The sequence below is a fragment of the Elgaria multicarinata genome, chromosome 12, assembly GCF_023053635.1.
Source record: "Elgaria multicarinata webbii isolate HBS135686 ecotype San Diego chromosome 12, rElgMul1.1.pri, whole genome shotgun sequence".
NCBI classification, from domain to species: domain Eukaryota; kingdom Metazoa; phylum Chordata; class Lepidosauria; order Squamata; family Anguidae; genus Elgaria; species Elgaria multicarinata.
The window spans coordinates 13,036,140-13,581,421 of NC_086182.1; the positions used below are offsets into that span (position 1 = coordinate 13,036,140).

At 43.1% G+C, this 545,282-nt stretch overlaps 2 protein-coding genes and 1 non-coding gene across 4 annotated transcripts; 1 reads left to right on the top strand and 2 right to left on the bottom strand.

The window, feature by feature from the left end:
- Window positions 1-118,527: 118,527 nt before the first annotated feature.
- On the bottom strand, window positions 118,528-404,670 carry EBF2 (EBF transcription factor 2). Its single transcript, XM_063139242.1, has 16 exons — window positions 404,374-404,670; window positions 398,393-398,549; window positions 396,282-396,345; window positions 394,647-394,702; window positions 393,702-393,775; window positions 385,231-385,299; window positions 209,045-209,126; window positions 178,757-178,874; window positions 170,294-170,424; window positions 168,135-168,261; window positions 151,150-151,238; window positions 150,182-150,247; window positions 147,490-147,667; window positions 143,243-143,428; window positions 133,908-134,075; window positions 118,528-118,611 (listed from the first exon to the last, which is right to left on the bottom strand). The coding sequence occupies exons 1-16, from the start codon at window positions 404,502-404,504 to the stop codon at window positions 118,580-118,582; spliced, it is 1,728 nt and encodes a 575-aa protein (XP_062995312.1). The 5' UTR covers window positions 404,505-404,670; the 3' UTR covers window positions 118,528-118,579.
- On the bottom strand, window positions 181,821-181,927 carry LOC134407705 (U6 spliceosomal RNA). The gene has a single exon (XR_010026057.1). It is a non-coding gene; the product is annotated as a U6 spliceosomal RNA (small nuclear RNA).
- Window positions 404,671-449,052: 44,382 nt separating the features above from the next.
- On the top strand, window positions 449,053-539,439 carry PPP2R2A (protein phosphatase 2 regulatory subunit Balpha). 2 transcript variants are annotated; one of them, XM_063139243.1, is made up of 10 exons: window positions 449,053-449,266; window positions 451,858-451,935; window positions 515,648-515,745; window positions 524,935-525,100; window positions 526,670-526,782; window positions 528,343-528,520; window positions 530,110-530,274; window positions 531,228-531,397; window positions 534,873-534,964; window positions 538,402-539,439. In XM_063139243.1, exons 1-10 carry the CDS (start codon window positions 449,260-449,262, stop codon window positions 538,679-538,681), a joined length of 1,347 nt encoding a protein of 448 aa, XP_062995313.1. In that variant the 5' UTR covers window positions 449,053-449,259; the 3' UTR covers window positions 538,682-539,439. The 2 variants fall into 2 exon arrangements, with proteins under 2 accessions (XP_062995313.1, XP_062995314.1); XM_063139244.1 differs by having other exon boundaries at window positions 515,651-515,745.
- The last annotated feature ends 5,843 nt before the right edge of the window (window positions 539,440-545,282 follow it).

The window sequence follows — 545,282 nt, forward strand, 5'->3', positions numbered from 1 at the left end:
GCTTCGGCTATTGGGCGGTATAAAAATGTAATAAATAAATAAATAAATAAATAAATACTCTTTAGTGTTAAAGTACTCAACAGTTGCTGGTATCCAAAGGATTTCTTCCATCCATGCAGCAGGATATCCTAGGAAGGAGAAGCTGAAACTAGGGACTTATGAAGAAAGGGGAATGGAAGGAGAAGACATATATATTAAAATAAAACCCTCATGAACACAATGACTTATCCCTATACTAACAAATCTAATGCAATGAGATCACAAAGATATAAGCATGAATGGAGCTGGGAGAATCTTCTTCCAGGGGTCTTCTTCTGCTGATCCAGCAAAGAAGAGGAGGAAGCAGCCTGGCACCCAAAGCATCACATGGCCAGACGTGAACATGAAATCATGCTAACCTAGCATCAGTGGAGATTGGTTGCTCTGATTTCAGTGGAACCATGAATCCATTCTGGGTTCCAGGCAGAACCAGGCAGAATTCTAAAAGAGCTATCCAATGTCCTGAACCTATTTTGGGATTAGGATTTAGCACCTTGGATAGCTCCTGTAGAGTTCTGGCTAGTTCTAGCTGAAACCTGGAATGGGTTCATGGCCCCACCAAAATTGGAGCTAGCATGCATAATCAAGCCCTAGGTAGGTGGAAGATCATCTGCTAGAACTTCTTTCTGGTATTGCAACTAACCAATTATATAATTCAGTGATGAAAATCCCTACCAGTTTAAGACCAGACATAAGGCTATGTTGTCTGAAGCTCCAGAAATCCAGGAAATTGGAAGCCAAGGCTGATGCCTTAATAGACGAGCCCCATGATCAGCAAAGATGTTGTGCAATGCCACAAAGCGTGCTTGCTTATAACTTACCCTCCATGCACCCACATTTCTCCCTTGGTCTTCCAGGCCCAAATCCTGATGGAAGGGTGGGATCAGCAAAGATGCCCCATATTGTCCTGATCCTGTCTTGCTTTATGAAGCACCTGAGCCTTACTATACTGTTAGAGGAACTCTCCTGTGAGTTGGCACATGCCTGGTTGTTGCTTACATTAGTAGCTGGCAGGATGGGTTAAACCAGCTTCTCCCAACCTCACACCCTCCATAGGTATTGAACTGCAACACAGTAAGACTCAGATGCTTCACAAAGCAAGATGGATCATCAATGAGGGCCATCATTGCTGGGAGATATCCCAGCATAGGATGGTCCCAGGACCCCCTGGGACCATCACAACAGAGACAATTTGAGTAGCAGCTGGAACACCTGGGTGATGTGAGCAGCTGCAGGCTTCCATATTTCTGCTTGCCTTGAGACACTTCCCTTCGTTGACTTCAGTGTATTGTTCTGTTGCTGTTTGGGGTTGATTGCATTTATCATCATGGTAGATTATTGGCTTAGTTAGTGAGCTGTGATATTTTGTGAGTTAAATATTGATATTATGTTATTGCAATGTGCTATATTTGTTTAGTGTATTTGTCGTTACGAATTTGGTATGTGATCGAACAACTTTATTGGTTGTTCAGATATCTGTTGTGTCCGTACTGATTGCACTTTTGATGTTTTTGTATTGATCATTTTGCCCTTATTGTCAGCCACACAGGGCTCCCTGCCTGAAGAAAAAGTGGGGTACAAATGTGAAATAAAAACCAAATCAAGACCTGGGGTGGTGGTGGTGGCTGATTGACATATTTTATCTCTGACTCTCTGCTAACTGGTTATGTTTAATTCTATTTTTTAAAATTATTGTATTCATTTTAATGGTTGTCTTATTGCTGTTCTACCAAGCGACCTTAATGGCTCTTGAGGTGGATTAAAAAGGGCATTGATGCCCCCTCCCCCGTGAAGCCATGGCGACACTTGTAGTCCTTCAAGTGTTCTTTGGATTCCAGAGAATTCATTCCCCTTGTTTCTGTTGATCAGGTGGTGAGTGCTGTTGCCTACATAGCCAAAATGGACCACTAGAGGGAGGTATCTCCACATGTGGGGCAACCCCAGGTTTGCAGAAGTACATTAAAATATTTATGAAAAAACCCTAAGGCTCCCCCTCCCCTCCCCCCAAATCCCAGGGGGACGGAATATACTGAGCTGTCACAGAATACTGACTGGGTGGTTGGGGAATGGCTATGTGCTTTTGGAACCTGGAACAGCAGCATTCTGCACTGTAACATCTTGTCGCAGTAGTATCTTACGTATTACCATACAGGCATGTCTTGAAATGGTAGGGCCTATTTGCACATTAAGTTTCTTAGGAGTTGGACCCAGAGTCAAGCTGGGTCAACTGCAGTAGTGGAAGTGGAGTTCCCCACCCCCATCCACCCCTCTGAAAATGTTACCAAGACTCAAGACACCCTGCTGAAGGGAGTGAGCTGGGGTATGGGGGTCAAAGGGGGATCTCCAAAAATTGGGCAGAGGGACCTTCAATAAACATAGTCCTTCCTCTCAAGGAAGGTCCCTTCCTCTTGAAGAAGGCAGTTCCTGGACCCAATCCAAGGTGTACACCTAAGATGTGTGTGTGTGTGTGTGTGTGTGTGTGTGTGTGTGTAACCAAGTAATTGTTAGACCCCAAATAAATATAACAATTAATTGGTTAGTAGCACAATCCTATTGATTGCACCTAAGATTATCAGAAGCCACCAAACTAGAAGCTTTGAAGTGTTGGAGGAGTAGCTGAGGTAATCTTCACACCCCTGTCCTCCCACCCAGCATTTTTCACTAAATGTGCTTTTCTTTTCTCCTGGGGTGCTTTAAAAGAGGAGGGAAGGAGGCTGGAAGAAGCTGAGGGTAATATGTAGCCTGTCCTCTCTGGTCTCTGCACCTCCCTGCCCATTGAAATGCCTTCTTTTCCCCACCCCTGAGGTCTGTTTTCAGATCTTGGAAACAACCCCACACAGTTCTTTTTGTGCTGGTTGTGAGGGGATGGAGCAGGGCATTTGAACATCTGATTCCCCCTTCCAAGCTTAGAGCTCTGTTAGAGCTCTGTCTCCCAGTATCATATGCCCCACTCAGACAATGCCTAGGGATCAGAGAATTGCTCCCTAGAAGAATCACTGAAACAGTGGTCCTGACTAATCAGGCAGTGGGTTTCTAGACTTTTTAAAAGAAAATATTTCTTCATTCTTTCATTCTTTAGCACAATTTCTATCCTGCTCTTCTTTCCAGAAGGCATCCAGTAATACAAGTGCTTATAAAAATGGCCCAGGGCAATATTAGAAGAGCTATTCCTTTCTGTGTGAGAGAATGTCTCTTTTAAGATGATGCCTCCTACATATGGACATCATTTAAAGATGGAGGCATCTGTCAATTTCAGCTTCTCTCAGTTCCTCAATTTCCCCATTGCAAAATTGTTTCATCCTGAACTTTGAGATTTTTAAAAAAATTTTGTTTCAGGTTCTCATGAAATTCAAACATACATATGTGTGCATTTCTTGTAATATGCGCATCTATGTATGCAATTTTGCCTTATATACACATTTTTGCATCAACTTTCCTAAAAGAATAATAATGCATTTTTGAACATTATTTTCTCTAATATATGCATTTCTGTGCAGTTTCCCCTAAGATATACATTTTAATGCATTTTTGAGGATTGGAAAACTACATAGCAAAATTTGAAGAAGCATGAATTCAGCTATGTTTCAGTTCTTAATGAATATCTCCCCCATCCTTACAAACAAAGCAAGTATGCATTTTTTTGTTTTAGTCACATGCAAATTTATGCAAATTGATTAAGTAACACACAAGGTTGGGTTACAGTGCCTTTCTTTCTTTCTTTCTTTCTTTCTTTCTTTCTTTCTTTCTTTCTTTCACAAACAATCCCTATACAGCCAAATATGTACACATGAATAAAGGAAACAGGTGCATGGACATATATGTATCAGACATCACAGTAATAGTACTGGCTGCAGCTTCCTCTTCAGTGTAGATTTGGAAGCAAACATACGTTCATGTGTGTTTGTATCTCTATCTATTTATATCTCCTATCCATATGCTGTAGTTATGTAAATAACCTATTACAATAACATCACAGATCCAATTATTTTAAAATAATTAAGAACATATGAACATAAGAAAAACCATGCTGGATCAGACCAAGGGTCCATCTAGTCCAGCATTCTGTTCCCTTAGTAGCCAACCAGCTGTCGACCAGGAATCAACAAAGAGGACATGAGTGCAACAGCATCCTCCCACCCATGTTCCCCAGCAACTGGTGTATATAGGCTAACTGCCTCTTATAGATCCTGCTCAGATGTCACACTAAGCCATGGTGGGTAAGCATTTTGAGATAAACATCATGGCTTAGCATGTCACATGAACCATGATTTAGTGTGTCATGTGAACCATTCCTAACCATGGTGGCTACATAACCATGGTTATGTGGCCTAACCATGGTTTAGTATGTTGTCTGAACAGGCCCATTCTGGAAATTAACTTCAGGAAGTGGGAGAGTCAAATCGTGGCTGCAGCATGGGGTAAAGGATTAATCTCACACATTTAACATATCATATAGTTCAGGGTTAGAAGCTCACTGTGTATGAAGGCGCTACAGCAACTAGGGATGTACAGATGTTGTTCCATTTATTCCACCTGTGTTTCACAGATTGTCAGGTATGTTTCGTTCCATCATCTGCTCCTTAAGGAAATCAGATTTTTTTCAATTTCCTAAAGTTGCATTCTCATTGAAAAGTGAGCAATTACACAAATCTACACTTCTGAAGATGCACATTTGTGGAAATGTACAATCCCCCAATATGAACCAATCCTACCAAAATGTGCATTTTCACACTTTAGCCAATGGGGGAAAGATAGATAGATAGATAGATAGATAGATAGATAGATAGATAGATAGATAGATATAGATATACACACCCACACCCACACCCACACCCACACACCCACACACCATATTTTTGTACATCTAAATTTGTGTGCAATTCCGCAAATTAAAAACAAAACAAACAAACAAAAAACCTGCTCTGCAAGTCCACAGAAACCACAAGACTTGGAAAAATCTGGTCTGCTGCAGAATCAGATTCATAGAATTCCAAACTCATTTGAATCCACAGTGGGTTTCTCTGACATCCCTAATGCAATGTACATTTTTTTCTTTTCTTTTTCAACATTGCCCTTGCACGTTTTGTTTCTTTATTGCCATCATACCATTTCCCTCCAAACTATCCAAAAAAGACAAAATGAGAGAATGATGTTAAACCAGTTTTATTGTTGCAACTGAGAAACCCAGAAAACAACAAACATTTGTGGTCCCTTAAATACTAACAAATGTATTCCGCCATAAGCTTTATTTTATTTTATTTTTTAATCATTTTTATTTTTTGCTGCAACAGACTAACAAGGCTATTGCTCTGGAAATTGTTATAATAAACCCAAGTTATCCATGAGTGCAGAGGTCCTCATCTATAGAGGCTCCATACAAACGGGCTGTTCTTTCTTCTTGTGTCTTTTTCCTTTCTTTTCTTCTCTCCCCTACCTCTCTTCGTCTGGAAGCCAGAACATGTTTTGGCATCGCTGGTCTCTTAGAAACCAATAAGAGATTCAAATATTTTCCATGTTTTTTGGAGTAGTTCAAAAATTGGCCAGCCCCTTCAGCAGGAATTCCTGGATTTTAGTTATGAGAAACAGCTTCGGTCACTCAGGAAATGTTTAAACACATACACACTCACACATCTCCTAACTTTATCTTTAATTCATTTCTCTCCCGTTCAGTTCTACTCCATCTTTCTTCAGCCAGATGGTTTCAATCATCTCAAGGAGAATGCTATTTATTATGTGTGTGTCTGGGTCGGTGTCAAAAGCTTCAACTCCTAACCATTCTCTATTGCACACAGGCACATCAGAAGCCCAGGTGGGCTTTGACTCACTCCAGAAAGTAGGTAAGCAAGGATCTATTTATTACTTACTTGTGGATCGCCAAACAAGAGATCACCAATTAAGGCCGGAAACTGACTGCATTTGGCAACTTTCACCAACTGCAAGATTAGGAAATATCAGTACTAAGTGTGGGGGGTGGGGGATCCAAGTGAAATAGCCAAGGTTAGTCTACATTTTGATTTTTAAAAATGTCTGGAATAAGTTACTGTGCAGTGGCTGTTATATTGTGCTGACCCTTTTCTACACTCTTCTGCCTCCCCACGTCTTCTCTATTTAAAATGTGGGTAAAAGGAAAATCTGGTTTCAGTTGTACAAAATACAGGTGCCTTGACGTCATTTCGTCGACTGGCTAGTTGAGTTTTATTTGCAAAAAAGAAAAGAAAAAGAGCAATTAATCATAGCATAGCTGGGGAAACAAACAATCAAACATCATTTCATATGGGTGACTTGATTCTCTCTCTTTTTTTTGGTGGGGGGACCCCAATGGTGGATGGATTCAGACTTAACCATACCTAGAGTTAAACGCATTGAAATCAGTGGAATTTAAGTTAGCCATTGATTTCAGTGGGTCTGCACTAAGTATGATGAAAACTGGATCTCTCTCCCCCTCCCAACAAAAAGATTCTGTTTGGCTGTGGTGATGCCTTCAGAGGCCTATGGAAATTGGGGGTGGGGTTTGGTAATACAATGGGAGAAATAGTAAGTTCTCCCTACCTACACCCATGGACCAATCCAGATGTCACCCCTCCTTCCCATGGCTGCTCTTTCTAAAGGAAAACAACACATGCAGCACACACAGGAGAGACTATCATGTGAATAATGTATCTGTTCAAGGCCCTGAATGTATCAATCAGGGTCAAGAAGAGCAAGGCAGAGCAGGGGTGTCATTTCAAGCTTCATTACATTGAGGGGCAAAGAGAGGGTCAAGAGGTACAGAAAGGCTGAAAGCCCAACATTTCAAAGTTAAATGAAATTTAAATTTAAATTTATTTTGCCATTATTTTCTTGTAATCATCATCATCATCATCATTCAGGGATTAGGCAACTTCTCTGGGCCCATAGGCACATTTGGAATTTTTAGAAACTTTCCTGGGCACTACCACAAAATGGCTGACATGGGAGTCGTGGCTAGTCACAAAGGACAGGAAACCCACCCAAAAGACTGAGTACAATGTAGGGATGTGCAAGGCCGGATCTACACTACTGCTTTAAAGTGCTTTATAACTGTTTTGAAAACTGTATATGGAGTGTGTCCTGGACCCCAACAGTTGTCAAAACTGTTATAAAGTGCTTTAAAGCAGTAGTGTAGATCCTGCCTAAATCAGTAAAACCAGAGCTAGCCAAAGTTCTTCAAATTTTCCCCCAAAGCTTATACCGATTTAAATCCACTTCAGAATCCGAGCCTTGTTTTTTTCTTTTTGCCCCAAAATCCACACATATTTTATGCACATTTCCCCAAACATATGTAACAGTTTTGTACGTCCTTGAAATGTATGCACTGTTCTCCCATTGTTGAAAAAATACGCATTTTTCAAATGTTGTCAAACACATTTTTTTTAATGCATGAATCACACTGGAAACTTGGAAATATTGGAAATGTACAGATTGTGAGCAAAACCAACATTCTCATGCATCCCTGGTATCTATAAGCATGGTGCCAACCCTGTGGAATTCCCAGCTTAGGAGGTCTTGCCACCCAGTTCCATATCTGAACACTTTCAGACACCAAGTGAACACCTGGCTGGGGACTCTTTAGGTAGCTTTGTTTGCTTTTTATGTTTGGGTCGCTCTCCCCGTTTGATGGTCTAGCAATGTACCCAGCAATGAACCCAACTGAGTTCATAATTTCCTCAGAAAGTAACAAATCCATTCATGTCATTTCAGAGAAGTGTTCTCCGTTCATTCAAGATCTCATTTTGTGGATATGAATTTTTGCACATGCAAAACTTCATCTTGGGAGCTGTAGTCTGAAATTGGGTAATGCATCATGATGTCATGCATCAGTACAACAGGTACCATTTCCTGATGGCTTGTTTCCACATGGCCTTTCTACATCATGTATATTCACCATCGTTGCATGGTATATGGAGGAGAGATACAGGGATCAATATATGGAGGTGTATGCCACCTATGTGGCTGTTTCTTCAAACATGATTGGTTTTTGGTAGGGCTGTGCACTCCATACCCGAACTGCTTCGGAACCCGATCTGGACCTTCTGGATTGGGCCCAAACCACTTTGGGTCGATCCAAACCTCCCCCGATCAACTCCGGAACTGGATCCGGAGTGAGATCCGGAGGTCCGGATCAATATTTGGCCCCCATTTTGCCCCCTTCCCCACTTACTTACCTTTGCAGCAGGTGGCGGAAGCAGGTAAGTGGGGAAGGGGGGACAAAATGGCGGCTGAATAGGTTCCTCTCCCCCCTTACCTGGCTCCGCTGCCGTCGCCACATGGACTGCAGCACTGCCGCTGCTGCCAGATAAGCCCCCCTCCCCCCCTTACCTGGCTTTGGCGCCAGCGCCACACAAACTGTGGTGCTGGTGCCAGTTAAGCCCCCCCTCCCCCCTTCCCCACTTACTGGCTCTGCCACCATCACTGCACGGACCACAGCGGCGGCAGATAGGGGGAGCCACGTAAGCTCCCCTTCCCACTTCCCTTGCTCTGAAGTTTTGGAACGGTCCAAACCACTTTGGACCATTCCAAACCGCTTTGGGGTGATTCAGACCTCCCCCAATCCACTCCGGAACCAGTATTCGGAGGTCTGGATTGGCCCGCTCTGCTTTGGATGTGGGGATCCGTAACGGAGCAGAGCACACCCCTAGTTTTTGGAAAGTGTTTACATGTCAACCTTTCTCTAAATGGATAAAATGATATCATCACATTTCCTCTTGTAATGTACGGTTAATCAAACAAACTCAGCACAAGCACAGGAATTTTGTAGCGTAGATTTCACACTGCTCATGCGCTAAAGCTCACAATCTATTCTGAGATTAAGGATACAATCCGAGCTCTCTACAAAGGTGAACATTATGAATACACGCATTATGACCCCAAAGCATACAAAGTATAAGATTTGGTGGCATCGCTACCTTTAAACTTCTCCTGTTTCAATTTTGGATGATATCTATGATGGTGTTTTGCTGTTTAATGCTGCTGCTTTCTTTACTGTTTCATTATTTGTGGTTCCATTTTTTATTGTGATAATGCAATTTCCCCCCTAACTTTGTGTTGTAAGCCGCTCGGGTTTCTTATGAAGATGAGTGAAGCATGCATTTTCTTTTACGATAAACAATCCACAAACAATACATGCACAGGTCGAAACCAGTAATTATTACTTAAGTTTTGTTCACACATGCCTGTATTATTAATCACACATGGTCTGAAACATATCCCAGGAGCAGTGGCATGGCTCCATCTTCTGAACTGGGGCTGATGCCAAATTTCTGCTTGTTTTCTGCTCGGAGGTTCGAGGTCTGTCATATTTCATGTTTTTCCTCCTCTTCTCATCCTAAACATGCTGTCGAGTGCTGTTTCTCTCTGCTTTGTGTTATTCCTTTACTCGATATTTCCCTGGAATACCCTGGAGAGACTTTTGATCACTCCAGTTTTCTAGGAAGGCTGTTGTTGTTTTATTAATAATTTTAATCTGGTGTGTGTGTGTGTGTGTGTGTGTGTGTGCGTGTGTTTGTGGGTGGGGAGACCAGGTTGTGTGGTCCAGAAAAAACAACTTTAAAGATGGTAAAAGCACACAAGACCTTATTGTTCAAAAACCTTTGCCACTTTTTTCCTTGCAACCTTATTTCACACTATAGTGTCTCCCCTTCGTATAGTACCACCAATTTATCATTAATCCATTTTTTATGTGCAAAGGAAACAGACAGAAAACATCTGCATATTGAGTAATATTAGCTAGAGTTTGTGTCTCAAGTGAGACTAACTGACAACCCTCATTTATTACGATGGTGTCGGCTTAATTGGTTTGACGTACGATTTGGACTTCAGGGCGGGTGGGGGGAGAGCAGTAGCTCTGGGATCTTCATGGGAGGGGGAACTATAGGAAGACGAGGGAGCAAGGAAAAGGGGAAGACTCAAATATGTAGAATATTGATGTTAAAGGAACGCACAGAACCTGTTTTAATACAGTTGCTTGAATGAGGTATTAGCTATTAAGCCATATGGTTTATGTTACAGTCCTCATCTTTTTGTTTCCTCCTTACGCTGTCAAGCTTTAATGTGATTGTTTTGATTCTTAATGCCTTAATGCATCTCTCCACTCCCTGCATTAGGCTAATAACTTGAGTCCTCTTAAGGGCAGCGTTGCCATTCATTACTCTTCACGATTAGCTTGACCAGACATATTGAAACATATGATACGCTTAAAAAAAAAACCCTTCACCCAATCTACCCAGTCCAGTGTTAAGAGGCCAAAATACTGAAATTAGAGCTGGAGCTGCAGAAATCTATGGTATTAGAAAATCACGCCCATGTTTCAGAACTTCATGCAGTCTTAGGATGCTACATTGGGCCGTTGGGTCCGTAAGGCGCAGCAATGACTTCCCTTTCTAATTGGTGGGAGAAAACTTCTCAACAGTTTCTCAGAAGTCATGTGCTCACCATTAGAAGTGGCACGAGCATGGCTTCACCCACCCCTAAGATCTCCCCCACCATATTTCCTAAGGCCTTTTGTCATAGGTGTGCGCAGCACATTTCATTAGGGTGGGCACCCCAGGATTTCTTTTTTAAAAACAAAAGGCAAACATTGATCAAATACTCAATCATAAAGGACATTATTTTTATTCATTGTTTATTAAACACTTGCCTAAGCATTGCAGTTGGGGAAGAGGAGCCATTGCATTTGGGGTGGGTGGGTTTGAGCAGATGCTCCTCAAGCCCCAGCACTGGTGGGGCGTTGTGCTTTTTATATTGTATTTCGTGTTTGTGCTTTTAACCTGTTGGTTGTCTTATTATGGTTTTAATTTTTGTGAACCGCCCAGAGAGCTTCGGCTATTGGGCGGTATAGAAATGTAATAAATAAATAAATTGTGGTGACACTGACCAGAGGAGGGGCTTACAAGGCAATATTAGCCTTTGGGGGCCCTCCTCCTGGCCTCTTTGAAGTACAGCTCTTGGCAGGGAGGCTCCCAGCAGAATGTTTCTGTTTCACTCCTTCTGCTGGTGCTCTCTTGGAGGCAGCAATTCTTTGGCAGAGCAGCCAGAAGACAGCTGAGGACCATTCCCACTGTGTCCAGATCCCCTTCTGGATCCCTACACAAAGCCCCCCTCAATTCAATGCTTATTGCTTGAGACATTAAGGTGTGCTTGGGCACCCCCTGCACCCCCCTTGCACACGCCTATGCCTTTTGTTGTTCTTGCTACCGCTGCAAGTAACAGGAACAGCAACTGTGTCGGGACCTTGGCCACCATTTTGCATCCTCCACAATGCCCTGGCTCCAGTATCATTCTTGAGCATTGTGTATATGTGTGTGTGGGGGGGGGGGGCAGCAGCCACATACACACACACAAAAGGCAGAGAACATTTGGAGAAGATTTTGCAGTGTGGCCTTCTTCTTGTAGGGAGGGTATGAGGATGTCTTCTGAGAAATTTCAGCTCAGCCCTAGTAGACAGTACTGGGCAAGGTAAACCTATAAGCTGACTGCAGAAAGAATCTTCACAATGACCACCGTCATCTTGCGCTTAACAAATAATGCTGCTGATGTTTGTTCTTTAGGGCCCCAGGCAGAGGCCTTTTGGTTTTGCCATATCTGCAGGTTCGTTTTAGCCTGATCAGTTTGGCAAATGTGGCAAAAAATTGTCCAAAAATTCTGCACAGACATTTGGATTTGTGTATGCACCTTTCCTAGTGAAAAAAGGAAGACGGAGAGAAAGGTAAGGGGGTGGGAGAAAATTAAAAGGGGTTGCCCACTCTTGGCCTGGGCCCTGCCCACCACTGGATTCAGTCATGTGGCCCTCTACAGATTACCCCAAGGGAATGCGGCCCTTGACAGGGGAGGGGCAATTGTGCACCCGGACAGAAATGCTAATATTTTGTGATGCCAGTTTTGCTATCTCCCATTTCCAGAGTTGCTGCCAATGCCTATTTTAGATTGGATTCAGATTTAAACTGGATCTACTACTGGTTTCAGAATGGATCCAGATTTACACTGGATCAACTGCATTGATAGAAGTGGATTTCCTGCCCCCTCCTTTCCAAAGCTACCTTCCCAGCTCCCCCGCAAAAAAGAAATACTACCCAGTGAGTCAGGTAGTCAACTGTGGTCTGTAATCAAGTGAGGAATCTGATTGGGCCTTTCTCATGGAACTTCCCTTCCTGTCATTGAAGACAGATCCTGGATCCACTACACACCCCATGTCTTTCTTCTGATGGTATCCAAATGCAGACAATATTTGCCATTGATCAGAAGGGGCAAGTTATACACTGCTTTGACAAGCTGGAGTATACAGTCCATTGGATTGCAAACATGTTTCTCTGCCAGGAAACATTCACGAGATGACAGTATGTCAGCTGCCACACTTGTAAGTCTGGTCATTCTTTGCACCAAACAAACTGAAAGCACTTCCCGCTGAAATTCCCCGTCAGGGGAAAACACACACATATACAACACCCTCCCCAATCTGGTTGGAAGTAACATCTGCAAATTTGCATACATCTGGTTGATTTGCATAACTGATCTTGATGGCATTATTGATTATGCTATTTGGAATATTTTGACAAGGAAAGAGGCGGGGGTGTTGTGGACTATAAGGAAAATAGGAAAACACTTCTCTGAGTACGAGGTCGGGGAAAGACCGAGCGCTTCCAAGGCTCAGACCAAAACATCATTCCTAAACAGTGAAAAGTCCAGCGCAGTGCTCACAACGGTAAACATGAGGGGTAGTTGAGATTTTCAGTTCAGTTCTGATAAAAATGTACCCAAACTTGTAGAGTTAGAATTATTATTATTATTATTATTATTATTATTATTATTATTATTATTTTATATAGCACCATCAGTGTACATGGTGCTGTACAGAGAATCACTGAATCATAGAGTTGGAAGGGATCATTTAGGCCTTTGAGTCCAGCACCTGCTCAGTGAATATTCTTCATTTTCAGGACAAGAAGAACTTGAAATTGGAAAAAATGTAGAGGAAACTGAAACTGATCAATTCATCCGTCCAGGCCTAGGCTTTTGAGTGCTTTGCTCTTAAAAGTCTGAGTTTGAATCCTTTTTATTAGGGTTTCTGCTTCTTCTTTTCTGACAGGCTGCTCATTTTTTGGGCAGGCAGGTACTTCCTGATCCCCCTCCCTTGTTGGGAATACCTGTACTGATTGAATTTGGCTGCTGCAGATTTCAGTTCATTTTTGATAGCGATTTAGTAAAATCTGTACATGTCTTCATATCTGGGAGAGAAAGAACATAATATTTATTTATTAATTAAAAAATCTGAATACAGGAGAAAGGGAAACTGGGCTATTCACCAATTCCCAGTACACACACATGCACATACACTTCATTAAATAAGCAAGTAAGCAGTAATAACTACTGGCCTTCATTCTGCATCCTTCACAAACCTCGCATTGTTCACAGGCATATGTGTGCGTGTGGTGGTGGTGGTGCGTGGAATGGAATGATAGAGAATATTTAGAGGAAATTCTACCAAGCACCCTTCTTTTCCATGGGGGATGTGGTGAGAAAAAGAAACACTTCAGAAATGTTCTCGGAAAAATGTCTCCTTAGAAATCATATGATTCACTGAAATGAAAAATCTCAAAAGAGATAGCAATTGTCTTCCACCATAGGAGACAGGCTTTCTAACTTTATTGTTAGCACTTTGGGTATTTGGAGTTCCCTCATTAATTAATTAATTAATTCATTCATTCATTCTCTCTCTCTCTTTCTTTCTCTGGGCGGATCCGCACGTCGGCCCCAGAGCGCATTTATGCGACCCCAGGGCACCCCGAAAACGATAGTCTGTACTTGCCCGTAAAAAGAAACGAGGCCGAGCTATCGCCGCCGCCCAGCTTCCTGCTCTCTGGCCGGCTCGGAGAGCTCTTTTTGAAGAAGAGAGCTGCTTCTTCCACTCTCCACCCAGCTCTCCGTCCCGGCCGGGGAGCAGGAAGCTGGGTGGTGTCGGCATCGGCGGTGTCGTCGTCGTCGTCTCTTCCTTGTTTCTTTTTACAGGCAAGTACAGACTATCGTTTTTGGGGTGCCCTGGGGTCGCATATATTGCAACACTGCATTTAATCACGCAGGCACAGGAAGCTCAAATCCAGAGGCAAATTGGCACAAGTAACATGCAAAAAATAGCTTTATAATTAGGAAATAGATCACTCAGAATTCAAAACATTTAAGCTGGAATCCTATACCAAATGATGGACAAAACTCTTGCTATTATGTGTGACCTCTGGCATCCCCTGTATCTCCCATTCCTTCTTATATCTTCTCATATGAGATTGGGTGGTTTCTAACGGTGTCATTCCACAAACTCAAACAGTGCTAGAGGCGCATCACCAAATCTTTCCATTGCGGAAACGGTTGTGCATTACCTTTGTGCAAACTGGTTGTGCAACCGGCTGCACACAACAGGTTGCACAAGCGTAATGTGTAAGCAGTGACACGGTGGGTTGTGCAAGCATAATATGCAAGAACAGGTTGGACAATTGTTCTCACACAAGCGTAACCTGAGTTGGATTCTCCTCTTGTGCAGAGTTTGGAGTTGAGGTTTCACTTGTGCAGTTTGCCATTTGCAATAACAGAATGGTGGAGTTGGAGACTAACCATAGTGTATATCCTTAGGTGTCATGTGAATGGATGGATGGTGTGTGGGGGAATGTGAAAAAAGAGTAAGGCTACAGCTAGACCTAAGGTTTATCCTGGGATCATCCAGGGTTCGCCCCTGCCTGAGCACTGGATCCCCTGTGTGGCACCTAGATGAACAGTTTTGACCCCTGGATGATCCATGGATAAACCTTAGGTCTAGCTATGGCCTAAGAGGGTGGGAAGGAGATGGAAATAATTTAAGATCATCACCACTCTATACTTTTCCTTTGGGGGGGGGGGGAGAGAGAGAGAGAGAGAGAGAGAGTGCACATCTACACCAAGAAGGATATTCCACTATGAAAGTGGTATTTCAGCGGTATATAAAAGGCAGGAGCCACACTATTGCTTTATAGTGGTGTTGAAGTGCATTTACAACTGTTGGGGCCCATTGACACATACCATATATCGCTTTCATACTGGTATATCCTGCTTGGTGTGGCTCCTGCCTTTTATATACCGCTTCCATACCGCTTTCGCAGTGGAATATCCTGCTTGGTGTAAATGAGCTCAGAGAGAGACAGAGAGAGAGAGAGAGAGAGAGGTGTTGCTGACCTTGGTTCTAGTAAACAAACAAAGAAACACCTGTAGTAGATCCTGTGAGCCTGAGTGCTATCCATCCCTGTTCTGAAGTATAAGAAGATGCAAAAATAGAAAAGAAAAAAAGAGAGGTGTAAGAACAGACTACAACAATCAACCTGACTTGAATTTGTTGCGTTATGTGTGCGCTATGGAATGTTTTCCTTGCTGTTTGAATGCCTGCCTGCAAGTGTCATGGAAGACCATGTTCTACCATAGCCTGCCCTTTTCAATGGCCAGCACAATGAAATGCCACACATTTGCCTATCCGCCCAGGATGAAAAGTGGGATATGAATGCAAGATTATTGTTATCCTCTGGTCACTTCAATTTATACAGTCAGAACAACAACAACAAAACAACTGGCATCCTCATGGCAGGAAGCTGAAAGGTGTGACAAGTCGTTCGCAACATTAAAATGACCAACAGCCACTGGGGAGTAGGGTGTGTGTCTGGTGTGTCACCAAAACAGACGAGACAAAATTGCATTTGGAAAAAAAAAGTGTCAATATCTAATGTGAGAAAATGATGCTGCAATATAATTTGTCCAGGAGCATTGCTATGAAGGCTGGGCCTTAAGATGTATCGGAATGCTCCTATGGGAAGAGGCTGGAATGATTCTCAAACTGCAGTCTTGAGCGCCCTTACAAAGAAGTAAATCAATGGGATTTATGAAATGTAAGGCTGTGGTCCTAAGCATGCTTGCCTTTGAGTACACATGAATCAATGGGATTGATTTCCATATAAGATTGGGCAAGAAAGGTTTAAGAAAGACCTTAAACAAGTGAGAAGCACATTTACTGATTTTATCCTTTGGGGTGAAAGCTTAACATTCATTTTCTTTTACTCCAGTCCATTTGATCAGAAATGTTCGGTCCTTCAAAATAGTGTTTTGCACTCAGCAAGATAAGCTTTGCAAGAGCTCATCTGTTAAAACCAAAACATTGCTGCTTGCGGCTGCTCAGTGTCCCTGCAGGTGGATATAAAGTTTGCAGAGCTCCTCTTCGGAAAAAAAAAAAGTAGAAAAAAGTTATCAATTACAAATGGAATGCAATTAAAAACCTATCATTTAGCCAGAAAAATATGGCAATCTGAAGTGTCATAAGGTTCAAATTATGTTTGATTTAGTTTCATTGCTTTTCTTTTGAATATGAGTTGAGGTAGAGAATGCTTGGTCACAGAAAGATAAACTTAAAGGTGCAGTTACATGGAACTATGGCCTCATCCAAACCTTGAGGGAGGATCTTGAGCTTTCAGGCTTCCGGGATTCTCCCCCAGCGTCCAAACAGCAGCGCAACATCCCAGGAATAAGGAAGGAGTGCATTTCTTTTTCGTGGAATGGAGACAGTAGTGTAATTGCGCTCCACCGCAAACTATGGCCTTTGCTTGACCTACCTTAAAGTCCAGGATTGAAGAGGAGAGATCCTGCGATGCAGCTATCACAGGATCTCGCCCTAGGCTAGATGTGAGGTGCGACGAGGTAAGGAAAAGACCCATCATGCTTGCCATTCCCCCCCCCACCCCAAGGGCCAGCAGTGCAGGAGCACTGCTGCAACAAATGGTAAGTGTTGTTTTAAAAATATAAAAAACACAGTATCCATTTTAGACAACAATAGTTCTGGGGTCCATTAAAAAACAAACAAATTTAGCAAATGTTGTTAACTGCTGTTTAATGCCTGGGAGAAGAGAAAGGTCTTGACCTGGCGCTGAAAAGATAACAATGTTGGCACCAGGTGTGCCTCATTGGGGAGATCATTCCACATTCGGGGGGCCACCACTGAAAAGGCCCTCTCCCTTGTTGCCATCCTCCGAGTTTCCCTCGGAGTAGGCAGGGCCAGTGCCAGACTACTTTGCGCCCTAGGCAAGGTGAGCTACCTGCCCCCCCAATTTTTTTTTGCCAACTTCGATTTTTAAGAACAAATGTTTTGTAGAAAAAAATAAACAGCACAAAACTTGAAACTGCTAAATTTATTTTAAATTGCAAGAATAAGTAATAATCTTTTTTTATTATTATCTTTTGCAAATACAAAAGAAAATATTTTGTCACACAAATCATTTTGACCTAAAGGGCTCCACCATTGGCAACACAACATGAAAACCTTTTACCTTTAAGTAATATATACTCTTTAAGGTTACTGTTAAGGTTAATAGTATTGTTAGTGTTGAAAACAATGAACTGGTTATGAACTAACAACGAACTATTATATTTTCCTTTTATTATGTTTTTTCTTAAAACAGCTAATTTTGATAAAACTGTGACTCTTAAAGGTCAGTTCTGCGCCCCTCTGAGGTCTGTGTCCTAGGCGGCTGCCTAGTTGGCCTAATGGTAGCACTGGCCCTGGGAGTAGGCACTCGGAGGAGGACCTTCGATGTTGAGCGCAGTGTACAGGTAGGTTCGTGTCAGGAGAGGCGTTCCGTCAGGTATTGTGGTCCCAAACCGTGTAAGGCTTTATCGGTTAAAACCAGCGCCTTGAATTGGTTAAGCGGCATGGTTTAGCATGTTGTCTGAATGGGGCCATAGACAAATTAAGCAAATGATACAAATTGAGTTAATTTGCATATACTTAATTTCTGAAGGTTTTTGGCATAATATATGCAGCTTTTTTGTAATCATGGGGGAAGGGGCAATGCTCTCTGGGCAGCAGTGGAGAAGCATCATGCCGGATGCAACCTATGGTCCCTTTGAATGCAGCCCATGGCCTCCCATCCTCTATCTTTTGTGACTGAATGACAATTTGGTTTTCAACCTCCCATTCAAGTGACTGGGAGTTCCCCCGCCCCTTGCCAATTGTTACATGGGGGTGATTTTTGGCAGGGATGGAAAGAGAGAAAGAGAAGGGGGAGAAAGACATGAGCAGTGATGTAGTGGAGCCAGGGTCCGCCGGGACACAGTGCTGGCATGTCTTTACTAGCAGGGATGCTGATGTCATCTGCCACCCCCATGTGTTTCCTCTGAGCTGATCTGCAAAACTCACAGTAGCTCAGGGCAAAGAAATTTTCCTATCAACAATATATGTATTTCCCTGTTGTAATGCAGAGTATTTGGGGAATAAGGTATTATGACCCATTAGCTTTGTAACAGATCTGCTCCTGGTGGAGGTGAAAACGGCTGGAACTGGCTTTACTGATATGGATCAATGCAGCTGCCTGAGGTTTTGGACTCTTCCAGGGCTGTGTGGCTATGGGAATAGTGGTGATTGATTGGTTGGTTGCATTTTTTATACCACCCAATTGCCGAAGAACTCTGGGTGGTTGACAAAAATCAAAGCCTTAAAAACCATCCAAAATATAAAGCAAACAATATAAAAGCATAATATAAAATACAATATAAAAGCACAACCAGGATAAAATCGAGCAGCGATGCAGAAATCAATACAGATTTAAAATACAAATTTAAAACAGCCAAGTTAAAATTAAGTTGCTAGACTGTTAAAATGCTGAGAAAAAAAAATGTATTCACCTGGCATCTAAAAGAGTATAGGCAAACCTCTTTAGAGATCTCATTCCACAGCTGGGGTGCCACAGCAGAGAAGACCCTGCTCTTGGTAGCCACCTGCCTCACTTCCTTTGGCAGGGGCTCATAGAGAAGGACCCCTGAGGATGACCAGGTACATATGGGAGGAGGTATTCCTTTAGAGAGCCTGGCCGCAAGCTGTTTAGGGCTTTGGATGTTAATGCCAGCACTTTGAATCAGGTCTGGACCTGGACTGGCAGCCAATGAAGCTGGAAAAGGACTGGCGTGGTCTCATTGGCCAGGCCCTCTTAGTAGATGTGATGAGTGCTTGCACTTCAAAATTTGCTACTTCACTGCTAAGGCGATAAGGGGACAAACAGCAGGGGGAGGAGAGAGATATAAGGGGATATTGACACTTTGAAGCATGATATTCCCATCTGACCCTTAATGGAGGAAGGGGCAGATGTTGGGAGAGGCATTTCCTTTAGCACCATGAAGCCTTGCTGTGCAGATGATACAATAGGGTTCCTCTTCACACTGCTTAAATCCTGGCCATCGAAACCTGCATGCTTGCTTGCACCACCTCCTCCGGTAAGCCTCCTGCAGCCTCTACCAGAGCCTTCTCCATCCCCCTCCAAGTTTTCTTCCATTTACATCAAGTAATGCTTGAACGCTTTCCCTATAGCGATTCAACACGAGGACAATCCCCTTTGGAGCCCAATGCACAAAACCTATTAATAAGAAAATGGAAAGAGTCGGCATGTATTCCTCGTTGTTTAATTCCTCAGTCACTGGAGGACGGAGACGTTTCCCTTCAGGGTTCCCTGTACAGATGTGGCGTCAAGGAGGGGAGATTACTTAATGCTGGTTGTGGCATTTAGCGTCTGAATGGGAAGCGAAAATCCAGGCCCTGTGCGGAGCGACAGAACAAGGGCAGTAAACGAACATCGGGGCCTTGATGTGATAAGATACAAGCTTGCCGATGACTCCAGATCAGGGATGGGGGACTTGTTCATCACCCAAGGCCACAATGGAAGCTTAGCAGGAGCCAGGAGGCTGGCACCTCATTTGCATCTCCCTGCTAATGTAATTGGGAAAGTGTGACAATTATCATGCTGGGAAATGTGACAACTCTCCTCTCGCCAGCTGAGTCTTCCAGCTCAGGTAACCGAGAACTTTCCGACTGTTAGCTTCAACATATCAGAAATTGTAGGCGGTGCCTCTAGGGAATCGGGACTACGGGGGTCACGCCCCGGGGGAACCTTTTCAGATTTTGCTGAAGGGGGGGGGGGAGAGAGTTCTCATGGTAGGGTAGGGGGAAATTCAGCAATCTCCAAAGGCCCACTCTAGGACAACTATTCAAGGTTAAATGGCAAAAGCAGTGCATTCTTAAAAAATTAAGAGCCCTCGCATGTGCAATTTCATATCCGTTACAGGAATGCACATGTTATGCATGCTGTACTTTGTTATGAACTTTGTTATATATGCTCTGGTGAACTCTCTGCATTGTGGAATATGCATTGCGGGGAGGAATTGCTTGGTGAGGGGAATGTGGAATACGAGGGAGGGTCTCCTAGAGGCCCAAATGTTGCGGAAGAAATCATTGAGATTTGCCTGTGAAATCCTTTGTGTTGGGCTACAGAAGTGAAAGCCGTTGTGCCGGGCTTAGGAATATATGAGAATTTAATGTTTGCACGCAAAACATGTGATCATGCCCCATTGGGAGCCCCGAACTAGGGATGTCAGAAGAATTTGTTTGGGAGCTGGAGGGCTGGAACCCAACAAACTTTCCTTAGTTCACCACCCCCTCCCAGACTCCAGTCCATTTTCTGTGAACTGGTCTGATTCAATCGGCATCGAGTTGGGAGAGTTTGCGGATTTTGTGTCATTGCTTCCTATTTGCATAAACAGAGATTTGCACAGATTGCAGCTGAAATTTGAATAATTTGTACAAATTTTAACCGCAACTTGCACTGATTATGCAAATTGTGACCTCAATTTCCATAGATCTCTATTTGCACAAATAACAAATATATGCAAAATGTCCCAGGGTAAAACCTGCCACTGAGCCAACATGTGTGAGCCAAGTCAGGCATGCCGGTGAACTCCTTTAAGCCAAAAAATGAATTTCCCAGTGATTGACATCCCTACCCTGAACAGGAGCACAAATGTGCCCATTTTCATCCAGTTCCGAATTCCCACTTCAATTTGCACAAATTTCCCAATTTGTGCAAATTATTATTATTATTATTATTATTATTATTATTATTATTATTATTATTATTATTTATATAGCACCATCAATGTACATGGTGCTGTAATTTCCTCTGTAGTCTGAATCAGGGCTGCTTTAGCCTAAGGAGGAAATCTGCGTATATTTGGGAAGATCGGCACAAATCTCCTGTTCAGTAGCTGATCTATTTGGACCAGTTTCCCATTTGCGCAGAGGAAAAAGCGATCACGAACAGGAATTGGGCATGACAACAGGCAGTGAGACAATGTGCAGAGAATCCTCGCTATCTCGAACATTGCTCATTCGCACATCCTTAGTTGGGACTACAGTTCCCAGCATGCCCCAACCAGCCATGCTGGCTGGAGCATGCTGGGAGCTCTCTTCTGACACCAGAAACCCAAAGCCAGAACTATCCAAAGTGCTGAAGCCATTTGGGGAAGGGGCCTCTGCACCTTGGATAGCTCCTTTAGAATTCTGGCTGGTTATGACCGAAACCCAAAATGGAATCACAGCCCCACTGATTTCTACTTGAAGAACATTGTACTGAAATTGGGATTTACTTGCTAGCATTAGCACTGCTAAGACCGTTCCTTAGCTCATCAATTTAACAATCTATTAGCATTTAAGAAAGCAATTAAGACTGATCTCTTTCGTGTGGTGCAGAGTGGTGAGCGGCAGTTACTGCAGCCGAAACTCTCCCCACGGCCTGAGTTCGATCCCAGTGGAAGCTGGTTCTCAGGCAGCCGGCTCAGGTCGACTCAGCCTTCCATCCTTCCGAGGTCGGTAAAATGGGTACCCAGCTAGCTGGGGGAAAGGTAACTGTGACTGGGAAAGGCAATGGCAAACACCCCGCTACAAAGTCTGCCAAGAAAACGTTCGCGAATGCAGGCATCCTTCTAGGAGTCAGCAATGACTCAAGTGCTTTGCACGAGAGGTTCCTTTTTCTTTCCTTTTCTTCCAGCAGGCCTATCCAGTGGAATTTTAGGATGTTTTTAGAATGCTTTTAGAATGTTTTAACAATGTATATTATGTTTTAATTCAGTTTTATGTATTTTATATTTGATGCTGTTCCTCGCCTCAATCAGAATGGAGAGGTGGGCAAGAAATATAATAATAATAATAATAATAATAATAATAATAATAATAATAATAAGCTCTGATGGGAGATAAGAGTGTTCATTGGTGTTTTTGTGACCCTGAGTGTCAGCATGTGCATTTCAGCTTAAAACTGAACTAGACCTTGCGAGAGACATTTAGAATGGGGGGAAAAAATCCCTCAACAGCTGGGAAATCACCAAATGATCAGTGGTTTGGGGAAACATGGTACAGCTAGGAAGAAAGGTGTGGCCATCTGGGGACCACCGCAAGGCCACATTTCACACCCGGTCCTGAGTTTCCGCACTTCTGTCATAAGGTGGAACTGCTAAGACAGGCCCCACATCCTCTTTGTTCAGGGTTTCAGGTGGAATGAAGTTGGCAGGTACAAAGGCCAACCAATATTTAGTCCATAGACCTTTTCAGTGGAGGCTATCCGAAGTCCAAAGTCCAGAATGGATGCACAACCCCACCAAAATCAGAGCCACCTAGGAGCCTCCATTGGACCTTTCCACATATTAGTACATAATAATAATTAAACAATAAAACAAAAATAAAGTAAGACATGAGGGATAAATAAAACTGAATATACAATGCAAGAAATCTTAAAGAACATATATACATTTATATAACATCAAATCAGCAACCAATTTTACATTATAAACAGTGCCCATACCATTTATTGCTCGATCACCATTAAAGGCAGCCATTCAATTAATTACAGTCTCATCTTCATAGTGACAGCAAAAATATTTGGCCAGTTTTTCTGTCAACAATATGAAACATAAATCCATGCCCATAGAGAGGGCTGGGGGGGGGCTGCCCCTTAAATTTTAGCTGCACCCCTATTTTTAAAAAATCACAAATAATTAAATAATTAAAATCATTTTACAATTAAAATCATTGTGATTAAAATCATTTTACAATTTTTACAATTTTGCCCTCCCTCAAACATTTAGGCTGACTACAGACATGTGTAAAACTAGTGCTGTGCTGAATTCTCCTCCACCCCACACACATATTTTTTACTATTCTCATTCAATTTGATAAAAAAAGAAATTGCTTTATTTTAATAATAATAATAATAATATTTCTTGCCCACCTCTCTATTTTGATCGAGGCGGGAACAACAATAAATGATAAAATACATAATACTCTATTAAAACATAATACACATTGTTAAAAACATCCTTAAAAACATCCTAAAAACATTTTAAAAGCATCTTAAAATTCCACTAGATAGGCCTGACGGAATAATATATATATATATATATATATATATATATATATATATAAAACAATTTTTTATTATTATTGTTTCATAACCATATATGACATAAAAGCATTGCATAAAGAGATTACATATAAGGGAAATATACACACAAGGAAAGAAAAAGGGGGGAAAGAAAAAAGAAAAGAAGAAAAAATTAAATTGCTTTCTAAAGGAAATTCAAAGGAGAAGAAAATTGCAGGGAAATTCTCATGGGTTGGGTTTCTTATGCTTATTTTACCTAAGAGGGTGTGTGTGCAAGTGTGTGTCATGGTACAAGCATCTCTCTGGCAGCTTGTAGCCTCACCGGCTTCCCTCATTTCAATTAAGGCCCAGGGGAAGACATCATGAGGTAATTCCTCCCATAGGGTGTTTTCAGATCAGGAAGTGCAGGCAGCCTGGGAGGCTGCAGAGCAACGGGGAGATGTGTAATAGAAAGAAAATGCACACAATATCCTCAGCCACATTATTATTATTATTATTATTATTATTATTATTATTATTATTATTAATTTATTTATATAGCACCATCAATGTACATGGTGCTGTACAGATTACACAGTAAATAGCAAGACCCTGCCGCATAGGCTTACAATCTAATAAAGTTGTAGTAAACAATAAGGAGGGAAAGAGAATGCAAACAGGCACAGGGAAGTGTAAACAGGCACTGGGTAGGGTGATTAGGTAAACTCAAATGGATCACAAAAATGTATTATAAAATACCCTGTGAATGAGGCAGAACAACGGAAGCCTCTTTCATGGGGGAAGAAAAATTCCAGGAAGTTGGAGGACAGACTTAGGCACAGCACTAGCTCCACCTCTTCCCCTCATACCAGCATTGTGGTAGATGCAAAATGGCAGAGGGAGGTTGGGCAAACCTGCCAACAGTTGATGCTTTTGCTATTTGTAGTGGCGGCAGGGAAGAAGCTGTGTTTCAACCCCTGCCAATGGTGAGCTCTACCTGTGAGTAACTAAGAATTTCGCTTCCCTCAAGAAATGTGATGAATTTTCTTTGCCCACAAATAAGACGGAGACCATTTTGTACACAGTTCCACATAACACCTCTCTCCTTCCAAGCAGCGAAGTAAGCAGCGGAGTTATAAAATGTGACTGAATATCAATATAAAAGCTACATTCCATGCTCTGAGATGTATTCAAGACCAATTTCCTTTTTTTTTTTAAAAAAAAAAAAGGACTGTATTTTAAAAGCATGAGCAGATATAGTGTGGCAGAAGCTTTCATGGACTACTGTTCATGCTTACAAAATCTGATAAAGGGGAAAAAAACTATTTCCAACTTTCAGAACATTGTTGTTCTGAAAAATCTGAAGAACGTGTCTTCTGTGAAGGTGTCTTCCATAGCAAAGGTGCCACAAGACTCTTTGTTGTGTTTCCTGTAACAGACTAGTGTGGTTACTCTGCCCCTGGAATTAAAACAGTGAGCTATGGCTAATATTTTATATATTAAGTATACCTCATAATAATGAGAATAGAACAATCATATGGGGTTTGAAACACGTGTGTGTGTGTGAGTGAGCAAGAGAGACCTAGAAGAATAATCACATATCTGAAAAAAAGGGAAAACGTAGACCCCCCCACACAAATGGCATTTGCCCTGCATTTCTTTCTTTCTTTCTTTCTTTCTTTCTTTCTTTCTTTCTTTCTAATTGTTTATACAATTCCTGTAAAAATGCTTCTGATCCTATTTTAGTCTGATTTTATAAGTTGCCACACACAGGTAGAAACAGCAGTCCAAAATGAACATTGCTTTCAATGGGTGTCTTAGCTATGTCTTGTTTTCATTTTTACTCTAGATAAAATGGAAGGGCCTAAATCCAGATCTTAAAGCCCCTATATCTTCCAATCTGAACTACCTACTATAGAGTAAAAATGGAGGGGGAGGGAGGAAAGGGACATAGCTGCTACTCACACATTGAAAGTAACATTGTTTTTGGCCCCAAGGGTGGGAATTCTCCCATAAAGTGTCACATGCATTGTATAAATGGCCCCCAGGCCAGATCGATGACCTTCAATGGCTTCTTTGTCATTCCACTCCCCGTTGGTTGTGTTGCTCACCCAAGCTCAATTGTTCACATTTGTGTTTTTCTTATGCACCATGGCGAACACTTCAGGGCCAGGCGAACGTCGGCCGGCCACATGGCGTCTATTGTTTCTCTGAGTCCTTTGGCAAAGCAGTCCTATCCAACAAAGCAGAGGCGGGGGGGGGGGGAAGCTCCAATGAGTTAATTAAGGGCGAATTGTCTATGATTTCCCGTTACCTTGCATGCCTTCTCCTCTCTCCCACATCAGTCTATGCGCTGCAGCTGCCTCTTGCCCCTTGTGCCAAAATGATTAATGGGGGGACCACAATGAGGTCAATTAGCTGGGGTCGGTTGGAAACTGAAAGGTGGAGTGTGTTGCTTTATTGAACACTGCGTTTTCACTCGAAACTATGACCTGGGCTATGGTGATTTATTACCGGGACGGCGGTCTGATCACTCTACCTTCAGCCCCTTACCTTGGCTTCAGCAATCAGGCTTTTGCTGTCAATTAAAGTTTTGGCACGGGGGGTGGGGAGGGAAACCTGAACTGTACGGCCAGCCTCAAGCTGACGTGTGGGGAGTGGCTGCACGATTATATTTTTTTGTTTCTGCAAAGGGGTTCCCCCATCTTTTTGCTCCGATTGTTTTTAAATTGCATCGCATCTCGTGGAAACTGGCCTGTTGCCTATATCTCGTAATATTGTGTTGAAAGATTGGTGGGAGGGGGACCTCATTGCAATTGATATGAGGAAGGGTAAGGTTAAAGGAAGGACCTAGGGCCTGGTGTCTATTTAATAATGAAAAGGGGGAAATGAATGACTATAAATTTTAAGGCTTATGGCACTCCAATATTGTAGCCTTTTTCATGGCTTCCAATTCCATGGAGAGAGCCTTATGCGTTGGTCAGGTGTAGGCTGCCTTCAAAGCCTCTAACGGGACCGTGATTTCCTTCTGAGGGACCATATCTCAGACAATGGTAAAACACATGTTTCATCTCCCAACCCCTGGCACCTCTACATTATAAGGATTGGGTAGCAGATGATGGAAATGATTCCTATCACTGAGATGGAATGGTATCTGATGGAGTGGACCAGAAGTGCTGAACCTCAGGCCCGTGGGCCAAATCCGGCCTGTCTGCATGCCAGATCTGGCCCACCTGGAGTTCAAATCTGCCTCCCTGAGGTTCCTCATATGGCCATGTCTCTTCCACTGGCCCCAACCACCTTTGTACTTGGTACTTTTTGGTACTTTTCTGGCTTGTGCACCATCCTTTCCCATTCTAAAAGGAACGCCTCTTCCAAGCACTGCTCCGGCACAAGACGGGAGAGAGCACACGTGCTGTCACAATCCCTCAGTGTCCTTCCCTTTCCCATTACTGTGTGCTCCTACATTTTCCTTCCCACCTCCACATTGCCCACACCCCTTTACCGCATCACACACCCTTTTCATGCCATGCTCCTTCCCCGTCTTGCCTCACACCATTTACCACAGCATGCCCCCCAAGCCCCCTTTCCCTTACCTTTACTGCTGAGCCACCCAGCTTCAGGAAGTAGCTGGTGTGGTTCTTCAGTGAGCCCACCCTGCCAAAATGCCTCTGAGTCCATCTCCTTGGACAGCTGTCCCATGCCTTGCTCTGAGGTAGAATCCCCTCAGAGCCAGACGTTTTGGCTGGGTGGGCTCTCTGAATTGCTTCACCTGCTGCTGCTTCAGCTGCCAGATGGTGGCAGCTCTGGAGAGCATCACCAGCCTCTCTTTTACTGATTTATTCACTGATAAATAAAAATAGTTGTTTTAAAAGGATATTGTTGTTTTTATGTTCTTGATGGTTTTAAATTTTGTATACTTGTTTTTAATGTTCACTGTTTTTAACTTCTGTAAACTGCCCAGAGAGCTTCAGCTATGGGGCAGTATATAAATGTAATAAAATAAATAAATAAATAAATAAATAAATAAATAAATAATGTGATGGTGGCTGGCACAGCTCTCCGGAACACCTGGAGAGGTCTGACATGGGTGGAGGGAAGCAATGCAATTCATACACATTCGTTCTATACCATCATCATCATCATCATCATCATCATCATCATCCCAGCTTATAATGCTCAAGGCAGCATTACAAAATTTAAAACATATACTTTTAAAACCTATGAAGAAAAATATACAAAAGTTTTTTAAAATATATAAAATATGTTCCATTATTAAAACATTTAAAATACATGACAATTTAAAATACATGAGAGCCAGTGTGGTGTAGTGGCTAGAGTGTTCAACTGGGAGTCAGGAGATCCAGGTTCTAGTCCCCACTCGGCCATGGAAACTGACTGGGTGACTTTGGACCAGTCACAGACTCTCAGCCCAACCTACCTCACAGGGTTGTTGTTGTGAGGATGAAACAGAGAGGAGGAGGATTATGTATGTCGTCTTGGAATGTCGCCTTTTTTTCCTTGGAAGAAAAAAAAAGGGATATAAATGCAATCAATCAATTTTAAAAGTCCTTCGCATAGACAGAGGTCCAGATTATTCGCAAAAGGCCTGTTGGACCAAAAATGTTTTTGCCTGCCTCCGAAAGCACATCAAGGAGGGAGCCAGACTAACTTCCCTGGGAAGAGAGTTCCAGAGCACTGGGACAGCCACTGAGAAGGCCGTCTCCTGTGTTCCCATCAGGCATGTCTGTGATGATGGTGGGACTGAAAGAAGGGCTTCCCCTGAAGATCTCAAAGCATGGGCAGGCTCGTAAGGGAGAACACAACCTTTCAGATAAACTGGACCCGAACCGTATAGGGCTTTATAGGTCATAACCAGCACTTTGAATTGTGCCCGGAAACAGACTGGAAGCCAGTGGAGCTGTTGTAACAGGGGAGTTTTATGCTCCGGTCAACAATCTCACTGCAGCTCTTTAAACTAGCTGGAGTTTCTGAACACTCTTTAAAGGCAGCCCCACGTACAGTGTGTTACAGTAATCCAATTGGGATGTTCTCTTCAGGCATCTGCTGAGAATCCATGGGGGAGGGGGAGGGCCAAGCATGCCACCCCCACCCCACAGTTTCATCACCCCCGGCAGTTGCAGCCTTTGTGTGTTGAACAGAAAGGTCTGACGGTGGTGTTTGGCTTTGCACGCTTAGAATTTCCCATGGGATTGAGAGCCCTGATTGTGCTGTGTTGCGTGTAAGACTCTTAGCTTCATCACACCAGGGTTATACTGGGCAATCAGTATGAATTGCGTGCAAAGGACTCTGAGGTTTTCCAGTTTATAATCTGCTTTGACTGTGAAGTGCTCCCAGGCATCCTGCTTTAATTCTGCTATAAAGCCAAAAGGATCACCCTATTTTGCTACCTGTTTAGGAACGAATCATTTGTTGTTTTCCAAGCGGCCACTGGGGGCGCAGGAGGAGGATTTGATATGTTTAAAGTACAAATTAACCAAATGCTTACATCTGCGAAAGTTTTAAAGATAAAGACATTAAAATTGGAACAGTAATAGATATTAAGGAGAGCTTTAAGCATACCAAATTTGAATCAGATTGGGTCATCTGTTAATTTTTTAATGATTTTTTTACATTCCCCCCCTTTAAACCCTTTTCCTTGTATGCAAAGGATCTTAGGAGTGCTGCTGCCCGGGGTGTGATTTAGCTAACAACAACAGCAACAGCTTAGCGCTGTAGGGGATAATTCAAGGAAACAGGTACATGGGATTAAGCTTACTAAGCACATTCAGCCTGATGTGCCATGATTCCCCTTTCAGAAACGGTGCTGTCCATTCCTGAAGACCTACATCAGGGAGTGGCAGCCTTTTCTTGTTGCATAAGGGCCACGTTCCCTCATTGGGAACCTTCTGGGGGTGCTGCATCCCAGTGGGGGGTGCGTGGATGGAGCCAAAAGTGGGTGGTTTCAGAGCCACCCCATTCTTTTTCCTTCTAGTTAGATAGCAGAGGCAAGTGATTGACATCTCAATAAGGTGGTCCCTGAAAAAGTTTTATCAAAGTTGTGGATCTTAAGGAAGTGTTGAGGGAAATGGCTTGATGAACTGAAAAAGGTAAGCTGGGCCAGGTACTGAGAGCAGCGTGTGCAAGTTTATTGCCCAAAGACAACACATCTTGAACTAAAAGACATGCTTCACCAAAGGATAGAGGGGATATTTTGTTCAAAGAAAGCATTATTTGAGAGCATGAATTGCACAAAAGCTCTCTCTCTCTCATTATAGGAGCATTACTTTCATTAATTAACATTTCTAAAGATCACTGAAAGAATCTTCATTACCTCCAACACACCTGTTCTGGCGAATTCTGCTCGCCACACGAGGCTCCTATATACAGAGAAAGGTGCATGGAAAAAGCACTGTTTATCCAGGGCTTTTTTAAAAAAATTGCAAGCGGATGCAGAAATGGGTCAAAACCAACGTAAAGTTGGAGAGGTGCTTCATTCCTGGTGAGCAGAGAGGACGGCCCGGATTGGGCTTGGAATAATTACTGCTTGCAGGTAAATTAGCAAGCACAGGTAGAGGCAATAGCACGTGTTGGCTGAGCTCCTGCTACATACCTGAACCCCTGCTTCAAAACCGTCATGCAGATGAGCTTTAACCATAAACCTGCACAGCCACTAAACTACACCTTGATGTGATTGTGGTGTTACACCCCACAAGTCAATTCCAAATGTATGTCTGCAGTTTGTAAGTCTGTGGTTTGTAGAATGTTGGCCTGAGTGGGCGGAGTTAGAATGTCTTGGGAGTGGGGAGGAGTGATATATAAGGGAATGACTGAGAGGATGGAGAAAACTTTTCAGGGGGACTTGTTAGGTACTCTTAGAGTCTTTAGTGCTCTCTGTGTTTAGGGTACTTAAGTTCTGGGAAATTTGAGGGTCAGTGTAGTGAGTGGTGTCTTTAGAGTGTGGTGTGCACATAGTGGATGTATATTAATCAATACTGAGAATAAAGAAAGTTCAAGAGTGATTGTGTGAGAAAAAGGAAAGCGCGTATGTGAATGAGTGACAGGATTGTATGAAAGGTTTCAAAAAGGTTTTTAATTGTTTTATTGGAAACAAAGCTTGTGAACTTTTAAAAATAAATTTTGATTGTTTTGTTTTTAAACTACCACAAAAATCCCACGTGTCTGTTTGGCATTTATCATCTTACGTTGACACATTTAACACCCACTCTGACAATCATTCACCTAAGCAGATATAACTCACAGCGCATTATTATATATATTAAAATCCTTCTCCATTTTAACCCCTTTCTCCACATAGTTTGGAGGAAGGTGGGTTTTATCCCTTGCCTCAGGCGTATCAAGCGGTGGTGCTTGGCTTGAGCAGGGAGCAGCCACGGCCGGGTCTGGTGTTCAGAGCCTGTGTAGTGGCATATTAAGTGGTGGCAGTGGTGGGATCCGAAGTAGACTCTGTTCATTTATAGTGACAGAAGTCAAAAAGGATTTTATTTGTGAACAGGACAGAGGGTGGTTACTGTAAAGCACCTCTGAGGTCCTTAGCTGTGAAAGTTACGTATTACCTAAGTCAGAGGTTGTGCTGATACAATTCTCTGACAGGATATTTTTGTCTGTGGTGAGATACATAATATAAATATCAAGTTTACCACTCCTGACCTCAATTGAAAACTCCCAGTACCATTTTATTTATTAAGGTTAAGTCTCTGTCTGATAACAATGGATATCTTAGCGTTGAAGAAAGATGCTCTGTCAGACATATGTAAATGTTTAAATTTGCCAACTGAAGGAAAGTCAGTTGATGAAATGGGCTCTTATAGAATATTACAGAGTTCATGCTGCAGTTGAAACTGAGGTAAATCCTCTGAGGCAAGTGCCTGTAGAAATGTCTCCTCAATACTTGGAGCTGGAAAGAGAGAAATTAAAACAACAAAGAGAACAATGAGAAGCTGACAGACAACTTGAATTAGAAAAGATTAAACAACAGGAAAAATTTGAATTAGAAAGAATAAAACAAAGAGATAGAGAATTAAAACAGCAGGAGGCTGATAGAGAGTTGAAGAGACCTGAGTTGGAACAACAAGAAAGGCTGAGGGAAAAAGATCGTGAGGCAGAAATAAGATTAAGAGAAAAAGATCGAGAGCTAGAGCTAGAACGAATTGTTTTGGAAAAGAGAAAATTTGAGTGGGAAGATCAGAGGAGAATTGAGGAAGGGGCTAGATTATCTCCTAAAGACTTAACCCCTTATGTTGAGGGGCAAGATCCCCAAATTTTCTTCAATACCTTTGAAAAGGCAGCCATGATGTGGGAAGTAAAGCTACAAGATTATATGAAGTTTATCCCTAACTTGATCAAGGGAGACCTGGCTGAAATTTATAACAGTTTTCCTGTGGGGGAAGCTTTAGATTTTGCCTCATTTAAAACAGCAGTTTATAAAAGATTTCGCTATGGGCCTGAGTATTTCCGGAAGAAATTTAGAAGCCTTAATGCTGTGTCATCCAAATCTTTTGTGGAGTTGGGACACAAATTAGCGGATCATTTTGAGAAATGGATCACCTGTGCTGAGGTGAAAACCAAGCAAGATTTAGTTGATCTGATGATTAAAGATCAATTAATTTTTCAAATCCCTCAAGATATAAGATTGCTGGTGAGAGATAGAGACCCAAAAACATATCAAGATGCAGCTTCCCTGGCTGATCAATTTTCCTTAAACCGGGGCTATCATATGACCAGCAAGTCTACTAAATAAAATAATATTAAACCAGGGTATAAACCTAATGGGGGTAAAAAGGAAGCTGAGGTAAATAAAAATCAGATGCCAACAGAAAAGGCGGGAAACACCACCAAACCTATGTTTGGAAAAACAGACCTCACATGTCATCATTGTGGGTTGGTGGGGCATATTAGACCACAATGTCCCAGGCTGAGAGAAGAGAAAGATAAAAGTACCTCACTAAGGAGAGTGGATATAAATAAAGATGCTGAACATCCCCAAAGTTCCCAGTGTTACACATTAGTGTGGGGAGAAATGAAAGAATCAGATCAATCTTTGTGGGAAGATGTTTTAATAAATGGAAGAAAGCATAAAGCTATTCTAGATACTGGAGCTCGTTTATCTCTGATTAGAGCAGACCTTGTGAGGAGTGAGGAGATTATTCCTCACAGAAAAATTAACATCAAACCTGTGACCGGGCCCATAATTGAAATTCCTGTAGCCGAGATGGAAGTTACATGGAGGGGAGTCACAGGGAAATGTATTTTAGGTGTTAATTCCTGTCAGGAAGAACCTCTAATCCTAGGTACTGATATCATGGGGTTAGAAGGTAGAAAAGTGTTTATTATTACATGCTCACAAGCAGCAGTGGAGGGCTTGTCAGAGAATTGTAGCGAATCTGGAGATGCTGAGGGCATGCCTCTGCAGTTGCCTAGCAACCTGAAGGAACTGCTGTGCCAGGAAACATCGTTGCAAAAACTGATACCACATTTGCTTTACACACAGTAAATGATCCCAGCTTGGGAGTTTTAAGATCCAAAGCTGAAACACAAGAAACTTCTTTTAGTGACACTCAGAAAGAACAGGTTTTCTGGGATCGGGGACTCCTATACCGAAAGTGGTTGCCCAAGAAGAAACAAGGAAGTTGGGGGGCTGAAAAGCAGCTTGTGGTACCAAAACCATATAGGGACCAGCTGCTGAAATTAGCTCACGACTCCTTTTTGGCAGGCCACATGGGGACAGGAAAAACCCGGAAAAGATTGATGGCTAATTATTACTGGCCAAATATTTCTAGGGAAGTCACAGAGTTTTACAAGTCCTGTGAGAGTTACCAGAGGGTGGGGAAAAGTAGGGACAAGGCCAAAGCTCCCCTAAATCCCCTACCACTTATCAACCAACCCTTTTTAAAGATAGGACTGAACCTGGTAGGACCCTTCCCTAGACCTACACAGACAAGAAAAATGTTTCAAGTGATCATAATAGACTTTGCTACAAGGTCCCCGAATGCTGAAGTCCTTCAAAATGTTGATACCTTGTCAGTAGCAGAAGCCCTATTAAAAATCTTTTGTTGCTGGGTTTTTATCCCTAACATTTTGAATGATCAAGGCTCAGTTTATCTCTGGGATGTAACGAGATGTTTGTGGAGGTGTTGCGGTGTCAAGCATATAACACTTACTGCTTTCCACCCCCAAACAAATAGGCTAGTTGAAAAGTATAATGACACCATTGAGCCAATGATTGAGACCTATGTGGCAGACTGTTTCTTTAATTGGGACAATGAATTATCCTACTTTCTTTTCGATTATAATGAAATTCCCCAAGACTCCACTGGATTCTCACCGTTTGAACTGATGATGGGGAAGAATATATGTAGTCCCCTAAGTATTATGAAAGAAAGCTGGGAGGGAGAATTGGAAGAAGAGAAAGAATCTGGAGTGGATTGTGTTCTGAGCCTTCAGAATGACAGGAGGGAGATTATAGAACTGGCACCCACAAATTTGGCTGGGGCCCAGACCGAGCAGAAAACTTGGTGTAGTGAAAAGGCTAGAGACCAGAACTTTGGAATGGGAGTTGAAGTCGTGGTCTTCTTTCCCAAGAAGAATGGTCAGTTCGATGCTGTTTGGGAGGGACCTTGCCTTATTCAAGCTAGGACTGGAACCCATCCCCCTATTAAGTCATCTACTTATAGGGTGGATAGAAGAGTACCAGAGGCAGTAAAAGAAAAGTTTGTTCTGACCTCAGATGCTTCGGAGGTCAGAATTAGAGCAAGGCTGATACAGACAGTGGACAATGTGAAACATCTCGTGGCCTATTCCAGCGGAGAATTGACACACAGAGAGAGGGACTGTTCTGCTGTCCAAGAGAAGTGTCTGGCCATCGTTTGGGCTGTAGACAGGGTCGAGCCGTGCATGTGGAGATGGTGGTTCATCTGGCAAGCAGGTCATCGGGCGCTGTTGTGGCTGCAACCCATGGAAAGCCACAACCAACTTTTGCAGCAGTGGTCGTGGCGGATCCGGAGCTTCAACATAGAGATCCAGCATGTGGCAGGTCGAGAGAATATCATCGCAGATGGACTGTCTCGCCAGGAATCATCCAGTTCACCAGTAAAGTGAGACTTTGTTGTGGACATTGTGACGCTCCAGGACTTTAAAATTGGAGCCAAAAAGTGGACTAATAAAAATGCAGTTCAATTAAGTTGTTTGATTTTCCAAAAGGTTTGTATGTATATATATTGTTATTGCTATTAATTGTATATATAAATGTTTAACCATTTTATTTCTCCAAACCCTATGTACAGGTACAGGTATTAAACCAGCCCCATACTCAGGTTTTTTAAAAAGGGGGGAGGAATATGTGGCGTTACACCCCACAAGTCAATTCCAAATGTATGTCTGCAGTTTGTAAGTCTGTGGTTTGTAGAATGTTGGCCTGAGTGGGCGGAGTTAGAATGTCTTGGGAGGGGGGAGGAGTGATATATAAGGGAATGACAGGGGATTGAGAGTTCTTTTCAGGAAAGCTTTTCAGGGAGACTTGTTAGGTACTCTTAGAGTCTTTAGTGCTCTCTGTGTTTAGGGTACTTAAGTTCTGGGAAATTTGAGGGTCAGTGTAGTGAGTGGTGTCTTTCGAGTGTGGTGTGCACGTAGTGGATGTATATTAATCAATACTGAGAATAAAGAAAGTTCAAGAGTGATTGTGTGAGAAAAAGGAAAGCACGTATGTGAATGAGTGACAGGATTGTATGAAAGGTTTCAAAAAGGTTTTTAAATGTTGTTATTGGAAACAAAGCTTGTGAACTTTTAAAAATAAATGTTGATTGTTTTATTTTTAAACTACCACAAAAATCCCACGTGTCTGTTTGGCATTTATCATCTTAAGTTTACACATATAACACCCACTCTGACAATCATTCACCTAAGCAGATATAACTCACAGCGCATTATTATATATATTAAAATCCTTCTCCATTTTAACCCCTTACTCCACATAGTTTTAAAATAATAGAATTATTTTAAAATTGTATGGAGGTGGTACCTAACTCCGGTTAGATTGAATAAGATAAACAATCAGCAATCAGAAAATTGTTGGAGAGGTTGTGGGGTTAAAGGAACATATTTGCATATGTGGTGGGAATGTAACTATGTTCAGAAATTGTGGAAGATGGTGTTTTTGGAGATTGAAGAAATTGTGGAAATGAAGATAGAACGAACACCAAAAGTTGCATTGCTGTCACTATTTGAAGAAGACTTTAAATGTAAAAAGGAAATTAAGGAACTGATAACGAATTTGTTGATCGCAGCAAGATTGATTGTAGCTAGGAACTGGAAGATTCAAGGGGAATATTCTATTGAAGAATGGTATAGAGAAGTTTGGGATATAGCAATTAATGATAAATTAACAAGTAATATTAAATGGAGAAGAGGTATAGCTAAATCAAATGATTTTGAAGGAATTTGGAAACAGTTCCTAATATTTGTGTTTTCTAAAGGAAGTGGGAAACCACCAGCAGAAGAAAGTATGAGATTCTGGAATCAGGAATGAGATCCCGAGGTGGGAGGTGCACTTGTATGTTAATTTTGATTATGTTATTAAGATAAGATATTATGTATTCAATATTCAACATTATGTAGTATGTTGTTGTTGTTGTTGTTTTTTATGTGAAATGTAATGGTATGTTTAAGTAATGTAGAAATATATATATATATATATATATATATATATATATATATAAAAACTCCACATAGTTTGGAGGAAGGTGGGTTATATCCCTTGGCTCAGGCGTATCAAGCGGTGGTGCTTGGCTTGAGCAGGGAGTAGCCTCGGCCGGGTCTGGTGTTCAGAGCCTGTGTCCTGGCAGTTACATTTTTAGGTGATTTGGAGCTGCCAGTAAGTCTTGAGCCTTGCAACAAAGAACACTGTTGTAATGTCTCTTGTGAAAAATGCTCTCGTTCCTTAAAAGTCCATGCATGGCTTGTCCCATAGCTCACTGGTGGAGTACCTTCTTTGACTGCAGGAGATACCATACTCAATCTCCACTTCATCTCCCTGGCAATAGGACTGGGGAAAACCTCCGCTTGTCATCCTGAGAGTCAAAGTAGATACTGTCTTGCTAGATGGCCCTATGGCCCTGTGCTCTTTTCCTTCCTAAAGCCTCAGTGGCCTTTCCTTCATTAGCATTGCACACACATTTAATTAATACAGGTTTAGTAGGTTCATGATATGTATTCACCCTATATATTCTGTAATACTGGAGGTAGAGAAAATGGATTATTTCATCCCATGTACCCTGAATCTTGAATTCCCAAAAAGTGTACAACCACTATTTCACACATTGTAGGCGTGATCATTGTACACTAATCCAGCCTTCCCCATTCTGGTGCCCTCCAGTTGTTTCATACTACAATCTCCATTGTCCCCAGCCATTGCCCATGCTGTCTGGGGTGGATGGGAATTGTAGTACAAAATATCTGGAGGGCATTGCGTTGATGTGTTATACAGCACTTAGTGAATTAAATATTTATTTAAAATATTCATACTCTGCCGTGTTTGCAAAATGAGAATGGTATCTCATAAATAATTGGATTACACAAACACACACACACACACACACTTTACTAAAAATACAGTTCATATCAATAAATCAGAGCCTGTTGTCATTAGATTCTTAATGAGGACCAAAAGCTTTCCTCAACAAAAATATCTCATTTTGCCTCTAAAAGAAAGCTTGGATGACTTTCCTCAGGAAGGGAACACAGGGATCTGAAGTCACCACTGGGAAGACCCTGTTACTTAACCCTGATGATGTGTGAGGAGTTGTCACTAGTGTTGGACATTCCTCTGAGCTTGAGTCAGAATTGGTTTCGGCCTACTGAATCATTTTCCAAATTAAAACGTATATGTGAAATAAATAAATGAAAAACAACCACCCTTAGTCACCACTCACCCCTGCCAGATCAACTCTGAAATGTAGAGTCCATTATGCTTCTAATGACCTCTTGGGGGTTGTGTTGGGTGCACCCCTTCACCCACAGAACCTCCAAGAGTTTCCCAACCTCCCTGTGCCTGTATCAGGTGGTCTAGCATAAATGGCACGTGGGGAGGGGGAGGTCTTAGTAGGACTCCTTGAGAGGTCTCTACTCCTCAGATATTCAAAAATTAGTGTCCCAGGCAGCAGCAACTCTGGGCTATGTAATCTTCTCAGGGTCCCCAAGTCCTCAGAATTGACATCATATATCTTGGAAATGTCATATCCTGGGGCTCCTTGCACTGTAGATTTCAGTCCTTAGGCAATTACTTCTCATGAGCATTATCTATATCTCCAGTCAACTGATTGGTTCTGGATACTGAGTGGCTATTGTTATAAACAATTAAATGATAAGTATCCTTCCTGAAAGCACAGATGCCTTGCTATTTGGGGATGGGGGGTATCTATTTGTCTTGGGTTGCTAACGTTGCTGTAAATATTACTAATATTAAACATTTCCACTAATAAATGGTTTTAAAACCTCTCTCTTGCAATTTAATATATATCCAAGCATGGCTCTTAAAACCTCAACCAGAAGCTTTCCCTCCTACTGAACTCTTTATCCCTATCTGTCTGTCTGGGTCTCTCTCTCACACACACAAAAAAACACACCTGAAAATGGTGCCTCTACTACTAATTTTAAACTATTTTTCTGTTCTTTTGTTTACCCCAGCAGATATGGGAACTAGGGATGGAAATACCTATTAGTTCAGCCAAATCACCCCCTTGTGTGCACCGCAGTGGCAGGATTATTCCCGCTAGACTCTTTTCCAGGGCTTCTGTCCGGCTCAGCTCCCTCCCTCCCTCTTATTTTAAAGAGCTGAAATGGTGGGTTTTCGGCTACTTCCCTGGGGAAGCAACTCCTCCTTACTCTAATAGCTCTCTCCATTTGAGTGGCACACGGGTTTATTCTTACCACACAGTAAAGGCTCTCCACAGCTAGATGTTTATTTCAATGCAGAATCTGTCAAAAAATCTGTGCAGCTCATTATGAGAACAATGAGCTTGTCACTGGAAACCAAGCAAGGCTTGATCCTTGGGTATCTGTGATCCTCACCGCTGCGTAATCCCCAACGTTTCACAGATGAAGATGGGGATGTGCTCATAACACCTCTATTCTCATTAGGATACTGTCTGTTCGCGTCTCTCCCATCTCTGCCCTAATGTATTGCTGAAGGCAGCTCTCATTTATTTATTTTATTTCTTGGCATTCATATCCCACCTTTCCATCCAATATCCCGGGCACTTAACAAACCATGATAAAATGATAGGCCATAACAAAAAGTGGAAATATCAAGAAAACAACCAGGAAACAATCTGAAAAGTCAACAATAACAACAACAACAACAACAATAAAACTTTTTGAATAGTATCCAGTGTTTTGTCCTACATAGAGTAGAGCCATTGAAGCGAACAATATTTACATTTGTCACAAGTAACTTAAGTCCCATTCATTTCAATGAGGCTGAAGTTCATTCATTTCCCATTCATTTTAGTTCTACTCTACATAGAACTAACGTTGGATACTGACCATTATTATTAAGAGCATTAGGAATGGTAAGAATGGTACGCTACAAAGGCTCAAACAAAAAACATCTTTGCTGCTCATAAAGGGGCAGGATGTAGACTTCCCTTCTAGAGACTGCTCCAGAACTTGGGGGCCATAACTGAAAAGACTCTGTTGCAGATACTTACCCATTAGATCTCTGAGAGTAGGGGTTCCAGTGGATGGCCTCAGAAGATGAACTAAGAATTAAATCCCAAACACTCTGAGAATCATGAGATGAGCGTTTTATAGCCAAGTCATTACTGGCCACTTACGGATTTTTGTGGGTCCTTTTGATGATGATGGGCATCTCCTGCTCCTTCTGCTCTTTCTTCCGTGATGAAACGAGACTTGGAAAATCATTATTATTATTATTATTATTATTATTATTATTATTATTATTATTGTTGTTGTTGTTGTTGTTGTTGTTGTTGAAGCAAAACTTGCCACTGTTTCCTGCTGTGTGCAGAAAAAGCAGCCCAATAAAAATGCCTACTGAATAGGCTACATGGTTGCTGCTTGCTTCTCCTTTCTTCCCTGTGTGAAGAAAGAGGAAGCTGCTCATCCCTATTGTGGGACAGAAAAGCAACGGTAGGGAAACACGATTTCCCCCAGTCTGATGACGTGCACTTACAAGGAACTTATCCCCATTAAACGCAGAAGGGCTTCTCAATAAACATGCCCAGGATTGTTAAATTCATTTCTGTCCAGTTTCATATTGAAGAAGGTGATTCCTGTTGGTGGGAGAACTCAGGAAATTCCTCTGAACTTAACTTCAAAGCTCAGATCAGTTTGTTCCAGTTCTCAGTTATGACGACTTTTTCAGTTTATTTCAATGGGAAACATGCACATCTTTCAAAAGTTGTGCATTTTTAAAAGACACATTTTGTAAATGAAGGTTCAGGCATTTATGAACATTTTTGGAGAACACGCGCTCCCGTTCACATTCACATTCGGGCTTGTGAATGGGGCATTTTTGAGTGAATTGCGAACTGAATTTCTCAGGCAACCCTAACAGAAGAACACTGATTTAAAAGCCAAGATGGTATTTGGTTCATTTGATCAAAGATATATCTGGGGGGCAAAAACATAACTCTCCTATGGTTAATATTAATATTAATTTGCATTATTATTATTATTATTATTATTATTATTATTATTATTATTATTATTACTATTTACATTTATATACCACCCCACAGCTGAAGCTCTCTGGGTGATTTACAAAAGTTTAAAACAGTGAACATTAAAAAGAAATCTACAAAATTTAAAAGCATAAAAAGCATAAAATATAAACAAAAACAGACAATACCCATTTAAAACAACTATTCTGGGGTCAGTTAAGAAACTCAGTTATTGTGTTTTTATCTGATTGTATTTTAATCTGCTGTCCATTTTGGGGGGCTTTGGGCTGAAAGGCAGCATAAAATAAGTTGTTATTGTTGTTGATGATGATTATAATCATAACAATCATGATATATTATCAGTTCAAAGTATACTTTGGCAGCTACCATTTGTGAAATGCCAGACTGTGCACTGCAAGATGTGATAAGAGTCAATCCCCTAAAAGCCCCAAGAAGTCAGTGAGACCTGCTCCTGAATAAATAGGCATAGGATCACACATCTCTCAATATGATCTTCTGCACCACTCAAAGGTGCAGATGTAGGGCTCATCTACACCAAGCAGAATATTCCACTATGAAAGAGTTATTTATTTATTTGTTACATTTATATACTGCCCCATAGCTGAAGCTCTCTGGGCAGTTTACAAAAGTTAAAAACAGTAGACATTAAAAGTATACAAAATTTAAAAACATAAAAACAACAGTATAAAAACAACAGTATCCATTTAAAAACAACAGTTCTGGGGGTCCGTTAAAAAACAAACTTAGTGTTGTTAAATGCTGTTAAATGCCTGGGAGAAGAGAAAGATCTTGACCTGGCACCGAAAAGATAACAATGTTGGCACCAGGCGCGCCTCATCAGGGAGATCATTCCATAATTGGAAGGCCACCACAGGCCCTCTCCCTTGTTGCCATCCTCCGAGCTTCCCTCAGAGTAGGCACTCGGAGGAGGACCTTAGATGTTGAGCGCAGTGTACGGGTAGGTTCATGTCGGGAGAGGCTATAAGAGGCAGGAGCCACACTACTGCTTTATAGTGGTATTGAAGTGCACTGACAACTGTTGGTGCCCCTTGTCACATACCATAAACCACTTTCATACTGTTTTCATAGTGCTATGTCCTACTCGGTGTAGATGTGTCATGGGCCCCAATAGTTGTCAGTGCACTTCAGTACCACTATAAAGCAGTAGTGTAGACCCTGCAGTGGTCATACTTAGAGAAGACCAACTGAAATTAAATTTTGGCAAAATTCAGTAGCATTGATTTCAATAGGTCTGGTCTAAGTCATACTACAAATCCCAAGAAGCAAAACTTTGGAAGCCCTGATAGGTTACAGAGCACATCACAGAGACATAGCAGTGGGCAGAATGACAAACACACAAAAAGAATCCTTCTGTCTCCCTGCTTTCTCCTTACAGCTGCTCCTGAGCTGAAGGTAAGTAAAAGAGGAGGGCGTGTTTTTTCAGGGACCACCATCCAAGCCATTTAGCACCCTGCGGCAAAGTACAAAATGGCCCCCTCACCATTCCACGTACAAAAGTCGCCAGACTGGGAGTTGTATCTTCTTTCTACACTGGCAATGGAACACCATTCTCCACCACACCTGCGGGCATCAAGCTATCTTCTTCTTCTTCTTCTTCTTCTTCTTCTTCTTCTTCTTATTATTATTATTATTATTATTATTATTATTATTATTTCTTATCTGCCTCTTCATTTGGATCGAGGCAGAGAACAACATTAGTACAACAATACAATATAAATCAAATACAAAAAAAATAATTAAAAGAGCATATAAAAGCAATACAAAATAACTATCAACACATCTTTAAAAATTCTTAGTTTTCAAATTCATCTGGGTAGGCCTGCTGGAAAAGGCTAGTCTTTAAAGTGGTCTTAAATTCAGAGAAAGAGTTAAGTTTATTTATTTATTTATTTTTGCATTTGTATCCCTCCTTTTTCCTCCAAGGAACCCAAGGATTGGGTACATAATCCTCTCCATTTTGTCCTCACAACAACAACCCTGTGAGGTGGGTTGGGATGAGAGTCTGTGACTGGCCCAAAGTCACCCAGTGAGTTTCCATGGCCAAGTGGGGACTAGAACCCAGATCTCCCCACTCCCAGTCCAACACTTTAGCCACTATACCACACAGAAGAATCTCCTCCGGCAGGCTATTCCACAGTGTGGGGGTGACAGAAGAGAAGGTCCTCTGGGTAACAGTCTAGTTTTGGCTGACTGAAGTAATTTCTCCCCAGAGGACCTGAGTGTGTGGGGTGGATTGTGTGGGGTGCACAGCAGCTGTGCGGCACTCCCCTCTCTCTTTCAACACATTGCCACTGTTCGCCAGAGACTGGTTCTTGATGTATCCTCCTCGCTCTGGTGAATGGTAGGCCCAGCCCTCTGTGGGATGAATGGGGTGGGATCCTTCTCCAACCTGAAGTTGGTGGAAGGTTTGTGGGTTCATGAGGGGAGGAGCTATGGAAACCCCGCCTCTTGGGAAAACTCCCACGTCATCCCTAGCTGCAAGGCTGCCACAATGTTATGCATTAAAGCTTAGAAAGCCATGATATGCAATGCTGAAGTTTTGTAAAGAGGAAGTGTTCCTGCAGCTGAAATAAAGAAGAAAGAAAGAAAGAAAGAAAGAGAGAGAGAGAGAGAGAGAGAGAGAGAGAGAGAGAGAGAGAGAAAGAAAGAAAGAAAGAAAGAAAGAAAGAAAGAAAGAAAGAAAGAAAGAAATCCATAGGAGAACGATTCTTCCCGGTTCTCGAAATTCTTCATGCTGTGGACAAATACAGTTATTCAACTGCTATCTTATTTTTTATTTATTTTTTTGGAGTTGGGGGGAGTTGGGATTGTCTGCCTTTCCATCTGGCAAGGATGGAGATGGAGGAGGAGGGAGGGGGGAATCTGCTTCTTATTAGCATGTGGAAGCCTCTTGGTTTTTCCACTCATTATAATTCTGCACCGAAAGTGATAACATTATCACATCTTTTATGTGGGTGACTTTCGTGCAAGTGTAAACATATTCACGCTGCAAATATGTTTTGTGATATATGGATATCACTCGGCAGGAAAGCAAGCTGTGATGGGAGACAGCTCTCCAGAGCAGCCAGGAAATATATATATATATATATATATATATATATATATATATATACACACACACACACACACACACACACACACACACACACACTTTCTCGGTGTGGATGCTTTACTTACATTGCAATTAGCACCCCAGCACCCCATGCCTATTGCCCCAATTTATTTCTGTGGGAAACTGGAAAAAAGCAAAGTATTTTTTATTATTTTCAGCAGAGATGTGATCATTCCTCAGGAAACCATTTTTTTAATTTATTTATTTTAAGTATGAACTATTAAGAATTATAATAAAGTAATCACAATAAAAGCTCCTTGGGACTGGCGAACGGCAGGGAAGCAGACAAGGGACCCAGGATCACTGGGAGGCTGTAGCCCCTGTTTCCCATGGAATGAATCAAGCCAAGGGGGTGATCAACTTTGACCTGTCCATTGGCTAGAGAAGGAGCCATTGCAGGGAGTTGGCTTCTCCCTCCCTGCCAGAAAGAACAGTCTGCTCCAAGCAACAGCCGCCCTGGAACTGCAAGAGTCAAGGAAAAGAACGCCATGCCCCATCCATCGGCCTAAGGAACAAGAGCCACCAAATGTTATCGAAGGAAGAACACGAGCAAGGGCAGATCAGCCTGGCCCAATTGCGCTTCAGTGCCTGCATCTTGCCCACCACTTTGTTCCGGCCTTGAAGAACTAGTCTCCCTCCACGTCTTTTCCCCTTTGCTCCCCTTCCCTTGAGTGTCTCTTGTCATTTTAAGTCGAAAGCCTGACGTCAGGTCCTGTCTCTCTGTTTGATTGATCTGAGCTGCTTTGGGAGAGAATAATTGTCTGAAGAGTGGGGTAAAATGCAGCAAATAAATAATTACACACTTTAAAAATGCACCACCACCACCTTTATTTTTATTTTTTGCAGGCTAAGCTGAGAGCCTGCTTTAGGGTGTGTGTGTTTTTTGGGGGGGGAGCTCCTTTAGGAGCTCCTGACATTCCCTTTCAGTTTTAACCACCTTAAGTAATTTGGTGTCATTGGCAAACTTGGCCACTTCACTGCTCACTCCTAATTCCAGAACTTTTATTAAGAAGTTGAAACGCATTGGTCCCAATACAGCTCTGTGGGATAATGCAAATGATAGAAAACCACCAAATGGTCAGCAGTCCGAGAAAAGGGGGTGAGGTCAGGGAAGGGTCTTTAGCAATATAGGGGACCCCAGAGGGTTGAATTGGGACCCCCAAGCAGGCTGGATTTGATGGCTTCCGCATCTCTGGCACAGGGCTGGGGAAGAACTGCTAGGGCTGCAGTTTAAAAGCATCTTCCTGGCCCTGGAATATTCTCAGCCAACTGACCCAATGTCCTATAAAATACTTCCTGTGTGCACTGTGACCTTGCCTGAGCCATGTGGTCTTCTTGACTCTGATGTGTTTCTGTGCATTCCTCAACTCTGGGCTCACCCCTTACTGCTGCCTCAGCTCCTTTCACCTGTGTCATAAAAATGAGTGCCCAGTCCCACTTTTAGGTGTGGACAGGGCAGACACATGAATACCTACAGATACATTGCACCTAGTTTGGCCTTTCTCTCAGCTTACATTACCACAGGAGTTTTTTCTGAGGGTAAAATGGAATTCTCCTTCTCAGGCTGCCCTGGCCTCTGAGAATGAAGGGCAGGAAAGGGTGCTGGGAGAGAAACCTGATTTCATTCATTTTGACCAGCATTGAAAATGGTTAATGTCAACACAACTGCTTGGTTGGAAATATATAATATTATATATCTCCCACAGAAAAGGATTTTAATGCCATATTAAATGTGTTAGGCATACACAATAACTTTGATAGGTCCCTGTTGGCTTTATCCCTCTTAAAATTCTCCAGCACAACCTCAAAGGGCTATGCAAACACCTTTAATTTTTATAGCCGCCAGAAAATGCCATGTAGGATCGCATATGTTAAGGGAGGCATTGCATTTTGTTGTATTCATTACCCTGGGAACAAGTCCTCAGCTGGTGGAAAATAACAGGACCTAAGGGGGCAGGAATGGAAGAAAATGGGGCTGTGTTTCTATTGGTCCCCCAACGTCAGGGCTTTCTTTCCCTGAAATTAAAATGTTGTGTTTTTTTTAATGGAAAGGAAACACATGTGTAAATAAGATCCCACTATGATTTCTGGAAGCTCATTTCTGAGCCCAAGAAATTCTGCTGCTGAATACTGGCAAAGATAGGACAAATGGAAAATTCAGCAGCATGTAGTTAAATATCAGCCACACAAAAAGAATGAACTAAGATGCACCCTTCATTCAGCAATTAGGTCTCTTCCATTCTCGTGACTGCAGGGCCGGCTCTATGGTTAGCCAGAGTGATGCAGTCACTTCAGGCAGCAGATGCTGGGAGGTGGCAATAAGGAGTTGAAGGAGAGAGCTGTGGGTCACACAGTTGTCTCTGCACCCCATAAGCTAGCTTCTTGCCTTAAAGTGTGATGGAGGATGCTGCCCCATTGTCAATGGTGAAGAAAGATGCAACTGCCAGTCCACTCAGCTTTTGTACGTGGAATAAGAACATAAGAACATAAGAAGAGCCCTGCTGGATCAGACCAAGGGTCCATTTAGTCCAGCACTCTGTTCACACAGCGGCCAACCAGCCATCGGCCAGAGATGAACAAGCAGGACATGGTGCAACAGCACCCTCCCATCCATATTCCCCAGCAACTGGTGCACAAAGGCTTACTGCCTCGAATACTGGAGATAGCACACAACCATCAGAGCTAGTAGCCATTGATAGCTTTTGCCTCCAGGAATGGAAGTGGGTGCCATCTTGTCCTTTGCCTCAAGCAGCTAAATGTCTCGGGCCAATCCTGAGTGACTGTGTCTGTGTGTGTGTGTGTGAGAGAGACTGTGTACATGTGTCTATGAGCATGGCTAGACAACGGGATATCCCAGAGATCACCCCTGTGCATCAACAAGACGCACAGGGGATCCTGGAAGCAAGGACGGATGATCCTTCTGTTTCCCCAGGATATTGGCATAGCCTTTAATCACAGTTTTTCCCATGGATCCCGAGACCATGGGACATATTGCCAGCTGTCCCTGTTTTGCAAGGACCCAGGACTCGGGCACCCCATCAGGGGTGGGTGGAGGGAGTGGGAGGTTTCTTTTAGAAAACAACAACAACTTACTTTTGCAATGGAGCGCTCCTGCACTCATTTTTGATGAAAACAAAGAAAACCACAAAATGGTGGGCGCGACCTCCTCTTCCTCCCAGGATGTCATGCATGTGTGTAGTCCGAGGGGAGGATCGCGTGATCACCATATCATGAGATCCTCCCCCCTCCCACTACACCCGTAGGTGTAGACATGCCCTATGTTTCTGTGTGAAAAGTTTTTTAAAAAAACCCGTAAGAATATAAGAATAACAATGAAATTTGAAACAAAATCTTGCAATATATCCCTGTCCTTTAAAAGAACTGTTAATCTCACAGCTGCTCGGAGCTTCCTCTGCTGTGGGGTTTGATTGGTTCAGTTAATTTTTATTTTTCATACAAAGTTGAATGGATTGATTGACATTTTTATGATGTTATAATGCTATGATTATTTGTAATGGTAACTGTTTCTAGTATTGTTTTTGAACTGCTATATTTATTGCAGTTTTTCAATACATTTGTAAGCTTCCTTGTGCATGATTTTGTGGGAAAGCAGCATGCAAATAAGTGGCATGCAAATAAGCAGATGAGAAGACCAGGTGACTTTAGTTTGCTATTATGGCTAGATACCACTTTATGTTCCACTCTGGCAATGAGAGCCAAAATGTATCATTTATAGAGGTAAGATGGAAAACTGGTTCTCCTCATGAATATATTTATGAAGGTTTGAGGCCTACCGAGACAAGGTAATAAAGTCAGACCTTAGAGGCCTGGAGTTTTTTCTGTTCGGAGGGGGTATCCCTGAGAGGAGTAATTTCATTTCTCTGGTTAAGATTCATTCCCTGGTTAAGTTTCATTTCTCCAGTTAAGCTGAAACAGTACTTTCTATTTTGGATAAAGAGGGGATAAAAGGTGAGAGCCAGCCAGAGAAGAGCAGAACCAGAGAAAGACCAGACCAAAAGGAAGAAGCAGAAAGATGCAGCCTGGAGAAGTCTAGGTGCAGCTTAGGGTAAAACAACAACAACAACCTTTTGTGTTTGCAACTTTTATTTTCTTTTAATGCCTTTTGTGTTACTCAGCTCAATTTACTAAATACCTTTAGTTGTAAGTTGCTTATTTTACTTTACTACTGAACTAGTTAAAGTGTCTGGAGCGTCACTCTCCCCATGTCTACAGCCTAAAACCCAAGTTACTGAGAAGGGGAAGGTAAAGAGAAGGACAGGGGAGGCAAGAGATCCTTAAGAAGTCATTCAGGGGGTTCAGGTCGTAGAAGGGACCCTGACAACAGTATTGGGACTCTTTTCCCTCTTTTCCTCTCTCTTTCCTGTTAAGGACCAAGCTTGATGTGTGATATGGGGGAGGGAGTCATGTGTTGTAATGCTCTTGTCTTCTCCTTTCATGCATAAATTGGGGTTGTGCAGCGTTCCATCTCTCACCTCTGCTAAGATGGCCCTTTTGGGTAGGGAAATTTGTTTCAGTTTGTTTTTGTCCAGGAGTTATCCAGTTTTCACCTCCTAGGAAAGCAAACCCAAATGCAATCCACAGTTGAAGTCTGTACATCTCTGAAGCTGTGATGTGTTTCATGGAAACACAGTGACAATCATCATCATCATCATCATTCAAAATGTGCACATTTGAAAGATGTGCATGAGAAAATTCATAAGTTTGGAAAATGTGCACAAACATGCTTTAAACTTGAACCAATGGGAGGAAAATGCATACATTTCAAAGATGCTTACAACTGATGCACACCTGTGGAAAACAGTGCACAAAAACACACAGACATTTTTCTACAAAAATAAAGCAAGACCTTGTGATCTGACAGAGACACAAGTCAAAAAGAACTTTGGGGTGGTATTCAGAGGACCTTGACAAGTTCGAGTTCTGCTTATTCACGCATCCCTATGCTGCTGCTTCTGTTGTTTTTCCCATGTCCATGCTGGCTCTCCTGCCAAAAGTTGTGCTGAAAGAACAAAACAAGTCATTAGTGAGACAGCTAAAATGAAGCAATTAACACATCATAATTAATGTTCCCCTCAGGAGAAGAAACACCCTAGGAAAGGTGAAAAACATGCCAGCTCAATGGCCGATTGGGGCTAATGTCAAAAATGCCTTCTTATAAATAGCAACCAGCCAAGGCTCAAGATAGTATTATTATTATTATTATTATTATTATTATTATTATTATTATTATTATTATTATTATATTTTGTGTGTGTGTGTGTTTGGTTTGGGCAAAGTGGATGGTTGCTCATCCATTTGTAGCTTCTGCTGCCTGCTCCATGTGTCCTGACCAATGATCAGCAAAACAGAACATGGACTTTGATTATCTGTCCCAAGAACTTTGGCTATTGGATAGTATAGAAAAACAGTCAATAAATAAATGGCCCTTTCCTGCCTCTTGCTGCAAGTCTTGCAACATCCTGGGCAGTGCTAGATCCAGGTGTTTGAAGGCCCTTGGGCAAGACACCCTCAATGGGCCACCTCCATCATGGAGTCTACCTTCTCACCGCCATTGTCAGCAGCTGTTCTTGCTCCTCACCTTCTTCCTCTTCCTCATCATTGCTATCACTTGCTTCTTTGACAGACAGAGAGACGGTGAGCAAGTAGGCAGAGGTGTCTACTGCTCCTACTTCTCACCATTGCTATTGTTTGAGCCAAAGCAAGAGGCAGGTGAGGAAGCCGGATGCAATGATGAAGAAGATGAACCATTCCAGGAGGCTCTTTTCAGTAGGCCTTTGCTGGGGTGTACGCCTGTGGTGGGTGCCCAACACTTGAAGCCAGCCCTGATACTGGGGCCAGTGGAGCGTGAGAGAGGCTGGAGCTCCCTCCATGCAAATCCTCCATGTTGTAAAAGAATGGCACGGCGTAAGCATGGCACCATCATTTTCAGCATTTCTCCAACCCCAAATAGCAACCTATGTGTTGTGATAGGGGCGGGAAAACACAATGACATCACAGTGTGATGAACATGATAACATCAAATTGCACATTTCTTTTACTGGACTTTGTCTCTTTATTCCACACACAGGGGAACATATGAAATAGTGTTATACCAGGACAGGGTGTTAATCCATCTAGCCTAGGGATGCCTGAGAGATTTGATGTTTTGTTCTTTTCTTTTCTTTTTTTGATATTGCCAAAGTATTTTTATAACGTATTTGGTGAATTCCATTTCAGAGAAGTTATCAGGGGCTGCATTTCAGTAGTGGGTAGGGCCAAAGATAGAAGGGGCATGGCAAAACAGAGGGGCCTAAATACAAAACTGTTAGCATATTTTAAGCTAGAAGCTCTTACTGCTGGAAGCTCAACCTTAAGAGAAACATTTCAACCTTTTAGGATGGAGGAAAACTTCAGAAAAGCTGGGAGACCATCAAATAAAGGGAATGGGGCCCTTTGGGGAACCCCAAGGGGCTGGGCCACTTGCCCAAGAGGACAGGACTGGGACCCCAGGCATGAGGTCTTACACTCCAGGACCTAGACCAACACAACTAGAGGGTAGCAGGGTAGGGAAGGGAAGTGTGTTGTAGTGGTTGGAATGGTGGACTGGGATTCAGGACACCTGAGTTCTCATCCCCAGTTGGCCATGAAGCTCATTGGGTGACTTTGGGCCAGTTACTGGCTCTCAGCCTAACCTACCCCAAAGGGTTTTGTGAGGAAAAAATGTAGAGGAGGAGGATAATATGAAATGCTTTGGGTTCCTTGGAGGAAAAAATGGGATATAAATTGATTGATGGAGATCGTTACCTTGTCGTGGTGCTGGAGCTTGAGCACCTCAAGGATGCCATGAGCTAAACTGTGAAGGGACACCCAAGATGGGAAGGTCATGGTAGAGAGATCAGACTAAATACGATCCCTGGGGAAGGTAATGGCAACCCACCCCAGTACTCTTGCCATGAAAACTAAATGGATCAGTACAACCAGAGATATGTCGGTATACCATCGGAAGATAGGACCCCCAGGTCGGAAGATGGTCAAAATGCTACTGGGGAGGAACAGAGGATAAGTTCAACTAGCCCCAGACGTGATGACGCAGCTAGCTCAAAGCCGAAAGGACGGCTAGTGGCCGACGGTGCTGGTGGTGAACGACGAATCCGATGTTCTAAAGGTCAACACACCATAGGAACCTGGAATGTAAGATCTATGAGCCAGGGCAAATTGGACGTGGTTATTGGCGAGATGTCAAGATTAAATATAGATATATTGGGTGTCAGCGAACTGAAATGGACCGGAATGGGCCACTACACATCAGATCAGCACCAGATCTACTACTGTGGACAAGAGGATCACAGAAGAAACGGAGTAGCCTTCATAATTAATAATAAAGTGGCTAAAGCAGTGCTTGGATATTATTATTATTATTATTATTATTATTTATTTATATAGCACCATCAATGTACATGGTGCTGTACAGAGTAAAACAGTAAATAGCAAGACCCTGCCGCATAGGCTTACAATCTAAAAACGATAGAATGATCTCAATTCGAATTCAAGGTAAGCCATTTAACATCACAGTGATCCAAATATATGTCCCAACCACAGATGCTGAAGAAGCAGAAGTAGATCAGTTCTATGAGGATCTGCAGCACCAAAAAGAGATGTTATTTTCGTTACAGGAGACTGGAACGCTAAGGTGGGCAGTCAAATGACATCTGGAATTACAGGTAAGCATGGTCTAGGAGAACAAAATGAAGCAGGACATAGGCTGATAGAATTCTGCCAGGACAACTCACTGTGCATAACAAACACTCTCTTCCAACAACCAAAAAGACCGCTTTATACATGGACTTCACCAGATGGCCGACACCGAAATCAGATTGACTACATCCTTTGCAGCCAAAGGTGACGGACATCTATACAGACAGTAAAAACAAGACCTGGAGCTGACTGTAGTTCAGATCACAAACTTCTTATTGCACAATTTAGAATCAAACTAAAGAGAATAGGGAAGACCCACAGATCAGTTAGATATGAGCTCACTAATATTCCTAATGAATATGCAGTGGAAGTGAAGAACAGATTTAAGGGACTAGATTTAGTAGATAGGATCCCGGAAGAACTATGGACAGAAGTTCGCAACATTGTCCAAGAGGTGGCAACAAAAAACATCCCAAAGAAAAAGAAAACCAAGAAGGCAAGATGGCTGTCTGCTGAGACACTGGAAGTAGCCCAAGAAAGAAGGAAAGCAAAAGGCAACAGTGATAGGGGAAGATATGCCCAATTAAATGCAAAATTCCAGAGGTTAGCCAGAAGAGATAAGGAATTATTTTTAAACAAGCAATGTGTGGAAGTGGAAGAAGACAATAGAATAGGAAGGACAAGAGACCTCTTCCAGAAAATTAGAAACATCGGAGGTAAATTCCAGGCAAAAATGGGTATGATCAAAAACAAAGATGGCAAGGACCTAACAGAAACAGAAGAGATCAAGAAAAGGTGGCAAGAATATACGGAAGATCTGTATAGGAAGGATAATAATATCGGGGATAGCTCAGACGGTGTGGTCAGTGAGTTAGAGCCAGACATCCTGAAGAGTGAGGTCGAATGGGCCTTAAGAAGCATTGCTAATAACAAGGCAGCAGGAGACGACGGTATCCCAGCTGAACTGTTTAAAATATTGCAAGATGATGCTGTCAAGGTGATGCATGCCATATGCCAGCAAATTTGGAAAACACAAGAATGGCCATCAGACTGGAAAAAATCAACTTATATCCCCATACCAAAAAAGGGAAACACTAAAGAATGTTCCAACTATCGTACAGTGGCACTTATTTCACATGCCAGCAAGGTAATGCTCAAGATCCTGCAAGGTAGACTCCAGCAATTCATGGAGTGAGAATTGCCAGATGTACAAGCTGGGTTTAGAAAAGGCAGAGGAACTAGAGACCAAATTGCCAATATCCGCTGGATAATGGAGAAAGCCAGGGAGTTCCAGAAAAACATCTATTTCTGTTTTATCGACTATTCTAAAGCCTTTGACTGTGTGGATCATAACAAACTGTGGCAAGTTCTTGGTGGTATGGGGATACCAAGTCATCTTGTCTGCCTCCTGAGGAATCTGTATAACGAACAAGTAGCAACGGTAAGAACAGACCACGGAACAACGGACTGGTTTAAGATTGGGAAAGGAGTACAGCAGGGTTGTATACTCTCACCTTATCTATTTAACTTCTATGCAGAACACATCATGCGACGTGCTGGGCTTGACGAATCCAAGGCTGGAGTTAAAATTGCAGGAAGAAACATTAACAACCTCAGATATGCAGATGACACCACTTTGATGGCTGAAAGTGAGGAGGAGCTGAGGAGCCTTATGACAAAGATGAAAGAAGAAAGTGCAAAAGCCGGGTTGAAGTTAAACCACAAAAAAACCAAGATTATGGCAACTAGCTTGATTGATAACTGGCAAATAGAGGGAGAAAACGTGGAGGCAGTGACAGACTTTGTATTTCTGGGCGCAAAGATTACTGCAGACGCTGACTGCAGCCAGGAAATCAGAAGATGTTTACTTCTTGGGAGGAGAGCAATGACAAATCTTGATAAAATAGTTAAGAGCAGAGACACCACACTGACAACAAAGGTCCGCATAGTTAAAGCAATGGTATTCCCCTTAGTAACCTATGGCTGCGAGAGCTGGACCATAAGGAAGGCTGAGCGAAGGAAGATAGATGCTTTTGAACTGTGGTGTTGGAGGAAAATTCTGAGAGTGCCGTGGACTGCAAGAAGATCAAACCAGTCCATACTCCAGGAAATAAAGCCAGACTGCTCACTTGAGGGAATGGTATTAAAGGCAAAACGGAAGTACTTTGGCCACATAATGAGAAGACAGGATACCCTGGAGAAGAGGCTGATGCTAGGGAAAGTGGAAGGCAAAAGGAAGAGGGGCCGACCAAGGGCAAGATGGATGGATGATATTCTGGAGGTGACAGACTTGACCTTGGGGAAGCTGGGGGTGGTGACAGCCGACAGAAAGCTCTGGCGTGGGCTGGTCCATGAAGTCACGAAGAGTCGGAAACGACTGAACGAATAAACAACAACAAAATTTATATCTCACCTTTCCCCCCCCCCTCAAAGGAACTCAAGGCGGCATACACAATCCTCCTCCTCTCCTTTTCTATCCTCACAGCAACAACCCTGTGAGGTAGGTTGGGCTGAGAGTCTGTGAGTGGCCCAAAGTCACCCAGTGGGCTTCTATGGCTGAGTGGGGACTAGAACCCAGATCTCCCGACTCCCAGTCCATCACACTCTAGCCACTACACAACACTGTAGCAGCAGTAATTATCCTCATCCTTATACTTATGTGTGTGTGAACACAGCTTCATTCTCTACCCCTTTGGTTGTTCTTCTTTCATTGTCACTCTTTCACCACCCCACTTTCTTTTCTCTTCTCTCTACTCATGATTCCTCTCTTTCTCCATTTCCTCTTTCTTTGGGGGCTTTGCGTTCTACCACTCTAAGTGCCACATTATAGTATTTGATATCTGTTGCCGCCTCCTCCTCCTCCTCCTCCTCCTCCTTCTTCCTCTTCTCCTCCTCCTCCTCCTCTTCTTCCATATACTTTCATACAGTATATGAAATCCCTGCTCACTAATCTTTCTTTGCAAGAGGAAAAGGATTTTATATCTATTTTGATTTATCTTTATTTTATTTTATTTTTCCAAAGGAAGGAGGTACCAAGGGAGTGTGTATGTGTGTGTGTGTGTGTGTGTGTGTGTGTATGTGCATGTGCATGTGGGGAGGGGGGAATGGACAGTATTTGACATTATGGTTATAATTCAAAATTGCACAACCCACAGCCCACAAAAACAGAGCATGTAATTACACACTTACTAGAGGTAACAGCAGTGCTGATAATTATTCTTTACACAGGAGGATCTCTCTGATATCCCAGAATCAGGAAGTGGGAGCTACAATATCTTTAATACCCTCCTTGGAGACCTGCGCAAGCAGACGAGAAGTATGAGAAAGGTCCGCGGCAATAACTTCATTGCGCCCGAATGTCAGGGGCTTTCGTGCAGCAGAAATCAATAGTTTCAAGTACATTTTTTTTTAAAGGTACAATATTTTTTACGACCCTAACCAGGCAAAGTACAGCAGAGCCAGAGGTATGTGAAATGCTCTGAAATTCACCCATTCCACCACTCCCTTCTCCCACGCTGATCCCCTCCCCAGCCTTGTCAATTTCGAAGCGAGTTTTGATGAAAGATGCATCTGATGGCCGGGATGTGTTAACTATATCCGAGCTGTGCAATTTCTCGGCATTTATTTGGAGAGATAAAATAAATTGTTAGAGCATTTGGATTAACAGAAGGTTTTAAAACAACAACAACAACATGGCAGGAATGGAAAACAAGCAGAGCACGAAAGGGTCGGAACAGACTGGCTGGATGTGGAAGTCAATTAGAGCACAATCCCATGCATGTTTTAGACCGACTAAAGTCCTACAGCGCCCAGCAGTTTTAGGACTATTGTGTTGTAGGAAAACACGTGTGGAATCACACCCTTTGGTACTTGTATGCTCTGGTCTAGGGGTGTATGGATTGTGTAAAATCTATTTCGTCTATGTTTCATGGATTGTCAAACACCTTTCCTTCCATCATCCACAATCGAGGGAATTGGATTCTTTTCACTTCCAAATTTGTGCAAATTATCCCACAATATCAAAATTGCCCCAAATGTGCATTGTTACACTTTAGCTCATGGGGAAAAAAAAGCAATTTTGGCCTGCCTTTTTTTTGGGGGGGGGCATATTTGTATGCTACAATTTCCCCCAAAAATTCCTGAAAGTTTGAAAAACAGTCACATGTCTGTGGAATTCGTTGGAAAGAAGGAAAGCCGGTCTGTTGCGGAATTCATGGGTTGGCTTCATGGTTTGGATTCATAAAAATCCATGGGATGTACTCATAAAAATCTGAACTCATTTAGTACTCTTGTGGTTTCTCCAACATCACTACTCTAGACTGACTGCAGGGAGGGAGGCTTTTTAGATGGTAATGTGTATGACTTTACATAATTCAAAATGGAGTAAGCCAACCCTGCTGCATTTGGGGGCCCTTCTGCTCATTCTGATGAGATAATCCCTGGACCTCTGCCCAAAAGTCCTGCCCTGGTGGTATTGCTGCTTAGAGTGTACAAAAACAAAAAGTCATAGGCAGACACACATATCCATTTATCAATCTCTCTCCCTTTCCCCCGTCTCATAGGCCCCGTTCAGAAGACACCTTAAACCATGGCTTTAAACATGATGGTTAAGCCAGAAATCCAAGCTGCATTCAGAAGACATGTTAAACCACAGCTTTAACCATGGTGAATAAAGCAAAAGGCCCTTTTCACCATAGTTAAAGCCGTGGTTTAAGTTGTCTTCTGAACTGGGCCACCCTCTCTCATCTATCTATCTATCTATCTATCTATCTATCTATCTATCTATCTATCATCTATCTATCCATCTATCCTATTTCTTCAATTCTAAGACACACTCCCCCCCCCATATAAACATCTCTAAAAATGAGGTGCATCTTAGAATCGCAGGTGTGTCTTAGGTGTTTTTTTTTTCTGTTGATGGTACTGAAATTAGTGTGCATCTTACAATCGATGGTGTCTTACAAATGAAGAAATACGGTATCTATCTATCTATCCATCTATCTAGCCTTTTCATCTACCTGGAAGGGGTTGGAGGCCTTCTGGTGCAGTGGTGGATGCTGTCCCATCAGCAGTGTCAAAGACAGGTTTATCTCCCAGGCTTTGACAAGATGGGAGGGGTCGCCCTTTGTCCTTCACTTCAGGCAGCCAAATGCTTTAGGCCGGCCCTACCAATAGGCCTGGGTTATAATACACAGGGGACAGGGGGGAAATTGGAGCTATGGCAGTATTTAAACAGTGGCATTCTTCAGAGAAAAGAAGAGAAATTCTAACTGACCAGTGCAGCCATACTTTTTGTGCAATATTCCTGTAGGGTTGAAGCGTTCTATATTAGAAAAGAAATTGGCTCCCTTCTATAAAAGTAATTGCTGATATCCTGGTGTCATTATATGGGTGGTATCGGTGTGCATTAAGGAGCGGATGATTTCTTTTTAATTAACTTTGTCTCCCTTGCTGCTCTCCCCTCCTTCCCCCACAATCACATGCATGCTATTCATTTGGCTTCTCTTATCACTTCAGAAATATGCCTCTGATTTCTATCTAGAGTGCTGACATTCAAGCAGGTAGCAAAGTGCCGCAGGCAGTGAGTTATTATGCCTCCTTCATTCCCACAGTGCTTTTTGGGCTGAGAAGAATGGAAGTCCCTGGTCAGCAACTAGCTTTCCTGGAGGGCCAATTTGAAAAGTGGTGGAGGGCTGGTGGGTCAGCGATTCACGCCCTGGCCCCAGCCTCCTCAAATGGCCTGCCAGCAAGATCCATGAGTACAAATGACACTTTTCTCTGCACCTCTTCTGCCCCAAGTGAGAGAGTGGTGGTGGGGAATCTCTTGACAGGCCCAATTTGGCCCCAGGGTCTCTGGTTATCCATTTCTATTGGCGATACAGAAAGGCAGAAGTTCACAAATGATCTCAAATTCTACACCCAGGGGCAGGGGGAATGCAGAAGTCAAGCAAAGTTTGCATTAATACATTTAATTACTCAATATTTTGTTTCAGGTATGTTTGACCAGTTCTGCAAAACTGGAATTTCCACCTGCTTAAGAGCATGGTCTGTCAACAAGTTGACTTGGTGATCAGGAGGTAAAAGAGATAGGGTTATTGGATGGGAGAAACAGATACCAGGATTAGAGGTTATGTATAAAGAAGCCCGAGATGTTGTACTGGTCCTATTAATCTTATTCCTTGCTGACCCTAGGTTGAAGATAGATGTAACATATTAAATGAGGTAGTGGTGGTTTGAATACTCATTCACTACCCTGAAGGATCACTCACTCCACCCATCTCCCATGCAAATATGGTCTGTTGGCATTGCCAAATCAGTAATCCTTGGATCTGTCGAAGTTCTCTGAATTCCAATTTGAAGCTCGTGCTGACTCATGACTATTTCAGATTATGAGTGTCAGTGCTTTCTTCTTCTTTAAACATGAAAACATCTCATACTTTCTCCCCCAAAAGTATGCACATCAAATGTGCACATTTTTGAAATGTATGCATTTTTCTCCCATGGACTAAAACATGTTTTTGGTTACCTACCAACAACAACAACAACAACACCAAATGAATCACATCATAAGCTCAGAAATGTACAGATTTTGCATTTGAGCCCACAGTCAGTTCCAGAAAGTGCAAACTGGTAAATTCTGGTCAAAAATGTACTAAAACTAAATTCTCTTGCATCCCTAGTTGACAACAGGTAACACTCAAAACGGTGCTGGCTGAAGAACTTTCTACATCTACCAACTTCACTCCTCAGTTTCTGATAAGCATGGGGATTCCCCTTCTCCATTAGCACAGCTGCCTGGACTTTTGGACTCTCCTTGGGGGCGTGGCTATTTATATATTTATTTATTGCATTTGTATACCACCCCAGAGCCGAAGCTCTCTGGGCAGTTCACATAAGATAAAAACACTTAAAAACAATATACAAAAATTTAAAACCACAAAAACATGCAAAATGCACATATATTTAAAACCACTATAATAACTTTACAAATGATGAGCTAAAAACCAGAGCCAGGCTCATTACATATTCTTAAATGCCTGGGAGAAGAGAAAAGTCTTGACCTGAAAAGATGCCAATGTCGGCGCCAGGCAGGCCTCATCAGGAAGATTGTTCCACGGTTGGGGCCCACCACAGAGAAGGACCTCTCTCTTGTTGCCACCCTCCGAGCTTCCCTCGGAGTATGCACCCAGAGGAGGACCTTAGATGTTGAACGTAGTGTTCGGGTCAGTTCATGTCGGGAAAGGCGTTCTGTCAGGTTTTGTGGTCCCAAGCCGTGTAAGGCTTTATAGGCTAAAACCAGCACCTTAAATTGGGCTTGGAAACATATAGGCAGCCAATGGAAGCTGGCCAGAGTGGGTCTGATATGTTCGAACCTTCTGTTCCTGGTTATCAAGCTGGCTGTTGTATTTTGCACAAGCTGCAGCTTCCGAACCATCTTCAAAGGCAGCTTCACGTAGAGTGCTATGAGGCATCCATGATGAGTGCCTGCACTACAACCACTCCTCCTGACTGCTTCCATCAGGACCGATAAAAGGAAGTATTTCTTCACACAGCACATTCTTCAGAACATATGAATATAAGAAGAGCTAAAATGTATAAGGGAGCTTTGGGCAAATGTTGGAAATGTGAGGAAGAAGGAACTTTTTTATAATCTCTGGTGGACTTGTAAAAAAGCTAAAGCTTTCTGGACACAAATACATTCTTTAACTCAAAAAATATTAAAGACTAATATTTTATTTATTTATTTATTACATTTTTATACCGCCCAATAGCCGAAGCTCTCTGGGCGCTTCACAGCTCTCTGGGTGGTTTCATACAGATGAAACCAGAAGCCTTTCTACTGGGACAACCAACTGAAAGAGAAAGGGGGAACTTTGTTTTTATACATGACAACGGCAGCAAGACTGCTATATGCACAGAAGTGGAAAAATGAAGCAATGCCAACAACGAAAGAATGCCTGTTGAAGATATTGGAGTTGGTAGAGATGGCAAAACTTACAGCGATAATTAGAGATAAATCAACAGCCAAATTCATATCTGAATGGAAACCTCTGATAGAATTTTTGCAAGAAACAGAGAAAATGATGTATTTGTCTGTGGATTCAGTGTATGAGATATAGTTAACTTAGTAGAAAGAAAAGAATTTGATTAATATGTTAAATGTATCAAACAAGGAGAGAATATAATTCACACTTGTGATATGTAAAGAGCCAAAAATATAAGTTAACCTTTGTGTGTGTGTGTGTGTTTCTTCTTCTCCTTTTCCTTGGATGTAATGTTACGTAATGCTTTTATGTTATGTATGTTTGCGAAACAATAAAGAATTGATAATCCGAAGAATATAAGAAGAGCCATGCTGTATCAGACCAAGGGTCCATCTAATCCAGTATTCTATTCAATGATTTTGTTGACCAGCTGTCAGCCAAGAATCCACAACCAGGACATAGGTGCAACAGCACCCTCCCACCCATGTTCCCCAGCAACTGGTGAAGATAGGCTTACTGCCTCTGATACTGCTAGCCTTCTCTTCCAAGAATTTATCCAACCCCCTTTTGAAGCCATCCAAATTGGTGACCATCACTACATCTACATCTATAGCTTAACTATGTGCTATGTGAAGAAATCCTACCTTTATTCTGTCCTCCCCGCATCCATGTTCCCCAGCAACTAGTGTACATAGGCTTACTGCGTCTGCTACTGGAGGTAGCACATAGATATCAGGACTACCAGCTACTGACAGCCTTATCAATTCATTTAATGATAGTTTTGATAGTAGCTACTTATACTGTGGACTTCATTGCCTCAACAGGTCATAGTGTCTGACAACTTGGATGGTTTTAAAGGGGATGAGGCACAGTCATGGAGGAAAAGGCTCTCAGTAGCCAAGCGGGCAGGAGAGAGATTGTGCACTTGATATTTTAACAATTGTTAAATAATCAGAGGATTATTTAAGCTCGGAGGATGGCAACAAGGGAGAGGGCCTTTTCAGTGGTGGCTCCCCAATTATGGAATGATCTCCCCGATGAAGCTCGCCTGGCGCCAACATTGTTATCTTTTCAGCATCAGGTCAAGACCTTTCTCTTCTCCCAGGCATTTAACAGCATTTCACAACATATGCTAAGTTTGTTTGTTTGTTAATGGACTCCAGAACTGTTGTTGTTTAAATGGATACTGATGTTTTATACTGTTGTTTTTATATTTTTTGATGGTTTTAAATTTTGTATACTTTTTAATGTTCACTGTTTTTAACTTTTGTTAACCACCCAGAAAGCTTCAATGATGGGGCGGTATATATATTTAATAATTAATAAATAAATAAAATACATTTTGAAATCATTGTTTTTTAAAAAGAAATGTGTTATTGTGCTTTTTCCTCCAGCCACCCATCGTAGTTCTTTTCTTTAAAATTGTAGGCAAAAATGCATTTTAGAGAAAAGTCATAAATCGATTTAGAAACCTACACTGATAAAATGACACTGATTGGAAAAGGTAAGAGTGAAGGTGAGGAGAGAGGCGTGGTACCTGGAAAAAAGATGGAAGAGTAGCACACAGAGAAGATTGAACTGCTATTTTGGTTTTGGTTTAAATCAAGATTTTATGAGCTCCAAAAAGAAATACAAGAAATATTTGGAAAATACATTAGAAAATTGGGGAAATACATAGTTTTATTATGACATCTTGTAGATGCTCTGGAAAAGGTGAGTGCCTGAAGACCAGCAATTCCAGAATAAAAACCACGTTAGTCTGTAGCAGCAAAAAGAACCAAGAAGGTTGGTCCAAAATTTAGTCCTTCTTAGAATAGACCCATTGGTTTCAATGGGTCTACTCTAATTAGGACTAAGGGTACAATACTATGTATGTTTCAAAAGAAGGAAAAAACCTCCTAAAACTTAAAAACTCTTTGTGCAATCCTAGACATGTCTATTCCAAAGTTAGTCCCAGTGTGTTCAAAAGGGTTTATTCCCAGGTAGGTAGTGGAGGATGGCAGCTGGACATATTTATTTTGACATATGTTTTATGGGCCAGAGTCTGCACAAATAAATAAATTAATAAATAGCTTATGCCACAATGAATATGTCAGTCTTTAAGGTGCCACAAGACTCTTCATTGGAAGCACTGGCATTATCCATAGTCTCCTTGCATCAATCATTGATTTTTCCCCCCAAACTCCAGCTTAATTTTAAGCTTGTCCTTCAGCTCTAGTTGAAATTAATATGCCACCCAGGGGCAGAGTGGTGAAGATAGCGGCTGAACTTACCCTAACTTTTCCAGCCAGAGTGAGGGCAGCCCAGCTCTTCCGCTAGTCTGTCCTCACTTGGAGCCACTCCGGGGGAATTTCTGCATGGAAGACAACCTCCTATTGGTCACTGGAAACCATGGGAGAGAGGGGGCAGGCATGGGTGAGCCTAATTTCCGCTAGAAAGCTCACACTGCCTCCCCTCATTAGGACAAGTTGCTCCACCGCGCACCAATGAGAGTGCACCATTTGGTGATGGAGTGGCACCAACCCGGCACCATGGAGACATCCCCTTCAAAGAACCACAGTAGGCAGGGGTGAGGCCAACATACCATCTAGAAAACCAGGACATCATCTAGTAGATTGTGGATAGAACCTGCCAGAAGTTTACTGGCAAATGTTGACTGACTTCTCAGGTCTGTATAGGAGTTCCAAGTACCACTATTTTCGAAGAAGTCATGAAAGAAGGGAAGTTATTCATAGATGTAAAAGATACCATTTGGATTTTTGGAACACATAGTTTACACAAGATACTATGTTGCTCATATCGGTTTATGAATGCAAGCACGGTCCTGAAGATGTAAAAGTATCTCATACTGAATAAAGGTATCTCTGCCTTATGACAGCCAAAAGACGTCTACTATCACATTGGAAGGACAAATCCACACCTCCCATAACGCAATGGATTGAGGACCTAAAAACATTATCAACTTTTGAACAGGAGTTATATAGATGCAGCTTGCAAGTGGATAAATACACGGATATCTGGTCTGCTTTTCTTGAAACCTTTGTATAACTCTCCCCCCCCCTTTTTTTTCCTTTTCTTTTTAATGAACAGTACAAATGATGGAAATTGACAATAATCCTGTATACATTATGGGTTTTTTTCCCTGTTTTCACAATGTATTTTCTGTTCTATTTTGTTAATATTCATAATAAAGAAAAGGGGGAACATCCATAGATGTAAAAGATACCGTTTGGATTTTTGGAACACACATTTTAAACAAGATACTATGTTTCTCACATCAGTTTATGAATGCAAGCACGCTCCTGAAATACTTTAGATGTAGAAGTATCTCACATTGAATGAATGCATTTGAGAATAAAATTATAATGGAGGTAGCGCTGGAGTACATAGCTGAAGAACATTGGAGCAGTAAAATACTGGCTGACCAGTAATAGCGATTCCAGCTGCCAGAGTACCCTCTCAAGGAAAGCAAAGAGATTGCAACCTTGCAACCACAAGCCACACAGTTCTTCTGGTGTCTCTCGGCTTTGCAGTTCAGATGTCATAACGATGATTATTGCTCTGCAGTCAACCTTTGGGTGCCAAGCCATAAAACCTGGAAAAGTTTGTTTCAGTTTGGCCCAGGGCAACACTTGGGCATCCAACATCCATATGCAAATTAAATCAATATTATTTGAAATGCTTCAAATCCGTCTCTGTCTTATAGGTTCGCACCACTGGTGGATGGTTTCTGGGGGAGTCATGGGGTGTGTGTGTGTGTTTTGGAGGGGGGACAGGTTATTATAAAATATTGACTTTGTTACATGTTGGGACCCGGGTTATATTTCTTTCCCTTTCCCTTCCTTTTGTGCAAATCTGTTTTCGCCACAGGAGCGCACACCGTCTCTCCTGGCTACAATTCTACTTACTAATTCATCGATTCATCTTTAATGAGGCCCCCTGCTAATGTTTAAATAGCATTCCGAACAAAGGGGGGGGAAAAGCAATGCTACTGAAACAGCTGCTGCTCTCCATTCCTGACATCCCTGCTTTTTGGTAATATCGAATCAAATCTATTTCTTTTTCTTCCCCTAAAGTTACTAATTTATAATTTAGGTGCAGCTTGATAATTAATTGTTTGCAGGGGGTGGAGGGGGATAATGAAGGTGCTGGTGGGGAATAAAAGTTTATCTTGGGCTGATAGACAGGAAGCCAACATGGTACCGTAGCTCAGTGGTAAAGCATCCACTTTGCATGCAGAAGGTCCCAGGTTCGATCTCTGGCTTCTCCAGGTAGGGCTGGGAACACTCCTGGCTTGAACCCTGGAGAGTTGCTACCAGTCAGTGTTGACAATACTGAGCCAGATGGACCAAGGGTATAAGTTGTCCCTATGTACCACTGAGTGGTTTACTATATCATAAGTAACATGGAGGAAACAGGATGTACATTAAGGAGGGCTCTTTGGGGAAGGTGGAAGACATCTCTTCTGTCTAGGAGATTGTTCATAAAGGACAGCAAGACTAGGGATATTCAGAGAATCCATCTGGGATGTGGAGCTCTGCAAACTTTCATCAGCTCACCCCCCCCACCCCAGATTTCAGCTCATTTTCCCATGAGCCAGCCAGACTCTATCTGCACTGAGTGGGGCTATTTCATAGAATCCTTTTTGCTGGTGGAGGAGGTGTTATTTGGAGAGGGAATTTGCATAATTTGTGCAAATTTCAGCCATAAATTCCATAATTTGCACAAATTGTAGTTGAAATTTGCACAAATCATGCAAATTCCAGCTGTAATTTGAGTAAATTGCTATTTATGCAAATTTCAAAAAGAAAGACAACGCAAAGTTCCCAGATTTCCAGAATATACCTATTATTATTATTATTATTATTATTATTATTATTATTATTAATTTATATAGCACCATCAATGTACTGTGGCTCTGTTCACAAAGGGGTGGCACAAAAGTGCTGGATTTCCTGGCAGCAGGCATTCCTGTCCTGAATCTCTCACCAATCCTCTTCATAGAATCATACAATCTTAGAATCATAGACTAGTAGAGTTGGAAGTGGCCTATAAGGCCATCAAGTCCAACCCCCTGCTCAATGCAGGAATCTACCTTAAAGCATCCCTGACAGATGCTTGTCCAGTTGCCTCTTGAAGGCCTCTAGTGTGGGAGAACCCATGACCTCCCTAGGTCATTGGTTCCATTTTCGTACTGCTCTTACTGTCAGGAAGTTTTTTCTGATTCCAGACGAGATCTGGCTTCCTGTAACTTGAGCCCATTATTCCGTGTCCTGCACTCTGGGATGATCGAGAAGAGATCCTGGCCTTCCTCTGTGTGGCAACCTTTCAAGTATTTGAAGAGTGCTATCATGTCTCCCCTCAAACTTCTCTTCTCCAGGCTAAACACGCCCAGTTCTTAGGATGACCCTGAGTTTTAGTATTATGGAAAATGCCTCCCTATCCACATTCTCCCCACCATGCAGAATGTTGCATGTCTCTATCTTGTCCCCTTTTAGTGTCTTTTTCCCCCAAGCTAAACAACCGTGGCCACAGCTAGATCTAAGGTTTATCCTGGGATCATCCAGGGTTTGCCCCTGCCTGAGCAGTGTGTCACCTAGATGAACAGGCTTGACCCCTGGACGATCCAGGGATAAACCTTAGGTCTAGCTATGGCCCATAACTCAGCATCAGGTGCCACCAGGGCTCTGGAAACTTTGAATTTATTTGCCATCACTATACATCATGAGCTATTGGCACTGCTTTTTCAGGTCATCTTCCAGGAAATGGAGTATTCTCAGGCCCCCTGGACAGGGAAGGCTATAAAAGTCTTCCCGCTTGGGCTGGGACTTTCCCTGGGCTTCCCTGTGGCTTTCACTCAACTCCAGACTCACCCCTTAGAGTTGTCCATGTCTCAGCCTTGACAGGGTCCAGTTCTCCCCACTTGTGTCCCAACAAATGCACCCCAGTCTCCTTTTAGGTGTGAACAGGGCAGACAAAGATCATTACCCTCTCACATCGTCACCTTTCTCTCAGCTTAAATTACCTCAGAGGTTTGCTAGCAGAACAAAAGGTAACGCTCCTACACATGATGCCCTGAGCTCTTTGGATGAAAGGCAGAAAGGTGTGTTGGGAGGAAACCTATTTGTGTTCTTTTTCCCAGCATTGAAAATGTTGAACATCAACATCACATTTTGGTTAGAATATATCTAGATCGATTGATAGATCAATCGATTGACCGATCTTCTGAAGAATATGATCTTCTAATGCCATATTAAATGCATTAGGCATATACAGTAGAATTCCTAGACCTTTGTTTGCTACTACAAGGTGTATTGATGGCCACCAATTTGGATGACTTTAAAAGGGGGTTAGATAAATTCCTGGAAGAGAAGGCTATCAAGGGCTTCTGATCCACAGTATCAGAAGCAGTAAGCCTATATACAACAGTTGCTGGGGAACATGGGTGGGAGGGTGCTGTTGCACCTGTGTCCTCCTTGGAGGTTCCTGGTCAACAGCTGGTTGGCCACTATGTGCTGGGCAAGATGGACCTTTGGTCTGATCCAGTATGGCTCTTCTTACGTTCTTATCTCTCATAAAATTCTGTAGCATAATCTCTACCCACATAGGCTGACTATTGAACTCTTCTGGTCTGGGAGGGCTGGCACCATACCTGGGCAACCTGACCTTTCTGGTTCGTGCTCTTTTCCTCAGTTCTGACTGCTGGCTCAGTCCCTCGGCTTTGGCTCAACTCCTGGCACCTGCTTCCTGGCTTTGGGCTCACCTCTGACAGCTAACTATGACTGAGCCCTGACATTTTGTTGTGAATCCACATGACACAGCCAGAATGGACATGCCAGCCATTGAAAGACTGCAATCCTGCGTACACATAAGCCCCTGTGAGCACAGTATGGCTTATTTTCCAGTGAATATGCAAAAGATTATGCTACACATCTCACAAATGGTGCAGGTGTAAACACAGCCTATTAAAAATAAAAATAAAATAAAAACACCAAAACATCAGCAACAGCAATACCAGAAGAAGAGGAAAAACAACCCAACAACTCTTGGCTATATTTTCAGGGGAAGATTTCGTGATGCTGTTTCCATGGAAGCGCCGGCATATCCCAAGTGGATTTCAGAGCCGGCCAAGCACTCTGCGAAAGTTGAAGTGCTTTTTTCCTCTTTCTACATATATTGCAGGATGGTTATGTTCAAGAAAGAATAAATGGAAGCCAGTCTCTGGGCGGTTCACAAAATGACAACAACAAAAAAGCATCGCAGTAAATCTTTAACATACCAAATAAATAAATAAAATAAAACTATTTAAAAGAGCTAAAAACAGATAACAATACAACACTGGGACCTAAGAAAAGAACTGGCATTAAAAGCTGCATCATTTCCCATCAAATGCCTGGTTGTAGAGGAAAAGATTCAACTTTGACTGAACCCTTTCCACACTCAAAACTAGAGCCAGGCCTACACATTTAGCTCCCTGGTGCAAAGAACAAGGTGGCTCCCCTCCCATTCTATCTACAAAAGCTAACTGGATCTTTTTTTCCTGACACCTGTGAACTTTCACTACACCTGCAGGTAGCAGAGGCTTGCTTTGGGCAGGCTGCATGGCATGCAGAGTTCTCTCTTCCAACCTCTTGCTGCCGCCTCCTAGCATCTGCTGCCTGAGACAACAGTCTCACCTTGCTTAATCCTAAGGCAAGCCTTCACTGAAGTAGCTTTTTCCTACTATTCATTAATTTACTCATTCATTGTATTTCTATGCTGCCCCATACACTGAGCTGTCTGGGTGGTACACGGCAACTAAAAACCATTAAAAATACATTATACCAAATGCAAAACCATCTACATAAAAGCATGTAAACAGATAGGACATGCACAGACAACACCTGATAGATAGCACCTTCTCTCAGGACATGTCTACACCAGCCATTTATCCCGGGATCATCCCTGCGCATCCTAGGAGAGACTGAAAGAACTGGGCATGTTTAGCCTGGAGAAGAGAAGGCTGAGGGGAGACATGATAGCACTCTTCAAATACTTAAAAGGTTGTCACACCGAGGAGGGCCAGGATCTCTCCTCGATCCTCCCAGAGTGCAGGACACGGAATAAAGGGATCAAATTACAGGAAGCCAGATTCCGGCTAGACATCAGGAAAAACTTTCTGACTGTTAGAGCAGTACAACGATGGAATCAGTTACCTAGGGAGGTTGTGGACTCTCCCACACTAGAGGAATTCAAGAGGCAGCTGGACAAGCATCTGTCAGGGATGCTTTAGGGTGGATTCCTGCATTGAGCAGGGGGTTGGACTTGATGGCCTTATAGGCCCCTTCCAACTCTACTATTCTATGATTCTATGAAATGACACATGGGGGATCCTGTGAGCAGGCAGGGACGATCCCTCCATTTTCCTGGGATGATCCTTAGGTGTAGAAAGTGCCTTAGAGGACATGCTCCAAGTACTTCCTCATGGACCTATGGTCCACCAGGAGAAGGGCCTTTAGTGTGGTGGCCCTTTCTCTTTGGAATTCCCTGTCCCTGGAGGTCAAGCAGGCACCAACTCTGTGCTGCTTCCACCACCTTCTGAAAACAGCTCTTTTCCAAGAAGCATTGCTCAGCTAACCAGCCACTGTTTTCATTGGTGTTCTGTTTCAATTTATTTTCAATTGAACAATTTCACTATGTTGTTTTAATCTTTTAATCTTTTTACTTTTTTATTCTTATGTTCACTGCTCTGGAATCTATTTTAGATATGGAGTAGTATAACAATAATATACAGTATATATAGTTTAAACAATCAACCAAAGACAATCATGGACCTAATTAAAAGCTCATTATGTCAAATATGCCAGAGAGAAGAAGGCAGTTTTAACATGGTGCAGAAAAGGCAGGCCACATTGGGAAATCATTCCATAATTGAGGGGTCACCACTGAGAAGGCCCTCTCCATTGTTGCCAGCCTCCAAGCCATGGGCGTTATAAGACACGATTCCCAGGATCTTTCCCACCATAATGAGGAAAGCAACACGTATTTTGCCTTTGAAAGAATGGCTGGTGAGGAGAAGATGAGACAACCCCTTCCCACCAGCTCCCCATTCAATATTTCCAGCCTCCTGAAATGGGCTTGCTTTTTTCTTCAATAGAAATGGGAGAATGAATCATGCAACTATCATAACATATCATTTCTCCCTTACCAGCATGTTCTGACTTCCTGAATGGGTAAGTACTGTATATACTTTTAATGAAATGAAACACTTGAATTCAGATACCAAATATGACTCTTGGATATTTCGGAGATCATCTTCCCAATATCAGTCTGCCCTCTCACTGAGGTCATCACACAGTGGTTCCACATGGACTTGTGGTCTCTTTGGAATCCATTCAGAGTAGAGCCATTATTATTATTATTATCATCATTTTTATTCAATACCTCCCCATAGCTGAAGCTCTCTGGGCAGTTTACGTAAGATTAAAAACAATTAAAAACAATACACAATATTTAAAACCACAAAAAACATGCTACATCACAGAAACATATATCCAAAAACAACTATAACCAACTATAAAAACAGATCCAAGATAGATGAAGCTCATCAGATATTGTTAAATGCCTGGGAAAAGAGAAATGTTTTAACCTGGTGCCAAAAAGATAGCAATGTTGGCTCCAGGTGGGCCTCGTTGGGGAGATCATCCCATAATACTGCATACTGTATAATGGCTCCCTCTCTGTGGAACCCACTAGCTGCCCTGATTTCCCCCTGAAACCTGAGTTAGATTTTAGCCAACAGCAGATCTTTGTATATTGTTCTTGGTGTTGCTGTAAGCCACGTTGTGCATAGTTTGTTTCTGTGAACCGCCCAGAGAGCTTCGGCTATTGGGTGGCATAGAAATGCAATAAATAAATAAATAAATCATTTTGCTACAGAGAAGCAGCACACACATAAAAGAACAACAATGAGGATGTACCCCAGGGATGTCCGGTTTTTGAGAAACCCATCCCACGTGTGTTTCATGGCTTGTGCAGTGTCATTCACTCTGGTGTCTGTTCACAGGCAGCTTTGATTCCCCGCCCCATTATGCAGAAAAATACATCAATAATTCTGTAAGAAAGTTACATAATTAATGTGAGTACTTAACGTTTAGCGTATTGTCCTCCATTCCACTCAACTTTTCCCTGCATATATTTTCCAGCATGGCATATGCCTCAAGAGGAACTTGAGTATTTTCCTGCAAATGAATTTGCATTAATTTTGGAAAAGTAAACAAAATAAAGAAAGAAATCCAGAAATGCACAGACTCCACATGGCCTGGGAGGCTGGTCCACAGCGGACTCCACAGGTCAGCTTCTTAGAAATATGAACTCAATTTTAGTCTGTATTTATTTATTTATTTATTGTACTTTCATCCCACACCTCAGTCAAAAAGGCTCCCAGAATGGCTTACAATTTATCAGTACAGAAGACAGTCCCTGCCCTCAGGCTCACATTCTAAAAAAAGACACCACACATGAGGAAAAGGGGATGGGAGGGAAGAGGGGGGAAGGCTGGTGGGAAGGCCCTGCTCCCACTCATCTCCCAATGGAGGGGCAGACCAACAGCTCCTTCTTCTTCCCCACAGGGTCAAGATGACTGTTAGCCCCGGGGGGGGGTTCCAATTGGAGCAGGCCCTGATGGTGTCTCTGCCTGCTCTTGTCTTCCTCACTTCTTCTTCCCCACAGGGTCAAGATGACTGTTAGCCCTGGATTAATTTCTCCAGCATCCCAAGATAACCCCCTTCATCAAATCAGATCCTAGGGTGGTGTACCACAATATGAAAGTAGCATTATTTAAACACCACAGACTAACATCAAACAATAAAAGGCCACAAATAATTCAAACAATTTACCCATTTCAAATGCCTGGGTAAATTAATGGCTTAACCTGGCACCCAAAAGAATGTAAAAGAGGTGCCAGCTGTACCTCTTTAGGGAGGGCATTTGAAAGCTGGGACACCACAACTGAGAAGGCCCTGTGCTCCTATGAATGGTTGAGACCTACAGAGGGAAGGTAATAAAGTCAGGCCTTAGAGGACTGGGGTTTCTGTTGTGAGTGGGTATTCCTGAGAGGAGTAGTTTCATTTTTCATTTTAATATTCATTTCCTTGGTTAAGTTCCATTTCCTTGGTTAAGTTTCATTTCTTCAAGACTGAAACAGTACTTTCTGCTTTGGAGAAAGAATGTATAAGAGAGAGAGAGAGGAGAGAACCAGAAAAGACCATAACATGAGAAAGAAGCAGCCTGAAGAAATCTAGGTGCAGTTAGGGTAATTTGAGTTTTTGCAACTTTTATTTCCTTTTAATGCTTTTTGTACCACTCAGCACCATTGACTTTAATTACCTTTAAATGCAATTAGCTCATTTTAGTATATTATTAAACTGTTGTGTTGAACCTAAAGTGTCTGGTGTGCCAATCAGCCCACCCCAGGTCTACAGCCTAAATCCCACATCACTGAGAAGGAGAAGGGAAAAGAAGGAAAGTGGGACTCTTAAGGAGGCAAGTAATCCTTAAAGAAGTCCAGGATATAGGAGGAACCCTGACAGCTCCAAGAACACCCTTGTGATAAGGAAAGGCTTCTGGAGTAGGATCTCAGCAGAAGAACATAAGACATGAGGAAAGGGCTCCTTTCAGGTATTAGAGTAGCATAAGAAGAGGCCCTGCAATTTCTGTGGATCTCTTTTCTCCTGCTTGTTATGTGGCCGGAAGGATCACAGAGTCACTGTTCTGCAGCAGTGAGCTAGGAGTGGGTGTATGTTTGTGTATGTCAGGATGGTGGGGGGCGCTCCCTGCACTTTATAATAAAAATGGTTACACTCACGGCTTTAATATCTCTTTACTTCAAAGCAAGGAGTTGATTTGATCTTTCATCATCTCAGCTGTTGTTTACCAGCTTCCTACAGATGCTGTTTGAACTAACAAACCTCACATTTCCTGGTCTGAGGGAGGGAGGAATTCCCTCGACACCTGCGGCAGCTCGGCTCTCTTGGAAGCTTAGCAGGTCGTGATTGAATGATGGCTCTAACAAGGAAGGGATCACCATTTAAACGCCCAGTATCACCTTTCAATCGAGGAATAACTGGCCAAATTAGCTTGGCTTAGCTTCCCAGCCCGGCTGCATGTTTACTGCTCGGAGGGAAGAACTACCAACGAGCGCACAGCCCGATTGAGGTTTGATTTATGCCAGAAACAAAGCCACCACATTTCTGATACGACAGCTTCCCTTTGGCTCTGGTCTAGCTGTTTGCTTCTGAGCTGGTCCTTTTAAATCTGCAGAGCAGGAGAAGAAGAAAGAGCGATATTAGCTTGCGACTCTTCTGTCCTGTTTAGGTTGTCTGGTCCTTGATGAAGCATTAAAAAGCAGCCTGGTATGCTTCAGATGTGTTAGACTACAATAGGGTGACCACATGAAAAGGAAGACAGCGCTCCTGTATCTTTAACAGTTGCATAGAAAAGGGAATTTCAGCAGCTGTCATTTGTATATATGGAGAACCTGGTGAAATTTCTCCTTCATCAAAACAGTTAAAGCTGCAAGAGCTATACTAGAGTGGCCAGATTTAAAAGAGGGCAGGGCACCTGCAGCTTTAATTGTCATGATGAAGTCAGAATTTTACCAGGTTCCCCATATATACAAATGACACCTGCTGAAATTTCCTTTTCAATACCATTAAAGATACAGGAGCCCTGTCCTCCTTTTCATATGGTCACTCCAGACTACAACCCTTATGGATGATGGGAGGTGTAGCCCAACATTTTATTTATTTATTACATTTATATCCCACCTTTTTTCCTCCAAGGAACTGAAGGCAGCATATATAATCCCCCTCTTCTCCATGTTATCCTCACAACACCAACCCTGTGAGGTAGGTTGGGCTGAGAGTATGTGACTGGCCCAAAGTCACCTAGTGGGTTTTCATGGCTGAGTGGTGACTAGAACCCGGATCTCCTGACTCCCAGTCCAACACCTTAGCCACTACACTACACTGGCTAAGGAGTACACCGGGTTGGGAAAAGTTGCTGTGATGTTCATGCCCAGGTTCCACTCTTTTCCAGTTTCTACCTCAGAAACTGACAAACAAACCATTCATGGCTGTCACTTGGATCAGTTGTCTCTACTGACTTCCAAGCTTCAGTCCTTCTTCTTTCTCTGGGTTTCCAGTGCCCCTCAATATGTCTTATTGGTTCCCTCAACCAACTACAGGAAAAGTAACAGGGAAATAGATTCAATAACAGTAGTATAATAAGTCAGTCAATGTGTGGGAGTTCATTAAAAAAAAACAAGAAAGATTTATTTAAAATCTGAAGAGATGTGTATTATTAATATTAATCAATGCTTAGTCCTAAATTAATCAGTGCTCAGTCCTAAATTCCCTATTCTACTCTACCCCTTCTCAAATCCTATATGTGAACTCGGCTAGCTAAATGTTGCTTCTTCAATCCCTTAGACCCACCCCCTTCGAACTGTCAGATCTCCCTTTAGATAACCGTAGAATCCTCCCACCCAGAAGCCCCTCCTCCTTTCACTCACTGTCTCGCATGCCATTACGCATATCTTATCTGGGTCACACTTAACAATGTAAACATATGCATTGCAATAAGAGGCATGTGCTACAGCTGCTTTACAGGAAATGTGCTAAGCCTGAAAAACTCATCTTTCCTTTGTGTGTGGGAAGTAGGGTTGCACACCAACTCTAAGATTTGGTTTGGACACTGGTTGATCAATTTAGGAAACAGCCCAATTTGATGCAGACTGATCTGGAGTCCAACTGATTCAACTTGGGTCCGTAGCTGAAGCTCAATTCCAAAGTCCAAATCCCTCATGTTGTCTATTATTATTGGAAACCAACTCATGGCTATATTCCCCTCCCCACCGTTTGTCAGAATTGGATGAAATTTTCAGGCCCGGCAGTCCCTTTTGAGGGCATTTCCCTTAATATATGCCCCCCTTTTCTATGTTAGTTCCCCTCTATTTTGGATCGGACAGTGTATTGCAAATGTAGAGTCCTGCGTTTTGTTTCACATGGTGGAGTTTCCTCCCATGTACCTGTTTCCCTCGAATTATCCCTATAGCGTAAAGCTGTTGTTGTTGTCACCCCAGGTAGCGCGCTCCTAAGATCCTTTGCATTCCAGGAAAAAGGTTTAAGGGAGAAATGTAAAAAAAAATCATTAAACATCAATGGATGACCCAATCCGATTCAAATTTGAAATGCTTAAAGCCCTCCTTAATATCTATTACTGTGCCAATTTTGATGTCTTTATCTTTAAAACTTACACAGATGTAAGCATTTGTTTAATTTGTACTTTAAACATATCAAATCATCCTCCTGCGCCCCCAGTGGCCACTCGGAGAACAGCAAAAGATTCACTCCTAAAGGGGTAGTAAAATACGTCGGTTCTTTTCGCTAAGAAGTACAATTAAAGCAGGATGCATGGGAGTGCTTCACAGTCAAAGCAGATTATAAGCTGGAAAACTTCTGAGTCCTTTGCACGCAATTCACAGTGATTGCACAGTATAACGCTGCCATGATGAAGTTAAAAATGTAAGTTTAGAAAGTGCAGATTTATATAAAAATATAAATCAAATGAATTGGGGGGGGCATCCCTCCTGGTAGGGTTGACTTCAAGGGTAGGTACAGCTGGGCACCTGCTGAGGGCCCACACCCCAGGAGGGGCCCAGTGACAAGACTCTTCTGGAGTTGCTTTTCCTCTTCACCATTGCAACCTGCTTGTTCATCAGCCTTTTGCTCTGCCCATGACAGTGGTAGTGGTCAGAAGGATGGGCAATAGTAGCCACAACCTACTTGCTCTCTTGCTCTCTGTCTGTCAAGTGAGCAAATGATAGCAGTGATAAGAAAGAAGAGGAGGAGCAAGACCACCTGATGACAATGGTGGTGAGAAGGTAGAGTCACTGAGGGAAGGGGACCATAAAGGATGCCTTACCCAACATCCCTCAAACACCTGCAGCCAGCACTGCACCCTGCCAGAGGCTTTCTAAGGTTTCAGACAAAGGTTTTTCTCAGCCCACGTCCTGGTGATTCTCACATTAGGACCTTCTAAAGGAGTCTTCCACAACCTGGTGTCCTTCAGATGTGTTGGATGGGGACTCCTACCATTCAGAGCCTGCATGGGCAAGGGTCACGCAGGCTGGGAAAGACATGAGTTGCTGTTCAACAGGGCACCAGATTGGGGGAGGCTGAACTAAAGAAAAACCAATCCACTGAGGCTTAAAATGGTTTTGACAAGAACCCAGGCCAGTGCTGGAATTATAGGAGAGACCGCCTACTAAATGGCAGCTCCTTTAGCTACCATTTTAGAAGGGTATATGGGAAACCGTGATTTGGCAACACTAGGAGTGGGGGAGATTCCAAACATGGGCCATGTGGCTTTCATGAAGGGCTGCTCTATCACTCCCCATCATGAGAGCACTGACCAGGAGCCAGAACAAGGAAGGCTACTTATGCATCACCAAACACAAATCCAAACCCGACACCAGTCTTTCTAAAATGTGTACACACTGATGTATACGTATAGATGCACATCGAGAAAGAATCGCTGAAATTTAAGTTGAAGTACAATCCATCTTGCCATAGTGGGAAAGACTTTGGCTAGATCTAGACTACTGCTTTTTAGTGGTATTGAAGTGCACTGATAACTGTTGGGCAAAACACACAAGACCTGTGAGGAATGATACATACTCCAGAAAAAGCAGTACAAATCATAACTGTATTAGCCAAACCTCCAATGTGTAGCGAGAGGGACATTAAGCACCTTTCATTTATTAAGTCTCAAGGTTGCATCATGCAGAGTTGACTGAAGAAGTATTGAAACGTTTATCACAATCCAGAGTTGTCATTTTATTCTGCATACTGGCTTGTTCTCCTACAACAAATATGTTGCTTTTAAGTCTATGTTAATACATTTGTATAATGTTCAATTTATTAATACACATCAGCAATGTTCATATTATATATAACATACAATTGATTGTTTGGCTAATACAGTTATGATTTGTGCAGCTTTTTCTGGAGTATGTATCATTCCTCCCAGGTCTTATGTGTTTTGCTCATATATAGGAAGGGCTCCTCTCTTGTCTTGTTCTGATAACTGTTGGGGCATATGACACATTCTATATACCACTTTCATAGTGTTATATTCCACATTCATAATGATTTGACAAAAGGTGTAGATTTGGGGTTTGTCCAGGTGACCTGAAGGTGGGTTGAGTCTGCTGTTCAGGTAGGGATGTAAGAGTATTTTGTTTTTGCTGGCAAAACACAGTGTCAGGTATAAGTACAAGGTAGATTTATTAGGAAATAGTTTGAGAATGTCAAATGTCTCTGCAAGCTTATCTCTGTAAGAAGTTCCCACTGGATCTAGCTGGATCTAGCCACTGGATGTGGCCTTGAAGCTGCTGGTTCTCTGGGAACATAAGAGTGTTTTTATAAACTGGGGCCACTCTTGGAAGCTGTCACTCAGATTGTAGCATCATTGAAGTGGGTTGTACCATCCTGCCCTGTTGGCACATGGGCATGAGTTACAGGTCAGAGGACCTGTCTGTCAAGTGGCTTTGAATAGGCCTTAAATGCTGGTGCAAAGCTGAAAAATTAGGACTAGCTGTAAAGTAGGACTATCTCTAGTGAGAATGGGCAGAGAATTCAGATGAAGAAAACTCTCTCCCAACCAATCATGGGTTAAAAGAGGGGAGGGGGTGAGAAAAAAGAACAAAGAAAATAATTGGTCTTCCATAGGAGGACAGACAAGTATCGGTATCAGTGTCCCACAAATGCTTTAACACTGCTCTAAATCTGATTTTCTGAAATATATACGCCTTGCTCAGCTATTTCAGCTGGCATCCAAAGTTGTAGGCAAGAAAAAAGAAATGGCAACAGATTGAATATTTATGGACAATGTGGGAAGATGATACTGTTATAATATCAGGCTAAACCAAAGACTATACAGCAAGGCGTTTTTTGAGGGGGGAGGGTTGTTTTTCTTTTTAAAACCTTTTACCAGAGAATCTAACTTCCAACCACATAACAATAAAGAAGGAGGCTTCAAACAATGCTGCAAAGTGGTTCTGACTGAGATGGGGACACAGAGGCAGAAGACGACAGAAGAACACACTTCCTCTTACCACCATCTTCTATTACAGGACCATCTGTCTCAGAGTCCCAAGGTAGATGCAACCTGTCAAAGGATGGCTTTCTCGTGGCCATAAAAGTAGTCAAGGACTCTTCCTAGGCAGCCTCTCAAGTCCAGCAAACCCTGGGTGTTTACACATAAAAAAGAATGCTCCAAACGACAAGTTGCTGTACTTCATCCAGCAGTTTCTTCCCTCTTGGATTATTGGAAGAATTTCGGCAAAGAGAACCACATCCATTCTGGCAGATCCATGAGCGTCTGAGGATATTCTCTTCAATGCCTTCTGCAGGGCCAGAAGTCAAAAATATACTTACTAACAATAATCTATTCAGATAAGTTGATTAGTATAGAGGGTTGTTGTTGTTGTTGTTGTTGTTGTTAATTCTCACTCCATTTAAATTGATTTTGTGACTGGAGAGATTTATCTCTTTAATGAGAAGAAGCAATGGAGACCAGAGTAACCAGAGGAAACATCAGGGCCTCCTCCAGTTGGACTACTACCACCCCAGGAGATGAGAGGGGAATTAAGGGCATTCCACCAGCCCTGCTGAAAGTCTACTTATTATTTTCCCTCTTCCCTCCTCACCCCTCTCTCCTTGTGTGTCATGTCTTTTTAGATGGTAAGTCTGTGGGTTGGGACTGTCTTGTTTTGCTGGTTGATTGTAAACTACTCAGGGAGACTTTTTTGGGGTTGGGGGGCTGAGAAACTGGAGAAAAATACTATAAATAAATATTGTTCAATTTTCAGTAGTGGAGAAAGAATCAGATTTCAACTGAGAAATTTGTTAGATCTAGATGGAGGCGTTCAACCAGTTCTGGAATGGGGTGGGTGGGTTTGCTCCCTCTGAAATACAGAGTTCACAGCTTGCGTGGGGGGCACCTGGACTTGGTGTTATCTGTGGTAATGGCTAGGAGTGCCTTTTATTAGCTTAAGCTGATTGCCACCCTAGCCAGAAACAGCAGAACTTGTCTCACTTATTCATGCCCTGGTTACTTCCAGACTACATATATTACTGTTATGCACTCTGTGACCCTGTTCAGATGACATGCTAAGCTACAGTGGTTAAGCATTTTGAGCTAAACATTATGGCTTAGTGCGTCATGAGAACCATAACTTAGTGTGTCATGTGAACCATTCCTAACCATGGTGGCTACATAACCATGGTTTAAACACACTCACTAACCTTTTATTGCAAAAGGGTTACTGGTCTAACCATGGCTTAGTGTGTCATCTGAACATGGTCATTGTGGGACATTCTTGGGGCAATTAAGCACTCTACAAAACAGGTTCTTTGGGTAAAAAACCCCAAAATCCATCAGGCTGTTAATTCTCTTATAAAAATGATGTTTAATACTTAAACCATGTGTGCGCAGCTCAACAGACTCCCGTCTTTTGACAGAGTGGCTTTTTGGTTGGTCAAAGGTCACATGCCAAAGATGTAGACTAAATATAGCCGGCCCCGAAATTATTCTAGCATCTTGATGAAACAAGACCCTCTATAGTTTCTCCTCTAAACACTCCTGAGCAAGATGGCTTCCTATCCCTCCGCCCTTTTCTTTCTTTTTTAAATAATGTTTTATTACTAAATACTGAAAACAGAATGGATTCCAAAACAGTAAGGATTTGTTTTGTTGGGTTGTTTTCTCTTTCTTTCTTTCTTTCTTTTTAAATGCAGTCTAAGAGGTAAATGGCTGCAAGGGCCAGAGAGAGAGAGAGAGAAGAGAGAGAGAGAGAGAACCTTTAGCGCAGAAATAACATGGAAGTTGACCTGGAGAATGTTTATTTTCCTTGCTGGGCTGACAGCTTTGAAAATCAGCAAGTTTCTCTTTCGGGTCAATTAAACTTTTGTTCAGTGAAATTGCTCTGGAGCCAAGATTCCGGGAACATGCGGTATTGATTGTGAACCTCGCACATGCAGTGTAGGATCTTTTCAGCCAAACACAGGTAAGTGATATCAGATTGGCAATTTTCCCACACAGGCACTCCAAGAGTGTGAAGAGTTGTTGGGTGATGGAGATTTACTGTTGAAACTCCAGTTGTGTGGCCAAGAGAGATATCATTGCGTGGGTGAGTTGGACGGCATCCCAGGGGTGACCGGAGACCAGAGCTCTTGGCAGCATCGGGTATCCTGGACAGCTACGAAGTCTCCAGTTCCCTATCTGGGCTCAGGGGCTAAAATCTGTCTTGCCCCTCCTTTATTTATTTATTTGTTTATTTACTTATTTTTCTGACCCAGAACTATGAGCAGGGCTGCCCTTTCTATTCTCCACAATGCCCCTGGCCTAGTATTTAGCAACTCCTTTAATTTTCCACAGTGCCCCTGACCTCATGTCACTCTGGAGTAAGGACTGAGAGAATTGTCCATTTAGTTTCTCATTCCCCCACCCCCCATCTCTGGTTTGTTCTGTCCCTTTTCTACATCAGGAAGAAGAAGAAGGAGGAGGAGGAGGAGGAGGAGGAGGAGGAGGAGGAGGAGGAGGAGGAGGAGGAGGAGGAGACCACCACGACAATTTGAATACATTTTCTTGTGCATCTCTCTCAGCATATGCAATTGTGGTCTTAATTTTTTGAACATTATTTTCACAATTATATGCATTTATACGCACCACTTTTTCCAATGTGCACAGCTTTATATGCATTTGTTGACTGAGGAACTGCATTGCAAAATTTGCAGTAATGCAAATTTGGAAGGATGACTGTGCTTCAGTTCACGTGATTTCTAACTGAGCTGAATTCTCCCCAAGAGGGAGAAAACCAAGAGTCCCATTTTAGGTTGGTAAGCCTGATGATGAAGAGTAAAAGGTTCATAGCAAAAATATGCCTTCAGATATTGTTGCACATCCTACTTGGCTTGCAGTCATGCTGCATCATGGAGTGTTTAGCCTTAAGGCAGAATCACTGCAGACACAATGGTTTCTGGCCAAGTGCACTTCAATGAAGTGATCGCAATGCAAGGCAGATCCCCATAGGTGGGGCATTCCACAGGATAGATTCTGCCATGGAGAAGGACACCAATTAATTTTCACTTTGGTAAAACATGGTTTGAGCATGGAACAAGGTCACATCCCTGATGGACGATGGGGAGGAATATAAGAAACATGCAGTCCGCATGTCATCTGCCCTTATGGTAATTGAAAGAGCCCTTCTCTTATTTTGGCTTCTCTTCCCTATGCAAAGTCTTTCAGAGCCTGTTTCCATGGTTTGTTAATGGTAGGAGCCATGTCAGGTGAGATGACCAAGAGCGCATTGAGAGACATGTTCCAAGTGGGCTGTTTGTTTTCCAGTTTAATAGAAATGTCTGAATTCATGAAACTTAGGACTCCCTATCTGGGGCTGCCGGCCCAGATAGGCATTCCTCTTAATCAGATCCGAATGTCACTCACGGCTCTTAGGATAGTTAACTTGAAGATATCCTTGTTTTTTAAGGAACCTGTAATGCGCTCTCTCTCTCTCTCTCTCTCTCTCTCTCTCTCTCTCTCTCTCTCTCTCTCTCACACACACACACACACACACACACACACACACACACACAAATGTTTTGTTTGGTTTCTTAGATTGGTTACTTTGGTTCCTTAACATCCAGCTTTGATCTCTCCTGGCTCTGGGTTTTGTATTCTTGTTTTTGTCATTTAAGAGGCCATTTCGCTGATACAGGGCATTTTGTATAACCAAAGGCATGTGGTGGGCTTGATGTAATAATATTTCTCAGTCAACTGAGACAAGCTGATTTTAAAGGGCCTAAAAGACCAAGTGGCCCACTGGGTCTCATATTAAGGGGAATAACTGAAACACATCTTAGATATGCTTGTGCAATAAGAATACAGTCAGCTTGTGGAGGGTGTGAAAGGGAATTCAGGTCTTGAGGCACTTTGGAGGGGTGTAGAAAATCAACATATTTGAAAGAAGTGTGATGGAGTGGCTGAAGGGAAGGGGTTTGCCATGTACCCCAATTGCTATGGCAGGTCAAGCTGAAAAGTGCCAACTGCACACAAATCACATATCAAAAGCCAGTGTGAAGTGGTTAGAGTGTTGGACTGGAACATGGGAGATCTGCTTTCTGGTCCCTACCTGGCTGTGAAGCTCACTGGGTGATTTTGGGCCACTCACATACTCTCTGCCAAGCCTACCTCACAGGGCTGTTGTGAGCTTAAAAGGAAGAGGAAGAAGAGGAGCATATAAGCTGCCTTGGGTTCCTTGCAAGGAGGGAAAATGTGGGATATAAATACGATACATTTTACTGATTTATTCCTGTGTGCACTGCTCCAGAATCTATCTGAGATATGGAGCAGAATATAAATACTGTAAATAAAAAATTAAATTTTAAAAAATAAATAAATAAAATCAGCTCCTTCCATCTCTTGTTGATTGGCCATGTGTCCTTTTTTATAGAGGACAATCCTCTATTTGAACAGCTGCCCTCTATTTAAAGGGCTGTCCCGTCCAATTCCAGTGTACAGATATCCCCAACTACCACCCAGGAACTGTAACCCATCTACAGTTAGCACCTGGGCAGCAAACTGAACAGGTAGGCAGGCGCTCCGGTAATCTACTCACAGTCTTCCACATCATGATGAGATGGACTGCATTTCTATTAAAAATATATTAAAAAACATTAAAAAAAACAATTGCATTGATACAGATAAAGTAGCATATGCACACATTATGCCAATTGCTCTCTTTTATCGTCTTTTTGACAAGGCCTTTTCTCTTTTTCAGCAATTCATAAGTGATCACACTTTAATCACTTGTCGTCTCCTTTGTCTTTCTCTTCTCTCTCTTAAAACACACACACAGGGGGAGTCTACATATGTCGTTTATTGCAGGATTGTATTGCAGTCATAACTAATGGGCCACATGACGTTCATCTGCTACCGTAGTGATCCTGGCTCCACTTCTCAGTTATAACAGAATATCCCTGCCTGCTCTTGTCACGTTTTTTTCTGGCTCTCTCTCGACCATTTCAAAGAACATTTGCAGTGTGCCCCCCCCCCTTTGCGAGGTCGTTGCTGTTCACCATGAGTTCTGGGCTCAGCAAACAGACAATCAACTGTGAGAAGTGTGTGCATGGGTATTGGTGTGTTTCATTGCCAAGGGTCTTCTTCTTGTTGTTTTTAATACAAACATATCTCTGTGCAGGAGCGCATATTCGATGGAGTTCTTATCCTCCCATGTGTTACCGCACATCCTTCATGAGTCATTAAAAAACTCTCTGTCCTGTAGCCATGCCCACTTCGACAGATGCACATGCAGGCGTGCTGTAATGGGGCACACTTACTCCCACAACGACACTCCTGTAATTGTGGTAAAGATCAGTTGTGCATGCCCCATGAGTGGCGATCGCGGAAGTGGGAATATTTGGAAGCATCCCTCTTCTGTAGTGAAAGGGCTGCAGGCATAGTTTAGCCCCCAACACACACACACACACACACACACCAAAGAAGCCCAGGATCTTAAAGGATATGATGCCACAGGTGGAACCCAATTTCGGTCAATGTTTGACTCAGGGCTCATCTACACCAAGCAAGATATTCCATTATGAAAGCGGTATATAAAAGGCAGGAGCCACATGACTGCTTTATAGCGGTATTGAAGTGCACTGACAACTGTTGGGACCCATGACACATACCATATACCGCTTTCATACTACTTCCATAGTGCAATATCCTGCTTGGTGTAGATGTGTCATGGGCCCCAACAGTTGTCAGTGTACTTCAATACCGCTATAAAGCAGTAGTGTAGATCCAGCAGTGCACTTCAATACTGCTATAAAGCAGTAGTGTGGCTCCTGCCTTTTATATACCACTTTCATACCAGAATATCCTACTTGGTGTAGATGAGCCCTCAGTTTGTACATGGTGAATAGGTATGACAAGGTCATTGCTGTGAAAGGGCTTACAACAGACACAGGGAAGCCACACAGCATGGCAGAGGAGAGGGATAGATACATGGGTAAATATGGATTGGTTTTTGGGGGGATGGACTGATAGTTCCTCTTGCACAAATGGTTGGTTCCACTTGCACAAGACAACCAGAAGAAAAGCAGCAGCAGTGCAGGCAACTGCCCAAAATTATTTATCCATTGATCCATTGATCCATTGATCCATCCATCCATCCATCCATCCACAGCTCTTATGCTCTGACCTTCCTTCGAAGCAGGAACACTGAGCAGCTTATGGATATCACTAATACAAATAAAACTACAATGCAATCCAACTATTACAATCAAATAGTTAAAGCATGACAATTATAGAGGTTCATTAGATGAACATTTTATCGCACGCCTGCTCATGGCCACTTATGGATGTCCGCACATCCTTCAGATGACGACATCCAACCCCCTTGTGCCTCCTGCTCCTTCCAGTCATTTTTCCGTCGCAAAATAGAGCCCTTTTAATGAAATTTAAAACAAACAAAAAATCCAGAATGTGTGCAGGAAGAGCGGCATGATACAAACAGCCCCTGAGTGGGCCACGTGGCCTTTGTTTACTTTCTCTTTCCCCTCCAGGCAGAAAGAGGGAGTAATGAGGGACAAAAGCGGGGGTGGAGAAGTGACAGTAAGGAAACACGATCCCCCCCCCATGTGATGACACTCATAATCGATCAGAGAGGCAGAGAAACAGAGAGGTCAGACAACAAACATCTGCATAAACAAAAGGATTTAACTTAGGTTGAAAAATATTCAGCAGTGAGGGGGCTAATTGCACTTCTCCTGGGAGGAGGTTCCACAAACCGGGGACCTTCACTGAGAATGCCCTATTCTCACCCTCATTTATGGGGTTATGGTGGATGAAATCAAGCCAAGCCTCTCTTGCAGATCTAAGGGCCAGAGCTCTGTGCTGTCTTCACCCTGTGATTCGTATCTTTCTAGAGAAATACTCAGATCCTGGACAGATGAGAAAAGTGACCCGCGGGGCATGAAGTTGCCGAACGAGCCCAGTTGGGTTGGGCTTTTCCAGCGAAAGGGGAAATCAGATTGGAGAAACAAACCCTGCAGCCGGCGGCATCTTGTTTATATCACCTCGGAGAGTTGATAACATGCTTATCACTCTGCCCCAAACTCAGCAGTCTAGACATTTCATCTAATTGGCTCCGCCTGGTAAGTAGCAGTCCCGGTGACATTCCAGGCTTTGACCTCTGCCCTGCCAGCACCAAAACAAGGGCCGTCAGGAATCCCGTAATGTTATGTATTAAAGATTTCTTTTCTTTAAAAAGAGGCCATAGGGTCAAGCTACTGCCAGAGTTTCAGTAATGATCTTTATTCTAGCTCACACTCTGAGGTTTCGCTGCTTTATTCCACCATCCCTGCTAGCATCACCACCCTCAACAAAGAGTTCGCTCTTAAGGGAAGCATCACTCTTCGGCTTCCATTACCAAAATTATGCCCTTCAACAATGAAAATCACATCAAGCCTGGAAAAGTCTTAATTCTTGGAAATCTGAAAGATGTCTTTGTGTGTGCGGGTGCACGTGTGTGTGTGTGTGCGCGCGTGCGTGTGCGCATGCATGCATGCAATTTGTGCTGCATTTACAATTATATCTCAACCCAAACTCACAGTGGGCTTTTTCAGAAGACACTTTAAACCTTGCTGGTTAAGGCTTTTGGTTAAGCAGCAGAATTTAAAGTGTCTTGTGCGATGTGTTTTGCTAAACCCTGCTCACTCACTAACCACAGTTAGACCGTTTGCAGCAGGGTGAGTGTCTCTAACCATGGCTTAAAATGTTGTGTGAGACAGCACGGCTTGTGGTTAGTACTAACCCCAGCGAATGACAGTTTTATGTATTTTATGCTTGTTGTTCCCTGTCTCGATCCAATCGGAGAGGCGGGTAAGAAAATTATTATTATTATTATTATTATTATTATTATTATTATTATTATTATTATTATTTTATCATCTAAACACAAAGCCTGAAGTATTGTCTGAAGAGGCCCAGTCTGTTCATGCTTGCTGACCCATTCACTTCACTGGAGGAGCCAAACTCACAGAGATTTGCTGATTAATTTTAATAGATAGATAGATAGATAGATAACTGCTGGATGAAAATGATTATTTAGACCCTTTTCAGTCTAGGTTCAGGCTGGGGTTTGGGTCCGAATCAGCCTTGAATGACATTTATCAAGAGAGGGACAGAGACAGTGTAACCTTGCTCATCTTAGGGATGTCAAAGGAATCCATCTGGGGGGGTACAGCTCAGAAGGTTTTGACCACCTTGGATCCCCAGACTCTGCCTCACTCAACTGCAACCTGGCCTGACTCATCATGCAGAAAGTTGGTCCAGCTCGTGGTATTTCAGGAGTTTTTATTTGTGCAAATTGCAATTTGTGTAACATTTTTGGGTGTAAATATTTACAGAAATTGCAATTTGTGCAAAATCACAGCCATAAATAGTGTGATTTTCAGATTCGGGGTTCAGGACTGAAGTAGTACACTGGTCTTCCCTTCAGTGCAAAGATTTATTTTCTGTATTTCTTTTTAAAATATCTATTCAAGGATAAGGTAAAAAGTTGCCACAATTTTATTAGCATTAGGGAATGACAGAGTACATTTTATGAAGCAGGATATGATTGGGTTTATTACAGATGTCTGAATGTATTTAATATCCCCCGATGGTCTGTTTTCAATTCATTCTTTATCTTGGTCTTTTGTAATGGCTAATGGCTAAAACAATAAATCCCAAATTGAATTGTACTTTGATGCTTTGTTTCCTCTCAAACCCTTATCCCCTTCAGCATACATAACCAGGAACGCTGAAATATTCAAATGACGTATTAGCTATTTTAAGTATTAATTAACTAATTAATTAAATATTACACACTTTGGCAAGCACATTCAAATAAGAAGAGTTTGCTTGTGTATTTTCCCTCACATACATCCCCTCCCATTCCTAGTCAGCTTTTATTTTTCTGTTCATTGTTTATGTGTGAAGCATTGAAACCAAGAATGGAATCACGAGAGGGCAGACTTGAAGGTTACAGAATCTTTGACTCTGGCCCTGTTCAGATGACATGCTAAGCTACAGTGGTTAAGCAATTTGAGCTAAACATTATGATTTAGTGTGTTGTGTGAACCATTCCGAACCATGGTGACTACATGCCACAGTTTAAACACACCCACTAACCATTCATTGCAACAACAAAAAATGGTTAGCGGCCTAACCATGTCTTAGCGTGTTATCTGAACAGGCCCTCTGTGTCCCCACCCATCCTGCCAAACAGACGCATATCATTGAAAACAACCGTCATGTGTAAAATAGTGGCTCAGAAAAAAAGGGTGAGTATTCTGGATGAATTGAAGAAGAACACTTGAGTTTTTGTTGGGACTACAACATTTAAGACTGTTCTGAAGAGTTCAGAAAGCTTAATAGGAAGGGAGAACTACATGGGAAAATACCTGAATATGCCAACTACTCTTTTCTAAACAATTTGCCAACAGGGTCAACTGAAACTATTTTTTTCTTTATACGACTATCAAATGTTAATATTTAATAAAGAATAGACATAAAAATAAAAATGGCTGCATTCTTCAAACCTAGCATCATGCTATCAGCTAACAAACTTTTTTTTTAATGTTTACTGTTTTAAACTTTTGTAAACTGCCCAGAGAGCTTCGGCTATGGGGCGGTACATAAATGGAATAAATAAATAAATAAATAAACAAACAAACAAACAAACATAGACATAGGGCAAGACTACCAGCCATGTCAAATATGTAGCACACAACTAATCCTCATGCATTTCCTTACCTCAGCATAAGCCCATGGACCCCTGATCTGGAATGGGGCCACTGGCCATGGATAGGGGAGGTTTAAACTTTCTCACCCAACCCCCTGTCTGTCGAAATCCACCGCCATGCACTCTCCCTCAGGGAAAAATGGGAGAGACTATTGGTGCCAGTGGAGATTTTTCCTCTCTCTTTTTAGTCCCTGAGCTGGGGTGGGGGCCGAGGGGGGAATTGAAGGGTGAGGACGGCTGGGTTGAAAGGCTGAAACCTCCCTACTTGCACATGGTGGTGTGCTTTCAATGAGGCAAGAAAAAATCATGAGATCAGTTGCACACTGCATATTTAATGTTGTGTGTAGCTTAGTCCTTAGAATTAAGCAACAAAGCGCCTCAGAGAGCTGAACTAAACCTTCCCTTAAGGATGCATAGTGGAGCTCTGCATGCCACTTTTATTCCTCTTCCTGCAAGCACATACGACCCTGAATCAGAGCAGGACTGAAAGAGGAAGCTTTAAGCTTCTCCCTGTCCCATCCCCCCACAAAAATTCCACACAACCTATGGGGGTGGGTAGGTTTAAAAACTGGGTCCATTGCAATCAACCTCCCTCTCCCAAGCTTTCTTCGTTTCGGAAACCTGCTTCATGGGGTAAAGTTATTGCCATTGTTAAATGTCTAGGAATCAGAAATCCTTGGTGAGCAACTGCAAATCCTACAGAGATCTGGAGTCGATCTGCCTATTGTTGCTGTATACGTCTTCTCAGAAGTCACTCTAACTGGGTTCAGTAGAACTGACTTCTAGGGAAGTAATCACAGCAGAGGATGTTGAACCTCAGGTCTGGGATTCAACTCCAGTCCACCTGGGGTCCCAATCCTAGGGATGTCAGAAGAATCCGGAGTGGAGGTTGATGACCTTTTCACCTGTCCCTTATCAGCCACCATTTATGCAAGTTTAGGTTTACACAAGCCGCCATTTTGCAAATAAATAAATAAATAAAATGGCAGCTTGCTGAGGGGGATGGGTGGCTGCTGTGCACTGGTGGACAACACAGCACTCGGCAACAGGGTCTGGAAAATGGTGGCGGCTCAGCAAGAGGGATCTGTGGGGCTGTGGGGGGGGGAGTCCACTGGACTCCACCCTCCACTCGGATCCCCATGACATCTCTACTTTAGCCCTGCTCACCACTGGAAAACAGTCCCCCACAAGAGTTTCTCCCAAAAATTCAGCGCTTGGGCTGAAAGAGCGCCCGCGGTATAGGGTTGCAGCATTTACAAAGTGCTTACCTACACCAAGCTGGATATTCCACTATGAAAGTGGTATGGAAGTGGTATATAAAAGGCAGGAGCCACACGACTGCTTTATAGTGGTATTGAAGTGCACTGACAACTGTTGGGGCCCATTGACACAGACCATATACCGCTTTCTTAGCGGTATATCCTGCTTGGTGTAGTTGAGACCAAAGTTTGTTTTCTTTTTAAAGAATAGAAATGTGTTATTTGAAGAACTGGAATGGATACAAGGCAGATAGACTGAAGCGATAGAACTTTACCTGGTGTAAGCTAGCATATATTTACGGCCACGTGAATGGAGTGGTGCGAGTTTCCACCTGGTGAAAAATCTTGTACCTCTATTTTCATACATACTAAAGGTGTTAAGAGGGAAAATAACCAACAGTGATTGACAAAGGGGGTGGGGTGGGGTTGAGGCTCAGAGGCATCCCACGAGAGTCTCGGCAACAGAAAAGTAGTAGAAGAAAAATACTTAAATTTGGGTGGGTGGCGGCTGGTGGGTGGGGAGGGAGGAAAGACTAAATCACAATGTGTCAACTGAAATTTTCAGATGTTTTATAATGACAGGTCATATTCCCAAGGATTCTAAAAGTGGAAAATATAACACCCATTATTCAAAAGGGGCAAAAGATGTAGCAAGCAATTATTGTTTGACGCTAGTTGTGGGAAAACTATTAGAGAGCATTTTATGGGATCTGGGGGAAGTGAACAGCTTGAAAAGTGTAATTTGATTAGAGAGAGGCAACCTGTGGTTTTTTGTTTTGTTTTGTTTTTAAAGAGACATTTTAACATAATGGCAAAGGGTTAGAAAAGTAGGAGTGCTTTGGGAGGGGATGGATCTGTGCTCATTTGCCCATGGAAGACATGTGCAGGTGGATATTTTTTGCACTTGGGGGAACGTTTGATAAAAGTAGAAGGAAACCGACTTTTGTTTTTTAATTTGTTTTAAGGAGAGATTTTAACATAATGGTGAATTCTTAGAAAAGTGTGACCACTCTGAGAGGTGATGGATCTGTTCTGGTTTGTACTTGAAGGACATTTATCAAGAAGACCATTCTGGGATATGATTACATGGGACTGATCTTTGAAGTTATATGGCTCAGGGTGAAACTGCATGCAAGGGTGACAGGCTTGCATCTTCAACCATGGTACACTGCCAACACTTTAGGCTTTACTACACCAGGCTGTATCTCCTTTCAGTTTCATCACAGAATTGAGATCTGAGCACTACATGAAGAGTATTTCTCATCCTGCTTTTTCACTATATAACCTTTAGGTGGCACTGTGGAATATAGGAATAGCACAGATATACAAATGGGAAAAAATCTTTTGCTTTCACAACTAATACCACATTTTCCCAGCTCTTAAACAACAACACAATGCCCAAGCACACAATAAATGACTCATGTAAAAAGCTCTTAGGGTAAAACACACACACACACACACACACACACACACACACACTATGTTACTTATGTAGCGTGTAACTATTTATTTATTTATTTATTTTATTACATTTATATTCTGCCCCACAGCCGAAGCTCTCTGGGAGGTTTACAACTAACCCCTCTTTGCTTCTACGCTAGTGTAAGCACCTACATTCCTGATTTGGATTGGAACCACAGTACATTGGGTCTGGGTCAGGATTAAACCTCATCCACATGAGCTGCTTCCCAAATTCACACACACACACACACACACACACACACACAGAGTCAGGGAAGGTTTGCATAAATAAAAATGTCTTCAGCAGGTGCTGTAAACAGAACAACATTGGTGCCCGACTGAAATAGGCACACTGGGAGTCCCACAGGTAGGGAGTTCCAAGTGGACTCCAAACTGACTACAGGTCTCTCTAGCAGCCTTCATCTACCTCAGCTTCCCACATTTTAATTAAGGCCCAGGAGAAGACATCATGAGGCGACTCCTCCCATAGGGCTTTTTCAGTTCAGGAAACACAGGCAGCTTGGGAGGCTGCAGAACAAAGGAGTGGTGTATCATAGAAAGAAAGCACACACACACACACACACACACACACACACACACACACACACACAGAGAGAGAGAGAAACGTTGACCACCTTGCAGTGCTTAGGTAAGCTCAAAAACATTGCAAGAATAAATGATAAATTACCATGTGAATGAAGCAGAAAAATGGAAGCCTCTTTCATGGGGGAAGAAAACTTCCAGAAAATTGGAAGACAGATTCAGAGTGTCATCAAACGAGCATTTTATAGCATGCTAGCTGCTGGCCATTCACAGTTTTTCACTGCTCCTTTTGATGATGCCGTCTGCCTCCCATGCATCTCCTGCTCCTTCTGGCCTTTTCTCCATCATAAAATAAAGACTGAGAAAATCCAATATTTTGGGCTATAGCGAAACTCAACCCCATATCCTGCTACGTGCAGGAGAAACAGTGCAATAAAAATGGCCACTGAATGGGCCACGTGGCCATTGCTTGCTTCCTCTTTCTTCCCTGTGTGAGGAAGCTGATCATCCCTGTTGTGGCACAGCAGCAGGAGGCAAAGTGAAGGTAGGGAAATGTGATCCCCCCCCTCCATCTGATGATGCTCTTAGGCACAGCATTAGCTCCACCACTTCGCTGGAGCATGACAGAAAACTGCCACCCCACACCTCCATTGTAATGGATGCAAAATGGGGGGGGGGCATCCTACCAACATACTTGATGCTGTTGCCAGTGGCAGCACATAATTTTTTAAAAAAGCCCTTTTGGAAAAAGAAAGAAGCTGTGCTACTATCCTTGCCAAGGGTGAACCTTACCTGCGAGAAACCTTTGAGAATTTCTCCTTCCCATGAAGACATTTTGGTGAAATTGTGGGCACGGAAACCCTCCAGTTTCTTCCCATAGGGAGGAGAATTTTGAAAGGCTCTTTGTGCACAGCTCTAGTAAATAACAGAAAAGAAGTAATGGCAATGCAGACAAATGCAAAATTATATGTCTTGGGGCGATGCACCAAAATGAGAGAGGGCATGTTAAATGATGATCCCTGCAGCATGCTGATCAGGAAAGGGATTTGGGGCTTATTGCTGAAAAATCCTTCAAGCCATCATCGTGGTGTATTGCTGCTGTTAAAGAAACAAAATGCAACCCAGCTAGAAGGATCTGCCAGTTTTGCTTTCACTCACATTCCTTTTTTTTTTTAAATCAACTTCTTTCCATCCTGTTTATTAAGAAATATGCACATTTTGGTAAGGTCTTATCAAATACCCTCCCCCCAAACCCTCCCCCATTTGCATCGGCCAAATTCCATCAGTCCAGCTCTTCCCAGCATGGCAAGGACCATGTCGCACCTATAGCTTTTGGAGATGAATGTGGCACCATTGCTGTTGGCTGTTTGGTGAGTGGGATCACCAAACCTTCAACCAATAAAAAGGCTATTTTGCCTTTATCAGGACCGGTGTTAGAAATTGCCTATCCAGGAAGTGCAATTATTTTTTGCAATGTTATCAGTTACTGTAAATTGTTTTTGAACTTGTTAGATTTCTAGGAATAGCTGATGAAGACCTCATAGTGTCGACATGGCGATACACTGAGGTTCCGTAGACATACCTGTCATAGTTGTGAAACAGAGCAGACATTACTACGTTGTATGTTCATAGTTTTTGTTAAACAGGACAATGTAACTGATGATCATCATGATGTCAACTTGGGGAGATTTAGGGTGGCCAAGTGTCCTAATTTGCAGAGGGCAAACCTTGATTTGAATGGCTCTCAAAGGACAGTCCTCTGTTTGTAAGCATCCTCTATTTGAAGGGCTGTCCAGCGTATGTCCAAATTAAAGATAAAGAACTATCAGAAAGATGAGCTGATGGCCTTGAAGCAAGCACATGAACACCAATCTCAGCAGGCACACAGCTTACCTGGGCCAGATCTACACTTTGTGTAAAATCATTACAAATGTAGAAAAAAAACCAAGGATATATCAGTATGGAAGCAGTATATGGAATGTGGATTGTGCCTTAATAGTGCACTTCAATACCCCTATAAAGCAGTGGTGTAGATCTATCCCCGGTCACAGTTTTTCCTACTATGTGAAATGTACTGTATTTCTATTTAAGTGTTAGAAATTTCTTCAAAATTTATATCTCTACAGCTAAAGAAGCATGTAACTCCTCTGCTGAGGGAACTGCTCTGGCTGCCTATTTGCTACCAGGCCAGGTTTAAGGTTCTTGTACTTGTGTACAAAGCCCTAAACAACTTGGGACCAGGATACCTGGGAGAGCACCTTCTCCCTTACCAACCTGCACGGTCTCTGAGGTCATCCGAGGGTCTGCTCCTGGTGGTTCCACCTAGATCCATCCTCCGATTGGAGTCCACCAGGGGAAGAGCCTTCAGTGTGGTGGCTCCCCTCCTGTGGAATTCCCTGCCTCTGGAGGTCAGGCAGGCGCCGACCTTGTACTCCTTTCGGCGCCTCCTGAAAATATCTGTATTCCAAGAAGCCTTTCCTTAATATGCAGCCTTGAATCTCTGGTTTTGCTTCTTTTAAACTTTGTTTTAACTGTTTTATTCTGTTTTCATTTTTCATTTTATCTTGTACACTGCACCAAATTTTTTCAATGGGGAGCGGTATATAAATATTCTAAATAAATAAATAATATGCAGATTTTATGCGGAACAGAATGCAGAGATGGAAGTGCTCCATCTTCAGAGCCTAGCCCATACATTCAGCTCTCAGGATATGAACCTCTACTCAGGAATTTAATTAATTAATTAATTAATAATAGAAGAAGAAGTACACCACCTTTCAGGCTTCATGACTAGTTTATCAGCAATCATTACATTCTCCAAGTTAAACAGACAGGGTACAGAAAGAACTGGAGTTCTACAAGTCGCCAGAAACTCACAACCTAATGAGATTTCAAAAGATTTGTGCATGTATTTGATGGGAATATTGCTAAAGCCCTCCTATTGTAGAGAATGTAGTCCAATCCCTTGAAAATGCCATAAGGAATTAACTAGAAAACTGTAAAACCTCTGTTCTCCCATGTATACATTCTATAGCACTCCTATTTCAGTTAAGGTGAAGTGGACGGGGGAAGTAACTAAAGCAACCTGTAAATCTGAATAATGATATATATATAAATACATAACTAAGCATGTTTCTTTTCCCAGATGGAAAGAATTCTCATCCTCTCCTGAGCAGAAAACTGCTCTGTCTGCGTCAGTTTTGGGTGTCCATTCCACCCCAGCCCTTTTTAACATGGCTCAAAGGGGATCATGGGTGGGGAGTCACCTCCACCGGTTAATGAATGGCTTTTTGGAATGATGAACTTTAGGGCCTCTGGGATGTGTGGGAGGGTCATAAAACTGGGGGCAATGGGGTGGGAATGAGGGTTGCCTAGAAAAGTGGAATCTAAGGACCTGACGGCTGTTCAGTTACACTGACTTCTCTTTCTGACCTTAAGTGGGCCCGATGGGACACTGCAGCCCACCTTAGCAGGACTTAATGCTTAGTCATAAATCTAGGGAGAAAGAGAGGAGAAGGAGGAGGGAGATGTGTCTTGTAAATGCCGAAGTGTCAGCAAAAGCTCTTTAACTCCAGCTTCATAACTTGAGAAATATTTTATCACCCTTGTGTGCCAAACCTCTGAAAATCGATAGAGCTTGAGAGTCAGCCTTATTGATCTGAGAGCCGGAGTTGTATTGAAATATTCATGGCTGCAAGTGTGTGCGGGTGAGAGCGTGCGCGCGAGAAAGGCGAGGCGGTGGGTTACGGGGGTCTGCGATGCATTTTCGTTCAAAATAGATTTACGTTGATTACATGGTTTTAACAAGCCTAAGCTTAAGAAGATGGCGGATTGACTCGCTCTGCAGCCAGACACAGAGAAATGCATTTGTGTGTGTCTGTGTTTGTGTGTGTTTGTTTTGCTTTTCTGAAATGGCAAAAGCATTAAGGAGCTAGGGGTTTGTGGGACGGGGGGGGGGGGGAGGAAAAGTCCAGGAGATCTGATAAAATTAGCACCACGCTCTCCTGGGGCTCTGTGCGGTTGCTTTGTTTGCAAAGCCAATTTGGACACCCGCCTCTTTGATCTTCACTTTCAGTATTTGAGCCGGCACGTTAGTATCACTCATTTCACATGAGATTTGGGATTCAAGTTTCTCCAACAATCTAAAAAGCAGTACATTAGAAGGGGAATTGTCTGCTGGCCGACTTAGAATCTCAATACCCTTGATACTAATTTGATGTGATGCATTTCACCAGATGTGTCTACCTGAACAATGTTGGATGCCCAGGAGAATCGTCTCGCTGCTGTACAGTATTAAACTTGGCTCCTTCTTCCCCCCTCCCTCCTTCTTCCAAAAGGGATTGAATGAAAAGGATCTATAATACCTTTCTGCATAGAGATGTGAGAACTTAACAAGCATCTGAGAAAAAAAGAAAGAAAAAGAAACTGGGCACAGAGTCAAACAACGACAACAACAACAATGCAATAGAAAGGAAGACACTTTCTTTAGCAGTGACACAAAGCTAAATAATATATTTTAACTTGTGCATTGTGGGTGGGTGCTCTTCCAGGTGCACTAATTGTGCCCAAATAAAATTGCACAAGCCTTTGATTGGACGATGGCACCTTACTCTGGGCCAGGTGTAGACCGGGCTCGGTGAAGAAGGGAGCGAAAGCAGTGAAAGGAAAGTAGTTCTCATCATTAGGCAACACAAAGATGAACAATCGTTGACAGGAATAGTACCGGGGTCCCTGTGGACATGATTATTGCTACCTTAACTTCTATGTTTGGTGCTCAGCTACATTGTAGGGGCTGGTGCTTTTGAAATAGATATCTGAAGCACTCTCAGCCCACACCCTTGGAAACTAGTGGGCGAAGTCCAAACACTGATTTTTAAGGTATAAATAAAGGCTCCTTGTGTTAGCAGTTTATAACGTTCTCCAGATTAACAGATGGAGGAAACTCAGGGACTAGAAAATACCATCAAACCTGACTCATTGTGTTGCTCTGTATGAGGGACCTGCTAGTCTGTGGTAGACTAGACACATTGTCCATGTCTCTTCATTTCCATTTTGAATGCCAGATTCTCTAAGCAGCTGGCTCCTAAAGGATGCTTCTGTGATGACCTCTTAGGCCAGTTTGCACAATCATTGCAGCCCGCCATATAGCTTATTTAAACCACAGTGGGACCCAGCATGCGCCAGTCGCCATTTTGAATGTTCAAGCTCTGGTGTGTTATTGGTTGGGTGGTTGGGTGGGTTCCATGGGGGTTGCCATGGTTTGTCATGGCATCTGAACCCAGATGACAGGGGTCATTTGAACAACCCTCAAATAACCCTACAAGAGACCATGGGTTAAATAAGCCATGGTGGGCTGTGGTGATTGTGTGAACCTGGCCAGTATCAATTGACCTTAATGCCCAGAAATATTCTTTGCCTTGCACATAGTCCCTCTCAGACAAACCCTCTCAAACCATAGGAGTGGGCCTTCAACATGGTTGCACCCTATGGTATTCAGGACGCATCAAGTGTGACATGTTTTATGCATCTGTTAAACACTAATCTCTCTATCCCAGCTTACTTGAATAATTTTGCTGTCCAGTTAGGGTTTTTTTTTATTGTGCCTGTAGTTTTGTTTTAAAATATTCTAAACACTTTAACTGATGAGCTTTTGTATTTATTATGATGTATTTTAATTCTTTGATTTTGAGATATCTAGATCTAGATATGAATTATATGGTAAGTGGTATAATCCTTATAGGACATTTTTCTGTCTAAACATGCATGGCATTGCTCCCTAAATAAATATACCCAGCAGGCCCCTCTGGAACTATGATCATCAATCCCTTTGAGCTTCAAACATTGTCAGACTTCTGTAAAATGCTTAGACCAGTCTTCCCCAAACTGACACTCTCCTGACGTTTGCACTTCAACTCCTATCATCCTCAGCCAATATGGTCTGGAATGCTGGGAACTGTCATCCAAAACTGTCATCTGGAAGGCAGCAGATTGGAGAAGGCTGGGCTCAACTTACGTGAATCAACCAGCATAGGATGATCATGAATTCCGGATGTCACTCTGAACTTGGATTTGTGCTCTAGTTGCATTTGCACCTAACAATATCAGGTTTCCTTAATGGAAACCCATATTTAAGTTGGGCCTTTACTCCTGGAAATGTGGAGTCTCTTTTGGAATCATGAGGTGTTGCCTTGTTTAGGAAACCAATGAGACTAAAATTAAGGAGTGAAAGGAAGGAGGGAAATGGCGTCGAGCACACAAGTAGTTGTCGTGGGTGGGGAGGTGGGGGAGAAAAATGTCATGATAACAATATCAAAACTAGAGCTGTGCACAAATGGCCTCACAAAATTCTAGTCTGTTTGTGCACAGAGAAACTGGGGTGACTGTTTCACTGAATTTCTTCGAAGGAGGATCAATCCTTCAACTAAGAAGATGCAAGGGAGACTGGAGCAGGCAGGGACCATCGGAGCCTGCTTCAATTGGAAACGCCCCCCCCCCCCAAGGGCTAACATCTTCATCCTGTGGGGAAGAAGAAGGAGCTGTTGGTTTGCCCCTTCATTGGGGAGATGATAGGACGGAGCAAGGCCTTCCCACCAGCCTAAACAGTCTCCTTAATTTCTTTTTATTTTCTCCCTCTTCCCTGCCCATCCACTTTTCCTTGTGTGTCATGTCTTTTTTTTAGAATGTAAGCCTGAGGGTAGGGACTGTCTTCTTTATTGATAAATTGTAAGCCGCTCCGAGAGCCTTTTGGCTGAGGTGTGGGATAAAAATATTCTAAAATAAATAAATAATAAATAAACCATTTCTTGGGGTTTGAACTCACCATTAGTGGTGCCGTTAGCTCAGCTTTTCCCTCCCATGACAATTTACTTTATTTTGAAATAAAGTTAATAAAGTAAAGACAACCCAAAAGTAAAGTAAAGTAAACCCAAAGGAAGGTTTATAATTCTTATAATATTCCATACGTATATAACCAATATGCTTATGGAACATCTACAGTAAAACGGCATAAGTAGGAGCTCAATACCTAATGAAAGAATAAAAATACAATTTATATAACAAAATGAGCATGTGCAAGTTGGTGTTATTTTGTGTGCCTGAGTGTATTAGTTAGAAGGAAAAAAATAGGCAATTGTACTTGGTTGAATTTGATTGAAAGTTTGAAGAGCTTCAACATATATTTTAAAATGAACGAATACAAGCAATTTGAAGGGCTAGCTTCACTTATATGAACCTTTCTTTGTACTCTGATAATTAACAGGTGCTTCTCATTAGCGATTATGGCCAATATCCAATAGTGTGTCAGCTAATGCTCTTGGCATTACTCTAGAATAATTCACACTAGCTCAACATAATTTATGCTTGTGGTTGCACCTTGTAAGATACTGCCCTCAGTGATCATGAAAGACAAGACCTTCTCTGCAGTGGCATCCTGATTGTGGAAATGCCCTCCTCAGACAGAATTGCCTGTCATCCATGCAATATTCTTCAGGTACCAGGTGAAAGCTGTCATATTCTCCCAAGATTTGGGTGACATATGGTTATGGATTTTACCTGTTATTCATGTTATTTACCTGTTATTAACTTATCAATATTTTAACCTGTTATTAATGCTTATTGATCTATCACATAGGGATGTATGGATTTTGTTAAATCTGTTCCATCTATATTTGGCATATTTTCAGCATCTTTCATTCCATTGTCCACTCATTGAAGAAACTGGATTTTTATTTTTATTTTGTATGAGAATCCAGTTCACTTGCAAATGTGCATTTGCACAAATCCTCCAAATAAGTAAAAACAACAACAACACCATTCTATAAGTCCATGTGACTTGAAAAAAGCTGGCCAGATCTGGATGTCAGATTCTCAAGAATCCAAACTGATTTGGATCCATTGCAAATCTCTCAGACATCCCTACCATAAATGAAGAACACATGAGCTAACAGGTCCGGGACTGCAATGGAGACTTAATGTCCAAGTTTGCTTACATCATGACAACTTTGTTTTGCTTTATCTGTTCTTTGCTTTCCAAGAGTTCTGTGAGACCAGAATAGTGATAGAGATTCAGAAATGTTGCATCTTTTGTTGTTTGTGCTGTGGCTCATATTCCCAGCGGCCATGTGTATTTTTCATTCCCTGCTCTGTCTCTGGAGGGCTTTTGCAACTTGAATCCACTCAGCAAGGCCTAACTCTTTGTAATCTTATTTATTAAAAGATTTACACCATGCCTTTTCTGAAAATCAAAGGCGGCTAGCAACATGCAATCAAGAACTCTAACATCATTAATTGTGAAAAACATCTTGAACTTAATTAAAAGGGGGAAAATACACTTGTGCCTATAAACCAGGGCTGGGGAACCTCAACTCTGTGGGCCTAATCCAACCTTTGAAGGTTCTCCATCTGGCCCACAGAGCTTCCTTGTATTCCTCCAGGGGGCAGGCCTTGGCCTCCATGCTCCTTCCCATGGAGAGACCCCCCTGGAGGAATCCCGATGGTAATCTCCAATCTCAGATTGGAGATAACAGCAGGGATATGGGCGGAAGGGTGCTCAGCTGGTGCTTGGAACAGTAACTGCTCTTCCTAGTGCCAGCATGTGCTACCCCTGTAGAGAAGATGCAGATTGCACAAAACAAGGGATTCAGCTGTCTGTCGTGGCCCAGGCCTCCAGTGGGTTCTATAATTTACAGTCAGAATCTGATCAGAAGTAGTCTAGAAGGGTTTGGAACCTACGTCAGTAGTGTACGCTGTACAGCACCATGTACATTGATGGTGCTATATAAAATAATAATAATAATAATAATAATAATAATAATAATAATAATAATAATAATAATGAAAAGCCCTAGAGAGCTTAACAGTTGACTATGCCTAGTTATTCATGTAATAGCAAGGGGAAGGGGAAGGGGGATTCGGCTAGTTTTGGCCTAATCAGCTTGTGGAACATCAGAAAAAAGGTGATCTTATCTCTTTCAGGTTTCTGAGAGGGGAGAGTGAGTCACTCCAATCCAGCTGCAAGTTTTCGACCTTGAAAGTCCTGCCAATAGTTAAGACACCCTCTCTTCTGAGAATCTAGCAGACGGGGTGGAAGGTTTCAAGCAGTGTCACACAGGTTGTTATATTTACTGCTGTGTGGTTAATACCTTGTGAGCTGTATTGCGGAAAAGTGACATACAAATCAATGGTATGTTCGATATTTTGGGCATCATATTGTGAAAAAGTGGGATAGAAATAAATGGATGATGATGCTAGCACTAAGGATGGACAAATGCATCAATTTCAGTGTCACTCAGGGCTCATCTACACCAAGCAGGATATTCCACTATGAAAGCGGCATGAAAGCGGTATATAAAAGGCAAAAGCCACACTACTGCTTTATAGTGGGATTGAAGTGCACTGCAGGATCTATACTAGTGCTTTATAGTGGTACAGAAGTGCACTGACAACTGTTTGGGCCCATGACACATCTGCACCAAGCAGGATATAACACCATGCCATTGGTCTGTGGTTTGTGTCAATGGGTCCCAACAGTTGTCAGTGCACTTCAATACCACTATAAAGCAGTAGTGTGGCTCCTGCCTTTTATATACTGCTTTCATACTGCTTTCATAGTGGAATATCCTGTTTGGTGTAGATGAGCCCTCAGTTTCTCATCCCCCCCCCCAACCTTAAGTTTGGTTCATCCAATTTCCCCATCGGCGTGTGACTTCTTTAAAAAAAAAACAGCACAAAAGAATTTATGCATTTTTGTGCACATTTGGACTAATGTATGCATTTTTGTGCACACTTTCTCCCAATTTTCACTTTTTGTACATATGTTCATACATATTTTTGGTTTGTTTTTATCATAGAACTGCATTTGAAAAAACTGGAAAAATACAAAGATTGAAGTATAGTTGTTTTGGTTCACATATTGATTTGGAAGGTGTGAATTGGGTAAGTTCTCATTAAAATGGGAATCAAATGAATTTCTCCCTCATCTGTAGAAATCACCACTTGCAAATTAACAGTAATGAATTCCCAATCCAAACCCTGCCCAGTTTGTGGGTAACGTTTCAACTGAATTAATTACAAATCTTTTTCTATAATAAAGTTATTGTTAATTTGCATTTTTTAAATCATGCATGTTGTAAATCACAATCTATGAATAATCTCCTCCACAGTCAAATTATATACAGAGGAAATCTCAGAAATGTGAATCACTAAAAATAGTTAGCATTAAATGCAAACAAATAAGCACAGTTCACCCCATCACTTCTTTTACTGTAATGTTGAATATTATTAGTCAAACTGCCATATAGTAATCAAACAGCTAGCATATGGCATAAAAAGTACCATGCCATACAAATGCTATAGCTGTGTGTAAATAACAACTGTAGTTGGTACAGCAGTGGCATTTCTGCAACTGTATTATCATCGGGCAAACATGTGTTCGAATTGGGGTGGTGTTGCTGTTATTGTAAAATCAGCAAGGATGCCAACCTAGCAGCCATAACTGCTTTTTCATATCTGATGATTCCTAAAGGAACAGAGAGTGAACCGGAATTATGCTGACTGCAGCTACTAGAAAGTTTACTGCTGCCTGCCAGCCAAAACTGTGTGCAGAGAAGTGGTGTAGCCACAGAGAAGACATGGGAAATGAGAAGCCTGGCTATGTGCCCTTAAGGCTTGCAGGGGTGGTTGGTAGAATGTGATGGCAGTCAGAACAAAGCAAAAGGACAACAGGACCTTAGCATCAAGTGGGACCTGCTGGCTGGAATGCTCTGCTACTATGACAATAGGAGGATGTTGTCTCAGCAGTGAGCGAGAGCCAACTGAAGCCTTCTGTAGGCTGACAAGATCTGTAGTGTGGTCAGCTCCAGCCCTCCTGGAGAAGCTGACTAGACTGTAAGAGCCCATGGTTGGTTTTGTAGCCTGAGATTTCTGCAAGGCTGGAGAGATGTAGGCTCTGCTGGGGACTCTCAAGCAGAAAATGATGGCAAGATTGAGTCCTCTAGCCAGGAGGATCTTGAATAAGGCACTGACTGTTCTACTCCCAAGGAAGCAGCCTGTGCTAGCAAATGGTGAGCTTCTCAGGGGCCCGCCCCATAAGCTGGCTGAGCGCTGCCTGGCCGCCCCTCTTCCAGCTGAGCTGGCCTGGAAAAACCCTTCTACTCCCTCCACCACTGAATGGGGGCTTAAAGGCCCTGTTAATAGAGCCTTTAAGACCCCCCATCAGAAGGAGGGGAGGACTACCGCAGTCTCCCTTGGCTGGGGAAATTGCGTATTTTTGTCCTCTGTGCTAATGGCAGCTGCCATTACCATGGTGTGTGTGGGGGGAATGGATGCACAAAGGTCAGGGCAGATGTGAGTTCCACCCAGACCTGTGCCCCCTTTGTCAGTATATGACCATGGGGCAAAAATCCACCAGGCGCATTCACCGGGGCCAAGGAAGGCTGGATGTGGGGTGTCCCATGAGCTCGCAGGTCCTGGCAGATTTTTGCTCCATACCTCTCATGTGCCTCAGCCTCATCAGAATCCTCTGCTGAACTTTAGAAGGGCTGGGGGTCATGACACAGGGATATGCAACCTTTTGAGGGGTCAGGGGCTCCATTTGGTATTGGGTGAACTGTCTCAGTCTGCCTCCCAAAAGGGCCTCTGACCAGAGACAAAAGGAGGTATATACAGAGCCATTGTCCAGTTCTTCTGGAAAACACAGGATTCATCTTATTATTATTATTTATTTATATAGCACCATCAATGTACATGGTGCTGTACAGAGTAAAACAGTAAATAGCAAGACCCTGCCACATAGGCTTACATTCTAATAAAATCATAATAAAACAATAAGGAGGGGAAGAGAATGCACCAAACAGGCACAGGGTAGGGTAAAACTAGCAGTATAAAGTCAGAACAAAATCAAGTTTTAAAAGCTTTAGGAAAAAGAAAGGTTTTTAGCTGAGCTTTAAAAGCTGTGATTGAACTTGTAGTTCTCAAATGTTCTGGAAGAGCGTTCCAGGCGTAAGGGGCAGCGGAAGAAAATGGACGAAGCCGAGCAAGGGAAGTAGAGACCCTTGGGCAGGCAAGAAACATGGCATCAGAGGAGCGAAGAGCACGAGTGGGGCAATAGTGTGAGATGAGAGAGGAGAGATAGGAAGGAGCTAGACAGTGAAAAGCTTTGTAGGTCAACAGGAGAAGTTTATATTGGATTCTGAAGTGAATTGGAAGCCAATGAAGACATTTCAGAAGTGGAGTAACATGGTCAGAGTTGCAAGCCAAGAAGATGATCTTACCTGCAGAGTGGTGAACAGAAACCAACGGATTGATGTGAGAAGAAGGAAGGCCAGTGAGAAGAAGGTTGCAGTAGTCCAACCGAGAAATAACCAATGCATGAACAAGAGTCTTGGCAGAAGAGACAGACAAAAATGATCGAATCCTGACAATATTATACAGGAAAAAACGACAGGATTTAGCTACTGTCTCAATATGAGGAATAAAGGAGAGCGAGGAATCAAATATAAAGCCAAGACTACGAGCTTCCTTGACTGGAGTAAGCGTAACATTATTGACAGTAAGAGAGAATGGGAGATGAGGAGAAGGTTTAGGAGGAAAACCAAGCTGAGATATCTGAAAGACATGCCCTCTTAGGGTTTTTTTTGGGTACCATTGTGACAAATAGATGTACCTATGCAAGATCATTCAACGTTGTCACCTTCTTTATTTTTCCCTCTTTATTCCCTGTCCTTAGAGTGCTTCATGGCTAGAGGGCTATCATCCCATGTAGTTACAGCGAATGCGTGGTAAGCATTTATTTCTTTATTTCAGCACGCTTTTTAAAATTTTATTGTGAATATCGACAAACAAAACAGAAAATACATCATGAAAATGGTGTGGGGGAACCATATATTGTGTTTATAGAATTATAATCACTTCCATTATATAAACTGAAAAAAGGGAAAGAGTTATACAAAGGTTTCAAGAAAAGCAGACCAAATATCCGTATATTTATCCTCTTGCAAGTTGCGACTATATAACACTTGTTCAAAAGTTGATAATGTTATTAGGTCCTCGATCCATTGCATTATAGGAGGTGTAAATTTGTCTTTCCAATGTGATAATATAAGTCTTTTGGCTGTCATAAGGGCTCTGAAGATCCATCTGTGTTGACCATGCGTTAACCTCCAGGAAACCGGTAGGTAATTTAAAAGGACATGCACGTTCTTCTATGATTCTATGATTCCATATTATAGATTGTTTCAGTACAAAGTTCATTCTTATTATAACCTCCTCCCAAAAGGGGGCAACTATTGGGCATTGCCAAACATTAAGCATTATTTCAACATGCTTAAATTGCCCTCCACCTTTGCATCACACAAATATGATTAAAATAAAACACAATGCAATTAAAATGAAATTTAAAAAAAAACACCACTAAAAGCACACCAACATGATAAAAACAGAGAAGGCAGTAAATAAAGTGGAACAGACAAAATCAACATAAACAAAAAGCTTTTTCCTAGCATCATAGAATAGTAGAGTTTGAAGGGGCCTATAAGGCCATCGAGTCCAACTCCCTGCTCAGTGCAGGAATTGAATGTTGGAACCAGCAATTCGAAAGCAATTGCATGTTTGAGAATGTGTGAACTTTTTCTCTTTTCTTTTTTTTTAAATGCACTCCCATTCATGTTCAGGGCTGCAAATAGGTCAACTTCAGACAATTTGCAGGCTGAAATAAAATTCTCATACATCACTAATGAAAACATGCAGTCCTTTAGAAACTTTGGTCCCAATCAAACATGGCTTTCTGGGTCAAAATCAACATCTTAAGTTGTACCCATAAATCAGAATGGCCAATAGGCAGAAGGGACTCCATCATTTCTCTCCAGGAAGTCTGTAAAGGGAATGGCTAAACTCCTGAAAAGCTCCTGAACTACCTGAGTAAAGCCTTGAGGTTAGCAGTTAGAGAGAAGTAAAGGCTCCTTTTTATTAAAAGAGCTCACATCAAATAGCTGAATAGCTCTACTTTAACAACCATTTGTACTTATAATACTGTAGAGGTTTGTAAGGTCTTTTGAGGATCACGTTGGTCACAGAAATCCAACTTCTATATGATTTTGCAGGATCTTACGCCAAGTGGCCCTATCTTGACAGATCATAGAAACATTAGTAACTTGACAGAAATATACCAGCAGGGTACCCCTGACACTGCAATTGCTGCACTCATTTCTTTGTCTTTAAAATGCCATATAATTGCTAATGTAATTAGTGATGTATACAGAGGGGGCCCGTGCAATTACCAAGTCCTAAGATCAAGTAATTAATGTTCTGTCAACAAAACAGCAACTGTTTCATTAGCGACTGCCTGAATCTGAGCAGCAAGTATAATCAAAGACAAACCCAACAGCCCAGGACATTAGCCAGTCTGTTAATTGTTGCCCCTGAATATGCACAGCAAATTTAAACCAAGGAGAATGATGGCCATTCAGGTTAATGTTGGTAGTACAGAACATGAGGTTTGCTCACAGGATGAAGTAATTGGAGCTAGATTCCCCCCCCCCCCCCCTAATACTTAGCCCTCAATTCTTATTTTCTTGAGTCCCCGGATGAGACTTTCCTCTATCCAACATCATGCCCACAAAGCATCCACACCATTGCCAGCCTGCAACCTGCTAACACAGTTAGAATGTTTGTGAAGATTCCATAGCATTACATCAGCTCAGTTAAAAAAGGGTGAATTGAAACATAGTTGCAAACTCCTTTGGCATCCATTTGACTTAGTCAAGGAGCTGCGAAATTTAGGTAGCTTCCTTGAGCTGCAGCCTGATGGAGACAGGCTTTATCTTTTGCTGCTTACTCTCATAGAAATGAAATGAAATCTACATGTAATTTGTAATCCTTCCTTCCAGATTATGTATAAACATATATTAGGATTTGTAGGCCATATTATTTATTTATTTATTTATTTATTTATTTATTTATTTTATTACATTTATATACCGCCCCCCAGCTGAAGCTCTCTGGGCGGTTTACAACAATTAAAAATAGTAGACATTAAAAGTATACAAAAAATTTAAAAAACATAAAAACAGTATAAAAACAACAACAGAGAGAAACAAAAATAGCTAGCCAGTCCCCAAAGGGTTGTACAGGATGTTTAATGAGCTTAGCTACCTATTTGTGTACTTTTATTCTGATCATCTTATTTATTTAGTTATTTATTATTTATTTATTTCATTTCTATACCGCTCAATAGCCAAAGCTCTCTGGGCAGTTCACAAAAATTAAAACCATGAAGAGCATAATAAAACAACGAACAATTTAAAAACACAAATACAAAATACAATATAAAAAGCACAACCAGGGTAAAACCACACAGCAAAAATTAATATAAGTTAAAATATGAGATTAAAACAGCAGAGTTTAAATTTAAGTTAAATTAGGTGTTAAAATACTGAGAAAATAAAAAGGTCTTCAGCTGGTGACGAAAGGAAAACTATGTAGGCACCAAGCGAACCTCTCTGGGGAGCTCATTCCACAGCCGGGGTGCCACAGCAGAGAAAGCCCTCCTCCTAGTAGCCACCTGCCTCACTTCCTTCGGCAGGGGCTCACGGAGAAGGACCCCTGTGGATGATCTTAAGGTCCAGGCAAGCACATATGGGAGGAGGCGTTCCTTCAAATAACCTGGCCCCAAACCATTTAGGGCTTTGAATGTTAATACCAGCACTTTGAATCAGGCCCGGACCTGGACTGGCAGCCAATGAAGTTGTGGAAGGACTGGTGTTATATGATCTCGTCGGCCAGTCCATGTTAGTAAATGGGCTGCCCTGTTTTGTACCAGTTGAAGTTTCCAGACCATTTTCAAAGGCAGCCCCACGTATAACGCATTGCAGTAATCCAAACGAGAGGTTATCAGAGCATGGATAACTGTAGCTAGGCTATCTCTGTCCAGATAAGGGCGTAGTTGGTATATCAGCCTGAGCTGATAAAAGGTGCTCTTTGCCAATGAGTTCACCTGTGTCTCAAGTGACAGTTCTGGATCCAAGAGCACCCCCAAACTACGGACCCGATCCTTTAGGGGGAGTGCAACCCCGTCCAGGACACTATCACAGCTGATGTCACTCCCTTTGTTAACCACCAGATGACGTAATCTATTTTCTGTTGCAGGCAGGGCCGGATAAGACCATGATGGGCCCCAAGGCTAGCCATCTGTAGCGGGACCCCTACTCAGACCTGAATACTATACTCACATGCCACATTTGTGCACACACAGAGATGAGACATCAATGTAGACTAGTATACAAAAAGTGTGACCAAATACAAAACAGGGCAGGGCTTCTGCAGCTTTAACTATTCTGAAGAAGAGGGAATTTCACCAGGTGCTACACACATACAAATGACACCTGCTGAAAGTCCCTTTTCAATACAACTGTTAAAGATACAGGAGTCCAGTCCTCCATTTCATATGGTCACCCTAGCTGGGCACAGCACACACACACACACACACACACACACCCTGATTAGGCTCAGAATCTGATTTGGGACTTCCCAATCAGTCCCAGTTCAACTTGGGGCACCTCGGTCCCAGGCCGCCTTGCTTCGGATTCAGTTCTGAATCCAAAGCAGGTGTAGCTCCTGCAGTTTCCCAGTGTGAGGTCAACTGGGAGTCCATTGGACTCTCCCCCTCCCACTCACCACCCCCTGCTCCCTGCCCCCACACTCACCTGCCTGCCGAACCTAAAATAGCCTACTATTTCTGGCTGCAGTAGTTTACAGTCTATGGCAATCCAGAGAGCAGGCTGGGAGCCTTCCTGGCATGCATGGAGACCTCAGGTAAGTCCCGTGGGTGGGCAAGGGGGAGAGGGGGCAATGGCTGGCAGATTCCAATGTTCCTATGAGAGCATCTCCAAAATAAAATTCAGCCCTTGGGCTAAAAGTGGTTCAATAAACCTGATATATAGGAATAAGCCCTCCATGTGTTAGGAATGTAGCCCATTGTACATCCTTTTCTTACAGTGAAAAGTAGTTCAGGATCAGTCCCTTCCCCCGCCTTCCCTGCCCAACCATTTTTAAAATGCTTAGTCCAGTTAAATAATAAACAATACCCCAAGGAGCATGAAACTGAGATGTGGAGGCAAGAGAGACCACAGAGGATATCTGATGAGATCTGAAACGCAAATAAACACAAAAGAGCTCCAAAAAAAGTATCTGATTTTCTCTCTCTCCCCCCTCCCTTCTCTCTGTGTGTCATTTATATCAGAAGGCTATTAAAAAGCAGTTTAAAAACTGTGCTTAATAGACTATTTAACTTCAGAGAGATGCGATCTTTGATGTCGGCTGCTTAAAGATTCATTTGCTTTGCCATGGAGGCATACAAATAAATAAAAGAGTTGATTCCCCCACCACCCTTCTTCCTTCCTGTTGCTTATGAGCTAAACTGTTTCTAAAAGCTCTGAAGTCTTCCAAGAGAGAGATAAGCCCTATCTGGAGTTCAAAGCTCAATGAACTTCAGGAAAAAGGAGACGTCTGTTTTGCAGCCTTCAGCCACACAATACAGAGCCCAGATTCAAGCATGGTGGCCAATACAACATTTCCATTATCCAGCCTATCGACACAGCCATGGTGATTCAATGACTGGTCGTGATTTAAGGTTGCAAAGTATAGGGCCGTGGTGGCCAATTTCTTTTGGGAAAGTTTACTGCACAAGGCAAGCCCAAAGTTTGAGAGAGAGAGAGAGAGAGAGATTCTACTATTGGAGTGTTGAACCTCTTTCAGCCAGGATGGCCAAATTCCTTTGACCCTGTTCAGATGACACGCTAAGCATCTTGAGCTAAACATTATGGCTTAGTGTGTTGTCTGAATGAGCGCAATGTGGAGAACCAATGCAATATAGATAGATTGATCGATGTGTGTGTGTCTGCAACACCATGATGTGCTAATGACTGGGTTGACACATCAAAAGCAACATTCCCTCTTTTAAACTGCTCCCAACACTTTTAGGAATCACTCACATCTTTCTTGTAACCTAATAGATTATCCTGTTAAGGATGATCAGTAAATCCGACTATTAAATTCATGTTTATAATTGCTAGGGATGCATGTGAAATCCATTTTCATTTGCACATCCTGTTTGCGATCCCAAATGTGAATAAGAGCAGGAACACGTCTTTTGAGAAATGTTTGCAAATTCCTGAATTTCCAAGCATGCTTGGAAAATGCATTAAAAAAGAAAATAGGAAGAAATGCTCATTTTTCAAAAATTGCACATTCAAATGAACCAAAACACACACAACAAAAACAAAAAACTCCCACATAGGCCAAAAAACAAACATGGGTGGGAGCTGAAATAAGCTTTGAAATGATTTTTTTTTTGAGTATTTAGATTATATGATTAAGGATGATCAGTATTTAGTTAAAGTTTAAGTTAAAATTTATAAAAGCTAGGGATGTATGAACATGCCATTTTTGTTCACCGGTCCTGTTTGCCATCCTGAATGCAAAGGTGAGCAAGAGCCCTTCTTTTGAGAAAAGAGAAGTGCATATTTTAAAGCACACTTTGAAATGCTCATTTATTCCCCCCCCCCCAACAAACAAAGGTACACATTTTCATACTTTAATCAAAGTGCACTCTTTTCCCATTTGAATTGCACGCGTTTCCTTTTTGAACGAGCCAAAGAGAAAAGGTTGGAAACAAACACGGGAGCCAACTGAAATGAGGTTGAAAGTGATTTTCACAGAATTTAGGGGCTCATCAACACCTAAAGGCCTAGCAGGAGGGAGGGGGAGGATCATGGATTTACCTGCTTCTGCAAACCTCCCGCAGCTTCTATATGCCTGTGCAACATCCTAGTTGTGTGGCCCCAATCCGGCAAAAAAGCAAGTAACCCCCTGCCAAACTCCATGCCCAGCCCCACCACCACCATCCCAGGGATGGTGAAATTGCTGCCCACCCTCAAAGGGCACAGAGCCCCCCTGAACAGCTCCATGCCCGTTTTGAAAGCTGTGTTTACTCGCGAGGAGGTGGGATGGGCACCCACTCCCCCGTGGAGCTTGGGATCTTCCTGAGACCATGGATAAAATCAGGCTGAGTTCTCGGTTATCCCAGGGAAAGTCCCTGCCCCTCCTTGGATGCTTCCGGGATCCCCTGTGTGGCATATGGGGGCACAAGGGCACTCCTGAGCTGATCCCAGGATAAATGGCTGATGTAGACATGCCCTAGGCCAGCTTGAAAATCACTGGCTCTCCCACATCAGTATCAAACCATTTTAGTGATAATCATACATCAAATAAAAGACATGTATGAATGTTGTGAAATTGGCAGAGATTCAAATGCCTAAAATCAGGTTGAACCTGTATCCCTCCAGATCTTGCTGGAGCACAGTTCTCATCAACACGCCCACTGGCCATGCTAGCTGGGACTGATGGGACTTGGAGTCCAAAAGCAGCTGGAAGACCATTCTTGCCTTAAATAAATAAATGATACTGTGGTCAAAAACTGTGGAGTGTAATTGTAACACCACCGATTCCCTTACATAGTTATTAGAAACCATTTGGAGGAAGTAAAAGTGCAGCTAAAACAATATTTTAAAACCCTACATTTTACTCCTTATTCAAAAAGGGGGAAATTGTTCATTAGTGATGTGTGTGTATTTCTTCATCCAATTTCTTCTTTAGCTCAACTTCTCCCTAAATTTCTAACTTTTCCACTGGGGAAATAAAATGAAATAAAATGGAATGGAATGGAACGGAATAATAAAAGTCTTAGAAAAACAATAGGGTGAATTTTCCCCAGCCTTTCTTCTTCCCACCCAGCTCTTCCCACCCCTACACATAAGGTAATAGACATAGATAGAGGCAGTAAGCCTATGCACAAAGTTGCTGGGGAACATGGATGGGAGGGTGCTGTTGCACCATGTCCTGCTTTTGGTTTCTTGATTGACTGCAGTTGGTCACTAGTGAACAGAGTGCTGGACTAGATAGACCCTTGGTCTGATGCAGCACAGCTCTTCTTATGTTCTTAGACATTAACATATACTCTAATTCAGCAGGAAGGACAGCCTTTCAGATTTCCTTCCCCTCCCCCATAAGCACCAAAATAAGACAAAATAAGACGGTGTACAGTTCACAATCAACTTCCTCCAGTCATTTAACTAATGCTTTGGCCGATCAAGCCAATTCACAATGCGATCCTTTGCATTTCTATTCAGAAGTAAGCCCCATTGAGTTCAATGGATCTTATTTCCTGGTGAGAGTATAAAGGATTGCAGCTCAAAGCTGGTAACCCTGATTAAGCCTGTGAAGCTATCTATGCCGCTTGGCCAGAGAAGGGACTTTGTCAGTCCTGGTTCCTGAGATCTATTGACCAGAGATGCTGAGCACTGACACAGGACCTTCTGCATATACAGCATATTTTCACATATATTCTACCACTGCCTCACCACACTGTTGGCTGAAATTTATTTATTTATTTATTACATTTTTATACCGCCCAATAGCCGTCTGGGCGGTTCACAAAAATTAAAACCATCATAAAACAACTAACAAGTTAAAAACACAAATACCAAATACAATGTAAAAAGCACAACCAGGAATAAAACCACGCAGCAAAATTGATATAAGGTTAAAATACAGAGTTAAAACAGTATAATTCAAATTTAAGTTAAAATTAAATGTTAAAATACTGAGTGAATAAAAAGGTCTTCAGCTGGCGACGAAAGGAGTACAGTGTAGGCGCCAGGCGGACCTCTCTGGGGAGCTCATTCCACAACCGGGGTGCCACAGCGGAGAAATAACAAATGACATTCACATGGATCCCACTGCTCTGCTACACCTTCTTCTTTTCTGAAGTGAGCTCCCCAGAATCTGGGCAAGAAGAGATTTGAAGACCTCCCCCTACCCCAATCGGGATGATTTCCCAATCCGCCACTTGTGTCTCACTTTCCTATTCAGTTCTCCTTGGCACAGTATTTAGGTTTCCCCTCCATTCCAGGGCCCAAATGGAAGTTGTCCATTTCCCCTGCCACGCTTCATGCTGGCAAGGTGTTGTGTCCCTCCATGTCACAGCCCGTCTGTCTGCCCCCTTCTCCAACAGCCCCCCAGCTGTTGGTTTAATCTAGTCTTGTGAGCAGAGTTAATGAGACACTTCCACATCCTGAGCATGGCACGATTAGAGCCCCTCAGATCATCTCCTTTGCAGCAGCTGTAGGTTGTCACTGAGTTAAATATTTTAACTGTTCTGTCAATTCCCTAGCTGCTCCCCGTAAGTGGCTGAAAGAGAGGCTACTGTTTCACCACTGATTAATGTGGAATGTGAGTCTGACCAAAACAAGCCCTTAGTCTCTCTCTCTCTCTCTCTCTCTCTCTCTCTCTCTCTCTCTCTCTCTCTCTCTCTCTCTCTCTGTGTGTGTGTGTGTGTGTGTGTGTGAGAGAGAGAGAGACAGAGACAGAGACAGAGACAGAGACAGAGACAGAGACAGAGACAGAGAGGGGGGAGATAGGAGAGGGTGAAGGAGAAAAAGAGATATGGAGAGAGGGAACGAGAGAATGAGAGATGGAGGTAAAGGAGTGAGGGAGACGGAGGAAGATGGAGGTGAGGGAAAGAGAGGAAGGAGAGGAAAGGAAAAAAAAGAAGAGAGAGAGGCCCCATTCAGAAGACACCTCAAACCATAGCTTTAACGATGGTGGTTAAGCCAGAAAGCCGGGCCCCGTTCAGAAGACACCTTAAACCATCGCTTCAACCATGGTGAATAAATCAAACAGCCTTATTCACCATGTTTAAAGCCATGATTGTGTCTTCTGAATGTGGCCTGGCTTTCTGGCATAACCACCATCGTTAAAGCTATGGTTTGAGGTGTCTTCTTAATGGACTCATTGAGAGGGAAGGAGGGAGAAAGGTGGAGCTGTGGGAGACAGAGGGAGGGTCTGCAGCTCAGTGTGATGTCCCAGGGAGTGTGAGGAAAGAATCCCACCTGAAACCCTCAGGAGCCGCTGCCAGTCAGTGTTGACAAAACTGGGCTAGATGGACCAATGGTCTGACTCAGTAGAAGGCAGCTTCCTATCTTCCTATGTTTCTATGAGGGAAAGAGGGAGAGGAAGAAAGTGGAGAGAGGGAGGGGGAGGAGAGAGAAAGAGAGATGTAGGGATGGTTTGTGCAAGCATTTTAGGGCCAAGCTAGACATGAGGTTAACTGTCTGTATTAATTATCAACCTGGCTGGGGAGGGTAACACAGATAGTACAAAGGCTGCAGCACCTGGTTGTGTTGACCATACCTGTGTTAGCCACAATGTAAGATTAACCTCCCCTTTTTTCTTGCTGGATTGCTGCTGATGCCTCTTATTTTTTTCCCTTCACATTTTGAGCCAGCAGCTCTGTACTGTGAGCATAGGGAATACTCGAAGCAGGAATTATTTCTACTAGCCAGGTAAAGAAAAGTAATTATCTCCATGCATCTCAGGATTTTTTTTTGACCTAAATGTTTTATTAGCAAATTCCCTGGGAGCCAGAACCTAAGACTTGAGGAAGGTTTATAAAGGTCAGTCAGATATGACAGCAAAGGAGCATATTGCCCCCCCCCAACACACACACACACACACACACACTCCTATTGCATAAAAGGAGGAAAGAAAGGGGAGGGGGAAGCCTGAGGTGGAGGGTGGTTGTGTATCAGCACCACACGGTGAACAAAAAACTAACAAAACAAAATGGCATTTAAGGTGTTGAACAATAATAAAATCAAGATTAAAACCAAGAATTAGAATGTGACATACACACACAACATAAGTCAAAAGCACAACTGAAACATAACAAAAAGGACCCATTAAGTTATGCCTTCAATAGCAGATCAGCTTATAAATCAAAGGTCTGCCTGTTTAGGCATGTATTTTCCTGCTGGCAGAAGGATGGCAGAGAAGGAGCCAAACAAGCCTCCCTTGGCAAGGAGTTGCAGGGACTGGGAGCAGCCACTGAGAAGGCCCTGTCTTGGGTCCCTACCACACATGCCTCTGATAGTGGTGGGACCAAGAGAAGGGAAGATGAATGAGTCAGATAGCCTGGCCACAAGTCAAATAGGGCTTTGTAGGTCATATGATCAGTACTTCAAATTATGCCTGAAAACAGACTGGAAGCCAGTGAAGCTATTGTAACACTGAAATCATGTGATCCTTATAGTTGGCTCTGAGCAACAGACCAGCCTCAGCATTCTGGGCCAGCTGAAGTTCCGAACTCCTTTCAAAGGTCTCTTATCTTAGAACCTGTTACAGTAATCTAAATGGGGCAGGGGGAACTAATGCATAAGAACATGAGAAGAGCTGTGCTGGATCATCTCATCCAGCATTCTGTTCACACAGTGGCCAACCAGTTGCTCACGGGAAACCCATTTGGAGGACTTGGCTGCAACAACGCCTCCCTGCCCATGCTTTCCAGTAAATGGCATACTGTGTCTGATACTGGAGGTAGCATATAGCCATCAGGACTACTAGGCTTCTCTTCCATGAATTTATCCAAGCCCTTTTCAAAACCATCCACATTGGTGGCCATCACGACATCTTGTGGAAGTGACTTCAACGGTTCAACTATTCATGAAGAAGGACTTCCTTTTATCAGTCCTCAGTCACCACGTGTCCCCATGGCCAGGTCAGAGCTCCAGCAGCAGATGCTCTTGGAACACTACTTCAGCTGCAAAAATGCACTCTGACCTCTACTGAAACCTGGCCACCCATCCAGGGTAGGTATGGTTGGACCCCTGCTGAGGGCCCACACCCCAGCAGGGGCCCACTGACAAGAGCCTCCTGGAGTTGCTCCTCCTCTTCCTCCTTGCAAGCTGCTTGCTCACCTGCCTTCCGCTCTGGCCCAGACAACGGTGGTGGGGAGAAGGAGGAGCAGGAAATGCCGCTGCTTACTTCTTCACTACCTCTCTACCTGTCAAGCAAGCAAGTGGCAGCAATGATGAGAAAGAGGAGCAATAGTAGTTGGTGACGATGGTGGTGAGAAGGTAGACTCACTGGAGGAGGTGGTCCATGGAGAGCGCCTTGCCCAATGGCCCTCAAAAGCATGGACCCAGCAGAGCACTCATCCCTTTCCCTTCCCTCCAATACCCCATTCCCATCCCCCTTATATTTCCCAGCCCTGTAATAGGCCTTCAGGTCTTTACTAACCCAGAGCAATCATAAAACCCAACAATAGGTGCTAATCCACACAAGTACTCATTCATACAAGTAAAAGGGAGAAGGAGAGGCTGGGGCAGCCCAAGGCATTTTCCTACCCGAGCCAAAGACCAAGATGGCAGCCCCTTCCATGTACAAAAGCTGGCAGATGAATCTGTCTTCAAAACTGACAATGGGGCAGCATCCTCATAGAATCATAGAATAGTAGAGTTGGAAGGGGCCTATAAGGCCATCAAGTCCAACTCCCTGCTCAATCTTCCACTGCATCTGAAGGCAGTACGCTAACTAAGAGGGTACAGAGTAGGCCTCCTAGCGCACAGCTCTTCCCACCCTCACTTTGCTGCCACCTCTGGGTATCTGCTGCCTGATGTGACTACCTCATTCTGTCTAATGGTAGGGCCGTCCCTGAAATGGCAGGGGTGTTAGTTCACCCTGGGGCTTGTGGGGACAGGATGAGAGTAAAGCCCCAATCAAATACAATTGCCATAGATACTATATGCCTTTAATAAAAATATTGTTGAGGTTCAAACAGCTCCAGAAAAAGAGTCCAAATGTTCTTCCGTCAAAAGCAATGTTTTCCGAATGGTACATATGCTGTGCTCTGCATAAAGCCTGGGGATAAAAAATATGGACCGCTAACACATCTGTGCAACTCCAAAAAGAAGATCAGGGGTTAGCTCCAGAGTTAGTCATGCTTTGAGTAGGCTCATCAGAATCAATGAGACTTATGATAGTCATCATTCACTTGTCCCATTGATGTCAATGGTTCTGCTCTTCGCATGACTCAGTCTAGATGCAATGCCAGGTATTGCAGGCACACAAAATCTCAAGATAAATTTAGATGGAGATAAGCATCACGTGAGTCTTCCGCACCTATGAAGGTGTAGAGTTGAGCTCTTTGCAGAGCTGAAATTTCTCAGATTTTTTTTTGGGGGGGGGGGACATTGGGGAGGAAGGACATTTCTGATAATTTCTTTCCCCGTCCCATCAAAAAGAGCCTTTTTGCTGAATTGTCCCTGAATGTTCTCAGATATTTGTGTGTTTGTGGGGTGGACACTCCCCGCCCCATACCCTGGAAGAGATAGCTAAATGTTTGTGAGAATAATTTGTAGAGCTGTGCTGAGACCCCACCTGTCCTTCTGAAGCATCTTAGTTTCCCAGCCAAACTAAGAAAGAAACAGTCCTATCAAGGGAATTTTGAGAATTTAGGAAAAAATGGTCACTGTGCAGGGCTTTATTGCTTACTTTACTGTAAGGAGATGGCTGAAGAGTTGGAAGAGTTCTATGCACTCTTTGGCTTACTGTTATTATTTATTTATTTATTTATTTACTTACTTACTTACTTACTGCCCCATAGCCAAAGCTCTCTGGGCGGATAACAAAGATTAAAAACAGTGAACATTTAAAAATTAATATACAAAATTTTAAACCATAAAAAGCATAAAAACAGAGTACATACCAACTATCCAGGGGTCAGTTAAAAAACTCAACACATACTGTTAAATGCCTGGGAGAAGAGAAAAGCTGAAAAGATAACAATGTTGATGCTAGGCGAGCCTCATTGGTGAGATCGTTCCATAGTTGGGGGGCCACCACAGAAAAGGCGCTCTCCCTTGTTGCCATTCTCCAAGCTTCCCTCGGAGTAGGCACTTGGAGGAGGACCTTAGTGTACAGGTAGGTTCATGTTGGGAGAGGCGTTCTGTCAGGTATTGTGGTCCCAAGATATGTAAGTCTTTATATGTTAAAACCAGCACCTTGAATCGGCTCTGAAATGTACAGGTAGCCAATGCAAGCAGGCCAGAGTCAGTCTAATATGTTTGAATCTTCTGGTTCCTGATATCAATCTGGGTGCTGCATTTTGCACCAGCTGCAGCTTCTGAACCATCTTCAAAGGCAGCCCCACGTAGCGTGCATTGCAGTAATCTAACTTGGAGGTTACCAGAGCATAGATAACTGAAGCCAGTTTATCCCTGTCTGGATAGGAGCATAGCTGGGCCACCAGCCAAAGTTGGTAGAAGGCACTCCATGCCACCAAGATCACCTGAGCCTCAAGTGACAGAGATGGTTCTAGGAGATCCCCCAAGCTACGAACCTGCTCCTTCAGGGGGAGTGCAACCCCATCCAGCACAGGTTGAACATCCTTATTTGGTCAGAAGAAACACCCACTCGCAGCAACTCAGTTTTGTCTGGATTGAGTTTCAGTTTATTAGCCCTTATCCAGTCCATAGATGCGGCCAGGCACCAGCACATCCACAGCCTCACCTGACAAAGATGAGAAGGAGAAGTAGAGCTGTGTGTCATCAGCGTACTTATGACAACACACTCCAAAACTCTGGATGACCACACCCAATGGTTTCATGTAGATGTTGAACAACATGGGGGACAACATTCCCCCTGTGAATGGGGGAAAGGGGGAATATGAAACAGCCTCAGAGTTAACATCTCAACAGGCTCCTTCGTCAAATCAAAATCAGTGGGCCTGTTCAGGCAACACGCTAAGCCATGGTTAGGCCACTAACACTTTTACAGCAAATTGTTAGTGAGTGTGTTTAAACCATGGTTATATAGCCACCATGATTAGGAATGGTTCACATGACACACTAGGGTCTACACCATGCCTTATCCTGGGGATCATCCCTGTGCATCCACATGATGCACAGGGGATCCCGGGGGTAGGGAGGGATGATCCCTCCATTTCCCCAGGATATTGGCAGGCCCTTTTAGCCTGATTCTTCCCGCAGTCTAGGGATCATCCCGGGACCCCTTTCGAAGCTTCATCCCACCTCCTCACAAGTAAACCAGAGGAGGTGGGAACCAGGCATGGGGCACGGAGCTCTTCAGGTGCTCTGTGCCCATCAGGGTGGGTGGGGGTGGGTGTTTTTTCTTCTTACCTTTGGCAGAGGAGCACACATGCACTCCTCTCCTCATTTTTTTTTAAAAATGGCAACCACGATGTCCTTCTGGGATGTTGAGCAGCCGTCTGGACACCCAGGGGGGATCGCAGAAGCTGGAAATTCCACGGTCCTCCCCCTACACCCTTGTGGTGTAGACATGCCCTAAGTCAAAGTTTCCATGACACTTCAAGCCATGATATTTAGTTCAAAATGCTTAACCGCCATGGCTTAGCGTATCATCTGAACAGAGTCAATGTGGACCAGAGGATCACTGTGGGCCACTGTTTTGTGATATTTAGGTGGCCCATACAAATGATGCCATTGTGGTTCAGACTGTTGGGTATACTCAACACAATGAGAAGTGATGTGCCATGTTTGCTGATCCTTGAGAGCAATTTTGTTGGCTTGACATAACCGAGAGAGAGCTGCAGGTACCACCATAATTGAACAGAGAGAGAGAGAGAGAGAAGATACTATGTGAACTAGCCCAAAGGAAGAAAACAAGGATTAATTCAGCATTTCATCATGATCATCATCATTATTATTTTGTCATGAACTTCCACAAACAATCATCATGGGAAAACACTAATGTTTTTATTCCCCTGAAAAAACACAGTTACCCTCATTGGGTGCACAGAAGTCTGGGTTTCACCTTAAAATACAGGTACATATATAAATAGTATATTGTAAAAAGCCAATAAGTGATCAATAGTTTTTATAGGCATATTATCGACATACGGGACTCTGATAGGGATGGTTACAATGACAGCAGCAGAAGGGGGCTTAGAAAGTCTTAGGGAAGCTACCGACTTGTTAAAACAGCTCTTACCAGTGAGCAACATGCCGTTCGGGACCTATGGATTGGCAGATTCATGAGATTCCTCCTGAATTTCCACAGAGTGTTGCCCTGAATCACAGATCCGTGTAAGTTGAGAAGCACAAGTCTGCTTTCCCATTCATTTCAGCGGAGGGACTATCGTGCTGTTATTTATCTGCACAGAACCTGTCCCTCTATCCAAATGAATGGAGAAGGTTGACTTCTTTTTAAAAAAGAAAGGAAGAAAAAGAAGAGAGAGCTTTGTATCCAATCTATTGAATTCAATGGTCAACCCCATGGAAATGGGTGGTCTGCCAGGGAGCCAAATGCATATTCTCACTCAAATCCTGGATGCTTTGCTATATCGTTGTTCCTGCATTATATTAAGGAAGTGCAGGTTTCTTACAATGTATATGTTACGCTGAATATCTGAAATCTGATAGCTGCTGAGATTCCAAGGTGAACATAAACTATCCTGGACCATTTTTTAGAAATGTCCCAAACTTAGGACCCATTGGTATATGTTCACGGTCATCCAAGCCAAGATTTGAGTATTCATAAATTTCACCAGGGGTTGTTAACATTCCTACACAAGCGTCAGCCTTCTTTATAACATATACACAATGTTGCTTTTGCTACACGAAAGGCAACCAACTGGAGAAACCTTTCCTGTTCCCTCTTGCTCAAATTGCAACCTGAAAAGTAATGACAGTTCCACACGAAAACCTGATAAAAAGCCCATACATGCCACATAGTTACTGACAGGATGTATGAAACTAGACAGTTTACGTCAGTACCTGAAACCTTAATTGAATCAAAAGATGAAAAGTGTATAATATTCATACATTAACTACTGTCCTATATTTATATATATATATGTATATATACCATTATGTGTATAAAAGGTTGTGGATGAATCCTTCGTGAAGAATTTAAGACATTCTTGTACATGGTTCAATAAAGAGCAGGAGAGAAGTGAAGACAGATCGTAGCATAAAGACCTTGTTTGCTGCATTTTTGCATTCTTTTCGCTGTTGTTCGTTGTACAACTGGAGACAGAAAAAAAAGCCCCCCCAAGTCTTCAATTTCTACCTCTACATACAATAACTTACAAGTTTATTTATTTAAATAATTGTAAAACATCTTACATTTTCATTTTAAAAGAGATTAAACTATAAGCAAATACACACATACATCCACGTTCCACCATTCGTATCAGTTTTATAAGAAAGTCTTCCATGCTGGTACCCTGTTTTGTGATTTTTTTTTCTGCATAAACTAAATTGGTATCTGAAATGCTCCATACAAAATAGAAACTTCAACGTTTTTTTTCCTACAAAGTAAAACAAAGAGTATCGAAAATATCAAGCTTGAACGGTTGGCCAATTTGTTCCTCCTTTTAATATTTTACAAATGTTATGAAGGGTTTTTTTGTCCATAAGAAAAGCCTTGTTCTCCGGGTTCAACCCCACAAACAGTGTACATCTGGATCTTGGACAATTCCTTCTTTTTAATGTTCTTGGGGTTGATGTAAGTGTGAATGAAACCTGGAACAAATGAGGACAACCTCTAAGAATGTCCAGTCCATAAAAAAATGTTCCTTTTCTTTCTGCACATGGATTCCCCCAACAATAGAGCTTGTAGTGCTATTTTTTTTCTCCATTTTAGTGCTCCGTAACAATAAGTAGTTTTGTGCTGTAAAAAAGAAAAGAAAAAGGGGACGGGGAGGGAGCTTCAGCAATTTCTCCTCTTCTTTTACATTGGAGGTACAACAAGACCAGTCATAGCTGTAAATGAAAATGAACAAGATTAAAATTCAGTGCCTTGTAAATAGAAATACATATAAATTTGGGAAATAGCAATTTTTTAAAAAGTTTTTTTTATTTAATACTTATACATCAATACAATAAAGAAAAAAATAATACGTAAAAGAATACATAATACATAAATGTTGAATAACCTTAATAACATATATTTTAGCTTAATCTGTTAACATAATCATACTTAACATAAAAGTGCATATAATGATAACAGTGCCTCTATAGGTGTCTCTCCAATCTTCATTCCTAAAATTTCTTTTATCTCATTAAACACCATTCTCCACAATTTTTGTACAAATTCACATTGGGAAATAGCAATTAGTGAAAAATTGACAGAGAAATTACAATTACAAAGAGGAATAAAACAAAAAGATAACTTTAAGAGAGATATGCAAAAATATGTAGAACATGTGAAGAAAGAAATGAACAGAACAACTCTGGCAGAGGCCTATAGGATGCTCTGGGACTCCTGAAAAGAAGTAATGTTAGAAAATAACTATAAAAATAATAAAGGAAGAGATAAACAGAAGTGATGTAACATCGCAGAAAAAGAAATGGGACAATTTATGAGAAATGTGCCAGGCGGGTGAGAGGGAACAGGATAAAAGGGATAAAAGATGAAACCTGAAATGAAAAGTAATTATGCTTATAACTTTGGGTGGTAAAAAAAGGTTACTGTATAATGAACATGTATTTATTTATGAACATTTGTTTATATGTATATATACTGGAAAAATAAATAAAATTATTATCCGCCCCCTCCCCAAAAAATAAAAAAGGAATATCACAGGATGCCACTGAGAAGGCTCTCTCTCTCTCTCTCTGATTGCCCCGAAGAAGAAAATATATATTTCTGCAATGCCATTGGGCTTTAATAAACTCACTTTTGAGCGGGAAAATATATAAATAGAGCAGACGAAGCTGTACCTAGGGATGTGCGAATCAGAACTACTCAAGCTTGCTGAACTTTTCCAGTGTCCATCTCGAAACTTGTTCTCACTCAAGTCCATACCAGATTATGAGCTTTGTTTGTTTTGGGGGTTTTGCATGAAGTTCCATGTATCTTTCTGTGTTAATTTTTCAAAATGCATGCATCAACTGGAACATTTTTGAAATGTATGCATTCTTCTCCCCTTGATCAAAGTGTATTTGTGCACCTTTTTCAACAGTATGCATTCTTTTTCATGCACATTTTTCAAATGTACACGTGCTGCCACTTGCATTGGTTTAGGTCTGTAAATCACATCTTTCACCACAGATTGAGTCAATTCGGAACATGAATCCGGATCAAAAGCAAACTTCTCATACATCCCAAGAAGGATCTGGCATCAGTCATTCATGTCCTAGTAACTTTCAGGTTAGATTGCTGTACTGACTCTCTTTTTAAGACTGTCATTGAAGACAGTTCAGAAACTTCAGCTCATCTAGGGCTGCTAATCTGAACATATGACTCTAATTTTATAATAACATATAACTTCAATAACAATAAAATTTTGTTTTCTCAGTATTTTAACACTTAATTTAACTGAAATTTAAACTTTGCTGTTTTAATTCTATATTTTAACCTATACCAATTTTTGCTGTGTGGTTTTATCCTGGTTGTGCTTTTTATATTGCATTTTGTATTTGTGTTTTTAGATTGTTGGTTGTTTTTATGCTCTTCATGGTTTTAATTTTTGTGAACCACCCAGAGAGCTTCGGCTATTGGGCGGTATAAAAATGTAATAAATAAATAAATAAATAAATACCATTATCAATAATAATAATAATAATAATAATAATAATAATAATATTTTTATAATAACATATAACATCACAGGCTAAAAACATAAATTAAGGTGCTTGTTTTGGGGTTTTTTAGGAAATCAATGGTGGACTGCTAAAGCCACAATCCAGTGGAGGCTGGTGGCTCCAATTTTAGAGGGACTGGGAATCCATTCTGGGTTTCAATCAGAACCATCCAGAACTCTAAAATATAGGGGTGTGCACGGACCCCCCGCTCCGCCCCGTGGGCCGATCCAAAAATTTCGGATCAGCCCACTCTGCTCCGCGCCGCTCCGCCCATACTCCGCTCCTCTTCGCCGCGGAGCTCCGGCTGCCGAATCGGAGCTCCGCAGTGGAGGGGAGTGGCACCAGGTAAGGCCGGGAGAGGAGGGCGGGAGGTTTACCAGGCCCTGCCGCCATCGCCGCCCATGCGGCGACGGCAGCAGAGCCCGGTAAGGGACCAAGGGGGAGGGGGGCCTTACCTGCCTCCGTCTGCAGTCCGTCTGTGTCTTCAATTGAGCCCGCGGTTCAACCAGGAAGTCTGGGCCGCTGGTTGAACCGCGGGCTCAATTGAAGACGCCGAAAGACCGCGGACGGAGGCAGGTAAGGGAGAGGAGGGCGGGGGGGGTGTTGCCGGGCCCTGCCGCTGTCGCCGCATGGGCGACAGTGGCAGGGCCCGGTAAACCCCACTTACCTTTCCGGCAGAGCTCCGGATCAAGGCGAAGGATCCGCCTTCACCTCGATCCTCTTCGCCACGCTCTGCCGGCCCCCCAATCCTCTTCGCCTCCGCCTTAAGGGCAGGCGAAGCCCCCCACTCCGCTTCTAATTCGCCGGTCCGATTAGAAGCGGAGCACATCCCTACTAAAATAACTATTCAAGCTGCTGAACCCTAGCCCCAAATGGATTCAGCACCTTGGATAGTTCCTTTAGAGTTGTAGATGGTTCTTGACTGAAACCCAGAATGGATTTACAGAACCCAGAATGGATCCACCGAAATTGGAATCACCAGTCTCTACTGCTGCAGTCGTTACACACTGATTTCTTCCTTCTTCCTCTTCTTTTAGGTCAAACAGAACTGACTTTTTCCTGGTAAGATGATTTCTGCTTTCACCATACATAGTCTAAGATGGAGACATCAATCTAGGAATATTAATGGATTTCTTTTCTTCTTCTTTCTAAAAGCCCAATGGCCTGTCTGTTGGCATAGAAGGAGGCGACTTAATTGCACTTTATAGCCTACCTTTTGTTCTCACTGGCTGGTGGATGCTCCTTTCCTAGCTCCCCCTTTGGGGTTGTGCTGTCAAAAGCCTATTTCCCAGTCTACACTACTTTTTATTGAATGTTTGTGAGCTTTGGATTAAGGTCTTACACTGCTCGCAAAGCTGTAATTATTTTTGCCTGTATTACTATATATTGAATCGATGTAACTTTTCAATAAAGGTGGTTCAATGCAGGACAAGACATTCCATGATGAGTGGGGAATAGAGGAACTGCAGTGATTATCCCGCAGGGATTCTCTTCCTTTGCTCTCACTCTTTTATTTTATTGGAGAGAAATGGAAGAAAGAATTAGAGATGTGCTGCATTGCATTAACTTCAAAAGACAGCCATTATCAGATGAAGCGCTTGATTAAACTTGTCACAAAGTCATCCAGATGCTAGGATGACACACACACACCTTAGGCATGTATTGTTAACAATACTAATAAACACCTTGCAAGTTAAGGGACTTTTCATTTCTTTTCTAGTTGCAAATGGGGGGGGGTATAAGAGTAAGGCTGATCTTACCATGCAGCAACATGGAACAGTCTACTTTGGATGGGAGATAGGAACATATGAAATTGCCGTGGCCTACTCTATGACAAATTGGGGCTGAGCCCAGGTTCAATGGGGGAGTCTGGTAAAATGTTATGACGTGGGTCTCCTGACATCTGCTCCCCCCCACACACATCAGTGCCCTTCTATCAGGCTTACTGGCAGTGCAGTCAGGCAGTAGCAGTGCCCAGATCTGCAGTGGGTGTCTGAGACATGCCCACGATTTTAGATTTATCAAGATTCCATAATGTCACGGAGCTCTGAGCCATTGTAAAAAGTACAAAATGGCTGCTGTTTTACAGTGGTCTGCCATGCGAGTGCTCTTGACAATGCTGGGAACTGACACTGGGCCTAGGAGGAACAAAATGGTTCTAGGGCGACCATATTTGGGAAACCAAAAAAGAGGACATCCCGTGAGGGGAAGCAGAGAAGTGGCTTTCCAGGACATCTGGGAAGTGCATCATGCTCCCACCACCTTAAAAGCCCCAATTGGGGCAGAGGACGGGAAAGCATGTCATTCCTGCCCCCTCCCTGCTCCAATCGGGGCCTTTTCTATAATGTCTGGTAATTACATGCTTTCCCCTTTAAGGCTGCAATTGGAGCGGGGGGGGGGGATTACATGCCTCCAGAAAGCATGTCATTTTCCCCCCCTGCCATTTTATACTGTTTTATACTATGAATGGTTTTAATTTTTGTGAACCGCCCAGAGAGCTCCGGCTATTGGGCGGTATAGAAATGTAATAAATAAATAAATAAATAAATAAATAAAGATGGTCTTAAAGGGGAAAGCGTGTCATTCCAGCACATTAGAGAAAATTACATAAAATCCCCCGACACCCAGGATGGAACAAAAACCAGGACAAATCCAGGGAAATCCGGACAGTTGGTCTATACAAAGCAAATGCTAAATATGCAGATATTGTGTAACTGCCTTTAACCACGGTCAGATTATTATATATTCTGATAACTTGTTGGGTTAGATCCAGGATCTCTACTTGCGGACGTTCCGTGGCCTGATTTTGGGGGATCCCCCCATAGCACAGCTCATCCCATTCAGCAGGGGGTTGGAGGGGCTCCCTTAGGAATGAGGGGGTGTTGAAGTCCACTTCCACCACTACAGTTGATACAGCTTACATCTGGATCCAATCTCTGGATGGGAGTTTTGTTTCTTGCTTATAATTGCTTTAGAAAACCTGTCTTGCAAGGGTGATCCGCACTTGGTGAATGCTAATATCCATGTGTGAACAGTGGTATTCACAGCTCAATTCTGTGATGTGCTTCCCTCTTCCCCCTTCCCTCCCCTTTCTCACATATACCAATGGATGCTCAACAGTCACATTTAGGTCACTGACAGCACTCACTGACATATCTCTGCATTTTAGGGCATTCACAAAATATGACGAGGACTGTCAACTTCACTCAACATTTTGAACATTCACTGTGACCCGTATATGGCAAGCCACTGCTGCAAGCAATCACATCTCACAAGATCTGAACTCAGTAATGATAAAAGGCGAGATTTGGGCTCAGAACCTCTAAAAAAATCAGGCACACATATTTAAGGAGAAAAATGTTGTGGCATGTAACTACTCCTCGCCTCCATTAGCTTCTTCTGAGATGGCCTCGGAGGGATACTCTGGTAACTTGTTGAAAAAGCAGCCTCAGTTTGGTAACGAGATACACAACCGCTCTGGACATGTGCCGCTCAATGCCTAGAGGCTCTCAAATTTCTCTCATTACAAACACCATCACGTCTTGAATGTTTGCTTCCTCTTTGCAAAGGCCTTGCCTTTTGATTGAGATCACTGTAAGCTGCAGCCTCCAACACATTTATGCACAACCACCAAGACATAGATGCCTCCACTATGCATCCCCTTGAAAGTAGTCTGAAGCTGAGAGTGTCATCCTTTGCAGACTATTTTAAAAAGCAACAATAGCTCAGCTCTAAACTCATTATGCACAATGCAGAGAAAGTGAGTTGCAATTAGTTTTTGTTTTACTTATTTACTAGCAGACCACCTGCGCACTAGTACTTTATTGCTCAGTAGCTGCCCAGCCTCTTCTCTGCTCCCTCCCAGCTGCTTCCCCACTCCCCTACTCACTCTTAAACACTGCCTGCCCTGCTCACCTGCCAACCCGCAGGACTTACCTAAAGCCTCTGTGTGTGCTGGCAAGCCGCAAGGCCTACAGGGAGCCCATTGGACTCCCCATTCCCATCCACTCCCCCCGCTCCCTTTCAGACACTCCCCCTGCTTCCCCCACTTGTTTGGCAATGATTTGTTTCAATGCCAGCTCTATTAGCTATTGCTTAGCAACACAAAGTTCTTCTCACAGCTCAGAACCTCCAGCATACAAAGTTCTTCTTATAGCTCAGAAGCTCCAGTGTACAAATGCATTGCCATGCATCGCCTCAGAGAATGAATATGTGTGTGTGTGTGTGTGTGTGTATATATATATATATATATATATATATATATATATATATATGAGATTACAATATTTATATACCACTCCCTATCAAAAGATTTCATAGTGGTGAAGACCAAATAGGATAAAAGAATTTTTAAAAAGCCCACCATATTTTTTTAAAAAATATAATTTTAAAAAGAACAAAGTTCTGATAAACCCCCAGTACTGGTAAAACTGTGGCCGGTCATTCACGGAAAGCTTAGTTCTATAACTGAAACTTAGTTCTGTTGCTGAAAATAAATTTCTGGGCTATGTGCTCAGAGGCACCCTACTCTTTAATTCTTAGTCTTTCCAAGCCATTATCTTGCACTTGGCTCTGTTTGGAAGACCTCAGGGTTCCAATAAAAAATGAAGTAGATCCCACAAGCCTGAAGTGTGTGTGTGTGTGTGTGTGTGTGTGTGAGAGAGAGAGAGAGAGAGAGAGAGAGAGAGAGAGAGAGACTTAATCAACAGAAGCTGAAACTGAGTAGCATCTGACATGGGATTTCTTCAGAATATACCTTGAGACTCTGCCAATTTCACAAGGCATCAAGTCCAAGTCAGGGAAAAGCCTCTTGTCAGTTTCAACCCCCAGGACTCAGTACAGAGGCGAAACTGACAAGGGGCTTCTCCAGCTTGAGCCTGGAGGTTTTTCATCAGTTTTCACCTCCTGCTGGTATTGTAAAAGGTAGGAGCACTCAGGCTCAAAATAATTTTATTTAGAGGTGTGGAGCCTGCACTATCCAGATGTGATTTCCCTGCTTGTACAGCTGCCAAGTGCCTGCTGATCAGGGCAGCATCCCTTCTATCTTTCTGACTTTCATGCAGTGGGAGCAGCAGGGTAGTACATTCAGCTACCTCCCATGCACCATCACTGCAAGCAAGGTAGGAAGTGATAGTTACATTATAAGGAGAAGAAAGTCCTGGCCCTCTGTCATTGAATGACTGGATGCAGAAAACACTGGCAAAATTGACTGAATTTGTTCATTTATCAAAAGGAAGATTGTTTTTAAAAGAACTTAGAGGCTTTTTAAAAGTGAGATTATTTATCAGTATGGGACGAGCATGAATTCTTTAAAGTACTTTTCACTGATGTATTAGAGTCTTGTGTGTTGTAAAACCCATATTAGTGCAATACCTTTATTTGGCCAACTGAAAGATCGCTAAATGAACAAATAAAGTGGAAACTTTCTTCATCAGGCCAGATGTTCAAAAAGCAGGTTCCCAGGGGTGGGGGTGAGGATTGGGGAGGGGGGGAACTCCTCCTGACTTGATGGTGAAGTCACGGTATGTATATGTCCAGAGTCCCAAGATGAAGTGGGACCGCCCAGAGAGCTTCGGCTATTGGGTGGTATAAAAATGTAATAAATAAATAAATAAATAAATAAGTGGGTGGGGGTGGGGGCTGCAGACATTCAAATTAAGCTCTGCAGGTCACATGATAGCCATAAGATTGGACATAGAACTTCCTTTTGCATTGCTGGGCAACATAAAAGGGAAAATGCCCACCCCCACCCCCGGTTGCATACAAAAATGCATATATTTTGGGGGGAAATACATACAGTTTTTCATGCAGACTGAAAAAAAATACAACCAGATATGGAAATTGGACAGAAAGATGTGCTATATGTATGATCATACCAAAGCCTTGCTAATTCATTCTCTCTCTCTCTCTCTCTCTCTCTTGGGGGGAGGCCTTTGTATACCTGGAGACTTTTTGTAAGCTGTATGAATTCTCAGCAAGATATCTATGTAAGTTCTCAGTATGGGATGAACCCATTACAATGGGGTTTTAACATTATTTTAAACTGATGTGTATTTTACTTGAGTTTCTATGTGTCCTGTTTCTTTGTAATGGCTTTTGCTACACAAATAAATGTGTATTGTTGGTATGAATCTTAACTTTTTAAAAATTATTCACACTGTTATAGTAGTCTCGCATGTTGTGCGGGTTTTTTATTTGTCTCTGTGCATGACTTACACTTTGACTCAAGAGGTGAGATGCTTTCTAATATTATTTATATATTATTTGCTCCAGTTGGTGTTGGCACAAGAATATTGGGTTGTATGCAAAAATTAACAATGGATTGGATTTCAACTTGATCATGACTACCTTGCCCCATTGATTTTAATGGCTCCTCTCTAAGTATGACTTCAGTGTGAAACTAAGTTGTGGTCTACAGATGCATTAGAACAGTATTTGCCAAGCTGATGCCCTCCAGAGGGTTTGGACCATGTCTTGAAAAGCCTAATGTCTTCAGAATATCATCAACTTAATTCAGATTTTTTATTTAAAAAAAATCCAAGCTCTAGAGCAGAGGTTGGCAAACTGCAACCCACCCTCAGGTGTTCTGGACTGTAGCTCAGTTCAGTCCCAGCCCAAAGATTGAGCGTAGCCATACACATACTCTGAATTTCAGGAAAGCTGATTTTAATAAACTCAGAACTATAATAAGTAAGGTCCCGTGGCAAGGGAGCCTAATGAGAAAAGGAGTGCAGGATGGGTGGGAGTATTTAGAAAAGGAAATTTTAAAGGCACAGTTACAAACAATTCCAACAAGGAGAAAAGACAGAAGACAACAGTGGAAACCAATGTGGCTCCACAAAAAGCTTAGAGATGACCTGAAAACAAAAAGGGATACATATAGGAAGTGGAAGGAAGGCCAGGCTACAAAAGAAGAGTACAGACAAGTGGCGCAGAAGTGCCAAAATGGCGTCAGGAAGGCTAAAGCTGTGAATGAGCTGAGATTAGCGAGGGATGCTAAAAGCAATAAAAAGGCTTTCTTCAGATACGTAAGTAGTAAAAGACAGAGGAAAGAAATGGTGGTTCAACTGCTTAATGAGGATGGCAAATTGATAACAGACGACAAAGAAAAGGCTGAAGTGCTCAATTCCTACTTTGCCTCGGTCTTCTCCCAAAAGCGGGTCTATGACCCCCCCTGGAAAAAGTGAAGCAGAAGTTGAGGGGGCAGGATTGCAGTTTGAGATTGATAAACAAATGGTCAAAGAACACCTAATTTCCTTGAATGAGCTTAAATCTCCAGGGCCCGATGAACTGCATCCTAGAGTAATGAAGGAGCTAGCAGAAGAACTCTCAGAACCTTTGTCTAATATCTTTGCAAAATCATGGAAGACGGGTGAGGTGCCGGACGACTGGAGGAGGGCTAACGTTGTCCCTATCTTCAAAAAGGGCAAAAAGGAGGAACCTGGGAACTACAGACCAGTCAGTCTGACATCCATCCCTGGGAAAATTCTGGAGCAGATTATAAAGAAGTCAATCTGTAAACACCTTGAAATCAATGCAGTGATTACTAGAAGCCCACATGGATTTGTCAGGAACAAATCCTGTCAGACTAATTTGATCTCATTTTTTGATAGGATAACCTCCCTTGTGGACTGTGGGAATGCTGTGGACATCATATATCTTGACTTCAGCAAAGCTTTTGACAAAGTACCACATGACATTCTGATTAACAAACTAGCTAAAAGTGGGCTAGATGGAACAACTATTAGGTGGATTCACAGTTGGCTACAGAATCGGACTCAAAGAGTACTTATCAATGGAACCTTCTCAAACTGGGGAGAGGCAACGAGTGGGTTGCCGCAGGGCTCAGTCCTGGGCCCAGTGCTCTTCAACATTTTTATTAATGATTTGGACGAGGAGGTGCAGGGAACGCTGATCAAATTTGCAGATGACACCAAATTGGGTGGGATAGCTAATACCCTGGAAGACAGAAACAAACTTCAAAGTGATCTTGATAGGCTAGAGTGCTGGGCTGAAAACAACAGAATGAAATTTAATAGGGATAAATGCCAAGTTCTACATTTAGGGAATAGAAACCAAATGCACAGTTACAAGATGGGGGACACTTGGCTCAGCAATACTACAAACGAGAAAGATCTTGGAATTGTTGTAGATCACAAGCTGAATATGAGCCAACAGTGCGATATGGCTGCAAGAAAGGCAAATGCTATTTTGGTCTGCATTAATAGAAGTATAGCTTCCAAATCACGTGAGGTACTGGTTCCTCTCTATTCGGCCCTGGTTAGGCTTCATCTAGAGTATTGCATCCAGTTCTGGGCTCCACAATTCAAGAAGGACGCAGACAAGCTGGAGCATGTTCAGAAGAGGGCAATCAGGATGATCAGAGGTCTAGAAACAAAGCCCTATGAAGAGAGACTGAAAGAACTGGGCATGTTTAGCCTGGAGAAGAGAAGATTGAGGGGAGACATGATAGCACTCTTCAAATACCTAAAAGGTTGTCACACAGAAGAGGGCCAGGATCTCTTCTCGATCCTCCCAGAGTGCAGGACACGGAATAACAGGCTCAAGTTAAAGGAAGCCAGATTCCGGCTGGACATCAGGAAAAACGTCCTGACTGTTAGAGCAGTGCGACGGTGGAATCAGTTACCTAGGGAGGTTGTGGGCTCTCCCACACTAGAGGCCTTCAAGAGGCAGCTGGACAACCATCTGTCAGAGATGCTTTAGGGTGGATTCTTGAATTGAGCAGGGGGTTGGACTAGATGGCCTTGTAGGCCCCTTCCAACTCTGCTATTCTATGATTCTATGATTCTATGATCACAAATGCTAGGTGTTGCAGTCCAAAACATCTAGAAGGGAACAGGTTGGAGGAAGGCTGTGTTAGAATGTGACAACCCTTCTGCTAGAGGATTCAAGTCTTCACCTAGACTCTGTCTGAATTTTCCATTGTGTGATTTTTCTTCTCTTCATTCTTTTTGAGATCTCATTCTTTGCTCAGTTCTTCAACCCATACCTTGGACCTAGCCCACAACTCTTCCCTTACTGCATTTCCATTTCTACCCCCATTTTACTCCCACTCTATGAGATGATGATGATGATGATGATGATGATGATGATAATGCAGAATTAGGTGGTTGACTGGTGGTAGAATTATTATTATTATTATTATTATTATTTATTTATTTATTTATTTATTTATTTATTTATATAGCACCATCAATGTACATGGTGCTGTACAGAGTAAAACAGTAAATAGCAAGACTCTGCCGCATAGGCTTCTGGACTATACCACTTTGGACAGCAAGTTAGAAGGGCCATATGAATACTTCCAATCTAAAAATGTAAAGATCCCTGCAGGTAGTACAAAAGACTCTGGCTTAATCTACACCAAGAAGGTTATTGCACTATGAAAGCAGTATGAAAGTGGTATATAAAAGGTAGGAGCCACACTACTGCTTTATAGTGGTATTGAAGTGCATATACCACTTTCATGGTGCTTTATCCTGCTTGGTATAGCTCCTGCCTTTTATATACCACTTTCATAGTGCAATATCCTGCTTGGTGTAGATTAGGCCTCCATCATTTGACAATGTAACCGCTCACTTACAGACAGAAGTGGTACAGATCAGAATGGTAGCACTTCAATCTAACCCAGGACACTAGACCTGGTCTACACATGTAGCAGAATGAGGTGGTAGAGTCCTGGTTTCACAGAGGCTGTATCACTTCAGACTACACCTAAAAAAAAAAAAAAACTCCTTGCATGAAGAATGCAAGCACAGCAAAGGGGAAAAAAGTCCTAGGTCAATCCTATGTTCTGTTTTTTTATTTACAAGGGGACATTCAAAAAAGTGATTCTACCCCATCTGAAAGCTAAAGTAGTGCAGTCCATTCTATGACATAAGAATGTTGTTCATGCCTCATTCTGCTGTATGTGTAGATGCTGCTTTGTAGAATGGCTCTCAGAGTATTCAAGTGGGACCCGCCACGAAAGACTACAGTGTGGAACGGTCCAGTTCCTGATTCTTGCCAGCCATGCCCTCCTCCAAATTACTCCATTCCATTCCTCCCCATCCCCCACAGTCAATATTCTCTGCCACTGTGCATGCTCAAGTCTACATTAATCTGCTTATGTCCCCCTAGAGATTTTTCGCTAAAGAGTTTTTGCACTCCTGAGCCTTTCGTCTGTGGGTGGTACTGTTTTGGCTGCAGAAGCATCGGCATTCATGTCCCGGACATGGAAGTAGAGGCAGCCATTTCCCCCATTCCGATGTGCCAAAGGCAAAGGTAGGCAGCCGTTTCTCCATGCTGCTCCAGCAGTTTCCAATTTGCTGCCTTACATCTGCGATGAGATGATTAGACACCGGGGTACTCATCACTTCGCGTTGCGTCACGTCACATTACATCTTGTCCGCACTGTTTTTAAGCAGCCTTGACGTCCAACACAAAATAAACGCCGGGCTTTTTCTGATCAGGACACCTGCTATCAATTTGGGGGAGCAGACAAGGTGGGGGTGTTGTCAGGCCCGCTGCTTTCTCCCTGCCTACGACGTCTGGCTACAGCACAGGAATGTATAGCAGATGGCACACAGGGAGTGGGAACCAGGAACACATGGCACAAGGCGGGTTATCTGAGGGTATCCGCGTGTCTTTCCCAACACCATTCTGGAAGCCAAGAATCATGTGGGTTTCCTCCCTTGTGTAACCTTAATGAGAACCATAGAGCAACCTGGGATCGTAACCAGTTGCTGGAAAACATTGCAAGCTTTCAAACAGCATGCTCTTTATCAGGGATAGGCAATAAGAGCTCACAAGTAAAATGCAGACTATAAGAACATCTAAAGCCTCAGAGGATTACCACACTGGCCAGTTAGATGCCTCTGAGAATCCTGCAGGGAGGGCTTGAAGGTAACAGCCCAGTCCCACTGCTTGTTTCCATTGGGTTTTGATGAGGTTTTACCCAGTTCACATCTTCCGGACCACAACACAGAGTTGTATGCAATTTGTGGTCAAAGTCCATATCTTTCTGAGCTGGCAATGCAATTTGTAGACCGAGAAACATTCACATTTGATAGCATGGCTACATGGGAGGAAAGTGCATAAAAATGCATATTTTTGCATACATTTTTTTAATCAAAGGGAGAAGAATGTGTACATTTCCAAGCTGTGCACAACTGGTGCATCCATCTGGAAAAACTCGCCTGAAAATGCACATAGGTTTTCAAGTGAAAACACACACACACACACAAATACCTCGCAATCTGATATGGACTTGAGTCGGAACAAGCTTCAGGATGGAATTTGGAGAACTTCAGCGAGCTGAGTCACACATCCCTATGGTTGTGTTCTAGATTTAGCTCCAGATTAATACAAACTAAATTAGAAAGACTCAGGGAACTGGAAAAAGAGAGATAGAGGATAGTATTTCTGGAAGTTAATTTTAAATATTGTGTGGGTGTGTTTTGTCTCTATCTATCTATGCTAAAATGTCACGTGTCTAGAAAATAATTACTGTTTAAACAAACCCCTGATGGGCTCGGAAGAGATTTCTCATACACTTTGGACCCCTGTCTGGGGTCTTTTATTTATATTTTATTCCCTTCAGTATTATTAGTACTGAAGCTCATTGCCTTGCTTAAGTCCCGGAATAATTCCTCTTCATAGAGTCTCTCCACTGTGGCCAGGCAGGAAGGCACCCAAACCATTCCATCTCCCTATAACAAAATCACATACTTTGCTCTGTGGTGGGCTGAAAGATAATCAATCCCATCCATTCTATGTCAGTGGGTGCTGGACTTCGACTTCAAAGGGATAATAGCTTAGGTGACTACCAGTGTCACGTTTGATTTAGCTACTTCTACAGTCGGATCTGACTCATTGAGATTTGCAAGAGTTCTTAGTTTTTTGTGGAGGTTCCAACGCAACACTAACAGTGTGATCCTATGCATGTCTACTCAGAAGTATCCCCCATTGAGTTCAATGGGGCTTACACCTGGGTAAGTGGGCACAGGGTTGCAGCTTCATTCGGATGAACTCAATTTGATTGGTGCAACTTCCCAGTTTGATTTTGTGCAGATTTCCACTGCAGACTGAATGAGTCCTGGTTTGGTCCATGGAGGAAAGTTTCACGTTCAATCGCTGCTCAGTTTTTGTGATGTTCCAGTTCATGCAGCGATCGCAAATGCGGACAGGAATCGAGGACAAGACAAGCGGTGAGATGATGTTCAGAGAATCCGAGCATTGCTTGTGTTCCCCCACCCAAATCTGCAACATGAAAATGGGGTGCAAAATTGTGGGGATGGCATGTTTGCTCTCTGTAGCTTCAGCTTTCCCCAACTGGGCACCCTCTATGTGTGTCATACTACAGCTTCCGTCATCCCCAGCCAGCATGGAGTTGTAGTACAATACATCTAGAGGATGCCAGAAGGAGAGGAGGGTAAAAGAGTTAAATATGGGTAGGCTCATCTGTTTGACGTTTATTAATTCATAGAATCGTAGAAGAGTAGAGTTGGAAGGGGTCTATAAGGCCATCGAGTCCAACTCCCTGCTCAATGCAGGTTAATTATTTATTTATTTACTATTTATTTATGAATAATTAATTATCCTTCACCTTCAGCATAAATTACTTCATTGGATTAATGGCCATGTCTTGTTCATGCTTATAAGCTTTCCCAGTGCCTTTACTCTTATTGGGCAGAACACTGGGGAAGCCAGAGCCCAAATGAGGCGAAAGTTAAAACTGCGAAGATGCATGAGGATGTTTATCCCTGGATACATGGGCTCCTCTGAAAACCTTTGTGCAGAGGTCTAAAAAGGGGTCTCCAAGTGCATTCTGTTGAACACACTTAGATGTCTACGTGTGAATGGGAACCCTGCCTGATCAGGCTTCCTGATTGCACATTCAGGTGAATATGCTTATAAACCCTTTTTAAACTATTGTGCTGGATGCATGGAGGTCTTTTGAGAAACCCGAATGTTTGGGGATGTTGGGGACAGAGTTTGCATGCATATCCCCACCACACACAGAGTTTAATTCTCATACGTGGAGGCGAACACCTGCATAGGGCAATTAAAAGGTCTATACCTTCCTGAGCAATTGGGCAATATTCTGGAATTCAGAATATTGGTTTTCCACATATCTTCACAAATAAAAGGGCTAGCGACTTTAGATCTGAAGAATCAGAGAAGGGCTCTGGAATATTCCTGAAAGGAGACATGCATCTACACAGCACCCTCCATAGATATGGCCATTCTCTTCCATTTTAAGGTTCCTGCAACATTTGCGCAGGCAGTCTTCACAAATCAGCTTGACGGGTGTTGTGAGTCTGCAAGGACCTTGCAAGGGTTTCAAAGACACATGTTCCCATTTACAGCTTCGGCATCCATCGATGAAACAAAGCGTGCTGCAGGGTACATGCTGGAGGGGGTCCAGGTTCTTGGGGTGGGGAAAGAAAACAAAACAGACTTTTTCTTACCTCTAAACCCATTTCCATTGCCAGTGGAGCAAGCTGGGGAAGGAGACCCTTGGGGTCGGATGACAGGAGCAAAGGCACTCTTTTGTTTGACAGCAGGGAAGACAGAGGAGGAGAATGGAAGGATGGAGGAAGTGCTAGAGGAGCCGACTGTTGGACTTGAAGACATCACTGTGGAGGGGGGAAACAGAAGTTTGGTTAGGACCAACAGGAGCTCAGGGATGAGGTTGATCAGAAAGTCTACCTGCTTCTTCCCCTTCCTTGTCCCCACTTGGGGGCACAAGCTGCTGCTGCACCGTCAAATTTGTGGCATGGCAGCAGGGGAACCCCCCACTGTTTTCCATTTAAAACAAGGCATGTTTTCCATTTAAAACAAAGCAGTCCATACCCTTAGGGAGAGTGAGGCAGGTGCTTCAGGTGGCACATGCTGGGAGGCAGCGGGAAAGTATTGGAAGAGAGAGGTGAGGGCTGCATGGCTTTCCCTGTGTCCCCTAGGTTAGCCAGCTGCCTTCAGAACCAGTGGAGGAAGGTGTTCCATTCCCAGTATCGAAGTAAGATTCATCTGCTAGATAAGTTGTTTTTTTTCTACATGGAATGGCGGTGAGCACCATCTTGCTCTTTGTTTCAGGCAACCAAACATCTTGGGCCAGCCCTGTTTATGGAACATGCATCTTCTTTTAAAGCAAAATGCTTCCAGGAGTGCAATTTGGCTTTAAAATAGGGTGCATGCTCCCTGCGTGCCTTGTTTTCGAGGGAAATCAGCATCCCTGTCCCTAACACTGCTGAATTTGAGTGGGGGGAATTCAGTGGTCCAGCAGTGGGGGCAGTGGGGCCAGAGGGGGGTAGTCACATGAGGCTTTGGGTACAGTAGTCACAAGAGGCTATGGGTCATTGGTTGCAACACTTGTTTTAAAATGTGTGTGAATGTTTTAAGAACATAAGAAGAGCCATGCTGTTTCAGACCAAGGGTTCATCTCGTCCAGCATTCTGCTCACATAGTGGCCAACCAGCTGCCCACAGGAAACTCACAAGCAGGACATGAGTCCAACAGCACCCTATGTTCCCCAGCAACTGGTGTACGTACTCTTACTGTCTGTGATAGTGGAGGTAAGAACATAAGAACATCAGAAGAGCCCTGCTGGATCAGACCAAGGGTCCATCTAGCCCAGCACTCTGTTTACACAGTGGCCAACCAGCTGTCGACCAGGGACCCAGAAGCAGGACACAGTGCAACAGCACCCTCCCACCCATGTTCCCCAGCAACTAGTGTATATAGGTTTACTGCCTCAAAGAAAGTCTCAGAATCTGTAAGAAATGACCCAGATTAAAAACACTCAGGCCTGGGATTCCATTTTGGGCTAAAATACTCGTGTTGTTTTGCACAAAGTCATGACATGCCCACACAATCACAGCTGGATTTTACTCTGCACATATTCTTCTCAGAGACTGAACGTTTCCTTTCTTTTCTTTTCTTTTAAGGGTCTGTCAGCATCTCATTGTAAACCCTTATTGTCTGGGGTTTATAACTCAGCTGTAAAAATTTCTCTCTTTTTCCCTGGAGCTGAAACTTGGCACACATAACTCAGTCAGGAAGTGGAGTTTGTAAGTTTTTTTTTTTAAAAAAAAAAATCCACCAAACATCTGTTTGGCCATTTTTAAACTCTCTGTGCAAAAGCAATAGACGTTTCAAATTTCTTTCTTGGAGGGTGATTCTTTCAAACAGGCAACTTATTATTATTATTATTATTATTATTATTATTATTATTATTATTATTTTAAAAACACACACACCTCAAGATGTTCTCATTCTGAAATGTGGGCTGGAGAGATTTTATGAAAACAATTCAACATTGTCAGTGGTTAATAAATGACAGTGTTAAATGACCGGACATCAACTTGGAAGAGTTCACGTCTAAACATGGTTCTGCCACAGATAATCCCAAGTGCCCTTGGACACTCTACCTTGAGTTGGGCAAACAGGCCAGTCCTCAAAGTCAACAAGTGTGACTTGCAACAAAAAGTTGCAGCATAGCCTCATCTTCTAAATGGACAGCTGCAGTTCAGGGTTCCACCCCCTCTTTTTGAAAAGAAAAGAAAAGCTTGGAATGTCGGTGGTCAGAGGAGAAGTTGAAAACTTTGCCATGGCCAAGGGTGTGTTTTCAATATCATGGTGCAGGACAGAAAGAGAACCTATCCGTGCACTGCAATTTTTTAAAGATAAAGTGACAACACCAAAAAAATGGTTGTTTCTGCATTTAAATATTAAGAAATTACAAATAATCCTTCAAGCAGACAATGAGCTCATCTACACCAAGCAGGATATTCCCCTATGAAAGTGGTATATAAAAGGCAGGAGCCACACTACTGCTTTATAGTGGTACTGAAGTGCACTGACAACTGTTGGGGGCCTTGACATATCTACACCAAGCAGGATATAACACTATGAAAGTGGAATGGAGGCGGTATATGGTATGTGTCAATGGGCCCCAACAGTTGTCAGTGTACTTCAATACCGCTATAAAGCAGTAGTGTGGCTCCTGCTTTTTATATACCGCTTTCATAGTGGAATATCCTGCCTGTTGTAGATGAACCCATTATCTTAGATGGATGCAATGGAAAATTGATTACTTTAATGTGAGAAAGTTTGAATTCACAGTCATTGTATTTAAGCACAGATCCAAGTCAATTGACTTTAACAGTTATAAACACCTTTTATAGTAGAGGAACTAGTTTATTTCATCAATTAATGTAGGGTGACCATATGAAAAGGAGGACAGGGCTCCTGTATGTTTAACAGTTGTACTGAAAAGGAAATCTCAGTTGATGTCATTTGTATATATGGAGAACCTGGTGAAATTTCCTCTTCATCACCACAGTTAAAGCTGCAGGTGCCCTGCCCTTTTTTTAAATCGAGTCACTCTAGTACAGCTCCTGCAGCTTTAATTGTGACAAAGAGGGAATTTCACCAGGTTTTCTACATATACAAATGACACCTGCTGAACTTCCCTTTTCTATGCAACTGTTAAAAATACAGGAGCCCTGTCCTCCTTTCCATATGGTCACCCTAAACTGATGTGACTCAGTTTCCTCCATTGAAAGAGCAAACTGGGCAAGCTGGAATCAAAGACCAAAGGCTGTTCTTTGTTCATGCTGACTGGAAAGATGCATTTGTAGAAAAATGTGTTATATTGCAACAATGTCCTGTTATACAGATTAATTTATAGCTTTTCGGATAATTTCATCAGATGTAGGGAGTTCGGAGTACAAGGGAAGATGTGGCAGATTTGTTGATTTTTTTGGTTGGGCCCGTAAATGTATGGTTGCATGTGGTTGTGTGTTTTGCAGATGTGTTCTAAAATGTAGTGAATGTGTGTGTGTTTTAATTTTAAAATGGTTTTGAAATTGGCTCACAAAAGGTGCCTCCACCTGATGTTCAGGTATCCCCTGTCCCCACCGCTACACCACTGCTCACCCCATTCAGCAAGGCCCCCTGCCCCTCTGTGTAGCATTTGTAGGGGGCTGGAAGAACTGTTGTGGGAAGGACGAGATGGGGAAGTGTGCTTCCACCAGGCCAGTTGCATCTGGATCCTTCCTCCACCTCCACCACCACCATCACCATCATCACCTATTTTATAATAGTGAGAATAACAACAACAATAATACCTATTTAATAATAATAATAATAATAATAGCAATAATCATACTAACCTATTTTAAAGGTTATCATTGTAATCACCTTACAATTGTAATCCGCCTTAAAGCATCTCTGACAGATGGCTGTCTAGCTGCCTCTTGAATGCCCCTAGTGTAGTGGACTCTCCCACACTAGAGCCCTTCAAGAGGTTGCTGGACAGACCTCTGTTAGGGATGCTTTAAGGTAGATTCCTGCATTGAGCAGGGGGTTGGACTTGATGGCCTTATAGGACCCTTCCAACTCTACTATTCTACGATGCTATGATTCTATGATCATTAATAATGATTGTGTCAACCTCACAGGGTTGTTACGAGGATAAAAGGGAGAGGAGGAGGACTTTGGGTTCCATGCCAGAGGAAAAAAGAAGTGGGATATAAATAATGCAATAATAAAGTCAATAAATAAAACAAATAATGCATGTTAAAGTGCTTCACAACCAAGTGCTGTGCATGTCTACTGAAAAGTAAGCCCTGGTACGTTCATTAGGGTTTACTTAGGTGCCTAGGACTGAAGCTATCACACATTAGGGCTGCAGTCCTATACACACTTTCCTGGAGGGGAAGTCTGTCTATAGCTATTGGTCCTGATGCCTTATTCAACCTCCAGTATATGAGGCAGTAAGCCTATGTACCCCAGTTGCTGGGGAACATGGGTGGGAGGATACTGTTGTGCTTATGTCCTGCTTGTGGGTTTCCCATGGGCAGCCATTCGGCCACTGTATGAACAGGATGGTGGACTAGATGGACCCTTCGTCTGATCCAGCAGGGCTCTTCTTATGTTCAATCACTAAATATCTCCAGTTAAAAAGAGAATTGTGAGAGATTCAGGACACATAAAAGGAAATGCTTCTTCACCCAACACATAGTTAAACTACAGAATTTGCTACTACAAGATATAGTGATGGCCACAAATTTGAATGGCTTTAAAAGGGATTAGGCAAATTCATGGAGGAGAAGTCTATCAATGACTACTAGTCCTGATCACTATATGCTACCTTCAGTATCAGAGGCAGTAAGCCTGTATACAGTATACCAGTTGCTGGGGAAGATGGTGGGGGAGGGTGCTGTTGCACTTATGTCCTGCTTATGGGTTTTCCATGGGCAGTGAGTTGGCCACTGTATGAACTAGGGTGACCATATGGAAAGGAGGACAGGGCTCCTGTATCTTTAACAGCTGTATAGGAAAGGGAATTTCAGCAGGTGTCATTCATTTTGTGCCTGATCAAGAGGGCAGGGCTCCTGCAGCTTTAACTGTTGTGATGAAGATGGAATTTCACCAGGTGCTGCATGCATACGAATGACACCTGCTGAAATTTCCTTTTCAATGCACCTGTTAAAGATACAGGAGCCCTGTCCTCCTTTTCATATGGTCACTCTAGTGTAAACGAAGGGAAATTCTAGTCTCTATAAAAGGAAACCATGGTGGATGTGTAATATTTCAGACATGGGGGTAACAGTGCAGGAGGGGGAAGAGAGGCTACAAATGTACGAGCAAAGATGCTTGTATTATTATTAATTATTGCTATTTATTACTTTCATATCCTGCCTTTCTTCCTGCAAGGAACCCAAGGCGGCATGCATAATCCTCCTCCTCTGTTTTATCCTCACAACAACAACCCTGTGAGGTAGGCTGGGCTGGGACTTTGTCCTCCTTGTCCTCCTTTCCATATGGTCACCCTATGTGGACAGAATGGTGGACTAAATAGACCCTTGGTCTGATCCAGCATGGCTCTTCTTAGATTCTAATGAGTAAGACCCACTGAATTCAGTGATATTTATTTCTGCATAGGCACGCATAGGTTTGTGATGTAAAGCAACATACTACTACCACCACCACCACTGTTTTGATATAAACACTGGAGCTAGGAGGTGCTATGCTTTGGAGAGGGGGAATGACTGGTACTTATACTGCCCTCCCAAGAAGAAGCCATAATGTTGAATCTTAATTCTGCAAAAAGCATACCTATAGGGGTCCCCTTCATCCCCTGCTCAGGAAATACTTCTTCCATGTGTAATGCTCATGGGCATGAAAATCAGAATCTTTCCCCTCGCTTCTTCCTCAGCTCTGTTCCAAAGGAAGCCTGAGGCAAGGGTTCGTCTTACCATTGAGCTCATCGTGCTCTCCAGGGAGACAAATCCCTGTGCTCTTCAAGGAAACCAAAAGGAATCTGACAGCCCCTATTGGGTGCTGCCTGATGATTCAGGGACTCTGTGAAAATCCTAGCAGAAACTTTAAAAGGGGCAAAATACCTTTTCCATAGAAATAATTTCCAGAAAAAGAGAGAGACAAACAGACAGGCACACAGAGAGAGACAGAGAGACAGAGACAGACAGACAGGGCAGCAATTTGGAATTTCTTCTTTTTAATTATATCATGGGAAAGAAGACACACATTTATTTATGCTGAAGATTTACATTTCTGTTCTGGCCAGTTTTGGCAGACAGATGCTTTTGTGGCTTGGCACAGTTTTCAAATTGCCCCAGAGGAAATATCATATCATATCTGTACCAGATCCCTGGATCAGGGCCTGGTCACTAGTCCTCCTTCCTTTTCCTTCTTAATTAATTCTAACTTCCATCTCCTCTGCTGAAGAACTTCAAAATAACTCTTAGACTGTAACCCTGTACAACCTTACCTGAGAATAAGTGCCACCGAACTCAGTGGGACAATGCCCATCCTTCTAAGTAGACATATATAGCTGTGTGTGGTTAGGAACTCCAACACCAGCATTAAAATTGTTTCGGTGCCACTTAAAAGCCCTTTATGCCCACTCTGGCATCTTAATTACTTGATTTTTGCCTCTCATATTGCTTTCCTCTTCCGTTTTTATGATGGTGATGATGATGGCTTAGTATTTTAATTATACTGCCTATTATTTTAATCAGATTTGTACACTGCCCTGGCAGCCTCAAGGATGAAGGGAGGTTTAACATAAAACTGTTTTGATGAATGAATTAATAAATGAATGAATCAATAAACTACATGGTACATTTAGGGATGCTTAAAGATTATATTCAACTGAAACTTTGAAGTGGCCTGACCCAACCCACACTTCCTGGACTAACATGAGGACTGCAACATCGTTATCCTTTGAACGTCATACTTATCCAATTTTTTTCAATTCAGTCCTCAGCTAATAATAACAGCAACAACCCTAACAATGTATAAATATGCATATTTAGGATAAAATGCATTTAGAAATGCATATTTTGAGAAAGAAAAAAAATGTTTTGTGAGGGGCAAGTAACTCCTTTACAGACACTTGCTAGAGGTCTTAATTGTGAATTGACTAAGTTCTAGTCAATGTCCAAATTTCTGGTCAGGCTTTTTGTGTTTGTAAAAGACTTTCTGACTGATACGGTAACCAACCATTCTTTAGGATTTTCCTGAGTGTATCCATGCATCAGGTCAGATACAGTCAAGCCCCCTATAGGTGTGCTTTTACAGTATTAAGATTCAACATTATGGCTTCTCCAATTACCGCTGGAACAGCATTCGTGTGCGTTTCGTAAAACTGTTACGGAGGATATTGACCATTAAGTCGCTCTTTATAAGGATCTACATGGAAATTGTTTTACTGATTTTAGGCTCAGGAAGAATTTTGTTACACTTAGGGTGCAAATCGTAGGTATGTTTAGACAGAAAAAAAGTCCTTCAACTCCTAGCATTGCCCAGCCAGAATGTAGATGAAGGCAGCAGTCACCATGGGCCCATCGGCCACAAATGGTCCACCTCAAGTCCCAATCCAGCCCCAGGGGGTTCCCGAGATTCCCTGGCCCAACCCCCAACCCCTAGCCCCAACTGCTGATCATTTAGTTTGCTGTCTTTGGTGTGTGTGTGTGTGTGTGTGTGTGTGTGTGTGTTTCTCTCCTATTCTAGAAAGTTGAAACGCTTCTCCTAAGGCTTAGTTACTTGCAGTAAGAGCATTAAGCTAAAATAGGCTGGTAGTTTTTGTATTATGCTCCCACCACTTTGGCCATTGGTCCCACCCCCTTGCTTTTGGCCCCACCCATCATTGCAATATGGCTCCCGAGAGCTTTCCCAGAATAGGATTTGGCCCTTGGGCTGAAAGAGTTTCGACACCCCTGCTCTAGCACCTGCTACCACAGCAGCAGAAAATGCTTTGCAGAGGAAAAGAGCATATCACAGAGGCAGAACGTTGGGCACTCTTCAGCTTGTGTGTGTGTGTGTGAAAGAGAGTGAGACACGCACACGCAACTCCCACTTGTGAAATTTTGCCACTTACTACAGGCGAATTCTCTTTCAATTTTGTACTCATCTGGATCGGGACCATGGTGTGAGGGATATGGGGCTTTAACCCATCATCCTTGATCACAATCTAGATCACACACGCACGCACGCACAAGCTGCTGTTTGCATTGGAGAAGGAAGCTCCCATTGACAACAATGAAAGGGTTCCTTTACATTAACACTTAGAAAAGGGGGGTGGGGCTGAGGCTGAATCATAGAATCAGAGTTCATAGAATCATAGACTAGTAGAGTTGGAAGGTGCCTATGAGGCCATCAAGTCCAACTTCCTGCTCAGTGCAGGAATCCACCTTAAAGCATCCCTGACAGATGGTTGTCCAGCTGCCCCTTAAAGTCCTCTAATGTGGGAGAGCCTTCCTAGGTTATTGGTTCCATTGCTGTACTGCTCTAAGAGTCAGGAAGTTTTTCCTGATGTCCAGCCGGAATCTGGCTTCCTGTAACTTGAGCCCATCAGTCCGTGCCCTGCGCTCTGGGATGATCGAGAAGAGATCCTGGCCCTCCTCTGTATTTGGAGAGTGCTATCATGTCTCCCCTCAGTCTTCTCTTTTCAAGGCTAAGAGACCTGTCGCTTGTCTAAGACCACTTAGTGAGTTTATGGTTGACGAAAGAGATTAATCCAGTCCGTGTTTGGTGGGAGGGGCTGCTGGCCCCTCTTATAGGTCCCCTCCATTGTCGATGAACTCTGCTATTACAGCTTACATGGTGGGGGCATCAACAGTGGCAGGTAGCCAAAACCACTCGGATGTTATCCCATGGGTATTGCAGAAATTAAAATGGCAGCATCTAGCTCCCGATGTCCAGCACTCAGAGCAGGCAACAGGAGTGGGCCCAGTTGGTCCCCTGGCAACTGCCCAAGGATACTGAGCCTTGATATGGAGACTGTGGCCAGATCTACACCAAGCAGGATATAACCTTTCGAAAGCAGTTTGAAAACTGTATATGGAATGTGTCAATTCCAGAAATTAAAATGGCAGCATCCAGCTCCCGATGTCCAGCACTGAGGGCAGGCAACAGGAGTGGGCCCAGCTGGTCCCCTGGCAACTGCCCAAGGATACCGAGCCTTGATATGGAGACTGACAACAGTTGTCAGTACTGTGATAAACTGTTTTAAAGCAGTAGTGTAGATCCTGCCTGTGTCAGTGCTTAGCCGCTCTGCCACCCTTGCAGCAGAAAAGTGCAAGTTGAAGGCAGAAGCTGCCGTGTGCCGCACAGGCTCAACCCGCAGCAGGCCCGCGCTGAATTTCGGCAGAGTCAAGAAACCTTCTGGCACACCTCCCCCAGAAGGGGATGGAGCATTTTCCGGCCGATTGCCTCTCGGCATAAATCAAACCCAAGGTCAGCTCAGAGGAAAGGGAGGGAAAGGAAGCGTACTCACAGCCATACGGAGATCCTGTGGGAGAACCGTTAATGAAACCAGGTGAGCCGGGAACGCCCAGGTTAGACATGGGGACGTTGCTGTAGCCGTTCATGCTGTTACTGGAGGTGCTGTAATTAGACTGCTGAGGGGTCGAGCTGGAGGAGTAACCTCGCGGGGAGATGCTGCTTGTGTTGCGGATGTAACCTACAGGAATGAAACGTTTGCTGAGTGCCCGTCGATGAGGACAGCGGGATGATCTCTCCCAGTCAGCCAGTGTTCAGTTACCTGGGCTGGGGATGGACGGATCTGTCCATTTCCCTTTTTCTAAAGTTCACTTTTTTTCCCAAGCAAAAATTTGCTCCATCCCTTTTCTGCACCAGTAATTTTTTTTTTTTAAAAAAATAAATCATTAAAAAAAATCACACACATACACAGGAAAATTCCTGTATTTTTTCAGAAGCTATTTCCCCCCTACCTAATGCCTATTTGAATGTGGTTTCCCCTCACATAGCACATTTTAGGATGCGGTTTTGATTGGAAAACTGCATCACCAAATCCAGACCCAAAAGATGGTCGTGTTCCAGATTGCATAGTGCTTTAGAAAGTGTAGATTAGGACACAAGGATGGCCTTAGGTTAAATGGAGCCCTGGGTGAGGAGTGCCTGTGGTGCCCCCTCCCATGGCCACCTTTGCAGGGATACCCAGAAGGTTTATGGGGTTTGTCATGTTGGCACCTCCTCAGCTCTGCTTGTTGCTCTCTCAGCTCCGCTTCCCCCCCTCATTTCTTCTCCCCCCTCAGCTCTGTGTCTACCTCCTCAGTTCCACTTCCCTTTTAAGTTCTGCTTCTCCCCTCAGCTCTACTTCCCTCCTCAGTTCTTCTCCCCTCTCAGCTTTGCTTTCCCCCTCAGCTCTGCGGCCCCCTCCACAGTTCCACTTCCCCCTTCAGTTCTGCTTCCCCCTCAGTTCTCCTCCCTGCTCAGTTTTGCTTGCCCCCTCAGTTCTGCTTTCTCCCTCAGCTCAGCTTTCTCCCTCAGCTCAGCTTCTACCCTCTCAGCTCTGCTTGCCTCCTTCAGTTTTGCTTTCCTTGCCCTCAGCTCTGACCGCGTCCCTCCTCAGCTCAGCTTGGTGCCCCCCCCCCCCCATATGCCTTTAATCTTGTGTAAATGGTTACACAACTTGGGAAATACACAATTTCCGGAGCTGCCATTGTTGTGCACAGTGGAAGCTGTGGGCGAGTGCAGGTGGTTGCCTGGCTGCAAAGAAGCTTGTGTGGCTGTGAGTGGGGGTGGGCAGTAGCTTGGTGGTCATCCAACAGAAACAGAAATGGGTGAGTCCATCCATCCCTACTTGTGGCCACCAGAAAAAAGCACACACGGCCACCCCATGAACCTCTGGGGCAGCAGTACTGAAAACAGGCTCTCCCCTTTTGATCTTAATACATAGGCTGGTCTGTAGGGGAGGAGGTTCTCTCTCTGACAGTTGGCAACTCAGTTAATTTAGGGCTTTAGATGTCAACATCAGCACCTTAAATTGGCCTTGGGTGATGGGCCTTTGGTTTGATCCAACAGGACTCCCCATCTGTTAATGAGAACTCAAATGCTTGCTCAGTTCTCCACATGCTTCCTCTTGATGACCATAAAGAGATCATCACTACAGTTGCTCTGAAATGTTCAGAAACTCTGCTCCTGTGTCCTTCATCCCCTCTGGTGTCACTCTCCAGGGAGAGTGAATCTCCAGGGGTGGAGCTGCTAAAGTAAGGGCTTGTCCTTTCAGGGCTCAGCTCCAAGGAGTGTGCTAATGCTGGCACTAAATCTGGGAATTGATCTGATGCTGGCTGAAGAGCTGCCAGCAAAACACAGGATCACTGCATAAGATCTCTTTCGGGTTCTTCTCATCCCTTAAGCATGTTCCTCTGGCTGACGTAAACACACCCTTGTTTGACAACATGTGTACATTTTGCTGATCACATCTGATTGTTTGAAAGAATGTGGAAGGGTGTTTTTTGAGATCTGGAACAAATTAGCACACTTGTGTTTTTAATGTTTATAACATTAACATGGGATTTGCTGCAAATTGTGGTCAAGGCTGTACCTTCTCAGTGATTTCAACAGCGATTGAGAGGGAAACTCTCCATTGCATAAAGGCCCTTCCAAATAAAATATAATAAAAATTGGAAAGTGTAGAAGGGAGAAACACATACTTATGGAGTCAATGATCTCTGTAACTTTATTTTTTGTTAATTTTTGTGAACCGCCCAGAAAGCTTTGGCTATGGGGCGGTATAAACATAAAATGAATGGCTTCGGCCAGAAACAAGCAACGTTTTAAAGGAAATCTGTTTAAAGTCATTTCTGAGAGGCATCATTTCCCATGATAGAAATATATATATATATATATATATATATATATATATATATATATATTGATTCTCCTCTGTGGCCTCTGGCCATGCAGGTTTGGCAAGTTTGGGGTAGAATATAAATCCTTGCAAAACCTGTTCAGGACTGGTGTGTGTGTTTGTGTGTGTGTGTGTGTGTGTGTGTGTGTGTGTGTGTATTTTTTGGGTTTAATTGCTGCTTTTTGTTTTTATGATTGAATGTTAAACCACAACTTGTATTAGTCAGCAGGATGGGGTGGGCAGCTCTTAGGAGTTTTGCAATTTAAAGAAGAAGAAGAAGAAGAAGAAGAAGAAGAAGAAGAAGAAGAAGAAGAAGAAGAAGAAGAAGAAGAAGAAGAAGAAGAAGAAGAAGAAGTAGGCCACTACTTGGCTGCACTATATGGTTAGCACTGCTATCAGGTGATTCTATATATCGTACAGCTGGAAAAAGTGCAGAAAATGGCAAATACAATTATCAAGGAGCTGGAGCAACTCCCCTGTGAGGGAAGGATACAACAGCTAGGATTGTTTAGCTGGAAAAAGGAGGCCAAGGGGAGACATGATAGAGGTCTAGAAACTTATGAATGGTGTGGAGAATGTGGATAGGGAGGGATATTTCTCCCTCTCCCATAATACTAGAACCCAGAGTCATCCCATGAAGCTGATTGTTAGGAAATTCAAGACAGATAAAAGGAAGTCCTTCTTCACACAGCATATAGTTAAACTATGGAATTCACTACCACAAGATGTGGTGATGGCCACCAATTTGGATGGCTTTAAAAGGGGGTTGGATAAATCCCTGGAGGAGAAGGCTATCAATGGCTACTAGCTCTGATGGTTGTGTGTGACCTCCAGTATCAGAGGCAGCAAGCCTATATACACCAGTTGCTGGGGAACATGGGTGGAGAAGGCTGTTGCACCATACCCTGCTTGTGAGTTTTGCATGGGCAGCTGGTTGGCCACTGTGTGAACAGAGTGCTGGACTAGATGGACCCTTGGTCTGATCCAGCAGGGCTCTTCTTATGTTCCTATGATGGCAAACATATCTGTGTGACACCCTGGAGAGCAGCTGCTAGTTAAAGTAGACAATACTGGGCAATAATGTATTTATTACTGCTCTGGTTGAAAAAATTGCCTTGGCTGCAAGTAAGTTGAGAGCTAGGCATCAAGACCATTTACAAGTATAATGGGGAGCTGGAGATTTTGCCCTTTTTAAACGTGTTCTTCTAGTACCCCACTGTGGAGCTCTTGATTTATGTAAATGTGGTTTTGTATTTTTATATTCTTGTATTTTTGTTTATCTCTTTTATTTTATTTTAAATTATCTATTTTTATTCCATTTACGTACAGCTCATCTTTTTACTTGTATTTTATTTTTCTCACTATGTTAAATTGTGATGGCTTATCACTTTTAGCAATAAAGGTTTCATTCCTTACTGGGCTAGATGGACAAAGAGCCTGGCCTCATATAAAGCAACTTTCTAAGCTACTTAACAAGCACAATCCATTCCAGTCATGGGAAAGCCAAGTAAGGAATCTGGCTACATCTTCTTCTTTTTTTGCATTCCCATGGACAGAACCACCCACTGGAGAAAAGAGGGATAAGCGAGAACTTTGTATAGTTTGACTTTTAATGCAAACATATCTAATTTCACACTCAGTTATCCTTTGAAATTTGCACCTCTCCAAATATTGCAAAGGGGTTTGTCATTTAAAAACAACAACACACGCCTACCAAAATGTACACAAAAAATGCCTTCATTGGGGGAATTAACAGACACCAGAATTATCTCTCCTTGGATGATCAGACCAAAGGAGACGTTCCCCCGACTTTTCATGTATAATGCTAAATTGCTGCACATTATCTATGTCTAACATTGGTCATTTACCTTGATTATTTCCTTGTGTTGACTCTGAGATGCTGACTCCTAATTGGCTACCATAGGAGTTGATGCCCATCATACTACTGTGAGCCGGAGAGCTAGACAAAGTAGGGATTTGACCCGGATTCCTTGGGACGCTGTAGAGAGCTTCTGCGATATCAGCAGCTCGCTTCAGAATAATGTCCTATGTGCAACAAGCAAGAGACCAGGATGAATATGATTCCCAGGCAGATTGATAAAACATTGACAAGAAAAAGAAAGAAGTCTTGCGTGGATGTTCAGTGAGTGCCTGTGCCTGTGCTTGTGTGTGGCAGGGGGAAAACAGGATTGGCTGTGTTGTCCCAGACACCACGCTTTCATCTAGGGGCCAAAACAAACTCTACTTTAAAAGAGGAATCCTATGCATACTTAGACCAAAAAACAAGATCTAAAACTCCCAGCACTCCCCAATGGGGAATGCTGGGAGTTGTAGGACTTCTTTTCTATCTAAACATGCATAGGAATCCATCCTATGCTACATCTTTCTTTTTTTCTTCTTTTTTTTTACTCTTGAGTAGGTGTGGGATTCCTGATCTGGATTGGGAATCTAGCATAGGAGTGTGTGTGTGTGTGGGGGGGGAGTGCTTTAAAGTTCCAGGCTACAGCTATTCTAGAGTGAAGATGAAAAGAAGACATAGCTGCTAGACACAAAATTAAAGTAAAGTCTGTTTTGGCCATAAGACAGGAATGGGCAAACACTGGCCAGAGGGATACATGTAGCCCTTGGCTTAATTTCAAAATGCACCCACCCCACAAGTAATCAGTTTAGATCTTTGGCAAGAGCAATCTGAGCAGGTAGGATGAAAGAGGAGGGAAGGAGAGAGAGAATGAGAAATACAGAGAGGGGGCATGTTACAAAGAAAGGGTGATAGAAAAGTGGATGATAGAAAGGGAGGGTAACTCTGGTCTAGGGATGTTGGAGGAATATGTTTGGAAATGAACCTGGATGAGCTTTCCTTATTTTGGCCCTCCAGACTTCAGTTTACTTTCCAGTCTGTGGATTTTTTATTGTTTAAAGTTGCACAACTTATGGCTGAATTTTGCACAAAATTTAAATAATTTGCACAATTACAGCTGCAATTTGCACAGATCTCCATTTGTGCAAATTGCAGCTCACCACCATTGGAAAAAAAGTTTCCAGAGTTTGGGGAAAATCTGGGGTTCAGTCTGCAAAAGCAAACTAAGTTGGGCACACTGCAGTACTGTGTCTAGCCCAATGCGAAATGGATTGCCCAACAACAGACATCACCATTGTGGTCCAAGTTTGGCCTTGCCCTTGCCCATTGGCTTGTGGAGTCTGACAGATTATCCCCAAAGGGACCTGACTCTGAGCAGAACAAAAAAGTTCCCCACTCCCAATGAAAAAAAGTCTGAAAAAATGCATATCTTGTATATACAATAGCCTTGTAAATAAGTCCACAAAAGTTACTACCCTGCATTTTTTTTTAATTTACCAGTGACCAAGAGGTGGGTATCCTTAGTTTCCTTGCTGGCCACTGAGAAGAAGAAGCCCCCTTCTTGACCAGCATGGGAATCCAGGATACTTGCTTTTAAGTGGGTTAGAAAAGAGGAGGAGGAGGAGGAGGAGGACTATTACCAAACATGGACATGGGTCAAAGCTGATAGATAGGGTTCCTTCACAGCCATCTTGGAAGCCAAGAAGACTGGTGGAGGAAGTATGGGAAGATCTGCCTGTCTTCTGCTATCCCATACATTTGCCTGCCTGGAATTACTGGTTGCCTATGGCTACCAGGAAAGCTGTTAAATACAAGGCTGAGATATGTAGGCTCTGTACATGTGACGAGGGCCTCTGCAAGAGTCCCCGATGTGTGGGGCACCCACATCAGTGCCAGTTCCTGGCTTTTGGAGGTCCCTTGGACAATGTGCCCTCAAAACACACCCTTCTTTGTGGGTCCCTTCCTCCTCTCCAAGGCACCGCTGACCACTCGCTTGCCCTCAACCTCAGAGCTGCCCAGAGAGGGATCACAAGATGAGTGGAGGATGCAGCATGATTTAAGAGGGGAGGGGAACAGACAGCAACAGCAAGGAGGAGGAGGAGGAGGAGGAGGAAGACCAGGGGGCTCCAGGGCAGAGAGTGGGCTGTGATCAACCTACTGTGGTGTGGGTTGCCCAATAGTGCCTACCTCTGAGGCTCATAGGCTCCCAGGGTGTGGAACTCCTTATAGAGGGGAGATAGGTTCCCCACCCCCACCCCCTGTTGCCCTTCCAATGGCAGGCAAATACATTTTTGTTCAGCCAGACCTTTGGCAAGTAAGCCAGCCTGTTGCTGTTGTGTTTTAATCATATTTTCAATGTATTGCTTTACGCCACCGTGGGAGGGCTTCTCCACTGAAAGGCAGCCAAGAAATATTTCAAATAAATAAATAAATAAACAAACTTTTTTTATGCTATGTTTTAATTTAGATTTCATTTTTAATCTGGTGTTGTTGTTTCTTTGTGGTTGCTATTGTTGCGGTTAGAAGTCTTGAGCGCCACGGGGCGGGGGGGTTAGAAAGGTTATAAATATCATAAATTACTTAAATAAAAGCTTTGAATGAAAGTGTGGAGATCTGGAGAAGAGACCACTTCTCCCTTCTCATATATTCACTGAACGTCAGTACAGGGAGAGAAAGGGACTGAAAGAGGGAGGGTTTCTAACCTGATTATTATGTGGCGTTCCATACAGTGCTTCAACTAGGTCAGCTGCTCGTTTCAACAGCATCTCCTACAAGGAGGCAGGCAGAGAAACCAAGGATTGTAAAAGGATACGGCGGATAGGATCCCATTCCAGGATCACTCAGATTTGCATGCATGATATCTGTAGCCCTTAATATTCCTTATTTAGCGATACACACTCTCTTTGTGCACAGCTTGCTGGTTCTCAACATCATTCTGCAATGAAGCCACTAGAATAAACCCAACACTCTGGGGTGTGGAACATATATGTGCGAATAGCAGGTTTCTGTGCCATGAAATTTCACAGCATACCGAAATAGTAACTTCTTTCTGTACAATGTCCGACCCAGCGGATTAAGTGATAGAAATATTGAATGGTATGAGGAAGTTGCTGGGATGGGATTGCATTGGTTGCAATGCCATCGCTGTGCCATTTACTATCTCTAATAGGAAAAAGATGTTGCACATGAGACTCAGCTGGACACTATCCTTTGCCCATTTTTATTTGTTTGTGAATTACATGTGCCAATTTGATGACCTATAACTATCCTGATATTTGACCTTCAGCTGTAAAAATTTAGTACAGCTCCTGTCTGATTAAAGACGTCTTAGTTGTTTAATCACATGAATTTTATTTAGTCAGTTAAGGCTGCAATTCTATTTCCACTTGCTTGTCAGTAAGGCCCACTTAACCCAATAGGATTTTCTTCCAAGTAGACATATCTAGGCTTGTGCTGTGAATTGGCATACATTTAGACAGGCATGCAATACTAGCTCTGAAGGGGGAGAACTTCCTTAGATGATGCATGCACATTTAATAGCAGACATGATTTTAAAAGAGGCATTCCATCTTGTGCGTGAGATAGAGGAATGCCTCTTCTAAGATGGCAGCTATGCCCTGTAAAATTTGGAAGTACAGACTGTACCAAAAAGACACAGGAAACATTTTACCTTGGCTAGTCGCTCTGGGTCACCAGGATGTCTTGGGATAACTTTCTGGAGTCTTTGGAAACCATAGTCTATAGTAGGCTCATTTAAAGCTGAAATAGAGGCAGGAAGGAGATCAGACATGAATAGCTACTGAAGTTGAATGAAAAGAACCATCCACTTTTGAGAAAACAAAAACTAAAGGCTATTTTGCTATAAGGAAAGAATAATGCAAGGATTATAGTTACACATTCATGAGCAGCGATGAGCAGTTATCCCAAGACAAGTTGAGTAATTAGGAGCAATTAAGGGGCAATTCAATGCTAAACCAGAAGCAATAAAACAAGGGATTTGTATGAAGGAACATTTTAATTAACAGCGTAGGATATTGTTGCTGAAAAGGCGGGATACAAATAATAATAATAATAATAATAATAATAATAATAATAATAATAATAATATAGATCAATGGGAAAGGCATTGATGAATCCTACAATAGTATGTGGTAGGGGTGTGCACGGACCCCCCGCTCCGCTTCACTTGCAGATCCGCCATTTTTCGGATCGGGCCGCTCCGCCCCGCCCCCGCTCCGCCCACTTCCGCTCCGCTCCGCCCGGAGCTCCGGATCCGGATCCGGAGCTCCGTTTCCCCCCCCATAGGCTTGCATTGAAAGCTAAAAAATTATACAACTTTTTTTCTGTTCAAGTTAGAAACCTCATGTTTGGCACCATGACACCTCATGGGGATATACACACGCACGCCAAGTTTCAAAGCAATCCCATCATCCCCTGATTTTTGGCGAATTTTTGAAAATCGGGCACCCCACACACAACATCCCTGCGAGGTGTGTTAAAAAACACGGGGAAAAGCCCGTTCAGATGAAGAAAGAGAAGTTTCCCAGAATCCCAAGTTACCTGTTTTGCCTATGCCCTCCTCCAACTTTGGGATCATCATGACCGGGAGCTGACTCTGCCCCTCAGCCCTTTGAAAAAGGTATTTTTCCCGCCGATTTTTTAAAAACTTCTAGCCCGCGACCCGTACGATGCAGAAAGTTGAGAGTGGTCTCAAAATGACCCCCATCCACGACTCTCTGTGCACAAGAATTTTCAGAATGATAGCTTAAACCCCCCCCCAGTTATCCCCGATTCTTTCCCTCAATGCAATCCTATGGGCGAAAAGCCGAAAACGCAGTTTGACCCGCGCGGTTGACCCGATTTTCACAAAAATATAGCCCGTGACCCGTACGATGCAGAGAGGTGAGAGTGGTCTCAAAATGACCCCCATCCACGACTCTCTGTGCACAAGAATTTTCAGAATGATAGCTTCAAAAACAACGTAGTTATGCGCGATTATTTGCCGCAATGCAATCCTATGGCGAAATGTTTTCAAGATGGCGACCGGAGCGCTCCGCCTGAACTCGGAGCTCCGAAAAACGGCCGCTTCTCTTCGCCTTGCTTCTAGGGGGTCCGCGGTCCGCTCCTACTCCGCCTCTGGGTAAGGCGGAGCAGGCCAATCCGCTACTGCTTCTACGCTCCTAATCGGAGCGGAGCACATCCCTAGTATGTGGAACCTATGTTTTAGTTCTGCTTCTGGCTAATTGTGGAAAAGTAACGCCTCAGCAGCACTAAAATGGTTCAGAATTGAAACCACGAAGCTGACACAACATAGTCAGGTGCTAGTGGTGATGTCAGAGAAACCAAAAACAGATTAAAATGACTTTGGTGTGGGCCAGCATCTTCTGAATCACCCAGATTCCATGTGGAGCATTTTTTCCCCTTTCCAGAATTGTACAGAAATTTAGCCAAACAAAAGTACAAAAGTTACTAGAAAATACATTAATAAATATGCCAATTTTAAAAGAAAAGAAAAGCTGAATGTTTATATATCTACTATCTTTCTTCAGCCCCCACTATGGAGTACTAGGGAAAGTATATATAATATCGCAAACATGTGAAAATTACGTAAACTGAGTTTCTTCCTAGTTTTCTGAAGAGGGAAAAATCTGATTACATCAAGGGAAACACACATTGAATGGATTAAACAAAATCTGCACATCCCTAAATGCTAACAGTTGCCAGTTTTGTCCTTCCCTTCTGAGTCAGGCTGGCTGTTGTCATTTATTGTCCTTTAAAATAGGATTATCTTTGCCCTTATAATGACGGTGGGGAAGAACACATGCAAAGTCCCACAAAAGACAAAAAAATGTAAAAGTGCTGAGGAGATGGGGGCTCATGTTATCAACCAATAGGTACCTCCCAGAAGCCTCAAAGTGTATGTGGGTTCATCTACACCAAGCAGGATATTCCACTACGAAAGCAGAATGAAAGCACTGTATAAAAGGCAGGCGCCACACTGCTGCTTTATAGTGGTACTGAGGTGCACTGCAGGAGCGAAACCACTGCTTTATTAGGGTGACCCTATGAAAAGGAGGACAGGGCTCTTGTATCTTCAACAGCTGCATAGAAAAGGGAATTTCAGCACCTGTCATTTGTATATACGGAGAACCTGGTGAAATTCCCTCTTCATCACAACAGTTAAAGCTGCAGGAGCTATACTAGAGTGACCAGATTTAAAAGAGGCAGGGCACCTGCAGCTTTAACTGGTTTGATGAAGAGGAGATTTCACCAGGTTCTCCGTATAAACAAATGACACCTGCTGAAATTCCCTTTTCAATACAACTGTTAAAGATACAGGAGCCCTGTCCTCCTTTTCATAGGGTCACCCTAGACATACCAGTCCATACATAGCCTCACGTCTGTTTTTTTCACCAGGTGGCTCAACCTTTCACATCGGCCATAATGCCCCACTGCAGCAATGTAACACTGGGACATTGAGGGGAATTTAAAATGGTGGGATGTCTTACAGCCCCCTGCTGCAATCCACAATGCTGCTGCTATTCAACCACCACTTCCCACCACTATCAGTATGCCTATCAGGGGGCGAGATCAGGTATGGACAGATCATTCTACTTTTAGTTCATGTCAATTACCCATGTGTTTATTCATTGCCCCCGCCCCCATTTCTGAGTTAATTTGCATTTTTATTTTTAAAAAATCTGCAGGAAGATTTGTATTTACATATGTATTTTTAACATATTTTCTCATACAGTTTTGAATTTTTTATTATTATTATTTAGGGCACAATCCTATGCATGTTTAGACAGAAAGAAAGTCCTACAATATCCATCATGCTGGGGACATTTGTAGGACATTTCTTTTCTGTCTAAAGATGCATAGGATCGTATCTTCACTGTAGTTTTAGACTACCTTTTAACTAAAATTCTATGGGCAGTTTACAATACATTTAAATCATGTAGTACAAATATTTAAACCAAGAATAAAAATAAAAATATAAACAGTACAGAATAAAACAAAGATAAAACTTACAACAATATATGCTCACTTCCGCTTTGAGCATTTTGACATTATACAACAAATGAAGATCACACAAAACACTTATTAATTTATTTATTTATTTTTCTATTCACTTATTTATTTTTCATTTTCTTTTTTTCTCCCTTTCTTTCTTTTCTTTTGTTTCCTCCCCTAAAATTGTATGAACCGAGTTTTCTGTAACAGTTGTTTAAACCCCGATTGTTAGGGGACTGTTCTATTTTTTTTGTTATATCTAAAATATTAATAATAATAATAATAATAATAATAATAATAATAATAGCAACAAAGAATGAAACCATTATTTTATTTATTTATTTATTTATTACATTTCTATACTGCCCAATAGCCGGAGCTCTCTGGGCGGTTCACAAAACCAGATTAAAACCAGATTAAAACCAGATTAAAAGCAACATAAAACCAGATTAAAAACAGTAGCAGAACTTAGTACTAAAAGAAGTTCTTTAAATGCCTAGTGCCAGAAAGACCATAATGGAGGCACCAAGTGAGTCTTTCTAGGGAGAGCATTCCAGAACTGGGTGCCACCAGTGAAAAGGTCCTTTATCTTGTAGCTACCTGCCTCACTTCATTTGGCACGAGCACCTGGAAGATGGCCACAGATGATGACCTTAATGTCCAGGTAGGTAAATATGGGTATGCATTTCCGAATGCATTTTCTCTCAAAGATGCTTTCCAGATGCCTTTTCTCCTACATTTTTCACAGTGTATTTGAGCTTTAAAATGCATCACAAAAGTTGCAGTCTGATTTGCACATTACACTGGGAGAGGAGGATCAGGTTGGTTCATTGCCGGTTCTACACAAGCCCTTTTTTCTGGGGCCGTCCCTGTGCATCCAAATGATGCACAGGGGATCCCAGGGGCAGGCAAGGATGACCCCTGCATTTTCCCAGGATAACTGGTTGTCCAGTTATCCTGATTTTCACCACAGTCCTGGGACCATCCCAAGGACAGCAGCTGGTGTGTCACATACTCCTGGGGCCTGAAATGGGCATGGAGCCACGTGGGGTGGCTCTGTGCCCATGGGGGGAAAGATTTTGCCAACAGGGGTGGGTGGATATTTTTTTAAAAAAACTTCGTTTTCACCACATGCACTCACAGCTCCTCTTTAAAAATAAATGGCAGCCGCGATGAGCCTCTTTCTCTCCAGGACGTTACACAGCCATCTGTTAGGTTTGCATTCGAGGAAGCCTCCTCGGCCGAAGAGGAGGAGGATGGCTTGCCCACAGGAGAGGGTGTTTCCTCCCCTACAGCCAGGCAGGAGATCAACATGCACAGGGAAGAGGTCACAGGTCCATCAGAGGAGCTGCGGGTTGGTCAGACCCTTGCCCTGCCTGACGTTCTGAAGGCGGAGGCAGAGGTGGAGATGGTGATGCCACCCAGCCCTGAGGAGTGGAGGTGAGGAAAGAGGGCTGAGCAGATGCAGGCAGTGAGGAGGAGTGTGCATGTGAGAAACTGGCAGGGGAAAGGTGCCAAGCCTAAATAGGAGGCAGGTGTAACAAGGCACAGCTGGACTCTGGGTGGGGCCAGACTGGCAGGACTAGAAAAGGAGGAAGCTAAATGCTGTGTCAGTCTGGCAAACACCTTTTGCTTCAAACCAGTTGCCAGTACCCTGCCTTGCTTCCTGACTCTGACCTTCGACTCTTGACTCGGACCGGCTGACTGATTATGCATATACCTGACCCTGACATCCTGGACAACGGACTCGGCTCTTGACTTGGATTGGACTTCTGACTGGCTATTGACACCGCGATATCGGCATTCCTTATTTCTGGCTGGTGGACTCGGATAGGTAGGCTAAAGTTCCAGCTTCCTTGGATTTTCCCTTGTGGCTGAAAGAGTGGGACTTGATCTTTGCAGCATCCAGGCTTGTGTTTGCATTCTTGGCCAAAAATTTGCGCCCGGGTAATTGACCAGTATAATAAAACACTTAACAGATAACGCTTTCGGCTCCTGGTTGTTTCATAAAACCATGAAGATGGTGGAAGCAGGTAAGTCCATGATCTCCCCTCCCTCCCTCCCTCTACCCCCTTAAGGTGTAGACATGCCTGCAGACTGAATAAAATAATTGAGAATCCCAGCTTTGTGGGGTGGGGTGTGAATCTGCCACCAGCCCTGATTGGCACAAATAAGTGAAACTGGAGGTCGTGATGCCAGCCTACCTCAGATCTTCCTATCTGCCTGTCTTTACTGGAACAACACGGAAGCAAGAAATCATAATATGTCCTGGTGACATACTCCTTGATTTATTTTAATGGGACCACAATGGTGACTTCTAATATCATTGGACTGAAACAAATGGGAGCTGAGCAGAGGAGCCCTTAAACCTGAGAATTTAGACTTTGCAATACTTAAAAAAAAAATCTGCCACTGGGAACCATTCTGGATTTCTTAAGGAGTTTAATAATACACATTTCAACTGCCACAGAATCTATTTCCCATTTGGGAGCAGGGCAGAGAAGTTGTGTCAATAATCGTGAGAATTTGTCAGAATCCTCCGGAGATCTTATATATCACTATGTGCCATTTCTCTTCTTGCTTGTGAGTCTAATAACCTAAGTACGTTACATGTCTTGGGTCAAGTGAAAGAGATTATAAAGTATAAAGGGATATATATATATATATATATATATATATATATATATATATATATATATACACACACACACACACACACACACACACACATATTTAACTAAAAATATCTAATGGGAATATCCGGATTTGTTACTCAAGAAAACAACCTGGCTACTACTCAGGATTAATTTTGTTCAAGATCCGTCCAAGCATGCATTTATTTTGTCATTGTAACTTGCATCAGTTGGTCCTGCAGCATCTCTGCTATTGTTTATTTATTTATTTATTTTAAAAACTAAAATTCTAGTCCTCAAGGTTGCCAACTAAATATCAGCAGTAAAGATCCAGAAATGAAACGAATCATGTTAACCGATCCGGAACATGCGGAAGTCTTACTTTATGCCTGTGCCACGTGAAACACGGGTGGGAACAGGACAGGGCTTTTTCAGTTGTGGCACGCAGGATGGGGCCCAGTGTCACCAGAAAGGCCTACCTAGCTCTGTCAAGGTGTGCTTTTCAATGAATAGCAAAGTTGTTTTTTTCTCCAACAGACAGCTAGGATGGAGGAAAAACAGACTTTGAATTTTTGTTCGCTAGGTAGGTAAATAGATTCCTTTCCCTTCTGCGTCTGTGTTATTCTTTTCATGTTATGACTGTGTTATCACTGGTCTTTTTAGGTGCCTTTAAGGTCTTCAGACCAAAAGGAGATGTAAAAATATTTTCATCCATCAGTGAGTTTCTGCAAATGGAAAACCCCTTATATGCGTGCACAGCACATCTCATTAGGGTAGGCACCCAATGATATATATATTTTAAAGGTCATCATTTATCAAATAATCATAAAGGACATTATTTTTATACATTTATTTTTTGCACCGTAGACACTGATGCCCTATGCCATGTTCAGCTTGCTTGACCACAGAAGGGCCATTGCAGGTGGGGGGGGGGCTAATGAGGAGATGCCCCATAAGCCCCAGCATTGGTGGGGCTTTATGGCGACATTGGCCAAAGGAGGGGCTTACGAGGTGATACTGGCCTTTTGGAGCCCTCTTCCTGGCATCTTTGAAACAAGACTCCCAGCAGAGTGATTCCTTTTCATTCCTGCTACTGGGAGCAATGGCATGCTGTCGGGGTGGGGGGTGGGTGGCACTAGAGCAGCCAGATGGCAGCTGGAGGGCCATTCCCACTACACCTGGATCCCCCTCTGGATCCCTGTTCAATGGCCCTCTCAATTCGGCACTTATTGCTTGAGACATTAGGGTGTGCCTGGGCACACCCGGCACACCCCTTGCTCACACCTATGAAACCCTTACAAACAGGCTCGCAAACTTATTCAGCAAATGGCAGACTCTATTTTCCCATTCTTACTGAAGAGGAAAAAGTTGCTCAAGACAATAAACCACCAGCCTGGCACCACAATCAATCTGGGAATTGCTGCGCGGTAGTATCTTGACTGATTGCACTCCGAGAGGAACTGCCGACAGATCCTTAACTACAGCAGCACTAGCATCATGGCATACTTTGCTGTAACATATTATAAGAACCCATTATGGGGAACATATGCGCACCGATAACAGCTCCCACTGTGACATTTAGATTTACCCTTGGAATTTATCTTTAATTTTTATCGTTGTCTCCTTTTTTAACAGTTTACGGCACTCTCCTCTTCAAACAAGCTGTCTCAGTGCTGTTCTTGTTCAGCTAATGCCTAATCAGTTTGAACATGAAATGAATATTGGATTTTGTATTAAATATTGAAGAATTCTTCTCAGATCTTTAGCGGTTACACCGTGAGCTCTTGAAACTCCTGCTTTACCATCTCCACCTGCTTGCTAATAGGAACTCTGGATTTCAGCTTTCGCAGCTGATTCCCTTGGGGGGGATCTTGATTGGAGCCTGATTCTGACCCCAGAACTGCTATCGGCTCCTTTGCACTCCATGCTGATCATATTAAGGCATGGTGTAAATCAGATCATAAGCTTTAATCGATCTCTATGCTTCATCAGAAAGGAAGGTACAGAAATGGAAGTCATTTCTAATCTTTGAGTTTGTCGTAGGGTGACCCTATGAAAAGGAGGACAGGGCTCCTGTATCTTTAACAGTTGTATTGAAAAGGGAATTTCAGCAGGTGTCATTTGTATATATGGAGAACCTGGTGAAATTTCCTCTTCATCACAACAGTTAAAGTTGCAGGTACCCTGCCCTCTTTTAAATCTGGTCACTCTAGTATAGCTCCTGCAGCTTTAACTGTAGTGATGAAGAGGAAATTTCACCAGGTTCGCCATATATACAAATGACAGCTATTGAAATTCCCTTTCTTATGCAACTGTTAAAGATACAGGAGCCCTGTCCTCATTTTCATATGGTCACCCTATCTGTTGGCTGTATTCCAACATGTATGGCCAGAAGTAAGCTCCACTGGGTTTAATGGGACTTACTTTCTACTAGTCTGTGGGGCGTTAAGCAGCAACTGAGCATTGATTTGGCCATTACTCCATTCGCACTAGGGATGCTTCTGAAATTCTCCTTCCATATTGAAGTTCCGAGTTAATTGATCATGTTTCCAAATTGGTCTGATGCATTAGGAATCTGTCATTGTTCCATCTCCCCACCCCACTGATTTTGTATAGACTTCCATGACTGTGCAGCTTGTCACACCTTTCAGTACTTCAGTTCATCTATGTCATTTTCCCACTTGGCATCAACAATGTGCATGCGCTCCCTGATGTAACACTGCCTTGTATTCATGACTGCATCAATAGTCCTTTTCTGTGATGCTTTACTGGTGCACATGCACTCTTGTGTACACCGATAAAGCATTGCAAAAAAAAGGGGGGGGAAGGAAATGTGTGCACACTCGTGTATCAAGATGCTTTCTTTTCTTTTGTGGTGGTGATGGTGCTTTACTGGTGTGCATGTACACTTGTGTATGCCTTGATAGAAACCCAGTCCCCACCCAGCCAGTATGCCTTGGGTGGGGGATGGTTGTTGCGTGAGGGAGGGAGCCAGAAACGAAACTAAAAGAACTGTATGTGTGTGTGCACATGTATAGCCTTGTGGTGGGGCAGAGCCAAGCGTATAAAGGCTCACCCCCACGCAACTCTCAGCCTCTTTTGATTTCAGCCCCACCCTCCCTCCCAATAACCAGTATGGGAATAACCAGTCACCTCCTTTGAAGGGGGGCATTGAGTAGGAATTTCCCCTGTCATTTAGAAATGTACAGGTTTTTGCCTACTCCATACTGGATCCAATCTTTAGAAGTGGAGGATAAATAGGTTAATTATAAGTGGCAGGATTGTGCAGGGATTTTGGAAAGTCAGGATAGGGATAGTGAGCACTCTGGCGCCTTGATGGTGATTGGCAATCCAGAGGTCCTGCTCCTTGGGGGCTTTGCAGCTTTCGTGTCAGGATATGGTTTGCCTTTGGGGACCTTCCTGTCTCATCTACTCGGCTTTGCAGCCAAAGTGGGGATGACATGGGTCGGTCTCACCAAACACTCAAGTGTAGTTGGAAAGGGGGGCAGGTCACCCGACCCCTGTTTTCAGCTGAGTGGCTTGCCCTAAGGGGCAGGCTAGTTGCCTGAGGATAAACGAACTAGATTCCCACACGTTCATGCACAGATCCATGGAGGGGAGAATCTCCATGCTTAAATAAAGAGGCCTTATTTTATCCCAAGCTCTGGTGTCTGTGTTTTATTTCTAGGACTTCCATCTCTGCTCACAATACATGTCTGCAAAAATGCAAGCTTGATCATCCATAGCATAATATCAAGATTCTTTTTGCTTGTTTTTTTTTCTTTTTTAAACTGGTGATCATGTGGACTTGTGTACATTGCAAACACACACACACACACACACACACACACACACACGTGTATGCATACTTTTGTACCAAGATTGCTTCTTCTTTTTTTGGTGGTTTTACTGGTGTGCATGTACATTTGAATATGGATTGAAAAAACACATGACTGCAATATATATATATATATATATATATATATATATATATATATGTTGTGATTGTGCACACCATTATGACAAGATTCTTTTCACTCAGTGTTTTACTGGTGCGCATGGTTGTACTCTTTCCAGAGACAGGTGAAGACCTTTTTTAATTATTTCCAACATTTTACCCTTTTAGCTCCGTTGTTATTAATCTGCTATTGTATTTTAAATTTCTGCATTGCTGCTAAGTTTTATTTAATCATAGAATCATAGAATAGCAGAGTTGGAAGGGGCCTACAAGGCCATCGAGTCCAACCCCCTGCTCAATGCAGGAATCCACCCTAAAGCATCCCTGACAGATGGTTGTCCAGCTGCCTCTTGAATGCCTCTAGTGTGGGAGAGCCCACAACCTCCCTAGGTAGCTGATTCCATTGTCGCACTGCTCTAACAGTCAGGAAGTTTTTCCTGATGTCCAGCCGGAATCTGGCTTCCTTTAACTTGAGCCCGTTATTCCGTGTCCTGCACTCTGGGAGGATCGAGAAGAGATCCTGGCCCTCCTCTGTGTGACAACCTTTTAAGTATTTGAAGAGTGCTATCATGTCTCCCCGCAATCTTCTCTTCTCCAGGCTAAACATGCCCAGTTCTTTCAGTCTCTCTTCATAGGGCTTTGTTTCTAGACCTCTGATCATCCTGGTTGCCCTCTTCTGAACACGCTCCAGCTTGTCTGCGTCCTTCTTGAATTGTGGAGCCCAGAACTGGACGCAATACTCTAGATGAGGCCTAACCAGGGCCGAATAGAGAGGAACCAGTACCTCACGTGATTTGGAAGCTATACTTCTATTAATGCAGCCCAAAATAGCATTTGCCTTTCTTGCAGCCATATCGCACTGTTGGCTCATATTCAGCTTGTGATCTACAACAATTCCAAGATCTTTCTCGTTTGTAGTATTGCTGAGCCAAGTGTCCCCCATCTAGCCAAGTGTCCCCCATTTGGTTTGTACATTTATGCTGCAGGAAACGTTTACATTTTATGTTGTATTTTGTGGTTTTAATTGTTGTAAACCTACCAGAGAGCTTTGGCTGTAGGGTTATAGAAATAGATAGATAAATATAAGTCCAGACTTAAAGATGGATTGCGTACTCAGCATAAGAACAGAAGAAGAGACTTGATGGATCAGACCAAGGGTCCACCTAGTCCAGCACTCTGTCACTCAGTGGCCAACTAGCTGATGAACAAGAAGCCACAATAATTTTAATTTCCAAGAGCCAAACTATACATGATATTAATCACATGATTTGCTCTTTACCTGAGTGCACCAATTTTCTTTTAGAAATTGGGGGTCATCTGAGGCAGCTGGACAACCATCTGTCAGGGATGCTTTAGGGTGGATTCCTGCATTGAGCAGGGGGTTGGACTCGATGGCCTTGTAGGCCCCTTCCAACTCTGCTATTCTATGATTCTATGATTCTATTAATTGGGGCCCTGGCTTGATGGGTATGAGGGCTTCAGTCCTTGCCCCCCAGCGGTGATCCCACCACCTGCAATTTCCTCAGGGGGAAAATACCTTTCCTTGGAGTGAACAAGAGGTGTTTTTTTCCACCTCTCATGCAAATTGCAGGTGTGGGCCCCAATTCAACCTGGGGCCACTGGTTAAAGACACGCCCTACTCCAGAGTCCTGGTATGGATTGGGGCCACCATGCCAGATAGCTCCTTTAGAGTTCTGACTGTTCTGATTGAAACTGCCCCACTGACATCGCAGCCACCAGCCTCCACTGCTTTTGAGAAATGATCCTCCTCCCAACTACAAATTGACTTGACTCTCGCTTGTGTTTTGAGCTGCTTTCTCCCTTAAATTTACTGATTTCATATGGAGCATGCAGCACGTTCTCCAAGAAAACATCCGTATTCATACCGAAAAACAGCCACAGTATTTCACATACACAAAAATTATCTGTAGTGATTTTTTTTTTAATCATACCATGATCATAACAGGCTTTGAAGATAATTAATATAGGGAGTGTAGGAGAAAAACAACACACCAGGTTAATTGTGCAGTTTGGAAGTTCTTACTTTATTGTTCTAGTTCCCCCCCCCCTTTTTTTTCTTTAAACAATTCTGCTACTAGCCAAAATGAGCTGGGGGAATTGCTTACACCAAGTGCAGCTGTACTTAATAGTTGTGTTTATCGCTTTGCTTGTCGTGATCTACTTAGACAGAAAGCCTGAGAAATAGTTTTATTCACCCCCCACACACACACTTGCTAATTTTATGGAGCACCCTCCTATCATAGAACAGCAAAAACAACCCAGGTGAATCTGAAAATGTTCTTTAGGTAATTCTTTGTGTATGTTCTTCTGCGAGGCCCAGTGGTAACAGTGGGCTCCGAAACAATACCTCTATATTTTTGCTATAGCCTGGCCTGAAGACTGAATAGATGGGTCATCTGTTCGACTCTCCATCCTCACTGATAGCCACTGGCTGCCATCACACTTGAAGAAATGATCAATCTGGTGTCTACCATACAGGGAGAGGGTAGTGCGACCTAATCATAACAAATGCAACAAACAGGTACAAGGAGGGGTTGTGTGTGGTCAATAGAGCGATGCTACCTGTTGAGTGTCTGTGATTTTAGGGGGGGGGTTCTGAGCATCCCGTGTCCCGCTGGGCTGCTAAATCCAGGGTAGGAGGGGAAATAGAGCTGATTTTCATATGTCCATCCTCCTTTATAGAACTCTCCCCTAGACGGGCCTCTGAGCCCATCTAGTGGAGATGCACTACCAGGGGCAGGATGGGGACTTAGAGGATGTTGGAACCAGTGGAACTACAACCCTTTGACTCGCCTCCCTGCTTATTGGTTGATTTGATCCATTGGACCCCATCCCTTCCTTTTCCTCTCTTGCCCGAGGTCACAACACCAACCTTGGGGAAGGTAGCTGCCATGGAGTTTTCTGTGGCAGCTGGGAGGAACTTGAGTGGGGGCGAATCTATGCACAGATCCCATCCTCTTAGGTTGGATCTCTGTATCCAGGTGCAGAAGAGGGGTCCAGCAGCATTATAGGGTGCCCCAGATGCTAACTGGGGGCTGTAGGATTGCTTTGGAAGAAGATTGGCTCACATTCAAGACATATGAATGACCAGTTCAGTTCACACACATGATGTATTTGCCAAAATGCTGTTCATACATGGAACTAATTTGTTTATTTTTACTTATCATTTCTGTCTGTCTTTATTTATTATCATTGTGTTTATATCCTGCCTTTTCTCATCCAAGGAACTCAAGGTCCTCCTCCTCTCCATTTTACCCTCCCAACAACCCTATGAGGTAGGTTAGACTGAAAGTCAGTGACTGTCCCAAAGTCACTCGGTGAGTATCATGGCTGAGTGAGGTCTAGAACCTGGATCTCCTGAGTCCCAGTCCAACTCTCTAACCACTACACCACACATGGAAAACATGGATTACTGCAATGTGCTTTCTGTGGGGCTGCCTTTAAAGATGATTTGGAAGCTTCCTCTGGTGCAGAATGAATGACTAAGACCAGTTCTGTTATGATTCCACCCACCCACAGATGGTACAAATAAGACAGAACTGACTAAACTGCTGGCTTTTGAATAAGAAACGTTTTTTATGACTCTGTCATAAAAGTATCAAGACTCAGAATACCTTCTCTGTTCTTCAATTCTGATTCCATCAACATTGCAAAGATATTAAAACGTAAGTAGCCCCTGGAGCAAGCCATGTACTTCCGCACATAGTTTTCTTTACAACATCTGGGCCCTAATCAAACAAGCAGGATCTGCTTTTGCAGAACTCATATTTACACCCCTATTTGGTATTTGAAGCATAACTCCATACATTGCCTGCTCTTATGAATGTAAGTACCCTGCTGGATCAGAAAAAAGAATATATCTGGTTCAGCACCTGGTCTTCAGTGACCAGCAGGGCCAGATCTACACTAAGCAGGATATAACACTTTGAAAGTGGTTTGAAAATCGTATATGAAATGTGACCTGGACCCCAACAGTTGTCAATACTGTTATAAATCATTATGAAGAAGTAGTGTAGACCTTGCTCAAATACTTGACAAGCAGGTCTTGAAGGCCTCTGGTCTTCAGAATAGGGGTGTGATCCGCTCCGATTAGGAGCGTAGAAGCAGTAGCGGATTGGCCTGCTCCGCCTTACCCAGAGGCGGAGTAGGAGTGGACCGCGGACCCCCTAGAAGCAAGGCGAAGAGAAGCGCCCATTTTTCGGAGCTCCTAGTTCAGGCGGAGCACTCCGGTCGCCATCTTGAAAACATTTCGCCATAGGATTGCATTGCGGCAAATAATTGCGCATAACTAGGTTGTTTTTGAAGCTATCGTTCTAGAAATTCTTGTGCTCAGAGAGTCGTGGATGGGGGTCATTTTGAGACCACTCTCACCTCTCTGCGTTGTCTGGGTCGCGTGCTATATTTTTGTGAAAATCGGGTCAACCGCGCGGCTCAAACGGCGTTTTCGGCTTTTCGCCCATAGGATTGCATTGAGGGAAAGAATCGGGGATAACTGGGGGGGGGTTAAGCTATCGTTCTGAAAATTCTTGTGCACAGAGAGTCGTGGATGGGGGTCATTTTGAGACTACTCTCAACTTTCTGCGTCGTACGAGTCGTGCGCTAGAAGTTTTTAAAAAATCGGTGGGAAAAATACCTTTTTCAAAGGGCTGAGGGGCAGAGTCAGCTCCCGGTCATGATGATCCCAAAGTTGGAGGAGGGCATAGGCAAAACAGGTAACTTGGGATTCTGGGAAACTTCTCTTTCTTCATCTGAACGGGCTTTTCCCCGTGTTTTTTAACACAGTAGCCCCACCAAATGCACAAACACAACCTGAAATCATATACTAAGCCAAGAATAAGAGATAGAAACACAGCACTGCTCCCCACCCTAACCTTGGGGAACAACTGAATAGATGTGGTGCAAGGGGATGAGCTCCCCTAGGGCATCTCATCGTGGACGTGCCCCCACTCTCTCCTGCACTGGAAGGCCATTAGAGCCTTCCAAAGAGAGTAAAACGGTGGAGCAATGCCTATCATGAGTTGAAGTGAATGGTCACTTTTCAGTGGTAGAGCAATGCCTGTTATGAGTTGAAGTGAGCGTTTTACTTCTTCTCAGAGCTGTTGGTGGCTGTCTTGAACTGGCAGCTACTTCCCCCTCCCCCGGGCACATCCCCCTATTGCTGGTAAAAGACAGATATAGCCTTTTTTAAAAAAATTCTTCTTGCTGTTTATTGAGCAACACTGCTGCTTTTAATTCCACCCCTCCTTTGTTTATTTATTGATTTATTCCATTTTATATGCATTACTGGCTTATCCTTGGCTCACTTCCTTATGCCCCCAGAAATGCCAGCTGCATGCCTGCCTGCCTTCCCTCCCTCCTCCCCTGCCCACCTCGCAGGGATGTTGTTTGTGGGGTGCCCGATTTTCAAAAATTCGCCAAAAATCAGGGGATGATGGGATTGCTTTGAAACTTGGCGTGCGTGTGTATATCCCCATGAGGTGTCATGGTGCCAAACATGAGGTTTCTAACTTGAACAGAAAAAAAGTTGTATAATTTTTTAGCTTTCAATGCAAGCCTATGGGGGGGGGGAAACGGAGCTCCGGATCCGGATCCGGAGCTCCGAGCGGAGCGGAGCGGAAGTGGGCGGAGCGGGGGCGGGGCGGAGCGGCCCGATCCGGAAAATGGCGGATCTGCAAGTGAAGCGGAGCGGGGGGTCCGTGCACACCCCTACTTCAGAATCAGATATTGGCTCCGTTCAGAAGACACCTTAAACAATGGCTTTAACCACGGTGGTTAAGCCAGAAAGCCAGGCTGTGTTCAGAAGACACCTTAAGCCACGGTTTTAACCATGGTGAAAGCTATGGTTTAAGGTGTCTTCTGAATGGGCCCATTTAGGCTAGATGGATCTTTGGTCTGATCCAGTATGGTGCTTCTTACATTCTTAGATTACCTCCAATTGTGGATGTTAGTGCTTATAGCGATTAACAGACATGTAATCTTTGTTACAAGTCTGGGGAGAGGGAATTTGGAGGATCCAAGGGAAAATGAGACACAAGCTATCTATAGATACTATTTAGACTTTTTTTAAAACAACAACAACACATAGCTCACTCCCAAATCCTAGAGCTCCTGCTGTACCATTTGCTGTTACCTGAACGCAGTGCATATCTTTCAGAAGTGTGTATCTTTCAGTGTGTATCTTTCAGAAGTAAAGTGCTACAAAATGTGGTCAAATTGTTGAAACTCAGTAGTGCTGGCATGAACCATTCTGCCAGAAAGCAGTCAAATGCAGTAAGGCATGACGGTGAACCCCCTCTCCCTCATGTAGTCTGAAGTGGTACAGCCCAGACACTGGTTGACCACCCCAGTAAAAAACAAACAGAAAACCGCCTTACATTTAATTTGTTTCAGTGCTGCTCATCCAAATACTACCGACCCCCTACGAGGGGCACTGGGCAAAGTGCCCTCTGCTGGGCCTTTTCCATTGGTGAGCCCTGGTGGTCTTCTCTGGTAATGGCAGTGGGCACTCATAGCTACAGCAGTGTTCTCTCTGAGCAATAACAGGTGATTGAATATGGCCACCATTTTAATGGCCCAGAATGCCCCCAAGCAACTTTATGTTGGGTTCATTGTGGGAAATTAAAATGACAGCTATGTGCAACCACCCAGTGCTGTTCAGAGTGTTGGGCTGGAAGAGGGGGAGAGATGAAGGGGGCCCCAGGGCACCCAATAGCAGTGGATCTTTCTGGGGCTCTGGGCCCCCAGCAGCTGGCCAAGGATTCTGGCTGCAGATTCCACCCATGTCTCACGCTGCGCTGTTTACTCTGATGTGGCATTGGGACATCTCAGGACTACTACATTTAAACAAACTAGGGGGAACTGCCCTGCAGAAAATGTTGGAAAAGAACAAAATACATTTAAACAGAAAATCGGTGCATCTTTTGAAACTAATACAAAAACAAGAAGGAGCAGTTTCAGCACAAACTTTAAGCACTAGTCATGTAGAAGAAAATAGTTTCCCCAGAGCTACTCTACATTGTTTTCACTTACCTGTATAAATAAATCTACCAGGGGCTCCTTTGCAAAATTGTTTAGATTTGTATGATAATGTTACTTCAACCACACCAGGGATGTGACGAGGGGGCGTCTGGACACGGATGGCGTGTGGCGTGATCAGCTGGGAAGCATCAGAGAGAGAAAACGGGTGAGAACAGAACAGCATTTCCACAAGGTCCATCACCACTCTCAATTTGTGCCTCTAGATGTGTCAGAACATTAAAATTCAGCATAAAGTAACTTTCCGATTGACAATAGGCTCCCCCCCCCCACAAATGACAGTAGGTTCTGTTTTACAGATCTTAATTGGACACACACACACACACACACACACACACACAATTATTTGGGTCAGCCTCCGATATTGGTGAAGCCTTAACAAGACACATTTCTTCATGGAAACTAGGGCTCCAATATGGGATGCTACTGAAATTCTTCTCACTTCATTTGGTGTTCTGGATGATCCCTCCCCGGTTTACAAAGTGGAACCAAATGCAATTCAGAATTCTCAGTGGTTTTCCTTTTGGAATTTTGTGCGGAATTTGGAGGCAGGCGGGGCAGTTTCTCACAACTTTTGGTTCCATCTTGTCTTTCCCCACTCCACCTCCTTTAGTGGTACCAATGGACAAGTGTGTGCATATTGATAAAACACTGCAAAAAAGCTATTTTGATGCGATTGTACTAGATATGTCCAATTTTCACGGCAGTGGGGGGTGTCTTGTTTCTTAAAACCTCCTGCCTTCTTGGGAGACAATAACGACGCCTGCCAAGTAATCCACTAAGCTTTATTCAAGCAATAAACATCTCTTCCCACGTGAAGAGAGTCTAGCATCCAGGAACTTTCCCCTAGGCAAAACTATGCAAACTAAGGGAGACAATTGTCCTTTCAAGAAGAATGGAAAGCCTTTTCCCAAGACGTGTTAATTTCAGAGAGACTAGTTCTGAGGCAGGTTCTGATGTGACGCCAGCTGGGCCGACTTTCTCTCACCTTCCTTTCACTCTGCCCATTTTAGTCTGCGGCGTACTCTAGGATCAGCTACTCTGTCTGTGCTCTCCCCTTCGGAAGAATGTTGGCTTCCCACTGACTGTGTATTATTTGCCCTTGAGCTCTGGAGAAGGTTCACCACCAGCTGGTGAAGAGCCCATGAGAGCTTTCTCCCCCACTGGTACAGGCTGGCCTGTTTCTGGCACTGACTCCTCTACTTCAGGTGATTGATCACCTGAAACACCTTCTTCCAACCCAGGGGGAGCAGGGCTAGACATGACAGGGTGGCGAGTGTGAACCCGTTCACTAATTCAGAGCCATGGTCCTTAGCAGCAGCATTGCCTGAGATGATGGCTCCTTTCTCTCTTCTTGATGCCACCTGTGAGGTGGGAGGAAGCTCTCCTCTCCCCAACCCCAAGACTCCTTCCCCACCTTTTTTTAAAGCTACAGCTGCCCTGGCTTTAATTTAAAAGGCTGGAGAGGTGGTTTCCATTTCAAAGTATCTGAGGTAATACACATTACCATCTAAAGGGGACGGGGATGAGACCACTACATTCAGAGTCTGAAACTACTTAACTGCACCCCAGAGAAGCAGCACACCACAGGCGGCAGGAGCATTAAAAATTAAAAAGAAAGTAACAACGAGCCATTCCCAGAGGCATGGGAGTCACTCACATTGCTAAGGTAAGCAGCTCCCCTCATCCAGTGAATCAGTTCACCACCCCCTTTATTGGTCACAACCTGGTGCTGTTGTTTTTTATGGGTAGCTGGGCATGGACCAAAAACTGGCTCAATTATTCCTAGCACTAGATTGCACAAATGTTTATATCTAGATGTGTGTGTGTGTGTGCGTGTGTGTGCGTGCGTGTGCGCGTGCAGTGTTTTATCAGTGCATAGAAATGCATGTAGACATCAGTAAAACACAGCACAACCCCACCCATCATGCAATTGTATGAAGAATTACATCATAATTGTGGGAGGTGAATTTGAGTGGACTTAGGAAAGTGAAAGCTGGGACATATTATGTTCAGTACACAACTTTGGAATTCAAGCAAAAATGGAACAATGGAGGATTCCATGTTTGAAGCTTTGAGAAATGATAACTGGAATGAATCTAAGCTACCTTAGCTCTTTTGGAAGGACAGCTTCACAAAGCATGGTTGCCTACCTCACTCCATACGAGCATGGTCCCAAATACGACCTGTAGCCCATCAAAGAAGTTGTCTCCTATAATGATCACCATTGCTCCACCTGTGGTCCAGCCTTCACTTGGACTAATAGCTTTGATGCAGGGAGTGGCTAAAGGGTGGGGGAAGTCAACACAAAAACAAAAGAAGATGCTGGTGTTAGTTTTCTGGAAAAGGCTGTATGAAGGTTTTCCTTGATAACTTTATTACAACAAGAGTTCACCAATGACCCTGAAAGGTCTTCAAGAAGATCTCAACCATGTCCATTTTGGTAAGATATAAAGCTGTCTTAACCTGAGCCAGTATTGTCTACTCCAGGGGTTGGAAAAGGTAAATCTCCAGATGTTTTGAACCTGTGCCTTCTCATCCAATGGTCAGGAATGGTAGGTATTGAAGTCAGGAGTTCTACTTTCTGCCCACCTCTGGTCTACTCCATTAGGGAGCAGCTCTCCAAGATCTCAGACAGAGAGGCATCTTTGCCAGACCTGTTAATTAAGATCCCAGGTAATGCCATGGCTTTAAATTAGCACGTCCTGTATGTGAAGCATGTGCTCTACCACAGAGGCATAACACCTTCTCAACAAGGGTTTGTCTAACTTGCACAATTGCTGGAGATGTAATGCATCTAATGCTTCTTTAACTCATATGTTTTGGCAATGCCCCGTAGCTGCCCCCCTTTTGGGAGGAGGTTATAATAAGGATGAACTTTGTACTGAAACAATCTATAATATGGAACAATGTCCATGTCCTCCTAAATTACCTACTGGCTTCTTGGAAGTTAACACATGGTCAGCACAGATGGATCTTCAGAGCCCTTATGACAGCCAAAAGACTTATACTATCACATTGGAATGACAAATCCACCCCTCCCATAATGCAATGGATCAAGGACATAATAATATTATCAACTTTTGAATGGGTGTTATGTAGACACAACTTGCAAGTGGATAAATGCACAGATATCTGGTCTGCTTTTCTTGAAACCTTTGTATAACTTTCTCCCTTTTTTGTTTTGTTTTAATGAACGGTACATATGATGGAAAATAACAATAATCTTATATACGTAATATATGGTTTTTTTCATTTTCACAATGTATTTTCTGTTCTGTTTTGTTAATATTCACAATAATGATAATAATGATAATAATAATAATAGTAATGACGACGACGATGATGATGATGATGATGATGATGATAATAATAATAATAATAATAATAATAATAATAACTGAGGCATCATCCCAGCCCTTTCAATGGGCTTTGCACATGGCTGGATTGTACCATTTGGATTTTGTTGTGAAATCTTCTTTTTACCCCCAAAGTACATGCATGATCCAGGACCCTGAACCCTTGTCCTCAAGGAATCCCAACCCCCTGACCACAGAAGAAGAGGCTCCTGAGTTCACAGTTCAGGAAGAGGACTTGGTTAGGGAAAGACATTACAAGGTTTCCAGCTCCTCAAGACCCAATTCCCCAGGAAGATCCACAGAACCTGCCCCTGCATCCAGAGTGTGTTGCTTTGCTGTTGTCTGACTCTGAGGACACCACCCATGAAGACACCAGCACGTCACTCTCACTCCCACATTGTCCAGCCTGAGGCTCCTAAAACCAATGGGGTCCCTTTAAGAGAAAAGGCCTCAGTCAGTGTGGGGGTGGTGCTAGACAGCCTAAAGTAAGCCAAGCTCCTACATTGTGGAGAAATCCACAATGGAATGAAACGAGTTCAGTTTTCTATGAATCCAAGCTGCAGTGGATCAGCTTTTGCCCGGATGCACGGATTCTTTGAACTTGCAGACTGGCTTATTTACTTTGGGAGGGATTGGGAGGGATTGGTACATTATGGATGGGAGATTTGTGCATGTTTGTAAGGATGAAATTGTGCAAATGCAAACTTGTGCAAATTCAGGAAATTTGGAAAAATCCATTTCTGCCAGGGCGAGGATCATGGAATGAAAAGCACCTGATAATCCACAAAATGCAGACAGACGGATCTACAAAATCTGTACTTCCCTACTAGCACCTAACAACACTAAGCCCTTGCTGTAACAGATGGAGAACAGTATGTCAAAGATATTAAAACATCATTCTTTGAGGCAGTAAATGTTGAGGTAAAAATTACAATTCTTGCATTGGCAGAACATTAGGAATATCCCTGGGCTTCTATAACCTTTATGGTCTTCCAAAGTTAAGATCATCTGTTATCGTTTAACCAAGGTATGTCCATACTACAATGTTCTATTAGTTTTATGCCAGTTTAGCTCTCATGGCTTCTCCCACAGAATTCTGGGAATTGAAGTCCAGCGAGGGTGCTGGGGATGTTCTGTTAGACATCCTGAGCACCACGCATTGGACTACAACTCTTTGAATCAGGATAAGATTCTTGAATCAGTATAAGGCAGGGCCAAGCAGAAATAAAATGGCAGCAATAAAGTGCTTCTGTAGATGAGCTAATAATAATATTTGGCATTTCTATATTTAGCATGAACAACTCAATCCTATGCAAGGGTGTTTGCTGCTTCAAAGATGTATAGCTCACTTTTAGGATACAACCTTCCTATGGGATCTTATAGGTCCTGGAACTATCTTAAGGTTATGGCTGATTGTTCAAAGCCATTTTTTAGACACGTGTTATCTCTGTGTATACTGTTTGTTCATTTTTTTTTTAATGTAAATGGTTTTTAAACTTTTTATACTGTATTTAATGTTTTTAATCTCTGTAAACTGCCCAGAGCAATTTGACTATGGGTCAGTATAGAAACAGAATGAATGAATAAATAAATAAATCAGGGCAATACTACATGGGCCACCAAAAATCAATTAAACCACCATCCAACTTGTTGTTTTAAACTGTTTTAATAGTTTAAAACAGAATAGCTGTTTTTACAAGGATACTGTTGTTTTTATGCTTATGTTTTTAAATTTTTTATATTTGTTTTTAATGTTTACTGTTTTAAACTTTTGTGAACTGCCCAGAGAGCTTCGGCTATGGGGCGGTATATAAATGCAATAAATAAATATAAATTTTAAAAAATCCCAGAATGACAGTAAAAACAGCAGCACTTAAAACAACATAGAGTGCCACATATTAAAATGGAGCTTAGGGCAGGAAAGAAAACAGGGTCTGCTTGAAGGCCAGAAAAGTAAGGTCTGTATGTATCTCTTCCTATATTTGTGGTCCCACTATGGGGTGTAGGATTACAGCCTTACACACCTATGTGCTCAAACCACATCACTTCACACATATTATGTATTTGTCAAAAGGCCATTCAGACATGGAACACATTTCATTCATTCATTCATTCATTCATTATTTATTGTTATTCATTTATATCCCACATATTTTCCTCCAAGGCTGCTTACATTATCCTCCTCCTCCCCATTTTATCCTCACAACAACAACCCTGTTAGGTAAATTAAGCTCAGAGTCAGTGACTGGCCCGAAGTCAACCAGTGAACTTCGTGGTTCAGTGGGGCCTAGAACCCGAATTGTATGGGTTCCTGTTCAACACTCTGACCATTATGCCACACATGGAGAACATGGATTACTGTAGGCTGACCATATGAAAAGGAGGACAGGGCTTCTGTACCTTTAACAGTTGTATCGAAAAGGAAATTTCAGCAGGTGTCATTTGTATATACGGGAAACCTAGTGAAATTTCCTCTTCATTACCAAGTTAAAGCTGCAGGTGCCCTGCCCTCTTTTAAATCTGGTCACTCTGGTATAGCTCCTGCAGCTTTAACTGTTGTGATGAAGAGGGAATTTCACCAGGTGCTGCATGCATACAAATGACACCTGCTGAAATTCCCTTTTCTATGCAACTGTTAAAGATACAGGAGCCCTGTCCTCCTTTCCATATGGTCACCCTAATTACTGCAACGTGCTCTCTGTGGGGTTGCCTTTAACAATGATTTGGAAACTTTTGCTGATGCAGAATGGGGTTGCTGAAATGCTAGAGGCTTCAAGGTGCTCCGATCATATGACACCTATGCCACATGAGCTATACTGTTGCTGAAGAGATTCTGAGCCCAATTTCATGTGCTGTGGTTAACCTTCGAAGTCTTAAATGATGTATTGGATTTAGTTTCGGAAGAATGGGTATGGTGTGAACTTACACAGCACCGTATATGCTGGTTGTAGTGTATGGGTAAGACCTCTTCCCTCACAACATAACAGTACTGTCAGAAATCTCACCCCACACCCTGAAGCTATTGAACCTGTTGAAACAGCACGCTATGCCACAGTGGTTAAGCATTTTGAGCAGAACATTATGGCTTAGCATGTCCTGGGATCCATGACTTAGCATGTCACGTGAACCATTCCTAACCATGGTGGCTACATAACTATGGCTAAAACACACTCTCTAACCATTTGCTGCAAAAGGGTTAGCGGCCTAACTATGGTTTAGCATGTTGTTTGAACAGGCCCAATATAATAATAATAATAATAATAATAATAATAATAATAATAATGGCAATCACATAATTAACATCACATCCAGTTTGGATGCATGTTCTTTCCCTGTTTACCCCTGCCTCTCCTTTTCTCTCTTTCCTCTTTTGTCATCCCTGTGTTGAATTGGGGCAATGGTCTTGTTTGCTATTCTATGAAACACCTTGGAGTTTTTAGATTACTGCAGATATGATGGTTAGATTACTGTGACCAACTTAACATGGGGCTGCCCTTGAAGATGGTCCATTCTGTTAGTGCAGAATGCTATGGACATAGCATTGCAAGACGGACGCAAGAAATAAGGAGATGACACAACTGTCGGATTTAAACTGGGCCACTTTTTGTTCAAGATCTGCAAAGGGGGTAACCTATCGGGCATCCAGTCTGGCCTGCTTACAAACCTTTCTATGTAAGGGCGAGCCTTCTGGGCCAGTGGGTGGTGCTGTGCTTCCCACACCCTCCTGGCCATCCCCTTATGGGGTAGGGAGACCTTCCCTTGTCACCCCCAACCTATGCCCCCAGGCTCAAGGTGGATGAGAGAGGTCGGCCTCAGAGGTGGTCCTTATCCCCCAGCCCAGCCACAAGGCTCAACACTGGGAGCCCTCGGGAATCGCCTATCACTGGAACAGTGCCTATGAATGCTCACCATTCAAATCCCTCTGGATGCCCGTTCCTACCTGCCAATGAATGAGATGGGACCGAATTAGCTTGCCGCCAAATCAACCTAGTTATGCTCCCAGACTGTCTTGCAGTGTGGAGTAGGCGAAACAACTCACGTCCAATTCAGAAAGTGAGCAAAAAATTCCTACTCGGCCCCCTAATGGCAACCAGCAAGATCACACTGCCTACAGGGAGAGAGGGAGGGAGCCGCGGAAGCAGGACGGTCTGCGAGGGGTAAGTGGCCTGCTTTTGGCCAGACTGAAACCCCTCCCAGCCCAGTGGCGCGAAATCCTGCCCAATCTGTGATGGGCGCATCTCCTCCTTACCCCGCCCGCAAATCCCTCCCCACGCCCAGGCTATGCCGGGCGTAGCAGAATGGGCATTCTGTACTTAGGTGTCTGTAAGGGCCCTTATTACACTGATCCTTAATGTTCTGCGGTGTCTGCCCGTCAGTTCACTGGACTCAATTCAGACAGTTAGGACTTTGTTTATTAGTATGATAGCACCAACATACGAAGCCTTAAAGGCTTCAAAACCTGGATGCCTGAAGCACCACCTTTCTCCATACAATCCAGGTTAGACTGATGGGTCAGCAGGGAAGGCTCTTCTGAGGATGCTATCATTGCCAGAGGTTAAAACATCCAAAACTAATCAGCTTTAGCATCCCAGTTGTGGAATGTCCAACCCTCCTAGCTCCACTCGGCTCCCACATGTTGTACATTTTGGTGGCACCTGAAGGCTTTTCCTTTTCAGCAAAGCCTTTGGATAATGATTGTTGATAATTTGGATAATGGTAATGCATGTATGTTCCTGTTTTTATTTTTATTTAATTTATTTTGCAAATTGTTTTTGTGGTCATTTTGTGACCTGCGCTAAGATTATCGGTGATGAGAGGCAAAATATAAACTGTATAAATCATAATCATAATCATAATAATAACTTAAAACACATATCTTTTTAAAAAGACCTAATCAAGAGGTATTGATATTACTAGGCCCATTGTTGGCTTGATTAAATTTGGAAACTCTTGCATTTTTCCCAGTCTTACTGTAAGATTTTTTTAAAAAAATAAAAGTAAAAAATCTGGCTTTTATATAGGATAGGGCACTTGCCCCCTCCCCCCTCTCTTTTCTTCCATACATTCAAGGCCTCTGGACTATACATCCCATCAAGATCCCAATATGGTTTTCCAGTCCATAACCAAAGTCAATCCATCACTCCATTCCCAATGTTGACAAGGTCAGAGGTGGAAGGGAGCTTTGGCAAGCCTCCAAAAATGCGAGACTCCTTTGAGCAGCCAGTCAATCACATTCAATCAGTCAAGGAAAAACTGGAAGGCTTCCTAGGTTTGGAATCTTGGGAGTTTCCTTCTACCATTTCACTGCCCGCTGGGGGAGAATTAACACTGCTCTGAATTCTTTACTGATTCAATCATTTTCTTCCAGTTCATTAATTCTCCTTTAGGTGGATGCAGGGCACATTTTAAAAAAAAAGGGGGGAGGGAAGGAGGGAAGGCAACAAAACACCCTAATGAAATAATAGACTAACTTGTCTCTTCTCGTAACGTCACAAAGTCTTCTCACTTTCACTCGCTGCGAGTGTAGGGCCAAGAGGGGGCTTCTCTCGTTATTTTTAACTGGTGCCAGAATGGGGCTGGCGAGAGTGGAGGCGATTATCCAATTTGAAGCTTAGCAGATCCAGCGATTTGTAATTGCTTGAAAATACAGCCTGCAGACGAGGGTGATTCCTCGCTTAGCCAAACAAACGAAAATCAATTAGTGTCAGTTTCCTTCTGCGCATTGTTATGTTTCGCGCAGTTTGTTTAAGGGAACGGCTGACACTTTTTCATACACATCTTGCGCTGTTACATTTCTGTTTAACTAAGATGTCATGTCGCTTGATTTGCTCAAAATCAAGTCAGGCCCAGCTGAGTTCGAGGTCTGAAAATCTTTTGCAGAATATTTAGCCCCTCGCTTTGCGCCTGCTCCAGCCCCAAGGAGCAATTAGAAAAATAGAAGGGGACGGCCTGGTTTTGTGATACAGAAGGGCTGGTCAGGTTCGGGCATTCTGCTGGACCACTGATTTCACTTGCAGGAAGTGTCTCCTCGAATGGAAATGGTAAGACATAAACGGATGGATCATAGCCACAGCAAATGAGCTGAACCCTAATTGCCAAACTGCACAATCTATGCAGAAGGAGGCGGTCGATTCCAATACAATATGCAGAACATGGTGACTTCAAAGTGAAAAAAAATAGAAGGGGATGTACAGCTTGCTGGAATGTACCACTTGCTAAATAGATCTTTATTGCTATTCAGGCATTATTTTTAAGTAGGCAGCTGATGACATGAGCGGGAGCTGCTTAGCTCCGCCTCCAATGGCGCCCAGTACAAGCAGCCCCTCCTCCAGCAGCTGTGTGGACATTTTGAACATCTGGAGAGAGAGGGGGTTGTGCACATAAGATGTAGGGTTCCAGGATGTGTGGACGCCTTTGCATGTATGTTTGAAAGCCCTCTCCCTGTAGAGGTTTGTGCTGTATGCGTGGATGTCAGTGGGAGGTGGCTGGAGATGTTGGAGCAAACCACAGTGAAATCAAATGAGTTCAGTTTTCGAGGAATTCAACCCATGGATTCCACAGCAGGGTGGCTTTTCCAAGTCACACAACTTGTGGACATTTTGTTGTTGTTTGTTTTTGTTTTTTTAACTTTCCAGAGTTTTATGCAAATTTAGTCTTAGAAAAATATGTACAATAAAAACAAAACAAAACACACCAATCGAAAATATGCATTTCCCCTATAGACTAAAGCATGAAAACGCACACGGGGAGGGGGGGAATTTGTGCATTTTCACTGCAAAAGAATTGCTACCAGAATGTTGATGAATAGCCATGAGAATGTCGAAACGAAGAACTGGTGCCTGCATTGTGCTTTTTTTCCTCCTTCTTCCCAATCTCATTTCCTTTTGTGTTATGTCTCTTAGCTTATAAGCCTGAGGGAGGGGACTTTCTCATTATTAATTTCTGTGAGCCTTTTTGGCAGAAGAGTAGGGTAAAAATACCACCACTACTACTACTTACAAGAGTAATTATGAGAATGCTAATCATCTTCAATCATTTGAAGGAATGTCACAATGGTGATAGGCAAATTGGTTTTCTCTTGCTCCAGAAAGGGCCCAAAACAACAGAAAGTTTCAGTGGAACTCCACTAGCGTTATTTGAGTTTGCAGAATGTCACCTTTGGACGCTGTTGGACACTGCCTATAGACACAACCGTGGATGCTCTGACATATTTTCTGGTTAATCCCCTCCACCAGCTCCCCTGTTAAAGGCTCATACCTTCAGAAGGATCCAGTCTCCTCGCCCTCCGTCCATGTTTTGAGTTGTTATGAACAAACATATTGTCAGATACTGCCAGTACATGCCCATCAACGTTCACCGTTGTCGATAACACAACCTGGATATTAAAAAGACAGGAGAAGGAAAGGCAGGTGAATTTTCACGGCTCCACATCTGATGCATTAATTACTCAGCCAAGTTTAAAATCCCATTCTATTTTTGCAAAATGAAACTGTGTCCTCTGGGATTTATTCCCCCACCGGGAGGAGAAAAGATCTTTCTGTCTTTCATTAATTCCATTTAGCGTTGCATCTTAAGAACTGTAACAAGTCATGGTCTAGTAATGCAATACGCCAAGGAATGCCAACAGCCCTACCTTTAGTTTCCTATGAGAGAACGTCACACGCTGTGTCCAGAGTTTCAAAAAGGGAATTCTCTGTTGGGAATACATGTAAGGGGGATGTCCCGTGAGCATGCAAGGTGAATGCAATTCGGGAAACGTTCAAAAGCAGGATCCCTGATTGCTCCAACACAGCCTTCAAGTAAGGATGTTAGTCCCCAGGAAATCTGTATCTTTTGGGGCTTGCCGGATTTCTGTGGCGCTTCCCTCTCAGCTGGCATTTGCATGCTGAGTCTCATGTTTTTCTGGAAATCTGGGATCTTTTCTGGTGTGGGTGGGCGGGTGGGTGTAAATAGATATTTGTGCAAATTACAGTCAGAATTTTTGCAAATCACACAAATTGTGGCAGCAATTTATGTCAATGCTTGTTTACACATTTTTTTAAAAAATGGAAAATTCATGACCTGGCTCAAGTTGATGCAGATTGAGACGGGCCAGAACAAGGGGAAATGAGCTAATGTCCAGCAGACCAACTTGATGAAAGGTCAGCAAGCTCTGCCCTCTGGACAGATTCCTGCCACATCCCAACCTACAAGTGGGACCCCACATCGCAATGAATTAAGGAAAGAGTTGCTGTCCCTTTAAGTCCTGGCCATTTATGTGAATGTTCCAGAGGGCTATGCACCTCTTTTCTGCTTACGCTCCTGGCTGACCCTCGACACTAGCAGTACCACTGGCCTTCTCTCTCTCCTAGAGGGGAGCAAAAGGGGCCCTATGGTCAACACCCCCAATAGCTTCTCCATGCTTGGCTCTCTAGGAATGCCCATCACTGGGAGCTCTGGGGAAGGCAGCAGAGTTAATGAAACAGCTGTGGCTCTCCTAGATGAGTCTGTGCATGTTTGCTATTTCCCCCTGGGGGTGTCATGTTTCCCCCTATTGCAGGATATTCATAAGAATTATTATTATTATTATTATTATTATTATTATTATTATTATTATTATTATACTTCGGGGTTTCCCTGGGAAGGCGGCATCCTCCCTTTTGTTTCTGGGTGACCCTATTTCCCATTCACATTGGTTGGAATGGAGCCAACTGACCCCAGTATTACAGAGCGTGATGCACATCAAGGTTTCTTGCATGTGTGCTCAATGCTCCAAGAGCCAATTAATGTGTGGTCGCTGGCAAAGAGTAGGCATGTGCTCCGCTCCGATTAGAAGCGTAGAAGCAGGAGCGAATTGGCCTGCTCCGCCTTGCCCAGAGGCGGAGTAGAAGTGGACCGCGGACCCCTAGAAGCAAGGCGAAGAGAAGCACCCATTTTCGGAGCGCTCCAGTTTCCGCGGACCGATCCGATCACCATCTTGAAACATTTCGCCCATAGGATTGCATTGCGGAAAAGAAAGGGGGATAGCTGTATTGTTTTTGAAGCTATCTTTCTGAAAATGCTTGTGCTTGGAGAGTTGTGGATGGGGGTCATTTTGAGCCTACTCGCAGCTCTCTGCGTGCTGCGGTTCGTGTGCTAGAATTTTTTAAAAAACCGATGGGAAAAATACCTTTTCCGAAGGGCTGAGTCAACTCCCGGTCATGATCACATGATCCCAAAGTTGGAGGAGGGGATAGGCAAAACAGGTAACTTGGGATTCTGGGAAACTTCTCTTTCTACTCTGAACGGAGTTTTCCCAGTGTTTTTTTAAAACAGTAGCTCCACCAAATGCACTAACACAACCTGAAATCATACTAACAGATAGGAAACACACAGCAGTGCTACCCACCCTAACTTTCAGGAACAACTGAAAAGATGTGGTGCAAGGGGATGAGCTCCCCTAGGGCATGCCATGTGGACGTGCCCCCACTCTCTCCTGTACTTGGAGGGCCATCAGAGCCCTCCAAAGAGAGTAACCCGGTGAAGCAATGCCTATCATGAGTTGAAGTGAGAGTTCTACTCCTTAGAGCTCTCGTGGTGGAGCAATGGCTTTCATGAGTTGAACTGACAGCGTTGCTTCTTAAAAGACTGGTCACTAGGACCAGTCAAATTGGCAGCTGCTTCCCCCTCCCCTGGGCACGTCCCCATATTGCTGGTAAAAGAGAGATATAGCCTTTTAAAAAAAGTTCTTCTTGTTGTTTATTCAGCAACACTGCTGCTTTTAATTCCATCCCTCCTTTGTTTATTTATTTATTTATTCCATTTTATATGCATTACTGGCTTATCCTTGGCTCACTTCCTTATGCCCCCAGAAATGTCTGCTGCCTGCCTGCCTTCCCTCTCTCCTCCCCTGCCCGCCTCGCAGGGATGTTGTGTGTGTCTGGCTTTGACTCAGGGGAGAAGTCCTTCCTGCGCTCACTTGGAGTTTTGGAAGTTCCAAATCCATTTTTCAAGTGTGGAAGAAGATTCATAGGTTTATCTCTACTCCCCAATTCATGGCATGTTGGGATTTCCTTTGAAATGGCCACATTGAGATGTCTGCAGGTTTAAGCCCCGCCAAAAAACAGGGGATGATGGGACTGCCTTGAGTCTGGGCATGCGTGTGTATCCCTGGATAAGCTATCATGGTGGTGAGTTTGAGGTTTCTAACATGCAAATTGACGGAGCTATCGAAAGGGGTGTGAATGGGGTGTTGGATTTTCATAAATTCCCCAAAAATCAGGGGATGATGGGACTGTTTTGAGTCTTGGCATGCGTGTGCATCCCTGGATAAGCTATAATGGTGGCAAGTTTGAGATTTCTTTTCTTTTTTCTTTTTTTTTTGTTTTCTTTTTTTATCCTTGCGCAGGGGCCATGCTAATCTTCTCTGTATCGTTCCAATTTTAGTATATGTGCTGCCGAAGCGAGCACGAGTTTGAGATTTCTAACGTGCAAATTGACGGAGCTATCGAAAGGGGTGTGAATGGGGTGCCCGATTTTCATAAATTCCCCAAAAATCAGGGGATGATGGGACTGCCTTGAGTCTTGGCGTGCGTGTGCATCCTTGGATAAGCTATCATGGTGGCGAGTTTGAGGTTTTTAACGTGCAAATTGATGGAGCTATCAAAAGGGGTGTGAATGGGGTGTTGGATTTTCATAAATTCTCCAAAATTCAGGGGATGATGGGATTGCCTTGAGTCTTGGCGTGCATGTGTATACCTCCATGAGGTGTCATGGTGCCAAACGTGAGGTTTCTAACTTTCACAGAAAAAAAGTTGTATACTTTTTTAGCTTAATGCAAGCCTATGTGGGGGGGAACAGAGCTCCGATCTGGATCCGGAGCTCTGCAGCGGAGTGGAGCGGGCATGGGCGGAGCGGGGGCGGAGTGAAGCGGCCCGATCCGCAAATCGCGGATCTGGAAGAGAAGCAGAGCGGGGGGTCCGTGCACACCCCTAGCAGAGAGTGTGTGATTCTGCTCTCCCTTCCTTCAGCATAGACTTTTTTGAAAAGGAGTGAGAAGGTCTTATATGTGTAGGGCAAAGTCTTTTTCTCAATGCACGTATAGGTAGCACAGCCATCAGCAACCTTACAGGATATCACCTTTAAGAGGCAGTTGTTTCTAAAGCCAAGGACTCTGTGTATAGTTTCTCAAAGCACTGAAACAGCATGGAATGACTAGCAAGCATCCAAAATCAATAGAATAGACAGGCTGGCTCAAAGTCATTGGAATGATTTTGAAAATGCCAACTTTTAGTAACCAGAAACCTCCTCTAGGGATAAGTGAATTCACTGGATCCCACCTTGGGAGTCATTCACCAAGCCCTACTGGCTTCCCAACTCTGTTCCATGTGCTATGCAAGCTGTCACACAGTCCATGGGCGCCTAGCAAGTGATCCACAGGCATCCCCCCAGTCCACGAGCTGCCATTGAGGGCAAGGCTGGTGGCTCATCTATTGATGTAAGTAGTCATTTTCATAAAAAGGAAGCTGTAAATAGCCCAATTTATACAAAATTACGGGCAGAATGGTCAAATGTATGTCTCCGCCACAATATAATTTTGGAGTAATTCATTTTCCTTTTGTATGAAATGGTAGCGACCATTCTCAGCATTCCCTATACCAAATTATAATTTCCAAATTACATTGCTTGCTATTACATAGTCTACTGAATTATTTTTCCACTTTTGTAAAAAGTGCACCATGTGTTTGTTCGGGTTGTTTGTTTTATTTTAATTTAAAAGGGGATTGTATTGGAAAAATCTCTCAGTTTTGTTTCTACCCATGTCTCATTCCTCCTGTCTTAAATGTGGTTCATCATGAACACTGAGTTCTGTGGTTTTCTTTTTAAGTTCACATGATTTTTTTTTAATTTTTGGGTGCACATTTCCTATAACACATGTATTTTTGTACACAATTTTGCCTAACACACACACCATGTTCTTTTTACCTGTGTGTGTGTGTGTGTGTGTGTGTGTGTGTGTGTGTGTGTGCATTTTTTGCTTAGAGAATTCCAATCTGGAAAATTGGAACTTACTAAGGATAACTGAGTTTTTGTAGGTATATTGGTTTGAAAGTGCAAAATAAGGTCAGGTCACAATATGAACAGAATGAATTTGTCCCCCAACCCTGGATTATATCAATTTGTGGAAAAGGAAGAGGCTATCAACAGCTCTTAACCATGACAGTTAGGGATGTCATAGAAATCTGCAACAGGACTAAATGAGTTTGGATTTTTATGAATCTGACCTGTGGATTCCGTAGCAGACCGGCATTCCCCCTATGATGTGGATTCTGTGGATTTATGGACTATTTTTCAAAGCTTCGTGAATTTTGTGCAAACTTTGTCATAGAAAAACTCAGACACACCCAAAACCAAGTTTAAAATATGCATTTCCCCCTATAGGCTAAAGCATGAAAATGCACATTTGGGGTGAATTTGCACATTTTGGAGGGGATTAGTGAATTTTTGCACATGCACAAATTTAGGAAAAAACAAACAAAACAAAAATCTGATTTCATATGTGTGTGAATGATGGAATGAAAGGCCCCTAATAATCCACAGATAGATCTGATTTTACACATTTCATACATCAATATATGTGGTAGCTATATCATGTTCAGAGGCTGTGTACTTCTGGCAGCAGGGTGTTTGGGAGCATCTAGTGCCTAGCCACTGAGAGTAAACTGATGCTTGTCTAGGTGGAACTTTATCTGATAGAGCATTGCTCTTTTTTACAGTCTTAACAAATCTGGGTCCTCCCATATTGACTAAAGGATATTAACTGCATTGGAAATCTTAAATGTGCAAGCAAGGAGCTACAGCACACCTTGCAACTCAGGGGGACAAGGTCTTCAAGTTACATACAGAACACACTTTATTAAGGAGATCAGATAAGCTCGTTTTAGGGGAGAATTGGAATACTATCCTCAGGGTCTCTTCACACATTTGTTTTTGTAATCTGGAATTGATTAAAATCAAAAAAGCATATGCCAAGAGAGCCATGTATGAATGGCATGCTTGTGTATGTGTTACCATAAATGTCTGAACTTCAGTGAAGGTTAACATTTGGATCCTAACACAAGGCGGTCAATATCATACTTTCAGTGGAGGCTGGCGGCTCTGATTTCAGTGGGGTGGTGAATCCATTCTGGGTTTCCGTCAAAACCAACCAGAACCCTAAGGGAGCTGTCCAAGGTGCTGAACCTATTTTGGGGATAGGGGCCAGTACCTTGGATAGCTCGTTTAGAGTTCTGGGTGCTTCTGACTGAAATCCAGAATCAATGCCTCCCTGAGATCTTATTGATATAGGGCTGGATATAAATGTTTTAAATCAATCAATAAATAATTCAAAGCCCAATCGAAATTGGAGCCACTAGGCTCCACTGCATGTGTGTGTACACACACACACACACACACACACACACACACACACACACACACAATTTATATCCTCCTTCTCAGCCATAAAGGTTCCCAGAGCAGCTTAAAAACAATTAAATAAGGCAGTTCCTGCTCAAAGGATTACAGTCTAAAAAGTCACAACATAGAAGGAAAAGGGATGGGTGTGGAAGAGGAAAAGTGAACCACTCTTTCAGAAGGACTGATGAAATATCCCCGCTTCTTCTCTCATCTCCCTGTTTGTATAATTTTCAGGCATCCATAGCATTTGTTACATTATTTTGCCCATCCTTCCTGTTTTGTTTTGTTTTTGCAGTGTTTAAACCACCTCTCTGTAATCGCATGCACAGTTGCATCAACATTCTTTTTGTGCTGTGTTTTGCTGATGCACTCAGGTGACGTTGTACACTGATGAAACACCAAACCAAAATAACCTTAATAAAAATATGCATAAAATTGTCACCAAATTCATTACCCCTGCTTTTTTGCAGTGTTTTAACAGTGCACATAGTCATACAGAAGGGGAAAGAAACATGATGGAACCAAAGGAAGTGAAACCTGTGGCAAAGTGAACATGCAGAATACTATGCACAAAATTTGGAGACAATGGAACACACACACTATCACACTCCCACAATAACACACACAGAGAGAGAGAGAATGAACAATGGAGAATTCCTAATGCATCTGTTCCACTTCAGAAATAAGTCCAGGTAATCAAAACCTCCGAAGTCCATGGAGAAATTCAGATAAGAAGAATTTTGGAAGCATCCCCTTTCCCTGGGCCGGAGTGAAGAACCTATACATCCTTTGGTCTAATTTCATGCAGCTAGCAAGGAGAGGAAAAAGTGGGAAAGGGGTGCTGGTGGTGGTAGAGAGAGAAAAGGCAGGAAGAGCAGAGGGTGATAGAAAGTAAAAGAGAAAAGGGCTTGCCCTACCTGCATTTGGCTCCTCCCTTGCCTACGTTTGGCTTCGGCCCCACCCACCACTGTCTATTACCCAATCCTCTGCCAGTATGCAGCTCCCTACAGGTTGCTGGCTCCAGTTTCCTGAAGGCCCTTGGTCAAGACACCCTCAATGGACCCCTCCCGCAGTGGGTCTACCCTCTCATTCCCATTGCCATTGGCTGCTTTTGCTCCTCATAGTCTTTCTCATAGTTGCTACCACTGTTTGCTTGATAGGCAGAGAGCCAGTGGGTAAGTAGACAGTGGCCTGGTTCAGACAACACACTAAACCATGCTGCTTAACCACAAAACGGTTACGGGAATGCATTAAAGTCTGAACCAGGCCATTGGCATCTACTGCTGCTCCTTCCAACCATGGTCGTTGTCTGGATCAGAGAGGAACAGAGGTGAACAAGCAATGGTGAAGAGAAGGAGCAACTCCGTGTGTGTGTGTGTGTGTGTGTGTGTGTGTGTGTGTGTGTGTGTGTGTGTGTGTGCGTGTGTGTGTGTTGTCAGTGGGCCCTTGCTGGGATGTACCCAAACATGGCCACCCTTGACATCACCAGTCCTCAACAGAAAAGAGATTCCCCACCCCTGCCGTGAGCTGACATACAACCTAACCCCTGTGCAGGGGGATATTCTTGAAGCTAATGTGTCCCACTTTCGGAAAGAGAATTTCTGGTTTGAATTGCTGACGAACTGTTCTTGGCCTACAAGGAAGAAACCTGCTCTCTGGGAGAATGGTTGTGCTGACTGAAGGAATGCTCCCTCTTTCTCAAGGCAAACTTAATTCATTCCAAAAGGTGCTTGTCATCCCATCTATTAGTGCTCCCCTCGCATTCCTGCCGCAAAATGTGTTGCTTTCGCGTGCCAACAGATTTCATCATTGAGCGTTTGGGTGGAGCTGGGACTCTGTTCCAAAGTGAACATTTCCCCCGTGACCTAAAAGAGCCTAGTCAGATGCACTTCATTATTTTCTCTTAAACAATGGAAATAAATTTTAATCTCTCGCTGGCCCGCCTGGACCACACTACAGCAGCGAGGGAATAAGGCTGAATTATTCCAGTGTCTGAAATATTTACGAGAAGATTTTAAATTGTAACCAAATGTAAATCAAAAAAAGTATAGTATTGCACACGCATACAACACACACACACACACACACAGAAATCCAACCACACACAAGCAGAGACCATATTATACACACCCACTGGGATGGAAGCATATATACAGTCAACCACATGACATTCTAATATACATTTTACAACCAGATTTTGAAATATATATTGGCAAGCTTAATTTGTAGAATCAGAGGAGGGGGAGAGGGAGAAATAGGGTATCCAAAACATTCATGGAGTCAGAGGTTTGAAGCCAAAGTACATGTGATGGGGCAGGCCATTTTTTTGTTTGTTTTTATGGGTCTACTTTATTCAAATTCAAAACACAGAGTAATGTGCAGGAAGGAGTCTTCTTCTTTTTAAGGAGCATGTTGAGGGAGGAACACTCCTACTTCTCTGTCTTTGTTGCTTCCTACACTTTCCTCCCCAACCAAGTTCCTTTCCAGTATCTAAGGGACAAATTACTCTTTCTGTACTTCTGCCTTGGTAGGCACATTTGGTAGTGACCCAAAAGATGGCCTTCTCAGTGGATGTTCCCAGGCTTGTGGAACATCCTTGCCAAAGTAGGCTAGCTTAGCTCCCTCTCTGCAACGGATGGGTGAAGTCCTAATCTAAAACACACTAACACATCTACAAATATTACTGCAGGAACAGATAAAACCCAACCTTGAGGCCTCTGAATACACATCTCCATTTTTTCAAGGGTATAGATTAAATATTGTCAGGATTGGGTTCTCCACTGTTGTAGTGGAGCCAGGGTTCACAGTAGGGCTGTGCACTGCTTTGGATTAGAAGCAGGGTGATTCAGATGGCATCTGTTCAAATCCAGATCAGATTGCTTCAGACTGATCCAGACAATGGCAAGCCACTGCCCCTACACATTGAGCACCCAACAGCCGGGACTTAACAGACCTGTCCACTTGTGCCCAGCAGTCACCTGTCCTCCATCTGAACTTCCATTTTTACTGAAGATGGGGGCTCTGTATTTTTGTAGATCTAATGTTGCACACAATAGGGCCCATAAAGGGCCATTTCCATTATGCACAACATTAGATTCCCCCCAAAAAACAATATATTGTTGTATTATAATTTTTTCAGATGCCTTGCTCTTCAGTGGGCAGGGCCCATTAACTTGGGGTCCCTAATGCAGGCCTCCAGGTGCCATGGTACCCACAGGCCCCTCCAATGGTATCTACAAATGGGTCCCCAACATGATACCCACTGGCAGTATTATTATTATTATTATTAATATTAATATTAATATTAATATTAATATTATCAATTTTCCCCATTTTAAAATAGACATACGTGGATTTGTATGAAATGCACACAACATTCTAGCAATCATACATGGGTTTCAACAAAAGTGGACCAAATATCCAAATAAGCATCCATTTTAATTTTTTTATTTTTTGGAGGGTGGCTATATGCCACCGGTTCAAATACTGAATGCATTGTAAGGTCTTATTGCATTATAGACCAGAAAGGGATGTAATATCAATGTGTGGTCTGTCAAGAGGTTGTCTAGAATCCATTTATGCTGACTGTTTGCTGATTTCCATGAAGCAGGTAAATGATTTAAAAGAGCATGTGTGTCAGTGTATATTGAAGACTGTTCCAGTACAATATTTATCTGTGTAACATAACCTCCTCCCAAAAGGAAGCAATTTGGTTCTCAGGCTGAAAGAGGTTCCCCACCTCTGGGCTAAGGCCTAGTCTAATGCCCTTCAGCATTATTTATGACAGGGCTAGACATCACCATCTTCCACCCATAACTCTCCTGTGTTTTCCCACCTCTTCTGCCTTGTTTGTTACCACAGAGAACCCATGAAGGAAAATAGACAGAATAGCTACATAATGACTATTAGCACTAGGACCTCTTCACCTGGAAGCACCCAACGTTGCACGCATTTCAAATGCATGCGCATGTGTGTGTTCGAGGGGCGGGCATTCAAGGCATGCAATTTTAGACATTTTCAATTTGGAAATTTGACATTTTTTAAAAAACAACAACAACACCTTTAATCTTACTGAGGAATTTGAAGGAAATAATGTCTGGTATCATCTTGCTGAAGTTAATAACAAATGAAAGAAACAAATCACTAAATAAACAATTGCATAAACATGCATCAGTTTCTTTTACTCTCCCTGCCATTGTTGAATCTAAGGTAATCAGCATAATGTTGCAATAAATTAAAATTATGACGATCCATTAAAAATAGGTGCAGTTTCACATAGTGTGACCTGAGCCCTACAGAATTAGAAATCCATCCAGGGGGTGGGCTTCATCAAGCTTTCAGCAGCTCTCCCCACCCACACCCACCTAGAAAAAAAATTCTAGGAATTATTTAAATTTCACAAGCGGCAAAACCCGCCAATAAATTTCTCACCCAAATCATCATCATCATCTGAAATAAAAATCAATGGGAGAAAAAAGTTTTCTTTCTTCCTTTTCTTAAGCTTAATTGCTAGGTAGGGGAAAATATATTTTTTGTGGGGGGGGAGGAGAAAGGGAGAAGTTATCCCTTCCCTCGCCATATGGAATTCCCCTTGAAAATTGCCCCAGCGTGTTGTGTGAAAGGCAGAAGTTTGTTGAGGTTCAAACGCATCTTGAAGACATATTTATTTGAACAGGCTTCCCCTGTCTTGTAATGGGAATTATGACTTTGCTCCATTTTATGATGGCCTTGTCATAATATTTGTATGCATTTGTTGCATTTCTTTTTATTTCACTGTTTGTTTATTAATTTCATACTTTCTTTTTTGGGAGATCTTAGGATTTTAAGCAGTATAAAACTAGGATGATGAGGATGATGATGATGATGACGATGACAAAGCTGGTGGGGGGACCTTTTTCCAAAGGCATCAATGGACACTCAAGTCTCTGATGAATACATCTGGGTCCCTGTGAAATCGAATCAGGTCTAGGGCCCCAGGGCCAGGCCAAGCAATGCCCCTGTGGCTTGGCAACATTGGAGACAGTGTGAGACAAATGTGCAAGTTATTTGATCCACCAAGGCCATTCTATTTTTCATAGAAGTTGGCTCTTAGCTTTCCTTCACACTACAAGTCTTTGGTGTACTTATTCTCCATACTATAGTGAAAGGATGCTTAGCCTTATGGATACAAAATTCCCATTTAATGCAGACATAGCTCCATACAATTTCTTGCCAAATACGGACCACCATCAAGCATGTTTTATACCAATGAGTTAAAAGTCCACAGGTTTTTTTTTGTTGTTGTTTAAAAAGAAGGAAGCGGACATTCCACCAGACTCCAACTCCCAGGCCCTCCCCTTTCACCAGCCAACTGCTTTCCCCAGTGAGTATTTCCTGGGTCATGGAGGGTGACCTTTTCCATCTGGAATCAATCAGTCAACTCCTGACAACTTCCTGAAACACCTCACTCCATTTCCTGTTCTCTCCCCCTTCTCTTTTTCCCCCTGGTTCGCTTCACTCTTCAAAACTGCAGGCCACAGCAGCTTAATGTTAGAGGGTCAGGCACAGTTAGACTCCAAAACACTACACAAGGAAACCTTTGACCTTCAGAAATCTTTACATCTTAGCTAAACAAATCAAGGTCAATATTTCTTACCATTACCTTGTTAACCATTTAGATGCTCCCCTCCCTCCTCCCTTCTTTCTCCAATGTCCTTCTGATGGCATATCCATCAATACCACTTGTTCACCCAGCATCATAAAACATGACAGGCTTTTGTTTTCTTTCAGGGTATTTGAGGCTGGGGAAAGACATTGGAGTGACATCCCTGGAGATCTAGGTTTGTTAGTACAATAACTGCTGAATGGCTACTCCATAGGCAAGGATCTCTTGTACAGCACAGCCATATGTCAGACTGAGGGTCTTCAAGACACACAACACCAAGAGCGAGGCAACCTTTCATCCTGTCCATCCGTTCATCCCATGGCCGGCTAACTTTAGAAGGGATGAATACCTTTATTAGCATTCTTGCCCACTGGAGCTGTCTGAAGTGTTGCTCATTTTTTTTTCAGTAGAATTCTGAGACTACTTGACTGTAATATAGTCTTTGTAGGACTTCCCTTGATGATTGCTCAAAAGGCAGGAATAGATCACTGAAAGGCGATTGCACACATGTGCTGGCATTTATACTGCCTTTCCATTACTTCCAGGCATGGTTCAAGGTGCTGACATGGACCTAAAGTTGCAAATAGTGTCGACCTTACACAACTTCAAGTTCCTTCAAGTGTGTGTCTAGCTTTTCGTTTTTACTCTAGAGTAGGTGTAGGGGGCATGATCCAGATCTTAACCCGTGTCCCAAGTTTGGATCCCTGTCCAGATGGGTGTCCCTGTCCCTACCATAGAGGAAAAAAGAAAGAGGAAAAAGATGTTGCTGGCTGCTAGATACAGATTTATAGTAACAACTATTTTGGCCTTAAGAAAGTATCTTGCCTCATGACCCTTAAGGCCAACTGAGAGCATCTCCATGCCTGTACCATCAATGCATGAGAGGCATGTAAGCAGGTGTTCCTAGTGGCTGCTTCCTCTAGAAGTCTGACCATATGCATCATAGGAAGAAAAGCTGCTGCCTTATGATAGATCAGGGAATTTGTCCATTTAGACTAGTAAATGGACAAATGTACTAGTCTTTTCACGGAAGATCCCTGGGATCAAAATAGGGGTGTGTGGATTCATCTGAGTTTTGTAGATTGCCAAGTGCTTTTTCTTCCATCATTGATGGAATTGGATCCCCCTCCCCCATTTCCCCCATTTGCACAAATGTGAATTTGCGCAAATGCAGGAAATTTGCAATTGTGCAAATTTGCAGTTGCACAAATGTACACACACACACACACACACACACTGAACAAATCCTCATAAAATGAGCATTTTCATGCTTTGGCCTATGGGGGAATTGTGCATTTTCAGCTAGTTTTTTTAAAAAATAAATAAATTCTATGATAAAAGTTGAAGAAAATTTGGGAAAGTAAAAAAAGGTCCATGGGATCTGTGAGAGCCAGGAAAAGCCAGTTCTCTGAGAAATCCAAAAACTGTCAATCCACAAAACACAGACAGAACAGATTGTACAAAACCCATACACCCCTAGTACTAACTTACATATATGGGTATCAAACAGTGTACTACAAAAAGTAAAACCACGTTGCAGAATTTTATCTGAATATTCTCCATCGTGTGTGTGGGGGGGGGGGGTGGCTGCCATTATCCCTCACAATTTTCTCTGAATATTCTCCACTATTTCTCTCTCTCTCTCTCTCTCTCTCTCTCTCTCTCTCTCTCTCTCTCTCTCTCTCTCTCTCTCTGTGTGTGTGTGTGTGTGTGTGTGTGTGTAATGGCTGCCATTTCCCCCTCACAATTTTCTCTGAGTAGTCTCCACCATGTTTGTGTGCATGGTGGCTGCCACTTTCCCCTCACAATGCCCTGAAATGACCTTCATTGTGGAGGTCTCAAAATGGTGGCTAGGTAGAGATGCTGAAGTTATCCATCTGGGGGGTGAAGCCTGCCAAGCATCCATTAGCTCCCCCCCCCCCCCCGCGACTTCTTCTCATTTTACCTGAGTTAGGTCAGGTCATGGATTTTTCAGGTTGGTTGGTTTATTTGTTTTACTTTGTGCCAATAGCAATTTGTGTAAATAGCAAAAATTCCCAGATTTTAGGAACAAACCTATAGCTTGGCTCACAAATGCAAGCCGATTTGGTGCTGCCGTGAAATCTGGTGAGCCTCCAAGGGGGCAGATTTCCCTATAGCATGGCTGCCAACACAGTTGCTACTTGCTGCCACTTGCAGCAAAACAGGGATGGGGTGGGAGCATGGAAGGGGGGGGGGAAACCTGGGCTACCTGATAGTATTAATGTTGAGACCCATCCTGAGAAGCTTTTGGAGAATTTCTCCTCTCCTTTGAGAAATTTGGTGAAATACGCCCCCACCCAATGTCTCTGTGGGTAATCTCAAAAGGCAATTTGCACATAGCTCTAGTTCCAAGAGTTGGAGGGGGGGAATCTTTATGGTATTGGACATCTGGAAACAATATGAAATTCCGAATGCACTTTCCCTTATAACTTTTTCAGTTACACTAACATATTTTTCTAGTTCCAGTGATGTGAGATATTAATATTTATTATTGTTATTTTCAACATGGGTAGAAGAAAAACAACCTATGACCGCGCTTCATTCTGCTCTCTCTCTCTCTCTCCCCATTTAGGCACGTTTCCCAGAGATATTAATGGGGGATTCTCTTGTGGGAGGAAGAGATAAAATGAACAATATCTTTGTGAGTGTGTACAGAGTAGTTAATAGGGATTAGTTCATCTTTAACGCACGCTAATCACTTGGAAGTTTATGCAACAATGGAGGTTAAATAATGGTCAAAGGAGCATTTAATTCGAAAACCTACTTGAGTACAATTTCAACCCATCCCAGATCTCGGGAGAAGGCAATGATTTGCTCCTGGGCACTTTCACCAACCTGGCCACTTCCAAGTATGAAGAGGGGGTTGGGATTGGGCAAGATGTCATTAGGAGAACTTTCTCCTTGAGTTTCCCCATCTCCTCATTGTAGATGCTGGCCATTGGCTTGTGCTGTCCTTCTGAGTTCAATGTCATGCCCTCTCTTCAGAGGGTGACCTAGAGTTGCTAGGGTGGTGGCCACTTACAGAGGAATTTGGTGAAATACGCCCCCACCCAATGTCTCTGAGACATGTCTCTAAGACAAAAAAATGTATGCACTAGTTTATATGTATAATAATCCATCTTGTCATTGTGTGGAAAGGTATGACCAGGTGTTCTATGTGCCTGGACAAAACATGAAAACATTCCTTCTGGCCCTCAATTAGATGACCAGCTAATGCCTGGCATACTCTTGAACCCAGATGGTGGTTGATTATTATTATCATTATTATTATTATTATTATTATTATTATTATTATTATTAATAATAATAATAATGATAATAATAATGATATTACCTATGCATCTGCGGCAGCCAATGGGTAGAGCACACCATACACTATATGCTACACTGTAAACTGCATGAAACACCTAGGAAAAGAAATATTTAGAGAAACTCTTAAGAGTGATACCTAGCCTCAGTGATATGGACAAGGTCAAATATCTACTGTCCAGTACAGACACGTTTGTAATGTTTAACACAGCCAAAATTGCTGTGAAGGCTGCTCAGCTTAGACAAACTCATGTGACCTGCCTTGGGATGTAAGGTTTAAGTTGTATGTGCATGTATGTTTTAACACTTATATTTTACCTATTTTTGTATATGACACACTTTTATATTCTGTGTATAACTTTTGTGTACTTAATTGGCTAAAAGCTGTATTTGGTTGCCTTCAATAAATTTACTGATATATTATTATTATTATTATTATTATTATTATTATTATTATTACATTTATATACTTCCCCAGAGCCTAATAACAACAACAACAACAACAACAACAACAACAATAATAATTCCATTTCTATACCACCCAATAGCTGAAGGTCTCTGGGAGGTTTACAAAGATTAAAAACATTAAAAACACTATGCAAAATTAAAAAGCATTAAAAATACTCAACTTTGAGCAATCAGCCAAACTGTAAAACAAGTCCAGGATTGATGGTAGCTGGGTTGTGGTGATGTCTGCTCAGCTCACTAAAGCCAAGCCATGTATGGGGAAGCTTTATATGAGCTATGGAAAAGTATTGTTCCCCTATCCAAATCTCATGAGACCTGGAAATCCTCATGAGATTTCGATATAATACTGTCATAATGGCCAGGAACACTGGGCCACCATGATACATCTCTCCCTAGCACCTGCGGAACCTCCTCGGTCCTGAACATTGCTACTGGTAGTGTCCGGGTGATACTAGGTGCCCCCATTCCCTTCCCCACAGCGACCCCTCTCCTGCAAGTAAGACTGTGGTTTGGGGGGCCTACATCTGGGGAGACACAATTTCTAATCCCCACTTAGACATGAAACTCATTGGGTAATCTTTGGGCTGAATCCTCACCTATCTCACAGGGTTGTTGTGAGGACAATATGTGGGGTGGGGAGACAACTACATTCACTGTGTTGCATTCTTTATAGGAAAGGTGGGATAAAATGGAATAACTCATTTTTAGAAAATCTGTTCTGCATACGTAAAGTACTCTGCTTTCTTCTATTTGGCACTAAAGGCAGAATCCATGTGCAAGCCCTGGCTCATATTAAGACCTGGGTCAAAGGCTGAACATTTTCTGCATTTCCAAAATGTGTTTACAAATTGATTTCAGTTCCAGCAATTTCTTATTCTGTTGCTGGTATGCATACAAAGCAGATGGCCTGAGGGCGCAACAGGCAGCAACCTTGCTGAAGCTAAGCAGGTCTGGATCTGGTCAGAACATTGATAGGAAGCTGTCCCCATGCATACTGCCTAGAGTGCCATTGTGGAAGAAATGAGGGATATCAAGCTAATAAATATATTTGTGAAGAGCCAATATGGTGGAGCGGCTGGACCACCATTAAACCAGTGTCAGGAGTTGATGGGATCTGTGGATGGCTGCCTCTTGTGGTGAGCAAATGAACTGCAGGTGTCAGGTTCTCTGTGAAGGTCCCCCAGGCCCCAGACTGATTCCACTCACCACTCACCTAGGCTGACCACTGGATCCTGGTTCAAAAGAAGGAGTAGAAGAGGGCTTCCTTTTCTAGTTGGACCTGGTTGGAATCAAATCTATACCAAGCAGGATATAGCACTATGAAAGTGGTATAAAAGCAGCAAGAGCCACACTACTGCTTTATAGCAGCATTGAATTGCACTGACAACTGCTGGGGCCCATTGACGCAGACCATATGCCACTTTCATACTGCTTTCATAGTGCTATATCCTGCTTGGTGCGGTTCCTGCCATGGTCTCCCTGATCTGTAGTGTGTTTGTATACTAATTTATTTATTATTTAAAATATTTCTTGGCCACCTTTCAGGGCAGGAGCCCTCTCAAGATGGCAGATGACAATAAATCAAATAAGAAATAAAAGCAATAAAACACAATAAGAACAGCAATCAAACAGCTGTTATCCTTTTGTACTGATTTCTTGCTTGCTCCACTCTCATGTCTCCTGGTATTTGGTCCTAACTACTGGCTTGTCTTTTTGCTCCTGGCTCCCAGATCCTTGCTCATTTCAGATGATTGTCCATAGCCCAGCCCTGACAGGGTTAGACTCGATGGCCTTATAGGCCCCTTCCAACTCTACTATTCTATAATTTTATGGCCTTAGCTAGACCTAAGGTTTATCCTGGGATTGTCCCGGGGTCATCTCTGATCCTGTAAATTACACACATGGGATCCCGGGAGCAGGCATGGATGACCCCAGGATGACCCCAGGATAAACCTTGGGTCTAGCTATGATTCTAAGTATTGTGAGAACACACCACCAAACATGCAGGAAGAAAACACGGGAAGCATCCATCCTTTGTACCAATTTGTGGAAATAAATGGGCAGAGAGAAAACAACCTAACACACACACACTATCTATACTGCCATAACAAGTGATCTTGAAGACCCTCTGAAGAGATTGTTGTATTCCTTCCTTCTGTAGAAATAGAGTGGGATATTATGATTATATGCTCCACTGTTGTGAAACCTGACTATAGCGAAGCCAAATGCATTGAGAAAAACGTCCAATTCAAAAATGTCCCGTTCACCCATTCCACAGTCTCTGCAAAGCTTCCATTAGAGTATAAGTAGTTTAGAGGATCAGAACTAGATTAATTTAACAACTTGCAGGAAATGTCCTTTGCCCCTTCCTCTTCCCAAATTAGAACCATGAAGGAAATAAGAGAAATGATTCAGGACATGTGGAAGATTTGCTCACAAGCCAAAGACAGTGCCAGTGAGTGCACTGATATGCATTGAGTTGTGACCGTGTGTTCCAGCCATTTCTCACAAGACAAAGAGCTTTTGTCTTTATGAGGGAAACTCTTTATCCCACTCTTCCTCAATCTGCAAAGGATTGTGCGTGTTTTTAATTGTGGTGTGGATGAGAATTCCTAAAATGAATGCCATTGACACAAGCCATTCCACCATAGTTCATCAAGTGGGTGCAGTTCCGAGTGTGGAACCACAGATACAAAAATTACATCCCTCCCTCTGATGACATGGGAGTTTTACAATGTTCTACATCAACTGGAATCTGAGTTAGCGTGTTTAATGTATCATCACCACCACCCATGTACATGGTGTTTCTCATATAATGAAAGGAAAGGTCCCAGCCCTAAGGGAATTACAATCTATTCTAGGAAGGGAAGGGAAGAAACAAGAAGAAGAACAAAAAAGAATGGGGAAGAGGCAATGTAAATGGGATAAATAGTCTATTACTATATGTACATGTCTACAACACTAAAATTAAAATAAACATAAATGTTTAGCTAGATCCATTACTTGGATTCCAGTCAGTTTCAGGCCTGGTTATGGGATGGAAACAGCCTTGGTCACCCTGGTTGATGACTCACACCAGGGAATGGATAAAGGATTGCAACCCTGTTGGTTCTCTTGGACCTCTTGGCAGCTTTCAATATCATTGATCTTGGTATCCTTCTGGATCGTTTATCTGAATTGGGCTTGGGAGGCACGGTTATAAAGTGGTTCTGGTCCTTTTTGGAGGAGCAGTCTCAGAAGGTGGTGCTGGGGGGCTTCTATTCCACCACATAACCATTAGCGGGTGGGGTGCCTCAAGGTCCTATATTGTCCCTCATGCGTTTTAATATCTACATGAAACCGCTGGGGAAGTAATCAGGAGGTTTGGGCTGAAGTGTCATCTGTATGGGGGGCGATACTCAGCTCTACCTCTCGTTTCTAGCTGCACATCCCGGGGAGGCTGTGGACCTCTTGAACCAGTGTCTGGAGGCAGTTTTGGGATGGATGAGGGTGAACAAGCTGAAACTTAATCCAGAAGATGGAATTACTGTGGGTTGGGAAACCAAGTACCTCAGCTGAAGGATTATAACTGGCTTTAGATGGGGTTGCACAGCCAAGAAATGTTTTAAATAAATAAATAATAAATAAATATTATGTTAATTTTATGTGCTGCATAAATATCTCAAATATCCCCAAGAGCCCAAATTATTTCAACTGAAATATATGATGGGGGAGGGAGGAATAAAGCACATTTATGGTGCAGTCTTGTGCATGTCTCCTCAGAGGTAGCACTTTTTGAATTCAATGGGACTTAATACAAAGTATATAGTATTTCAACCTGACAGTATAAGCCTATGCTTGAATAGCCAGAAGTACATTCCATGAAATTTAGGGAGACTTACTCCCAGGGAATTGTGTTTAACAAGCTTTCCCCAACCTGATGCCCTCCAGATCTTTTAGACTTCGGCATTAACAAGACGGAGCTTTATCCCAGAGCGAACCCTGGGATCGTCCCTGTGTGTCCACATGATGCACAGGGGATCCTGGGATCAGGGAGGGATGATCCTCCCTTGCCCCAGGATAGAGCCCTCCACTTTGGGCCTGGTTTTTCCATGGTCTCGGGCTCAGCCCGAGACTGTGGAACATGTGGCTCATTGCCACGGGTTGACCCAGCTCCATGTGATTCCTCACGTGGAGCTATGCACGGGGCGCAGCACTGCACCCATCGGTGGTAGGGTGGGGGGAGTGGGGAAATGAAAGTATTTTTTTAAAAAATCCACCTTTTGGTGCTCGTGTACTCCTGTCGCTTCAAAAAAATGATGGGCACGACGCGTCTCCTCCTGACGTCGTTGCACCTCACATGTAAACGGAGGAGGGATCTCGCGATAATCACATTGCGGGATCTTCCCTCCTCCGTCATGGATTAAAAGGTAGGTCTAGCTAAGGCCTTCAACTCCCATCAGCCTAGGCTACTTGGCCAATCATCTGTAATGCTGAGATTTCTACTCAAAGACAAACAGGAGTATACCAGGTTGGGGAATGATTCAAGTGATTTAAATGTTACGTTTAAAACATGTTCAAAGCTGTACTTGAAAATTATTTTTATGGTAGCCTTTAAAGACATGACCATTCAGTTGCATACTGTCCCTTTACATTGTCTAAATTTTAAGGAGGAAATTGTTTTAAAAAAACCTGAAGGCACTGAAAACTGTTACACAGAGTTGTGAGATAGTGACATAAGCAGATGGACTAAAACTATATATACACTAAACACACCGGCATCTTTGAACTGACACCTGAAAAAAGATATTCACAACTTTGAAACTACAGTTTTTCTGCTATTTTATCCATTCATTGACCCTGTTCAGATGACACACTAAGCCATGGTTAGGCTGCTAACCTTTTGGCAGCAAATGGTTAGAGAGCGGGTTTAAACTGTGGTTATGTAGTTGCCGTGGTTCGGAATGGTTCACACGACATGCTAAGCCATAATGTTTAGCTCAAAATGCTTAACCACTTGTGGCTTAGTGTGTCATCTGAACAGGGTCAATATGTTTGCAATTTTTGATGATGATGATGATGATGATGATGATGATAATGATGATGATGATTAATTAGAAATGGGGAAAATGTCCACAAGGAGAGTATGTGCAAATAATAATAATAATAATAATTTTGTACAGGAAGTATAAGTGTGTGTGTGTGTGTGTGTGTGTGTAACTTTTTCTGCTAGAGATGGCTTTCCATCCAAAATCACTGATCATCTCTCAATGGAAGTGCTACTCTATATTAATGGGGAGGTTGAAAAAGAACTAAGCTCAGGGATGCCATTTTTAGTGGCAGCCTGGTGTCTCCAGTAATGTGTATTTCCCCTTGATTTAGTATGCAGGGGAAAATACACTTTTCTGCCCCCTCCTAATCACAATAATGTACAATGGACATTGCTTCCGTCCTTTCATCTCCATCACGAGCAGGCGCAGAGGGCTATTCTAAATACACAATATATCTTTCCTTTCTTTATTGTTTCCAGTGAGGTGCAATATTTTGCAGAGGCAATCAAATGAAGATGATCCCTCAGCAGAGAAAATCCTCAGTCAACAGGAATCTCCTGCTTTGGATGAAATGTCCTGAGGTGCATTGCTTCATCTCAGCAGTTTCTGGCCATATCCCGTTGCACAGCAGTCACTGCAATTAAACATCATTGGATCTCTGAGAACAAATCTCATTAAATGGAGTGTATGTAATGTCTTCCGATGCTGTCCAAAAAAGGCAAGGTGGTGGCAATCCCATGTGTTTCAAATGTACAACTGACCCAATTGCACAGTAAGAGGGGCAACTGACCTCCAGCAATCCCACCATTTAGGCACTTTCTTTCGATACAGTACCAACTATCTTGGATGAAGCTTGTCCTGACTGGTGCACCAGGTGTATCATCCACCAAATGCATTGGTGAGGGGACTTCACTTGTCTTGCACCTCCTCCCTTTGTGGAGTGGAGGCTAAGTAGGTGACGCTCAGTTAGCCAGGTGCCCAGCTTTGCTCATCCTTTGCCTTCCCTGAAAAGCCCACTCCTTTGCCCTTAAAGGAGCTCCTGTAAGCTCTATCTGAATGTGCAACCACTACTCCCCTGGGGGGAATCCTCTTGTTATCTCCCATCAGTGATTGGAGATAACATGGGATTCCCCTTTGTACATTTCGCCATCCCATTGGAGAGGGGAATGGCCATAGCCCACAGAGGGAGGCCAAGCCTCCACAGGCAGGTTGGCTAACCTCTGCAGGCCAGAGGATGCCCACCCATGGTTGGCATGGATGAGCACTAGATGCATCCATTCACTCAGATATTCAATTTCTAAAGATCATGTGGTGGGAGTTGAAACCCTGAAGAATAACAAGTCAAACAGCTTGCACAATGAACATTTCAGTGGCACGGCAAAATAAGGACAGAGAAAGGGGTCCCAAAATGGAGACTGCCCTTGGTAAATACTTGGCACATATGCAAACGTGTAAAAGACGGTGGTATTAGGCTTTAATTAATTTCTGCGATAGAATATTAATGACAGTGTTGATCAAAGAGGCCCTTGGTCATGTGACAATTGTGACTTCAATGGACCTATCCCATAACAAAGCACATTTTGGAAAGATTGTGGAATTCCTCCAAAATGGTCTTGCTCCTAAACAAAGAACTATGGTGATGGATACAGATGTGCAAACTCACCCACAACCACACAGCATGGTGCTCTCTGAGCTGCTGCCATCTGTCTGTTCCTTTCTGGCTCCATGTGCAAGCTCCATGTGCATGGTCCTCAGGTGCTTCATGAGCCACCATTTTGCTAAAAAAATATGGTAGCTTGGGTCCTTCCATAAAAGTAACATTAAGAACATCAGAAGTGCCCTGCTGGATCAGACCAAGGGTCCATCTAGTCCAGCACTCTGTTCACACAGTGGCCAACCAGCTATCGGCCAGGGGCATAAATGGTGGCCACAAAGGAGCCATTTATGTAACATTATAGGTATGAATGCCTGTAATGTTGTGTAAATGGCCCATTTAAGGACACCATTTACACAACATTACTTTTAAGGAAAAAGCTGAGCCAACATTTTTTATTTTGCAAAATGGGGGCCCAGCAAGGGAACGGGTGGCCATTGGCTGCTAGCGGACTACTCTGGCTTGGCAAACAGGTCTGGTAAAAGTGTGGCCGCTGGGTGAATGGGGCTTGGAAGGTCTACACCCCTCTCTCAGACTACCGCAACATCCCTAGTGATGAACCTGGGTCAGGCTTTCTGTGAGCCATATGAACTGGCTATATGCTACCTTCAGTATCAGAGACAGTATGCCCATATGCAAGAGGTGCTGGGGAACATGATTGGGAGGGTGATATTGCACCCATGTCATGCTTGTGGGTTTCCCATGACAGCTGGTTGGCCACTGTGTGAACAGAAATGCTATCCTGACGCGCCTGGCATCGCCTGGGTCCAGGGAAGCCATTGTGTGTGGGGGGGGAGGGGAAGAGGCAGCGTGGAAGCCAGCTATTGGCTGGCAATTTGCGCCAATGGAGAAGGGGAGGGGACAGCGAGCCTATATAAAGGCTTATTCCCCTTCCCTCCTCCTCTCTGATAAAGCGGCTCCCTCCCTCCCTCCCTCCCTCCCTCCCTGTAGGCAGTATGGGCTTGCTGGTCGCCCGTCTGGGGCCAAGTAGGATTTTTTTGCTCATAACCTGAATTGGTTATGAGTTGTTTTGCCTACTTCATACTGCAAGACAGCCCAGGGAGTATTAAATAGGTTAATCTGTTCTAATTTGGTCACATTTATGGCGGGTAGGCGGGCATCTGAGGTTTGTTAAAGTTGGTAAGCATTCCAAGGCACCAAATGGTGCAGGATAACGCCTGAGGTTCAGCATCTCCCAGCCCTGCAGTCCAGCTGCTGAAATAAGGGTTATCATTGAGGCCAACCTTTCTCACCCACTCACAGCCCGGTGGTAGGAGGAGGGGTGACACCGGAAGGCCTACCACCCCAAAATGGGGAGCCAAGGGGTGGCGAACGTTACCCGTCGCCCATGGGCTCGGAATGTCTTGCCCTGGTTATTAACGGCTTACGCCGTGCTAGGTTGATGCCCGCTTAGGTTTCCCTAACCAGATCCATCAAATAAATGTTGGCACTTGTTTAAAACCCAGCCATGTTGTGTCGCCTCTTTATTTCCGCACTACACCTTCCCGCAATGCAGGACGCTTGGTCTGATCCAGCATGGCTGTTCTTATGTTCCGGCTGGACATCAGGAAAAATTTCCTGACTGTTAGAGCAGTACGGCAATGGAACCATTTACCTAGGGAGGTTGTGGGCTCTCCCACACTAGAGGCAGCTGGGCAGCCCTCTGTCAGGGAGGCTTTGAGGTGGATTCCTGCACTGAGCAGGGGATTAGACTTGATGGCCTTGTAGGCCCCTTCCAACTCTACTATTCTATGATTCTATGAATGCTTCTAAGCTATGTGTATATATCCCCAAGGGTTTTATATGATCTAACACTGAGATAAAATGAAATGAGAATGTTATTTCTTTTCTTTTCCTTTTCACTTTCCCAAACTGCTTAATGAAATCAAGAACACAAAGAAACATCCCCTTCAATCTATCCGTTCTGCATTTACAAAGTCTGTTTGTTTGTTTGTTTGTTTGTTGTTTTTAACACTTCTGAGATGGCCTTGCATTTCTAGGATTGACAAATGTCCTTTGTAACCTAAACCAAAACCTCTGATACATTAATTATCTTTGCTGATGTCGAGTGGGATGAAAGAAAAGAGAACGTGCATTTTTCAACTGCAAAACCTGTAATGATATTCTTGAATGATGTTCATGTTAAAAACACTTGACCCTGCATAATAATCCTGCCAGTGCCTGTCAGATCCCTTCAGGGTTGTTGTTTTTAGATTTGTTTCCCCATCTTATATAATGAACATTATCCTATTTCAGATCCTTAGATCGCCAAAATGGGACCATCCATACACAAAAGGGAGATAGCAATAGGATTGTGGGAACTCCAATGTTTGGAGGCATACAAAAACAAAACAAAATCCAAAAACCCTAAAGAAGGGGGGATAAAAAACCCAAACAGCACAATGATGCACTGAGCGTGTTCAATGCTCACTGAACACTGACTGACAGTTGGGGGTGGGAACATAGGAATATAGGGAGCTGCTTTATACTGAGTCATACCTTTGGTCTTTCTAATCCAGTATTGTTGACACTGACCGGCACAGCTCTCCAGGTTTTCAGGCAAGATCCTTTCCTTGCCCTACCCGGAGAAGCCGGGGACTGGACCTGGGATCTTCTGCAAGCGAAGCAGGTGCTCCACCCGTGAGGGAAGCTCGGACAGCGGCACCAAGAGAGACGGTCTTCTCTGTGGTGTCCCCCCAACTGTGGAACAATCTCGCTGATGAGGCCTGCCTGGCGCCAACATTGTCATCTTTGCGGTGCCAAGTCAAGACTTTTCTCTTCCCCCAGGCATTTAGCAATATGTAATGAGCCTGGGACTGGTTTTTAGGCTCATAGTTTTTTAAAGTTGTTATAATGGTTTTAATTGTATGAGCATTTTGCATGTTTTTGCGGTTTTTAATTTTTGTATATTGTTTTTAAATGTCTTATCTTATGTGAACTGCCCAGAGAGCTTCGGCTATGGGGCGGTATACAAATGCAATAAATAAATAAATAAATAAATAAAATTAAGGCCAGATCTACACTAAGCAGGATATAACACTTTGAAAATGTTTTGAAGACTGTATAGGTAGTGTGTCCTGGGCCTCAACTGTTATAAACCATTTTAAAGCAGTAGTGTAGATCCTACCACTGAGCTACGTCCCCTCCACAGAAAACCATGGGGAGAGGAATGGAATGGAGTATTCTAGAAAAAGGCTGTGGCTGGCTAGCAAACAGAGAGAGCATCCTGCTTTTGTTGCAGGTCATCTGTATTCTTTATGTACTATGCAGAACTTTAATGTGGGATCTTGGTATCCTCAGGCATGGACAACGTACAGCAGGAGCACTAGAAGGAGCTCAAACAAATATATGTTGGAAATGATCAAAGGTGGTCCTCAAATATCTCAAAGGTCTGAGTACTCAAGCTGTTGACTGATAGGTCCCAGAGCCCTGTGATTCAACTGCCACATCTGCATGCCAATGGTCTCCTGCCCTACTTGCCACACATGTGCTGGTCCCTTTGCCTGTTGTACTTCGAAAGGGGGCTGCCATTGTGGCTGGAAAAATGATTTCCCAGCTCAACCATAATTCACTCACTGTAGGTTTTGCCACTGATATATGGAACCTCCTGTGACTTCTGCTAAAGATCACTCAATTTCTTATGTAATGTGGGTGTTTTGTTAAGTTGAAAAATGTAATAGTTTCTACATAGTCGTTGCAGATACTATAAACATGCAACTTAAAACTCAACAAATTATTGTTGTTGTTGTTATTAAAAAGACTTTCAGAGGAAGCCTTGCTGGTCATTCCAAAATTAATGGAATATCGCCATGCAATACCTCAACAGTGGGCCTTTTCACTTACACCATCCACCCTTTGGAAAATCCTCCATCCTGCAGTTTGGGAGGCAGAAAATGTGGCATTTTTCAAACAGCTCCTAAAAACACCCTTATTCACCCAGGTTTCCCCCAGCCTGCAATTCAATTAACCATGCTGCCCCATCTTATTACTCCTTGCACTGCTCTTATTGCAATTGTTTTTAATATGGTTTTCTAAATGTGATTTTAATGTTGACAAGTAAACAGGTTGGGGATTTTATTATATTTAGCAGTAGATAAATATCACAAATAAATAAGTACATAAACAAGAATGCAAGTGAAGGTTTTAGGGATGTTGTTTACTTTAAAAAAAAAAGAAAAAAGAAAAAAATTGTTTTTTTCACTGGTACACCTAAGGGTGACCACACTACACCAGTTTTAAAATCTCTTCACTGGCTGCCAATTACTTTCTGGGCGAAGTATGAAGTGTTGGTTATCACCTTTAAAGCCCTACATGGTTTGGGTCCAGGCTACCTGCGGGATCGCCTTCTCCCGTACAATCCGCCCTGCACACTCAGGTCCACTGGGAAGAATTTACTCCACCCAAAAAAAACAAGGCTGACAACTATTACCCAGAGGACCTCTTCTTCTGCCGCTCCCAGTTTGTGGAATGGCTTGCTGGGAGAGAGTCGTCAACTTAACAGTCTTCCGGAATTTACGAAAGCCATAAAGACTGATCTCTTCCGGCAGGCCTACCAAATTGAGTTTTAAGATGCCTTTTTAATAATTTGCTGCTTTTAATAATGTATTAGTTTTAAATGTTTTAATTAGTTATATGTATTTTATTGTATTACACTGCGCACAGTCGTGTGCAGTGTAGTTAAGGACGGTCAGTAAAATGAACATTCCGCCATATTAAATGGAGTTACTGGGGGGAGGGTCAACCTAGCAGCCTAAAATGAAAAATATTTCAGCAATCTTTCTGAAACGCAGTGCTGCAAGAAAGAAATGCTGGCTTTACATTCCCTGCGGGTTTCAGGGAGATTGCTGCAATATTGAGGGCTGGATGGGAGTTTAAAGCAAAAAAAAGGGGGAAGCATGTCTGTATCAATCTGATCAGGCACACTTCCGGGTTGGTGACTTTTTTTTGCGCACTTATAGTGCTAAAGGGGAAGCCTCCCCGTGCAATCCATTAATAGGATTGCATTCCCCTATCCAGCCCATTGATGGAATGGCCTTTCTTTTTTTCAAAAGACCATTCCATCAATTTTTAATTAATTTTTTAAAATCCCCATGTTTCCCTAGGGGGAATCTGATAAGCTAATGCATGCGCGTCAGCATCAGATTCCCCGGAGGGAGGGGGAGAAACAGGGAGAGCGTGGCGGCCGCTCATCCCCGAGGAGATGAGGTAAGTGGGGTAAGGGGGTTTCCCTGGAGCCGCTGCTGCAGTTCGTGCAGCGGCGGGCCCAGGCGTAGCGGGGGGGAAACCAGGGGGGTAAGTCGCGCCCCTCCTCCGGTTTCACCTTGTTCGGCGGCAGCAGGCCTGGGTTTCAATTGAGCACCCGGCTCTACCCAAAAGCAAGGCCGCAATTGCGGCCTTGCTTCTGGGTGAAGCCGGGGGGCTCAATTGACAGACAAGGTGAGTGAACTCTGTGGGGGGGTTGGGCTTGCCTGGGGCCGTCGGGGCCGCCGCAGTTTGTGCTGCGGCAGCGACGGGCCCAGGCCGGGGGTGGGGAGCGGCGACTTACCTCCTCGTCCTCCGGCCGGCCCGGGTTGAAATGGAGTCCCCGGCTTCACCAGAAGTTAGGCCCTGTCCTCCTTTGAATATGGTCACCCTAGCCATATGGAAAGGAGGACAGGGCTCTTGTAACTTTAACAGTTGGATAGAAAAGGGAATTTCAGCAGGTGTCATTTGTAGGCACGCAGCACCTGGTGAAATCCCCTCTTCATCCCAACAGTGAAAGCTGCAGGAGCCCTGCCCTCTTTTGTATCTGGTCACTCTAGTATAGCTCCTGCACCTTTCACTGTTGTGATGAAGAGGGGATTTCACCAGGTTCTTCATATATACAAATGACACCTGCTGAAATTCCCTTTTCTATGCAACTGTTAAATGTAGAGGAGCCCTCTCCTCCTTTTCATATGGCTAGGGTGACCATATTCAAAGGAGGACAGGGCTCCTGTACCTTCAACACTTGTATAGAAAAGGGAATTTCAGCAGGTGTCATTTGTAGGCATGCAGCACCTGGTGAAATTCCCTCTACATCACAACAATGAAAGCTGCAGGAGCCCTGACCTCTTTTGTATCTGATTACTCTAGTATAGCTCCTGCAGCTTTCACTGTTGTGATGAAGAGGGGATTTCACCAGGTTCTCCATATATACAAATGACACCAGCTGAAACTCCACAGCCTAGCTTCTGGGTGGACTTGGGGGCTCAATTTAAGCACGGGCCAGGCCATGACGGAGAAGGTAAGTGGTGGGGTGCGGGGGGGGGCTTGCCTGGAGCTGCCACCACAACAGTTTGTGCAGTGGCAGCTCCAGGTAAGGGCCAGGCAGGAGGGGGGTTGCCTGGAGCTGCCACACTTCGTGCTGCAGCAGTGGCAGGTCCAGGTAAGGGGCCAGGCGGGGGGGAGGTTTTCTTACCTGTTCCATCGTTGCCTGGCTCAGGCTTGAACAGAGCCCCTGGGTCCACCCAGATGCAAGGCTGCAGGTGTGGCCTTGCTTCCAGGTGCACCAGGGTGCTCAGTTCAAGCCCGGGCCCAGCGACAACAGAGCAGGTAAGTGGGGTGGGCTGGGGTGGGGGCTTGCCTGGAGCCGCCCCCCTTCATTCCCCATCCTGCTGTCCCAGCATTCCTGACCATGGAACATACTGACTTGCAATGATGGATCGTTGCAGTCCAACACCTTTGGAGGGCACCAGGTTGGGGAAGGGCTGCTCTAAACAAAAAAAGAAGTAGGTGGCTCTAAGTAGTTCGTCATCAGTTTTCCACAACCCCACAGTCACCTCTGCATATCCTATTCTCCATCCTGTCCTCATGGTTTATCTGCTTTGGCAGAATGAGAATTTCACTGGTACTTTCTGCCTCCTTAGGGAGGATGTGGCGTTAAGGCTGGCGAGCCTTAACTCCCAATTTCCCCGCTTTTTGGTGCTTGGTGGGAAAGTGTACGTCCTTAACGTTGTTTTATAAACCGTAGGTTTTTTGTTCATTGAATCTTGTATTGTATCCCACCTTGATCCAGAGGGAGAGGCAGGTAACAAATAAAATTATTATTATTATTATTATTATTATTATTGAAGTGAGTCCATCTTCTACACACACATACCCTGCCGTGTAAACCCACCTGAAGCAAGACATGGCATTCACTCATTCATGATGCTTGCATCGTGATCAAGTTACAGCAGCAGAAGTGAGCAGAGGTGGTGGCTGGGGACAGTTAGACGGCAACCATTATAGCGTAAAGAGGGAAATTGCCTCAAAAGTGTTACGTCTGTACACAGCCTTAAACAATTATGGTGTGGAAAGGAGGGAGAAAAGGAGATGAGATTTAGTGCCTGTGTCTCTTCAACCCTCTCCCCCATCTCCACGCCCCCGCCAATGTTTCCAGCTTGACACACTTCACCTCCTTCTGTGTTTTTATTAGCTGGTATTCTCAATACATCAGCGACAGCTATGATGAAACCAGTGGCAGATTTTCCTGAAAAGCAGCTGGGTCATTGTCCCATGGGCCTTGTTGCCTTTACCATGCAAGATCTTAAAGTGACCGTGCCCTGCATCAGCTGCCGTTTTGAAAGAGCCTGAACGGGAGGTTTTGGAAGTGTAAAATACAGCGTTGGAGGGAGGGAGGGAGGGAGGGGGGTGCTGGTGAACGTCTCACAGACAACGCTACTTTGAAAAATCCAAGTATCATGAACACAGTCCCCGCTCTGGGCAGCTGTACCTGAGAATGCCTCGCTTTGGGACGTCAAATCAAATATACGTCATCGCTCGGTGCGATACATCACTTCCCCTCTTGGGGATTCCGAATGGGGAAGAGGAGAAAGGAAGGATTAAACATGACAAATGCAGAAAAACTTTAACAATATATGATGGGGTTTATCATTTACTGTCATTTCGTTTATTACTCGCAGTGTCAGTGATGAGCCACAGAAGCAAACGCCCGGAAAAGGCAGACAACTCACTTAAACGGTGAATCCCGGACTGCTTACCTGGAACCGCCTCATATCTCTCGGGTTCCCCGCTGTTTTCAAACAATTCTGATTGCACTTGAGGAAAAATTTCAAGAAGAACCTGTGGGGGGCGGGGGGAGGTGGAAGAGAAGAAGAGAGAAGCGTGTTTGACATCTTCCGCTTTAAAAATTAGGATCTGCTATTATTTACTCGCTTTGTGCTGATATGATTGTGTCCTGTGGCAGAATCCATCGGGGGATATCAACAGACTGTTTAGGAGGATGCTGTCAATTAAAACAGATTAAAATGACATTTTTGGCTGTGTCTTCTGGCCTTGCAAAGCAATGCCTCACGTTATTAGAAACCAGAGCGCCTGCAAGCTTTTTAACCCAAAGTCAAGTGAGGAAAAGGTTGTGCCGGGTACAAAAAGGTAGAATATAGATGAGAGGCATGTACATTTTTGCCCTTGAAGCATTTGGGGGCTCATAATGAATGCAAAGTCTGCAAGTCATATTATTATTATTATTATTATTATTATTATTATTATTATTATTATTATTATTCTGCCCCATAGCCAAAGCTCTCTGGGCGGTTTACAAAAATTAAAACAGGCAAAGTCCTGTTTTATCTGTTAATTCACATTTGTGCATGGGATGGAACTGTGGCTTCGCGGATTTTGAGCCTGCCAGGCAAGGTTAGAAAGTGGTCCCCTCTTTCATTGCTCTCCCTGCCCCACCCGTGAGAATGGGACCCTAATCTGTTTATTCACACATGCATTGGGGGCTTCTTAGCTTCTGAGTCCACCAGGCAAGGTTAGAAAGTGGTCCCCTCTTTCATTGCTCTCCCCACCCGTGAGAATGAGACCCTAATCTGTACATTCACACCTTCATACGACGTAACATTGGTTTCTCACTTCTGGGTCCACCAGGAAAAGGAAGGAAGGGAGGGGGTGTAGGAGCAGCAGCTGCACCTCTTTATTCTGTGAGTCTATGGAGCATTCCCACATGATGTGGCAGAAAACCCGGGTTTCTCACTGAATGGCCATTCTGCAGGGAGCTGACTCTGAACCTGATGCTCTGATAAATGTGCCTGCTTGATACAGGTGTTTCCAGAGGTGATAGCTCAGGGGTAGATTGCATGCTTTGCCTGCAGAAGGTCCCAAGTTCAATCCCCGGCATCTCAAATAAGTATGTCCGGATTTTGTGAAATCTGTCTCATGCATGTTTCATGGATTGTGTAGTGTGCTTCATTCCAGCATCCATTCATGGATGGATTCAGGGTTTTCTTCCCCATGCTATGCATAAAAATATGCAAATAATTCTGTAAGAAAATACACAGTAATTTATATAGTTGACATTAGTACATAATATTTAGCGTATTGTCCCACATTCTATTCAATGTTTTCCCATGTATATTTTCCAGCCAGGCATGTGTCTCAGCAGAAAATTGTGTGTTTTGGCATAGAGCTTTGGCCATGGAGTGGTATATAAATGTAATTAAATAAATAAAAGAATAAAATATTTTACTATGAATGAATTTCTGTAAATTTGGGGGAAGTAAATAATAGCCGGAAGTCCGTGGACTCCACACAGCCTGGGAGGCCAGTCCGCAGCGGATTCTCCAGGTTGAATACTAGAAATCCAAACTGATTTTAGTCCATCTGAAATGTCTCCAGCATCCTTAAACTCAAGTGAAGAGGATATAATTTAACAGAAAAGGGAAATACTTTCTCTGGAGACTTTGGAGATCAACTCCATTCATGGTGGGCAATACTTGGCTAGCGAGACTAGTATAAAGCAGCTTTATGTGTTTATCTCATTCCATTCTTAGGTATACACTTACAAAATTGTAGGTGTGCACCTAAATAAAAATTAATGTGAAGGAGCCATAATGACAGAACGCCTCTCCCGACATGAACCTACCCGTACACTGCGCTCAACATCTAAGGTCCTCCTCCTAGTGCCTACTCTGAGGGAAGCTCGGAGGATGGCAACAAGGGAGAGGGCGTTTTCGGTGGTGCCCCCCCCCCCCAATTATGGAATGATCTCCCTGATGAGGCTCACCTGGCGCCAACATTGTTATCTTTTCGGTGCCAGGTCAAGACTTTTCTCTTCTCCCAGGAATTTAAAAGCATTTAACAGCATATGCTGAGTTTGTTTTTTAATGCACCCCAGAATTGTTGTTGTTTCAATGGATATTGTTGTTTTATACTGTTGTTTTTATATTTTTAATGGTTTTAAATTTTGTATACTTTTTAATGTTCACTGTTTTTAACTTTTGTAAACCACCCAGAGAGCTTCGGCTATTGAGCGGTATATAAATTTAATAAAAATAAATAATGAGGTCCTAGATGGCACAGCATGTAGTTTTCTGAGTTTCAAAACCATACTCTGTCTATAAAGTCTTAGCAAATCTCTATTTTGTCCCTTTATTTGATGTGATTTCTGGGACCTTATGTAAGATTTGAATTACAAATAAGAATTCCATATACTCCACGTGGAATTGGCTCATCATGACCATCAAGCCACATGACTCAAGCAGCAGTTTCAGGAGGGGCCCTATGTTCTCCCATCCACCACCACCCATCAGTATTTGTCACAGCTGCTACCATTGCACCCTCAGCTGCCACTGCCCACCACGGTGCACTTCCACTGTTTGCTGCTGCCCCAAACACTGTTTAACCTAAACAATATTTGCCACTGCTGAAAAGCAGCTGGCTTTTCGTAGAGCCCCTTGTCTCACTTTGAGGAAGGGAGCCTTCCTCAGGGTGGGGCACTGTGGCCCCAGAGAGAGCCTACAGTGCTACCATTTTGTTGCATTCGTGGAAAATACTGTTTGAAGTTTAAGATTAGTAGAACAAAGTCTTGAGGGGAGACATGGCCCTGGAGATAGGGATGTGTGAATCGGCAAAATCTGAGCTCACTGGAGTTCTTTAAATTCCATCTCAAGCTCATTCCAACTCAAGTCCATATCAGACTGTAAATTTGGATTTCTTCTTCTTCTTCTTCTTCTTCTTCTTCTTCTTCTTCTTCTTCTTCTTCTGAAATCCATGTGGATTTTTGGACATGTTTTTCCAAATGTACGCACCAGCTGTGTGCATCTTTGAAATGTTCAGGTTCTCCTCCCCTTGATTCAAGTGTATTTGTACTCATGTTTCAAAAGTAGGCATCTTTTCATGCACACTTTTCAAATATACACCTGCTGTCAAACACATGTCTTTTGCACCGCAAATCACATTGAGAGCTAAGAAATGTACCGACCTTGACTGAGGACTGGGTCTGAGTCCATGTTTGATCCAGAAGCTGCAAACTGTGTAAATCCTGATCAAAAATGGGACAAATGGGTCCCTTTTTATTTATCTCTTTAATATTTTACAGAGATTATCAGGCAAAAAGTAAAAAACAACTTTGCAGGGACTGCTGCTGGTGTGCTGTTCGTTGCCCCCCTCTAGGCTGAGGGATCCCAGACATGTGCCCTGTAATCGAGCCCTAGGGCTCATCTACACCAACCAGGACATTCCACTATGAAAGTGGTATGAAAGCAGTATATAAAAGGCAGGATCCACACTACTGCTTTATAGTGGTATTGAAATGCTCTGACAATTGTTGAGGCCCATGACACATCTACACCAAGCAGGATATTGCACTATGAAAGTCATATGAAAGTAGTATATGGCATGTGTCAATGGGCCCAACAGTTGTCAGTGCACTTCAATACCCCGCTACAAAGCAGTAGTGTGGCTCCTGCCTTTTATATACCACTTCCATACTGCTTTCATAGTGGAATATCCTGCTTGGTGTAGATGAGCCCCTAGTGTCACTGTCTGTATTATATACATGCTGTGGGAAAATCCCAAACCTGGTCCCATAGCTGGATTCATTGTAAATATATAAATATGACCCCCAAATCCAGACCAAGGCTTGGGGTGATGAGAAGAAGATGACATAGATTTGGGGATTCAAACATTTGTTTCTCAATGTTCTCCTTCAGATATATTCATAAATGGATGTTTCTCAAAGTGCTCAAGATGACCCAGAAGATCCCACCTTTGGGGGCTGGGATATAATGTATACAACTTGAAACTGAACACTGGGAAATTATTCACATACTGAGGTGACAGTATGAACAATACACCTCTTTGACCTACTATCCTGTGCTACATTAAATATGTGTGTGTGTATGTGTATGTGTGTGTGTGTGTGTGCATCTGCTCAATTGCTTTAAACTATCTGAACTTGCCATAGGTAGGGTCACAAAATCCCCTTGAACATATTCAATTCGAACAATCCGAAACAAAAATAAGAATGTTTCCCCCCCGCCCTCTCTCTCTCTCTCTCTCTTTATTTCTGTTCTGGTCGGAAATATTTTCCAGTTGTTCTGGTTGGAAATATTTTCATAAAGTATTGTACTGGTGTGTGTGTGTGTGTGCGCGTGTGTGTGTTTGCCCTGGTATCCTAGTGGTACATTTAAATTACAAGGGGAGGGAGGAAACCCACAGATTTAACTGGGACACAGAAAATTCATGAAGGCTGCAGGACAAAATAAAATGCATTCATATAAGAGTTGAGTAGTTGCAGGGAGGGGGCAGGAGTTGAAAGTCAGCAGGGAACACAATGAGCAATTTATTTATTTATTTCCCTTGCTGAGTGCTTGTCTAAAAAAAAAAAAAATCAGCTTTTGCAGTAAGTTAAAGTCCCAGGTGAGCTAGGCCTAGTTCCCTTTCTGTTACTATGACAACGAATTTTTACCGCAGTCCCAAAGTCCCTCCAGAACTCACACATTCATGCCTTGAATTAGAACTTTAAAGGAGAAAGATGTATATTTTCCTCCCAAGGTTTACCAACAAGAAAAGCAAGCAATGGAAAAAGAAGGCCAACCCCCCCCCCCGCCCGCGACCCCCCTCCTCAAAATACCCCCCACACATCCAACGGTGTTACATCTCCAATGAAACCTTAGTTTTGTCAACTTCCTAAACTGTGGAGTCCTTTTACCACCAGACAGACACAAAGGAAATATTTAGGCATCGGATTCATTTGTGAGTATTCTTAAATAAACTGCAAAAATAATAATAATGGGGATTAGGGCAGGGTGTTTAAAATGATAAAATAATATCATCCCAAACATTTTTTGAAAATATCAACAATGTTTTGTTTTGTTACTGCAGAATGTGTGTGTGTGTGTGTGTGTGTGTGTGTGTGTGTGTGTGTGTGTATACATATATTAAAAAAAACTACTGGTAAATATAGATAAAGCAATTTTGAGCATATTTTCCCTCCACAATTTGTTTCTCAGTGGGATTATTAAAAAGCAAACTTGCTTTATCCTTTGTGTCGTGTCTGTTGTTGCTTCTCTTTGTGGTTAATACAAGGAATACACACCTCTTTGTGTGACTGATATTGAAGCATTCATACACAACCTTCCTGCTGTTGCTACCCGTTCACTGCATTGTGCGTTAAATTTATGACAGATATGTGCATTTTTGAAGTGGGGCAATGAAAGCTTTGTGAACAAATAAATCGTGCCAAAAACCTTAGAGATGTCCATGGCTTATTGGTGGGCACCAGTAGGCAAGGTTGGCCTTGGGCAAGTATATATATACATCTAGGGTGTCCGTGTGCACTCTTTTCCAGTCCAAGTCTGGTTGAAAGATAAGGATTCGTCAGAAAGAAGAGCTGGACCTTGAAGTATTGATTGATTTATAGTATTTTATCCCACACTTTAGCCCCCAGAAGATTCCCAAGGCAGCTTACAGAGGGGTCTTCTACACCAAGCAGGATAGTCCACTGTGAAAGTGGTATATAAAAGGCAGGAGCCACACTTCTGCTTTATAGCGGTATTGAAGTGCACTGCCACTGTTGGGGCCCATTGACACATACCATATACCGCTTTCATACTGCTATATCCTGCTTAGTGTGGCTCCTGCCTTTTATATACCGCTTTCATAGTGCAATATCCTGCTTGGTGTAGATGAGCCCTAAGAGGCCCATGAACCGCGCCTGTACAGGAGATTGAGCAAAGCACACGGCTCCCTTGGTCAGTCTTCCAGGGGTGCGGGAGGCTATAACTTTACTTCCATCCCAGCAATCCTGTACAAGATTGCTTGGATGGGTGGAAGGCTGGTTTGCCTAAAGCCCCCTCCCTCTGACCCTGACCAGCATTGGTCCTTCTGCACCGCCATTAGTGGCATGGAAGCAGTGATCCCAGCTGCTTCAAGGTCACAGGGGTGGAGGGACAGAGGGTGTGCAACAGACATCTGGGGACTGCATACAGCCCATGGAAAGTGCAGCCCTGTTTGAAACCATCCCACGTTTCCTGCCCATTCTTTCAATCTCATTTGATTTTGCTTTCTGTGTGAAGGGGTGCCTGCTGAGAAACTACAACCATAAGAACTGTACACATGGGAAGAGATGGAAACACAAACAGGGTGAAGATGGGATCCATGAGAAAGAGAGGTTTGGGATGGAGGAAATGTAGCTCAGGGGCCATGCAAGTAAATAGCACACATGAGGACTACATTTCCAGCACCATCGTCTCCAGATGAAAAAGGTTGAGAATATACCTCTGAGATCCTGGTGAGCTGCTGCCAGAAAAGACAAGACTGACCTAGATGGGTGAATAGCCTGATTTGGTACAAAACAGCTTCCTATGTGAATATATTAGATTTAAAAATAAATAAAAATAATTTTAAAAATCATGCAGTGCTGCCAAGCTCCACCCTCCATAATAGGCTCTGCATTTGTGCTCCCAAGCTCCACCCCACAGGTTTCAGGCTCTGAATCTCAAGTTGCCTGACAGCCCTAGTCAGTTCTCTCCTTTTACTTTAGATAAATTTTACTTATTTAGCAGAAGAACCTTTAGCCAAAAAGGCTTAAAGCGGCTTACAAGTATCAGCGGCTTAGAAATATCAGGGGCTTGCAAGTAAGCCATCAAAAAGCTACAGCAAGCAAGGAAAAAGTGGTAGAAAAGATATTCTAAAGTCCTAACTGGCAACCCATTTTAACAGCAGTTCTATTTTGAATAGGGATATATGAGAGATTCATTTTGGTTCATTTTTTATCACATTTCCCCCAGTTTGCACCTCTCAAACCAAATATGGACTCAAACTCAATCTACAGTCAAGATTTGTACATTTCCATACTTGCAATTAGATTTTAAAGAATTGTTTGAGAGTAGTGACATATAAGGATTTTGTCAAAGCCCGTTCCATCTGTGTTTTGCGGATTGCCGGACATCTTTCATTCTATCTCTTGCTCATTGCTGGAATCAGAAGGTGAGCATGTGGGGTTTTTTGGGGGTGGGGGAGGGGGTTGCCAGAAGCCACAGATCAGATTCATAAAAATCTGAACTCATTTGAATCCATTGTGGAATTCTTTGACATCCCTATTTGACAGTGTCCATATAATTGAAAAGTGAGCATGTAAAAAATGTATACTTTTGACAAATGCAAACAAACACACTGTAATCAATGGGAGAAGAATTCGTGCATTTCAAAGATGTCCACAATCAATGTGTACATTAGGACATTATTCAAAAAGGGGGGAAAGATTGCAATCTGATATTGGAAACAAGACAGAACGAGCTTTATGGTAGAATTTTGAAAACGTTGAGTTTTGCTTGAATGCACTGCTCTGACTTTGAATTGAGCTTGCCAGCAGAATAGACATTGCATCAAATCAAGCTAAAGCTGGATGTAGCAAAGGACCAAACTACACGTGGTGTTAATTGTGTGAATACTAGGTTTGCTGGAGAAGTCTGCTTGGGAGTTTTTCCTAGGTTCAGCCCCATGGAATTTCTTCCATTTCCTGCAGCAGTGTCCAACTCAGTCTGCAGTGAGGTTATGGATTTTCCAGGCATTTTGTGCATTTTTCTTCTTGCACATTTTGCGTTTTGCACAAATTTCTGAGCAATTTACAGCCAAATGCGTGCAAATTGCTAAGAACTTTGTGCAAATGGCTAATTCGCATAAATTGCAGAACCTTTAAGGGGGGGACTGCAAAATACTTTTACAGCCAATTTTATGCAGATTGGTTGGAAATTTGAACCAATTATTCAGAAAATTGCATAAACTGCTGAAATCTGCCGTGAAATAAACCTGTGAAATTATTATTATTATTTTCAGCTGAACTGTTTGAAATTGCTCAGATGTTTGCACAAATTGTGGAAGCTCTGAGGGAAAAATGCACCAAAAACATTCGGGGAAAAAGCCCACAGCTCAGTTCACAAACGTGAATCGAGTTGTACATGCTGCAGAACTCTGTCAAGTAAAAAAGGGGGGGAAAGGTGGGGGAGAACTGGATTTCCAATGATGGACCTCCCTAGTCAATACAATTCAATGGTTCATGCTGTGGTAACTCTCAGTTGGATTACAATACTTCATTATAGGTGGGGCTGCCCTTGAAGATGACCCAGGAGCTTCAAGTAGCACAGAATGTGGCAGCTGATATAGTCATATGGAATCTTATCACACTAGTTCTGAAGGCACTGCACTGAATTTGTATTCACCTCCAAGCCCAATCCAAGGTGCTGGTGCTTCTCTTCAAAGCCATAAACGGCTTGGCACCACATCTCTGCATGAGCACCTCTCCTATTCTACATTGCCTATGACTTTGATATCATCTGGGCATTCTTTTCTTCAAGTATCTTGGGCCCATTAGGTGATAACAAAGGAGAGAGCCTACTTGGTTGTTGGACCGGGACTATGGAACCACCCTCCCAGAGGAGGTGTTAACCCACTCACCCTAATCAAGATGCATTGTACCCAAAGTCAGCCATAGTAGTTTGGAATATGAGGCAAAAAATATCCGCCAGGTACCTCTCTCCATCCCTGACGGAATAAACAAAATAAGTAAGTCTCAATGTGCTGGTCTTTCATGGCACCAAAAACAAAAATGGCTGCTTGAGGCAGCTGCCGCACTTCGTCTAATAGTAGGATCGGCCCTAACAGTGCAGATTCTGAAGCCGACCATGTTACAAACTATGCATTCAGCCAAAAGATACTGATCTGGTGAGTCCTTTTAGGAGTTTGGACCCATTGACTCTCCCAAGTCACCCCAAAATCAACATAGTTAAATGAAGTTCATGACCAGCTGGAATATCTAGGAGTCCAAAGCATTTTGACAAACTGCTAAGTTGAACCAAGGTGTACATGGAGGCTGCAGCCACTGCCTCCTAAGAGGAACATTACAGCAAGGGGGGCTCCAACCTGGCCTCATACATCAGCCACAGAGGGAGAAGCTGGAAGGAGCTTCTTTCCTCCCTGCCCTGCCAGAAAAAAAAAAACTATATAAGAACTTTGAAAATAAGAACTGTTGCCTGAATTTTGTTTGCTTTCTTCTCCCTCCCAATCCCAGAGAAGGCCATTTCAGGGAAACCCAACCCTTTTGGGGCTCACCGGATTTCTCTGGGGGCCTTCGGTTTTGCTTCCATTCCCCGCTCTGAAAATTAGCATTTATGCAAATTGGGGGCACAAATGGTGGCTGTAAACACACTAAATGGATAGGAGGAAGTACTTCTTCACACAGCGCATAGTTGGACTATAGAATTCACTACCACAAGATGTAGTATGGATGGCTTTAAAGGGGGATAATTCCTAGAGGAGAAGGCTATCAATGGCTACTAGTCCTGATAGCTACGTGCTTCCTGCAGTATCAGAGGCAGTAAGCCTATATGCACCAATTGCTGGGGAACATGGGTGGGAGGGTGCTGTTGCACTGTGTTCTGCTTGTGGGTCCATGGTCAACAGCCGGTAGATGGATCCAGTGTGGCTCTTCTTATGTTCTTATGTCCATCCCATATTTACTTTGGTTACCCTCTTTAGAAATATCTCCAAAGTCTCACATCACCACAAGTGATGCATCCCAACAGCCGCTCATCAACCAGCTTCAGAACGCCTCACCCTCAATCACACGGAATGGTTAGCATTTCGGCTTCAGTGGGTCATTGCCTGCACTCTGCCTTATTACGGCTGTTTTATTTGCTTTAAACCCCAGTAGAAACATTAAAGTACCTAATTTTCTTCCTCTGGCTTTAGACTTTCTAAAGCACTCACACATGCACGCACACCCCACACATATTTTTTTACCTTTCCTTTCCTTGAACCATGTTGCTCATTTCCCTCCCCTCTTTTCAGATATTTTCCAACCAGTCTCATAACTATAACTAAGCAACAGCCATATAAAAGAGTTCTGCGATATATATATATATATATCTCCAGATATTTTACATGCTCGCATCTGGTAAAGGCATTAATATTTATTGAGGCATTACAATAAAAATGACTTTGGGGAAGAGGAAGCGAAGAGGAGGCAAAGCTTAACACCACAGAAGTATGATTTAGGGGAAACGGGAGAGTCACAGAAAGGTTTTTCCTGGTTTTTATATAATTAGAAAACAACTTTTCACACCTTTTTGTTCTGGATCAAATTCACATAGGCATGGACATGAGCGCCAATTGTGAATTGGCCCACATTGCTTCATAAGGGTTGTGACTCAGACTCTTGCCACCACATGTGGAAAGATATGGCTTGTTTCACGACATATTTCAATCTTTCAGGGACTTCAGGGAAGCCTTAGCTGATTTGAAATGCATGCCTCTCGAGGAGGATTCCAGCCCTATTGAAATCATAGGTCTCTCAAGGCAGGCAAATACAAAATTAACTGAGATTTGGAGTGTGTGTGGAGGCACAGGAGGGCTTCTCTCTTCACAGTGCAAGGGGCCAGAGTGATATAGTAGATGGGACATTGAATTTGACTATATTGAACCTAGGCCTTTCTCTCACGGAGGCAATAAAGATGGTTAGACTATAGGTAGGGACTCACATGATGAATGATCCATCATACAAGAAGTTCCCTGCACACAAACAACTAGATGTCAGGAAGACAGGATGTAAATTCCCTAACAAATAAATAGATGAAGGTTCTAATTCAGCCTTCTTCTTGACAAGCTAGTTTTCTATTCAGAAGAGGTTTTTTATTATTATTATTTGATTTTAATTTTGTAAGAGGAGCATTCAGTCATGCTTGCAAGTCTATTGCTTATTGCCATGGTTCAGACATAACGGTAAACCATGGTTTCCTGCTATGTGAACAAGCCTGAATAAGCCTGCACAACCCTCAGGCTTCCAGACTTCCCCCTCCTCTATTCTTCTCCTTTGAATGTCAGGATGAGGAGATGGAAAGCTTCCGCTTCCATTTTTCAGCCAACTACAGTTCCCCATGAAATACACAACTTTTTAAACTACGGTTTGAGGATAAGCTGGGATTTGAAACTATTGTTAGATCCAGGCTTGTTCTCATTAACCGTCATGGTTGGCTCCAGTGGGTAGCAAAGCTGGGTGTTTGCCAAGCCCCAAGATCAGCAGAGGGCCCACCCAACCTAACCATGTTACCACCTCCATTTTGCCCAGAGTATTCAAGAAGAACAGATGTGGTCTAAGATATTCAGTTTTCATGCCCTGTCCTATCCAAGTCAGGGTCCCCAGCTGAGGCTGCCAAGCTAACCATATTTTCTTCAGCCCACCCTGCAGAGCTGCTACCAGTCAGAGTACGCCATCCTAAGATGGATGGCCAAATAATCTGACTTGGTAGAAAGCATTTCCCCTCCTAAGATTGTAAGTGGGTGAATAATTGGACAATGTATTTTTTTTCAGGAAATGTTTGAAAAAGTTCAGAAAATGGCTATTAAAATGATCAAGGGGTTGGAGCACCTTCCCTATGAGGAAAACTTACAAGAGCTGGGATTGTTTAGTTTGGAAAAAAGGAGGCTAATAGGAGACATGGTGGAGGTGTACAAAATTATGCATGGTGTGGAGAATGTGGATAGGGAGACATTTTTCTCACTCTCTCAAAATACTAGAACCAGGGGTCATCCCATGAAGCTGATGGGTGGGAGATTCAGGACAGATAAAAGGAAAGACTCCTTCACACAGCATAGTCAAACTGTGGAATTTGCTACCACAGGCTGTGGTGATGGCCACCAGTTTGGATGTCTTTAAAAGGGGTTTGGATAAATTCCTGGAGGAGAAGGCTATCAATGGCTACCAGTCCTGACGGCTATGTGCTACCTCCAGTACCAGAGACAGTGCTCCTAAATGCACCAGTTGCTGGGGAACATGGGTGAGAGGGTGACATTGTACTCACGTCCTGCTTGTGGGTTCCTGGTCAACTGCTGGATGGCCACTGTACGAACAGAGTGCTGGATTAGATGGACCGTTGGTCTGATCCAGCATGGCTCTTCTTGTGTTCTTATGACCCCACTAAAACAACCACTTCCAATGTCAAGTGACATCTGAGTCGAACTGAATATATTACCCTCAAGTCTGTCACCATTTCATCTTCCCTTCTTCCAGCAGGCTGCAGCAGAGGGAGAGGAGGTAGGAAGCAGGCCCATTCCACCAGCCCTGCAGTGAGAGCCCAATTCACTCCAGAATCCAATATAAACTTCTCCTGTTGACCTTCAAAGCTTTTCACGGTCTAGCTCCTGCCTATCTCTCCTCTCTCATCTCACACTATTGCCCCGCTCGTGCTCTCCGCTCCTCTGATGCCATGCTTCTCGCCTGCCCAAGGACCTCCACTTCCCTTACTCGGCTTCGTCCTTTTTCCTCTGCTGCCCTCATGCCTGGAACGCTCTTCCAGAACACTTGAGAACTACCAACTCAATCACAGCTTTTAAAACTCAGCTAAAAACTTTTCTTTTCCCTATAGCTTTTAAATATTGAGTTTGTTCTGACTCTATACTGTTAGCTTCACCCTACCCGGTGCCTGTTTACACTTCCCTGTGCCTGTTTGCATTCTCTTTCCCTCCTTATTGTTTACTACAACTTTATTAGATTGTAAGCCTATGCGGCAGGGTCTTGCTATTTACTGTGCAATCTGTACAGCACCATGTACATTGATGGTGCTATATAAATAATAATAATAATAATAATAATAATAATAATAATAATAATAATAATAATGTTTCTCCCCTCTTCTTCCTTCCCCATCTCATTATCCTTTTGTGCCATGTCTTTCTAGATGATAAGCTTGCGGGCAGGGACTACCTTGTTTTTAATTGATTGCATGTAGGCCTTTTCCAGCAGAAGTGTGGGATACAAAAATGCTTTAAATAAATAGTCAGGGCAGGCTGTGTTACATTGCTGGTGTGGAATGAGAACAGGAGAAATACTGTTCAAGTGGGCCCTGACTTAGCATTTACTGTGGTGCAACATTGACACTTTTGTCCTCTTGGATTGCCCCTGTACTTTGATTCCAGCCTCCCAGGGGACCAAATGTCCCACTTTATTCAGAAACATAGCATAACACACACACACACACACACACACACACACACACACAATTCTGCTACCACCTAACTGGAAAGTGGCCACCGAACAGCACTCTGCTTTTGCCTCCCAAATAGTTATTAAGAAGTCACTGGGAGCCTTCACATCGGAGAGAGAGAGAAGAAGAGAGAGAGAATATTATAAATCATCTCATTGCCATATAGCTGTATGAATTGTTCTGGAAACGCTGTGGGGGAAATCACTTGCGGCCCAGACTTCCTGGTTGAACCGCGGGCTCAATTGAAGAAGCCGACGGACCGCGGATGGAGGCAGGTAAGGCCCCCCTCCCCCTTGGTCCCTTACCGCGGCGACGGCGGCAGGGCCCGGTAACCCCCCCGCCCTCCTCTCCCTTACCTGCCTCCATCCGCGGTCCGTCAGCTTCTTCAATTGAGCCCGCGGTTCAACCAGGAAGTCTGGGCCACACTTGCTCAATTGAAGAAGCCGACGGACCGCGGATGGAGGCAGGTAAGGCCCCCCTCCCCCTTGGTCCCTTACCGGGCTCTGCCGCCGTCGCCACACGGGCGGTGATGGCAGCAGGGCCCAGTAAAAACCCCCGCCCTCCTCTCCCAGCCTTACCTGGCACCACTCCCCTCCACTGCAGAGCTCCGATTCGGAGCCGGAGCTCCGCAGCAAAGAGGAGCGGAGTATGGGTGGAGCAGCGCGGAGCGGAGCGGGCCGATCCAAAATTTTTGGATCGGCCCGTGGGGTGGAGCGGGGGGTCCTTGCACACCGCTAGTATTTAACAATTAACACATTTTCTTACCGGCAGTTGTTTTTGCTGTGAAATACATTTTTCACAGCAGAAAACTGTGCAGAAAACTGTGGGTTCAAATGAGTTGTGTGGTGTGCTGGAGCTCAGACCCAACCTATGCTTTGTACTTTGGGGCAGGTCCTTTATCCTTTGCCATGCCTTCCATGGCAGCTATTTTTGGCAGGGACCCAGGGCAGTTTCTCAAGTTGCCAAATATGCCCACGGCCCGGAAAAGGTTGCCTACCCCTCCCATTAGGCAAAGGAGGAAGGGAGCAAATTGAAACACTTTGGAGAAAATGCCCTACATCTTTAAGCACTCTAGAATCTAGTTTCCCACCCCCACCAAATTGGACAGCTAAATTGCCCCCCTCCACCCACCTCCTAGGATGAAGGTGTTGCCTTTATAACTTATCCTTTCTCTTCTCACCATCAGCATGTATTACTATCAGGGACGCAGGCACAAGGTTACCAAAGCTATTTTTCAGGTGCCGCAGTCCATACCCTCTAACACTTGACAGATGAAAGTAGGTTACCCTTGGCATTACATTATGTGAGCAAGCAGCTCATATGGCCTACCGTAAGTGAGAAAAAAGCTCTCTCTTTTTCTCAGTGGTCTAGCAGAACACCCCATCTGGCTTGTGAGATATAGTTAGAGGAGACCGCAAGCATAAGAATCATCTTCTAAAGTAGAAAGGTATTTGTCTGTTTCAGTTTCTCTCCATTGCTCTGTCCATTTCAGATTCTCTTAATTTCTCACTTTTCCAATCTTAAATTTGATTCATCTTGAACTAAGAGAATTTCTGTAGTTGTAAGTTTCATTTATCCTGAACTTTAAGATTTTTATTTATTTATTTATTTAACAACCAGCTTTGTGTGAACTTTCATATTTTTGTGCCCACTTAACCTGATGCATGCATTGTTTGTCTTGCATACATATTTTTTTGCAAAGAGTTTTCTAATATGGTTCATTTTAATGATATTTCTCCTAATCTACAACGTTTTGTACACATTATTTGATTAGAGAACTCTGCTGCAACATTTGAAGAATTGCGAATGTCAAAGGATAAATGAGTTTTGATTTGCACAATGGCTCAAAAATATGAAATCAGGCAAATTCGCATTGAAAGGTGAACCGAACAAATTCCTCCCTCATCTCTAGCAGATGATGGATGGACACAGGATTTAGGTAAAACTGCATTAAAATGTGCACTGAACAAATGCCTATTAGTTATGATGGCTAAATATTATCACCTGTATTGGTGGGGAACAGGAATACAAGACTGCTGTTGCATTCATTCCTGGCTGGCCATTGTATGAACAGAAAGCTGGACTAAGTAGGCCTTTGGCCTGATCCAGAATGTCTCTTCTTCTGTACTTATTGAATTGTTTTCAGCTGAACCACTAAACAGAAGGGGCAGCCTCCTCAGTGAAGTGCCTTGAAGAACCAGACTGTCCCCACCCATCCAAGTTGGCCATTGGATCCTCCTGGGCAGGAAGGAGTATAAGGCCTTAGCTAGACCTACCTTATAGTCTGCAATGGAGGAGGGAAGATCTCGTGTTGTGATTAACGCAAGATCCCTCCTCCCTTTACACAGCATGCCCGCCATTTTATATTTTTAAAGAGGAAGGAGTGCACAAACGGTCGTGCGTTAAAGGTAAGTGGGTTTTTTTTAAAAAAATTAACTACTTTTCCTGCTTCCCCACCCTAACCCTGATGGGCGCAGTGCTCCTGAGGAGCGCTGTGCCCCATGCGCAGCTCCCGGCTCCGCACGAGTAATTGTGCGGAACTGGGTGAAACCGCAGCAACGGGCCACACGTTCTGCGTTCTCAGGCTCAGCCCGGGACCATGGAAAAAGTGGGCACAAAGGGGAGGGCTCTATACCGGGGCAAGGGAAGGATCATCCCTCCCTGATCCAGGGATCCCCTAGGCACCATGTAGATGCACAGGGATGATCGCGGGGTTCACCCTGTGATAAGCCCGGTTTAGCTAAGGCCTAAGACAGCTTCCTGTTCCAGTTGACCCTTGTTTGAGCAACAAGGTCTTCCTGAGCATTGGTATGTTTCTCTGTCTTTAGTTCTTCTTCACTCTTCAGTCTTGTCTCCTGATTTGTCCTTTAATTCTGACTTATTCTTCAGTCCTAATCACTCATTTTGGCCAATGGCTCCTGGCTCCTGATTCTTAGCTCTTCTTGGAATGCTGTCTCTGGCCAAGGCCTGACACAGGAATCAAATGGGGGGTGGGTAGTTGGTTGGGTGTCTGTATAACCTCTTTTACAGAGTCCTCTCCTTGAAGGGCTGTCCAATCCAAGTCCAATTTAAAGATAAAGAACTAACAGAAAGAAGAGCTGGGACTTCAACAGTAACTGGGCAGCAGATTGAACAAGGTAAACAGGGTCACCTGGCCTCAATCTTCCACACTATGGTGAAATGTATTGCATTTCTATTTCAGTTATAATGACGATGTCTAAATTTGTACTGGCACATACAAATTAGCATATACAAATTTTATGCAAACCAATGTCCTCTTTTGTCCTTCTTTTGGAGGCTGATGCATTTAATCTTTTTTCTTTTTCTTTTTGGTGCTAAATAAATAGCCACTATGAAAAGGAGGGTGGCCCTTAAACAAACTACTAGACGAAACCTAATTTTGCTCTACTGAGACCGCCACTCTAGCCTTCTAAAAGGGAAAGCAATAGGAACCACGAGAAGAGGATTTCCTGTGATTTTTGTTTTCTTTTAAAATAAAGAAGTGTCAATATCAGACATGTGGGCAAGGAGATTTGGATCAGAATCACAGCACTAGGAGAGGGGTTTAACACAGTTATGACATCTTCCTAATGAAAAATTCTACCTGAAACTGCTACTTGCCCCATGGGACAAAAACTTAGAGAATCAAAATCTGGGAACCTTGAATGTTTTGCCCTGCAGATTAAAAAAAAAAGCAGCTTTTGGAGGGGGGGGGACTGAATTATTAACATGGCATGGGGTTTAAACCCTCATCCCCAAGCACTGTAGTTTTCATCCAAACCCCATCCACAACAACACCACTCTCTACAGCTGTTATTAACAGCCAAACACATATGTACACACTAGATTCTGTGCATTGATATCCCCTGTCCACACATAGTTTGGCTCAGTTCACAGGACTTCCATAGAAGGTCTGAAATGCAAGGAAGGGTTGGGATCTCTTATCCTCCTTAAATGGTTTCCTAGTGGAAAAATGATTAATCTCTAAAAATGTGAATCAGGCAGAATTAAGTCCAAAATTCTCAGAATGCAATTGTCAGAAGACAATGTTTGGCTTGAATTAGAGATGGGAGCAGCAAACTAACACGAACCACCCCAAAGGGGGGTTACTTAATGTTCTCAAGGAATGGAATACTCCAACTCTTTCTGGGGCAGCTCTAACTATTAGCATTTGTGTTGTGAGTTCCTCCTTTCCCACTTACCCAGATCTGCAAATGGTGGCATGCTCCTCAATAGCCCAGCTCCTTTATTGGTGGCCCAGTGTTTATTTTGTATTCCCCACAATGCCTTGGGTACAGAGGCATCCCAGAGCATTGTGAATTATTATTATTATTATTATTATTATTATTATTATTATTATTATTATTATTATTGCATTTATATTCCACCCCGTAGCCAAAGCTCTCTGGGCAGTTTACAAAAGTTAAAAACAGTGAACGTTAAAAACAACTATACAAAATTTAAAACAATAAAAAGCATAAAATACAAACAAAAACAGACAATATCTGTTTAAAACAACTATTCTGGAGTCAGTTAAAAAACTCAGCATATGCTGTTAAATGCTGTTAAATGCCTGGGAGAAGAGAAAAGCCTTGACCTCGCACCGAAAAGATAACAACGTTGGTGCCAGGCAAACCTCATTGGGGAGATCATTCCATAATTGAGGACCCACCACTGAAAAGGCCCTCTCCCTTGTTGCCATTCTCCAAGGTTTCCTCTGGGTAGGCACCCGGAGAAGGACCTTAGATGTTGAGCTTAGAATAATAATAATAATAATAATAATAATAATAATAATAATAATAATAATAATAATATCATAGAATAGTAGAGTTGGAAGGGGCCTAGAAGGCCATCGAGTCCAACCCCCTGCTCAATGCAGGAATCCACCCTAAAGCATCCCTGACTGGTGGTTGTCCAGCTGCCTCTTGAATGCCTCTAGTGTGGGAGAGCCCACAACCTCCCTAGGTAACTGATTCCATTGTCGTACTGCTCTAACAGTCAGGAAGTTTTTCCTGATGTCCAGCTGGAATCTGGCTTCCTTTAACTTGAGCCCGTTATTCCGTGTCCTGCACTCTTCCTTTGATGATGCTGATGCTGTGTCACATATATACCACTGAATATAATAAAATTCATTGGTGGTTCACAACAAATATTAAAATATAGTTAAATACAATATTAAAAACACATCATTAAAAGCACTTCCATGGAGTGGCATGATAAATTTACTTACAGCCCAGGGAAACCCTGGATAAGCAAGTGTGTTTTCATGAGGCGTTTAAAAGATGTCACATGTTCTGCTGCCCGAACGTCACTAGGGAGGGTTTTCCAGAGGGCAGGTGACACTACAGAGCCACCCCAGAAATGGCAGCTCCCAGATGGGATTGCAAATTATTGGGATATCGTTTTGTTCAGCACTTGAACCAACCCTTGTATTCCACCATCATTTGTGTTTGCTTGCTTTTGTTTTTATTTGCAGGGAGGACTTTTTAATGGAAAATATTTAGGAAGCTATTCTCTTTTTCCTTCCTCACATTGATCCCTCATTTTCTAATAGGCTTATTGCACCAAACCACTTCTGGTTGCGTTGAGGCACATGTTTACTCCAAAGATAGTCATTTGCCACTCTATCACTTGCTGGGAACAAAAAGATCTCCAAGGGAAAACGGCCTTGTTTTTGCACTCCAATGAAAATCTGACACCATTAATAAAAATAATAATTGAACTCTATGGGCTTGGATTGAAAATGAAACACTACACTAACAGCATGCCTGTAATTGCAGTGTTCTTGCAAAAAGTCTTTGGAGAGCTCTTTGCAATATGAGCAGTTTGCCTTTCTCCTTGGGGGGCATCCTTCTCTTTTCATCACTCCTCCTTCCTCCCCCTCAAAACAAACCCCGAACAACAACCAACAACTTGCAGAACAATGGATGAGAACCTACAGAAACCCAAAGATCACAACAATATTTCTTATCAGTAAACCAAGGCATGTAGAACGACGTGGGAATGAAGCAGTAGAGTCCTCAAATTGGAGAATGGAAGGTGGAGGTATACTGTTTGCAAAGTACTGTCCACCGTCCCTGTCTTAAAATGGTCGCCTCCCTAGAATTTGGTGAGTGAGGCTAAACAGTTTAACTTGCTGGCACAGAAAGTTCCACCTAGGTTGGTAATGTCTGTCTCCTACTTTATACGGGATAATCCTCTAGTTGAAGTGCTATCAGAACTAGTGATGTATGGATGTTAAGTCCATTCTGTCTGTGTTTGTCAGGAATCTTTCATTCCATAATTTGCTCCTTGATGGAATCAGGCTTTTTAAAACCAGAATTTTGTTCCTACTAGTGCTAATTCACATTGGCGCTATTACATGTTTGCCCTCACTGCAAATGCACTAATCTGCATTAGTTAATGTGAATTTGTGCAAATCTCCCCCAAAATGGACAGAAAAAGTGGGAAATGTGCAAATACCCTTCCAAATCCACATTTTCAGAGTTTAACCTATGGGGGGAGCACAGTTTTTGGTTGGTGAATGCCTCTCCTTATTTTTCGTATTTTGGTACAACTAATTTCACATACCATTCCAGAAAGTTAGAAATGGACTGTGACTCTGCATAACTAGGAAAAAGCTGGTCTGTTGCAGAATCCATGGGTTGGAAATATAGAAATCCAAACTGATTTGAATTAGTTCCAGATTTCTCCAACATCCCAAGTCAGAACACAGTCCTCTGTTCGGAGGGCTGCCTAGTCCAAGTCTGGTTTAAAGATAAATGTCCAGAAAAAGGCAGAGCAGCATGGGCCTTGAAGCTGGAGAAGGCTAACAATGGCTACTAGTCCTGATGGCTAAGTGCTACCTCCAGTATCAGACGCAGTAAGCCTATAGACTAGAGGTCTTCAACTGGTGGGTCACGACCCAAAAGTGGATTGTGAGATCAGTCCAGATGGGTCACGGCAAAGCTGTTGCCACCATATGGGGCATGAAGGAAATATGAAAGTGGGTCCCATGCTGCAGGTTGGGATTCTGAGGTGGGTGGGTCTCAGGTCTGGACCAGTTGAAGACCACTGCTATAGACACCAGTTGCTGGGGAACATGGGTGGTACGGAACTGTTGCACCTATGTCCTGCTTGTCCCTTGGTCTAATCCAGCATGGTTCTTCTTATGTTCTTATCAACAGTTACCAAGCACATGGGTGCCCTGGTCAAATCTTCCACACTATGATGACATATATTGCATTTCTATTTGAATTAGATAAATTCCTTCTAAACTTGCATTGCCACACACCCAACAGTTCACACACAATTTGCTTACACAGGAACCCACAATTATCGGCCCAGATTTCTTTGGATTCTCCCAACACATGATCATTTTGCTCATGGTTGTACAGTACATGTTCTTTGCAGCCACTTTTATGTCCACACATGCAGCATTATCAAACATGCAACATATTATTTGCACAGAGCTTTGGACAGACGAGATGTGTATATTAGGGGGCAATACACAAGCAAAATGAGTATATTACAGAAAACAATGTTAAAACTCCTTATATTAGAAAAATGCATGTTTCTGGAGAAAGGCACACAGAAGTGTTACGATTTGAAAAGGATTTTAAAAATCTCAAATTTCAGGGTAAACTAAACTTGAGGTTGAAAAAAATTCACAGTTTGAAATAAATCATATATAAGATTGGGGGAAACTGAAAGGAACCAAACCTGAAGTCTACCTATGGCTGAATATGAGCCAACAGTGCAATATGGCTCCAAGAAAGGAAAATGCTATTTTGGGCTGCATTAATAAAAGTATAGCTTCCAGATCGTGTGAGGTACTGGTTCCTCTCTATTCGGCCCTGGTTAGGCCTCATCTAGAGTTTGCATCCAGTTCTGGGCTCCACACTTCAAGAAGGACACAGACAACCTGGAGCGTGTTCAGAGGAGGGCAACCAGGATGATCAGAGGTCTAGAAACAAAGCCCTATGAAGAGAGACTGAAACAACTGGGCATGTTTAGCCTGGAGAAGAGGAGATTGAAGGGAGACATGAAAGCACTCTTCAAATACTCAAAAGGTTGTCACGCAGAGGAGGGCCAGGATCTCTTCTCAATCATCCCAGAGTGCAGGACACGGAATAATGGGCTCAAGTTACAGGAAGCCAGATTCCAGCTGGACATCAGGAAAAACTTCCTGACTGTTAGAGCAGTACAACAATAGAACCAGTTACCTAGGGAGGTCGTGGGCTCTCCCACAATAGAGGCCTTCAAGAGGCAGCTGGACAACCATCTGTCAGGGATGCTTTAGGGTGGATTCCTGCATTGAGCAGGGGGTTGGACTCGATGGCCTTGTAGGCCCCTTCCAACTCTACTATTCTATGAGTCTATGGTAGGGTGACCATATGAAAAGGAGGACAGGGCTTCTGTATCTTTAACAGTTGCATAGAAAAGGGAATTTTCAGCAGGTGTCATTTGTATATATGGAGAACCTGGTGAAATTCCATCTTCATCACAACAGTTAAAGCTGCAGGAGCTCTACTAGAGTGACCAGATTTAAAGGAGGGCAGGGCACCTGCAGCTTTAAATGTTGCAATGAAAGGTAATTTCACCAGGTTCCCCATATATACAAATGACACCTGCTGAAATTTCCTTTTCAATAGAATTATTAAAGATACAGGAGCCCTGTCCTCCTTTTCATATGGTCACCCTAGACTCTATGGTACATCACAAGCACATATTTTGTGCTCTGCATCTTCACTGAAACGATCAGGTAGCACAGAGCCAGCCATTGGATAAATAGCGCCCTGGTCAAGGAATGCCTTTGATGCCTCCCCCACCCCCCACTGGTCAGTTTTGTAGGGCTACCAAGAGGATTTATGAGGTCTGGTGCAGGTGTGATTGTTCATCAAGAACGACATTGTTCAAAATCTCGATCAGCCAGCCACTTTTGCACATGGCAAACCTCAAACAGCCACATCCTGATCAGTGGCTGTGCACTATGCTACACAGCAGAACTATCATGGGTTTTACTTACAGTATTTTTGTTTTTGTAGCAATTCCTACCTTGGGAGGCATTCTTTATTTTAGAACTTAAAAATCATAAAGAAAAGTCATCAACTAAAAGGTATCCAGCAGATTTCTTACAGCTTACACTTTATTTTATTATTTATGTAGCGCTTATAAGTGTTTCCAGCATTTGAACTGCTAAGTGCTCAGTAATGTTGCCTCAAAGTCAAGCAAATGTCATCGAAGAGGAAATTGAAGAAAGAAAGAATACTTTAAAGCTAATTGAAAAGAGATCATTTTTGCACTTTGTACTAAAAGCAACCTGTACAATCTTGAGAGACAGGTTACAGAGACATTTTTTTTTACACTGTAGCTCACTATAGACAGTATTTAACGCGCATATGCACACCCACACCCACACCCACACCCACACACCAGCCACTTGGTTCAACTTGGCATTCCCTCAGCTCAGCTTGGCGACCCCTCAACCTTACACCCTGGGCATTAGCTCACCTTGGCCACATCTAAGCCTGGCCCTGGGGTAGCACATGATGGGGGGGACCTCTGAATGACAACTTGCAGAGGTGCTTTCAGTTGGAGATGTTAAACATTCAAGTATCCTAAGAACATAAGAAACACCATGCTTGATCAGACCAAGGGCCCATCTAGTCCATAGTTCAGCCAACCAGTTTTTGACCAGGGACACACAAGCAGGAGATGTGAACCGCCCAGGGAGCTTCAGCTGTTGGGTGGTATAAAAATACAATAAATAATAATAATAATGGGTGGAACAGCACCCTCCTACTCCCTGGCCCTTTCTACACCTAAGGATTATCCCAGGAAAATGGAAGGATCATCCCTGCCTGCTCCCGGGATCCCCTGTGTGTCATTTGGATAAACAGGGATGATCCCAGGACAATCCCAGGGGAAAAGGTAAGTATAGAAACGGCCCATGAATTTATCCAACCCCCCTTTAAAGCCATTCAAATTGGTGGCCATCACTGTTCATACAGTGGCCAACCAGCTGCCCACCGGAAACCACAAGCAGAAGTGCAAAGGCACCCTCCTTCCCATGTTCCCCAGCAACTGGTGTATGCAGGCTTACTGCCTCTGATACTGGAGGTAGCACATAACCATCAGGACTAGTAGCCATTGATATTCTCCTCCTCCAGGAATTTGTCTAGCCCTTGCCCCCTGTTTTAAAGCCATCCTAACTGGTGGCCATCACTACATCTTATAGTAGTGACTTCCATAGTTTTACTATGTACTGTGTCATGAAGTACTTCCATTTATCTGTCCTGAATCTCCCACCAATCAGCTTCATGGGATGACCCCATTGGGTTCTAATATGGTGGAGGTAGGAGAAAAATATCTCCCTATCCACATATCTCCATACTACGCATAACTTTGTACACCTCTATCATGTCCCCCCTTACTCCAAGTTAAATAATCCCAGCTGTTGTAAACTTCCTTCATAGGGGAGTTGGTCCTTGATTGTTTTAGTTGCCCTTAAAAACCATGCCAAAAGGTTCTGCAATATGATGCCCCACACAAAGTGGGAGATGGATAGGGTGACCATATGAAAAGGAGGACAGGGCTCCTGTATCTTTAACACTTGTATTGAAAAGGGAATTTCAGCAGCTGTCATTTGTATATATGGAGAACCTGGTGAAATCTCCTCTTCATCACAACAGTTAAAGCTGCAGGTGCCCTGCCCTCTTTGAAATCTGGTCACTCTAGTATAGCTCCTGCAACTTTAACTGTTGTGATGAAGAGGGAATTTCAGCAGGTTCTCCATATATACAAAGACACCTGCTGAAATTCCCTTTTCTATGCAACTGTTCAAGATACAGGAGCCCTGTCCTGTTTTTCATATGGTCACCCTAGAGATGGACGAATCTCTCAATTTCAGTTTCTCTCAGTTTCTCATCTGTATCCAATCTTAAGTTTGGTTTGTCAATGAACTAAGGTTAAGCTTGGCTCATCCCAAACATTGAGCATTTTCTTTTTACTTTTTGTATCCATTTTTGCCTAATATACATCTATTTTTGCAAATCATTTTCCTAAGTTGATGCGTTTTTCTATAATGTTTCCCCTGTTATATGCACCTTTGTATTTATTTATTTATTTATTTATTTATTATTTAATTCAAGCAAAAACTGGAGAGGTGAAAATTTCAAAGGATAGCTGAATTGCTATTTGCATAGAGGATTAAAAGACAGAATTTGCAAAAAAATAATAATGTTTGAATAAAAATTCATAAGAATTTTTTAGGATATATCTCATAGCACATGCATTGTTATATTGTTTGTTGCCGAACATACATTTTTTGTCAAGCAATTTCCCCAATATAATGCATTTCTGAAAATTATTAAATGGCAACTGAATGAATTTTACCACCATCCCCACGCGTAGCCTCTTGGATACTGCAATTTTCTAGTAAGGAACATAGGAAGTTGCCTTATACATAAGTCAGACCATTGGTCCATCCAGCCCAGGATTACTGACACTGACTGGAAGCAGCTCTCCAGGGTTTCAGGCAGGAATTTTTCCAGCCCTACTTGGATATGTTGGTGATTGAACCTGGGACTTTCTGCCTGCAAAGCAGATGCTCTGTCACTGAGCCATGGACCATCCCATTTCTGCAAGAAAACTCTTATTATTATTATTATTATTATTATTATTATTATTATTATTATTATTTATTTATTTATATAGCACCATCAATGTACATGGTGCTGTACAGAGTAAAACAGTAAATAGCAAGACCCTGCACACCTTTTTGCTTTCCTCACTCCCAAAGTGCAACAAATGCATTTGTCCTCACCAGAACCCAATCACTCCTCTACCTCTGGAGCAAATTCCCCTTTCTTTCTCCCCTACTTCTCTATGGAAGGCTGAGCACTGAGCACCAATTATACAAACAGCCTTTTTTATTTCTTTTTGGGGGCTGTTGACTGGTCCAATGGTTTTTACTATTGCTGCCAGATGGTAGAGGGCAACCCGTTAAAAAGTCCCAACTCTGCTGTTTCATTCCAAACTTGGTAATAACTTTCCGGTAAGTCCCAGAGAGGAGGAGGAGAAGGAGGAGGAGGCAGCAGTGGCATGAACATTGAAGAGACAGAATCAAGGTTAGGAACCTATTTTACACCTGCCAGAGCAGATAACACTCAGCTAAGGGCTTTTGCTCCTACACAAGCCAAGAGCTCTTCTGGTCCCTAAACTGCAGTTCGATGGAAAGAAATGTGCATAAATTTGCGAAGGCAGACGATTTACAATCAAGCACCTTGGTTCCACACACATTTTCCCCTTCATCTCAAAGGTCTGTTCAGTCAGTGTTTTTACACCTATTGCACTGGTGGGTCTTAGCCACTGACGTTGACCTTGAGTTTGAACACTGATGTAACATTAGACTCTGGTGACAGATTTATAGAGTGGCAGATACGGGCGCTTTTTTCTTTCCCTAAGACAGGACAGCATCCAATGTTTGTTAGCATCATTAAACTAAAACTGACTTTTCACCTGCTCCCATACCATATGCAGCTGCAAATTTTTAAATTAAAACTATGAAGCCATGCATAAATTTACATATATTACAGACTAGCCTCTCCATTTAACATGCAAATGTACTCCAATGTTTCAGAACACCTTCTGTCGCTAATTAATTTACTGAATTATAATTAGACTAATCCTGCATAATTAATAAGCACAGATTTTTTTTTTAATTTGTAAGCATCTTGATGAGATCATTCACTTCTTTCTATAAACTGCTAAGTAAGTGTTAAAAAAAATAGAGGGGGGGAACCAGCCCTAGAAAGAACATATGTGAAAAAGGTATGTTTGATGCTGTATACAAATTCAAACAAGCGGGAAAGATAGAGGTAAGTCAAGATCAATTTAGGCATGGCACTTCAGGAAACTGGAGACCACCAGTAAATTATATTCTGGGGCACAGATAAATGTTCTCTTTGTTACCAACAAGTTCTTCCTTGGTATGTTCCACCTGCTGGATTTTCCTCGAGCACGCCCTGAGATGGAAAATGGATTACAAGACTGTCTGTGGCATTAAGAAACAATGTGATATTAGCACGCCCTTTTATATCAAGTACTTGCTCTGTACATGCTGTGTCGATAAGCCCTTTTGATGGTATTTGGAACTGTTTTCAATTCAGCTGCCAAAAACAACAGAGCGCGTTCTAGTGGAACAATTAAGTGCCATTAGTACTGGATGTATTCAGTAATAATTAGAATGAAAGGGATCACTTTAACGCTGGTGAGATTAGGCTTCAAGAAAGATGTGTGTTGATGAGTACAGAGCTAGGTTTCTTCTCCTCCTTTTTTAAATGGAATTTGATAGCCTAGCGGCAAGTGCATCACTTAGTCCAAACGGAGATCTCAGGCTGCAATTTTGTTACATTCATGAAAGGCAGGAGTGATGTAGATCTAATAAGAAGAGAGCTTTCGGATCTATTTAATCAGGGGTCACGCAACCCAAATTAAGTCCTTCCCAAACTTCTGATATCAGAGGGACACTGCCCATCTCAAATTTAAATTGGAAGAATGTTTACATCAAACAACAACAACAACAACAACACTTATACTTCTAGAGTGGGTAAGAACAACCTCCACCAGGCTTCAGAAATTCACATTTCTCTGAATCACACCCAGGATAGGACCAGGGCAGACTAACGCAGCCCCAGCAAAGGTGGACTGGAAGGAAGCAATGGGATGGGAAGAGGAAAAGTGGGGCAGTTTAAAACTTCAGAAAGGGGATTGAAGCCCAGGGATGTTCCTCAATGGTAAGTATGGATGGATCTGTCTGTTTTGCATACATTTATTACTAATTTGGTTCCATCCCATTTCCTTTTCAAACTCCATTTTTAACATATTTGTTCTCTCAAAACCCACACCTCTGTACACATTTTATTCCAAAATATGAATCTTTGTAAACATTTTATTGTAAAATATGGATCTTTGTAAACATTCTGTCTAAAAATATGAATCCCTGTAAACACTTTATCCAAAAAATATGAAGCCTTCTACACATTTTTCCCTAAAATACTCATTTTAGGATAAATTAGGCTTTTTATTGTATTGTATTTTTAGAGCTGAAGAGTGTGAGCATCATCACACAGGTAAAATCATGTTTCCTTGCCATCGCTTCTCTCCCCCCCCCCCCCACTTTTGTCCTTCATTATTTCCTCTTTCTTCCCGGAGAGGAAAGAGGAAGTAAACAAAGATCATGTGGCCCATTCAGGGGCGTTTTTATTGGTATGCCGATGTAGGGGGAAAAACGCACCAATAAGTGTGGATGCTAAAAAGAGAAATCAACTCTGGTGTCGGTGAGAAAACCAGTGAGACACAGTAGCTCCTGCTAGCTCCAGCTCCTGACGAAGGATGATACGTCCAAAACGTTGAGCAGAGCATTTTTTGATTTAAAGAATAAAATAGTTTTTAATATGCTTATCAAGCACCAGAGTTGATTTCTCTTTTTAGCATCCAGGCATTTTTATTGCACAGCATAACAGGCACATTCTGGTGGTGGGTGTTTTTTTTTTTGAAGTCAGATTAAAAGGGGTCTATTTTGTGAGACGGAAAAATGAGTGGAAGGAGTAGGAAGCATACAGGAGGCAGATGATGTTGTCCAAAGAACACATGGACGTCCATAAGTGGGCAGTAGCAAGTGTGCGATAAAACACTCATCTGATAATGCCCAGTATCACTAAATTAAGAGGTGTGTGATAACAACATTCTGTCCTCCATATTAGCCCAGGTACTGCAAAATGGGTCAGTTCACTTAAAAATGTGAACTTGGGCTGGCCAGGTTTCCTGCTTAGCAGAGGACCATCTTTTCTTCTGGAAAGCTGGCAGAGGGCAGTTCTGTATTTGAAGGCGTCCTCTACTCGATGGGTTGTTCAGCGCATGATTGGCTTAAAGTCAAAGGATTCTAAAGAGGGAGGGGTCTTGATGTTGTCCATCAGCAGCGTTTGGATGCTTCACTGGTCAACTGCCCAGTCTTCTCAACTATGGTGAGTTGTGTTATATTTCTATTTAAATTATAGTACTTATTTCTAAATTTGCATCTATACGCATATATATTTGCATATGCAAGTATTATGCAAATAGCCGTCCTCTTTTGTTCTTTCTCTCTCTTTTGGGGTGGTGGTGATGCAGTTCCTCTTTTTTTGGCAGCGCATAAGTGGACACCCTAGGTGGACTGCATGAAATCCTCAAGCATCCCTAAAGGTAGACCACATGTTTTGCAAAGTTCAATCTCCAGGGAGGGCTGGGAAGAAAACTGCCTAAAAGCCTGGGAAAATGCTGCAAGTCACTGTAGACAGTACTAAGCTGCATGGACCAATGGCCTAATTCAGTACAAGGGAAATGCCTTGGGAAGCCAGATCAGAAGGACAGGAAATGCTGTTGCATGGCTCCAACAAGAGCGATTGAATTATCCCATCTCACCTGATACATAGGCATGACATAATTAACCCATCCACCCACCCATGATGCCTGATTAAAATGACAAAAAGCCAGCCCAATGAGTCATACAGAGACATGAAGAGCATCTTCTGAGGGGGAAGACTTGAGGCCCATGGGAGATCTTTAGGATTTAATTCTGAGCTGAGCCGACACTTCTCAGAAAAGATTTTGTGGAGATTTCTGAGGATTTTCTCTGCATGTTCTCTGCCATTTTTGTTTGATTTTTTGTGACAGCCTTCGCCTGGCAAGTCCTGCGATGCAAAAAGCCAAGACAGAGTGTGGAAGAAGTTGAGAGTATCCTTGGTTAGTAACTAATTTGACAAGAGAGCAAGTCTGAGGAAGGGATGGAATCTCACCCCCACACACACACCAAAGCGGATTGCCAAGGAGCCCCATCTCCATAGCAACCCTCTCCTTCTCTCAACCCTCTCTTGTGCCTGGGTTGACAGCTGAGTGGCCATCTGGTATTCCTCAGAGGGCTGGATTCAGCCCTGGAGGCTCTATTTGGTGATTCCACCTCTACATGACGTAATCTGTCTGACCATTCCAAAGGGCTAGGCTCATTCAATCCAGGTCTCTAAATATTGATGGCAAGAAACTGTTCCTGGTTTGCTCGTTTGTTTTTCTGTAATATGCTTTATCCCCCATCTTTCATTTTATTTCATATTCATTTACAGCTACTGCTCAGTCTTGGAGATGACATAGAAGAGAAACTCTAAAAGTATGAACATCTACAGATGATTCATTTGCTGAATATTTCACTTTTAAAATTCATCATTAGCTGCATACTATTAGTAAGGGTGCAGAGAACTTGAAGCAAATATAAGACTGGATAAGCAGGTTGCAATGATGAGGAAGAGAAACTCCAGGGAGCTGTTGTCAGTACCACCATAGTTTAGCTTAAAGTTCATTACTGCCACTTACTAAGCTTTAATGGGGTCATTACAACCTTTTAGAATGTGGAAGATTATCATCCAAATTCAGAATTCTGTGAGTGTTACACATTACCCAAAATGTTGCTATTTTGAATGTCTCACACTCACTGGGAAGGGTATAGAAACTGCACAGAGTAATCAAGTTCCACCTCTTAACCACTGGAAATGTGATTTAATCACTCCTTTAGCACTTGAGATTCTAGCAGACATTACTTTCTAACCTACATTTGGATCCATAAGGGCTAGAGACTTGCTTTTTACATTGGCAAAAATGTCTGTTTTCCCCACCCTCTTTCTTCTTCTTCTTTTTAAAGGTGTAGAGAAACCACAGCTCTCTTGGCCTTCAACATATTTTCCATAGTTCATCCAAAACTGGCCAGCTATTCTCCAAGTTTGGTTTACCTTTGGAAATATATATATATATATATATATATATATATATATATATATATTCACATCCACATTCACCCAGAAGTGGACAATCTCAGTAACTGTGCTTTCTTTGAGTGTGTGTGTGTGTTGTGGTCTTTTCTGGCAAAAGTCTCTTGGCTTTCCTTGGTTTGAACCCAAAATGCATAGGGCAGTCACCGGACCATACAAACTTGGAATTTATTACTAGTTGAGCATCAACCGCCCCTGCCCTCCTCCCAAATCATAAATATAAAGGTTTTTAAGAGTTTTTGGAGCAAAGCTTTGGATCCCATGCTATACTTGCTGGATGCTTCCTTGGTTTATTTCATCCAGATGTTTGCATTTTCAATAATTGAGAAGCTGCTAAAAGAACTAGACATCAAGGCAAATGAATGGAACCAGCAAGGGAGTAGAATTGTCATTAGGAAGAACTTGTTGGATGAGAAATGAGACTAAGGAGTCGCTGCTTCCTTTGTCAGAGCACGTTAAAGAATGAACACATTTGGCCTGTTGGAACATATTACTCATCAACTCAGCCACCCAGGGACATCTAAGTAGGGATGAACAAAATCCATCCCCCTCCATTTTGTACCTTTTATTTTTCCATGGGTTTCCTCTGCACTGCAGGATTCCACTACTCCTGAATTCTAGTTTAAGTAGGACAATTTCTAAAATTCATTCACGTGATGAATGAGTGTGAATTGTATACATAACCACCACCATCACCAGGTGTATCCATTTGCCACACATGGCATTCATTTTGTAATGAAGAAAAGTTGAATCCAATGTTCCCTATGCACAAATTTTGTTTCAGCTCCCACCCCCACCCCCTGGGCACATTACTTGATGTCTGCAGATACATTGCCATCTTCTTCATTTGGTAGAGTTTGGGTCATCTGTACAATTGCATCAAGATTCTTTTTAGACACTCTTGAATGTTGACAAAACAATACACGAAAAGAATCTTGATACAACCAAATGTTCAGTTCCATCAAGATTGCTTTTTTTTGGGATGGAGGGGGCAGTGTTGACTAATGCAGGCATAAATATTGGTAAGGTAGAGTAGGTAGGGTTGTCCGTCATGGGGATCTGGCTCTTTTGGGTCCCAATAGATCCCCCCTACAGACCCCTTTCAGCTTGCATTTGTGAGCTGAGCTGAATGATAGTTCCCCAAACCCGGGGACTTTTGGAGGCAGCAGCAGTGGTGAGGACAGCATCAGGAATATCCACCACTTCCTGTGGCTGCCACCACCACCACCACCATATACAAATTCCTCACACTCTCCTTGTCAGTGTAGGCAAGGAGAGCATGAGGCGTTGGCATTGGGTCACAATGAGGAGTGGCAGGAGTCTCCACTCTCGCCTCCCCACTACCACCAGCATCAAGGCCACCATGTGTAAACTCCTTGCCAAAACAGTGGGGGAGGGACTCCTGCTGCCACTGCTGCCACCAGCCAACCCCTCGCGCTCAATATTGGCAAGCAGAGTGTGCAGGCTTTAATGGTGGCAGATGTCTGTGAGCTGGCCTGACTCACACAGGTGAAGTCAAGCCAGCTGGCATGCAAGCGAGCCAGAGACTGGGGGGTCAAGCTGTCCAAAGCTCAGTGGACCTGACCCCTTGGATGGATTTCTCTTCCAACCCTTAGGGTGGGACAAAGACTCACAAATGGTCACCAATACACCCAAGGGTGACCATATTACACCAATTTTAAAATCACTACACTGGCTGCCAATTAGTTTCGGGGTGAAGTATAAAGTCTTGGTCATTACCTTTAAAGCCCTACATGGTTTGGGTCCAGGTTACCTGCGGGATCGCCTTCTCCCAGACAAACCACCCCACACACTCAGTTCCTCTTGGAAGAATTTACTTCAGTCAGTGAAAACTGGGCTGCAACCATTACCCAGAGGACCTTCTCTTCTGCTGCTCCTAGACTGTTGAATGGCCTGCCAGGAGACATTTGCCAACTTAACAGTCTTTCTGAATTTAAAAAAGCTATACGGACTGATCTCTTCCATCAGGCCTACCCAGTCGAATTTTAAAATATCTTACTGTTATTTTAATAATGTATTAGTGTTATATGTTTTTAACCAGTTTTATACATTTTATAGTATTTTTACATTTGATGTTGTTCCCTGCCTCAATCCAGAGGGAAAGGCAGGTAAGAATTATTATTATTATTATTATTATTATTATTATTATTATTATTATTATTATTATTAGAGACTAATTGCTGCAGTCAGTTTTGCAATGTCCAGTGCTCTATACATTATTTGGACATTTTAAAAATGGATGATTATCAATCATCATTGCCTCTCTGGACAAAAAAACAGGTAATTTGGAATTCCAAAATCTAGGGAGAAGCTCAGAAAACAGTTCAGGGGTGAACAAATCTGCCAATTTTGGTTTCTCTTGGTGTCTCATTTTTACAGTCCATCTTGAACTTTGAGGATTTTTTTTTAAGTTTGCATGAAAATTGGTATGCATTTTTCTGAACATGTCTCTTGATACATGCATTGTAATGTAACTTTGCCATTCCATAACATAATGCACTTTAATGTCATTTTCACAAAATTATGCATTTTTATGTTCATGTTTCCCTAATATATACCCATTTTTTTATTGGAGAATTTCATTGCAAAATTTGGAGAAGTGTGAACTTCAAAGTATAATTGAGTTCAGGTTTCCATATTGGCATGAAATGCAAAATCTGCTAAACCAAATGAATTTCTCCCCCACTTCTATCTAAATCCCATCCTCCAACAACATGTCCAACCCTTCTAACAGCCATCCAACACACCACTTCTAGGGATGTACAGATTTTGTTAAATCAATTCTGCCTGTGTTTTGCACATTGTCCGCCATCTTTTGTTCCATCGTCCACTCACTGATGGAATTGTATTGTTCTATAAGAGAAGTTCATGTGCTAATGCACACTTGCAAACAAATGAAATTGTGCAAATCCAACACCAAAGTGTTGTTGTTGATGTTGTTTTAGGTCTGTGGAATCCATGCAACTCAGAAAACAGCCACGTTGACAGCCATTTTTCTTGATAGAAAGGCAGTTCGCAAATCAATCAATCAATCAATCAATCAAAAGCTAATCTGCTACAGAAATCAGATTCAGAGAAACCTGAACTCATTTGAATCCATTGTGGATTTCTCCAGTATCCCTATACCTATTGTTGTTGCTGTTTATTCGTTCAGTTGCTTCTGACTTTTTGTGACTTCATGGACCAGCCCACGCCAGAGCTTTCTGTTGGCCGTCACCACCCCTAGCTCCCCCAAGGTCAAGTCTGTCACCTCCAGAATATCATCCATCCATCTTGCCCTTTTGCCTTCCACTTTCCCTACCATCAGCATCTTCTATTATTAATAATATTTATTTATAAAGCGCCATCAATTTTCATGGCACTGTACAGAATAAAACAAAACAAGACAATCTGCCATATGGCTTACAATCTAAAATCACCTTAACAGACAGGGGAGGGAGGGGAAAAACCAACAGGGGTAGGGGACATTAAAACTAAATATAGACTAGGGGTAGGGGTAGGGGACATTAAAACTAAATATAGACTAGGGGTAGGGGTAGGGGACATTAAAACTAAATATAGACTAAATATACCTTTCCTATATGTTTCTATTCAGACGTAAGTCCCTTTGAGTTGAATAGAGCTTATTCCCAGATAAGTGGTATAAGTAAGACCCAGGGCTGCGGTTTTACACATACAGTACACGAGAGTAAGTTCCATTAGACATTCTGTGCCTTACTTCTGCGTAAAGTTGCATGCACGTGGCCTGCATATCCTTCCATTTCCACATGACCCAATTCAGTGTCGCTCTTTAGAAATTCCCAAACCTTTCTCATTTTCTTAAATTGTCCCCATCACAGTGGGTGGGAGGTGCACTCCGATTAAATAATGTTTTTTGTTGTTTTAAAACCAGCTGGTTTATAAATCTCCTTCCCATTTTTATCCAGTAGTTTGGAACAGGTGTTTTCAAAGGAGCTGCTTTCATTACTATGGCATTCTTAATAAACATGTTCTTCTAAAAATAAAAATAAAAAAATGAACCATGGATGCATGGGGCATAAATCACTCCAAATTGCTACTTTGATAAATGTGGACAAAAGAATAAAATTTGTCACCAACCTAATATTACCATCAATGTTTTGTCTAGCTACATTCCTTCCAATTTAAAAACAGTTCAATACCTCTTTTACCTTCAAGTAGCAGCACTTAATAAACAGTGATGGATGTTTTTTATTTCCAGCTCTCCCCCCCCCCTTTTTTTCCCCTCCCCTTCTCCAGCCTCCCTGTGTTTCAGACTTCCCTATCTCTGTTACAAGGGGATTGTTTAGCTGGGGGGGGAATGTAGATCTTCCATCCTTCTTCCATTGACATGCATCCCTCAAGGAATGACGGCCATATTTAATTCATAATCCCCGTTGGCTACACAAACATACAACTTCCCATCAATTAGGCAACACAGAGATGCTGTTAAAAATCAATGAGCTTATTATTAAATATATTTTCTTTTCATGTAACAATCAGAGTTATCGGTGTGGCTGCAATGTCAGTACTTTAAATGATTTTAAAAGGCAGCAGATTTGCTGTATAATAGGGAACATTTGGGAAACACACACACACGTACAGGCATTACATTTGCTGAATGACCCAGTCTGTTTGGGAGGCAGAATACAGCCAATGCAGGACCTGCTATTTTTAACATGTATTGTAGATTATGTAAGCAAGGTATTGCTGATGGTACTGTGAATCTTCCTCCTGCGAATCAGACGGAATTTATATAAGCCACTTCAGAAGAGCTGTTACGGGTTAAATCTATTAAAAACCTGGCCTGTACATATGTGTGTTTTCATTGTGGCATGTTTATTAGAAATTATTTGGATATTTTGACACATGCCACTAGACGGGCTGCTTCTTGCCGACAAACAGAGACGTTAAAGTGGTGCCAACTCATTCAAAGGTTAATTTAAAAAGAGAACGTGTGTGAGCCCACACGGCACAGTTTTGGCAAGTGTCTCTTCTGTTGTCTGGCCACAGATGATCTGAGGCAAGTCCCCTGTAATTATTGGAGAAGGAGGAACAGGTTTCCGGCTAATTGGAAAATTCTGCAAATGGCACTGCTGAAGTAAATTGACAGTCGTTAGAATATTAGCAAAATGAGAGGACTGATTAGGAAAAAGCTCAGATGTGAACTCTTTAATTTTAAAATACACAAACAACACGCACACACACACACACACACACACACACACACACACACAGCTTGACTTATCCCAGGAAACTAACTGGGTAAGCTAGGTGAAGTACTTAATGTATCACGTCTCTCCATCTTTTTATCCCATTCATCCTCACAACGATCCAATGTGGTTGAGTGAAAAATGGTTACTTCCATCCTTCAGAAGGGTTAGCTGAGGCTTCAAGGATAGTGCCAGGCCCCCAGTCTCAGCATGAGATGATGATGATGGTGGTGGTAGTGATTTCTCTTTTCTCACTTGTATTGGTTTTTCTAGATGGACATGACAGGCTTTGACAGGCCATGCTGTATTTTACTGGTTCAGGAATTTCCTGACAATTAAGCATGTTTTAAATATGATTACTTTCTGGGTGTTGGTGTGGATGAATTTTGGGAGGCCCAGTTTCTGAAGGTTTTCTGTGTAGTTTTTTTTGATGTGATGCCGGTGATTGATGTGACTAATGGGATAATTGTGACCTTTTCCTGTTGCTGTAGTTCTTTAACTTCCAGGGCCAGTGGTGTATATATCTATTATTATTATTATTATTATTATTATTATTATTATTATTATTACTATTATTATTAAATTTCATTTCTATGCCATCCCATAGGTGAAGCTCTCTGAGCTGTTTAAAACAATTCATCAAAATACAAAATACAACATAATAAAAATAGTCTAACATTTTTTAACATCGAACAATTTTAGCTGCACATCTAAGGTAATTTAAATGTACAACTGGAAATTGAAGTATGAACAAGCAGTGAAAAATAGGTTTGCAAACCTGTGGACATACAGATCCTGTATGTATGTCCAACATACTTTTACACACACACACACACACACACACACACACACACACACTGGACTACATGGGTTTGGTGCTAGGATTTCGGAGGATTTTTCCTTTCTCTCCTGCCTGGGCCCCCTTATGCAACTAAACTAATAAAACATGGAATGGGGGTGCAGAGATGGAGATATTTGTTGTGAACTTTGTACACCCCTAATACACATAGACATCTAAAGGGGCCCCTCATAAGACCATTCAGTCCACAGTCTAATATAGTCTAGTTGTACCACTGGAAGAGGGCATGGGCAGTTGTTACACAACCATCTGTGGTCTTTCTGGACCAAACATGGAACTGGAATTTTACCTGCCTCTGATTGGCATTTGTGTACAGTTTTTTGTATGTTTGTTTCCTACTCCATACTGACATTAATTCTTAACAGAAGGTGGGTAAATAGGCTGATCTGGCGTGGAGCAGGTTTGTGCAGGGGTTTTAGGATATTAGAAGAGCATTGGTGAGCCCTCTGACACCTTTCCAGAGATTGGCAAATTTGGATGCCTGCTCCTCGGGGGCAGTGCAGCTCTTGAGTCAGGATATGAATTGCCTTTGGGGACCTCCCTGTCTCACCTACTTGGAGCTGAACAGGATGGTCTCCCCACATTTACACGGAAGTGTAGCTTAAGAAAGGGGATGGGTTTTACTCAACTCCTGGCTTTGCCTGAGTAGCTCGTCCATAAGGCAGGCTAGTTGCCTGGAGAAAGGACCTAATAGACTCCTGCACTTTCACATGCAGATCCAAGGAGGAGTGAAGTTCCCTCATTAAATAAAGAGGCCTGAGTTATCCCAAGCTCTGGTGTCCATGTCTTTATATCTTTGGTTCCTTCTCTTCTCGCAAGCTATGTTATGAACCTGGGACTTTTTGCTTGCAAAACAGTTGCTCTCTCACTTGTGGTGTTGGAGGAATCCACAACAGAACCAGTTGAGTTTGGATATTCATGTATCTGACCAGAAAATTCCACAGTGGACCAGCTCTCCACCCCCAGACCTATTCAGGTGAATTCCACAGACTTGCAGAACAATTTTTGAAACTTTGGGAAGAATAAGGAGGAGGAGGGGGAGGAGGAGGAGGAGGAGGAGGAGAAGAAGAAGAAGAAGAAGAAGAAGAAGAAGAAGAAGAAGAAGAAGAAGAAGAAGAAGAAGAAGAAGAAGAAGAAGAAGAAGAAGAAGAAGAAGTTGTCATCTGCCCTGGTATTAAACAGCTTCTGTGATGTCCTACCCTGCTGACTCTGAGCATCATCAGTTGGGTCATGTTTTCCTACTGTTTCTATGACCTCCTCCTGCTGTCCCACAATAGCAATGAGAAAGAGGAAGCAGTAATGACCATGTGGCCCATTCAAGAGCCATTTTTATTGTGCCACTTTTCCTGCACACAGCAGGAAATGGTGGCACATTCTGTTTAAAAGATAAAGATGGATTAAAAGGGGTCTATTTTGCTATGGGAAATCGAGAGAAAGGAGCGGGAGGCATGCAGGAGGCCGCGCAAAGTGGGGAGTAACCAGTGTGTGATAAAATGCTCATCTGATGATGCTCTATAGCTCTGATGGTGATATTGGCAAAGAGAAAGGAATCAGGGAGGCAACTAATAAGAAAATGATGTGATAATGGGTGACTTCAATTATCCTCACTTTGACTGGTTAAATATACATGCAGGTCATGACAAGGAGACAAAACTTTCTAGATACAATAAATGCTTGTGATTTAGAACAGTTAGTCATGGAGCTGACAAGAAGGGAGGTGACCCTTGATTTAATACTGCATGGTGCCCAGGATCTGATAAGAGATGTAAGTGGTGCTGAACCACTGGGAATAGCAGCCCAAACACTACCAACTTCAATATATGTGTCATTGGAAAATTGCCCAGAAAGTCTAACTCAGTTGCATTTAATTTTGGAAGAAGGAATATTTTAAAAACGAGGGGATTACTTAAGAGGAAGTGGAAGGGTTTTAAATCCTGTCAGGAAACCAGCAGGCTATTTAAAACCACCACGATAGCAGTTCAGATAAAAAATGTAGATTACAAGGGGCATGAACAAGTCCAAAAAGATGCCAACATGGTTCGACAGCAGGGCAGATCCACACAGAGGCTTCAGGGCGCCCTGAAGGCGCTTTAGGGTGCCCCGAAGCCTCTGTGTGGATCTGCCCTAGGAAAGACAAGAAGGCTTCAGTGAAAAAGTCTTGTCGAAATGAGAAAACAAAGCATAAACATTGGTGAAACAGATTGATGACAGGGCAAAGAAATAAAGAACTGGAAGGGTAAATAAACAGAAGATGTATGAAAAAGCATCAGGACTTTTAGGCTGCAATCCTATACACTCCTGCGTGGAAGTAAGCCGCACCGAACATAATGGGATTTATTTCTGAGTAACAGGTGTAGGATTGTACTGTTGGAGTGCAATCATTTCCATGTTTACTCGGAGGTAAGTGCCACTCAGAAGTAAGGCTTAAACATTGGTAAACATAGGTATAAGACTGCAGCCATAGACAACAAAAGTGTGGAAGAATGAGAGGAAGGATCAAGAGAAGATAAATGGCTTCTTTCCCTTGGTCTTACTGTGAAATATTGGAAATATCATGACCCTGTTGGGGAGACGAAGGCCTGAGGGAGACAGGAGCAGGCAAAGGGAATATCAGGGCTTGCTCCAGTTGGACTCCAGGGCTAATTGACATTTTCAGGATGCATACTACAGCTATAAAATGGATTACAACTGTTGGGGCCCAGGACACACTCCACATACAGTTTTCAAATCATTTTCAAAGTGCCATATCTCGCTTGGTGTCTATCTGGCCATTGTTGTCCCAAACTTTGAGAATTGTTTTTATTTTTTTAGGTTTACATGAACATTCATTCACATTTTCCTCTGGACATGTCTCCTAATGCTTCCTTTTTTATATGCAAATTTATTCCTGATAATACATTTATACCACTTAATATATTAACATCCCTAAAGGCAGAAATGCTGGCTGAGAAAAGCTGGGAATTGCAGGACTATTTTTTCTGTCTAAACATGCCTAGGATTGCACTTCAAGTGAGCTGCAAAAAATTCTGCCCAATATACACATTGCGTTTGCAAGCGAATTTCCTAGCAAGTGAATTTTACCCCTATTTTCAGTATTATGTGCATTTTTGTGTGCACGTCTCAGACAGGAAATGCAAACCAAGCCATCTGAGCTGTGAGGATTTGTCAGGTCTAAAAAGAGCCAGAATTGGAAATAATGGACATCCCTTGTCAGGAGAGTTTGCAGAAGGGAGGACAATTGATCAGTCCAAACCTGGAAATGGGCATTCCTGCTAGTTTCTTCTGGGGTTATTTTTCGAAGTGCAAAAGCACCTTTGTGCAAGTGGTTGCTCATGTGAGTGCAATGGAAATAGCGGAAGCAGAGAGGTCCTGTTGGATATTGCCCAACATATTCTATGTTTTTGGTTTGATATGTTTTATATTTTTATGATCTGTGTCCACTTCTTTGAAATCTGTAAATGTAAGTGCTTAAGAAATACTTGTGAATAAATAAATATGTTGCTTCATCGTGGGTATTTGACTGGAAAAGCAGGATATAAATACTTCACATGTGTGAACAAATCAAATGCCCCCTTAAATGGTTCTGGATAGGGGAGGAAAAGCACTTACAAATGCATTGAAAAGCCTTCTCATGGGTTTTCTAAAGGCCTGAAGCTTTTTCCCAAACTCCCTTTGAAGTTACCACTGGTCACCACTCTCTGAATTTGGGAGGAGGGTCAAGAATCATGTTTTCAATTTAGCTTTTTTAAAAAATTGCTATAGTTTTAAAGATTTTTAAAATGTTTTATTTTATTTATATAATTTTTTTTATTCTTCCAAAACACCTTGGTTGGCTACAGAAAGGTGAGACATAAATGCAAAACATGGATAAATAAGTAACAATTGTGGACAGTTGGCCCTATGGTCTGATCCATCATGGATATTTTCGTATTTCTTGGTTCTCCTAAACTGAGACTATTTTCCCCATTATTATTATTATTATTATTATTATTATTATTATTATTATTATTATTATTATCATCATTTCTATACCGCCCCATCGCCAAAGCTATCTGGGCGGTTTATAAAAGATTAAAACATTAAAAATCGATATACAAAATACAGCGAACAATTGTCTGGAGGGGAACAGAGAAGGACAGATGGTTGTCTATATAGGTGAAGATAACCCCTTCTGTGGATATTCTCCTGCTCCTTATATACTTTCTTCATGAAAGGAGTTAGGGGAGTTACTGGGACATTCTCTGTATAATTTTTAAACACAATGGTTTCAGTTCTGAAAGACTTTTCCCTAAACAGTTCCTAAGAAATCTTTATTGCACATAAGCTTTTAATCTTGAGAATAATAACATCAAGATTACTTTAGTCATCCAATTGAGAGACAGAGAGAGAGAGGAATCTAATCAACCAGGAGACTGATTCAGTTCAAGGAAATGGCAGATGGTGAATGGGTTAAGCTCCTCTTCCCCCTTCTACAATCCTGATAGCCTCTCCGGAACACTTTTGCTATAAATATATTTAAGGTAATCGGGCTAATGTTACACCCAACTGTGTATAAAACCTAGCTTGGGCGTATTCTACAGCATCGAGGTGTACATCATTCTCACTGAAATCAGTGGGATTTAAAAATGCTTCACTTGGATTGGATTATAATCACTGTTTTTAACCTTTGATCTCTCATGTCATGGTTACAATTCAGGGAAGCTCAGGGAATGGCAACCAGGGCCTTTTCAGTGGTGGCCCCTCAATTATGGAATGATCTCCCTGATGAGGCTCGCCTGGTGCCAACGTTGTTATCTTTTCAAGACTTTTCTCTTCTCCCAGGCGTTTAACAGCATTTAACAGCATATGCTGAGTTTTTTTAACTGACCCCTGAATAGTTGTTTTTAAATGGATTTTTTATGTTTGTATTTTATGCTTTTTATGGTTTAACAGTTTTTATATTTCTTTTTAATGTTCACTGTTTTTAACTTTTGTGAAACGCCCAGAGAACTTTGGCTATATAATATATAATATATTATATAGCCAAATATAATATATAGCCAGTAAATAATAATAATAATAATAATAATAATAATAATAATTTGATTTCCATTTAATTCACCTAGCAGCCCAAGAAAGAGTACTGGACATCATAGTTTGGTGAGAAAGCTGGGAATTCTTTGGTAGACATCCCTATCACTACTCCCATAATAAAGCTTGCCCCAAAAGTTCCCCTGGGGAAAGAAGGAATTTTACATTTAAATCAGTTGATGTCTTTGCTGTAGATACATTCCCATGTGCTGACTTTGGTCAATGGGAGTGAAAAAATTAAAACTTTTTATGAGTTCCAATGAAATTCTAGAAACAACGAGCTTTTCTACATTTTTTTTTAAAAAAATTGTGCTACCTTACCAGGGCTTTCTTTCTGAAATTGCAAATGGTTCACAGGCGGCCATGTGATTTGGACTGAATACATCCCCTCTCCACATGCTCCATTCACTTCCATTGAGACAGTGCCATCTAGTGGCAGAAATATTGCACAACGGCAGAGTTACATATTGGAGATCCCACTTTTTCTGGATATTATCAGCAGGATTTCTTACTTATTTTTATTTTTATTTATATGTTATTTATTTATTGCATTTATATTCCACCTTTTCCTCCTAAAGGAACCCAAGGTGGTGTACATAATCCTCCTTCTCTCCATTTCTATCCTCACAACAACAATCCTTTGAGGTAAGTTGGCGTGAGAGTCTGTGGCTGGCCCAAACTCACCCAATGGTTTTCCATGGCTGAGTGGGGACCAGAACCCGGATCTCCCACCTCCCAGTCCAACACTCTAGATTTTAGCTTCTATGAGCCACCCAGAGAGCTTCATACAGAAATGAAATGAAATTCACAGAGGAACACAGGAAGCTGCCTTATACTGAGTCACTAGTCCATCTAACCAAATATTGTCAACACTGACTGGCAGGGATTTCAGGCAGAAATCCTCAAGGATTTCAAGCAAAAGTTTTTTTCTAGCCCTATCTGGAGATGCCAGGGATCGAACTCAGGAGCTTCTGCATGCTAAGCATGAGCTCTACCACTGAGCTATGGCCCTCACACCTGTAGATAAGGTGTGTTTGGGGCCTAAGATCATCACAAACCCACATTCTCTCTTGAGAGACAAACTAGGAAAGAGACAGTGATATTCTTAAGAGAGAAAGGGAGAGTGTGAGTTGGCTGTAGCCCTGCTCACTATAGGAAAACAACCCCTAACAGATAACCACCATGGGAATACAGCTCCTGCTGGGGAAAAGTTCCCCAACCCCTGGTCTATAACATTCTAATTGTATCCTAGAAGCTTTAAAGAATCCCAACAAACTAATCTTCTAGATCAGAGGTCCTCAAATTGTGGTCCATGTACCACTTGTGGTCCATGAACTCCTTTCAGGTGGTCCACAGAAAGGTTGTGGAACAGCAAGGAATAACTATACTTGGCCCTGCACTTGATATATTTATTTATTTATTTATTTATTTATTTATTGCATTTATATACCAACTGTGTTCCTCCAAGGAACTAAAGGCGACGTACATAATCCTCCTCCTCCTCTCCATTTTTATCCTCACAACAACAACCCTGTGAGGTAGGTTGGGCTGAGAGTCTGTGACTGGCCCAAAGTCACCCAGTGGGTTTCCATGGCCGAGTGGGGATTAGAACCCAGATTTCCTGACTCCCAGTCCAACACTTTAGCCACTACACCACACTGATAGATATCATTTATACCTAGTTTGGATTATTTATCAGACTAACAAGGCCCTAGCTTTGGACCTATGATTTACATAATACACTATTGGTGCAGGCTGTTATTTTTTCCTTAAAAATGTCAAGTCAACTCATCCTTCTCATCCTATGTTTTTCATAAGATGGAACTGGCTTTGGCAATGATACCAATGCTGAAGGAGGGGCAGGGAGAGTATTTAAAATAAAAATTGTGTGTATGCTTTGATTTGTAAAGCAAAGCAAAGAAAAACAGAAAAAAAGTGTACTAAGTACTTTTCCTAGAGTCCCAGCAGTTATCATGTGGTCTGCAAAAAGTAAATCAATTGAGAGTGCTCATCTTCCCCCAACTGGTGCTCCCAAGATTGGTTGGACTGCAAATTTCATCACCCCCAGACATCAAACAGGTTGGGAAAGGCCGGTGTATAGTATTCCAATTCTAAATTACAGTTCAATCCATCAGCAGGAGTAAAATTCATGAACAAGGTGGAGAGTTTGTCATTTTAGACAAATATTTCAGGGAAACAATGCATGGTTACTCTCAAGCTGACTCCCATATCAGGGAGCCTGAGGCCATAGCTAGATGGGGCGAAATCCCAGGGTGATCCCCGGGATCATCCCTGTGCATCCGCATGATGCACAGGGGATCCCAGGATCAGGGAGGGATGATCCCTCCCTTGCCCTGGGATCTCGCCCTCTCCTTTAGGCCCGTTTTTTCCGTGGTCTCAGGCTGAGCCCAAGACTGCGGAACGTGTGGCCAGGCACCGCGGTTTGTCCCAGCTCCTCATGAGGAATCGAGAGGAGCTGGGACCTGTGCATGGGGCGCAGTGCTCCTCAGGAGCTATGCACCCATCGCGGGTGGGGTGAGGGAGTGAGGAAAGTAATTATTTTTTTAAAAAAAATCACCCACCTTTTGCACACGAGCGTTTGTGCGCTGCTGGCCCTTTAACCAAAAAAAATGGCAGGCGCGATGCCTCTCTGTCTGAGGTCGTCGCGCGCCATGTGTGAACTGAGGGGGAGATTTTGCAATGAAAAAATCATGAGATCTTCACCCCTCCATCCTGCTAGACCGCTAAGTCTAGCCTGAGTAGTCCTAGTAGAAAAGTGGGGTAAATATCAAATAAATAAATAAATAAATAAATAAATGCTGTAAAAAAGTGCAATACATATATATAAATAATCCCATAGACCTAAATCCAATATACTATTACTAGAAGCAATTTCCATGCTAGTGGAGTTCTACTTTCACAGCCATAAGATGGCAACAAGGGAGAGCGCCTTTTCAGTGGTGGCCCCCCCAATTCTGGAATGACCTCCCCGATGAGGCTCGCCTGGCGCCAATGTTGTTATCTTTTCGGCGCCAGGTCAAGACTTTTCTCTTCTCCCAGGCAGTTAATAACATATGCTGAGTTTTTTAAAACTGACTCCAGAATAGTTGTTTTAAATATGCTTGTGATGCTTTTAAATTTTTGTATATATTTTTTTAATGTTCACTGTTTTTAACTTTTGTAAACCACCCAGAGAGCTTCGGTTATGGGGCGGTATATCAATGTAATAAATAAATAAATAAAAAGCTGACATAACTCTGGAATGGCTGACAGCTAAGGATTAGCCTGGAAAGTTTCAGAAGGTGCCTCTTGCTGCATTAGCTCCACCAGTTCTGGCCTACAAACCAGAATGCCCAGCGAGGGCATTTTTTCCCCAGTGGATTTGGTTGTACATCATTCAACTTGTCACAAGTGTCCTGTACCATGAGGGGCATCTCACTTGAAGGGAATTTAAGGAGCCCCTAAAGCTCAGTGGTAGAACACACTTTGATTGTGGATGAGGTCCCATTACAAGGTCTGAGACAGAAGGACTTGGCAAAGACTCCACCCAACACCATGGAGTACTGCTGGTAATTAGAGTCAGGCCTTAGCTAGACCTAAGGATTATCCTGGGCAAATGGAGGGGTCATCCCTGCTTGCTCTCAGGATCCCCTGTGTGTCATTTGGATGCACAGGGATGATCCTGGGACAATCCCAGGATATAGGCCTGGTCTAGCCATGGCCTCGATTGCATTGAGCTAGATAAGACATCTACACCAAGCAGGACACGATGCTTTGAAAATAGTTTGAAAGCTGTATTGGAGTGTGTCCAGGGCCCCAACAGGTGTCACTACTGTGATAAACCGTTTTAAAGGAGTAGTGTAGATCCTGCACAATAGTCTGACACTATACTAATAGCAAACTCATTTCCTGCGTATGGTCCCTTATGCAGCCAAAACTGCACAAGGAGAAGATATCAGCAGGCCTGGTGGAACAACAACAACAACAATATTTAGTGGGTAAAGAAAAGTAAAGACCTAAGGCAGGAACCCCTAAAACACCCCAATGAGGACTGAGCATGACCAGTGGACATCCAAGGTTGAATAGTAGAGAATAATGGAAAAACAGGGAGAAGGGAGGAACAGTATGGAGTATGTTGAATAGGATGTTGCTGGCTGGAAACCTGAACAGGAGCACTCCATACTGCAGCATTTTTGTTGCTGGTTCTACTTGTATTTGCACATTTTGAAGTAGTCATTGAATGCAATGAAGTTAAAAGAGAGGTGGAGAGGGAGCTGAAAAGGAACAACTAAAGGAGGAGGAGGGACTGGACAGGAGGAGGAGGAGAAGGAGGAGTAAACAAGAGGAAGAAGAAGAGGAGGAGGAGGAGGAGGAGGAGGAGGAGGAAGAAGAAGAAGAGGAGGAGGAGGAAGAAGAGGAGGAGGAGAAGGAGGAGGAAGATGAAGAAGAAGATGAAGGTCATCAACATGAAGGAGAAGGTGGAGAGAGAAAAAGTGACAAAGAAGGTGAAGATGAGGTAGAAAAAGAAAAAGAAAAAGAAAAATAATAGTAGAAGTAGCTGGAGTACAGTAGTAGCATTAGTAGCAGTAATAGCAGCAGGAGTGAGGAAAGCAAGGCATTTTCAAAAAGGAAAGGAACCTTGGCACATCACTCACACAGTTCACAATTTAGATGCCACCCTGTATGGGTTTAGGTCCGTGGAAAGTGAGGAACTGTAATAATTAGTCCAGTAATCATGTACTGACATACCCTTTTCACCCTGTCCCATAATACAAGAACTTGGGGTCATCCAACTAAACTGATTTGCAGTTGATTCAGGAAATATGAAAGAAAGTACTTTTTCAAGCAAGGCATAACATATTTATGTGGTGATGGGCCCTGGTTTTGATGGCTATAAAGTGGGATTAGACGAATTAATGAAGAATATGTATTTCAGTGACTGGCAGCCAAAGTGATGGCTTAGTAAAACAACTGGGTTCAGAGGCACAGTATGTCACTGAATGCAAGTTGATGGGAAGAACATCAGAAGAGAAGTGTCACATGCCTGCCTTGCTTGTGAGCTCTTCCTGGAGGTATCTGGTCTCCCTTTGGACTCTCACTGGACTAGAATGCTGTACCAGATGAAACTTTGTAGTGAACCAGTAGGGCTCTTCAGACCTTACAAGTATCCGATGAAATTCTGCTCCAAGCAAATTGGTGCCATGACCACTACCATTGGTAAGAGTCAGTGTCAAAACAATTTGGGTGAGGCTAATTAAAGAAGCTCTGTAGTCCTCAGTCACTAAAATGGCATATCAATTCTACCTTCTGCAGAAGCATGTGAGACTTGGTTGAGACATTTAGCAGTATTCTTCCTTCAAACATTCCCCTACGGTGCCTCCTGGATATTCCTGCATGCTCTCTGTTCTTGGCATTGTGTGGCCAGAAAAATAAAGGCTGATCCATCAGAAGCTGATGGCTTGGCTGGATTTAAGGATTGCCAACTTTTTTTTTTTTACTGTAAAGCTCCTACGCCTCTAACATCTGCACAGCAGTCAGGAAATCAACTATTACTTGGCACGGAGCAGTAATAGGCATATTGATCGTCACACCTGCAGCTGAATTTCATGTGAGTGCACAGCTTACATTCCTCATTCATGTGAGCATAAAAAACAGAAACTATATAGCTGAATGAATCATGTGAATTGGCCCGCTAAAACATCAACTTAAGTCATTTATATACTGCAACTTAAGCTGTAACTGTTTCTTTCTTTCTTTTTTTCTTTCACTTTACAAGTATAATGCTGCTTCTTGCATTCTTTTATCATAAGCTAAAATTGGGCAGCACGGAATCACTTCTGATTTGGGAAAACAATGGCAACCTTGCACCCATTTCCATCTGAAAACATGGGCGCATTATGCGCGTTGCACCTCGTGCAGCCAACGAAGAGCACACCTGTTGTCTCTGCAAGCGCCTAAAAGGGGAAACCACTCACTTACTGTTATCGCCCACAGCCCCCTGTGAAAACTCGCTCTTTTAAAAACACACGCAGGCACAGAGGAAAGAGCAAGATTGAATGCGAGGGCATCAGAGAGCTCGCACCAAATATAGTTAAAGTGTTAGGGAAAAGGGGAGAGATATTTTTTTTTAAAAAAAAGAATTCTAGTCACTTTCAATCAAGTGTCACACCTTTAAATAGTGGTTAAATCCTTGCATTATGCAGCTCATCCCTTTTACAACATGGGGTTCCCGTAGAGAATTCCCTGTTTACACTGGGAATCCCTCCAGGAGCGCATCAATAAAGCTGAACAGATGTCAGGGTGGAATGCCAGCGGCAGTGGCTGTTGTCAGGGGTGTTGGGAAGGGAGCGCGGCAACAATAAGACGCGGCATCTGCTACACAAAGCCCTTACGCGTGGGTCAGGCTTTGCCAGTGCGTCGAGATTCCACCCTCCCCTTTGTCTAGGCACACTGCCTTCCTTGTTCCTGGATGACAGGGGTTGACACATATCACCCAACCCTATCAGAATTTAGAAACACTATTTGTTTCGCTCTTGCATATGCACCAGTGTGTTTTGACCTCCCTTCTCCATCTCTTCCCCTCCTCGAAATAGATCGAACAACACACGGTTGGCCGGGGGTGGGGGGGTGGAGGGAGGAAAATGGAGGAGGCCTAGGGCCCCCCTCTCCTCCCCCCTCCCAGGACCTCCCTACTACACAATTTCATTATGCGCTTTGTGTCCAAAGTGAGGGTGTCGATGTCCGTCTTTTTAATTAAAAGTGTGATTGATGAGAGTTAACTGCGACGCCGATTTAAATACATCTCGGGGAAGGGATTGGTCCTTACGGTACGAAGTGGCCTTCTTTCTTTTCTTTTTTCTTCTCTCTCTCTCTCTCTCTCTTTTTACTTTGCGTGGAAGTTCTGCCAAACGACATCAGCCAGAACTACACTTTCACTTCAGCTTAGAAGTAAACTGGGGTTGTGGGGAGCAGGGGAAGAAAACACAACAAAACAGGAATAAGAAGTAGTCTATTCCCACTCTTCAACACTAGTTGGATTGAAGACTGGCAGGCAACACAACCGAACTGTGGGTATTTTACAGGGCCGGCTAATAATAACGTTAATAAGAAGAATTAGCAACAATTGGGGCTATGTCTATATATCTGAACTATCTCTCCTGCAGAAATCATTTCATGAGAAAGCGCCAGTTTGCTCCCATACCAAAATGAAGCATTTTAATTTACTTAGTATTTATTTTACATAATATAAGCATACATACACATTTTTATGTATCTATCTATCTATATCTATCTATCTATCTATCTATCTATCTATCTATCTATAAATCTATTTTTCTGTCCAGGAATGTTAGGTAGTTTGTAAACAAAAAATCATCATTTGTAAATGCTACCTTTGTCTTGCTTAGTTTGTGTTAAGTGCATTTTTTTAAAAAAAATGTCATTGTGTCTTCCCAATGCTTGATATAAAAGTACTTGATTTTGGAACAAAATCAAATAAACATTCTCTCTCTCTCTGTCTCTCTCTCTCTCTCTCTCTCTCTCTCTCTCTCTATATATATATATATACTATTTCTTCGATTCTAAGACACAGTTTTTTTCCCATATAAACATCTCTAAAAATGGGGTGCATCTTAGAATCGCAGGTGTGTCTTAGGTTTTTTTTTCTATTGGTAGTACTGAAATTAGTGTGCGTCTTACAATCGAAGGAGTCTTACAATCGAAGAAATACGGTATATATTCTTGCATTCATCAGCAAGCAAACATTCTTTCTTATAGTCCTAGAAAAATCTTCAGATTGGAACGTGTTAGAATAAAAGCATTTCCCTTCTAGCCCCCAGACTCAAAAGCAACTATTTTCTAAGAGTTTTCTCTTGGCATTTAAACTTCATCCCCAACAGATGAAGAAAGTTCTTTTAAAAACAGACAAAAATAAACAAACAGAATAAACTACAATTTCAACTGCTTTTAAATTTGTCGTTCTCTAAATTTTGACAAATCTATTATGAACCCTTCTGAAATATTGCAGCTTGTATTACGGACTTCAGAAATGCTATAGAAACGAATGCAGTATAAATTAGGATCAGAACTTTAAATCGCAGCTGTTCAAAAGTTTGAGTCTGATCTTTAAACTGTATTAAACTCTGTGGGCATGTTGCTATATGCATGTTTACAAGAACTAAGTCTCACTGAGTACAAGTGGGGCTCAATTCCAATTAATTGTGAGAAGATTGCAGCCTTAAATTGCAAAATAATCAACCAATGACTTTGATAAGATCGAGTTTTTAAACAGGTTAGCATATCCAGACTGATAAATAGATGACTTCAGGTCAAAGATTAAGTGAAAACATGTATGCATTTATATATATATATATATATATATATATATATATATATATATACACACACACACACACACACACACACACACACTCACAAAGTGTGTATATATATATATATATATATATATATATATATATATATATACACTCACAAGATAAAAACATATATTTATGTTTTTATCTTGAGATTTCAGACTGTGTCACTTTATATCTGACTGGTGTCCTTAATATAAAAGTGATATTTTCTGCACAGCGGGAATATTAAATTGCAAGATATGGGCAAAGCACACCTCCATTGCGTCCAAAGGGATTTCAAAGTACATACAGGAGTGTCACTCTGCTGCTGAATTAAAAGTGGAGCCTTTGAACCCTTTGCATGTATTCACATTTCACTGTTCGCTTTAGAGTCCAGAAAGCGAAACACACAAGCCAGCATTGAAACATTCCTTTCTGATGGAAATCTTGTAAAACAAACAGAAGCAAAACTTCTTGGGGGGGGGGGGGGAGAGAAGGGAATGGGGGGGGGGGGAGAACAAGCCACCTATCAGACAGTGGTTGTTTTTCCATTTGACAATTAGAAATTATTTTTGGCTGCTCCGTAGCTAGCAAGAAAAAAAGAAAGAAAGAAAAAGAGAGGAAGCTAATTGGTCCTGCTGCTGTTAAATACTCTATTCTGATGGTTGATTAATGAGGTGTCAGAAACCACAAGTAACGGACTCTATTTTTCTTTCGGAGCGGGGCAAAGGGAAAAGAGAAAGGTGGGGAAACACATCAAATGAAGTTGTAGAGATTGCTTCTGCAAACACTTTCCCTCCGTTCTGAAAGAGGTCATTTTAAAATGAAATTTAGCTACTGATATGATGGGCGGCAGGGGGTGGGGGGAAGGAGAGAAATCCCAAACTAGGTAGGTCTTACAAGAAAAAGAGAAAAGTAGAAAATGATTACACATTGACCTTCTTCCGAATAGGAAGCCTTTTCAAGCAACTAAGGATGTCGGATGTTCTTGGCTAGCGTTCTTTGAATCGATGTCCCTGTGTTTGTGTCCAGAGAGGGGCTTTGGCTGGTCCGTGCACTGCCGGCGAAAAGAATGAGCCTGAGTGGCGCACGGAGTGCTCCTCGTTGTTTGCTTTGGGAATTTAAATAGGCTGTGTCATTTTCATGAACCTACGTTCCCTGTATATTTATCTTAAGCTCTCAAGAAAAAATGGAAAAGCACGGTCAATAATGCATTCCCATTTGACGCCACTCACCAGGCAAAGCCCATTGTCCCCATTTGCCATTTAGATGCATTTGTCACAATAAACGGCTGTATATTTTGTTTATATACGTCCTTCAGGCATGTCACAGCAACTTGGCATTCCAACTTGCTCAACCACTGTGTACATTAAATAGTCATGTAGTTACATTAAACAGTGGGGAGTTCACACTTCACAACCACTCAAGAGTTTTAAAACAGATGTGGGCTGTCTGTTGTCGTGGTAGAATGGGGTTTCGGGGGCTGGGGGGGAGAGAGAGAACCTTCGAACAGTTTGGTAAGGATTTAATCTCCATACCATTGAATGTGCCTTCCCCATCCCCCCCCCCCCGGCTTTTCCTCCTGTCCGGCACCCCAATACTTTGAGCAGAAAAAAGGAGACGAAAAGGGAAACCACCAGAAGTTTTTGTTATTATAATTATAATTATTATTATATTGTCTGTTGCAGAGATGTGGAGGGGGGTGGGTGGGAAACAGAGGCGAGATTCTGAATTCGGAATTCTTTGTGGCTTGGAATATTTTTGAGCGGGGTGGGCCAGCAGGGGTATCCTGGGATTTACTGACAGGAGAATTTTTGACAGTTGATGGACAGATGAATTCCGTCATGGAAGCGTTAGTCGAACGCGGCAGGGCCAGATGGAAAATCGCAGCACTCACAGCTTGTCTTTAATATTAATTTTCTCTCTTTTTTTATTTTTGCAGGAGATCAGTATTCCCTAATTCCCTAAAATGTTTCAATGCATCTTGAGGTATTATTTTTTTTATGCCTTTCACCACCTACTCTTAGTAATAAGTGCTCCTTTGTGTTAATGTAATTTTTCCACTCTTCCTAGCTGTTAAAAAGGGAGAGAAAGAGAGATCGCAAATAATAATAATGATAAAAAAATCAGTACAGCTACACAGCTGTTGAAAATGCTGCCTGCCTCTATCCACACCTAGTTGAGTAATATCTTAACCTTGTACTACATTGTAAAGATATGCATCAAGCTGTTATTCTCAACAAGTTTTCCCTTGCAAAAATAGCACTTAATAAATAGCTCATTGTGGGGTTCTCCCTATGTATTTTAGTGCCCTGGGCAGAAGTCCAGGTCTTCACTTTCTCTCTTCCATACAAGGCTGACCCAAGACATTTCGCTGCCTGAGGCAAAGTATAAAATGGCACCCCCTCCCATTCTATATGCAGAAGTTGACCAGACCTCCATCTGAATGTTACTTCAACACTGGTTACATGGAGGGATTTGTGTGAGTTTTTGCTCACAAAACATGCAAGCATGCCCCGTTCAAAGCTCCGAACACAAGTGCGAGGACATGCCCGCCCAAATTTTTCGCAAATTGCTGAACATGTCCTCGCGTTTGTCTCTTTCCTGATTCCTAGTCCAGTTTGCACCAATTTGCACCAATTTCCTAAGTAGACTGAATCAGCCCCACTTTAGCCTATGAAGGAAATTTGCACAAATTGGGAGATCTGCGCAAATCTCCCATTTGATCGCTGCTCAATTTGCGCATTTTTCCCATTGACACAAAGCGAGCAGCACTCGCAAACACAGGCAGGAATCGGGCACAAGATGGGCAGCAAGACAAGGTTTGGAAAATCCTGGTGATCTCAAACATTGCTCCTTCGCCCGTCCCTCATGATAGGACAGCATCTTCCACTGCATTCAAGGGCAGCAGGGTAGGTCACATGGCACACATAGCTCTGACCTCCAACATCTTCCCGCCGACCCCAGCGTTTGCTGCCTGAGGCAGCTGCCTCACTCTGCCTAATGTTAGGGCCAGCCTTATTTCAGTAGATGCCCCTAATCTTTCCCCTTCCCCTTTAGGACCATTAAAAGCCTCCCCCTCCAAAGGCATGTAGTATCTTTATGCCCTGCCCCTCAGGCGCTGGTCACTGCAAATCCTTGTGAGGAAGGGGTGAGGGGAGAAAGAAAACCTAGTATTTCTCTCATGGAAAGCTTGGCAAACTTAATTAAAATGAGGTTATGTGCCTAGGGCAAGAAAGTTGAAAACATTGGGTTTTATTTTAGGAGAGAGAAGATCCCTTAATATCAGGAAGAGAGAGAAAAAACCTGATAGTGTGTTTGGTAGAGGCTCTCCAGGGTTTTACTCAAGATTCTTTCCTAGCCCTACCTGGAGATGCCAGGGATTGAAAATGAGACCTTCTGCATGCAAAGCAGGTGCTCTTACCACTGAGCTATGGCTCCTCTTTAACTCTGGAGAGAACATTCTATAGACAAGGCACCACAATCCAGGACTAAGAGGGCCCTCATGTGCCCCCAGTGAACCCAGGTGTGTGTATCTGCCAATGCTAGGCCACACAGCTGTGCTCTGAGCCAAGGCCAGCACCAAGGGTCAGTATGGTCAGGGAATGGCCAAAGGCCCACACCCCAGCAGGGGGCCCACTGACAAGGAGGCAAAGGCTATCAATGGCTACTAGCCCTGATGGTTGTGTGTTATCTCCAGTATTCAAGGCAGTAAGCCTGTGTGCACCAGTTGCTGGGGAACATGGGTGGGAGGGTGCTATTGCACCATGTCCTGCTTGTTCAGCCCTGGCCAATGGCTGGTTGGCCAGTGTGTGAACAGAGTGCTGGTCTAGATGGACTCTTGGTCTGATCCAGCCGGGCGCTTCTTGTGTTCTTATGTTCTTAAGATCTCCTTCTCTTCCCCACTCCTCCAGCTACAGGTCCTCTCACCACTGCACCCTCCTTGCTCCCTGCTTGACAAGCAAGCATGTGCTAGCAATGAGGAGGAGGAATGCTAGCAACTGGTGACAACAGTAGACTCACTCCTAGTGCTGTGCTGAATCCTGCCCCCTATTTTCGGAAACCTTTTCTCTCCCTGCGAAAGGGGCCTTGCTTTTTCTGCCTCTTTCACAGGGAGGTGGAGAATTTTGGAGAGTTTTCTCCTTGGGGAGTGGGACGGCATTTCTACATACTTTTTGTAGCTAGTTGTTGCAACATCTTCTTTCTATTTTTTAATTAAAACACACAGAGAGAGAGCACTTGTAGGGGCCCGGCAGTTCTTTCTGAATGCCTATTGGAGACCATATGACCTCACTCTCTCAAAGGCATTCAGAAAGAACTCCTTGCCTCCAGGGGTGTGGGTTTTTTAAAAAGAAAAAGAAAGAAGAGCCCCTCAACAACTGCCTACACTTAAAAAGGTATGTGGAAACCCTGCCCCATCCCCAAGGAGAGAATTCTCTGAAATCCTCACATCCCCCAGCCTCTTTTGCCAGAGTTCTCATTTTTCCCCACCCCCTTGAAATGCTGAAAACGGAATAATTAACATTTTCAGCACAACACCGCTTGCTACAGAAAGGGACCCATTAGGGGTGTCCTTCCCATGAGCCTCCCCAAAATCCAGAACTGGCACTGCTCTAAACAGTTTTGTGAGTGGGTCAACTTCCCATTTTAATTGTCCACAATGCCCCAAATGTAGCTTGCTTGAGGACATTGTGGGAAATAAAGATACTGGCTATACCTTGTTGCCCAGGGCAGAAAAAAAGAAAGAAATTAAGAGTGATCCAAATGAATGCATCAGGAGTAGGAATATTATATACATTTGACAACTGAGAAACACACTCCATGCATCTGATGAGGAGAGCTCTAGTCCATGGAAGCTTATGCCAGCCCTTTGCAAGATGGTGCACTGTGTTGTTGGGTACAACTCCATCGTTTGCAGCCAGCAAAGTCATGGTGGGTGTTTTTTCCATCTTAGAAGAGGCATTCTCGCACTTTATGACATTCCCTCCTTCCATCTTAGACGAGGCATTCCACTCCTTGAGAATGCCAAGATGGAATGCCTCTTGAAATACTTCACCATGCATGTTCTATGAATGGACATGGAAAGAGGAAGCAGGGCCATGCACACAATCGCCTGTACATTCATTTTAAGATCAGAGCCGAGACCCAGCATATTGAAAGGCATGTTCATACAGCCCTCTCTCTATCATTCTAGCAATCATGAATCCTGAAGAAGCAGAGCTGCTGGTGGCCCACAAAGAGCTGAATATGCACAAGATGCTGTTTCAAACCTAAAATGAATACTTACATGCTGTGGGTGCAACTCTGATCCCAGTTCCCCTTACTTTGATGTATGCTCAATCCACCCAGATTAAGCATCAGAAAATGGATATAGTGCTTTTCATCTGCAGTTTTTATAAGTACTTGTATAGTTAGAAATAACAATGGGGATGTTGCTGTTAGGGATGTGCTCCGCTTCTCCTCGAACCGGAGAAGCAAGAGCGGAGCGGGCGGAAGAGGATTGGGGGGCCGGCGGATCGAGGCGAAGAGGATCACCTCAATCCGGAGCTTCGCCTGAAGGTAAGTGGGGGGAGGGGGACTAATCTGGCGCTGCCGGCGCCGCCATCCATGCGGCGGCAGCGGCGGCAGCACCAGGTAAGGGAGCAGGGAGGAGGGACGCTTACCTTCCTCCGTCGCCGGCTTCAATTGAGGTCCCGGTTGAAGCTGGAAGTGAAGGCCGAGGCCTCTTCTGGCTTCAACTGGGGCCTCAATTGAAGCCCGCGATGGAGGAAGGTAAGGGGGCTGGGTGGGTGGTTTCTCTGGCGCCGGCGCCGCTGTCGATATAGTGACGGCGGCGAAGCCGGATCTCGCTCCGCAGAGCGGAGCGGGAGAAGGGCGGAGCGGCGCGAAGAGGATTGGACCAGATCCGGATTTTCCGGATTGGGCCACAAAGCGGATTGGGGGGTCCATGCACACCCCTAGTTGCTGTTGTTGTTGTTGATATTGTGATTAGATGAATCACCTTAGACTCGTTTGATAAATGAAACAGTTGACCCAATTAATTGGGAATAATACTAATACTAATACTAATACTAATAATAATAATTGTACCCAGTTAATTGGGCCAACTTTTTCATTTATCAAAAGAGTTTAAGCTGATTCATCTTAAACTCTCCCACTCTAGAGGCATTCAAGAGGCAGCTGGACAGTCATCTGTCAGGTATGCTTTATAGTAGAATCCTTCAATGAGCAGGTATTTTTATTTATTTATTTTATTTCATTTCATTTATATCCTACCTTTTTTTTTTTCCTCCAAGGAGCCCAAGGTGGAGTACATAATCCTCCTCCTTTCCATTTTATCCTCATAACAACCCTGTGAGGTGGGTTGGGCTGAGAGTCTGTGCCTGGCCCAAAGTCACCCAGTGGGTTTCCATGGCTGAGTGGGGTCTAGAACCCGGATCTCTCAACTCCCAGTCCAACACCTTAGCCACTACACCACACTGGTTGGACTCGATGGCCTTATAGGCCCCTTCCGCTATTCTATGATTCTATGATCTAACCAATAAATTGATAAAACACTGAATTTTATATAACAATTTGCATAATTGTAACAATAGTAATAACAATAGTAACAATGCTGTTGTTTATTGTTAAACTTCCCAATTAATTGGGCCTCCTTTTTAATTTACAAACTGATTCATCTAACCAATTAATTGATAGAACATTGCAGTTCGTATAAGTATTTGTATAACTGTAACAATAGCAATAGCAATAGTAACAATGTTGTTGTTGTTAAACTACCCAGTTGGTTGAGTCACCTTTTAATTTGTTTTCAAAGGATTTCCAATGTATTGGAAATGATCTAACCAATTTTATTGATAAAACACCACAGCCCTGAAAGTATGTGTATGTGTTGCCCTCATCAGCTCAAAAGCACGTGCAATTTGCTATTTGAAATCAGGCATATTACAGTACGTAGGTTTAAAAATGTTCAAGTGTGACTCATTTCTGAGAGGGAATTTGCCTCCATTTGCCTGAGAGGAGGGCAACCCCAGCTGGCTCTGTGAAGTTTCTCAATAAACATTTATCCTTCCCTCATGAAAAGAAGCAGCTCATGCAAACACATCATCAATGGGGGAAAAATGTCACATAAGGTTTTGTGAGATGTGACTGGGGTTGGGGTGAAGCCTTGGTGTAGCAGAAATGAAAAGTTGCCCCCACCATTGAGTTTGAGCAAATTCCTTCAGAACGGCGTCACCAGCCAGGAAAGATTTAAAAGATTTAAGTTTTATACACATTATTCTCCATGTTTAGAGAGAACAAGATGTGGTCCACAGAACCTTATGAATTACAGAGTAAAGATAGAACAGAACATAAGACCAAGGCCTTATCTATATCAAGCAGAATACTGCACTATGAACGCAGTATGGAAGTGGTATATAAAAGGCAGGACCCACACCAAGCAGGATATAGCACTATGAAAATAGTATATGGTATGTGTCAATGGGCCCCAACAGTTGTCAGTGCACTTCAATACCACTATAAAGCAGTAGTGTGGCTCCTGCTGGTTTTAACCTATAAAGCCTTACATGGCTTGGGACCACAATACCTGACAGAACGCCTCTGCCGACATAAATCTACCTGTACACTATGCTCAACATCTAAGGTCCTCCTCTGGGTGCCTACCCTGAGGGAAGCTTGGAGAGTGGCAACCAGGGAGAGGGCCTTTTCAGTGGTGGCCCCTCAATTATGGAATGATCTCCCTGATGAGGCTCACCTTGCGCCAACATTGTTATCTTTTCGGTGCCAGGTCAAGACTTTTCTCTTCTCCCAGGCATTTAACAGCATTTAACAGCATATGCTGAGTTTTTTAATTGACCCCAGAATAGTTGTTTTTAAATGGATACTGTCGGGTTTTGTTTGTATTTTATGCTTTTTATGGTTTAAAATTTTGTATATTTCTTTTTAATGTCACTGTTTTTAACTTTTGTAAACCAGCTATGGGGCGGTATATAATAATAATAATAATAATAATAATAATAATAATAATAATAATAATAATAATAATAATATACCACATTCATATCACTTCTATAGTGCAACGATTGGTGTAGATTAGGCCCAACACTGTTATAGAATTCCAGTAGGCAAATACAAAAGACCTCCCCATGAAAGGGAAGATTTGCTCTGGGACATTCAGTTTAAATGAACTTGCCAATGGATGTCTGTTCCCTGATGTGGAGCATGGCTGAAATAGATTTCCAGAGCTCAGTATAGCAGCTATCAGCCATGCAGAGGTCAGGTGACACAAGGGTCCAATAGGGTTCTATTGAGAGCTGATCCAAAATGTTCCTCTGGGGAGGAGTTGTTGTCTCCAGGAGGGGATCTACATTAGTCAAGTTAGAACATGTCTTACCGTTTTTAAGTGTGCGTTTGGTAGTATTTTGCCACATGACGTTCAGTTTGTGACGTTTTATTGTTGTCTGTTCTCCAGTTTTTATTTTGAAATTCTCTGAAATAAATCATTCTATTTGGTATGATGTGGCCAATTTCATCATATTAAATGGGTTTCCTGTAGTTCTTAATTAGCCAATCGCATTCCTGGGGGCATGTTTATGTAATTTCCGCGCCCAAAGTTGGAGACGTTTTTTTTCTTTCAAGCCTCTTTTTTGCAGCCACTTCCAGTTTCACCTTTGGGAGACTGCTGGCTGGTGGAGGATTGTCTCAGAGAGAAGAGGAAGTGGGAGGGGAAATTACAAATGGATTTATTTTCTTAGAGTGGCCAAAAGAAATGCATTCCCACGGAAAGAGAAAAGTAAGTAAATGTTTTAAAAACTGCTACGTTTTAAATCGTTCAAAAACAAAATGTTCAATGACTGTAAAAACAACGTTCCATATACTAGTGTAGATCCCCTCCTGGTAACTGGTTCTATTATTGAGCGATTCTAACCATTAAGAAGTTTCTCCTGATGGTCAACAGAAACAAACCTCCTCTAAAATAAGCCTGTTAGATCTATTCAGGGTTGGATCCAGGTTTGAAGGGGTCTTGGGAAACCACTGCGACAGACCGCTTTTTTCTCCTCTGCTCAATTGCTGGGCCCTCCTTCTTTCTTGCCCCCTACCTCTGTTGCTGATCCATCCTTCTCACTCTCTCTTCCTCATCACTAGGCTGAGCTGTGATTGGCTTACCAGGCTGCCTATCAGGGAACAGTGGCAGGTTGCATGGTGGGGACAGGATGGTGATAGGGATGAATTAAGTTATGTATTTCAATTTCTCTCAGTTCTTCATTTTTTTTAGACTTAAATTCAGTTCATCTCAAACGTCGATATTTTTTACAGTCTTAACTTCGGTTTGCCTCTCATATGAATTTTTGTGCACATTTCTCTTAATATATGCATTTTTGCATGCTTTTTTTTTTTTGCCTAAGATGCACATTTTTTTGCTGGCAAGTCTGCTAATATAGTGCATTCTTGTGAAATAATAATAATAATAATAATAATAATAATAATAATTTATTTCTTACCCACCTCTCCGATTGGATCAAGGCGGGGAACAAAAACAAGCATAAAATACTGATTAAAAACACAGTATACACTAGGGATGTGCTCCGCTCTGATTAGAATTGGAGAATCAGAAGCGAATTGGCCTGTTCCGCCTTGCCCAGAGGCGGAGTAGAAGCGAACCACAGACCCTTAGAAGCACGGCGAAGAGAAGCGCCCATAGGCGGAGCGCTTCTCTTTCCGCGGAGCACTCCGATCACCATTTTGAAAAATTTCGCCCATAGGATTGCATTGCTGAAAGGAAAAGGGGATAACTGTGTTGTTTTTTAAGCTATCTTTCTGAAACTTCTTGTGCTTAGAGAGTCGTGGCTGGGGGTCATTTTGAGCCTACTCTCAGCTCTCTGTGTGGTGTGGTTCGCTTGCTAGAATTTTTTTTAAAAACGGGTAAAAAAAATGGGAGATTTACCTTTTTGAAGTGCTGAGGGGCAGAGTCAACTCCCGGTCATGATCACATGATCCCAAAGTCAGAGGAGAGGATAGGCAAAACAGGATACTTGGGATACTGGGAACTTCTGTTTCTTAGTCTGAACGGACTTTTCCCAGTGTTTTTTAAAACAGTAGCCCCACCAAATGCACAAACACAATCTGAAATCGTATACTAAGCAAAAAAATAACAGATAGGAAACACAGCACTGCTACCCACCCTAACCTTGGTGAACAACTGAATAGATGTGGTGCAAGGGGATGAGGTCCCCTAGGGCATGTGGACGTGCCCAGTGCACTCCTTGGAGGGTCATCAGAGCCCTCCAAAGGTAAACCAGTGGAGAAGCAATGCCTATCATGAGTTGAAGTGTAAGCTTGCTTCTTAAAGAGTGGTCCCTAAACAGGGACAGTCAAAATTGGCATAATTCCCCCTCCCCCTGGGCACGTCCACTTCCCTCTTACTGGTAAAAGACAGATATAGCCTTTTTAAAAAAATCTTCCTGTTGTTGATTCAGCAACACTGCTGCTTTTAATTCTACCCCTCCTTTGTTTATTTATTTATTTATTTATTTATTCCATTTTCTATTTACACCCCATAGCCCAAGCTCTCCTGGCTTCTCCTCTTCAGTGAAGTCAGGCAGGCTTTCATTGTGGTTCAACTCCTTGTTGTTGTTGTTGCTATTAATATTAATTAGTACTGCTATTATTAACGTTACTATTGTTGTTATTGTTGTTTAATAATGGCTGTGATCACAGTGCAGTCAATCAACTCTGAAGCAAGGATCACAAAGCTTTCCTCTTATCCTCCTAGCCTCCTAGTTATGGGATGCAAAAGAAAAGGCATCTCTCTGTGCTGCTCCCACCTCACAGGGATGGTTTGCATTACTGGCTTTGAAACTATCCTTGGTTCACTTTCTTGTGCCCCCAGAAATGTCTGCTGCCTGCCTGCCTTCCCTCCCTCCTCCCCTGCCCACCTCACAGGGATGGTTTTTGTGTGTCTTGCTTTGACTCAGGGGATAAGTTCTTCCTGCGCTCACTTAGACTTTTGGAAGTCTCAAATCAATTTTTCAAGTGTGGAAGAAGATTCATGTAGGTTTATCTACTCCCCAATTCATGGCATGTTGGGATTTCTTTTGAAATGGCCCCTGTCTGCAGCTTTAAAATCCCTGAGATACTGGGGTGTCTGATTTTCATAAATTCCCCAAAAATCAGGGGATGATGGGATTTGCTTGAAACTTGGCATCCATGTGGACACATGGATAAACTGTCATGGGACCAAACATGAGGTTTCTGACATGCAAATTGATGTAGTTGTAGCATGGGACTTGATTTGGGGTGAGTTAAAAGGTTTAAGCCCCGCCAAAAATCAGGGGATGATGGGATTTGCTTGAAACTTGGCATGAATGTGGATCTAGATGGCATCTCTGAGGGTGCCTGCTTCCATTTTTTTTTATCTGTCAAAATGTTGGAGAACAGTCCATGTCTGAAAATGGGGTGTCTGATTTTCATAAATTCCCCAAAAAGCAGGGGAGGCTTGGATTGGCTTGAGTCTTGGCATGCGTACGTATACGTCCATGAGGTGTAATGGTGCTAAACTTGAGGATTCTACCTTTAACAGAAAAAAAGTTGTAGACTTTTTTGGATTTCAATGCAAGCCTATGGTGGGGAAAGCGGAGCTCCGATCCGGATCTGGAGCTCCGCAGCGGAGCGGAGCGGACTATAGGCGGAGCGGGGCACAGAAAGCGGCCCGTTCTGCAAATTGCAGATCTGGAAGAGAAGCGGATCGGGGGTGGGGGGTCTGTGCACACCCCTAGTATTACTGTTTAAAAAGATCCTAAAAGCATCCTAAAAACATGCTAAAATATCCTAAAATTCTACTGGATAGGCCTGGATATATTTTCAATGGAATATTTGATAGGAGAACTCCATCACAAAATTCAGAGAAGTGCAAACTTTGAAGGATAAAGTGCAAACGCACACAAGTTCACTTTAAAAAGAGAACTGAACCAATTTTCCCAATCCTTAGTGACAGGGCCTGAACGTACTGAGAAGAGTGCTGAGCAGTTGCTGATGAAAGTAGCAGTTTGGATTCCTACACACACACACACACACACACACACACACACAATTGGCCATAAGAACATAGGAAGTTAGAACAATGCTCCATCTAGCCCACTAATGTCAACATTGACCACCATCAGCTCTCCATGTTTTCATGTGAGTTTTTCCAGCCCTACCTGGAGATGCTGGGGTTAGAACCTGGGACCTTCTGCATGCAAAGCATGTGCTCTACCACTGAGTACATGAGTACTACAGTATGGTGGGATGGGGCCAAAGGGGTTGTACCTGCCCTGAAGGAGCAGGTTCATACCTCAGGTGTTCTCCTGGAGACATCTTTGTCATTTGAGGCTCAAGTGATCTCAGTGGCATGAAATGCCTTCTACCAGTTTTGGCTGGTGGCCCCTACTATGCCCCTATGAGGACAGAGATAAAAAGACTTTGGTAGATTCTTTTCTGGTAATGTCCAAGTTAGATTACTGCAATGCGCTCTATGTTGAGAATGCCTTTGAAGATGATTTGGATGCTGCAGCTTAAGCAGAATGTGATGGCCAGATTGATAGCAGGAACCAGAAGCACCTCCCGCAGTATGAACCTACCATATGCTATGATCCTCACCTGAGGCCCTCCTCCAACTGCTGTCTCTAAGGGAGGCTTGGATGATGGAAACAAGGGACAGGGCCTTCTTGGTGATGGCCCATCAATTCTGTAATGCTCTCCATGGTGATGCCAACATTGTCATCTTTCCAGTGCTAGGTCAAGATCTTTCTCTACTCCTTGCCATTTGACAGCATACAATAAGTTTTTAAGAGGTCCTGGAATTTACAGTCAATTGTTTTAAAGTTGTTATATTTTTGGTACATTAGTTTTATATGCTGTATTTTTGGGGGTTTAATCTTTGTAAGCCACCCATACTATAGAAATGAATGAGTGTAAAAAATAGGCATTGTGGAGGGATTTAAATGGCAGCTCAGTGCAAGTATCAGCAGCAGCCCAGCTGCACTCTTCTCAGCAGCAGCAGGTGCTGCAGGGGGAGGGGGAGGAGGAGGAGGAGGAGAAAGACAGAAAGCTAAAGTGACCACTCAGCTTTGCCTAGGCAGATCTTGGTTGCAGTGGTAGATGCCCAATCTAAAAATAGAGCTGCCATCTGGGGCAACAGAGAGAAACTCTTTGCCCTCTTCTATGGGACAGCCCTTCCAGTAACTTCTCTCTTTCTTCTCTTCTAAGAAACTTCCAGCAACGTTCCCTCTGAAAAATAACTGTTTCTGTTTCCATTAACATACAGCAGTCAGATTACTGACACATTCAAAATGTGCATGCATGGTAGAGTGAGAAGCTGCCCTCGGGGACTATGATATAAATCCTGTGCAGAAATCTGGAATGTGTGGATATTGCATGGAGGAGAAAATGACTTTATTTATTTCTTTGTTCATTTTACATCACCTCTGCTGCCAGGGCTGTTGACAAAGGTAGGCATAACTAGGCACCTGCTGAGGAACCCACCTCTAGTAGGGGGCAGTAACAAGAGCCTCCCACCCTGGGCTCTTGCCTCCTCCATTCCAACCAGCTTGTTCACCTGCCTGTAGCTCTGGCCCAGACAGCAGCGGTGGAGAGAAGGAGGAGCAGGAGATGCCACTGCCTCCTTGCTCACTGGCTCTCTGCCTGCCAAGCGAGCAAGTGGCAGCGATGATGAGAAATTGGAGGAGGAGCAATAGGAGCTGGTGACAATGGCATGAGAACGTGGACTCACTGAAGGAGGGCCTTGGCCAAGGACACTCAAAAACATGGAACCAGGACAGCCTGGTGTCCTGCCCGTGGTCCCATGTGCTTGTTGGTATTGTCCTCATATATATATTTGCACACCTAGGATCCCTGCACTCTGAAAAATGCAGGATCTATGACCACAAATGCAGATCCTATGCTCAAATATGGGCTGTTCTCACCCATATGCTCAAACATGGACCCTGTTCAAAGCTTTGGCTGTACGTGAGGATATAAGGAGCAGGGACATCTGGATGCTGATTTCCCCCACCCTCCCAGCCGCTCATACAGAAATACCAATACATCCTCTCGATGTCTGAGAGGGGTTAAAGAGAGGATAAGATATATGATTTCCTTTCTGTGAAGGAATCTTAAATAGCATCATAAGAATTATGGTTTGACCTAGCTGCCAAGAGCAGTGAAACCGTCATGATGTCTAGGATCTCCGCTTTAGTTGGTTCCAGACTGGACTACTGCAATGCTCTTGAGGTGGGGCTGCCTTAAAAACATCTCAGAAACTTCAACTGGTCCAAAATACAGCAGCCAGACTTTTTTATGACACCTAACAATGGGAGCATATAGCTCCAATCTCGTTTCAACTTCACCGATTGCCTATTTGTTTCTGGTCGTAATTTAGCCTTTAATGGGAACACACAGCTCTAAATGAACATTCTGTAGGACTGCAGACTTGGGCTGCATCCATTGGTGAGAGAACTCAGGAAGAACACCATGGAAAGGAGATCAATCTGTCCCCTTACATCAGCTGGAAGTGCAATTCTGCCATGCCTGGAACAGCCTGGGCGTGGGGAAGCATTTGCGGGCAGGGTTGAGAGAGGAGAGGTGCCCACCAGCCATAGGCTTAGCACACATACGGCCAGGCTGGGTGGAGTCTAAATGTGTATAAGGAACTCACCCCTCCCAGCCTCCTTTGTTTGCGCGGCTCTCTCCCTGTAGGAAGTGTGAGCTTGCTGATTGCCATTAGGGGGCTGAGAAGGATTTTTTTATTCATGTTCTGAATTGCTCATGAGTTTTTTCGCCTACTGCACACTGCAAGACAGCTGGGGAGTATTAAATAGGTTGATTTGTTGATTCACAATTTGGTCACATTTGTTTATAGGCATTCCAGAGAAGGATTGGGATTGGTGAGCATTCATAGGCACTGTTAGAGTGACTGGTAAGTTCTGAGGCTCACAGCTTCGAGCCCTGTGGCCTAGCTGGGAGATAAGGCTTACCTTTGAGGCCAACTCTACCCACCCACTTTGAGCCATACGGCCTGAATCGGAGGTGACACCGGAAGGTCTCCCGGCCCCACAAGGGGTAGGCCTGTGGGGAGGGTGAATGCTGCAGCGCCAACCCATGGGCCATGAATGGCTTGCCCAACTTAGGCCTGTTTCACCCTCTTTGCAGATCTTAAGTAAATGTGGCCCTGTTTAAATCCAACTGTACATGTCTCGTCTCTTATTTATCAACCTACGCAATGCAAAGGGACCTGCTCCAGGGAGCTTGTTTCACCCTTCTCAGCCTGGAAGACCACCTATAAGAACTTAGAAACTAAGAACTGCTGCTTATGTTCTTCTTCTTTTTAGTCCTCTCTCCCAATCTCTTCTCCTTTCATGTCATGTATTTCATATTGAATACTTGAGGCCAAAGACATTCTTATTATTTATTTGTGTAAGCCACTTGGGGGGGCACTTTTTTGGCTGAAGAGCAGAGTAAAAATAATAAAGAAATAAGTAAAGCTCTAAACCAGAGGAAGGAAACCCAGGGCCGTCCAGACATTTTGGACTACAGCTCCAACAATCCCATAAGGCCCATTGGCCATACTTGCTGGGGCTGATGGGAATTACAGTCCAAAACATCTAGAGAGCACCAGGTTGCCTATCCCTGTCCTAAACACTCTTGGACTTGCTTACTTTAAGGATAATCTATTTCCATATATGTATGTATGTATGTATGTATGTATGACATTTCTATACAGCCCAATAGCCAAAAGTTCTCTGGGTGGTTCACAAAATATAGAACTGCCTAGCCATTCAGATCTGCCTTTGGAGGCTCGGCTACTTATACCTTCATCAAGGGCCATGAGGCAGAGGCTAAGGATGGCTGAGAAATTCATTTGTTGGGTAAAGTTCAATGGGTTTTCCTAGGTTTGCTCTCCCCCTTCCCCTGAATATTGTTCCATTTCCCACAGCAGCACCTGACTCCGGCCAGTTTGAGGATTTTCCAGGCATTCAGTGCATTATTCCCACAGGTTCCACAATTGGCACAAATTTCTCAGCAATTTGCACAAATCTCTCAGCAATTTGCACAAATCTCTGAGCAATTTGCACAAATCTCTCAACAATTTGCATAAATTATGGCTGGATTTGTGCAAAGTGCTCAGAAGTTTGTACAAATTATGGCTCAAGACACCCACACAAATGTGCAAAAAAAAAAAAAGTTCAGGGAAAAGCTCACAAACACAACTTGAGTAGTGCACACCACAGAACCCTGTCAAGCAAAAATGAAAAGGGGGGGGGGAATAACTGTATTTGCCTATGACAGACATCCCTAAAGTTACGATGTGAGGCAAGGCTTTCTTGGTTGTTGGTCTTTCTTGGTTTATAGGTCAAAATCAAGTGCCTCTCCTATTTGAGTAAGAAACAGCTATCAGATCCCATTACCTCTGAAGAATTCTATTCAAATCAGATTGGGTACTCTATGGTTTGTTGGTTTGTTTTTCATTCTGCCAGATTTTAAGTAAGCACAAGCTTGAAGCTTCATTTGATTTCCCTTTCTGCTGCTGCCCTTCTTAATTTTTATTCCTTTACTAGAGTCGGCTCCTTACATTTGCAGGTGCAAAAGCAAGGAAAACCCCGTGGGGGAGTAAAAAATAGCCAAAGGCAAGGGTGGAACCAAGTAATCTTCAAAAATAAATATTTGCAAAAGTTTTATTAAAGTGCCAAGGTGCCTACGCGTTTCGAACGCAGTTGCATTCTTCCTCAGGGCTGTTAATAGCATTCGTTAGGTTGTCTACAGAAAGCTGCTAGACTAGCATGATAGAGGAAGAAGTGCTAGTCTAGCATGATCCCTTACATTTGCAGAGCAGACAATCTATTTATGAGACCGTCCTGAGCTAGGACCAAAGTGCTGAAGAAGAAGCTCATGATGATTAAAATGTGTTTGGTCTTGTGGGGGTGATGACTGTTCTGTCCATGGGATTCTCTTTGCTGAGCCATGCCACATTTAGATATGATCTCCCATGCTGTTTAATGGGAAGTTAGGCATTGAAAGAATTTATATTCTGAAGAGACACCACCACCCCAAGAGAAAAGAAAAACAGAACACAGAGGAGGACAAAAGGAACCACTGCTCTTTTAAAAGAGAAATCACGTCTTTAAGGACCAGGCATGGATATTCTTGGAATTAATCTGTGTAAGATTGTCTTGCTTTGGGGGAAATTATTTATCAGTAATACAGCACACAAACCACTGTCTTACAGTACAGTCTACACAGAAGTAAGTCCCACTGCATTCAATAGGGCTTACTCTGAATAAGTGTGTTTAGGATTGCAACCTTAAAATTGTTATCATAGCTGTTTTTACAACCAGGGCCGGCCCTACCATTAGGCAGGGTGAAGCAGTCACCTCAGGTAGCAGGTGCTGGGGGTGGCAGCAAGGTGTTCAAGGAGAGAACTGTGCGCCTTGCAGTCTATTCTGTACCTGCTAAATTAGCTTCAGTGGAAAATGTTGTCCCACTATTAGTGCCTGTGCAGTCAGCTTTTGTATATGCAATGGGAGGGTGCGCTGTCTTGGCCTCAGGCAGCAAAATGGCTTGTGCTGCCCTGTTCACAATGGCCTTGTAGGGTAGTTCACTAATATTCCCAATTCTAATATAAGGAAATACATCTGGATGACTCGTCCTAGGTCAGATCCCATGATAGTATCACAGATGAATATAGACATGCTTATGTACTTATTAGGGGTGTGATCCGCTCCGATTAGGAGCGTAGAAGCAGTAGCGGATTGGCCTGCTCCGCCTTACCCAGAGGCGGAGTAGGAGCGGACCGCGGACCCCCTAGAAGCAAGGCGAAGAGAAGCGCCCATTTTTCGGAGCTCCTAGTTCAGGCGGAGCGCTCCGGTCGCCATCTTGAAAACATTTCGCCATAGGATTGCATTGCGGCAAATAATCGCGCATAACTAGGTTGTTTTTGAAACTATCGTTCTAGACATTCTTGTGCTCAGAGAGTCGTGGATGGGGGTCATTTTGAGACCACTCTCACCTCTCTGCGTTGTCTGGGTCGCGTGCTATATTTTTGTGAAAATCGGGTCAACCGCGCGGCTCAAACGGCGTTTTCGGCTTTTCGCCCATAGGATTGCATTGAGGGAAAGAATCGGGGATAACTGGGGGGGGTTAAGCTATCGTTCTGAAAATTCTTGTGCACAGAGAGTCGTGGATGGGGGTCATTTTGAGACTACTCTCAACTTTCTGCGTCGTACGGGTCGCGCGCTAGAAGTTTTTAAAAAATCGGCGGGAAAAATACCTTTTTCAAAGGGCTGAGGGGCAGAGTCAGCTCCCGGTCATGATGATCCCAAAGTTGGAGGAGGGCATAGGCAAAACAGGTAACTTGGGATTCTCGGAAACTTCTCTTTCTTCATCTGAACGGGCTTTTCCCCGTGTTTTTTAACACAGTAGCCCCACCAAATGCACAAACACAACCTGAAATCATATACTAAGCCAAGAATAAGAGATAGAAACACAGCACTGCTCCCCACCCTAACCTTGGTGAACAACTGAATAGATGTGGTGCAAGGGGATGAGCTCCCCTAGGGCATCTCGTCGTGGACGTGCCCCCACTCTCTCCTGCACTGGAAGGCCATTAGAGCCTTCCAAAGAGAGTAAAACGGTGGAGCAATGCCTATCATGAGTTGAAGTGAATGGTCACTTTTCAGTGGTAGAGCAATGCCTGTTATGAGTTGAAGTGAGCGTTTTACTTCTTCTCAGAGCTGTTGGTGGCTGTCTTGAACTGGCAGCTACTTCCCCCTCCCACGGGCACGTCCCCCTATTGCTGGTAAAAGACAGATATAGCCTTTTTAAAAAAAATCTTCTTGCTGTTTATTGAGCAACACTGCTGCTTTTAATTCCACCCCTCCTTTGTTTATTGATTGATTTATTCCATTTTATATGCATTACTGGCTTATCCTTGGCTCACTTCCTTATGCCCCCAGAAATGCCAGCTGCATGCCTGCCTGCCTTCCCTCCCTCCTCCCCTGCCCACCTCGCAGGGATGTTGTGTGTGGGGTGCCCGATTTTCAAAAATTCGCCAAAAATCAGGGGATGATGGGATTGCTTTGAAACTTGGCGTGCGTGTGTATATCCCCATGAGGTGTCATGGTGCCAAACATGAGGTTTCTAACTTGAACAGAAAAAAAGTTGTATAATTTTTTAGCTTTCAATGCAAGCCTATGGGGGGGGGGAAACGGAGCTCCGGATCCGGATCCGGAGCTCCAAGCGGAGCGGAGCGGAAGTGGGCGGAGCGGGGGCAGGGCGGAGCGGCCCGATCCGGAAAATGGCGGATCTGCAAGTGAAGCGGAGCGGGGGGTCCGTGCACACCCCTAGTACTTATAGTATCCCCAGTCTGTCTCTATTTTACATATATTCAGTCATAAGTCAGTTCTGTCCAATTTCCTCGCCAGCCTGCAATTGAAAACACACACACACACACACACACACACACACAGAGACACACACGAAAACTCGCCTTTTTTGTATATACATTTCCTAATATATGTGTTTTCATATGGCACATACCCCAATGGATGCATTTTTCATCTTGAAACACACACAAACATGTACATTTCCATTTATTTTGTACACAATTTTTTGGCAAGCAACTTTCCCTAATATATGTATTTTTGTACACAACTTGCCTGATATGTGCAGTTTTGTATATTTGCAGCGGGACACAAATTTTCATTTATTTTTGTATGCAACTTTTTCTAATATATGCATTTTCCATACAGTTTTTGAGCCGAAAACTGCATCATAAAATTCAGAATAGTGAACAATGGAAAGGATAACTGTTCTGACCCACATATGAGTCTGGGAAGTAGGAATTAGGTCAGTTCTCTTAAAAATGCAGATGATACAAAATTCTCCCTTATCCCTAGCTTATACACTCCTCTTCTTACAACAAGGATCATATACACCTTCCCAACTTCACATTGCCAAAGGATCTTCCCTGCCTGATCTATGTAAATGACCATAAAAGCTTAGAAAGTTTAATCTCTAGCTCAAACATTCATCAACACATCCCAACTCAAGAGGAAATTTTGAGGGTGGGGGCATGGAACGGAGGTAGTGCACCCACTTTTTGTGCTTTCAAGACGTACTCAGCCTCCACTCAGAAATTTAACAAAAACAACAGAAGGTCTTATGGAGACTTAAAGGCTAATGAATCTATTATGGCATATGCTTTTGTGGACTACATCTTCAGTTGGCAATTAGATAGAAGGATGGATGGATGGTTGGATAATAATAATAATAATAATAATAATAATAATAATAATAATAATAACAACAACAACAACAACAACAACAACAACAATTCTTCTAATTCTTCTGATCGAGGCGGGGAACAACAAGTATAAAATATATAAAATATTAATCAAAACACAATATTTAAAACTTCCTAAAAGCATCCTAAAATTCCACTGGATAGGCCTGCTGGAAGAGATCAGTCTTTATAGGTTTTTTAAATGCTAAAAGACTGTTAAGTTGAGGAATCTCCTCAGGCAGGCCATTCCACAGTCTGGGAGCAGCAAAGGAAAAGGTCCTCTGGATGGATGGTTAGATAGATGGACAGACAGATGGATGGATGGACAGACAGATGGATGGCCTCTCTCTCACACACACACACACACACAGGTATATGGAAAGAAAAAAACTGTTAGCAATGAGGTCAGAGAGGAATGAAAAATAAGGACTGTGATCATTATGTTAAAGCTAAGAAGCATGCAAAATCATTCCAGCAGCTATTTACAAATACTGCTAGTAAGTTAATTAACACAAGACTGTCTCTTAGAAATGTAACTATCCAATGCAGTAGTTCATGTATCCAACCAACATGTGAACTATGAACTTCAGGATTTGTTTCGAATGACAAGGCATATAAATATTATTAATAAATGAAAAAATATAATAATCTACACATCTGCCATTGCAACCTAAAAGATGAAGAACTCAACTGCATGGGTGTGCCTGTTAACAACAGTTTAACAGGTACATTCCTATCATCTACACACACACACACACACACACACACACACACACAGGGCCATTGATTTACCCAAGATAGGTACCATAAAAGAGAGACTGTGGCAGCTCAAAAGCAGACAGTCAGAAGATATCCAGTGTCCAGTTCTGGGTGCTACACTTTAAGAAGGATGTAGATAAATTGGTTCACAATAGGCAATGAAGATGGTAAGTGCTATGGAAAAGAAGTCCTAAGATAGGGTGACCGAAAAGAAGAACAGGGCTCCTATATCTTTAATAGTTGCATAGAAAGGGGAATTTCAGCAGGTGCCGTTAGTATATATGGAGAATCTGGTGAAATTCCCTCTTCATCACAACAGTTAAAGCTGCAGGAGCTATACTAGAGTGACCAGATTTAAAAGAGGGCAGGGCTCCTGCAGCTATAAGTGTTGTGATGAAGAGGAAATTTCACCAGGTTCTCCATATATACAAATGGCACTTGCTGAAATTCCCTTTTCAATACAACTGTGAAAGATACAGGAGCCCTGTCCTCCTTTTCATGTGGTCACCCTAACACAATGAGGTCAATAATAACAACAACAACAACAACAACAACAACAACAACAACAACTATTTCTTGCCTGCTTCTCCTTCTGGTTCAAGGCGGGGAACAACATTTAATGCAAAATAGATAAATAGGGACAGTCAGAGTGTCTGCATGTCATTTCTCTTGCCAGATGTTTGTACAATACAGCCCCTCCTGCTCTTTAAGAAGTGCCTCAAGATGTATCTATTTTCACATGTCTTCTCTAATTAATTGAGGTATCTTGATTAATTCCATCTTTCCTTCCCTGGCTTTCCCCCTCCCTCTCCCTCTCACCATTCCCTTTTCTTTATTTCTAGATTTAAGTTCTAGATTGTAAAACTGAAGGAAACTCTCTTTTTTTGAAAAAGAAAAAAGATCTTGTATAGTGCATGCATTAGAATTAATCACAATATAATAATAATAATAATAATAATAATAATAATAATAATGTCTTAAACTATTAACTATCTTAAACTATTAACTTTAAGGCTGAGTGGAAATAAATCCCTCCTGTGGCATATGGAAGCGGGGTGAGTTGGATTTGGAATTTTTCAGAGAAAGCCTTTGTGGGAGGCTAGCATTAGCAGCCGCAGGAATGACAGTCTTCCCACCACCACCCTGTTTAAAAACTTTTTTGGACACTTATTAGGCACTGACTTATCACTCTTTTTTCCCAGAATGCCCCAGACATAGTGGACTGGACCCAGATTTATGCTGCACTGGGAAATGTGGACTTCCCACCGATGCCCTTCCTATAGCTCCCAAAAGCCTACAACAAAATACTGCACAGAGAGTCAGAAGACATTATTGAATGGGGTGAGGAGGAGGCTCCCAAAAAATTGGATGGAAGGACCTTGTGTTGCAGAAGGCAGATCCTGGTTCCAATCCACAATAATCCCAGGATATTCATGGGGCAGGGCAGTATTGGTGTCCACCACTGGCAGATATCGGGAATGGAGTCAGTGCAGTGACATCAGGGGCAGGGAGGGACCAGAAGGTACCACCTCCATGAATTTAGGGAAGTACTGGCTCAGTGGAGGGGCCATGGCTCAGCGGTATAGCCCAGCACATGCTTTTCATGCAGAAGGTCCCCAGCAATCCCCAGCATCTCCAGGTAGGCCTGGAGAAATTCCTGCCTGAAACCTTGGAGAGTCGTTGCTGCCTGTCAATGTCGACAATACTGAGCTAAATGGACCCATGGTCTGACCCAGTATATGGAAACCTCCTACATTTCTAACCTCACATTGGACTGAGCTCAATAAAAGCTCGGTCCATTGTCCCATGCTGCCACTGCCTGGCCTGTCTGCACATCATCCTGTTCCAGGGACAAATGAGGGAAAATCTTTGACTGGGCAAGGTACCATCTTCCTTTCCTTGTCCTTAAATAAAACACGCCAGCCTTTATTGTCCAACATCTCATAAAGTCCAGCCTTATGTATGCTGACCTGGAAATGTGTTCAACCACGTTCTATGGGGGGAAACACCATCCAGTAAGTGTGGAAAGGTTGGCAGCCTCATATGGTGGGTCAGATACAGCACTGACACCTTAATATCATTTTCCCCGTGCAAGAGTTGGATTGAAGGGGTATTATTCTGTGCGTCCTATGTTCCTTTTGAAATATCTATTGGAAGACACTTTACAATGTAATCCAACAAGGTGGGGGGAGGGGCTGTTTGAGATATAAAACTACTAATTAATTGTCTGTAGTTATGTTGCCTGTTAAGTAGTTCCAGGCCTTGGAGGCTGATGGTGTTCGCGCTTCCAAAAAATAATAATAATGTTACACAAACGTTCATTCTCTTGTTATTCAAACTATTAGAAGTGGTGTTGGCAATAGCTTGAATGGTAGATTTAAAATTTAATACTACTATAAAAAAGTTGAATTAATTTCATAAAATGCTAGTAAAATAAAGGGAATTTCGACTAAGCCTGGACCCCTAATAGAGTTTTTGGGATTTTACTATTAGAGAAGGGATATCTCAGGGCATAGCTAGACAGGGTGATATCCCGGGGATTGCCGCGGGATCATCCCTGTGTGTCCAGATGATGCACAGGGCATCCCAGGAGCAGGGAGGGATGATCCCTTCTTTTCCCAGGGATATTGCCCTATCCTTTAATCCTACTTTTTCTGCGGTCTCGGGATGATCCCAAGACTATGGAATGTGTGGGTTCATGGTTTGTCCTGAGTAACCCCGAGGAGCCGGGAGTCAGGCACAAGGCACAGAGCTCTGTGCCCATCGGGGGGGGGGGGGAAGCAAGGAAATTAATTTTTATTTTAAAAACCACACCTTTTCCTCATGAGCACTAGTGCACTCCATCCCCTTTAAAAACAAAAAACAAAATGGCGGGCATGACGTCCTGTTCCTCCTAGGACATTACGCGCCACTTGTAGTCAGAGGGGAGATCTCACAATAACCACATCATGAGATCCTCACCCCTCCATCACATTAGACCAGGTAGGTCTAGCCATGGCCTCAGTGTCCTTCCCTTGCCCCATTTTTGAGAGAGAGACAGAGAGAGAGACCAACCAACCGACCGACCAACCGACCTTCAGGCGCTAAAGCAGACTGGAAGTTCTGGACTTTTTTCTGTCTAAACTTGCAGAGGATTGCACCATTAATTTTGTATTTCTTTTCTTTAAGTAGGGACACACAAGATGGTTTCACACAAAGGAAGAAAGACAGTTCAACTCAAGCCAAATTCTTACAGCTTTGACATGAGCAAATGCGGAGGAATTTACATAAAAAGAATATATCAAAGAAAAATTAAAAAGAAACAAACAGACCCTTCCCTTTATCCTAGCAATGTTTCCATAAGAATGTGCCCAGATTGGCAGACCTTTTTTCCAGTTTACATTGAATAAATAAAAGGATGTCAGTACACACACATACCACTTTCTTTCCTTCTTTTTCTATTTAATAAGCAAAATCTCATCCAGTATTTCAAAAAGGTAACAGAGCTCTCACTTTCTGACCATTTCCTGACTCAACTCCTTTCATGATCAATATTTATTTATTTTATTAATTTATTTATTTATTTACAGTGTGGTGTAGTGGCTAAAGTGTTGGACTGGGCGTCAGGAGATCCAGGTTCTAGTCCCCACTCGGCCATGGATACCCACTGGGTGACTTTGGGCCAGTCACAGTCTCTCAGCCCAACCTACCTCACAGGGTTGTTGTGATGATAAAATGGAGAGAAGGAGGATTATGTACAATGCCTTGGGTTCCTTGGAGGAAAAGAAAGGCAGGATATAAATGCAATAAATAAATAAATGCTTTAAATAAATATACCCCTCCCCCATTCAAAATTTCAGAGTGGTGAACAGTTAAAATAGAATAAAACCAAATAAAAACACATTGTGTGTGTGTGAAACGAAGTGCAAAATAAACCATGGCTGATCATTAAGGGAAGGCTTCCTGGAACATTGACATTTTCAGGAGGTGTTGGAAGGAATACAAAGTTGGCGCCTGCCTGACCTCCAGAGGCAGGGAATTCCATAGGAATTCCCAGTATCAATTCCCAATATCAATTGCTTATGGTGAATATGCACAATTTCACCAGGCACTCCTTCACCTAGATCACTTGGACTTCCTTAGTTTGTGTTTGTTGGGTTTTTTTTAAAGGGAACTTGCTTAATTTTATTTATTACTTATTTATTACACTTCTATACCACCAGATAGTTAAGCTCTCTGGGCAGTTTCTTGATCTCACTTCATAATTTCTTCCTTCATTTTAGCAAAAGCGGATCATGTGTATTATTACTATTTATTCATTACATTTATTTATATCCCTCCTTTTCTTCTTTCTTAAGGAACCCAAGGCGGCGTACATACTCCTCCTCCTCCTCCTCCTCCTCCTCTCCATTTTATCCTCACAACAACAACCCTGTGAGGTGGGTTGGGCTGAGAGTCTGTGACTGACCCAAAGTCACACAGTGGGCTTTCATGGCCAAGTGGGGACTAGAACCTGGATCTCCCGACTCCCAGTCCAACACTCCAGCCACTACACCACACTGGCTCTATTGGCATTGCCTTCTTCCTTTTTCAACGGCTTGTAATTCCAGGAGTAGGAAGCACATACAAGTGTGAAACATGCAAAGATTTGTTCCAGAATACTGGGAGAGAACAAATCTGGAAACTAACTTGAACCAACAACAGCTTCTTTGAGGGTCAATTAGATACAGAAGGTCAAGGCCAGTACAGTAAGCAGTTGTATGGAAATCTTGGTCAAAGCAGCCTTCCTCAACAGGGTGCCTTCCAGATATTTTGGACCACAACTCCCATCATCCCTGGTCATTGGCCTTGCTGTCTGAGGCTGAACATCTGGGGGTGGATGCATTGGGCAAGACTGCTGTGAAGTGTGTTCTTCTCCATCTCTGAAGTCCCAAATGATGGAGATGGAATTCAAGGATAAAGATCCTGGAAGCTGGTATTGAAATATAACAGGCAGAAGGGTACCGTTTGGTGTATTAGCCAAGACCGAAGGCCGGGTTCTCAGCATTTATACTACCTTCCCTGATTTAGTGCCCTCCAGATGCTTTTTTGGAACTACAACTCCCAGCATTCCTGACCATGTGGGCTGGGGTTATTGGATTTGATGTACAAAACGTCTAGAGGACACAAAGTTGGGAGAGGCCAATTTACACCATATCCTGCCTATCCCACGGCTTCATTCCTGCCTGCCAATTATTGTGTGTGTGGCAAGTGTTGGTAGAGAGGGACAATTTCACACCCCTATTTTCTTCTTGGCCTCAGGAGGGTGCTGAGACCAGATCTCACGCCATCCAGCAGGCTCGAGATGGTCAGGTTCTCCCTTGGAAAACAGGACAAATCCACGCATAATGTGTAATAAATAAATAAGCATGGTGAGAGAAGCCGAGTTCGTCATTTCCACCCAGGATCATGGACAGGGTACATTCAATACACCTTCCCTTAACATGATTTCGTCTGGGCTCTTATTTTCTTCCATCCCCCCCTTGCTCTCTTGCTTTCTACATCTGTACTTTATTCAATGAACACATCTGCATTCTTTCTTTTCTGTTTTCAGCCAGAAACTCTATCCAACCCTTATCACTGACACCTCTCTGCAGTTTCAAATTCCGACCTTGTGCCAAATCCCCATTTCCTGCCGCTTAATTTCCATTCATTTACTCTTGTTTTTGCTTCTACTGCCATTCCCAGCATGGGCCAGCTCCAACCCAGCTTCTTCTAATTTTTTAAGGAAGGCTCCCTATTGAGTGCTATTGGAATCCGATCCCCTGCTCCGCGCCAATGGCAGCCTATTGTTTATACTACCTAACAACAGTTGCCAATATTACGGCTTTTTTCCCTTCTCTTTGTTTCACTCTTTAAGTGTATACACGAAGGCCCAAGAGGATGGCTCTCCACATATGGTGACCCATTAGGTCTAGCTTTATTATTACTTCTGCAGAATCTGAAGTAGCCCCTTTATTTGGGCGGGGGTGGGGATGGGGAGAGAACCAAAGGAAGGAAGAAAGAAACAAAGAAAGGTCCAAAGAGTTTTAACTATACAGGTCTTGCTGTCTGGCTTCTATCTTTTCCATTGAAATCAACTGATATGAAAAGTCAAAGACATAAAAAAAATCTTCTTAGGGGCCCAATCAAAGAGCCACTACATAAAAGGGACTCCTCGCACCCTGATCTGCCAAAGCCAAGCCACATTAAAACTTATGTGTGTGAATGATGGATCGAACAGGGATATTTTGCTGTTTGTAAGAGCCAAAGTCCGGACAGTTCACACAGATGTAACATTCCCTTCGTGGGGAAAATGAGATCAAGGTTTCAGTACTGTAGCCGATCCACCATATGAGGCTACCACCTTTTCTACACTTACTCAAGAGTAAGCCCTACGGAATGTGGTTGAATGTATTTCCAAGTCAGCATGCGTAAGGCTGCTCCGTGTGAGATGTTGAACAATAAAGACTGGTGTGTTTTATTTAAGGACAAGGAAAGAAAGATGGTATCTTGCCCAGTCAAGGACTTTCCTTCTTTGATCCCTGGAGTAGGATGATGGGCAGGCAGGCCAGACAGTGGCTGCATGGGAGAATGGAAAGTTAAATTAGGCCCACCCACCTTACATTGCATATCCCTGCTTTTATTGGGCCCAGTCCGATGTGAGGTAGCAGAGTTGATACACAACTGTGTTGCAGGCACTGAAATGACAGCAATTATTTCTAACTTGATGTAAATCTATGTCCTCTTTTGTCCTCTTTTTTGGTGGTGCATTTCCTCTTGTCTTGGCCACCCTAATGCTTTGCATGATTCATGTGACCTTGAAAGTAGGCTTCAAACGTGTTATTTGATTTTGTGGGTGGATTCATAGGAAGTGCAATCCTATGGTTCCTAGATGGCATCTAGTTCAGATTCCTAGAGTCCATGTTCCCCACCCAATCCCCATCCCTGTTGCAGTGGACATGGAGAAAACCAGCTGGCTGCTTCTCTGAGCTAGCAAATGCAACCTTAGAGAGGAGGGGAAGGGGCAGTGCTGTGGGTGATGAGGGAAGGAGACTGCAGAAGCAGGGATACTAGCTCTCCCCAGACTCCTTCCCTTCCCCCTTTTCAGAGTCCTAGCTAGATGGGCAAAAATGCCCATCTAGCAAAAATGCCCATCTAGCAAAAAAATGCAGAGCAAGAGAAGTATGCAGGCAAAGACTGCCTCCACACTCCTCCTGCTTTGTATAAGATGTCCATCAGCCTCCAAGTTCAACAGGGATCCAGATAGGATTGTGCCATTCTGAATTGCCTAAACCCTAAAGCTGCTAATGAGGAATGTGTAGACTTCCTTTCAGACATTATACTAGAAGTGTATGGACCTCATCTCAGATAGTCTACTTCTTTCTTCTTTTTTGCTTCCTCAGCTGTATCACCTTAGAAAGAACCTCAACATTTGCTTCAAATTTTCAGTTGAGGTGAGCTCTGGGGGACAACGTAAGGATGTGACAATCTTCTGAGTTCCTACTCCATAGCTCTTATGAATCATCCAGAAAGACAAAATGCCTCACCAAAAAAGAGAACATGAAATTTGCATGTGCTTGTATAAAAATAATTATTATAATTTAAACAGAAATACAGTACTTCTTGCCCTAGTGTAGAAGTCTTTGACCAGATGAACTTTTGTCTTCCCTTGAAATTCTGTTGAAGAGGGAGACTTTAAATCCGCTTTGAATTGAACTTGGGGGATCAGGTATTGGTGCTAGTAGATCCAAGAAGGAAGAATTAAGGAACCTTGCTAACCGTCAACCTTCCCCATTCTACAGTTTTACTGTAATGTCCTTCTGGAAATACTCTTATCCTAGGCATGTTTCTTGTGCTCACCTGGACCTTGCCTTCACTATCTATTTAACATGGGGATGTGTGATGTAGGAACTCCACTTGGGAACCTGTCTATGCATCTCTCTGATTGTAGGATTCATCCACCCTACAACGGGGGTGGGGGGACACTTTACATGCACCGGCCTCCACCCAGAGCACATGAACATGTTATATCCTGTCCAAGGTGGACTGGAGGTGTGTCATGCCTGGGTAAATGATCAAACCAAGCCATATCCTGAAAGTATGAGGCTTCAAACTACTTTCTGGGTACTATCTTCCTGGTACTAAAATCACCCATTTATCGCTTTTCCCCCTATTTCTAAAGGTGCAGCCCTATGCATGTTTAGACAGAAAAGAGTCCTATAACTCCCAGTATTCTCCAGCCACCATAGCATAGCTGGCTGGGGAATTCTAGGAGTTAGAGGACATGCATAGGGTTGCACCTGAAGTCACCCCACAGCCCAAAGAGGGCCAGGGGAAGCTTTTGATAAAACAGTAAACATAAACAGCAACCATAAACATATTGCATTATCCACTACATTTCTGTACTGCCCAAGAGCTGAAAGCTCTCTGGGTGGTTCAGAAAATAAAGGTTAAGGCCATCAAAAGCAAAAATGCAACACAAAACAACATCGTGTAAAATCTAAAAGAAACAGAAACAGACACAGAATAAAAAGTAAAGCATATTCACTTACTCTGGATCTGCATGGAATTTGGTATCTGGTTATTTATTTATTTATTTATTTATTGAAATTATTTATAGTCCACCTTTCGTCAGCAAGGATGGGGGAGGGGGGAGAAATCAAACCTGTTCCACCTAGCAATGCTGCAACCCCATCATTTCAGAGGGATTTGGCAGCAGACCTGATTCTGCACACAGCGTTGCCACTGTCCTGTCTAGCTTGGCCCTGATGTAGTGTTTTCTATACAGAATCCTCCATGGGAATGCTTTCAAAAGCACTCCCAACATTATGCTGGAAGAAGCCCAATATCAATATTCATGTTTAACCCCAGTTCTCTGACCTACACTATTTTCTAACTCTCTCTCTCTCTCTCCCTTTCTCTCCCCTGACCCTCGATCCTCTGGCTGTAAATTCCATCCCCTCCCCATTTGAAGTCCAAGAGGAAATTTTATCCCACAAAGTCCAATAGATTTTTTCCAATATGCCGAGGCACATTCTCTGGTTCCTGGCTTACATAGCAATGATGTAACATCTGAATGTATCAAAAAGAAAAGTGCCTCTTTGTGAGCTTTTATGATCCAGCTATGTTGTGCATTTTCCTGGTTCCTGAATAATAATAATAATAATAATAATAATAATAATAATAATAATAATAGATGGTCTTGTTTCCCACATGTGTACATGGCCTTGCCACATGTCCACCAGGCTCTCTCCCCCACCACAGCACTGAGCTCTTTCATACCCCTCCCCAGCGTAAGCTCACCAACAGCTATGAGAGACAGCCAGTGTTGTGTAGTAGTTAGAGCATTGGGCTGGAACTCAGGAGATCTGGGTTCTATTTTATACTCAGTCATGAAGCTCACTGGGTGGATTTTGGGGCCAGGCACTGACTCCCAGCCAAACCTACCTCACAGGGTTGTTGTGAGGATAACGTGGAGAGTATGTAAGCCGCCTTGGGTTCCTTGCAAGAGGAAAAAAGTTGGGATACAAATGTAATAAATACATACATAAATAAAATGGAGCAGCTCATTGTCACTGCTGCTGTAATCCAAAAAAACAACACTGGCTAGATTTTAGGATGTTTTTGGGATGTTTTAATAATGTATACTATGCTTTAAATTCAGTTTTATTTATTTTATACCTATTGTTGTTCCCCGCCTTGATCCAAATGGAGAGGCGGGTAAGAGATAAAATTATTATTATTATTATTATTTATTTATTTATTTATTTATTTAGACTATTTATATACCGCTCCTCATTGAAAAAATTTCGGAGCGGTGCACAAGGTAAAATGAAAATAAAAACAGAATAAAACAGTTAAAACAAAATTTAAAAAGAAGCAAAACAACAACAACACAGAAATCCAAGGCTGCATGTTAAAGAAAGGCTTCTTGGAATAAAGATGTTTTCAGGAGGCGCCAAAAGGAGTACAAGGTTGACCTCCAGAGGCAGGGAATTCCACAGGAGGGGGGCCACCACGCTGAAGGCTCTTCCCCTGGTGGATTCCAATCGGAGGATGGATCTAGGTGGAACCACCAGGAGCAGGCCCTCAGATGACCTCAGTGACCGGGCAGGTTGGTAAGGGAGAAGGCGCTCTCTCAGGTATCCTGGTCCCAAGTTGTTTAGGGCTTATTATTATTATTATTATTATTATTATTATTATTATTATTATTATACAAATAAGTTGGGATGGAGAGAAAGTCATTCAGTTTGAATTTTAATGTAAATTTACCCAACTTTGCACTTTCGAGCCACTATATGAACTAAACTGAATTTAAGATTGGGAAAATGAGACACTGGGAGAAAGACTTGTCCATCCGTATGATTAAGTCATTGAAGTACAATCTTCTCCTCTTGAAATTTAAACTGCAAGTTCATTGGGTCACATGGTTATTCTGTCTTCTTAGTTGCTCTGTCAATAGGGGCTCTTCCAAATCTCTTCTTATCCAAATTATGTCCTGGATTCTGGAGCTCCAAACTCCTTGGTGTCCTTTCCAAAGCAGAACCAATTGATTACGGATGGGCAACTTGTGTCTCTCCAAATTTTGGGGCACTGTCCCTCCCCATTGGCTGCCCTGGCTACAGATGATGGGAGCTTTCGCCAATGTGAAGAGAGGTAGCCAATGAGGGATTGACAGCGGTAGCCAATGACTTCATCCCCGAAATGGGTGTGAAGCAAGATCAGACGGTGGGAGAACTTGAGTATATTTCGCCTCGTCTTTCATTTCAACTCTGGGTGCAAATCCCATGGAACTCAATACTTTGTCGGGTGCAGCTTCTCGCCTTCCAGTCTCATGTGACTCTGTTCCTGGCCCAGTTGCACAGGCTACTACCTCATTCCTGTGCACAATTCAAGGTGGAACTTCCTACCCTTAGAGCCCTAAATGGCTTGTGTCCAGGATACCTAAAGGAATGTCTGGATGAGGCTCTTACCCATGTCAGAGGCATGTTTAGTGGAAAGGTGGAACACAGCTTCTCCATGGCCAGGTTGTGGAATTTCTTGGCCTCCAGAGATTTCTCTGTTGCCCTCCTTAGAGGACATTCCAATGCATGTTTAGAGAGGGGCAGGGAGGCTTGCAACTCCCAGCCTACCCCTCCCAGCATGGCTGGCTGGGAGTTGTAGGACTCCCCCCCCCATCTAAACATACATAGAATTGCACCCTTCATAATCCTTTGCTGTCTTTTGAAGAGGCGCACCTATACAAGTACACAGCACTAGAGCTAGCTTTAATTTGGGAGTGGATTTCAGCCACTGTGTCTCTGAAGTGAATATGGTGTGAACAATATATATATATATATATATATATGCCTTTTCTGTTCTGCAGGCTGCCAAAACAATAAATGGTAGAGACAGATGAACAAGAGTAATGATGAATGTCAAACCAGAACAATAGTTTGATGGTAATTTTTTTTTTTAAAAAAAAAAAACCTACAAGATCCATGTTACATTGATTCAAAGGCACAAATCAAAATCAGATGTAACTTGGTGTCTTACTGGAGACCGGCCAGTATCATTCAGCAGAAATTCACTGTAACAAGTTTCTGTCATTAACCAGAATCTGTATATCACCAAGACACTTTTCTTTCTCCATTTGAGTGATGCTAATAACTTCCTTTGCCAAATCGAGGGGAAAAGGAACACCGTTAAAGACGAGATGGCCTGCATATGTATGCTTGAAGCTTCCGCAGAATGTAATTGCTTCACTGGTTGGCCCAGTCTCAATGCCTGCCTTAGCCCCCAGGTTTATGTGGGGGTGTCTGGATCTGAGAGTCACCATCTTAATCTCCCACAATGTCCCCCAACATCTTTGCCTCAAGGCATTACGGAAAATGAAATAACAAACTCCAGTAGGTAAGTTGGCAATTAGGGAAGTATGGGTTTTTAAAAAATGCATTCCAACTGTGTTTTGCAGATTGTCAGGCATATGAGGATTTTGTTCCACTTGCACCAGTCTGCACTAGTGCCTAATGTGCAGTAGCGCAAGTGTGCATTAGTACTACTGGGGATTTGCACAGGTCTGAATTTGTGCAAATCCCATCCCCCAAAGTCAAAAAACAAAACAACTCCACTCTGCAAATCCACAAAATCTGCACAAGAAATAGCCCATCTACTCTGGAATCCACAGGTCATAGAAACCTGAACTTATTTGAAACCTGAACTCATCTGAATCCATTGTGGATTTCTGCAACATCCCTAAAGGCAATGTGTCTTTTTTCTCTCTCTCTTTTTTCTTTTTTACAGAGGATAGTCTTCTATTTTGAGGGCATCCTCTATTTGAAGGTCCATTCGGTCAAAGTCCTGTTTAAACATAAAGAACCCAAAGAAGGAGGAGCAGCAGGTGGGCCTTGCAGCTGTCCAACAATATGTAGCACCTGGACACCAGACTGAAGAAGCACACAGCTCACCTGGTTGCACTCTTCCTCACACTCATGATATGTACTGCATTTCTCTTTTAATTATGGCAGTGATCTCTACAAATAAATCAACATATGCAAATCAGTGTTCCCTTTTGTCCTCTTTTGGGGGATCTTCTAAGAACATAAGTAGTGCCGTGCTGGATCAGACTGAGGGTCCATCTAGTCCAGCACTCTATTCACACAGTGGCCAACCAGCCCTTGGCCAGGGATGAACAAGCAGGACATGGTGCAACAGCACCCTCTCTTTTGGTGATGCAGTTCCTCTTTTTCAGTGATGTGCAACTGGCCACCTGATTTGCTATTTAGGGACAAAGGAACAGTTCAACGGAGGCTAGTGGATCCAATTTCAGTGGGGCTGAGAATCCATTCCAGGTTTCAGTCAGAACCAGCCAGAACTCTAAAGGGGCTATCCAAGGTGTGGAATGTATTTCAGGGATAGGGTTCAGTGCCTTGAATAGCTTTAGACTTCTGGCTGGTTCTCACTGAAGCCTGGAATGGGTTCACAGCCACACCAAAATCAGAGCCACCAGCCTCCACTGGAACAATTATTACCTGGGCAGTAGACTGAGGCCAGATCTACACCTTGTGTCAAAACATGAACCTACCCATACACAGCGCTCAACATCTAAGGTCCTCCTCTAAGGGCCTACTCCGAGGGAAGCTCGGAGGATGGCAACAAGGGAGAGGGCCTACTCAGTTGTGCCCCCCCCCCCGTTATGGAATGATCTCCCCAATGAGGCTCGTCTGGCTCCAGCATTGTTATATTTTCGGCGCCAGGTCAAGACTTTTCTCTGCTCCCAGGCATTTAACAGCATTTAATAGTATATGCTGAGTTTTTAAATGACCCGAGAATAGTTGTTTTGAATGGATATTGGTTTTTTTATATACTTTTGGTGGTTTAAAATTTTGTATATCTTTTTCTAATGTTCATTGTTTAAAACTTTTGTAAACTGCCCAGAGAGCTTCGGCTATAGGACAGTATATAAATGTAATTAATAAATAAATAAAACATTATGAATGTGGAATAAAAAGCAGGGAATAACACTATGAAAGCAGTATATGGAATGTGTGTTGTGCCCCAACAGTTATCAGTGTAGATCTAGCCTAAGTGAGCACATACAGGTCACCTAATTGCAGTCTTTCTGTATTTCTATTTAACTATATTTCTATTTATTTCTAAATTTCCTTAAGCTTATGGAAATCAGTGAGGGTGCATTTCTTCTTTTGTGGTTATTGATGAGTTATTGATAAACCAAAGGTGTTGAACTTTTTATCCCAAGGGCTGAATTCAGTTTTGGGAGATGCTCTGTAGTGAAGGTGGGTCTGAAGGCAAAACTGGCAGGGCCAACAATATTTTAGTTAGCTAAAAGCTTTTACTGCCAGTAGCTAAGCCTTGGGAAAGGCATTTCAACTAGGGTGACCATATGGAAAGGAGGACTGGGCTCCTGTATCTTTAACAGTTGCATAGAAAAGTGGATTTCAGCAGGTCTCGTTTGTATGCATGCAGCACCTGGTGAGATTCTCTCTTCATCACAACAGTTAAAGCTGCCGGAGCCCTGCCATATTTGGTGTCTGGTCCAAGAAGATGGGCTCCTGCAGCTTTAACTGTTGTGATGAAGAGGGAGTTTCACCAGGTGCTGCATGCATACAAATGTCACCTGCTGAAATTCCCTTTTCTATACAACTGTTAAAGATACAGGAGCCCTGTCCTCCTTTTCATATGGTTACCTTACCTTAATCAAATTGCTTCCCACCTACCTGCTTATAATGTCTATTAGAATTCTCACAAGAAAAAAAAATCCTGCCCTACTCCTGTGCCTTTAACAGCAGCACAATCTGCAGCTATCAGCAAGTGAAGCTCTTCACCCAACAGAGATTAGCATGCAAATATCTGCTGGGCAGGGTGCTCTTAAAGGAGCTTTAAGATGACAAAACTTTGAATAAGACACAACCAGCGGAGTACCGATGTGTGCTCCTTCCGAGAGGTGTTCTGAGGAACGGAAGGAAATGTGGGCTAGAGTTAATAGACAAAATAGAGAATAACTGTATCATAATAGATACAGTTACGTTTGATGGAGCTGGAATGCTCCCAGAGAAGTTTAATAATAACATTGTCTGTTAGATTTGTTGCTCTGATAACTTCTGGGATTAGGAAGTCCTTACAGATCTAGGTGTCTAGAAGCCAAAGTAGATGAGAAATTGGAGATCTGTGATCAGATAACCCATCTCATTATTATTATCTCTTTTCTTGCTCGTGGCAGTTTTTCTAGATGGACATGATGGGCTTTGCCAAGTCATGCTGTCTTTTACTGATTCAGGAATTTCCTGACTACTGAGCATGTTTTAACTATGACTGCTTTCTAGATGTTGATGTGGATGTATTTTGGTAGGCCTAGTTTCTGAAGGTTTTCCGTATAGTCTCTTGATGTGATGCCGGTGACTGATGTGACTAATGGAATATTTGTGACTTTTTCCTGTTGCCATAATTCTTTAACTTTCATGGCCAGTGGCGTTTATATTTCTCTCTTTTCTCTCCTTGTCATTAGGTATTGCTATGTCAATGAGGTATGTGGGTTTTGTTTGTTTGTTTGTTTGTTTTTGTCTATAACTGTTATGTATGGTCAGTGGCAAGGTATGAATTGTTCTGACCCAGTATATTTTATGATCTCTATTGTTTCGAGTGAGTATGTATAGTATGGTGTAGGTTGTTTGATGAGTTTGAATTTGTTGGCCAGTTGTTGGTGAATTATTTTTGTAACTGTATTGTGTCTGTCCATACAGTCCATTCCTGCCAGAATTTTACATGGTCTATTGTTTCTTGGAGCTGATGACAGTTACTACATAAATCTGTTGCTACACTGTTATCTCTTATGATGTAGTTCTTGGTTGCTAAAACTTGATCCTGTATAGCTGTCATCATCATCTAAAAAACAACTGTGAAAGGGTGTAAAATGTAACAGAAAGGTCTGGATGTTAATTGATGTATACATACAAAATCGGTACATTTCCACTACCACCCCCTTAACAAGGTGAATAGCTGGTTGGAGGAAGGTACCTACATTAGAAAAATGATAGTGGGGGAGAAAAATAATTAAACCCCACCACCATCACTGCTGGGGCCTCAATTTGATTCACAGCCCCCCAACATACACTCCCATTTTAAAACATTTTAAAGAGATGGGAGATTGCATAATGGATCTCCAATTTTTGTTTGTTTGTTTCATAGCTCAGCCTTGAATTGTTGATGGATGCTGCCTTTTCTTTTCTTTTTTTGCCTGAAGGGATTTTATATGCAACCCTGTATTTTCCCTTATTTCTTATTCTTGCATGTTACCCTTTTTAAAAACCTGCTTTTTAATGAGAACTTCACCAATTGAGCATTGCTTGAGTTTCTGTAGGTTTCCTGAGTCTTCGTTGAGAAAAAGGTGTGGCAAAAAGTGTGAAACATCATTGAAAGAGATGTATTCTTCGGAGACATCAGGAATGAACTTTTCAAAGAGAAATATTTTCAAACATTGCTTTCGATTTTGAGGGATAGGAGATAGGGTTTAAAACAAAACAAATGAACAAACCCCCTAAATCTCACATTCTGTCAAATTTTAAAGCAATAATATCAAACTATCAATTTACATAATAATAATAATAATAATAATAATAATAATAATAATAATTTTAAAACATTATTTGTTACCCGCCTCTCCCTCTGGATTGAGGCGGGGTACAACACAAATGCAAAACTTCATTAAATACATATAATTGATAAAAACATATAAAACTAATACATTATTAAAAAGCAGCACATTATTAAAAATCATCTTAGAATTCTACTGGGTAGGCCTGCCAGAAGAGATCAGTCTTTATGGCTTTCTTAAATTCCAAAAGACTGTTAAGTTGACGAATCTCTCCCGGCAGGCCATTCCACAATCTGGGAGCGGCAGAAGAAGAGGTCCTCTGGGTAATGGTTGTCAGCCTTGTTTTTGTTGACTGGAGTAAATTCTTCCCAGAGGACCTGAGTGTGCGGGGCGGATTGTACGGGAAAAGGCGATCCCACAGGTAACTTGGACCCAAACCATGTAAGGCTTTAAAGGTAATAACCAACTCTTTATACAGTACTTCACCCAGAAACTAATTGGCAGCCATTGGAGTGATTTTAAAGCTGGTTTTAAAGCTTTTTAAATAACAACAACAATGGTATTTGCCTAATTGGGTACTTTGGCATCTTTTCCACCAAAGCCCATTAAACAAACAAATCTAACAGAAATTAGAAGAGATTTGAGAAGCAGAAACAAATGTGAGAAAGAAGAACTTCTAAACATTTGTAGTGGTTATAATGTTCCTTTTTTATTATAACACACACACACACACACACACACTCACACACACACACTTAATGTTCCTTTTTAATGTTTCTCATATATAATTTTAAAACAATCGCTTTGAATGGTTCTAGCTTTGGAACACATTACTGGAGGCTTTGTGCTGCTCTCATTCATTTCAACGGCACCCGCTCAGGAGAACTGCCTGAGGGATCGAGGCCTTGATTCATATTTCCTTGTGATATCAGGCTGTCTGCATTTTTGCCATTCCCCCTCCCCCACCCCATGAGCTCGTGTAAAGCTGTACAACTATAACAACGTGCACATTTCATACTGGCTCCCGATCCACAGCCCAAGAGGAGGGGTTCGCCTCATCTCCACCACCCCACCCGCATTTCCCCTCTACCGAAGCCTCGGGGAAGGAAACTGCTTTCGGCTCGCTACGGTGTACACAAATGAAACACAAGCTACTTTTCCAGCTCACTGATATTTCATAAATACCATTTGTTGTTGTGTGGTTAAATTAAAAACTCAAGCTATCAAACATCAAACAGTATGTTAATGTCAAGTATGCTTGAATAAATACTAAAGAGTTCAACCAACTGAAGTGTGCGGACGACTTGCTAATTAGCATGAGGCAGGTGTGGAAAAAACTCTTAATTTAAGCAATTTTTATAATTAATAATGTTTACTTGTAGTATCCCCTATAATAAGGCTGCGGTTTTAACCTCTGGTGAATTGTTCACTGTAATCCGGCATTTAAAAAAATAATAATCCAACAGGGGCATTAAAAAAAAAAAGAAGAAGAAAAAGAAAAGAAGATTTTCCAGAACAAATTAATCTGCAGAGTGGTTCAGTTTGGCAATTTAAAAACAAAGAACAATCAGCTCCAGCAGTTGTGATCTATATCTCTCGAATAATCAAGAAATCACAAATTATGACCGAGAAGTCCAGCATAACAGCACTGGTGTTTTATCTTGACAAATCTAAAAGTTGAGACTCTTCAAGTTCTCGAAGGGATAATGCATATCTCACGTTACTGCCAATTAAAACCTTCATTGCCATCAAGACTCTGTAACCCTTCATCCCCGAACAAATGATGGGGAATATAACACTATTTTTTCAGCTTTGAGGCAACGTCCAGCATCCCTTTATGGGAAAGATCCATATTGTTCTCACCATTGACCACCCTGTTTACTGTCAGCTATTTCAGTTTTCAGGGTTTTAACCACTTACATCAGCAAAGCATTAAAACAGTATGGGAGAACACACATATAAGATAACAATAAAACCTGACTGAGATCAAGTATCAGTTATCTTATCAGAATTAGTGTCCCTACCCTGGATAACCTAGACAAGCAATGCTCCAAGCTGTTTCTTTCTTGGGAAGTCATAAATTGGATGGAAACCTTTTTAAAAATATCTTTTGATTTGGATTTTAACCTTCCCATAGTCTATTTTGAGGGGTATCAGCTGAAAAGCCACTTACAACTAAACAGCAATGCACCATCTTCAATTCCAGCCATACTGCATATACAAAAACCTCAATCTAGTGATACCTCCCTATATTCTCTTTCAGAAGAAGCAGAAGAAGCAAAAGTGGAAATGGAAGAGTAGAAATGATAGCACCATAAATGCCCAAAGGAGAAATCACACTTTCAGTTCAGTCAAAAGTTTTCCAGCCTGTGAGACATTCTAATAATGGAATGATCACAGGAAAATGCTGAGGACCTAATCAGAGGCAGTGTGGTGTAATAGTGTTGGACTAGGACTCAGGAGAATGAGGCCATAGCTAGACAGGGCGATATCTCGGGGTGATCCCTGGGATCATCCCTGTGTGTCCACATGACGCACAGGGGATCCCGGGAGCAGGGAGGGATGATCACTCCTTTTCCCCAGGATCTTGCCCTAGCCTTTGAGCCCATTTTTTCCATGGTCTCAGGCTGATCCTGAGACCACAGAAAGTGTATGCGGGCATCACGGTTTGTCCCGGCTCCTCATGGTACTCATGAGGACCTGGGACCTGCGCATGGGGCGCAGAGCTCCTCAGGAGGTCTACACCCATCAGGGGTGGGGTGTGGGGAGAGGGGGAAATTATTTAAAATAAAAAACGTACCTTTCATGCACGAGCGTTTGTGTGTTCTTTTTTTAAAAAAACTTTTGTAAACCGCCCAGAGAGCTTCGGCTATGGGGCGGTATATAAATGTAACAAATAAATAAATAAATAAATTTAACAAAAAACAAAAACAAAATGGCAGGTGTGACGTCCTCTCCCTCAGAGGTCATCAACCGCAGCATGTAAAAAGAGGGGGAGATCTCGCAATAAAAATATCATGAGATCCTCACCCCTCCATCACATTAGACCTGAGAGGTCTAGCTGAGGCCTGAGGTTCTAGTCCCCATTCTGTCATGAAGCTCACTGAGTGACTTTCATCCAGTTACCAACTCTCAGTCTAACCTACCTTAGGATAAGATGGAGAGGAGGAGGATCATGTATGCAGCCTTGGACTCCTTGGGGAAATAGCAGGATACAAATGTCACAAATAAATCATGTGCTGAATGTATTGAGCAATGGACTATGTATGCAGCCTCTCTGATATTCTTTTAGGGATGACCATCGCTGGAAAATCTGGGTTTGTTTTTTTGGTGGGGAGATGGCTTGGTGGAGTTCCATGGCATGTGTGACTCAATTTGCATTTTCAAACTGAACTGTGGGCATTTCTCTGAACTCCAGGAACCTTTTTTGTGCATTTTACCTGCTAGTTCTGCAATTTGAACACATTTGGGAGCAATTTGTGCAAATTTACGCAAACGTGGCCGTAATTCGCACAGATGGCTCAGAAATTTGCAGAAATTGTAAAACTTGTGAAAAAAAATGCACAAAATGCCCAGAAAATCTACGGCCTGACCTGACTCACTGCAGACCAAGTCTGCCTCCACAGCAAGAACTAGAATGACATCTGGGGGAGCAAACCTAAGAAACTCATCAGAGTCCACTCCTGAAACATATCCAACGTCCTTATATTCGTTCAAGTAGATGAATTCTTCATGTTCATAAAACCTTTAACTTTTCACCCCAAACTTCTTAAGGAAGCTTTATGTGAATATGGCCAGTTATGATTAATATAATTGCTGGCTATGCTCCTTTCTTCCTTCCTTCCTTCCTTCCTTCCTTCCTTCCTTCCTTCCCTCCTTCCTTCCCATACCTGTTCAGCTGGCATGGGTACATTCATCAAGCACACAGCTGAAGGGAAAATTAAGGTTCAAAAAGGGCAGAACATTATAAAGCAAATGTGAGGTTCTGGTCCTCTATTTGTCTCACAACACTAATGCTGGGAGAGGAGGGAATTTCTGGAGGAGGACTGATGGGTAACAGGGAATGACAAACCTTTCCTAAAAACCTGCCAATTCTTCCCCCAAATGCCAGTTTATTTTTAGTTTCTCCCCCTCCCTAGACGGGCTCCGGGACCTGATGAAATGCAGCTGCTGAGCAAGGCATTTATACGAGAGAATTGGCAGTGACGGAAAGGGTTAAGTACACATTTGCCACCATTGCATTTACATGGGAGAACTAGTGAAGGTGGGAAGGGTTAAGCACATTCGTAAGTATAGCAGGTAACAGTTCCACCTTAATGGCAATGGTATCATGTACTTTTTGGATGGATGCACTTTTGGATAGCCTGCGTCACTCATTCCCTGGGAACCCGAACGGCCAATGCACTCTTTACCAACCTCATTTAATATCGTCAAACACACACATACACAAATCCCAAATCCCCAACATTAAGATTTTTTATTTGAGTTGTTTTGGCAGCACATCCAGAGCCAATCACCTAATCCAAGGCTGCATTTAATGTCGAACTTTCTTTCCAAGAAGCCAAATGGAAGGAGAGGAGGAGGAGGAGAAAACGGCTGCAGATGTAAAAACAGACCTGGAATATTTCACTGACATGACATATCTACTGCATTTAATTAAAAGAAGAATGTATGGGAACAATGCATCCTACTCAATCCAGGTCGAAGGAACAAAATAGGCCTGGATTAGATAGGACAAGTCAACCTCCCCCGAGAGACTTCCACATTTAATGGGAGCTCCACATGTTTGATATGGAGAGAAGCAAGTGGGTGTTCCTGGACACAGTCCACTATTCATCATAATACCACAGCCTTGTTCATTCCCAGTGAGAAGGCTTAAACCCATGAAACCATATGTGGAATATTAAAAATCATTTAACGTTAAAATGAACATTATGAAACCATGTGGCCCAGCTGAGGCTCCGGGCCAAAAGCCGTTTGCATACTCGCCATTCATGTCAATCCTCATGGTGAGAAGACTAAACAAGATGATACTCTCTCTCTCTCTCTCTCTCTCTCTCTCTCTCACACACACACACACACACACACACACACCACCATCATGGTCAGGACTGATGCGATAATACAGAAAAAGAGTCCTGGGAAGGCACAAAAAGCAGGCACAAAAAGGAGAATGTCTCCAGAGGCACAGAGGTTTGTTTACTGAGTCCAATGCATTTCGCATGTCAATCCTTTTTCCAGGGCCCAACCTGAATTCTTTTTCTTAGGAACAAGGCACTTGAGCCTTCCAGTTGCCAAAAGACGTTTTGACAATAGAAGCCCAATGCAAGGCTAAAAAGTGTGGCTTAACAGAAGGCATAGCCTGGGAGGGGGCAGATGCATGCAGTCTCACACACCCCAACACCCCACCCCCATGTACCAGCTCCACCCCCATTATCAGGGTCCCTGGTCATGGGGAAAATTCTGAGCACTGAACAGGGTCCTTGAGCAAGACACACTCACAGTGGGGCCTCCTTCACTGGTGAGTCTACTTTCTCACTGCTATTGTCACCAGCTGCTCTTGCTCCTTCCTGTTACTACCCACAGACAGACAGACAGACAGACAGTGAGCAAGTAGGCAGTGGCATCTACTGCTCCTCCTTCTCAACACCACCACCATCTGGGCCATAGTGAGACACAAGTGAACTAGCTGGTTGCAAGAGGAGAAACTCCAGGGGGCTCTTATTGGTGGGCCCTTAAGAACATAAGAACATCAGAAGAGCCCTGCTGGATCAGACCAAGGGTCCATCTAGTCCAGCACACTATTCACACAGTGGCCAGCCAGCTGTTGACCAGAAACCCACAAGCAGGACACAAGTGCAACAGCACCCTCCTGCCCATGTTCCCCAGCAACAGTGAGTCTATATAGGCTCACTGCCTCTGGTACTGGAGGTAACGCAGCCATCCGGACTAGTAGCCTTTGATAGCCTTCTTCTCCAGGAATGCATCCAACCCCTTTTTAACCCATCTAAATGGGTCGCCATCACCCATTCCATAATTTAACTATGCACTGTGTGAAGAAGGACTTCTTTTTATCTGTCCTGAATCTCCCACCAATCAGCTTCATGGGATGACCCTGGGTTCTGGTATTTTGAAAGAGGGAGGAAAATGTCTCCCTATCCACATTCTCCACACCATGCATAGATTTGTACAGCTATGTCTCCCCTTTTCTCCACACCTTGCTGTGGTTCGAGCCTTTGACCAGTACCCAACCATGCCTACCCTTGAGTCCATTCCTGATTCTAAGTGCACTCAGCTGAATATGCTTAACATCCCCCCATTCAGGTCTTTCCACAAAACACAGGATGCTTAGGAGTGGAGCACATGAGGATGGAAATGCTGAAGTTGGAGCTAGCATGTGCACTACATCTGCACCCCCTTCATGCTTTATGTCTTTTCAATGCCTGGATAGTGCTAGAGTGGGAGACCAAAGACTCAAGTTTTTAACCCTGAGGAAGGGTTTATGCTATATGCTTATGAACATACTTCTGGGCACCAGAAGGCTTCTTTCTTACTTTTCCTGAAGCTATAATACAGCTCTAGGGATAACATGAACATTTTTAATAGTCCCTAACACAATCACGTTCCAACTAACACCCAAGATTATGGAAAGCTTCTGTGGTCTATTGGACAAAATATTAAGCTAGGACCATGGAGAACTGGGTTCCAATCCTCACTCAGCTGCCATGCTCTCTAGGTGGCCTTGGCCCGTTCATCACCTCTCAGCCCAACCTACCCCCAGGCTAAAATAGGAGGTGGTCATCTACCTGCACCAGCCCTTCCCAACCTGGTACCTTGGTAAAGTTCTGAACTCCCATCAGCCCTGCCCCATAAGCCAATTGTCAGGAATGCTGGGAGTTTTCATCCAAAATATTTGGGGGGCATCAGGTTGGGGAAGGCTGAGCAACACTGCCTTGAGCTCTTTGGAGGAAAGATCAGGGGGAAATAGGAAAGAAAGAAAGAAAGAAAGAAAGAAAGAAAGAAAGAAAGAAAGAAAGAAAGAAAGAAAGAAAGATTATGTACATGTAAAGGATTTCAGATGTTTCCAAGAATTCAATGAAGCATCAAGAGGATCTTAGCTGTTAGTTTTACCCTACCCTGTGCCTGTTTGCATTCTCTTCCCCTCCTTATTGTTTTACTATGATTTTATTAGATTGTAAGCCTATGCGGCAGAGTCTTGCTATTTACTGTTTTACTCTGTACAGCACCATGTACATTGATGGTGCTATATAAATAAATAATAATAATAATAATAAATAGCCTTTTATGACAGGGGTTTGGAACCTCTTTTAAGCTGAGCTGAATTCTATTTTGGAGAAGTTCTTGGGGAGCTGAAGGCAAAAATGGTATAGCCAAGAACCTCCAAAATATCAGTGCATTTCAGCTTAAAGTTCTACCAGTAACTCTGGGTTCCTCTAAATGAGTGATTAATTGCATGCATGTGATTGGCCACTCATGAAAGTTTCTGGGTCAATTTCATGATGTCGTCATCAAGAACCAGGATGTCTCCTGCTGCATCCTCCAGAAATCCTGGGATAAAAAGAACCATTTTTGAAGTGGTAATAGCTAGGAAACAGCAGGTTTTTCCTCCACTAGATGGTGATGTCTCAATAGAATTCAAAGGAACTGAATGGAGGGGAAGTAGTCAATTCAAACCCCTTGTCACTCCCCCTCCCATGTAATGCAGCCCATAACAATCTTGCCAAAGAACCAGGGAGCACAAAAGCCCTGGGTTAACAATACAATTTCCCTTAATACTGACATGCTCTACGCCTTATGATGGGCATTTCAACCTTTTAGAACAAAGGAAAAAACCACAAAAACCAAGAAACCACTAAATGATCGGTAGTCTGCGAAAGGGGGAGAGGGCATCTGGGGAACCCTGGGGAACCAAATTGGGCCCCAAGTGGGCCAGATTTGAACCACAGACCTAGGATTTGGCACCCCTGTTTTATGGGAATTGAGATAAATTTGAAAATGAATGGGCAGTGCCTATCGAATCCTTAGGAGCCATGGAACACCCCATAATTAGGATGCTGCATTAGTTCTTGTACCTCTGCTCTGACTGCAACTTGCATTGTGCAACCACTGACACATTTACTTGAGTTGCATGTTTCACATGGGTGACTTTGCTTCAAGCATAAGAAGCTGCCTTATACTGAGTCAGACCATTGGTCCATCTAGCCCAGTATTGTCAACACTGGCTGGCAGCTCCCCAGGTTTTCAGGCAGGAGGTTTTTCTGCCCTACCTGGAGATGCCACTGGGGATTGAACCAGGGACCTTCTGCATGCAAAGCAGATGCTCGACCACTGAGCCAAATTGGATAAATATGATGGATGAGTGTGGAAGTGGGTGTTAGTATGCAATATATAAGCTCTGACAATGCTAAATAATTGTCCATACTCCTCAGAGCTGCTGATTTTCTATTTCTCATACAGATGTTAAAAGAAGAAAACAGCTGTCCATAAAAATAAAAATAAAGTTGGTAGGGATAGAAACATGACCTGTCTACTTCTATCCCTGCTTCTTCACTCTTCCAGTAGCTCACTGCTCCTTCCATCTTGCTCAGCCAACTTCCCACAATCCTTTGCTGTCTACTGTCCTCCTTTGGCACAGTCCACTACCAACATGGATAAAACATGCTCTCTGTTTGCTTTGTTACTACAAAACCATGATTCCTTTGATCCCTTGGATTCAATCAAACACTAAAGATAACATTAGTAGGGATATCACATCAATGGAACTACCGAAGTGTCCCCTGGTGGCTACGGTTAGGAGATGTTAATTATGACACATGTTGTGATCAAGTTCGTTTGGGTTTTTCCTTTGTCCATAAGGACTAGAAACTTAAGGCTGAAAATCTCAGGATTCTTTCATGTAAAATAACTTGGTTTTTTCAGACAAAACTTTCATCTCTCTAAAGGACCCAGATGACTGAGTAGTTGCTATCTGCATACTCAGCTCTCAGTATTCAAGCTTCCTTTGTAATCCTATGGCACCAAATCTGTCCGTGACCCAAAGACGGTCATTTTCTTCCCTTTCATGACAGAGCCCTTTCCCCTGCCCCCAGCCATCAAATTGCTTCTCAGATACAGTGAATGCACTTATTCTGTTTCCATTGTCACTGAATTAATCATAGTCCAGCCCTAACCACATGGAATTTAATTTCCCATAAGAGAAATGTTTACTTTGGTTTAACTTTGTTGGAACTCAGTGTACTCACAGAGTCCATAAAGATTTACTGTAACATATTTCGCTAAGCAACATTAAAGCCAGTGCTGACAGATCGCGTCTTACATTTCTTTCCTAGAACACAGAGCCATAATGCTTTCGCTGCAGACAGTCACTCCAATAAAGGCACACGCCTTTACACCACAATAGCTTAGGGGCTGACATGGCTTAAGATCCTGCAAGAACTCAGGATTTGAACCCAGGGGATCTGGGTTCAAATCCCTGCCCAGCCATGAAGTCACCATGTTGTATTTGACAAGGCTTCAGGCCAGTGAGGTAGTGGTCAGTTTTGAAGAACAGGTGCTCATGATGATGGTCCCTATAGCCATGCTCCCAAGGAGAGTCCAAAAATGCAGGCAGTTGTATTGGTGTTTTGCAGAGCTAATGGCCTTTTCCTGGCCCAGTTGCACTGCCTGCCAACTCATTCCTGGGCGCAATTCAAGGTGGATCTTACTACCCTTAAGGCACAAGCCTATGCAGGTTTAGACAGCAAAGCACCAGAAAGTCTTTTATACAGCTAATTGTCTTAGTTGCCTATTCAAGATCAAGCCAGCCCAAAATGCTTTCCATTACAAGAGGGACAGCTCACAACAATAGATTATTGCTGGAAAAATCCATTTCTTCCCAGCTACTGTGAGGATTGCAGCTAAACACAGAGGGAACAGGGAAGGTCCAATGGCAGTGACAGATGCTGTCAATGTCCCTGCTAGTCTAAAAGCCCCAGTGCTTCAGTCCTTATCTCCACGACACCACCAGAAACTTCAACTGGTTTAGAACATCGCTGTGAGATGCCCAACTGGGACTGAGCGATAAGTACATCACACCAATGCTTTGCCATCTCCACCGGTTCCTAGTCAACTTAAAGGACCCATCATTATTCCCATCATTAAAGAACCCATCATACACCATACCAAAGAATAGAAGAAATTCCTAACCTGGATCCAAAAGAGATGACGTGGGTGCCAGGCGGGCCACACTGGGCAGAGCATTGCACAGTAAGGGGACACCACTGAAAAGGCCCTCCCTTGTTGACTTTTCTGACATTACATGTAATTTGATCCTTCACCTGCTCTGGTTTATCATTATTAGTGCCAAGTCTCATCCTGGCTGCAACATGTGATGTCATAATAAAGTGAAGAGAGCTTCACAGAATGTGGTTAATGGCCATCTTCTCCATGGCACTTCAGCTCTCTCTATATAAAGCCAAAATATAGACGTGTTCACTCAACTGGTTGGGCACAACTTCAAGCTGGCCTGACAATGTAAAGAACAATGGAGTGGCCTGCAAGCTGAAAGGCAGTCCCAGAATCCTCCCAGGGCTAACAGGTATCTGGGGACTTACCTCTCAGGTTGTCTTCCATGAGGACTTCAAACTTAGAGAAATAAATAAGACTGAAAATCTCAGGATGATGATCCCACCTTTTCCCCAATACTGGGGCTCAAAGTGGTTTACAAGATTAAAACATATACAATTAAAATATAGAAATATAAATTTACAAAAGTTAAAATAGAATTAAACCCACTGTAGCATTAAAAACATTATAAAAAATTAAAAAACAAATAACAATTTTTTAAAAATTCCATACATTAACACAGGTCCAGAGTATTCCCTAAGGCCTGCCTCCAAAAGTCTAACAAAGAGGGAGCCTGTCTAGAGTCCCTGGGAAGAGAGCTCCAGAGCCTTGGAGCAGCCACTGAGAAGGCCCTCTCCTACATACCCATCAGGCATGCCTGTGATGTTGGTGGGACTGAGAGAAAGTAGGACATCTTGATTTCTTGGACAAAAGTTCTAGCTGTCCAAAGGGCCCAGGCGACTGAGTACTTGCTATCCACATGTCAACTACTGATATTCAAGGTTCCTTTGAATCCTTTAGCATCCTTTGTGCTATAGCCATCCTTTTCATTTTTTTCTAGATGTATGACAAAGGAAGGCATCTCCCTGACCTTCTTTATATATATCAAGGAAGACAAACACAATCTTCCAGCTCCTCCCAGCCCCAGGATCAAGTTCACACCCTTCTCATTCGTTATGTTGGACTTGATATTGCACTTTTGTCTTTGGATCGAGACTATGACACAAAGCTAAAAATTGTAATTGGCCTTAATATATTCTTTTTCCTGGACGAGCCCTACCAAATGCACCTTTAAGAATGGGTGGAGATTGAATAATTCTTTCACATGAGAATGATTGCAGTATGAATACTTGAGAATTTCAACCTTTGTGAATTCCAACATCAAGTGATCTGATCCAGTCCTCTCGGCCTAATGTGTAGATCAGAACTGAGGTGTCCACTGGGCTTTGCACATCCCAAATCCTCTGGCCCACTTCGCAGCTCAAAAAAATATTTCCGTCCATTTAAAAATCCATCTTCTGAGAGTAAATCCATTTAAAAATACACGTTTAAGTGTATAATTTTGTGAAACTTTAAAATCATCATCATCATCATCATCATCAAGGAAATGGCACAGGACTGACCTATGGATGAAGATATGGATATGTGGAGTGGAAATAGATTGATTTGTCCATTTTGAGATCGCAGACATTATGACAAGCTGTACTGTTTTAAGGGAGTGACCATCAAGCAGGCTATCACTGCCTGCCAACTGCCTGAAATAAGTTCAACATCCATCCCAGTGCCTTAAGCCAATTGAATAGCACCATATTGTTATAGAGTATACACCTTTTTTTCTAAAAAACAGAGAAAAGAAAACTCTAGGTGTCTTACAGCAATAGTCAAACAGAGGTGAGGAATCTCTTTCAGCATGAAGGCCAAATTCAATGTTAGAGAAGTTCCCAGGAGCACTTGTGGCGGGCAAGACCAAAGGTCCAAACGTCCCCCAAAATACTACTTAAAATGCAAAGACCCAGCAAAACAACTAAATTAAGAAGCCCCATCATGTGCCATCAAATGTCTGAGAGTAGAAGAAAGCCTTAAGCTGACACTGAAAAGATGATGATGTTGGTATCAGGTAGACCTCACTTCCTGTACTCCTGTACACTATCCATTCCATGGGGGGAAGTCCATCCTGCGTCCCATCCACAAGGAAGAAAATGATGGCATTGCTTTAAAGCAAGGGTGCAGCATGTGGGGCCCTCCAGAAGTTCTTGGACTGCAACTCCCATCAGTCCTAGCCAGCAAAGCCAATGGTGAAGGATGATGGGAGTTGCTGTCTGACAACATCTGGAGGGCCACATGTTCCCCAGACCCTGCTTTATAAGTTTAGAAAACATCATCCGGTCTGATTCCAGTCAAAATCGGTTAAAACCCATCACAGTGTTATTAATAGAAATCAAGCCCCTTGAAAATACATTTCACACTGTGTTGTATCATGGGATCCAAACTTGACAAAATCCTGCCAATTTTCTGGCTAAAGCTGCATTTGGACCCTCTAATAAAACAAGACCCTGGACCCTCCAATTACAAAATTATAATTAAAACATAAAAGCTAATCAAAGGAAGGCAAATCAAAAGAAAGAAAGAAAGAAAGAAAGAAAGAAAGAAAGAAAGAAAGAAAGAAAGAAAGAAAGAAAGCATTCACCAGTTAAAACCTACTTCAGCTAACAAGTTATCTTAAAAGGCCCAAATCTGGCCTGTATTTAAAAAAGAAAGTGTTTGCCCATTAGCAGAAGGACCAACAAAGATGGAACTAGCCTGGTCTCCCTTGGGAATTCCAATGCCTGGGAGAAGCCACCGAGAAGGCCCTTCTCTCAAGTCCCTTCCAAATGTTTCTCCAACAGTGGCAGAACAAAGAGAAGGGTGTTTCCCCAGGATCTGAAAACCCAGGCAGGCTCATATGGGAGAATGTGGTCTTCCAAATAACTTCATCCCAAGCCTGGCCCCAAATGCTCGAACTCACAAATGTCTAGTATGCAGTCGAGCTCCTAACCCACATGAGCGACTGAATCCAGGAGGTGAAAGCGAGGCAAGACCAAGGAAATGATCTCTTACAAAGCTCCGGCACAAGGATTGTCGCTCATGAACCGTTAATATTCCTGTGCCAAAAATGTAACTGTTACCCAAGGATAAGCAGCAGCCAACTACAAGGAAGTAATGAAAAGGCTAACAGTGTGGGAGTTAATGAGAAAAAGGCATGACGTCTTGAAGCTCAACACAGCTACCACTGCATCTGGATGTGAGGACGACAACACACACACACACACCAGGCATGGGAGCCTTAAGCTGGGTGGAGAACAGCTGGAGGGGGTGAATCTTGACACATATTTATTGAATGATTCTTCAGGACAGAGGAAGAGCAAATCTGAGAAATTGTATTGCTGGAAAATGGGCAGGGAGGAAGGAAGGAAGCATGTAATGTACTACTAATTGAAACGGGATGGAAATGTCTTATAGACTAGACAAAGACAGCCTTTCCCAACCTGATCCCCTCCAGATGTGTTGGAATGCAACTTCCATCATCCCCAGACATGTTGAGAAGACTGGCTTAGCCTGGGTACAATGGGCATTGCAGTCCACATCTGGAGGGGATCAGGTTGGGAAAAACTGGCTTAGTCTGGGAATGTCTGGGAATGATGGGTGTTGTAGTTCAACACATCTGGAGGGCACCAGGTTGGAGAAGACTAGCCAAAGCATTCCTAGACTTGCCAAATGTGAATATGGGAGGTAAAGCAAGGCCCTGCAGCCTCTAATGATTTGCTATAGGACCCTGATTTCTGCATGAGAATTAAATCTATTTGTGCTCTTTGGGAAATAACACTGAATCCTCATGTGCTACACATTCTCCAATGTCAGGTTTTGCCAAAAAAAAAAAAAGTGGCCAATAAACAGATTATTGAAAAATATTTGGCTCGCATAAATATCTGTGATATCCCCTGGGCTTCTGCTATTCCTCTAGACCAACCTCTTTCAGCCTTACAGTCCTCGACCTCATTTGCCCCAAATGTCATTTCATAGGATTGGCTGCAGTGAGCCATGTAGTTTTGTATACAAGCATCAGGGGTGTACTCTTGTCATTGTAAAGTCATTAACACACAACCGTGTGAGACTTACCAGCAATATGGGCAACTAGGCCAACCATAGGAGAGCACAGATGATCAAGGAAAATGGGAGAGCCAGCATGGTTAGACATTTGGACTAGGGCTACGAAGACCTGGTTCAAATCCCCGCAAAGCTTGCTAGCCAGTCACAACAAGGGGAGTTCAGACGCGCCCTACCATTGTTTGAAAGAAGGCATGCGGGAGGGTTGCAGGATCATGGCCTTGCCCCTGTCCACATATTCAGCTGGCATGAGAAAGGCCTTAATGCCTGTATCAATGTGTTCCTCCGCAGGGAATCTTACCCAATCAGATCCATGTGAAAATAATTGGGAAATCCCAACTGCCTGTGCAATCTAATTTGTGTGTGTGTGCTACATTTTTTTTTTTAAAAAAAATGGGATGCATTAGCATGGCATGATTAAATCCATGAGCCCCATCACCCAAGAGAGTTTCAGATTTGCGTTTCTCCAAATCCAGATCTAGGGATGTGCGAACCAACAAAACTCCAGCTCAATGAAGTTTTCTGAAGTCTGCCCCAAACCTCATTCTGACTCCGGTCCATATCAGATTGTGAACTTTTTTTTTCTTTTTTCATTTTAAAATCTGTGTATATCTCCCCCCCCCCCTCCCAATGTATGCATCAATTTGGGGGATTTGAAATGTGAACATTCTTCTCTCTTTGATTAAAGCATTTTTGTGCATGTTTTTTCTTTTTCATGTGTATTTTTTTTAAATTGTGAGCATGCTGTCAACCACCACTGTAACCTTGGAAATGTACAGACTTCGACTGCAGAGTGTCTCTGTTTGATCTGGAAGGTGCAAACTGGGTAAAATGCTGATTAAAAGCTAACTGAAATGAATGTCTCATAAATCCTTACCCAGACCCCTCCTATGCTTCATGGCAAGACTTTTTTTGAAACTTATGAGAGTTTCAAGAACAAATGGAGATATTACATGTTTGGGGGAGGAACCTCTAAAAAAGAGAAGAAAAAAAGATCTTTCACAAACTCCTGAAGGCACCCCAAGCCCTTGGACAAGTCGAATGAAGCACTTTGTTTCTGGCCAAAGAATTTAAGAAGATTCAGCATTCATATAATTTTTTCCTTGTAACTCTGTTTAAATGGCCTTAGCTAGACCTACCTGATAGTCTGTGATGGAGGAGGGAAGAACTCGTGTTGCGATTAACACGAGATCCCTCCTCCGTTTACACGCGAGGCGCGACAACCTCAGGAAGAGAGGCATCGTGCCCACCATTTTTTAATTATTAAAGGAAGAGAAGTGCACGAATGCTCATGCGCTAAAGGTAGGTGCTTTTTAAAAAATAATGTCATTTCCCTGCTCCCCCCACCCTACCCCCGATGCACACCTACCACATGCACCAACTCAATTTTAAGCCGTTTTGTTTTAGCTTTTGTTCAACTTCAGCAACAGTGAATATTCCATTTTAAATTGGCAAACATCGAAGTGAATTAATGCGTTCTAAATAATAAGACTCCTTCCTCACTACTTGGGGTGAAAGGACGACACAGGTCCTGCTGAATACAGGGAACTGTTGCACCCATGTTTTCAGGGAGATTATCAGCAACCAATGGTTTGGATCTGCCTGTCTTAAGACTATCTGCACTAAATGACATTGCTCTGCAGGGTTCTCAGAACGGAGCCTTTCCCACTTCTAAACAGAGATGCCAATCACTGAATTGGGGATGTTTAATGGACCCCTTCTCTGTGTGTGCAATCCTATATGCACGCATGTAAACACAATGGGACTCAATGGCACATATAGGACAGCACTAGAAATATGCTAAATATGAAACACTATGGTGTTCAGACGACATGCTAAACCATGCTGCTTAACCACAAAATGGTTACTAGAATGCATTCCGTTAACCATTTTGTGGTTAAGCAGCATGGTTTAGCGTGTTTTCTGAATGAGGTCTATATATGCTCAAAATGTCACATTTAACTTGGCCTCATGACTTGTATTTTAATCTGTAAACTAGTTAAATCGAAAGACTAAGCAACTTTTTCCCATCCTTAACAATCTTAACAAGATGTGGGGTTTAAAGTCACCTTGTTTCAAACTTTTTCTGGAGGGGGAGCAGAAGAGGGAAGAATGGAATAAAGGAAAACAAGTGGAGGAGGAGGAGGAGGAGGGAAGAAAAATGGAAAAACCACTGTCTAAAATAACGTTTGGCCATAGGAAGTCTGAAATGGAAGTCATGCAGTCCACAACTTGTTAGACTCAGAAAGAACAAAACAGTCATCTTGCCCTTTTAATCCCCCCCCCCCAACTTAGTGGTCTTATGGGAGCAGGCATCTCTCAAAGTCCCCCAGAAGCAGGTGTGGGTATATTTTAAGTCGCAGCAAATCAGTTTAATTAAGTATTCCTCCAACTCGCAAAGCTCCCCTTTTAACTAATAAAATAAAACCACAACAAATGAAGCTTCTCTTGGGTGAACAGGTAAACAAATGCCAGAGAATGGCAGAGAAAACTGCATTTGCTTGGATGGGGACAATGACTCTTCATCCTTTACTCAAATGGTTGAAAATAAAGCAGAGAAACTCGGCAGCCTTGCCTGAGCCTGGATTGAATCCAGACTTAAGCCCCATTCAGGCATTCGATAACTGAATAGGGCAAACATGCATCAAGAAGGAAACATGCATCTCCTTCTTTGTATCCACCACCTTCTACTTATGGAGGACAACTTTCTGAAGGGGAGAGCCCTCTTTAGTCATGGAAGGGCTCCACACAATTACGAACACAGGAAAAGCAGTGTTCTCGCTCGTGTGGAGAGCCTTCATGGATACAGGAGGCTCTCTTCTTCAGATTGTTGCCCTCCATGAGTAGATGTCAAATAAGATGGGAGAGAAGGGTGGGGCTAGCGTGCTCCCTCTTGCCACATGTTTGCCCTATTCAGGTACAGAATGCCTGAATAGGGCTTTATGTGCTAAAAGAGAGGAATCCTCACGATTAACCAGGAGTGCTTAGACAGATAGTCATGTTTGTTAGACAGTCTTTGGCTTGCAGATGGGTCTATCTATGGCCTTACCCAGAAGGGGCTTTATCCCAGGGTGAACCCCAGTATCGTCCCTGTGCGTCCACATGATGCACAGGAGATCCCAGGATCAGGGAGGGATCAGGGAGGGATCATCCCTCCCTTGCCACGGGATACAGCCCTCCCCTTTGGCCCCAGTTTTTCCACTGTCCCGGGCTGAGCCCGAGACCATGGAACGTGTGGCCAGGTACCGCGAGGAGCTGGGAGCACTGCGCTCATCGGGGGTAGGGTGGGGGGAGTGGGGCAAATAATTTAAATTTTAAAAAGGACTTACCTTTAGCGCACAAGCATTCGTGCGCTGCCGGTCCTTTAAAAAAATGGCAGATGTGACGCCTCTCCTGCTGAGGTCGTCGTATGTCACGTGTAGACAGAGGAGGGATCTCATGTTAAACACAACGCAAGATCTTCCCTCCTCCGTCGTGGGATAGAAGATAGGTCTAGCTAAGGCCTGTGTCTCTTAAATCAGACTGATTGGAGTGTTATACGTATATGTTTTGCTGTTGAAAGTTTTTGTATGAGTAGTTCATGCATTTATAAGTCTATAATATGACTGTTATTGTATGTATTTGATGTCATATAGTCTGGTTTCCTGTACCATTGTAGACAGTTTTACATTCATGAATTTATTGGTCTGCATCTGCATCCCCTAATATATTTATACAGCATTTATTTACTGGTCAGACTCCACTACTTTCCTCCCACTCACTCCTGAATAGGGCTTTAGGCGTACTTACAGCAGGCTATTGTGGAGTAAATTCTATACTAATAGCATTTTCTGAGGATGGATTCTTAGGAAGGTAAAACAGCACCATTAACATAAAAAAGGGAGGTATCAGCAAGTTTAGGAGAATCCCAAAGTTTGCAGGAATACAAAAAATATAATGTATTGGGGAGGGTAGCCTAATAAAGACTGTGCATTCTTGGTCGGTCTAATTGACTGCTGGGTGGAAAAGAACAGAACACTTAGGAGTGGCGATGGAATGGAGTATATGAAAGAGGGCATGATTGGCTGGCTGGAGCACTGAATGAACACTGATTGAACACTGCAACATTTTCTATGGCATAACGGAAGGAATAGTGTGTTCAACAAGAAGTAGTTGTGAGTGGAGGGTGCATTGGGCAAGCAATCCTTGATATGAGCAGAGAGGATAGCTTCATGCCTGTCCCTATTTCAGCCAATGAAATGTCAAAGGAATGCTGGACCTAACAGCTTCAAATCCAGATCCAGTGTGGTGCAGTGGTTTGAACACTGGACCAGGAAGACTTAGGTGCAAATCTCCACTCGGCCATGTGAAATGCACTAGGTGACCATTGGCTGTTGGTTGATCTTCACAGATCATCTGTCTAACTTACATGCAGAGTTGATATTTTGCTGCCTGAGGCGAAGAACAAAATGGCGCCCCCTCCCATTCCATGAACAAAAGGTGACTGAATGGGGAGTTGAGCCCTTCTTCAACACTGGCACTGGGTGTCCTCCACTGTACCTGAAAGCAACAGGCTAATTTAGGGGAGACAGGGCTGGTCATGTGGCACAAAGCAATTTCCTCCAACACCCTGTGACTGCCCCCCAACATGTGCCACCTGAGGCAGCTGCCTCACTCTGCCTTATGGTAGGGCCAGCCCTGACTATCTTATACAGTTGTTTTGAGAATAACAGAAGAACCATGTACACCTCCCTGAGCAAATTGGAGGAAAGACAGATAAGAATGTAATAAAATATTTAAGTCCTAGAGTGGGAAGTTTCACATTCTTTGGAGAATGTTGTTGTATACAACTTTCTTAAAAACCCATGAAATTTCCTATACAAGCCAGGTGTTTTTTTTAATTACTGAAGTGAAATCTTTTCTGCATTGGTTTGGCCTGGTATCAAAATATGTTGGAAATGATGAATTTCTATCTGGACATCTGGCTCTAAGATGGATGACGGTTTTTGTTGTTGTTTTAAACTCTTCTACCCTTTAAATTGTTGCCACTGATCTGGAACCTCTAAGGACTGGGTAGAGTAGAAGTCCAATGACATAAATAATTGAAAAGTGATTACCTCCATAGCAAGATGATTGCAAAGGCATAGTAACAAGCATATTGTAACAAGGAGTCCCTTGGTGTCTTTATATTGTGTGTATTGTGTGTGTGCAAATATGAATTGCATGTGTTGTGTTGTGGGGTGTGTGTGTGTGTGTGTGTGTGTGTGTGTGTGTGTGTGTGTGTGTGTGTATCATCAAATGAAGATGATGGAATAAGAGCAGAGGCCAACAACTCCAATAAATTCCAGATGAGACGTCTTCAAGAACAGCCTAGAGCAAGACAGAAGCAACGCACTTTGGATTCTAATTTACAACCTCTGAATTACATGGTGGGAGGATCCAGCAGGAGAAGTTTACAACAGAAATTATTGCAGGCAAATGTCAGTTGGTATTTTTAAATCACTCCTTAATAGCTTAGTGCATGACACACTGGCTTCTCACATAGAAGCATACAAAACACCTACATCTTATGCTCATAACTAGGCTTTAATGGAAAGGACAAGGACTTCCCTCCCCATTTCAGAAGGACAGGCTGTAATATTTACTGTCCTCTGAGTCACTGACTTTAAGCAAACATCTGGATTTTCTTAAGAATGGGATTTCCCCCCCTACCCTCTCTTTTGTGGAGAAAGAGAGATGAAGCAAGTAGTTTCCCAATATTTTTTGACAACATTTACAGCACGCTCCTATACTTGCTTATGGGGACACTACATCCTACTGCATTCAAGGGGATTTATTTACTCCACTGGAAGTGGACGTAGGATCTCAGATAACAACAGATTTTTCAAGCCTGGTGCTCTCCACTCCCCACAGGCACACATAGAAAATTCCCTGCCTGGCTGAAAATTTCTGTAAACCGCCCAGAGAGCTCTAGCTATGGGGGCAGTATATAAATGTAATAAAATGTAATAAATAAATAAATAAATAAGAAGTCTCAATTGGAGTCAATGGAGATTTCCCCATGTTTCTTAACCCATTTGTGTGGTTGGTGGTTGTGGTGGGTGAATTTCAAGGGGAAGTGTATGGAGGGAAAGGCTGAATCCTCTCCTCTGATAGTGTGCTGGTCCTGATCTGAATCAGGTCCTATTATTATTATTATTATTATTATTATTATTATTATTATTATTATTATTATTATTATTATCCTGCCTTTTGCCCAATACTGAGCCTCAAGGCGGCCTTACAAAATTTGAAACATATACATTTTAAACCTAGGAAAAGAATCTACAAAAACAAAAACAACAATATTAAAGCATAAACTTTACAAGTCCTTAACATAGATGGAGGACCAGATTATTCTCCAAAGGCCTGCTGGAACAAACAAGTTTTTGCCTGCTTCCGAAAGCCCATCAAGGAGGGAGCCAGCCTAGCTTCCCCGAGAAGTGAGTTCCAAAGCACTGGAGCAGCCACCGAGAAGGCCCTCTCCCATGTTCCCACCAAGTGCGCCTGTGAAGATGGTTATACAGTTATGCTAAGGCAAAACAAAACACAAGCCTCAGCTTCAAGCTACATGATTAGCTCTCGGAAGCAGGAATTGGGAGAAACTCCTCCAGGAGCACCAATGGAGGATTCCAAAGAAAACACCAATATCAGAAGAAGGTTTGATTGTCCATAGGATCATAGAAGGGAGGGAAGGGTTACATTCCCACTCCACATCTGCAATGATTTTGTTATCAGCCCGTATTAACCGATGCTGTTAGAATTTCTTCAAAACACCAATGACTACTACTACAAGTTCGATTGGCTCCAAGTAGGATACATCCTGACTCTAGCAAGCATGCGTGTAAATGAGGGCAACACAGGCACAACATTCCACTGTGTTGCTTTTTCTGTTCATCTCCTTAGAACTATCTATCCATGCGGAAAGATCTTCAGCTTCAGAAGCGAGTTCAGGGCTGGCTATTGTAGAGTGAACGGACAGGGGACAGAACACAGCCTTTGGCAATATGTTAGGGTGTGTGGAGGTGAAGATCTGGGACAGCGATCTGTGGTGTGAAAATTGGTTGACCACTTACAAATTGTCACAAACGAGGAAACGCATCCCCAAAAAAGAGGACAAATGTGCATGTGCTAATTTATATGACTAGAAGTAAGATTAGAAATAGTTATTATAATTTCAATAGAGAGTACATCTCGTCATACTGTGGGAGACTGTGGCCATAGCTAGACAGGGCTTTATCCCAGGGCGAATCCCAGGATTGTCCCTGTGCATCCACATGATGCACAGGGGATCCCGGGATCAGGGAGGGATCATCCCTCCCTTGACCGGGAATATAGCCCTCCCCTTTGGCCCTGCTTTTTCCACGGTCCCGGGCTGAGCCCGAGACTGCGGAATGTGTGGCCAGGTGCCGCGGGTTGACCCTGCCCTGCACGATTCCTCGTGAGGAGGAGGGAGCCGGTCACAGGGTGCAGTGCTCCTCAGGAACTCTGCGTCCATCAGGGGTAGGGTGGGGGGAGTGGGGGAAATAATTTAAATTTTAAAAAGGACTTGCCTTTAGCACATGAGCATTCGTGCACTGCTGGTCCTTTAAAAAATAAAAAATGGCGGACACAACACCTCTCCTGCTGAGGTCGTCGCATGTCACATGTAGACAGAGGAGGGATCTCACGTTAAACACAACGCGAGATCTTCCCTCCTCTGTCGTGGGATAGCAGGTAGATCTTGCTAAGGTCTGTGATTACATGACCCATGTGCCTACCTGTTCAGTCTTCAGTCCAGGTGTTCATGGTTAATAGTCATCTTCAAGCCCTAGCTCTTCTTTCTGTTGGATCTTTATCTTTAAACTGGATTTGGACCAGACAAATAGAGCATGCCTTCAAAACAGATGACAGTCCGCTGGCGGCCCTTCAAATAGAGAACTGTCCTCTGCAAAAGAGGACACATGGCCACCCTATGTGCTACAAGTAGTCAAGCACATCTCCATTTTTCTCTGGGCAAAGCAGGCAGGTGTTGGTGTGCATGCGTGCATTTGGGAGAGAAAAGGAGAAAGAAAAAAAGGATTGTTGTCCTGAACAAGAAGACACCTCTCTCTCTCTCTCTCTCTCTCTCTCACACACACACACACACACACACAAAGTAAAAAGGAGGAAACACATGCTACTGAATGCCATTCTTTTTTTAAGTGCATGAAACTTGTAGTGTTAGCAAAACGATACAGCCTGGTTTTTAAGGTAGGTTCCCCCCACCTCAAGAAGTGCATTCCCTCCGCCCTGACATCTGAGGTCTGCAGAGATTTTACGTTTGCCACACTCAGCACTTTGAAGGTCAACGGGGTCAAGGTACCAGTATTCCCAACAGGCGCCTGATAGTTCATCCAGAACAATCAAGCTACCGGCTGCCCCTCCCTGCTCATTATCAAGCTGACAGTGGGGTAAGAGAATTAGCCCATGTGTCTTTAAAGCCGAGATCCAACGGCAGAAAGATTAATTAGGGAGATTAGGTTGCTCTAATAATTCGGTGTTCTAAATCTTTTAAACTGTGGCCTTCTCCTCCTAGAAAGAGGGCAGCAGCACTCCAAAAGCAGGCATCAATTTTCAATTAGGCACCTTTTGCTGAACACAAGTTTAGATGACTTGCTTACGACATGAATCACTGCAGTTGATTTTCTTTGCTTTCCTTTTTTTTAAATGTGCCCCCCAATCCTTAGCTACATCACTTGGTAGTAAGGAGGTCACTTTATAGGTGAGATACAGGGGCTGTAGGAGAACTACTTGCGATGAGCCAAATTCAGAGAGTCAATCTGCTCATTACGTTAATTGCAAAGCATGTAGCTGAGGATAAACTACTCTAGAGTAACTGCACATAACCCCAATGTGAAATAAGATCACCACACAGTGAGAGGGGAGAACTGAGCTCCCCTCATTTTTCTCAAATCCCCCCCATATATGCAGGGGTGGATGATGATGATGATGATGAAGATGATGATGATGATGATTTTTAAAAAAGAAAAGAAAAAAGTCTCCGCTGTTTTCAGTTAAGAACATGAGAACATAAGCAGTGCCCTGCTGGGTCAGACCAAGGGTCCATCTAGTCCAGCACTCTGTTCACACAGTGGCCAGCAGCCATTGGCCAGGGATGAACAAGCACGACATGGTGCAACAGCACCCTCCTGCCCATGTTCCCCAGCAACTGGTGCACACAGGCTTATTGCCTTGAATACTGGAGATAGCACACAATAGGGTGACCATATGAAAAGGAGGACAGGGCTCCTGTGTCTTTCACAGTTGTATTGAAAAGGGAATTTCGGCAGGTGTCATTTGTATATACAGGGAACCTGGTGAAATTTCCTTTTCATCACCACAGTTAAAGCTGCAGGTGCCCTGCCCTCTTTTAAATCGGGTCACTCTGGTATAGCTCCTGCAGCTTTAACTGTTGTGATGAAGAGGGGATTTCACCAGGTTCTCCATAAATACAAATGACACCTGCTGAAATTCCCTTTTCTATGCAACTGTTAAAGATATAGGTGGAACATTGTTGGTGCATTGTATATAACAATGGAACATTGTTATATACATTGATGGTGCTATATAAATAAATAATAATAATGATAAGGTGCCCTGTCCTCCTTTTCATATGGTCACCCTAGCACATAACCATCAGGGCTAGTAGCCATTGATAGCCTTTGCCTCCAGGAATTTGTCCAACTCCCTTTTGAAGCTATCCAGATTGGTGGCCATCAGTACATCTTGTGGTAGTTCCATAATTTAACTATGCGCTGTGTGAAGAAGTACTTCCTTTTATTGAGGCTGTTTTGCCTTTCTTTTTTTAAAACCTCCCCCTGGGGGTGATAGGAGGAAATTATGGGTTTAATCCTCCCTTCCCAGTGTGTACGAATACTGGGATGAATTGGGACTGTGCACACTTACTCTATGGTTTCTAAAAAAGGTTATCTTCAGCTAAAAGCTTGTCAACTAAAGCAGCCTTTGGTTTGACCCTGGGTTCCCAGCTCAAGAACAATTTGACTCCTAAGCAGGTTACAGGGTCAAAAATGACATTATTTTAAACGTGTGTCTAGCAGCTATGTCATCCTTTCATTTTTACTCTAGAGTAGGTGCAGGGCCCCCAATCCAGGCCTTTAAAGCCCCACACACTAGGCTCCCAAGCTGGGTTGGGAGCCCTGCATCTACTCTAGGGTAAATAATGAAGACAAAAAAGGAATACTGGGTTGAATAATAAAGACAAAAAAGACATCACTGCTACACAAACAATTACAGTTATGCTTAGTTTGGCCCTTTGAGTTAGGTTGTAAAATTTCCTCAGGCTCAGAACCTAAATGTGATAATGGCCAGAGCCTGGAAATTAAGGAGTGGTGCTTAGCAGAGCCATTTCTGGATCAGGAAAAGTGTTAACATCCACGCAGTGCCAACACTATGATCAAATGTGAAGCTCGTCTCGGACCTGGCTCATGACTTCCTTGGGCCCCCAGTACCCAGGCATGTCTGCTACTAACTCTTGTCCTGGGTCCCCCCCACACCTGTTAAAGAAGCAGCTGGGGTTGGGAGCTGCCATTTTAACTTCCAAAAATGGGCCCTGACACAGAGTGGCTATCAGGCACTGAGGGAAAGCCCTCCATCCACTCCAAACCATCAAAACGGAAAGCCAGGAAATCCCATAGCCACACTTATGGCTTTCTTTGCAGCTATCTCTGGGCTGACAGCTGCACAGGGCAGAGCAAGAACAGACTGGTCTTGGCCCTGTGGGCTACAGTTGCTAAACCTTAATTTGTGGACTATGCATGTAGCGCCGAGTTTACCCACACATATTAAGATGGGAAGTGTGAATGTTTAGCCCAGCGAAGCCTTCAATTATTAGAGGCTGCCATTTTACTTTTGTATTCTTCCTAAATGAATATATTTTAGAAAATAATTTCAAGAAGAAATAAAATGGAAGTTGCATTCTATAATATGATAGATCCAACAGTTCTATGAGACAAGGATGGGCAATTTACTAGTACCTGCAGATAGGGATGGATTATTCAAGAAAGATTGAAACGTGTTTAGATTTCTAAGAATCCAACCTGTGGAATCCCTGTGGACGGACCTCCCCAGGCTGCCCAGAGCCCATGGACTTTCAGGTGTGTATTTGTAACGCAACTTTATTCTCAGGAAAATATGCAAGCTTCTCCTAAGACATATGCCATGCTGGAAAAAATACATGGGGAAAGTTGGATGGAATGGGGTGGAATATGCTAAATGTTACATACAAACATAAATTGTGTAAATTGTTGCAAACTTTCTTGGGGAATTATTTACCTATAAAGGGGAATTAATCCGAATCCATCTCTAAATGGATGCTAGAATAAATGACATCGTACATTTCACGAAGCACACACGGGACCGACAACCCTACCTGAAGAGCACTTGTGTACTTTGAGTAATGTTGTGTAGCCTTTAAAGGTAATCAAAATCCAAAGATTTTTTTTAAAAAAAGTCACACGTTTTTAGCCCTCATGCACACCCATAAAACTATAACATAAGTTACCTAAAAGGGTTGTGAACTACGGCAGTCAACCAATTAAGGGATTTCTAGTAGACCCTATATTTCAGCAGATTACTCAATGAATCAATAAATGGGTTGATTTTCTTTTAATAAAGTTGCAGAATACAAAACCTACATATAGGCATTTTTTTTAGAATATTGTATTTAAAATTTTAAAAGCCCTAAACAACTTGGTGCCTTCTCTCCTATCAACCAGCCCGGTCACTGATGTCCAGTGAGGGCATAATACCTGGTGGTTCCACAAGGACCTTTTACCTGAGTGGAGTCCACCAGGGGAAGAGCCTTCAGTGTGGTGGCCTGCATCCTGTGGAATTCCCTGCCTCTGGAGGTCAGGCAGGCGCCAACTTCGTATTCCTTCCAGCGCCTCCTGAAAACGTCATTGTTCCAGGAAGCCTTCCCTTAATGACCAGCCACGGTTTATTTTGTACTTTGTTTATTTTAAAAATGTACTTTTAACATGTTTTTATTCTGATTTATTGTTTTATTCTATTTGTCCACCGCTCTGAAATTCTTGAACAGGTATATAGATATTGTATATAAATATTGTAAATAAATAAGTAAATAAAATTGCATTTGTGCCTTTCACACATGAACACCAATAGCACAAACATGTTCAAAGTTGTTGTAAGCAGCATGAGTGAAACTGATTACGCCCTGGGAAAGCCTCTACCACTTAGTCTCAGCAATAAAGGAAAATAACACTATCCTACCGTACAAGGTTCTAATAATTACCAAGATTATGTGAACACTCTAAAGAATTATATACATTACTACTTCTATGAGTACTACTATTACCATTGGTATTATTATTATTATTATTATTATTATTATTATTATTATTATTATTTAGATTGGTTCCTTTATTGGTTTTATGTACTGCTGCTTATTTCTTGCCAAATTTGTTGGCAACTATTGTTTGAAATGTTAAAAGTATTATTTAATTTGTTATTATTGTTGCACTGGTCCCTTTTCATACATCTAGCATTAAGCCACTTCGAGCATTGTCAACGGAAAAAAAATTGTTTCACTCTAAGCATGCAGCTCCCATCAATTTCTAATTATGCCAATCAAGGAGAGCAGAGGAAAGAGTTGGGTTTTTTAAACACCCGGGGGGGGGGGGAAGGTGGAATAAAACACACGAACACCTCTAAGCACTCTTCTACCGTTTTAGAAGGATGTTGACCGACTGCTGTGTAATGGAGCAGCCTGATTCATTTCATAATAACACTCTTCCTTTGAGAAACATTTTCAGAACACATTCCAGAACCCAGCGATAGGCGCACAGTTCTCTGAATTCTGAATCTCTTGCTTTTGCTCTCATGTCTTTTTTTTTAAGACAAAGAAAGAGAAAAAGAAAGAAAGAAAGAAACACAACCACCTTTAGCCTTGGTGTGCTAGAGATTGTGCCCCATGCCAACGGGCACAATCTCAGATAATAATCTCCATCCCATGATTGGAGAATGCAGGCCAGAGGCAGAAATGTTCAAGTCGAAACCTAACATCTGGGGAGCCTCTCGGTAAACACTGTACATTCTCAAAACATGTGAAAAACTTCCACAGGCTAGGGGTAGTGGCTGGCTACTCTCGTCGCATCCCCTCAAATATGAAGACTCCCAGATCCAACCTTTCTCCCTATTTATTTTTTTCAATTCCTCTTACTGTCATATATATATAAAATGACCCTTTGTCACTTTGAAAGGGAAGGTAAAGCACCATGAACCCCGTCTGTCCAGCAGAAAAGTTGCTCGTCACAGACCGATGGGCAGGCTGGCCTGAGCCCCTGAGCCCATCAGAAGTGTCTGTCAGGCAGCTCTCGTCACTTTGTGCAAATGGGGAAGCGCCGTTACACACGCACGGGTGAGCTTTCTCCTTCAAGCCTTCCCTGTTCTTTGGCGGGGAAGAAAGAAAGCGGGGAAAGAGAAAGGAGAGAAGAGATGTTGTGGGCAGTCCAGGGGAAATCAAGACGCAGGCTTTCTCTCTCCAGCTCTTTCTCTACCTTGAAAGGAAGTTGTGTTTGGGATGGGGGAGCGTTTAACATCAGGACTCCCTGCAAAATATTTGGGGTTATTTTCCTATCATAGCTCTCTCTCCAACCACCAGCCCCATGCAGAGAGGTACAGAGAGACACGCACAGAGAGACACGCCAGCCATTGTTTTCACTCTGCAGCAGTCAGCTCTTCCTTTTTCATACATGCTCCATGACTGGCAGTGTCCCTTAAGCAATTTGCAAAGCAGCCGCACATCAAGATGGCTGGCAGGAACAGTGAGGCGCCAAGTTCCTCAAATTAGATCAGGGACTCTGTTGGCAGATGCCTGCAAAATTTGCCACAATTCCCTTGCAATCTACCAGAGAGGGAGGTTGCTTTGAGCGTATTCATACAAGTTTTTCTTGACGAGGAGCGTAGAAAGAAAGCGTAGGGGGAGGAAACGCACAAGGAGTGGACACATCGGTCCATTTTAGATCCTCTCCATTTTTCATTTTCCCAGTCTTTCAAGTTCACTTCATCCCAAACTTAATTCATTTTCCAATCTCAGATTCAGTTCATCACAAACTTTGCAATTTTCTTTCAATGGTTTGTGTGAAAATTCATGCAAATCTTGGCATGCATTTCTCCAGTATGTCCATTTTTGCACGCAATGTTGCCTAACATAAAATTTCAAGCAATTTTTCTAACGTGATGCATTTTTCAATGTTATTTTCATTTATGTATGCCTTTTTATTTACATTGCACACTAATATACACATTTGTATGTGTGTTTATGTGTATTGCTGGAGAACTTCATCACAAACTTTGGAGAAGTGTGGATTTCAAAGTTTTGGTTGGTGTCTTATTTTGAAAGTGAAAATTTAAATAAGTTTGCCTTAAAATCCCAACTTATCACATTCCTTCCTCATTCCCAGCACCAGGATGCCCACTTCTCCTTGATGCCATAATTGGTGCACACCCTCTCTCTTTTAACCAGATGGGGAGAGTAGGGAAACAACAAATGTTGGCAAGAAGAAGAAGAAGCAGGCGACAGTGGCCCTGATCCATAGTGGCATCCTTTTGAGATGTGGGTCATGGCAACAGAGCTGATAGGAGAGAAAGAAAGACAACCACATTTAGCCTTGGTGTGCTAGAGATTGTGCCCCATGCCAACGGGCACAATCTCAGATAATAACCTCCATCCCATGGTTGGAGAACGCAGGCCAGAGGAAGAAATGTTCAAGTCAAAACCTAACATCTGGGGAGCCTCTCAGTAAACACTGTACATTCTCAAAACATGTGAAAAACTTCCAGAGGCAAGGGGTAGCGGCTGGCTACTCTCGTCGCATCCCCTCAAATATCCCCTCAACCACTGACACTGGCCCTGGATCTCCCAACCAAGAGGCTCCTGTGTCAAAATTCAACCTTGCCACTAGAGTCATTGTGACATAATGGTTAGAGCACCTGTACCCAATCTGGTGCCCTCCAGATGTTTTGGTTTACCTGCTTGTTTTTTTGCTCACTCCCTTTGGGCCAGAGTGAGAGGTGGGTGAACAAGCAGGTTACAATACTGAAGAGGAGGAACCGGTTGGTGTGGCTCTTGTCAGTAACGCTCCCCCCCTCCCAGTGAGGTGTGGGTCCTTAGCTGGTGACTGGCCATGCCAACCCTTGATGTCAGCCCTGCCTGCTATTCACCATGGGGAAAAAGCTCCCATTGGTGCCAATGGAGGAAGAGGAGATTCCAACAGTTGTGGCAAAGCAAGGTCCATTCTGCCCCAGCTTCTGTCCCCATGCCAGCTATTCATTTAGGGAAAGCTACTCAAGGGCATACAGCATGACAAATATCACATCTAGTTTGGCCCTGACAGCATCAAGGAAGTTGTCAATTCCAACTCTTCAAGTTTCAATTAAGCACCATCTTCCAAAAGAAGAAGAGAGCCGTGCAGAACCTTAAAGGCTAAACAGATTTGTTCTGGCATATGCTTTTCTCAACTAGGGGGCTGTCAGATTCAAGGTTCTTTAAGAGGTTGGTGGATTTTCATATGCCTAGTCTACTATCTGCTATGATTCTGTACGAAAGTGCTGCAGTGGTTTTGTGCCATGGTGATCGTGTTAGCCACCTCAGTATGCCAATGGTAAGGTGGGATATAAATCAAATGCATGCATATTAATTTTTTAAAAATACATAATAAAAGATTGGAAAGCCATCTTCCAGGGTTAGTGACAGGGGTTGGCATTTCTGGGCAACTGATGAGGACCACAGTCCAGTAGGGGGTCCACTGACAACTCCTGGAGCCTCTTGACCCCACTGCTGCTGCTTCTCCTCCTCCTTGCTATTGCTGCCTCTTCAACCACCCTCCCTGAGGGGAGTCACAAAGGCAAAAAGGGCAGAGCAAGAATGCAAAAATAAAATCAGTATATTTTACCTTAAAGCTCTTCCTGCAGTAACTAAGCCTTAGGAAGGCATTTCAGTGTTACAGACGAGGAAAGGGGAGGAAATGACTGGAAACTTGGAAACCATGAAATGATTGGTGAAAACCATGAAAGCATTGGTGGATTCCACCTTGGGAACCACAGAGGACCAAAATGGGACCCTATTTGCCCCCCAGGACTGGGGATCCTCACCTGTATAAATGAGAAGATGCTGTAAATGACTAGAACTGGTAACCAACAGATACTGTGGTCAACCAGGAGATGGGAGGGGAAAATTCAGAAGGCTTCCACGTCTCACTCAGTGTTAGGCAGCTGGTATGCCTAACAGCCCTTCTAACACCCAGGCTCATCGCTCTGCCTCAACCACATATTCTCATCTTTCCAACGTCCTAAAGTAACAATTCCCAAAAGTCACCTTCCGAGCCGACAAGGTTCTCCTCACTTTCTGACAGATGATGAAAGCTCAGGCACACATATTGTCCCTTTCAACCCCTGACTGACGTTCTGTGCTGGGCAAATTAAAGTGCAATGGTTCATCTTGTTTTATGATACGTATGATGAACCATATGTCGCCAAAAATAAACTGTCAGAGCGTGGAGAGGAGGAAAAACAAAACAAGAGAGGATGAGGTTTTGTTTAGGGAGGCTGCCATTAAGGCTATTCCAGGAGCAGCCGGAGAGTTCTCCAGAGAGAAAAATGTGGTTAATAATAATAATAATAATAAGTAGTAGTAGTAGTAGTAGTAGTTGGATCCAGACTTAGCCATTCTTAGAGCAGATCCATTGAAATCAACAGTGACTCTATCCTGAGCATGACTAAGTCCAGATCTGACTACTACTAGTAGTAATAACAACTGTTCAGAGCAGATCACACACAATAAACCCATAAGCTAGGTCATTGTTATTATCCACATACTGCAAGAGGGGAAGTTGAGGCTTGGGGTGTGGTAGCAGAGTAAAAGATCTCCCGTCTCTTTATATTTCTTTAAAGGGCAGCTGTATGAGAAGTGGAGAATTACATAAGGATCATAGTGCTCAGGGAGAGGGAACTGATTTGTATACAGCGTGCTATTTTTCTGATGTAAATTGCCCTCCGCCAATGATTGAATTTGATTATATTTACGCAAACTTTTGATTTTCTTAAAAAGAAAGACAAAACAGAGAAGTTTTCTTTAAGAAATCAAATGAAAAAATCCTAATACTATCCCAAAAAATTAATAATGAATTACTTTTTAGAAAATGCATATTTCCTTCAGTTTCCATAACCAGAAACCTTTGGATAATTTTAGATATTCTCCTGCATACACCACCAATTTCAACTCTAGATAAACATAATCTCTCTCTCTTTCTCTCTCTCTCTCTCGTGTGTGTGTGTGTGTGTGTGTGTGTGTGTGTGTCACAGCTGCCAGATAGATTGATGCAAGTGCTAAAACATATTGTTGTAATTGTTAAGCAAAGATAGAATCTAATGAAAATATCATGTTAAAAAAGGAACTTGGCACGTCGATCGCATTCTCAGGGAATATGGATGGAATACAGTTCATGGTTGATTTTAGAGATTGCAACAAGACATGTGAAAGGAATGTGTGCCTAGGTATACTAGGAGCAATGACATTCTGGAACCTGGTTCTAATGAGCCACTGCAGAAACGGAAATCTTAAGAATGGCACCTCTGACAGCCAAACTCCACATGATGTTAATCACACAGTTGGTTCTTCAGTCCAAGCTTTTTCTTTCACAATGTGCCAGCACAGAGGCTACAACCTAGATTGGGACCTGGGAATGATGGTTGGAAGGCTACGCCCCTGCTGCTGTTCTGATCCAAATTGCACTTGCAATTTGCATTGGGAATAAATTGGATCATTGGGAATGATCCAATTGCATCAAATGGGAGTCCCCCACTCCCAACACTGCAACTGTCAGGGCCCCAATCCAGATCCAGACTACAGAGGGGGTAAAGGGATAAAGCCCCCCCCCCCCCGCCTCCACATTAGAGTCCAGAACAATCATGCTGGTGATTTGCAAATAAAAAGAAAAGGTTGCACTTGATTAATGTCACATGTAGTTTGGTCCTGGGATTGACAGACATACATTACTTGAGAGTTCTTCTGGACTCATCATTGTCACTTGAGGGTTAAGTTTGAGGCTCAAGTGTCACTCGAAGACTTGAGGTCTCTATGGCATGGAGTACCTTATACCAACTTCACTTGATGGTCAAACAACACCTTTATCTGGACAGGGATAACTTGGTTTCAGTGCCTTTTGCTCTAGAAACCTCCAAGTTAGATCACAGCAATGCACTCTATGGAGGGCTGCCCTTGAAGATGGTTCGGAACCTGCAACTTGGGCAAAATGCGGTGACCAGATTGATAGACGTGACCAGAAGGTCTGAACACATACCACAGATCCTGGCCCACCTGGCTGCCTGTGTGTTTCTGGACCCAATTCAAAGTGTTGTTTTTGACCTGTAAAACCTTACATGGCTTGGGACAGCAATACCTGATGGAGCACCTCTCCCAAGATGCATCATCTGAGGCCCTCCTCCAAGTGCCTCCTCTGAGAGAGCTTCAGAGGATGGGAGAAAAGGAGGGAGCCTACTCGGTGGTGACCTCCTATTTATGGAACACAGTGAGGACTGCCTGGCCCCAGTGAAGTCTGTCATATTTTCAGGAACATGTTAAGATTTTCCTCTTCTCCCAGTCATTTGAAAGAATACAAGCTTTTTAACAGCGCCGGGATTTTTTTCCCATTGATGATTGTGTCAAATTGTTTCATATTTTTGTACATAAATGGTTTTATATTATGTTATCATAGGGTAGTTGGACGGTTCTAATCTTTATAAATCACCAAAGAGCTTTGCCTATTGGAGTGTATAGAAATATAATCGATGAATGAATTATTTTATTTTTATTTATTATTGCATTTTATATCCCGGCTTTTTTTCTCCAAGGAACCCAAGGTGGAGTACATAATGCTCCTCCTCTCCATTCTATCCTCACAACAACAACCTTGTGAGGTGGGTTGGGCTGAGAGTCTGTGACTGGCCCAAAGTCACCCAGTGGGTTTCCATGGCCGAGTGGGGACTAGAACCTGGATCTCCTGACCCCCAGTCCGACACTTTAGCCACTACACCACACTTGCTCTCATGAATGAATGAAAATATGTGTGGCCTATTTCATTTGGTCCTTGTTCAAAGAAGGATCTTGCAACAATTCCATTTATTTGGGTTTCAAAACATTACTGAAACCTGAGTTTGCTCTAATGCATTGATTTCCAATTGGCAGCTCAGGGCCCAGAACTCCCCCTCCCCCAATTGAGTTGAGTCATCACCATTGGTTGTCTTCGGGCACAATCCTATGCATGTTTAGACAGGGGGGAAAAGGCCTGTAACTCTTAGCATTCCCTTAGAAAAGAAGGAGGGAGGGAAAGAGAAAAGTGGTTCCATGTTTCAGATTTGGAGCCAATGATAAGTTCTGAGTTCGAATGCATTGCCTCCTGCCATTTTTTTTTCCTTTTCGCACATGCTTTGACTAGAAGCATCTACAAAAGAACAACTTAGTCCTGTTGAAGTCGCCCAATATGTAGCCAAAACTTGGCAGGGGGGTGGGAAATTAACATTTCACAAGCTCCCCCTTGTGGGCCATGATGCTCCTCCTTCTTCACCATCAAAAATTCATAAGGGGAATCGGCATTCTTCACTAAATGGGTCCCTGAGGTGTCATAGACCTTGTCAGAAAGAGGAGCTATAAATATCGAATTATACACCTCCTGGGAAGAAAGGATCGGAGGTTCAGCTTTAAACCCGCGGCATGGCCCCTGGGGAACATCGCTTCAGACTGAGGTCCAGTGCAGCAAGGAAATGGGTCAAGTGTGTCAATTTCTAGACCGCTGACCTCTGACCTTTGTAATGATGGCGTGGCTCCACCTTCATGACACGAGGCTGCCCTGCCAAGCGCAAAGTTCCCAAAGCCCTTAGAAAGAAGAGGAGAGAGAAACCTGGACAAACTATGATCCTGCCATTAGAGTTGGTTGAGAAAGATTTGGGGGTCACTAACACCTCCAATTATTGCTACTCTGTGTGTACCTGGGGCGTTTAATCACAAAACAAGTCCTTTTTCCCCAGAACTCCTGTAGCCGGTGCTTTACTATATCCTAATTATTATTTCATTTTAGGCATTCAACGAGATAGCTAGCAATATCCTAGCAGAGAAATATAAAACTGTTGCAACTTTTTTTCTTCTTTTTCTTTTTATAAACTTGCTTTCACTCCATTTATTTAAGCAAGCTGCCAAGTGGTTAGAAAGCTATTTTAGTAATAAAATTCGGCCAGTTAGGCTTACCCAGCAAAAATGTTTTGGTGTTGTTTTTTCCTGGGTATTGGGGACGCAGTGGAAGCTCCTTCCAATGGCTGGGTTCCTTAAACAAGTATTTGTGGGTTGTTTAGACAATTGTAGAGATAGCCACACAGTTGGTGATTCAGCCTTGTGAATTCTGAATCCACAAGATCTGTTCGGTGCAAACTCCAGGGTGCTGTAGCTGTATCCCCTTAATTTAGATTTGTGCGTGCACTTGAAACGAACTCTAAGATCGGGCCTTCCACAGATGATGACGTTATTGATTTCTATGATATGTAAAACTGAGATGAATACAGAGGCAAGTCAAGAGGCCCTAATTAATAAGGGGCTCTTTCCCTTGCTTCTGTCTCACGGAAGCAAACCCAAGACGGAAGTGAGTTAAGGGAGGAGGGGAATATTTCAGACTGCTCTGTAAACGTGCCATTATTGCTTGGACATTCAGGGTATTTAAGCATTTTCTTTTGTGGTTTTATTAAAAGACAAGCAGCATCAGAAGGAGAAACAACAACAATCAGTTTTGGGGTGTGTGTTTTTATAAAGTGCCCTGTATCATTTTCAGTTTATGGTTTGAAGGGTCAGGAGGGTGGTAGGGAAGGAATGCCACCAGCACACGAACCAAGCGTTCCCCTCCCTCATTGCTTTTCTGCACTGATTCTGCCCCCTATTTATTTATTATTAAGTTATTTATTTATTACATTTATATCCTGCCCTTTTTCCTCCAAGGAGCCCAAGGCGGTGTACATAATCCTCCTTTTCTCCATTTTTATCCTCACAACAACCTGTGAGGTAGGTTAGGCTGAGAGTCTGTGACTGGCCCACAGTCACCCAGTGAGCTTCCATGGCCGAGTGGGGATTCGAACCCGGATCTCCCGATTACCACTCTAGCCACTACACCATACTGCCTCCCTATTACTTGCTTAGCACAAAACATAGTTTGAAAGGACATTTCCTGCTTCTGACCTTTTTTTTAAAAAAAAATAGCGAAACAGAAAGCAAAGATTGTGATTAAACAGAAGAGTGGTGTGCTTCATATGACTGAGAACAAACAGGGAAATTCTACCCACCAGTGACAAAACCAGAAACAAAAAAAATGCAACACTTTTGTAAAGGGATGTAAAGGGATGGGGGCTAAATCCAGCCATCTTGTAGCTCCAAAATGGGGTGGGGGGTTGCTTACAGTCATGGAATGCATTACTGGCAAGGAGCATGGCCAGTGGGTGGTGTCGGGGATGGAAAGGTGAGTAGATGTAAAGTGTGAGGGATGTTTGTCCAAATACCCCTCTTGTCATTTTTGTCATGGAGGGTGAAGCGGGAGAAAACTCCAGCAAAGGAGGAGGAGGAAGAGGAGGAGCCAAAGAGAACAGGCCAACCTGGAAACTTTTATTGCCCTTCCAGGTCAGGGGAAACAAATGAAATTTCATGGGAGGAGTCAACGTGGAGCATGGAAGAATATTATCTTTCTGGCTACTCTTTGATTGGCATGGCTGAGTGTGAATCCCCACAAAGGGGAACCACTGGTTTATTGCTGATGCAACGTTTTAATTATTTCTTAGCTTGTTATCTTGTATTTTCTTTTTTAATGTCAACAGCTCAGGGATGATATTAAAATAATGCTTCTGGGAACTAGTTCCTGTTGCTTCCAACCAAATGTAAACTTTGGTGTAAAATGATGGGTGCATACTTGGGCATCTGCTGGGTGTGGAGGTCACCACACCACACCTTTCAAAATTTGACATCCCTGTTTCACAAAATCCATTTGGGGGTAAGAACATAAGAAGAGACCTGCTGGATCAGATTAGGGGTCCATCTAGTCCAGCACTCTGTCCACACAGTGGCCAACCAGATGTCAATCAGGAACCCACAAGCATGACACAGGTGCAACAGAACCCTATCACCAATGTTCCCCACCAACTGGTGTACATAGGTTTACTGCCTCTGATCCTGGAGGTAGCCTATAGTCATTAGGACTTGTAGCCTTCTCCTTTGGGGATTTATCCAACCCCCTTTCAAAGCCATCCAAATTGGTGGCCATCACTAGATCTTGAGGTAGTTAATTCCACAGTTTAACTATATAATGTGTGAAGAAGGACTTCCTTCGAAGAGGTAACCTCCTGCCCTTTTTTCAAGAAGGTCAGGGCAGCATACATGGTCTTTCCTCCCAATTTTATCCTCACACAAATCCCGGGATGAGAGATGGTGACCTCATCTAAGGTCATCCATTATTATTATTATTATTATTTATTTATATAGCACCATCAATGTACATGGTGCTGTACAGAGTAAAACAGTAAATAGCAAGACCCTGAGTGGGGGATTTGAATCCGGGTCCCCTCCCAACTCCACCCTAGCTGTCATATTCCAAGAGCAAGCTGAAGAATCTGCAGATGGAATTATTAGGTGGGTGGAATGGAATGACCATATTCTGTAGGCTGGAGCCTGGCTAGGGCATTGAGTAAAAAAATTAAAATTAAAAAGCCCTCTTAAGCATAATTGCCTTGGGAACTTTAATGTCACTAAATGGCTTTTGCAGCTTTTCTCCTCTTTCAAAGCAGGGGATTGAATAGGTTCTCCATGTAACTGGTAAAAAAAAATCCCAGTGTGACTTGTCCTACTTTCATGTCCCCACCCTAGGTCTCAGACACCTAGGTGTGAATTGATATTTTTCGCACATGACTAGTGACGGAGTGTCTCTGTGTTCGCTGATCTCTGGATTTATTGAGGGTGGGGCTGCAAGTTGATCACATAGGCCTGCGCACATGGCAGCAACAATTTTTCATGCCATTTTTAACTCGAGCCCAAAAAAAGTATGGAGAAACCTGGGTGGCTCCCTGGAAATCTGAGAGGCCATTAAAATTGTCATCAGGGTCTTTAGAACTGATCCCTCTTTTCGCTGCACTGGGAGCTACAATGTCAGGGTTCAATTTGCATTCCCAGCCCAGGGTCACAAAGGGCTAAAAGAATGATGAGTTAACCCCTAGTTAACTGAGAAGACCATGCTGTTTCCCTTTCACCCACTATCGATCAGTATGGTGCCTTTAAGATCATATTTACGGGGCTGTTTCATCCATCAAAGAATCTCTTGTTTAGTAGTCCCAGCCCTTTGACAAAATCTGATGGGCCCATTTTACAGATCAGTTGTAAGAATTACTGAGGTTATATGGGTCTCCTTGAATGCTGGAAATGTCATATATAACTACTAATTATTACTCATTGGTTTTATTACATGTAGGTCTCACTTTTCTTCTTTGAGCCTCAAAAGATTCTCAAACATTTTCTCATCCAGAACTAACATGAAACAGACCAGCTTAGCTTCAACAAGGTTATGTGTTGTGTACCTTTAAGGCCATACTAAGGAATGACTTAATACTGACACCAACATATTTATGTATTTGGTTTATAACTCCAGCAAGCTGTCCAGTAGAAACTGGAGCAGATTTGTTTTCTGTTACCCCAAAAGGCAAGATTTGAACTCATGAGAGGAAATAGCAAGGAAACAGATTTTGGCTAAACATTAGGGGAACTTCCTGACAGTAAGAGCTCTTTGACATTGAAACAGACTGCTTAGCTCTCCTTTGATGGAAGTATTTAAGACTTAAGCAAAAGCTGACCATCCATGTGATGAGGATGCAGTAGTTGCAAGATTACTGCATCGATTAAGGGGGATGGACTAAGTGATCTCCATGGACTCCTCCAACTCTAAAATTCTATGATGCTCAGTTCCCAGCCAGCATACAAAACAGCAAAGATGACAATAAGAGAAATTAAACCCAAACAATGTTAAAGCAAGATCATTAAAACACCACAGTATCAAAGCAACCAGTGGACTCTAAGTATCACCAGGCACCATAACAGCAATGCACAGAGGAGTGAAAGCCTCTTCAGATAGACTGCACCTTCAAATAGAAGAGTGTCCTCTATAAAGTAGGACACTTGGCAGTCCAAATCTGGATGCACATACCCTAGAGTAAAAATGAAGAATTGAAAGATAAGATGCAGCTGCTAGATCTGGCTTTAAAGTAATTCCTGTTATGCCCCTCCAAGAAGGCAGGCGAACTGGGAGCAACAGCAAGGGAACAGTGCAGCAAAGGTTGGCAACTCTACGAGTCAGCAGTGCAGCCCCCAAAAGAATGTAAGATCATCAGAAGAGCCCTGCTGGATCAGACCAAAGGTCCAACTAGTCCAGCACCCTTCCACCCATGTCCCCCAACAACTGGTCTATACAAGCTTACTACCTTTGATACTTCCCTCTCAAGTACCAAAATGCCAGCCCAAATCATAGGGAAAGGGTGCATCAACCCAAATCACCTAGTTTTATATTACTACTAACTCAAGATGGATGTATCTTTACATGAATAGTGGGAAAGTGTTTTACCTACAATTTCCCCTTAATGTTTGTTTTACCTATTCTCTTTCAACCACTTTTATCTCTGCCTACATAGCATACTCTTACGGACACTCATAATTCTTGCTAGCTCCTTGCTTCCTACTTAAGAACATAAGAAGAGCCCTGATGCTGGATCAGACCAAGGGCCCATCTCGTCCAGCACTCCATTCACACAGTGGCCAACCACCTGTTGACCAGGAACCCACAAGCAGGACATGGTGCAACAGCGCCCTCCTACCCATGTTCCCCAGCAACTGGTGTATATAGGTTTACTGCCTCTGATACTTGATGTTGTCTTCAGGAAGCTCCTGACAATTCCAATTCCCTGCCTCCAACCCTGATCCAAAATTATTCCAACCTTGCCATTAAAAGTGGGCTAACATTTCCATCGTCTGTCTCACCACACATATATGGAAAGCCAAAAGGCGGAGGCAGGACACACACACACACACACACACACACACACACACATCTCTGTTTCCTCCCCCACCCCAAAACAAAGACAATTCAGTTCTCACAAATAAAGAAAAACAGAGGTGTCAAGACACCAGCAGTGAAAGTGGCATATTCCAAACAGATGAATGATCCCTGGGAACGCTAACTCCAGTCAGCTGTGTTTGATCAAGGTTAGCAAACATGGTTTACAAAACAGAACTAAAACAGCATCAGACTCCAGGAGAAAAATGCCCCCTTAATTCGCTCCCCCATGGCGGGTTCGATGCTGCAAGATCACTCAGAGGAGCCAAGAGTGCTTCGTGTAAACACACGTGTTGGCTTGGCTCTTTCCATGGGTAATGGAAAAATGCCACTCAAATTAGCGCTTCCTGCCGGGTTAAAGAAAAAAGAAAAGAAAAGAAGCCTGCGATGCCAAATCTGGGATCGTAGACAGAGTAGAAGAAAAATGACACCCGAATGAACAGAACAGAAAAAGCTGGGCCTGAACCAAAGGCCGACATCCAAATGCCCCAGAAACATGCGTGCGTTGGCTCAAAGCTGTCCCTAACTTGGAAAGAAGCTGGTGGTGGGGAGCACATTTCTGCTAGGGAAAAGGCCATGTAATACTTCGCAAGCTCGGGAGGCTAAACATTCCGGTGGCGAGACAGGATTGTGGGCCTGACATGGAGTAGAGCAGCAGTGGGAAGCGTGGGAAATGGCCAACAGTAGCAGGAGCACAGAGGATGTGTCTACACCATAAATAACCTTCAGGTCTGTTGAACCAACCCTGACGCCTCCTAACAAAGGGATCTTGGGAATGGTCATGTCCTGAAGAGGATGAGAAGCCAGATCGCACAAGCATAAAGCAGGGTGGCCACTTATGACTTGCCCCGAAAGAGGGCAAGTCATCGCCAAAATAGATGGGCAACAATTTGCATAACATTTGCATATGCAAATGCAAATGGGTGGGTGTGGCTGCAAATTCAGAAATAATAACCAATGTTGAAATAGGAAGGCAAGAAAAGCACAAAAGACTCACTAGTGACCTGTGTGCCTGCTCAGACTGCCGCCCAGGTGCTAATTGTGGACGGGCAATTTCAAGACCCCTGTTTGCCCTTCTTCCATTTCTTCGACTTTAAACCAGACTTGCTGCACAGTCCAGGAAATGGAAAACCCCTTTAAATAGAGGACTGCCAGGTCTCCAAAACAGAGGAGTGTCCTCACAAACACATAGGAGGAGCTGGCTGAGCAACTGGCTGAAGACGTGGCTCAGGCTCTTAGGGTGGCCTACTTTGCAGACAACAGTCCTCTGTTTGAATGTGTCCTCTATTTGATGATCTGCCCAGGCGAAGCCTGGTTTAAAGTCAAAGAACCATCAGAGCAGAGCTGGGTCTTGAAATTACCCATCAAGGGTTAGCACCTTGACAGCAGACTCATAGCTGCATTCCTATTTAAATTACTGTATTCCTATTTAAACGCGTGTAAAGCCATGGGTGATAGTAGTCCTGCTCCTTTTCTGCTCACTCATGAATAATGCAAATGTGGCTCATGCATACGGAATCCCCTTCTGAAATTTGCATGCAGTGCACCCCCACCCCCTCTCTGGATCCCCAGTTGACTGCCTCCATCCACTTTCCCCTCCCCACTGGTGGCAACAGTCTAACAGTGCAGCTGTGCCCAGGGCCTGCCTTCGCGTCACACTGATTGGCTGAGCAGAGCTGTCCATCATCCAGCTGGCAGCATGTCTGCCCTACCTGCTTGGCACAGAATAAGTTAATTGCTATTACAGCTCAAGCTTTGAACTTTTTTGAACTTCCCAAAAATTTCTGCACATTTACACTGCTCAATCTCCAGTTTAAAACTAAAATGAGCAAGTTTGGTTTAGTAGATCTTCATGTAATAAGCCTTACACTACCGTATTCTTATATAGGTTATTGTTATTATTTTTAACATCTTACCTAAGACATGGGGGGAGTGCACAGAAGGAGTATACAATTATAATTTGTATGAAAGCACGTCTTCCTATCACCATGGTTCTGAGTTTTAAATGCATTTCAAGTTGATGAAATCCAGGAAAAGGAACCATTTCTGACTAACCCATTAGAACAAGGATAGATTAGGCCATGTGATTTAAGTTTTTGAATCAGAAGAAAGGGGGAGATGGGGAGAATTGGATGATGACCAACACCAGTTTGGAGGTGAATGGTCAGGTACTAGTTCACCATTTAAGATTCTGTGCTGAAATCTAGCTGCAAATATCAAATATCAAATGTCCAATATCCATGGCTGATCAGAGATATAGAGTTTGTTACAATGCTAGTGAAACCCTTAGAAAGATGAGCGATAAGTGCCGGATTATGTAAGCTCTGTGCAAATATTTTCACTTTGGCTGCAAATGTCTGATCTGATGGCTGGTTCCCATACATTACAAAATGGTCTTTTGATCAGTCACTGGCATCACTCATGCTCTCATAGGACTGGTTCGCACAGCTGAATGCCTGCACAATGCTTTGTACATGGTGGACCCACAGCATTGTGAAGAAAGGTCTATCAACAGCCATTAGCCACAGTGATACTTGACTAGAAGCCCAGGTGCAGAGATAGTTGTATGCCACTCAACACCCACTGCTGGGGAGCAACAGAGGGAGAGGACACCTACCACAATGTCCTGCTCCGGGGCTTCCCAAAGGCATCCCCTGGCTACCGTAACTCACACAGGATGCTGGACAGGATAGTAACTCTGCCTTCCCCAAGCTGGAACTCCTCCAGCTGCCTTGGACTACAACTCCCATCAGACCCAGTCAGCTGTGCTAGCTGAGGGTGATGGGAGCTGTAGTACCAGGGAGACGTTGCCATAACCTAAGAAGAGCTCTGCTGAATCAGACCCGAAGTCCCATCTAATCCAACATGCAGCTTCATACAGTGGCCAGCAAACAGAACATGAAGGTGTCTCTCTGCTACTACTACTACTGCTCCCCATCAGTGGATGTTGTGGTAGACTGCCTCCAGATATGGAGGTTCTATTGAGCCAGTGGGCAAGGACCCATTAATAGTCCTATCTTCCATGACTTTGCCTTAACTTTGCTGTTTTATTCTTTTACTATGTACAGCACCATGTACATTGATGGCACTAAATAAATAAATAATGCTTTAAAAAAAAAAAAAAGCTAACTTGAACAGTGGCCATTGCTCGATAATATCATTGTGGTAAGTTCCGTAAGCTTCTTCCGTCATACGTGAAACAATACCTTCTGTGGTCTGTCTTGAACACACCACCCTTGCATTTCACTCTGTGACCCCAATTTCTAGTATTCTGGGAGTGGGAAGGGGTTAGATCTCTCTTTTCTACCTTTGTTTTAATCTACTTCGAAGATATCCAAGAGCAGATGTTTGAACCTTGCTCAGATTCAACCCCATCTTCTGTTTCATCCTCACTCTCTACTACAGGAGTACTAGGCAACGTAGTACCCTCCATATGGTTTGGATTACAACTCCCATAATCCCTGATCATCAACCATGCTGTCTGGGGCTGATGGGAGTTGTAGTTCAAAGTATCCTAAGGGCGCCAAGTTGCCTGCCCCTCCTGTACTGAATCTTCATGTAAGTGCTTGCAGACTGTGCTTTCAGATCTTTTCCCCATTGCTCTTGCCTTGGACTTTCCTTTTCTCCTCTAATCTCCTCCCTCTCTTGCCCCTGCCCCATCAAAATTTAGATTGTAATCTCCCTGGGGCAGGGTAGGAACCTAGGAAGCCGACTTATACTGAGTCAGATCACTGGTTCATCTAACCCAGTATTGTCAACAACTGCATGATGGCAACAATGTTGGGTAGCGGTTTGAGCTCCCTTTCCCAATCTGACGCCCTTTGGGGGTATTGTACAACTCCCATCAAGCCCAACCAGCAGGGCCCTGGTTGATGGGAGTTGCAGTCCAACTGACCCTGAACCAGTAACCATCTATCTCCGGTCCTACCTGGAGATGCCAGGGATTGAACTGGGACTTTCTATATGCAAAGCCGGTGCTCTACCACTGAGCTGGGGGCCCTCCCTATCCTGTCTTGCTGCTTATGCTATTTTGTAACATTGATGGGCCATGTATACTGAAACACTGAAAAGTCCTTGGGAGCATAACATGAGAAGGAGAAAAAAGCATGTATGCCAGCCTAAACTGCTTGGAAAAATGGAGGGATAAGTTAAAGTTTAAAGTTAAATCATAAACTTTATGATTATAAAGTTGATAATCATCATCATCATCATCATCTCTTTCTTGGTCATGGCGGTTTTTCTAGACGGACATGACGGGCTTTGCCAGGTCATGCTGTCTTTTACAGATTCAGGAATTTCCTGACAATGTTGGTGTGGATGTATTTTGGTAGGCCCAGTTTCTGAAGGTTTTCTGTATAGTTTTTTGATGTGATGCCAGTGACTGATGTGACTAACGGAATAATTGTGACCTTTTCCTGTTGTCAAAGTTCTTTGATTTCCATGGCCATTGGTGTATATTTTTTTGTATTATTATTATTATTATTATTATTATTATTATTATTATTATTATTATTATTATTTTACAATATGTATATACCGTTCAATTATCTAACACAGATTCCAGAGCAGTGAATGTAAGTATAAAAAATAAAAGAAAAAAGATTAAAAACAGTAAATTAAAATCGTTCAATTTAAAAACAAAGGAACCAGAAAAACAGTGGCTAGTCAGTTGAGGAAGGCTTCTTGAAACAGAGTTGTTTTCAGGAGGCGCCGGAAGCAGCCTAGTGTTGGTGCCTGCCTGACCTCCAGGGGCAGGGAGTTCCAAAGAGAAGAGGCCACCACACTAAAGGCTCGTATCCTGGTAGATTCCAATTGGGCCACAGGTCCATGTGGAACCACCAGGAGCAGGCCCTGCAACAACCTCAGTGATTGGGCAGGTTGGAAAGGGAGAAATTGCTCTCTCAGGTACCCTGGTCCCAAGTTGTTTAGGGCTTTGTACACTAGTACTAAAACCTCGAACCTGGTCTGGTAGCCATTCATATTACATCTTTTCTCCAAGGAGTTCAAGCCAACACATATGGTTCACCCCACCATTGTCACCCCACATAGTATCTTCTCAACAATCCTGTGAAAGCTGAGAGAGAGTGACTGGCCCAGAGTGACCCAGTGAACTTTGTGGCTGGGTGGGGAATTTGACTCCCTTCTCTTAGTCTGATACTCTAACCAAGCCCAAGGTGGCGCCCTTTGGGGGGTGTTGGACTACAACTCCCATCCACTAGGGCCCTGCTAGATGGGGTTGGTGGAAATTGTAGCCCAATACCCCCAAAGGGCGCCAGGTTGGGAGAGAGTGCTCTAACCACTACACAACATTGCAGTCTTGGAGGTGGCTCCCAGCATAATCACACAGAAGAATTCTGTAAATTGAGCCAGTAATTAAAAAGCAGAAATAAAACTGAAAGTGTTATGTAATCAAGAACCAAGGCAATAACAGCCCCATTTTCCCGAGGTTTGTTCATACAGCTTTCTGAGTTGTCTTTCAGTGCCGTTAAATATCATTTTATGGCTCCCTCGTTGTGAAGTGCCCAAGTATTACCAGGTCCTGGAGATTTACTGCCGGTTTTAAACTCAGGTAATGATGTTTAATTTGTTATTGGCTGCGTAAAGGTTAACAAAGAAATAACTCAAACGATTAGTTCAGGGATAACATGTTACAATGGGGCAATTAAGGGCTGCACTCAGTGCTGCAAAGAGAGATTGATCTCTTATTACAAGAGTAGCATGGAAGAATTCCTACTTCAGAACGGAATTTAAGTTCAAGCACAACACTCAAGGCTGCCTCTTCATTTAGAAACAGAACTCAAAGTTCACATTGCATTAAACAAGCCTCTTTTTCTTCGTTCTTTCATTTTAAAGCATGCTTAAGCCGGTCGCCTTTATTTTGAAGGAAAAGCGGATGCTAAGATGGCCAAGTGTCCGATTTTACAGAGGATGGTCCTCTATTTGAAGGGTGTCCGAGAACAGTCCTCTATTAGGAACTGGGCATCTTTTTGAAAGGGTGTCCCCTCCGAGTCCAGTTTTTAAAGGTAAAGGGCCCCAAGACAGGAGAGCAGCAGATGGGCCTCAAAGGTGCTCATCAGAATATAGCAGGTGGACAAAGCTCACCTGGTCACTGTCTTCCCTACCATGGTGAGACCTGTGTTGTATTTCTATTGGAAATTATAGTAAGAATTTCTACATTTTCATCTGGGTATATAGATTAGCACATGCAAATTTTATGCCAATGTGTTTTGTCATGATGCAAACTCCTGCTTGTGATGCATAAGTGGCCATCCTGCACAGTGCCCAACCTGGATCATGCTTCTGATCCCTGCACATATTTGTTGTCAGAAATAAGAACCTAAGAAGAGCCATGCTGGATCAGACCAAGGATCCATCTAGTTAAGCACTCTGTTGTTTTATTTATTTATTTATTTTATTTATTACATTTATATACCGCCCCAAAGCCAAAGCTCTCTAGGTGGTTTAAAAAGTGTTACACAGTGGCCATGGGTAAAGCACAAGCAGGACACGAGTGCAACACCACCATCCCACCCATGTTCCCCAGCAATTAGTGTCCATAAGTATACTGCCTCTGATACTGGAAATCACGTAAAGCCATCACGACTAATCACCACCAATTGCCTTCTCCAGGAATATGTCTACCCCCTTTTAAAGTCATCCCAATTGGTGGCCATCACTACATCTTATAGTAGTGAACACCATAGTTTAACAAGCTGTTTGAAAATCTAGAGTAAAAATGAGGAGGAGGAGGAGGAGGAGGAGGATGTAGCTGCTAGACATACAATTAAAGCAGGGGTGGCCAAATTTTGGCCCTCCAGATGTCTTGGCCTACATCCCCATGATTCCTCAAAATTGGCTATGTTGGCTAGGGTTGATGGGAGTTGTGGGACAAAACAGCTGGAGAGCCATAAGTTGGTCACAGCCAGTTCTGCAGGATTATTCACAAACAGGATTCCTTGTTCCATAATCTTTTGGGGGTGAGGTCTTTCATTTCCTTCTGCCCCCTTTACTCTTCATACATTCTCCCTCCTAACCATTACCAAGTGTCTTGCACAGACACCAGTCTGCCCTCTTCTTGGTAGATGGCCTGGGAGGTTCTGATCTTTGGTTGGGGCATCTCCCAAGCAACCTGTTCTACACTTTTCTACCACCCCATCCCCATCAGGGCCCGTGGACTGGCAGTAGCACAGATGCTCCTGCAAACAATAGTCCTGCCAAGAGCCAGAAAATCGAAGTGCCAAAGAAACTCGTAAAAGTGGTATGAAGATTGTAGAATCCGCAATTTTATTGCCCAGTAAATTTCCAGGGGCTCTGAGCTTCCTAAATGACAATCTGACCAAGGGCTCAGCACAGAGATTCCTGGCTGTTCTCAGATCAATGGCACAATTGAAGAGGAGGGCATGGGATGTGCAAGTTTCACGACGACGGAATGAATTTCTCTTGATTTTTAAACCCTGCTTCAGTTGCTCATTGGGAGCACAAGAACAAGTTGAGAGCAGGCTGACCATTATTTTGCAGATTTCAAATGGGCCTGTGCCAGCTTCCTCAGTCTCAATGAGATCAGTTTGACACAGCGGCTGGCATGTGCTGTTCGATTGGAGTTCATTCAAATGGCAGCTCATTTAGTAACTTCTCGCATTACATTTTCAGGATATACACTTCGGATAGGGACGTATGAGAAATTTGTTTTTTAAATACATTTTGGAACAGAATGCATCTCGTTCGCCCCTCTCAGACCGAATGCAATCTGTGGCTGAAATCTGTACTTTTCTGAGCTAGCAATGTGATCTGCAGACCAAGACCAAAATGATTTTTTAAAAACAGGCACATTTTAAAAATGCACAAGGAAAAAAATGCACACTTCGGTGGCGGGAATGTACACAAATATTCTTTAGTCAATGGGGAAAAAATGATCTACAATTGATGCAACTGGTGTATATAGGCTTACTGCCTTGGATGCTGGAGGTAGCACATAGCCATCAGGACTAGTGGCCATTGGTAGCCTTCTTCTCCAGGAATTTGTCCAACCCCCTTTTTAAAAGCCATCCAGTCTGGTGGCCATCACTATATGTTGGCATCAGAAGCACTGTCTCAGTCCTTCTAAGCAATCAGCAATTGCTTGTTCATACAGTTCAGGAGGCGGAAAATGTAACATCTTTTAAATGCCTCCTGGAAATGTACCTTTTCACACAGGCTTTTCCTGGTTTTAACTTACATTGACTTTTTAAGTTTTAACATTTTAAAAGAGGTGGTGATTTCCATTGGGATTATTCTGGGGAAGGGAAGGGCTAAAACTCCACCCTGACATGGTATTGTCTTGATGCAGATGATTTTGAAGTATAGATGTGATGGGTAATTACAGGACCCAAAGAACAGCACAACTAGTTCTGTTTTTTCTGCAGCAGCCAAAAAGAGCAGCCAGGGTGATTATTACAAAGCACTGGCGACAAGGAGGTCCGTTTGCACACTGAGTGATTAACCATTGTTTATCATAGGGGAAATTTCAGCATTGGCAAAACAGCAAGAATCACCCTGATTTATAAAACCTGAGACAAGGGTCCAAGGAAAACCTTAACATTAGTCATGGGCAGGTGTCCAGGTGCCCTACTTTATAATTCACAGTCCTCTATTTGAAGGGTTACCAGAGGGCAGTCTTCTGTTTGACGGTGTCCTCTATTTTGAAGTCCATAAGAACTGGAGAGCTATCTTCTATCCAGAGATGTTGTAGATTGATTTCTTTTCCCCCAGCAGAATCTTGCTGGACCATGGTCAAAAGAATAGAATGCCAGATTTTATTTTATTTTATTTCAGCTTGTAGGATATTGGAGATGAAGGGGGAAAGAAGAACTATTGATGAACTATTCTATCATTGTTAATGGTGTTGCTGACAAACTCGCAGCGGGCCCACTGGGAGACAGACAGACAGTAACGTGCTTCTGGAAAGCCTCTTTGAACAGAGCCATGTGCTCTGAATTAGGCAAGGTGGGTAAAAATTATGACAGCCGGAGTTCTTGTAGACAACACAGAGAGGCCCCAAAGATATGGCTCCACGCTTTTATTGTTGCGGCTGCTGCATCTCCCCAAAGCTCTTGTCTCCGAAGGAACTGGGCTCCTTGGAGAAAACAGCTCCTGAAATGTCATCAGATATAAGTAGAACTGGAATGCTAAAAGGAGCTACAATTTCCTTTTGTGTATGCTTTTATTCTCGCTATCCTCAGCAAAGCAACAACTGAATTGCTAGTGGGGCAGGAGGATGGATTGGAGTCTCGAAGAGAGAGAGATTTGAAATATACAGATCAAGTGATAGCAAGTTTACAAGGCACACCCATTCATGCTTTTAATCACACAGATCCAAATCCCTAGAAATGGCCCTTTATGTCCACTGAAGTTTCCAATGTTAGATTTATGACACTAGAGAGCCCCCATCTTCATGGAGAATGGATGGCTGCTGGACATGAGCGGACAGGTAAGGTAAATCCCAGCTGCTCACAGAGCTCAGCATGCAGGGGCACTGGGTTGCTATTGCCCCAAATCCAGCCAAAGCACTTCAGACCCAATCCAACCCACTTTGGGCCACTTTAGCCTGATCCAGTACCAATCCAGATTCAGACTGAAAGGGCCTGAAAAGGCCTGCTTTGGTTCCGGATTCAGATCCAGAACCAAAGCGGTGCACAACCCAAATCTATTTTATACTAATGAAATAGCATATGTACTTTTTATGGGAATCTCTGTCCTCTTTTTGTTTTGTTTTCATTTTTGTTTGTTTGTTTATTTATTCAAGTCAGGCATTGCTTTTTCTTTTTTCAGCAACTGGTCACCCTGTGTATAGAACTCCACTTCACTAGGCAATGTACAGTTGAGCTGCCACTGACAAAGTTGTATAGGAACCAATTTGCTGGGGGATATAAGAACCGCAGGAGAGAAATGATGACAGGCACAACAGAGTGGAAGTTCACAAACACATGAAGGAAAATGCACACTCCCCAACTGTAGTTAATAGGTACAGTACCTATTCTCTCACTGTGACTGCCAATGTCCTGTGTGTATTGGATTTGTACCCAATATTGAATTACCTGCCAAATGCAGCCTATGTATTTGGCGTCACCCACTTGGGCTTGCAATTGGAAGGAAGACGATCAGGAAGAAGAAGCTGGTTTTACAGAAAAGTAAACAGGTAAAAAAAACACATCAGCAACTAGGCAATTACTTAGAGAGGTCACTTGCACATCATCCCCCTCCCCAAGAGGAAACGCAGCACCAAACGAGGGACTCAGATTTGCATAACATTTGCATATGTTAATTTATATGCAGAAATGCCCATTTCAAAAGCATAGCTGTTATTTTAAACAGAAATAATTCAATACAGCGCACCAGAACGGGGGGGGGGGGGGAAGTGTTTCCGGAGTCTCTGAACCATCAGATTGTTCTACTCGCATTCAAGCAAATGTGAGTAAAATGGCCCTTCTGACTTTGCCACTCAATATGGCAAATATAACAACATAAAACAACACCGGGCAGAATGATGCATTTTCCCATAGGCTAAGGCATGAAAACATGCATAGGGTGGATTTGTGCATTGGGGGATTCGTGAATTTTCACTAGTGTGAATTTTCATGAAGTCGGGAAATTGGAAAAAAAAATCTGGTTCCATCAGTGAGAGGATGATGGAACGTAAGGCACATGACAATCCACAAAGGCAGATGGAACAGGTTTTATAAAATATGTACATCCTTACCAGTGTGTGATCCACAATAGCCCTTTATAAACACTGCCCCCTCCCAGCTATTCAGACCTAGAAAGCAAAGCCATTTTGGTGCCTGCACTGGGTTGCTGTTTGGTCTGCCTTGAACATGGGCTCGCAATGCGGCCCTGAAACAGTTGCACAGCGTCTGAAGCCAACACTGCCCAGCACCGCACAAAAACATCCATGGGGCCCTGTCCTGCAGCACAGATTTCTGCTGAGCCCCTTCTGAACATTACGCTGCTGCTAACCACAAAGATACTCCAGCGCACTTCCCTTCAACGACTCTCAAGGGCTTCACATGATGTGCGCAGCTCATCCCAATTGCTGGCGCTGCAATTCCGCACCACCGGGATGTTCAGAAATTATCTCGTTTTGGTACCATTAGGGCTTTTATTGCAGCGAAAACGAGCCAAATGAAACTTTATCAGCTGTTTAATTAAGGCTTGGGTTGCCAGTTCCATGCACTGGGCTCTGCAGAATGGCAAAATCCTTTGCTTGTCTATGCGATGGTAAGAGAGGACAGAACCCTTCTGCCAAATCAACGAGGGGTTCCAGGGCTGCTCCACGCAGCCAAAAGCAGGCCATGTATTTGACCAAAGGAGAAGCAGGAAGGAGAAGGCAAGGAATGAAACTAGGTGTGAAAAAAAGGAGGACATTGTTCTAGTAGGAGAATTAAATGCCCCCGGGCATCACGATGGACCAAGGACTGACACCCACTTGTGGAATTTGCTATAGATCTTGATTCTCATATGGACATGCCTTATACCAGCCTTCCCCAACCTGGTGCCCTCCAGATGTTTTTATTTATTTATTTCTAGACTGCCCAATAGCTGAAGCTTTCTGGGCTGGGTGCCATCAGCCCCAGCCAGCATGTCCAATGGTCAGGAATCATGGGAGACGTAGTACAAAACACCTGGAGGGTGCCAGCTTGAGCAAAGCTGTTTACACTGGGTAAAATCCAACGTAAGTTCCACTTAGAGTAGACCCACTGAAAGGAATGAGATTTAAGTGACTAACTTAAGTCCCATTCATTTCAATGGGTCTGCTCTAAGTAGGGATTATATTGGATTTTACTCACTGAATCCATCTGGTCCAATATTGTCTACTGCAACTGAGACCATCTCTTCAAGACCTCAGGCAGGGCTCTTCGACATCACCTGCTACTGATCCTTAACATCACAGAGTTGGAAGAGATCTCAAAGGTTATCTAGTCCAACCTTCTGCCCATGCAGGAAAGCTGTTGCCTGAGCATCCTTTTTTTAATTGGAGATGCCAAGGATTGAAACATAAGATCTTCTGAATGTAAAACATATACCCCACCACTGAGTTTTTGGTCCTTTCACAAACCCTCACATGATAAAACTCAATCAAGACATGAACTGTATTCCTATCATCAAGCTGTAGGGTTTCTGGCTAACCCAATTCTGATGCACCATCCAAATTGAGGGGTCATTGATATGATCAGATCCCATGTTATCTACAAAGTATTGACTACAGTATCAATACTGCAGTCAGCTTTTGGAAGGAAGCCAGGTTGAAGCATCTTTATTTATTCTTCCACTCATCACTTGGCAGGGTAGAAACTGGGCTTCTCCACCCAACGGTTTCTGTCAAAGGTGTTGCAAGTGGACAACAGAATGGAAGATACCTGATGATTCATGAAACCCAGACTGAATAGATTTATTTTATTTATTTATTTATTTATTTATTTATTACATTTCTATATCGCCCAATAGCCGGAGCTCTCTGGGCGGTTCACAAAAATTAAAAACATTCAAAGTATAAAACAACAGTATAAAACCAGAATATAAAATACAATATAAAATACAATATAAAAGCTCAACTAGATAAAAACAGCAGCAATGCAAAATTACGAATTTAAAACACCAAATTAAAATTTATTTATAGACTGTTAAAATGCTGAGAGAATAAAAAGGTCTTCACCTGGCATCTAAAAGCATATAATGTAGGTGCCAAGCGAACCTCCTTAGGGAGCTCATTCCACAGCCGGGGTGCCAGATGTTTAACAACATTTGTACATCCCTAGTCTAACCATAACTAAGACTGGACCACCCCATTTTAAAAAAGAAAATAAATCTGTTTCCAAATTAATCGGGACACTTTTTTAGCAGGGATACTGGAGGAATTTGAGCTTTGCAAATTCCTAGACAAAATGACCAGTTCTGCTCCTCTCAAAAAAATTGAGCAGATCTGGATGTTGCAACACAGTTCTCAGCAGTGAACAAATTGACATACAAAATGCCTATCTTAATAAGAATACACATTTAGAAATGCATAGTGTGGGTAAAATAATATGTTTAGAACTGCATATATTGAGATGAAATTCATTATACACACACACACGTAGAAATAAAAACACATATGTAAATTAATTTTTGTGTGATAGTTTCTTTACAAATTGCTGCTTGATGGGGAAATGGGATGAAACACTTATGGATGAAACAGTAGAGTATGGTGTCTCTGACGCAAGTGGGGCTGGGAATCCACTCTGGGTTCAGTCAGAAGCAGTCAGAACTCTAAAGGAGCTATCCAAGGTTCTGAACCCAATCCTCAAAACAGGATCCACATCTTAGATAGCCTCTTAAAAGATTCTGCTTGAAACATACAGCAAAATCACCACGCCCCGACGTCGGAACCACCAGCCTCAACTGTGATGAACATACGTAAAATTGACACGCACCAGAAAGAAATGCACCCATCACTTCTTTTTAGTTGCCTGAAAGTAAGCAGGGTGGGGAAGTGGAGTTGATCAATTTAACTAATCAATTGACGAAACACTGCAGCCCTATCTATTACACGGCTGCAGTACCTATATATTATGTCAATTTATATTATGCAAAGCTTTCCTGTATTTATGCACAGAGACAGAGACACAGAGAGACAGAGATGCTGAGATACAACACACACAATCGAACTTTGCAAGTCGGATTTGAAGAGAGTGTCCGCTGTTATTGGGCTAATGAGCTAACTCTGAAATAGGAGCTAAAGACAGCTCCCTAGCGGCTGGCGGCTGCTCCACAGATCGGAGAAGGAAACTCCTTTCAGGAGTCCATCCGTGCAAACCGTTGCTGACAGCTTGGAAGTACACAACACAGAGATTTATTTCACAGACAGCCACAGTCAAGAATTTAGCACCCTAAGCTGGCCTCCTGCTTAGCAGAGAAGGTGTTAAAAAAATGCAACCAAGCAGAGCTCTCCTTTCCCTTCTCCCTTCCTCAAAACACAGTAGCAACTAATCAAGCAGTCACCTGTTCCAAGTGACAAAACGCCCACAGGAAAAGGAAGGGGGGGGAAAAGGTCTATGTATGTGTACGAGCATGTATCGTGGCCAGGAGTTGGCAAGGAAAAGAAAGGCAATCCCGACAGCTGCTCCGGGTACCAAGTGAGTTCAGCTCCAGCACTTCCAAAATTTCCAAATATTTTGCATGACCTTTTCATCTTACAAATCAATTGATTTCCAAACAACGAGAAATGCTGCCTATACCTGTTGGCTAGGGATCCGTTTCTTTCCTCGGGAGTTCTAGAAAGGAGAAGGTGGGTGGCTTTTGAAAGAGATAATATTCTATAGCGAAATAGATATTTTTGAAGAGGAAGGAAAATCAGAACAACAAAACAAAAACAGGCATTGATTATCATTTCTGCTTTCTCTAAAACTGGTTTTAAGATGAATTCTGTATTTGTGCTATTACAATACAATTGTGTGACAATAAACTGTTTTCTTGTTGTTCCCACAACACGCTAACCCACACTCAGTGGTTGAGCATGGGTTGTTGTTCAACTGTGGGTTATTTGTAGACCCATAGGTTAAAATGTTGTCTGAACTCAGGACATTTTTCCCCATGGTGCCTTGTTAATCATGTAGTGTGGGTCTCTTTTTTCCTTTTTAACAAGCCACCTTAAGAACCCATGGTTTGTTCTTGGGTTGTTCAGGGTGGTTAACAAGCCACAGTGCATGATTAACATGCCACCCTTTCAAAAATGTCCTGGATTTAGAGAACACACTAACCCACAGTTCCAAAAACAACTCACAGTTCAACAACAACCCACACTCCACTATTGAGTGTGGGTTAGCATGTTGTGCAAACCCAGCCTTTCTGTTTGAGCCATTCTGGCTTAAAAGGCAAAGGGAGGGAGAGAGAGATTTGCTTTTTTAAAAATGCAACTGAAAAACCTTCTTTCATATGGAAGGTGAAGGAATGTTTATTATTGTTGGCAGCTGTCATAAATGACTAGCAGGACTGGCACAGGGCAAAGGCCGCTCACCTGGTGTTGAAGGTGGACACAGCAGCATGCCAAGCTGGGAGCTGCCATTTTAATTTCCCACAATACCCCAGCAAAGTCCAAGACCAAGTAAGGCAGCTGGTTCAAGCAACAAAAACTGAGGGCAAAGAATGGTGGTGAGGTGTTGAAGTACAGAGCAGACCGTCATGTAAGTCTGGTCATGTAGGTATGGATGAGAAGACCATTTCCAGTCATTGCCTCATCAGAACTTACCAGATTTCTCTATATTTGGGATGGAATGAATTTAAGATTTTAAACATTCAAATGTGGGAGAAACCAAAAGTAATAGATTCATCCATCCAGACCTAGATCTTTGAGTAGTTAGCCCTTAAAAATATGGGTTTGAACTTTCCATTTGGGAAGTTTAACGATTCAATTTACAAATGTATTGCTCCTTGACTAATCAGGCCATACGTACAAAAAGTCTTATACAAAAAATGACAGCAATGTAAACAGTCTTAAGGAAGAGAACTATAACAAACACTAGTTAAAACTGAAACAATGTTTCAAAAACTCTAAGCAATGTATATTAACATGTTATATTAGCAAGCAAGCATAATCTTCTAAAGTCATTGGTAGCTTCCGTTTCTGCAGAGCACGTTTATTTTATTTTATTTATTATTTATTTAACAAACTTGGTGGTCCTATATAAGCTGTATAGTCATCTGTGCCAGCCAGTAGTAATAGAGTTATACTTTGGGAGGAATTGACATAGAGCCCAACTATTAAAGGCTCATGAGACGGCTTCCTCAACTCCGCAAAGAGGGCACATTCCATTAGAAAAGACACCATGTCTTCTACCTTGAGGCAGCCATGATGGGACCTATAGCGTGCCTTCACTTCCATCAGCTGCCGGGAATTCCATCTGCACTTAGAAGCCTTCTCAAGTCATATGAATTGATAAAGGACAACTAGGAGGGGCACCCTTTACCAAAGAAATAATATTTCCAGGGATAGCGGAAAAATCTGAAATGGAATCAATTGACTTTGGATTCCTATGAATCTGATTCTGCAACAGACCAGCATTTTCCCAGTTGCACAGATTCCAGGCACTTGCAGAGCGATTTTGTTTTGTTTTGTTTACTTTCCAGAATTCTACGCAAATTTAGTTGTACAAAAGATCCTGGAAAATACGTTTCTGATCTCTCTTTAGCATTCACAGTGTACCACTCTTTTTGGGTTGACTGCTCATTGATTGTACAGTTAGCCAAGAAAAAATATGCAAAATGTTACATGCCAGCGAGAGTTACATAAATTCCACAGGACTTTTGGGGGGACTTTTCCAAAGGGAGAAGAAAAAATGATTCTGTCAATGGGGTAGACGACAGAATGAAAGACGCCTGACAATCCATGAAACAAAGACAGTATGGAATAAACAAAATCTGTACATCCTCTCTCCACCCAACTGGTTCTTCAGCAAAATTCTTTGTCTGCTAAATGAAACAATAAGGAATGTGATGGGGACTCCACATAACAAGCAGATTCAAGTAAACACCCAAAGGACGGATGAGTTTGATTACATTCATCTCACACCGTATGAGAAGCATCTTATCATTATCATACACCGCAGTGCTACAAATGATATTCCCAAATCTTTCATCTTATGTAAAAACAAAACTAACCCCAAAAAAACCCCAGAAAATGCTATGCTTCGGTTCTGCATCGTTATGCACATTTATGCCCACTGACTTTCCATGGCAAAAGTGCCTGATTGCATCCCAGGAGAATCAAGATAGGACTGTGGGTTAGTTGGATGAGGGATGGAGGCACGTGATATAGCAAGAAAAACAGATGTAGAAGGACCATGTGGGGCTCTCCATAAGGCACGACTGACTAATTTCTTGTCCTTGCACGCTTCTTCTCCAGGCATGGCAACCTAAGAGCACCAATTACAAACAGAAGAGGGCATTGCTTGAACTTTAGACACACCATGCTCCCTTATGACATTATGGGCTAGTTCTGTGCCAACCGGCCCAGTTGCTTGATTGTGAGCAGGGACCATTTTGTGCTAATAAACCCCCATTATATCAAGCAATCCATTACTCAAAGAATGTGCAATCTTGATTTATGCAGAATATATCGCAGGGAGAGGGGAAATCCTGTTAACTATTTTTAATAAAATAATTACAGATAATTATGGAATTATCATAGGTTCTGTTGGTAGCTTATGTTGCTAGTTTCATCCTGTGGATCAATGTCATAAAGATGAAATTATATTATTATTATTATTAGAGCTCCGGCTATTGGGCAGTATAGAAATGTAATAAATAATAAATAAATAAATAAATATTATTATTATTTCCAGAGTTAGTCATAAAGTATGACCCATTGATGTCATTGGGACTTTAGTCAATGCGTCTACTCAAATTGTGACTAAATCTGGAACCAACACTATGCTATCAAAATCAATGTACACAATGTTTTATAGAGTCAAATAAGCAAGAAGACAGAGTCTAGCAAATGAGGTTTTCAGTCTAGATTTCAACAGAGCATTGTTCTTGCGCAAATAATGATACCCTTTCCAAATTAGCTGCCATCCGTTTTCCCTTCATAGGGTCCTAATGTTTTAAGATGTAACCAGGTTTGCTCCCATGCTAATGCTATAAAAAGGGATGTCAAAGCACTGCTGTTCTCGGTAACCCTGCCAAAATTTGCCCCGGCGTTCACGAGCGACGCAATATTCATCCTTTTAAGTTGATATATTTTCCCTGCTCTTTCACGAGCCACATGGGGAAACAGTTTTCTCCTGATCTGAATGAAGAAGAAAAACAGTGATCCTAATCAACCATTTACCCTCAGTGGCTTCCCTAAACAAATCTGGGGAAGAGCTTAAAAGACTTGGGAATAGCCACGACCCTGTTTGATGCACTGTAATAACCCTACCTAATTATACTGATATAAAAACTAATTGGAAAGATAGCAAATGTCAGGGTAAGATGCAAATTGTAGGGTGTTAATTGCTGAACAGGTGCTGGAATAGAATTAAATGAGCATCCTGATTAGGAGAGTGGAAAAAACAAATGTGGACCCAGAAATCAAGTTGGCCATGTGAATTATTTAGCAACCTCCTTGTACCAGCAAAAGGTCATGTTGATGTGACCTCTGTTTTGTGACAGGAGAGCTGAGAAAACAATAGTCAACTCAAAGAGAAAACACGGCTTAATAAGAGAGACAACTAAAAAGAAAAAGAAAAATAGAAGACAGATTTGCTATATTAAGGAAATCTCTTTTTAAAAACAAAACAAAAAGTAAGGTGAATCTGATACTGATGAAAGGCTCCATCAGCCAGGGGGCGGGTGTTTTTGAATTCACATCGAAGATTGCATCATTTTCAAAGAAAATGGTTACACACACAGCGTTGCAGTCAACAACAGAGCACAGGAGGGATTACCGAAAGAATGGGGACAACCGTTCACATGTCTTGCTCTTCTCAGGACTTTGCGAACAATAACTGAGTTTGTTTCACAGCATATTGGGGCCGTAGGGGAGCCCTGATCCCTTCTTTATAGGGAAGAAGGGTGGGTTTTGTGGTGCATAGAGTTTAAGTATAGGTTCTCTGAAGAAGAAGAAGAAGAAGAAGAAGAAGAAGAAGAAGAAGAAGAAGAAGAAGAAGAAGAAGAAGAAGAAGAAGAAGAAGAAGAAGAAGAAGAAGAAGAAGAAGAAGAAGTAGTAGTAGTAGTAGTAGTAGTAGTAGTAGTGGCGGCCAGGAGGATAGACAACTATATCAGGATGGGTCAAACACCACTAAATGTGGCATTGTTGAAGCCAAGGGCAAATCTAGATCTGGCGTACTTCACAAATATGAAACACACACACACACACACACATTTACTGTTGCCTTGTGGAGATCTGAATGTAATTGCAGCAATCACATTCTCCTCTGTCTGTTTTTCTGATCTTTCATCCTACCCAAGGGTGCTTTCCCACCCACAGGGGAAAATTTGTTTTTGTGATACATTTATCTCCCAGTCTCGCTCCCGTCATGAAACTCAAAGCAGCATTATGTAAGGTTCCCAAGACAACTCCCACCCAAGCACTGACTCAGCCTAGACCTGTTTTGCTCCAGCAAGGTGATTGGATCATCTGTGGCGTAGCAGAGCCAGGACTCACAGAGGGACATAGCACCAGCACTCCCCAGCCTCAGAATTCTCTGTTCCTCTATGCTTAGCTGCAATCTCACAGTAGTTAGGGAAGAAATGAATGTTCCCATATATTGTTCTGAGGAACCCCCAGTTGTAATGTCAAGTGTTAGGCACTGGCTTGGACTTGAATGGGCAGCTAAGACCCATTCGCTGTACAAAAGTCCTACTGTGGATGGAAACCAAAACGGCTCGAACTGGTTTGTTAACACAGATCAACACAGCCCCCTGCTTTTGGGGATTCTCCTTGGGGATATGGCTATGGGGACCATTATGAGAAGTGCCTGCACTTCAAAATGAACAGCTACACCACTGTGCTCCCTCAGACCAGCTACAACTGCCCATAGGTTCCCTTTCGCACTGAGGCCAAATGGATAGCTGATGAAGGATGATATTGTTATTATTGTTATTGTTATTTATATCACACCTTTTTTCCCAGTACTGGGACTAAGGGAGTCAATATGGCCAGAAGGAATCTTGGCATGCAACTGCCATCTAAATCTCCAATTCCCTGGCAAATGGGTGGGAACAGTGTCTGCCTGAACAGCCCTGGTGTTACTTTGATACAGGCATGGACAGGAGATGGGGGGGGGGTATTTTGAACACCCCACTCCCCACGAATGGGCTGCAGTCTCCTGAAAAAATGATTTATTTTTATCTTAATTTCTGGGGGAGGAAATAACTTCTAATGCACTCTGGTGTACTAAAAGGGTCAGATTTAGCAAGTTTGCAATCTAGATTTGAACTTTTTAGGGCTCCATAGCTCCCAAGTTTTTATTTTATTTAAGGCGGTTGTGGGGCCATACTGGGGGTGGAGGTGGGGTGCACACAGCTCACAGTTCACATTTATTCATTTTATTTATTGCATTTCTATCTCACATTTTTTTTCTCCAAAGAACCCAAGGCAGAATACATAATCCTCCTCCTCTCTATTTTACCTTCACAACAACAACCCTGTGAGGTAGGTTGGGCTGAGAGTCTGTGACTCACCCAAAGTCACCCAGTGAACTTCTATGGCTGAGTGGGGACTAGAACCCGGATCTCCTGACTTCCAGGCCAGCACTCTAGCCTCTACACCACACTGGCTTTCAAATACAACCTTGACCAGATGCTCATCCATCCATGGGTTGTTGTCGTGTTTTTTTCCTGACTGGCACATTGAGTGGAACCAGGTAGTTGGACATAGCCACTCATGTAATTGCCCTCTACTCCAGGACATTTTGGGAAATTCAAAGGTTGGCTAGGCCCAGCCACCCAATACTGCTTGGACAGCTACGGCTGCCATCACAATCGCTAAACCCACCCTCTGTGGGGGGACTTTGCCCTGGGCCCCCTCAAACTTGGACCATTGCCACTTGAGAGTCGATAATATTGGGTTGGATGGACTATATACTTCTGCAGCTGCAGAATTATATAGCTCTAGGGTGACCATTTATTTATTTATTCCATTTTTATGCTGACCAATAGCCGAAGCTTTTTGTCCTACTTTGCAGAGGACAGTCCTCTATTTGAAGGCCTGCCATAGGACTGCCCTGTATTCTGAAAGTGTCCTCTAAATCCAGTCCAAAACTGTTTTAAAGATAAAGAACCACTGTAAGGAAGAGCTTTAAAGTTGCCCATCAATAGCCCCTGGATAGCAGACAGACATATCTCCTGAGCACAGTCTTCTACACTAGAGTAAGATGGCCTGTATTTCTATTTAAATTACAGTAATCATTTCAAAATTTCCATCTTTACACAGAAATTAGCATAGGTAGATTTATGTAAATATCTATCCTCTTTTGTCCTCTCTTTTTTTAGTGAAGATTGTCCTCTTTGGGGGTGATTCACAACTGGCCACCCTACGTCGTTCCCTGTGTTTAGAAAGTTCTTATGGATGCTCCAAAGCTTTGCAACCTGGAGGTGTTTCACCAGAAGGTAAAGTGATCAAGAAACCTGCAAAAATGGGCTGATCTTCATCAGGAAGCTTAAAGGATACGCAATGGCATTGCAATATCCTCTAGATATAACGTTGCTCCCCAACCAATGGTAGCATGCTCCTGGTTAACCACAGTAATGTGCAGGTGGCAGAATGATCCTTCTGCCAATGGAAACTCTGCCAGCAAACATAATTTCCTTCTTCTGGGGTTGGATATTTGAAACCAAAATCGTCTGGATCACAGCCTTAATATTGCAGCCCTATGCAGGTTGACTTAGACGTCATTCTCACAGAGAATGTTCACAGAATGGGAAGCATAACTCTTACAAAAAAGGAAGTTCATTTTCTAGTAGTAGTAGTAGTAGTAGTAGTAGTAGTATCATCCCACCTTTTGCCCAATACTGGGCTTCAAGGCAGCCTTACAAAATTTAAAACATACACTTTTTAAACCTAGGAAAAGAAGAAGAAGAAGAAGAAGAAGAAGAAGAAGAAGAAGAAGAAGAAGAAGAAGAAGAAGAAGAAGAAGAAGAAGAGGAGGAGGAGGAGGAGGAGGAGGAGGAGGAGGAGGAGGAGGAGGAGGAGGAGGAGGAGGAGGAGGAGGAGGAGGAGGAGGAGGAGGAGGAGGAGGAGGAGGGAGAAATGTACCATTTTAAAAAAAAAAATACACAATATTAAAACAAACAATTTTACAAGTCCTTAACATAGATGGAGGACCAGATTATACTCCAAAGGCGTGCTGGAACAAACAAGTTTTAGCCTGCTTCTGAAAGCCCAACAAGGAGGGAGCCAGTCTAGCTTCTCTGGGAAGAGAGTTCCAAAGGACTGGAGCAGCCACCCAGAAGGCCCTCTTCCATTTTCTACCCAGCATCAATTGATTGTTTATGGCTTGTAAAGGTTTTTGTTCCAGACACTTTATTTTCCCTAAAAAGGATTTTTTTTTCAAATGTAACCTACAACAAAAGTATTGCAGGGTAGAGTACTCTTGTTCCCTCTTCCAGTCAGCCAGCCATGCTCTCTTCCGTGATACTCCATTGCATTCCTCTTCCCACCTGGTTTTCCATGCACTACCTCCACCAATAGTGAATCAGCATTCTCTGAACACATTCCTCATTGGGGTGTTTGGAGGACTCCTCCCCTCTTTGATTTTCCCCCCTGTAAGGATTTTTGTACTTCTCCTGAGCCTGCCTCCCAAGCTGTTTTGACTACAAAAGCACTGAGACTCACCTCTGAGCATTGGAACTAGAGAGCATGGTCCCTCTGTAACTGTGAGAACATGACATGTAGTAAGTTCTGCCCATTACGTTTCTAGCCCACTTTTCTTATTCCATCATGGAACTCCATGCGCACAGGGTTCCCATATTGAGACCATGCCCTGGGACTCAAATTAAGAAATATGGGATGGATAGATAGAGAGAAAACTATTCAGTCACTTTAAAATATTGAAACCTCACTCTGAGTGTCATCAGATGGGGGGATCGTGTTGCCTTACTGTCATTTCCCCCCCCCCACTTCTCTCCCACAATACTTCCTCTTTCTTTACACAGGGAAGAAAGAGGAAGTAAACAATGACCACGTGGTCCGTTCAGTGGGCATTTTCATCCCGCTGCTTCTCTTGCACACAGCAGGAAATGGTGGGATGTTTCACTACAGCCAAAAAAGATGGTCTTTTTTGCGACGGGAAAATGAGCAGAAGGAGCAAGAGACCTGCAGGAGGCAGACAGCGGCGTCAAAAAGACCCGTGAAAATCCGTGAGCTCCCAGTAACGAGTGTGCGATAAAACACTCATCTGATAACATGCTCTCACTTAAAAGCACTGGCAAAAAAATCAGATGTACCAGAAGGAATACCCTCCCCACAGAGGCCCGACTGGCACCGGCACTGGCTTCATTTCAGCATCAAGCTAAAACATGGTGCTTTATCAAAGCCTTTGAGGGCTAACTTCTCCATGGTTACACATCGTTTTAATTGTTTTTATTGCTTTTAAAAACCTTCTACTGGTTTTAATTTAAGAATTGAATATGTTTTTAGCTGTGTATATTACTTATGTTCATAGAATCATAGAATAGTAGAGTTGGAGGGGTCCTATAAGGCCATCAAGTCCAACCCCCTGCTCAGTGCAGGAATCCACCTTAAAGCATCTCTGGCAGATGCTTGTCCAGCTGCCTCTTGAATGCCTCTAGGGTGGGAGAGCCCGCAACCTCCCTAGGTCATTGGTTCCATTGTCATACTGCTCTAACGTCTTTCCTGATGTCCAGCCAGAATCTGGCTTCCTGTAACTTGAGCCCATTATTCTGTGTCCTGCACTCTGGGATCACATTGTTCTGATTTTATCTATACGCCACCCTGATATCCCAGTGTTATAGGGTGGGATACAAATGTTGTCATAAATAAAATAAAGAAGGAATCGCAGACCTCCCCACCCCAAACCCTTAGCCAATCACAATCCCCATTCATGTGGAGCAGTCCTAAGTATACACATAGGCCTTCTTTCACACTGCACCCCAACATGCATCTGGTGGAGGCTGTGGCAAGCAGGGGCATCAGTGGGGTCATGGCCTTGCAAGGCATAATCCCACACACCCCTCAGCTGTCCCCACCAGAAGCCGTTCAAGTAGACTGTACTGAGAGAGATGGGAGGGGGAAGCAGGACCATTTCACCAGCCCTGCTGAAAGACATATCCGCCCCCCCCGCCCCCCCGCTTCCCTACCCCATTACCTTTTCCTTGTTTGTCATGCATTTTTAGATGGTAAGCCTGCAGGCAGGGATTTTCTTGTTTTACTGATTACATGTAACTTGCTCTGGGCGCCTTTTCGCCTGAGGAGCAGGATAAAAATACTTTAAATAAATAAATGCAATATATTCTCACACACTGCTGTTCTGCTCATCGGGCTCTTCCATAAGAGAACTAAATTTAACCTTTACAAAAGAGAGGGCTTCCTCTTTGCTGGCACCCCGACTTTGGCTCGCCCTCTGATGGGAGATGCAGCTGATGCCGATGTCTTTTCAGCACCGGGTGAAAACCTTTTTTAAAAAAATTATTTGTACAGGTATTATAAAACCAACTTTCAAAATCCTTACGTTTTTACATTCTTTTTAGCCAGTTGAAAGAGTGTTATGCCTCTGTTGCACTTTTTGAAGTTGAAATTTTAGATTGTTTCCTTAGTATTGTTCAGTAGTGTTGTTTGGTTGGTTGAAAACCTTTTGGGGGATTAAGGTGCAGCGCGCACATTTTTAAAGAAATGAATCAATAACTCAGGGCATTAACCACATGCAAAAGCAAAGAAAATGGGTGCATAAAGAGTGCAGGAGGGCAATTCTGTGCCCACTGAATTTAGTAGAATTCCCTTCCGAGCAAGCCATACTTCAGATAGGGCCCTGAAGTGCCGCGTGTGAAAGCCCTCTAATAAACTTTCCTCTGGAGAGAAAGAAATGTGCAATAGTTTGTAAAGTGTGGACGTTCAATGAGGAACCACTCGGCGGGGGTCAACCCTAGGCATGAGCGTGCAAACACGCCCCAAAGGACAGGCCTGCACTTTGGCTTACGCTTCACCCCTGTCACCATCAGGAACACGGTCACTAATCCAGTACAAATACCTCTCAAGGAAGTGGATTCTGTTTCAAAGGAAGAGGGAACATTTCAGATATTTCTTTGGGGAGAATAGAAAGTCGGTGAACTTGCGAAGATTTATAGCTGTGCAAACTGAAGCCTCTTTTGTAGCCAAGGGGGTCTGGAAGAGTGGAGGTGACAGCAGAATGGAGTGGGGCTCAGCTGAAAAATATCCCCCCTCCCCACCCTCTCTGGGGATCAAGGCAGCAATTCATTATCCCCTAGTCTTTCCACCTTGGGGCCTCCTCTAGTGGAGGAGGTGAATGCCAATCAACCTCCATCCTGCAGACTTGGGTTTCGGTTTTTGGCCATCTGTGGGTTCGAAGCAGCAGGAGCAGAGGAGGCCCACGTTAATTTCTCAAGTTCAGATCTATGCCTCCAGAGGTGAAAGGTCAGCCCCCATCCAACTTGTCTCACCGGCGTCTTTTCGTTTCACCTCCCTCTACGGTCCCCAGCACCGCTATGAGTCACATTCGAAAAGCATCTTGAGAAAACAGTTGTAGTCATCAGCATGGGGAAATCTGAAAAGGGGTGTGCGTTTTAAAGCTATATCCCCTTACATACACTTAACCACACCGGGTGGGGGGGAGGCATGTGTGTAAAAAACAAACCCAGCATCACTCCAAATAGAACACAATGAAAACAAATCCTGCGGTTCTCATACACCATTCAGTTGCTCCCACAACACACAGACACACACACACACCGAACTGGAAACTGAAGAACCATTTCAACTTTGGAAAAATGACTCAGGATAATGTCATTTTCTCATTTTCCCAATCTTTGGTTAGGTTCAATCCATTTCCATTTCTTTAAAAAAAAAAATCTGCAGAAAATTTGCATAATTTTGGTGTGTGATTCTCTTTGCATGTACATTTTTCCTAAGTGGTTTCTCCTTACATAATGCTTTTTCATACATTTCCCCCTATTAACATGCATTTTTGTCCAGTTTATCCCCTAACGTATGCATTCTGTCCACATTTTTTTTTATTTGGAGAATTGCATCACAAAATCCTGGGCTCATCTACACCAAGCAGGATATTCCACTATGAAAGTGGTATGAAAGTAGTATATAAAAGGCAGGAACCACACTACTGCTTTATAGTGGTATGCGCCCATTGATACATACCATATACCACTTTTATACCACTATATCCTGCTTGGTGTGGCTTCTGCCTTTTATATACCGCTTTCATAGTGGAATATCCTGCTTGGTGTAGATGAGCCCTCTGGCATTTCATATGTTGATTCAGGAAGTGTGGAATTGGTAAATTCTTATCAAAATGTGAACAGCACAAAGCTCTCCTCCATCCCTTTTTCAGCAGCTGAATGAACACCCTATGTGATGAGTGCAAATGACTCTACTTCACCCCCTTCATTCACTCCTGCAAAGCCTTTATACCCCGCTTTTCCTCCACCAACCCAAGGCAGGCAGCAACACATGTTCAAACAATAATGTAACTATTTTTTAAAAAAAAGTTTGATAACAAGAACAAATGCAATAAAGTAGTCATAAAATAATAAAACAGCAGAGAGGATTTTTTTAAGCCATCAGATATCATTATAACCGGAGCTTTGCGTGGGGGAACCTGCTGGTGTGTTTGTGAATTGATACCCTGCTATAACTCTATCTATTTGCATCATGAAATCTGCAAAAGTCCGTTGTTCAAATAGAAACATCATTTTTGGAGCAAGTCTTCTCTTGCAACGGACTGCTTCTACCAACCTAAGCGCATGATCCAGCCTAAGTGAAACCCTTGGAAGCTTGGCTAATTTCACTGGGAGAGTTAAGCACATGCTTAAATATGCTTTCCCCATTGACATGAATGGAATTTTAAAAAAATATGCTTTCGATGGCTGGATTGTGCTCTCTGTTTTACAAAGAGGCCATAAAAGCAATTATCCCATGTCCTTAGCATAGCATGAAAAAAATAATAGATTTTTTTTTCCTCCATACAAGTAAGATGCCATTTAAGATGTTAAGCATGAAAATCTGAGCATGTAAAACACCTAACTTTAACTTAGGTGGGTCGTGCTTTACAAAAACAGAAGGAGTGGAGAGCGAAGAAGGTAAAAAAGGCAGGGAGAAAGAGAGAAAGAGAGAGAGAGAGAACATTAAACCATGTCAAAATTCTAGCTGGCAAAATGGTTAAGGTCACTGCCTCTGAAGGACAGCCATGTCTCAGGCAAGTTATCATGCAGGACCACTGCTCTGTTAGGTTGCTTGGCTAAATAGTAAAAAAAAAACAAAAAAAATCTGACAGTGATATTTTTGAAAGCACAGAAGTCAAGAGAGAGAAAATGAGAGAACCAGATGTCTTGAAGGGACACTGGGAAATGCTTAAGATAAAGGACTTTCCTTCTACTTCCCCCCCCCCACTCGTCCTTTAACAAAAATGTCCCAAAGGATCGTTTCCAGGCACTGTTGTCAACAAGTGATGCTGACACGGCATTGTACACTGGCTGACTTCTTGTTTAATGGACGGCTTTCAACAGACCAAATGAACTGAACCCTTCTCTGAGTTCTTCGGATGTTTTATGCTGCAGAAATATTTTGGATGCAAGTGAGTGAGGGAGAGGCAGAGAACGCAGTTTGCAGCCAAGGGTGTAACAAGACAGAGGAGAGGAGAGGCATACATTCCTCCCCCCCCCCACCCAAAAAAAGAAATCTCTCCTGTTTTGACAGGTTTGCTTTAAATGGTGCACTAGTTCCACGGGAGGCATTTTTCCACGGGTTCATCATCCCACGGCCCTGGTCTAAAGGCCTACTGCAACCAAGCGAGCACGGACCAGTCACGTGGCACTCAAACCCACGTGATGGATGCTTACTTCTTTGGGGCCTTTCCAGTAAATACTTTCAAAGCAGTGCACAACAAAAGAAAGTGACATGAAATCAAAAGTGAAACTAGAATAAAAGTGCAACCCATACAGGGGGATGGGGGGACATCAAAAAGATGAGAAACACCACATAATCAATAACCTAATTTCTAAAAGCTTCTTTTTCCCCCAGGAAAATTTTAACCTGCCTGTGGAACTTCGTAAGAGAAAGAGCCATATGTACAGTGAGTAGAAGAATGTTCTAATGTACTGGGGTAGCTACAGAAAAGGTCGAGTAGACCAGGGATGGTGCCTGATAATGACACGGAGGATGGCTAGTGCCATCCCTGGCCCAGAGTTCCTCTACCCAGCTTTGATCAGTTACTTGGCTTCGCCTGCCCCATGCCTTCTCCTACTGGGGAGGAAAGAGGGTAGGCAAACCTCTTGGTCTGCTGCTCACCTCCTAATAGGGTTAGAATGACGCAGCATTGAGCCTGGTTAGTGCCTTGGTAGGAAACTGCCCTGGAGCCCAATATATGCCAATTTGAATTCCATCATGAAAAACATACAGGATATAAATGTAATAACTATGGATGTATGATTGGACACATCTCTGTGGTTGCAAACCTGTATCTAAGAATGGAGGACACCATGTAGACATATATTAAAGGGGGATATAGGATTGGATCTAGACTTAGCCATGCTTATAGTAGACCTATTGAAATAAATAGAGTGACTTAGTCAAGATTAACGTAAACCCCATTGATTTCTACTACTCTAAGAATGGCTTAGTCTGGATCTAAGCCATTATTTTTACTGTTTGTGGACAGTAATAATCTGCCACAGTCTTTTTTGAGATCATTCTTTGGAGGCCCTACTTGCTGGTCCACCACCAAGATCAGTAATGTTGGTGAGCGCTAGAGAGAGGCTTTCTCAGTGGTTGCCCCTACCCTATGGAATTCTCTCTGGCTCCACAGCTGGCTCCATCTGTGGCCCCTTGTAAGAGGGTTTTTAAAAAATCACCTCTTTCCCTTGTCTTCTAATTGAAAACGTTAATGTTATTCACTGCTGATGGATATTTTGGCATTGTACTTTATTGAAACTGGATTTATTAAAAAGACATTTGTATTTAATATGATTGGGTTAAACTGCATTGTTTTCATGCCGTAAAACAGCTTGGGAAAACTATGGTCTCATAAGGTGACTAAGAAATAGATTAAGTAAATAAATAAACAAATACATTTTTCCATGAACAACTTAAGTGGGATTAAGGAGTAACTCATCCATATTAAGTGACGAAAGAGAATAAATGGGAGATACATCTCCCCTGACTGGCGATACTCACATGCCCTCTGATGGCTGCTGAAATTACTAGTTGCATGCTTCTATAGAGAAGCAGGAACAATTAGTTCAGTTTGGACATGAATGTGAATTTACTTAATTTTGCATTTTCAAAGCACTATGCAAACTGAAACTCAGTTAACTTTCAACATTTGCTTTTCTCCAAATTTGGCAATGGTGTTCTCCAATCAAAACATGGTTTCAAAAGTGTGTACAATATGGGGAAAATGCGAACAGATCTCAAAGTGATGTGAAAAATGGGTCAAACCAAATTTAAGAGCTTAAACAATGAGAAACTGAGGCCATGGCTAGACCAGGCCTATATCCCGGGTTCATCCCTGTACATTGAAATGACACACAGGGGATACCGGGAGCAGTCTAATCATTCTTTATTGCTTGTAGCCAATGGCCATCACAACATCATAAAACATTAAAACATTTAAACATTAAAACATTAAAACATTAGAACATTAGAACATTAATCTGATTAAAACTGTTGAAACGGTAGGACAAGTTAACACATTAAGCAAAATAGAGCAGCAATAAAACACGTTATCTTAAATCAATGCCATACTCTTTGTTTGATTGTCTACCTTACCCAAGGTCAGAATCCAGACCTGCCACAAAAGCTCTCCTTAACTTTAATGCTGCTAGGGCAAATAGGGCCACCCTGTAGCTTACAAAGTTGTCTGTGTCTGCCAGCAACCACCTGATTTTGAACTCTTCCGTGTGGCCTTCAAGGAAGTTTAGAAAGGGGAGGATGAATTTGGTCCGTGGTGATTTATAAAGGCGGCAGTGCAGTGAAGAACATAATGAGCCAAGTCCTCGACAACCCCTCCATTTGCCTGGGATAATCCTTAGGTCTAGCTAAGGCCTGAGAGAAACTGAAATTCAGAGATTCAATCATTCCTATATGTATGTCCTCATGGGAGCCTTTCCCAGCCTGGTGCCCAACAGATATGTTGTACTACAGCTCCCATCTCTTCTACCCAGTATTAGCCAAGGTGTCTGAGAATGATGGGCACTGTAGTTTAAAACAACTGGATAGGAACCAGAGATAGGCTAACCTATGGTATAATCCATGCCAATATACGACATTTCCCTACGATTTCTAGGAATCATCATCCACATTAAATAAATAAATAACTAAATCTGGCCATTCACCCAGATTACATACCCATCAACTACATTCACACAAGGTTGGATGGGGAACAATGCAAACTTAGCTTCACTTGTAAATGCACTCTCATGCTGGCAAGTGATCCCTTTTAAAAGCTTTTGCTCAAGCCCTTTGCTGAATCAAAGTCTGGGTGTTTAGACAACACAACAGTTTATCTGGGCCCTCTAATTGTATTCCCTCTGAAAATAATTAGATATCTTCTCTACTGCCAACTAACACACCGAAGGAGCCTCTGATTTCCTTAGACAACATTAGCTAGTCCTTAGTTACCACTGAGCTAGGGGAGGAGATGTAATTCAATGGTACAGCAAATACCTTGCATGTAGAAGGTCCCTGGTCCAAAAAGAAAGGGGGACAGGGCCTTTTCGGTGGTGGCCCCCAAACTATGGAATGATCTCCCTGACGAGGCTCACCTGGCACCAATGCTGCTATCTTTCCGGCGCCAGGTTAAGACTTTCCTCTTTGTCCAAGCATATGGCGGCACATCTTAATCACCCACATGTTTAGTTTTCTAATGGTTTTTAATGTTTTATGTGTGTATGTTCTGTGTTTTAGAATTTTAAATTTTGTATCCTTGTTTTTATCTCAATTTTAGAATTTCTGTAAACCGCCCAGAGAGCCCTGGCTATGGGAGTGGTATATAAGTGCAACAAATAAATAAATAAATAAATAAAATAAAGATAAAGTGCAAAAAAAAGTGCCAAAAAAAAAGGGGGCAACTAAAATGACCAAGTGGCTGGAGCAACTCCCCTATTGGGGAAGGTTACAGTACCTGGGATGGTGTAGCTTAGAAAAGATGTGACTAAGGGAAGACATGACAGAGGTGCACAAAATTGTGCATGGTGTGGAGAAAATGCCCAGGGAGACATTTTTCTACCTCTCTCAGAATACTAGAACCCGGGGTCATCCCAGTGCAACACTGTGGATGGGGTTGCTGACTGCCACCTCTACAGCAGTGTTTTTTTTTCAGCACCGGCAACCATTTTGCCCACCCCAACCTTAGGGAATCAGGGAGTCAAAGAGCTGAAGGTAACATGATTCAGACTATTCTTTTCAAAGACGAGTCTAACCAGCCCTAATGTACATAGCGATCCACACAGTACAAACAACATTGGACTCCACAAGCAGAGCAAATAGAAAGAATTGCTGGAGTACTTCCAGGGCCCGGCAGGTTGCCCGGATATACAGAATTTACCGGGAACATTTTTCCACTCACCCCAAAGAAAAGGGCTTCAAAATTCAAAAGCCTGCATGCTCCCTGTAATAATCACTGCTGAAAATGTTAAGGAAAGATGAGGCAGGAAACTGAAACGTAGAACAACGTTGCTTAATTGGCACTGTGCAATTCTTATGGCAACTGATCTCAAAATGGCTACTTGGTCTAGGTTCCAATCCCTTGTTGGAGTTCCTCAGAACTGCTTCCCTTCCCTGCACACACTTCTCAGAGCACTTTGGCTCCTACTAAAATCCCATTTATTCTTACGGACACAGAAGTTGCTCTCGTGCAAGATACCATGTTAACCTTCTGATATTTCTGTTTTCCAGAGCTCAGATAACAACAGCTGTCCAGATTCCAACCCTATGTTACTTTGTCAGGTTGTAAACAGATTTTGTGGGAAAGAGTCATCAGCATTTCCCTGTTCCTTTTATTTATTTGTTTATTTATTTATTTAATGACTTATTCCACAGTTTGCCTCATGCCCCTCTAATGCATTTTCAAGGCTTGGAGCAGCTTACAATAATCAAACACCACAACCCTTAATAAAACAATATAAAGCAAATAATATAGAAAACAGACTCAGCACACAACAGGGCACACCATGTAAAACTTCATCTACCGAGCATGACAAAACTTTGCCAGAACAGGGAAGTATTCACCAACTCATGGAAAGTGGCAAAGCAGGGAGGGTCAAATAAACTTTATGGGTGGGACACTTTCTCTCATCTCAGCCAATTGCACCTCCACCACAGGTGGGACACAGAGATGGGCTTCTCCACCAGATCCCATGAAGCGGATTGGAAGATTCAGGAGAGATGAAAGGAAGTCCTTCACACAGCACCTAGTTAAACTATGGAATCCACTGCCAAAGTTGTGGTGATGGCTTTAAAAGGGGGTGGATAAATTCCTTGAGAAGGCTATCAATGGCTACTAGTACTGATGGTTATATGCTGCCTCCAGTATCAGAGACAGTAAGCCAGTATGCACCATTTGCTGGGGAACATGGGTGGGAGGGTGCTATTGCTTATTGGACCCTGGTTGACAGCTTGTTGGTTGACAGAGTGCTGAACTATATGGACTCTTGTTGGTCTGACCCAGCATGGCTCTTCTTATGTTCTTATGCTCTTCTTCTCTTATGGAGTGGGTGGGTTAGTATGGGGGGAGGTGTCCCATGGTATCCTGAATCCAGTATGCCTGGAGAAACACTGTCTTCAGAAACACAGTGCCCCATTTACATTCTGAGCTATGAGGAGTTGAAGATTTTAAGAAAAGTGAAAATGAGGCACCATTGCCTTTTGGGTGTATACACACATTACTTTGGCCCCACTGCTGTCTCACGACAAACATGTTTGGCAGGTTTTTGAAACCTATGTAACCAGGGGTGATAGTGGGACGAGTACCCTGACAGCAAAGCCTTTATTATACTTTTATATTTACCGTCAACACCCTGAAAATCTGCCATCTATTAGTCCAAGAGACATAGAATCATGGGGTTGGAAGGGATCTTGAAAGGTCATCTAGTCATACCCCCATTCAATGTAGGACCAACAATGCAGAATGCAAATAAAGCATCCCTGACAGGTGGCCATCCAGCCTTTGTCATTGAAGAAAAGCCCCCCAAAAGGGGCGGGGGAAGCCCCATACAATATGAATAATTTTAAAATTTATATATGGGCATAGGCCATTATGGCAATGTGCCTCACTGACTTTACAATATGGATTTATTCTCATGTTATGTGTTGTCCCATAATGTATTTGACATGTATTTTAATGCTTACAGCCCCTTGAAAAGGGCCTTTCAAAGGACACAGGCTGCAACGCATCAGGCTCTGTGCAATAAATCTTTTTTGCCTCCTGAGGACTTGTTTCTCTCTTCTTTGGATCTGAATTGGTTGCTTTCCTCCTTTGTTTTTGGTCATAAGTCCAATTTCAAAATCCATATTAGTATAATACCTTTATTAGCTCAACCAAAAGGACAGGAAAAAGACTGTGCAAAGTTTCAAGATCTTCAGCCCTCAGGGCAGCTTCAGCAAACCCAGGTGAAATCTGAAACCATCACATCATCCGCTAGGACCTTATGTGAATATCTGCAGACCTTTTCTCTTCCATTCCATCTCAAGATTGGGATCATGCAGACACCATGACCTCAGTAACAACTCGGTTTTTTCTCCCCCTCTCCCTACCAAACTGTTCTTTGTAACTTTGTATCTGATGAAGAGATCGGGAGTCCTTGGAAACTTGCACATTTTGGGGGCGATCTTTTGGTGGGCCCAGTAAAGAGGACAGTTCTTGCAGTGTGTGTGCATTGAATGGCGATACACAGTGCTGCGCTAGAAACAGTGGTGGCTCTCCACCCACCCCTCTTTTTCCTCTTCTTCTGTTTTTCTTTTCTTTCTTTCTTTTTTTCTCCTTGCCTAATTGGTTCACAGTCACCGAGACTCAAATAAGCCAAGTGTTTAAATAACAACTCCGAAGCCACAGTAAAGATAGAAAAATTATTGCTTCCTGTCATGGCCAAATATTAAACACAGCACACACCTAATGACTCTATTACTCTCCAGGGAAGGTGTTTTATGAACAATAAAGTCCCAACAGACGCGCACTGTTTGGACTCTGAAGCCTCATTATGAGTTCACTGATCCAATACAATTTACAAACTCGACCGAGTCCACTTGAAAACGTAGGCTTTTTAAAGGAGATATACACACACACACACACACAGAGAGAGAGAGAGAGAGAGAACACAAGAAGACAACAACCACACAGAGTTATAAATCGAATTACTGCAGAGAAATTAGCATTGGGCTCTTTATCTAGAAACAAAATAAACATGGAGAAAAAAGAGAATTGGATGAGAACAGGGAACAAGGAGAAGGAAAATACAAACACTGGTAATAAGAGAGAGAGAGAATGAGAACATACTATTCATGTATTTAGGATTTAATTTGTGTTGTGGAAAAGAATATTATAGTAAATCCTATTCATGTCTACTCAGAAGAGTCCCATTAATTCAATGGAACTTACTTACACATTGAATTGCAGCCTTAAACTGTTTTTTGAGTGGCCACTTACCCATCACTAAAAGAGAGGAACTGCATAACCCCCAAGGAGGACACCGGTTTGCATAAAATGAGCATATGTTCATTTATAGGTGCAAATTTAGGATTCAAATGCAATGCGTCTCACCACGGGGATGAAGACTCTGACTAAGGGACTGGCATGCCTGCTCTGTTAGCTGCCCAGGCCAGACTGGTGTAGTGGCTAGAGTGTGGGACTGGGAGTTGGGAGATCCAGGTTCTAGTCCTCACTCAGCCATGGAAGTTCAATGGGTGATTTTGGGTCAGTCACAGACTCTCAGCCCAACCTACCCACAGGGTTGTTGTTGTGAGGATAAAAATGGAGGAGGAGGAGGAGGAATATGTATGCTGCCTTGGGTTCCTTGGAGGAAAAAAGGCAGTATATAAATGTAATAAATAAACAATGAGCAACTTTTTCCTTCTTATGGCTCTTTATTTTTTAAACTAGACTTGGACTGTTCAAACCATCAAGTGGAGGAAGCCTTCAAACAGATGACTGCCTTCAGACAACCTTTCAAATAAAGGACTGCCCTCTGCAAAGTAAAAGACATGTGGCCATCCAGGAAATGCAAGCTGAGTCTCACGCTAGCCAACATTTTGTTGGAAATAAAAATGGGGACACTCTTGTAACCCCAACTTTCTTTCTCACACCAGGGATTGCTGCTCACATCTAACTGTTTTTGATAGGTCAAGCACTTTTTGCATTCGTAAACCCAATTTGTTTAATATCTTCACTAAGCCAGAGAACTTGATTTTCCTAGATGCAAGGAAGAATTTTCATTTTATTTGATGGGTTAAGACAGGATGTTAATGTTATTTTAAGGAGAGGCTGGACAGTATCCACACTGCCTTTCCTCTTGGAATAGTGTGATCCTAGATAGGTCTACTCAGAAGTGTGTCCCATTGAGTCCAAGAGGTCTTACTCCCAGGTAAGTGTGCATAGCAGGGGTGTTGAACCTTGTTCAATCTCTTTGTTAAGCCAACTCAAAAGTCACAAAAATTCTGCAAACTTTTGAAGACTCCAGATCTCTTCATGGGGAAAGATGTTACGAAAAGGAGGTTTCCAGGAAGGAGGAGGTGAAGAAAGAGAGAGAGAGAAAATGCTGACTTGATGTTGAAGAGCTACAGCAGCCAAAAAGGGAAAACAGGAGCACATGAACTTCTAGATCAAGCCTGCAAAGCACAGGACGATATCATCACCTATGCTTTGCAGATATGATCTAGAAGCCCATGTGCCCCAGTTTTCCTTCTATGGCTTGCTGGCTGTTATAATTCTCTGCCTCTGGTGATTCACTCTCTGCCTCACCAGATCCACCAGGCACCAGCCTCCACTGGCCACCTCCCAGTATCACTCTGGCCAAAGATGGGCCAGCCCTGCATAGATTCCTTGGTAGGTGGAACCCAGAAGAGAAACTAAACAATGTTTAAAGTACTGTGGTGCCAAATGTTTTCTCCATATCATTTTCAACCATTCTCATTCAATTTGATAGAAAAAGGAAATTAAAGAGTAAGAAATTGCTGAGAAATTCTCATGGGTTGGGTTTCTAGGTTCTCATGTTTCCTTTACTTGGGAGGTGGCTGAGGAGTGTGAATGAGTGCCCTGTCTTTCATTGTGCAATCATTTCCCTGCACCTCATTAGAGATAAGATGTATCTAATAATAATCACCTCTCAGAAATGTAACATTTGGAAAGTCCTGGGGAAAGTGCTGAACCCCAAAGAAGGACAATTAGTGCTGAACCAAGATTTCTCAGAGGGCATTTTTCTTAGAAAAGTCCTGACATTTTCCTTTTTCTTATATGCCTGGGGGGGGGGGGGAGCCACTTTGCAGAATTTCCCCAAATTTCCTTCCCCATATTTTTGAAGTTTTGCCTTCCGTCTCTCACACCCCCAAAAAATGTCCAGAAACGATGCTAGGTAAAGGGTATTGTGGAAAATGCAAAATGGGGACCAGGCTGGCAACCCTATTGCTGCTGTTGCAACTTGGAGTGGCAGTTCAAAAGCAAAACCCCTTAAGAAGGGGGGCGGAAGAAAGAAAGAAATTAGCTGTGCCACCACCCTTGCCAACAGTGATGCCTACCTGTGAGAAATTGTTGGAGAATTTCTCCTCCTACCGGAGAAATTTGGGGAAATACTCCTCCCAATTTCTCTGCCCACAAATAGGGAGGAGAATTTTGGGAAGCCGTCTGTGCACAGCTCTAGTTCAAATTAACACAGCTAGAGATAATTCATGAGAAATCATAGTTTCACTGTATTCCACTATAGTCTGACCACATCCAGAGTACTGGGTCCATTTGTGGATGACACACTTCAAGAGGAATGAAAATAAATTGAAGTGGATTCAGAGAAGGCCAGCAAAGATGGGCAGAGGTACGGAACACAAGTCCTGTGAGGAAAAGTTAAAGAAACTGGACATGCTTAGCATGGAGAAGATGGAGGGCGCAGCAGTACTCTTCAAATACTGGCTGTCACATCGAAGGCAAAGACTTGTTTTTCTGTTGCCGCAGAGAACAGGCTCTACACTACTGCTTTTAAAGCGCTTTGAAAATGTTTTGAAACCTGTATATGCAGTGTGTCCTGGGCCCCAACAGTTGTCAAAACTGTTATAAAGTGCTTTAAAGCAGTAGTGTAGATCCCCCCCAGGACTAAATGGGTTTAAGTTACAAGACAATAGATTTTGGTCTACTGTTCAGAGAAATGCCTTAACAGCAAAGTTCAAAACTGCAACTAGTGCAATACCTTTATAAGAAGACCAACTCTAAGATCGCCCCCACCCCCAAAAAAATATGCAAGCTTTTGAGATCTCCAGATCTCTTCATCAGGAAAGATGTTACAAAAAGCAGGTGGATTTTTTTTTCTTATGGCCAACATAGCTCCCTTTGCCTTTTGTTAAGAATAAGAGACATTTGAGAATGGAATCAATTAGTCTCACTCTTTCTGGATTTCCTACATTAGACTAGTCAGTCTACATAGCTCTCTCTGCCTCTGTGATTCTACAAGACTCCCAAGGTTTAAAAGGAAAGCTGAAAGTAGATCTGGTGGGCAATAATCAAGGAGGAAAAAGTGATAAATCCATAAAACAAAGTCTAGACAGAAGATGAGGTGTGATGGCTTGGAAGTGACATTGACGAAGAAGAAACTTTTAAGAAACATTGTGTGTGGTGTAAATGCCTTGTCGTAGCAAGAGCGTTTACCCTAGGCCTCTGCTCTACTTCTTGTACTATATTTAGAACTGACAAAAAAAAAATACACAGAGGACTATCACAGAAATTTTGTGTGCATTTCTAAGCCAAAGCTGAAATTCATTTTGGAGGAGGGGTGATGGGGAGATTTTGAAAGCGATTTCTTTTTGCTCACAGGAAAACATGGGGGGGGGAGTTATTAGTTCGATTTGATTACAAAAGAAGAGAAAAAACATTCCCAGTTATGGCTTCTGTTAGATTTAGCCGTTTAGGATGAAACAAAGCAAAGTGTCCAATGCATATGTTCAGAGAATCCGTCAAGTTATTGTAAGTCATCCAAAAAAAGACTTTAGAATGCATTTTTAAACAATGTCCCTCCAACTTAAAAGATGAATTAAGTGTGGGGTATTAGTTTGTGTACTTAGGATAAGATCTATATAATTCCTTGGGGACTATTAACTTTAAGCTTCATCACATCTAGTCAAATGCGCCGTTGTCGTCACTTCTTCTGTCGCCACTCCCATGTCGCTTCCTGGAAACGCGAAGTAATTAGCCCCATTCAGTCTGGTAGGAGAGAGCAGCAACCGGACTTAATGATGGGGTTTTTGCAGCGCAATAATGGCCAGAAGGGGTGGTAGATGGGTGAGAGGCAGACAACATCATGTGAGTAATTCATGAGTGCCCAGTAATGAGCGTGCAGTAAAACGCTTGTTGGATGGAGCTTTTTTGGGTCTATGGGCAGTGTCCAATATCATTGCTAGCACGATGAGAAGCTAGTGGTTGCAGAAGCAAGCCAAAGCAGGTCAGTGGAGTTTGCTTGTTTCCTCTGCCCCGTTCTGGAAGTAAGTGTTTTTGCTCATTTCCAGGATGGCTTTAAGACATGCTGGTTCCTGTTGCACTAGCGATAGGTCCCCTGAGCACAATGGAACTAGCAGAGGTGGGTCACCAGTATTAGATACTGACGGTGGTGCCTGTAGGGGCTGGTGGGACAGAGGGCCAGGGAGATCCTCGATATTCTACTGAGACTGTCAAAGCAGAAAGGCAGGAGAAGATCATGCATGGCAACTGGCAACCGCATGCCGTGCATTGAAGCAAATGTTCCTGGTTGTGGTGGGATTTCTCTACTACCACATTTGCCCCCAATATAGAGCTATCTCTGGATACTGCACAATATTCTTAATGTTTCTAACAATCTCTTCAATGCTAAAAACAATGTTTAATTCTAATGGCTCCTCCTATTTCTATGCTAGTAACACATTTAAATCTCAACTAGCAGAGAAATCCTAAGACCCAGATCTACCAGCTGGTGGAGGGGTTAAGATGGGGCAGAGGCACCCTCCCAATGGTTGAGAGGAGCTCCATGAATAGATGGGGTTTTGTCCATTCCAGTTGCCTAGTTCCACCCATGGAAAATTATTGGTGGCAGTGTTGCCAGCGGTGATAGCAATCAGAAGGTCCCAAAACAGGATGGAAGAACATTCTATTTCACCCTGAAAAGTTGACCAGATCTTCTACATCCCAGCCTGTGTCCTGGAATAATGATTTCCCCACTATTGCTTTCATTGATGGCAGCAGGGGGGCAGGGAGATTTACAATTTTAAAAATCCACCAAGCTGAAGAGCCAGGTAAAATCATCACATACCTTCCGGCCTGGCTGGTGTGAGCAAGATGCGGGATGAGATGGTATATTCCCATTCAGCTCCTCCCCATTCCAACTTCACATTGCAATACAATTCCTTAAATGCACGATCCTATGCATATTGGACAGAAAAACGCTGGCTGGGGAATGCTGGGAGCTGTAGAACTTCTTTTCTGTCTAAACATGAACAGGATTGCAACCTATACTGTTTTGCTTCTATGTAGCTAAGACTGCACACGTCCCTGGGAGTAAGTTATATTGAACTCTATGAGACTTACTACTGAGTACACGTGCATTGGGTTGCACTGGAACCATCTTCTCCTTTGACTGTATCTTTTGTAGTATTTCAGTAGATTCTGCTTATAAAATTAGTATGTGTGTGATATAATAACATATACTGGTTTATTTCTGTTCTGAGAAACTGATGTCTGAATGCATGCAAAATTTTGTTTTTCTGCTGCAGGTGCATTAACCCAAAACACACCAAAGACAGCGAGAGATGGAAGACTGAACATTAGCTAGTTGTCTCCTGTTTCTGGACACAGAATCTTAGGAACGTTACATGGCTGGAATCTGAAAATCCGAACCCTGCCATTTCAGTTTTTAAAACCAGATGATAAAACTTCCATTGAAAAGATGGAGCCAAATGATGGGGAAGAGAGGAAGACCAAAAATATTCTGGCATTTATAAGTGAGGTTGGAACCCAAGATGTCTTAGCAGCTGAGGGTCAAGCTACAAGTTATGTTAATCTTGCGGTTTGCCCTGGAGTGCAAGATTTTTCTTTCACAAATAGCCAGGAGGGGGGAGGTTAGGGTGACTTTAACCCTTTCCTCCTGCTGTGATCTTGTGCATGCCATTTGCACAGCAACAGAAGCTTCTATTGCCACAATATTTTCACTACACAAATATTGTCTGTGTGTGGAGGGAGGGGGAATCCATATTAGTACTGCAGTAGGGGGCAATGAGTGAAAGCCCCTTAACGCGCGCCCCCCCACACACACACACACACCTCCCACACACAACGTCCTAATTTGCATCAGGGCCCACATTGGCTATTGGTGAAAGAAAGACCTTGCCTTCAAATTCCAGTTAATGCCATGCAAGTGTGGGCAAGCTTTGGCCCTTCCAATGTTTTGGCCTACAATTAGGGATGTACAGATTTTGTTAAATTTGTTCTGCGTGGGTTCCATGGATTGTCAAGCATCTTTTGAACCATCATCTGCCCAGTGACAGAATTAGATTTTTTTTTAGCAACATACTGAAGTTTTGTTCCACTTGCACTAATGCGCATTAACGCAGCTTCACATTTGCACTAACGAGATTAGCACAAGTGCGAACCTGCACTGATATGCATTTGTGCAAATCCTCCTCAAAAGTTAAAAAAAACAAACCATCCTCATATTCTGTGCAACTCTGAATAAAACAGTCCTTTGCAGAATCCACAGTTCAGATTCATGGAATTTCTCTGACATCTGACTACAACCCCCATGACCTCTCACCATTGGCTATTATGGCTAGAGCTGATGGGAGTTGTAGGCCAAAACATCAGGTTGTCCATCCCAATGTAATGCAATGTTTGACCCAAATATCTCCCCCCACTACTCACATTAACAGATGGCATCTATTATGTTAGAATTGATTAGCAGGCATCAGCAACCTTGCATGAATAAGAAGTACAGCATATTTTATCCTTGCACACTATCATTCATATATAAATATATAATTGCAGAGGGAGGCTACCAAATGGATTGGCTCATCAGCACATCTCACTCACCCCCTGCTGGTTCCTAAACTGCTCATATTTTGCCTCCTTTCATTCTCGATTGCTCCTTAATTGGCTGCCTCCCATCACATGAACGTAAATAAAAAGCCCTGCTGGCTAAGACCAAAGGCCAACATAGAGCCTTCGCTGGTTTCTCATAGTGCCAGCCTGATGCCTCTGAGAAGACCACAAGCCAGGCAGGATGGCAATAGCCCTTCCCCCACAGCGGTTTCACAGGGGTATGTGCTGCCGCTGAACATGGGAACAATGGCTGATATGAAAGGTTAAGACAGAGTGAGTTGCCTTGGGTGCCCTCGTAGTGCCGACCTCATTCTCACTTAGGGATGGCTGAGAAGTTTGGATCTGCTCAGCTTTGAAAAGAATTCACCAACATTTTCAATGGTCTCCATATTCTAGATGGAAAGAACTGTTTAAACCAAACGTGCTCTTCGCTCCTCTGATGCCATGTTTCTCGCCTGCCCAAGGGCCTCTACTTCCCTTGCTCGGCTTCGTCCATTCTCTTCTGCTGCCCCTTACGCCTGGAACGCTCTTCCAGAACATTTGAGAACTACAAGTTCAATCGCAGCTTTTAAAGCTCAACTAAAAACTTTTCTTTTTCCTAAAGCTTTTAAAACTTGATGTTGTGCGGACTTCACACTGTTAGTTTTACCCTACCCTGTGCCTGCTTACCCTACCCTGTGCCTGTTGGCATTCTCTTCCCCTCCTTATTGTTTGACTATGATTTTATTAGATTGTAAGCCTATGCGGCAGGGCCTTGCTATTTACTGTTTTACTCTGTACAGCACCATGTACATTGATGGTGCTATATAAATAATAATAATAATAATAATAATAATAATAATAATAATAATAATAATGTAGGAAAGCAGACACTGACAGATTTGTCCATCAGCCAAGGGTGTTGAGGACTTTGGTGTTATAATTCTAGGTTTGAATTCCTGCATGTTCAACCACGTTAGTTCTGAATTAGGGTTGCAGCCTCTTTTTCCTGGCAGGCTCCTCAACTTTAACAGCTATATAGCCGGGCAGGTACAACATGGCCCTCTCCCCAGTGGTGTTGCTAGATAATTTTAGATCCTAGATTTAATACCACCACACCTTCCGATAGCCATATTTATTTATTTATTGCATTTCTATACTGCCCAATAACCAAAGGTCTCTGGGCGGTTTACAAATTTAAAAATGTATTGCTTCCATTGTGAAGCATATAAGTAACATTTCTCTTCTCCACTCACCTCCACTATTCCATGTTGCACAACCGCTTCGACATCCCTGCTATGATCAAGGAAAGAAAGTAAAACAGAACTGTTTGTCAACCCTGGTAAAGAGAAGAGAAGAGGGAAGAGAAGAGAAAGGGGAGAGGAGAGGGGAGAGGAGATTCTGAGCATGTGCAGTGTTGCATTTTAAGCCCACTGAATTCATGGCACCATCATCACTACAGGAATAAAATGGAGTTGACTTTTGCAGCCTAATGAACACATTACGTTGGGCATGTGCAATGTTTACTTATAGAAAAGGATAATACATTTCTTGGAGCACCCAATGCAGCATCGCTCCTGGGCCCTGTCGAAAGCAAAACTGTGGCCTCCACTTGAATTTCCCACAAGGGCTCAGAGCATCACTAGGTCAGTCACTCTGCGGCAGCGCAAGAAATTTAAACTGGTGGTTCATAGCATCCTGTCATGGTAGGAAGACAGGGGCCATGTCAACCCCAACGTACATTCTCTTCCCAACACAGAGATATGAGAGACAGACAGAGACAGAGAAAGAAAGAGATAACATCTGGCCCAATGTCACCAAGGGAGCTCAGGGAGAAACATTTGGTCTCTCAGGTCTGACACTCTCACCCAGCCTTCCCAACCTGGTACCTTCCAGATGGTGTAGATTTCAACTCCCAGAAGCCCTTGCCACCATAGCTGATGGTCAATAATCCCGGGTGTTGTAGTCCAGAACCTGGCACCTTCTAGATGGACTTCAACTGCCAGCAGCCGTAGCCAGCATGGCTGATGAACAATAATCCCAGGTGTGGTAGTCCAGAACCTGGTGCCTTCCAGATGGTGTGGACTTCAACTCCCAGAAGCCCTAGCCAGCATGGCTGATGGTCAAAGATCCTCAATGTTGTCATCCAGAATATCTGGAAAGCGCCATGTTCTGGAGTACAACACCTGGGATTACAGACCATCAGCCATGCTGGCTAGGGCTACTGGAAGTAGTTCCCTGGCTACTCTGGCACTGGTAGGAGAGGTTGTCTCCTGCTCACGATCGCCAACTCCTCCTATTCAAGGCACGATTGCCATCCTTTCTTTGAAGAAAAACCTTCTCGGACTGACCCCTCCCCTCCCCCCTTCTGAGCCATCAACTCCCCGGCAAAGCCATCATCTGGCCACATCTCCCCTTTTCCTGGAGCAAGATACTGGAAAGGCAGAAAGACAAGAAGGAGCCAGCTTGCTGGATTTGGAAGGCGTTGAAGACTTCCCCCCATTTTCTTTTTACTTTTTTGGCCAGCTTTCCCTTTCAAGGTTATCGTGTTTGGAACTCTTGAGCACTTTGGTTTTTAAGGAAGGAGGTGGGGGGGGGAGGGGAGAAACCCAGTGTTCTTTAAAAGGGACCCGAGACCGTCATTTGTCAAACGACAGGGCAAAGCGCACCAAGTCACCGATTCCTCGCAAACATCCCGACTACTAAAAAATTAATCAGCGCCAGATGGCTCAACAGCAGCTCATCGCAGGAGAGCCGGGTTGGAGCAGCAGACAAAAGCCTTTCACTCCCCGGGACAAGCGGGGAGATCATGGCAAGCTTGGGAAGGGAGAGGGGGGCTGGAGGGGGGGGCAGGCTCCTGCGGGGAGAAGAGATGCTTCTGTTCCAGGCCATCCTATGCCGCAGCCTCACCTGAGCGGACTTTCAGTCAACAGTGAAAGCAAGGATGGGGGAAGGGGTGATGGCAAAATGGGAACAATCCCAAACACGCCACTGCTGGGTGGACTCAGTGGGGTTGACTATGCAGGAAGGCAGTGGTGCAGTTTGGGCTGGGGGACAGGGACCCGCAGCCCAGGGTTGGGGCAAGGGATCACCAGAGAGGGACAGATGAGGATGGCAGTAAAGCAGCAGAAGCAAGCTCCATTTTAAATCCTGTAGTTCTGATGGCGCCATTAGTTAAATAAGTTCAAAATGCAAAGCTGAACCTGCTCAGAGGTTGCTGTTGTTGTTTTCTTTTCATTTTTTTTAAAACAAAGTTTATTTATTGTATTTATTTATTGTTGCATTTATATCCCACTTTTTTTTCTTCCAAGGAACCCAAGGTGGCATACATAATGGTCCCCCTCTTCTCCATTTTATCCTCACAACAACAACCCTGTGAGGTAGGTTGGGCTGAGAGCCTGTGACTGGCCCAAAGTCACCCAGTGGGTTTCCATGGCTGAATGGAGACTAGAACCCGGATCTCCTGACTCCAAGTCTGACACTTTAGCCACTACATCACATTGGCAAACATTCCAACTTATAAGGAATACAGAAGTTGTGAAGTATGGAGTGGTGACTATGAGGAGGAAAGAGAAGTGTTAGTTATGGGCTTCACAATGGAAGTGGGGCGCAAGGCTGTCTTAAGGGGGTCACCATAAGATGGCCAAGGCCAGGGTCTAAAATGACCTCGCTGCACCATTGGGTGCATTCAATGGGTATCTTGTGTCTTTTAATTTATAAAATTTGGCTGGGGAGAAGAACAGTGGGGAACTCCGGTGGGACAGTGCAAGCAACTCTTCCTTGCATCCCCGCGCCCTGAACACAATCCAAACATTCCTCCGCAGCACACAATGTTTCTGTTATAACCTTCATTCCAATGATGCAAATGCCCCCCTTTAGTGTATCTCCTTCCTCATTCCGCACTTATTGCCGCATCAGCGGTGTGTGCTTACAATCCTCGCCGCAGAATATGTACCTATGAACTTGCCTCGATTGGCTTCAAAGGGTTATTTCGTCATCACAACAACCCTTTGGGGTATGTTGACTTGGGAAAGAGCTACATCTCAAATGCCACACATCGTCCTCCGTTGCCCCACAAGGATTTGAACCCTGGTCTTCACCAGTTCATTACCATCTGGGCTTGTGAGAAGCATAGCCTTTTCATTCTTGCGCCACAACAATGAGAACCTAAAGACCAACACTTTCACTCTAAAAACAACCCATGTTTCTAGACCTCATTTGCACTCTGCAACAATGAGGGCTAGACACTTGGTGGGGATTTTTTAAAAGAAATAAATGCTTAGGATCTTTCGGATTCTGAAAAATGCTGTGGATCCCTTGGTGGAAGCTAGAAACCACTAGATTCAGCCACAATTTCTGGATTTACCCTAGGATAAGCCTTCAGGTTATCTGAAAATGTTCCACAGCACTTCAGATCCAAATCCCATTAAATTGATTGATATCCGTTGCAGGCCTTGACTTTTGCAACAAACTCTTACCAATGAAAATTAAGGAGATAAACTCAAAGGGTGCATTTGCATCATTGGAATGAAGGCTACAGCAGAAACATTTTGTGCTGCGGAGGAATGTTTGGACTGTGTTCAGGAGGGGAGGATTGCAAAGCAGAGTTGCTTGCACTGTCCCACAGGAGTTCCCCACTGTCCTTCTCCCCAGCCAAATTGTATAAATCGAAACAGACAATATACACACAATTCTGAAGCTGTTGTCACTGCATTGCAGAAGTGGACAGCTCTATGTAGGTGGGATTTCTCAAATGGTATAGAGCTACCAGGGTGGGGAGCAATTAGAAGAAGCAGGAGAAGTGGAATTTCCACTCTGACATGGAGACCGAAAATCAGCTCTCTTTGAACTTCAAGAGGCACATACAGTTCAGGTGCCTGCCCAAATTATTGTAAGCGTACCCCTAACAATGAGGTGATGTGTTTGCAGACACGTGTATCATTACACAGATACTCTGCTAGCAGGACCTGCCCTACCGTTAGACAGTCACTTCAGGAAGCAGGTGCTGAGAGGTTGCAACAAGGTCATGGAGGAAAACGGTGTGTGCCAAGCCACCCATCCTGTGCTCCTTAAGTTAGTTTGCTGCTTTCTGTGGTGATTGAGGACTCTGCCCCATCACCAGTGCTGAAAAAAGATTCAACTGCCAGCCCATTCACATTTTGTACATGGAATGGGAGGGGTGCCGTCTTGTTCTTTGCATCAGGCAGCAAAATTAGGGTGACCAGATGCACCGGAGACCTCTGGAAAAATGGAGGTCTCCAGGGCGACTGGGAATGGCCCCCAAATCACCGGGGAAAGGGGCTGGAAGAAGCATTCCCAGACTTCCAGGAACACATCCTCCAGCCCTCCCCCAGCGCCGATGCAGTGCAGCAGAAGGCTAGATTGGCGCTGGGTACTGGGACTGGAGGACACGTTCCCAGACTTCCAGGAACGTATCCTCCAGTCCCTACCTCCCCCCAGGGCCAATCTAGCCCTTCTCCTGCGCTGGCGCAATGGTACCCCCGCAGGAGAAAGCTGCAATCGGCCCTGTCCTGGGCCAGCCCTGGCTGCCAGTCTTTCAACAGGAAACCATGATTTGCTGGAGCCTCCTGTCAAGGGTACACATAATGGCACACCTGGGTTTGAAATTGAATTCAGTGAACTTTTCCTTGTCAGAAGGGAACTGTGGGGCTGAAGACACTTGACCCAGCTATATGGGAGCGATCTACAGCAACATGCCAGTCAGGGCTGGCATCAAATGTAGGTATGCCCGGGCACATGCCGAGGATCCACACCACCAAAGGGGCCCACTGCCAGGAGGCCCCTGGAGTTGCCTGTCCTCTTCATCTTTGCAACCAACTTGTTCCCCTGTCTCTTGCTCTGGCTCAGACAATGATGACCTTGAGAGGGAGGAAGAGATGCCACAGCCTATGTGCTCACTACCTCTCTGCCTGCCAAGCAAGCAGCAGCAATGAGGAGAACGAGGATGAGAAATAATGGCAACTGGTGACAATACCAGGGAGAAGACAGACTCATTGAGAGAAAGAATCTGGCCCAAGGGCCCTCAAAAACCTGGAGCTGGTACTGATGCCAGCCTACCCTAACATCCCTTGCATATGTTTGTACATAGCATAGTGTGCTTAAAAAAAGACCGCCTGTATGGTTAGAGTGCTGGTTTTCGATTGGGAAAACTGGGTACAGATAACCTGTTCAGTTGCAAAGCTTACTGGGCAACCTTTGACCAGCCTGACCTACCTCGCAAGAACGTTGTGAGGATAAAGGGAAGGTCGAGGTCAAAACTGGACAAAGAGGCAGGCTTTTAGCACCTTAATCCTTACTGGAAGTATTTATATACTGCTTGATATCAAACAAGACTCCCAAGCGGTGAACAATTAGAAGAAAGAAAAAGAATCAAAATGCAGAAGTAAGAATGCGCGACAAGATTCTTTGTTGGGAAAGGGCTATTTTTAATAAGCCATCAAAACCCAGAAGACTTAGTGCTTCCTAATTTCTAGCGACAGAGAATTATAAAGAGTGGGCACTATGAATGAAAGGCCCTCTTCTGAGCCACGATGGACCAAACCCATGAAATCTTGGGTACCACCAGTATATCATGTTGAGCACAACAACCAATCATGTACCTAATAAGAAAACAATTAACCATCGTCTTAGTACCCTGTCACGCTTCCAGTTTGTTTTACTTCTTTCCAAAATGTTTGTTTCATAAACACGTCATGCACACCAACAGATAAAATATAGCATCACACACACAAATTAAAAAAGAAGAGAAAGAAAGAATAAATGGGGGGAAGAACTCAAGAAATTATTTCAAAAAAGCGTCCACTGATTACAATAATTTTAATCATACCATTTGTCCTGGTTTAGTTCTGTTCTAGTATGCAAGAAATCAGTGCCAATTTTCAAATCTCAGTTTTCCTTGTTTTGTCCTACTTGAAGCACTTTTACTAAAAGAGCTGTTAACTTACACATGGACTCAAATATATATTGCACATGGAACACATCTTCTCATAAGGTACCAGAAACAACACACATCATCTAAAACCAAAGTATGTTTCTTTTTCATTTAGAATTGTGTAAATATATGCACCATTTAATCAATTAATAAAAACTCAGAAGATCCATTAAAGAAATCTTAGTCATGTTATGTTCTCACTGAATATGTAGAAAGTCTCTTTTCTACATCTGAGAAGAGCTATTCCACATCCAAAGTGGGTTCTGATATATGTTGTCTCTGTGAATACTGTCTGTTGTGTGTGTTTTTATGTTTTAAAACTTTGAATGTTATTTTTAATGCTTTAAATCTTTGTAAAGTGCCCAGAGAGCTTTGGCTATGGAGTGGAATAATAATAATAATAATAATAATAATAATAAGAAGAAGAAGAAGAAGAAGAAGAAGAAGAAGAAGAAGAAGAAGAAGAAGAAGAAGAAGAAGAAGAAGTTGACCTCAACCGTGATCCGCATATTTATGGCTTTGGAGTGTCAGCTCATTTGGAAAGGATTTCTAGAGAAGGGACTTACTTCTGTCCCTGTTGGAACTGTGCCAAAATACAAGCGCTTTGGGAAATGGTGAGAGACAAAATTATACAGATTATAGAATTCAAGCTACACCTCAACAACACTATCAGGTGATATCAAGCTGTTTCTATAAGAAATTAATCCACCCTCCCTTGACAATCCATGGTGTGTTGGAGCCAGGGCGCACTTGGTCTAAGGGCTGAGACTTTTTATCAGCAGTGCCAATTATGTCACCTGCCACCCTGTTCAAATGTCTTTGTTCCCTCTGAGCTTACCTGTAATCCTCGGAGTAGCTGTGAGGAAATGGATTTTGCCAGCAACAATATATCCTTGCACCAGTTCAGGCAGCTGATTTGCCTTCTCACAGGTGATCATACGGGAATGCAAGAAGTGGATTTGTAAGGGGCCTCGCTCCCTTCTCTTCTCCATCAGTGGCCCTGTCCTGACGAGCAAAAAACTGTCCCCCAACTCACACCTACCTTTCACCTCCCAACACCACCACATCCCTTTGAGGGCACTGCCTCCATGTCTGTACCCACAGCAGTCCTATTAACCTGGATTACCAGTAATTTCATTATTGATATTGCTGCAAAGAACATCTCTTTCAACTTTAGATTGGGGTCATAACTGACATAAGACCATCCATGCATTCCCCAAGTGAAGAGATAAAGAAGACAAAGCCAACGGACATCTCCTTTCCATCCCCCCCACCCACAAATCTCTTAAAACCTACAAGCTTGTTCCTTTCTAAAACCTGGCTCATTAAATTAGCCACTATTGCTATGTTTATATTAAATAAACCATTACCAGTATGCGTATTTACATACACATATACGTACACACATCTTCAAACACTGCTTAAATTCAGTTTTTTTTTGTTAGATTGCCAGGGTCCAAATTATGTTTAGGATTTAAAATGTTTCCATTTTCAACCTGGTCTTATTCAAACAACAACAACAACAACATCACCTTCTTAACAGTCTTGAAACAAACAAATGTGAGAACCATTCTGCATAAAAATGTATAGTGATTCTAAACATCAGCCATTTCAAACCTGGCTAAGACACCTTCCTGTCCCCCACAACAACGTGCTTGAAACATCTTCGTTTTAAAAAAAGCAACGTTAACAACACTATGAGGATAACCGGAAATGCTCTCGTGTCAAACTGATCCAGTTGGAACCCATTCCTTGGCAAATAGACAACTTTCACAACATTGTCATGCAGGATTAGGCCTAATGGGGATCATTATTAGAAGCCAATGGATGTCCAGAAAGCACTTAGAAAGCATGTTTCCACCACCACCACCCCAAAAAAGTGACACATCCACACTGACATCAACAGTTAAGCAGAGACCAAACGTGAAAAAAATTCCCATCATCCATTTGCTCATGATAAAATACAACTTGTGCTTTGGTTATGGATGTTCTTTTTTTTTCTTTTTTTAATGAATGAATGAAGGTTTTGTTTGCTTTTTCTCCTACCTGTCGATGATCACAGGATCTGAAGGAGTCTCATTGCGGTTGCCACAGCTTTTCTTTTCACAGCAACGACTGGCGATGGAAGGAAATGAAAATGAAAACCATTTGGTAAGTATAACAACACTTAGAGCCAAGTCCAGGATCAGAGGCAGTATGCCTATATACATCAGTTTCTGGAGGGCGCTGTTGCATTCATGACCTGCTATTGGGTTTTCCATGGGCAGCTGGTTGGCCACTGGGTGAACTGAATGCTGGACTACATGAACCCTTAGTATGATCCAGCATGGCCCTTCCTATGTTCTTAAGCCAATCATCAGCATTCTTTATTGACACCTGAACATAAGAAGAGCCCTGCTGGATCAGACCAAGGGTCCATCCAGCACTGTTCACACAGTGGTCAACCAGATGTCGACCAGGGACCAACAAAGCAGGACATGGTGCTACAGCACCTTCCCACCCATGTTCCTCAGCAACTAGTGCACACAGTCTGCACTTGGTGGCAGCGGGATGAACACTTTAATTTCCCAGAATACCCCAGGGCAACACTACAACAGTGGCATTGTGGGAAATTCAAATGGCCATCCACTACTGCCAGGTCCCTGCCAGAGGACTGGGAAAGACCCTTGTCTGAAACGCTGGAGAGCAATTGCTCTTCACTGGCTCTCAACCTTTTTTGGAGATGTGGGTACAACTGGAATTTGGAGAGAGATACCAGAATCATATCTGGTTTGGCACATAGAGAGATACTAAGATATTGCATCTATGCACAGCTCTAGATGAAACCCTGCCTTGGAGGAACTGGATGCTCCAGAAGGGCCTACAACAGGGATGCAGAAGCTCTTTCAGCACAACAGGTATGCAGGAAAATAATAATAATAATAACAACAACAACAACAACAACAACAACAACAACTAGCACCTACCAAGGAAGAGACGAGGAGGGACAGATTTGCTGTTTGCAGCAGTAGTGTTGTATGTGCCGTAACATCTAGTTCCAAGTAAAGTCATACAGACCTTGATGAACCAGGGGTCCTTGCTAAGATCATGTATTGTACAATGTACATTTTACTTAATGTGATAATGGCCCTCTTCAGACAACATGGTAAACCACACTGCTTAACCACAAAATGGTTGCATTCCCTTAACCATTTTGAGGTTAAGAAGCATGGTTTAGCATGTTGTCTGAACAGAGCCACTATGTTTTGACCTGGCTTGGCCAAGAATTACATCTTGCCTTGAGTGCAATAGTCCTCACATTACAGAACACCTCCTGTTTTAAAAGATGCAAATAATAGGTGCAAGTGCAAATCGAGAGTGAGGCAGGGGGAATAAAGCAACCCTTTCCTGCCATTTACTATGACAACAATGACTACTGTTCTTAGTCTTCTTCATCATCATCATCTTCTTCTTCATCATCATTGTCATCTTCATCTTCATTTTCTTCCTTGTCGCCGTCTTCATCTTCTTTGTCTTCTTCGTCGTTTTCATTTTCTTGGTCTTCTTTGTCTTCTTCATCTCCTTCATCTTCATTTTTGTCTTCGTGTTCTTCATCCCACAATGTCTAACTGCATGAATAGCATCTCATTTGGCACATCGATAAACACTAAGATATTGCATCTATGCACAGCTCGAGCTGAAGCCCTGCCTTGGAGAAACCGGACGCTCCAGTAGGGCCTACAACAGGGATGCAGAAGCTTTTTCAGCACACTAAATAAATAAATAAATCAGCACCTTTAGTGCCTGGGAACTGGGCTTGCGCCCTAGGCAAGGTGAGCTACTTGCACCTCCCAAAAATAATAATAATTGCCGACTTCAATTCAGCTGTTCAAGAAGAGTTTCAGAACTATTATATTTTCCTTTTATTATTATTTTTTCTTAAAAGAGCTAATTTTTATAAAACTGTGACCCTTAAAAGGCAGTACTGCGCCCCTCTGAGGTCTGCGCCCTAGGCGGCTGCCTATTTGGCCTAATGGTAGCACCGGCCCTGCCTAGGAAGAGAGGAGAAGGAGGACAAGGAGTGGGGTTGCTGTTTGCAACAGTACAAGTGCAATAACTAGATGTTATGGCACATTTAGAGTGAAGCAGAGGGAATAAAGCAACCCTTCCCTGCCAATGTCCCAAGCCAGATCAGACTCCCCCAGCCCTGCACCAGCCATTTACTTTATTATTATTATTATTATTATTTATTTATATAGCACCATCAATGTACATGGTGCTGTACAGAGTAAAACAGTAAATAGCAAGACTCTGCCGCTTAGGCTTACAATCTAATAAAATCCTAGTAAAACAATAAGGAGGGGAAGAGAATGCAAACAGGCACAGGGTAGGGTAAGCAGGCACAGGGTAGGGTAAAACTAACAGTATAAAGTCTGCACGACATCAAGTTTTAAAAGCTTTAGGAAAAAGAAAAGTTTTTAGTTGAGCTTTAAAAGCTGCGATTGAACTTGTAGTTCTCAAATGTTCTGGAAGAGCGTTCCAGGCGTAAGGGGCAGCCGAAGAAAATGGATGGAGCCGAGCAAGGGAAGTAGAGGCCCTTGGGCAGGCGAGAAACATGGCATCAGAGGAGCGAAGAGCACGAGCGGGGCAATAGTGTGAGATGAGAGAGGAGAGATAGGAAGGAGCTAGACCGTGAAAAGCTTTGAAGGTTAACAGGAGAAGTTTATAGTGGATTCTGAAGTGAATTGGAAGCCAATGAAGAGATTTCAGAAGCGGAGTAACATGGTCAGAGCGGCGGGCCAAGAAGATGATCTTTGCGGCGGAGTGGTGAACAGAAACCAACGGACTGATGTGAGAAGAAGGAAGGCCAGAGAGAAGAAGGTTGCAGTAGTCCAACCGAGAAATAACCAGTGTATGAACAAGCGTCTTGGCGGAAGAGACAGACAAAAATGATCGAATCCTGGCAATATTATACAGGAAAAATTATTTATTTATTTATTTATTTATTACATTTCTATACCGCCCAATAGCCGAAGCTCTCTGGGCGGTTCACAAAAAATTACTACTACTACTACTACTACTATTGCTGCTCTTCTTCTTCTTCTTCTTGCAAATTCTAATTGCATGAACAGCATCTTTGGCACGTGGATTTATACTAAGAAATTGCATCTATGCACAGCTCTAGATGAAACCTTGCCTTGGAGAAACTGGATGCTCCAGAAGGAGGCATGTTCCAAAGAAGGGCTTCTGTCTTTCCCCCACCTCCCCCCACCTTCTAAAATGGTTTTAAAATTCAGCCCTCAACTTTCACCAAAAAAAGAAAAAATCTGTCTCTAATTTCAAACTCAAATAAGCACCCAGCATGGTGGCCTTTTGTTTTGTTTTCTTCCCCACCCCCCCACCCCCCCAGCTCCTCCCTGGCATTGCATAACAAAAGTGTCTAAATTCACACCATCTGGCCGATAAAGACCCTAAGCTCAGTGGCCGGCTGCCTCAGCTGATTATGTCTGCTGCTGTCTAGTCTGGGCCTTGTGGCGAAAGTCACAGCTGTGGGTCTCGTTGGTGCTCAATGCAACTCTGTTATTAGCCAGCTGTAGGCCCGGAGACTAATTCTGTGCACATTATAATACCTTTTCACCCTCCATCCCCACCCAACCCCACCCCATCCCCCTGAGCATCAGGGCACTGGGACTTCTGGCAAAGCGCTGAACAAAACAGTTTTCCTCTTAGTAAATAGCTGGCAAGATTGTGGGGTGAGCGGGGATCATTTTGGGAGGGGAGAGGCCTTTATTTTATTTATTTATTTATTTATTTATTTATTTATTTATTTATTTATTTATTATTTGCTGGCTTGATGGATTGATTTAGCGTAGGAACAAAGATTTTGCAGGCATTTCCATTCAGCTAAGAGAATCGAAGCAAACGCCCCATCTATGATGCAACTCCCACCGACCCACCCCCGTGGTTCTAAGTTTCACTGAATTGGACAGGATTTCGCGGAACACGCTTCCAGGTTTTAAGGCGTACGCGCAGCCAACGCAGACAGCTCAACTCCGCCCTGAAAATACTAAACAAGAGCACTCCGGGGTTGCGAAACAGAGATTCCCCTTCTTCTGCCAGTGACACATCACTGCATCTGCATAAATATTTAGACAACATTCCTGCTAAGCGCGCATCTGTCACTCGGAGAAAGACGTACGGCTGCCGGTTACACTTGTCTGCATTTGAGCTGAATAGCCGCGCAGTTCCATATGACAAATCAGAAAGATGTTTATCTTCTGACTAAGGCTGGAAAAGCAAGGCCTGTCACTCAAAGACAATGGGCACCCGCTTGAACGGCAAGGCTAGTACAGTACATTAAATTTTGATATACTGTTACTAATGCAGGCTAAACAAGGTGCTTTAAAAAATTGATGCTGCTCCTTAAGCAGCAACCCACCGCGAGAGCTGATTATTGTGCTTAAAATAAAAAAATAAAAATGTCAAGATTAGCTAAGCTTGGATGGATTTCATCCAGGCTCTTTCTGAGCGAGACACGCAGCAAGGTGTCTTTTGTTAAATAAATTAAACAACATGAAAAATCCAATATCCAATTTATGTATTTATTTATATATTATCTGTCCTTCTATTCAAATGACTTGATTAGGGTTTGAACCCAAACTTTTGACGTGGGTCATGAAGCTGTACATAGAAAGGACATCAATCTTCTTTGGCTGATGTATCAAGGAAGGGGGTTGCAAGCTAACAAAATAATGCTTTTGCAATTGGGGAGTCAAATCCTTACCACCTGCCTTAATTCAGGCATGGGGTATTTTCGCAAGCAAGCGGCAGGGTGGGGTGAGGGGAGAATTTCATGTCGTTATACAAACATTGGTAAGTCAGTTTTGGGGGGAAATACAGACCTCTGTTTGTGTCCATTTACATTTTAGGAAGAAGAACTTCAAAGAGTCAAATACCCCCCACACCTTTTTTCTCCTTTTTTCCATGTCAGGAAAGGTATTCCTGATTATAAAACTCTGCAAGTTCTACAGAAGTATAAAAGTACAATGAAAACTTAATTTATCTGATAGAGATATATGTTTAGCCCATAAATTTGTTATGCTTTCCTTACAAGCTCAAAGATTAAGTGGAAGTTTGTTTGCTGAGGATATTCAACAATAAAGTCTAGTATCATGTTAATTTCAAGTTCTGACGTACCACCTGAATGATATATGAATTGACACCCCCACGCCTGCCCTATGTGGGTGATAGCCAAACATTCTGAGCAAATAAAAAACGAGTCATTCTGGATACAGTCTGGTCAGAGTGAATTGCTTTTAAGTCCCATTTATTTTAGTGGAAGAAATTTAAAGAAGTGCTTTTTTTAAACTCTCCTCTAAAAAAGCAATGGAAGCTTAAAGTGTTTCAATGTGACTCAGTTGTGTCAACTATATGTTGTGTGTAGGAATGAATTTGTGTGCACTTTTCATTAGTGTTGCTTTAAAAAATATGCCAACTTCCAACCACAACCCTAAGCGTAGAATAAGTCCCATTAAAATCCCAAGTGGGGACTTCATTAACACTGTTAACGTATTAAATTATTATTATTATTATTATTATTATTATTATTATTATTATTATTATTTAAATGTATATATTGCTGACAATATTTTAAAATATCTTTAAGCAGTTTCCACAGGAATATAGTGTAGACAATCCAGCCAAAATTAAGCATGCCTATCTTGTTTTGAATTTTACATTGTATATTCCTTGGCACAGGGAGCCGTCCTCTTCTACTTCATAAACTACCATATAAATTGATGTCATAAGAAAAACTGACACAGATGTACACCCTCCATATTAGGCATGCACATGGTGTGAAAGAGAACACATGCACATGTTATATGTCCCTTATTAAAAAATAAAACCTTAAACACCACCTGTGGCATTCCAAATAGTATTGAACTATAATTCCCATCTGCCCCAGCCAGCATGGCCAATGGTCAAAGAAGATGGGAAATGTAGTCCAACAACATCTAGAGGGCCATAGGTCCCCTTACTCTTAGGTTATCACATCGCCACCTCAGCATAAGTGTACATGCACCCATGCAGAACAACGGTCATCACTGATTTTTAGGGGGGTAGTTAAAAAATTTCTTCTTCTTGACATCTAGGGCATTTTCTGCTCTCCAAGACTGAAGCTGATATGGTATTAAATAAATGCACAACTGGGTGTTAAAACATCGCCATTATCCTGCATAAACCTCTTGCCATGGAAGGATATAGCTCTGTGGTGGAGCACATGAACTGCACGCAAACAGTCCCAGATCAATCTAGGGACATAGGGATTTTGTTGAATCCATCCTGTCTGTGTTACACAGCTTGTCAGGCATCTTTTGTTGCGTCTGAGGACACTTCCATTCCAATTGCGCAACTGCGCAAATCCCCTCGAAGAAAACGTTTTTTAAAAAAAAAACTGATCCGCAAGTGCGCATAGCTGGGGGAATCTGCTGCAAAATCCACAAGTCAGATTCATAGAACTCTGAACTCATTTGAATCCATTGCAGATTTCTCTGACACGCCCAGCATCTTCAAGTAGAACTGGTGAAAACACCTGGAAAGCCACTTCCAGTCAATGCAGACCATGGACAAGCAACTTGTAGCCCTCCAGTTGTTTTGGCCTACAACTCCCCATCATCCCACATCATTGGCTTTGCTGTCTAGGACTGATGGGAGTAGGCCAAAATATCTGGAGGACCACTATTTGCCCACCATTAAAGGTGACAGTACTGAGCTAGATGGAGCAATGGTCTCACTCGGAATGTCCCCAATAAATCGGACTTTATTTCGAAGCTATAACAAGCAGATCAGTGTATTAAACCAAGCAAAAACCATCATTGCTTTCCTTTAGAAAGGTCCTGATCATTCAACCTAATGTTGGGAAACTTCAGTCCAAAGGCTGGGAGTGCCCTTGTGCAGACTCTGTTTCATCTGGCCCACAATCATTTCTAGGGAGCTATTTTTAGTATGATTTTAGGATGCTTTTAGGATGTTTTTAAACAGTGTGTACCATGTTTTTAATCATTATTTTATGTATCTTATGCTTGATGTTGTTATCTGCCTCGATCCAATCGGAGAGGCGGGTAAGAATTATTATTATTATTATTATTATTATTATTATTATTATTATTATTATTATTATTATTACCCACCACTGAGGAATGGCCAGTGAAGGAAGCAGCTAGCTGGCTGCCACTGCTGGGATGTGCATGAAGCATCTTCCAGCAGTCACATCCAAACCCCACCCTCCCACCTACCTTTCCAGCTCCAGTGGAAATATTCCCTGATAGAATGATCAGTGTGTCTCTTCACCTTCCTCCCTTTCCAAGGAAAGCCACAGTATTGTTCCTGTTACCCCAGCCTGCATAGCCAGAGCTTCAGAAGACAACAACACTATCTTCCTAGGCAGGTTATAGGGAACATCTCACTCCCTTGTTACAACAGAGCTACCAGTCTGTTTCTGGAAGCCAGATTCCGACAGGACATCAGGAAAACCTTCCTGTTAGAGCAGCATGACAATGGAACCACTTACCTAGGGAGGCTGTGGGCTCTCCCACACTTGAGGTATTCAAGAGGCAGCTGAACAGCCGTCAGGGATGTTTTAAGGTGGATTCCTGCATTGAGCAGGGGGTTGGACTCGATGGCCTTGTAGGCCCCTTCCAACTCTACTATACTATGATTCAATGAATTCAAAGTCAAGATCTATAAAGAGCTACTCAATTTGAGATCAGGCAATTTGAAAAGCCATATTCTCCCACTATTTGCCTGCTTGGGTTTTAACATCCTTGAGAGAAGGCCTTCTTTCCATCCCACAACTGTCAGGGAAATATTTGGCAAGAACAGCCTTCTCAGTGGCTGCTCCCAAGTTTTGGAATTTTCTGCTAAGGAAGCAAGGCTGGCTTCATTTTTATTGTCCATGTGCTGGCAGACAACGACACTCAGGCAAGCTTTTAGTTTTTAAGCTGTTTTGTTTGCTGAACTAGGTTTTAACTGGTGGGTGCGATTCCTTTCTTTTTAACTGGTGTGTTTTAATCAAGGTGATGTTTTAATGAGGTTACATTTTATCTGTATCTTAATATTGTTTCTAGCCTTGAGTGCTGTTTTCAGAGGAATAGCAGGAGTTAGATTAAATAAATAGGCATTATAGTATTTGTATTTATGGTTTTATAAAACAATTTAGAAGATGTGGTTAATTAATATGCTGCATTAATTAATTATTTGAGTGGGCTCCAGTTGATTTTTTTCCTCTTGCATGACAGGAGCCAGGGAAAAAATGTCCACTATCCCTGATATAGCTTAAAGGAAAGGTGGTCTCTCCTTCTCTTTGATTGCATGAATAATCCATCACACCAGAGGATTATATTTATTTTATTATGATTCATGATAAAAGAAGCTTCCTCAATACATGTAACTCAAGGCAACTTATCTACTGTTCCCTGTGGGTCTCACTTAGCTACATAATATGCCATCATTTAAATAAATAAGTATAATTGTTGTACCTGCACATAACTTCATGAGTTAGTAGAACTCTGCACATTTCTGGATTCTTGTTCTGTCCTTCATAGGCGATGGGCTATATAAAAAAAATAAAAAATCAGGGAAGATTATTGAGAGATGGATTAAAACACAACAAAAACAAAAAAATGTCTCCTACTAAAAATGTGAAGGAGAAAACATGAAAATCAAGGGAAGGAAAAAATGGGCCTGGAAATGGATAGATAGGCAGACAGGCAGGCAGAGCACAGTGGAAGTCATCTATGTACAAAAGGGCATCACTAGAAATGGTTTCAACTTTCAATGGCTCAGTTCATACCACATATTAGTCAACGGTGGTTTTAGAACTCCACAGTGGAGTTGTTACACCACTGTTGAGAAACGGGTTGTCTGGAGGGAAAACTCCAAACAACAGTGGAGTGGTTTTTTGTTTTGTTTTTGGAAAACACTCCACACAGAATATCCACGCTGTGCAGAGGAGAGTTCCTGCAAAACTATTGTGTTGTGTGGAGGGCTCCATGGAGTTATCTGTTGCATTGAGTTGACTTTTCCCACTGGGTACAGAATTCCCTGGCAAGAGCAGCAAAAGGAATGAGTGCCTCTCTAGAAGAGCCACCAGGATTGTTTGTTTTTCTTGCAGCAATGGGTGATGGGATACCATCAGGAAGAGAGGAAGTGGAGGAACTGTCAATCTAACATTGTGATGGTTTTTACTCAACTCCACGGTAGTCTGCAATCACACAAAGGTGGAATGAGAACATGTGTGGGGAGTACCCCTACAAACTGAACTGTTGAGTGGAGTTTTCACACTGCATTGACTAATATGTTGTCCAAATTGAGCCAATACGAGAGATCATGATACTGCTCTGAGTAAAAAGAAACACAGGTAGGCAGCCAGATTAACCAACAGGAGCAGAGTGGTTGTAAATCAGAAATTCACCTAATCTTACCTGTTTTGTGACCGAATCAATGAGCCTGACAAAGAGATCTTGTTCAGTTCTGACACCTACAGGGAACATCAAGAAAGTAATGGGAGCAGGATAAAAATCTGATTCTCTCCCCCACACACACACCCCAAACCCACTGAAAGGATCCATTTTCCCAACCCATCAAACCAGGGGAGGGGAACCCTGGGGCTGCATCCCAAAGGTGAGTGGGGCCATCTTCCCATCTATCTATCCATTTACACTCTTTCTCTCTCACATGCACAAACCATGTGTGAACCCAATCAGCTGACCAATTGTAGGGGGAATCATAGAGAGGAAGGTTTCTCTCACACACACACCACAACACACCTTCCACACCACACTGTTCTCACCTGTTTCCTGAGTGGCCAGGTGAGTCCGTCTGAACTGGTGAGAGCCAGACTGAAAGGCTTCACAGGCCATACCTGGCCTGCAGAGGGCACTGTTTCCCCAGCCCTGTACTAAATCCAACCAGGTCTCTCCTCCCTATATCCAACTCCCAGTCCTAACAGCTGCATCTTGAATAAATGGTCCAGTTTCATGTAGCCATTCTTCCCTCTCCCCGTTACTACAGCTACTTAGAATCCCACCCCCACCCCCCAAAAAAGAAAAAATAGCAGAATGTCTTTGTTCAACTGCACGAAGTAGCAAGGAAAGTTTTGAGTTTGAGAGATGCCCCTTCCATGTTTTTTGTAAGGGGTGAAGAACCTGGACCACATTTCCTTGTTGGTAACTTTCTGGGGTGGAGCCAAAGCCACATCCACACACCCCATACCAACACACTCTCCATTCACACTCATCACCACATCATGTATCTCTCTGCTCTTGCCAGTTCCCTCTTTACATTTACCCCCACACCCTCTCACACCCACCCCATCCATCCACCTATCTGCACTCATACGAGATAGCATGCACCAACCCAATCAGCTGAACAGCGAAGGGGCGGAGAGATCATGGGGATCAGCTGCTTTCCGAGAGACCAACGTGTAAACAGCTTTGGAAGGGAACAGGCAGTGGGCAGAGCACTGCCAATGATGGCCAAGCACCAGGGGTGATTCACAAGCACTGGCAATACTCCCTGAGCATTTTGGTTCTTGCCCAAAGATTGTGGAACACTTGAGAAAGGAAGTTCAGGAAGGAGTTCAACGCAACCAAAATATCAGAGGCAGGGGTGGGGGCATTGAGATACACTGCAGTATTTCCGGAATGAGTTTGCCACATGTTACCTGAAGGCCTTGGGAGGAGGTGACAAGGTCAGGCCAGGGAGGGGATCAGGGGCTGGTAGGGTAACCTCAAAGGCTGTACAGGCCTATTCTGGCCCATGGGCCTCTGGTTGCCTATGCCTGGTATTCATGCATCTCCTTTTTTTGTCCCATATTGTCTTTTCTGGTCAAGGAGGTTTGGGAAGTTTTTTAAACCATTTTGAAGCCCTGCCAGACCTGTTTACCAGAGGCACAAATGGGCTCAGCATATTCACCATGAACAAATTGGATTCAACTTTTGGAAGGGGGAAAGATCCTCTAGTTTAAGCCTCACTGGGATGTTAACCCTTTAGTTCAAGAACTCCCTAGTGCTTAGATCACTCTTTCAGAATCCTTTGTTTGAGGGAAGTTTACTCACCATTGCTGTAAAGAAGCTGCAATTTGTAGTGGGTCCCATTATTGGTCTTTTCATTGCCTTGTTCCTGCAGGGAGGAGAGAATGGGGGGGGGGGGAGTGGTTCAGAAAGAAGGATGCTCACACAACTCAAAGCAGATTTGGTTTGTCAGTCAGTCAGGCCACAAAAGTAGCCCTGATAGTTGTGTGCTATCTCCAGTATTCGAGGCAGTAAGCCTGTGTGTAGCAGTTGCTGGGGAACATGGGTGGGAGGGTGCTGTTGCACCATGTCCTGCCTTGTTAGTCCCTAGCTGTTGGCTGGCTGGCCACTGTGTGAACAGAGTGCTGGACTAGATGGACCCTTGGTCTGATCCAGCAGGGCTCTTCTTATGTTCTTATTGAGGGTGCAATCCTATGAGTGTTTGGACAGAAATAAAGCCCTACAACTGCCAGGATCCCTCAGCCAGCATGAACCCACAGGATTGCACCAATCCTATGCATGTCTACTCAGAGTTTAATGGGGCTCACTCCCATGCAAGTGGGTATAATATTGTAGTATTTGTGTGAAGGCAATGGACAAGAGGGATAACTTGATGCTGAGGTCTTTGCCTTCTGAAGAACTGGACAGAGGTATCCAGCATATGTTGATGTTGTTCCAATTTTGTCCTAAGAATGCAATCCTAAACACACTTATGTGGGAGTAAGTCCCATTGAACTCAATAGCATTTGCTTCTGAGTAGACAGGTACTGTCTACTCAGCACAGTTTAAATTTCCCTTAAATTGTAAGCAGGTCAGTTTCATGCCAAATCCTACAAAGGGGTTTAATCTGCCAGTTGTTTGGTTGGGTTGGTTTTGCTAAAATAATAAAGGAAGGATCCCCACAAGCCATGACTGGGAAGTTCTGTTTCTTCCTAAAAACTTCACTTTCAGTCTAAAAAAAACTAAAGGAAAGAAGGGTTTCCAGTCCTTGACCTGGAAATACCCAGATAAGGAGGGAGCAGGGAGGCACACACAGAGAGAAGAAATGGAAAAGGAGGAGGACTTGACATCTTATTTTAAAATTATGACAGCCATCTACTGGACCAGAGAGGACTTCATCAGTTAATAATAGAATTAACTCAATTAATAAAATTAAAAGGATTTGCAGGTTCCACAACAGCAACAACAAACTCTCTCATAATTGTAGTTTCAAATGTATATTCCTATTTGATTTTTCCCCATGTTGTCTCCCCCTGTACTTACAAAAACACACACACACACACACACCCTGTGACAAGCAGAACTTAAACAGGAGCAGGAAAAAGTTGAACACTTCCAAGTTTTGTTAGTCAAGTGGTGACTGCAATCCTAAAGTCGCTTAGGCGGCATTAAACCTCCTGGAACCCTTACGAACAAACATAATTCAGTACTGTGACCGGGTCATGCCCGAGTTGCGAGAAGCCCTAGACGCAGGAGAGAGAAAATCCTGACGGAATCATCTGCAGCGGGGATGAAATTGACCGGAATGGGCGAAACGCAGGGACCGAACGGAATGGGAGCTACACTTGCACAGATCTGACCAGGACTTGCACGCAAAATAACTTCCCCGCGGTTGGGGGCCGGGAGGAGAGTTGCGGCTTTCGAGCTCGAAGGCTGAATTCATCCTTGCAAGGGAACTGATGTTGCCAGAAAACGGGCAGGAGTTTGTTTTTAAGGGCCAGCCCAGAAAACAACACGAAGGTGCGACTGAATGATTATTGTTCCGTTCTTAGACAACCTGTTCTTAGAAGTTTCGGTCCCATTGCACAGCTTTAAATACCATTTTCAAGGGGGTTGTGCTATGGGTCAAGGTGAGCCCAGCAGTGAGGCAAAAGGAAGACGCAAGCCAGATGGAGTAAGGACTGATTGTGTGCATGTGTCAGTGGCCTAATCTACACCAAGCAGGATATTGCACTATGAAACTGGTATATGGCATGTGTCAGTGAGCCCCAACAGTTGTCAGTGCACTTCAATACCACTATAAAGCAGTACTGTGGCTCCTGCCTTTTATATACCGCTTCCATAACACTTTCATAGTGCAATATCCGGCTTGGTGTAGATTAGGTGGGTGGGGAGAGAGAGAGAGAGAGAGAGATCAACCCAGATCAAAGCCTTACTTTGTCATTTTCCACGAAGTCCACAAATGCCGTCCGCTCAATTTCCACCGGCTGCCCCTGTCTGTCGTATAGAGCCAAGACGAAGTGGAAGAAATTGGACTTTCTCAAATTGGAAGGTGGCTGTTTCTCGAAGTGGGCTCGCGATAAAGCTACGCCACTGTGGAAGGAAGGGAAGGGAAAGGAGGAGGGGAGAGAGAGAGAGATGAATAAACTCACCAGAGCAGTGGGGTTTACTCCCAAACTGAATTACACCCTTACTTCTGAGCTAAACTAGATAGGTCTGGGCTTTTAGCTTCCTTTCAGTAAATAAACACACACACACACAGCCTTTTTGGCAGCTTAAAAAAACGGACCGATGAAGAAATTAATTAATCCTATGTAGCTTTACTTGGAAGTAATCCCATTGTGTCCACTGTGTTTACTCCCTAGTAAGCACGTTTAGGTTTGCAGCTTGGCTGTGGCATCCACTTCATCGGAAGTTTTCGATTGTTGTTGTTTTCTTCCTTAGTCAGCAGAGACAGAGAGAAAGAAAACAGCGCAGAGACTTGTACCTATTGCATGTCATGGTCTTTTAGTTCCACTGCTTACAATCTGTTTCTATCAACTGCGGATAACACTTCAGTTCAAGCATCTGATTAAGTCTGCCCCTGCCCACAAACTTCTGCCACAACAAATCTTTACGGTTTCTTTAAGGTATTACATGAGTCCTCTGTCTCTCCCCTTTTTATTCATCATTATTATTATTATTATTATTATTATTATTATTATTATTATTATTATTGGGACACAGGAGGGTCGAGCAAACCTTGAGAGATGTTTACAGACTCCAGGGCCCAAGCAGCAGCAGAAGCAACCTGGACAAGAGGCCAAACGATTCACCTGCTAGAATCACGGGTGTTCAGAGATTCCCCCCATCCATCCATCCACCCCCCCACCCCCACACACACACCGGTTTTATTCCTATTTTCTGGCTAAGGCAAAAAATCCAAATTGCTCTCCTCCTCTCAATATTTTATTTTACATGATGCACATTGCAAAATACAATTATTTGTCTATATTTAATGATATAGAATAAACTAGGGCTGCGATCCTATACACACATACCTGGGGCTAAAGCCTCGTTGTATGCAATGCGCCTGACTTCTGAGTAGACATCCATAAGATTGACATTTTGCTAGTGTTTTGTGATCCCCCACACACACACCCAAAAATCTGCAGGCATCTCCCCACCCGCGCACACATATAACAGTTAGGGCTAGTAATGCATCCACGAATTTTGATCTTCATCTAAACTACATCGACCAAGGAACATTTTAACCATCAGTTAAACTTGAAAAGGCGGGGGAGGGATGTAATTCTCGAGACACTTTTGAGAGTTGTTGGTGTTTCGATGGGTTTGGTTTAGAAGAACCTGGTCCATGATCACCTTAGGGTGATGTGTGCGTGTGTATGTGTGTGTGTCCAACCGGTAGGAAAGAAATAGAACGAAGGGGGAATTTTGAAACCGGGAGAAGGCAAAGCAGTTTCGTTTCTAAATGCTCAGATCCCGTCCTGGTGGGTTTAATGGCAAACAACCTGATCTTTCCGCTACCGCGCCTTCCTTAGGAGTAAGTCCCCTTGTAATAAGTGAGAAATATGTCCGAGTAAACACGCAGAAATGCTGGTTCGAAAGGACTCGCAATGGCAGAGGGTTTCCTTAAAAGGGTTCCCCTTATTTCCTTAAGACCCGATTCAACTCGCTCACACATTACGCCCGAGGGCCAGCCGCCTCCTTTTTAAGGTCGACACGTTTCTAATGGTGGGCGACAGAAGGAAAGGGGGTCCGGGCGTACCTCTTCGCTGAGTGCGGAGCAGCGAGCCCGCCCCACTTCTCACCCCAATAGGAAGCAAATTCGGATCAAAGATTGATCATCAATGCGGGGGTTTTCCTTCTCCCTTCCATAGGGCTCTCCCTCGGTTCGAATCGATTTAGGGGAAAGTATGTTGTATTGAATTGGAAAGTTTATTGATTGTTTTTATTTTCCTCCCCCCCCTCCCCCCGGAGAGAAACTCCGAAAAGAAGTCGTGGCTTAAGCGCCTGACATAAACAATGTCAATTTCATGATTTGCAATTTACTAATTAAAACGAGTGCTTTTGTAGACCGATCCTCAACTCAGCTACAGAAAAGGGTTCTGGATTTCGAGGGACCTTTATTGCAGGTAATTGTATGAGCAGCAGGAGGTTAAGTTTGGGACTTGCGAAGAGTGTAACTGGCACGATCCACATACATACCTTTCGCCTTTCAAACCCCACTGATGTAAAGTTCCATTGAAGCCAGTGAATCTTTTAGGCCCGCCGTGCGTCTCACTGGCCAGTGATGCTTTTATAAGAAACCATTGCTTAGAAATTTTAGGGAGCCCTTCGCGCGTTTAGCCAGATGGAGATTAAGCCGGGCTTGAAATCTGCCAGGGATCTTTAGCAAACTAGACAGTCCGATTTTAAGCCTGCTTGCTCTGGGAAGAAAGTCCCACCGAGTTCAAGAGAGGTTACACCAAAGTTGCGTTGACACAGGATCTCCTTGCTTGCTTGCGCCAGTCCTATGAGTATATGCCAATACTCCAGAGTAAATATTACTGATGTAAATGGCCTTACTCCCATGTAAGTGTGCATGAGATTACCGGTTTAGGACTGAGGTTGGAACAGGGGCAGAAGCGCTGAGCGTTCGCCAGGCTCGATCTTGTACATGTTTACTCGGAATTAAGTCCCTCTGTCCTCAGGTACGCAGGTATAGGATTGCGTCCATGTTACATGTGCGTGGAGTCTTACCGGTTTAAGATTAACAGGATTCTAAAACTGTAGTCCTAGGCCCTAGGCTGAATCCAATGGGATAAAGCCTGCTGGACTGATTTCAGAGTAAACATGCATTAGCCTGCAGAAGTCCCAAAACTACAGCCCAATCAAAAATATAATCTACTCAGAACTACGTCCCCTTGAACTCAATGGGATTTATTTCCAGGTCGATTTACTCAAAATTGCAGCCCCAAACCCCTTGGCCAGGAAAGAAAAGCAGTCATTTTCCAAGCCAATGTGTTCAGCACCAACGATTCACTTCGGATTACTCCGGTTTCTTAGAAGTCATCGGATCCCTGACGAAGTGTGCGTGTGTCTTTACGGGTGGGGTGCGGGGGAGGCTTCGACGACTTGAAATCGCCGCGCTCCCCCTTCTTTCCCTAAGCTACCATTTTAAACCTGCTTACTACGGAGTAAGTCCCAGTTCACTTAGGCGGGCTTACTTCGGGATACAAAAACAAACAGGCGTCGTGAGAGCCTTGCTCAGGCGTGGGAACTGCGTTCTTTCTGGATCGTCCCATCGAACTTCGAATTTCGTTGATTCCGTCTGGACGAGGAGCTCCGAGAAGAGTCAGGGGGTCGTTTATTTCCTCCAGAGAGTTTTCGAGTTTCGGGGGTGTTGTTTGTTTTTGCGCCTCCAGGTGGGGAAGAAGGACCTGTTCGAGCCATCCGAGAGGGCAAAGCATCCCTCGGCGAAAGCCGATCCTACCGCTTTCTTCACAGGAGGAGGGAGGCTGCAACCGCAGAGAGAAGATGGATGTTTCTTTTCGCTGTCTTGAAGGGGAGAGCAAATGTTTCCTACCTCCCCTATGTTCAAATTCAGCCCGGAAGAGCCCGCCCGTGATCTAGGAACGCAAACTTTCCCCGACAGTTCAACAGATCGCTCGATCAATCTGCAGTCCACCCCTCCCCTCCCCTCCCCTCCCCTCCCCTCCCCATTTACGGGTTCCGATCCACCGAGAGGGAGGGAGGGAAGCCTGACTTACGAGCTAAGCTTGCCTTACGAGCTAAGAGCCCGAAGCGCTTCTGCCGCGGAGTAAAAACCCCGTCCAACTCCGAGAGGGCATTACTCCTACTCGGAAAGCGCGCGATTGAATCGCGGCGTTAGAAAGGCCTCCGAACCAGCCACCAGCACTGCTTGATCCGGACGGATTCGTGGCAGCGGACGTGCTATTTCCCGGCCAGGCGTTGGGAAGAGTTCGGTCAGTGTCACCGCCACGCCTGCTGCGAATGAAACCGGGATGTCTGGACGCGCGCTTCGAAACGCTGCCCGATTTCGGGGGTGCGTGTGCTTGAAAGCACTGGGACTGACTTCCGAGTAAACTTTTCGAGGATCGGGATGCCGCCGATCTTCCTTCCGGCGCGTCCCTTGGAAAGCGGGTCTACCCCAAGGGATCGCTTGGGTCTGGACGCCGGAATCCGCGGCACCGGCCCAGAGGGAAGATCTCTCTGCATTTTAGAAGACGAGCCGGATCCCTTTCAGGATGCGATCCTGGAACGTTTTTGGGAGGGAGCCACATCGATCTGAGCCGGAAGGGCTGCCGCTGCTGGAGCGGCGAGGACCGCGGGCGCCCAGGAGTTGACGCGCGCTCCGTTGACTTTCCGTTTCGGACCCGCCCGGGGTCAGAGGCTGAGAACGGCCCCCGATCCTTTCAAGCCCCGATAGTGACCTCAAGAAAACTTTCTTTCGGGTTCAGAGAGTTGGGGATAACGCTCACCCTTGACACGACTCGGATGTTCCTCTAGTGAGTCCAACATTTGGGTCTCCCTGAATTCGGTGGCTTTGCTAGTTCGGCTTAGGAAGACGATTCGGATTGCCGTGCGACGCTGCTCCCGATCTTTTCGGCGGAGTTTACTTTCAAGTGAGCGAGGATCGGCGCCACACTTCCCATCGCCTCTGCAAATCCCTTGCAAACCTATCCAAAGGTCATTTGATTCCCTAGCAAATCTGTTTTGATCTGAAACCTGTTTATATTCAGAAGTAAATCGCCTCGACTTCAGGTACGCTGGCTACCGAAGTAGATGGCCGTTGCAGGCCTCGCCTGGCTGCTTCGGCTCAACTGCTTTGGGGATGAAGTTATTAGAGGTTTGTTTGGGGTGGGGGTGGGGAAATGATCCAAGCCGAATATCTAGGAAGCAAATGAGGGGAATATTGCTCTTCCTCCCCGCATCCGACTCTAAAGTAAAGTTAGAAGCCAGGCTGTAAAAAGTATGACCTGAGGGGAGAGGTGTGTGTGTGTGTATATATATATATATATATATATATATATATATATATATATATATTCGAATTAAGCTGAATCTCAGAGTTCCAGGTTGTAAGCGTTTAAAAGAAGATGCTCCGAATGCTAATTAGAAGTGCCCCCCCCCCCAATCTATCCTGAAGGCGTTTACACTAAGCCCCGTTAGCTTCGGAGAAACCGATTTCCCAGGAAAGGCGCTGGGGGCAGCATCTAAGCCTCTGCATATTTACTTGGAAGTAACTCCGACTGTATTTATTAGGGTTTGCTCCCTTGTAAGCAAGTGCTATGACTGGATCCTAAGAGCCAGGTGAACCAAAGCCCGGATGAATCGCCCTCTATAACGCCCCGTGTCCGTTCTTTAAAACCAGTCATTTAATAGAGCGATACCAGACATGTCTGCTCAGAGGCAAGTCCCACTGGGTTCAATAAGCCTTACTCCCGGGTAAGCGTGCCGCAGTCTAAGGCTGCAAGCCTAGACATGTTTACTTGGGAGGAACTGCCAATGAACTCTGTGGAACTTAGTTCTGGAAATACATGACTAGGATTTTACGGTTAAAGCTGCAAAAAATCACACCGACCGTCCCATCCCAATACAAGTTTGTTGCATCTCTCTTTAAAGGATGCTAGATTCTTCCCAGCCGGTCTGGTTACTACAGTTGTTTGCAATAAGTAAGTAATGATGCCATCCTATACACGCTTACCTGAACTCAATGGGGGTTTACTTCTGAGTAGGCATGCATAGGATTGCTCTGTAAGTAACTAATGAACCTGGGATCTGTTGGATCGTCACAAGAACGTTACGCGGACCCCCGTGTCACATGCGGATCCGTGACGGAATGTCCGAAAGGATGGGCGGAGAAAGGAATAACAATAGCAGCCATCCCCAAGCCGAGATTTGGTCGCGTTACCTTTGAGCGGCTACATTGGCATCCACCACGCCGACATTCCGGACCCAGGACCGGACAGGATCCATCTCCGACCCCAGCACCTTGTCTTTCAGGATGGGTCCTCTTCCTAAAGTATCTTGGATCCCAAACATTTAAAAAGTTTATTCCAAAAACAAAACAAAACAAAATGAATACCCGGAGCAAACGCGTCCTTGTGTGAACGGAGAAAGGAGAAAACTTCACCAGCGAGGAGGAACGCGCACAGATTTCCGAGGAAGTTCAGCTTCAGTTTTCGCCTTGCAGGGAGACCTGGATTTATTTTTGAAAACCCTTTTAAAAAAAATAAAAATAAAAATCAGGTCGGGTGTTTTTTGATGGGGGTGTTTTTTTGGTTTGGGGTTTCTTTCACCCCTCTCTGATTTTTTTTTTCTCCTTCCAAATCGAAGATCAGCCGCTTCCGATGCTATAGATCATGGTGGGTGTTTTTTTCCCCTAAGAAGCGCGGCCAGAGAGAAAAAAGCGCATCCTGGCGCCGGTCCTGGTTCGATCTAGAGCGATCACCTGCTTGGCGGAGACACGAGGGCCGAATTGACGGCTGTGGAACCCACGAGGAAGGGAGGAGGAGGAGGAGGAGGAAGGAAAGCGGGGGAGAAAGAAGGAGGGGAGGGGAAGGAGAGACCCAAGCCGGGGATCAATGGTGAAAGAAAAGGACGAAACGCAGCTACAGACCAGGCTGGCGAGACCCTCAGCTGAGCCGGGCAAAAGCGCGGCTGTTTCCCCCCCTACCTAGTTCACCATGAATGGGTTACAGCGATGGGAGAACACCTCCTAGGAAAAGGGGAGGAGCGCGCTTCCAAATAAGGCGCTGCGATTTGCATAGCCTCGTCCCATTGGAGGAGAAGGGGAGGCTGCTTCCTCAAACTGGTACACGCGAGCCGCTGCGCCGGGTGACCACAAGGGGTGAATTAAGAGCGGGTGGGCGGGGCGAGGCGAGGCGGCGGGGTGGGCGGAGCGCGGAAGCTTTCTAAGAGGTGTTGAATAAGTGACTTACCAAATACTTCGCGTTCGGTGTGTTAAGCCAAAGCAGATCGAACTAAGGAAGGAGGGCTGTGAGGCCAGCTTCCTCCGCAGCTGGGTCTGCAATGTTCGTCTCCTCCGTCCAGCTGTCATCCTGATTTGTTTATTTATTTTTCTCTGTCTCTTTTGCTATTAAAAAAACCCCACACCTTTTTAAAAAAAAAATCAAATCAAATATTATTGTTGCTGCGTTTTTATAGATTGCTTCGCCCGTTTGGAGAGGTGGAGGAGGGAGTTTTAAAAGGGGGGATCACAGCATCTCTGTGAAGGTGGCACAAGAGGGCTCTCATTGCGCGCTTCCTCGGGAGTAGGTCCCATTGAAAACAGCGGCCTGACGTCTCTGATGAGTAGGGTCTGATTCCAAGCGGTTTGGTGTTTTCTCTTGTGCAGTATTATTGTTATTATTATTATTATTATTTATTTTATTCTGTTTTTTGGTCTAGAAAAGTAGGAATTTAGGGGTGGGTCTAGAAAAGTAGAATTTGTGGGAAAGGAAAAGAATGAAGATGGGATGCTCATCAGCCGTCCTTATGCATCATCCCAAATTCCACACTGTGAGATGTGTACTTCATTCTTATATATTATACACACACACACGTATGCTCCCATCCACACACCGCATAAAGTTTTGTGTTTTTTTTTAGCAATGAAACACACAAAAGCAGTAGAGTCCCTCGATCCTCCCACAGTCCTCTTTGGACAGAAATAGCATATTCTCTCTCTCTCTCTCTCTCTCTCACTCACTCACACGCAAACACACACACACACTTCTCTATATAAATTAAGCCGGCTGGGTGTCACTTCCCTCCCCAAGCCCGGCACCCCTTGTTCCTTTTGTGCTGCGATCTGGGGTATAGATCTGCCCCTGAAATCTATATAGCACCAACGCGAAAACAGATTTCAAGACAATGAATGCAAATCTGGACTCAGAGACCATCTGCCAGATGAGGGAATCAGATGTTCCCCGGTTAAAGCGACAGAGCCTGCTTCGCCTTGCCTCATTATGCACAACTCTCCATTTAAACTCCTTTCTCTCACACCCACACCCACTCACTTTCTCTTTTGGAAAGTCCTTTCTATTTCTAATCCAAATCCGTGGTTTAGCTTATATATATACAAACTTCTAGTTGTGCGGGTCGGAGTGCAAACACGCACATGCACCTTGCTCTGCTGGCATCCGCATTTAGAGGCGAGTTATTGGTTGTTTGTCGGTTTGTTTGTTTACAAAACAAACACTGATTCACGGTAACAGTCTTTTGCGAACAGGCTTTGGGAGGAGCGGGGGGGGGGGGCGGTGGCGGCGTCTGGATTTCGCTCAGATCTGGGAGGTGCGGTGGGGGCTGGGAAAAGGAAAAGACGAGGTCTAAATTATTCCGTCCATATTCATGACAGATCCGGCATTAGATGACCTAATAAATCTAAAGCCATCGCTGTACATAAATACTTAGTCCTAACGCTCCAGCCTCCTCCTCCTCATTCCCTTTATATGGTTCTTATAATTTATATACAGGAAGAGAGAGAGAGATCTTCCCGATAGAATAAATTCAATATTCTAGCTTCTTCCAAAAAGAATTTTGAAAGGTTTTTAAAAATTATTATTATTATTATTATTATTATTATTATTATTATTATTATTTCTCCCACATCAGAGGTGAGGCTGGGCACAATCCGGTGGGAAGTTCTCCTGCATGGAGCGGCTGGAATGAATGGCAGTACCAGGGTGAGGGGCTCGCACGCTGTTTCTTTCGGGTTTTCGCAGGAGGACTTCCCGTGTTCCTCGGGTAAAGTAACTGGGAGCCTCTCCAACTCTTGATCGGTCGAGGCCGGGACTTTTCACACGACCATACCACTGCGTTTCTCCCGAAAGTGTTTTGCCCAGGTGAAAAGATCGTTCCCTTCCAATGCCAAGACGCGGATTTCGTTGGCGGACGCGGCTCCTACATCGCGACAGCCGGTTCCACTGGCTGAGTTCGGACGACACGTTAATCAACTGGTGGGCGGTAATAGGAACAACCGTTGATTAGCGTGTCGTCAGAACTCAGCCACTGAGATGAATGGGGCTCCCAAGTACATTTGCTGTGGGATGAAGCCGGGTGTGTCTGGTGGTGGTGGTGAAGGGAGATTTCGGTGAACCAAAACCGGCTAAGTCCATATCAACGGGACTACTCTGTAGCAAACTGGAGCCAGGTAAACTGCAGAGCCGTGATGGAGGCTGTGATTCACAACGCACGAAGCTTCTCCTGGAAGCGGAGGCTGCAAACCGATGCACGCTTCCCTCGGAGAAAGCCCCCACCGAACGCCATGGGACTTACTTCCGAGTAGACCTGCATAGGATCGCGCGGTTGAAGGGCTGCAGCTCACCACCTCCATCCCAGCCAGAGGTGTTCGTCTTTGTTTTCCAAATCTTGGCCCTCTGCCGAAGAAAACCGTGGCTTTATCAAACCTAAGTGAGAAGAAGTCCCTTTTTTAATGCAGTATTTATTTGCTTTGTAGCCCGCCTTTCGAAGAAGAAGCAGCAGCAGAAGCAGAAGAAGAAGAAAGAAGAAGTTAAAATAGTATTAAAACCTATGCAGTATTTTTTTCTTTAAAAAACAAAGTAAGAAAAAGGGCGAAAGAAAAACCACTTTCTGCTCCATCACAGTGCAGATACAGATTACCTCGCCCCACCCAAATTGAATCGAAGTAAATGGTGGCGACGCCCAGCTAGAAGTTGGGGCAGAAGTTTCGGGCCCACTCCTAGAACGAGCAAGGGGGGGTGGAGGGCTTACCACCTTTTGGAAGTAATTGAAGTACTACACATTACGATTGGGGGGGGGAGGTGTGGGGAGGAATACCCCCAAAGAAATAGTCCCATAGTCTAAAAGTTACCCAACCACATCACTGGTCAGTATATAAGGAACTGTGATTCTATACAGTCTTATTTGGGAGTAAGTCCCATTGAACTCAATAGGACATACTTTTGAATATACAGAAAGAGGATCTCAGAGAGAGAGAGAGAGAGAGAGATGTGGTGATGATGGCCGCTAATTTGGATGGCTTGAAAAAGGGGTTGGATCAATGGCTACTAGTCCAGATGGCTATGTGCTACCACCAGCATGAGAGGCATTAAGCCTATATACAGTTGCTGGGGAACATGGGTGGTGGGGTGCTGTTGCACCATGTCCTGCTTGTGGGTCCCCGGTCGACAGCTGGTTGGTCGGCCACTGTGTGAACAGAGTGCTGGACTAGATGGGCCCTTGGTCTGATCCAGCATCAGGGCTCTTCTTATGATCTTATCACTGGACCGGGTCTATCCCAGAGTATAAATGCACTGTCTTTCAGGGAAAGGAAAGGGGGGTAGGAACCCACCCTCGTGTGCCACAAACTCCAGTGGGGGTGGGGTGGAATCCGGCTTTTATGGCTTCAGGGAGAAGGCGGGTCAGAGGGCAGGAGATGCGGTCAGGGTAAGGTCCACCTCCTCGCCTTGAACAGCTGCCACCAAAATTCTGCACTTCAGGGACCAATGAATGAGGCACTGGCGTCCTCCTCTCCCCCTCCCCCCTTCCGCATAGCCCCCTACCATCTTGGGAGGCGAACCAAGGCCAAATGAGATGTCCCGAGATATCTCTGCTACCCATTGAAAACCGCAGCTAAGCCAAACCTGCGGATCGCCCGCTACGGATCGGAACCGAACGAAGACCCAGCCTCGAGCCGCCGCCGCCACCCCCACCCCCCAAAGTGGTGCGGAGGGTAGTGCAGCGAGGGCTAGACCTTGAAGCCAAAGGCAGACCAGCTTCTCTCCCCACCTCACCCCCGCGCCCAAATCACTGCCCAGAGAACAGCAAGTGCTGAAGAAAACTTCGTTTTACTCCCAGAAGCTGTGAGAATGCTCTGCTTTGAGTTTAAAATGCAAGATTGCACATGCTCAGAGTTTGTTTGTTTTCTACTCCGCACTGGCAAACAGTATTGTTGCTGTTCTAATATATGGGGAACGTTAAAGCAGTTTGGAAGCGTGTCATGCCAGGCGCGGGAGAAGTTAGCTGTGTGCTTGGCCGTCAAAAGCTCCCTATTTATTTATTGCATTTATATCCCACCCCTTTTCCTCCAAGGAACCGAAGGCAGCATACACAATCCCCCTTCTCTCCATTTGATCCTCACAACAACAACCCTGTGAGGTAGGCTGGGTTGAAAGTCCGTGAGTGGCCCAAAGTCACCCAGTGAACTGCCATGGCCAAGCAGGGACTAGAACCCAGATCTCCCAACTCCCAGTCCAACACTTTAGCCACTACACCACACTGGTTCTCATTAAGTCCAGGGTCTAAAATTACCTTGCTGCACCACTGTGAACAATGACCCTAAGCATCTCCACAAACTGCCCCTACCCTACCCTGCCCTCTGGCCTCAAGTAGTAGTAGTAGTAGTTGTTATTAGCTCAAATTCTTCCCTCTCCTGGGAAGATTTCAGAATCCGCTACACCGAGTCTCTTCCAAGGCAGCAAGAGTGGTCCAGTCCTGACGTGACTTCCCCAACTCCAAAACTGGAGTCACTCCGAATCTACAACGGTGCGGAGAAGGAAGGGTTTTTTTTAGGGTGCAATCTTATGCATATTTAGGCACAGGGGAGGGGAAATCCGACAATTCCCAGCCAACTTCGCTCGCTGTTGATGGGCTTTGTTTCTGTCTAGACATGCACAGGATCGCGCCCTCAGTATCACACTTTATCTGCAAGTCCGTATTGAACCTCGTGTCGGAAAGACTCAGCCCTGGACCATTTCAACTGTGAATCCTCCAGGGTTTCTCAGTGGATTAAGAACTAACCAGGCGGCTTTAAGTATTCTCCACAATACGTGCCCGCACCTTCCCCAAGAGAGTTATCTCCTGTCAGTTTTCTTAGAGCAACGATTAAGTACAACTTTAATTTTTTGTTCGTTTTCGAAGAAGAAAAAGACTTGAAATGTGTGTGTGTGCAGACTTAGTAGTTCAACAGGTTGAGAGATATAAGAACACCCCAACTCTCAAGGGACTCAGTTGAACATTTACTTATTAAATCATTTGTATCCCGCCCTATATCCCTGGGATCTCATATGAAATCAGAACAACGTAAAAACAATAAATATACACAGCTAAAAATGTATTAAATCATTAACAAACTAAAAACAGTAGAAAAGTTGAAAAGCAATAAGAACAATTAAAACAATAAAACCTACGTGAAAGCTTGGAGAACTTTAGCCTTCAAAGGCTTTAATAAAAAGCCACTTTTTAATTGGCACCAAAATTAAGCAAGCATCGAAGCCAGTCAGGCCTCCAAGGGGAGAGTATTCCACAACCAGGGTGCCACCACAGAGAAAGCCAGGTTCTCCTCTGAAGAAAGTAGTTTGAGGACCTCTAGTTCCATTCTGAGTTTCCCCAAGTGGACTAGAATCATAGAATAGCAGAGTTGGAAGGGGCCTACAAGGCCATCGAGTCCAACCCCCTGCTCAATGCAGGAATCCACCCTAAAGCATCCCTGACAGATGCTTGTCCAGCTGCCTCTTGAATGCCTCTAGTGTGGGAGAGCCCACAACCTCCCTAGGTAACTGATTCCACCATCGCACTGCTCTAACAGTCAGGAAGTTTTTCCTGATGTCCAGCTGGAATCTGGCTTCCTTTAACTTGAGCACGTTGTTCCGTGTCCTGCACTCTGGGAGGATCGAGAAGAGATCCTGGCCCTCCTCTGTGTGACAACCTTTTAAGTATTTGAAGAGTGCTATCATGTCTCCCCTCAATCTTCTCTTCTCCAGGCTAAACATGCCCAGTTCTTTCAGTCTCTCTTCATAGGGCTTTGTTTCCAGACCCCTGATCATCCTAGAAACTGTGTTGGTTGGTTATTTATGTTGGTTATTTATTTATGTATTTATTTATTATTACATTTATATCGGCCCTGGCAAGGGACCCAAAGCAGCATACATGGTCCTCCTGCACTCCATTTTATCCTCACAACAACCCTGTACGGTAAGGTAGGCAGAGAGTCAGTGACTGACCCAAAGTTCCCCAGTGAGCATCATGGCTGAGCAGGGACTAGAACCCGGATCTCCCACATTCCAATGCAACACTCTAACCACTACATAACACTGCCTCTCTGTTTGCTGGAAAGATCCCCAGTCAAGGCCTAATTAAAAATAAATCTAATTCCTTCCCCCATGGCTTTCTTGGTCTTTGGATTACTAGTTTCTTTTTTTAAAAAAAAGGCTTCCTCAACCTGGTGCCCTTTGGATGTTTTAGACTACAGCTCTCAGAATTAAGAACATAAGAGCCCTGATGCTGGATCAGACCGAGGGTCCATCTAGTCCAGCACTCTGTTCACACGGTGGCCAACCAGCCATCGGCCAGGGACCAACAAGCAGGACATGGTGCAATAGCACCCTCCCACCCATGTTCCACAGCAACTGGTGCACACAGGTTCATTGCCTCGAATACTGGAGATAGCACACAACCATCAGGGCTAGTAGCCATTGATAGCCTCTGCCTCCAGGAATTTATCCAACCCCCTTTTAAAGCCATCCAAATGGGTGGCCATCACTACATCTTGTGGTAGTGAGTTCCATAATTTAACTATGTGCTGTATGAAGAAGTCCTTCCTTTTATTTGTCCTGGATCTTCCACCAATCAGCTTCATGGGATGTCCCCTGGTTCTAGTATTTTGAGAGAGGGAGAAAAATAATCCCTATCCACATTCTCCATACCATACATAATTCTGTACACCTCTATCATGTCTCCCCTTAGCCTCCTTTTTTCCAAGCTAAACGATCCCAGTTGATGTAACCTTCCCTCATAGGGGAGATGCTCCAGCCCCTTAATCATTTTAGTGGCACTTTTTCCAGCTCCATAGTATCACTTTTTAGGTGTGGTGACCAGAACTGTACACAATATTCTAAGTGTAGTCACACCATAGATTTGTATAAAGGCAGTATGATACTGGCAGTTGTATTCTCAATTCCCTTTCTAGTTATGCCTAACATGGAGTTTGTCCTCTCTCTTTTTTTCATAGCAGCAGCACACTGGGTTGACATTTTCATCAAGCTTTCAACCCCACCCCCCCACCCCCAAGATCTCTTAAGATTCAGGGAAATGCCTATATTTTAGTCTGATTATAATCAACGGCAAACTTACTTACAATCCACTTACACTAAAATACTTGGAACTAAGCCAATGTCAGTCCTATCGCACTTCAAGCTGAATTTCATTGAGTACAAGGTTTTGTGTGGGGATTTTTCCCCTGGAGGGAGGATCATTCAATCATGTAATTTCCTATGCTCAGTCTGAAGTGGTATAGTCCAGACAAGGGTTCATCATCTCATCTGCTGTTTGTAAGCACTAAATCTTGCTTCCAGATGGACCAAGGCAGGCAACTTCAGACCAGTCTACCTTCAGAAGGCCTCCACATGTCGCTGAGACAGCAGCTTTTCTTAAGCTCACATCTACCATAGGGTTCTGGTGGACCCAGCCTTGCCAGCCTGTTTCATTGGATTTAACTCTGTCTTGCCTTCCTAGCAAGTACAACTGCTTCAGTTTGTTTCCCCTAGGAACCTTGACCTGAGCTAGTTAATGCAATTTTGACCCCCAATACCTGATCTCCTCACAAGCAGCAAAAACATATCTTTCCTTTCCCTATCAGATTAATGACTGGAGCCAAGTGCCTAGTCAGATCAACACACACACACACCTGGGCCTCAGTCATGTGCACATCCCCCTGGTTCTCTCAAAGTTAAGTATGTCTAGTCCTTTAATTTGTGGGGATATGCATAAGGTATTTTTCTGCCCAGTTAGTCACTAAGACAAGCATTTGGGCAGGATCTACTGTACTGCTTTATAGGCCTGGTTCAGACAACATGCTAAACCATGCTGCTTAACCACAAAATGGTTAAGGGAATGCATTAACCTTAATGCATTCAATAATAATATTTCTTACCAGCCTCTCTGATCGGATCGAGGTGGAGAACAACAGCACGCATAAAATACTAATTAAAAACATAGTATATACTGTTAAAAAGTATCCTAAAATATCCATTAACCATTTTTGTGGTTAAGCAGCATGGTTTAGCACATTGTCTGAACCAGGCCATAATGGTATTAACAACTGCTGGGGCCCAGGACATGTTTCATATACCATTTTCAAGTGTTATATGCTACTTGGTGTAGATCTGGCCTCCCAATGTTCTGATCAAGCACAAAGGCATTGGGATAACCAGTAAACTTTACTCTCTCTTTTTTTAATGTACAAAGTACTTCCTTATCCCAGGAGACATTCACCAAATGTTTGTTATGTCCACCTACCCCTCTTTCTCATAAACACTCAGCACATGCCATGCTTTATTTTGTAGTATATAAAATTTAAGAGGAAACTGTGAATTTAGTGGACTGTATATTTTTCATTTAATTCTCAACAGAGCCCCACCCCACCCCACCCCGGAGATGTTTTGATTCCTGTCATGGAACAACAAATGGTGCTCCTTCGCCCAAGTCAAGGTGCACAGCCCCTAGGCATGTTGGGAGAAATCCACAACAGATTCAAATGAGATTAGATTTCAGTGAATCCAATGAGTGGATTCAACCATAGGCCAGCTTTTTCTGAGTTACACAGATTCCACAGACATGCAGATCATGTTGTTGTTGTTCCTTGGGGGGGAAGAGTTGCACAAATGTGCACTACCACAAGCATGCATTTATAAAAATATAAAATTTGTTAACTATGGAATTCACTACCACAAAATATAGTGATGGCCAGCCATTTGGACGGCTTTAAAAGGGGGTTGAATAAATTCCTGGAGGAGAAGGCTATCAAGGGCTACTAGTCCTCAGGGCAATGTGCTACCTCCAGTATCTGAGGTAGCACATCAGTTGCTGGGTAACACGGGTGGGCGGGTGCTGTTGCATCTGTGTCCTGCTTGTGGGTCCCTGATCGAGAAATGGTTGGACATCTGTGTGAACAGATTGCAGGACTATGGAAACCTGGTCTGATCCAGCAGGGTTCTTTTGATGTTCTTCAGATTCTGAGACAAATAGTCCAATTCCATCAATGACAGGAAGACACACACAGAGACACACCAAACAGTATGTGAAGCACAGAGGGACTGGATTTAACAAAATCGATACATACCTAATAGCACCCCAAGCCAGCAAAGTTATTTTGGCACATGAGGCAGGCAATCCCATAAGCATCTCTCCTCCTCCTTAGCACTTTTAAAGAAGCAAACAACGTGCCCCCCCATAAAGTAAAATAAAAAATAAATCTCAATATTTAACAATTTGCTGATCTTCTGTGACACCCAAAAGCAGCTGCCTAGGGCAGCAACCTCCCTCTGCTATAATGATTTTAATCATCATCGTCCCACCTTTTGCCCAATGTTGGGCCTCAAGGCAGCATTACAAAATTTAAAACATATACATTAAAAACCTATACAGATATACAAAATTTAAAGGTATATTGAAGATATTCCAATATTAAAACATTTAAAATGACAATTTTAAAAGTTCTAGGCGCAGACGGAGGTCCAGATCATTCACCAAAGGCCTGCCAGAACAAAAAAGTCTCTGCCTGCAAACCTACACATGTCTACTCACAAGTAAGCCCCAGTGAATTCAGTAAGACTTACTCCCAAGTAAGTGAGGATAGGCCTTCGTTAGTGCATAGGATTTCTAATGCAAGACTCCAATTTCAGCCATAACTCACACACAAAAAAGTGTGTGTGGGGGGGTGCGTGTGTATTGTTGCATACAGTCATGGGTCCATTTAGGTACCCTGAAACTAGACATGTCTGGATTTTGTTCGAAGTATTCTGTCTCTGTTTTTCAGCTTGTCGGGTGTCTTTTGTTCCATCATCTGCTCATTGACGGTAAGAGCCTCACGCTAAAATAGGCTGGTATCTTTGGTCATTTGGAAATGGGATTCAGCCCAACACTTGTACAGGTGACGCACCTTGTTGCTCACGACAGACCCCCGTCAGAATGGCTCTGTCCATTAACCTGGGTTAGAACTGGGCTCCTGAGTTTGGTGGTGTTCACAATTCCCTCCACAGGGGCTTCATTCATTCCCACCCATCTCCTCAAAGAAGAGCAGTTCCACAGGCAACTACATCTGCTAGAGCTTTTAGATCCAGCCATTTTTTTTAAAGGGTAGTTTTACTGCCTTTTAATTGCCTAGCACCGTTTTTTGGAACATGTTAGCAAATAATATTTTACCACTGGGACTGTGCGCTCAATTTTATTTTATAATGCCCATTTGAAGAGGCTTGTTTCTGGAGCATGCTTTTTAGAAAAAAACAAAATAAAAATATTTAAATAAAGCCCCATGGAGGAGGTTTGAAGATGTTAGAGACCCAGAGGTCAAGCCAAGGGGGTGTCTCGTTCCATTCTCCTTGACTTTTATTCTCATACAGTTCCCAATTATTATTATTTTAATGTAACAAGAATTTTTTTTCAAGTTGTTAAAAAAAAAAAAAGGACCATTTATCCCTCTAGGCCAGGAGTGGCCATCTTAAGTCTGCATTTTAAGTTTATTTTTGTACTATTTTTAATCAGCTCAAAAAAAGCCTGCCATAGTGGCATATCATTTTCTCTATAACAACCCGTAGCCAATGCTCTCTGTGTGGTTTACAATGTTTTAATTAACAAGATACATAAAATTTAAAACCATAAAAACATACAACGGGCAGTTTACACAAAGACAATATACACCGAAAAACAACTTTGAGCAGTCAGCCAAATCTAAAGAACAGATCCGGGATCAATTAAAAACTCATCACAAGCTGCTAAATGCCTGGGAAAGAGAAAGGTCTTGACCTGGCACCGAAAAGATAGCAATGTTGGTACCAGGCAGACCATGTCGCAGAGATCATTCCATTGAGGGGCCACCACTGACGAGGCTCTCTCCTTTGTTGCCATCTTCTGAACCTCCTTCAGAATAGGCACCCGGAGGAGGACCTTAGATGTTGAGCATAGTGTGGGTTTGTGTCGGGAGAGCGGCGTTGCATCAGGTATTGCAGTCCTGAGCCATGTACACAGATAAAGAATGAGAAAGTCACTGCCTTCAGGCCTACAGCTTAAAATATATGACACAAAAGGAAAAAGGATTGGGTAAGAGGAGGAAAAAGCCATACTCAGGCACCAGTTCTTGGTTTCAAAATCCTTATAAGTGTTCTTTCTGGCAGGGAAGTGTGAAACAAGGTCTCTCCAGCTGCTGTCTCTACTGCTGATGTTTGGTGCCAGATTGATCTCCCCTTTGCCATGTTGCTCTTCTTGGAAGGCAGGTTGTGCAGCCTCCCAATGGCCATTGGTAAAGTTGCTGTCAACATTGTAAGAGGTGGGCAGTAAAAAAAAAAAGTGGTGTTTCTAGTTGCCCACTTTCATTGCTGGTAAGGCTCCTGTGCTTTTTATCAGTTTGGATAGATTTCTATTTGCTACCTATGAATCTTTTCCTGACCTGGAGGATTTGTAGTTGTCCTGTGAGTGTTAATTAAAGGTACAAGAGCCCATAAGAGCAATTCTGGCCTGCTTGCATTGGCTTGCCTGTATGCTTCCACGCCCAACCGAAGCTGTTGGTTTGGCCCAGGACCGCAATTCCTGAAGGAACACCTCTCCCAACCTGATCATACCCAGATATTATTATCAAAATCTGCTCCCTCCTTTGAGTGTCAGCTCCACGGGAGACTTGGAGGTTTGTGACAAAGGACAGGGCCTTTTCAGCGGTGCCCCCCGATTGTGAAATGAGCTCCTCACTCAGCCATCAACACTGTCATCTTTTCAGAGCCAAGTTAAAACTGCCCTCTACTCCCAAGCATTTAATGGCATATGATGGGGCATTTATGCCAGCTATATAAACAGGACTAATATCTATTGAAACAGCTTTTAGCTGACTAAATTGTTTTAAATATTGTAGCTTTATATTTTTATCCTGTATTTTATTATCTGATGAATTGTTGTAAGCTGCCCAGTGAGCATTGGTTATTGGGCAGTATTGAAATAGATTTAATACATTACTACTACTAATAATAATGGAAAAAGAAGTTGGCAGCTCCTACCCATCCACTGAAACCCTGAAGCAATTATATTCCAGCTTATGTAAAGGAGTTGGACACCTGATTTCTATTTGATCAACCCAGCTGTGGAAAATAAGCAACAAGAGGTCTGGTTTTTAAAACTTATTTGCCATTTATGACCTAGCAGTGTGCCATTTAGTGTATGCACCGATATATGCTAGTAAAATTGCTCACGGGTTGTATATAAATCACACTCTGAGGTCTTCACACATGCCTAGGTTTTAAAATAACATGGCTATTAAATATTTGCTTACAAAATCCCAGAATCAAAGATGATAAAAGCTGACACAAGCTTAAATTACCCAATTAAAAACAAAAGACAAGCTAATGTCTTTCTGAAATTAAATCTGTCTACAGCATTTTCCTGAAAGAACAGAGGAGAATCGCTTTGTATGTCCATCAAATACATATTTTTCAAAATACAGAATGTTTCTGTTCAGGTGCCGCCTTCCTAATAAGTGACTCTGGGTGGCAGCATTGAGCAATATAATCAATCAGCACTAGGAGGCCTTTGAATAGTTACTTTACTTATGAAAAGAAAAAGATACACACATACCCCCAAAAGGGATGGATTCCACACAGTCTGCAGCACCTTAAAGGCTAATTGTGTTTTATTAATAAGGCTCCAGCTTTCATAGGCTAAATCCACTTTGTCAGAGTCAAAGATTTAGCCCACAAAAGCTCATGACTTAGTAATAAAACACATTGGGCGCATTCAGAAGACACCTTAAACCATGGCTTTAACCGTTAGCCAGGCTGTGTTCCAAAGACATGTTAAACCATGGCTTTAACCACAGTGAATAAGGCTCTTTGCTTTATTCACCATGGTTAAAGCTGTGGTTTAAGGTGTCTTCTGAACACAGCCTGGCTTTTTACCTTAACCACCATGGTTAAAGCTAAGGTTGAAGGTGTCTTCTGAATGGGGGCTGTTAGACTTTAAGGTGTTACAGACACTTACTGCTTTCATACCACACACTAACGCAGCTGCCTTATTGAAACTATAAATAGTTACGCATTCTATCTTGTAGCAGGCTTGGATACAAAGAGACTAGTCCATATTGTTCAAATAATTATCCTTAGCACTTGGTTGAGCGCTTTTGGAGTGTTCAAAATACTGTTTTTGTGTGCGCATATGAATGGGGTGGTGTGTCTGGGTGTGAATAGAGGCATGTGCCTCTATAAGGCTAGAAGCCAGCAGTTGGATAGCCCCACCTATTTGGCCCCACCCACTGCTGGAATGTGACACCCCCCAAAGTGCTTGCCTAAAGCCAATGTGATGTATATTACCTTGCTCCAGTCTTTACAGCAACCCTGTAAGTATTCTTTTCCCTATGTTACAAAGGAAGTGGAAGGAGCTGAGGAGCTTGCCTATGGCTGACTGTAGTTCAGTGGTAGAGCAGATGCTTTGGATACAGCAAGCACACTGCCCTGCACCCACCCACCCCATCCCCTCCCCAAGTTCAATGCCTGGCATCTCCAGATGAACAAGGATGACAGGGAGCAGGGCTGAAAAGAACCCTGCATGAGACCTTCAAGAGCTACTACCAGTGGGAGTACACAGACAAATGATTTCTTCCTGATACAATTGGGATGGGTTTAAAAGGGGGTTAGGCAAATCCTTGGAGAAGGATATCAATGGCTACTAATCCTGATGCCTCTAACCTACCTCCAGGATGGGCACCAGTTGCTGAGGAACATGGGCAGAAGGATGTCTTGCTTGTGGGTTTCCTGTGGTCAACTGGATGGCCGCTGTGTGAACAGAATGCTGGACTACATGCACTAAAATGTTTTAGTGATGTTAAGAGTCCTTTTTTTTTGGTCCATCTGGCCCTGTATTATATACTCCAGCTGGCATCTGGATCTCAGGCAGAAAGGAGTTTCACTTGTCCCTTTCTACCTGACCATTTTAACTGATAATGCTAGGAATCAGACTTGGGGTTCTTTTGAACGCAGTACAGGTGCTCTACCATTAAGTTATGGCCTTACCTGCAGTCTGGGAAATCCAAGTTCCTTTCTCATGTCTTTCAATCACCTTCCCCAGCCTGGGTTTAGAGCATGGTGTTTTTATGGTAATTGCCCTGTGTTGGCTGCAGCAGGCTCAGTGACAGGGCTGAGCACAAGGCCAAGCAACACTCCAGGCCAATGTTCCAGCAGACAGGTTCAAGGAAGTTCAGCCAGGCAATGCAGGAGCAGTCAAACAGGCAAAGGATCAAAGCACAGTTAGGGAGTCCAGTGCATACACAATCCACTTGGAGAGATGAGCAGGAGTCCAAGGCCTATAACATAGCCAGTCAAACACAAGGTGGGATCAGGAGACCAGGCAGCAGAAGCTGATGAGATGTTATTCACAGCAACTAGCAAGTGCTGCCCGAAGGCTTTTAATCCCAAAGGCTGCTGAGCCCCACCCCAGCTCAGCTGCTCTCCATTACAGCTCTCTGGCCAGAGCCCTGCTCAAGAGGAGTTGCTTTCTCCTGAGGAGACCATCTTTGTGAACAAGCACTTCTTACAGAAGGCCTTCTGGCTCGAGGTGACAATGTTCCTGGGGGTCAGGTAGGGTGACCATATGAAAAAGAGGACAGGGCTCCTGTGCCTTTAACAGTTGCGTTGAAAAGGGAATTTCAGCAGGTGTCTTTTGTATATGGAGAACTTGGTGAAATTCCTCTTCATCACAACAGTTAAAGGTGCAGGAGCTATACTAGAGTGACCAGATTTAAAAGAGGGCAGGGCACCTGCAGCTTTAACTGTTGTGATAAAGAGTAAATTTCACCAGGTTCCCCATATATACAAATGACACCTGCTGAAATTCCCTTTTCAATACAGCTGTTAAAGATACAGGAGCCCGGTCCTCCTTTTCGTATGGTCACCCTAAGTAACAACAGCACTCCTTGGCTGTGTGCCATTACATAAGGGTGTTTGTTTTCTTTAGTAGGCATTACTTAGGCACACACTGGATTTCCTCCGGAATCAATAACCAGAAAGTCAGCGTTCCTGGCATTCTAACAAATATTTGGGTTCCTTGGATAAGACTTTCAGATGAGACAACTGTAGGGTGACCATATGAAAAGGAAGACAGGGCTTCTGTATCTTTAACAGTTGTGTTGAAAAGGAAACTTCCTCTTCATCACAACAGTTAAAGCTGCAGGTGCCCTGCCCTCTTTTAAATCTGGTCACTCTAGTATAGCTCCTGCACCTTTAACTGTTGTGATGGAGAGAGAATTTCACCAGGTTCCCCATATATACAAATGACACCTGCTGAAATTCCCTTTTCTATGCAACTATTAAAGATACAGGAGCCCTGTCCTCCTTTTCATATGGTCACCCTAGACAACTGGGCCCTGGGATCTGTTTATAATCAGAAAAGTTTTGGACATTTTGAAGTGCAAGCACCCATCATGCAAGTTCCCCTAGCCACAGCTCCAAGAAGGGTCCAAATGTTGAAGTAGCTTTTGCTCCATATCAACAAATTGGTTTGGGCAGCTTTCATAGTGACCACATACAAAAGAGGGCAGGGCTCCTTCAGCTTTAACTTTTGTGATGAAGAGGGAATTTCACCAGGTGCTGCATGCATGCGAATGACACCTGCTGGAATTCCCTTTTTAACGCAACTGTTAAAGATACAGGGGCCCTGTCCTCCTTTCCACATGGCCACCCTAGCTTTCATCTCCACCTGGAGCAGGTCATTTCTAAAGCTAATGGCTTTAAATTAGGGATGAATGGGTTTTCTAAAATCTGTTCTATCTGCATTTTGCAGCTTGTGGGGAGCTTTTCATTCCATTGCCCACTCATGGATGGAATAAGGTTTTTTTCCAGTTTCCCAAATTTGTGAAAATTCACCAATTCCCACTCCCAAAATGCATATTTTCACAGTTTAGCCTATTGGGGAAATGTACATTTCTCACTGGTATTTTTTTTAAAAATACATATTTTTCTATAACTAAATTTGCATAAAATTCTGGATTTTTTTTTTAAAAAAACAATCTGCAAGTCCATGGAATCCATGTGATTCAGGAAAAGCCAGTGTGCTGTGGAATCCATGGATCAGAGTCATAGAAATCTGAACTCCTTTGTTTCCACCATGGATTTCTCCAATGTCCCTAGTCTAAGGAGACCATATGAAAAGGAGGACTGGGCTCCTGTATCTTTAGCAGTTGTATTGAAAAGGGAATTTCAGCAGGAGTAATTTGTATGCATGCAGCACCTGCTGAAATTCCCTCTCCATCACAGCAGTTAAAGCTGCAGGAGCCCTGCCCTCTTTTGTATCTGGTCACTCTCATATAGTTCCTGCAGCTTTAATTTTTGTGATGAAGAGGGAATTTCACCGGGGCCGGATCTACACTACTGCTTTAAAGCGCTTTATAACAGTTTTATAGCGCTTTAAAGCAGTTAAAGTGCTTTATAACTGTTATAAAGTGCTTTCTAACTGTTATAAAGCGCTTTAAAGCAGTAGTGTAGATCCTGCCCTGGTGTTGCATGCCTACAATTGACACCTGCTGAAATTCCCTTTTCCATACAACTGCTAAAGATACAGGAGCCCTGTCCTCCTTTTCATATGGTCACCCTATCTAGTCTTAATTGTTCAATGAAGGCCTAGACACCACAAAATACTCGGCATTACAACAGGGAACAATATATTGTTGTTGGGAAAATTCATTTCTGCCTAGCGATTGTGAGGATAGCAGCCGAGCTCAAAGAGACCAAGAAAATCTGAAGGGAGTGGCAGATTATGTCAGCATCCGTGCTAATAAAAGAGTGTTGGGGCTATGCCCCCATGAGCCCTGGGTCCATTGCACCACTGACTTTGGGCCATCTCCATGACTTTTTCCTACGAATCTCAGCTCAAAGGCTTGAGCAAAGTGACTTCAAGGTTCTTTCCACTTCTCTGAATCTATGAACATGTGTTTTGTTGTTTTGCTTTTAATGGTGCGTATAAAATTAAAACCATATTACATTTAAATTTTATATATGTACACACATAACACTTCATTTAATATATCATTATGGTTTCGTTTACCATCACAATATGATTTAATCTGAAAACCTGGTATATTCCATATAATTTCGTTTTAAAACTCCGGTGCTCAACGAGAAGGTGCAAACATTAAAAATAAATAAATCACAAAGTCTTAAAATTGAACCAATTCACATATGGCTGGCCTTGTAAATCCAGACCAAAGGAGTGGTGGGTCAGTGTTTGGAGAGGTCCTTGGACATGTTCCATTTTCCCCTAACCTGGAAGAGGTGGAACCTGAAAAGATAGAATTCTCTTACGTTGTATCAGATCTTCAAAAGATACACTGTGCAATGGTAGCACCATTAAGTTGGTGGGCCCTCTGCTGGTCTTGGAGTTCTGGCAAATCTCCATCTTTGTGTCAGGATAAGGTTTAGTTTCCCTGGTGTGGATTCCGAATTCAACACAGAAGCTGAAGGAGAAGACTGGCTGAGAAGGGAACTGAAGGAGAAAATTCTCCAAAACTCCCCAGGACTTGAAGAAGAACCTTCCCGAGAACTTATTTACAGAAATATAGAATGTATGGGAATAAACCAAACATTTTACCTACCTACCTCTTCCCCTGCCCATTTCTTCTGTGTTGAATTTTAAATTGTAAGTTCCTTGGGGCAGGGACCTGCCCTCTTCTACTTTGTAAAGTCATAATAAGGATGATATTGCCTAGGTTCTTGTTTAAGAGAGAAAAAGGCAGACTGCAGGCTTACTGGCTCCACTTTTGTTTTAGCTAGGAGCAAAAGAATGGTTCAAGGAGGTGGACATAGACTTGCAGAAGAAGATGCCACAGAGCACATGCTCAGACCAAGAACCTGTCTTCAGTACCAGAGTTCTAGCAGCCCTTCTACACAAAAATATACTCCTGATTTCTTGATTTCAGGGCCAAAACGGATGTTACTTCAAATGCACGTCTAGCAGCTATATCTTTTCTTTTTCCATTCTTTTTTTAACCCTAGAGTAGGTGCAAGGGCCCCTATCCAAAGCAGAACCCTAGCATGGGGGAACAGGAGGCTTGGATTCAACCCCCTAACCATTCTAGAGTAAAAATGTGCGTGACAGGAGGGAGAGATAGCTGCCAGACACATGTATAAAGTATTACTGTTTTGGTCCTCAGAAGCCTAACTTAGGAGTTTTGGTTACTGCTATTCTGATACGCTTGGGAGTCAGAAACCAGAGCTCTGCACAAACATCCTCTCAGAATTCTCCATCCTGTTTGTGGGAAGAGGAAAAGGAAAGGAAAGGAACCTCTCATGCAAGCACTTGAGTCATTGCTGACTCCTAGAGGGAGGCCTGCTTTCGCTGACGTTTTCTTGGCAGGCTTTGTAGCGGGGTGGTTTGCCATTGCCTTCCCCAGTCGTGGTTACCTTTCCCCCAGCTAGCTGGATGCTCATTTTACTGACCTTGGAAGGATGGAAGGCTGAGTCGACCTGAGCCGGCTGCCTGAGAACCAGCTTCCGCTGGGATCAAACTCAGGCCGTGGGAAGAGTTTCGGCTGCAGTAACTGCCGCTCACCACTCTGCGCCACACGAGGCTCTTTTTTGTGGGAAGAGACATTGGTAGAATTTCACCAAATTTTTCTAGTGCGAGGAATAATTCTCCAAACATTTCTCAGAGGCAGAGAAAGTGTGGTAGCACAGTTTCTTTCTTTTCCCCCTAAAGGGATTTATTTTATTTTATTTTGGGAGGAGCATTTCACCAAATTTCTCTGGTAGGAGGAGAAATTCTCCAACAATTTCTCACAGGTAGGCATCACCATTGGCAAGGGTGCTGGCACAGCTAATTTCTTTCTCCCCGCCCCCCCTTAAGGGGTCTTGTTTTTGTTTTTGAACTGCCACTGCAAGCAGCAACAGCAGCAAGCGTGTTGGTAGCCTGCCCCCCCCCCCCCGTTTTGTATATTTCACAATACCCTTTACCTAGCATTGCTTTGGGACATAGGGAGTGGGGTGAGAGAAGGCAAAACCACAAAAATATGGGGAAGAAAATTTGGGGAAATTCTGCAAAGTGGCCTCTCTTTTTTTTCCTAGGCGGGAAAAGAAAAATCTCAGGACTTTTCTGAGAAAAATGTCCTTCGAGAAATTTTGGCTCAGCACTAATTGTCATTTTTGTTAGGGTTCAGCACTTTCCCCAGGACTTTCCAAATGTTACATTTCTGAGGGGTGGTTATTGGATATATCTCATCTCTAATGCAAGTGTAAAGAAATGCTTGTACAAAGAAACACAGGACAACTGTGCACTCTTCTCAGCCACCTCCTAAGTCAAGGAAGCACAAGAGCTTGAACCCAACCCATGAGAATTTTCCTGAAATTTTGTCTCCTCTGATTTTGTTTTCAAAAGCAATTTCTTTTCAAAAAGGATGCAGACAAGCTGTAGCGTGTTCAGAGAAGGACAACCAGGATGATCAGGGGTCTGGAAACAAAGCCCTATGAAGTAAGCCTATGTGGCAGGGTCTTGCTATTTACTGTTTTACTCTGTACAGCGCCATGTACATTGATGGTGCTATATAAATAAATAATAATAATAATAATAATAAAAGAACTAGGCATGTTTAGCCTGGAGAAGAGAAGATTGAGGGGAGACATGATAGCACTCTTCAAATACTTGAAAGGTTGTCACACAGAGGAGGGCCAGGATCTCTTCTCGATCATCCCAGAGTGCAGGACACGGTATAACGTGCTCAAGTTACAGGACGCCAGATTCCAGCTGGACATCAGGAAAAACTTCCTGACTATTAGAGCAGTACGACAATGGAACCAGTTTCCTAGGGAGGTTGTGGGCTCTCCCACCCTAGCGGCCTTCAAGAGGCAGCTGGACAACCATTGAGATTCCTGTGGATTCCTGCATTGAGCAGGGGGTTGGATTCGATAGCCTTATAGGCCCCTTCCAACTCTACTATTCTATGATTTTATGATATGCTTCTATGATTCTATTGAATAGAATGAGAGTGGTTGAAAATAATATGGGAGAAATGTTCACATGGCACAAATTTAAGCATTGCTCAGTTTCTCCTCTGTGTTCCACTTGCCAAGGAATCCATGCAAGGCTGGCCCATCTTTAGGCAGAGTGATACTGGGAGGTGGCCAGTGGAGGCTGGTGCCTGGTGGATCTGGTGAGACTGAGCAAGCCATAGAAGGAAAACTGGGGCACGTGGACTTCTAGATCATATCTACAAAGCACAGGATGATATCATCATGTGCTTTGCAGGCATGATTTAGAAGTCCATGTGCCCCAGTTTTCCCTTTCCAGCTGCTGTAGCTCTTCAACATCAAGTCAACATTTCTCTCTTTCTCTCTCTTTCTCCACCTCCCACTTGCCGGAAACCTCCTTTTTGTAACATCTTTCCTCATGAAGAGATCTGGAGTCCTCAAAGGTTTGCGGATTTTTGTGACTTTTGGGTTGGCTTAATAAAGGTATTGAACAAGGTTCAATGCCCCTGCTATGCACACTTACCTGGGAGTAAGACCTCTTGGACTCAATGGGACATACTTCTGAGCAGACCTATCTAGGATCGCACTATTCCAAGAGGAAAGGCAGTGTGGATACTGTCCACCAGCCTCTCCTTAAAATAACATTAACATCCTGTCTTAACCCATAAAATAAAATGAAAACTCTTCCTTACATCTAGGAAAATCAAGTTCTCTGACCTGTATAATAAATGAATAATTTTAGCCAAAATAAATAAAAATAAAATGTATAATTTTTTATTTATTTTTTTGCATACCAACTTCTGGCTATGGGGACAGTGGGGGAAGCCCTTTCATCTGAGCCCTATAATATGCCCTCTCCTCCATCCCTTGAGCTTTGCTGATATCACCAGACAATGCCTGATGGCTGGTGGCTCCGATTTCGGTGGGGCTGTGAATCCATTCTGGATTTCTGTCAGGACCAGGCGGAACTCTAAAGGGGCTATCCAAGATGTTGAATCCAATCCCCAAATAGGTTCAGGACCTTGGACCACTCCTTTAGAATTCTGGCTGGTTTTGACAAAAACCCAGAATGGATTCACCCCAAAATTGTAGCCACCAGCCTCCACTGGCTGGCGCTTTGTGTGACAACTATTGGCCACGCAGACTTGATTTACCTATGTCATAGCACCCCCTGGTGGCCACTTCACTTACAAGCACCTTCAAATTAAAATAGACTAAATTGTGTATACACATCAACTCATCCCCTTCCCCTTAGCGCTGTGACTACACAGACCCTGATCATGCCAGCTCAGTGGGAGAGCTGTGCAGAATAGAAATGGGCAGGTATCACCTTGCTTCCAGTTCAGGTGGCTTTTGCGCAATCTCTTCACACCCCAAACATTGAGAAACTGAAGAAAGGTGACCAGGGCAGGATCTACACAACTGCTTTAAAGCTCTTTAAAGCACTTTATAACAGTTTTGACAACTGTTGGGGCCCAGGACACACTCCATATACAGTTGTCAAAACTGTTACGAAGCGCTATGAAGTGCTTTAAAGCAGTAGTGTAGATCCGGCCCAGGGTACAGAGGGTATATGGAAACCAAGTCCTTTGAGGACTGGTTGAAAGAGGTAGTATATTTAGCCTAGAGAAGAGAAGAGAAGAGAAGAGAAGAGAAGAGAAGAGAAGAGAAGAGAAGAGAAGAAGAGGAGGGGAACAGAGGAGAGGAGAAGAGAAGGATGGGGTGCAGTAGAGAAGAGAAGAGGAGAAGAGAAGAGAAGAGAAGAGGAAGGGAGCAGAGAAGAGGAGCAGGGGAGCAGAGCAGAAGAGAAGAGGGTGGAGCAGAGCAGAAGAGAAGAGAAGTAGGGGTGCAGTAGAGAAGGGAAGGGAAGCAGAGAAGAGAAGAGGAGGGAAGCAGAGGAGACAAGAGAAGAGAGGAGGTGAGACGAGAAGATAAGAGGAGGGGAGCAGAGGAGATGAGAGAAGAGAAGAGAAGAGGGGGAAGAGGAGACAAGACAAGTGAAGAGAAGAGGAGCAGGGCAGCAGAAGAGAAGGGAAGAGGAGGAGGAGTGCAGGGCAGAAGAGAAGAGGTCTCTTCCCACTCTACGATCCTGTGCTATTTTTAAGACAACAACAGCTCTTGGTTAACGTGCAGTGATGAAGTGGGACCAGCGTTGACAAGGTCAAAGCACTGACCTAGTTTGTATGACATGGTAGGTTTATTTTATTATTTATTTATTTACAATATCTAAATACTGCTCTCCCTAGCTAAAATAGATTCTGGAACAGTGCACATAGGTATAAACAGTAAAAAGACAGATTGAAAAAGGAAACTAAATTGTTCAATTGAAAACCAGTTTCATGGGTTCCTTTATTTATTTATTTATTTATTTATTTATTTATTTATTACATTTCTATACCGCCCAATAGCCGGAGCTCTCTGGGCGGTTCACAAAAATTAAAACCATTCAAAATATAAAACAACAGTATAAAACCATAATATAAAATACAATATAAAAGCTCAACCAGATAAAAACAAGACAGCAGCAATGCAAAATTACAAATTTAAAACCATGTTATTTAAAATTTATAGATTGTTAAAATATTGGGAGAATAAAAAGGTCTTCACCTGGCGTCTAAAAGCATATAATGTAGGTGCCAAGCGAACCTCCTTAGGGAGCTCATTCCACAGTCGGGTTGCCACAGCAGAGAAGGCCCTCCTCCTGGTAGCCACCCGCCTCACCTCCTTTGGCAGGGGCTCACGGAGAAGGACCCCTGAAGATGACCTTAGGGTCCGGGCAGGTACATATGGGAGGAGGCGTTCCTTCAGATAACCTGGCCCCAAGCCGTTTAGGGCTTTAAATGTTAATACCAGCACTTTGAATCGGGCCTGGACCTGGACTGGCAGCCAATGAAGCTGGAAAAGGACTGGCGTAATGTGGTCTCGTCAGCCAGTCCCTGTTAGTAACCGTGCTGCCCTGTTTTGCACCAGTTGAAGTTTCCGGACCGTTTTCAAAGGCAGCCCCACATATAACGCAGTGCAGTAATCCAAACGAGAGGTTATCAGAGCATGGATAACTGTAGCTAAGCTATCTCTGTCCAGATAAGGGCGCAGCTGGTATATCAGCCTGAGCTGATAAAAGGTGCTCTTTGCCACTGAGTTCACCTGTGCCTCAAGTGACAGTTCTGGATCCAAGAGCACCCCCAAACTATGGACCCGATCCTTTAGGGAGAGTGCAACCCCGTCCCGGACAGGGCAAACATCACCTCGCCGGACAGATGAACCACCCGCTAACAGTACCTCCATCTTGTCTGGATTGAGTTTCAGTTTATTAGCCCTCATCCAGTCCATTACCGTGCCCAGGCACTGGTTCAGAACAGCCACTGCCTCACCTGGGTTTGATGAAAAGGAAAGGTAGAGCTGGGTACCATCTGCATATTGATGACACCTCAGTCCACATCTCCGGATAACCTCCCTCAGCGGCTTCATGTATATGTTAAACAGCATAGGGGATAAGATAGAGCCCTGTGGAACCCCATGGCTTAGGTGCCACGGCACAGAGCAATAATCCCCCAGCACCACCTTCTGGAATCGGCCATCCAAGTAGGAGCGGAACCACTGCAACGCAGTACCTCCAACTCCCAGCTCAGACAACCTATCCAGAAGGATACCATGGTCGATGGTATCGAAGGCCGCTGAGAGGTCTAGGAGAACCAATAGGGTCGCACTCCCCCTGTCTCTCTCCCGACAGAGGTCATCCCACAGGGCGACCAAGGCAGTTTCCGTTCCAAAACCAGGCCTGAAACCCGATTGAAATGGATCTAGATAATCCGTTTCATTCAAGAATGCCTGGAGTTGTCCTGCAACCACCCGCTCAAGCACCTTGCCCAGGAAAGGGATATTAGCCACCGGCCTATAGTTGTTAACATCCTCCGGGTCCAGGTTAGGCTTCTTCAGGAGTGGTCTAATTGCCGCCTCTTTTAAAGAGGCCGGAACCACTCCCTCTCTCAAGGAGGCATTTACAAGAGTTCCGTCTGAAACATAGCATGGATTCGTTGTCCTACGAACATCGGAGCCACCAGCTTCCACTGTGGTTTGTTTAATAAAGTATTGTCAAAGCAGCTTACGACAGGTTATAATGCAACTGCAACAACACCTGAAACACACCAGTGGTACGGACCAGACACAAGCACACCACCTCCTCTCTGCTTATTTAGTTTGAACATTTCTACCCTGCTTTTTGATTCAATGATTCTCAGGGGCAGCTTACAATTCAACAATGACCACAAAACAGCCAGGCCCCCACAGCACACGTTCATGCACAACCTAAGAGTCTTTGTTCCTCTGCCTGGTGGCAGAGCTTAGATGCCCCTTTCCTTCTGCACTCCCAGGACCAGGGCCAGAGTTCCTTCTGGCAGGAAAAGAGGAAGGATGCTTGCTGCAGCTGCCCCTGCTCCTCTGGCAGATGGATGGGGCTGGGTGGGTCTTCCCCTTGCCCCTGAGATTTTCCCCAGGAGGCAAAAGGAGCAAGGTCCCAGTGACCCTGGGTCCCCTGGCCTGTGGCAAAGGCCAGAGGGAGCTTCCCTTCAACACTGCAGTCTCAGGGCAACTGACAATGGGGACAGGGCATTCTTTTGGGGTGGGGAAACAAACTCCCTTCCCTGGCAACTGGATGGGGCCTGGTTGTGAGTACAAGGCCAGGTCAACAAGGTAAGACTTAAAGGTAACTGTAGAACACAGATGGGGCCGGTAGCAATACTTTCCTTATTAGTGGAAAGCAATCTTTCAAGTTATACAGAATTTGTCTCGTCATGTAGGTGTTTAACCTAAAAATTAAAATACACAGAGAGGAATTAAAAAGGTAGCGTGAGATGTCCAGACTGACATTAGGGGCAGTATTCATCGGGACACAAGCACTGACATAATTTACTATTGTGCTAGTGTAAACTAGAGATGTAGGGATTTGGTTAAATCCATTTCATCTGTGTTTCGTGGACTGTCAGCCATGTTTCATTTCATCATCTGCTAATGGATGGAATTTGATTTTTTGAAAACCAGAATTACTTTCCACATGCACTAATTCGCATTAATGCTCATTAGCATTAGCACATTAATGGAAGTGCACATTAGCACTTATGAAAATTAGCGCAAATCCACCCCCAAAGTGAAAAAAAATGCTCCACAAGTCCATGGAATCCATGTGACTCAAAAAAAGAGCTGCCCTACAGGTTGGATTCCAAGAAATCCAAATATTTGAATCCATTGCAAATTTTTCTGAAATCTCTAGCATAAGCTACTGTAGTGCAATGTCAATAGTGTTAGCTGGTGAGCAGATGTTATTGGCAGTGTTAGAGTCATTTATACTAATGGAACATAATTTACCTTAGTGGTTGCACTCTGTAAATCTCCACAAATAAGAATGGAGTAATCTGATTTAACAAGATTGTACTGTATATGATGCAAAAAGTGACATTTTCTGTAAGCCACTTTCAAATGCAAAAAGAGCTACATAAATATTTTAAGTCAAGAAATCTTCAGTAAACAAATGTCAAGAGCATAAAGTTTTAGACAGGAAGTATTCTAGTCAGAAACTATTTATTTAGCACTAGTGTAAAGATCCCTTTGACAAAGCCCCCTACACAAGATAGCAAAACATTTTAACAAGACAAATTCAACCAGGAAATGCAAAGATTCAGATTATATCATAACCTACTCCATCTGTGGGAGTTTAACTCTAAAACAGGACAACTAGGGTTGTCATTCATGGAGCTGACCCACTGAAACCAAGGGGATTTACGCTAGTCATTAACTTGTCCCATTATTTTCATTGTGTCTGCTCAAAGCATGGTGAAGTCAGGATTCCAATCCATTGTGTGCATGTACATCCAGTTAAGAACATAAGAAGGGCCATTCTGAATCAGGCCAAGGGTCCATCTAGCCCAGCACTCTGTTCACACAGTGGCCAACAGCACCCTCCCATGTTCCCCAGCAACTGTGCACACAGACTTACTGTCTCGAATACTGGAGATAGCACACAACCATCAGGGCTAGTAGCCATTGATAGTCTTCGCCTCCAGGAATTTATCCAACCCCCTTTTAAAGCCATCCAAATTGGTGGCCATCACTACATCTTGTGGTAGTGAGTTCCATATGTGCTACGTTAAGAGATTTCACCCGGCTTAAAACCTGTTAAAGGGTGGGACTAAATTACATGCAGTTATCACTGCCACCAATTATAAAGCACCTAGAACATTCTAAGGGGGCTTCCAGAGGTTTTTGCTGTGCATCCACCCTGCCTCCTTCACAGATTTTTGTGTGGCATCTACAATTTGGAGCTTTAACCCTTCCATTCTCCACCTCTTGGTCCTAATCAAAACGGAGGATCCCACACCTGTAATGTGTATTGCTGAATAGAGATCCATTAAAGCAGAGATTGCAGAAGCTCAGGCTGGTGGTCAAATCCTGCCCTCCATGGTTCACGAGATGGACATGCCTCCTCCCCCAGATCCCAACCCCTTTCCGCCTAACCACCAGCCATTTCCTGATTTCCCACTCTCAAAGGTTGAAACGCCTCTCCTAAGGCTTAGAAACTGGCACTAAGAGCTTAAAGCTCAAGTATTTGGGGGGGATTTTGACCCCACCCACCACTGGAATGTGCCCTCCAGGAACTTCTCTGGAATGGAATTCCTCCCTTGGGCTGAAAAAGGATCCACACTCCAGCATTCAAGCAAAATCATAGTGGGCCTGTGCAGACAACATGCTAAGTCATGGTTAGGCCACTAACCCTTTTGCAGCAAATGGTTAGTAAGTGTCTTTAAACCATGGTTATGTAGCCACCATGGTTAGGAATGGCTCATGCAACATACAAAGTCATGGCTCACACGACATATTAGGCCTGTTCAGACAACACACTAAGCCAAGGTTTTTGCAGCAATGGTTAGCGAATGTGTTTAAACTGTGGTTATGTAGCCACCATGGTTCGAGATGTATCATGCGACACGCTAAGCCTTAATGTTTAGCTCAAAATGCTTAACCACCATAGCTTAGCATGTGATCTGAACAGGGTCAGCGTAAACTTGCGTATGAATCCCAAGTGCTTCCTGCTGGTATCTCCCTCCAAAAAAAATTTGAAATACAGTATGGAAACTCTCACTGAATGTCCAGAAGGCATCAGGCAAAACAAAAGGGAGAACAAAGCTTTTCAAATACTTACCGCAATGAGCTTCCTAGAATACAGAAACTAACTGAGCATCCCAGAGCCTAACCAAGAGTAGAACCAATTTATTCTTGCCTTACTCCAAATGTCTCTCTGTACAAAAGCTTTCAGACCTTCCATAGATGGCAGCAAAGTGCAGTCTTGACGATGCAGCACAAATGCTCCCCTGCTGCCTAAGCCAAACAGGAAACTCATCCTTACGGTAACCTCTTATTAAAATCTAATTACTTCTTGTAAAAATAAAGGGTGTTTCTAATAACTGTCCAGCGCGGAAAGAAAAGGAAGAAACATCCATTGAGTTTTATGTGCTTTTTACCACAGTCTGAAAGCATTCACGGCTCCTAAATTTCATTAGGTTTCTCTTTCTTTCTTTCTTTCTTCTTTTCCATCGGCAATCAGTGCCCAGAAGGAATGGCATTTAGAATGGTTCAGATCATTCAAAGCTGTGCAGATAAAGAGCAGGCCAGCAGGCTGTGATTAGAGGAATAGCGAGCAGGTCCAGCGGAACAGGAGCTCTTCTGACTCGCATCTGATTAAGAACATGAGAAGATCAGCAGAGCCATGCCAAATCAGACCAAGGGTTCCTGTAGTTCAGCATTCTGGTCACATAGCAACGAACCAGCTGTTGACCAGGGACCCACAAACAGGACATGGTACAACAGCACCCTCAACCCATGTTGCCCAGCAACTGGTGTATATAAGCATCTGATATTGGAGATAGCACGTAGCCATCAGGACTAGTAGCCATGAATAGCCTTCTCCTCCAGGAATCTATCCAACCACCTTTTAAAGCCACCCAAACTGTTGGCCATCACTGCATTTGACAGAACCTGAGAGTTGTACATTTTGAAGCGCAGCTGTCATCTTGACAGTCTCCAGAGTCATGCCCCCTATGTGGGGCCAGCCCCACCATTAGGCAGGGTGAGGCAGTTGCCTCAGGTGGAGGCATTGGAGGAGAGAGCCATGTGCCTTGCAGCCTGGCCTGCACTCTCTAAGCTAGCCTGATGCCTTCAGGGGCGGTGGAGGACATCGTCTCATCACCAGTGTTGAAGAAAGATTCAACTGCCGGTCCAGTTAGCTTCTCTATACACAGAATGGGAGGGGGTGCCATCTTGTCCTTTGCTTCAGGCAGCAAAATGTTTTGATCCAGCCCTGCCCCAAGAAGAGTCCAAAACCAAGACAGCTGTGTTGATCCATATCACAAGTTCTAGCTGTTTTCATCTTCACAAGGAGCCAGTCTTTTGTAAGGTGTAGGGTCTCAATTGCCCATTCCAAAGCAAGCCATCCCAAAGTTGTGTTATAACAGGGCACAATAGAGTGCTCCTGAGAAAATTCATTCTCCCCCACCCACTACTATAAAGGCTGCAGTTAAGCTCAGGGGAACAGCAAATTCTGAAGTGCCAGATGACATCAGAATCTCTGCAAATGAAAAAAAAAAAAAGAGTGACAGTGATGCTTCTATGCGACTCCTGGCTCCACTACACCGCTAGGCCCAGAATTTCCCAGAAGGCCATGCCCTGTTCCCCTGCCACTATCCTCTTTCCCCCCAAACCACCAATCATTTGGTAGTTGCCTGGCTTTTCTACAGGTTTTTTCCCACACTTTCGAAAAGGCAGAGTGCCTTTTCTAAGGCTTAGTTACTGGCAATAAGAGATTTAAGCTAAAATTGGCTGCTATTTTTGGGGCCGTCCTTTCGGCCTGCCCTTTGGCCTTCAGCCCTGCCCACCACTGGATTGTGACCCCATAGAGGCTGCTCCATCATGGAAATCAGCCCTGGGGTTGAAAGTGGCCCAAGATATTTTGCTGCCTGAGATGAAAAACATTCCGGGTACAAGAACTGACTAGCCTGGCAGTTGAATCTTGCCTCAGTCCTGGGGGTATGGGACAGCACCCTCCACTGCACCTGAAGGCAGCTTAGCGCGGGAGGTGCAGAGTAGGCCACAACACACTCAGCTCTCTCCTCCAACACCTTGCGGCCGCCTCCCAGCATCTGCCGCCTGAGGCAAGTGCCTTCCTTGAACTAATAGTAGAGCTGGCTCTGGGCAATATTACATTGGTGTTTCAGGGGTAGGATTTGTGCCTGCTACAAAGGAGGTCCAAATTTGTTTCCCTGCTGAAAATTGTGCAAAATCCAGTCTGGCACATTTGTTGGGTGGCACAAATTTGGATCCAAGTGGTCCTGGAAGTGATGCCCAGATGGTACCTCACAAAGGGAGGGAAAAAAGGGATAAGTATTTAGAAAATCTGTTGTTTCGTGGGGGAGGGCTTTAGCTCAGTGACTTATTTATTTAGGGTTAGGGTTATTTATTTTATTTATTTTAAAAAATTGCATCCCGCCCTATATCATTAAGATCTCAGGGCGGCGTACAGATAAAAGCATACAGTATAAAATAGAGGTGTGCTCCGCTCCGATTAGAATCAGAGAATCAGAAGCGAATTGGCCTGCTCCGCCTTGCCCAGAGGTGGAGTAGAAGCAGACCGTGGACCCTTAGAAGCAAGGCGAAGAGAAGCGCTTCTATTTTCGCGGAGCGCTCCGATCGCCATTTTGGAAAATTTCGCCCATAGGATTGCACTGAGGAAAAGAAAAGGGGATAACTGTGTTGTTTTTTAAGCTATCTTTCTGAAACTTCTTGTGCTTAGAGAGTCGTGGCTGGGGGTCATTTTGAGCCTACTCTCAGCTCTCTGCGTGGTGCGGTTCGCGTGCTAGAATATTTTTAAAAATCGGGTAAAAAAAACAGGAGATTTACCTTTTTGAAGTGCTGAGGGGCAGAGTCAACTCCCGGTCATGATGATATGATACCAAAGTTGGAGGAGGGGATAGGCAAAACAGGATACTTGGGATACTGGGAACTTCTCTTTCTTAGCCTGAACGGACTTTTCCCAGTGTTTTTTAAAACAGTAGCCGCACCAAATGCACAAACACAACCTGAAATCATATACTAAGCAAATAAATAACAGATAGGAAACACAGCACTGCTACCCACCCTAACCTTGGTGAACAACTGAATAGATGTGGTGCAAGGGGATGAGCTCCCCTAGGGCATGTGGACGTGCCCAGTGCACAGACACTGTGTCCTGCCCTGGAAGGTCATCAGAGCCCTCCAAAGGTAAACCAGTGGAGAAGCAATGCCTATCATGAGTTGAAGTGTAAGTTTGCTTCTTAAAGAGTGGTCCCTAGACAGGGACAGTCAAAATTGGCATTATTTTCCCCTCCCCCTGGGCACGTCCACTTCCCTCTTACTGGTAAAAGACAGATATAGCCTTTTTTAAAAAAAATCTTCCTGTTGTTTATTCAGCAACACTGCTGCTTTTAATTCTACCCCTCCTTAGTTTATTTATTTATTTATTTATTTATTCCATTTTCTATTTACACCCCATAGCCCAAGCTTTCCTGGCTTTTCCTCTTCAGTGAAGTCAGGCAGGCTTTCATTGTGGTTCAACTCCTTGTTGTTGTTGTTATTATTGCTATTAATATTAATTAGTACTGCTATTATTAACGTTACTATTGTTGTTGTTGTTGTTTAATAATGGCTGTGATCACAGTGCAGTCAATCAGCTCTGAAGCAAGGATCACTAAGCTTTACTCTTATCCTCCTAGCCTCCTAGTTATGGGATGCAAAAGAAAAGGCATCTCTCTGTGCTGCTCCCACCTCACAGGGATGGTTTGCATTACTGGCTTTGAAACTATCCTTGGCTCACTTCCTTGTGCCCCCAGAAATGTCTGCTGCCTGCCTGCCTTCCCTCCCTCCTCCCCTGCCCACCTCGCAGGGATGGTTTGTGTGTGTCTTGCTTTGACTCAGGGGATAAGTCCTTCCTGCGCTCACTTAGACTTTTGGAAGTTCCAAATCAATTTTGCTACGTTCAATCCCCAGAGGATGCTGGATGAGACCCCTCCCTGGAGAGATGCAGCCAGTCAGTGGATATCAGCAGTATGCAACCTGGTGCCCTCCAGATGTTTTGGATGACAACTTCCATCAGCCCCTGCCAGGCTGGCCAATGGTCAGGAGTTATGGCAGTTGTAGTCCATCACCCCTGGAGGGAACCAGGGTGCCTATCCTGGGTGTAGATAATTCTCTGCTTGTTGGAGCAATGGTCGACTTGGCTTAAAGCAGCTTCCTATGAAACAAGTTCAGATATAATATATTGCAGATATTAGTCAACATCAGCAGAGGCTGGTGGCTGCAGTTTTGGTGGGCTGTGAGCCCATTCCTAGTGTTAGTCAGAACCAGCCAGGACTCTAAAGGAGCTATCCAAAATGTTGAACCGTATTCCCAAAGACAAATCAGCACCTTGGATAGCTCATTCTCCCTGATATGCTAGTCTTCTATTTGCAGGGCATTTATTATATTAAAATAAACAAAACCAAAATTCCCACTCTCTCTCTCACGCACACCAGTAGTCTGAGAAAGTATAGACCATTCTGCCATTTCCTTGTCTTGTATGACTTATTTTGTCTGTATTAATAAAAACATTTCAACTTCCATAGAATAGTTAAGAGTGTTGGGCTTGGAATCGGGAGACCTGAGTTCTAGTCCCCATCCAGCCATGAAGCCTGCTGGATGACTTTGGGCCAGTCACAGACTCTCAGTCCAACCTACCCCACAGGGTTGTTGTTGTGAGGACAAAATGGAGAGGTAGGATGCTACCTTTGGTTTCCTGCCAAAGGGGGGGGGACAAGATATAAATGTAATAAATTGTTTGACTGATGCATGTATTACATCTAATTTCATTAAATCCTAAAAGTTTACTGTGTTTTTAAAGCTCAGTTGAAAACTTCTCATTTTTCTAAAGCTTTTATAACAAGATTTTGATCTTACTTTTAAACTGTTAATTTTATTGTCCCCTGTGCCTGTTTTGTGCATTCCCTTCCCTTTCTTATTCTTTTATTATGATTTTATTAGAATGTAAGCCTATGTGGCAGGCTGTTGCTGTTTTATTCTTTTACTATGTACAGCAACTTGTACATTGATGGTGCTATATAAATAAATCACAACAACAACACTCATTATTATCCATGTATTTAAACAATGTATTTAAACAATGGAGCACTCACACCAAGTGAGTGTATGGGGTGGTGGATGGGATTGCAAAGAAAGAATATTGGAGGAAAAGATCTGTCTTCCTTCAACCTCTCATGCAGCTTTATGAACACCTACCTGCCCACCTGCATAGTTATTTTGACCCTAGAGTAATGGCGAGGGGGAAAAAATCTCAAGCAGCCACTGTGGAAAGCAATAGTGATGTGTTCTGATCTGTTGTGGAAAATGCTTTGGATCGCTTATTTATTTATTTATTTATTACATTTCTATACCGCCCAATAGCCGGAGCTCTCTGGGTGGTTCACAAAAATTAAAACCATTCAAAGTATAAAACAACAGTATAAAACCATAATGTAAAATACAATATAAAAGCTCAACCAGATAAAAACAGCAGCAATGCAAAATTACAAATTTAAAACACCAAGTTAAAATTTATTTATAGACTGTTAAAATGCTGGGAGAATAAAAAGGTCTTCACCTGGCATCTAAAAGCATATCATGTAGGTGCCAAGCGAACCTCCTTAGGGAGCTCATTCCACAGCCAGGGTGCCACAGCAGAGAAGGCCCTCCTCCTGGTAGCCGCCTGCCTCGCTTCATTCTGGCTTAAGGCTAGAATGCCTTGTTAGACAGCCAGGACTGATTTTACGTGATCTTTTCAAAGCTGAAGCTCCTTAAGCTCATATTGCAGGATTTGCACTTTTTTAAAAAAAGTTACCTGCTTTGAACAGCAACAAAAAATTGTATTCACTATTGCATTGAAAGGTATGCACACCTTCTCTCTCTCTCTCTCTCTCTCACACACACACACACACACACACACACAAACACACCCAGACACCATAGATCTGCAGAACAAGGAGAATGAGGGGAATGCCATTTGGCAAGTGACATATAAATGTGGAATGCTCTCCCTAGTCAGGAGGCAAACTACCAACACAGAAGTAACGAGCACTCTCTGCAGTTCCTGCCTGAACCATTGGTATTTAAGAGGGTCAGTTTTTCGGAAGCACTTGATTCCCTCACCAGAATCTAGATTGTCCATGTGAGGGTAATTAAAGGGACTTAAAAAAAAGTCAGTCCCCCCCCAACCCAAAGAATAACCTTAAGACTGGATTACTGCAATGTGCTCTCTGTGGGGCTTCCCTTAAGGCTGCTCTGGAAGCTGGAGCCAGTGCAAAACCAGCAGCTCAGCTGTTGTCAGGAGCTGCCTCTTTACAGTATGTAACTCCTTTGCTGAGGGAACTGCACTGGCTGATTATTGGCTACCGGGACAGGTTTAAGTTTTGGTACTAGTGTACACAGCCCAACACAACTTGGGACCAGGATACCTGAGAAAGCGCCTTCTTCCTTTCCAACCTGTCCAGTCACTGAGGTCATTGAAGGGTTCCACATGGACCTTTGGCCAAATTAAGGTCCACCAGAAGAAGAGCCTTTAGTGTGGTGGCCCCTTCTCTTTGGAACTCCCTGCCCCTAGAGGTCAGGCAGGCACCAACACTAGGCTGCTTCCGGCGCCTCCTGAAAACAACTCTATTCCAGGATGCCTTCCTCAACTGACCTGCCACTCTTTTTATTAATCGTTTGTTTTACGTTGAACAATTTTAATGTGGTTTTTAACCTCTTTTTCTGTTTTATTCCTATGTCCACCACTCCAGAATCTTTTAGATATATAAATATTGCAAATAAATAAATGATTGTAAGGAAAGAGAATGGAATGACAGTTGGGAGACCTGAGCTCTGGGTTTGGGGGGACTGGAGGGAGGGCAACTCCCTGCCCGCCCTTAATGAAGAGCCTCCACTGGTGTGTAAGTGGGACCTGCAACAAAATGTTGCAGTGTGGAGTGCCTGGCAGTCTCCAAGGCACTCCATCTCCACCCACCTCTATTTTCTCTCCTCCACCAACAGACACATTATGTTTTCTGGTCACTGAGCATATTCATTCCTCATTGGACTGTTTTGGGGAGGGTTATCCCATTTCGTTCCCCAAGATTTGTCTGTACTTCTGCAAACCTTGGGTTTCCTGCTGATATCATAGGCAAATGACCCCACCCCCAGGTATCTGCCCTGAGGAGTAGCCAATCTAGTTTTCAACCAGGGATTCAGCTCCATCCCCACATGTTGTGGGCACATTTGAACAGGAGAATAGGATTGCCCTATTCCAATATACCCTCCAACATGTGGAGTGTAGCTGAATCCCTGATTGAAATTTAGAATAGATACTCTACATGCATACCACACTCCCCCCTCAAGATGTGGAACCCTGATTACACAGAGTTCTGCATTATGGGTGGTTTCTACGTGAATTGTAAATTGCACGAGGAAGAATGGCTGAATAAGACTATATAGCTCATTGCTCCTCAGAATTTGCTGCCTGAAGCAGTGGCCTCACCCTGCTTAATGGTAGGGCTGGCCCTGGGAAGAATCAATGATAAAACCACAATATCCTGTCTGGTTAACCAGGTGGATTGATAAAATTGCCAATGGATTTGAAAAGTAATAATAGAGCTGACGACACATTACCAGAAATTGCAGATAAGACCTTTGCAAATTAAGCCTCAACATTCCATTTTTGACCTTCCAGTCTCCTGCTTTTCAGTGGTATTCATTTGCCATTCTGACTAGGGCTGATGGGACCTGAAGTCCAAAACACCTCGAAGCCACCAGGTTCGGGGAGACTTCACTACTGGATTGCAGCATGACCTAAGGTGGGTTGCAACAGCATCACCACATATATGGTAAAAAGTAATAATAATAGTCAAGAATTGGGCCCCCAAATGCAGTTTGGGGCTAAAGGTGAATCTCAGGTCTGAAAGGTTGAAGCCTGCTGTCTGAGTTCATTAACTGTATGACAGATAATGAATGACTAATTCATCAAATTGCCACAAACTTACATATAGGGAATGTAATTTGTTTTTAGGTGATCAGCAGACATAAGCGTGGAAGAGGCATTCCATCCCAGGTGAGAGAATGCCTCTTCTGTCATCCACTATTTGTGTAAGTCAGAGAACTTCTTTCATCCCAAGGGCCAAATTCAATTTTGGAGAAGCCAAATTCTAGTGCAAGGTGGGGCCAAAAGCCACATGGGGAAGGACCAGAGACAAAAGGATTGGGGGCCAAAAGGAAAAAAAAATATCCACACATTTGAAAGCTCTAACTGCCAGTAGTTAAGCCTTAGGAGAGGCAATGGAGAAAAAAACTTCACGAAAGATGGGAAACCACTGAATGATTGGCAGTCATGGGGAAGTGGGTGGGGCTAAGAAAAGGGGGCATGGTCATCTAGAAACAGTATCACTACCACTTCCACCACCACACACACACATAGGGAGGGGCCCCAGCTCACTGTGATGGAACACCTGCTTTGCATGCAGAAGGTCTCAGGTTCAATCCCTGGCTTCTCCAGGTACCAATGGTAAAGCTCCTGCATGAAACCCTGGAAAGCTGCTGCCGCTCAGTGTCAACAGTACTGGGCTATATGTACAAAGGGTGTGACTCAGTATAAGGCAGCTTCCTATAGGGGGGAAAAAACAGTCAAGAAAGGCCCCCAGAATGCAATTTTGGTCTAAATGTGGATCCCAGGACAGAAAAACTTTGGTATAAATGCTTGTGTCTAAAACAGTATTTGTAAAAGTGCCTTTCTTGCTTAATTGGTATTAGTTGATATCTTCTTCTTTTTACAGCATAACCCTCTGCATGCCTACTCAGAAGTAAGCCCTGCGGAGTTCAATAGGGCTTATTCTCTGGTAAGTATATAGAAGATAGCAACCTAAACCCTGCAGCCCTGGCAAAAAGGTTGTGCTACGCGCTCATAATGTTGTGTCTGCCAAATGTTGTGTTCTACAACTTCAACCACCTCTGATCATTGGCCATGTTTGCTGAGGCAGATGGGAGTTGTAGTCCAAAAGAACTCATGGGCACAGCGTTTGGGAAGTCTGGGTTAGAACAACAATAATAATAGTTTTATTTGTTACCTGCCACTCCCTCCGGATACAACACAAATGCAAACATCATATAACTGATTAAAACATTTAAAACTAATATGTTATTAAAAGCAGCACATTATTAAAAGCCAAATTTAAAATTCAACTGGGTAGGCCTGCCAGAAAAGATCAATCTTTATGGCTTTCTTAAATTCCGGAAGACTCCCGGCAAGCCGTTCCACAAAATGGGAGCGGCAGAATAATGAGAAATAAGCACCGGATGATAGGAAGGGTCCCTATTTTTATATTCGTCAATGTGCGTTCCACTGTCAGCTGCATATTGAATTGGTACCTAAAATAGCAGCTTACCTACTTCTGTTTATTCGGCTGGTGCAGCATGAGTCTCTGCCTGACATGGGAACCTGAGTTCACAACTGTATTATTGTACAATGAAATTCTGAGTGCCTTAGCTTGAAGATACCAAGAGCTACAAAAATGTGAACATGAAAATCAGCTTTCGGCGATTTACAGAAATCTCTGTTTTGAAGCAAATGTCCAAAAATTCCCCCATAGGTCTCAGTGTTGACTACTATTTCTTCACTACTGGAAGTACAGGATCTCATGCCAAATCTGCACTAAAATGTCATTCATTCCCAACAGTGTGCTTTCAGTTCACTTTCTTCAAAAGAAGGGCTGCACAAAACAAGCAATAAAGAGACAAAGGTATATACAATAGTCAATTTAGCCCTGTCCAATACTCTAACCAAACCTTCCCAAACCTGGTTCTCTCCAGAGGTGAAAGACTAGAAACCCTATCATTTATTTATTATATATTTTTTATTTATTTATTGCATTTCTATTAGGGGTGTGCACGGACCCCCGATCCGCTTCTCTTCCAGATCTGCAATTTGTGGATCGGGCCACTTCACTTTGCCCCGCTCCGTCTATAGTCCGCTCCGCTCCGCTGCGGAGCTCCAGATCCGAGCTCCGCTTTTCCCCCCATAGGCTTGCATTGAAATCCAAAAAAGTCTACAATTTTTTTTCTGTTAAAGTTAGAAACCTCAAGTTTGGCACCATGACACCTCATGGACGTATACACACGCATGCCAAGACTCAAGCCAATCCAAGCAAATCCCATCATCCCCTGATTTTTGGCGGGGCTTTAATCTCTAACCCACCACCCATAACCCCAATTCACACCCCTTTTCAAGTTAGAAACCTCAAACTCAGCACCATGATAGATTATCCATGGATACACATGCATGCGAAGACTCAAGCCAATCCCATCATCCCCTGATTTTTGGGGAATTTATGAAAATCGGACACCCCATTTTCAGACATGGACTGTTCTCCGACATTTTGAAAGATAAAAAAAATTGAAGCAGGCACCCTCACAGATGCCATCTAGATCCACATTCATGCCAAGTTTCAAGCAAATCCCATCATCCCCTGATTTTTGGCGGGGCTTAAACCTTTTAACTCACCCCAAATCAAGTCCCATGCTACAACTACGTCAATTTGCACATTAGAAACCTCAAACTCGGCACCATGATAGATTATCCATGGATACACATGCATGCCAAGACTCAAGCCAATCCCATCATCCCCTGATTTTTGGGGAATTTATGAAAATCGGACACCTCAGTATCTCAGGGATTTAAAGCTGCAGACAGCTCAGTGGGGCCATTTCAAAGGAAATCCCAACATGCCATGAATTGGGGAGTAGAGATAAACCTATATGAATCTTCTTCCACACTTGAAAAATTGATTTGGAACTTCCAAAAGTCTAAGTGAGCGCAGGAAGGACTTATCCCCTGAGTCAAAGCAAGACACACACAAACCATCCCTGCGAGGAGGGCAGGGGAGGAGGGAGGGAAGGCAGGCAGGCAGCAGACATTTCTGGGGGCATAAGGAAGTGAGCCAAGGATAGTTTCAAAGCCAGTAATGCAAACCATCCCTGTGAGGTGGGAGCAGCACAGAGAGATGCCTTTTCTTTTGCATCCCATAACTAGGAGGCTAGGAGGATAAGAGTAAAGCTTTGTGATCCTTGCTTCAGAGTTGATTGACTGCACTGTGATCACAGCCATTACTAAACAACAAAATAATGTTAATAGCAGTACTAATTAATATTAATAGCAACAACAACAACAAGGAGTTGAACCACAATGAAAGCCTGCCTGACTTCACTGAAGAGGAAAAGCCAGGAGAACTTGGGCTATGGGGTATAAATAATATAAAATGGAATAAATAAATAAATAAAGGAGGGGTGGACTTAAAAGCAGCAGTGTTGCTGAATAAACAACAAGAAGAATTTTTTAAAAAGTCTATATCTGTCTTTTACCAGTAAGAGGGAAATGGACGTGCCCAGGGGGAGGAGGAAATAATGCCAATTTGACTGTCCCTGTCTAGGGACCACTCTTTAAGAAGCAAACTTACACTTCAACTCATGATAGGCATTGCTTCTCCACTGGTTACTCTTTGGAGGGCTCTGATGACCCTCCAAGGAGTGCACTGGGCACGTCCACATGCCCTAGGGGAGCTCATCCCCTTGCACCACATCTATTCAGTTGTTCACCAAGGTTAGGGTGGGTAGCAGTGCTGTGCTTCCTATCTGTTATTTATTTGCTTAGTATACGATTTCAGGTTGTGTTTGTGCATTTGGTGGGGCTACTGTTTTAAAAAACACTGGGAAAAGTCCGTTCAGACTAAGAAAGAGAAGTTCCCAGTATCCCAAGTATCCCGTTTTGCCTATCCCCTCCTCCAACTTTGGGATCATGTGATCATGACTGGGAGTTGACTCTGCCCCATAGCACTTCAAAAAGGTAACTCCCGGTTTTTTTTACCTGATTTTTAAAAAAATTCTAGCAAGCGAACCGCACCACGCAGAAAGCTGAGAGTAGGCTCAAAATGACCCCCAGCCACGACTCTCTAAGCACAAGAAGTTTCAGAAAGACAGCTTTAAAAACAACACAGTTATCCCCTATTCTTTTCCGCAATGCAATCCTATGGGCGAAATTTTCCAAAATGGTGATCGGATCGCGCCGCGAAAAGAGAAGCGCTCCGCCTATGGGCGCTTCTCTTCGCCGTGCTTCTAGGGGTCCGCGCTCCGCTTCTGATTCGCTTCTGATTCTCCGATTCTAATCGGAGCGGAGCACATGCCTAATTTCTATACCACCCAATAGCCGAAGCTCTCTGGTCAGTTTACAAAAATTAAAACCATTCAAAGTATAAAACAGCAGTATAAAAACATGATATAGAATACAATATAAAAGCACAACCAGGATAAAATCAGCAGCAGTGCAGAAATACAAATTTAAAATACAAATTTAAAACAGCAAAGTTAAAATTAATTGATAGACTGTTAAAATACTGAGAGAATAAAAAGGTCTTCACCTGGCATCTGAAAGAATATAGTGTAGGTGCCAGGCGAACCTCCCTAGGGAGCTCATTCCATAGCCAGGATGCCACAGCAGAGAAGGCCCTCCTCCTGGTAGCCACTTGCCTCCCTTCCAGCTAGCATGCAATGCAGTGGTTAGAGTGTTGAACCAGACTTGAGAAATCGGGGTTGTAGTCCCCACTCAACCATGCAACTCACTAGGGAACTTTAGGCCAGACACAGACTCTCAGCCTAAGTTACCTCACAGGGTTGTTGCATGGATAAAATGGAGAGGCAGAGGACCATGTAAGCTGCCATTGATTCCTTGCACTGGGCAACTCTGGGCTAATCACAGGCTCTCAGGCTAAGCTATGTTGTAGGGTTGGTTTGAGGGTAAAATGGAGAAATCGAGGAGGACAACCATGTAAGCCAACTTTGATTCCTTGCAAGAAGAAAGCAGATGGGATATAAATAATAAAATGAAACACATCTGGAAAGCCCCAGGTTGTAGGAGGTGTTTCTAAACACTGGCTCTTTAGAAAGGATTCATTTTCAGACCTAGCAGGGTCTAGGAGCACAAGCCCAAGTGAGGCAAGGAGGAGGCTGGGAATGGAATCGGAGCTGTACAAAGAAGGTACTTTGTTGCAGAAAGTATGCAAGGAGGAAGAGGAAGTTTATATAAGGGCACAGAAAAGCAGCCACCAATCAAGTGAGGATGGGCGGAGGAAGGCAGAGGGGCATTTTCTGATAGTTCTTGCGATCTGTGGCTTCCTAGCAGTGTTTGTACATCAAGGGGAATTTTCCCCTCCAATGGAAGGGAAATGGGATTTTCCCCCACCTCCAAAAGGGAAGATTGCTCAGGAGATAAAACTGTAATTAGTAGCTCAACGTTGCCAGCTTCCAAAATAGCTGTGCCTTTTCTGTATCTAAAGATTTGTTCCAAAATATATTCTGGGTGGGTTTTGTTTGTTTTTTCAAACATTAACAAATTCTTCCATTGTTAGGACTTTTAAAAAAATAAATCCAAGGATTTCTATGTGTTTGTACAAATTCACTGCCTTTGTATGTCCATGGAGCAGCCCACAAAGGGGGAGATGAGCATCAAAGGAATGTTGATGCTACATACAATCCACAGGCATTAAGGTTTAAGCAGTTACACACACACTGGTTCCACCCAAAGGCACAGAATTTGGCACTGGATAGAAGACCAGTGGCCTGAGAAACTCTGCTTTTATTTTTGTTTTTAATCAAGTTTTTAGTCCTACGGCCAAAGCAAAATCCTAATTTTATCCTGCCCCCTCTCATGGAACCAGTTCTGGGTCATGTTAAGAAAATTGTGGGCTTTTAAGGCTACTGCCCAGATAGCCTGGTATTGCTCAGACGCTGGTAAATGAACCCCCTCCCCCTCCCCCAAATAAGCACAAACTGCTAGCTGCACAATGTCGCATGACTCTGATTTTCTCCTTCCGCACCAGCAATTTATAGAAGCTGAATGTGCTCTCATATTCTAGGCTGTAGAGCAGTGCTGATGGGAAGCTGCAAGAATGCCACTCTGCCTGACAAGCTGCCCTCATCAAGCCTCTGGGCCAGATGACACCTGGTTTTTTACCTATCATCTTGAAAACATGCTTCATTATTCCATTCTGGGGGGAAATAGGAAAATTACACACTGTTATTTTAAGAGTTAATGTAAGAATAGAAGAAGAGCAACATCCTGTGCGGCACAGTGGTCAACCAGATGCCTCCGGGAAGCCCACAGGCAGGGCGTGGAGGCAAAAGCCGAGTCCCTTTGCTGCTCCCCAGAAACTAGCATTCAGTGTATTATCCCTAGACATGAAAAATCCACCATGCTGTCACCACTTCATAACAACGTAAGAAGAGCTGTGCTGGATCCGAGCAAAGATCTTTCTACTCCAGTAACCTGCTTCCATGGTAAATAATCAAATACTCCCAGAAAACACACATGCAGGGCATGGAATCACCAGCCATTTCCAACAATTGGTCTTCAGAGAAGCCAGGTTGTTTGATTTTGCTATAATTTGCAATAGTTTGCTTGTAGACCTGTCCACTGTGACTAGGTCAAATCGTTCTTCACAGCCATCTCAGCTGGCCTTCCAGCACCTAATACCTGCTGGCTGGGGATGATGGGAGTCCAAGCCAAATCCCGATGTGGCTGCAAGTTGGCGGCTGTGTCTTATAAACTACGCCACTGCGCAGTCACTACAGGCTTAATAGAGTGTATACACACACAGAGAGACCTGTGCCCTCCAGATGTGTTGGAGTACAGCTCTCATAATTCTCAGCCAGCATGGCCATTGGAAGGCACCAGGTTAGAAAAGACTGAATAAGTAATGTCACCTGAGGACAGGAAGGAGATGAGAGAGAGAGAATGAATGAATGAATCAGAAGAGCTTAATGAATGGAAATAAGCAAGGATGGAAGGAAATCATCTTCATCCTTGGTGTTTACAGCACATTTCCAAAGTTCAAATTACTGCACATACATTAACCCAATAAACCTCATCACAACATGAAACCGTGTAACTAAGCCTCATTATCCCCTTATTTCAGATGGGAGGATCGTGGCTGAGAAAGCAGTTTGCCCAAGGCCACTTTCAAGAGTAAGCCTTTACATCTTTACTTAGAAGTAATTTCCTTGTATTAGTAAGGCTTACTTCTAGGCAAGGGCACGCGGGATAGTGCAGTGGTTCAAGTATTGGACTAGGGCAGGGAACCCCAATTCAAATCAGCCACGAGGCTCACGCGATGGTCTTGGAACAGTCACTATCTCTCAGCCTGGCCTACCTTACAAAGTTGTTGTGATGATACAATGGAGGGTGGGGGGAGAAATAGAACTATGCGTTCAAGTCCAACACAACTGGAGGGGCCCAGAGTGGGGAGGCTGCTCTAAAAAGAGTGTGAGAGAGAAGTAGGTGGCCCTAAATTATTTGTCATCAGTTGGCCAGTCACATTCTCCATCCTGTCCACATGGCTTATCAGCTTTGGAAGAACGAGAATTTCACGTGCACTTTCGGCCTCCTTATGGAGGACGTGGCATTAAGGATTGTGACCTTAAAAGCCTTCACACACAATTTCCCCTGCTTGTTGGTGCTTGAAAATTGTATGGCCTTTACCTCTCTCTCTGGGCCTGTTCAGACAACACGCTGAGCCATGGTTAGGCCTCTACCCCTTTTGCAGCAAACGGTGAGCGAGCTTGTTTAAATCGCAGTTATGTGGCCACCATGGTTAGGAATAGTTCACACAACACACAAAGTCATGGTTCACATGACACATTAAGCCATAATGTTTAGCTCAAAATACTTAACCATCGTGGCTTAGCGTGTTGTCTGAACAGCGTGGGTATGCTATGTGGGAGACTTGTGTGAGAGAAAAGTATTGGGCAGACCATGTATTTGGTAAGAACAGTATTCCCCAACCGGCTGCCCTCCAGATATTTGAGATTATAAATTCCAGCATTCCCGACCATGGGACATACTGACTTGCAATGATGGGAACTGTAGTCCAACACCTTTGGAGGGCCATATGGTTGCTCCCTTAAGCTTTCTGTTTGGATATTTCTCTCTTGCACCTGGGTTGCCTTATTCAGAAATAAGCAAAAGTTCAGCTCCAGCCAAGGGAAGCCCACTCCAAAAAAAGCAAATAAATCCAAATCAAAATTATTTATATATCAAGAAATAAGCAAAAAAACAACAACCTCCAGCCACAGCAAATCCAAGCAAAGCATCTCTCTATCAAAAAATCAGCACCAAGAGAAACATATATACCAATTACAAAATCCCAAGCGTGCGCTTCCCTCTTGATGCAACGGCGAAAGTGCAAGAGACAGGCCAGTGGCGGCCAGTTGCAAGGGGGCAGAGCTCCCCCACCCCACCCCCGGGCTGCATCCGTTTCCGTAGGGCTGGGGCGCGCGAGCACCTGGAGCTGTCCGGGAGCCGGAGTCACGCGCGAGCACCCCCACCGCACGCCAATCCCGGCGCTCCTTTTCTCCCGGGCCCCGCCCCGCCGTCCTCCCCCTCGAACCCACTCGCCCCTCCCTCTTCCCCACCCTCCCTCGCCTCCGCCGGTGACGTCACGCTCGGCTCAGCCGGCGCCATTTTGAAAGTGGAACCCGACCGGGGGGGGGGCTGGGTAAGGAGAGGAAGCCAAGAGCCGGGGAAGCCCTGTTAAGCGGAGCCGGCCTTACCCGCCCCCCCCCGGACGGGATCCGCTGCCATCCTCCCTCCACGTTCTGTTTTAGCTCGGTACGGGGGTAGTCCTGGGAAGCTGAGAGGCCGCTTCAACCCGCCCGGCCACCATTGGGAGCCCAACATGGCAGGTAAGGGGGCGAAAGACCCTCTCTCCTCGGGGACGGGCGCCGCTTCGCTGGAGCCTCGCAGGTGGCAGAGGCAGTGAGGGGGTGGCCTGGCCTCGCCTCGCCTCTGTGCGGGCTTGCAGAGCCGGGCTGCTGCTGCTGCTGCTCCTCAGAGCCCTGTGCAAGCTGACCCTATGGGGAGTGGGATTGGTTTCTTTTCCTCTTCCCTTTCCTCCCTGCGCTTATTTCCTTTCGCAAATCTGCTCCACTTCTCTTTCTCCTTCTCCATTGCTATGATTGCATCCTGCACTCCTTGCATTTCCCCGCCACCGTGCGTCCTCTTGGGTTTCCTTCTTTCGCCTTTTCAGACATACACATTCTCGCCCATCCTCCCTCCCTCCCTCCCGACCCATCCCTTTCCTACTTTGGACCATCGAACCTTTTCTAGGTAGAAATCCCCCCCCCCCCAAAGAGGCAGGCGCGTCCGGATTTCTGAAGGCGAGGCAGAAGTTGAGAGGGGAGAGAGAGGATTTCAAGGCAAGGGTGGACCGCAGGGCGGTAGGTTTCTAAGCAGGGTTGCGGGTGGCGTGTAAGAATCTCGTCCATTTCCTTCTGTTGTGTCGCCTGGGTTTGTGTGTGTGTGTGTGTGTGTTTTCTGCAGGTCGGGGCTTACTTCTGCGTTTGGAAGTCCGGCTTCGGGGACAGGAATTAGGGCCGGGGGGGGGGGGGGCGTGCTTCTTTGCAAGGCAGTTGGCAACGTGCAATTGGTTCGGGGTTGACCTGAGGCGCACTTGGCCCTAACCTGCGTGCAAAAGCGAGGGACATATTCGCGTGTTTCCCGGTTGTGCGTATGTGTCGGGAGGAGACTAGCCTGGGTTTGCTCCATGCGGGCATTGTATGAAGCATGCGCTTCCTGGTTTTATTCTGGCGAGAGAGGCTCCGTGTTGGAGCTGGCTAGAGCTTGCATTTTGGAGCACGGTCTAAAGTCTGAAGAAATGCATCTCCTTGCGTAGGATACGTGCCTTCCCTCCCTCCCACGCCACTCCCCCGTTTCTTTTCTGGAATGTGTTCCCTCACCCACACCCTGCAACATTTAATTGCTTTGTGTTTGTTCGAGCAGCAAGGGAGGCTGCATTTAGATCTGTGCTATCTCGCAATGCACTCTACGGCTTCCGTTCCACCCTCTAATTCTTCTTCTTTTTTTTTATCATGAATGGAAGCAAAGCTTTGAATGTAGCAAGTTATATGGGTGGGGGGAAACGATGCCCAAGCTTTTCGTGGGATGAGTTGTCATTTTCTGCATATGTCCTTTAAAAACACACCACAACCCAGACCTGTAGTTGAGAGAGATGATTGCTTAGAGGTGCAACCTGGTTGTAGGCCTTATCTGCTAAGATGTACTCAAAATCTGTATATTCACGTTGCTCAACATCCTTTCTATTTTCCACTTGGTGCCCAGATATGGTAAAATGATTCTGTACAAAGTAACAAAGGGGGATGAAAATAGAATCTTTGTGGATTGTTTCCACTTTCCTGTGCTTTGACTGGTGTGTGTGTGTGTGTGTGTGTGTGTGTGTTTGCAGCATTCATTCTTCTCCCGCCTTGGAACTTTTCCTTAAAGTTACTCAGCCTCAGAGGGAAAACTGTCTTCCTCCCGCCCTCTCTATCCTTTGCCAACATGCAAGTGTTGCACAGCTCTTCGAGAGAGGTTTGTTTTTTTGAATCAAGGGAAAGCTCCATTTTGACACCATCTTTCAGGAGTTAAGGGCAGTTCGCTCTTTCTTCAGTCTCTCTCTTCCTGTATGAACCCAACCCAATGACTTGCTCCGAATGACATGCCGGAGAAATGGGTGGTGTGTTTTGTACAAGTTTTGGTGGCAAGGTTCAAATGATTCACCGTCTTCCGCTGAGGCAGTAATGTTCCTGAAATTTTCTCTACGATCCATCTTTTACGGTAGTTTAAACCTTACTCATAACATAACAACTCATCCTGTTCTGGCTACAGGGTGGTGGTCTTTCTGCTGCTGCTATTTTTTTTTTTTAATGAAACTTTGACTGTTTCTTACATGCATGCAAAACTCTTTGGTTAAGCTTTCTGTAGATTGATTTGTTAGAATCATCTAATTTATTATTAACTTCTAAGTAGCAACAATGCTGGAAAAATTAACTTAGTGAATTTTCTCTGTAAGAAGGCATTTTGCTTGGAAGTCTGGAAGGTGCCAGTGGCATGTTGATTCTCTCCCCCCCCCCCCTTAACTGTTGTGTTATTTCCAAACTTACTAGCTATGAGGTTATGAGAGCAGTCAACAGTTTGTAGAGAATGTGTAAGTGATTCTGTGCTCAGGAGAGAGTTTCGGGGATCTGGGTTCATCTTTACTGACAAAAGAGTGGGGTGTGTGGCAGAATAGACCAGTTTGTGATTGGGTTTCTGTGTACTTCCATCTGCTTTAGAAACATTTGGCTCTTGTGGGCGTGGAGGGTGCTGCCTTCACAGCACTACTTAACTATCCATGCCAACGATCACTGTTTACTAGAGTGGAATGCTAACACAGTGCAGCCAAGTTTAATAGGCAGGGCGTGGGTCTACTTTTATTTAACTTCTGTTTTGTTTCTAGGAGCCGGAGGTGGCGGGAATGACATTCAGTGGTGTTTTTCTCAGGTGAAAGGGGCTGTGGATGACGATGTAGCTGAAGGTAAGAACATGCTCTGAACTGACTATTAGTATTGCTAATGGCAGCATGGTAGTAATACCATAGCTAGATGAAATATCTTTCTCATTCCTGATTGCTGTACCTAAGCAGCAAATCCTGAAAGTTTACTGGGGCTTAAGACTTAAGTAGGATGCAAGTCCATTGACACCTGTACAGGTCTGGTAGCTGTCTTTTTCCAGGGAATGCTTGGCCCCTAGAATGCAACTTTAATGCACTCAGGCTTAAGGTATAAGTAGGATGCAAGTCCATTGACACCTGTACAGGCCTGGTAGTTGTCTGTATCCAGGGAATGCTTGGCCCCTAGAATGCCACTTTAATGCAGTTAAACTTTGTTCACATACACACAGGGTGATGTTGATGTTTTCAGTTGAGATTATGCAGTGTCTTCTCTCCTTTCACCAGCACAGTGGGACTAAGGCAGCCTTCCCCAACGTAGTACCCTCCAGGTATTTTGGGCTTCAGTACCCAGCCAGCATGGCCAATGGTCAGGATTGATGGGAATTGTAGTCCGAAATATCTGGAGAACACTAGATTGGGGAAGGCTAGTTTAAGGGTATTGAATTATGTGGCATTTAGGCTAGTTGTAATTCAGTGGCTGTGTGAAATTGACCTGTTTTGCTTGGTATAGTTGTTGGAATCCAAAATCTGAAGGATTGAACTTGATTTTGTGTGTGCGCTTCATTTTGCTGAGCTTGTGTGTCCAAGTGATACAGCATTACAAATATCCAATTAGCTCTGAGTTGTATGAGAAATGCAACAGTGGGTACTGTAGAAGTGCAACAATTGGTAGGAATAACGTATCTGGTTGTGGGCTTTGGAGTGTTCTGCGGCTTTCACAACTTGCAATCTCGCTTGCAGTCTTCAGATTTGTTGAATAAACTTGGTCTAATCTTAGGCTCTATCTGCTAGAATAAGGTTGGGCAGCCTGTGCCGTCCCAAAACCCCTCCCCCAACCAAGAATTCCTTCAGAACCTGGAGACTTTCTAATGGGAATTGTAGGCCAAAAAGCAGAAGTGATACAAGATCACATGAACGCCACTTGCCCAAACTTTGATTTGTGGGTTTTTTGTTTTTTGTTTAAGGGCAGGGCGTTCCTGAGGAAGGAGGTATTCCCCCCAAATGTTGGGCAAATGGCATGAAATAAACTGGCACTTACATCTTGTATCATATTTATTTGTTTGTTTTGGCTACTTCTATTGCCTTCCAGTTGTTGGCAAAATATTTGAAGGGCTGCAAGTTGCCAACCCCTGGACTAAGAGCCGGTGTGGCCTAGTGGTTAGAGTGTTGGACTGGGGATTGGGAGATCCAGAATCTAGTCCCCACTCAGCCATGGAAGCTTACTGGGTGATTTTGGCCAGTCAGATTCTTAGCCTGACCTACCTCGCAGGGTTGTTGTTGTTGTGAGGATAAAACAGAGAGGAGGAGGATTATGTATACTGCCTTGGGTTCCTTAAGGAGGAAAAAAGGCAGTATATAAATGTAACAAATAAGATAAATGATGGCACAAATTTCTGAAGTAGCTGAATAAGTTACCTACTTCTAGAGGGCAATCTCTCCTGCAGCCACTTCCCTTTGTTACTTTGAGGATGCAAGTTGAAGTTGCACATGAGGAATGGCATGGGAATGCTGCAGAAAATGGCATTCCTACACTGTGTTCCCCTTTTGCCCTGCAATATGTAGAAACACTTAACCTATCAAGACATAACATTTTTCTATGTTTTGCAGAACAGGAGAATTCGACGGGGCAGTGCCATTTTCAGCACTGCTTTGTATGGTTCTCTGGCTCCATTAGCACCAGCCGCCCATGTGGAGTGGGTGGCAGTGGTGAAATGCACAATGCGATGCCATCAGAGCATTGTTTGTATGTGGGGTGGTTGTGGTGGTGGAAATGTCCCTGCCTATTACAGGAGAGAGGGGAACAGCTTGAAACAGGGTTGTAATTTTCAAGGACATCTCTGCCTGTAATGCATAGTTCCGCCCTCAGCGCTACATCACTCTTCAGCTGTGAGCTACTTCTAAGACTTGTTTTGTTTGGGTTTGAGAAGAGAGGGGCCTGCTTTCTCTCTCTTGCCATTGAGTACTGTATCACCACATTTTGCACACTGCTGTTCTGGACAGCTTCCGTGTTGATCCCTGTGTATTGTCAGCTGCATGAGATAAATAAAATCAATGTTTGGCTCCTTAATTCACTGGGCTTTGGGTATGTGTTGATGCCACATCTGATGTCCCTGTGAAATCTTGCAGTCTGGTATAACCATTGGGCTGCTCCATCCTGTGTAATAGCCGAAGGTGATCAGGACGAGGCCGGCTTCAAGACCACTGCTTAAAATACCCTTTTGTTCTAGAGGTTTTGTTTTGTTTTCAAGAAACCATATGATTCATGTGGCATGCAGTGTGTGAAATAACCATCCTTTGGTTGGGCCTTTGTCTGTTTAAAACAAAACCAAATTTGAACAAGTGCTTGCGCATTGTCTTTTGTGAACAGATACAGTTGTAAAGGTAGGCATTGTTAGTTACCAGGCACCACATTTGCTGCAAAGAAACATAGCATAAGGATGTGAAAGTGCTACCATGTTAAAAAGAACTGGTTATGGTATTTCTGGAAGCATTAGCATAGGCAGAATATGGATCGGGGTCACAGAAATTCAGAAATTGTAAATGTTGCTCAAAAGTAGCCATGTAGCACAGTCGTTTATATGATTATTAAGGGAAATTCTTCTTTTTTCCCCAAGTTGGCCTTGCTCCTACGTACAAATTTTAGCCTACATTTCATTTTTACAGGAGATGGATCATAATTCAGTAGTAGGGCACCTGCTTTGCATGCAAGAATTTCCAGGTTCAGTTCCTGGCAAAACCAGCTGGGTAGCAAAGCAAAGATCTCAGCCTGAAAGTCACTTCTATAAGATGCAGTGATGGCCACCAGCTTAGATAGTTTTAAAAAGGATTAGACAAATCATAGACTAGTATAGTTGGAAGGGGCCCATAAGGCCATCGAGTTCAACCCCCTGGTAAATGCAGGAATCCACCTTAAAGCATCCCTGACAGATGGTTGTCCAGCTGCTTCTTAAGTATAGAGAATATGGCTATTAGAAGCTGCTAGTCATGATGGCTAAATATTACCCTCAGTATTAGAGGCAGTATGGCTCTGTAAAGTAGTTGCTGAGCAGAATAGCATTATTCCACTCATGTCCTGCTGTGGTCTTCGCTTAAACATCTGGTTGGCCACTGGGTTCAACTAGATGCACTTTTGGTCTGTTCGAGAATACCGGTCTAGATGGACCTTTGGTCTGATCCAGCATGGCTCCTCTTATGTCTTTACGAAGCTTTGAAGAGCTTCTTTAGTCTTTGTAGATGGTCCTGAGACCCGTGAAGATACAGTAACATAACAAGCTGCCTTATACAAAGTCAGGCTGTATGTCCATATATCCTTCCCTATTCTAGTGCACTCCAGATATTGGAATATAACTCCTGTGATTCCAGACTATTGGCAATACAAGCTGGGGCTGATGGGAGTTGAAGTTCAAACTGTCTACATTGTATTTCTTTTTCACTGGAGACTTGGGGACCTTCTGTGTGCAACGCATGTGCTCTTCCAAAGAGCTGTTGTCCCTCTACTGCAGTGGTCTTCAATTGGTGGGTCATGACCCAAAAGTGGGTCATGAGATCCATCCAGAAGGGTCATGGCAAAGCTGTTGCTGCCATCTTAGGCATGGAGAAAATTGTGAAAATGGGTCCCATGTTGCAGTTGGTAGTCCAAGGTGGGTCTCGGGCCTGGACCAGTTGAAGACCAGAGGTCTACTGAATGGTATTTTGCATTACACAACCACACACACGAAGTGCCACAAGACATTTTCTGCAAGACCAGACTAACATGGCTACTCCTCTGGAGCCATTTATATATGGTGGCTTCAGAGCAAACAAGACACAATTTTGAGCTACAAAATATCTTTACTTCTAAAGGCAAGCTTGGGTGAAGTCCATTTTTGAATCATGAGCATTAAAATGTTTCTAAGTGGTGCTTTTGTATCAAACTTAGTGGTGTCTAAAACCTAGTGTACTGTGTCCATTGCAGTGTCTCCCTGCCCTGTGTAATTGCATAATGGGTCTTGTAGCAGATGTAAATGTCTTTGTTTCTAGTATATTGACTGGATTCCGTTTCTAGTATATTGACTGGATTTTTTTTCTCTTAGCCATTTAGAGATTTAAAAAATATCTGGAAATTACATCAGCTTTTATGGATTCTAAAACATTTTTGTAAAAATTTAATTGATTGGAAAAGGCATTGGACATTCAGTGCATGGATACTGGACCGGTTATGACCCTTCCATTTAAGTACAGAAATGATCAGTGATCCACATGTATCTTTCTGCCACAGGGCTTGTAGTGGATGCGATAACCTACTAGCGTTTAGTAGCAAGGCATAGTTACTAGCCTTGGAATGCAGTAAGCTCCTAGGTTTTCTGTACTACTGACAGGAGTAGTAATAACATTAGTTAACAGTTCGATGGTACACAGGGTTCCAAAACTTGGTATGTTAAGACATATTATAACTTTTTGCACACTTGAAGCCAAGAGGTGAATTCATCTACCGGCTGAAATATAACTAGCTTGCCTCAAGCCAGAAACACAGTGGTCATTGTGTTCCCTTCGTCTCCTGCAGGGTACAAACAGAACTCTCTTTTCAGTCGCAGCAATGTTGCAAGTCTTTATTCAAAGTCATTTTTTTTTTACGCTAGAACAACATTCCAGTTGCAAATTGGCTAATATTACATTTAGCTGTCTGCATTTTATCAGCCAATCCACTCCCAGTCGCAAGAATTTGCTTATAGTCTTGACAACAAAAGCATACCTTTTCATCTGCTTTATGAACTTGAGAAATTGCTTGATATACAGGCAAGCCTACTTACATTCTGGAGGGTGAGCAAGGAGGAGAGTGTGACTCTGGCCCTTCCTACACCTAAGGATTATCCCAGGAAAATGGAGGGATCGTCCCTGCCTGCTCCCGGGATCCCCTGTGTGTCATTTGGATGCACAGGGATGATCCCGGGACGAACCCCCGGGTTGGGGGGGGGAAGGCAGGTGAAGAAACGGTCTATGTTTACGATGCTAATGACTGACTGCTTAAGATTCAAGGCCTATAATTCATGTCGGAGCTTCATACATATCCAATTTATCTTCAAAACAAGCTAAAATGGACCCATTTAGAGCTTTGTAGCACTTATATAACCATTTTTCTCAGTCAATGTTTTTGAGGGGGTACCTCGCAGTACCCCACATAGTGCCACCCGTTGAAGGGGTTCCAGGGTGTGTGGAAATGATCCCCTGAAGTTGCCCGCCCCTCTTATAAATATTAATAATGATGATTAATTCGAAGGCTGTAACTAATATTTGGGTTTCAGGTCTTATAAATAAACTGTTGGGTCAGAAATGAATGAACCTGTGTTAATGTAGTGGTCTGAGCGCTTAGCTTGGATGGGAAAAATACAGGTTCAAATCCTTGGTTGGGCATGAAGTTTTCTGGATGACCTCTTGAGCAAGTCACTTTCTCTTTCTCTAGTCTGCCACACAGTCTTGTGAGGAGGAAAGGTAATACCTGGTCATGCTGCTGATGTACCCTAAACAATTTCAGGAGGAAACTTTTTCTATGAACAGTGGGTAGAACGGCCCCTAGGACCATGAGATGTTTACCATTTTTATGTTTACCATTTTTAATTTTAATGTTTACCATTTTAAATTGTTGTAAACCGCCCAGAGAGCTTCGGCTGTGGGGCGGTATATAAATGTAATAAAATAAATAAATAAATAAATGAGATGCTCTTTTTAAAGAACCTTTCTTGGGAGGCTCTTTAATAAAGGGCATACCTATTCAAGCCTGGGAGCTGCATAGCCAGTGTGGAGTGGCAAAGGGTTTACTGTATCCCTGTTCCCAGTTGAAGGTTGCTCTTTAAAATGCATGCTAATAACCCTTTTTTATTTCTAATAACATACTGTCGTATTATTAAATGTGAAGCAGCTGTGCAAGGAAAGAAATCTGTACTGCCAAGATACTTTGTATCTATATTTCCTATTTTAAGTATGAACAGGAAATACATTTCACTTGTTGCTTAATGAACTGAATGTAGTGTTTGGGGTGTTGGATGGTAGAGATGAGAAGGCCCAGAAAGAAAGCTGGGAAAATTGGAAAAAAATATTTTCCCTTGTTTTCCCCCAAAGCCTTTTTATGTTTTTTTCCCAAACAAAAAATGGATTAAAAAATGGATTATGGAATGATGAATTATTCCAAAAATGAATTATTAGCATGATGAATACAATGTTTAAGACAAGGCGTTCCTTATATTTACTTCTCCAAATGATTTCTAAAAACTATGTACAGTATCAGATTATTACAATTTCTGTGCATCGGGGACAAGGAAGTCCTAGGTTGCAAAATGAGACCACAAGGGCAAGATGCATGTCTACCTCTAGGGGGCACTGCCATTGAAGCAGAGACTGAAATTGATAGTGATAGCTATAGGTCAGAAAATGAGTCTGAATAAATTTCATGCATATTCATTGAATCTTGGCCCCACCCTTTTTTTCTCAGTTCTTTTTATGGGAATGGGTGCTTTATGCCTGCTTGACCCTGGAGGACTATCAGAAACATAAATAATTTTCTTTGTAACTAGGGTTGACGATTTCTTCTGTTTTTGTGTTTTGTTTTGTTGCCTGCTGCTCATAAACTGGCAAAACCTAAGAGGTTCCTTACAGTAAAAATTTAAAAAAGAAAATTAAATTTGTAATAATTGTTTGAATACACTGTATTTTTAATATACCAAATGTGATAATTTTATGCCAAACCATCTTGTACATAATTACATTCTACATTCCTAAATTAACAAAGTGACTTTCAATCTGTAAAAGTGCTAAAATTGCATTTTTTTTCAATTTCCCCCCAAATTTCCATTTTTTTCCCCAGAAAAAAAGGGGAGAAATTATTGTTTCCTTTCCCATGGCTTCGAAATTTTTGGAAATTTTACATCTCTATTGGATGGACAAGTGGGATTTGTGGTGTAACCTTAAGCTGAGGGATAGATGGTTCAGCCGCCTTCAGGTTTGTTGGGAGGATGAAAAGGGGATATTCAGACCAGATCTACAGCAAGTATAACACTTCCTGACTGTTAGAGCAGTACGACAATGGAAGCAGTTACCTAGGGAGGTGGTGGGCTCTCCCATACTAGAGGCCTTCAAGAGGCAGCTGGACAACCGTCTGTCAGGGATGCTTTAGGGTGGATTCTTGCATTGAGCAGGGGGTTGGACTTGATGGCCTTATAGGCCCCTTCCAACTCTACTATTCTGTGATTGCGGTTTGAAAACGGTATATGGAATGTGTCAATGGGTCCCAACAGTTGTCAGCACACTTCAATACTGTTATAAAGCACTAGTGTAGATCTTGCCTCTATCAGTGTGTGCTCCTTGGAGTGAGGGCAGGATAAAAATGTAATAAATGTAACTTTTCCTAGAGGATGCATGTGGGACATTTTCTCCCTTTTCAACTGTAGCTTGAAGGCAAGAAGAGCATATCCCACAGTAGGCAGCCTTATGCTAAATTGAGCTGAATGAATTGCCTGCCACAGGTGACCGGGTAAAGACCTAAATGCAATTCTCAAATGAATTGTTGCTGTATTGATCACTTGTAGATGGTGCTGAGGCAATGCTGCCTGCCTGTAAAAATCAGTTGAGATTTAGAGCCATCAGCAGGCGCATGTGTTTCCTCCTCCTAACCCTAGCCATGGTTAAGAGAAATATATATTTTTTTAGTCTAGGAACCGAAACTAACAGTAGAGGACCATTTCAAATTAAAAACAGGAGCTCTGGTTAGCATGAAAGCTGCTGCTGTTTCCCTTACAGTAGATTAGATGAGGAGAGTTTGTTCCCAAGGTGGGTGGAAGGAGGGAGTGAGGCTTATAAATGGTTGAAAAACGTGCACGTTAGGCGGAATTTTAACCTCTAATGAGGGTTTAATTCGAGGGTGTCATCCAGGCATGGACGGCCCTTCCGATTTTTTGGACTGCAACTCTAAGCATCCCTCACCATTGGCTGTGCTAGCTATGCCTGATGGGAATTGCAGTCCAGCAACATCCGGAGAACCATGTGTTTCTCCACTACTGCCAGGGGAGATACCAAGTTGAAATAAACAAAGGATCTCGCATGATCAGGGGTTTGGGAGGCATATGAACCTATTCCTAATCTTTTTCCTGACAATGATCCAAGAGAAAAATAACATTGAAATAGGGCCATTGTGGATTAGAATGGGAGAGTAAGTAAGGCTGACCTAAAAGAAGCCATGTTTCTTACTCAGGATTATCATATATCTCTAGAGAACAACACCCAGACCTGTTTGTAGTAACAAGTTTATTTGCACGATTTAATAGCCATGTTGACTTGTCTTACTCTTAATCTTGAGATTGGTTAGCACGCAGATAACTTTGGTTGGATAGCTTTGTGGAGTGCAGCATGGTTGATGAAATAGCTGGCTGAGACCTTCTTGAAAGTGTACCATGAGTTGGTTGGTGCTACGAACACTTTATCTGTCAAAGCACCTAACGTAATTTACAATTTAAAATGGCAAAGCAAAAAAAAAATTAAAAAAATTACCAAGAATAAAAAAGCATTGTTGTCTTCAAGAGCTGATGGCATGGGCTCTCTGGCCTCTTTTGCCTTCCCTTAAGTCATGCACATGTTTACATGGTCTTGGGGAATGTAGGATTATGTACATTCCTGTGAACACAATTTCCCTGATCCAGCAAGGAACATATGTCTGTGGAAGGAGGTTTTATGTGAATGCAGCTAGTGTAGACACACATGTGCATCTGAAAGCTTTCCACTAAATTTGTTTTTTGAGATAAGATTTTAGTAATCAGGTGGATGGAGTGTTACAAATCCTATGCTTGTTGAGCTGTTGTCTCTCTTTTATTTTGAGATAATGGCCTGCTCTGTCTCAAGGACTCAGTAGCCATTTAGATTGGGAACCAATTGGCCTTTTAATTATCTGCTTTGTGGTTCTTCCTGTTTGACCCTTGGCCAAGTCATTCAGGTTCCCAAATCTTGCTTTTCTCCATCTGGGAAATCAGGATGTTGTTCACTTCTGCTTACGTCCGATACTAACATTAAAGTGTTGCATGTGTTCTGTACAGTCCATTGCTTTTCTCACATTGTTACTTTTTTCAAGTTCCCTTGGACAACTTTTTAAGATGAATGCTGGCAGTGAAGTTTCTCAAATTACCCACTTGTTACCTTCTTGCCATGAATGATGGGGAGAGAATCCACATTTCCTCTTTCTTTTTTCTTTTGCCTATTTTTTTATGTTTTCGTGGTTTTAAACCAAGTGCATCAGTTCTTGTCAATGCTGAAAGTTTATTTCTGGTATGCTTCAAAGTTGCAAAGCAGCTGGGAAATCACCACTCTAGATGACTTTGTAGAACAGGGGGAAGGAGGGCCTAGGGGACTGGATCTGAACGCTCTGAAACTAGGATTTCAGTGAGGCACCATTTCTGATTTGCTGGGCATCCTGTCCAAAGTTCCAGAAAGCTTAAGAGGCTTCTGAGGCACCTGCCAGTTCAAACGTAGTACTTTTGCCCTCTGCTAACTTCTGATCAAGCAGCCAGCCTGGATATTAGTTGCAGTAACCTCTGGGGCATCATATTGTTTTGCCTGAGGTGCCAGCCAGGACAAACATGGCATCTTATCTGGTACACGCTGAGCAAGACGCTGATTCTGTCTTGATTGGCTCTCTGTGCAAAGTGAAGCGGTTTTAGGTAGGCACTTCTACAACCTGGAAAAGAGATGGGGACTACCAAATAGCCCTGGATGTTGGACATTCCTTGTTCAGAGGACTTCTCATTATTAGTATTTAAAATATTTTTAGGCTGCCGTTCAGGGCAGGAGCTCTCCCAAGGCAGCATACAAGAAAATGCATGTAATAACATTCATAATAAAAATAACTTATGCGATAACAAAAGCAGCAAAAGTTCCACAAAACAACAAACATCAGAATAAGACAGAACCTACAGTATAATTGCAGCTGTAACCCAGTCTGATAAAACATAATCAGGGGAAAGCCAGAATAAAGTAGTAAGATTTTAAGGCCTTCTTAAAACCTGGCAGTAATGGTGACTTATTCCAGAGATGTGGGCCACTGCAGAAGAGGCCCTCTTTCCTCACAGGTGGGCAGGTGAGAAGGGTATCTCTTGCTGATTTTCAAGTACAAGCAGGCTAATGTGTGAAGGTGGTCTTTCAATTAACTGTTTAAGCACATTCTATTGGGCTCAGAAACGCACTGGTAACCACTGCACCTGGTATAGGTGCTATAGGCTCTAATTGCCTTGCCCCGACCAATACTCAGGCAGCCACATTCTCCACCAGTTGAAATTCCTAGGCCATCTTCAATATCAGCCATATGTATAGTGCATTACTGTAGTCCAGCCTGGATGTCACTGGTGCATACAGGGTTGCAGTTGATGTAGCAGCCTAAGCTGATAAAACATACTCCGGGACGCCACAACCACCTGGGCTTCCCCAGTAAGCTCAGAATCAAGGTTTGCCAGACTACACACTTGGTCTTTTCGGGCGGATGCAAGCCTTATTTAAACCTCCCATCTGAAGTAGTTGGTTTCCCAACCCACAGTACCTCCGTCACGTCTGGATTAAGTTTCAGCTTGTTCACCCTCATCCAACCCAAAACAGCCTCCAGACACTGGTTCAAGAGTTCCACAGCCTCCCCGAGATGTGTACATGGGAAATGAGAGGTAGAGCCGAGTATCATCCGCATAGTGATGACACTTCATCCCAAACTATAGGATGACTTCCCCCAGCAGTTTCATGTAGATGATAAAAAGCATGGGGGACAAAATAATTGTGGTAACGGAGACCGTGGGTATGATAGAAGTTATATCTTGCATTTATTGAATTACCCCGAGGAAGGACCTTAGAGTCCGAAACTTGTTGGATTTTAGAATAAAGTATATCCTTGGTTCTACCCCTTTGCCTCTGGCTTTTTTGGCACCCCACAGGTTAACAGCCATGGGGTGAAATAGAAGTCCCCCAGCACTGCCTTATGAGACTGCTCCCCCCAGAAAGGACCAGAGCCACTTTAACTCTGTGCCTTCTAAGCCCAACCCAGATAAATGATCCAGAACGTTGTCATGGTCGACGTTATCAAAAGCCACTGAGAGTCCAGAAGAACCAAGAGGGTTGTAGCTCCCCCCCAAAAAAACCAATCCATTCCTGGTGTAAGTCATCAGCCAAGGTGCTCAGGGCCACTTTCATTTCATAACCAGATCTGAAACCTGTTTGGAGTGGATCGAGCAGTCCCCAGCTTGGCCACCTCCATGGTTATATCTAGCTTTATGAAATATTTTTTAACATTAGTTTTTAACAAATATTAAAAACTAATAATAGTCATCACTGGTGAGATTGGGCTATGTATAGATGTTTAAGCTCTTGTTTGTGTCTCTGTGTGTTCTCTCTCTGTCTCTCACCCCTCCCCCTTTCTTTTAATATTTTGAAACTGTGGAGAAGTAGGAGTTGGCTGTTCCTGGACTATATGCCTCTGTTTAGGGGAGGAGTTCCTACTAAAGTGCTCCAGTGTACCATTTCCTCTCCCTTCTTGTGAAATGATTGCAGAATCATTTAAGAGAGGAAAAGCACCCAGCAGCTGCTTGCTTGCATGGCAACGGTTCACGAGATGTGTTCCCATCGCCACGGTGACTGCTTCATTTGCACATTGTGTCACTTTTCCTCTGATTGTGTTTTTCCTTTTTAAAAGTGTCAAGCCTTCTTGATAGATTGACTTGGCCTTCCTCCTCCATTTGGGAAGGTCCTGACACTTGGGCAGCCGAAAGTGAAGGCGTCGGGACACACATTGATACGTGCTCTCAGAGGGCTAAAGAGCAAGGAGGTTGTTTCACATAATAATGTCTAAGCCGCAAATGTGTTGTGAGTTTGCGTTGAAGTCCGCCCAAGAAAATCTAAAGGCGAGGAAGTTGTGGATCAGCCAGTGTTTGTCATTCTTATTTGTGGTCTAAGTAAAATTGCACTTTTGCGATTTTATCTAACTGCCTCTGGGGCAGGGAGGACCTGCCTGTTCAGAAGTATTCTAAGAGCCAGTTCATGTATCCATCAAATATCAAGTGGTAATTTGTTTTCTTGGTTTCAGTACTTTAGGACTGCATGTTTTGGAATGGAGGATCATAGAACCATAGAATAGTAGAGTTGGAAGGGGGGCCTATGAGGCCATTGAGTCCAGCCATCTGCTCAATGCAGGAATCCACCTTAAAGCATCCCTGACAGATGGCTGTCCAGGTGCCTCTTGAATGACTCTAATGTGGGAGAGCTCACAACCTCCCTAGGTCATTGGTTCCATTGTCATACTGCTCTTACAGTCAGGAAGTTTTTCCTGATGTTCAGCCGGAATCTGGCTTCCTTTAACTTGAGCCCGTTATTCCGTGTCCTGCATTCTGGGATGAATGAGAAGAGAAGTGCTATCATGTCTCCCTTCAGACTTCTTCTTAAGGCTAAACATGATCAATTCTTTCAGTCTCTCCTCCAAGGTTTTTTTTTGCAGACCCTTGATCATCCCTGTTGCCTTTCTCTGCACCCTCTCCAGCTTATCTGCATCCTTCTTGAAGTGTGGTGGCCAGAACTGGACACAGTACTCAAGACGAGGCCTAACTAGTGCCAAATAGAGGGGAACTAATACCTCGCATGATTTGGAAGCTGTGCTTCTATTAATGCAGCCCAAAATATCATTTCCTTTTCCCCCCCCGGCCACATCACACTGTTGGCTCATATTCAGCTTGTGATCTACAACAATTCCAAGATCCTTGTGGAAGCCTCTGCACCTTAAAGGGAACCACCACTACCTAGCATATTCAGAAGAAGGTTAAGCTGAATGCCCTGGCATGCTAGTTGTGCCTATGCAAGAAAATTTTAGATGGTGTGTTTGGTGGTGGGGAGCTTTCAAGGAAAATATTTGCTGCTTGTTTTTTTTTTGCTGAATATCTAAATTGGTCCAGAACCTGAGCAAAAACCTTTCTGGTGCTCAAACAGCTGGCAACGTCCAAGTGTTGGCAGAAAGCCATCTAATCCCTGTATTTAATAACTTAATTTATATCCTGCCTTTCCACCCAGAAAATGGTGTTCAGGGCGGCTGACAGTAAAATCCAGATTAAAACCAAAATATTAACTAAAACATAATGAATCAGCTGATGTGCAGGCAATGCGATGCGTGTGATGCAGCACTCTGAATCAAATTAAAACAAATGGTGGTCATCTGTTTCGGAGTGAAACATATCATAAAAACAAATTTAAAACACAAAAACTCGACAGTAAAAGAAACAGTACCAACCAGTTAAAAACTCCTTCAGTGACAGGCCATCTTATATGCTGGGATTAAACCATCTTTGCCTGCCAGCAGAAGGCCAATTTAGCGTCTTTGAGCAGAGAGTTCTAGAGCTTGCGATTGATTGGCAGCGTCATCAAGATACGGGCTTTCCCTGAAGACCATAAAATCTGGACACGGTCATGTGGGAGAAGGCGATCTTTCAGTTAGCTTGGTCTCAACCCATCTAGGGCTTTACAGGTCATAACCAGCTCTGTGAATTGTGCCTGGAAACAGAATGGTAACCAGTGAAGCTGTTGTAACAGAGCTCCCTGTAATTGGCCCCAGTCAGCATTCTGGCTGCAGCGTTCTGAGACAGTTGAAGTTTCTGCACACTTTTTAAAGACAGCCCTGCAAGGAACTCATAGCTGTAGCCAAAATGGGATGTCACCAAGGCATGCGTGACCAGATCAGCCATCTCTAGGAATTAGTGCGATTTGTGCCCTAGGCTCAGCTGTGCAAATACACTCCTGGCCGCACTGAAAACTTTAGCATGTGTAAAGCTTCCATTGAGGAGTGGGATGTCTCTCCTTCCCCACCCTGCCACACCCCTGCTGAAACACTTGAACTGCATTACCTTGGTGCAAGAACAACAGCTTTGCAGTGTTACAAACTGTGGCTTGACTGTGTGTGTGTCTGTGCGCACATTGCACATTAGTGCATGCTCATGCAGATATGCTCCTCCCATCTTCTTTGTGCAGGCGATGGATGAATGATTTCCTGGGCTCTGTGTTCCTCTATGACCTTTAAGGTCAACCATAAATGTGTGCAGAAGTCTACTTTCTGTTCACTGGGTCAGGATTTGAAAGTGTGCAGGTAACTGCCCTTTAACAATAGTAATCACTTCACCTAAAGGCTTTCTCCAGCCAATGCATCTTGCAGAAAAGTGTGCACCTTATTCCAGTTGAGGCAGGGTTTTGCTGGCCATGGATAGGATAGAATAATCATTGATTCATAGAATCATAGAATAGTAGAGTTGGAAGGGGCCTATAAGGCCATCGAGTCCAACCACCTGCTCATTGCAGGAATCCACTTTAAAGCATCCCTGACAGATGGTTGTCCAGCTGTCTCTTGAATGCCTCTAGTGTGGGAGAGCCCACCACTTCCCTAGGTAACTGGTTCCATTGTTGTACTGCTCTAGCAGTCAGGAAGTTTTTCCTGATGTCCAGCCGGAATCTGGCTTCCTGTAACTTGAGCCCATTATTCTGTGTCCTGCACTCTGGGATAAATAAATTCACTCATTCATTTATTATATTTCTATACCACCCCATAGTTGAAGTTCTCTGGGTGGTTCACAAAGATTAACAACCATTAAAAATACATTATACAAACTGTAATACCATTTACATAAAAACATATAGGGCCTGGTCAGACAACACACTAAGCTGTGGTTAGGCTGCTAACCCTTTTGCAGCAAATGGTTAGTGAGCGTGTTAAAACCGTGGCTATGTAGCCACCCTGGTTAGGAATAGTTCACGTGACACACTAAGTCATGGTTCACACAACATGCTAAGCTATAATGTTTAGCTCAAAACACTCAACCATCATGATTTATTGTGTTGTCTCAACAGGGTTATAGACACTTGTATCTATTTAAAAATAATAATAACCAAATACAACCCAAGATCTGATTCAAAACTCAGCTGCTGCCTGAGAGAAGAGGGCGGTTTTAACTTGGTGCCGAAAAGATAACAATGTTGGTGCCTGGTGGGCTTTGTCAGGGAGATCATTCCATAATTGGGGGGGCCACCACTGAGAAGCCTGTCCCCCCTATTGTCACCCTCCTAACTTCCCTCGAGGAGGCACCTGCAGGAGGGCTTTAGATGCTGAATGTCAGGGTGGATAAAAATCAATGATTTTTTAAAATATATATATTGGATTTTTTTCCTTTAAATTGGATTTTTTTTAAATAAAATGCTTTTTGAGGAAAAATCTATCTAAAGATAGTTTTCTGTTTAAGATACATTACAATCCAAAGGTTATTCATCATGAAATAAGGATTAGCTTTTAATTGTGTAGCATGAGGCTGTTTAAATTTTTTGGTAAATGAATTCCATTAATCCATTCACAATGTCACGCTCTTCCAGAGGTTTCTGTAAGATTATTTTTCTCCTTCCAATAAAGTACAGCAGAAAAGTTGTCCAAATACGAATGATTAACCTATTAAACTGGAGATAGTTCACCTCGCAATAATTTCATAATTATCTATCTATGATGTGTTTCTAATAATATAACCAAATCAGTATGTATATGTGTATGTATATATCTGTAAAACTAATCTGAAAAGTTGCTATTCTAAAAATGAAACCTTCCTCTGGTTGTAAATATTAAGATTATACCAACAAGAATGAGTCTTTGGTAACTCTGAGTTGTGTAAAATATAGCGAGGAAGAGTGCGTTTTTTTGGGGGGGGAGTCACATGATTAAGGCGCGTCTTTCTAAGTAGTGATTTAAATTGTGATTTAAATCAAATTTATTTATTTATTTATTTTAGAGTATTTTTATTCCGCCCCTCAGCCAAAAGGCTCTCGGAGCGGCTTACAATTTATCAATAAAGAAGACAGTCCCTACCCTCAGGCTTACATTCTAAAAAAGACACGACACACAAGGAAAACGGGATGGGGAGGGAAGAGGGAAGATTTAAATCAAATCCACCCTGCTGAACATAGTGTACAAGTCGGTTTATGTTGGGACATTATTATTTGAACTGAATAATAGACTGAGCTTAAATATTAATTGGGAGGGGGGTTGTGAATAAAATTATAACATGACTGGGAACTTGCTTGTTAAGTATTAGTTCTATGAAAAAAATCAACTTAATGTGAAGGGCACCACATTGTGAAACATAAGGTGTGATTATGCTGAGCACATTGTCGCTGCCTACATGTATTACACCATATGGTCCAGGTTCCCATACAAATGGGCATGGGGTGGGGTGGGAAGTTATAATGCTCAAGACTACTAGAATTCATCCTTGCCCTTCTTTATCTGGAAAAGTGGTGCAAGAACTAACCCGTTTATGCAGATCATACTCAACTATACTTGAGTGTTTTGAATGAGAGTTCAAGCTCTGTCCACATGGTTTGCAGACTTGCCTTTGCAACGATAAAGATGAACAGCTTAATTTTTTAATAATAATAATGCATAGGCCCTACTAATCTCTTTAGCCTCAGTGTACGTGGTTTTCCCCTTCCCTTTTATCCTCACCAGGGTTAGGTTGAAAGATGGCAACTTGATGGCCCAGGTTCACCCAACGATCTTCATGGCTGAGTGAAGATCTGAACCAAGGTCTCCCTGGTCCTGCCACTACACTCCCCTTGTTCTCTAGGTATGCTGAGTGCATGTATCTCTGTCTGCAATAGTGCATGGTTCATACTTTAATACAGGGCTAGCCCCATCATTACGCAGAGTGAAGCAATTGCCTCAGGCAGCAGAGCATGGGAGGTGGCAGCAAGGCATTGGAGGAAAAACATATGTGCTGTGCAGTCTGCTCTGTGCCCCCTAAGTTAGCCTGCTGCCTTCAGGTGCTGTGGCGGATGCTGAATCATTGTCAGCATTGAAGGCAGATTCATCTGGCAGGCCAGTTGGCTTTCATACATGGAATGGAACAGGCCACCATCTTGTTCTTTGTTTCAGGCAGCAAAATGTCTTGGGACGGCCCTGTTTTAATATACAGCAGTATCAAGATACTTTAATATACAAATTCATAAGCTAAGTAATGTGTAGGTTATTTTCATTATAGGAGCCAAGCCAGAAAGCATTGTACCATGCCTCTATAGTGAAACTTGATTTTTGAGCCCTGCTTCTCAACCACTGCAGTTCAATCCACTGGATTGAACCTATTCTAAGATGTCACATTAATAATTCCTTATTTGCTGCAGTACAGTACAGAATTGAAAACTAACTAGATTTTTTTTTGGAGGGGGAACATTTCCTTCCAGTTCATAAAAATACATTTTTTTGCAACTTCTCTAATTTTTCCTTATTCACATGGTCTACTTATTTGCCAGTTTAACAGGGCAATCCTATGCATGTTCCCATTGATTTCATTAAGGCTTACTTTCTCTTAAGCTTAGGACTGCAGCTTAAAGCTGCCGCCTTAGGTTTAAATGTAAGCCCTATTGAAATCAGTGGGACTTGTTTCTTATGGTTGAGTCTAAGCCTTATTGAAATAATTAGGACTCACTTCTGAATAGACATACAAGATTAACATAAGTGCCATGCTGAATCAGACCAAGCATCTATCTAGTCCAGCACTCTGTTCACACAGTGGCCAACCAGCCATCGGCCAGGGATGAACAAGCAGGACATGGTGCAACAGCACCCTCCCACCCATGTTCCCCAGCAACTGGTGCACACAGGCTTACTGTCTCAAATACTGGAGATAGCGCACAACCATCAGGGCTAGTAGCCATTGTTAGCCTTTGCCTCCAGGAATTTATCCAACCCCCTTTTAAAGCCATCCAAATTATTTATTTATTTATTTATTTATTTATATAGCACCATCAATGTACATGGTGCTGTACAGAGTAAAACAGTAAATAGCAAGACCCTGCCGCATAGGCTTACATTCTAATAAAATCATAGTAAAGCAATAAGGAGGGGAAGAGAATGCAAACAGGCACTGGGTAGGGTAAACAGGCACAGGGTAGGGTAAAACTAACAGTATAGAGTCCAAACAACATCAGGTTTTAAACTTTAGGAAAAAGAAAAGTTTTTAGCTGAGCTTTAAAAGCTGCAATTGAACTTGTGGATCTCAGATGTTCTGGAAGAGCGTTCCAGGCGTAAGGGGCAGCAGAAGAAAATGGACGAAGCCGAGCAAGGGAAATAGAGACCCTTGGGCAGGTGAGAAACATGGCATCAGAGGAGCGAAGAGCACGAGCAGGGCAATAGTGTGAGATGAGAGAGGAGAGATAGGAAGGAGCTAGACGGTGAAAAGCTTTGAAAGTCAACAGAAGAAGTTTATATTGGATTCTGAAGTGAATTGGAAACCAATGAAGAGATTTCAGAAGTGGAGTAACATGATCAGAGCGGCGAGCCAAGAAGATGATCTTAGCGGCAGAGTGGTGGACCGAGACCAACGAACTGATGTGATGTGATGTGATGTGGTGGCCATCACTACATCTTGTGGTAGTGAGTTCCATAATTGAATTATGCACTGTGTGAAGAAGTCCTTCATTTTATTTGTCCTGGATCTCACACCAATCAGCTTCATGGGATGACCCCGGGAAAGGGAGAAAAATGTCTCCCTGTCCACATTCTCCATATCATGCATAATTTTGTACACCTCTATCATGTCTGTATGAGTCTGTACAGGTGACACGTTAAGCATTTTGAGCTAAACATTGTGGCTTAGCATGTCGTGTGAACCATGACTTAGTGTGTTGTTTGAACCGTTCCTAACCATGGTGGCTACATAACCAAGGTTTAAACACACTCACTAAACATTTGCTACAAAAGGGTTAGAGGCCTAACCATGGCCTAGTATGTTGCCTGAACAGGCCCAATGAGTAGCAAAATTGGGCTAATGTGTGCCACAGTTTTTCAGTTCCTTAATATGGCATGAAGACTGTAAACAGTTGAGTTTTAAAATGTGAACATTGGCTTTGTTCATAACAAAAAACAGGGATTTTATAATGTTGGTTTATCATAATATTGCAGCATGAAAGTGGTGATTCTTCTTGGATCCAATGTTACTGTTCTGCCAGAGAAACAGAAACCACTGGAAAAATGGAATTTCTCTCCCCAAATCTGCTGCAGAGGGTTGGGGACCTCAGAGCAGATTTGAGGGTGCCTGGGGGCCTGTAGGATGGGACAGAGAAGAGGGGAAGTCTTCTCTCCTCACTTGGCATTGGATCCAAGCCTCCCCCCTTTTCTAGAGTTGGGTAGTAATTCAGCTGGAGCACTGGGAACTGCTGCAAGCTCTCTTCCAGTTCACTGTTCTTTTGTTGTACACTGAAGGAGAAATAATTACCTTCCTGAGACACTCTATATATGTAGTTTCCATTAAGAAATCCACAAGTGATAGGTTGGTTTTGCCTTAAAACGTTGCTATTTGGGTTACTTGCCAACCCCTTAGGCAGTCAAGCTTTGTCCTAATTTTATAACGGCAGAATCGTGGAGGTTGGGTTGAAAGAACTGAATTTCAGGCACACACCTCTGTAAAATTTGCATGAATTGTGCTTTATGTTTGGGATAAGTGGGATTTTTTTAAAATCAATTTAAGTATTGTAAAAAACTATTGTAAAAGAAATTAAAGTCCTCCAGATTCTAGAACAGGGGTGGGCAACTCATGGCCCTCCAGATGTTTTGGCCTACAACTCGCAGGATCACTCACCATTGGCTGTGCTGGCTAGCTCTGATGGGAGTTGTGGCCTTCCAGATGTTTTGGCCTACAAGTCACCCAACCCTGTTCTAGAACAAGGAACCAACTGTTGGACTATGTCTACCTCCAAAACCCTTTTCTATAGCCCCTCACTGACTCTACCAAGTTGCAAGCTAGGGTATGGCAAAAAAAGAGTTTGTCTACTGTTTCATTCATGGGGGAAATGCCTGGCTCAGTAACTTTGGGGGTTGGACTCGATGGCCTTAGAGGCCCCTTCCAATTCTACTATTCTATGATTCTATGAAAATTGAAAGGGTTTGAAGTTGTGTGTGTTAAGTCCACAATTCCTAATTCACATTTATCTCCTTTGTGGTTTTGTATTCCTTGCTTCAGCTGTGCTTGGGAGTATCTGCTCAGTAATTCTAATGCCCTTTTGATAGATGGCTCAAATGCATGAACATAATTTCAACAGGGGATGGGTTAAAATACACACTGGTGGAGAGGGAGAGTTCATTGCTTAGAGCAGGAGTATGCAACCAGGTGCTCTGGACTACATCTCCTATCAGGTTTAGCCATCCTGACCAATAGTCAGGGGTTGTGAAAGTTCAGAGGGCTGTTTTCCTACCCCTTGCTCTAAAGAACCAATCAATAAATGAACATTTTAAGGCAAATTTTACAGGCTTCTACAAAACTCCCATGTTTCCCAGGCTGCTAGTGCATACTTTGCCGCTCTCTAAGGGATATGCACTTCTTGTTTTGACACTATAAATACCAGCTTACCCAAATCATCAAAATTAACTCAATCTATAAACAAGCCCTTCATATCTAACAGTGTGCCTAAGTGAGCAGAGTGGTTACCCAGCATAGGGCCTGTTCAAGCAACATGCTAAGCCAAAGTTAGGCCAGTAACCCTTTTGCAGCAACTGATTAGTGAGAGTGTTTGAACCATGAGTATGTAGCCACCATGGTTAGGAATGGTTCACACGTCACACTTAGTTCAAAATGCTTAATTGCCATGGCTTAGTGTCATCTGAACAGGGTTGATAAATTGACTGTCCTAGTTCTAGAAAGAAAGGGAAAAAGGGCCAGCTCCTGTTTGTACGCCCTTTTTACAACTAGAAGTCATAATGGTTTTGATACACTGAGAATTATGTTTAGTTGAACAATCTATTGCAGATGCACAATTGATGGCCCATCAATGCACATAAGCAAATATAGGTCCCTCTGCTCAAGGAAATTCCATTCTCAAATAGCTGTGATCATCGCGAAAGCACTTCTTAACTCTCTGAAACTGGCTTGCAGAGTAATAGAGCATTCTTGGTATTTTAAGAGACTGGGAGGGGAGGATGAGAGATGGTTTGTGAGGAACTAAGATTGGAAAATGAATATTAAAACTACTCTTTTAAGATCTTCCTGATTTGGTTCTGCCATGCATCTAATGGCATTTCAGAGAATCTTTGGGACAAGGCTTTGCACTATTCTTAAAAGCCATAATTATTAAATAAAAGTAGTTCAGATGTACAGTGTGACCTACATATTACCCATGTATGGATGTTTGCGCACTCAATACAGACTAATTGGTTTTACAAGAATAATGCATTTTAAAAGCAAATTGTCGTAGTTCACATTGCACGAGTCCTTTCCAATTAGTGCAAGAGAGACTCCTGCTTTTTCTTACCTTCTCCATACCTCACACAGATGAGAGGATCCTACAGCTCTTCTAAGCTCTCTGTACATGCACTCTGAATTTAATGGAGGGGATTGCTGATGACCACGAATCGTGTTTGGCTACTAACCCAAGCAAATATTTGTGGGCCTCCGGAAAGAGCCATATGTGGTACAGTCCTACACCAGAACTGTAGGGCATAGTGGGGTTTTCCCCCCCAGATAGTGGCAAATGCACTTCCCTAAGAGCATAAGAGAAGCCCTGCATGGATCAGTCAAGATGTCCCTTTTGTCTAGTTTCCTTTTTCCAGTGGTGGCCAGCAAGAAGCCCTGGGGAATTGTATACCTGCAGAATCTTGCTCTGTGATTACTTTGATAGATTTCTCTTCACCTTAGTTAGAAATGTTGTCCTGGTGACCTTCATGAGTGCCATGCTTCACAATGAGCTGTGTGAAACTCTGTTTGGCATATGTCATTCATTCTGTCTTACCTCACGCCGGCTGCCCTCCACAAGCGTAGAAGGAAAATACTGTCCAGTTCTCTGTTTTGGTTCCTCCCTGGGCAATATTTTCTTGACCTTAGCAGATGTGCTCATTTTGTTTGTATCTTGACAGTTCAATAATGACTCTCCAGAAAAAAGACACACACAATCCGGTCCCCCAATATTGCTGTATTTTTGGTGCCATATAGTTTTAAAGTAAGAATCTGAAAAGGCTTTTGAGGCATGCAGAACTTAATCTGTTATGTCACCCTTCCCCAAACCTGGTTCCTTCCAGATGCATTGATTTGTGAATCGCCCAGAGAGCTCCGGCTATTGGGCGGTATAGAAATGTAATAAATAAATAAATAAACAAACAAACTACAACTCCCATCCTTCCTGGCTAGTCTGACCGATGGCCATGCTGGCTGTGGATGACGTAGCCCAACCCAACTGGAGGGCACCAGGTGTGGGAAGGCGGCAGTGTGTTGATGGCTTTTGTGCCTTCCTTAGCCCTAGCTATTGGCCATTGTGTGCTGCACAGCCTATTGATATTCTGTTTGTGTTTTCAGTAGAGGATCTCACCCTCCCCTCCTCCATAAATAGCTGTATAGGACCGTGGCTTGGCAACATGCCTCCTGAAATGAGGCAAAAGGCCTCTCAAGGACTATTATTCATTCTAAGCTCTTGGTATGTTGAGTCATGTTCATTCCTTTTCAGTTGACACCAGAGGCTGGAAGTGGGGGGAACTTGTATGTTTGCATTGAATTGAGGTACCTACCGAAGAAGGATAAACCAATTGATTGGAAGGAGCAACCCACCTCCAGTAAACTGTACACTTGTAGAGATAATGCCACACTACCTCGATTTTGATCCTAATAGTATACCGTCTTCAAGCAGAGCTACTTGTTTTGCAATGATGCAATTGAACTATGCAAGCATAGAATTTGCTGTTGAGCACAGAACTCTGTATCCTGGTGTTCTCAGCATCCACTTTCTATAGAATTGAGGAAAATTGCTGTTCTTTTAAGACTAGGATGATGCTGATACAGCAGCAAACCCAACATGTTGCTGTTGGGGAATTTCATGCATACGATGGTAATAAGCTGGGGTCAAATGTCCTGGGAATGGGTGATGTGATCTTTCAGGGCCTTTTTGTCACCTAGCCATAGAACGGCGTTGCTGTAGACTCCAAAAAATAAAACAAGTATTTCCTCTCATTTTTAAAGTGACTTTGGGATATTGGCTCATGCGGTGAAGAGTATGCTCAAAAGACTCCTTGTTTCAGTAGACAGAGTCAGGACTGGAGACACAAGCAGCATAAACCTTTTGTTAAAGACTAAATTAGAGTGTTCCTGTTCTGTCTCCAGTTCAACCATACACAAAAGGTATCCTGCTAGGAACCGTCTGAGTTGTCATGGATTCCTGCCTTTCTGTTTTAAAATTCCCTTTTGTTACAAGCTCGATAAGAAGCTTGGAGTTCCTGCGAGCTGCATTAACTCTTGCCCAAATTGGCTGAGTGAATCTGAAGCATGAAAACAGTGGTATGGAGCATCCACCGGACAATTAAAAGGAAGTCCTTCTTCACACATTGCATAGTTAAACTTGCTACCACAAGATGTGGTGATGGCCACCAATTTGGATGGTTTTAAAAGGGGTGTTGGACACATTCATGGAGGAGTAGGGTATGTGCTACCTCCCATATCTGAGGCAGTAAGTCTGTATACACCAGTTTCTGGGGAACATGGGCAGGAAGGTGCTGTTGCACTCATGTCTTGCTTGTGGATTCCTGGTCAACACTTGGTTGGTCCTCTTCTTCATTTTTATCCTCACAACAACCCTGTGAGGGAGGTCAGGCTGAGAATCAGTGTCCTGCCCAAAGTCCCCCAGTGAGCTTCATGTCTGAGTGGGGACTAGAACCTAGATTTCCGAGTCCTGGTCCAAGACTCTAACCACTACATTGGCTCTAATTCTAATGTATGGTAAAAAAAAGAAAGTTGGGTGTCTTGTCCAATGGTAAGACTTCTCCATATTTACTATGTAGTAAGTCAGCCGTCTGCATTCACCGACATTGGCCTGTGAACAGCTGAGGACATTTGCAAGGGCCAAATCAGCAATCCTCTGCACAGTTCCATAAGTGAAAACACTGTTAAGCTTTCTTCTGCATGAGATTCAGCTACACTTAAGTGCAGGTCATTGGCCTATGGATTTGAAAAAAAGTTTTTCAATGAATGGCTGATTGAAAAACAGTTTTACCCTTCCATGCTTCGTGGTGCACAAGGTTCTACTCTTGCATTCCTGATGGTGTCGACGTCTTTGCCAAATGGTTGTTTAAATGAAGGATGAGAAGCATGGCTATCTGAAGTCCAGGGAAATAGGCTGGAGGTGGTTCTTTGTCTGGATCTAGTTAAGATGCTCACTGTTTGTCAGTGTAATTCAGAACTTATCTAATAATAAAGTGCCAGGCATAGATGTCCTGAAAGTTGTGTTCTATAGGAAAAGTTGTGATAATTTAATAGAACCATTTTTGTTTACTGTTGGAGAAGCTGCATGTCTTTATACTGTGTCCAGCTCATAGAGGGATTCAAAAAGTTTTATTCATAAAGAAGGTAAAGATGCTTCACTTCCAGAGACCCGTCACCCTCCTTAATCAGGATTGTAAAATATGGTTGTCAATAACAGGAAAAAGGTTGGATTATATACATAGAAACATTAATTATGACCATAATGATTTTAAATAAATTTCGTACGCTCTCTTGTAACATCAGGAGAATTATCAGTATTGTAAATTTAGTTATTGATTCCAATCAAGGACACGCTTCTCTACTTTTCAATGCTGAAACCATATGAGGTGCAGTGGGTGTATTTATTTTCAGTATTACTTTTTGTTTAACTCAGGTGGACATTTTAAGGAAAACTTCCCCAACCTAGCACCCAACAGATGTGTTGGACTACAGGCCCCATGATCAGCCAGCCATGATCAGCCATGTTGGCTGAGGATAATGAGAGTAGTAGTCCAACTCATTTGGAGGGCGCCAAAAGGGGCTCATTTTCAGAGTTATATATCCATAATTTGAAATAAAATGACCGGAACGCCTGTTTAAACATTGGTATAAACATCAAGACACAAATCATATCCAGTTTTGTTAAGGTCTGCAGTAACACGTTTCATCTGTCAGCATGTTAAATTCGATGTAAATTGCCCTCTCTGGATTGGAAGGATATTAGGAATTTTATCACTTTGGGTGGATGGGGGAGTTTAAATGCTGCAACAATAAAAGCATGAGAGATTGGTGGCTAGCTGACTTGACTGCACTCCTGCAATTTCTTCTTTTATAGTAGTTCATTATGTCTGGTGGTCTGTTCTTTCTCAAAAAAAAAAAAAAAAAAAAAAGGGAGGGGAGGGGAAAAAAGCACAGCCAACGTACATGAGGCTTCTTGAGGACCTACCATTCCGCCCTACTTTGTGCTTCGGATGCAGAACTGCATTAGATGCCTTTGGGTTATTCTCTGGCCACTTTGACAACACGCATTTGTTGAGAGTACCTTATCTTGGGGAATCTGCTTAAGCTACAGTTGGTGCACGTAGCAACTTGCACAGTTACAGCTAGCTTGCAATCCAGAGGCTTGGGAAGGAAGCAGAGATGAGCCTGTGGCTTCCTGTGTAGTCCCCGCTGCCTTCCGACCTAAACTTGGACATAAAAGGAAGCAAGGATCTTGTCTCTTTCCCACACTCACCAAGGTGATGCAAGAGCTCACAAGAGTGCTGTTCAAAAATGTGCATGTGTGTAAACCTATGTTAAGAGGAACTCCATGCAGCAGCACTGGTGCTTTATTTATTTAAACATTTATTTATTAAAAGATTTGTATCCCGCCCTATATCACTGGTATCTCAGGGCTGCGTACTGTTAAAACCAGAACAATGTAAGCATGAATCATATACACAGCTAGAGTTACAGTGCTTGGAGTTAGGGTGATGCTGGGTAGAACTACACAGTTAACTCTTTCCGAAGTTTCATTTCCATCCAATTTCTGTCCGAGGGCAGCGACACACGATGCAACAACACTGAAGCTATATCTCTGGCTATTGCCTTGCCAGGAGAAGGACAGGATGTAAATATGTTAACCGATTAAGTTGAAGACATCCTCCTCTCTGTATGGCAAAACCCAAGCTGCTAAAAGTCAGCCCATTGAAGCACGGATATAGAAATCCACAAATTCTGGCCAAGCTTGATACCTAGTTGCAAGGGAAGCTCAGTTTACTTGTTTCCTTCTCCACAGAGGCAAAGGCCAAGTTTGGACATAACACTAAAACATAGTTTAGCTCTAGGTGAGTTCACACACACCCCAATCCCCTCTAGTGCATGCCTGCTGGGGGAAGAAATTGGAAGGATCCACTTCCTGGCTTGCTGCCCCCACAGGGCTCCCTGCCTATATGGGGAGCACTGCTGCCACACAGCTGGATTCCCAGCGATTCTGCTGGGAAATCAAATGCACGCTCTTCACATGTTTTCTTTCCCAGAAGTGCAGGCATTTCTGGCAGTGGGGAAGGAGTGCAGCTGATGGGGTAGGTGGTGGTGGATTCTGAGAGGGAAATGCACTCCCCAACCCCCCTGAAGTTGTTCACCCCTTTTCCAGAGTCAGGAATTTCAGTTAGTTTAAACTATTGCAACAATTTAGTGTCAGAAATTGTGGTTTGTTCTTGACTCCTTTCAATAAACGGTAGTTAAAACTAACCATGGTTTGTCCTTGCCAGATGTAATAACAAACCAAGGTTGGTTTAAACCTGGGAATTGGTGCTTGCATTTTCATCTGAATGTCTCAGGGCTGTCCTGGAGGATGAGGGGCGAGCGTGCAGAATTCATTCTCTCCCAGGCTCATTTACATATTGTTGAGCAATAGTTTAGCACTAAGTCTGAACTGGCCCCAAGCCTTGCAGCTATTTAATGTGGGGTTTGTAGTGGATCAGAGTAGCAGGTAGGTTACATTCATGGATATGGCCATCATTCCTCTCCAATCCATGCCATTGATGGTACAACCCAGCTCAAGATGCCACCTGGTCCCCTTTTGAAAAAGGGGTTTTCAGGATTCCTGTACTACTGTTGGCTTTAGAACGCGCACACACTGCCTCCTCTTTAATTGATAGACTATACTAAAAGCTTTAGCTGTCTGCTGGTGACCAGAATTAAATGAGTGATTGTGATTGGCAACCTATGGAGGCCAAAAAGGCTGGTAAAAGTTAAGCTGTGGAGAGAGCAATCCTGTGGTTCCCAGATGGCTTGGAAAACCATAAACAGTGCTTCGACCTTGGAAGGTGGAGTCGTACATCTGCCCCCTTGCAATCGGAATGGAGAGAAACTCATCGGCTACCTCTCCGAGATTGGAAAATTGAACTCAGAGAGAGGGAAACGGCAGCATTTGGTCAGTGGAGAGGGAAGCATATACTTTACCCTGAGCCTATTTCAGCTTTCTTTCCTCCCCCTCCAAATCACCCCCGCTACATGAGCCGAAAAGCCTGTCTAGCCAAAGTATAGAGGTTTGGAGGTTGGGAAGGCGAAGAGCACCTCTGCTGCTCTTCCTGCCCTGCTGGTTTCAGCCCGGTAAGGCATAGGAATCTCAGACGTCTCTGAGTTTGGGTGCTTCGAGCAGCGAGGGTGCAATCCGTAGGATTGCGTCCTTAGAGGTGTGATAAAATTCAGTGTGGTAAACACGGACCATGCAATGCAAACACGTGTACAAAACCACACCCCACAAGTTTTGTACACTGCAAGATTTGTGTAAATGACATTTTAGATTCAGCAGCGAGGGTGGCTGAATATCGCAAAGAGGATCTAGAGTCCCATAAACTCCGAAATCTGGCTTTTTGGATTCCGTACAATTTGTAACCACATATATTCCACTTTGTAAACCGTTTAGCTGAAGCGTGGCTCCTAATTCCTGGTAATAAACAAATAGGCTTATTTATTTCCCATGTTATTTTTTTATTATTATTATCAACTTTTACTAAATATTTGTGTTTGAACTGACTGTATCAATTTTGAGCTTTTTGTATCTATTGCCAAACTGTTGCTATTTGCTGCTGCTCAAGCTGAAAGTGGGATTGAATTGAGTATGGTAGTAGCAATAGAGGAGCTGTAACATATAATCAGAGTTAAGACTTCAGTTTCTGTTTGTAGCTAGAGAAGTTGAGGATCAGAAAGATATTGGGGGGAAATCATGTCTGCCCACCCCATTTTTTCCAAGGACTACTTTTGTTTCGTTTTTTCAAAAAGAATTGGAAAAATTGAACAGCTTTGGGATTATGACTTCTTCTTTTTTTAGAATGTTGAATAAAATATTTCAGACAAGCTGTTTATATATTGCTTCCCAGCTTTCACTTCTCCCAAACGATTCCTAAAAATGATGTAATAAGAAGACTAGAGATGCACAATTTCTGGAAATAATGAAGCCATGTGGGGATTTATTTATTTTTAATCCTCTCTGTAAGATTCCCAGCATAGTTATTTCTTCCATTCTTTATTCAAATTATTGGTCTAATGCAGGGTGGATTTGATTTAAATCATGCTTTAAATCACGATTTATATCATGATTTAAATCACGATTTAAATCACTACTCAGAAAGACTCGATTTAATCATGTGACTCCCCCCCCCAAAAGTGCACTCTTCCTCACTACATTTTACACAACTCAGAGTTACCAAAGACTCATTCTTGCTGGTATAATCTTAATATTTATAACCAGATGAAGGTTTCATTTTTAGAATAGCAACTTTTCAGATTAATTTCACAGTTATAACAAAAAAATACTGATTTGGTTATACAATTAGAAACACATCATAGATCGATAATTATGAAATTATTGCAAGGTGAACTATCTCCAGTTTAATAGGTTAATTATTCATATTTGGACAACTTTTCTGCTCTACTTTATTGGAAGGAGAAAAATAATCTTACAGAAACCTCTGAAAGAGCATGACATTGTGAATGGATTCATGGAATTCATTTACCAAAAAATTTAAACAGCCTCCTGCTACATAATTAAAAACTAATCCTTATTTCATGATGAATAACCTTTGGACTATAATGTATCTTAAATAGAAAACTATAGATAGATTTTTCCTCAAAAAGCATTTTATTTAAAAAAATCCAATTTAAATTTAAAAAAATCAATTTTTAAAATTTATTTTTAAAAATCATTGATTTTTATCCACCCTGGTTTAATGTACCTTTTACTGATAGACATTTACAGATGTGCCAAGTCGTGCACAGTTTTCCAATTTGAGCAGAGTCTCCATATGATAATATGGAAGGAGATACACATTCTTGAAAGTTTGGGTTTTGTTCTATTGAGTCCAGTGTTTCTGGGCTTTTTCTAGTTAGACACTGTAGCAGTCCATTAATGTAGTTGTAATCTCAAACCCACATGTGAAAGAAACAGTGGGCTGGTTTGCACGATCACGGAGAGGGAAATAAACCACGGTGGCTTATTTCCCTCTTCACACATGCCTGTCATGTTGTTGGTGCGGGGGATTAGCATAATTACCATCAGCAGTGTAGCTTGTGTTGTGTGAACCCATGGCGACAAGCCACCCAGGCTCCTACAACAGTTCTGGGTTATGGATGGTTTGTTACCCGTGTTAACAAGCCATCCTCACTAGGTTCGCAAGACATGACAAGCTGCCAAGGGTAATTATTATTATTATTATTATTATTATTATTATTTATTTATTTATTTATTTATTTATATAGCACCATCAATGTACATGGTGCTGTACAGAGTAAAACAGTAAATAGCAAGACCCTGCCGCATAGGCTTACAATCTAATAAAATCATAGTAAAACAATAAGGAGGGGAAGAGAATGCAAACAGGTACAGGGAAGGGTAAGCAGGCACAGGGTAGGGAAAAACTAACAGTAGAAAGTAACAGTAGAAGTCTGCACAACATCAAGTTTTAAAAGCTTTAGGAAAAAGAAAAGTTTTTAGTTGAGCTTTAAAAGCTGTGGTTGAACTTGTAGTTCTCTAATGTTCTGGAAGAGCGTTCCAGGCGTAAGGGGCAGCAGACGAAAATGGACGAAGCCGAGCAAGGGAAGTAGAGGCCCTTGGGCAGGCGAGAAACATGGCATCAGAGGAGCGCTAATCCATCCCCCCTTGGCATGCAACAATCACTTGCGGAGGGGGAAATAAGACACTGGCTTATTTCTCCCCACCACCATCACCACCCATGATTGTGCAAATCCACAATCATGGGTGGATTTGCTATCCTACCACTGCTATCAGATGTGATGCAACTGCATTTAGGTTTTTCCACCTATGTTTTTTCCCACTCTTTTTTTTAAAAAAATAACTTTGCAGCTTCAGTCTATAGAACTCACTGCCACAGTTTTTAATAAAGTTCTCAGTTAGTCCTCACCGCTAGGGAATGCTGCCTCATTTTATAAAACCTTTTAACTGCTGTCACTAGCATAAACCTGTTCTACCTAAAAGGAACCACAAGAGACATTCTTTCAAAATGAACAAAAAAGAAAGTGTTCATTAACAGAAATGATCTACAAAAGTGAGTAGAACATCACTCTTCAAATAGTAGCTTGAGATTGCTTAAAGATTCCTGCATTATAAATATGGTTGCTTACTATTCCTAAATGAGTATTTCCCAGCTAAATGAAATCTTTTCCTTCAGACCAGATTTTCCTAAACTTCACACCACAAGTAGGAACAGGTTTAGGAATTTCCCTAATTTTTCTTATGAACAGGAACAGATACTGTACTTGAATCTTTCTCTGCCTTCACATCTTTCAGCTTCTAGGATGATTCAGATGTTTCAGAGACTAATTTCTAAAGTTAGTTCTGGTCAGACATAAAATAGGAACTTAAGATGTATTATGTATAACTTAGTTTGTTCATAAAGTCATCGTATTTGGCATATTAAGTTTAAAAGTATAGTTTATTGAGACAATAATTACAAATACACTGAGTTTACTTTTAAAAGTTTTTAATTTTAATAATAATTTGACGAACAATCAAGTTATACATAGTATAATTTATGTTCCTAAAGCCACTTTCCCCAACCTGGTGCCCTCTAGACTTTTTGGACTGAAAGACCCAGCATTCCTAACCATTGGCCATGCTTCTTGTGGCTGATGGGAATTGACATCCAAAAAACCTGAAGGCTACTCTCAAACAATAAAGTGACATTAGGTCTGTAAAATGCCCTAAACGGGAAAAAGCAACAAAGCCAAAACCAAGTATTGGTTATTCTCCAATTCTCCCCCCATTTCTGGGTTTTTTTTTCCAGAAAAAAGGGAAATCCCTGATTTCCACACACACCATGGCGTTAAAATTTCCGTAAAATTTCTATCTCTATCTGTAGCATATTCAGAAATACTTTTTAGTTGCTCCCTTTAAACTGGAGGCTGTTGGCAAATGAGGGAGAGAGGATGGTTTAGAAATGCCAGAATCCTTGGGCAACTGAAATGCTGGCTCATGAAAAACATTCATCTCTGTCAAGACAAATCTTTAATTTTATATAAAGTGCTGTCAGTGCTCTGGATTCTTTTTACAACTTCTGCACCCGACGTCTTTTCATGTGATAGTACATAATTAAAGGGCACCTGTGATTAGTCATTTGTCTTCTCCGAACCTTAGAGGCATGGGGATCTCTTTGAGCGGAGTTGTGCATGGATGTGGTCAATGCTTTGAAATTGCCATGGCAAATGAGCATCCTTTGAGCTTCTGTCCACCTGACTGGCTGAGGGTTCTGGGAGTTGTAGTCCCAACACATCTGGAGGGCACCAAATTTGGAAAGGTTGCTTTATGGGATCACCAGTATCTCAGTGGGGGTATGCCTGCTTTGCATGCACAGGCTCGATCCCAGCAAGTTCATTTCTTCATGAAGACCACAAAGAGCATAGACCAAAGTTAATAACTCTGTTAGTATAGCACCATTAACCTCTGTTGGCCCAGATGGCTGTTTGGAGCCTCCAGTTTCAGAGGCAGTGTATCTCTGAACACTAGTCGCTTGGGGTGTGGCTGTAACAGCTGGGAAGTGCTATTGCCTTTATGTCCTGGGTCAATCATTTTGAGAAGAAAGATGGACCTTCGTTTTGATCCAGCAGGAAGTTTTGTGTATTCATTTAAAGGAATGTGGACAATCCAATGCCCTCCAGATGTTTTGGCCTACAACTCCTACAGCCACGGCCAGGATAGCCAAAACAGCTGGAGGACACAAATTGCCCATTTCTGATGGAGGAAATCCTTGCATGCAGTCATGCGCAAGGATCTGAGGATTCAGGTCAGTGAACTGCCCAAAGAGCTCCAGCTATTGGGTAACAGACTCTAGGGTAGCAGAAGGCTGGAAAAACCCATGGTTCAGTGGCAGGTGGGCACCCCTTTGTAGGTACGAGGTCCCATGTTTGATCCACAGCATCTCCACTTTAACTTTGGAGAGTTCGCCACAGTGGTAAATTTGGCTGTAAGCAGAAAAACAGCCAGGATGCCAATGGGACCATTTTTTTGGAATTGGGAGGGGGGGGGGATGAGGAAGTTTAAAACCTCTTCTGAAGCAGTGTTCCGCCCAGAGAGCTCCAGCTATTGGGCGGTATAGAAATTCAATAAATAAATAAATACATCCAAATTAGGGCAGCACATGCTTACACGGAAGTAAAGAGATCTAGCTCACATAGCTCCACAATGCGTGCTAGAGAGAATATGCAGTCTGGCCCTTTTCTTCAGTATTTAAGTAAGTGGAATTTTCTCAGAAGAGTTCTCTGAGCATTTTCTTTTTCATCCCCACCCAAGCTGTTGAAGGATTCTGCCTCCCCCTCCAGACAGTATTCAAGTAAATGCCTTCTCCCTCGTTTTGCTCCTTGTAAATAGAGTGGGGCATTTTGGGAAGCCATTTTTTGGGGGGGCTTAGCTACAGGAGTCTGCCTTATACAGACTCCAGACTATTGATCCATCTAGCCCAGTATTGTTGTCACTGACTGGCAGTAGCTCTCCAGTCAGTGACGAGTTTTTCCAGCCCTACCCAGAGATGCGGGGATTGAACCTGGGACCTTCTGCATGCAAAGCAGGTCCTCTTCCCTAATTAATTAAAGTCCACCTGGGCATACCTGCCTAGCTCCTACACCACCTTTTGCTGGTTTTCTCCACTTACTTGGTTCCTGCAAACCATTCTCTTATTTCTTTCTATTATCCTCCCTCCTGTGCCTCTGGGGTGATGAGCATTGTAGTCCAAGACCAGGTTGGTCACCAGGTTTGCTGTGCTGTACCATCACAAAAATTACTTTGAACTAGTCTAAGTCCAGGAACATGTGAAGCAATGAAATTAGGAGAATGCTTCTTTAATTACATGTTTTGCATTTAGACGAGATCTCTGTTTAGGAGCTTTTCGTTGTAGGAGTGTATCACACCAGGATAAATACAGACGGAACGGCACATACAACAAAACCCTAGTGGCTGTTTTTTTTCCCTCTTCCCAAAGCTGCTTTTCTTTACAAGTGTTTACTGTATACTCCAGCTGTCACTGGTAAAACATTATCCCAATTTTGTCCCCAAGTTAAACTTTGGGGGATTCCTTCTTAATAATGTTGTTGTGAGTTGCTGGATTTATTTCTCTAGCTTTAACACACACCCCTCCCACACTCTCTCAGGTCTATAGGAATGAGGTCTCCTGTGGGTCTTCTCTCTAATGCACACACATGCAAATGTCCATACATGAACATCAAGGTACTATATAGCAAATTGCCTTTTCAAATGTCAACAAAGCTTATTTAGCAGGAGTTCAGGCAGATGTTAGGATAACTACCGGTATGCTTTTCTAACATGTCTCTAATTAATAAAACAAACACCTCTTTGACTTTTTAAAACAGTGCCAGACAGTGCATTGTGGAGTAGATGAATTCAGCACAGAGTAGAATTTCAATGATGTGTGATGGCGTTGGGAAAGTAGTGATCCTTGGTGTGAGAAGAAGGATGCTACAAGTATGTCCCAATTTTCATCATCTAACTATTGGCTGATTATGTCTGCATAGTTTGCACTGCATAGCTAGTATCGGAGATTATAAGTACAGCTCACCATCTAAAAAAATAAATTAAAAAATGTGTGTGTCCAGAAGGATGCGTGTGGTCCACAGAATTTCAAAATGGGGGGGACTGCATTGGTTTTCCACTTTCACTTTCCCCCCCACAAATTTGTGCATGTGTCTGCATGCTTATCTCCGCATGTGTAACTCTGGGTTACAGCCACCTTGTGATCACTGGTTGTCTGTTACTGTACATTTAAAAATAACATGGAAACCTGTAAAAATAGGGGCCTTTTGCTGCTGCTGGCACTTGGCTATTTTCAAAAAGTATGGATTTTCCTGATGCTGGAGGGACTTGTAAAACCACTACAGAAAACCAACTCACCCCGTCGATCTCACTGATTGAAACTTATACATGGGCTGCAGGAATCACAGACTCCAGAGCAGGCAACATGAGATGATTCTCTTCTCTCTCTTTCTTTCTTTCTTTCTCCTCCTCCTCCTCTTCCCTTCTTCCCAGGGCCAATTTTTGAGAGTTAACCTGTTTGGGGATTTCATCCCTGCCCGCTGTGAGTACAGAAGGAAAACAGAGGTATGGCCATATTGCTTTGGGCTCATTCAACTTCCCACCTGGGTTCAGACTCTGGATGCTCCATGCTGTGCCTCTGTCTGCATGATCCCTGCCCATAGTCCAACCATGGCACACTATGCGTCTCTGCTTATAGCTCCACTCTCCCACTCCTGGGATGGCCAGATGTTGCAGATAATGCTTTGTTCATATTGTAGAAAACGGGCCACGTTGACTTGCTCACAGACTACTAGGAGAGAGGAGAGGAGTTTGGAAGCTATCTTTCACCATCCAAGACCATTTCAGGCAAAGCTGGAACTCTGTACTGAGTTTAAGCAGCTCTTGGCTGTGATACTGGAAGGAGACAGATAGCTGTGTTGCCTCTGCTTAGAAGCAGAAATGTGCTGGGGGGAAACAGTGGTTATCTGATGACTCAAGTAGTTTGCAGCTGTTCTTTCAGTGTTAAGAAATCCACTCAGCTTTTGTTATTGGAAAGGTCTGGAGGCAAATCCTCAGGCCATTAAGTATGAAAGACACATAGGGTCAAATCCTTATTCATTATAAACAAAGTTGCTAGGCTTCTGATTCCAGTGCAAAGTGCAGCGTCTACAGCGTCTAGTTAAGAACTTGGTTTCTTTAGAAGCGTGGCTTTAAAATTATTGAACAGTCCAGAGAGAGGGTTCAGTTTGTTTGTTTGTTTGCTTGTTTGTTTGCTTATTTGTTTTGCATGCTCATGTCAAATTGTCGAGACTTGAGAGTTCAATTGTGTGCTGAAGTCCTATTCAAGTGACCTTCAGGGTGCGTTAATGTTGCCTGGCCTGCATCCAGTGTTTGTAGCTCTGGCTGTTGCAGAGAGATGCTTAAAGGCTCAGAGGCCAGACTGGGTCTGGATAAGCTTTCCAGTAGTTGGAGCAGAGCAGGAGAAATTCCAGGCACATGAAAACTTGATACTCGCACCTAAATATTTCTCAACCCCCCTAAAGGGCAGGCCCATGAACATTGGTGATGGGACCTGATGACCCACTGCATCATAACACCTTTGCTTGCTGCCTTGCCCATTTTCATCAGTAAACTTGTTGAATTTCTCTGTCCTCAGAAGCATTGCTCCATGAATGAGTAGCAAGGTGCTCATTCCAACCTTGTAATAGGCAGGGTTGCCTCTCCTGCTCTCTTTCTCTCTATTTATCTAACAATATTTGTATAATATTTATTTTATGATTGAGAAAACAAAAGTGTGTACACTTACCATGAGCAGAATAACTGGTGCAACTTCTGCAAATAGTCTTCCTGTATTAACTTTCTACTATGTAAATGCCGCCTTTCAATTAATCAAGAAACAACAATGTTATTACTATCTTTTGTTTGAAGCAGCTACCAGAGCTACACTGCACAGAATCTATTACTGGAATAAGATGGATTAAGCAGGCTGTAACATTTATTCCAGTTGTGTATAGTACAGTACCTTGGTCTTAGCTTTATACAATAGAAGAGAATTGGAGAAGCATAGTTGCTGGGGGGGGGGCATAGTGTGGCCGAAATAACCAATGCAAATGACAAACGTTGTGTAGAGTTGGCTATTTGAACCACCATTAGTTATCATGTTGTGTGGAGGGCACTGTTGGTTATTTCATCAGCCATAGAGTTGCAAGGCAAGAGTGGTCAAAGAGTGGCTGCCATTCTAGTCCAGGTGGCTGGATAGATTTTTGGCAGCAATGGCTGATGGGATACTAGCGGAAGGACTAAGAGGGGAGAGAGGGCGGGGGATGAGTGAGTCAACTCAGCATCGACTAATAGCCAACTCTACGCTGATCCTAATCCACACCATGGTTGATTATCATGTTGTGTGTGGGAGTTGATTATTACCCCACTGTTGACTATTGTGTTGTCTGAATGCAGCTTATGTCTACTGGTATTCCTAACCAAGACCACAGTGAGTGAATGCAGTGTCTGGAAAGATTAGGGTACTTGGCACGTCGGATTTTTACTACAGCCACTGTTTTGCTGTTGCAAACATTGCAAGCCTCTATGATACGCCAAACCTTCCTTCATCTCGTCTTCCTGGAAAGATCCTCTAGCAAAGAACATGCCAGGCATATTCAGGCTGTGATAGACTCCCAACTCTGCATTTATACACATATTCCATACTGACTCCACATTGTGCTTTGTAGGCACAGTGGAAATCACCTGAAGGGCGCCTTATCGGACTCTCCCAGGCTATTGATTGGTCAGCTTGAATTATCCTTCTCTAGGAGCTGCTCAGCCCCTCATTGGAAATATTGTGAAATACTTTTTTTGTCTTTTGTGTGGTTGTTGCCAAAGATGAAAGGCAAAACTCTTCCATGCATGGTGTGGAGAAAGTGGGTAGGGAGGCATTTCCCCCCCCCTCTCTCATAATAATAGAACCCAAGGGGATCATCCCATGAAACTGGTGGGAGATTTAGGACAGATAGAAGAATGTCCTTCTTCACAGAGTGCATAATTAAACTATGGGATTCGCGATCTCCAGATGTGATCATGGCCACCAATTTTGATGGCTTTAAAAGCCGGTTAGACAAATCCATTGAAGATAAGACATATACATGGCTACTAGTCCTGGTGGCTACATGCCAGCGCCAGAGGCTGTGTGCCTATGTACACCGGTTGCTGGGGAACATGACAGGGAGGGTCTGCCTTGTGGGTTTCCCACATGCAACTTGTTGGCTACTGTGTGAGAACAGAATGCTGGACAAGATAGGCCCTTGTTCTGATCCTGCATGACTCTTCTTGTGTTCTTATGTCCACACTTTGCCCCGCACCCCCACCCCACCCACCCACTGTAAGCTGTTTTGGTGAGTTGTCTTAGAATCTTGAGAAATAAAGTTTAATAAGCTTTTGGGGTGTTTTGTTTTATTTTCAAAAGCATCCAACTTTCCAAACTTTTCTCTGCTTGGTTCTTTAATAAATGTATTTAATTGAAAATTTGGAATTGATTTGATCCTCTTGCATAGCCAGCAGTTGGCCTTATTCATACACCAGGCTGCCTGACAAATGTACCAGCCTTGTTGTTAATGTGGTTAAAGGAAGCTCTGGAAAATGGAATCCTCCATCTCCATTAAAAGACAAATAAACCCATAAACCTGGATCCCTGCATATCCAGGTTCTGAGTTATTAAATATTATTATTCAATAACAGTTATTAATACATGGGTGGTGCCTCTGAGAAAAATTGACAAAAGGTGCCTTGTAGCCTGTCCTACCTCACAGGGGTGGAGGTGCAGTAATACCAGTTTGTCACAGCCGTTTACTAAAGATGACCCCAAGGAAGTGAGGCGAATAGCTACCAGGGGGAGAGCCTTTTCTGATATGGCACTCTGGCTATGGAATGAGCTTCCTAGAGAGGCTCACCTGGCACCTACATTATACTCTCTCTTGTGCCAGGTGAAGACCTATTTCCCCCAGAATTTTAACATTTAATCATCATAGTCTTTTAACTCTGTTGTTTTAAATCTGTATTTTAAATCTGTAAAGTCTCTGCATTGCTTTTCGGTTTTATACTGATTTATTCTGGTTTTACTTTTATATTGTGGTTTTGTATTGTGGTTTCAAGTTTCCATAGTTTATACTTTAAGCTGTACTTTATGGTTTAAATTTTTGAGAACTGCCTAGAGAGCCTCAGCTATTGAGCAGGATAGAAATGAAATAAATATTTTTTTAAAAAAATAAAGAAGAGGAGGGCAGACCAGATTAAGTTCAGGTAGGTATGTGGGACATTGCCTCCCTGCTTTATGAATGTGATTGTGCAGACAATGTATGTATGAGTGATACAACTACCTTGTTTAGGCATGAGCTTCACCTATCCCTCATTATCAGGGACAACCATTATTTTATTTATTTATTTATTTATTTATCATATTTATACCCCGCTCCTCAGCCAAAAAAGGCTCTCAGAGTGGCTTACACTTAGCAAAAAAGACAGTCCCTGCCCTCAGGCTTACAGTCTAATAAAGACATGACACACAAGGAACAGGAGTTCAGGAGGGAGGGAGGGAGGGAGGGAGGGAGGAGAGAGAGAGAGTCCAACAGGAGAAGGCCATGATGTTTCTTCTGCCTGCTCCTGTCCCCTCGGTCCTTCTTCTTCCCCACAGGGCCAAGATGACAGTTTGCCCTGTGGGGGTGGGGGAAGAGTCCAGCAGGAGCAGGCCATGATGTTTCTTCTGCTTGCTCCTGTCCCCATGCTCTTTTTTCAGTATCTATGCTTAGTGAATGACTCTCTCCATTATGTGCCTATTCTCTCTCCCCACCTCCTCCAATTTTTTAAAAGTCTGAGTTGCTGGAGACGTCATACTTCAGTAGTCCACTCCCTTCCCACAGGCTCCAGAAGTTAAATGTGAGCAGGAGTAGATCCATCGCCGGTATTGTAAATGCATGTTCACGAACACCGAAGCACCTCACATGGTGTGTAGGTTGCTGTTTAAACACTAATATGCTGCTAAGGCATATTTTGAACTATTGATAAAATAATACTCTCTCCTCGAATTTTGTATTGCTGGAAACCAACTGTTAGCACAGTCAATGAATGCAGGATACAGAGCTGGTCGTGATCAGAACGGTAAGAATTGGTGCCCGAGCTTGCTCTTTTTCCTCCTCCTTTCCCACCCCTTTTTCCTTGTGTGTCATGTCTTTTAGATTGTAAGATTGAGGAGCAAGGACTGTCTTATTTCTAATGTTTGTAAGCTGCACTGTGAATTTTTTTTTTTTTTTGGCTAAAGAGCAAGGTAAAAAGTATTTATAACAATAAAAATAATGTAAATAATTTTTAAAAACAGAACCTGTTAGGTGACGCTGGGGACGGGGTGAGGGCTACGGCTTGGGCATGGCTCTGAGTATGAAGATTGGGGTGCCACAAGCCCATTCCTGTTTCCACTTCTGAAATGTGTAGATAAATTTTATTTGTCTATGGCACAAAGGCCGCTACAACCACAACCATAAAACGAGATGTCTCTGTGACAGCCAACGTTCTTACAAATTGATAGGGAGAGAATTCATTAAAAGAACCAAACTGGGAGAAAAGGCTGAGATTTATACTGTTGAAAAAACTATACAGTAGCAATAATAACAGAGAATTATAGCACGGGGTCCCCTCTGCAATCTACACCTGATTTCTTTAGAAAATTTTGGCAGTTTTTTTGAGCTGCTGCAGCAAACATTGCAACCTTGATTGTAATCACTTTACTGTAATCTGCTAACAGATCACAGATCATTATAGCAGTGGGCCAACCCGCTCTTGCTCTTAGGAGATCTCCCAGTAAACGATTCCTAATATCTTTATACAAGGAGCAGCTGCCGTGTCTAACCCTACTGCCCTTGTTTTGGGAGAAGATGTTTCAGGTAGTCAGAATCAGAACTAGAAGACGCAGCGCCAGACACCAGCCAGCCTGTACCAGTGGGGGAGGAAGTTCTCACCGGCGAGTCCCTAGCTGGGAGTGAGCCCTCTCCAGAGCTTATCTCCTCAAGGCCAAATCCTACACACTCAGTGGGAAGTGAGGTTTCTTCCGGAGGTGAGCGTACCTTACCGACAAGCTAGCTGATGGTAGGGTCTGCCAGAAGCTGAAACGCAAGGTGCGGAAGGAAGGCGTGAGAAAGTCTGTTAGATTAGGCCAGAACCTGCCTCCATACCAGGCGCTCTGAAGTTTGAGAAGTGGCTTCCTATTCTTCTTGAATGGACCATTGTCTTGCTTAGTTTGCATAGTTTTGCCTAGGGGAACGTTTCCAAGCCGGTAGGCTCTATTCAGGTAGAAGACACCTTTGTTGCTTAATAAAAGCTTTGTGGATTACTTAGCAAGCCTCGTCATTTGCCTCCCATCGAAAGCAGGAGTATTCTGAGAAACACCACAGCTTAGCAAGTAATGGACTACATCTTCCACCTCCCCTGCACCACAAATACATGTCCGCTGGGCATAGGGAACCCCTTTATGCTTCCCCTCCAGGTAAGCTGTAGGCAATGTTTGCAACGTCTTCTGAAATGTTGGAGAGGCATGAACAAAGCGATCTGGGCTTGTTTTCCATGTCACTTGAAGCCATCTACTCTTAGAGTGGTGAGGTTTATTTGCCTTCCGGTGAGGCTAGCTTCTGGCCAGCCGTGGCCCTTCTGTTGCACAGATTCTGCCTCCCATTTAATGCGGCTAGGAGTGGGAGTTTGGCATAATTTTAATGGATGGGCTTTTTCATAGAGCAGCTGCTGCAAATCCCTTCGCGGTCTTGCGCCTCGACAAGAATAGCTGTTCACTTGAGGTTTGGGAGCAGACCTGCTCTACTTGAAACCCACTCTCTTTAGAGAATCTGCACGCTGTCCAAGAACAGGTCACAAGTTTATCTGTAATTCGATTCGAACATGGCACATACTTTTGATTAAACTACTCCTTGCTCAGGACTGTTATTATTTTCAAAAGCCCTTACTGTTCCTCCTTCCCCTTACAGAATTACTCTAATAAAACGTCTTGTGCTGACGCTGGTCAAACAATGGTCTTACTGTTGCTCCTGTTTCCATGCGGCCCTCCCCATTATCCATAACCCTCCTGCATCCCTTCATAGAGAGCCCTTTATAGATTTTCATCCCCACGCTGCTGCTTATCACTTCCCTCCTCCTGCTAAGGCAAGATTGCTTTCTTACATAAAGCTCGGTAGTTGCCCATTTGTATTTTATTTGGATTTTCCTCTATTTCCCCAAATGGTTTACATTTCTAGCACCCTGAGATTTGGGGCTTGAAAAACCCTGGTGCACATGTGTAAGAACTTGCCCCTCTTACAGATCTTGTCACAAAAGATATGCAGAGAATGCCTTGAGACAAGAGGCTTTTGAAAGGGAACATTGCAAAAGCATCCAGCATGCCCGTTTGGGGGAAGGGAGGGGAAGACATCCGCCCTTTCATTTATTACCCTTTTAACCTACCCTTTATTTATTTATTTATTTATTACATTTTTATACCGCCCAATAGCCGAAGCTCTCTGGGCGGTTCACAAAAATTAAAACCACAATAAAACACCCAACAGGTTAAAAACACAATTACAAAATACAGTATAAAAAGCGCAACCAGGATAAAACCACACAGCAAAGTTGATTATAAGATTAAAATACAGAGTTAAAACAGTAAAATTTAAATTTAAGTTAAAATTAAGTGTTCAAATACTGAGTGAATAAAAAGGTCTTCAGCTGGCGACGAAAGCAGTACAGTGTAGGCGCCAGGCGGACCTCTGCTCTACCCTTGTTAGAGCAGTGTTAGCCGGAGCCATTGCAAGCTGTCCTTTGTGAGGTCTGTAAGGATGAGGAGGTTTGACTGGCTCAAGCTCAGTGAGTTTTGAGGGCCTGGCAGGAATTTAAACTCTCCCCAGCCCAGATCATACACTTTATCCAAACAACGTGGGCTCTAAAAGAGGGAAACAGGCACACGCCGCCTAGGATACAAACCTGACCTTGAGATTGGCTGTCTTTCATGATGCCCCCAGTGCAGCTTTTGCTGTGTATTAGCCTCAGGGTTTTTTTTAGGTTTCATGGGGCAGTTCTAACTCTGGTGATTATACTATATGCTGCTATAGTAGTTTAGAATTCTGCAGTAAGGAGACGGATTTTCAAATTCTGTAGTAGGAAGAAATTGTACCAGGGTTGGTTTCTTTGTTTTTGTTTTTGTTTTAAAAAAAATGCCAAGAGAATAACTGCGAGGTATGGTCCGAAGGCACATGGTGCAGCAGCCTCCCTGAAGCTAAGTGGGACTAGAGAACCTTATCTGTGCTTTGAGTTCCGTAGCAGGAAAGTAGAATGTAAAAGTAATAAACCACACAGTACAAATGTCCCAAACCCATACCAGCATTCAGAAAAGCGCGGGGTGAGTGTGCTGAGAGGCAGTGTAGTGTAATGGTTAGAGTGATGGACTGGGAGTTGGGAGATCCCCACCCAGCCATGGTAGCTCACTGGGTAACTTTGAGCTAGTCACAGACTCTCAGCCCAACCTACTTCACAGGGTGGTGGTTGTGAGCTTAAAATGGAGAGAAGGTTTATATACATTGCCTTGGGTTCCTTAAGGGCGAAAAAAGGCAGGACATAAATGTAATAAATAAATCACTTGGTGCTTTCCAGTCGCTCCTGCAACTTATCCATTACTCTTGTACAAAGGTGTCTGGCAGCTTGTATAGAAATGCAAAAGTGTGGAGTAGGTGAGGATCTTTGCACCAGTACGTGTGGCAGTGAAGCATTACCTGGAGATGGCCCTGATGATAACAAAAGGGACTGAAAACTTCCAGAGTTAGCAAAGGTCATTGTCATTTTATGTAAAAGATGCAACCATGTGTTATAATATATGAATTTAACTGGTTATATGTCCACATAAATCATTAGTAGTTTGTCGATTTTAGCCATTGTCAAATATTTGTCAGGCTTGGTACCATGTTGTTCATGAGAGAAATGATAGCCAATGCAACCAACATTGTCTGACGACATTGTATTACCATGATATGTGCCAATCAGAAGAACCAGGCGTGGGAACCATGAGATGGGGAAGTAGTTCCAACTTCTTGGGGAATGTGCATTCAATATATTGTGGTGCATTCAGGGCAGGACCATGGGGCTGAAATCCAGGATTCCACTCAGCAAAATGAACAGGAGGGCCCCCAAATGCAGCAGGCGGTGGTCGTTTTTGAAGTGCAAGGACTCACCGTGGCAGTCCCTATAGCCGTGTACCCAAGCAGAGCCCAAAAATTCAGGCAGCGGTGTTGAACCGGATCAACAAACAAGTTCTAGCAATGCTGTCTCCATCAGGAGCCAGTCTTTTGTAAACTAATGAGTCTTAATTGCTAAGGCTGTGCGAGCTTCGGCTTTGGTTTCCGGAGCCAAAGCAGCCATTTCATGATGAATCCACCATTTAGTGCTCAGCCCTAGACCGAAGAGGGGAAAGAGCCTACAACTCCAAGCATGCATTGCTACGAAGGGACGTACGTAATGGAGTCTGGGAATAGTGGGCACTCAGGTTCTCGCTGCTGCTGCGATTGCCTGTCCACCCGTGCGATCTGCACATTCCATGAGCGCCCTGTAGCTGCCAGCTTCCCCTTAGAGCCGCCCTCTTCTCCTTGCTGCTAGTTAAGGCTGGTCTCCCAAAAGCGAGCATTATAGCATTGTCTGAACAATGGGTGGCTTGTTAACCTTGCAGTGTGGTTTATTTTTCTCAAACAAGTCACCTTCAGAAGCCATGGCTTGTTGTTGGGTTGTTCAGGATGGCTAGCAAGCCACACTGCATGGTTAACGAGCAGCTCTACGGAAAAAGTGCTGCATTCAGACAATACACGGTTCAACAACAACCCACACAGTGGGTTGACAACATCATCGCTATTGCATTTAAATCCCACCTTTTTTCCTCTTAAGGTACTTATGTAAGGTACATAATCCTTCTCCTCTCCATTTTATCTCACAACAACCCTGTGAGGTAGGTTGGGCTGAGAGTCTGACTGGCCCAAAGTCACCCAGTGGGTTTCCATGGCCAAGTGGGGACTAGAACCCGGATCTCCTGACTCCTAGTCCAACACTTGAGCTGTTACACCACACACTATCAAGACTGATCTCTTCCGGCAGGCCTATCCAGTAGAATTTTAGGATAATTTTAGTATGTTTTTAGGATGCTTTTAGGATGTTTTTAAACAGTGTATGCCATGTTTTTAATCAGTATTTTGTGTATTTTATGGTTGTTGTTGTTGTTCCCTGCCTCGATCCAATCGGACATGGGGGTAAGAAATAAATTATGATGATGATGATGTGAACCAGCCACACTTTAGCAAATATGTGTCACATTCATACAAATCTTATATCTGCCCTAATATTTTCTGGGCATACCTTAAAAATCCAGTGTATGAGATAATCCTTACACTGTGAGTAAGATTAGTATTTAGAAATGTTCTTTGAAGGGTGACACCTAAATGGAAATTCAGAATCCTGCTAAAGGTATGTCATTATCTAGAATGGAGGTGTCTGGAAAGGCATGTTTGGGTCAGATATGGTTACCATCTGGAAAGTCAGGTATTATAGGTTGCCCTTTCTAGGTGGATCCCACTTACCTTGCGATTCGGCAGTTCTAGTGTTTTGACAGGTGTAGGAGTTGGACTGGACTTCTAATACTTCTCATTTCACAGAGTCCCTATATAAAGGGTTTAACACCTGGGTTGATCTAAATATATCATCTGTATTAGGACATATCAAACTTAGACTGAAGTGGGTGTCTCAAGGCACAGCCCATCAAACTGCTTTTCCCATGCATAGCCTTTGTTGTGTTTACTTTCACAATAATCCTGTAAGGTAAACCATTACCTTACAACACTGCCCTATCTCTCAAACACAATGCCCTTTAAGTCAGCACTGCTTCTTGCCCCTAAGACCTGTTCAACAGGACACAGTCGTCCCACCTAGTTTCTCGCATTTCCCCCTCTCCTTTCCCATTAACAATGCCCTTGACTTTAAGACAATCTCATAGTCTAGCTACCTCTGGGTGTCAGACTCACACCAAAGGGTTTCCTCCTTGTGAGAAGAGACACACGGCTGTGCCAAACTCTTAGTGGCTCTGATTAAGCTTGCTCAGCTTTATTCAAATCATCACAGTGCAGAGTAAAACCCTGCATAGTTTTCCATGTTTCCAGCACCAGCTTTGATCCTGGTTTGGAATGCATGAGTCAGCTTTCAGGAGATGTATTAAAATGATGTGGATTTGCAAGCAAGAAATCAATGAAGTTGGCAGCTATTCTTGATTTATTAGCAAAAATAGTGAACACTGTACGTTGGCCAAGTTATGTTTTAATTAACTATTCAAAACTTGAGAGAAGCATCTTTTCGAACAGTCCTACCATAGAAATTTCTAAATTATGTGGTTTTGGTGATGGTGTTCCAGTCCCCTCAATCAGTAGATTCACTACATATATCTTTTAAGAAGCCATAAGATAATCACACACTCCCTCTCTCTGGCAAACAGTTGCTTCAACTTGAAGCAAATTTTGATGCTTTATACTGTTTCTCCATCTAGCGAAGTATTATTCCAGGAAGGGACCAGTTTTCTAGGCACTCAGGCAGAGAAAGTATCTCCTATTACTGACTATATGGTCTTTAATTTTAAACTGAAGATGCTAGGGATTAAACTTCAGGTTTAGTGTATGCAAAGCATGTGGTCTACCACTGTGTTGTGGTTCCTCCCCTGACAAACAGTCCTTGTATACTGTCACAGACTCCCATTTTCAGCAGCAACCAAGTCAATCTGGCTGTAGTTCCGACTTGAGCCAGGCAAGGGTTCTCTGTTTCTCTCTCACACACACACACACGCACACACACACACTCCAACACTCAGGCTGTCACAGCACTGCTGGTATCTCTGATAGCAGCAGGAATGAGGGCTATTGAGACACATCCTCACCAAGGACAGCAAGCAAGTCCCAATGGCTGGACTACCCTGCATCCCTACCTAAGCCCCGCCCCCTGGAGAGATGACAAGAGGCTGCGTGGGCCAGACGGGTACCCTGAAGGCTGGAGGGCCAGAGGTTCTGCACCTCTACACTATATCTTATATGCTGTGTGGCAAAGGGATATTAGATCCATATGCATACTCTTATACTTCTCACTCCTGATTTCAATGGCTGTGGGCAACCACTGCTGGACCCCATGTTCCATAATACTACTGTGCATAAACAGTGTAAAAATACATGGCCATGACATGCTTCTACTCATGAAGGATATATGCAACCTCCAATGCCAGAGATGGTATGTCTCCAAGTACCTGTTGCTGAGGACCAACCAATGATGAGTGCTATTGTCTTCACATCCTGTTGGCAGGCTTCTCAGAGGCTTCCAATTAGTCAAGGTGGAAAAACAGGTTGATGGTCTTTTAGTCTGATCAGGACTCTTCTTCTGACAGATAAAGACAATATATGCCAATATGTATGGGAATCCACACGTGCCACTGCATGTGCCATATATTTTATACTAGGTGCAAATACCATATGCAGCAAACATGGAAGTTTCGGTTGGCATGAAGAAAGGGCAAGGGTGACCCTAGGGCAGCAGAATAAGGAACAAACTCCACCTGAATTTCAGACAGGAGATGGATAAAGCCCTAAATGGTTTGGGTCCAGGTTACCTGCAGGATCACCTTCTCCCATACAATCCGCCCATCACATTCCAGTCCTCTGGGAAGAATTTACTCCAGTCAGCCAAAACTAGGCTGACAACCATTGCCCAGAGTACCTTCTTTTCTGCTACTCCCAGACTGTGGATCAGCCTGCTGGGAGAGGTTCGACAACTTAACAGTTTTTCCAGATTTAAGAAAGCCATAAAGACTGATCTCTTCCAGCAGGCCTACCCAGTCCGATTTTAAGATGTCTGTTAATCATGTATTGGTTTTATAGGTTTTTATTCAGTTTTATGTATTTTATAGTATTTTTGTATTCAGTGTTGTTCCTCGCCTCAATCCAGAGGGAGAAGCGGGTAAGAAGTAAATATATTATTATAAAATCTGTTGGGACTAGAGCACAAGTACCATCAAGAGAAATGCAAGGTGCACAGGAGTAGTGTGCAATATAATGGAGTGCTGGGTGAGGATGTGGAAGAAAGAGGTTAAAGCCACTGCCTAAATTAGCTCATCTTATTTCACATTGAATCACATCAGGCAAGTCCCATCATCACTCTGCTTCCCAGAATAAAGCCCAATATAAAATAAATAAACATTTTATATGCCATGGTCTGCAGCATCTGTGCATTCCCTGGGGTTCTGTTCCTGGGTTGTTCATGGTTAACAACCCATAGTTAAACCATAGTGTAAGGTGTGCAAGGTTCGCACGATTCAATAACTCCTCATACTCAACCCATATTCTGGGTTGTTGTTATGTCTGAACCAGGGCAGTGTGTCAGAGTAGGATTTGGGAAAATACAAATTCAAATTTCTGCTCAGCTGTGTAGCTCACCAGTCACAGAGAGAGGGAGGGACTGGCTGAATCAGACTTCACAGGGTTATTGCAAGGATCGAAAGAGCTTCTTTGAGGCGGTGTAAATGCAGCATTTTAAACAGGAAGAATAGCAATCAGTAATAGCACTGTGCCAATGGCTTAGAAAATGCTACTTCTGCTAGGAAACACATACCAAGACTCCTTTGGTTCTTCATTTATAACTTAATTACTAGCTTGATATTCAGCATCTTTGTGAATATGTGAACCACAGTGGAATGTTTTCTGTAATAGTGTCAAGACCTATTGTAGTACTGAAGAAAAGCTTTTGGTAAAAGAAAAGAAAAGCCCATTTAAGTAAATCCTCTTCAACATATCTCAAAGAACACTTTTTATGGTACTTTACTGAGATGTGTAATTTAGGTGGCTTAACTAAAGCCAGAACCACTCCTGCGAAACCATGCAGTCCATTGGTGATTAGTTTCAAGAGCAGAATGCCGTTGTCTGAAGTCCTGTCCTGTCCTTCATCCATCGCTGGGCTTGGTTGGCTCGTTGGCCTTGTAATTCAAAAGCGTGTCTGCAGTAATGTGCCTGTTGTGTTTTTAAAAGTGGGGCACTTGTAACAATATGTAATCAGAACTGTAATCATTCGCCTGGATTTGGAGCTGTAATGAGAGATTTTGCCTGCATGAGCCTATGAGAGACATTCCTTTATTGAAAAAATGCAGCTCTTCCTGCCTTTCTCTTTACTACTGCCAGACTTTGTAAATAAGACATTATACTTCTAAGAAGTTTTGCATAGGCTTGAGCCAGGATCAGGGTGGATAAAAATCAATGATCTTTAAAAATGAATTTTTAAAAAATCATTTTTTTATTTAAATGGGTTTTTTTATTTAAATGTGATTTTTTAAATAAAATGCTTTTTGAGGAAAAATCTATCTAAAGATAGTTTTCTATTTAAGATACATTATAGTCCAAAGGTTATTCATGAAATAAGGATTAATCTTTAATTATGTAGCAGGAGGCTGTTTAAATTGTTTGGCAAATGAATTCCATTAATCCATTCACAATTTATTTTTATTTTATTTAGAATATTTTTATCCCGCACCTCAGCCAAAAGGCTCTCGGAGCGGCTTACAATGTATCAATAAAGAAGACAGTCCCTACCCTCAGGCTTACATTCTAAAAAAAGACATGACACACAAGGAAAAGTGTATGGAGGGAAGAGGGAGAAAATAAAAAGAAATTAAGGAGACTGTTTAGGCTGGTGGGAAGGCCCTGCTCCATCCTCTCATCTCCCAATGGAGGGGCAAACCAACAGCTCCTTCTTCCCCACAAGGTGAAAATGTTAGCCCTGTGGGGGGGGGGGTCCAACTGAAGCAGGCTCCGATGGTGCCTGCCTGCTCCAGTCTCCCTCGCATCTTCAATGACATCACAATGTCATGCTCTTCCAGAGGTTTCTGTAAGATTATTTTTCTCCTTCCAATAAAGTACAGCAGAAAAGTTGTCCAAATATGAATGATTAACCTATTAAACTAAAGATAGTTCACCTCGCAATAATTTTATAATTAACTATCTATGATGTGTTTCTAATAGTATAACCAAATCAGTTTTTTTTTTTTTGATACAACTGTAAAACTAATCTGAAAAGTTGCTATTCTAAAAAATGAAACCTTCCTCTGGTTGTAAATATTAAGATTATACCAGCAAGAATGAGTCTTTGGTAACTCTGAGTTGTGTAAAATATAGCGAGGAAGAGTGCACTTTTGGCCGGGGGGGGGGGGGGGGAGTCACATGATTAAATCGAGTCTTTCTGAGTAGTGATTTAAATCGTGATTTAAATCATGATTTAAACCAAATCCACCCTGCCCAGGATTCTTGAATTTTTCTTTGCTTCTCATTTTTTTTTGGGGGGGGGAACTTGGGCTCTTTGTCAATCTTAACTTACTCTTCCTGATGCCCCCCCTCCCCCCAACACCGGTAATCCATTCCACCAGTGTAGAGATGGCCATGTGCAGTTGGATGTGGATTGAAGCCAGGCAGCTGCAGGGCCCCACAAACTGCTGAGAAACCTGCTGCATTTGTCTTTTTATTCAGCCTATGGGCAACCAGACATGCAGATGAAACTACAAAAGTCTAAGAGCTCATGCATGATCGCCCGTGTGTTTGTGATTTCCACTAGTTTCCAGTCCATTTCCAGACCCAATTCAAAGTGCTGGTTTTAACATTTAAAGCCATGGATAACTGGGCCCAGGTTGCCTGAAAGATTCTCGCCTAGATATATACCTGGCCACATACCTTAGCATGTCCTTTTCAAGTCCTAAGTCAGTTAAATGAAATAAATGAGGTGAAATTTGCTTAATTCATCTTGGAATTTCTGCCTCCTGCCAGGGTTCCAAGCCCATCCTCTCTCGAATTCTGCATCAAAGTGAGTAGGGTTCTGCCAGTTGGTATAACTTATTCTGCATCAAAATGATGCATCTATGCTGCTCCTACTTTTATGAGAAAGACAGTGTTTTATGCCGTGCATTTATTTATTGCATTTTTATACCCCCGATAGCCGAAGCTCCCTGGGCGGTTCACAAAAATTAAAACCATTCAAAGTATAAAATAAACAGTATAAAAACATGATATAAAATACAATATAAAAGCACAACCAGGCTAAAATCAGCAGCAGTGCAGAAATACAAACTTAAAATACAATTTTAAAACAGCAAAGTTAAAATTAAATTTATAGACTGTTAAAATGCTGAGAGAATAAAAAGGTCTTCACCTGGCGTCTGAAAGAATATAGTGTAGGTGCCAGGCGAACCTCCTTAGGGAGCTCATTCCACAGCCGGGGTGCCACAGCAGAGAAGGCCCTCCTCCTGGTAGCCATCTGCCTCACTTCCTTTGGCAGGGGCTCATAGAGAAGGACCCCTGGGAATGACCTTAGGAGGAGGCGTACATATGGGAGGAGGCGTTCCTTCAGATAGCCTGGCCCCAAGCTGTTTAGGGCTTTACATGTTAATACAAGCACTTTGAATCAGGCGCAGAATATGGTACTTCAGCCCTGCACCCCTGACAAATCTGAGATGCCATTGGGCATTCCTCACACACTTCCAGGTTTATCTTCTCAACCATAAGAGCTAAAAACTTTTCTTTGCTCCAGTCAAGGTTGCTTATATGTCCTGGATGCCTTGAGCAACTCTTTAAGGATCTCTTGCCTCCTTAAGAGTCTCACCTTCCTTCTTTTCCCCTTCCCATTAACATAGGGTTTAGGCTGTAGATGTGGGGTGATTGGCACACCAGACATTTAGTAACACAACAATTTACTAATATATAAAAAGAGCAAATTACAATTAAAGGTATTTAGTCAATAGTTCTGAGAAATACAAAAAGCATTAAAAGGAAATAAAAGTTGCAAAAGCACAAGTTCTTTTACCCTAAGTGACACCTAGATTTCTTCAGGCTGTTTCTTTCTGCTCCTTCCTCATACTCTGGTCTTTTCTGGCTCTCTCACTCTCTCTTTTAATACCCTCTTTCCCCCAAAACAGAAAGTACTGTTTCAATCTTGAAGACCTGAAACTTAACTGGAGAAATGTAACTTAATCAGGGAAATGAATCTTAACTGGAGAAATGAAACTACTCAGGGATACCCCCTCCCAGCAGAAACCCCCAGGCCTCTGAGGCCCGACTTTATTATCTTCTCTCTGTAGGCCTCAAACCATCACAGCTCCTCTCCCCAGGAGGCTGAATTTATTTATTTAATTTTTTTTTTATTTAAGGATCTTTATGCCGCCATTCAGCCAAAAAAGGCTCTCACGGCGGCTTACAAAAGTATTTCTTGACAGTCCCTGCCCACAGGCTTACAATCTAAAAGACATGACACAAAAGGAAAGGGGATTGGGAGGGAGGAGGAGGAGGGGGAAAAGGAAAGCAAATTCAGGCACTACAATCTTAGTTGGAAAGTTCAGCAGTTACAGGTGACAGCAGGAGGGAGGGGTGCTCTCAGCTGGAGCTGGACCCAGGCATGGTGGAGAGGTGCCTGGCTGCTGCTTCCTCCCTCACTGGTGGCCTCTGCAGAGACAGTTGGTAGCAGGAGGGAGGGGGCTCTCAGCTGGAGCTGGACCCAGGCACGGTGGAGAGGTGCCTGGCTGCTGCTTCCTCCCTCACTGGTGGCCTCTGCAGAGACAGTTGGTAGCAGGAGGGAGGGGGCTCTCAGCTGGAGCTGGACCCAGGCACGGTGGAGAGGTGCCTGGCTGCTGCTTCCTCCCTCACTGGTGGCCTCTGCAGAGACAGTTGGTAGCAGGAGGGAGGGGGCTCTCAGCTGGAGCTGGACCCAGGCACGGTGGAGAGGTGCCTGGCTGCTGCTTCCTCCCTCACTGGTGGCCTCTGCAGAGACAGTTGGTAGCAGGAGGGAGGGGGCTCTCAGCTGGAGCTGGACCCAGGCACGGTGGAGAGGTGCCTGGCTGCTGCTTCCTCCCTCACTGGTGGCCTCTGCAGAGACAGTTGGTAGCAGGAGGGAGGGGGCTCTCAGCTGGAGCTGGACCCAGGCACGGTGGAGAGGTGCCTGGCTGCTGCTTCCTCCCTCACTGGTGGCCTCTGCAGAGACAGTTGGTAGCAGGAGGGAGGGGGCTCTCAGCTGGAGCTGGACCCAGGCATGGTGGAGAGGTGCCTGGCTGCTGCTTCCTCCCTCACTGGTGGCCTCTGCAGAGAGCTGAGCCATCTGGCAGTTTCTGAGATTGTGTTGCCCGTGTACACAATCCTATAATGCGTGAATCTTCTTGTGCTGCATAGTCAGGGGTGGGGGATAAACAGCTACATTCCAGAGTGTTTTCTGGCCAGATCTGAGCTCCTAGAAATGGAGATTTCCACCTTATAGGTGTTGCTGGCTAACTCTGTGTGGGGTCCAGGACCATAAAGGCAAACCTTGAACTGAGTCTTGACTTGAGTGGCCTCTAGTTTGCACCTTATCTTGGATTGCTTTTCCCATGAGTTGCAAAGCTTACCACTTCTATTGCCAGTAGTTTAGTTGAACATAGTTTTGAAGGCATGCTGTCAGTTTAGTGCCGAGTAGCTTAGCTTTATCATTTTTACCATGATCTTTGACTGTAAGCTCATTAAAGTGGCAATCAGATTACTTTCCCTATACCTTTGATTCAATGTCATGGACTATAACGAACAAGCGGACCACATATCACTTCTTTTAAGCATCTTTGCAGTATGAGATGATAATTATTCTGAGCTCCAGCCGTCCTTTTAATAAGAGTCCCTAATAATTCTGTTAGAGCTTATTGTGTCATGAAGCATATTAGCATAATAGCCTTACTCGATAGACATGAATAACAAGATTATCAATAATGTTTTCTCTAATTTTAAAACCGCTGTATGATCATCTCCATTTTTAAACTAAGCCAATATAACATCAAAGCAAACTTAATAACAAGACAAAGTCATCTGGGGAAAGACAGGTCGTTCCCTCCCCTCTATGCTCATGGCTTTGTCGATTCAAAAGCCAGCTCCCTAAACTTTACAGAAAGAACTGTCCCTTGAGAGACTGTATGATGTAGGAGTTGAATGTGGTGGAATAGGCCTGGGAAGACCTGGGTTCAAATTCCCGTTCAGTTATGAAGCTTGCTGAGTGATCTTGGGTCAGTCACTGTTTCCTGTCATAATCTACTGGTTGTGATGATAAAAGTGTGTGTGTTTAGGACGAGTTCCTTGGAGGAAGGGTGGGATATACATGTAAGAAATAAACCAAATAATTGAGCTAATCCATTGATTGAATTATTTTACTGTATTTGGTACCCTTCTCTTTCCATTTAAAATATAGCTTCCGGGGCAGCTGATCAAATATAATTGAAACAGTAAAATATGATAGTTGTAAAACAATGACAAGATCACCCTAAAAGAACCAGGCATATCAAACCAAAATCATTAAAAGGCTTGGAAAAATGAAAAGGTCTTCACTGATCAGCACATTGGTATAAAACACTGCATTAGATATTGCCAAAGCCGATTATTGGGAACAAGTCAGTGATGGAAATATTATTCTGCATTTCCAACAAGACCAGTGTGTGGCACAATATGGCCAAACTGCTGCTGTGCCGACATCAATGTAACTATTTACCTGCACTAGGTAAGCCTCTCTGCTGAGAGAATTTTGCAGACAGGGTGCCACCACATATAAGGCCCTTTCCCTAGTCATTAACTGCCTTGCCTCTGAAGGCCCAAGCATCCAGAGAGAGAAGGTCCTCATGAGGATGGTCTCAACTTTCAAGAAGTTTTGTACGAGAGACCTGATCCTTAAGTCATATAGGGCACAGAAGGTTAAAACCAACACTTTATGATCTGTTAAGTCTAGTATCAGCAACACCGCTGCAGAGTTTTGCACGCAAGGCTTCCCTGTTCTACGATAGGATATCCTCTAAAGGCAGAATGCCGGGGAGGTTTGTACATCACTCGGGCAAAGTCTCTGTTAAAACGGAGCTTTTTGTTCCTTACAACATGAATTGAACCAGGATTATAATCCCCATCATCCACAGCCAGCATGCCCATTGGGCGTGCTGGCTGGGGATGCTGGGACTTATAGTCCCAACACATCTGGAGGGTGCCAGATTGGAGACAGCTGCTCTGGCATGTTACGACACATGAGTTCCCTTTTCAGCCCTAGATTTCCTGTGATTTCCCCCCCCCCCCCCAGCTCTTTGGAGATTTATGTAATATAGACCCTTTTGGGTTATAATACTTCATAAAATTCTAGACACCCAAGAAGCCCTGACTTTGATTATACAGGCTTGCATAGGAATGGTTTAGTCCACATGGTTGCAATTACTGTGTGTGTGTTGGCAAGGAGTGATTAAAAGGCGAGGCATGATTGATGGGAGAGACAGAATGACTGTAGAGGGGTGGCAGCTAGGCAGGTCATGAAGGGCAGAGAGCTGTTCAGGTATAGAAAGTTCCCCCACCCCCAGTTGCTGTGAAATGTTATTTCCAAGGCCTTCTCAGACTCCTGAGCCGTTTGCATACATTATTAAGAAAATGTCCAAAACATAACAAAGAAGAAAGTGGCAGGAATAGTAGCAATGAGTAGCTGCTTAATGGGCAGATGAATCAGGTGTTTGTTGCGTGTGACTTCTGGTAGGCCTGTCAGCAGCTTGTCTCCATTGACTTGACCTTCTCTTCCAAGGCGTCTCTGCCGTGTGCAGTGCTAGACAGCCGTTCCCTCTGATTGCAGAGGTTTTGTTTGTGACGTTCTTTTGAGCGTGTGGGAAAATGTGCTCCACGGTACCGTTTCGGAGGCTGTGCATATTTAAGCCTTGATGGTGAAATTCTGAGCACAAGCGGTTCCTCCTCTGTTTCGCTTTGGCCCCGGCTGCTTGCTTCTGGTAGGGATCGCTTTCCAGGCTCCTGGGCCGTGATGTGAGCAGCCCTATGCGGTCGGTCGCACGGCCCCCACCTAGAGATGGGAGCAAAAAATAGCACGCACAGAGGGGAGGAGACGCCAGGAAGCCGCATGGTCTCTGGATTTTCTCTTTCCCGTTGCCGCGCTGAAGGACGAAAATAACCTCCCCTGTAATTATCACTGAGATACCAGTTACCAGTTCAAAGAAAAGACCCGCATTCATTTTGTTTGGCAGCCAGGGTGTTAACACCGATGAAAATACACAAGCAAATCGGTGCGCTGCGGAAGATGAAATGCTTCCCTTGCCCGTTCTCAAACACAATTAAATCCACCCAGTCCAACACCAGTGCCTTGATGTCTGCTTGTTTCTTTGACCAAGGTATGGGAATGCACTATTTTTAACGGTGAGTTCTTTGCTTTCAAGTGCATGCCTGGTTGCTCTTGCTGCTTATATTTATGCATGGGATGCGCAGAGTAGTTTGCTACTTTGTCTTGTAATGATTATGTCAGTGAGCGTCTTTTCGTTTAGCTTTGCATGATTTCTCCCCTTTCAGATGAACTGCCTCAAGCTTTGCCCATAAACAAGAAACCTCCCTTTTGCATATATATTTTTAATTTGAAATGCTAATTTCTACTGGTATATTAACTTCCCATTGTGGCATTGCATAAAGTTTTTTATCGCTCCAGTTCATTCTTTTTTCTTAGCTTTCCTTCTTCCAAACCTAACCCTGCCTGAGGAACTTGAGCAGAAAGGAAAACAGTGTAGAGCTATCGGAAGAAATGTGCTAGGTTTTAATTGGAGGGCGTGGAGATACAGATGTGAGACAGGCTGCTGAGTTTATAGATGATGCAGGTGGAAAATGGCACCTGCTTATGACGGTCCTAAAAAGCCCTTCCAAATCCCAGGCATTGCAAGGTGGTGATGAGAAGGAACTGGTTGTATGTATAGTGTTGAGGCCCCGCTTGGCTTATTCCTTGAAGGAAAGCCTGTAATGCATGCACATGTGTGCCACATGATTGACAAAACATGATGTGAGCGGCAGCCAACCTCTCTCTACACTAGAGTAGAGCATGGCTAACTTCTACAAACTGCTAAAGAACAATTTCAATGCCAACAGGATTTAAGACTCGGGACTCTTTATCTGTCATGCTTACCTGAGAGGTCCCTGGAGCTGAGATTCGTTTGTCAATTTGCGAGAACATTTTGATACTCGAGCTGTTTTTTTCTTGTTGGTGTTATTTCGATTCCTCCTTCATAATGGTGCATAAAATATGCATTCCCTGGTTTTACTGACTCATACTTTTAACTTGCTAGCACAAAATATACATCTTGGATTAATTAGGCAATTTAGATGTTTCCAAAGCATTTTTTCCTTTGTCAATAAATTGGCTTTATAACATTGTGCATCTGCATTAGATTCCGAAGCCAAAGCCAGTCCTTTGGAGCGCAAGTTGGAAGCACTGTGGCAATTCTTCCCCCTGCCCCCAGGTTGGCTCGGTTCTTCCAATGCAGACATCCCTACAGCAGCATTTCCAGGAAGGATTGTAAAAGTTCTATCAGTTTGTTAGTAGTTGTTTCCAGAAGCCCTATGTTGTCATTGGGAATGGAGTTGATCATTTTATTTGGATAGCCTCTTTTTCTTCTTTTTTAAAAGAGGGATTGTTGCTTTACTGGATAGTTTGTTTGTTTTGAATTATATCATATAAGCTGTAGAAGTTTTACTCTAATCTCCGGTTTTTGCTGCTTCTTGGGAAAATACTGCTCAGAGCTCATGTGTGGGGTGCGTAGATCTGTTGTGGGGAGAAAGAGGAAGCTGAAAGTAGGAGTTAGGGGCAATGAGAGGGAGTTAAGTGGGTCTGTGAAGAGACTGTTGAAGAGGCTGCTGAGATAGGGCTAGCAAAAGCCCATACATTTGATCACTTTGCTGTTGACAAATGAAGCAGATAGAGGCATCAAACAATGCAATCTTATATTTGTCTATTCTGAAATAAGCTGCTTTGAGTTCAGTGGAACTTCCACCCAGGTAAGCATATATAGCAAGGGTGCTGAACCTCTTTCAGCATATTTTAGCTTAAAGCCTTTTCTGCCAGCAACTGGCATTACCATCTTTTAGAGGTTGTTGTAGCGCTAGGTGGGAGTAAAAACTGCAGAGAACCAGGCACACCACCAAACAGTTGGTGGTTTGGGGGAAGTGAGTGGGGCCATCTGGGGATCCCCAGAGGGCTGGATTGGGACCCCAGGCCTGAGTGCATCTTTGTTATATATAATTGGAGCCTGAATCCTCTAACTGAATACTGGAAATTTAAATGTATTTTCCCCAGCCTTAAAAGTTGTTTCAGTCTCTAAGGCTGGGTTCAGATGACATAATAACCAATGGTGGGTTAAATAATCAATGGTGGGTTATTGTGTAGTCTTGTAGGGACTTTTTCAAATCACAGTTGTTTGTTTGGCCGAAATAACCAACGCTGTGCAGAGTTCATTGTTTGAACAACCGTTGGTTATCGTGTTGGGCACCCTTGACTAATTCATCACACACAGTTGGTTATTTTCGGTGACTACAGAGCCCCCTGGCAAGAGCGACCAAAGCAGAGGCTGCCACTCTAGTACAGCCGTCAGAACTCGCAATGGCTGATGGGAGTGAGGGGGGGCAGAGAGGGCAGGGGGATGTGTCAGTCAAATACACTGTTGACTAATAGTCAACTCGACACTGGCCTTAATCCACACCATAGTTGATTATAATCATGTCGTGTGAGGAGTACCTTGCATGTATGATTTGTTTTGGCATTGACCTTGCATGTATGATTTGTTTTAGCATTGTTTTTGTTATGCTTGTTGTAACCATTGGTTGAAACAATAAAGCTTTATTACTACTACAACCATAAAGTTGACTATTAACCCACCATTGACAATTGTATTAACCAAACACAGCCTAAAAGTAATTCCAAACGTAAGAGCACTTCCCGAACTTGGTAATAGCAGCATTGCATGTGAAACGGCTCTGCAGGAACACAAACCTTTAAATTTTAGTAGGGGGTACACAAAGCCGTTCTAACCAAGAATGGTTTGTTCACTTTAGTGAGATAGGCTGTACATCAAACTAGAAGGCACTTTTGCTTCAAATGAAGAAGGTTCCCAGATATGTTACATGTATATTGACATCAAGAAGCTGCCTGGTAGAAATGCTTTACACCCAGCTCAATTCACTCATGGCACCAAACCTTGGTTTGGTCATGCAGATCAGAGTTTAGAGCCAAAAGTATGGTTTTAACCTTCAAGTATATAGGCATTTTTGTCTGCTCGGCCGTCTAGGCTTGCAGACTCTGGAAGATTGGTGGCAGAGACCTGGCTTGTCTGTTTAGACATCCTCCCAAACCATCGTTGGTGCAAACCATGGCTTGCAAACCCACTTCCAAACATTGGGTTCTGATTCTGCTTTGCCACCTGGTCGCGAAACACAGCTAGTCAATTTTGGGCATGACACTTAAGCCACCCTTATCCCCAAATGGTTTTCCTAAGGAACTTAACAAAAGAGCTATAGGAAGCAACAGAGGGCTCTTATACATGAGCTTTGCTAAAGAATCCCAACCTTCATTTTTTATTATTCTGCCAAGGGCAACATTCCCTCTTCTCCTCTTTCTCCCACCCTTCTCTCATTCCTTCCTGCCACCCATTACCCCCCCCCCCATCTTCCTACCCACTCAGCAGGCTGCCAGGGAAGGGAGGGATCATTCTTGTGTCCTGAACTTGCTGTGGAAATTAGTCCAAGGCCACACGTGGCTCATGAGTTGACCACCTCTGCTATAGGGAATTATTTTCAGTCCTTCAGAAAAGACAAGGATCTGTTGAAAATAACCCTACATCACTAGGGTTGCCAGGCTGTCCTGAAATTAAGGGGATGAAGCCTAGGAACTTAAGAATTGTGCTTGGCAGATCACCGGGTGGGACATGATGAGAGAAGGGTAGAGCCTAGTGGCAGGAGCAGCAGATGGCGCTCAGTTTTGCTTATGTAGCTGGATGGACAGCATAGCTGCAAGTACAGAGTGAATAGCAGAAGGTTTCAATCCAAGCAGAAAACAGCCTGTCCCCTTGATTCTGAATCCATTATCTGAGAGCTTCCCTCTTCCCCTGGAGATCCTGGGAATGATGCTAAAATCCTTAAAACTCAGGTCATCTCCTGAAGCCTGGCATTATTTATATTTATTTATTTATTTATTTATTGCGTTTATATACCGCCCCATAGCCCGAAGCTCTCTGGGTGGTTTACCAAAGTTAAAAACAGTAATCATTAAAACAAATATACGAAGTTTAAAAACATAAAAAGTATAAACACAGTATCCTTATAAAAAACAGCTATTCTGGGGTCCATTAAAAGCAAACAAACTCAGCATATGTTGTTAAATGACTGGGAGAAGAGGAAGGTCTTTCATTTGCCTGGGAGAAGAGGAAGGTTTATACATTTGTGGTTTCTCTTCTGCTGCGCTTTTGGTTTAGAGAGCTAAAGAAGCATGTGCAGAGATAGCACAAAGCTTAAGCTCTCACTTTTGGCAGCCTGCATTATAATGCATCAAAAAGGAGGACAGAACCCTGTGTTTCTTTTGTCCTAGGCCAGAAATCTGACTCTGCTTCTTTTTTTCTTTTTCTTTTTTGTAAATTAAAATCAGGCTATTCTTGGATCTTTCGTCGCAGTTTTACCCTGTGGTCCCTGAGCATCCGATTCACAAATTGCTTTGTTATGCTGTTTTCAAGAAAAGGACAAATTGGTAATGCCAGCAAAGGCCGGCGACTGGTTCTTGGCAAGGGGCAGCAGAATGAGTTCCTATCTTCCCCTCCCCTGCTGCCGCTGGCTGCATCCTTTAGGACCGTTGATGAGGCTGGGCAGTGGGCTGGGGAGGGGGGATTGGGCCCACTGGGAGAGGCTTGTCATTTTGTCCCTGGCCATCTGCCTTGCGCTGGAAAGTTGTCATGGTTCCCAAAGTGTGAGATAGGTGCCCCCTTGTGATGCTTGAGCAGTTGCTAAGGGATGCTCAACTTCTTTGTTGATGTCTGTTTCTTTCCCTTTCTCTGCTGTGGAAGGGGGATGACTAACCCTGTTCAGCCCCCGGAATGCTTGTAGCGAAAATCTGGGATTCTCCCAGGCAAGTGTGGTGATGGTGGGAAGCAAGTGGTCTATTTTTTGCTCCCTTCCCCAAGCCCCTGCATTCTGAGATTTGTGGATGCAATCCTCAAATGACACAGCAACACTCATTGGCTGAGTTCACACAACATGTTCCAACTCCACCATCCCGTGGAGTGGAGTAAAAGTCAACGCAGCGATTGATTGGCAGTTACTCTACCCTCTCTCCTCCCCCAGTCCTCCCAGTGGTATCCCATCAGCCACTGCTGGAAAAAAAAACCACCAATCCCAGCGGCTCTCCTAGAGCAGCACTCCCTCCTTTCGCCGCTCTTGCCAGGGAACTCTGGCTGCTGGGAAACTCCACTCAAGTCAACAGCAACAGGAAACTCCACAGAGCCCTTCAGACAACATGGAACACAATGGTTGTGCAGGAACTCTCTTCTGCACAGCATGGAGATTCAGGGTGGACAACCCTCCAGACAACACTTTCTCAAAGGAGAGAGCAGAAACACTACCTAAAGCAATACACCACCATTGAGAAAAGTGTTATGTGAACTGAGCCATTGAGTGCCATAGAGACAATAATGCTAGCGCTCCTGGGTTTGGGATCTCCAGGCCTGAGTTGAGGTCAGGGTTGTAGGAGAGGGACTATGTGGGGAGGTCAACTCCAAGCCTCTGCTGCTGCACTGACAAGTCTCCATTAATGTGAAGAAACCTAGAGTAAATTTATTTAAGCAAGCAGAACTCTGGCATAACAATAGTTTTCTCTAATAATTCAAACCACTTTTGCTATCTGTTCTGGTTCACATGTAATGACAACCCAGAGTAAGGGATGAATTTATGTTGTTGAATCCTGACTTGTTGTATGTGCGAACCTGGAGCTATGGGTTAACTATAGATTGTTAACTGTAAACAACCCAGGAAGAGGACCCATGGCTCTGGTTCGCACATAACGAGAGCTCATGGGTTAAACCACACACGAGCTGTCATGGACAAGTGGGAGAGAGCAGAAACAGTACCTAAAGCAGTAGTGTTATTATTCCGCTTCAGCACCTCACAATTGACTCCTTTGCAGGTTGCTGAGCGTGGTGCACAAAACTGGACTTCTGAGTTTAGGGGGTAAACAACCCAGCAGTTATCCCAACATCAGACCCTGGGTGATCTGTGATTTCCCCCTTGAAACTGAGTAAGGCACAGAGCTGATGCAAACATGACCATGGTTAAGAGATCAAGGGTGGTCTGCAGGATGGCAAGTTGGCTTGATTCAGTTGTACATAACTGCAGTGGCCCTAACATTGTCAAGTATTGCAGGGGTTGGGGATAAAGGGCTGTACTGTGATATAGATGAAGGCTAAAGGAAATGTCTATTCCCTTCTCTTCATAAGAACGTAAGAAGAGCCAGGCTAAATTAGGCTAATAGCGTATCTACTCCAACATTCTGCACATGCAGTGACCAACCATCTGCCTGTGGGAAGCCCACAAGCAGGACGAGAGTGCAAAAGCACTTTCCCATTTCCCAGAAAGTGGCATACTGATTCTGATATTGGAGGTAATATATAGCCATCATGACTAGAGATGAAACATTTTAAGAAACTTGAAAGTAACGGATGGGAAAACCCCCATTGCTTTACAGTTTGGGGGGAGGATTTGGGGGAAATTTTAAAAAATGCAGTACTTGTGCATTTATTTTAGTGCTCTTTACAGACCTGAAGTCATTTTGGATGCAATCCTATGCTTATGTAGACAGAAAAAAGTCCTATAACTTCCAGGATTCCTTAGCCAGGAATGCTGTGGGAATTGTATTTTACCTGACGGAACGCCTCTCCCGACATGAATATACCCGGTCACTACATTCAACAACTAAGGTCCTCCTCCAGGTGCCTACTCTGAGAGAAGCTCGGAGTGTGGCAACGATGGAAAGGGCCTTTTCGGTGGTGGCCCCCAGACTATGGAACGATCTCCCTGATGAGGCTCGCCTGGCGCCAACGCTGCTATCTTTCCAGCGCCAGGTTAAGACTTTCCTCTTTGCCCAGACATATGGCAGCACATCTTAATCACCCACATGTTTAGTTTTTTAACTGTTTTTAATGTTTTATGTGTGTATGTTCTATGTTTTTAGAATTTTAAATTTTGTATACCCGTTTTTATCTTAATTTTAGAATTTCTGTAAACCGCCCAGAGAGCCCTGGCTAGGGGGGCGGTATATAAGTGTAATAAATAAATAAATAAATACCTGGTTGAGGAATGCTGGCTGTGGAGTGCCAGGGATTCTAGCTCTTTTTTTCTGTCTCAACATGCATGGGATGCATCCTTGTTACTTTAGAAACATAAAATGTATTGTGTATAACTGAGATTGCACATACAGTTTTTATTCAAATATAAAACATTTAAAAGTGAACTCAGCAAACCAAGTTTTACACAATGCATTTTAGCTTCCTGTTGTATATCGGATCAGAGGGAGCTTCAGCAAATAGTCCCTGAATTATCATTGTAGAACCCAGAAGCGGAGGGCGACTGCCGTACAGCATATGTTCCCATTTGTGTGAGGATTTGGTTGGAGTGGAGTTTAGGGAAATCTGCTCTGAGAGAAAATCTGTTGAGAGCTTATTTAGCTGGGGAAGACTCTCTTTTTAGGAATAGCATATTTATTTAAGAATCTTGTAATCTCATTACAATTAAGTAATCTCAGCCTATTACTTGAAGAGTGAGATTTTATTCCCTTTTGTAAATAATTTCTGTCAATGAACATCTTGTTTTTGGTTCGTTTTGGAAGGTGGTCTCTAGTAATGGTGTGTCAGTCTCATGCCTATGTCATAAGAACCAGGATCCCGAGTTTCTTTTAGATATGGAAGGTTTATTTTGATGGCAGTCCTTTGTAGAACGTACTGGATTTATATCGTAGAATTGTTTCATGCGGACCTGTACATGTGAAAGCCAAAGTCTCCTGACTGCTTTACAGAGCTCAAATTGCTAGGGTGGGAGGAGCAGAAGGTTCTGCTGTTTTCAGAAGCCTGCAATGAAGACCACTGTCTTATTAATATTGATTAATGGAGATTGTGGATTTTGTTAAAAGCACCCCATCTCACCCCCTCCCCACTACGTGCAGTGTCAATTTAATTTAGATGCTGGGTGGAGTGTATTGACATCATCGTAAGGAAAGGGGTTCAGTCAGCTGCTCCTCACAATTGCATAGCTTGCCATATGGAGGCAACTGCCTTGGTGGGAATGGATGGGGTTAAAGCAGCCTCATTGCCTCCTTCAGGCTTTCCTGCCGTATAATTTAACAGTTGAGTGGATACAGCCCGTTTGATCTCACTTGGCTCCTCCCACTACCAGCCCAACAAACTGAAAATGTTTTGTTCTGCATGTCATCCAATTCGTGGCTTGTCACACCCCTTACAAGCCAAGATGTGTAAATCAGGGTTTGTTCTTGGCTTGCAAACTCTAGAGTTCAGATGATATGCTAGGCAACCTGGTACCCTACAGAAATCTTGGACTTCATTGGCCATTGGCCATGCTCACTGGGGCTGATGGAAGTCGCAGTGCAAAATATCTGGAAGGCACTAAGTTGCTCAGCCCTGTGTTAAACTATTTCTGTTCACACTAGCAGGAGGAAACAGGCTGCGTGCGCCTGCACGAAGCTAATTCATGTAAGCCACACTTCCCCAGAAACTTGGTTTTCTGTTCCATGTGAGTGTAGCCATTTTGTGTCTCTGTGGATTTTATTAAAATATACACAGAAAAAATATTAATGTATATGTGTGTGTTTTCTCTTTATTATACAGCAGATATAATATCTACAGTAGAATTTAATCATTCTGGAGAATTGCTAGCAACGGGAGACAAAGGTGGTAGAGTTGTCATCTTTCAACAAGAGCAGGAGGTAAGTTCTTTGTTGGCGTTGCGCATTCATGCCCCCTTTCCCAATCTCACGTAGTGACTGCAAGAGGGAATTATGTCTTCACATGAAAATTGTGATCTCTTTAGCGTGTGCAAAGACAGTTTAAAACCAGAATCTTTCTGAAAAGTGTCATGTGATTGATTTTGAGTGTGTGTGTGAGAGAGAGAGAGAGAAGCATAAAAATGCACATTTTGGGAGGATTTGCACATTTTGGGGGGGATTTGCGCATTTTCACTGGTGCGAATTTGTGCAAATTGGGAAATTGGAAAAAAAAATTCTAGCATTTAATTTTGGCAAATACATACAAACCTACCATGCACATCAATAAAATGCATCTGTTGCTTTCCACCTCCAACCATTTCCAGTACATCAGCACTGTAGCAGTATACAATTGTCATTAAAACACGAACAACATCAATATAAAATAAACATTAAAGGATGTTTAATTTGTATGATGTCTCATCAGCCAGACCACTGTGAGAAAGGGCTGGTGACACTAGCTGACACCATTGTATTTGTCAAAGTTCAATGTTATATTCAGGACATTGCTTGTATGGATTAAATAGGACAGGTTTGGTTTCGTTTGCAATTGATTGCATATTAGACCCCGGTTTTCAGCAGACTGGACTAATATTTGACATTTACAATTAAAGGATATTGGGCAGCAGGGCTAGATTTTGGAGTTGTCTTTCCCAGCCATAGGTCCCCAGATGTTGTTAGACTACAGCTGCAATAATCCCCGGGTAGCATGGCCAGTGGGGTGAGAGGGATTATTGTCCAACAATACCTAAGTACCCAAGATTGGGAAAGGATCTGTACAGTGCTAGGCTAGATGGACCAATCGTCTAATTCAGTGGGCCTGTTCACACAATACATTGAACATATTCAGTGGCTGAGTGTGGGATGTCATTGAATCATGGGTCGTTTGTTGAACTGTGGGTTACCGTATTGTCAGGACGTAGGACATTTTCCACAAGGTGGTTTGTTAACCATGCAATGTGGCTTGTTAACCACCATGAACAACCATGGTTTCTCAAGGTGGCTTGTTTGAGAAAAATAACCCACTCTACATGGTTAACAAGCCACCCTAACCCACGGTTCAACAAATAACTCATGGTTCAAGAACCACTGAGTGTGGGTTAATGTGAGGTGTAAGCACAGTTGGGGACACAGTTCGCATGATCAGTATAGCCCTCCATGGCTTATTTAAGCCACAATAGGCTGTGGAGCATGCCAGGCAGAATTTGCGTACTCAGTGCCTGGTGTCTTATTGTGTCATGCAACAACCCCGAGTGGCAGGGGTTGTGTGAGAGCTAAATAACTCTTGCATAATCCATAGTCTGTTGTTGGGTTATGCAAGGGTTGTTTAACCCTCGCACACAGCCCACTACAGGATGACATGACATGACAAGCTGCATCTGGCCCCTGAATATTCATTATAGCCAAAAGCCTGCATCGATTGTGCCAACCTGCCCAGTATGAGACAGATTTGTATGTGTTGTCGTCCTGCATAAAGCCTTCCGCTTGGTCAAGAGTTCACAGAGCAGCACTAATACCGTTTTTCTTTCTGCTCACGGCCGTTTGGATCCAAGCCATTGTATGTAACTTATTAGAGCACTGCTTTTTCTACCATCTCTGAGCTTCAAAATAACATCCTTCTTTTGTTCTATTAAAATCCTTCTTGAGTAGCCTACATTTGTGCCCATAATAGATTGCCCTACATAGGGTTTCTCCTGCAGTTAATAGAACTGTTGGACAAGAGGTGAGCAGGCGCTGAACATTTATGAGCACAGGAGGTATTTATCATATGAATAGGAAGTATTTTGTTCATTTCATTCAACGGCTTTGAAATTACTTGACCGGTTTGCACTCATAAATTGTCCTTCTAGAAGCTCCTGGCACTTAGATACTCCTTTAGTGTTGTGTGTAAGGCTATTGTTAGTAGCCTGACTACCTATGCCTGGAGTGTCCAACATGGTGCCCATGGACACCTGTCTGGGCACCCACCAAGCTCCTTGTCCCTCCTGATTGTTCATTTTATTAAGGCATACTCTATCTAGCTCAGTGTGATGGAGCACATGCTTGGCATTCAGAAGGTCCCAGGTTTGATCCCTGGCTTCTCTAGGTAGGGCAACAAAGGACCCCTTCCTGAAACCCTGGAGAGCGGCTGCCAGTCAGTGTTGACAGTGCTGGGCTAGATGGACCAATGGTCTGACTCGGTATAAGGCAGCTTCCTATCTATCTATCTATCTATCTATCTGGGATGTTGGGATGCTGTAAAGTGAAGGGCTTATATCTCTAGGGGTGTAAAGGTCCAGAAAAAAACAAATGGAAAAATTCGGGCGGAAAACACACTCACACCCCATTTTCCCAGAGCCTTTTTGGGTCCCCCCCCCAAAAAAAATAAGAAAAATGGATTATGGAATGTTTTATTATACAGCGTTTAAGGCAAGGTGTTCAGATGTGTACTTCTCTAAACGATTTCTAAAAACTATGTACAGTATCAGATTATTACAATTTCTGTGCACCGAGGACAAGCCAGTCCTAGGTTGCAAACGGAATACAACTCTCAAATGCAAACCAACTTGGACATAATTACATTTTATGTTCCTAAAGTAACAAAGTTGACTTTCAATATGAAAAAAGTGCTGATGTTGCATTTTTTCCAATTTCTCCGAAAATTTCTGTTTCCCCTACAAAGAATCCAGAAAAAAACCACCTGTTTTTTCCCCATGGCTTCAAAATTTCCAGAACTTTACATGTCTACTGCCCTCCAGTGCTGTCTTCATTCAGGTTCAAGAGAGTGGTTTTGTATTTTGCAGCTCACACCTTACCTCTACTTTGTACTTAGGTAGGGTGTTTTTCTTTTAACCTCACCAGTTTGATTTCTGAGAAATGAGTTCTGTGGCTGGCCATGTCCACCATGGAAGCCATTTTATAAATGGGTAAGCTCCCTCCCTATGGCAGCCGTTTTATGAGTGCACCCATGTCTCCCTAAAAATGCCAAATGTGCCCCTTAACCCAAAAAGGTTGGAGATTCCTGGCTTATGCAGTTATTTATGCTTTTGTGGCCTAAAACAAAAGAGGAGCCAGGTTTTGCAAAGATCGATTTCCTGCTGTTCTGGGCTGGGGGTGGTGGGGGTCTGCAGGAGAGGTGCCTACAAGCCTGCAGTGTTTCTGTAGCTGGTTTAATAAAATTCGCTCATTGATCTTAGAATTAACATTCCACTTCCCACCCTCAATATTCCTTAGCATTCAAGTCGCCTAGTCCTTTCTGTTATACCTTGCTTGATGGAGAGATCTAGAGATCTCGGATCCTTGGTCATTTTTGGAGTGATCTTTTGGTCGGCCTGATGCAGGTACATATACCAATCAGTTTTTATACAGGATCACAAAAAATGTGCAGGCTTTATTCATGAAGCACCACAGCATTTAGATATCAACTTTGCACCTCCTACAGCTTTTGTACTTCTTTTTGGTAACTATTTGTCCTTGCTTACTTTGATCTTTTAGTGCCACCTAGTGGGAATACAGCTGGCGACAACTGTCTATCTATCCCACCTTTCTGTTTGAACTGAAAAACTCAAGGCCACGAAACTTTTTTAAATGAGATATGGCAAGTGTATTATAAGCTAAGCCAGTGTGGTACAGAGCCAGCGTAGTGTAGTGGCTAAAGTGTTGGACTGGGAGTCGGGAGATTCGGGTTCTAGTCTCCACTCCGCTATGGAATCCCACTTTGGGCCAGTCACAGACTCTCAGCCCTACCTACCTCACAGGGTTGTTGTTATGAGGATAAAATAGAGAGGAGGATTACATATGCCACCTTGGGTTCCTTGGAGGGAAAAGGGTGGGATATAAATGCAATAAATAAATAAGTAAATAAATAATGTTCTGTGTGTCTCTGCTGGCAGAGGTGGGCAAGAGAGCTTGGCTATTGGGCGGTATAAAAATGTAATAAATAAAATAAAATAAATAAAATAAACCCTCTTGCCCCAGCCCTCTACATATCAAAAGACGTGAAGGGGCCAGGGCGACATCCCCTTGATGTCATTTGGTTCCCCATCAGCACTTGGGGCTGACGATCCACTCGGTGTGTCAGCTGGGAAGCAGCTTTGCTGCTCCTGACCTTTCTTCTGTTGGGGAAGCCCAGCACCCCCGCCCCGCCCTCCAGTGAATCTAGCTTCTGGCTGATGGATCGGGTGGATCACCTAGCTAGCGCATCAGCTGGGAAACTGCTTTTTCTGCCCCATTGGGGAGAACATGCAGGGCAGGCAAAGTTGAGCTGGCCGAAGAGCTCTGTTCACCGAACACAAGGGAGCCGGCTGAGCTTGCAGAAACTCTTGTAAGTGCCAGCTGAGCATTCGGATGGCTTTGCTCATCTTTCACATTCCCCATAAGGAGAAGGATAAAGCAAAGCCAGTCAAGCGACCCTTGTGATCTCCAATCTGTGGTTAGAGATAACAAGGGGATTTCTCTCCTCTTCCCCACCCATTTTGCCCTTTAGCTGTGCCCACCACAGGAATGTGACCCCTGAGAGTTTCTCTGAAATCAAACTTTGCTCTCAGAATGAAAGAGGTTTTCACCCCTGCTCTAACCATGCTGATTTTGATCCTTCCCGTTGTTTCACAAAAGGCTGCTCATCTTCGTGGGCTTTGCAGCTTGCTGATCATACCAGATCCTTGTCTCCTCATTTGGACATACACTGGGCTGCTTAACACAGCTGTTTCATGTGTACGAAACCCCCGCTTAATTTATGCCATGTTAGCTGCTTGCCAGTAGCACAGTTTATTTATTTATTTATTGCATTTACATCCTGCCTTTTTTCCTCCAAGGAACCCAAGGCGGCGTACATAATCCTCCTCTCCGCTTTATCCTCACCACAACAACCCGGTGAGGTAGGTTGGGCTGAGAGTCTATGACTGGCCCAAAGTCACCCAGTGGGTTTCCATGGCCGAGGGGGACTAGAACCCAGATCTCCCAACTCCCAGTCCAACACTTAGCCATTACACCACACTGGCTCAGTTGATGCATAAAGTCCAGTAAAATAGTTTCACCATTCATATGCATATGATTAAAACAACAGTTTTGAAAGTGGGGGTGTATTTTCTTATTTAGGTGGTGCACACATGTTTATTTAAAGCAGTTTCTTACCCTACCCTTCAGCTGAAAAAGATCGCAGAGTGGTTTAGATAAGATTACTTACAAACAAAACAGTCCCTGCTTTTAGGTTTACAATCTTAAAGATACGACACAAAAGGAAAAGGGGATGTGAAGGGAAGAGGAAAACAAGTAAACTTGGGCACCAGTTCTTAATGGCTCTGTTCAGACAACACGCTAGTCAACGCAGTGTGAGAACTCCACTCAACGGTTGAGTTTTTAGGAGGTATTCCCAAACTCAACAAAACTCCACCGTTGTGTGACTGTCGGCTACCATGGAGTTGAGTAAAAGTTAATGTGATGTTTGATTGACAGTTCCTCCTCCCTCCCTCCTCCCCCAGTCCTCCCGATGGTATCCCATCAGCCATTGCTTCAAAAAAACAACCCCGGTGGCAGGTGGCACTTCTTCCTTTCGTCGCTCTTGCCAGGGAATTCTAGCCAGTGGGAAAAGTGCACTCAGCACAACAGGAAACTCCACGGAGCCCTCCATACAACACGCAACACAATGGTTGTGCAGGAACTCTCCTCTGCACAGCATGGATATTCAGTGTGGAGTGTTTTCCCCCAACCCTCCCCCCCCCCCAGAAAAACACTGTTGGGTAGAGTTTCCTCTGCAGACAACACATTTCTCAACGGTGGTGTAAAAACTCCACGGTGGAGTTCTAAAACCACCGTAGAGAAATGTGTTGTCCGAACTGATCCATTGGGTTGAATTCAGACTATGTTAAGCACATTTTACTCCCATTGAAATCAGTGGAACATATTAGCCATGACTAGCTAAAGTCATCAAAATTACTTCGCCACGCACAAATGTTGGGCTGTATGTTGGTAATTGCTATTTTATTGTCAGTGTTTTGTGATGATTGTTCTGTTCCCTATGTTGTTGTCCACATATTGTTCTGCAATAAACAATTTATGGACAAATAGCCTGTCCTGTGTTCCATGTAAACATGTTCCATGTTTACCCTACCCTGTGCCTGTTTGCATTCTCTTCCCCTCCTTATTGTTCTACTATGATTTTATTAGATTGTAAGCCTATGCGGCAGGGTCTTGCTATTTACTGTTTTACTCTGTACAGCACCATGTACATTGATGGTGTTATATAAATAATAATAATAATAATAATAATAATAATAATAATAATAACAACCAAACACCACCCGTCAGAACAGATGATCCCCCGTAGCAATTAGTAAAAAACAGGCTAACCATGGAGCATCTCTTGAAACACGATCCCTTCATAGATTTCAGCAGACATGTAATTTCACTCCCCGTCATGCCCGGGCTGGAATGTGGTAACAGCTCAACCATGAAGTGGAGCAGTCTATGAAGCAGGAAATGAGTACTGTCCCTAAGTTGATAATGTAAGCGAGAGTCATGCCTGCACAATGTTAATTACTTTGGGCTGGAATTCTGCTTAAAACACCACTGGGGATTAATGTCTCCCTATTGCTTGAGAAAGACACCTGTGATGTTTTTTGAATGACGTCAGCATCCTCTCAGCCTGGACGTGACACCTGAGTATGCTTCATCATCTCACAGCATTGTTATGTGCTCGCAAGTGTCAAAATCTTTTAGCTTTTTAGAAAGCAGCTTGAACAGAAGTACACCAATGAGCTTATAACTAAGGTTTCCTACAGCACAATAGCTGTTCCTGTGCACGTCCAAAGTTTTGCCAGATCTTCTTGTACTTGCTGGGCCACAAATTCTCTTTTTGGTGGTGGTGGTGGTGGGGAATAGAGGAATAGTCACAGGAACTAGTGGGTTTGGCACAGTAGTCTAGCCATTAAAATAATGGCTACTACACTTTTTTTTTGGGTAGAGTTGGGTATCTTATGCTGCCTTCATTTGTGCCCTGTGCAAAGTTGATTAAAAAAAATCAATGGAATTTTTAGTTTAAGTTGGATTTTTCCCCTATTTAATTATGTTTCAACATTTTCTTAAAACAATTAGTAAAAAAAAGAGCCTAGGTCAAAGATATTGTCATGAATACTAATTATGCTTGCTGTTGTTCTCCGCCTCAATCCAATCGGAGAGGTGGGTATGAAATAAATTATTATTATTATTATTCACCTTTTAGTGGAAAAGGGAGATAACCTGATCACTGTACGCACTGTGTACACTGCAGGTGTGTACAGAAGTGCATGCTTCCTCTCTCTCTTTCTCTCTCTCTCTCTCTCTCTCTCTCTCTGCCTTGTCACTCTCTAAGTACAAAGATAGAGAAGGTCAATGAACAGAGAATTTAGGGAGACGGAGTACAGTACAACACCAAGTACATTGTTGGTGCTATATAAATAAATATTATTAATAATAGATCTGAACAATTTATTGCAATTCTATACTGCTCAATAGCCGAAGCTCTCTAGGGGTTCACAAAAACTAAAACCATGAAGACTATTCGAAGTATAAAACAAACAACAGTATAAAAGTACAATCTAAAAGCACAACCAGGATAAAAACAAGCAGAAATGCAGAGATTAATACAGATTTAAAAGACAGATTCAAATTAGCACAAGTTAAAAAAAAAAACACCAAGATGACAAACTTAAAATACTGAGAAAATAAAAAAGGTTTTCACCTGGCGTTGAAAAGAGTATAATGTAGGTACCAGGTGAACCTCTCTCGGGAGCTCATTCCACAGCGGGGGTGCCACAACAGAGAAGGCCCTCCTGGTGAAATTACCACCCCATTTTTTGATGCAAATTAATCTGAAAACAATTCAGAATAATTGCTTAGTGTGTGTCTACCTCATAATGAAACCTACATATCTGGATATCCATTGAGGTTATTAAAACAATAATGTACTTATGCTAAAAATGAGTAAATAGAATCTTCTTCACAAGTGATTTAAACTGTGATTTAAATTATTAAAGTTGAGTTCTTCAGATAAATTATTTAAATCATGATTTAAATCAAATAAAACCTGGCCCCGTGTAGCGTACTCCATGGTATGTCAACACATTTTTGTGTTGATTAGCACTGAGCTGAAAAGCAATACCTTTACACCACCCTTCCTCAACCAGGCAGCCTCGAGATAGGTTGGACTACAATTCCCATCATTTCTAGCCAGCGTGGCTATGCTGGTTGGGAATGATTGGAGCTGCAGTCCAATATGTCTGGAGGGCACCAGGTTGGGGAAGGGTGGTTTATAGGAATACCTAAAACAAGTGAAGGATCCCATAATTCTTTGACACTCAGGTTCACCACATGTCACACAGCAGAAAACAAAGGTTTGCCACATCTTCACGGGTATACCTCTATAAGGGTGTTTTTTGTTAAGTCTATACTTATTTACTTTTTTAAATATTATTTGTATCCTGTCCTTATGCTTGACAACAGGCCTCTAAGGGAAGTTACAATAAAATACAATTAACACACAATAACCATTAAAAAAATCCTTTAAAAAGAAGACAGTAACCAGCATCACTGCAAGACAGCGAAGTGGGGTCACAGGTTTGAAAACGCCCCCTCACCAAACACCTCCTTTGCATTAAAAACAAATAAAACAAAAGTAGTATGTTTTCTCAACATCTAATCAACCATGTGCAGAGAGGGGTTTTTCGCCATTTGCTTTTAGGTGTGTACTTAACACATCTAACAAAATTTGGACTATAGTATTTAGTCAATCAGTGAAATGAAATTAATAAAGTTTTATTGCTGTTAATGATGATGTTGTATTGAAAAGGTGCCTCCGATTAATTGGGAAGCAGATTTGAAGAGGCATTCCTTCTGCTTCTGAATAGAGGATGCCTCTTCTAAAATGATGCGTACTGCAATTTGTATTAAGAATGCTTTTCTTCAGAACTGCAGTGTTCATATGCGAATCAATCCTGATTTGGTCGATAAACTCAGATACTTGGTTGGCTAAGAACTGCTTAATTGGATGATGAAATAGTTCATGAATGGAGCGGCTGTATTTCCCCTTTATTCCCATAATTCTAAACTGTACCTGGCCTATACACCTACACTAATTGTTCACTGAATTCCATGTATTTTTCCTGTTCCCCCCACCAGAACAAAACACTATCTCACACCAGAGGAGAATACAATGTTTACAGTACCTTTCAAAGCCATGAACCAGAGTTCGACTACTTGAAGAGCTTAGAAATCGAAGAAAAGATCAACAAAATTAGGTGGTTACCCCAGAAAAATGCTGCTCAGTTTTTATTGTCTACAAATGGTAAGGTGTTTTTTTAATTCATTATTGATTTATGACAGGGTTTTCTTAAGGTCTGTTTGTGCAAGCCCTCCATCTTTGCTTAGTTAATTTAGCTACCTGTTGCATTGGCTGGCTTCCGTATAAAGCATGCCTTCTGCCCCTCCTTTTACAAGATCTTCCTTGTGGGCATCCCAGAGGCGTCTGGCTGGCCGCTATAGGCATCTAGCTGGCCGTTTGGATACTTCAGCTGGTCCAGAATGCTGCAGCCAGACTCTTGACTGGGAGCGCTTGACTCCCTTGTTGCAACAACTTCGGGAACAAAGTGCTAGTCATGGTTTATAAGACCATATATGACTTAGGACCTGAAAGACTGCATTATCCCATACAAGGCTTTTAAGGTATTCAGGAAAGGCCCTGTTCTGTTCTTGGTCTCACTGCCCTTGGAGGCACATGAGATGGGGACACAAGAAAGAGTGAGCCTTCTCAGTGGCTGCTTCCAGGCTCTCAAACTTCATGCTAAGGGAGGCTATGTTGATCTGCTCTCTGTTGTCCTTCCTCCAGCAAGCAAACATATAGGCCCCGTTCAGACAACACGCTAAACCATACTGCTTAGCCACAAAATGGTTAATAGATTTATGCAGGCAGGCCTTTGGCAAGTAAGCTGGTCTGCTGTTGAAGGGGTTAGTTAGCTAGGTGCTGGCTATGTCTTTCATTGTGCATTAATTGATTTGTTTTTGTGCTATGTTTTAACCAAGACTTTGTTTTAATCTGTATGGATTGTTAAGAACACAAGGAGAACCCTGCTGCATCAGACCACGGGTCCAATCAGCTGTCGACCAGGGACACACAAGAAGGACACGCTGCAACAGAACCCTTCCACCCATGTTCCCCACTATATAGGCAGTAAACCTACATACACACCACTTGCTGGGGAACATGGGTGGTTGGGTTCTGTTGCACCTATGCCCTGCTTGTAGGTTCCTGTTCGACAGCTGGTCGGCCACTGTGTGAACAGAATGCTGGACTAGATGGACCCTTGGTCTGATGCAGCAGGGCACTTATGTTCTTAAGCATTTTTTTTTAAAAAAAATCTATTTTACAAACAGTACTCTACTTCAGGGTTGTTGAACCGTGTTCTGCCCAAGTGCTGAATTCAGTTTTAGAGAACCTTTTGGGGACTACATTCCAGGGCCTTAAAGCAAAAGGGTTGGGGGGGATACAAAAAATCCCAGCCTATCTTAGCTTAAAGCTTCTACTGCCAGTAATTGAGCCTTAGGAGAGGCATTTTAGCTGTTTTGAGTGGAGAAGAAATGTGCAAAAGCTGGGAAACCATCAAACAGTGGTTGGTTGATGACGGGGCCTAGGGAAAGGGGAACCCCAGGGGATCAGATTTGGACCCCCAGGCAAGGCTGGATTTCACCCAGAGGCCTGAGGTCAACACCCATGGTTTAAATCATGGTCACTTTTTATTTAGCTGGAGTGTGTAAAACGAGAGTTCTGTTCTGTGCTTTGTGTGATCAATTCTGTTTTAGTGGTGATGGTTTGTACGTTCTTAACAGTTCTCATTTTGACTTCTGAATTTTTTTTTAGACAAAACAATTAAACTATGGAAAATCAGTGAAAGAGATAAGAGACCAGAGGGCTATAACTTGAAAGAAGAAGATGGGCGGTATAGGGACCCCACTACAGTCACAACATTACGGGTGAGTAGCGCCTTTATCTATCAGGCAGACTTTGTAGGGTCTAGCTCTGCAGCTGGGTGCTGCCGCATGCTCACTCTTGACGGCAAGGGGACAACATGCTCACTCTTGCTTCGACCACACTGGTTCAGTCCAGACATCATGCCAAGCTTAACTCAAATAATTAACCAGCAAGTGGTTTGAAAGACTGTTTGCGCTAACCATGGTTTGCTACAATGTCCGGATTCACAAATCAGTTATGGCCGTTGTCCTACCCCTGGAGGCCCCTGGAGCACATTTTCCATGTGAAGATGGAAAACAAAAGCACAGACTAGCCGCTCGAAATCGTGATTTGCCTGGGAAGCACAAACCATGGTTAGTGCAAACTGCACTTGAGCCACTATGGGCATGTCTACACCAGCCCTATATCCCGGGATCGTTCCTGTGCATCCAAATGCCACACAGGGGATCCCGGAAGCAGGCAGGGACGATCCCTCCATTTTCCTGGGATAACCCCTTAGGTGCAGAAAGGGCCCGTGTTTTAATTTAATTAATGCATTTACATCCCATCTTTCTTCATCGGGGAAACTCAAGGTGACACATCTACACACACAGGATTCTCAGGTGCCTCCTATTTAGGCACTGACCGGACCCAATCTTTGCGTTTCCTTCGATCCGAGGTGGGCAACATGAGACCGTCTAAGTGATTTGGCATTAGGCTCTGTTAGTATTTCACCCTGTCTTGTCCCGTGAGCTGAATAGTAAATATACCTTTATAGGTCTGCAATGTTTAATTGATCGGATTAATCAGTTTGAAGACTCAGGCTGCAATCCTGTTTGCCTTACATATAGAGAGCAGGGATTGGAGCAGCTGTCAAAGGGCTTTGGTGCAACCACCCTTTCCGCCTCTTCATCCAGTGTAGTCCGACACAGCCCAGCTGTTTACTTTCAGTTGAGGCCGTCCTGGAGTCCTCCACTTCATCTTCCAGATGCTTGGATGTATATATAACAGTGAAATGAATGTATATTCAGCTCCTATTTACTCCTGTCTCCTGCTTTATCTCCTGTGTCAAATGTTAGAACATAAACTCTTTAGGGTCGTTTATCCTGTAAATCACCATGCATGTTGATGGCAGTGCTCACTATTTATTCATTTTTATAAAGCATCAATAAAAGGATACCGAGGCATGGGAGGCAGTATAGTAATGGAGGAAGGGATATCTTTGCTCTTCACCAGGATTGCAACCTTCGATTTCTAATCCCCCCCCCCCCACTGCTCTGTTTATCAGGCCCTCTTCATTTTAAGAGGGTTTGTAATGATGTAGAGCATTCAGGAATCTTCAGTAAAGGGGTAGCTCTTGTACTTACCATGACAGCGATAACATGACTTGGGTTGCATGGCCCCCGTCGTTTTCCTGTGTGCTTTTTTCCTACCTCTGTCCATCTTCATCTTCCCCTAAGTGGAGATGTTGTCTTCCAGCCTCTCAGGCTGATGGCACTGAATGGTGGTGCACTGGAAAGCTTGCTCTCAGTGCTTGTCCATCTACACACCTGCACATGTACCCATTCTCCTGTCCTTTGCAGGTGCCAGTATTCCGGCCCATGGATCTCATGGTGGAAGCCAGTCCACGAAGGATATTTGCCAATGCTCACACGTATCACATCAACTCGATCTCCATCAATAGCGATTATGAAACGTACCTGTCTGCGGATGACTTGCGGATTAATTTGTGGCACTTAGAAATTACGGACAGAAGTTTTAGTATCTTTTTCCCCAAACGTGTTCGTGTTCAACTTGACTGAAGGTCATTTCCTTACCCTTGCAGAAGTATTGTATGCTGCTTTATTACGAGTTTCTGTTGCAGAAATAATGGCTATTGGAATATGACTAGGGGTAAATGCTAATACTTGATTTCACAACAGTTTTATTTATTTGCTACAGTTATATTCTGCCTTTCTGCCAAAGCACTTGAGTTAGTTTTCAGTTTAAAATAATAGCTTACCGTCTAAGAGGCACCATGCAAGAGGGAAAAGACATGGAAAAGAAGATAAGCAAATTCATACTGCTGTATAAAGACCAGGTTGAATGGTCATGAATATAAAATGTCAGTTGATCCCAGCTGGGTCAGTGGCAAGGATGTTTTTTTCTCTGATGCAACCAGGTAGACTAGCTACAGATGCAGGTCTTTTTGCGATTTAAGCCATTCCTAAAAAAAACATTTTCTTTTGTGGGAAGGGGCTTCTTTAAATATTAGAGGAAGAGACACAAAAAGGTCTCTGGCAATGTGGCATTGTAGTTCTCCTGAGGACCATCAGTTTAAAAAATTGTGTGGTTTTACAAATCGAGACATGTTCACTGGCTACACATGATGGGGTTTGAGTTGATAGTGACTGGAATAAATCTTGGGGTTGTAGTAGATGCAGCTAAATGAAGATGTTGACCCAGGGTGTGGCAACTGTGGAAAAGACAAAATCCATGTTAGTGATCATTAGGGAAGGGATAATAAAACTGCCATTGAAAATAAAACTGCCATTGTCTAATGCCTTTATACAAATCACATCTGGAATATTACGTGCAATTCTGGGAAAGCAGCAGAACTGGACAGTCAAAATGATCACGGGGCTTTAGCAACTCCTGTACAAGGAAAGGTTTTAACTTTGGATTTTTTTTTAGTTTAGAAAGATGTGAGTGAAGGTGGACGTGATAGAGGTGTATATAATCATGCATGGTCTGGAGAAAGTGGATCATACTCATGATACTAGAACCCACAGCCATCCAGTGCAAGTGATTGGTGGGAGATTCAGGACAGGCAAAAGGAAGGACTTTGTCACATAGCTTTGGAATTTGCTACCACAAGATGTGGTGACGGCCAGCCACTTAGCTGTGTATTCGCTGAATTCATCTAATCTCCTTTTCAAGCCATCTATCAATGGCTACCAGTCATGATGCCTGTACATTAAATTACAATATCAGAAGCGGTATGCCTCTGGATATCCATTGCTGGGGCACATAAGTGGGAGAATACTCACATGTGTTGTGTAAAGCAGGTGCTGCATCGCTACCGTGTACAATACAGTAACACACTGTAGATGCTATAAATGTAGAGGAAGAGGAGGAAGAGTGTTCCTGACACCCGTTGAGTAAAATTAATTTCTGTCCCTGTCAAGTTGGCAAGATGCAGCATGAAAGCATCCAATTCCCCAATTGTCTGAGCAGCCAAATAAACACCTCTATCCAATCTCTCTCCCCGAAGAGAGCTGTACCCCAGAAATCTAATTTGCTCGCCATCGTTAGTTAGAAGCGAAGGAACTTACCAAAGGGGAGACTTCCTTAACATCAAAAATCTCTAGATATTGTAGATATTAAGCCTGCCAACATGGAAGAACTGACAGAGGTGATAACGGCAGCAGAGTTCCATCCAAACAGCTGTAACACGTTCGTATACAGCAGTAGTAAAGGAACAATCCGTCTGTGTGACATGAGGGCATCAGCGCTCTGTGATAGGCATTCAAAATGTGAGTAGTTCTTTTGATCATAGTTGATTTGTTTGTTTGTTTGTTTTTCCTTGAGCAAATCCACGTCAAAGGAAGAGCATGTAGAGCATTTTTACGTCCATCTCACTGCAAAAAATATTATGCAGTTAAACACACCGTGGGCACCCAACGTCTGGCTACTCAGCATGTTGGGGCAGCACACCAGTTCACCAAATCACACTAACTCTGCTATGCTGGAGGTGAATAGCAGGTCTGTCCTGTTCCTCCAGGTCCAGTAAAGGCAATGCACAGTCTGGGCTCAAGATTACACCTAGGGCCCTGGGGATGCCGATTGTGATATTGGTTGCTGGACTCCACTTCCTGTGGATTTCACGTTCCATTTCTTCTATCTTTTTAAGCAAGATGCTGCCCTTCACGGCTGCAGAGATATTCTGGAAAGCATCTAGCCGCCAATGCTGGTTGAGATCTCAATAACCGAAAGGGATGGGTGGATGGCTGAGACAGGTTTTTCCAGTGGCTGGTGGTTCAATCTCAAGGGCCTGGCTCTTGCTGAATATATTAAGTGAAATATCAGGAATTATACACATTTCCTTAATTTTGAATTTGCAGGCTGAATAAATCAGCTTTTCTTGGCACAAGATTTGAGCTGCCCAAATGTAGATATATAGATACATGTTTAGTTTTTGTTTCATTTAACTTGCAAGTGTACATAGCCCTGTTTACACCTCCCCTGGGGACTGTATGGACCTCTATAGGCAGGTCCGTCTCAACCCTTTGATGACTCTGGCTACAAAATACCACCTGTTGCCCCAGAAAATGTTTTATTAGGCTACTAATGTATGACATTTTGCTTCAGAATCATGTGGGCTTCCCAGTTTTGATACTGCAGTTTTTGCTTTTTAACGGGCATGAGAGAAGAACATTCATCTCTGAGATATGTTGGGCAAATCGGTGTGTTTGTCTTGTATTTGCAGTGTTTGAAGAGCCAGAAGATCCTAGCAACCGATCATTTTTCTCCGAAATCATCTCCTCCATATCCGATGTCAAATTCAGCCATAGTGGTCGATATATGATGACTAGAGATTATCTGTCTGTGAAAATTTGGGATTTAAATATGGAAAACAGACCTGTGGAAACATACCAGGTATGACCTCTGGAAGCAGCATGCATGTGTCCAAGTACTTTGGGTGGGCCTGAAAATCTGGTTGGGTAAACACTTTGCAGTGTGGTTAGAGGGTTAGCTTCTCTGAGTTTGACATGGTAACAGAACCTGTTACCATATATAAGGAAAAGCAACAGCATTATATATTTGTCAAAATGTGCTTGCAAAATATATTTAGCCATTGTACTAAATAAGCAAAGAGCAGGAGCAAATTCTGTGGTCTGATCCTAAATATGTCTGGCCAGATCCAGTGCCTTTTCCCAGTCCAGCTGCTTGCGTCCTTCCAAACAAGTGGTCCTGAAGATCAGAAAAATCCTTCAATTATCAGAGGACCTTGTAGCCATTTGATAGTGCCCAAATAGTTTGTTCATTATAAGTAAGATTTTATGCATTTTAATCGAATTTGTATGAATCCAAGCAATAATTTTGAAGCAGAAGGCAGTTTTACTTCAGATGATACACACTTGCATCATGTTGTGTGTGTGAGAGATGTGAGAATGCTTCTTTTAATGATGGCTGCCATCTGCATGTTTTATAAGTACATGTATTGAATGTAACTTTTAAAAGCTAATCTGCCCAATTTTAATCAGGACACTTTTGTAGTAAGGCAAAACACACACACACACACACACACACACACACACACACACACATATTAAACAATCAAACCCTGCAGTCTCAGAAAATTAGCTTTCTCTCTATGTGCACAGAAAAATAACTTTAGACACAGATCCCTCAGTGGGATTTACTTCCTGATGAATATGTTTTAGGATTGCAGTCCTGCCGCCTCTGCTGATTGGCATAGTCATTGGGAGTTTCCTAGTGTGGGAAGAGAGCCATATCCTGTCCTTGCAGTGGCTCTTTGAAAAGCTTTGATCAGAGAGGCTGCTTTCCCCTTGCAAGAGGATGTTACCTCCCTCTTTTGCTGAAGTGGAGATGGAAGCGGCAAAGGAAACCTTCCGTCTTGGTAGTATTAATAAAATGGAGCCCTCTTGGTCCCTTTGCCATGAGAGTGGTTGATGTTGTAATAATAATCATACCCATTCTTGGATACTTTAATCCAAAAAAGAAGAAAAAGACTCAATAGAATTCAAACATACAGTGTAGGATCCAACTAAATTCCTATGTAGAGTAGGAATGAATGGGACTTCAGTTAGTCACGACTAACTGAAGTCCCGTCATTTTGATGGGTCTACTCTACATAGGAATTTAGTTGGGTTCTACCCACAAAATTTAGAAGTGACAATTATACATTAAAATGCACCCCTTCCACCGAGTAAAACAACTAAAACATCAGTGATGACCATAAACAATTTAATTTGATGCATGAAAGCACCCATCATATTCCATCAAATGCCTGGGAATCAGGGAAAGTCTGGTCTTGCCATCAAAATGATGGCAGGGTTGGCACTTGGTGGGCTTTGTTGGGGAGAGCATTCCATAACAGCGTGGGGGTGTCACCAAAACGTCTTCCTCCAAACCTCTCTCAAAAGAGGACATCAGATGTTGATGGTAGGGTCTGGGTAGGTTTATATTGGGAGAGGTGCTCCATCAGGTATTGCAGTTCTGAGCCATATAAGACTGTTCAGGTTAAAGCCAGCACCTTGAATTGGACTTGGAAATGTATAGGCAGCCAATGTAAGCGGGCCTGGTTATCTGAATGAAGGCAACAGAAATGAAGGCAAAACGGCTAGAGAAAATTGATCATGATACAAGAGTATCTCACTGCCACAAGAGGTGGTGAGAGCCACTAGCTGAGATAGCTTGAAAGGGGGATTAGTCAAATTGATGGAAGATAAAGCTATGAAAGACTACTGCTTCTACGACAGCTATATGCAGCCTCCTGCATCAGAGGCTGGGTGCCCCTTGAGTACCAGTTGCTGGAAAGCCTAGTGCCTACGTTTGCTGCTCGGAGACTTCCCAGAGGCATCTGGTTGATTGCTGTGGGGAAACAGGATGCTATACTAGATCGAACATTAGGCTGATCCAGCAGGGCTCTTAAGTGTAAAATCCCTAGTCTTGAAGACACTGGAAGCCCTCAACTAGCTCTGTGCACCCAAGGAGGCTTTGGACATGCATTTCTTGAATAGCAGCTCTGCTATTTGAAACAGAAGGGGTTTCTGAGTAGCATTCCTGAACTTTATCCTTAGTTATTATTGCATTTATATCCTGCCATTTTTCCTCCAAGGAACCCAAGGCGGCGTACATAATCCTCCTCTCCATTTTATACCCACAACAACAACCCTTTGAGGTAGGTTGGGCTGAGAGTCTGTGGGCTCATCTACACCAAGCAGATATTCCACTATGAAAGTGGTATATAAAGGCAAGAGCCACACTACTGCATTATAGTGGTATTGAAGTGCACTGACGACTGTTGGAACCCATGACACCTACCATATACCGCTTTCATACCACTTTCATAGTGTTATATCCTGCTTGGTGTAGATGTGTCACGGGCCCCAACAGTTGTCAATACACTTCATTACCACTATAAAGCAGAAGTGTAGATCCTGCAGTGCGTTTCAATATCACTATAAAGCAGTAGTGTGGCTCCTGCCTTTTATATACCACTTTCATAATGGAATATCCTGCTTGGTGTAGACAAGCCCTGTGACTGGCCCAAAGTCACCCAGTGGGTTTCCATGGCCGAGTAGGGACTAGAACCCAGATCTCCGAACTCCCAGTCCGACACTTTAGCCACTACACCAGGCATCCTTGCAACAAACCTGTATTGAAGCTTAGGCTTGAGAGATAGCAACATGCCCAAGGACAACAAATGAATTTGATGGCTCCGCAGGGATTTGGACATAGGTTTTCCATAGCCCTGGGCCACCAGTCTAACCACTACATCACACTGACTTCCATGACAAATGACTCACTTTGTGTACTCGAGCAATGATCATCCGCAGTACGTGAAGTTCAAGAAGGATTTTCCCTTCTTCCCTGTGGAACGGATTATCTGGTGGTTTATGGTGACAGTTACTTTATTTGGATAGTACTTCGCTGTATGCAATACACACAGAGTAATTCACAACAAAGTATGAAACAAAAAAATATTAATGCATCAATAGTTTTTAGTTGTCCATAGCATTATTTCCCTATAAAACACAACTCAAAATTAATTAATAAATTGGCTTGTACCTCCCCCACAATCTTTTACCAAGAAAATGAGACTCAAGGCAGCTTATAATCATAGGAACTAAATTAAAAACAACAACAAATCTTTATTCAACAATAATAAAACAAATACATTAAAACACAATTAAAAACACAGCACCCAACCCAACAGACCTGCTTCCACACCAACGGCCTGCTTGAATAAAAGCGTTTTTGCCTGCCAGTGGAAGAACAGCGGAGAAGGGAGTCAAAATAGTTTCATAATATGTACTTTTTTAAAAAAAAACACTTGAATTCTTCTTGCTTTCCCCCCCATAACTAATATGTCTTCTCCTTCCAGGTACACGAATACCTCAGAAGTAAACTTTGTTCACTCTATGAAAATGACTGCATTTTTGACAAATTTGAGTGCTGCTGGAATGGATCTGACAGGCAAGTCCTACTTTTCTTCTCTGAGAATTCTGGTTGAAGGGTTTCTTCTTTGGCTGAGCAACTTTGGGGGAATTTCTGTATGGAATGCTTTTTCTGCTGTCAGCACCATATTTTCACCTTAAACCAAATGTGTGCGAGAAGATCTTTTGGGGGGTATAAAAATAGGTATAGTGAGGTGCAAGAGAACTTCTTGACTTGTCACTTTGGCTTATTCAGCGACACATCCGATGAAGTGAACTCTAATAAATTTGTTCGTTCTTACGGAGCCACAAAACTCTTCATTGTTTTTACAACAACAACAATAATAATAATAATTTCTTGCCCACCTCTCCATTTTGATCGAGGCAGGGAAATACAATAAACTATAAAATACAGAATACTCAATTAAAACTTAATATACATTGTTAAAAACATCCTTAAAAACATTTTTAAAACATCTTAAAATTCCACTGGATAGGCCTGCCAGAAGAGAGCAGTCTTTATAGCTTTCTTGAATGTTAGTAGACTGTTAAGTTGACGAGTTTCCTCCAGCGGGCCACATCCGCAGTCTGAGAGCAGCAGAAGAGAAGGTCCTCTGGGTAACAGTTGTTAATCTAGTTGAATCTAGCTGAAGTAGATTTTTCCCAGAGGACCTGAGTGTGTGGGGCGGATGGTACGGGAGAAGGCGATCCCGCAGGTAGCCTGGACCCAAACCATGTAGGGCCTTAAAGGTGATAACCAACACTTTATACTTTGCTCGGAAACTAATTGGCAGCCAGTGAAGAGATATAAAACTGGTGTAATGTGGTCACCCCTAGGTGTACCGGTGACCAGCCTGGCTGCCATATTTTGAACTAGTTGAAGTTTCTGGACTAGGCACAAAGGTAGCCCTATGTAGAGCACATTGCAGAAGTTGAGCCTTGAAGTTACCCATGCGTGCACGACCGTCTTTAGGTCTTCCGACTCTAGGAAGGGGTGCAGCTGGCGTATCAGCCGAAGCTGATAGTAGGCACTCCTGGCCGTTGCATCTATTTCCTTGCTGAATTCACCTTCTGTCATGTTGGGAGCAGGGAAGCAGCACCAAATTTGACTTAGGACACTTGATGCTTTGTAGATTCCAGCTGAGCTGTGTTAACTATTCCAATCTTCCCCCAACACAGAGATGTATATGCAAATGTGTGCCCTTAATATCAAGTCAAATAATTTGTTCCTTCAGCCCAGTATTGTCTTTTCAGCATCCCAACAGCTTTCCAGGTTTCTTCCATCATCTGTTATCTGATGATGGAAAAATGGAGACACCAGAGATTAAATCTAGGACCTTCTGCATGCAAGGCATATGTTCTATTTATTGATTCTTAAGATTTATACCCCACATGATTCTCAGGGCAGCTAACAGGATAACCACTGAGGCTTGGCCCCTCCTGTGTGAAGAGTGCTATTAAAAGCTAATGTGCACAGAATGGTCCTTTAAACAGTGTGGTGCCATGGGATCTTGACAGCCAAAGTTGGTCCATCCTTCTTTATTCCTATTCCTGTTCCCTCCTTTCAAACATGCCTCCTCTATCCTATTCTTGTGAACGCAGTTTTTGGAGGCCAGTAGTTTGTTTATTTTAATTGCTTGTTTAAATATATATTAAAATGGTGGTGATGCAATCCTTCCTCAGCTATTGCTTTCCTTTTTAAAAAAGTGAAAACCTCCTCCCCATGTCAGGAAGGGTATAAAATCCTTTTATCGATACAGGGGAGCATTTGAACACGAGACTTTACACATGCATCTTGAAGTGGTACAGTTCAGGAAGCACTATACATAATGATGTTTCTGAATGTTTGAACTGGTCCATCAAGTCCAAAGAATCTCATCATTGCCTGGGCAGGTTCACGTGTCCAGAAGAACCCTAGCTTATGCACCTTGTCTGATCGCTCTTGCTTGGCTCTGCAACCCAGAGTAGCTAAATAATCCATGGGCCCTCTATCCATGTCTGTTTATTGTGGCATCCAGACTGGGGATTCTGTCTTGTCTCTTCCCAAACAAGCCAGACTCTATGATCTGGTTTATTATTGTGATGCCTGATCTGGGCGATGTCTCTTTCATTCTACATACTGTGACGAGTTCTATGTAGAACGCAGGAGTGATGCGAGTTCTGTCTCTTAGTGTGAAAGTGACAATGAGACGTTGATATCCGCATACCTGAGAGGCACAGCAATGTCAAATCCCATAATTATTTTTTAATAGCTGCATTACGATTTTGTCATAATTAAGAGGGCTGCTCACTGAAAAGAATTGTTTCCTGGAAACAACACAACGTGCGATGCACGAAAGTCAGTGAGTCATGGGAATAATATGCCTCTGGGAGTCAGTGAGTGTAGTAGTTAGAGATTTAGTCTTGGGAAGACCCACTTGGCCATGAAGCTTGCTGGATAACCTTGGATCAGTCACTGGCCCTGTTCAGACAACACACTAAACCATGCTGCTTAACCACAAAATGGTTAAGGGAATGCATTAGGCTCCTGCTCAATTTGCTGTGCAAGCGGGACCCTGTGCTTGGACAATAGAAAGCGAGGGTTTAAAAACCACAACCCCAGAACCAAGCAAACAATACTGGTTTCTGGATCAGGACAGGTTGAGGGAGTTTCGTTCTGCAAGCTCCGCTGACCTGTTCTGTTCTGGAAACAAGCATTTCTGCTAGTTTCTGGTTGCTTTTTTTAACTGCTAGCTCCCTGTTGCGCTAGCGGTGGGTCCTACCGGCCTGCAGGAAGACTTGGATGCTGCCTGAGCTCCTTGATAAAAGTATCATACGTAAATTTAAATATTGTGGATCTCTAGCACAATTCTCAGCCTTCTCAATAAAATTTCAATTCTATAAGAGCAGCCATTACAACATCTCCTTTTTTCATACTTAGAATATTTATGATTCGTTTTATTGCCATTTTTGTAAGGTGCATTCAAGACCATTGCTGGAAACCGAATTAATCCCAACAAAAACCCATGGGAAAACCCACAAATAAAAACAGAAGTGGCAGGTGTGCGGAAGGCAGCGCGCTCACTCTCTCCTGTTCATGCACGACAATCCATGGGTTGTTTAAACCATGGGTTGTCATTATGTGAACCAGGTGACTGGGAAGTCAGGTTTCAACAAACCACATCATGGGTTAACATTGTGTGTGAACCAGGCCATTATTGTATGTTTGCAACAAAATAATTAAAATATTCAACCTCTCAACACCATTAAAATAGTTAGATTTATCATTAAACCATTTAAATATTAAATGTGCATGTCTCTTTGGAAAACTGAAGTTGTCACACACAGCTGTAATTTATATAGCAGACTTTTTCTATTATAAAAACAAAACAAAAATAAAATAGCCAGACCGCTGAATAAAATGAATTGCAAGGAAAGCAAGTGGACATTTCAAAGCAATGGAATTTCTGAATGTCTTTTTATCTTCTCCACTTTCAGTGTTGTCATGACTGGGTCCTACAACAACTTCTTCAGAATGTTTGATAGGAACACAAAACGGGATATCACTTTAGAAGCATCTCGGGAAAACAATAAGCCCCGTACGGTTTTGAAACCCCGCAAAGTCTGTGCGAGCGGTAAGCGAAAGAAGGATGAGATTAGCGTCGACAGCCTAGACTTCAACAAGAAAATCCTCCACACAGCCTGGCATCCCAAGGAAAACATCATTGCCGTAGCCACTACAAACAACTTGTATATATTTCAAGACAAAGTGAATTAGGGCTAGTATTTCTAGCAGAGGAGTCCACTTCCTGCATAGTTCAGATAGAAGAACCTAGCATTTGTACCCGTAAACAATAGAGGGGAGAAAGCAGAGAAGGAGAGCAAGAGAGAGAGAAGTCCATTGTGGCACACTTTCCTCAGTGTTTAAAAATGTGCCATATTGACAACACACTCTTCTAGATAGCTGCATGGATGGCCTCTCGCTCTGTTGGAGAGTTCTCCATGTCTGCTACCCATTTAGGTGAGGGTAGGGCACTTTTTAATGTAACGACTACTTGCACCATCTTGCCTAATGGACTATAGGTTGGACTGTTATCAACATTTGGTTCCTCCAGTTTTTTATGCCTTCCATTGTGATGACGTCAGCCACAGGGAAAAAAGCCTTCAAGTCATGCTGTGGAATTTAATTGTGTAACCTCATTACTGTATTATTTGTGGCCCTTTTTTATTATTAAATAACAGCTCATTCTTGCTGTGGCTTGTAGCATTCCTCCCATGCCTCCTGGACTCCTTTTCCCTTTTAAACCCCTTCCCCCCCCCCCCCCGAGCCCTGTGGTGGTGGTGTATAGAGAGAGAGAGAAAATTGAAAAGCACATGAAATGGGTCAGTGGTCAAGGGGGTCTATGTCGCAAAGAACAAAATGTTTTAATAAACCGTTGACTGTAATCACTCCTTGCCATGTCTGGCATTAAAAATGAAAAGAGAAAAAAAAAAAAACCTAAGGGGAAAAATCTACTGAATAAAAGTGTCAAAGAACGGCGAATCTGTTTTTTTTCCCTCCTTTTTAATCTACCTCTTTATATACGGATTTCTTTTTTAAAAACAACTTTAGATGCATGATGATAAAATGCTTCGGTATTGATTTTAACCAGTATTATTTTTCATGAGGAAAAAGAGAAGGGATGTGTTTTTCTTTTAATGATTCCTATATGAAAATATTGTAATGCCACTTTAGTATTTATCGGTAGTTTCCATCGAAAAGTTCTTTGGGATGCTCTTGGATTCTGCGATAATATTGAACAGTAATTCTTTTCATATTAGTAAACCTTCCTTTTTCCTGCCTTTTCTCTGTAAACAGAACTTTGTCAGAATGGGGGCGGCAGGGCGGGGTGAATTTTGTAGAACATAATTAAGGTTTTATGGGACTAAACTTTTTCCTATGTTAACCCCCTTGCCCTAATTTCATTGAATGCCTTGTTTAGGATTCAGACTCACACAACATAGTGCTTTCTTTTTTCTTTCTTTTTAAAATAATGTCATTAAAAATTCTTGTTTTAAAACAGTACGTCGTACAAAATTTAATATAAAGTGATTTAAATAGATAAATTACACTGCATTCTTGAGTACCCCTATATTTTCTGTATTTTTGTTGCTACCGGTAACTTGAATGGAAATGTAGTTTTACCTTATGAGTGTTCCTTTTTTTCATTTGGCTTTTCAAAACTCTTGCCATTAAAGATAAACTTGAAAAGTCCTGGTGATCAGAAAATGCTTTTGAGTCAACAAGTCAATATAGTGGTAGTTGCCTGGACATCATTCAAAATCCAAGGAGTAAATGATTATGCACTACCTTTATGCTCATCCAGTGTATCCCCCCCTCCCCATTTCAGCACTTTCAAACATTATGCAAGCAGCATGGTTGCTGCTGGGCATCCGAACCTCAGGATTGCCGCTCTGAAGTGTTTCGAGATATGGAGAATCACCAGATCGTCTTTAGACATGCTAAAACATTATTTACTGGGGCATTTTAAGTTGGAGCTTGTTCAAGGGCCATGGGTTTGCTCACCACTGGTATAGATGGTGGATGTTTCCACTGCCTCCACCAATTGTTTTGGGGACTAAATTTCATGTTGTGGTTTACCAACAACCTGAAATGGAAGATTTTCTACTCCCCCCCCTTTTTTTTTTTCCTTTTGGACTGATGAGGTATGATATCAGTACGAAAGTGCAGGCACTGGAATCTACATCACTGCTTTTCAAGAATGGATATAGCATATCCTCCTTGGGGGAGTGGGAAGGGACCTATAACGACTTCCTTCATCCCATAGTGAGTTTTCAAGGCAAAGCCCACCCCAGCAATGTGGGAACAGAGTGGAGCTTTGCCTGGCTTTCCAGGACAAAGAAGCAACTTTCACTGCACTGGCACAAATGTGTTTGTTGTTGCTACTAGGGCTGCAGTCCCAACTTACACTTAGTGTGGGTGTATGAGCATGCATGCACATAAACCAGGCTAGATGATGTGCTTGCTTTGGGAAGTGCAAATCCAGCGCATGCACACGTACAAACTTCATAAAGACTTAGGATAGGGGAGGATAAAGCAGAGAATGACACACAGCCACTGGTGACATTAAAAGGTGGGAGTGACACCTTGACCGCTATCCTGGTAGGTGCCTGTGCAAAACCATCATATTCCACTCAGTAGTAAAAAAGGAGCATGCTAGCAGGGGGATAAATGGAATTCTGTCACTCAAAACGTTCTATGGAAATGAAGCATCCCTGTAGCAGAAATACTGGCTTAAGAGAGATGTCTGGATAAACAGATCCTCTGCAAACATTTTCCATTAGTCTTGACCCTATTACCAATTGAGGATTCTCCACCACTTAAATCTTCAAACCAAAGCACCACCAACTTTAGCCCTGTAAAGACATCCATACGCTCAATGTGTGCGCAATAAAAGTGTAGCTTGAATGTATATTGGTTCTTAAGTTTAAGTGTTACATGCATTCAACAAAGGGGAATTTGTAGTTATTTTGTGTTGATGCCACCTGCTTAGATATGCCCATATCACCAAGTTTCTTGATGCTATCCCACAATGTCTAGGTTTGTCCTTAGAAGGACAATGCTTCGCTTATTTAAAATGTCTATCCTGCCTATCTATGAAAACGTTGATCATCTAATAATATCACATTGAATAACAATAAAAGACATAAGGAAATGCTAGCCTAATCAACACATCTCTTAGTTTTCTGATGTTCCTATCCTGATATCACATTGTAGTGGGATCAATATTAAAAACATGCAACAAATTGAAGCAAATTGGGGAAATCTTTGTTTCTCTAATGGCAAAGGTCCTGGCAAGACTCTCTACAGCAAAGTCCATCTTTTTTTAGAACAAATCTGTGGTTACAAACAGCAGAGGAAACCCTGTAATCTAGTAATGCCTGCACTTATTCTCTTGAATGGTAGGTCACGGTGATATTATTCAAGTCTGCATATACTAGTATGGGGAAGCTGTAAGTAGGTAGGAGGAGTTAACTAAATCACGCTTTAAGATGGCACTGATTCAGCAGTAAGCTTTCAGGTTGAATCTCCTTGTCAAATGAGTGGCCTTTAATGACATTGAGAAAGGAAGGCATGTAGAGCCCTGCTTTTAAACTTTTGCTTCCGTTTTAGACTAACCGCAGCTTATCCTAATGTCTGAACCCGGACAAACTGTTTAATTTTAATTGCGGCTAGAGGAAGCTTCAAATCAGTTGATGAACTGAATCTAAGATGAGCAAGGAAACTTTTGATATCACAGCCAGACCAGAGAAGGAAAGGGGAGTACCCGAGCTCAAGAATTGCTGCATAGTGTTTTTGTGTATTTTCTTTTATTCAGATTGTACAACAACTTGGTGACATTTGTGGGAAGGTAGTATATAAATATTAATAAATATGTTTTAACTGGAGATACCAGGAATTGAACTTAGGATTTTCTGCATGCAAAGCATGTTTTTCTTCCACTTTCTCCTTACCCTGCATCATAGCACCTAATCACCACTGAGGAAACTGGAACCAACCTAGAACTTGGGTTTTGGTTCTGGATTCCTGGTTCCTTATTCAAACACAGGTGTATGAGGAAGCGGCGTCCGGAAGTGATTCCCAGTATCACACCCTCCCCTCTTCTAGAACTGAGAAGAAAATTTCTGGATGGCTGCTGGAATGCTTTGGGTCCATCTGAATGGCCATGGGAATGCATTCCAGTGTTTACTCGGAAATCTATGTTCTCATAACCCTTAGGAAGGAACAAGTTTCCGAAGGGCCATTAGAATGCAATGTGTTCCCATGGCCTTTGAGAATGAACCAATGCATTCCAATGGCTTTTGAGAAACGAGGCCATTCGGGAAGGAAGAAAATTCATCCAAATGATGATTCTAGTACCTCTCACTTACTTCCCATTCCCTGTAGGCACCTAAATTCCACTGGGGGACACTGATGTTTGTGAAGTTTTTAGGCAGAGTCTAAAGGGAGTGGTATCTATTTAACCACATGGGATCAGCATTAATTTTTCTAAAAGCACCCAATATGCATGTCGTTGTATAAAAACAGAAAAGCAAGTCCACACCACTCGCAATCTTTAAAAAAGAGAGGTGGGAGTGGGTGGGAAGAACATAATACTGGCTAGGAGAGACTGAAAAAAATCCAACACAAACAGCTATATAAATAGTTCTTTATGTCCAACACATTTTATGTAACATTTTTAAGGGAAAGCATTCTTATCGGAATATATTAATAACTTGCATACATTTTACAGTCTGTGGTCTTGTTTGGATTATCATTATTGTGGCTTCATAAATTCAGATATGAAACTAGCCTCTGATTAACCATAATTTCCTGTTCTGACAGTACTGAGAAACTATGGTTACCACTTCAGAACAAGCCAGGATATTAAACCAACTTCAAACTGTTGCCTTGTTCTGAAACTGGTTTCATCCTAAACGAGAAACTATGGTTAGGCGATTCTTGATTTGCTTAACTCGCTGGTGTTAAAATGGCATGAAATGTGTGGGTGCAGCGGGGTAAGAACAGTGTTCAGTTCATTTCCTGAATGAGATGCTAATGCAGGATGACCATATGGAAATGAGGACAGGGCTCCTGTATCTTTAACAATTGTATTGAAAAGGAAATTTCAGCAGGTGTCATTTGTATATATGGGGAACTTGGTGAAATGCTTTTGAGGCAATTGCTACTATTGAAGTAGCAGTGGTGGAGGTCAAGAGGAGAATCAAGAGGTGCTTTATCCTTCCTGTGGGTGTTTGTTCTGCCACAGACTGATACACACGCAGACAGCAGCTTGCTAATAATAATAATTGCTTATTTTCTTCCTTACCCATTTACTTTGTACCAGGTTTCTTAAAATGCAAGTCATTCTTTTAAACCGTAAACTAGGGTGACCATATGAAAAGGACAGGGCTCCTGTATCTTTAACAGTTGCATTGAAAAGGGAATTTCTGCAGGCGTCATTTGTATATATGGAGAACCTGGTGAAATCTCCTCTTCATCACACCAGTTAAAGCTGCAGGTGCCCTGCCCTCTTTTAAATCTGGTCACTCTAGTATAGCTCCTGCACCTTTAACTGGTGTGATGAAGAGGGAATTTCACCAGGTTCTCCATATATACAAATGACACCTGCTGAAATACAGGAGCCCTGTTCTCCTTTTCATATGGTCACCCTAGTTAATGGACATCAACACTCTGTGATCTCCCCACCCCACCCCGCCCATATATGATTACAGTGGTATTAGGACAAATGCACTCTCTTCATGCTCAGGGGTCTCCTTTGTTAGAGGTGGTTCTGCCATACACAATCTCCTGCGAGTGCCAATTAGGAGAGGTGGGTGAATCACATGATTTTGTCTAGATGACTAATCCACATGGTAATAGTTTCTCAAATCCTTGTATGTGTGTTCTTTATATAGTGTGCCTATTTTTTCTCCCCAGAGTGAAGGGATGCTTTCAGACAGCTCCTAATGCTACCAATCAAGGGACATTGTGCAACTATTCTGTAATTCTCTCCTGAACAGACTTTCTGTTCTAAGAAAAAAAGATGGAAGAAGCATTGTAAAACAGGAACATTACAAATGGAAGATGCTTTTATGTGGACATGCACACACACCGTAAAATTCTGTGAATGAGGCAGGGCAATCGCAAAATCAAAGCCTCATCTGGAAGCATCTAAAGCTGCCCATAGAAAACCGTGGAGAAAATCCAGGATTGTTGCGGAACTCTGATTCGGCAACAGTACATCTACCCAGAAATAACAGATTGATCCTGTTCAGTCGACATGCTAAGCCACGGTGGTTAAGCCTTTTGAGCTAAACATTATGGCTCAGCGTATCATATGAATCATGATTTAGCATGTTGTGTGAACCATTCCTAACCATGGCCTAACCATGGTATAGCATGTTGTCTGAACAGGCCCATTGCAACAAGAGTCTGAGTCTTTCTCACTCAGATCCTATATTGTGTTTTACAAATGTGATTTATTTATGCTCCGAGAAAAACTAAGGCACAACACATATGCCTGCACGTCTTTGGAGCAGAAGGCTTCTGCCTGCAGTAGAGTTTGACCTGGGCAGAATGGAGCTCTAACGTGACAAATTATATGGACTGACGTTTGCAGCAATGTGTGAGATTATTAGAAGGATGTGGGGAAGTTAGGCTGGTAATTCAAACCAGCCTCAGGCCCATCTTTTACCGGTGATTTACTGGCCAACACTGCAGGACTAGTTTAAGCCTCTCTCTCTCTCTCTCTGCCACACCCACCTGCAGTATAGGATCATGGGCTGCATTTGCCATAAGCTTTGCAGGGCTGTTTTAAACAAAACAAAACTCTTTA

Bases quoted from the DNA above. Each gene is read 5' to 3' on its own strand.
- EBF2 (XM_063139242.1), bottom strand. From the start codon at position 404,504: ATGTTTGGGATCCAAGATACTTTAGGAAGAGGACCCATCCTGAAAGAC. The intron at 396,346-398,392 runs GTAAGGCTTTGA...TCCTCCCTGCAG, and splicing joins ACTTCGTGGAAAATGACAAA to GAACAAGGCAATGAAAAGAC. The intron at 385,300-393,701 runs GTACAACAATTA...TTCCATCGCCAG, and splicing joins ACTCATGAAGTTATGTGCAG to TCGTTGCTGTGAAAAGAAAA.
- PPP2R2A (XM_063139243.1), top strand. The intron at 515,746-524,934 runs GTAAGTTCTTTG...TCCCCCCACCAG, and splicing joins TCTTTCAACAAGAGCAGGAG to AACAAAACACTATCTCACAC. The intron at 528,521-530,109 runs GTATCTTTTTCC...AAAAATCTCTAG, and splicing joins AATTACGGACAGAAGTTTTA to ATATTGTAGATATTAAGCCT.